A 406,916-nucleotide genomic window follows, 5' to 3' on the forward strand; every position below is an offset into this window, starting at 1 on the left:
AGTTGCCCAGAGGACAGCCGCACCCTGATGATCTCAGATCCAGGGCTCTGGCCCCCCACGATGTCCTTTACCAGGGCTCCACGCATCACCTTCCAGACCACGAAGTTGTGGGTCAGCAGCTCTGCCCTGGCAGGTCCAACACCCTTGGCGCCCTAGGAGCCTCTGGCAGAGCCACAGAGATGCTTCTCGGGGGCCGGTCTCAGTCTCCCCAGATGAACACAGGACACCCCTCTCCCCCAGCTTCCGCTTGAAGACCTTTCTCAGCCACTTCCCGAGGCCCTGCCACTTGCTCTGGACCCATCGATAAACCCCTGGTGCTGAGGCCCTGGTGATCGGCCCTCCGTGGATATACATCTCTGATGCTTGCTCATGTGGTCTGTTTTGAGATGTTATTTTTAGTTTTCCCATAACGACATCCTGCACACCTCCCACACCTAGAAAACTCCTGATGAGAATAATAGACCTTCCCAGCCTCCCAGCCTCCCAGCTCCCTTTTGTCAAATCCCAACGCAGAAAGAGATGCACTTCGTTGCGAAAATCTAGAAAATCCAAATGTGCATATTAAACCTCTCAGGAAGCTAAAAATGGGAATATTCAGTTGCCAGAGATGTCTTCAGACTCAAGCTTCGAAACCATCCTCAGTTGCAGATGCTTCCGTGGAAAAGTGATTTTGTTTTAAATAGCAGCGGGATGAGATACCGGCCTAAATTCGAATCGCATTAGAGCGTTAAATCCTGTCTTCTCACCTCCGAGTGTAATTAATTGTTATGACTCAGTAATACAGCTTTTTAGTTCGGCGTATGGTGCTATTTAAAGAGAAAAGACTTCGGTTCTGTAGAGATTGTTTTCAGTTACCAGTTCACTCTGCAAACAGATCTGGTAAAGAATGTGTTTAACTGACACTCCTGTTTCAGTTACCTTTATGCCACTCACCATGAGACGAAGGGGGCGGGGGTGGGGGGTGCTGTGTAGGGTGGAGGCTGGTGGAAGGTGGCACCAGGGATGGGACAGGCTCCCAGCCATCAGCTTTGCTCCCAAGCCTTCCCATTCAGGAGGAACCAGCGACAGCGGGTGAATGAAATAGAGACATCTACTGGCTGGATCCGGGGCTGCACCCTGATCTCTCCGGTCCTGTTCTGGGACGTGGTGACCGAAAGGAGCTGCTTTACAAAGTAAACAGATCTGTTCTGAGCAAGGAATCATTTCTTCAAATAAGCGAGACGTGTTGGGGTGCAATGAGTGCAAACACTAGGTGCACAAATAGGTGCCTTACTTCACGCATAATTGTCTATAACAATCTTAATAAATACAACTTTCAAGAAAAATGACCGGGGGGGGGGGATTGAAAAAGATGGACAAGGCCCCGATGAGTTATAAACATACCTTTTTGTCCAGAAAAACAATTACAACCATCCCTAGAAGTTTTTGCAAGCCATGTTTAATCTGGTTCATGATCCTGAGCCCTAAGGTAAGCCGCCTAAATATCCACATCAGGAGAGAATAGTGAACTAAAATATGAGCCAGAATATTAAAAAATATATATATTAAAGCATTATGTTGCTATTAGGATAATCATGAAGCTTGGCTGCAATTAAAAAAAATGCTTATGGTAAAATTATAGATTTTTTGAAGTAGGCTAAAATGTGCATGATTTGAATACATGTGTAAAAAAAAATGTGTCAATCTCAATAAATACCGGAAAGAAGCTAGAACAATGAGACTCAGAGTGAATCCCAGCCTTCAAACTATCTAGCTGATGGCTTTCAGAAGGTCATTTGCCTTGCTGAACTTCAGGTTTTTCTGCAAAAAGAGTGATAATATTACTCAGGGTTATTAGGAGGCGTGAATAAGTGAAATGTGTGCACCATGCTTGGCACACAACTGGTGTACAGACAACCGTCGTTTTTCATCTCGTTACTTTTCTACCCCTTTTCATTATGGAAATGATCAAACTCTCACAAAGGGGTGCATGTTGCCTGTGGTTAAGTCATTTCCGTTTGGAATATCCATAGATTTTTTTGCTTATCTGATTTCATTTCTCAAAGATAATAAACCGTAGTGAAGGTCATTTACATTCCTAATTCAATCAGATGGCCAGCAAAATTCATTACGGCTGTACGTTTAACAGAGCAAGCGCTGGAAAGTCCTTCTTAGGCTATCATTAACTCTATTTCAAAATCACCAAAACAGCTGTAGAAGAGCAACAACAGAAAAGTCTGAAAATTCATTAAACCTTTGAACCTCCCTACCGTGATGGAGCCTCTGGCTCTTCTCCCTCTATAGTGACAGGCATTTATTGGGGTGTTAAGATACCCCTATTCCTCCCTTAAAAGGAAATCTTCATAGCTTATCTTTGCAAACACGGTTAAAAGGCAAATGGCTCAGGGACAGTTGATACCCGGGCTGTGTGTTGTCATTCTTTACTTCCTCATACCATCACCCCCCGCCTTAGAAAGGTGGCAGATTATTTTCAAAAATGATCACAATCATCCCTCCCCCTGCACCCTCCTCGCAAAAGCCCTTTGCGCTGCGGCCTGCCTGTTTGTCTCATTATGAGATGGAATTTATCTACACCCTTGCATCTGTGCTGGATGTCGTTGGTTCAGGAACTGGGCCCGATTCTCGGAGGACAAAGAGGGACTGAAGATTCAGGCCACTCCAGACTGGGAGGTGGCAGTTTTCATTAGCAAGGCAATTTATGAGGCTTGTCTCGGGTGGCCACAAGACAAACAGAGCTCCGCACCAGCTGGCCAGAATAACGGGGCTCAGTCACATATACCATCCAGATGGTCTCAACAACACCTTACTCTCTCAAGGCTGCATCCTTGAAAACAGCTCCCAAAGTGGGGGGACGGTGAGCAGAGTACATTCATAGGACAGGCGAGGGAGCGTCTAGCTCAAGGGTCAGCCTGTTCTCATGTGTCTCACGGTGACGTCCCCCAGCAGACGTGTGACTTGCTTTGATCAGTATAATTGCAGATGTGACACTGTGGATTTTCCAAGCCTGAGCCCCCAAACACCTTGCAGCTTCAACTGCCACCTTCTTGGAACCTGAGATCATGGCAGGGAGAAGCCTAACCTAGCGCCCTTCACATGGACACCGTGTCAAAGGGAGCCAAGCGGACATCATGAGTGAGCTCAGCTTAGAACAAACACCCAGCTCAGTCACAGCACTCGTGGACAGCAGCCACATGGGTGGCCCAGGTGAGCCCAGCAGAGACCAGCCCAGATTGCTGACTCACAGAATCATAAGCAAGTAACATGGGGTGTTTTTTTAAGACCTGTGTTTTGGGGTGACTTGTTAGGTATCGGTAGATAACTAATACAGAAAATGAGCATGTTTTAAACTTTCCCACTAAACCTTAAACCCTTCTTAATATTTACTTACAGATGTATCAGAGTTGGTGCTCACATGGAACCCCGTTGTCCAACATGAAGCCTTATTTCCTTTTTGTGTTCTACTCTTGCTCCCCCTATTCCCTCATGCACACCTCTGTCCAGCCTTGGGTTGCAGGAGCCATGCTGCTGAGTCATGCCTGCACACTTTTCTAGTAGGTTCTTCTGACAGGAAGATGGGACGTGGGCTCTGCTCCAGGCATATGGTGATCCAGGTAGGCTTCTTCTAGTGCCATTTGCCATAAACATGAGCGTATCTACTTTTCTGCAGACCTTGTCATCCTCTCCAAGAGAGCGTCCATGTCAACAATATGCTGTCTGTCCTTTGGGACAGGTCAATACAGCTCCTGTTCCAGCTGAAACCTAGGGGGTTTCAGGGAATGGAGGGCGTGGGCTCAGGTGCACTTTTCCCACATTGAGCGCAGACAGGGCCTGGGTGTGCTACCATGTTCTTTGCAGACTGGTTTCTCAGGGTCCTCTTAGCCCACTACCATCGTCCTGACTCACTGATAAAGCACGTGATCCCAGACGCATTCCCAGTGGGGCTTGTGTGAAGCCACACCTTCTGCTCTCTTCCCACCTCACCACTTCTCCATCTGAGCTGATTTCACACAAAACCAGGCTCTTGTTTTTTTTCTTGATTTCTATTTTTTTCGCTATTTCTTCCCACTTCCATCATCAAAGCCAAGAATTGCTTATCCTAAAACCTATGGAAAAATGTGTTGGACATAACTTGTAGAAATTGGGTAGTCCTGGAAAGAGCATCCATGGTAAGAAAGCGTCTCGATCTCCACAGGCCCTGCTTGACTCAAAGCCTCCATGTACAATCTGTGACCCGCTCTGTTGGACAGGTCAAGCCCTTCCTTCAGAGATCTCTGGGACTATTCCAATAAAACCATGAGGAAGAAGCCTTATGGATAGAGAATTGGAGAGAGGAGGAGAAAACTGAATCTTCATCTTTGACAAACTACCTAGAGTTGTAAGTGGATTAGTGCAGACACTGTGCCTTGGTACACCATGCTCCATTTTTATTATTTATATTGCAGTGATGGAGAAAAGGAGCAGGAAATCATGAATGACCTCTCTGAAGTGCAGACAGCATTCAGGAATTACTGATTAGTAACAACATAGTGGATGTTGTAATGTGCTGTCTAGATACACCCCATCAGGATCACTGCGCTCACTGCCTCAGCTGCCAGGAGTGTCGGCCAGTGTTGGGAGTATGAGCCATTGGCCCACAGGCAAGTCCCTCCCTGGGCCTTGCCTTCAGCCAAAGGAAGCTGACTTACCTTGCCCACAGTGATGCTTCATACCTGGGGGCAGCCCACTTCCAATGACTGGTCCATATGGGGGTGCAAACAGGGATGATTGTATGGGGATGCTTGGATGGGGATGGGGATGATAGTATGATTGTGGAGGGCCATTCCAGCTCTAGAGTCTCCTCCGGGATCAACCAAAGCCTTGGTGGCAGCTGCCTCCTAGTTCACCCTCCCTTCTTGTCCAAAACTGCTTCCTTCACTTGCTTACAGACTCTAAATGCGGGTATGGGAGACGGACCACCCACCGGATGGCAATGGTAGGGCACTGATCACCACTAGAGCACTGTGGCAGGGCGATTGCTGAAACTTTCACTGGTGGTGAACCGATATGGGAAACAAACGGAAAGGAATGTGCTGATGGGTGCAGTGTCTCGGGCATTAGAGAGGTGTAGGGGAAACAGTAATTATAAGGATTATGGAATCAGATGGTTGGTGCTGAGTGCTGCAGATCCATTAAAGCAAGACAAAGATATGCAGCAATCACATAATCACACCTGATTACAGCAAGGTGTGAAAGCCAGGGTGCCTCCTTCCCGGCGTGAAAAGACCCACGTCTCCTGCATTGACATGGAGGAGAAAGCTGAGTATCTGGCCAGGAATCAGTTATGCAGAAAGGGGAGCTCCAGAGAAGATTGAATTCTCCACTCCAGAAAGCTCCATGCCAAGGTCAGCAGCCTGTTTGGGAAGGAGCAAGACCCTGAGGCTTGGGCTGGAGACACAGATCGATGCCCTTGGAAATCTTGAATTCCCAGGTTCCGTGACCCCTCTGAACCAAGGAAAGTGCTGCTCTCCTTGCTCAAGATGTATTGAGCTCTGCTTTGCAAAGTAACTGTTTTAATGCAATTGATTTTTATAGAACACTGCATGCAATAAAAGCACAATACACATCCTTTTTAAGTGCACAAGAGTATTAACCCGTATAGACTATATATACGGCTCCGTAACCCAAGCCTCGGTAACTTTAAAGGAATCGAAATCATAGACAGTGTGTTCTCTGACCCCACCAGAAATAAATCAGAAAAAAATAACAGAGAAAAGCTTGGAAAAATGCACAAATATTTGGAAAGTCAACAACAACACACCATTCAAATAACCTATGAATCAAAGAAGAAATCACAAAGGAAATTTTAAAGTTTTTTGATTAAATAATAGTAAACATCCGTTTGTAGAAATTGTTACATGCCACTAAAGCAGTCCTTAGGGAGGAATTTATAGTTTTAAATGCTTCTATTTAGCAGCACCTGGGTGGCTCAGCTGGTTAGGCGTCTGACTCTTGGTTTTGGCTCAGGTCATGATCTCATGGGTTTTGGGATCGAGCCTCGAACTGGACTCTGTGCTCAACCGGGGCTCGTGCTCTCTCTCTCTCTGTCTCTCTAGAATAAATAAATAACTCTTTAAAAAAATAAAAACAAATGCCTATATTCAGAAAATCATCTAAATTTCTACCGCAAGAATCTAGGGAAAAATACTGGGGCAACCAGGACTCGTTAGCATTGCTGCTTGTTATATAAAATGGCACAACCATGTCAGAAAAGTTTGGCAGTTTCTTATAAAGTCAAACACATACTCATCAGACAACCCAGCAATTGCACTCGTCGATATATACTGAGGAAAACTGAAGGCATATGTGCACACAAAGTTGTGCACACAAGGGTTTATAGCAGATTTCTTGATCATCTGCCAAACTGAAAACAATCCAAATATCAACCAACAGGTAATTAGCTAAACATACTGATCTAACCTTTCAGCAGAAAACTTCTCAGAAGCTACAGGGAGCAAACTACTAGAACAAGCAACTGCGTGGATGGATCTTAACGACATTCAGAAGCCAGGCACCAAGGACATATATTATATAATTCCATTTGTATCCAATTCTATAAAAGGTGGAGCTTATCTGTAGACATAGAGCGACAGGAAGAAAACCAGTGGTTTCTTAGCGTTGGGGCATCAGTAGTTAGAACCAAATGGATGAGAGAACCTTCCAGCCTGATGGAAATATTTTATTTCTTCTTATGGTGGTTGATGAGTTGAAACTTATCAAATGGTTTGGCTTCTTCCTTTGCCCCATTCCTTCCTTCTGCCCTTTCTGGGCCTGGTTCCCTACAGAACAACCCCAATGAGCCTCTAACTCAGTGCACGCCTGGATTAGCCCTTCCTGCTGGGGTACAACCACCAAGTCCTTTCCTGAACAGAACAATGATTTCTGCCTCCATCCCCTTCTCCACATGCCAAACAGCACCCAGAGCCCTCATTTCACAGAAGATATTTCTAGAAGTTTTCAGAAATTTACACATTAAAATGACGCGCTCCTGACGTTGTGCTTTTTGTTTTCAGAAACACTTCAACCATTTTTTCCCCCCACAACAGGAAACATGGATTTTTTTAATCACAGCAAAATGCATTGATGGCCACCGTCTTTAAAGGAAGCAATGAAAGGAACAGACAGCAAGGGGTTCGGATGGCTACTTGGTGCTTCCCAGGGACAGTCCTATGTCATGGAGACGTGCCTGCATGTGCATGCAATTGTGTAGTTCTGAGATTTAAAAGAGAATCTTTCTGGTGCTTGCTTCCAAGATAAGTGGAGAAATAGTGAGAATTGTGTCCAATCACACTGAGAAATTACCAAAACCCAACTGTTTCTCGAGCTAACTCATTGGCCCTGTGGATGCCCCATGGCAGCAACGTCCTCAGGGCATGAGACCCTTTTGTGAATGCAGAGGGCTGGGCTGTAGCTGCCACCCCTCAACCTGTCACCAATAGAGTATGCTTTCAGAAAAACTAAGGGACAATTTTAAGATTAACTGAGAATATCCTCTTTGTAGAAACCACAAGGGCACTGAAGCATGAACATCTAAAAAAGTCATTAGAAAACAAAACCAAACCCTCACTTTTTGCTTTTGATTATACAAAGTAATACTTGTGGAATTTTTAAAAGTTGGGAAGTACAAACAGAAAAATGATTCATATAAATATTTATATCTTAGATTCTAGTACATATGTAACCTTGAACCCTGCTCTTTTCCCCTTACTGCCACACGAATGCAGGTGTACTCTTCAGTGAAGTGCCACAGAGGGTGAGTGTGCGCAGGTAAATTGAACAGCCAGTCTTTGCTTACAGAACCCATCCTGGTGGCGTGAATTACAATCCTATCCCGGGCCCCTACAGGTTACTTCTGGCCATGTTGACCCATGGACAAACACAGCGCCAGAATTTTAACTTATAATAATATTTTCTTTTCTATTTTTTTAAGAGATTTTATTTATTTATTCATGAGAGACACAGATTGAGAGAGAGAGAGAGAGAGGCAGAGACACAGGCAGAGGGAGAAGCAGGGTCCCTGCAGGGAGCCCGATGTGGGACTTGATCCCGGGTCTCCAGGATCACACCCTGGGCCTAAGGTGGTGCTAAACTGCTGAGCCACCTGGACTGCCCCCTATAATAATATTTTCTTAATATTATTATTTCTCCTGTCTTTTCTAAAATATTTCTGTGTTTATTTCTCCTAAAACTGAATTCACACTCAACATGATAAAAAAGTCAAAACCAGAATCGAGCACTGGAGCTTCACTAAGGTCAGAAATGCAGCCTGGTTCTGGTTGCTGGGGGGATCATTTTGCCCTCTGCTCCTGCATTCAGAAAAGACACTCATGAAATGAAGGAGTGGACCTCAACCACCCCTTTTCCATCTGACCACTCAGGTTCCCCTACTCCCAGCTCAGGGCTTCCAACCCATCTTTCATAGGTTGCGAAATCAAATTAGTGAGTCATGATCAGCATCATAAAAAGATAAATAAACAAAATAAGAAAGAGAAGAACAAAAAATATGAGAGTGCGCCACACATAACAAAGGCAAGTGTTGCTTCCTGAAATGTCTGTCTCGGCCCTGTGTGTGTGCGTGCATGTGCGCACTCATGCCCATGTGTGCACACATAACATCACGATGCAAAATATATTCCTACTATGTGTCACCAAGAATTCCCTAACATCCTCCCCCCATAGTCTGCACAACTGTGGAAAACATCAGTTGCAGGGGCGCCTGGGTAACTCAAGTAGGTTAAGCATCTGCCTTTGACTCAGGTCATGATCTCAGGGTCCTGGGATGGAGCCCCACATTGGCTCCTTGCTCAGCAGGGAGTCTGCTTCTCCCTCTCCCTCTGCCACTCTCCCCACTCATGTTCATGCTCTCTCATTCTCTCAAATAAATAAATAAAATCTTGGGGGAAAAAAGGAAAAGTGTCACTTCTAAAAAAGTGTTCGGGCGGTCAAAGATTCTCATCCTTCTCAGGTCTTGGGCTTCCTACACCCCCACCCCACAAACCACACACGCACACACACACACACATATACAGAGTCCACCTATCTCTCTCCCCCAGCTTTATCCTATCTTGGGCCTGAAAAAATTAGACAGGAATGAGGATAAGGATGGGGATAGATTTAGATGCTCAAAAAGAAAAAAAATAATAAGGCAAAGGGAAAATAACCAAAGGAGCAAAGCTACCCCATTATTGGTAACGGCTCTTTCTAGATGGTGGTTCTAGAAACTGATTTTTAATTTTGTCTTTCACTTGTGCTGCAATGTTCTCAACCTTCGCTAGCAGGCGAGAACTCAGACACCAGAGCCATACAGTTCTTGGCCCAGTCGCGATTCTAGAAACTCATCAGCCACTAAAATCATAAAAACACCCCCACTACCCCTGTACATAAACACAAGTCAACGTGAATAAACACCAACAGTCCATACTTTTGATAATTTTGAATATGTTTATTTAAGGTCACACATCTCCAACTGACCATACATAAGCTTTGAGCACTCCATGCTCCCACGGAGATTGTCACAGTCAGCTGATGGTCACTCGCTTGCCGCGGGCTACCTGCTGTGAGTCAACTTTTTCATCTTTCCTTCCCTGGTATCTACTTTTCCCATGCAGCTACAAATCGGATGTGAGAACATTGTGTGGGCAATGTCTACACGGCATGTCTGGTGAGTTACTGAGCTTGTCACTGTCAAGCTTCAGGGCTGATATCCATCATTCAGCAGTTTTGAGATATTTTTCTCCCAAAAGACTCATTAATAATGGTAAGAAAGAATAACAATAGAGCCCCGGCTTTTTTCCTATGACATATTTTACATGAGCTCATAAGTTTTTTAAGCATCTCTTGCTCCTTCAATAGCCCAGACACTGGAATATCATCATAAAATGTAGGAATGCTTACAGTTTTCAGAAATCCCACAGGACTCCCATGTGTGCTGAGTCCAGGACTGGGGACTAATCCCAGTGCTGCCGCTAGGTGACTTTGAGAAAGTCACTTCACTCCTCCTCATTTCTCTCATCTGTAAAATAAATTATTTGGATTAGTTTACCCCAAAGCTTTGTTCCAGCTTTAAAATTTTATTATTCTCTTCTTCGGCTAATGATCCCATTAAAAGTATATAATGTGGCACATCAATAACACTAATGGAATCCTTTAATCCCTATGCCCGTTCCAAAGTTTTTCACCGTCATTCAAATCTATTTTTAGTGCAGGAATAGCTGTGTGAGTTGCCATTTGGGGATCCCTAACACCAAATGGTGGGTAAGGGTGGGACAGGGTGAGGAGGATTGGGGGAATGGGGTTAGAAGCTATTCTATAGTCTAATGTCAGTGTAGGTCTTGATGAGGTCTTGAAATAGGAAATGTCGTCCCATAGAATGATGATTCTTTGGTTGCTAGAACATGGTGCTGCACCACTAGTGGTGGTGGTATCAGTTCCAACTCGCTCCACAGAGCTGGCTAATTCCAAGCATGTGATCCTACTGTAATGGGTTCCACCCGATAATTTTAATTAGTGAGCCCATTTCCATTTATTCTCTAGTAGTTCCCAAAGGCTATCATTACGCTTGATCTTCGCTGATACCCAACATCCTTAACCCCTCTCCCAGTGGAGTGAATGATCTCTGAGAACACTAACTTCATTTTCTGAGCCAAAAATCAAACTATACCAGCATTATTCAGAATTCTGAACCTACCTGGCAGCTAGATATTTAACTGTAGAATATTTTAATTCTCTCCAGAAATTATAGTTTAATGTGGGCAATGGGTAGAATATTTGAAATCAGAAGGCTTAGTGTATCTCTAATGTCTCTGCCAATGCCAAAAATCAAAACTGTGACAATCAAAACATCCTAGAAGGCTGGGGTCATGATAATAGCTATTCTCTATTGAACACTTACCTTTGCCAGCCACTCTGCTGTGTATCAACTCTTGGACTCCTTACAACAATCTTATAAGGTAGGAACGCTTGCTAGCTCCATTTTACAAATGGTGAAACTGAGTCACTGGGTTAAATATTATGCCCCAAATCACATGGCTAAAAATAGACACAGCTGGGATTTATACCTCATTGTATCTAGCTCTAATTGTTTACGCCCTTTGACACGAGGCTGCACAGTACTGTCTCATAAAGGGATCGCTAAGGCTGGGGGGACCTGAGAGTTCTAGCAAAACTCTCTGAGAGATTAATTAATGTTTCCAAACTCATCCAGCCAGCTAGTGATACACTGGGACCAAATCTTCAGAGTCTCCAGCAGATATATCACACCAAGTAAAAGCCAAGATTTAGTTCATGATCAGAACATGTCAGGCACTGGGCACGCCTGATGTGCGTTAGCTCCTTAGTGCTGTCAACTACTTCAGACACTATTTTTTATCTCTACTTTATAAAAGAGGAAATTGAGCACAATAAGATTACACAGAGTACACAGCTAATTGTCCAGGATTCAAACTTTTCTAATCTGTCTCCAAAGTCCATACTCATGACTACCACCTAGAAAGTCCCTAGGAAGGAAATGGGTCTATTGTGGTGGTTCCAAAGGCTCCTCTACTCCTGGGACCCTGAATACCATGTCCCGGGGCTGGATCTTGGCACTACCTTCCTTTCATCATTGCCTGATCTCACCCTCTTTCTGTGGTTTGGCACTGACCACAGACTATCCTCTGAGCCAGTTCCTGAGTGGCTGTCCAGAATCCTTTTCCACTTAAGAAATTCCCCCAAACAACCTTGACGTAAATGCAGCAAAGAGTGTAAGAATAATCATCCCCTAGTTTCCCAACATGTTTTAACCTTAGAAAATAGTCTCTGATTGAGAAAGATTCAGAAGATAGGAGTGCTTTTATGAGTCTTAGTGCATGTTGCCAAATTGTCTCCAAAAAGGATTGTGAAAGTATACACAGCAGCAAAGTATGAGAATATCCCAACATTAGCATTGGGTATTTTCATAGATTCTTTTTCTTAACAACTTAAAAAAAAGTTTTATCATTTTAGTTTGCATTTCTTTAATTATAAGTAAAGTTGATCATTCTGCTTTTAAAGCAGTTGTATTTCTGCATTTGTAAGTTATCTGTTCATATCCTTTTTTCATGTAATCATCTGTTTCATATACATTTTGAAGTATTTCAGTGTATGCATATATATTAAATTTTTAACCTTTATGTGCTGTTCCCTTTCCAAATTCTTTTATGCATTCCGTACATTCTTATTAGGAATGGTCTTCATGATTCTACAAAAATGTAAATTTGTTTTTTTTCGGTTTCCAAGTCGTCAAGAAATGTAAAGTTCACTTTATATGTTTCTTTTTTATTTTATTACAATCAGACAATATTATCATGCTGTGTATTATTTATTATTCTATTTATGTGTGAATATTTGGCCTATTTTGAAAATGTTCTATATATATTCCAAAAGAAATCTATCCTTGCTTTTGAGGGTACATTTAATCTTGCACTGCCATTATTCAACTTCTGTGTGTCCTTATTGTATCTTCCAGAATAACTTTTATAATTAAAATATCTCATTTCAGCCATGCTTATATTATAAATGACTTACAAGTCATTAAGTTTTTGCTATATTATTTGGAGCATAGAATTTTGGTGGCACAGTTCTTTACTGTTTATTCTATCAATTTAAAATAATTCTCAAACAGTCAAATTAGAGAGCTGGTAATCACATTAGGAAAGAGTGCCTTTGAATAGTCCTCCAGGTTGCATTGCATGAAAAAAAAAAAATGGAGTCTATCCCCAGCTTTCAAATTCGCACATAAATGGGATGGAAAAAGCATAAAGCATTTGTGCATAAAGGAAAAAGCAGCAAGCTTTGATTTGGTAGATGCCAAAGATGATCTGGGGCACTACCATACAGGATGAGAGCAGACCAGTACTCCGCCTGGAGTACTATTCTTGCCTTCTACCTTCCAGATGGCGTGTACCTTCCAGTCGACTGAGGTAGCTTTGCAGTGCCTCTGGGGAGACCTCTCCCCCGCCCCCATTTATTTTCCAATGAGCAGATGAATCTGGCTGAACTCAATTTTCCTAAATTGCACCTAACAATTATTTCTAAAAGTGAACTTCCGAAAGGGAGGTGGGCGGGAGGTGGGGGTGACTGGGTGACGGGCACCGAGGGGGGCACTTGATGGGATAAGCACTGGGTGTTATGCTATATGTTGGCAAATTGAACTCCAACTAAAAAAAAATATGTAAAAAATAAAATAAAATAAATAGAAGTGAACTTCCTATCCCAAGTGAAAAAAAAAAAAAAAAGTAAGGAAAGAAGACATAAGTCCCTTCCTTGGCCAAATCCTCCACGATGTCATAGACTTGGGCGGCTATGTGACCGTGAATATGAATGATGAACTACCTGGGGAGGAGGACTCTCTGTACTTCAAACACTGGGTTGGGAAGGTGACATTGTTATGCCTGTTCTCTCTTTTGAAAAAGGATGTTACATTTACCTGTCACATTTCCCTCATATTTCACTTCCTATAGCTTTTCCTAAATCTCTGTTTCACCCTGCAGCCCTTGAGTTTATTTCAATCAAACCAGAGGCAAATAACTTGAAGAACAAACTCTCAATATTTTTCACACCTTCTGTTTCATCATCCAAAAGGTCAGTATTTTACACGTGTCCTTCTTCTGCTTCAGACACCAGTCATGTGTCTACTCTATTCCATTTTCTAGAATTAGCTGCAATTTACATGTGATCTGTCTTGCTGAAACACAGGCTGGCTGTGTCCTTTCCTTTGATTCAAATAACAGCAATTTGTTTCCCTTAAGAAGCATATTTTTCTTTTCCAATATTTTCTTTCATTACACTGGAGAAAATACTGGTTAAAAGAATGTTTGAAAGTGGTTTGAGGTCACTCTGTCCAGGCTAATGTACTGACAAAGAGGCTCTGCTTTCTCTGCTGAGGGCTCCTCTGTGTTTCAGGTCCCCAGTACTCAGTAGAAAGCAGTGGGACTCACAGAGAGCCACAGCAGCAAGGAGATGATAGACACGTAGGAAAATGAGATGGGAACAAGTGCAGGAGGTGTTCAAACAAAGTCTTGAGGATGATGATTCTTTAAAGGATGTCTTGCCTGGTGTCTGGCAAATGCTTGTGGGCTTCCTTCTGTTCTCACCTCAACTATTTCATCATGGTCCACGCCATCAGGTAGCCTCTAATCACCTGTCCTATACTACCCGCAATGAGAGCTGGAATTGCCTTAGATTCACTGGAAAACTGGAAGTGGCAAGGGCCAGGGATAGAATTTGGAGAATATATATTCCTCACACTGAACAAACCTATTTGGGGAGATGCACTTTCCACCAGTTCAACAAAGGACCTGAGGCACCGTGGAGGATCAAACATGTGTTGGGGCGAGAAAGATGCTGGCCTCCTGACTTTGGGGCCAGCTTCACCCTCAGATCTCAATACCACCATCAATAAAAGTGAGGGGAGTGGGAAAAGTTGCTTTTCAACAATCCTTTCCACAGGCCATTTTTATTTGCAAGCTCTTCAAGGAATATTTGTATGAAAATATTTTTACCGACAAAGAACTGCTTATAAAATAATAACTGTTTTCTTCTCATTTCTTCACTCTAAGATGTATACAACTGTTAATCAGAGCTTCCAACCAGTAAGAGAAGAACAAGGTGAGCACATCAGGCAGATAAAATACTTGCCAAAAGTAAATAAGCAAATTTGAGTGAACCTGCATGATCTTATCATAGGAAAATATATGGTTTCTATTAAGTTCTTAGAAAAACCAAAATAAGCTTATTACTGTCTAGGCAGACTCTAAAGTTAGGAGACATGGGGACAGCCAATTATCATGTTTCTGCTCCAGCAGTGATTTCTGTAGTTCTATGATTCTTCTACTCATGCCAAGTTAAGCAAGATAAACAAATGGAGACTTGAGGAAGACACCACAGTGGAAAAAGATGTAAAGAACTATGTTAAACCATTCCCTTCTTCTAATGGCCAGAATAAAAATCTTTATTATCTAATGCCAACCAAGCATTTATTTTTTTTGTAGAAAGATCACCATTAAAAAGAAGCTTTGTTCTAATAGGCTTTGTTGTACCTATTTTCTTTTATAAACCAAAGGACAACTCAGAGGGAAATTTTATCTTCTGGATACCATTTGGGCTCAAGCTTGACATTATAGCCAATCACCAAAAATAATATGTCAAAATAGTGTGTTGATGCAAGATAGAGTGCTGCATCAACTAAAGCTTTTAGAATTATATCTTAAAGCCCAATGCAGATCCTGACTGGGGGCTCGATCTCAGAACCCTGAGACCATGACCTGAACTGAAATCAAGAGTCATAAACTTAAGAAACTGGACCAACCAGATGCCCCTGGAATGAACTTTTTCAAAAAAACAAAACAAAACAAAACAAACCAAAAAACCAACAAACTTCCATGCTGGGGTACCTGGGTGGCTTAGTGATTGAGCATCTGCTTTTGGCTCAGGTCATGATCCCAGGGTCCTGGGATCCAGTCCTGCATCATCAGGCCTCTGGCAGGGAGCCTGCTTCTCCCTCTGCTTATGTCTCTGCCTCTCTCTGTGTTTCTCATGAATAAATAAATAAAATCTAAAAAAAAAAAAAAAACAACTTCTGTCCTATTGGCTCACGCTGTCACATCCCTAACTACCTCAATAATTAAGACGAAATCCAAACCTGATATGTCAGTCAAGGCTCTATAATCTAGCTTCAATCGACATCTTCAATCCTATCTCCTTTGCTGCTCAGTTCAAATGAGCAAATATTCATGAGTACCTTCATACCCCATAATGGACAATAGGGGTACAAAGATCAATAAAATGCAGTCCTGCCAGTGAGATGCTCACGGCCTCTTATCTGAGGAGGGAGGCTGTTGACACAGATTTAACAGGAAACACACTAGTGCTGTCTTGCTGGATTGTTGTGAAAATTAAATGAGATAATGTATAAAAAAGGCTTAGCGTGGAGCCAGGCACAGCGACAGCTGGCTAAAATGGTGTAATCAGATGTGGCAGTTCTCTCATGGGTGATCTTGGCTTTTCTACCCACCCCCCAACCCCCACCCCCACACATATACATCACCACAGCACCATGAGATCAACACCCCACTGTCCCATCTTCCAAACACATCCAGCCACATGGGTTTTGTTTTTGTTATTGTTTTGACAAAGTCATTTAAATTCTCCTGAAAATTTCACAGAGAGTTGGGAAGGAGTATTAGAAATAAAATGTAATAAAATCTCCATGAGACACCTCATGCTACCTCTGAACATTTCCTCTCTGAGTAAGCCCACTTCATTTCTTTACCCACCCCCTTCACCATCACTTCGTACAAAATCCCCTTTGTTGCTCTGGGCTCCAGCCCTTCTCACTCAGGGATGAAAAACTATAAGGGAGGCTGAACCCTTTAGAGATCCCTCAGATCCCTTTTTATTACAGAAGCATGCCCCTTTGCTATTGTTTTTGTGGGGAGTGGTTGTGGAAGGGCTTCTTTCCCTTACCGAATTTTTCACCCAACAAAAAGCAAATCAATTGTAAGCAAGGAGATATGATATCTTCCTTCCAAGAAAATAAGATTTCCTCCACAATTTCAGACTCAAAACTAATAAGCACCAAATTTGCTTGGAACTGAAAAATCTCACCAAACAATCTTTGTCATTAAATGCCAACCAAGCTCTGAGGGCAGAGAAAGTGCTGGGCAACAGAGACTTTCCTTTCGTGGACTTCCATCCTTGAATTTTGCTTTGGATAAAGCTTCTAAGAGCAGGACCTAGTCTTTCCAGCTTGCCCAGAACTTTGCTCTCTGACCTGTCCTAACCATCCAGATCCTCCCTGAATACACTCCTCCCATCCATGGGCTTCACTCCATTCCCATGGTTTGCTGGCATGGCCAAGCAGAGCCATGTTGCTTACAGCAGGAAAGCTCATGGTGTCCGTACAGGCATCCTGTGATTTTCTCCTGTTTCTAGCTGCTCTATATTCTCTCCCCTTCTATCCCACGGAAGCAGGAAGTTACACGGGCGCTACAAGAAATTCCCAGCAACATCTCCCTCTGTCACGTACATTCATCATCTTGAGTCCAGCCATGAAACTCTCGGTTCCATTCACAACTTCCTCTGTAGACAGAAGGCTTAACCACCATGAATACCACAATGAGTATCATGGCTTTGCTTCGTGCTATTGTACCCCATATAATTGCATTTCTTCTTGAGTGTTGGATGCTTTAAACATTATGCAACAGTACAATAACTAATGAGATGTCATTTTGCAATGTTTGACTAGATTTTGTGATCGATTTATTTGTGATTTAAAAAAAGGTCACTTTTTGTGACTTTGAATGATTCTCACTCCTAGGTGGACCTCCCTCCATTTGTACTCTCTCTGAACTTTGGGGGTACCAGAAGGAAGAGACACAAATGGGCTCCTGTCCCTCGACCCAAGGAGCTCTGAAATATTTTGCCTCGTGAACACACATACCCACTTGGAAACCTCAGAAGGACAGAATGTAGCCCTTGGGAGTTTTTATGAACAGTCAGCCTAAGGAAAAAGCTTACCTTTGCCCTAAAGCACATAGATTCACATTCTAACACCTAGAACCTCCCAGGCCTCTGCCACCTTCCGGGAAATTCTACCAAAATGTGAAAGTGAGGAGCAGTTCTCCAACGTGTCTGGCAGCTCAGAGCTCCATGTCTGCTCCACACAGCTGCTTCACTTGGCACCCAACCAGCACTGGTTCCTCTTTTTCTCATGCCATCAAGATGTTCCTTGTTTCTGATAATGACTATTAAATAATAATATTTACACGAACAAGCTTTTCATTGGGCCAAAAGATCTCAAAGTGCCTTAGAACAAATATGCCACAAATTCAGGGCCAGATGTACTGAGATGGAGCATCCAGAGTGGTCCCTGAGAGCAGCCAATGGATCCCCCATAAGGAAAATACATCTGAAGGGACACTTTCTGTCCATTAAGACAGGATGAGGGGACCAGCTGCCAGCTGGAAAGCAGCATCTAAGAGCACTGCCGGATGTGCACTAAGTATGCCCTAGCCACAAAAGTGATACTCAAATGCAACTCACTCTGGTAAAGAAGCTCCTGTTGCCACTTGGCTGCCACTCTTCCTCTCCCCTTCCTTTGACATTACAGTGATTTGGGGAGGGGAGTGAGGGGAGTTGTCTCTACCTCATTGCACAAATGGGATGGAAGTGTTACTCAAAGTACTTTGCCTTCTCCAGCCAAAGAGAGGGGAGGTGGCCTGCACAGGTCAGAGGCCCTGTCCTTTCCTAGACTAGAACCATATGAGAGTCATGGAGATGCTGAGGCCAGCTGAAGCTAATTCATTCCAGTGGCAATGCCTGGCAAAATTCCAGCCCCTTTTGCTACCAAAGCTTTTCAGAGTTGCCTGTATTCTCTTTATTTTTTTTGTCTGTTTCTTTAATCTTAAGTTGTCAGTGTTGCATTGTTCTTGGTTTTGGTATTTTGTCTATTTGTTTAATATTGTAACCTGCCCTAGATATAGATCTATTTTTTTTAATAATAAATTTATTTTTATTGGTGTTCAATTTGCCAACATACACAATAACACCCAGTGCTCATCCCGTCAAGTGCCCCCCTCAGTGCCTGTCACCCAGTCACCCCCACCCCCTGCCCACCTCCCCTTCCACCACCCCTAGTTCATTTCCCAGAGTTAGGAGTCTCTCATGTTCTGTCTCCCTTTCTGATATTTCCCACTCATTTTTTCTCCTTTCCCCTTTATTCCCTTTCACTATTTTTTATATTCCCCAAATCAATGAGACCATATAATGTTTGTCCTTCTCCGATTGACTTACTTCACTCAGCATAATACCCTCCAGTTCCATCCACATCGAAGCAAATGGTGGGTATTTGTCATTTCTAATGGCTGAGGAATATTCCATTGTATACATAAACCACATTAGAGATAATTTTTTTTTGCTGAGTTTAGCCTGAAAATGTTTTTGTTGCTTACATCAAAAAGCTCTGATAAAGGGGAGTTACGTGCTTTCGGAAACACATGGGAGACATCCTAATCTTACATATTCTGGGCTGTATTGATATGACACAATGGGCAGTAAAAATTTAAGATGAGTGTGAGGTGAGTAGAGGAGCAGTTTGAGAAGCATAGGTCCCTTGCATTAGATGACTACATGCTGGAGATAGTGCCTGGTTTCACCAAACCCACAAATGTTGACAGCTGCAGAGAAACCTCCTTGGGCTTCATTCTCCTTTAGACACATGCTAAATTGAGATAAAAATTAGATATTAAAAAAAAATCTTCAGTTTCTTTGAGTATAAGTGAACTCCAACCTAGCACTTGAGCCACCATGGGTTAAGGCCATGGAGACAAAAGGACTAAAGCAGGGGCACCTGGGTGGCTCATTCGGTTCAGCATCTGCCTTCAGCTGAGGTCATGATCTCAGGGTCCTGGGATGGAGCCTCACATCAGGCTCCCTGCTCAGCGGGCAATCTGCTTCTCCCTCTTCCTCTGTCCAACTCCCCTCCCAGGCTCATGCCCTATCTCTCTTTCTCAAAAATAAAATAAATAAAATCCCTTTTAAAAAAAAAAGAGGACTAAAGCAGCAATTTGATACACTGATATCTGGATGCTGGATGCTCCCACTGTCCTGTTCATGCCCACAGGCCAAACTGATGGCTTGCGATGGAACTTCTCAGCCATTCTGCACCAGGACATTTCACACAGTGGGCCCTCTGAGTAATGAAAGTGCTAAGTAGAAGGCTGACTGGTTTCAGGCGTGCAGACAGCAAACTCTGTAAAACAAGGAAAGCTGTTGCTACAAACTTCTAATGTTACTAACAGCAAACTTTCACTGCTCCAACAATTTTGATTCTTTATGAAAGGGTAAGTGTAGAGGTCAATTTGGACGTTTATTTCATTGAAAAATAAGCATCTTAATCACTGCCATATGACTACATAATCTTTCATATGAATTCCTTAGAGGAAATAAAATTTTAGTCCATCCTGGGTACGGAAATTTAGCTTGGTCTAATTTGTTGCATACTAATCATAACCCAACATATCCTAATTTGTAGATAAGATCCATCAACAGCTGATATGTGTAGTGTATTAGTTTGCTGATACGCATGGTGTGCTAGTTTGCTAGGACAGCCAGAACAAACTACCACAAACTAGGTGGCTTGAACAATAGGAATTTATCTTCTCACATTTAGAAATCCAAGATCAAAGTGTTGGCAGGTTTGATTCCTTCTGAGACCTGTTTCCTCAGCTTTGCAAAAACATTTCTCACTGTGTCCTCCCATGGTCTTTCCTCTGTACTCACACATCCCTGGGTATCTCTCTGTGTCCTAATCCCCTCTGCTTATAAGGACACCAGTGAGATTGGACTAGGGCCACCCTAACTCGTTTTAACTTCATTACCGCTTTCAAGGCCCACTCTCCAAATACAGTACTGGAGGTTACTTCAAACATGTGTGTTTGAGAGGATCACACAATTAAACTTAAAACATTATAAGATGTTCAAAGAACTCAGTATTGCGAACTAAAATCTAGGATGCTGAAATTCAAACAGACTTTTGTGCCAAAAAAAAAAAAAAGTTTGATTAATCATTCATGGATCAACCACATTAACATATTGTTTGGTTGTAATAAACAATCGAGTGGGCCACATGAGAAATTGTGTGGATCTTGGCATTTATGATTGACTCACTTGTTGGGTTCTGGCAGTGTCCAGAGGATCTTGAGATCATTATGAAAATCAAATGCAGTAAGAGTCCCTTTTTTAAGTGAGCCTAGAATTCTGCATATATAAACTCCTCTCTGCCTCGGACCGAACATTAAACTATGTCCTTTACAGACATTGATAAGCTGTTTAGGCCTTGCAATCTTCATTTTGAAGAGTCTGAAAAAAGTTTTGAACAGGCATTTTCAATTATCTCCCATTTGGATGGATTTTCCTCTGTTTAGCTTAAGTAAATAACCCTGTGATTTTCCACCACCATTCATGGTTCTTCATTGAAGAATTTATGTAACATGACTTTGTAATTATTTTCAGTTACTGACCAACCTCCCCGGACCCCCACTCCAATTTTGCCTTCCAGAATCATGCCTAATTCAGTGCCTGGAGAAAGATCTGAACTAAACAAAACAAAACAAAACAAAACAAAAACAGAAACAGATAAATAAAAAGCTTAACTTTCCTAATGAAAGGATGAAGAAGTAGAAAATATATGTTCTCTGATTAAGCAAATGAACTGGACAATCAGAGATCCTGCTTTCCAGAATATCCTGCTTCCAGAAAATATATGTTCTCTGATTGAGCAAATGAACTGGACAATCAGACATCCTGCTTCCAGAAGATGGAAGCCAGAAATGTGGACAAAAACAGATATGGAGAAGGAAATTTTCAAGCTCATCTGGTTCGGTAAGATTGTAATTTATCCAGTCCTAAAGGTCATGGTGGCATTGAAGGCAATATTGGTCATCAGGAGAAAAAAAAAAAAAAAAGCAAACCCCAAGTTATCTATTTACTTTTTTGTCAGGGATATAATACTTTGGAAGTTCCATTCTATATATTTAACTTTTAATGGTTAACAAAGATAAATGTGTAAAAAAAAAAAAAAAAACAAAAAACAAAGATAAATGTGTATATTCATTATATTAGTAAATACCCCAAAACAGGAAAACTGGAATTCTGATGGAGGTTTACACCTTGAACAGTGCCTCAAATTACAATGATAGAGAAATCACTGAAATCAAATAATGCATGTGGGAGAGTTTTGTAACAAACCTCCAAATTTCTACAAGGAAAACCCCAAAAGAATTACAGATTGACAAATAAGAATAATCGTGGTGGCATATGCATCATTTAGGCTTTGTTACTTCTTCTGGTAAGAAGTCAGAAACAGCCTTCTAGAAAGTGGACCATGAGCAGAGGTGGGTGGTATTAATAATACCACCTTCAATATCCATCAGCTTAAACCAAATGCAGCTAATTCCCTCTACTGTTTGCCTCTGTGTGCTATGTCCATGACCCACATGGTCCATAAGTGCAGTGGTTCAAAGGACTAGATCAAATGTGCCCAAGACATCCTTGGTTAGTTTTTAACTCCTTAGCTGGAAGGATCAGATATGCAGTAATTTTCTTTTATACATTTTTTATTTGATTTGGCTGCTGTGAGACGTACAAGTGTCTTTTCCCATAAAGTTTTTTGCATCATGTTTTAATGCTGAAATTGCTGTTGCCCTAACAAATCCACCTGAAGTTTTGAAGAATGGTGGTGAAGTAAGAGGAGTATCATTTCTTTTTCTCATGTCATCGTAAACTTTTGAAAGAGCAAAGTCAGAGTTACTGCTATCGGTGCAGTTTCCTCATCTTCATTACAGTACCGGAGCCTTTCCTGGATTCTTCTCCTAAATGTGCTTTTAGGAAAACAAATTGCAATAAATTGATACTTTGAGAACTTCTGACTGATTATTGACTGTTGCAGTATATAACAGTGGAATCAGAAAATTAAACAAGATGATCCTTGTCATTTTGGTGAGGGGAAGGGGAAACGTAGCAAATCAGCAAACCAGTATGTGCCTGGAAAAGACACTAGGTGAGTCATCTATATCCGTAGTAATTACACCTAATTCCAATGCTTTTTCTCCCATAGATTCTTGTTTGTGGCATCCAGCCCAGCAGAGATGGGTTTTGCCAGAGTTTTTGTTGCTGGGGGAGAAAAAATAGAAAGCAACTTCTTTAAGCACAAAAATTTGCAGAACTTGAAAATATTTTTTTGCAACCTTTACCCCCAGGGATCATGACAGCAGCAGAGTTGTAAATGTCAATGTGGAAGTGGACTGGAGAACTGGCTTTCTTCCCCCACCAAAAAGAGAAATGACCAGATTACTCATGTGTGCAGCCAGATTCCCTGGTTTACCTCCGAATGTTTTGGCAGTTCCTGGGGTTCACTGCATACGGTCAGAAGAGTACTGGGTAAATTTGGCATTAGAATTCTAAACGAAAAGCGGGAATGGAAATAAGCAAGGCCAAGTGCTTCTAGAGACCAAGCCTATAGACCCATAGCTATCAATTCACAATGTCTTGGCCAACTGCCCTTTTAGATTAACAGCGGAAAATCAGCAAAGATTCAGAAGGTAATGACCATAGAGCTTCTTGGGTCTGAAGCATGCATTGATGGTGTAACCTGCTCTCCACTCCCCATGGTGGTCATTGACGACAACAGATTTATAGAGCCAAAACTCAATAACTATGCACAGATTGTACAGAGCAGAAATGCAGTAGAATATTGGGCATTGGGATAGAGGAGAATGAAACCTCAAAGACAGGAATAATTTTAATAAAAAAGCAAAAGAGACTTTTTATATACATTGATTGTTAAAAATGGCATAATTTTCATAAAGTCATACTAAAAATATCTTATTTCTTTATAATCAGATCTTTTGGGCCCAAGGATGGAGGGGCATAGAGGGGAAAAGTGGGGGAATGGATAAAACTAGGACACCTTCTCTCTACCCCTTGGCTATGCTTGTTCTGTTCTCTCCCCATATCCTAAACATGGTTTTGGGTACTGAGAGACAGAAGAGAGAAAATAAGAGAGGAACTCCAAAGAGAAGCATAAGATGAAAAAGAGGGGGAGGAGGAGAAAGGAATGTGGAAGGGCGATTTTACTAGCCAATGTTGAGGTGAGACAAATGTAAACGATTGCTTGATATTTTCTCCTTCCGAGCCTTCAGTGTGAGTACCCCTTCGTAATTAGGACAATGTCCCAGAGAATACTGTTCCAATGTGCATATTTTCCGTTGGCTTTCCAATCTTGATTTCTCCCTTCCTACTTCCCCAGAGCTGCCTGACTTAAGGCTCCACATGGTTTAGATAAAGACAAAGCAAGGGATGGGACAGGTGAACCAAGATCTAGATAATTTGTTCTCTTTCCTTGGCCACTTTGAGGATGGACAAGTGACCTAGGTTATCCAGCAAGAATATTATCAGGGCTTTTGCTGGGAATTTTTAGGAAAGAACTTAAAAGCTACGTTGGAACTACAAGGAGCTATCTCCTCCTTGAGGTCATGTCACTTGACTCAAGTGTTTAGAAATAAGGAAGAGAACAATTCAAGGGACTCGCATGGCTCATTCTTCCAAACATCAAACTATAGTAGCCTCCCCCCCAAGCTATATCCCTTATCCAGCTTCACTTTTTGTTGTTGTGGCCAACAACAGCCTAGAGGCAGAATGATCCTCCTTGTGACATATTGTCAGATAGTCATAGTACCTTGCAATGCCTCACATCATTCACCTCACCTCATCTCATGACATAGAGATTTTTATCAGCTTGCATCATCACAAGAAGGGTGAATACAGTACAATCAAGCATTTTGAGAGACCACATTCACATAACTTCTGTTAGAGGATATTGTTGCAATTTTTCTGTTTAATTTACTACTTATTGTTGTTAATTTATTGTGCCTCGTTCATGGATAAAATTTTATCATAAGTAAATCTGTTGAGGAAAAAGCATAATATATGCAGGACTCTGTACTATTCTTGGTATCAGGCATCCACTGAGGGTCTTGAAAGGTTTCCTCACAGATAAAGGCGGACTGGTGTCACTTCAATTTCATGTAATTTATTTGCCTCTGTCCTAAAGTTTTCCCCCGAGAAACATGGAACAAGTCTGTTCTACCTTCCTCCCACAGGCTAGTACTCTCTGAACTATCCCCAGATCCCCCAAATTTTCCACATATGACATGATTTCCAGAACCCTCATCCATCTGGACATTATCTTTGATTCAAGGTACACCCTTGTTAATATGCGTACCCCTTAAAATATTTTTGTTGGTGCCTGATACTGACAGAGTACGGTGGCTAGGGTGCTATAATTCCATTATTAGCATGCGTTTTGAGCGGTCCCTGTTCATGGTAGTTCATGCCTCTGTTCAGGCATGATGTCACTGAGCCCAAACAGGGCTGTGAAGATGGTGATGTGGATTCAGAAAAATACAAAACTTGGTCTTTGACCTCCAAAGGAAAAAGGATAGAGAGGGGCTCAGAAGGATTGAGACAGGAAGGGGCACATCCTCATGTTGGGATGAGAGAAGGAAAGGAAGGTGGGAGGAGGAATGGAAAGATCTATAGCTGGATCTGTAGGCATTTTCCCCCATCAAAAACACATTTTCTTCACGAATCTTCCATTTATCCTTCTAATGACATCTTATCTGCCCTGAACATAAACACTAGAACAATGCTCTATTATTCTCTTTCCCTTATTCAAGGGACCAGGTGATTCTCCCCATCTCCATTTCTCCAAACCACTTCCCTTTCAACTTTTGGCAGTTCCCTCCATATCTCCCCCCAGAAGCTTCTTCTACCGGTGCCATTGGTGATCAAGACTTTGCTAAATCCAATAGAAATATTTTAGGTCTATTATCCCTTTGCACATCTTGGCAGTACTTAGCACTATTGATCAATCCCTTCACCTGAAAAGTGTCCACGTCTTTGCCTTCTGTGACACTCTCTCTTGGTTTGCCTCCCACCATTCTAGCCGTGCTGGCCTCCATTTCTTCTGCAGTCTTCCTTACTGTAACCACAACTCTGGTTTTCCTCCAGCTTCAGTTTCTGGATCTCTTCATTTACTCTGCATCTGCTTCTTTGGAGGTCATAGTCACATCTTTGGCTTCAACTTCAACCTAGCTGATTGCTTTCATGCTTTGGATCTAACTCTATATCCAGCCAGTCTACGGGAGGAAAGAGCTTGAAGTGCATTCAAATCATGTATCAAACTTAGAAGTTATGGACTACAAACAAAAGCCCAGGATAAAAGACAATTATTAAAGCAGGGCCAATGCAGGGGTGTTTGCTGAGTTCCATAGCGTCAATTATCATGAAGATCCAAATGGGCAGGTGTTGAGCAGCTGATTCACGGGCATAGCCAAAGAGAGATTGGCGATCAGGGCCATGGAATCTGGGATTCAATTACTGTGAACATTGTGTATAAGTAAAGATTGCAACAATACCCTCAGAGCTAGTTCAACAGCATGGCTGGAAATACTAATTAAAAAATTCTTATAGTCCCACCTCAGGCCAGGGAAATTAAGGGGCATGCCAATGGGCAAAATAGCAGAGACACATGGATTCTGTAGTCAGTGTTAAAGCCTGGGGGGTCAGAAATTTGGGCAGGTCATTAACATTCCATATCCATGAAGCTCTAAGTATAGAATTTTTACATTTGTCCTTGTTAAATTTTATCTCATTGGTTTCCGCCTAGAGTTCTAGATGTCAAAATAGTTTAGAATCTCAATTCATGCATCTGTCATATTAGCTCTTTCTGTCACTCAGCTTTGTATCATCTGCAAATTTTATGTGGCCTTCTATGTCCTGAGCCAAGCAATTGATGAAATGTTGAAGTCAGCCAAGAGCTGAGCCATGTGACCCTTCTCTTCAACATTTCATCCAGTTGACATCAACCTATTAATCAACACTTTTTTGGAGGTTATTGTTTAAACAGCCACAATTTCACCTGATGATCCTGACATTCAGCTAATAGCTCGTTATCCTATTTACCAAACTATAATGAGATTCTTTGGCAAATGCTCTTTTGAAACCAAGGAAGGCTCTTCTAAAGGTGTCCCCCAATTTTTCCTGTTCCACCAACCTGGGAGTGTGATAAAAAAGAGCATGATTATGAGTTTGGCATGACTTTCCCTAGTGAGTCACTGCTTCCTCTTCTCTGTGTTCACACGCCATCTGTTTAATATTCTATTTTAGAAGCCTTCCCTGGAATAAAATCAGATTTGCCAGTGTGTAGTTTGCAGAATTCCTTTTTTCAAAACTGGAAGAGCATTTGTTCATCGCTAATCCCCCGGCCCCCTTTCCATTCTCCAGGGTCAGATGGTTCCCAGATTCCTGACAGTGACTCAGCTCACACACAGGTTTGTTCACTTTGGTCCTTATAAAATGAAGTCATCTGAAATTGCTAAAAGTTCTTAATACTTCCTTACGTACCTTCCCCTTTTCTTCCCATATTATGGTGAGAGTATAAAACAAGCAGTTTTATTACATTTCTTGTTGGAGAAGATAAAAACAAAAGTTTCTCTCCTTTTGTTATCAGTTGGAATCTCATCACCTGTCCCAAGTAACTGGGTTCTAAACATAACATATATACCCTCTATCCTTATTCCTTTACTCAGCCCTCAACTGATTCTGAGTTTCAATCTCTTTATCATGTCCTGATTGCTCCATCTACTTCTCAGACAAGTTCTTTTAAGTATGATTTAATTCCAGGATTTCCTGTGTAGTCACACCAATCTATGCTCCTCAACTATTCTCAATGCCACAAATCCCTCTTTAGAGATCTCTTTGTCCCTAAAATAACATGACAGCCCTGATCTAATACCCATGATCTTCTTTAATCCTCTTGGGTCCTCTTCCATCCAAAGAGAATACCAGACAAGCCAGGAACCCACTGGGCTTATTTGCACTGATGAGTAGCAAGATAAATAGTAGTCACGTACCATGCCCAAGATTCTCTAGAGTGGAAAGGAGTCTTTTATTCCCAGCCCAAACTGTTCGCCGTATTGGTTTCTTTTTTTTCTCAAACCCCCAAATTCACCCCAAATCCTGTCTTCAAAGTGGAAACTTGAAAAATGGCTACTTTGTTCCTAACTACTTTGTAATTTATTTTCAGGTGGCTCTACTCATTATTAACCATTAGCCTGAGGAGAGACTGCAATGCCCAGCAAGGATGAATGATTCTGACATTGTCCGTTTCTTCATGGAGATCTCTGACCACTTGTTCTGACTCAGACTAAGTTCCTGGTTCACTTGTATGCTGTGATCTCAAGAACGTAGAATCTTGACAATCTCTCTCTTTATCTTGCCTGAGTCTCCACATATCTCACTGACCCACAGAGGTTCTTCTAAATCTGTATAATCAGTACATTCTGTTTCTTCTGACTCAATCTACAGAATATTCCCAAGTTTTACATAGAGATATCATTTTAGCTTTAAAATTCCCTCCCTCCAACCAAATTTTATATAAGTATTTTCATACATTTCCCTCATTCTGTTTAGTAGATTTTTCTTCTGTCAAAGCAATCCTTCATATCAAGTTTGAGCCAGATTGAAAGGTCTGAGACAATATATTTTCTAGAATGTTCTTTTTAAACTAAGAACCATTCTTTCCTGAAAATTATTTTGATAATCTGATTGTAAATAGTTGCCTTTGTATTTATTTCCTATAAGCCACTGTATTGAATGTGGGAAAAATGAAGGCTTATTAGCTGAGTTTCAGGCATAGCTCCCCTGGACTGCCCTATGGATTTTGGACTTGCCAGCGCCCACTATGTATTTATAAACACACACAGACACACATGCAGACACAATCCCCTATTGGTTCTGTTTCTCTGGAGAACACTGGCTAATACAGATTTTTACATAGCCATAGCTCTAGATCCTTGGTGGAAAGATTTTTCTCCGTCAATGAAAATGATGGATTCCTGAAGAATCAAACTTATTTTCTATTAGAAGATGGCCCAACGCTACACACAAGCACTGATGTTAGACTTGCTGGGAACTCCAGATACTGAATGAGGGAAACAAGAGTGGCCACCAGGAGAGAAAAGCCAGCAGTCTGTGAAGAACCCACTTTGAGGAGGGGTGGTATCCATCTGGCATGGTAAGAATGGAAGTGGTAGGATTCACCCTAGGGGGATCCCTGGGTGGCGCAGTGGTTTAGCGCCTGCCTTTGGCCCAGGGCGCGATCCTGGAGACCCAGGATCGAATCCCACGTCGGGCTCCCGGTGCATGGAGCCTGCTTCTCCCTCTGCCTGTGTCTCTGCCTCTCTCTCTCACTGTCTGCCTATCATAAATAAAAAAAAAAAAAAAAAAAAGGATTCACCCTAGGAAAGTGGGATTCACCCTAGTAAAGTAAAATGCACCCTAGTAAAGTAAAATGCATCCTAGTAAAGATTGGGATATCTACACAAGGCAGGTTAAGAGCGTTGGAAGCTAAGTCTGCCCATGAGAAATGACTCATAGGGATGATTTGAGGAGGGTAATCAGGGTTGAAATAGAATAGAATCAAAACTGCAGAGGCATGACATGACCTCAGGACAGACTGTCTTCCATAGTAGGGATAGGTAGGGAACTGGAAATCTAGAACTAGTGTAGGCATCAAAACACAGGAGACGAGACTACTTTTGAATTTACAGACACTGTCCCTAACCCCTACCCTACTGCCTCAAGGAGACGCTAACACCATACAAAGCAGATTCTCAGTGGATCAGATTGGGCAAAACCAAGCCAGCTGCTAGCAGGTTTTTATAGCTGGAGCTGGGTAGAGCTGGGGCAAGAGTCAAAGAAGTTGGAGGGATGCTTCAGATACTGCACCTTTAGTCCAAATTTCCAATTTGCACAGGAACAGAATTATTTGAGGGAGCATGTTTTTAGAAATAGCTTCAAAATTAAAATTACAATAAAATTAAATTAATAGAAAATTGGCTTTTGGGCCCTGACTAGACTCTATTGAATTATTGTGTTTTTAATTCTGTTTGCTCAAGCTTTCCCATTTTCATTGGAAAAACTATACAAAGTTACTCAAAATCTTCCACCCTAGTTTCTCCTGCAGATTTTTTTTTAAATTTTTTAAATTTTTATTTATTTATGATAGCCACAGAGAGAGAGAGAGAGGCGCAGAGACACAGGCAGAGGGAGAAGCAGGCTCCATGCACCGGGAGCCCGATGTGGGATTCGATCCCGGGTCTCCAGGATCGCGCCCTGGGCCAAAGGCAGGCGCCAAACCGCTGCGCCACCCAGGGATCCCTCTCCTGCAGATTTTTAAAACAAAGTTGACACATATTCCAATTTTCTTGGGTCTTCCTGCATTAACAGCTGAGATCTTTCTCATTCAGACATTTATTTATTTGCAGGACATTTGTGAACTACCTACACGATGGTGACACGGCATCAGGTGCTAAAAGTGACTTACACAAAATTGCAAACGTTGCCCCCCCGTAGCAGATTAAACGTCCTCTGCATATCATTCCCCAATCCCCTTATTAAATATATTTTTAAAGGCATTATTCTTTAATCCTTGGACATGTGGATGTCAGCTGCCTTTCAAACAGATTATCCCTACAGTTATAAAAACAAATTTTTAAAAATCTCCAGCAAAGATGCACGTAAACCAGTTGGCATCCTGTGCGTACAGCTCTATTAAAATGGCTTTGACTACATACCCTCTATTCTAGAGTTACTCTTGGCAAATTTTCAGAAACTCTCCATTCTCTTCATCATGCTTCCATCTCTTTTATCATTTGAATTTTGTATTAGCATTAAAGGGTCCTTCTTACACCCTGATGTCTTTAACAGTCTTTACCACTTTCCTCCTCCAAATTACTCTACGTTGAATTGTATTAAATGCGTCTCCCCATCACTCATGAATGCAAAGCTATATTTCACTTTTGTTAGCATTGTGCGTGACCACCCGCATTGCTCTTTAATATACCTATTGCCTCCTGCTGGGTGATTATACTAGACTGTACTGGAAATCCAGCTTTTCACTAATAGGATCCCAAATTCCTTTCTCAACCCTCCAAGTCTAAAGCCAGACTCACAAATGTAGATGTCTCACCCACCTTCACTGTGACTGCCAAGTTGCCTGCTCCTGGTAAGAACTTTCTCTTCCTCCAGCTGATAAGACCTGGGGACAACCCCAAACCTCTGTGGCACCTCCCCTAGCCCTCTAAATGTCTCCAACAGCCTGCCTCTCTCCATTCATTCATTGCCTCAGTGGGCCTTGTGCTTCATTCTGCCAGCTGGCTTTCCTGGCTTGAGGGTAATAAATACTTGCAAATATTTTTATAGTCAAATCCACTGTTTTAAAGAGCCTATACTTTTTTTCCAAAATAAAGTAGGCAATACTTATTTTACTACAAATTCTGTCATTGTTGTCTCTTCCCAAATTTCATTAAAATCCATTAACAAGGCCGGTTTAGCCCTCCCAGGAGCCTTCCTCACACCTGGCAGTAAGCCCATCTGGTCCAGAATCAAGGTGTCTTCGGTAGCTCTCCACTAGCTAGGTGCTGATTCCTGGTAAACCCTTCCTTTCTTCTGATGTCAGAAACAGTTTAAGAGACCCCAGAGACTTCCCCATGCCTTTCCGGGTCCCTTTTCTGAGAAACTTGGCAGGCCTTATTTCTCATTTTTATTTTGAGATGACTTGATGTCCATTTTTAATTCTCAATTGCTTTAACCATATTTTATGCTCTATTTCTTGCCATGTTCTTGCATTTCTACAGGTAGGACTTCAGTGAATGATTACAGAGGATCATGGACGCCAGAGGGCCTTCAGAAGAACATAGTTGGGCTCACAATTTGGTTATTGGTATCATCAGATGGTGGAATTCTAGGAAGGAGTCATAAAGACGTGTTACTTGGAAGCCTTTTCATCTTTAATATAAGATATGTGTTGTTCTGTGTATTTTTTTAAGCTCGGCTACTTATGCAAATTCCTGTAGGCCAAAAATATTTTTATTTAAAGCATCTTTTCAGTCTTCAGCTTCATTCTTTTCTCAGTGATCCTACCTTGTTTCTTTTTTTTTTTTTTTTAAAGTAGGTTTAACCCCCAGCATATAGCCCAGTTCGGGGCTTGAACTCACAACTCTGAGATCAAGAACTGAGCTAAGATTAAGAGTCAGTTGCTTAACCGACTAAGCTACCCAAGCACCCCTACCTTGTTTCTATTTTTTATTATTTTCTTCATCATTATGATGTGCAAGTTTTTACAGCCACATTCCTGGACTTGAATCTTAATTCTGATCCTTTCTTACCAGCTTGTGGCCCGTGGTGACTTCTGGCCTTGGCTTTTTCATCGATCAAATGGGATCATGATAGTACATACCTGCCTCAAGTAGAGCCTTTAAGGACATGAAAGGAATTAGTATACATAAAATGCTTAAAACGGGGCATTGACTATGTTCAATAATGCTAATAATTGTAATCTTTTCAATATCTCTTATAACTTCTATATGCACTGAAAACTAACCATCCCCATATTCTTATTTAACCGTCTTTGAATTATTATTTTATGTACTAAACATGGTTTCCATTTTTCTCAAACACCCAAAAATATTCCAAGGAGAAATTAATTGATATTAAACAATGTGGAAACTACAGCTTCTTTCTTTTCATTTCGTAAATAAGGTCAACACATCTATGCAGTAATATGCTACCATTCAGTGTAGCATCTTTCTCTGCCTTTCTTTACATAAGTAGTTATGCAAGCACTTACATATATCTTTATATAAATAAATAGTTACAATAAATATTGGAGACAACCATAATTTAAGAAGGTGAAACTCTAACCTTGTGGATTGACCTGAAGAAGAACCTCATGGAGTCCAAGAATATATCCTCTGTCCCACTGTGAGAGACAGGATGCTGACATGACAGTGGGCTTAATCTAGGTAGGTGGTCCTTGTATTCTTATGCCATATGATTATATATGTTAGGAAAGATGGTTTCATTGCTGCTTTCTTTCAAAAATCATCTTAATATTTAAAATCATAATCAGTTTTGTAACCTCCTCTTATCATATCATATATAATTACCCACTGCCTTCAAAGTGCCTTTTTCTTGAACTTGAAGATCTAAACCCACTTCCACTACAAGCCCTTTCTCCATTTCATTTGGAGATCTGTTTACTAACTTCATATGCTGTACCCTCCACTTGACACCCAATACCAGGTATCTTTAGCTTCGGTTCTCAAGAGTTCACACACCTTTTGAATGTGAGAGGAAACACAGAAGAGAGAAGACTTACATATACAATTTCTTCTTACTTTTTCAATCATTTTTTTTATCTTAAGAATCAACTGTGGGTGTTGTTCATGTAGGTTCTTGATCCTACTGGCAGCCCAGGAACCTGCCAACTTTATTTCACACTGCAGATGAATCTGAAACAGGTGATTCATTACCACACACCTTGACAAATTCTGTCTTAGGTAAATAGTGTGATTTGACAAATACTTATGGATATTATTTTGTCTTTTAAAGGCCCAACTCTGACCTTTCCTCAGAGCTACACAACATCCCTCTCCAGTTAGAGTACTCACAATAGCACAAACACAGTGCATTCACTGCTGAACTCACCACCTCTCTCTCCAACTAGCTTTTCTGTGCTATCTTAGCTGGTGCCATGACCATGTTTGGTCACCTGGTAAAAATCCAGAAGTCATTTGTACTTCTCCGAGTCCCTCTCCCCCAAACATCAAGTCAACCACCTAGTGCTATGAATTTTAGCTCCTGAAATTCTCTTGAATCAGTCCTCTCTTCTGCATCTCTGTGGAGGTTGTATATCACTCCAGGTCTGAATCATTCTTTCTGATTTATTGCAATAGACAGCTGAGTGCTCTCAAGCTAATCAAATAAATTTTTCCACTGATGTCAAAGTGATCTTCGTAAATCCAAATTTGATCATATAACCTGCATTCCTTTCAAGTAGTTTAAAATCTGTAAGATGGCACTAAAGTTCTTCTAGGAGCTGGTTACTTCAAACCTCCTTCACTTAATTTCCCACCAATTCTTGCCAAAGACTCTGTTAAAACCATTGCCGTTGGCTTTTTTTGTGTGTTTTTTGTTCTTTTGTTTCTTGGGTCATTTTAATTTAAATTTTAACGTAGTTAACATATAGTGCAATATTGGTTTCTGGAGTAGAATTCAGTGATTCATCACTTACACAAAAGACCCAGTGCCCTCCTTTATACCTATCACCGATCTAGCCCATCCCCTACCCATCTCCCTCCATCAATACTCAGTTTGTTCTCTATTGTTAAGAGTCTCTTATGGTTTCTTTCCCTTTCTCCTTTTTTTCTTTTTCCCCTTCTCATATGTTCATTTGTTTTCTTTCTTAAATTCCACATATCAGTGAGATCATATGGTATTTGTCTTTCTCTGACTGACTTATTTCACTTAGCTTAATACACTCTAGCTCCATCCACATATTGAAAACCATCGCCTTTGAAGCCAAAAAGAAATTTGGAACTACAGTAAGGAATGAAGAGTGCCAGAAAAAGGAAATATATGAATAAATATAAATACATTTTTTTCATTTTTAAGCTCTTTAAAAAATAATTCACTGTTTAAACAAAAAATTCTAAGTTTAAACATATGTAGAAGGAAAATTTATGACAACAGCAGCACAAAGCATGGGAGAGTAAACCAGAAATACACTGCAGCAAATCCCCTTCATGAAATGAAGTGATAGAACATCTTGGAAGGTAGACTATGATTTTTAAAAAGATATACAGTGAACTTTTAAGTAAAACAAAAATGTATGAGCCAATAGAGGACATTAAATGGAATTTTTTAAAAAAGAAGTCAGGAAAAAGAAAAAAAAGACAGATTAAGTATAAAACAAATAGCAAGATGATAAATATTAACACAAACTTATTGATTACATTGAATATTAATGATTGGAACACTCCAATTAAGTAATAGATTGTCATAATAGATTAAAAAGCAAGATCTAAATAGCAAGACCCAAATATATGCTGTCTAGAAATTTACTTAAACCATAACTACAAAAAAAAACCATAATTACACAGATAAGTAAAAATAAAATGGTGAAAAATATGTATAATGAAAACACTAATAAAAAGAAAGCTAGGGTGATGATACCAATAGGAACAAAGTAGGCAATAGAATGAAAAAAACAGAAGTAAAAACATTTTCATAATGACAAACAAAACTAACTTGTCAAACAGACATATAACCCTAACAGTGTCTACACCTAATATAAATGAAGCAAAGACTAACATAAAAGGAGAAACAAATTCACAATTACAGTTGGAGATTACAGTACTGTTCTCTCAGGAATTGAAAGAAAATCAGTAAGTACAATCTTATCAAGCAACTTGACCTAACTGACACTTATAGAACACCCTATCCAACAATAACAGAATGCACATTCTTTCCAACTGCCTGAGGAAAATTAATCAATATAGGCCATATGCTGAACCATTAGAAAATTCTGAATAAATTTAAAAGAAATGAAATCACAAAGATTATGTTATATGACCACAAAGGCCTTAAATTAGAAACCAATAACAGAAAGATTTCTGGAAAACTAATTTCAAAATATATGAAAATTAAACCTACCAGGGCCAAAGAAGAAATAACATATAAGCTTAGAATATATTTTGGATTAAATAAAAATGCAAATAAATCATATCAAATATTATGGAATGCAGTTAAGTGATGCTTAGAAAGAAATTTATGGTCTTAAGTGCTTACACTGGAAAGAAACAGAGGTCCAAAATCAATTAAAGTAGCTTACACCTTAAGAAGATAGAAAAAGAACAAACTAAACACAAGTAGAAGGAAAGAAAGAAAAGATTAGAGCAGAAATCAGTGAAATAGAAAGTGGATACATGACAGGGAAATTCAATTAAGCCAAAAATATTTTTTAAATCAATGAAATTAATAAGCTTCTTTCTAAAGCAGCTGCTTCTAAACCTAATGTGCATTAGAATCACCAGGAATTCTTATTAAAATGGATTGCTGGACTTTGGCTCCAGAGTTTCTAATTCAAGAATTCTGGAGTAGGGCCCAAGAATGTTCATTTCTAATAAGTTTCCAAGTGATTCTAATGTTTCTGGGGATTACACTTAGGAAGCAGAAAACTAGACAGGTCAAGGAAAAAAAGAAAGAGAAAATACAAGGTGCTAATATCAGGAATAAAAAAAGGAACATTACTATGAATTCTATAAATATTAAAAGGATAATTAGGGCTGATAATAAAAATAATATTATGAACAAATCTATATCAGAAATTTGACAATTTAGATGGTATTGTGACATGATTATATGCATAGAAAGTTTGAACAAATCTTTAGAAAGCTCCTAGAACCAATTAGTAAGTTTTGCAAAAATGCAGCATGAAAGTTTATATAGAAATCAATTATCTGGGATCCCTGGGTGGCGCAGCGGTTTGGCGCCTGCCTTTGGCCCAGGGTGCGATCCTGGAGACCCGGGATCGAATCCCACATGGGGCTCCTGGTGCATGGAGCCTGCTTCTCCCTCTGCCTGTGTCTCTGCCTCTCTCTCTCTCTCTCTGTGACTATCATAAATAAATAAAAATTTTAAAAAAAATTTAAAAAACAGAAATCAATTATCTTTCTGTATGAGTACAACAAATAGTAGGAAAATAAAACTCAAAACATACAGAAAGCATCAAAATGTGAAACAATTATACACATGTTTAAACATATTAAAGTTCTGTACTCTGAAAACTACATTTGTTGAGAGAAGTTAAAGACCTTTAAAAAATGGAGAGAGATATATACCACGTTCATGGATTTGAAGATTCACTGTTGTTAAGATTCCATTTCTCCTCAAATTGATCTATATATTTAATGCAATCTCAATCAAATCCCAAGTTTTGTTTTTAGAAATTTCTAAGCTGACTCTAAAACGTATACTAAAACAAAGTGACCCAACGGCCTAGAATTGCGTTCATAACATAATATTCATAACAAAATTGAAAGGGGTAGAGTTATAGCCTATACTATGTGCTTTCAAAACAACATTAAACTACAGTGATATAGACAATGTGGTATTGGGATAAGGATGGACATATAGGATCAATGGAACAGAATAAAGTCCAGAAAGAAACTCACTCATATATAGTTAACTGATTTTTTTTTACCGAAATATATAAATTAGGAAAACAACAGCATTTACAAATGCATCAAAAAGAATAAGATATCTAAAAATAAATTTAACCAGAGTTGAAAGACCTACCAAAAAGTATAAGACATTGATGGTCAGCTGATTTTTTTGGCAAAGAGATCAAGGCTATTCAAAAGCATTTTCTTTCCAAAAACTGGTACTGAATATCCATTTAAAAAAATAATTATAACGCTTGGCTCTTACTCCACACTGTTTGCAAAAGTTAAATCCATCATGAAAATGTAAAGACTAATCTATAAACACATCTAGAAAGAAACACAGGAGAAAATCTTCATGATTTGGAGGTAGTCAGTGATTCCTTACATAGAACACAGAACATAAAAATCATAAAAGAAAAAATTTATAATTGAGCTACATCAAAAATAAAAATCTATTCTCTTCACAAGATAGCATAAAGAAAATGGAAAGTTGAGCCACAGACTAGAAAAGAAAACTCAGCAAAACAGGTAAATGGCAAAGGACTTGTGCCCAGAATATATAAACAAATTCTACACATAATTGGGGCATCTGGGTGGCTCAGTGGTTGAGCATCTGCCTTTGGCTCAGGTCATGATCCCGGGGTCCTGGGATCCAGTCCTGCATCAGGCTCCCTACAGGGAGCCTGCCTCTCCCTCTGCCTGTGTCTCTGCCACTCTCTCTGTGTCTCTCATGAATAAATAAAATATTTTTTAAAATTCTACACATAATAATAAAAAGATAAGCAACCCAATTTTTTAAATGGGCAAAGGATTCAATCAGATATTTCACAAAACAATAAATACAAATGACCAAGAAACAGGAAAAGATGTTTAGCACCATTTGCCAAATTAAAATAATAATGAGCTACCACAGTTGCATACCCAATAGAATGAGTACAATTAAAAGGACTAGCAATATCAAATTCTGATGAGGTTGTTGAGCAACTCAAATTCCTGTGTATCTTTTGTGGGAATGTAAAATTGTATAACCTATTCGGAAAACAGTTTGGCAGTTTCTCGTGAAAATAAATATACACTTACCATACAATTCAGCAATTCTACTTCCAGATATTTCCTCAAGAGAAATAAAAATGTATTTCTACACAAAATCTTGTACACATATATTCATAGCATCTTTTGTAATAGTCAAAAAAGAGAAAAACTCAAATGTCCATTTGCAGGCAAATGTTGTACATAAACTGAAATACATCTTTTCAGTGAAATTAAATCTCACAAATAGATATATCGACACACAAGAATACACCCAAATGATCCCACTTATACAGTATAGAAAAGCTAAATCCAAACCAGAATGACCTAAAGCAGGTCAACAATTGCCTGGAGACAGAGGTGGGGTCATATCTGTTGCAGAACTGCAGGAGGGAACTTTTTGGGTGATTCTATATCTTGACTGGTTGGTAAACGGGGTTCATACTTTTATGAAAATTCACTAATTTTTTAAGACGAATCCATCTTATTGTATGTACATTGTATCTCATACAAATTGACAAAAAAGATGAGCATAAATTGGCAAAGAAGGTCTTAAGGAAAGGTGATCAAGTAATATGGAGGAGGGTCAGGAACTTCTGAGAAAGTCAATCAGTCAATTCCCATGAAATGACAGAAAGCCCTTTAAAGAGAAGGCCCCATAATATTATATTATGCATCCTTTAAGTGGAAAATTCAGGTCCACATACTCTCACTAAAATCAGTTGTCCCTATATTAGCTAAATGTGGAGAACTGATCATCAGCTTGTAAGTTCCAGTGGCCATGTGAGTTTTTTTTTTTTTTTTTTACAGCCAGTGTCTATTCTGACTGGCGGTAATACACTCCTATTCTTCGGTGTCCACCTACATACCATTGTTCTTTAATATGACCCCAACTGGTGTGAAATACTTTTCTAGGAAAAGAATGAGTTCCACATCTGGAGCAGAGGAAGGCAAAGCTGCAGAAAGTGAGACTTTTGTTATCTTGTAAGTTTGACATCTGTCAGACTCTAGGAGTCCCAAAGAACTGTGAATCCATGAGACCCTGAAAATTGACAAAAAAAAAACTTAGAGAAGGCCCTGGCTGTCCCTTGTTCCTGAACTTAGGGACTGGCATCAATTGTATTTAAATTCCAAGGACCATTGATATGTGAGCAACATCCTCACTGATCCCACAGGCTGTGAAGTCACACTTTGTTTCTAGAGCTTCCGTCTCTGGTACAGACACCTTGGGTTAAACCTATTGCACTGAATGAACCAGGCATATCAGAGACAGTCCCTAGACTAGGCAATGACCTTAATGTCTAATTAATCTTTTTATCCCCAGTGCCTTGGAGAGGACTTGGCATAGAAAAGTCAAATAACGCCACTGTAAGGATCCTGCTCAGTAAGTGACCATCCTGATGTCTGACAATGTGCTCTAAGAAGAAGACAGTTTTTAGGCTGAAACCTTTTCTCTATTAAGTGAGCCTGGAGTCATCTCCCAGCTCTCACTTTTGCTATTTCCATGTAGAAGTTCATCCCAATTGCCCAGAAACAAGATAACTTTGGTGCAATTTGAACAAATGTCAGGCCAGCTTGGAGTCCAGTTCTACAGCAATCCAACCCACCTGCTATAGTATTGGCCAGTTCCAGAATGGCATCAGCCCCTGCTTCCTGCGTATGGTACCCACTAATTGAAATGGAATCAAATTTTGGCATGTGCTTTGCTGTATATTGGAAGATGTCAGCTCTAATTTTCATGGATGGTTCTGGAGGAAAAATATAAGTATCTCTGACCATACATTCCTTTAGTATATCCTTTTGGATTGTACCAATAATTTTCTCTTTAGGTACACCTTGCTCTTCTCCAGTTACCATAAAAGTTGCAAGACCTGGAATCATCTTTTGGTTCTTAATAAAACAAGGACTCCCATCATTGATCATGTCATGGCCCCTATTTAACTATCACCGGTACCAGATGAGGGTTCATTTCAATGCTTCCTTCTCCTGGCTTCCTCATTTCTTTTCTTAATTCTTCACTTACAGATGGTTCCGTGGTTTCACTTCCTATTTGGTTTCTGAACTCTGGGCACGAGACTTGGACGTAGGGAGCTCTCTCACTCAGCTTTCGTAACTTTCCCTCAGGCTGATGAGAACAACGCTGGCACTGCAGAATTGTTGTGTGTGCACATGCGGCTCCTCCACTGCAACCTGGCTGAGAGCTGCTATCCTGTGGAATGTTCTGGCCAGTGAGGGAGGAGACAGGACAAATGACCTGGGTTGGAAGCGTCATGTGCAAACCACGACCCTGTCTCTTAGTCGTTGTGAGAACTTGGGCCAATCAACTCGCTTCACCTCTCTTCCCCCATCCTGCATCTTCATCTTCTTCATCTTCTTCTTCTTCGTCTTCTTCTTCTTCAAAAAAGAATGTATATGTGTGAGCAGAGGTGGGGGAGTGGCAGAGGGAGAGAGAGAATCTCCAGTAGGCTCCATGCCCAGCACGGAGCCCAACGCAGGGCTCAATCCCATGACCCTGACACCATAACCTGAGTCAAAATCAAGAGTCAAGGCTTAACTGACCACGGCGCCCCATCCTGCATATTCTGATGGACTCTTGCTCTGTCTCTTCAGTAGTTCAGAGGCCACCAGTGACCCTGGGCTCTTCCTCAGGCTTTCAGGATTGTGTAAGCCTCAGCTTTTTGCACATTACTGCAGGAGAAGACTGAAATATAAGCCACACTAAATATGATTCAGAAAAACAAATATGGTGTTTTTATACCTGAGTAGGGGAGAAAGTCATACTTTTCACATGGAAGTCCATGAGGACTGTGGCCTCCCTCTCCTCTAGAGAGCTTGTTTTGCTCTCTCTCCACAAAATTCCACAACCACATTGTCCATCTGCAGGTGAGGACCGCCTCCTCCCCTCTCTGTGGGCCTGATCACGGTCTACCTTATTGAGAGTCCCGTCCCAGCACCTGAAGCACTCTGTCGTCCTGAACCTTGACACAGAAAGACCAGGCAATGCTCACCAGTCATCACCACCCTCTTTTCGGCACCACCAGTGTGCCTGCCCCCCAGTGTGGGTAGGGTAGGGTGGCAGGCCTCAAATGTCCGCCACTGTGGCTCTGTGCTCAGTTGTCCCAGCTGTGTTGTAATTAGAAGCTTTGCTCTCATATCACCTGAGCCTCCAAAGAGCCCTCTTTTTTCATTCCCCCTCAAGCTCCAGTCGTCGTTGTCTTCTTCTTCTTCTTCTTCTTCTTCTTTTTAAGATTTTATCTATTCATGAGATACAGAGAGAGAGAGAAGCAGAGACACAGACAGAGGGAGAAGCAGGCTCCCTGCAGGGAGCCCGATGCAGGACCTGATCCCAGGCCCCCGGATCATGACCCGAGCCGAAGGCAGATGCTCAACCACTGAGCCACCCAGGCGCCCCAAACTTTCATCTTCTTAAAAGGTAAATTCCATCAGAGAGGAAAAGTGTTTGTCTCTGTACAGGATGAGAAAGCTTTGTACCCAGAATCTCAGAGGGGCAGCAGAGGAAACCAAATGCTTATCCAACTTATGGTTTTGTTGGTGCTGACTGGTTTGTTGTTATTTTTAAGTGAGTCAGATTCATTTTAAGAAATAAATGGAAAATGGCTCCCATGTTGTCATAGGCACTGTGCCAAGTATTTCAGACACTTATGAATGTCATTAGATAATTATCGTATTTACTGTCAATAGCACTCATTAATCTCATGTGCAGGAAGAGGAGTCCTTCTGAGCATAATTGCTGCAAGCTGGAGCGTCTCTTTCCCAGTGTGAAGCAGTTTTCTGTACTCTGCCCCTCTGGAGCGGGGGCAAGACAACCTGTATCCTTCTTGGACACCATCCTCTGTAGCCCCTCCCACCCCAAGTTCATAACAGCACTGCTTTCCCCATAAGCAACACAAGGTCTCGTTCAATTGTGTTTAACCAACTTGACAGAGCTCCTTCTGTGTCCCAAATGCTGTGGTTGTGATAGAAAGACAGAGAAGACATGCATGTTCCTTCCCCCTCCTCAAAGGAGTTCACTGTTAATGGTGCAGTTAGAAAGACAAGCAGATAATGTTGACTTGGGTGGTGTGCACAATGGTAGAAAGATGTCCAGATGTGGTTCAGGAAAGGGAAGGAGGAGCTCTCTCTGGAGGATTAAAAGAGGTTACAGAGACAGCAATGCCTGGGTCTGGAAGGATAAATAGAAGTTTAGCACGCTGATGTATTGGAGAAAAAGCATTGCTACAAGATAATCCATTGCGTCTCTTCCTCCTCATACCTGTCCCTTCTTTGGTAGGAAGACCTAGGGTATCAGGCAGATGGAAAATAGCAAGATTGGGATGCCTGGGTGGCTCAGCAGTTGAGCGTCTGCCTTCAGCTCAGAGGGTGATCCCGGGGTTCTGGGATCGAGTCCTGCATCAGGCTCCCCACAGGAAGCTTGCTTCTCCCTCTGCCTCTGTCCCTTCCCTGTCTCTCTCTCTCTCTCTCTCTCTCTCTCTCTGTGTCTCTCATTAATAAATAAAATCTTTTTTAAAAAAATTAAAAAATAGAAAATAGCAAGATAGAGTGGCTGACAGACTGTGCTTCAGAAAGAGAGGGTCCTACTAGCTGTTGGAAAGAATAGACTGGAAGGAGGTGAAATGAATAATAAGAACGGTGAACACATACCTACCACTCAGTATGTGCTGGGCATCATTCTGAGTACTTTACCTGTATGAAGTGATATAAAGTTTGTCCCTGTTTTACAGCTGTGGGAAAAGACTAAGTAACTTAGCAGGAACACACAGCTATGAATGGGAAGGCGGAGGTCAGAACACAGATGGGCTGGCTCCCCAGGCCGCAAACCGTAAAACCACAAAGTCCAGGGATTATTAGGCTGAGTTTCAGGAATGTTTTCACTGGGAGCTGAGACTGAAAAGATAGAGATGAATCCAAGTGAAAGATACTAAGAGCCACAAGAGTACCAAAATGGGATTTTAAAGAAATATGGCTATTTCTTTGTCCCCACCCTCACTCCCCCATCATACTCAGCTGTGGGTTTTTTCTTAAATACGAAGATGAAAAGTGGCCTGTTGTGATTTTGTTTTCTGCTAGGCTACTTTCTCTTTAAACATGACATTACTTGCTGGGGGGTCCAAGTGTTACGAGGAGAACAGAAACCTTTCAAACAGAGGTGGCCAAACTGGGGGGAAAACAAGAAAGAGAAAAGAGCAGGGTGTTCCAGGCACGGGGGGATATGGGAACAGCCTGGTGTCTGGGGAACTCATCTGGAAGAGATGAGGACTGAATTGATTTCATTTCAGTCCCTCCTAGATCTAGGTCAGCAACTCTATGTCCCAAGGAAAACCTACTCTCATGGGCCAAGAGCTAGTAGATGTCCCCAGTGACACTTTCTCCATTTGGTGCCTCTTTTCTCTGCACAAACACTTGAGTTACACAACAGCAAGTTTATGCCCATTGGTTTTCATGCTTTAGAAAGAAAGTATGGCTCATTCCCAGGCAATTAACCAGAAGACAACAGACATTTAGTTTGTTGGGGGAGTGGGGAGGAAGAGGAAATACAACTTTTTGATACTTAAGGAGCCTTTGGATTTAAATGAAGAGCATTCAGATCATAAACCGTGGGGTAAAAATAAATGCTGCAGAATCAGAGAGAACAGTGGCCCTCAATGTGGGGGTCCGTGTGGTTTTCTAAGTGTCAACAGCCTGGTCATTCCTAGGATCTGTGTTTCTTCTGCGGTTGTGTTTACACATTGGTTTCTGGCAAGGGTGAAGTGTTTGCATATGACCTTTAGTAAAATGCAGACATCACTTCATGGGGCCTCATCAAAAGCAGAACTTGTCCTCCCATTCATCTTTGTCAGACCGGCAGGAGCAGCCAGGCTAGGTCATCCAGGGCCACCATTTTTCTCCCAATGGAGACAAAGCTTTCATCCTTCATGCTGCTAATTAGACCCAGGCACACTTAAACTCTGTGAGCTGTAACACTCCATTAATCCGCAATGACCCCTTTGGATAGTCTCTCTCTGGGCTCAGGGAATCATATGGACCATTGGGGTAAGTCTAGAGTTGGCTTTCAGGGGGTTCAAAAGATCCAGCCTGGGGGTCCTTTCGTAATAGTTCATTATTCTGCTTAGATACCCCTCTTCTCCTTTAAAAGTGAAATTCTTGCCAGAGATTCAGGCTCACAGATTTTCTGATCCCACGCTGTGGCCCTATCTCCGACATGCTCAGCTTTCCCATAGGATGGTTTAGAGGATATTGAAATGTGGAGGGAGAGAGTCCAGTGGGGCTGCTGCCAGTCTGCAAGTCCGAGGAGAACTGTTTATCCTATTAACAAAACCAACAGAGCCTTGCTTCGTTCTCCACTGAAAATTCCCCTCCAGGCACTGAGCAGGCTATGACAGACTGCTTTGGAAGCTGCTAGAAGAAGGGATCTGTTCAACGTTATTTACAATTCAATAAACCATAGCATTTCCCTGGTCTAGCCAGTTTCCTCACTGACCAGACCAAACTCTGCAAAGCTTCTCTACCACTCAGCAAATACGGTCAGTTCACGGAAGAGCTGACTTCTCCGTGCCAGCATCTGCGCCCTAGAACAAACACGGCCACCGCAGCCCCGAGTGACATGCAGACAAATGCAGTCATGCTCAGCCCTGGTCCTGTGGGGACGTGCAGACACGGGGTGTTGTGAGAACTTGAACCAATGTAAGTCAGAGAAACCGCCGGACACAGAGTGTGTACAGGGGGCTCAGGCCCATCCTGCCTTCTGTCCTTTACAGAGAAACAGCACAGGTGGTAGGAACTTGCTTGGATGAAAATAACAGTTACGACACACATTATATATATACTGAACCCTACAAACACATTCTCAAAAAAAAATTAATTTCGTTCATGTGCTGTGAGGATAATACATAGTGGTTATGACACTTTTATCAACGCAGAGTTGTCCAAAGCAGTGCTTCACAAAACTGCACGTGTGTTCTAAGGACGACCTAAGAGTCTTGTTAAACAATAGATCTCAACTGGGAGGTCTGGGGTAAGGCCTGAGCTTCTGCATTTCAACCAACTCCCAGGTGATGCTCTGCAAAGAGTCTAGCAAATGGAATAATCTCCCCTTAGCCCCAACCCACCCAACCTGTCTCTCTGATTATTGTCCAAGCTAGATTGTTCTAGTGTCTGCTTTCTTCACTGACTATAAAGAATGAACAACCTTTCAGGTCAACATCGAAAAAGAAAAAAAAAAAAAAGGTAACTTGTGCTTTTTACTACTTACACAGAATTCCATATGTGAAATGCCGGGATTTACTCACCTTGCCTCGCACAGATGGTGTCTCAGGATGTTTCTAAGTTTGGGGCCATTTTTAAGCCTGTTTCTGTTCCTCTTCTCTGTTACGGAGCCAGAAGGAGACCTGAGTCAGTAGCAAGTTCAGCTGTGCCTCATACGGAGTTCTGTATTTCTCCAAGTGAAGAGAGGTAGTAACTGTATCTCAGTGAAATCAGTGAACCAACTCCACACCACAGAGGAGCATAATTTCGGGGAGGGGGGGCAGGGGGAGGTGCTTAATGTAAGAGATATCGCTGGTCAACCAGGAGGCCTGCGACCTTGCAGGATAAACAGAGTTCACCTTCCTTTGCCGTCAATCTTATGTGAACATTGTAGAGGAAAAACAGCTCCTCACTTCTATATTAAGACACACAAATGTATAACAAAGAGGAAAGCAAAATTCACAGGAATTTTTAAGATTAAGTCATGAGAGCTCAAAAATGTTTTCTTGCTTGTGGCCAGTGGCTTTAGGCCCTTCGGGACACATGTAGGTCCTGCTTCTCTGCACGTGGGGGCAATTTGATGGCTAATGCTGAGGATCAGGCATTAACCCACTTCTGTGCTCCCATTCACAGCTGAGAACACTGAGGTTCAGGGTGGTTGACTAGCCTACAATATTAGATTAAGTAAAGCAGACTATTAAGGGAATCTAGAGGATTAAGATGAAAAAATATGTAAAGCTTTGCAAAGCTGAGAGCAGTTTATTTTTTTAAAGATTTATTTATTTATTTGAGAGAAAGAGGGAGAGCATGCCAGAGGGAAAGCATGAGTGAGGGGAAGGCGCACAGGGAGAGAAATCCTTAAGCAGACTCCTTGCTGAATGCAGAGCCCAACATGGGATGCTCTCCCAGAACCCTGATGATATCAGAGCCTGAGCCGAAATTAAGGCACTTAATCAAATGAGCCACCCAGGTGAACCTGCAAAGCTGAGAACACTCTAGAAGTCACTGTCTTAGCACAGCGATGGTCAACCCTTTCTGCGTTATCAAAATTGGTAGGGGGTGCACCTGGGGGGCTCAGTGGTTGAGCCTTTGGCTCAGGGTGTAATCCCAGGTCCTGGGATCGAGGCCCGTATCAGCCTCCCCACAGGGAGTTTGCTTCTCCCCCTGCCTTTCTCTGTGTGTCTCTTATGAATAAATAAATAAAATCTTTAAAAAAATAAATAGAATAAAATAAAATCGGCAGAGAACTGTTAAAATCTCCTATGTTCAGGCCCAATCAAAAACCAATTAAATTAGGATTGTGTGTGGGGGGGGTGAGTCCCAGACATCAGTATTTTCCAAAACTTCCAGATGATTCCAGAGTTAGGCTTACAATTTCTGAGTCTAGCAAATAAAGTACAGGAGTCCCAGTGAAATTTGAATATCAGAGACCAAATACATTTTTTAGTATAAGTATGTCCCAAATACGGCTTAAGACATACTTCCTCTAGAAAGTTATTTGTTATTTATTTGAATTCAAATTTGACTGGGCATCCTTAATTTCATCCATTCCCCCCACCCCCACCCCCACCCCGCAGTGCAGCCAAGTTTAGGAGAAAATCTCTGTAAGGATTCCACTCGAGGTCAAGGTGTCAAAACAGATCTGTGCACGGATTGGAAACCTTCAATCCCAGATATGCCTGGTCTCAGGATTCAGGAGCCACATAGGTGACATCTTTTGAATCCTCAAGTCCCCGTGCCTAACAATTATGACTTTTGCTGTCCATTTGAAGAGAGAAATAAGATGTTATTTATTGAGAGGCAAGTGAAGCAGGTGGTAGATATTAGTGGTTTGTGATGCTCTGCTGTGCGTGGCTTACGGAGTAGCCTTTCATCGGGACCCACACACATACACAGAGTAAAATAGGCCTCTGACCAGACCCTGACAAAGGTTTAAATGCTCCCAGCAGGAGCAAATTCCTTCCCATAATCGTGGATTTCCTTCACTTGGGGCCAGGAGCAGTTAGCTGAGCATCTTCTGAAAGTGACCTGTAGGTTCTTGCTGTAACCCTGCTTCTTCCCACCGGCTTCTGGTCTCCCACGCCTGGTGAACAGGGAGCTGAGAAACCCTGTCTACCTCCTCAAAGCTCCTCGGGATTTAAAATGCATCCAAGCCGGCAAGAATCAAGATAACCTATATCCTAGTCAGAGCAGCAAACAGCAAAATGATGAGAAGAGAAAGGCCAGTCTTGAGGCCCAGGAGCTTTCTTCCTGGAACAGGAAGGGAGACCTGTTTGTCAAGTAAAATGCTGCCAAGTGGCCATGGGAAACCAGTAGCTACCAGCTGGTGGCTTAATTTGAGCCGTGGCCATGCAGGCAGGGTCTAAGGAAGGTATCTGAGAAGCTTCACCTCCCAGAGCCCAAGAACTTCTAGACTCACTTGTGATTTGCATGAATCTTTTACATGGAATGATTCCTGTAAGCCGCCCTCTTTGTAAAAAGTGCTAATGTCCTGTAACCCAACCTCACAGTTCCACAAACAGACGGGGCCTTCCCAGCGCACATTTTCCTATTTTGCTACTCATGGTGATGGTAAACGGTTCCCATGGAAAATAGGGGACTCTACTCTGGGCGTTCAAACCAAGACCAACTCCCATTCAAACAGACCCCAAATCCAAGACAAGCAATGTGTGGGCGATGGGGGAAAAAAGCAATGACTGGGACTCTCGGCAGAGCACATGCGAAGGAAGTGGGAAGGAAGGCTGGCTTTCTCCTGCTCGGTGTCCCAGGCTCCCAGGCTGGGATGGAGCGGCTGCTTTGCCAGCCCGGGTTTCCAGCCAGTGTTCAGGGATTTCAGCCTCCCACCAGATACACACATTACCAATTAGGCCCTGTCTCCCTCCCTCCTGGTGCTCCAGATGGCCTCCGCCAGGACGCTACTGTGGTCTTGCTCCAAACATGATCAATTACAGCCCAGAAGACTCTTGAAGACATTTGTCGCCTCTGAGGTTGAGACTATGAAATTCCCATTTCTTCACTAAGGTCCCCTCTGATCCTTGGAATCCACAAGCTGCTTCCTGGGGCAAAGAGCCCATTTCATCAGGCTGCCTGAGCTCCCTGGTTGTTCTCCGTAGCCACAATGACTCATGTGGCAGCCGTCCACCCACAGGCCTCTGTGGGCGAGACCACCTGGCCACCAGGCACAGCGGACACAGCACCAGGCCACCATGGCCCTGGTCCCTGGAGGGCTTATGAGACAGGCACCGAGTCCCAAGGGGCACAGAAGGTCCTCTGACTCTGCTGGCTACTTAGTTGGTTCATTCCCCAAACATTTCTTGAGCTTCTGATATATTCTGGACCCGATTCTACACAGAGGGAGCACCAAATGCCCAAGACGGAGTCTCTGCCTTCAGAGATAAGGCCCTTGCAAGAGCCTTCAAACTCTTACCACAGGTCACCTCCAGTGAAGGAAAAGCTCAGTAAAACTGATGAAAACTCATGTACAGAGACAGTCATTGGAGTGTCACCAACAAAAGTGAAGAGTTGGAAATTTCTTAAATGGCCTATAACAAACATACAATTCGTATTTTAGAGTGTAACCATTTGGTAGGCCTTACATGGCATGCATTTGTTCATGTATTCACTCAACAAAGATTCATGGAGTATTCACTCTATGTGGGTCTCAAGTCTTGGCTCTGAGGAGACAGGTGTGAGCAAAAGAGAGGAGGGTCTTACCTTCCCACATTTATAGTGTAGCGGGAGGTTCATGTGTGTTTATCTATTTGGGAGCGATTAGGACTAGGAGAAAATTAAGTGGAAAGGGCGTCTAGGGAGTGGCAGGGCTTCCAAGGTTTCACCTGAGAAAGAAATATTTCAATAGAGACACTAAAAACTACCCTTTGGGGGGATCCCTGAGTGGCTCAGTGGTTTAGCACCTGCCTTCGGCCCAGGGCATGATCCTGGGGTCCTGGGATCGTCCCACATCAGGCTCCTGCATGGAGCCTGCCTCTCCCTCTGCCTGTGTCTCTGCCTCTCTCTGTGTGTCTCTCATGAATAAATAAATAAAATCTTGAAAAAAAAACAAAAACAAAAACTACCCTTTGTGATGAGCACCGAGTAGTGTACGGAAGTGCCGAATCACTATGTGGTACACTTGACGCTAATATTACACTGTATGTCAACTCACTGGAATTTAAATAAAAATTCATTAAAAAAAACAAACTATGCCTAAGGAAGGGAAAAGGCTCCTGAACTAATGTTAAATTGAAAAAAAAATTATAAAACGGTAATCAATACAATTATGGTTTTGTTTTTAAAGTACGTACACCTACTGAGGGTCCCTGAAGGGGAGGGGGGGTGGAATGGGGTAACTGGGTGAGGAGCATTAAGGAGGGCATGGGGTGTGATGAGCACCGGCTGTTACATGCAATCGGTGATTAGAAACTACATCTGAAACTAATGACGTACTATATGTTGGCTAATTGAATTTAAATAAAGGATAATAATGAAGTACATACGCCCTACACACACATACGCAGATGTACACAGGTACACACGCAGCATCCACCGAACCAAAGCCTGGGCGAGTGATGGATTACCTTCGGCACACCCATCCATCTGGCTCCCCAGTCGCCAAAGCCATCCCTTGGTTCCCCCACAGAAATAACACCCTCCAGGAGCCCTTCCCTACCCCTACATCTGGCTCTAAGGTTGTCTCTTACCCCCTCAGCCAGGCAGAGACCCCACCTTACTCTCTGGGTACAGACACCACAAGGTACAACCCAATGCCTCCTCACAAAGTGTGCCATAGGATGGATTTCTTCCTCTGGGGGGTGAGGAGTAACCTGGGGCCTCCTCTCATCATTGTTCTTTAATTCAGCTGACCAAAGGCTGCTGCTCAGTCTTTGGACATATACCAACTCTAACTTCACAGGTAGTTTCCCAAAGACCCATCCTCCCCACCCTCCCCCTCCATCAACCTTGGTCCTTTCTACCTAGAGATTTGGAGGCAGCTGCTGCCCCTGTGCCTGAGAGAGGATGGACTTTACAGCTCCTGAGATGTCACTCTGGCATCTTGTGCTTTGCTATTTTTATAAAAAACTGGCATCTCGTTATTTTACTTAGTATTTCATTACTGGTGAATTCAAATTTTTTTCTTTTCTTTCATTTTTTTTTAAGCATACGTACTTCTGTAAATCATCTTCTTTCTCTACTGAATTTTAGGGCTTTACATACTGACTTTTCTAAGCTCCATATATAATAAGAATATTATCAGTGCTCCAAGAACATTCTGAGAGGAAGGGCAACAGAAGAAGCCACCAAGGGAGAGATGAAGTATTCATGTAAAGCATAAAGTCTTCTGCACCTGACAGAAAAATTGCCTAACAGTTAAAATGCAAAAGCATTTGGAAAATACATTTGTTGTGAGTAATACTTGCAAAGTACTTGTGCATCAACGGGCAATGGCAGGAAATTTTTGGACATTCTGGACAATTGTTTATTGTTTAGAAAAGTAAGTAAATTCCAGAACCCAAGGTCTAGGAGGGCTCTAAGAGCCACCTCCTTCCCCAGAGGAGGAATCTAAGAATCAGAGAGATGGTGTGCCCTGTGCTCCACCACCTGCCAAGGAGTGACAGTGTTGGTACAATCAACCATGACCTCTCCTTGATGAACAAAATGACTTATTACAAAGAGGAAGTCAGGATGCCTGGGTGGCTTAGTGGCTGAGCATCTGCCTTTGGCTCAGGTCATGTTCCTGGGGTCCTGGGATCAAGTCCTGCACTGAGCTCCCCACAGGGAGCCTGCTTCTCCCTCCACCTGTCTCCGCCTCTCTGTGTGTCTGTTATGAATAAATAAATAAAATATAAAATAAAAAATATAAATACATAAATACATTAATTAATTAATTTTTTTAATTAATTAATTAATTATTTTAAAAAATGGGAAGTGTCCCAATAATGGCTTCTACATTCGACATGGTCTATAAAACCTCAGAACAGGATGCTCACCGAAACACATAACTGTCCTCAGTGGCTTAAAATGCCTGTATTGTTGCCAGAGTGGAAATACAAAAGACGGGAAAGCCTTGCAGCCTCAGATAAGCCAGCAGAGTGGATCTTTCCAGATCAATAGCCATCATTGACCACTCTGGGAAACAGAGGGACTGTCCAGCTGAAGGGTGTTGGGTGGAGGATTAAGTGTGGAACAGAAGCCCTCTTCAAGGCCCCTGCGACAAATTTCAAGCTCTGCACATGGTGAAGGGTCTGTACGTCCTGACTTTGGAGGAGGAGGCCTCTTGTAAATACACTAACAGCTGAATAACACGAGACATAAGGTCAGTTCTCTAAAGAATATGGCTATTTGGACAAATTAGAGCTTGCTGGCTAAACAAGAGGGAAATGGCCCTTTGGAAGTCACCCCTGCGTGGAGGTGTTCTCTGGGGACACCGCTGAACGCTGGGGGGATCCATCTGAATGCAACCAGCATGTCCATTTCTCATCGCTGTTCGGGAACGAGGAGACTTTCTCTTGAACGTTAAGAGCAAAAAACAAAGGCAAGAAGGGAGAGCAGTGGCCTCTAGTGCTTCTTACTTAATGAGTAGGTTAAAACTGACCCGTTTGAAAAACAACAAGGACAACAACAACAACAAAAACAAAAAGAACTAACCCGCTGTGGGTGCAAGACTGAGAGAAACTGAGTGGAGCAGAGTTCGAAGCACACCTGATTGCCAGGACTTGCCAGGACTTGTCCCCCCTCTAACCCTGGATGGAGCAGCCAGTTGCAGTCACCTGAGAGGTACCCCCAAAGCCTGGCAGAAGCAGACCTAGCCAAGCAGCCTCTCGTCTGCCAGCTTCCCCGGGTCCCTTTCCTTTGCCACACAGGGATCTGAAATTAGGGAGTTCAGTCTGAGAGTGTACTGAGCAGAAAGATCTATTTTTAATACAAGTAAATTAAATGGAAAACTTTTGGATTAAGATTCTGAGGTCCTTGGAAACTGAGCGATCAGGGCTATTTTTTGTCACAAGAGTCAAATGTTCAACTGTGCTGAAACAATTCTCCATTTGGTTGAGCCTGGTCCTTGGCATTTGCAAGTTCCCTGCAAGGGAGAAAGGGCCTCAAAAACATCCCAAGGGCCCCAGCCCCTGAGGGTAAATTGCTCTGCCCGAATTTTTGTGCCAGTCATTTGGAAGTAGCCAAATTAATGCAGAGGATTTAAAAAGGACAGTCGGGGCTGGAGCAGAAATAACCAGCAATCACTTAGCACTCTCACACACAAGACAGAAGCCCCTCTACCCTGAGCTGACCCACAGGCGCTGCCCATGCAGCCCAGCCTTGAGCACACCAAGAGCCTCTCCGGCTCTGGCTCTTCCACATTCCACACCTTCTGCTCACCTCCTGCCCAAAGCGTTCAATACACCCTCCTCCCCAACTGCCCTTCCTTGAAGACAATCCACCTGGGTCCATGTCATTCACCCTAAGTTATGAGAACATGGCCCCAAGGAGGCCCAGAACAGATGTTTGTTGAATCACTCTACTGAAGAAGTTCGTGGAGTCCACTCCTCTCACAAGCTGATTCCCACCATTGGGCAAGTTTGCGAAGCTCTGATTTGATTCATTTGGAATGATGGAAATAAAGGAATCAGGGAAGAGAGCATTAGGGTCTGGGAAGGTTCACTGGTGTTCTTCAACCACCCCAGATGAGATGGGGTGGGAGAGGCACAGGAGGGAATGTGCAAAGATATCCACTCCACAAATAAGGGTTACCTTTGATGAGCGGGACAAGGAGAAAAGTTGGAGTTGCCCCCAGAGGGACCATAGAATCTAGTGGAGCAAATGCCTAAACGAACAGAAGGGGGCTAAAGGAAAAGTTGCTTGGTGCCTTGGAAGCAATGAATCTGGGAATGAGTCTCTCTTGGAAGAAGGTAGCCGGAAATCGACCCTGTCCATGTGAGGGGGCGGTTAGCCTTCAGAAGTACCTTGAGGAGCGCATGGAGATCACCCACCCCTTCTGGAGAGAATCTAGTGGTAGTAGCCTTTCGAGAAAGGTCGAGCCTGCTGAACCCTGAAAATAAGAACTTGAAAAGCAACCGGCCCAATTGTACAGAAACCATCAGCTTAACCATATGCCTCAGGTTTACCCACCACCTCCAAACTGGACGGTTCCACAGTTAAAACTGTTTAAACTGTAGTTCTTATTCAGTTCCATAAGTAGGTCTACTAGTGTCTGGGAAGATTTGGGAATTAAGGGTAATAATCCACTTGTAACACACCTTAGAATTCTCACGAAGAACAAAGCACAGGAGTCACATCCCTAGCTGCCTGATTTGAGGGAAGGAAGCCTTGCGCATGACTATTATCTGTACTGAAAGCTTTCTATGCTTCGTCCCCTGAGTTCACAGCTGAGGCACTGGTGAGTTTTCTGGAAATTGAGTTGTACTAAAGTGTTCATATGATAAATGAGCACAGCTACGTGAAGTAATTTCTCCTGAAATCAATTCTTGATTTCCCTACATCCCACCCTCCCCCCCACCAACCCCGGTCTTCTGGGCACCCGGCAGGCCTCGTGATGGCCAATGCAGACAAGAGCCCATTCGGAATAGTGTTATGATTTATCGTGTGCAATGTGCCAGGAACTGTGCTGCTCGTCCTTTCAGCTCCACGAATCCATCTTCTGTTTCTTAATAGCACCGGTGTCCCACTGACCTTGGGAAAGTCATCTTCTGGTCTTCCTGGGTCTCCATCAGCTCCTCTGTAGAGTGAGGGTTGAACAGAGTAATTTCCTTTGTAGAATGTCTGTGTGTGTACGTGTGTGTTTGCACGCGTGTCTGTTGGAGTAGGTCTGCCTAAAACTCACCTTGATCTAAGGACCACTTTGTATGTTTATTACCCCCGTATGTCCCTAAGGGAGTTACGTGCATCTTGCTGCAATTTGCATGCGTCTCCATGAAAGTCCCTGCGGAAGTCATATTTCTGAAAGACTACAAGAGTTGCTTGACTCCAGTATAAGGAAACCACAACATAAGAATTTCAAATTGTGAAGGGGTGTTCTGCTCAGGAAAATAGGAAATTGCCTTATTAAAAAATAATTTATCCATGGAATATTTTCCACATGGACTAGTCTAATAAGATTTCAATTTCGTGAACATCCTCTTGGACAATTCGGATATTTTCTACTAGCCCAACAGAAATAGGACAATTGGTCGTCTATCATTTTCTACTGCCACACAGCAGTCTGGGAATGTGTAGATGGGTTAGATTTTAATCTATGAATGGGGTAACCGGGTGATGGGTATTAAGGAAGGCAGGTGATCTGATGAGCGCTGGGTGTTACATGCAGCCGATAATTATTAAAAACTACATCTGAAACTAATGATGTACTATCTGTTGGCTAATTGAATTTAAATTTTATTTTTTTAATTTAAATTTTTAAAAAAGTACTTTTTATCTTATTTTAAAGATTTTATTTATTTATTTATTTATTTATTTATTTATTTATTTATTTGAGAGAGAGGTGGGGGACAGGCAGAGGGAGAAGCAGACATCCTGCGGAGTAGCGAGCCTGTTGCAGGGCTCAATCCCATGACCCTGGGATCAGGATTATAAAATTTTAATAACTAGCATAAAAATCCATCAGAGCAAAACCTACATTAACAAAATCACGGAGCTGCTGATTGAATCCAGAAGCTGAGGTTTATAATGCACTAACTGAATTTCATTTTTTCTTGCACCCCTACAGCATGGCCATCCTCTGCCACCGACACCTGACTTCCACTTTCTCCCTGTCCTAGCACACCGGAAGTCTGCCCCCCACCCCAGAAGTCTTCTGGTTCCTACCCACCTCTCCATCTTCAATCTACCCACTCTACCTCTTGCACATTTTTTAAATGACCTTATTGTTTTTAACACTTTATTGACTTTTAAAACTTACATACACTAAAACACACAGATCTTCAGAGTACAGTCTGAGGACTTTTGACAAATGTAGACTCTCTTGTTGCCTTCACGCAAATCAAGATACAGACTATTTTCATATTCGAGAAAAGTCCTTCTGGGCCCTTTCTGGCTATTCCCTTGCCCTCTGCACCCAGAGGCAACCAATGTCTGGATTGCTAGCACCATAAATCGGTTGTGCTGAATCTGGAATCTCACATAAACATAAATCATGCATGATGTCCCCTGCTGTGTCTGACTGGGCTCAACACCTACACCGGCAAGATTCAGACATGTTGTTGCATAATTTGGTACTTCTTTCCGTTTTTTTTTTTTTTTTTTTTTTAATGGTCTTCTAGTATATTGGGGACTTCTTTGGAAAAGTTGCTTATTAGCATTCTTGTAGAAGACTTTTTTTTAACACATATTTTTGTTGCCCTTGGACATTTACCTAGGAGTGAACTTGCTGGGTCATAGAGCGGGGCATGCTCATCTTGACCTTGCATGCATGATGCTCCAACGTGACTCTGTTTTTTGGGTTCCTCAGAAGTGCCCACTCTCATTCTCTAACGCTCCACCCTATCTTCCCCTCCTGCCACCTGGGTAATTCCTACCTAGCCTTCAGGTCCTAGCTTAGATGTTACATGTCAAAGAGCCTTCCCAGCAAAGGCCTCATACATGCTGAGTGCTCCATTAACACCTGTTGGACAGATGGGTGAATGGACTGATTGAGAATGAAGATACCGAGGGATAGATTAGCTGGTGGTTTTCAAACTGCCCTCTGTAGAACTCTTACCATTCCTCTACCCGCTCAGGGACCACTGGAGCGAGGCAGGTGGGGCAACATGGGCTGGAGCCCGGTTGAATCAGATCACCTTAGCACATTTCCACTGGTGCCACTGTGGGAAACAGTATGGCGTTTCCTCAAGAAATCACAAGGTCCCTATTCTAATGAGTTGGGTCAGAATTGGCGATCCAGGGTCAGCAGGTGCCAGCCTGTGTTGAGCAGAGATGTACCGTTTGGTCCATATGGCCACGAAAACGACCCTCAACTGTTAAAATCACTTGGAAACAATTTATCTGCAGGTGCCATTTCCTTGCAAGAATTAAGGGCTGTGCAAAAACTATAAAAACGAGCTGGACCACTTCTGATGGCGGGGCTCCTTGTTGTGACATACGGTTGTCCCGTCTTGTGAAAACCCCCATGTCAGAAGGGGCTAATTCCAACTCCACTGCATCATGAGACTATCCCAGTTCAACAAATCAAATACCTGGGCGGCATTTACTCTTGCTTACCAAATGCTTTTTTCACTGATTGTGCGAAATAGCAACTTCACAAGACAGGAGAGCATGGCACACACTCGGAGAAAGGGCGGCCTCCTTTAGGAGGGCTGCTAACTCACCCGCCGTCCACAACGCACTGACTACAGATCGCAGGCAGAGCCATCAAAGCCAGAAGACTGACTACCTTGGGTCCATACGGCCTGTACCTAAAATAAGCACAGCAGCAACAGCAAATAGCTAATGTGCTGAATGTTGAATGTGAGCTGGAGGTGAGATGAGTGATTTACACACATCCTGGCACTTAATCCTCATGATGATCCAGGAAGGGGCACCATCAATGTTCACATTTCCTAGATTATAAATCCCAGAGCTTTTGCCCGAGCTGTTAGTAGGGAAACAACTGAAGCAAGAGTCCAATCCACTCTACTCAAATCAGCTGCCAAAGAGCAGTTTACCTTTCCCTCCCCGGGCTCTCAGAGGTGTGGGTCTACATTTATCTGTTTGGTTATTCGATGAAGTGCAGGTGCCAAAGAAGCTGTGACTTGCATGCCAGGGTCTTTTTGGCACCATCTGCCTGACATGGAACAAATGTTCAGTGGAACATCTTATTACTGAACGCGTGTGGTGTCGGCCCCAGACCCTGGGAAGGCAGATGAACCAGCACAATCTGAGTTCATAAACTCCCTTAAGTTGCTTTAAAAAGAAATTACGATTGACAAAAGATTTCCAACCAAGTCCTTTAAGGGGTATGATAGAGAATTTAAGAATTTGGAGGGTTGAGAGATTGGGATGGAGCAGCTTCCAAAGGAAGACAGCACAGACATTGCTCTAGGGCATGCAGGGGAGTCAAGGGGAAATTGAACCTGGACTCCCACCTATGTCCCTAGGCCTCATCCTGCGGCTGGGGGTCCGAGGGCCAAGCCACCAACAGTCTCCCACCAGGAGATGGAAATAAGCAAGGCCTGTGATGTTTCCACGGATGCTCAACCGATCATGTTCATGTTTTGTGCTAGGTTAGTTTCTAAGCACTGATACACACTAAACCTATTAATATATTGCACGCCATCATTTAATAATCAAGAGCGTGGGAGGGTTGCTATGTCATCTGGAGGCCCGGGGACAGATGTTTGAGGGAAGAGAGGGAAAGGAACGCATCTTAAATACCTCTTTTTGCCTCCCCCGTGCCTGGTTCCAGGGCCATTTTCTTGGCCTGACCAAACATGCCCATGTATAGATAAAGTGAATTAAAAATAAAAAAGACTGGGACTTTGGCACAGCATTTGGTTGCAAAATAGAACTGAACGTAGGGTGACTGTGAGCTGCTTTCACGTTCCTAAGGACCCCAGTGTTGTTTGCTGAGGCAATTTCACTTGACCTCCACCGGACAGCAGCACACAGAGGACATTTCCTGAGGCTGCAGGTGCCCCTGCACGTCGTGCCTAGGAGCCTTTCCGCATTTCAGTGTCCCCAACAGTCCTGTGTGCTGTACTTTGCGGGCAGGTTCTGATGTAAATGCTAAAAGGAGAATTCTTGTTATTTTTCCCCCCATCCTTCATGTTTAAAGGAAGTGGGGGAGGCTTCGCTGGCAATTAGATCAGGACGGTTCCCAGAAGGTACAGGAATGGATCTGACAGCTGCAGAATGGTCTTCCTCGGAACAGTCAAGATGTGAAAAACAGCGAGATCGACAAGCAATATCAAACCCAAAACGTTTTCTCTTCTTTTAAAAGAATGAGAGACAAGTGCATCTTGGACTTGGTAACATTTATTCAATAGTCTGTGAAATTAGCAAGAATCAGAAGAAGCACATATCAATCCAATACGGCCACAAACATGTCCTGGATATAAATAAAGATGTCCTAGGAGAAGCACTCACTACAGAAGGAACTAGTACTCTCTTATATTGACTACCTCTTAGCAACAAACAACTCCAACGTAAATTCAATTTACTCACAATAGAAAAACCTTGACTTCTAAAAGGAAATATAGATTTGCTGCGGTCGTAATTTGCCTCACGAGGCCCGTTTGCTGCGTGACTTCCAGGCCTGGCTTGACGACTGTTGCGAAAATGACAAAAAACGAACTCAAAAGAACGCTTCCGCAAGGTTCAACGGAACAGTGCAGAAATAAGTTACTTACCCATGCACAGAAGAAGGCAAAGGCTAATTTCATTCGGGTTAGGAATAATAAATGCAACTAGTTTCTTTTTTCACAAAACAAACATTTCAGACTTCGTTTTAGGTTAACGGGTATACTGTTATATGGGTCATACTCTACATGTGTTTCCTAACTACTCAGAAAGCCGGCACTCACACGTCACATGGAAACTTCTCGTCGATTAGACTTATTCTCTGTAACAGCCACAGAAAGCCAGCCGCGTTTCATGACGGCATCTACCATGGGAAGAGCACACACTAGTCGAAGCATACAGTTTAAAGAGCTGAAAGTACATTAAAACGTAGTCTATGGATTTCACAAATTTTGTTTTTTAAAATATTTTTTCCAAACTAAAAGCTGCAGAAAATTAGTTCTTCGATATTCTACCGAAAACTCTTGAGCAGCTACCATTTCAAATTTCTTAAGCTTTTTATTTTCTTAAAAATATTTAAATGAGGGTAGTATCCCATCTTTTTGAAAAATAATCCCCCCCAAAAAGATTACAAATCTTTTGTTTTAATCAGTGTGACCAGGGGTTTGTCATCGGGGCTGTAGTCCTCATAGGCGATGGGGGTCACGTCGTACATCGCAGGCCGGGATTTCTTGCCAAACCTGAAACCGCAGGGAGAGAGGACCCTGGTTAGATGAACAGTGGGTCTCAAATTCTATGAAAGGCAAGTAGTGAGAATAACAGATTCAAGAATCAGATGGAACAATAAAAATACCCTAAGAAATATATTCTCTTGCAGCACAGAAATTGAAGAGATCCGGATATCAATGCTGAATGAGTATGCACATTACTCATTCAGTGCGGGAGGTAAAAAAAGGATTTCATGAAACACGGGGCCCAAATGAATGTTGACGCTTCTAGGTTAAATCCTGGCAAAGCAACAGGCGTTTCAGCCCTACAATAGGTCTTAAGAAAATGTATTTATTTCTCTTTATCTTCTGAGACTCTTAACTATCTGCAGAGGCGAGCTTATTTTACATCCATTCCAGGAACACAGAATGGCAGGGCAAGTCTTCCTGGGGACTTACTGGAGGGCTATGAAGGCTCAGAGGTCATCTGAGGTCCCAACATGAGGAGATGAGCAGATAAGGAGATGTCTGCCCACAACACCAGGTGCCCGCCATCCAACCCCACCCACCTGTTCCTCCCCACACCCCCCACACACAGGCCATTGTTTTTTGTTGTTTTCCTCTGAGCATGAGCCATTGTCCCAAAAGATCTGTGCATATCAAAATCCCTTCAACAGCAGGACTGACGCCCAGAAGCCAAGGGTGTCAAAATCCAATTTCAGGACTTCCTGCCAAACCAGTCTTAAGATGGAGATTATTAAAATAAAGCCAATTCAACTTCTGGGTGGTCTCTTCCCATTGAAGGCCTCACCTTCCCTAAAGTCCCTGGAGTATAATATGATTTAAGTAATCTTCCACATTCACCCACCGTGCCTCCTCCCTCATACAGACAGTATTTTTTTAACTGTTTCAAGTCCAATAGGGTTTTTAAAAGAAACACGTAAAGAAGCTTAAATTTTAAAAAAGGATGGTGGGATGAGCCCCTAAGACTTTAAGGGGCTCACTTATCACGGTTTTCACCCTACCTCTGTTTCCCCTGTTACTACTTTTCCCTTTGCTATCTTGGAAAGCCAATCTTCTCACATAAAGTGAGAAGTGGAAAGGAATGGGAAAGGAGAAAATGTCCATTCTTCATATTATCTTTTGTTTTTAAAACAATTGTCAATCATTTGTTCTGGTTGACTCAAGATCTACTGGTTTTCAGGGGCACAAAGTCAGGAACCACGCCAGATGGGCAACACGCATAGAGTTAACACATCCCGCCACCAAGAAATCCAAGGATATTACCATAAGATTAAAAAGCTTTCAATAAAATCATGTCTAAAATGTGAAGCCTCACTGGTCTGTGCATAAATGCGGGTTGGATTCCAGCCTGTGGTCTGTTTATCTAGATTGAGTGAGGCCTGCATAATCTGACACTAGGGAAAGGGGTAACATTGTAAAAGCCAACTGGATCTGAACACTTTCTCCCAAGGCTGAAACTTCTGGAAGCCGCTTTACGGCGCAAATATTTTGACAATCTATTTCTCATAAAACAGCTAGCCACGTTGGTAACAATATACCACTAATAATATTGATTCATGTTAAAAGTCGGGCAATCCCAGTGCAAAGCCCTCTGTATCCTAACATTGTAAGCCAGTGAGACCCTTTCCTGGGGGAACTTTGATGGGAAGGTCAGCGAAGTCCAGATAGCCGATCAAGCAATTGGTTGGCCAAGGGAAAAAAAAATCCAAGCAACTTAATAGTTTGAATATGTGTTTAAAGAATCCGTTTTATTTTTTTTATATGATTTCATAGTTTGAAGGAGAATCTGTTTCTTCAACATCTAGAAAGTTAAATGCCTCCACATTATGCAATCCACCAACAAGCTAAAGCAAAGGGCTGTAATCTTAAATTGCGATCATGGGGCTGAATATTGACAAGGCAGGTTTGAGGATGGGTGTTTCAGATCCACGGAGCGTAATAAGGCAAGGGCTGAAACCAGTCAGGATCAGCCACAGCTGAAGAACAAGGAACCCTGGTTCCTATCTAGACAAGCAACTGGCTGTGTGCACGGTGCTAATGAGATCTACTCTCAACCAGTATGGGTCATAAAGTGTAAGGCTGGTTACAAAGGTAACCTGGTTTAAAGAGGGGTAATACCCCCAGTGCTATCCTGAGTTGGAATCCCTGTGCTATGACCTAATTAGCTCCACATTCCTTAGGTGAAATACAGAGGTCTCCACCCTAAAGCATCCACCACATAGAAGCTAAAATGGCTTTTAAAAAAAAACAATAAAATGAGGGGCACCTGGATGGTTCTGTTGGTTAAGCATCCGACTCTTGGTTTTGGCTCAGGTCATGATCTCAGGGTCTTGAGATTGAGCCCCATGTTGGGCTCCACACCCAGCGTGGAGTCTGCATGTCCCTCTCCCTCTGCCTCTCCCCCTGCGCACTCTCTTTCTCTCTTTCTCTCTCTCTCATGAATAAAATCTTTAAAACACACTAAAATGAAACAAGACTTCCCTTGAATCTCCTACACCTATCACAATGGCAAGCTCCCATCTAGTAAAAAAATGATTGTGCATTCCTACTTAAATTTATAATCCCCACAGCTTTTTTATATTTCCTTTGTTTCTCAGAATTGGGTGGATGTTAAGAAATAAGCTAACAGCCATAGAATTCCATTTAAACTCTCAGGCACTAAGCCAATGGTAAGAGCTTGCCTGTGTTATGGCAGGAATATTTATGTGACTGTTCCTTTAAATAACACACTGGGTTTTTTTTTTTTTCTCCTTATCACAAAGACACATTTTAAATGTAAAAAAAAAAATTGGAAAATAGAAAAAATTATAATGTAGACCAGGGGTTCACAATGTATAGCATGAAAACCAATTACGGCCTGTTGCCTGCTTTTTTTTTTTTTTTAAGATTTTATTTATTTATTTGAGAGAGAGCAGAGTGAGAGAGACTATGAGCAGGGGGAGGGACAGAGGGAGAGGAAGCAGACTCCCCACAGAGCAGCACCCCCCAATGATGCAACGATTGCAACAATGTGGGGGCTCAATCCCAGGACCTAGGATCATGACCTGAGTCAAAGGCAGATGCTTCACTGAGAGCCACCCAGGCACCCCACTGTCGCCTGTTTTAAATAAAGTTTTATTGGAACACAGTTACATCCATTCATGAGTGTCTGTGACTTTCATGCTACAAAGGCAGAGCTAATACAAAGACCTGAGGAAGGTATGCTCCATAAAGTCTAAAGTATTTTGCAGGCCTTTGATGAAGACTGTAAAAATCACCCACGAGTCCCTCTCTCCAAAGGATTTAGCATAGTGTCTGGTCATGTCAACAAAACCCAGAAGCAATCATGGGAAGCTGTGGCAACAGCAGCGTTAAGGTCACTGACATCGCAAACATATCTGGTGACCAGCCTCATACACCTTATCTCACTATAAGATACTGCAACCAATTGTAAGGCAGATCTAAGAGAGTGCGTTCTTCTAGTTCATATTCCGCTGAAAGTCAAAACCTAAAACACCACCTCAGGGAACGGAGGGTGCATTCTTCTAGTTCATATTCCACCGAAAGTCAAAACCTAAAACACCACCTCAGGGAATGTAGGTGGATCTGACCTTGAAAACAGCCAAAGTCCTGAGATACTATTTAAGAAAACATGACTGGATCCTTCCACGGCTGTCCTGTTTCTGTTTTCTGTGATTAGGTGCTTAGAGCTCGTGGGGCCGTGAACAATCTGCAGCCGAGATGTGACCTCACTCCAGAGCCTGGGATGCTCATTTGCTCCTGCTGGCCAGTCACAAACTCTCTCCAGCCTGAGCATCAGCAAAGCAGCCACAGAACACAGGACCCTTAACAAGAGAGAGAAGGGGGAGGCTCCCTCACACCCCGGCACTAGCCTCAACTAACTGCGTGCTGACGTCAGAATCACCAGACACTTCCTCGGTCACTCGTGAATGTCACAGGTGACCCACTCAGTATTTATCCTGTGTGGCTGCTGAGCTGCAGTCATTCGATGCAATGTCATCTCCAGGCCGACAGCAGGGAGACAGGCTGTGAAATGGGCGTTAGCTACAGGTCACTGCTGGAAACTAGGGAGGAGGTAATAGCAGAAGGGTTAATTTTTTTTCAGTGCCTTTCTAGGGTTTCCAGGAAAGGGGAGTGAAAAGGGGCCAACCAGCCAGAGACCCAGCCAGGACCTCTAGAGAGCCATGTTGTAGAAACCACAGGTCGCGGCTGAATAAACGTTTATAAGGGAATGTTCCAGATATCTGGGAAGGTATTGTATTAACTTCAATGGTTTTATCTGCAGTCACTGGTGCATGGAGGAGCTTATTGGTTGGGAATTCTGCAGTAAATATTTTTGATAAAAATCAGCACCAAATAAGAACCAGGTTTGTAAATGCTTTCAAGTTTATTCTTTCCTTCCAAGACTATCCAGTTAAATATCTTCCGAGTGGGCTATATAAGCAGGAAGCTCAGAAGAATCTATCTTAAACTATTCTGGGGCTGAAATAAGATACTCCTCTTGAACACACAAGGATCTGAGCCAGAGGTCCCTGTGGGTGTGAAGGGAACCTGACTCCTCAGGTCTCCCAGTACATCCCAGTATAATGCCACCGATTCTGCTCCTTCCTGGTGAACTTAGCACTCCTGGGAATGGAGGGAGAAGACTCTTGAGCGACATAGAAGCTTGTTTCCCTTTCTTTTTACACCTTCCATCTCTCATCCCGTGACTTCTGGGTACTGCAAACACTCATGCGGGCCACTTATTAGGCTGGTGCCCTGGAATGAAGCCACCTCAGGCAGGTCAAGACATCCTATAGCAACCCCTAATAGAGATTGTCCTTTCATTAAGACTTCAAATTTTACTAAGTAAGGTCTGCTATGGGCCAGGACCCACTGAAGACAGAAATAAAACAGCCCTACATGTACTGGCTGGTGGAGGAGTCAAATAAACAAGATGTGCAGGGATTGGTCTCAGGGCTTCCTGGAGACTGTGATGTCAAGCTTGCCCTTAAAGGAAGGAGAGTCACTGATGTGCAGCTGTGTAGGGCCTGACTTTAAAGGGGATCTACCTTCCCCTCTCCTTCATAGTTCTAGAAGTAAGGTGGGTGCAGCTCTCAGAAAGAAGACACGCGGGATCCCTGGGTGGCGCAGCGGTTTAGCGCCTGCCTTTGGCCCAGGGCAGGATCCTGGAGTCCCGGGATCGAATCCCACGTCAGGCTCCCAGTGCATGGAGCCTGCTTCTCCCTCTGCCTGTGTCTCTGCCTCTCTCTCTCTCTCTCTCTCTCTGTGTGTGTGTGACTATCATAAATAAGTAAAAATTAAAAAAAAAAAAAAAAAGAAAGAAGACACGCTTGTCACATCGGGGCATCAGGGCACCTGCTCTGTGCCTCCCAATTTCTCTCCTTCCACTGGTTCCTATCCCTGGAACCCAGGGTCAGGCTGTTACTTCCCTTAGAGTGGCAAGATCATGGTGAGATCGGGGTCTTGGGTTTGGGGACTTCCTTGTGGAGAAAGCAAACATCCTGAACCTCTTAGCTTCTTTGCCATAAAGACAGAATTTGGATCCGTGTGTGTTTGGATCAAGACCAGTAGCCACGTCTCAACAGAGGTTATGCAGCTACTAGTTCTCGTGAGCCCCAGTCTTAAGACACCAAGCTCGGTCCACCCTTCACTACAGCACAGACTTTCTGAATCGTATGATTTAGATTGTTCAAGCAATTAAAAGGAAAGGTAGCTTTCTTTTAACAAACACTGTCATTATTGTTCTTGTAGCAAATGTCCTTTGGAGAAGTCAACAAAATGTTAGATTAGCTGATTCTTTTATTGTTATAAAAGATTTGTAGAAATAGTGGTGTTATCTGTTTATACAATCCTATAATATTTGTAATTTAATTTGATTGCCTTAATTCTCTAAGCGGGGACACTTCAGTGGAGGGAACAGTAGTTGTGGAGGCTTGAATGGTCTGTGTAAAATAGAGTCAGGTAATGGGGTAGTTGGGACTCAGGCTCTCTCTGCGGTACCACATTAACTCCTTGTCTCTCCAGGAGTCTTTCCTCCAGAGAAGGACCCCGTTTTATATCATATGAACACTAACAGCAGAATGACAGCTGTTTATCCCTCCTTAAGTAAGCCCCTAAATCAAATGCTATTTGAAGAACATATTCATGCTATTTGAAGAACATAGCTTAAGACATTCCAAAAAGCAATCATCAAAAAATGTTTCCTACACCATAATTAAGATTCGGCTATTTATAGCATAGATAAACACAAATTAAATGAATGAGTGTATTCAATGAAAACAGAAGGCTTGCAGCAAATTAAAAGGGGTTGCTTATAAAGCAACCTAACTGTCTGGCCCCAGTACTCCTTCAACCAATGCTTTCGTCTACGAAATCCTCTTTGCAGGTGTGAAGTCCCGCTCACAACATCACCCAGGTCCCAGGAATGCACAGGTGGAAGCGAGAGCTGCCCTCCCCGCCCTCCCCCCTGCAGCCCACCTGGCATGCCGGATGGAGGCGATGGCATTGCTGAACTCGCTGTCGATGCTGCGACAGTTATAGAACTCCTCGTAGGCCGGCCTGGAAGAGCCCTGGTACTCGATGCGGCTGATGCGGCAAATGCCCACAATGAGGATGATCAGCATCAGGATGAAGGCGACGCAGAGGGCTCCGATGATGATGTACAGGGAGTGCCGGGGCATGTTGGTGAGACTCTCTGCCATGTGGCCCGACTTCCACTGGAGATCTGGGGCGAAAGTTAGCAAACAACTGGATGTGAGCTATGACCTTTAGAATAGGTCCTTGCAAAAAAAAAAAAAAAAATAGGTCCTTGCTTCAGCAACCTAAAATATAAGGGCTGTCCAAACTGAAAGGAATTATTTTCTATGGATAACCCAGATCAAGGGCTAATTCGTACTGTATAAGAGCCTCTTACAAATCGTTAAGAAAGGCCAAGAACACACCATAGAAAAATGGGCAAAGGATATGAAAAGGAATCCACCAAAGAAATACAAGTAGAAGAGTGTTTAGTTTCATAATTCTTTAAGAATGGAATTCCTCTAGCAGTTCCCAAATATTTAAAATGTTTCATAACCACAGCTGACATGGGTGCAGACATGAGGACATGTGAATTGATATTCAACCCTTGTGTAAACTTAATGGAGTATCGTTTGGCCCAGAAATTCCAATTTTTAGAATGTATGCTGGGAAATGATTTCTATGAATGCACAAAGCCCCATATACAAGGATGTTCATCTCAGCATCACAATTTTTGAATGTTAAGTGATCAGTTATTATACATTTAGGAAAAGGCTCATTAAAGAAACACGACCCCCAGGTACTCACCACTCAAAGTTAATACTGTTCAAAGTTAATAAAGTTCACATTAGACCAGTTTTTGCTTTATGTTTTTTCAGGTATTTTTTTTTAAAGAAAGAAAATGTTACAGCTAATAGCTAGAGGTCCCACCCCCCGTACCCTCTCTTCACCCCACAAATAGAACGACAATTCATAAAAGCAAAAAATGGGAAACAACCTAAATATTCAGCTCTTAGTGAGATGGAGACATGTTTCATTCTAACAAAAGAACAAAAGCAGTTGACCATACAGGAGCTAGCTGTATAGGAGAGTCACAAGTGTCTGTCTACACTCTGAAAAGCTCAGGATGGAGCGATGATAATGATGAACATTTGTTGACTTCCTACTATGGTAAGCTCTTTGAAAACATCTCATGTAATCATTACGACCAATCAAAAATGAGGTATTTTCTCTGTCTACTTTGTGGAAAATTGGTATCACTAGCTGGGTGAGTTCAAGTCTAGATCCAAGTCCTTAGCGTCTGTCTCACACAGCAACACACTAACAACAGAGATCACTGGAAGGCAAGATTAGGAGTGATTTTTCTTTCCTTCATTACACTTCTCAGTCTTCTCCAGCTTTTTTCAAAAGAATAATGTATTGCTTTTATAAAAATATTTTAAAACAAGCAATAAGTTATTTGAAAAAAATAGCCATGGAATTATCTTCCAACACAACAATGGAAGAAGTGTGGGCCTTAGGATCACACCAATCTTGCTTTCAATCCCCCATTTACTCAACCTTCCTGAGACTTGGTTTCTTCCTTTACAAGGTGAAAATAGCAACAGGTACCCCATGGCTTGCTGGGAGCATAAGTTAGAACACATGTAAAGAATAGGAAGAAAGTCTGCTGCCAGGCACATGGTGGATGGTCCTAAAAAGGAGCAGGTGTGGTGGTAGAAGAGGGATAAAGGATAAAGACACTGTCCTCGGTAGCACATGCTGTGAGCTCAGGATTACTGAGCGTTGCCCGGTATGAGCAGGAAAATAAATGGAAGAAGGGGACATAAACTCCTGCATGGAACAGGTCAAGAGTGCCGAATTATGTCCTATTTGTAGACCTGCACCAAGCAGAATGTTCTGGATAATGTGAACAGGAACTGAAAGGAAGTTTTGAAAATCAAAAGGGCTAGATAAGACCAAAGAGAAGTGAAATTCCAGTGGAAAGAGGATGACTTCTCTACCTGACTCACAGCACCACCAACTCCAGACCATCATTTGCAGATGAGGACTCCAGAGGGGGCCTATAATGGGACTCAGGGGTGGGTGTGGAGACAGCATTTCCTGTCTTCCCAGGAAATGCTCAGACCCTTCCCACTGCGCCATACGCTGTGAGAGTGTTTGCGATCTCCAGGTACGCATACCCTCCTCTTAGCTACATCTTCCGTGAGTGACCACAGAATCCGAGAACGAGCTATGCTTTACCTTGAAAAGTCACAATCTGAAGAAGAGCACAGGTAAATCCTCAAACGGGGCCAAGTGTGCAGATCCCTTTCCTAGAGGCCTAATGGAAAAAGGACCCATGCCCCAAGCCTGGTGGCTCCTGAGAGTTTGAGAAGAATGAGACGAATGAAGCATGGTCTTTGCATCCAGATCTCCCGACTCTGGGTTGTTTTTTGTTTTTTTTTTGTTTTTTGTTTTTTTTTTATCAAGACCCCTGAAGTCTGGCTTGGCCATCTGAGGCCGCCTGCAGCGGTGGGGCTGACGACGAGTGCACTCCCGGCCCCATCCTAACCAGCTCACGTACAGGCAGACGGGCCGACATAAATCCCTGCAAGTGAACGGTCGCCACGGACGGGAGAAGGTGTTTTTGTGAAGCTAGAACCAAGCCTCGATCACAGATCACAGCCACTTCATTTGGCAATACCTGGTGCACACTGAGAGAGACGCTCATTTTTCTGGCTGAAAGAGGAGCATGACTCACTTGATTTCCAAGTATTTCAACATTCTCTGAAAAATTCAGTTGTGGGCTGGAGTCCAATGCTCAGAGTATGCTCTAACACCCATCTAGCGTCAACACAAGGAAAGCCAGCGCTGCTTCTACGCCAGCTTGCTAGAGGGCTCCGATCGCAATGGCAGGGCCACACAAGTTCCTGATGAGCCCTCGTAGTGGATGCGTAAACCTCGTATAAACAGCTTACACCCCATATCAATTGTGTGTCTGCAGCAGGTGCCCAACCCCACGGCCACTGCCAAGGAAAGAGAAGGGCACTGGGCTCCACGCTGAGCACGGTGTCCCAGACCTGAGCTGCCTACACTGCTTACATTTCTGACCATCTGTTCTACTTCCCCAAAATGCATTCCAGGCTGCTGGAACTTTGGGGAAAACTTTCTCGAAATTCCTCCCAACAGCTCTGCTTCCCTCCTCCCCTACTCCTGGCTCTTTCATTTTTTTTTTTTCGACCTCACTGTCAGCCAACATTTTTCTGATAGAAGTGAGTGTGGCTGCTTGACACACTCATCAGGTGGGAAACGAGCTGGATCTGAATAGATCCAAGCCATGGCCTGGAAGCCGCAAGTGCAGCTATCCGCACCAGGTGGCTGCCGCCGCCACCTCCACTGTACGTAAGTCCTAAGACCCCTCGTGAGCTACATCGCTTTGCTGCACCCCAGGAGCTCCACTGCATGAATCATTTACTATGCCAGCTCCAGCACAGCTCAGGGAGGAACTGTGCAACTGTGCACCGGAATGTGCTGGATGGAATGATCCCATTGGCTCCAGCAGGTGCGTGACCGGGAATGCATGCACACAAGCTGTTCTGGGGAAAATGTCTCGCTTATGGGTCTGCCAGACGAGTTGTATTTAGGTCTCACGAAATTTGTTTCGGGTTTTGTATTTTCCAAATTGCTTTCGCATTTACATTCCAAATGGTCCCAAACAAAGCAGGGTGATAGAGGCCATCCGTGGCCAGCCTGAGAATAAAACCAGACCCGCCAACAACCTCCACCCCACCGAAAAGAGATGTCACTAGATGTACGAATTTCATTCTAAAGCACACTGCCCACATCTGGTTTTTAATTCACCCGCATGAATGTCGCCAGACTACTTAAATGTGTTCACCTACGCTATTTAAAAAGAGAGTGTGCGGTGTAGACATCAGACAGCCAGATAATTTTTTAGCCCATCTGTTGCTAGACGGATTGAGAGGAGGGGTTTCAGATTACCTTATGTTTTCTAGAGCTAAAAGTTATCTGGACAAGTGAGGCAGACAATGAGATTGGAAAATAGTAACAACTCTCATCAACCTTCAGAAGAGAAAGGCATAGGAAAGGAATGGAAAGAAGAGCTCACCTCCTTTGTAGGATCCATTCGCTGAGCAGCCATTAATTTGGCACCACTGTGTACCAGGCTCAGGTTACTGAGTGCTGGGATAAAGTGCGAGGGAAAGGAGACAGTTGGCTCCCGGAGCCCTCTGTCTTCCGAGGGATAGAGGGACCCCAAAAATGGTCACAAAGTAGCTGCAGACAGTGCGCCAAACCAACGAGGGACCATCTTTGCGGTGCTACAGGAAGGGATTGGGGAAGCTCCATCTAATGGGGAATCAGGAGAGCTCCGGAGGTGAGGGTCTGCAGAAAGCCGGGCTCTACAGGTAAGTGGGCATGAACCAGAGACAGGGCAGAACAGAGGGAACACAACCCCAGACCATGGCAATGACCTGGGAGGAGGTGGGGAACAGGACAAGAGGCTGGAGGGGGATCAGAGGGACTGCTGGTGGAGCAAAACCAGAGGCTGGCTGGGTGAGGAGGGGCAATATCTCACAGGCCCCACAGGGCCAAGTGCAGTCTTCAGTCTTTGGTCTTTAATACACGCTCGGCACCGATACAGATGGACACGGTGGTGGAAAGGAGGAGGAATCTGAGCATTCGGATTTGCACTTTGAAAAGATGCCTCTGCCAGTTGCAACCCCTGGGAGAGGGACCCGAGGACGTTATGCTAAGTGAAACAGGTCCAATAGGGAAGGACAAATATTGCCCGAGCTCACTTGTGTGTGGAATCTAAAGAAAAAAAAGAGTAGAGCGGTGGTTGCCAGAGGCTGGGGCATGAGGCACAAGGGGAGATTAAAAAACAGAAAGAAAGAAACAAAGAAAGCTTATGGTGATTGCCAGCAGCTGAGGGAAGGGGTCACGGGGAGTTATCATTTAATGGGGCCAGAGCTCCGGTTTTTCAAGATGAAAAGGGTTACGGAGATGGATGTGGTGAGGGTTGCCCACAATATGAAGGCACTTAGTACCACTGAACTGTGCACTTAAAATGATTAAGATAGTTAATTTCATGTTATGTGTATTTGCCACAATAAAAAGAATTAGAAAAAAATTCTTAAAAGGACTTTTAGAAAGCTAAAAGAAAAGGAAAGATGTTCTGGCTGCATATAAAGAAAGGGTTTGAGGGGCTAGACTGGAAGCCATGTGGTGTTACAACAGCGAGGTCCTGCATAAGCCAACATGGATAAACATTCCATATATTATTAAGCAGAAAAGCAAAATGCTCAACAGTATGTATAGAATAGTCCCATTTGGTTTTTTGTTTTGTTTTGTTGTTCTTGTGAATATTTTTATTTTTTATTCTTTAATTTAAATTCAATTTGCCAACATATGGTATAGCACCCAGTGCTCATCTATCTCATCAAGTGCCCTCCTTAGTGCCTATCACCCAGTTACCCTATCCCCTCACCCTCCTCCCCTTCTGCAACCCTTTGTTTGTTCCCAGAGTTAGGAGTCTCTCACGGTTTGGAAGAGTCTCATTTGTGTGGGAGAAAATGAGGACTTACAGTATTGACCGAATAGGTCTGAAAATATATACAATAAATGCTAATAATTTATTTACCTTTGGGGACTGAAGCAGAAGGAGGAAGATTAATTAAATTTATTTTTAAAGTATCCTAGTTTATACAAAAATGAGAACCAAAGAACCCAACCAATCTGTACGATAAGGATTGTCCATATAACATAAGCATTTGATGGGTTTCTTCAACCATTACGAAATTCCATGCATTTTGGGGAGAGGAATCCTGAGATGTCCATGTAAAAACTCCCTCGGGGCCCCTTCCCTGGGTTCCTAGAGCAGCTTGCACAAAACCTACAGCAGCCCCACCGCATATCATGACCCACCCTTGGATTATGAGCTCTTAAAGGCAGGGGCTGCTTCATTAAACTTTATATCCTGAGCATAGTGATCATTGTCTGATAGTAAGAGGCCCTTGATTATTGGTTGAATTATAAATCCAGGATGGCCTCTTCACCTATTTGTCAACTGCAAAATATCATTAATTTCATAGTTTAACCATAGATCCAACTGTTCAAATGTCCTTAACTGTCCAACTGTTCTTGGTCAGCAAGATTGACTGTAACTCTAACTGTAGAAACCTCACAACTCTCATGCAGATGATACAAAACAACACTACATAAACATTTATAGGAATTGTAAATTTACAGTCATTAGACCTTGACTCTAGGAAGGCAAAAATTTTATTAAGATACAAAAAAAAAAAAACTCAAACCTCCAAAAAACACCTGTTATCAGTTCTGAGTTGGTCAGAATAGATGGCAGATAATTAAAATTTCACCAGGTTGTTTTGTTAATTTCCAAGACATAGGGTTTGCATTTGTTTCAGAGTAATTATAAAACACTTTGGCTATTGAAATGATCCTTTTAGATAGTTCCAGATCCATTTTCTTGGTGGCTTTGGTAAATCTTTATGGTCTGCTAAATGTTTGCTCCTTATTACTGATTGGGGGACAGATAATAACTCTAAAGGGGCAAATTTCTAAAAAACATTCACTCCTGGGTTAATCAATGCACAGAAAAAGAGACCGCTGTACTAGTGAGCGCTCCAGATGTAAGGCAGGGTACGGGCAAAGGCCCTGAAGGAATCAGGAATCAACTTGACCTGTCCAAGGAAGAGAAAACAGGACAATGTTTGGGCTGAAGCAGAGTAATCGAGAGAGGGAGGCAGGCAATGTGGCCTTTGGAGGCAGAGGTCGGGCTGATGGGAGGTTCCTTTACCACTTTTGACAACTCAGGGGCCTCTGTGCTGTGTAGCTATGTGGGCTACAGTTCCCCCTCCCTCTTCTCTGTGTACATCTGAGCCTTCTGTTGGGATCTACCCACCCGACCTTGTATCACCCAGGCACTCTCCTCTCCTGGTCCTTAGATCCATCCCATTTGATTCAGCATCTAGAGAACACTGGCCACCAGTTCCAGCGACGAGTCATAGCAAACCTCAAATACACATTCTCCACTCTTACACTCAGGTCAAGGGTGGGAGCATCTAACACTGGAACCTAGCAGAGCCTGACCTGTGATGACATTGATTTCAGTGCCTTTGGCCTAACAGAGAAGGACAAATGAGATCATCAGAGGCAAAGTGCTATTTTGGGCAAACAGAGAACGTGAGTGTGGACCAAGATAGGCCCCCTCACACCCGGACACTCTGTGTGGCCCGTGCCCTGGGTATGCATCATCTAAAAAGACAGCTGCCAAAGGCTGGGCCCCCCAAGGAGTATCTCATGGTATATGAGCCACAGTAAATTAGCATTTATTTAGTGCCTACTGCATAGTAGAAGTCTGCACATATTTGCCTCCTTTAATCCTCACAGTATGTTCCCATCACCATCTTATAAGTGAGAATGACAAGGCCCCGGGAGGTACATTTATTTGTCTGGGTCACAGAGCTAGAGTATTATGGAGCTGGAATTCGAAGTCAACTTTCACCCTATTATTCCATCCTTGTACATCTTTTGCCTATATCATCATCATTGGAAGGAAGTAAAATCTCCATTTTTTATAATTATGGCGCTTTACCTAAAAACTTCTTTGAAGGACTCGTCTGTGTTCCTGACTTCTTATCCATACTCTCCTATACATTTATCTTCATAATTAAGGTTTAAAAGTTATAAATAGGGATCCCTGGGTGGCGCAGCGGCTTGGCGCCTGCCTTTGGCCCAGGGCACGATCCTGGAGACCCGGGATCGAATCCCACATCGGGCTCCCGGTGCATGGAGCCTGCTTCTCCCTCTGCCTGTGTCTCTGCCTCTCTCTCTCTCTGTAACTATCATAAATAAATAAAAATTAAAAAAATAAAATAAAATAAAAGTTATAAATAGATACTACTCTACTCCGAGGCACAAAATTTGTCATTTCCAACAGAACTGCCAAATTTTAGAATGAAACCTGGTCCCATTTTATGGGTAAGTAAACTAAGCCTTGGCATAATTCAGTGCAGCCACACAATGAGCATCTTGCCAGGGGAAGAGCCAAGGTCCTGCTGACCCAAGTCACAGTTGCTTTCCACCAATGGACCCCACCAGACTGGACTTAACATCCTAAACATACTCTAGTCTTCATATCCTACACTAGCTTTAGCCATCAACATTTTAGCATTTTTACCATGGAATCCTTTTTGTAACTTTCTTCAACAGAAGAGTACTTCTTGCCCATCTTCACAAGGCCAGTTGGTCCTACGACCACTCCATCTAGGAGTGTTTAGGAAAGTTGATGATGGGGAGACCTGAAAATAACTTCCTTCTTCCCCTCTCAAGCACCAAGCCAAGAACAAAGACAAAGAGTAAGCAAGGAGGAGCCCAATGAGCATTCCTGGTCAAATCGATGTTGGAGAATGTAGTCCCCTACCTCCGGCTTGCACCAAGAATGAGACAGGCCCAAACTGCCACAGGCACTGCTGGGCCACCTGATGGGAGGTCATTCTGGAAACACTTGGAGAACAGAGGAGTAGAGACAGCAGCAAGCCAGCTCCAGAAGGAGACAGTCAGACAGACAGACAGGACTATGTGTATGCATTTGCCTCCTTCCACACTCACAGCAGATGAGCAGTCTCTACCTGAAGAAAAATAGGAGAGGGCTGCGAGAGCCCGGGAGGGAGCCCTTATGGAAGATCCACAGCCCTGATAAGTGTCAGTGAGAAGAAAACACCTCTCACGGTTAAATTTTTAGCAGTTTCCAAAACAACGGAAAACCTAATTCCATGTCGGTTCTCATTTTCACCTCCATCTTAGCAGATCCATTCTTTTAATACATGAAATCTTGATTATGACATTTTCAAACTTCTGTGGGCTCATTTTTAGAGAACACTTCACTCTCAGCAGCTCGAAATGTTTTTCAGATTTTCTCTTACCCTCATCCTCTCTGGATTGTTCTCCAGGCAACCGATGGAACCTAATACGTTTGAAGACACTTGAAGACATAAATGCAAAGTGAATTTATATTCTGTGTGTTTTTTCATGTTTTTAACACAAAGACTCTATTTTTTGATAGGATTCTAATGCTTCTCTGTTAGGCACATTTTTGGCTGTCTTTAGGAGCAGTGAACTCTGGATGACATTTGCACATTCTCATCCCAGGAGAAAGGCTGGATTCAGACTCAGGAAGGAGTGGGGGCTGCCCAAAGCAAGGTAGTCCTCTGGGACTCGGGTAACTCAGGTTAGCCCTCTGGCCTCACTGCCCATCTGTCGTGACAGGGGCCACCTGGGCAGGTATCCTCTCTTTGTTGAATGAAAATGTGATGTTAATTAACAGCCAAAATACTTACGGATCTCACAGTTTGCACCCACCCAGCCATGTGGGCAGTGGCAGGTATAACCATTGGGCTGGTCCAAGCAGGTGCCTGCATGATGGCAGGGGTTACTGTCACATTCATTTATGTCGATGTCACACTCTTCGCCTATGGAGACAAAGAAAAGCAGTGATGACACAGCTCTTTGTACCAGTGGCTCAGTCACCCATCACTTCTCTGGCCAAGCGATGATCTGAGGCTGGGGTCACGGTCTCCAGCAATAAAGCCCAATTGGCTTGTGCACATAAAGTGAGGAACTCTCCCAAAATTCCAGACAAGGGATCTTTTGCTTAAGTAAAATGAAAAAAAGAAAAAAAAATGGCAATGGTAAAAAGAATCTCCTTTAGTCTAGTCAAATAGTTAACTAAAGCTGATTCTCATGTCTGAATAAACCTTTTGAGGTTTATTGAAAAAGCGAACCAGGGTTCCTGATTTTATTTAAAAAGTCTATTTTATTTTGAATTGCATCAGCTGAATCTTCTTATTTGTTTTTCTGAAACTCCAGAAAGCCAAAACCCCACAGTTTATTTTTATTTTATTTTATTTTATTTTTTGTGGCCAAGTGTTTGAGTGTGTGAGTCTGGATATTCGACTATTTTCTGGATAGTTCTAGGGCACAGCTGTTGCCTAGCCAGAGTCGATTATGAAAATGTACTTCATTTTCCAAATCCCTAGATGTGTTTCTGGGAAAGATGGAAATGCATAAGAAGAGCATCAGCGACCCCCCCAGCCCTAAGAAAAGATGGTTTTTAAGAGTAGGGTTAGCTTAGCTCTGACCCAGTCTCCCCTGAAAATGGTGGCCCCAGGGGAGTTCACATTCACTCCAGCCTGTCCTTCCCCCCCATGATGAAAAACGTAACCTGGAGCTCTTGACCTTGCCTGGACCCAACATTTTGGGGCATTCCTGTCCCCATGACAAAGAGCCAGGATTAAACTAACAAACATGGGCTGATGTCACTGTGGTCCAAACACCAACTTACAGGAAACAGCTTGTTACACAAACAAAGCCACCTTCACCAATTTTAAGCCATATTGCAAGTCAATACAAGATGAGTGCGCATCACAGACTGAAAGGCATCTCATCAAATGAATGGAATGAGATATTTCAACTTGAGGCAATCTCTCTTAAAAGTTAGAAAATGAGAAAAGGAAAATGTTAAAGTATATCACTATTTGCTTAAATACATATAAAAAGTCATACTCAAAAAAAAAAAAAAAAAAAACCCAGAACCCAAAACACCCTAGCACTGCTACAGTGTCGACTGAAGCAAAGGAGCAAAATCAAATATTTTGTCCATTTTCAAAGGCAATATTTCAGTGTACACTCAGGTAATTACTTCCAGGCTTTACTTAATTAGTATTGAAGTACTTTCCTATCGGCTACTGGTTTACCTCGCATTTATAAAACCACCATATGTCACTCCTGGTCCATTTTAGAGCAGAAATCTCACACTGAAATATTTCGTGCCTGTCGCACTTCACACTTGTTTCTTACCTGGCATCGGTCTATTTTATTTTTAACTAAGTAAAATCTGTCAAATAAAACATTTACTACTTTGAGGCCCTACTAGGTTGATTTTAATTCAGTAGCGTCGAAGTGAATATGTTTCCCACCATAAATATAGTCATTTGCATCAATGGGACAGACATGAAATTGATGGGCTCCCATGAACCTATTTCAAAGGTTGTCCTGCTATTAATGGGGCAATCGCTCTGAGTGTAGAAGGGCACAGACTGAACTATTACCACCAGCATCACATAAGAGACTAGTTGAGGACACATATAAACAAGAGCGTGCTGGGAAACGTTAAAAGGATTAAATCAAAGGCCTTGACAAATATATATACATCAGCACTACTTACAACCATTTAGGAAGACAAGCTTAATTGAGGTATTTATTGGACAATGGCTGTCTTTAGCTGGCAATCTGAAAACTGCAAATTCTGCAAGCAGATGCTCTGCTACCTTTGCAGCCATAGCTGCAGAAACAGCCTGACTTCTCCCTGCTTCCATTGCCTGGCAAAACTCAAAAGCTCCACTCTGCTCTGCGAGTTCAACAGCAGCATCAAACGATTCTAGTTCCCTAAATTTTGGGCAGTCCTAGAGCTAGTCCAGTCCATCCATTCCTGTTATGGTCCAGGGCTTTTGGGACCAGTGAGGTAAATCCCAAATCTAGGGTCCAGTCTAGCCCTAAAGCATGTATTGGATCTTGGATCTTCGAGGGGCGCTAATGTAGTTGGAAATCTGAGGTCCCTAGGTTTGTCTCCTCCTGGCCCCCACCCCCAGATTGGAAGGATTTGGTAGGAATAGAGAATTATGGGGAATAGAATGAACTAGTAGGTATGGATGAAATATCTAAGACCCAGGATCCAAAGGACTGGAGACCAGAGAGAGTCCCAAACCCATCCTCTTCTGGATTGCTTTACCACTGTGTTCTTGGAGCCATACTGGGGATGAATTAAATGACACTAGCTAGTGATATAAACCATGCCAGCCAACAGCCTCTTCCACAGCACATGTCTCTGGCCAACCCCTGGAGTGATGCCCAGTGCATAAGGACATTTGGATTACTTTAGTGGCCTATCTTACAGACTAGGCTTCCTGCACCTCTAGTTTTACCAGTTACCCCCACCTGGTTCTCCGTCTGATGCCTTCACCACTCTATAAACTGGAGGTAGGAATATGGATAGGAGGTGATACTGATGATGGAGCCCCTCAAGGAAAATTTTCAACCAGAAGATTCCCAATCATGGCCACTTTTCTCTGCCTTACAGTATCATGCTTTCTGACATCAGTCTTACGCCAAGTATTTGAAAATTTATTATGAATTATGGAGAGCGACTTTGTTGTATGTATATTCATTTATATGTAAATTCATTCTTAGTCCCCCACAGTAAGAGTATTACGTTTTTGTATGCGCCTCAGCACCCCACCATTCCATTCAAGCAATATGCATCCTGGCTTATTTTAGAAGAGTTCTTACTATATTATATCACCTTTCCTTACTCAGAGTTGACTTAATAAATCTTTATGCTTTTTCTGGCTTGAGCCATATGACTTTTGTGTTGACTCGTCTACTTTTTTTTATTTGAGTTGGGGAAAAATCAATTACTTTTAAATCACTGTTGTGCTTGAATAACATTTGTAAAGAGAATACATAATGAAATGGACTAAGGCTGGAAACCAGAGCCTGAACTTTAAATCTTTTACAATTGCTTTTCAATCTACTACTTTCTGAGAGACAGTATGTATAGTAGGCATCAAATTTGATAGTATTTATGCAAATTTATAAGTGTGCTGCTTAATTCTGTATGCTTTACTCAAATATATTAAAATGAAAACAAATTAAAATACTAAAAAGATTAAAAGTCACTGCTGTGAGTAAACCCTTCGATTAATACAGCCCACACAGAATGATATCAATGGAAATCATTCTAATCAGAATACCTAGTATTAAATATAGAGCTACTGTGTGCCAGGCAGTGGACTAGGTACCTTAACTGAACTCCTTCATGCTTCCCACGCATTTTATTCCAGATGAAATAAATGTTAAAAATCATCTGGGGCACCTGGGTGGCTCAGTGGTTGAGCTTCTGCCTTTGGCTCAGGGCATAATCCCAGGGTCCTGGGATCAAGTCCCACATTAGACTCCCTGCATGGAGCCTGCTTTTCCCTCTGCCTGTGAATCTACCTCTCTCTGTGTGTCTCTCAAGAATAAATAAATAAAAATCTTAACAAAAATTATCTAGAACTTCTTCCACTGTGATGGAGTAACTGAACACTTTCTCGGCCTCCCATTGTAAAGCAGATGAAATACATATTTAAGGAAAAACACTTTGAAGACATGAGACAATAGCAGATCATTCAAGAGAAGGGAAACAGAAGAGCTGAGTGCCACGACCGTCCTGGCTGCCCGCCTGCAGCCAACCGAGAACATCGTGTTTCCCTGAACCAAGGACAACCGAAATCTGTGGGGGACAAGGCAGCCATACCATGTGGGACAGGCTCACAAAGAAGAGACAGCCAGTCAGAAAATGAGCATCAGAAATGCACTGTATCCCTTTGAGTTTGTGGCTGAATGCTGCATGTGAGTATCCACACGATAAGTGGAACCCACCAGCCTGGCAAACACAATGAATGATGAGCAGTTCCCAGAGCTCCTAGAGGACTGTGTTCAAAGTCTCAGAAGTTCCATGGGTCACCCAGTGCTTCAGTGAAAAAAAGGTTGCATCTCAGTACTTAGGCATATCTATCCCTACAGAAAAGGTGACCACAGACCTACTCCTCAAAATAGAAAAACAAACCTGGGAAGGATCAGTCAGGCCAGCAAGCAACTTATCTACCTACCAGGAAAAAAAAATTAAAAAGCCAGCACTTAAAAAAGAAACATAAAAAACCCAATCACTCAATAACTCCCAGTGACCACCCATCCGCACAAGGACCATTAGCTGTGCACAGAAATAGGAATATGTGACCCACAACCAGAAGAAATATCAGTCCAAAGACATAACTGCAGAAATTATGGATGATGGTGAGCAAACAAGGAATTTGCTCAAAATGTGAAAGAAAACATGAACAAAATGAGGATAGAAATGAAAGATATAAAAGAGAACCAAATGGAACTTCTAGATATGAAAAATATAATATCTGAAATTAAAAACCATCCTGGAGGATTTTCACAGCATGCTAGATTCTGCAGAATGAATCAGTAAACTTGACAAGAGCAATAGAAGCTAAACACACTGAGGCTCAGGGAAAAATAATTTAGTTTAACGTGAATAGAGACTCGGCGACCTGTTGTGCAGTTTTAAGTAGTCTAACAGATATAATTAGAGTCCCCGGAAAGGGGAGGGAGACATAAAATAATATTTGGTGGAATAATGGCTAAAAATTTTCCAAATTTGATGAAACTATAAAACCACAGATCCAAGAATTACAACAAATCCCAAGCAGGATAAACACCAACAAAACTCACACTAAGGAACATCGTGATCAATTTGTTCAAAGCCAGTAATCAAGGAAAAATCCTAAAAGCAGCCAGAATGAGATTTTTGCTTCCAAAACGGTGAAGCAAAAATATTTTTCCTACTCCTCCAACTAAAGTACAAGCAAAAACTCTCGACATTAAACAGAAAGCAAGCATGAAAAGACTCTGAGAGGTCAGGAGGAAACAGAATGGCAGGGAAAGTCAGGACCCATGGAAAAACATGGTAGTGAGATCTTGAGTTTTCTCCTGGCTTATGTTCCAGACCAGATGCTAGAGAAACCAGAAACCTAGAAGTATCCAAAAGTGCCCAAAAGTGCCCAAAATTCATGGGGGGAGGGGAAAGCCCCCACTACATAACACACTTCCGAAGTCTCCATGGGTCAAAGAAAAAATCTATAGGAACCTAAACAAAATGGAATGAAAATGAAAATATGACATAAAATTTGTGGGACACAGATGAAGAATTGTTTTTTGAGGATTTTATACATTTATATATATAAAGAGAATCTCAAGCAGGCTCCACGCTGAGTGCAGAGCCCAACGTGGTGCTCAATCCCAGGACACTGCGATCATGACCTAATTTGAAATCAAGAGTCACCCAGGCACCCCCCATAGCCACAGAATTGTTGAAGGGTGAATCTATGGCACCAAATTATATACACGAGAAGTAAAGAAGAGCCTCAAATCAATAATTGAAAGTCTCACCTAAATAACCTAGCAAGAGAAGAGCAAAATGAACCTGAACTGAAAAAGCCAATCTCATAAGGTAAATGTGCCATTGGATTGAGTGTCTAATTATATAACAATGATTGGACTAATTCACTCCACTTAGTCAATTAGGGAGCTCTTGAGTACTTAATAGTTGGCCAAGAGTAAGTTTTGTGAAATCTCAGGTAAAATAAAAGAGTACTTGGTGCCAAGGTAGCAATTAAAAAGAGTACAGGCAGCATCATTCCTTACGTGGTGGAAGTTAATATTTTATCAGACTCTCATGGCATGCTTATTCTCAGAATACTATAGGTTCTTTTTAAGGGGGAAGAAAGGCTCTATGATCAAAAATATTTGGAAAATAAACACAGGCGAATAAAAGTTTTTCCTGTAAGACCTCTCAGAGCCTGTAGTTCCCAGACAACCTTTATGAATCTCCACATAGCATGTACCATGTCCCAAATTTATTTGGCCACAGATGCTTTTTCCAAGAAGCATCTCATGGGACCAGTGTTCTGTAAAACATATTAACAGCACAGCTCTCCAAACAGCTTTGGGAACTGTTCTGTGGTCCTGTGCAGCCACAACAGCTACCAGGGCTGAACCGAAGTAGACGTTTGTTGTTTTCAAAGACCAATTAGAGTGATGTTGGAACCTGCTTCATGGAGGAGTCCTATTGCTCCCTGTGATAGGGTGAGTACCATGAGGAGATGCCAGGGGTGGGGTGGGGGAGCAGAGGGGATCAGGAGGCAGGAGATGGAGAGAGGAACATTACCGAGAAGATCCTGACTCGGGGTGTTCAGGAACCAGCCAGGGCAAGGCTAGAAGTGCTGGGTCGGGCCAGACCACTGGGGTCTTGACATGACACTAAAGGCTTTAATCTTTTTCTTAAAAACAATGAAATTCCAATAAGCAACGATTAAGTAGGAAGCAATGGGATTAGAGATTCATTTCATAAGGCCTCCAAAGTGTGGAGAATATGTCAGGGGTGAAGGTGAAGGTGACTTGGGAGACCAGTCAGAGGGGCTGCTCTAGTGCTGGCAAGAGGCGAAGGCAGTTCGGTTTTGACTCCGGAAAGTGAGAGGATCTAACAGGTTCTAGGATTCTTTGGAGGTTGGATGCAACGAAGGGAGACAAGGATGAGAGGACCCCGATTTCTGGTCAGAACAACTTGAGGTGCTTGTAATACCATTTATTGAACTAGCAAACATTTCAAGAAGGAAGAGAGGGGGTATCTGGGTTGCTCAGTTGGTTGAGCATCAGACTTTTGGTTTCAGCTGAGGTCCTGATCTCAGGGTCCTGGGATAGAGCCCTGAGTGGGCTCTGTACTCAGTGAGGAGTCTGCTTGAGATTCTCTCTTTTTCTCCCCCTCCCTCCACTCACTCACTGTCTCTCTTCTCTCTCTCTAAAATAAATATTTTTTTTTTAAATAAGGGAAAGGAGAAGAAAATCTGTAAGCTCAAGGTATCTTTGAGAGATACCCAAGAGCAAATGCTGAGTAGACAGTTGGAAATTTGGTAAATATTCTGGAGAAAAGATTGCATTTTATCTCCCATAAGATCCTAAGATAAATTTCAAATGGGTTAAAGAGGTGCATGCACAAAATTAACTCCTATGTCATTAGGATAACATAGGAGGATGTTTCTAAAATCTTGATGTGTAGGGTCTTTCTAGCATGAAACTACAAGAAAAGAAAATATCAATATTTCCTTATACAGGGATCCCTGGGTGGCGCAGCGGTTTAGCGCCTGCCTTTGGCCCAGGGCGCGATCCTGGAGACCCGGGATCGAATCCCACGTCAGGCTCCCGGTGCATGGAGCCTGCTTCTCCCTCTGCCTGTGTCTCTGCCTCTCTCTCTCTCTGTGACTATCATAAATAAATAAAAATTTATAAAAAAAAAATATTTCCTTATACAAAAATAAAATGTGATAAAGGAAAACAAAACACTTTTTATATATTTAAATGGCAGGAGAAAGATACTTGCAACCTCTGGGATATAAAATGTCAGATACTTCTTATATAGGGCTATTTCTTTTTTTTTTATAGGGCTATTTCAAATCAAGAATAAAGATTAACATAAGTGTCAACTAACTGGAATTAAAATAAAAATTTATTTTTTTAAAGATTTACTTATTTATTCATGAGAGACACACACACACACAGAGAGAGAGAGGCAGAGACATAGGCAGAGGGGCAAGCAGGCCCTTGGCAGGTGCCTGATGTGAGACTTGATCCCAGATCCCGGGATCACAACCGGAGCAACCGAGCTGAAGGCAGATGCTCAACCACTGAGCCACCCAGATGGCCCTAAAATAAAAATTAAAAGTGAAAGGAAGGAAGGAAGTTCAGTTAACATAAATGGTGGAAAAGCAAAGAAAGGATATGGATCAGGAATTTACATAAGAAGAGACACAAATGACCATGCATACATTTTGAAAGTATTTAATCTCACTCCAAATCAAGGACCTACAAATAAGACAACACTTAAAGGGTATTTTTGGCCACCAGAATGACAATTCTCAGTATCTGTGTAAAGTCAAGAAAAGAGCTGTCCTTGTACACTCTTGGTAGAAGTGAATTTGGTAGTTTTTTCTCAAGAGCAATAAGGAATCATATACACATTTTCCTGGACCCTGGGATTCTGGGAATTAGCTCAATCAGACAAGAACACAAAGATGTCCATAGAAGAATACTCATGTATTCTTCAGTGGTGCAGTGTCTGCCTTCGGCTCAGGTCATGATCCCGGGGTCTTGGGATCGAGTCCCACTCCCTCTGTCTCTGCCTCTCTGTGTCTCTCATGAATAAATAAATAAAATCTTTTAAAAAATAGGGGAAAGTTCTCAACTCTCAACTCCCCAAAAGTTGAATTGGCAATGTGTTAGAAAAAAAAACAATATTTTATATAAGGGGCTATAGGTAAGCCAGTAAAAATGATAAAACAGAAGGATATCTCTTCAGGTAGAAACACATTTATGATACACGTGTATTTTTAAGTGACAAGTAGGTTATGATACAATAGGGGCAATAGGATTCCTTTTTGTACTCAAATATATACACGTATATTCTATACACTATATGTTATACACACAAACCTTTGGGAAAACCTCTGAATATACGTATCAAGACATTAACAACAGTTGCCTCCAAGTAGTGCAATGCGAAGCGGTAGGGTTTTTTCCCCCTATAGTCCCATATCTTCTGATTTTTTTCCTCCATGCTTTTTATGATTTGCGAGATATAAATGTCTGGGAAAAAAACCCTAGAATGCTTCCCCAATATTATTTTTGCATCCATTGATGAGTATAAATGTCTGTGTGTGTTTATAAACCAGTCAGCAAAACAAAACCATCTGCGAATCATTTTCTGGAATGAGCCCACTTCTCAGTCCCAGGAAAACCCAAAAGGAAAACACAGGATGTGACACAGATAAATAGAAGGAAGATCAGAAGTTGCTTCTCCCACATCTTGACTGTTGGCATCTTCCCCAGAAGCACAAAGGAGGCTCCGCAGGGATGGACTGGGAGCCCGCGCTCTGGGAAATTCTCCAGGGTTGGGGAGGTGGCCACAGCGGCTCGGTGGGGGAGCGGGGTGCCCGGCCAGGTGCTCTCCAGCCAGTGATAACACATGCTTTCCTGCTGCTTAACCACCCACCTTCTTCTATGGGCATTTTACGTGTCAACCTTGCCCAACCTGAAGACCAGAGTAACCCAGATGTTTCTGTTGGTTGAGCAAGCTCTGAAAACCTAGACTTGTCCTACACTCTACATTTCAGGACTCTTGGGTTCTGGCCCAGTGGTTCATTGTTCCTTCTGAGAATATGATGAAAATTTGAGCCTCCTCTCAACATATACTCATACATACAATGTTTCACATCCAACTCCAGGAATTCAAAAACTCCCTGAAGCCCATGGGGTAGGGGTTTATTTAGAAAGATCCCTAATGAAGAAATGACTCCTCCTACTCAGAGCTCAGTGGCCACCAGGGCTTCCCTTGCACCCAGCCCTGCCCCCGGCCCTCCCAATCTACTCTGCTCTTGCCTGTTTTCTCTTAAATTCCCCACACCTAGAGCAACTGTACCTTCACTAACAACCCCAAAGCTGTAATATTTACCCTCACTTCCCACCTCCACTTCCTTTCATTTGGCAAAATCCCATCACTGTTGTATCTTTCAGTAAAAATAAATGTGGTAGCTGGATGCAATTTCTAGAAAAGACACATTTGATCCTTCCTTTCCTCTCCTTCCGTAAATGCTTAAACTTTCTCAGGTATTGGTGTAATGGCTCATTTCTCATGTTTCAAAGCTACAGCTCCGAAAATGTATAGCAATGGCAATCTTAGCAAGTCTCTGCACCAAATGCTGAATTCGGAAGAACCTCATTTAATGACAACACAGCCAATTGTTTTAAAATAGATTTTCGTCCAAGCAATGCCTCGTTGCATTTTGCAATTGTATTCATATTTTGCAATAATGTATGCATAGAGATTTTGGAGGTTTTTTTTTTTTTTTTTTTTAACAGCTGCAATCTTCGGGATTTGGGGATATAAATGTGAAAACTCAGCTCCTGGATCACTTGCCTGTAAACCCTGGTGCGCAGACACATGTGCCATTTAGGCCCTCACTGTCACAGGTGCCTCCGTTCAGACAGCTGACGTTAGCGCAGGGGTCCTTGTATGACTCACAGTGTATTCCTGCGGAGAAACAAACACAAAAGGGGTAACTCATTAAGGGATCTCCAGGCCTGTAAAGCAAAGTGTCTGAACTTTGTGAAAGCAGCTTCCCAGAGGCACACGTGTGTGCATGCGTGCGTGTGCCACTCTGGACTAGATGGTCATGAGGACGTGCCTTATGAGAACATGACAAATTCATTCTCTGCTTTTAGGTCCTACCATAGTCATGTATCTATACTTTCTCTGCCTCCATGTCCCAAAGTCTGGGGAACAGGAAGCTAAAACTCTAAAAGATAACATTTATCGGTGACAAATGTTTTAAAAGCCTCCCAAAGAAACAGAAAATAGCCAGACATTCCTTTATAAGATATCGATAGAATTCATAAGCAGCATCCCGAAGGGAAAGATGTGGAGTCAAATATTGAAATGAGCTCTGGGTCCACTTCGGGGGGCTGCAGGGTAGAAAGGGAGCCACGTGGTACTTAGACTTTGTTCTAAAGACCAAATCCGATCATTGTGTACCAAAGTTAAAGTGTTGTGCCCAAGCTGTGTCCCAGACCCTCACACTGGGCTTTGTTTCTAATTTGATCCTGACAACAACACTAGGAGACAAATAGCCGTACACACACACACACACACACACACACACATACACTGCAGATGAGGAGACCGAGGAAATCATCCAAGGTCATGAGGCTGTTGGGGGAGGCAGCTGGGATTTGAAATGTCCAGTGATCTGAATCGAAGCCTCTGCTTGCTAAGTAGTTTGCTGAGGGTGAGCTCACACTGGCCTTGGAAATGGACGGAATTCCACAGAGCTCAGCACCCATTTCACAAAAAGTAGGCACTTTAAAAATCTTTACAGTGAAAGCAGTTTCCCATAGGTGTAAAAGAGAAAAAAGTCTTTTCTCTGAGCATGTGTAGATGCAAAAAGTAGGCCTGGGGGCCTGAATTATTGTGGCTTTTACAACAGGGATTTCTATATTGGTGGATTTTTTTCCCAATGAATATTTATTGCTTTATAATTTTATAAAATACTTAAAAAATCTAATGCTAACTGAAAGGTAAGATTTCTGCTGTTATTTGACTGGAATGCCAAGATAGATGAAGGGATTATTAATTTCTCTCTCTCTCTCATCCCTGGCCCTTTGAAAGGGAAGATAGATTACATTATATTCTGTATAAGAATATACAAAAATTCTGTTCACCCTTCCTGACAGTCTAATGAAAAATAAGCATAAAGCAAATAGTAACAGAATGGTATTTACTCAATTTACTCTCCACTTCATGACTGAGCTCATATTGTGCAAAGGACCGCCACACCCAGTGACTCATCATTTAGTCACTGAAATTATTCTCATTGGGATTTTTGTCTATCATTTCTTTTTCAATGTCTTAAGTCAGGCTCAAGAAGGAGGAAAAAATGTGAGAGAAAACAGAAACAGAACTGCCTGTCCATATTCATATTAACAACTTCTCTGAGCCTGGCAAAGCATTTAGAATGGATGGTTTTTCATTTCATTTTATCCTTTGCCCCTCATATCCAACCCATGAATAATAAACTGCCAGAGAGTTCCTAAGTGCCTTTCAGATCTTTGCCTGGCTTTTCTCCCCACAACCACCACCCAGATCCCACTGCCTCGGGCCTGGTGGGACGTGGCCCCCCACACCCCCATCCTAGCCTCCTCCCTGTCTCCAGTAACTGGAACAACCCTCCCTGACTTTCACTGTCCCTAACCAACCAGGCCAACCCAGGTGAAGCACGAGATCACACTACTGTAAAGATGTGCATAAAACTGCTAATTCTTTCTCACTTGGGTGGAAATATTACATAAACATTTAATATTGAACTAGTAAGACTTTCTAGCAATATCTAAATCAAACATACTATAAAAGGAAGGTAGGGGCAGAATAATATAAAAATTGTAGGTATACTCCATTGCAACTGTGAAAACATGGATATTTAAAAACATGGATACATATATATATGCCTCTTCACCCAGAAGTTTCTACTTTCCCACTTATTTCTAAGTAGCACAGGCTCAACCAAAAGAATAAAATGCAAAACAGTCTTTTTGGCTTCAAAGTGTTTATCAAAAAACAAAGATTTGTTTTTTGCCCCCAAGTTCCCATGGGGCTCACCAATGAAAACCAGGTGACAAAAAAGGCTTTCAAATGTAATGGAAAATACAGTTATAACCAAGGTTCAGAGATGCCTGGAATCTAAAAAGATGTCCATTAGATCTAAAGAAGGAGTGACCAAGAATGATTTTTTCTGGGTTTCTGAAATACGTTAGCTCATCAAGCCTGTGTGATATTAATACGATGAATACATTAACACACAAAGTACCACATTTTTCAAATGAGGCTGAAAAGCAAACTTGAGGCTAAATATTTAAACACCTTAACCTTAAAAGACTTTAATAGGATAGATTTGATTTAAAAAAAAAAAAAACCCAAGATGATAGCAATTTCAAACTTTTGGGTATTTTTTTATTTGTTTTGGGCAATAATTTTATCTCTTGTTATTTCTTTTTCAAAAGATATTGGGTCACTTGAGATCCACTGAGAATTTTCTGGCAGCAAGATCGGACAAAAGCTCATCTTCACAGAAACACGATGGTTACGAAGCAAGACGGTCTTAAAAAGTCCCCAATGAGCCCTTGGTTTCTATACTCTAAGTCCTGCTAATCCCTATATAAAAAATATTTGTCATGTTGCTTAGCTTCTCTTAAGAGCTGAACAACCTCGAATGTAGGAAACCTTGAATGTAGAGAATAGACAGCCATGGACCCCACTGATGGGTCAAGGTGCTGTTACTCAAACCCTCCTCCTCAGAGTGTTGGCCATCTGTATCCTCTGACAAGAATGCCTTCCTTTACCTCTGCTCAGTCTGGTCTTCACCTGGCACATTCCATCTGTCAAAGCCCACCTCAAATGCTCTTTCTCTGGAAAGCTGAACCTGACTCTCCTGAGACAGAGCTCCACTTCTCCACTGTTGTGCATTGAGAGAGAACATGCTGAGATTCTCACTGTTACAGAGTTTCCTGTGTTAAAGCATGACTTATCCATTCTCCTGTCTGATTCTTACCCCCCAACACACACACACAACAAATCTCTGAGGTCCTTTAGAGCAGAGGCCATAATTTAACGCGTGGAAGAAAGTCTGGACATATCACCAGAATCCTGTCCTTCCAGGAGGGGCGACGGTCAGTGTACTTTGGCTGACACACAGGTAGGATTGCCAGAGGAGTGAGAAGCCATTCCAAATCTGCCTCAAAAACACCCTATTTTGTCAGGGAAAACCAGGTCCACACTTCAAATTAAGTCTGTGGAATGACACATGCATCACCCATTGGCAAAGGACGTAGCACGCACTATTACGAAACTAATGTTTAGTCTCAAGCAAAAATAAACTGTAATTCAGTCAAAACTAATAAAAATTCATACCTTTCATATTAAGGGACAGAGAGGCAACGTTTCTGAAAAGATCTCTATTCCAACAGGGTTCTGTATAGAAGTTAATTTTAGAATTAAAACGAGCAAAAAATTCAAAGACGAGTGCGCTAATTATAAATCTTTGTTGCCATCACAATTTAGTCATGATTAATATTTTGAAAACTGAAAAGTCACTAATTTAGCTCCAGAAAAAATTAAGCCAGGTAAAGAAAATTAACTCTAAGTGTTCTTTGAATTTAATACTCCTTTTAAGACATCATCTTATTTTATTCAAACTTATTTCCTCTACAAAAAATTTCCCAGTATTTCAACTATCACAGAGGCCAACCTCTTCTAGACTATTTCAGAAATTACAATTGACATCTTGACCTTGGCCTCATTATTCCTCTTGTGTGCGCCAGTCTCAGTCTGCTCTTGTAGCTAAACAGTAGCCTAAAAAAGGAAGAAACCCTGACTTACACATTTTTATATCTATTCCACCATCTGAAAAGGGCTGCATACACAAAATATCCAGAAATCCTTGCTCATTGGTTATACAGAAAAAATTCAGGCAAACAAATAAAGAATTCTCATATTTTCAATTACAAATTTCTGTAGACTTTAAAATAAACAATTAGGTACAATGTGAGCAAACCCATAACCCAGTGATCTCAGTTCGGAAACCCAATCCCACCCTCTCAAATTCAGAAAGTATAGAAATTCTATGAATAAAAATGTTCATTTCAGAATTATTTGTAACAGTCTTACATCAGATGCAACAAGGGAATGGATAAATATTCCCCCATGGAAAAATTACATAAGTATTTAATATTGAACTAGTAAGATTTTCTAGCAATATCTAAATCAAACATACTATAAAAGGAAGGTATGGGCAGAATAATATAAAAATTGTAAGTATACTCCATTGTAACTGTGAAAACATGGATATTTAAAAAGGATAGAAATAATAAAGATGCTTACTGCTCTTGTATTCTTTTTTTAAAAGATTTTCTTTATTTATTCATGAAAGATACACAGAAAGAGGCAGAGACACAGGTAGAGGGAGAAGCAGGCTTCCTGCGGGGAACCTGATGAGGGACTTGAACCCAGGACCCTGAGATTAGACCTGAGCCCAAGGCAGATGCTCAACCACTGAGCCACGCAGGTGCCCCACTGCTCTTGTATTCTGTTGTAAAGCTATGAGCTATTTCAAATTTTCTTTTTTTGAAAGTTTTATTATTGTTGTGTCATTCTCATAATTAAAAGTCAAAATATGTTCTTTCTAACTTTGGTCACCAAAAAATTCCAAATGCGTATATTGTTGATCATTTAGCTTGTTCTACTAAAATAAAAGTCAACAGCATACGGGGCAACTTGACTTTCTGACAACATGAAGTCATCAACTAACCAAAGTTTTAAAAGTCTTGTCATAAAGTAACTCGGGGCTAATTCTGGAGGAGGGATGAGCATTTTGGGGTGTCTGAAGGGAAGTTACTCTTAGTCCCTCCATGCGTTTTGCTTTTAACGATTTCAAGATCCACAGCAGAAACTTTCTGGGAGAATGTTCACATCGGTTTCCTTTATTTAATTCACACGTTAAGCGGCAATTTCAATTCAACTCAAGATGGTCTTTGAGCACTTGCCTGTGTGCAAGCCACTGCCTCAGCAGCTGCTGAGAACTGATAGGGGGAAAAAGAACCTATGTAGTCACTGACTCTCAGGAGATGATGATTTAGCATAGGAAAGAGGGAATTTCTACAAGGTTGACCACAGTTGCCACAGCAAATAAGAGACAAGGTTGGGAGCGGTCAAAGAAGGAGGTATCACATGTTCATGGATGCAGGGCTAGAGGAGGGCAGAGAGAGAAAGGGGACAAGAAGGAAACCCTGGGGACCAGGGACATTCATGGAGTCCAGAGGACAAGGCTTCAGTGATGGCAGGGAGACAAGAGTCAGGAGACAAGAATGGAGCTACAGAAGGAAGCTAGAGGGGCCAGCTTTGGGATCTCACTGAAAAGTCCTCGGTTATGGGGCATCTGACTGGCTCAGTGATTGAGCATATGCCTCTGGCTCAGGGTGTGATCCTGTGGTCCTGGGATCGAGTCCCCCATCGGGCTCTCCGCAGAGAGCCTGCTTCTCCCTCTGCCTGTGTCTCTGCCTCTCTGTGTGTCTCTAATGAATGAATGAATGAATGAACGAATGAACGAATAAATAAATAAATAAATAAATAAATAAATAAATAAATAAATCTTTTTTTTTTTTTTAAATCCTCAGTTAGGTCACCATGAGATCCATTTTAGCAGAACAGTGTGGACGAGATCCAAAAAGAAGAGGATTAAGAAAAGAATAAAAATCTTACAAGTGGAGGTGTTCTCTATAGCAAATCTAGAGAAACGTGGTTGGAAAATAAAGAGGAAGAAAGGGGAGAGTAAGTAGAGGAGGACACAAAGTCAATGAAAAGTGTTTTCTTTCCAATTCACATGGAACTTATTTAGAAGTTTAAAAACCGGGATCCCTGGGTGGCGCAGTGGTTTAGCTCCTGCCTTTGGCCCAGGGTGTGATCCTGGAGACCCGGGATCAAATCCCACGTCGGGCTCCCGGTGCATGGAGCCTGCTTCTCCCTCTGCCTATGTCTCAGCCTCTCTCTCTCTCTGTGTGACTATCATAAATAAATAAAAATTTTAAAAAATTAAAAAAAAAAGAAGTTTAAAAACCTTTCTTTTGTTCTGCATAGCAGCCAGATTCTCCAGCACTGTTTATGAAACAAAGCAAAACAACACAAAAACAATTCCTTCCCATTGACAGCAATTCCTCTTTAAGAGTCATACCTTATTATAGACAATGGTTTCTGGGCCATTACTCAGTTTGACTAGCTGTCCATTCTTGCACCCGTAACATGGGAATGTAGTAATAATGAACAAATAATAATAAAACACCTGGCAGACGTTCCCTGTCACTGCCTCTCCTCTTTCAAAGTGTTCTTAGCCACACTTGCCTGAGCTCCTATGAACTCATTGCTTTTATGAAGTGACACTCATTTATTTAAGCTCTATTTTAACATGAAACAGTAAAGGCCACCACTTAAAAAATATTTATGTAAAGTAAGAGGCTGAAGTCCCAAACTCCCTCTCCAGCACACTACCCACCTAAATTCTAACTCCGGAGGTAAGTACCGATTAGGACTTGCTGCCCACTCATCTGGTAGGTTCCTGGGTTTACACACACATACTATAGGTAAATATATGTTTGGAGAAATGCTTCCGAAGGGGGACAAAAGTTCACTCCCCCCCCTCCAGGAGAGAAAGAAAGGATCTTGTGACTTACCTTTTGCCTGGGTTGGGGGGCATGACATAGCCCCTTCCACCTCTCTCTTAGTTCCTTCTAGCACCTACCGCCCCTCCTCACCACTCTTACTTTAGAAGCTCTACTGTTTATGCCACTAGGCTTTGCCTTCGGGAGTCTTATTTTCAATCTAGACCTAAAGGTCTCTACACAAATTAAAGGATCACTTTGCGTGCACAATGGGATGAGATTTTTAACACACGTGTATGTCTTCCAACCCTTCCCGTTCTCATCCCCTTCAACTCTTGGATTTAGTTAAAGTGATATGAAACATGAATGCAATCATTTGCATTTTTCCTTAAGAACGGGTATAATGGACACCCAGGGAGTCACACTCTTCCCTTGTGTGCAAGCTTTGAACCAAGAGCATCTGGCAAAAGTTAAGCAATTTTGAAGATACAGTTAAGGTCCCTAATCAGTTAACTTTGTGTTGATCTTAGGTGGGCCTGACCTAATCAAGTGAGATTTTTTAAAGAGGGTGCAGGCTCCTCTCCTGAAGTGAGAGGCATGGAACAGCACAAACTCTTTCTCGTCTCCCTTTCATTGCTAGCTTTCAAGGAGCAAGCTGCCATGAGGATACAGCCACGAGGTTATGAAATCTGCCAACAGCCCAAGGGAACGCAGAGGTTGAGCGACCCTTTCCTATTCACGTTTTAGATGAGAACTCAGTCCAGCCAACATCTAGATTCCAGCCTTGTGGGACCCCAACCAGGGAGTCCACAAAGACATGCCTAGACCAACAGAACCACTGGCAACTAAAAGGGTGTTGTTTCGAGCCACTACTTTGGAGTGATTCATTATATAGCAAAACTAATTGGTAAAGCGGGTATCCCTATTTTTTTCCAAAGACTTTTCTTCACCATTACAGTCACTTTAATGTCATTTATTTAGGTTTATTCCTGCATTTTAAGGAGTCTGTTCAACCTTCTTCTTCCCGTTCTCTATCTTCCCCCTAACTGGTTATACTCTGATTTAGTTCCAGCTCAGTGAGGAAATTTTTTAAAATAATTTTCTTAGGGCACATGGTGTTATGTTTTCTTAAATGTGCAAAATGTCTTTCTTTTGTCCTCAAGTGTAAAGAATCCCGGAACTACCCGTCCTTTGTCCTGAGCAGCCTGAAACACTGCTCCACTATTGCTTAGTTTCATTACAGACAGGAGCAGGCCAGTGCGGATCTGATTCTCTTTCGTTTGTGACCTGTACTCCCTGTGAAGACTCATAAAAAAGATTTCTCTTCATCCTTAGATTTGGGAACTTTACCAGGAAATCTCAAATTGTGTATCATCTCCTTCATCAACCCCGCTGGCACTCTGCAAGCCCATTCGTTCTACTTGAAAACTTCAGTCTCCTCCAGCTCACAGATTTCTCCTTCTACTAATTAGTTGATTCTGGTTTTATTTCCATGTGCTCCTTCTTCTTCTGGAGCATCCACCATCCGGACGGAAACAGATCTCCTGGATCCTCTCTCCACGCTTCCTATCTTGTCAGTCAGGATTTCCCTTTTCTCATATTTTCACTTCTACTATGAAATAGTTCCTCCTTTGGCTTTTCCAGATCCAGATTTGAGCTTGAATAGTAAAAATTACTTGTTTTCACTTCCTCTCTTGAGTGCATAGAGCTGCTGGTTGTTGTTGCCATTTCATTTTTATTTCCCGGATTATTTTCACTTTTTGAGTTGCTGGGACAGGCTGCTCTGTCCTGGCCAGGATGAAGGTTGGCAACATCAGGCAAAGATAGATGCCACTGAAGACTCCCCTCCAGTGCTGGACAGGCCTGGAAGCCAGGCTCTGTCTACTAAGGTGCAGGATGGAGGGCTCTCCGTTTGGGGTTCTCAGGGCTCTCTGGTGATGAACAGAGACTGTTTTCTCTCAGCTATAGAGAAAATACAGGATCAGGTCAGCCCCACTGTGCAGTTGTCCGAGAGGGCAGCCTGTCCCCATGAGATCCGGAGAGCCCTCTGGCTCACAAGGTCGCATAGAGCACGTTCCCAGCACGTACTTCCTCTTCGTAAACTCATGGTCCCTGGAGCTCTGCTAGCCATGGAGTCAGTTCTCCCCTAACCCTGTTGTGTGCATAGGCTCCCAACACCTGCATCGTTCCTCGAGAAGCCAAATCCTCTGATATGTTATGCTGTCCTCCAGGAGGATTTTCCTTCTTGGGTCATCCTTCACAGAGGGCCAGTAATTGCTGGAGGCAAGTCCCAGAAGGACAGAAGTATAGTGGAATTGAGTGTATATATGGAAGGATTAACATAGGTGTGTGTGCGTGGCTCATCACGTGTAATTGTATTTTTTACTGCTTAGTCACAACAGCACAAGCAATGCCTCAAAGATAGGAAAAACCAGATCATAAACCGAACAATGTAGAATTTTTAATTTTCGAAGCACATCCACTAGTCATTCTGTCACTGAAGAATTTCAAAACGTGAGGGAGCATCACCGTCCTTACTTTATACGGAGCAAATAAAGGCCAGTCAGTTGAACAGACTCTTCCTGGCTCAGCAGGAAGCCGTTGGCACGAGGAGGATGAGCTACTTAGGTCTCCTGACTCATTGCTCCTTTATTCTTCTTTCCAGAATCAGGCAGACGTCCTTATTTCTCAACACTCTGAAAAACCTGGAACTGAAATCCATTGTGAATGAAGCCAGCACATTGTGTTAGTGGTGGGGTTTGGTTCTAAATGGGCATCGCACTCAGAGAGGAACGTCAGATCTGCTGAACAGAAAGCAAAGCCTTGGCCCAGCCTCACCCCTTCCAGCCAGAGACGAGATCGAGCTCATCCATGGGGCCTACAAACCCTAGAGGCCCACCAAAAAGATCCCCAGATAAAGGTGGGTCCATCCAATGAGAAGGAACAGCAGTTGCAAGGCAAGGTCACCAGGCAGGTGGATGGGATCGAGTAAGCAGTGCTGGGAGCAAGAGGTTAGATGATGTGGCTATAAATAGTGCCCACAAAGGCATCACAAAAATCTAAGCCCAGCCCTGACGTTGTGGCTTAGAGGAATGTGTGCAGCAGCTGATAAACACAATTTCCTGGCACGGTGCCGACCAAGGGCGTCTGGGCTTGAATGATGCCACATCACTGAGCCCACTGGGGAGGCCGAAGAAATGGCTTTGGGGACACGCTGGCTGGGCTTCTGAGGGACACCGCGGCCACCTCTCACAGGGTTGTCGTGAGGACTGTGTGAGTTCATGCACATAAGGGCTCAGAACGAGGTCTGTACATTATAAACACACTGTCGACGTCGGCTGTTTTTCCAGAGTGATTTTGACACGCGTCCACTCAAATGAGCTAACGTTTCCCTTGCAACTGACTCACTGAATGAGAATTAGCTCTTTTGCCAACATGTGAGATTCCACCTGGGTCCTCCGCCGAAAAGTCCAGCATCCTGTCTCTGCCCAGCGAGCACCGCCTGGCAGCCCGCTTCCCTCCCCCAGGGTGTCCACAGCCCTGTCCTCCCATCTCTGTCGGATGGGCACTTAAATCTCACTTTTTACCATCAGCTTTTTACACACTCAACAGAGAACAGAGTGAGGGCACAGGACAAAGGAAAGGAGAGGAGAGAGCTTTTTCAGTTTATCAGGAGGAAACCCCACCCTTGCAAATTGGTCTCTTTGGCCCCATACATCTACCCTGTCCAGCATTTTTTGTTGTTGTTGTTGTTCTTCTGAAAAATTTAATGTTCCAATTAGAGGTTCATGCATTTAGGTTGAAACATCCATGATGTCATTTGGGCCGCCCTGGTACGAGAAGGCCAAGGGGCGCTCACCTTTGTATTCTGCAAGGCACACGCACTCATAGCCATTAACGAGGTCCCTGCAGGTGGCAGCGTTCAGGCAAGGAGCCGACAGGCACTCGTTGTATTCCTCCTCACAGTAGAGGCCGTGGTAACCTGAAGGGCAAAGAAAAAGACCTGCAGTCACTTGGGTTCCATCAAAACTCACTCTGGACGGGCCCACATGAAAGGTGGCAGGCTAAGTCATTGGAAACATGGCAGAGACAGACGGGGATTTCAAGGAGTTGAGTCCCCTGGGGTACAACTGAAATGTGGGTTTCTGGGAAGCCTATGAAGAGTCTATTCTCATTACCCTTTCTCATGATCCCAAGTATTAAAGAAGTGATCCCACTTATCCACCAGATGGTTTCACCACCTCATAGTGTCCAATGGCACCAGTGACCCAGAGACCAGGGGCATTGAGCGCATCTGCTGTGGCCACAGGAGATGGGGGCAAGTGCAGCAGGGCCTGCAGCACAGGAGTGACAACTCCTTTCAAGGATGTGGACCACTCCTCCTCCAATCAGAGAGCCCTATCTAGCAACCACAGAGAATTTTCTTAAAAGGGATCCATGAATTTCCTTTGCTCTTCAAGAAGAAAGTCAGCTAAAAAGGCTTCACTGAAATCACTGATAAAATGTGGGGTAGTTTTTTTTTTTTTAGTTAAAATTATGATTATCTTGGGGCACCTGGGTGGCTCAGTTGGTTAAGCATCTGACTTCTGCTCAGGTCATGATCTCGGGGTCCTGGGATCGAGCCCCGAGTCAGGCTCCCTGTTCAGTGGGGAGTCTGCTTGTCCTTCTCCCTCTGCTCCTCCCCTGCTCCCTGCTCATGCTCTCTCTCTCTCTCTCTCAAATAAATAAAATCTTTAAAAAAAATAATTATCTCAATTATAATATTTTAAGTTGCACTTTAAAATTCTAGTTGTTAAAAATATTATAATATTTTAAGTTGCACTTTAAAATTCTAGTTGTTAAAAATAGAGTAAGAGCAGTGAAGAAAAAGAAACCAACGGTTTCTCAAGAAAGATGGCTTTTGCCGCATTTGCAACACAGGTGTTTATTCTAAAGGACAAGAAGACAACATTCTTTGAGATGCACTCATGAATGTTATACTGTTTTTAACTTTCAAAACCATGTGTCAGTGCCAATTTGCAGTGAAACCGAGCCATTTTTTTTCTGGCCCTGTCCAAACAATGAGAAACACGTGAGTGCTTTCAAAAATCACCCTGCCTGTGTTGGTTCTGAATTCAGATAAGCAGAAAAAATAAAAAATAAACCCTTGCTCAAATGTGAACTAGAACTAGTAGTGGTCCCCCCCCCCCCCCAGCTTTCCGACTCATAGCCAACCCTCAGACTCAGAAAGTTCCATTAGGACATGCTAATGTGTTGAACTGTTTTGTTTCTTGTGCCTATCGCAAAAGTAGGTTAAGCTCCTATCTGCAGTATTAACAGAGCACTTTTCAAGTTTGTTGCCATTTCAGTTGTTTTTGAACTGCTTTCCAAAATTAGGCAGTGATAAAAGCCCCTTTGAGGAGACCTTGACCTACCTGAGACAAACAGGCCACGGTTTTCAATTCTTCCCTCTTACCCTACTTTTTGTAATTTTAGAGAAATATTTCCTATTACTCTTCATTGGTAATTTGATCATCTAGATCAGAGTTTCTCAACTGACAAGCAATTTTGCCCCTAGAATTTGGCAATGCTTGGAGACACCTTTGGTTGTCACAGTGAGGGTGGAGGGGAAGGGGACTGCCACTGGTATCTAGTGTAAGGATGCTACTAAACATCCTAGGAGGCGTAGGACAGCCCTCCATGACCAAAAAAAAAGAAAAAAGAAAAAAGAAAAAAAAGAAAAGAAAAGAAAAAAAGTATTCAGCTAAAGTGCTAACAGGCTAACAGAGCCAGATATCGAGAATTCTACTCTCGATTAAGGATCAGCAAACTAGCTCACAGGCCAAATCCACCCCAGTCTGGTTTTGTAATTAAAGTTTTATTGAGACAGAGCCACAGTCATCCATCTATGTATTGTGTGTGGCCGCGTTCCCACTGCAATGGCAGCCTGAGTAGTTGCAACAGGGACCATATGGCTTGCAAAGCCCAAAATCCTTACAAGCTGGCCTCCTAGAGAACAAGTTTGCTGACTCCTGATCGCGCTTCAACAGAAAATCTTCCTTTTTTATAAGAGTTTTGGATATTAACTCCTTATTAAATAGTTTGCAAACATTTTCTCCCATTCTGTACTTGGCTTTTATTCAGTTGATTGCTTCCTTTGCTGTGTTGTTCTTTAGATAGAGCCTCACTTGTCTATTTTTGCTTTTGTTGCCTGTGCTTTTGGGGTCATATCCAAGAAATCATTGCCAAGACCAATATTATGAAGGTTTTCCTCTATGTGTTCTTCTAGGAGTGTTATAGTTTCAGGTCTTACATTTAAGTCTTTAATCCATTTTGAGTTGGGTTTGTGTGTGTGTGTGTGTGTGAGTGTGTGTGTAAGGTATAAAAGAATACAAATAGCCAACAGGTACACAAAAAAGATGCTCAACATCACTAATCAGCCAGGAAATGTAAATCAAAACCACAATGAGATATCACATGACACTTGTTATAACGCCCATTATAACCACCCCTCCCAACACACACACACAGAGAAAATAGAAAGTGCTGGCAAGGATATAGAGAAATTGGAACCCATATACACTGCTGGTGGAAATGTGAAACGGTGCAGCCACGATGGAAAACAATATAGAGAATCTCCCCAAAATTAAAAATAGGCCCGCCTGTGTGGCTCAGTCGGTTAAGTGTCTGCCTTCGGCTCAGGTCATGATCCCAGGGTCCTAGGATAGAGCCCCATTTGGGCTCCTTGCTCAGTGGGGGAGCCTGCTTCTCCCTCTGCCCTCTGCTCCTACCCCCTGCTCGTGCTCTCTCTCTGTATCAAATAAACAAATAAAATCTTTGGAAAAAAATTGTGTTAAAAACTTGAAAATAGAACGATCATATGAATAATAATCCCATTCCTGGATTTATCCAAAGTAATGGAAAACAGGATCTTGGAAGAGAAATTTGCAGTCCTATATCCATTGCAGCATTATTCACGATAGCCAAGAGGAAGAATCCACCAAAATGCCAATCTACAGATGAAGATGAATGGATAAAGAAAATGCAGTTTATACATACAATTGAATTATTATTCAGGCCTTAATAAAGGGAAGAAATCTTGTCGTATGCTATAACATGGATGAACCTTGAGACTGTAAGCTTAGTGAAATAAGCCAGTCACAGGAGGACAAATATTTCATGATCCCACATATATGAGGTATTCCAAGTAGTGAAACTCATAGAAGCAGAGTAGAATGATGGTTGCCAGGGGCTGGGAGGAGGGGAAATGAGGAGTTTCTGGCCAACGTATACAGAGTTTCAGTTCTGCAAACTGAAAATGTTCTAAATATCTGCTGTTTGACAATGTGCATATGTACTATACCCTTAAAAAATTGTAAATAGGGTAGATTTCAGGTTATGTGATTTTTCTCACAATTAAACTAGATGTATAATATATAACTTACATAGTGAGTTCATTGTCTTCTGGCTTCTCAGTGTGGAGAAACAGTTGCAAGGAGCATCTTTTCAATTGTATTTGCTCTCCTAGCAGATCTTTTAAAAATCACTTGGAGGAACAACAGATAACCCTACAAGCATCGTTGACCTCGCAAGTGAGGTGGTGTTTACACAGACAAAAATCAAAAGCAAATTTCATGAAATCATCCATCATTGTTTTCATTCTTTGCAAACTGTATCATTCTCTTCTTTCACTAGTAACATGACAAGGAAATGAGGACATCATTTTACAGAGATAATTAAGCTGGTGATGTTTTTCTTCCTTGGGGGAAAAGAAAAAGATAAAGGTTTCACTTTCTGAAACTGTTTTTTCAGAGATGGTAACATTTCGACATCTTCGTGGAAATGTCAAGGTACCCCTTACACTGGGTGCCAGAGAACCTAAATTGGACTGTTTGGATAAAAAGGCATTCCTTCCAAAATAGAGGGCTTCTGTGAAAATGAGGCTGCTACCCCCTGCTAGTAATTAATTCGGGCAAACAAATTAGCTCAGGGCAGTATGCCCAGGGTCTAGGAAAATTAGGCTAGTCCAAAGAACTTTTTAAAATAAAACAAAAGATCAGAAGGGTGAGATCAGAGTAGCCCTTTCCAGGGCACCGATCTTCACCATCACCGCTCCCCTACTTGCTCCTGAATATTCGACTCCAATATTCCTTACATTGACAGAACACAGTGATCAACTGGAGGTGAGGAGTGAGAGTGGTCAAGACGGCTGCCACGTTTAGGCTGAGTAAGTGCAGGATGTTGCCATTAACACGACCAAAGGAACAACAGGTTTTTGAGAGAGTTGACCAATTGGATTTTGGACATGTTTTAACTTAGGGTTCACTTGGGGAGGTCCAGGTGGCAGCTGGAAAAATAGGCTTCAAGTGCGTTGAAACAGCACCTTGGGAATTAGCGGCCTTGAAGTGGTGTTGAAGTTTCATCAAAGAAAAACTTTGGAGAAGAAACAAGAAAGGACCAAGGTCAGATCTACATGGATGGGCAGGTGGAGAAAGAGAAACCAGATCAGGACACTCGGCAAGGATAAGGCAAAGCAGAGGGGGAAAGCCCAAGGGCAGCAATGTCATGGGAACCAGGAGAGGGAAGGAGATCAAGGAGGGTTATTCAAAGGCTCTCAGGAGTGAAAAATAACAGCCAGATTAGAAGATGAGAAAGTCACCAGAGGGGTGCCTGGGTAATTCAGTCAGTTAGGCACCTGACTTCAGCTCAGGTGACGATCTCAAGGTCTTGGGGTCAACCTGCATTGGGCTCCACACTCAGTGAAGAGTCCCCCTGTCCCTTTGCTCCTCCTACTACTCATGCGCGTGCTCTCTCTCTCTCTCTCTCTCTCTAACAAATAAATAAAATCTTTAAAAAGAAAGTCCCTGGAAAGTCACTTCAAAGTCATATCTCTCCATGGGAGCTAGACTGCCCTGGAGAGGTTGTTTTGAAAGTTGGGGGAGAGGAGGGATTGCTTGTCACACTGATTGGGGGGTTCGACTGGAATTCAGTGGGTGGAGGCCCGAGAGATTAACCATTTTGTAACGTCCAGGATACCCCTGAACAACAAACGATGCCCTGGCATCCCTCACCACTTTGGACAGTCCCATCAGAAATTCACGGAGGTGAAAACCCTGTTTTGTAACCTTCCAGGCCTAGAACTTAATAGCTTTACATGTACATTTACATTTACAGTTTTTATGATACGCTGAGTTTTCCTGGAATGTAACTACTGGGTAAATCAAGAGAAGATTGTACCAAGAGTGGTTCGCCACTTTGGAAAATCACTTTACAAGAGCAACAGCTCTTGAGGAACAAATCACCAACAAAGCACACGCGCATCAGTAAACAAAGCAAGACGAAAATCCCTTCTTCAGATAATTTTCTGACAACACTGTCAAAAGCTTCTCTCACCAGTTACTTATCACAACACTTCACTGATTTCACCACAACCCTTATAACTGTCTGAAATCATATTTCAACTTCTATTCTTGATTATTATTTCTCTTCCTCCACTAGAATATAAGCTCGAAGGCAGAGGCTATGATTGCTGTGTTCACAGCTGTACCCACGGTGTCTGGTACAGAAAACATGCTCAAAATAGTTGTTGAATCAGCACCCAAAGCGCCATTGGTTAAACCAACACACATTTAAGATGTGCCTACAAAGTGTCAGGAGCTCCCAGGTACTTGGATACAAAGATAAGTGGCAGGGCTCTACTTGCTAGAAGCTTATAATCTAATAGCATGTTAGTGCTGTCTGCTTTGTATCAGCTCCTTTACATGTGCCAACTTGTTTAATCCTCATGACAACCCAGAATGATGGGCAGGACTAGTCCCAATGTGTAGATGAGGACTTAAGAGTCAAAGAGATAAAGAAACTTGCCCAAGGACACACAGTCAACCCTGTGTTCTTCCTACTTTTGCCAAGAACGTCCCCAGAGTGCATTACCTAGTATATCAGCCTGCAAGGGCTGCCATAACAAACACGACAGCCTGGGGGAATTAAATTTATTTTCTCACAGTTCTGGGAGCTGGCATTCTAGGTCAAGAGGCCAGCAGGTTTGGTTTCTCCCGAGGCCTCTCTGCTCGGCTTACAGATAGCCACCCTTCCCCCTGTGTCTTGTCTCCATGTGGCCCTGTCTCTGTAGGCACACCTCCCCAGTGTCTCGGACAGTTATGGGAAACTAGCCATATTGGTTCCTACCCCATCCTTAGGCCCTCACTGAACCTTAATTAACCTCTTAACCTCTTTGATGGCACTGTCTCTAAATACAGGCACCCTGGCCCGGGGTTAGGACTTCAACATATGAATTTGGGAGAGACAAAATTCAGTCTCTAACACCCCAAAATCAGGGTTTGTCAACCACAACGATATTGACATTTTGGATCAGATCATTCCTGGTGGTTGGGAGCTGTCCAGTGCATTGTAGGATGTTGATCCCTGGCCTCTCCCCACTAGATTCCAGAAGCCCCCACCTCTCCCCAGTTGCGACAACCAGAAAGGTCTCCAGGCATTGCCATATGTCCCTTGGAGAACATAAACCCCCATGGAGAACAAATGTCCTAGACCCTTTTTATAACATGAGAACAACTTGAAGAGATTGCAGAATGTGTAGGTTTGAAATTTTCATCATGAAGAGAGTAAATTCATTGAGAAAAAGGATTCTGGGAGCAGAACTGAGGGGCTCATCTGTGACTATGGGTTTAATACAATACCAGCCCCTGGGTGACTTCCTCCAGCAGTGAAAGAATATGGATACTCGAGTCATCTGGGGCTACCCAGATCTGAGTACCAAACAGATGGAATAAAGAGAGGAGAGAAGAGTGAGAGGTGTACGCTTCCAGTTATGGACTAAAGAAGTCACAGGGATGAGAGGCACAGCAGAGGGAATAGAGTCAATGATACGGTAATAGTGTTGTGTGGTGACCGATGGCAGCTACACCTGCAGTGAGCACAGCACAGAGACTTAGCAAATCACTATGTTGTGCACCTGAAATTAATGTAACACGTATATCAACTACGTCTCAATAAAAATAAATAAGTAATCAGATAGCTAGATAGAGACCTACAAACATAGAAAGGGAAGAGAGGTCAGAAACCCCACCTGGTGATTTCCAAGCAACTGAGAACCCCCATGTGTGTCCTCCCATGAATACCAAGGTCCTACACTGTTGACTGACATCAAAGGCACAGCGAGCCAGGATCCTACTCCCCAGGGTCTGAGCTGTTCTAGAACACAAATGCCACCTCCAGGTCTGACTCTGTCCACTGAAAGGCAGGGCTTTCTGCTGCCTTTTCTTCTGCCGCTCTCTCAATGCCGCCCCAAGACAGCACCACTTAAATATTAATCTTAACATTAGAGAGGCTCTGGCCCCCCACTGTGTCTATCCGACAGCTCTTTTCTCCCCTTGCCCATCATGGCTCACTCTGAAAATTCCCCAACTGGGGGCCTCTGGTTGCAACCAGATGGCTCTCACACTTTGTGCAACTAAGTGCTGCAACTTGTCCCTAGGTAGCCCCCTCTGCAGGGCTCCCTGTGCTCGCAGCTGCCTCAGAAAAAGCAAAGGGCCCCTTCAAAAGACCAGTGATGTGTTCAGAACAACAGGGAGGCCTCATGGCTCACTCCCCCAGCGCAGGCCAAACTCAAGGGGAGAGTAAATCTGAAGTGCTTGGGGTTTTGTTGGTTTTTTGTTTTATTTTAAGGTCAGACTGAAGTGACTGGGGGACAAGGGGGGTGGTTCCTTTAAGGGCATGTTGCAACTAAAAGGATGCTTCCCCTCATTCCACATTGCATGATGAAATGTGGAAGCCCCAACTCCCTGATTCAAGTCTAGACCACTTCCTGAGAGATCCAATCTTCCAAACATTCTCTCACAGTAGTTAAAAATGTGGGCAAGAAAGGAAACAATCCTATTACATTAATAATGTGATTGTGAACTCTCAAATTCTGGCTAAACTCACTGATCGCCACAGAGACCCTTTGGCACCATGGAGCGATGGGCAATGCAATCATTTTATTGTGCAGAGAGCTTGGTTTCTGGAAAAGCGTGTGCATGCGTGCTTGTGTGCACACACACAAGTGTGCACTCTATCACTCTCTCTGCTGATACAATCACGATAGGAATCTTTTTAAGAACAGGGGGAAACAATGTAGGTATGAATCCCTGCTCACATTAATCCAATCGAGGGCTCCAATGGTCTGTTCTAAGCAGACCTGCCAATGTTAGTATCCGTACAGACTCCCATGGAGCAATTATATTCCTGTCACATGCACATACATGCACACACACACACACACACAAGAAAAAGGAAAATGTCTGCAAACAGGAGGAAGTTGTATAAGGAGCAGAGCATAACCGGCCGCTGACGCTGCTTCTTTCTTTATTCCCTAATTTCTCATCCTTTCATTGCTGGAGGCACCTGAGCCAGAGAGAAAATAGATGTGAGAAGACCCAAATCAATCAATGTTTCCACGGCTGTGGTTCTTATAAACATTCCATCGGAATGGCCATACATAGAGGCTGAATTAAAGTTTTAGACTCTCAAGCCTCCCTATTATTTATATGCTGCTGAGCCATCTATGCATCTGCACGTCCCTCCCTGGGCTTCTGAAAAAGATGGATAATGGAGAGCCGGGCTGTAAGTCAGATCCTAACAGTTCATGCAAGGAGTTTGTCTCCCCATCCCTGCAGGCTGCCGCTGTCTGCACAGTCATTTGGTGAAGGCTGGCCATGCTCCGGGTCTCCTGTTTGCCTCTCCGATTGATTCATTCTTTAATGCAACATATGGTTATTAAGTGCCTCCCATGTGCCAGGCACCGTGTGAAAATAGATGTAATACCTCTGGTAGGAGCATTTAAAGGAGACAGACACCAAGCAATCATCCAAATAAATGTGCAACCATAACTGGGTGAGCATGAGCAATGTGGGGATCTGGGGTGCCAGGAGGAAGGAGAAGTGGGGGGGGCTGGCCTTGGCCGAGCTCCAGGAAGGCTGCCCTGAGGAAGGGACAAGAAGCTGACAGGTGGGTTGTGGGTAGGTGCCAACAAGGTGGGGAGGCACCCTGGGAAATTCAAGGCAGGAGAGGCAGTGGGTGCAGGAGTCCCACGGTCAGGGGGAGCCAGCCTCCTGCGGCTTGTTCTAGAAATGGGCTGTGGTGTACCTGGGAGCAGAGGGCAGAGAACAAACAAGAGGCAGGCAGCTGCCGGACCAGGTGATACCTTCAATGGAGGGAGGACAGGGGGTGAAAAATCAGGTGAGTCTTTCAGAAAGATCACTCTTTCAGTGAATGGGGGAAAGACCATGGGGAGAATAAGAATCAGTTCTGAGGTATGGTGATCGCCCCAGTGCAAAGAGGGTTGGGATGAGGGTGGTGGCAGGACCAGCTAGAGGGTCACTGTCAAGAGCCACATAAAAAGTAAAACAGCAACATTCATAAGAAATAGGACGTGGAAGGTGAGAAAGGGCAAGGACGAAGGTGGGTCCCAGCAGCCTGGCTTGTCCTATGCTGAGATGCTGTGATGCCTTTCAGAAGGAATGAAGGAACTGATATTTATCAGGCCCCCTGCCAGGGCCCAGTTTCTGTCTTAGGCACCTTCCAATACGAGTGAATCTCATTCACACAGTGGGGCTGGAGTAGGGAAGGGATTGGGATGGAAAGCCAGCAAAACCACCTTCTAGAAGTAGATCTTCATCGAACAACAGGCATGAACAGTTTCTCCCAGGGCAACGGAAGCAATATGAAGAAAGAACATCACCTGATTTTAATGATAATCTGCCCAATTCTGACCAGACTGACCAGGACTGAGCTAGGTACTAAGGGGATCTACTACACGGTAGCTGAAAAAAAGAAAGGTTTGGGGTTAAAAGACACAAGAAGTCGGGGGAGGGAGGAAGCAGAGAGGAGCAGAGCAGAAAGAGGAGGAGGAGTGGGGCACTGAGGGAGAGCTCAAGGGGAAGATAGGGACCCAGAGTATCAAGGGGAGGGAGAAGGTGCACAGAGATAGAACACCTAAGAAGATGGAGAGGAAGAGAAACTGGTGCAGATGTGATGGAATTACTAAGGAAATTGTGGGTCCCCTGTGGAGCCACATCGCCACCTGGTGTAGTGACCAAATGACCAACTGACCTACAGGACCCCAGGCACTAGACCACAGTGTCTTCAAGAGCCACCAAGATAGTGCAGCGTTGGAGGGGGCAGTGACTTGAACATTTGTGTGAAGAGCTGCTGTAGGAGTCTCACCTTTCAAGTTACCTTTTATTCAAATAAAATGGACTTGACACCACTTTCCTTCCACTAGCCTCTTTTTGTGACCCAGTTGGTGAGCCCTGGGCCATCCAGTTACCACTGGCTCGATGCCAGCATGTGACATCTTCCATCAAGGTAACTCATGGGCGTTTGTGGCATCATCATAAAAGGAGGGCCCCCGCCGCACCCCCAGGAGGACACGCACTTGACATTTCACCTGAAGTGGCAACACCTGGAAAGCATCCAGCACGAGGCCTGGCATGTAACACATACCTAATGTATAACAAATGTGGCACGCGTCCCCCTGGCCTGCTGACTACAGCGCAAACCTGATTTTAAAAGACAGCGAAGGTACTAGAAATCTGAAATAGGTGCCCACCTCGAATGTGCCACAAAGGCCCTACAGCAGCATCATCCTGAGCCTCTGCTTCCCGTGGGCAGCAAAGGCCACCTCCCGGAAAAGCTCAAATGGCTCTGCACTCCCACAACTCATGAGCCCAGATTTCATGCTCAGATGCTCAAATACCTAGGGTTTTCTAATATGAAACAGAGTCTGTTTACATTTGGCTTTTTAAAAACCTATCTCTTAGCCTTCCCCCAGCCTCATCCCCTGAGGCTCCCCTCTGTGCTGGATCTGGTTTCCTGCCGGGCAGTAAAACCTTGACTCACAGCTCAAACTTTGATCCCAAATTCCGTATTTTCTCTTTAGCAAGTGTCCGTTCTCTCCCTTTCTGAGCACACAGGCTGGGGAACATAGAAGATGCTCAATCCCAGGGAATGAACTGAATTTGCTAGGAAGGTGGAATCGTAGTGTAAAATAACCTGTGCGTAAATAATTACAGCAGTTGTTCTTTTCTTTGCAAATGTCTAATTTGGACAAATAATAAAAATGCCTGGGAATAGGTATCCAGAAATCGACAGTGTTTGTCAGGCAGTGAAATTAAAGGATGCTTTTTTTATATTTTAAGTGTGCATGTTCTAATTTTCTAATTTTCCACACTGAAAATACATTACCTATGTAACACGAGGAGAAAATATCACAGGTGCTTTTATAGGCATTTTACTTGTATCATCACAATTCCAATCATGTTGCTGATTACCGAGGGAAACAATACCCATGCTGTGTGTACAGCTGTTGGGGCAGAAGGGTAACTGGTAACATTAAGAAAAGGCTGACTTTATTAAGGGTAATTTTTAAGTGAAGGAGCATATGGAGGGAAAAGATCCAGTCTTATTAGAAGAGAAGACTTTTTTAAAAAGTTTATTTAAGAGAGACCCAGAGACACAGACAGAGGGAGAAGCAGGCTCTCTGCAGGGAGCCTGATGTGGGATTTGATCCCAGGATCCCAGGATTATGACCTGAGCCAAAGGCAGATGCTCAACCACTGAGCCACCAGGTCCCCGGAAGAGAAGACTTTTAAGACACAAGAAATAACCATCATAAGAAGGTGCACTGCTAATAAAACTTTTTAAAAGGATAATTGCATCTTTTGACATACAAAAAAAAAAAGAAAACCTTTTGGGATGGTAAAAATTTTATAACATCTCTAGGTTTATTAATAGAGTGTAAATCATCATTAATCCATGTGTGAAGGGATAAAAAGTCTTAAATATACAGTAAAAAAGCAAACCACCAGTATTCTGAGCTCCAGCCTTATAAATAGTTAGCATTTCCTCCAAAAACATTTAGGAACAAATGAAAGAATTTATTGTAGCTGGATTGTGACAATGCTCAAGAACTCAACAGTGAGCCTACCTAGACAGAAGCACTTCCAAACCAAGGCTTGAACCTGTCCATCATCTTGGGGATTTTTCTCTGTTGTCTAAGTGTTTCTAGAAGTCTTCTCTCGGATTTGCCTTCTGAACTAGGTCACAAACCAGTCACATGAAAAAAAAAATCCACCTCTTTGTCATTTTTTTAGCTTTGTCTTTATAAATGTCTTTTTTTCATGATGCTTTTGGCCACTAGAGGGTGGATTTTACCTACGATCTAAGCCAGCTGAACTAAGGAAAAAAAATGTTACTCAGGAGTTTAACAAAGGAGAGGCAAAATGAAGCGATGTTTTACAAAAGGGAAATGTGGGCACAAGGGGATGTACATATGTAAAGAAAAGATATTTCCTTTACTAATAATGTTAAGCTTTATTTCCTTACAGCTTACAAAAACTCACCAGGATATCTTCTAAATGTAGCTACCGTTAAAATTATTCCTATAACACTATGATTAAAGCACTAAGATCCAAGATTGAGTACAATGACAAGCTCATATTTTCAATTTTCATTTTAAAGATCATCATGGTTTGTGTCTCCTCATAAACAAAATGTTTTAATGAAATAATCCTATGACCTCATCTGACTAGCATGTTTACAAATACCCATAAAAATGGTGTGGTAGATGCTTGTGATAAAGAGAATGATGAAGAGATTTGGGGGGGAAAAAAGTAGGCTCAAAGCCCTCACTTTCTAGAAGTTGCTCAGTATGGAATGCACCCAGACCCAAAGGGCCCCGCTCAGGCCAACAGGGAAGCATTGGGAAGAAATCACAGATTAAATTTCTATGACTTTACTTTGGAGAGAAAATAAATCTTAGATGATTATTTTCTTGCAAGTATGTATATGAACAAAAAAGAATTTCTAAAGGTAAAAGTACAGGAAAGTTTTTTTTAATGCTTCATTCCTTTTAACTTCTTTCACAAGGTGTCGCTTAAATTTGATTTTAATTTACTTACTCGATTATCACCAACTATTCTTTGGAGGTGTTTGCCCTTGAAAGGGCTTGTGTCTGCTCATCACGCTATACCAGTGGTTCTTGTCGTGTGATCCCAAGACCAGCAGTATCAGTATCACCTGGAAACTTGCCTGGAGATGCAAGTTCTCAGGTTCCAACCAAGACCTACTGACTCAGAAACTGTGAGTGGAGACCAGAACCCTGGTTTAATAAGCCCTCAATGTGATTCTAAGGCACAGTGAAGCCGGAGAGCCATTGAGCTTATACAAAGCATACAACATCTCCCACAACCCCTGGTTCTCAAAAGGGCAGGAAGTATAGGAGTTATCTATAGCAGGTGCCAGATGTGGCACGGTAATATTTTTTATATCTCTGGCTTCCCTTCAGCATATCAAAAAAAAAAAAAAAACCCACAAAACACACAGTCAGAACATGTACCAGTCACAGGCATATAAATAAACCAACATTAAAATCGGTCAGATGACCTACCAACCAGAGATGCATAGACTAAATGAAACTATACTCCTCTCCAATTCGCTTAAGGGAAGAAAGCAATGCAGAGGAATCCCAAACTCACATAAAATGCCAAATTCGGGGGGGGGGGGGCGATGAGGGAAGGTAATTAGGTTATAGAAGTGGCAAAAATTGGGGATCCCTGGGTGGCTCAATGGTTAAGCGTCTGCCTTCAGCCCAGGGCCTGATCCTGGAGTCCCGGGATCGAGTCCCACATCAGGCTTCCTGCATGGAGTGCATGGAGCCTGCTTCTCCCTCTGCCTGTGTCTCTGCCTCTCTCTCTCTCTTTCTCTCTTTCTCGATCTCTCTCTCTCTCTCTGTCTCATGAATAAATAAATCCTTTAAAAAAAAGTGGCAAAAATTTACTTCTCCCTATAGGACTGGGAATCATATATGTCTAATCAGAATGTGGAATTTAAGAAACAAAGGAGTAAAGGAAAATAAGAGAGAGGCAAACCAAGAAACAGATTCTTAACTATAGAGAACAAATTGATGGTTACCAATGGGGAGGTGGGTGGAGGGATGGGTTGAATAGGTGATGTGAATTAAGGAATGCATTTGTGATGAGCACCAGGTGTCGTATGGAAGTGTTGAATCACTATATTGTATACCTGAAACTAATATTACACTATATGTTAGCTAACTGGAATTTAAATAAAAACTTTTGAAAAATATGTAATGGCTACACATTTTGTATGTTAGCCCTTATACTTTATCACAGAAATTCAAAATATGAAGTAGACACACATAAAATAATTATTAATTAAGGGAGGAAAAAAAGAAACTTATTGAGAAAAGTAACCACCAGAACTGTACCTTGAGGCAATTGGATTACAAAGAAAATTTCTAAATGCAATTGAACTGGAATCAGAACTCAATTAATTTGAGCAAATCATGAGTTGTGTTCCTATTGCTTCTACTGAGTGATCATTAAGGATGCCTAAAAATAGGGCACTTATTCATTTAAGACGTTATAAAAGCAGTGAAAAATCAAAAGTGTAGATCCTAGTAGAATATGAATATAAATAATCGAAAGTAGAAAATAAAACATCCTTGAAATAAAGCAGAGAAAGGCTCAATCTATACACTTGTGAAAAAACTGTGAAGTAAGAAACGAATTGTCTCCTAGACATTCCTTAACTCTCGAGTAGACAAGTTCAGTGGGACCTCATGTTTCACTCAAGCCATCGGAACTGCACACCATTTTTATTTTTCAACTATCCTCCTTAAACCCATTTAAGGAATGAGTTTAATAAATATATTTATATATTTATTAAACTCATTCACATTTCTCACATATGATTATGGTTATTATTTAAAAAAATGGCCATAAATTCTCTGTAGCTCCTCCCATTGAGAAAAGGAATCTATAGCCCTATGACATGCCTGTGCCAATGAGACATTAGCAAACATAACAGAGGAAGAGACTTTAAAGAAGGTTTGTGCATTGGGCTTGTCCTCCCTTGCTCCCTTTGGAACCCAGCTGCCATGCGAAGAAGCCCGGACTGGTCTGCTGGATGATGTCATCCAAGACTGTCATCCAAGACTGGCCAACCCCCAGATGACTTGCTAGATGACCACAAAAGCACAAGTGAGCACACCTAACACCATATGAAGCAGAGAAGAGACACTCCAACTAAGCCCTGCCCAAATCATCAACCACAGAATCCTAAGCAATAAAAGATTGTATTAAGCCACCAAATTTTGGAATGGTTTGTTATACAGCAGTAACTAATGAGACAGAGGTTTAATTACCAGAGACAGTGCCTAACTGAAAGGGATAAAACCACAGACAACTTTTAGGCATCAACAAACTATTAGGAAAGCTATTTTTAGGGGATAATCGATGAAGGGGAGTTGTCCCACAATCAGGCCACCATACACATATACCTTAGTCCACACTTTTAGTTGGGCTTATCCCGTCTAAAAAACATATTTTTGAATTAAACCTCAGACATTCACTCTGATACGTATCATCAGAAACCATCTGGTACTGAAAAAAAAATGAAACATGATTCTGATCATCATCAACAAATCAAGACTTCAGTCCAAACAGCTAACGATCTCTCTAGGCAACTCCTATAAAGCTAAATGGGGTTTTAAATGGAGCCCTTGTGGCATTGCATAAGGAAGCACCTGATGACACAGGAGAGGACAAGCTGCTCCACAAAATCAGCAAGTGCTTTGCGTTGACAATGTGCTGGGATGAAAAAAGAGGTCATGTATCGCTCTGCTGCGGGCAAACCTATGAGTTCTGAATCTTCATTAAAACTGAAGCAATTTTATAAAAAGCACTCAGCATATGCAGCAACTTTCACCATGTGCCCTTAAATTGAAAATTAATGACTGTGACAGAAAACCAACACAACAAATGCAGGGCATTGTCCGCAGGTATTTTTTAGACAAATCCAAATCAATAAAGAATTTAAAAGCACAGTGAAGACTAAAAGGCCAGGAGAAAAAAGTAGAACATGCAGACAAGTCTCCTTCTGGGTTGCCTATTTGGGACTGGGCATGCAGGCTGCCATGGGTCACCATATATCTCAGACATGACCTACAACAGCATTTGTCACAGGGGCTCCCCCCCTGGGGTTCTGAAGCCCAGCTGACAACAGAGCACTGCCACTGAACCACTGCTGTGGGGAGGAGTGACACCAGAAGCCAGGACATCTGAGCTGTCACCAGGCAAAGAAGAAAAAAACAAAAACAAAAGCCAACTGTGAAGAGGAAAGAATATTTCAGGGACATTGCCAGAGCCAGGTGGAAAGAAACAGTATACGACATACCCTTTATGGCATATGACAATCAATGCAGGAGACTTTCAGGTTCTGGTGGTAAGAAGAAAGGTCAAATTGCTTCTAGGCATCAGGGCCCCAGGGATTGAGAAGCACCAATCAAGAGAGACTACCTAAGCGGAAGAGTGACACATCTGTCATGTGGCCATGTCTGTATTTCTCATTTGAGCCCCGGGGGAGCAGTTTCTGTAAAGAGGCACAAGCCACAGACATGGGGGCAGATTCAGTCCTGAGTCTCAGTCCCAGGAAGCCCTCGGCAGCAATTTCGATGGAGCTGAATCTCCAGTGCCACCCAAGGGGAAGGGGCCCACCTACCCACGAGCAACTCAATCTCTCTGCAAGTCAGAACTGTGCTTCTCTGTGCTGGGAAGCATGGAACCATTGGTCAGGAGCCACTCGCTAGACCACAACCAAGCCTCATGTCAGCAGCTGTGCAGAGACAAGAGGAGTCTGGAAGCTGCTGCCTCTGATTGGCTCAGACACAAGTGAGTGCCCGGGTTCACACGTAGGTTCACAGGTAGGCTTCTGCTGAGAGTCTACCTATCGGTCAAGAGCTTCAGTGCTAGACAAACCCAGTTAAACTTCTCCATCCTTGAATTTACAAATAGGAATTCTAGGGGACCTGGGTGGCTCAGTCAGTGAAGAATATGCTTTCACCTTAGGTCATGATCTCAGGGTCCTGGGATTGAGCCCCACATCTGGCTCCCTGCTCAGCGGAGAGATGCTTCTCCCTCTCCCTCTGGCTGCTGCTCCCCTTGCTTGTTCTCTCTCTCTCTCTCTCTCTCTCTCTCTCCCCCTCTGTCAAATAAATAAAAAAAAATATTTTTTTAATAAATAAAATAAAAATGGGAATTTTATAACCTGGGGTTAAGTAAGAGAGAATATCTGTCAGGTGACTGACCGGCATAGAGTCCCTGATGCCAGCAGTTCTCTTCTCACAGATGCGATCTACTTAGGCAAAGCTGCCTGGATGGAGAGCCTTACCTGGATCAATACAGCTGAATCAATGTCCTGATGAATCCCAATTTACTGTGTTCATTTGGCGTAGCTATAAAAGACTACTGCTTAGAAAATCTGCTAAAAATATTTCATTTTTCAGTCCTTTACTTATCACTAGTGAGTCAAAACCATAGTTTGATCCCATGTCCTGGTTTACCCTGAGATAACAGAGATAACATGAGATATACCTCATGGTCTTGGGCCCAAAAATGGTCCTACCCCTCCTACTTAAGACCTGTGTGGGATCCAAGCACCATCCCACTTACAGAGCTCTGCCCAGCACCGGGCACTTTAATAGTCATCACTGAAGCCACCGAGAGCTCAGGCTGCAAGCAACCACTTAATCCTGTAAGAAGGTGGACCTGTACCCACTATGGCCATGGAGACGGAGCCCACCTCTACTCCCACTCTAGACTTGAACCTCATATGAAAAGAATCTGGGCACAGATTTACTAATTCCTCACCTATCTTCCCCAGGGAAAGGCAGAGCTGACCTCTGCACGACTTCTTCATTGTTTTATAGATTTTTTTTAAGATTTTATTTATTCATGAGAGACACAGAGAGAGGCAGAGACATAGGCAGAAGAAGAAGCAGGATCCTAGTGGGGAGCCCGATGTGGGAATAGATCCCAAGACCCCGGGATCACACCCTGAGTCAAAGGCACTCAACCACTGAGCCACCCAGGTGCCCTCGTTTTATAGATTTCAAAGTGTAATACTATCTGCATCTTCTCATTTGAGCTTTATGGTTTTATCCCCATTTTGTAGAAAAGGAAACTAAGGCTGCCAGAGGCCAACAGCACAGCTGTTCAGTGACAAAGCTGAGACCTGATGTCTAGAATTCTCGGCAAGCCGGAAAACATCAGCGATGGGATCATCATTAACTCCCAACCACAAAACAAGAGTCAATGGCTTCGTTACAAAAGAGTTTCAAATACATCCCCACCTGACCCCCATGGCCATGAACTTCACGAGGAGCTCCTGCAATTCTGTGCTGGCAGGGCTTCATGTAGAGCCAACCTCAGAACGCCCTGCTTAGTGACGCAAGTTATCATCAGTTGCCATTCCCAGCCTGCATTCCAGGTAAGATGATGTTAAATGCTTTCTGCTGTCCTCACACATTTGTTCTAAAATCTACAGCCAGCACGTAACTCTCTTCCTTTTCAACAATGGTTCAGCCACAAATGAGCTCTCTACTACCTGAATTTTAAGCAGAGCGGTGGGAGCTGAAGGAAGAGAAAGCCTCTATAATTAAAGGCCGGTTCATCAACACTTTCATACATACGGATTAGCTATTTAAAGTGAGGTTAAAAAAGCAGCCTTGTGGATAGATTTTTAGCATCAAGAATCTCATAAAAATTCCGTATGCTGCACCAGCAAGTGCCCTTCACTCATTACTGGTGTCCTTTCCCCCTTCTAGTACTCCCTCAGGTCACTAGCCTAGAGAAGGCAAATATCACTAATTCTCCCTGAATGCCCCCAAAATGAGAATCAAAACAAAATGGAGATGAAGTATGGCCATGTTAGGAGCTGTAGACCCCACTGGGGCAGACTCCTCAGCGTCCTGAGGTGTGGGAGGCTAAAGGCTCCTTCTGCACATTTTCCTGTTTCTCTGAGTTCCCCAGGTTGAAGCTGGTGGGGTACCTCTGTCTGCATTCTGAGCTTTCTCCACTGCATTCGGCTGACAACCAAACTTTGATGATTCCCCCTGTTGAATAGATCTTAAGGGTCCAACCTTTCATTCCCACTGCCACAGTTTCAAACCCTCACTTCCACTCGCCTGAGCTTCCTAACTCATCTGCTCTTATCATCTCTTCTTGACTGTAATTCTAGCTATCCGTAATATGTGATAATCTGTCATCCTACCAGAATCATCTTTCTTCCCCCCTTCTTCCTAGAATCACTCATTCTCCCTAGAAATCCCCCAGTTCTATTGGGATAATCTGCCTAAAACACAGATCAGTTCCCATATGATGCAAAATATCCCCCAAGCCTTCATTTTGTAAACTCAGCATCTAGATTCTCTCCAGCGTGCCCCAGTGAGCATTAAAGTTTTGCTGCTCATTACTGGGCCCCGTGCATCTCGTCCTGCAGCCAACTACACCTACTGTTCTTCACACGTCCCACCTTCTCCTCCTCCCACCTTCACCTTTTGTTCCAAAGTATCCTTCCCCCACATATAAATCCGCAATACTTCCCTGTCCAATGAGCTGGAAATTCTGAGCTCTTGTTAATTAAAAATTTCAACCGACTGAGCTTTCCATATTTTGAGCATTTCAGTTAAATCCAGGCAATGCTCTCCAACTGAGGGCTACCGGGGATCCACCTGTCAGGTTTATCCCTCATTGCAGCAAGGAGAACACATGTCATGGGAACCATGGGTGTCTCAGTAAAAGGGGGTTTGGTACTACTTACAGGATATGAACTCCAACTGGATTATCTGGGGAGGGTCCACTGTAGAGTGGGTGTCAGAAAGCAGGAGCCATTCTATACATGAGTATCTCAATAAATCGTGTCTACACCAAGGACAAGCTAGCTACAAGGCTGTAACTGGTAAAGAAGCAGCTGCCCTCAATTTATTTGTGAGAGAAGGGGAATTTTGTGGGTTGCAGGGTGGTATTTTGTGGGTTGCAGGGTGATCTTGTTTTTGTCTGTACTTAGAATTCTTAAATGGTCTTGTCTGTCTTGCTTTATTATGGCCTATGAGTGACCATGTCTGATGTCACTTCCTGTGGGATTGTTCATATCCCCATGTCCAGCAAGAGATAGAGTGGCCCAGCTGTGAGCATCGGACCAGTTCCTAACGCCTCCAACGAGCTCCCACATATCAGTATTTGCTCTTGTCTTTCTCAGCTCTTACTGCCATCATGATGTCAATGTAGAGATCGAAATTTTTTCCTTAGGTACAGCACAGATTATGAAGAGTTACTATAGCTGTTAGCTAGGTAGACAGGATGTTACTTGGGATCCCAATGGTGAGGGCAGATATTAGGATTTGAAATAGAACAAAAGTTGGGCATGGTTAACAGGTTTGAATGTGGGGAAAGGAGATATAATATATTTTATGCAATCTATAATTCTTAGGAATACTGTGATATGTAGACCCGGAACCCCTTAGAGCTTATCAAACACAAGAATTGTCTCCATCTTAGTGAACCTAATAAAGTTTTCTGGTTCATGAAAGATGAAAGTTGTCCACTGCGCTTATCCAAGAATCTAAATGCAATTAAGCATTTATTAGCAAGCCAAAATGTCTTCATACCTTGTAAGTGTGCTTTTTTTCTTTATGGCTGTTGAATTGCTACTAAAATACTAAGCAGTAAGTCTTATCTTAGATTATGTTTCCAGAAGACACTATCAGAGTGTTGGCATTGCCAAGTCTGAGTCTGAAGGAAACAATGCCAGTGGCCTTTCAGGCCACAGAGACCAGAGATGCAGCCCACACATAAGGCCTTATATGTAAAAAGCAGAAAAAGCAATATCTGAAGTTCCTATAGTTTCCTTTTTTTAAAAAAAAAAAGATTTTATTTATTTATTCATGATAGACATAGAGAGAGAGGCAGAGACACAGGCAGAGGGAGAAGCAGGCTCCATGCCAGGAGCCCAACGTGGGACTTGATCCCGGGACTCCAAGACTGCGCCCTGGGCCAAAGGCAGGCGCCAAACCACTGAGCCACCCAGGGATCCCCTTTCATAGTTTCCTTAAAAAAAAAAAAAAAAAAAAAATTTATTTGGAAAAAGTAAACTTTCTCTCTTTCATAGTCTGGATGATCTAAATGAGTTACCGATCCAACGTTGAGAAGAATCAGCAGAGATGTATGACTGACAACTTGCCCCATGTCTATCTAGTCAGTGACAATCAATGAGCATCTAAGGTGACTCCCAAAGACAAAAAACTGATCTGTGCATATCCATGTAAAAATCCTCTAATGCCTTATATTTTAAATTCTTTTTTTTAAAGATTTTATTTATTTAGTCATGAGAGACAGACAGAGAGAGAAAGAGAGAGAGAGAGAGGCAGAGACACAGGCAGAGGGAGAAGCAGGCTCTACTCAGGGAGCCTGACACAGGACTCGATCCCGGGTCTCCAGGATCAGGCCCTGGGCTGAAGGCAGCACTAAACCGCTGAGCCACCCGGGCTGCCCTTTTTTTTTTTTTTCTTTTTAAGATTTAAATTCTTTAAATAGGAACTTAAGGCACATTCTACAATGGCACGGTTAATTCAATTCAACAAGCAAAGTCAGAGTAATGACTCAATTGCATTAAGCAGGGGCCAAGACCGGTGAACTCAGGCAAACTGTCTCCAATCAGGGATTCCTTCCAGTATTGGTTATCGTCCAAATGGCATCTACAGATGCCACCATTGTACTGAGAGTCCCTGAAACACCATGGCTCCCACCTGCGAGGACAATGGCACGCTCCCGGCCAGCTCCCCGCACTGTGGCACTTCCTTCCTCCAAGGCTTGCAGGGCTCCAAGTTCTCCCTTTCTTGAGTCTTGGGGAGATTTCAATTTGCAATTTTTTTTTTGGAGTATTTGTGGCCTATCACTTAACACTGTCACCAAAAGATAATATTTCAGTGATTACTCAGTGCTGACATTTTATTATTTAATATTAAAATCCCATCAGAAATCCCTAGCCTGATAAGCTAAAAATGAGGTTTGAAAATAAAGCACCTGGCAAATCTGATTTGCAGTCATCCAAATGGCATTTTGTCAGATGGGAACTAATTATCAACCTGACATGATTTCAATCTGCTGTCATTTTACAAAACGGGATCAGTTTGCTCTCTATAAAGATGATCAGGCTTGCCGCTTTTCAGCAAGACACCCAATTTCACCTATTCTCATGAGATTCTTCTATTATGCAAACTAGTGGTAAAGCAATTACATGCTCCAAAAGATTAAGACCAAAAATTTCACATTCAGAGAATTGTCATTTTCACCTCTTAAAATGTAAATTCTTGCCAGATGTTAAGATGCCTTTTTTACTTCACACAATGTCACCTAATGATCTGGGGAAGGTTGAACCCCTCTGCAAGCAATTTTATCTCCCAAGTTCGAGGAGAGAACTCTGACAATACTCCAAGGCTCTACCCCGGGGAGGCCACCTAATAAATGAAGGAATCATGGAAGGGAGAACATGTTTCTTCAGGTTTTTCAAGGCCACATAGTGACTGGACATTGGCTATTACCAAGCTAAATGCTCCAACTGGCCAGGAATGAAGGTGGAGTAGAGACCAGCAGGAGGAGAGAATAATATTTAAACAGAGATAGTCAACCCTTCTGCAGCTTAAGAAGAAATGCTGGAATGTCCACGGATGGAAAGAAAGGGGAATAGCTCTTATTACTCCATGCCAGGAAACGTGCCACGTGCTTGTCACACACAGCAGACCACGGTCAGCAACTTGTCCCCATCTAGGCCGTGACATCAACTGCTGTTGAACTGATGAACACCTAAGATGTTATTCATAAAAATAAAAACTGAGGTCCAGAGAAGTCCTCCTGTAACTTTCGTATGGAGACAGTCAATGGGAGGGGATCTCACAGATAGGATCTCACCTCCCAGTGTGGAAAGATGAAGAGTAGGAAATATATTTTCTATTTAGGACTCATATAAGCCTGCTCTAACATATTGATGAACTCTACTTCATAGTATTAAACATTTTAATAACAGTAAGCACACAAAGTAACATTTACCTTCAATAACTACGTTCCATTTAAAGTTTTAAAAATAAGCTAACTAATGGGATGCCTGGGTGGCTCAGCAGTTGAACGTCTGCCTTCAGCTCAGGGCATGATCCGGGGGTCCTGGGATCCAGTCCCCCATTAGGCTCTCTGCAGGGAGCCTGCTTCTCCCTCTCCCTTTCCCTCTGTCTCTGCCTCTCTCTCTCTCTCTCTCTCATGAATAAATAAAGAAACTCTTTCAAAAATAAATAAAGATAAAATAAGCCAACTAAATAGAAAGAAAAAGTTAATATGATTAAGAAAGGAAATCTGAGAAGAGGAAGAGAAAACGAAGCTCCCTTCTGGTCTTTGTGATATTGGATTTTTCTTTCAGTGGGGCTTCACTGGAGGAAGCACAACTCTCAGGAGTCTAGTAACAGAGTATGGTGGAAGTTCCTGACAGCACGATTTTGCTTCCAATGGCTGCCGAGGGGAATCATGCCATGCGTTACTATGATGTGCAGAGCGTGGGGAGCAGTGTACTTGTGAGTCATGATATGAGTGAGACTGCGTTCTCCCCAGCACAACTGTAGAGCTTGTTGCATTTGCAAACACAGTGGTCTCAGTGCTCTGCATTCCCAACAGGCAAGGGTACCATGTCCTTAGCACATCCAGCTCCATGACACACACACTGCCATGTGCATGGAAGAAAACTGGCCCTCCAGTGGGGAAGCCATTCCCATTTCCACCATGGCTCTGACAGGGGAGTATGGATGTAAGCACAGGAAAGTATCTCGTGGCATAGAGAGGTGTAGAAACTTCTTCACCTCAAGGTTTAATGGGAAACCCAAAAATGTTACTGTGATAGTTAATTTCATGTGTCAACTTGGCTAAGCCATGGCACCCAAATATTTTGTCAAATTCTAGTCTACATGTTGCTGTGAAGGTACTTTTTAGATGAGATTAATTGTTAAAGCAGTAGACTTTGAGTAAAGTGATGTGGGTTGGGCCACACTGCAGGCTCCCTGCAGAGAGCCTAATGGGGGACTGGATCCCAGGACCCCAGGATCATGCCCTGAGCTGAAGGCAGATGCTCAACTGCTGAGCCACCCAGGCATCCCATTAGTTAGCCTCCAAAATGTGGGTGGGCCTCATCCAATCAAAGGCAAATGTTGAGATTTCTTAAGAAAGAATTCAGGCTCAAAACTGTAACTCAGAAACCCTCCCTGAGTTTCCAGGCTGCCATCTTGCACCATAGATTGAGAACTGGCCAGTTCTCACAATTACATGAGCCAATTCCTTAAAATCAATCTCTTCCAAAATTTCTCTCTTTCTCCCTTCATATATATTTCTTTTATTTTTTGGATTTTATTTATTTAATTCAGAAAGAGAGCAAGTGAGAACATGAGCAGGGGGAGGGGCAAAGGGAGAGAGACAAGCAGACTCTGTGCTGAGCTCAGGGCCTGACATGGGGGCTCAATCTCATGACCCTGAGATCATGACCTGAGCTGAAATCAAGAGTCAGAAGCTAAACTAACTGAGCCACCCAGCACCCCTCCATATATATATTTCTTTGTCTGTTATATATATGTCATCATTATATATATCATACATATATATATAATGTCATCATATAAATGTCAATCCCATGATTGCTTAGAAAACCAGAGAATTAAGAGTCTACATGAAAAGATTCTTCAATACCCCTCAATGCTTAGTTGCATTTCCTAACTCCTTCATTGATTCATGAGTATGAGATATGTCCCTTGAAAGTTCTGGGCAGTGGAACCACAGCACCCAGGCTGGCATCTGCATTCAGTCCCCTGCTGGGCATGTGGCCACAGGGACACGACTGAAGCAAGTATGATGTAATTCATAAATGTGGCTCAACACTATCTACCTTGCACAAGGGGGCACTGAAAGAACCAGAGATGTGAAGCTCAAAATCTAGAAAGATCCATGCTCACTGAATGCTGGTTTTGGGCCATCATGGTTACACAAAGGTCACTGATAAAATATACTTCCTCCTACCCCCCAGTGAGGAGAAAGACAATTAATATAATGTTTTAAAGCCCAGGCAAGTGATCTCAACAGTGACTGTTGGAATTCAGAGAGAGGAAATCATATTTGGCCCAGAAGGAGAAGTTTGCAGGTGACACTGGGTGACAGGGGAAGGCACTGAGCGAGCAGAATTGGGATTCAAGCAAAACCAGGGAACAGGCCTCCACACTGATGGGTCAGGCACATGTGGAGGAGGATTCGCATTTCAAAGTATTCTGAAGACCTAGCTTGCCTGAGTATGGAGACACCTATGGAGACACCGGCAGAACAGAAGACACCAGAAAGAGCCACCTGTGTGCTTCTTTTTTAGGACCACAGAGGTAGGTTGTGCAGACACAGATTTTGACTAGGAATCCCTCTTGTCTCTGAGTCCCACAATTTACACAATTAAAAAAGAAATCAGTAAAATGCAGATGATCTTTGGAAAGTGAATGCCGGAACTTCTGAACATTTGCGGAGGGAGTCACAGGTCCTATAACACACTGTGCACAGAGCAAGAATTTCAATAGATGAGAAAATTCAAAATGGATTGCGTCTTGCTTTTTATGCCCAATAAATGGAAAAACATACTCCATTAACCTACCAACACGGTATTAAAAGATACGCAATCCAGTAAGAGCTCTGAAATGACCTCCAGTAAATCGTTAAAAAACAATTAAGCTGTTAGGAGATGAAGCCTGTTTTTCATTTTCTTATTTTGCTTACTTGCATTTTTCTTATTTTTTCACAATGACGGTCAACTGCTCATGAAGGGGGGCATAAGGGTGTTTTCAAACCCCAGCCACGAGTCAGTCTAAAGACAAAGTGGGTCATGCATGAGTGGTGTGCACTTACATGGACAAGTGAATGCATTCCAGGAGCAAACATCTGCTTGGATGCAAAAGAGAAGTTATAAGATGGGGGTGGGGGTGGGGGTGGAGCAAGGATTTGCATTCCACGATGGTACCAACCTGGATCACAGAGGCATTTGTAGCTGGTGCCCACGCTGCGGCAGGTGCCATGGGCGCAGGGGCTGAGCGCGCAGAAGTCCACCAGCTGGGCACACGCCGGCCCCGTGAAACCTGCGCTGCAGCGGCAGCTGAAGTGCACACCGTCCGCGTGGCAGGTGCCGTTGTTCTGGCACGGGGATGAGGCGCACGGGTCCACCTTTTCTTCGCAGGCCGAGCCGAAGTATCCTGCCCAAAAACACAGACAGGGGGATGGGTGAAAAAGCAATTAAACCGTGTTCACATGTCTTGCTAATAAACCGGGTCCATAGTTCTTAAATGTTCCCCATGGTGAAGCGATCAATTCACCGAACAGTTTCCAGGTAGTGACAACCCAACGATATGGGTAAGGCAGGTCTTCTTAGCTTTGGGACCCGGGGGTTAAAATATGAAGCTCTGTGCTTCCAATCTGCTGCAATGTAAGATATAGATCTACTTAGATGGACAGACATCCAAGGACCAGAATATATTTATAGGTATACAGGTGCATGTGCATGTGTGTATGTAGTCTAGAAAGATGCCAAAAATAATGGTGATTACCAGGAAGGTGGGATTGGGGTCAGTGGAGGGCTCTGTCCTCTTATTTTATACACATTGCTGGGGGGGGGGAAGGTATTCCTTACCTTTGCTTTGAAAGATATATAATCCTGAATTTAAAAAATAAATCCCATATAAATAGGAAACAATGACAAAATCTCCCACCCGTATCCCTTACACCCCATTCTTCTCTCTAGAAGCAGCCACTCTTAGCAGTTGCTTGAATATATATTTTTTAAGGTGGTTACTATAATGAATGAACTATGGTGTGTTCATATAATGGAATACTATTCAGCAATAAAAGGGAAGCTAAGTTCTGACTCGTGCTACAATGTAGATACATCTTGAAAAATAATGTTAGCTGAAAGAAAGCAGTTGAAAACCAACACATATTATGTGAGTCCACTTATAAGAAATGTCCAGGGGCACCTGGGTGGCTCAGTCAGTTAAGTGTCTGCGTTCGGCTCAGGTCATGATCCCACAGTCCTGGGGTCAAGCCCCGCATCAGGCTCCCTGCTCAGTGGGGAGGCTGCTTCTTCTCTCTCTCTGCCTGTGCATGCGTGCACACACTGTCTCTCTCTCTCTCTCTGTCAAATAAATAAATAAATAAATAAATAAATAAATAAATAAATAATCAAGAAAGAAAGAAAGAAGAAAGAAAGAAAGAAGAAAGAAAGAAAGAAAGAAAGGAAGGAAGGAAGGAAGGAAGGAAGGAAGGAAGGAAGGAAGGAAGGAAGGAAGAAAGAAAGAAAGAAAGAAAGAAAGAAAGAAAGAAAGAAAGAAAGAAAGAAAGAAAGAAAGAAAAAGAAAGGAAAGAAATGTCCAGAAAAAGCAAATCTATAGATATAGAAAATAGATTGGTGCTTGCCTGAGGCTGAGTAGGAAGAGGGACTGACCTTGAATGGCCTATAGGTTTGTGTATCCATGTAGGGACTTCAAATGCTTTAGTAAAACCTATTCTTTTCACAGTGTAAGAGCAGCTTGAAAATTAATTGAAGATGGTTAGAAACAAAGTTAAATAATTTTACTAATAGACAGTTTTTATTCCAATATTCTCTTCCACTTTTCTTGTCTACATTTTTTTTAAAGATTCTATTTATTTATTTGAGAGAGAGACAGAGAGAGAGCATAACAACTCGAACTGGGTAGGGTGAGGGGAGCATAAGCAGAGAGAGAAGCAGACTCCCTGCTGAGCAGGGAGCCTGATGGGGGATTCGATCCCAGGACCCTGGGATCATGACCTGAGCTGAAGGTAGATGATTAAGTGACTGAGCCACTCAGGCGCCCCTTTTTGCCTACATTTAAGTTTGTATTTACCCATCTTCACATAGAACTCCTGGCAATATTGGCAATCTCTGTTGTTACTGTTAAGGACACAGTGAATATATAAAACAAACAAAAATAGCTCCCAGACTTCATTATCTGAAGCATCCCTCATAAATTGGCATAATCAACTTGGTATTTTTCCATACAGAAATAGAAAACTTTTTCAAAATCCAATCCTATTCAACATTTTATAAAGTTCCTGGTAGTGTTTAAATGTTAGAAATCGTACTAAAAATGTCTCACATCAGTTTTAATAACACTTGAATTCTCCAAAGAGTCCCTTCACAGCCTAGAGTGAAATATAATTCCATCTTTCACGAGATGTGTCCCATTTTACTTCAACTGAAAAGGAGATACTTCAATACTTATCACCATAGGACAAACACCGACCAAAGCAAGCCCCCACCTCTCTAATCTGCTGCCTCATCCAGAAAACAGCTGAAATTATTTTCTTCAGAAAGTCATTGTGATTTCTAAAAAGATACGTAGCAAAATGCCTGAAAGAGCTCCTGTTCCAATGCTGAATAAATGAATTAAATAAAAATGGTAAGAATAACAACAATAGTGGACATCTCCGGGGGGCTGATGTGCACCAGGTGATTCTAAGCCTTATTATTTCCCTGTAATTTGCATTATTTCCCTGTAATTGTATGGTGAAAGAACACTTAGTAGTTCTACTTAACAGAGGAGACAGTGGTGACACAGAAACATCAAGTAGCCTGTTGAAGTGTACGTAGCTAGTAGACGGCAGAGCTCAATGCAAAGCCCAAGCTCTTAATACTCTACAATGCTGCACAGAAGAGAAGTCAGTGTTGGGCCACTAGAGGTGTTAAGATGTATAAACACAAGCAGAACTCATGTTTCTATCTGGTTTGTATCTGGGTAGAAAAAGAAAGAGGAGATTCATCAATCAAGTCAAATTTGTAAACAAATACAAATTTTAGAATGGCAATCACTCTAGATCCATGTTGATAGACTCCATGACAAATATTCACATAAAACACATAGAATATTCCAAGTGGAGAGAAAGATGAGTAAATAGGCAAGGAGATGTGAAGGGTCATGCCTGGGGAGAGCCACTATTTCAAGAAGGTCAAGGGTAGGGTGAAAAGTGAACATAAGTGAGGGCCCTGGTCAGAGGCCAGATGGAGAACAGTCTTGTACGCCTCAGTAACGAGTCTGCATCTCATTCTGAAGCCACGGGACATCATCTATTCGTGTGTTTTTGATATTCCTAATTGCAAGCAGTGTGGAGAGTGAATTAGTGGCAATCAAGACCGGAAACTGGAAACCAGGTGTTGACTAGCATAATTGGGGTGAGAGGTGATGAGGAACAATTTGTGGCACTCGGGATGAAGAATGTGAGACGGACGGTAAATGATTTCACAAATGACACTATCCGTTCAGGGACCAATGAGACGGCGGAAGAATGAAAGGGAGGGGGGACCCTAGGGACACAAGGTAACAGAAGCCTTAAACTCAAATGCCAGCAGGAGTCAGGCAGGCAGTGTTGACGACAGAAGTGGGCCGGTCGTAAGACAGCAGGGTGTGGCAGGGACTGTGCCAACTGGAGAATGCATGCCCTCGGAGTGCCTTCCAAAGGGGGTGCTGCTACTCACCTGCAGCCAACTGCTGCCACCTAGAAGGCAGAGCCTGTTGCCAGCTCTTCTGAATTTTCAAGAAATATCTGAAACCTAGATTCTTGTTTGAACCCCTCCTCTTTTAAAATGTTGACGAGTCATTTCTCTGGGAAATAAAACATGTCTGTGGGCCCTGGACATACCTTCTCTGTGTGACTTAGTGTGAGGCACAGGCTTGGGAGCCAAAGGGAACTGGGCTTGAACACCATGTCTGCCCATGAGTAACTGTGAGTCCTTGGGCAAGTCCTTAATCATCTTGACCTTACGTCTCTGCATTCATAGAATGGGCATGATGATGCTGACAACATATGGTTTTTACAAAACTTAAATGAAAACCTCTGCAAACTATTTGGCACAGTGACTGGCAAATAACAAGTGTTCGGTAAGAAGCAGCTATTATTGTGGTTTTCCAGACTGGGGTACAGTGTGGATGGTTTTGTTACCAACTGCAATGGTAAACAGAGAAGGAGATTCCCAGCGAAGAATGATGAGCTCGGCTTTGTGCATGTTGACTTGAGGTACTTTTATTTATTTATTTATTTATTTATTTATTTATTTATTTATTTATTTATTTATTTTTATTTTTTATTTTTTTTATTTTTTATAAAGATTTTATTTGTTTGAGAGAGAGAAGGAGAGAGAGCACAGGTAGTGGGGAAGAGCAGAAGAGGGAGAAGACAACTCCTCACTGAGCAGGGAGCCCGACATGGGGCTCGATCCCATGACCCTGAGATCATGACTAGAGCCAAAGGCATATGCTTAGCTGACTAAGCCACCCAGGTGCCCTGAGTTGAGGTGTTTTTGTGGTTGTTTAGGAGTCAGTTAACTCTGCATATCTAGTGTTCAGGAAAGAGGTATGAAGTAGAGGACACAGACTGGGGGTCAAACACATATGGATGGGAATCAAATTCATAGGTGTGGATGCTAACCCTTGAGGCAAGTACCCGATGGTGATGGCACCCTGATCTCAGATTTCTCAGCCTCCATTCCTGTGGGAAATAAATTAAGCCAACCATCTATGGCATTCTGTCATAGAAGCCCAAGCTAAGACTTGTTTTGACCAGCAAATTCTATTTCCATTACCCAAGCAATTGTTATCTTATTAATGTGACATCCTTCTAAAGGACTCACACCACCTGTAGCCACCTTTTAAATGACCTTCCAAAGAGAGAAAGGGACAAAGTTTTATAACACAAAGAAGGCAGAGCCAGAAAAACCAAAGTTTGGATCTTCTTACTAGCTGTGTGACCTTCGGCAAAGTACTTAATCCTTTTGTGCTTTAATTTTCTTGCATGCAAAATTAGGACAATGTCTGCCATGTAGGATCAAACAAGAAGGCAGCTGGTGCTCAATAAATGTTGGATTCTCCTTCCTTTAAGCAGTGGTTCTGGGGAAATTCCAGGTTTCCTGTACACCCAGAGTTAGGGGTTATGGCAACGGGAGAAAGGTTGGCTTATCAGCCAATCTCTGGAACATAATCAAATTTCACGTGTGCGTGGATCCTTCATGGCAGAGTCCCTGGATATATCTAAGAGGGAGTGTTTCAGAATCAGGTGGTGCCCACACACTCTTCTCCAAACCCATGCCCTTTTATTGGGCCATCCAGTGAGGCTGACAAATGGAGTTGGGGTCCTAGAGCAAACAGTGGTGGGAAGAGGTGATAGGCAGGCATCTCTGGCAGCATTTCTACACAGCTGAAAAAAACAGCAGTGTCTGTTAATGGCAAACACTTGTCCATGCCAAGCATTGTTCCAAGTGTTCTGGTTATATTAACTCATTTAACCCTAGTGTCAGTTCTATGAGCTAAGTACTAGTATTTCCTTTTCAGATGGGTAAACAGAGGCTCAGAAAGATCAAGTCACTTGCCCAAGATTACAGAGCTAGTACATGGCAGGGGTGGAGTTTGAACACAGGCAGTCTGACTCCCAATTTCAGGCTTCTAACCAGTACTTTTTGCCACAACACTTGACGTTTGGGGCATAGTAGAAGCGCCAAGAATGTGAAAACAGGTAATCCAGGATCTGTCAGAGTTCTGTCCCTTGCTGGCCATGTGTAGCAGAAAGGGTTTGTCATCTCTGATCTCTCTCTCCTCTGTTTTCACTGCAGTAGGACATCTGGTCACCTAGCTACACAGAATAATGGCTACATGTGCAAGTCTCCTTTATAGCTAGATGTAAACCTACAACTACATTCTGGATCATGGGATATAAATGGAAATCTCTTGAGGTTGCTTCTGAGAAGCTTCCTTAAAAAAGAGTTGGCATGCACCCTTTGCCCTGTTTTATTTTATCCCTTCATTCATTCTACTGTCTGAACCATAGTGATGAGGGCTGAGTTTTTTCCCAATTTGGCAGAAAATAATCCAAACACAATAATGCTCAGTGTAATCCAGGAAGGATAAATTCAAAGAAAATGAACAAGTACATCATAGTCAAAATTCTGAATACCAAAAATTAGAAAAAATATTAAAAGTATCCAGAAGAAAAAAGTCAAAATACATACATTGAACAATGAAAAGAATTACAGGCAACTTTTCATTAGGATCTATGAAGGCAAAAGACAAAATTACCTCCTTAAGGCACTGAAAGAATAAACCTATCTTCAAGAACTTCTATTTCCAGGGAAAATAACTTTAAATAATGAAGGTAAATTAAGACATTTTCTAATGGAGAACAGCTCAGAGAATTTGTTGCCAACATATCCACCTTACTACAAAAGCATTAAGGAATGTTATTAGAGAGAATGGAAATGAGGATATAGATGAAAACTCAAGTTTATAGGAAGAAATGAAGAGCACTGAAAGTGATACATTTGGGGATAAGTTGTTTTTTCCTTTTCTTTATTTAAAAACAATGATCTATTTAAAGATTTTATTTATTTATTTAGAGTTAGAGTGTGCAGGTGCATGCATACACACAAGCGGGGGAGGGAGAAGGAGCAGAGAGAGAATCCCAAAGAGACTCCCCACTGAGCTCAGAACTCAAAGCAGGGCTTGATCTCAGGACCCCAGGCTCATGACCTGAGCCGAAATCAAGATTCAGATGCCCAACCAACTGAGCTAACCAGACACCCCTTAAACAACTCGCTACTTAAAGAAAAATTAACAACATTGAATAATGATGTTATAACACACTTAGAATGAAAATATGTGACAACAACAGAATAAATAATGGGGGGGTTGATAGAATTATACTATCATTAGATACTATAGTACTCAGAGCAACCATTAAATAAAAACAAAAAAATTAAGAACCAAAACAATGAGAGAAAACAAAGATATCGCTAAAAAGCCAACTGAAGAGAAAAAAATTTTTCTGAATTTTTGATTTTCCCAAAAGAAGGAAGGAAAGGAAGAATAAAACAAAGAACATAGAGGATGAACAGAAAACGAACAGCATCCAGTGCTCTCAATAACTGCATTGAATATAAATAACTAACAATGCAGAGATTGTCAGACTGAACAAAAAAGCAGGACCGAATTACACGTGCTCTAAGAGAAACCCATTTTAAATAAAAATAAAAAATAAAATTAAATAAATAAATAAATAAAGATTGATGTGAAAAGATGAGAGAAGATATGGAAAAAATAGTGTTAAGAAAGCTAGTGTAGGGCTCCTGGGTAGCTCAGTTGGTTAAGTGTCTACCTCCAGCTCAGGTCATGATCCCAAGGGCCTGGGATCGAGTCCCACATTGGGCTCCCTGCCCCATAGGGAGCCTGCTTCTCCCTCTCCCTCTGCCTCTGCCTGCTGCTCCCCCTGCTTGTGCTCTCTTTCTCTGTCAAATAAATAAATAAAATCTTTTAAAAAGCAAGCAAGCAAGCTAGCGTGATGATACTATATCAGAAAAGGTGGACTTTAAGACCAGGAGCATTATCAGAGGTAAGGAGGATCATTTAACACGAAAATGTGGGCAATCCATCAGGAAGATATAACAACCCTAAATGTACAGACACCTAATAAAAGAACTTCGAAATACACACACACACACACACACACACACACACACACACACACACAAACTGCCAGAGGGAAAAACCAACCCCATCAGAGAAGGACCTCTTTCTTATTACCTGATAGACTCAAGTGACAGAATGAGCTCATGTCCACAATATTTCCAAACACTATTGAACCATCTTGACCTAATTAATATTACTACAAAACAATACCCAAAGACTCATAACACAAATTCCTTACAACATGCACATGAAAGAAGTCAGCCATTTCGATACAGGTGAGAAAATCATTTGACAAAAATCAATGTCTATTAATTACTAAAACAGAGGCCATTATGCCCTCCATCAGACAGGGCATAAACAAAAAACTTGCAGGGAACTTCACATTTAATGGTGAAATAACAGGTAGTTTCCTCTAAGATAGAGAATAAACCAAAGGAAACCATTTTCTTTGTACAAATTGACAAAGTGACTCTAATTCGTATCAACATGCCAGGAACCCAGAAAACCGAAAACAATATTGAAAAAGGGAAAAAAAGACAAACTTGGAGGACTTACCCTAGCTGACTTTTTAATTTTATTTTATTTATTTGAGAGAGAGAGAGAGAGAGAGAGTGCATGAGTGGGGGAGGGTGGGGCAGGGGGGAAAGGCGGGGACAGAAGGAGACGTGGGGAACCTGACACAGGCCTCATCCCAGGGTCCTGGGATCATGACCTGAGCCAAAGGCAGACTCTTAACCCACCGAGCTAGCCAGGCACCCCTACCTTAGCTGACTTCTAAACTTGGTAGAAAGCTACAGTTATTCGGGGTGCCTACTGTTTGCGAATAAACCAAATTCTAAACCAATACCAGTGCAATCAAATAACTAGCTCTTTTTTGATATCTTAGCTTCCTCATTTGTTAAAAATAGAGACAATAAGACAGCTGTATAAATCAAATAATTATAGTGAGAGGGAAAAAAAGAGGAATCAGTGTTAATGGTAATAGCAAATACTGAGTTCTCATTGCATACCAGTCACTATTCTAAGCAATTGGCATCTATTGCTTTGATTTATCACAACCATTGGCTCAATCTGAGTCTACTATTATCCACTTTTACAGAAGAAGGCTTAGAGACTAGATATCAGAGAACCAGGCCAGGGACATCAATTGGTAAGTGAGAAAAGCAAGAGTCAAACTGAGGTCTATGTGACTCCACATCTCGGCTCTTTAGCCCCATGCTAGGCTGCCTCCTGTAAAAAAAGTCTGCCTCAAAGCACTTGCAGACTTGAAGGTGTCATGCTAGCAAAAGAAAGTACGGCCTGATTAAACCATCAGTATCCTAACTTCCTTAATTTAAGAACTTTAGAACATGGAAACCCCTTATCAATTATGAACTTTGAACTCTGTGCATTTGAAATGCCCTGGGCCTCACGAGTTCTCAGTATTTCCAATATCACATGGAGGATATTTTAAAAAGATGATTATGAAACTTGAGTTCTACGGAATAAACATATCACATGTGCTTCCAAATCCTTATAAAACCAGAAGTCATCATTAAAATGAGCCAAACGTCAGATTTGGAACCAAGATGCCAACTAATGCAGGCATGGCCTCCCCATCTGCTGATCGAGGCCAGATGTTGGCTAGTTTAAGGTTCTTGCCATAATAACATGTTACACGGGTGTTAATGTATAATTTAAATCAAAGCTGGCTTCTAACATGATTACTGATCACAGAAAGCTTGAATGTTACCTGAACGTAGTATCAAAATCTAAGCTATAGCCCAGGTAAAAACAAAAACAATGTACATTCAAGTTCTAGATCTATAAATGAGTACCTACATAAGTGATCCCCAAACAGATGTCGAGTTATAGGATCTGATTTCCCTGTGGAAAAATACAGAAGTCTGTGACTCAGAGCTAAGGCCAAGGTTACTATAAAGTGCACTTCTGTGTCAATTTACAGAGCGCAGTGCGGTTCTGTGAGTGCTGGGAGAAAGGTACCTCCCACCACAAGGTAGAGAAGGCCTTGGGGTCATCCGTAGCTGAGATCCAGCCAGCACAGATTTCATCTTTCCAAGAAATGTTCTAAAAATGAACCACGGTTTTCACTGTCCTGTTTTCTCCTCTGCCTGCCCCCTCCCTCCCTCCATCCCTCCTCCTCTTTCTCTCAACACAGACCCACATTGCATATAAAGAATTTCAAACTTCACATTCAATCTTAGGAACTTCCAGGCGTTTGACTGTTCCTGCATCATGTTAGAACTCTAAAAGCAATTAGTTTAGATAGCCTTCGGTAAAGTTTCGCTTTCTATTAACATAACTCTTTCAGAGCTTTGACAAGTCAATCTATCAATAATGATCTCTTAAAGTAAATGTTTTGGAAAATTCTTCTTGCAGAAGATGCAAACCAAATTAGTTATGGTGGCAAAGGCAAGAGGACTGAAGAATAAAATTTAACGTTCTTGGATTCATGGACACAATCAGACTCCAAAACATGGAGAACAAACAGAATATTGCTTTGAGGAATATCGTACTGTGAGTAATAAAAATAATAATAGTAGTGTTTCCAAACTGACCAAGAGATTAATAGATTAACTACACTGGAGAAATAACATGTGGTCCCAACTGGAACCTCATGAGCAAATGTATTGGGATTTATGATCCTACTCGAAGGATAGAAAATTTAAAAAATTATTTAATAATGTTAATCAAAAAGGTGCAGAGAAAATGATGCAGATAGTGATGTTTCTTGTTTGCAATGGTTTCTTCCAAGTCATACAAACATCATATGATAGATATTAGAAAATGTTGGAAGGAAAACACAACAGCGCCAGAGAAACACTCAAAACACATGGAAACGATGCCAGCAGTCAAGACACTTAAAACAACTCACTGCAACAATGGGAAAGTTTAGAGAAGGATGAAAGATTAAAGGATTAAAACGGAAAATAAACAAGACAGAACCATGCAAGAAATCTAAGGAAATAGGGGTTAATGCAAAACTATAATTTAGATAGTTGACTGCTGCTTCGAATTCTGTATTTGAACCAATATTTATATGAATATGCCTCTGGAGCATGTTACGTAAGTAAAGAAATCAGCACCCTTGAGATATACACGTGGTGGAAGTCAGACATTTGAAACCAAAGAAAACATTCCTGGATCATTTTAAGTTGCAAGACCATGAAGTCATTCTATGTAGAAAGCTCTGGAGATATCAGAAGTCTCTGCAGCACTGGCAAGGGGAAGTACAGAATACAGAGATACTGAAATCTTAACTCGTGATTTTGCTGGCTTGGCCAACAGTTCACGTACCAGATTGCTTCCTCTCCCCCAACCCCGTGTCTGACAAATCAGTGGATATTAATAGATTCTATCTTCGAAACACCTCCTGACCCCAAACACTGTTTGATCTCTGCCGCCACCACTCCAGTCAAAGCCACAATGATGTCTCTCCCTGTCTTAATAACAGTTTCCCCTGATGAGCGTCCCAATTCTATTTTACCCCTACAACCAATTTTCCGAACAGTAATAAGAATATTTTCTTCATATGCCAACGTTAGCATCGTTTCTAATTGCTCTTAGAATCAAATATGTGCTTATCATCTGTGGGCGACACACCCTGATGGCTGTGACACCAAGACTCTGACATGATGACTCCTCTTTTTCTAGGAGCTGGCCCCATGGGCCTCCATTCAGTTCCCAGAAATGACAAGCCATTCCCCACCTAGACCCTCGCTGCATACCATTTGCACTGCATGAAGTTGCTGGTCCTATCTGCTTATACATGATGTTTTAGTTCTTGGCTTTTTTTTTTTTTTAAGATTGTATTTATTTATTTGAGAGAGAGAGAAAGCAAGCACAAGCAGGGGTAGGAGCAGAGGGACAGAAAGAGAATCTCAAGCGGACTCCATGCTGAGTGTGGAGCCCAACACTGGGCTCGATCCCAGGACCCTGAGATCATGACCTGAGCCTAAGTCAAATGCTTAACTGACTGAGCCACCCAGGTGCCCAGTTCCCGGGTTTAATGTTTGACAGGCAGGACTTCCCTGATCACCCCATTCTGGGTACATATCCCTTATTCTGTATCGTAGTACCCTGTTTACTCTCTTCATGGCACACTCCCAAATTCGTAATGACACGGTTGTGTTGGTCTACTTGTCTGTCATCTGTCTCTCACTCCCAGCAAGACTATATGCTTCCTGGGGGAGGAGCCACGTTAGTTGCTCAGCCTTGAGCCTCGGTACCCAGCACAGAGACCACTCAGCAAATATTTATGGAATAAATGAACAGACGAATGAAGAGATGAGTGACAGAGGACATATTCTAACAGATTTGTTACACAAGCCAAACAGATTTGTTACACGGCACTATGAAAAGGATAAATGTTAGTCATTAGCTGTTTTGATTACAGATATCTAAATGAGTAATCACTAAATCAAGATGAAGGCATGAGGGGCACCTGGGTGGCTCAGTCAATTAAGCATCTGACTCTTGGTTTCTGCTCAGGTCATGATCTCAGGGGCGTGGGATGGAGCCCAAGGTTGGGCTCCACGCGCAGCGTAGAGTCTGCTTCTCCAACTCCCCCTACTCCCCCTCCCCTACCCGATGTGTGTAGGTGCTTTCTCTCTCTTTCTCTCTCCCCTTCTCAAAATAAATAAATAAAATTTAAAAAAAAGAAAAGATGAAGACATGAAATTTGGTTCATCTAAGTATCTTCATGAGCAGCAAAAGGAAGTGAGGAGAAGGAAGCATCTTGACTCTCAAAGAGCTTATTCTTCCAGAAGAGACCAAAAGGACACCTCTAGAATGATGAGAAAATGACCAGAGGGAGTCATTTCTTTGCACGAGCACTGATGGAATGCTTCCAGCCTGGTGTGAGTTTGGAGGGACCGGCCCAGGCTGTCTCCACAGGATGAGTGTGCGGCAATGGGCTCTAGGAGCTGCGGTGGTTCAAAAGAAGGAGGGATGGTCACAGGGGTGGGCAGGCCAGCAACACCTCACGGCAGAGCCGGGTTTTGCCTGGGGTCTCAAAGAAATCCCAAGATTTGGCTGGAAGGAGGAGGAGTGCTTTTAGAATCAGAGAGGAGGTATCGGCCACTGTTTATGGAAAATATAACTGGGACCACATTCGTTCTGGTTCTAAGAAAGGGGACAGTTATGCAAGATACAAAGGAAAAGGAAGAAGGAAAAGCAATTATGAAACCCTAAAATGTAGCAGACCCAAGATGATTGCATTTTTACAATGTGATTTTAATCTGTAAGAAAATCCATTCGAGAGAATAAAAATCTCTGTAAGGACTTTTTCTTCAGCAGAACAAGAAGACACATTTAGATCTCAGAGAGGAAAATGAAAACTAGGAAATAGTCCGAGGAATGCTCAGTCAACTTTTCCTTAGTTTCGACTCAATAGATAAAAGACAGAAGAGACAACACTCACAGGTAGATGGGTTACGAGAGCAAAAATAATTGGCTCTTAACAATGGAAATTCTAGGGTTTAGTCAAAGAGTTCCGTGTTGTCCTTTGGACACTCATTTTACCTAGACAGATGGAGACCACCCAGGTACCAGGCACTGCTTCCGACCTTAGATTGTAGGAGGAAAACAGACAATAGAAAGATAAGTAAATCGATATCATTAACTAGTGCTCCATGCGATGGAGACAGGTAAGAGGAGAGAATCCTGGGAGCTGTCAGAGGGAAGGAATGGCCCGAGGGAAAGATCCATAGTCCAGCCTGGAGCAAGGCTTCCAGCAAAGGCAGCATCAGGTGCAAATGCCCCAGGGAGCATTGTGCTCTGAGGTGAATGGCGCCCCCTGGAGACCAATTCCAAGCCCCTGCTGTGTTTGAAGTACCTCAGGAGGCCAATGGCTAGAAAGAGAAAAGCAGAAAGTAGTAAGAAATGAGGTCCAAGAGGAGCACCTGGGTGGCTGAGCGGTTGAGCATCTGCCCTTGGCTCAGGGTGTGATCCTGGGGGTCCTAGGATCAAGTCCTGCACCAGGCTCCCCGCAGGGAACCTGCTTCTCCCTCTGCCTATGTCTCTGTCTCTCATAAATAAATAAAATCTTAAAAAAAAAAAAAAAAGTAAAAGAAATGAGGTCCAAGAGTTAGCCAGGTACATGTTGGCCATATACCACACTTTGGGTGGGAAATCACCTGAGGTTTAAGAGGCAGGACTGAGGGTGGCCCGGGTGGCTCAGCAGTTTAGTGCCACCTTCAGCCCAGGGTGTGATCCTGGAGACCCCGGATCGAGTCCCACGTCAGGCTCCCTGCACGGAGTCTGCTACTCCCTCTGCCTCTCTCCCTCCCTCTCACTCTCTCTCTCTCTCTCTCTCTCTTTCTCTCATGAATAAATAAATAAAATCTTTAAAAAAAAAAAAGAAGAGGCAGAAGTGAAAACATGGGATCCACATTTTTAGACAGGCCTCTTTGCCTATTGTGTGGAGTACAGACTGCAGAGGACAAGAGAGGATCAGAAAGAGAAGTCCGGAAGCTATTGCCGGAGTCCAGAGAGGAATCTGGAAGTCTGCAGGAGGCTGGGAGTCCTGGGCAAGCCACATAACCGTTCTCTCTGACATGAACAACAACAAGAAATTTGCCCTGTGAGATAGACAGAGGATCGCCTTATGCACATGAGCAAAATAACATTTCAATTCTCTGTAGAGGGGACACCTGGGTGGCTCAGCGGTTTGGCGCCTGCCTTCGGCCCAGGGCGTGATCCTGGAGTCCCAGGATGGAGTCCCACGTCGGGCTCCCTGCATGGAGCCTGCTTCTCCCTCTGCCTGTGTCTCTGCCTCTCTCTCCTCTCTCTCTCTCTCTCTCTCTGTCTCTCATGAATAAATAAATAAAATTAAAAAAAAATTCTCTGTAGAAATTCTGAGTCTGGAGAAAAAAAACAAAAGAAAAATAAAGGTAAGAAGTAAGCAACGGAACATGGAAGGGAGACAGAGGTACTGAGTACCCACCTATCCTGTACAACCCCACAGCTCCATGAGATGTGCATTATTACCTTTTACATATTTTGAAGCTGAAGTCCAGAGGGTTAAGTAATGTGACCAAAGCCATCTGCTAATCTAAAGAAGTGAAATTCAATGCAGATCTGTCCTCTAAATGACATGAATTTTGAGCCTTCGTTTCTCCATCTGCTTCAACAGAAATGACCCTTATTTTCATGAATTTTATATATGCTGACGTGTGGCGACACCTGGCATCATGCAGGGTCCCCCTGCATACAAAGAACACCACCAGGGTTAATCCCTGAAAGAACTCACTCTGTGATCTTCAGTCACAGAGGTCCTCAGCCCTGGCTGCACACTGGAACCCTAGAGAGCTTTGGAAAATTCGATGCTTGGTTTCCCACCCCCTGGAATACTAACTTAATTGGCCCGGGGTGGGGGCCTGCTGCCATCAGGATTGTTTTTAAGGAGAATGCACCTTTCCTTTACACAGTTCTTTTTCTCTGCTTGGTGGCCACAAACTTTCTATTTAGTCCCGAAGAATAAAATGTATAAACTACCATTACGTTTCATAATTGTCTTTTTTCTCCCAACCAACACAGATTTACTTCCATTTTCCTTGATTGTGACAACTATACACTAAATTTCCTCTAAGAAGCTGGTTCTATTCTCAGCCCTTAGAGTTTGCAGGGAATTGACTCCAAATGTCAGCTCCAAGAGTGGCTTTGTGTCTGAGACTTGATCCTCCCAAAGCAGTATATACCATGGCCACAATGAGTAGTTCAGTGGTGGGCAATGTCTCGATTCGGAACGATCTAAGTCAGCCCCATGGATTCTTCTAGGAGAAGACAAATCTTCCCTACCCAATCTTGAGAATGAAGCCAACAGTGGAAAGCAGAGGGAAGACTGCTGGAGAGATTAAAAGTTCAGGCTTGATGACATTATGTGAGCTTCTGGATCAAGCCATGCTTGAATTCATCCTGCATATTTACTACAGAGCCAGTACACTCCTCTTTTTTTTTTTTTTCTTTTTCGTTTTCTGATCTGTTTGAGTTATCTATTATTTTTTAATTGAGATTTTTAATGGATACAGAGATGCTGTAAAAGTTACTTTGTAGGAAAAACAAAAAGCTACTGCATTAGCCTAGTCCATCCTCTGATAAAACATAACTGATTAGAAATAATGAATGGATGATAAGAGTAAAGGGAAAGACAGATACTCAAGAGCAGCTGTGGTCTGAGGAGATGAGGAAAGACAAAGAGATTTTCACAAGTGTGTCTCTGCGCTAGATGTAATATAAACCCTCTCAGAACTCTCAAAGACTTCAATTAGAAGATGAGGGATGCTGGGTTTTTTTCTAATTGCTTGGGATTTCTTCAACTGGGTCTCACCTCTGCAACTGGACCACAAGATCTCCAGGTTTACAAAAGTTATATACAACTTTGTGAGCCTTTGTTTGTCCTAAGGAAGCAGATGACCTAATGCATTAAAAAAATATATGTACAAAATGTTCTCTGCAACGTGATTTAAAAAAAAAAAAAAAACAGCAAAAAAAGAACCTAAATATACCTTTTGCAGACTCCATTTCCTCAGCGATGCCAAAGGGTGGCATTCCTCGTTTTGTCCTGGACACTCCCCTTCCCCACTGTGTGCTTGCTCTGGGTGGCCTCCCACAAGCCCACAGCTGAGATTTGGCCCTGGATGTAGAAATTTCTCCACTTGACCTCTCCTGCCCACCGCTCACTCCCACACTTCGGGTTCATGCATTCAGCTGACTGCTCAATGTTTCTTCTGGATGTTCCTTGGGTTCATTAAATTCATGTCCCAAATGGAACTCCTCTCCTCTCCTCTCAAAGCTGCTCACCACCCCACACAGCACCCCCATACATGCAGTTGCCTAACACTTTCTGAAAGCTGGGTTGTCCATGGTCCCTCTCCTCCACCTCCTCCTCTTACAGCCAGTCTGTCCCTTTCTATCTCCATCATCCCTAATTCAATCCACCACTATTGCTCACCTAAATTACTGTAACAGGTTCCAACCAGGGTTCTCTGATACTTGTCCTCCTCCAATCCATTACTCCTCCTTGAGCCATGGTAGTTTCTCCCAAATGCCAAAGTTCTGCTCCTCCTCTGCTAAAACTAATCATGGTGTCCTCCCCTGCTATCTGGGGTGGAGTCCAATCCCCTTGTCACGGGTGGGAAGGCCTGCCGAGCTGGCTTCTACTTCAGCCACTAGTCCATACCATCTCTCCATCACATTCTGCATTACAGCTCTCTCTGCTGAGCAACATTTTGCTCCTCAAAATGGCACCCTCTCTCTCCCCTACCTTCACACATGGTGTCAATGTTCTCTTCCTGGGAGACTCAGTCCTTTGCCCACACCCCTAACTTCCTCATCTTGGTGATACCTTGGGTGTCCGCTGAAACATCATTTCCCTTAGAACATTTCCTGGGAACCCTGGGTGGCGCAGCGGTTTGGCGCCTGCCTTTGGCCCAGGGCGCGATCCTGGAGACCCGGGATCGAATCCCACGTGGGGCTCCCGGTGCATGGAGCCTGCTTCTCCCTCTGCCTGTGTCTCTGCCTCTCTCTCTCTCTCTGTCTCTCTGTTACTATCATAAATAAATAAAAATTAAAAAAAAAAGAAGACTACCATTTTAAAAAAAAAAAAAGAACATTTCCTGATTTCCTTCCAGCCCCCAGTCTGGGTTTGTGGGGGAGGGGTCCCTCTTCAACCACTGGACCACCCCAGTAGAGCCCAGTCATATCTCTGGTCATAGCGTCTGCACTATCTATCCCACTATCCCACAAGATCCATGAGCCAGAGCCTCATCTGTCTTGTTCACGCCTAGATCCCTCGTCATTAGCACAGTAACTGCCACAAAGTAGGTAATCGATAAATAGTGTGTGGATGATTAAGTCTTTCATTAAATACATTATGCCACATTCATATGATGGAATAAAATGCAGCCATTAATAACAATTCTTTAGGAAAATAACGAACGATACAAGGGAACATTTGGAACACATTGTTCAGTTGAAGCAGCTCATTACAAAAGAGAATGCACAGTAAGATCCAACTTTAGCTTTCTAAAATGCACATTAAAAAAAGAGACTTCAAAGATATTTGCCTAAAATTCAAAGTGATCTCTCTTGGGGGATGGAATTATAGGTGTGTTTCTTTTTTTTTTTTTTTTCCTTTGAGCTCATTTGAGAGCATAAGTTTCTCTGAGAGTGAAGACAAAAATGATAAAATGATTTAAAATGTTATATAAAGTCCCAGACTGTCACAGAGCAGGCGGTGATGGTCAAATGCATTGAGAGGGGACAGTGGTGAGACTAGCCCATGTGCCTGCCCTGCTGTGCAGTGACCAGATGCATTACTAAGTGTCTACTATTTGCGAGCTGAAAGTGAGGAAGGGACAAGCTCTTCATATAAATTATAATTAAATATGACTGGGGAAAGAAGAGTAGTGGGCAATCCTTCGAGAAGGGGCTATGTGCAGGGAGGGGAAGCCTAAGCCTCTACCTCTGGTGGCCTTTTATCAGTATGACATCAGGTCACAGGAGATAAGAAATCAGGTTGGAAAAAAACAAGTCAGAGAAGAGCTTAATCAAAAATAGAATATGATAAAGTAATTAATCAACATTCTTCTACTTTCATAGCTGTGTGCATGTTCAGCTCTCTGAGGCCAGGTCTCTCTGTCATTCCCACCTTAACAGGCTCACAGGACTCGGAGCCCAGATCTAAACTGTTCATAATAAGACCCAGGACCACATCACATGGTACTTTGGTTCAAGTCAGACAAAAATTTCACTCTAGCCTCCTCCGACTCTCTAAAATAGGGAATATATATATATATACACATATGGAGATAAATTCTGCTTCAGGGAGAAATAAAAAATTACACTTACTTTTAGGATATTTGTATTTCTATTGTAAAGGATCCTTGGGGATGCCTGGGTGGCTCAGCAGTTTGTGCCTTCCTTTGGCCTAGGGTGTGATCCTGGGGTCCCAGGATCGAGTCCCACATCAGGCTCCCCGCATGGAGCCTGCTTTTCCCTCTGCCTGTGTCTCTGCCTCTCTCTGTGTGTCTCTCATGAATAAATAAGTAAAATCTTAAAAAAAAAAAAAAAAAAAGGATCGTCGTTGCTGTTAAAGGCAATTACATGAACATTCTGCTTCTGATACAGAGACGTAAGCTTTTTTTTTTTTTTTTTTTTTTTAGCAGATTGTCCGCAAAGAGCAACCCTAAACTCCAGACCAAATAACCCCAGGACTACGTGGCTGTAGAACGTGAACAAAAGCAGACAGGTTTTGGAGGAAAGTCAGAATGTAGAGGCAGCAGTCAACAAGGGGTGAGTTTCACGTCTGGGGAGTACCACCCCACAGGCAGCCTCAGCTGTGACTATGGCCCAGGGACACAAAGATGCTAGTGTTAAACCTGCTCTCTCTGCCCAAAGGGACCCCAGGAAGGAGCTTGACACAGGCATACTCCAAGGAGTCAGAAAGGGTCCTAGGAAAGAAGAGAGCCACAGAAGGGATCCCCAAATTCTGTATATGAAATCTGTCCAAGTCTCCTTTGACCCCGAATTCATGCTGAATGGGAAACTGGATGAGATCTGCCCCTCCCCCTCACTGCTGGAGTCTAACCAATGAGAGTCACCCAGTTACACGAGTGAACACTGGTTGTTAATTCATCTTGGCTCCAGTTTCCTGCCATATGAAACGACCTTGTTGCAACAGTTTTGAGATATTTCCCCACTCAGACATGCAACAAAAGACCCACAGGTACTTAAGTGCCAGGTGTACTAAGGAATACGAAAGAAAGTTTAGCCTCGCTGTCCTCAACGAGCCTTGAGCCCCATGAGGGAGAGCGGACCTGCACCCAACTAGCTAGAGGTCATGCAAGGTTGACTTGACCAGAGAAGGAGCTCAGTGCAGCAGAGAGAACATGAACTCCAGAATCAGACACACCTGGCTTATATCTCAGGTCCACCAGGATCCTCCGTGTTCAGCTATTATGAGCATCAAGCAACAACACTTACGTTAATCACTCACCCCACTGTTCTGAGCACAGTATACCCCTTTAATCCTTATAACAACCTCATTAGGTTTGCACTAATATTACTTCACTCTACAGATGCAGAAAATGATGCATAGAAAATTTAGGTTTATTTGCCCAAGGTCACCGAAGTAATATGTGATCAAACACAGATTCCAACGCAACCCACAAGGTCAACCCGCCCCTCAGCTGTTAACTGCTAACTTATCCCAAATAATAACTTCAAGCACCAAACACAGAGCCAGCACTCCGCGAATGGCAGCTATCCTCATTGTTATGGTTACTGCTGAAGCGGTTGTGATTCCTGAAGCCACAAGAGAAAATAATAGTTGAAATTCAGGGCATTTACCTGAATTTTTAAAGCCAGAATGTTTTAGGAACGTGAAATAATTTTCATGTGCTGTTCTGGACACATGCTTTAAGAAACTTTAATTTGTATTTATGTATAAGGTATCCCCTGCCTCTTCTCGAAAAGAAAAGCACTAAGATACCATTATTTACTTCTGCATTTGTCACACTGTAACTTCTAACTGTCACCTGTCACCACTGACCTGGACATCAGAATGGTTCTCAAAGGGGAAGTAGCGCTAAAAATGATAGGACCGGGATCCCTGGGTGGCGCAGCAGTTTGGCGCCTGCCTTTGGCCCAGGGCGCGATCCTGGAGACTCTCGATCAAATCCCACATCGGGCTCCCGGTGCATGGAGCCTGCTTCTCCCTCTGCCTATGTCTCTGCCTCTCTCTCTCTCTCTCTCTGTGACTATCATAAATAAATAAAAATTAAAAAAAAATAAAAATGATAGGACCCTGGTCACGCACTAAAGTGAATGCATCGTCCCATTGTCAATGAAAGAAGCAGGCCAACAAAATCCCTTGCAGTACTTTCATTTAAACAATCTCAGAGAAACTGTGCTATGGGGGGAAGCAGGGGGGAGAAAGAAAGAGAAAAGATAAGAAACATGAACTTAGCTGTAAATCAAATTAATCAGTATGCACCAAACATAGAAATTAAGTTTGACTCATACTTGACAAATCTGAAAGCCTGCTTTGTTTGAAAAGGTGAAACCATTGGATTGTTGGAACTCCAAGGGTCTCAGCTGCTACAATTCCTAAATGAAGTGGTGATTTAGGGATAATGCCAATTTTTAAAAGAATAAGAACAGTATTTTACTCCGGCCTGGTAATTTTATGAGGACATGTTGCACATTTATTATGTAAATACATGCGGTTTAATAAGGTCCTAAGAGGGTGCTTTTACCAAAACCCTGCATACGAGGATACTGGTAAAAAACAACCAAATCCCAGGACTGTGTAGCTCCCAAATCCTTACTGGGTAACATGCCCAGTTTCTGAACAATACACATTATCTCGGAGATGATTTTTATGACATATGTGGCTATTGCCTGTAAATCCCTTTAAGATGAAAAGCATTACCATTGACATTTGAGTTGGACAAAAGGATTTATACGGCTTGATTACTCAAGGCTATAAAATGTAGAAAAACAAAAATAGTTTGGATAAACCCTTGGAGCTTGTTGCAGTGAGATTTAACCTACGGGGCCTGGGGGCCCACACTAAGTTTTAGAGAGTCATTCAGAGGTTATGAAACGTTTCTCTGTAAACATTACTTGAAACAATGAGCTGGATTCAAGGGCTCTTGAACTAACAGATTTGAATCAAAGACTTTTAGGAACAGGATCCCTTAAAGGTAATAGTCAATCTTCATCCTTTTACAACAGGAAAACAATGGATGGAAGAGATAAAAAATTATATGACTCACCCAAGGTGATATGACTAACTTCCTGAACAGTGTCCTCATTATCATCATTGCTAATATTATGCAGTATTTACTATTTGGCATGATCAGAGCTGAGGGCTTTATTTGTTCTTCACATCAACTCATATAGGATGTCCTAACATCATCCCTGTTTTCTAAATGAGGAAAATGAGCCTCTGAGAAACAAAGAGCTGTAAAGGGAGTAGGTCCAGAATTCAAACACAAGCAATGTGACCCTAAAAATCCACATCTATAACCAACCCACTCCTCCGCCTCCTCATCAGCCCCAGACTCGGGTCTCCAGACCTCCCACCAGAGGAGGACTCCATCCACCCGTGGAGGTTATGAGATCTGCATGTCTGACAGTGGGCTCCAGGGTGGTGTTCTCATAGTTACAGGACTGAAGGAACTAAGTCCCCTCCCTGGATGCAATGCTTGCCCTCAGAATCCTAGTGCAAAGAGCGGTTAATACAAATTCTGTTTATCTGTAATCCCATCAGAAGGCGTAACACCAGAAAGTATCTATAGACTGGTCTGTAAAATATACCAGATAAGACAATATCTTTTCAAAGTAGTGCCTGAAAAAAAAAAAAAAAAAAGATGCCTGAAGCCCCATATTCTCATTTCAGCCTCTGGATGCACAACACCTAGGTAGATGCCAGAAAAGTGGTTAGATTCTCCACAACACGACTCTAAGCCCTGCACCACGCACATCGTCACACCTATGGAACCAACAAATGTGCCTCATCTCTGAATGTTTTCATCTCTATTAAGTTCTTTTTTTATTCCCTATTAGTCTGTGTGGTATTCTGTGTCAAATTCGGAAGCAGAAAAACAAAAATTGAGATGCTGAAGCAAAGACGATGGCCACACAGGCATATTCAGATTTTATTTATATATGTATTTAAATATACTCATATACTTAAATCTACATATTTAAATACCAATAGGCAATGATGGTAAGTATATATAATTAGACGTCTTCAGAATTATAATGCATTTAGTCTAAAATTTAAAGATCTCAAAATTCTAAACCCAACAAAGACAGTATCAGCAGACAGAGTGAATAGCACAGGCAATAAAATCAGCTTCTAATTACTTCTCTGTGCTGTCGTCATTCCACAAGGTACAGACAAGAAAACACTCGTGTGACATTTTGACTTTTGTTTCTTATCACCTCCACGGTAACCGTGGTCTGAAACAGCACTTTTACAGATGTGGACTCAGTAAAAGTCGAGGAGAAATTCTGAGAGAAGACACAATCTGTTGATGAAGGATAAAAATCTAAGTGTAGGAGGAAAGCAGACACTTAAAGGATAATCAAGAAAGCAGACCCTTAAATGATAATCACTGCAAAAGCTGTGCCGCAGGACTGACTGCCTTTGAACTTTTGGAAAGAGGTTAAAAAGAAGGCGAGAGTCAAAGAGACAGATACCCAGGAAGGACTCCAAGCTCGCAGGACATGGTCCAGATTGGATGGAGAAGGATCCTTAAAGGGAAGGGAATGAAGATGAAAAGGATGGAAACAAGCCAGGATGTGACTGCGCAGGGTTGAAAGTACTATCCAGAGGGAAAAACCTAGTTTTATCAGCTTTCTGGACCGGGAAGGAATTGCTGTAAAAAAAAAAAAGAAAAAGTTACTGTACTTATAAAATAGAAATTTATAAATATAAATTTATTTAAATATATATGTGAAAAGAATTTTTTTCTAGCTTTTCCCAGACTTAAGAATTTTTAGCAGGGACATTTACAAGTTTCAGAACCCAACAAACTTTGCGTTTATTTTACTCATGACTATGGTTACAAAGATCATCTTTAAAAACAGGCAGGATGTTGGCGGGGGGCACCTGGGTGGCTCAGTCGGTTAAGCATCTGCCTTCAACTCAGGTCATGAGCTTGGGGTCCTAGGATCAAGCCTCGAGTCGGGCTCCTGCTCAGCGGGGAGTCTGCCTGACCCTCACCCTCTGCCCCTCCTGCCCATGCTCTCACATACTCTCTCTCTTAAATAAACAAAATCTTTAAAAATAAATAAACAGAATGGAAGTTATTTTAAACGATGTATTTAGAGACAGTATAGGATGATGGTTAAAAAGGCCAGTGCCAAGTTGCCCGGGTTTAAATTTCTTGCTATATGATCCGTAGGTGGGGTATTTAATCTCTTATGCCTCAGTTTTCCAATCTGTTAAGATTGGAAGAGCATCTGCTTCATAGGATTGCTGTCAGGGTCAGATGAGCTGGGAGACATAGAGAGTGGTACCTAAGTGTGGGCTTACATAGTTTATTTGACACATTTTTATGAACCTCTTACTAACATAAAATACGGAGCTAAATGCTCCACAGGTAGCGTATTTCCCACCCTTACAAGATAACACAGGGAAGCAGGGCAGATAGAATTAATACATATAAAGGAGTAAATGAAAAAAGGGGCACATAGCAAGCAATATTAGGAAATCATTACTAACTTTGTTAGGTGTGATCATTTTCTAGATTCACTCTAAGATACAAAGGAGAATGTCTTGATTCTCAGGAAACACAAACTGATTTATCTGGGGATGAGGGGGCAGATTGTCCTTTACTTTCAAATGACTTTGCAAAGAAACCAACCCTATATGTAGAAAAAAAAGGAGAGAAAGAAAAGAAGAAAGAAGAAAGAAAGAAAGAAAGAAAAGAAAGAAAGAAAGAAAGAAAGAAAGAAAGAAAGAAAGAAAGAAAGAAAGAGAAAGAAAGAAAGAAAGAGAAAGAAAGAAAGAAAGAAAGAAAGAAAGAAAGAAAGAAAGAAAGAAAGAGAAAGAAGAAAGAGAAAGAAAGGAAGGAGGGAGGGAGGGAGGGAAGGAAGGAAGGAAGGAAGGAAGGAAGGAAGGAAGGAAGGAAGGACGGAAGGAAGGAAGGAAGGAAGGAAAGAAAAGAAGGCAGCAAGGGTCCAGTGCTGGCTCAGAATCCAGAACATTCTGTGCACTTGAGACACTTTCCAAACTTGTCTTCACAGTGTGGCTGAAATGCGAAGGATCCTGGAGACACAGGCTTTTTAAAGTAAAGTGCTCTATAAACATTATTTTCTACAACCAGCACCCAAAGAGCAAGCCAGTGGGAGGGGCTGCTTTAAAAATGCCAGCCCGGGCGCCGCTCCCCAGTTATATGCTCCCGCTAAGAGGCTCCAACACATGGCAACGAATCCTTCAGAACTATAATTAAAGCCCCTTTTTCCTGGTCTGTCTTCAGTGAAGGTAAACCTCAGGACAAAAGTCTTCTTGCAAAGACTGCTGGCAAATTGGTCTTTATCCTTTTAATTCCGGACCATCACTTCTCCTCTAGGCTTTATCTAGAGACCATGGAGGAACTGACAAGCCACCGGATAAAAAAGAAGGTTCCCTAGACAATCCCCCAGACGTTTAGACAAACCCACATTTAAACTGCCACCTATGGGCTAATGCATCTGTGCATGGACTTGGCCCAGACTTCTCCCCCAACCGCCGGACTCACAGAGCAACTGCCCAGCTGACATCTCCACCTGGAGGTCACCAAGGCCCCTCAAACTCAACATGTCCAAAATAAACCTTTCCTCTGCATTTCTTTTTCTCCATGAATAGCACAACCAACCGTACAGTGACAGAGGGCACAAACATGCCCTCCTGCCCCCCCCCCAACTCCAGAACCCACCCATCTCAGGCCTCCTCATCCGACGTCTCAAGTTCACCCCTTTCTAAAATCCACACTTCCCTCTGACCAGTCCACGTGCATTCTCTGGACTTCTGCAACAAACCCCAAACATTTTTCCTTATTCCCACTCTTGTCTCTCTCCAATCTATATCCATCAATGATTTAACAGTAATCGCTAATTGGAAAACACTCATGATGAAGCAGCTAATATGGAATAAGGACTTAGCCTGGTGCCGTGCGAAGGACCCCACCTGCATCATCTCATGTAATCCTCATTGTCCCTACTAAGTGGGCAGTATCATTTCCCCATTTTACAGACCAGGAAACTGTGAGAGATGGAAGCCTGAGCTCGCTCCCCCATGAGACAGGGCTGGTGAGTAAGCAGTAGAGCCAGGCTCCAGACCTAAGGCCCTGGCTTCCCCTCAGGATGAAAATCAAATGCCCCATCCTGGCCGCCCACAAAGCCCCATGAAGCCCCATGCACTTCAGCCTCCCATCACCCACTTTCCTCCTCTCTGTCTTCCCTCCTCGGTGATCCCATCAACTCTACTATCCTCCTCCCTGTCCTCATTTAGGGTCTCCACGTCTGGGCAGCAGTCCCAGCTCCCCCAGACCTACCAGCTCCCCGCTGTACAGCCTCAAGACCCGTCCTGCTGTAATTACCTACTCATCTGTGTGTGCAGCATGGGAGGGTCAACCCAGCTCTGCTGACCCTTCGGCCCCAGCACCCAGCAGAGTGCCTGGCGTACAGGAAGTGCTCGGCCACCTTTATCGGCTGGAAACACGAGGCAAAAGTAAAACTCTTGGGATCTACTTCAAGGGCCATCCTTTATTACTAGTGTGATTGTTTTTTTTAAATACTCAGATAGCTTTTTAAATTTATTATTATTATTATTATTATTATTATTATTATTATTATTTTAGAGAGGCAGAGGGAGAGGGAGAGAATCTCCAGCAGGCTCTATGCTGAGCATGGAGCCCAACACGGGTCTTGATCCCACCATCCTGAGACCATGACCTAAGCCGGAAACAGGAATTGGATACTTAGCTGACTGAGCCACCCAGGCGCCCCTCTGGTTTGTGATTTTTGTATGTCACTACCACTACAAGCCTTTGGGGCCTCATTTTAACTTCCTGGTAGCAGTCAAAGCTGTAAAAATAAGCAATTTGGAGTTTGCGAAGCTCTTTCACAAAAATCCCATTTGTACCTGGCATGACCCTGTGAAGTCTGTAGTATTATCGTAGCCCACATTTAGGAGGATCGGGGGATGGAAGGGGTGCTGATTAGTGATTTGCCGTGGTCAATCAGCGGGTGACCCTGAAGCCCACCTGTGACCATACACGCAGCCTACAGGCACTTAGGTAGCAACCGATTAACCCCGGGCGCAGCGACGCTGTGAAAACCTGCAAAGTGCTCCATCTGCAAGTGCAGTGCCTGTTGCTTGCTTAGCCCTAGACCCTTCCACTGTTTCCAAATTTTCTCATTTGCTTCAGAGACACAAGGGGAGGGTCAAAGGCAGGGCTCATCAAGCTCATGGAACTCCATTGTAGTGGTAACCACACACATCGTGAATGGATCACATGCCAACTTGGGGAAGGGGATGCAGGGACAAGTAGCCTGGCCACAGCCCCCAGCTCCTACCCCAGCGCAGGTGAGCAGAAGCTGGGCGACAGGATTCACTTTTTTAGTTCAGGTCTTTGAAACATTAAAGAGTAGGAGGTGCTGCAGATCTCAGGTGCTGCTCCTGGCAACCCCGGAGCCCTCAGGTCACCTAGGGGGTCAGTGGCCTTTCTGCAACACCACGCTGTCCAACTGGCCCCCTGCAGGCTCTACGCCAATGGCAGCTAAGAGTAATGTGGAGCGCAGGGGTGTTTCCTTACGTACTCAGACTCTACATTTAATCTCTGCAGAGGATGTCACTGTACTTCATGTAGTTGTCAGTGTCACTTCTGTGGATCAGTAGCTTACATGCTGATTTTAAGGCAAAAAAAAAATGCTTCTAATATCAGGTTATTCTTACAACATTAAAAAGTTTAAAGTAATCACTACAATTACATCCCTCCATGCAGAAATGAGAACTTCCTCTGAGTCCAAAATCATTCCTTGAACACCAGCTTGATAGCTATGATTACCCGCCTGCTCCATCAGAGCAAACTACTCTAACAGTAAAACTTGTTTAAAATAAAAGCGGCTGCAAAGACGTGGCTCTCCCAGATAACCTGAAGTTTCTAAGATGTTATAAAGTTGATTTAAAAATAAAAGCAGGTGAACTTCATGCTGAAATTTTTTTTTATGTGAACTGGTATCAGAAACAAAATTTTGAAAATTTTAACATGAAATTTAGGGAAAAATTTACTATCATTATCCATTGTATTATATTTATTCATTTTTAATGTATGAATAAAAATCACAGCAATTCCTAGGTATGTCTAATATTCACATATAATTTCTAAGCTATTGTAGCATAGAATTTAAGAAAAGATCATCTTGTATTTTGTTTAATAAATGGAACAAGTTCTCTTGTACGGATTTTTTCAGAAATGTAAAGCTGATCAAAGTAGTTTACGATTTAAAATGGAAAACAAAAGGCATTCCTACACAATAATTTACCTTCTGGACACTGGCAGGTGAATCCACTGAGATTAGACACGCATGTTGCTCCATTTCTGCATGGCTCCAGGATACAATAATCAATCTTGGATTGGCAAAGCTCTCCAGTATAACCTGAGTAAAACAAGATAGGGATTTTATAAAATGTGTTACTTCAAAACCACAATGAATTGCCCCAGGAATTGATGGAGTCAAAATTGGTATCCACCCACCAAAAGCGGCAGCTTTGAGCTGAAGAGCCCCACAGCCACTCCTTGATCTTCTTGGGTTTTGCAATGAGAAATAATCTTCCCAGTTTAGAATCGCAGGTCAAAAATCATCTCCTTTGCAAACATCGTTATTGCAAGGAGAGACTTTTCTCCACCATTAGCTCTGCGTTTTATTTCAAAATACTCATCAGGACCCTTGAAACTGAGGGATCCCAGCTTCCTTCTGACATATGGCAAAACACAATCTACAACGTTCTATTTGACCTAACCAAGATGGCCATTTCCCCCAGGTCATCCTAATACCTATAAAAAGAAAGTATTAGGAAAAATTCTAGGTATTAAAATCTTGTTAGGATCCCTGGGTGGCGCAGCGGTTTAGCGCCTGCCTTTGGCCCGGGGCACGATCCTGGAGACCCGGGATCCAATCCCACGTCAGGCTCCCTGTGCATGGAGCCTGCTTCTCCCTCTGCCTGTGTCTCTGCCTCTCTCTCTCTCTCTGTGTGTGACTATCATAAATAAATAAAATAATAAAATAAAATAAAATCTTGTTAATTTATGTTTTACAGTTGGAAGACCCCTTCTGTATGAATGCCATGCCCTGTCCCCTCATTTTAAAGATAAAGAGATTGAGACACACGTAATGTTAAGCACCTTAATATATTATTTTTAATTTTATTTGAATCACATTCAACTCAGTAAATTCTCCGTGAAGCAAGACTCCAGTGGGGATTTCATTGGACAGTAACATAACCACACATGTGCGGTGGGGTAATAAGGTCTTCCATCTATCGGAATGCAACCAAAAAGCTTTAAATAAATTCCAAATTCTTCATTAACTTTGAAAACAAAGCCTTTCCAGAAAGGCGAGTTTGAAAGAGGAACACGCCGATATGTTCATTTTAAAGTGGGAAATGGTTATGAAGGAAAATCTGGAAAATACAAGACGTCCAAAAGAAAGAGGCGGTGCCCTTCATTCTGCTATTTGCGTGACGACTTTTAATAATTTGGAGATAATTCTTATCAGAAATTTTTATGCACACAGATGTATTCTATACAATTATAATCATGCTGTAACATTTTATAGCTTCCCTAGGATGTACATTAAGTATCCAAAACCTTGTCTTTCTGAATTATTAGTTTTGAAAGATTGTCATTAGCACTTGAGTCTGAGACTTGCAAAAATATATCAATGATATTAGAAGAGAGATGATTTGCCTGAGCTTCAACTACCTGCCAAACTAGTATAAATTACAGATTGTGAATGTGGAAGCATTTATTTGCAACTCTGCTCTTCTCCCCCATGCTTTAAAACAGTCCAGGAGATTCTAGCTTATTAGTGAGTATGGTAAGATTAGTAAAATAATTGCATAAAGTAAAAATCCAAACACCAGAACAAAAAAGCTATTTCAAAACTGCAGAACAGAATATCTTAATATGATAATATTATGTTAATGTACCTTTAAACGACAGCTCTAAATTCAGAACGAGGGAGAGCAAACTGTTTCTAAGAAGAGTGCTACAAATAACTTTTGGCTAAAAATAATAGCTAATATTTATAATAGAACACTCTGTTTTTCTTTTATACATTAACTCACCCTCACTGCAAACCCTGAGGTCAGTATCGCGATCGTGTCCATTTTACAAATGAGGAAACTGAGGACTAGGAAGTTTATGTAATTTGCACAAAGCCACACAGGGAGTCAAACTCCTGAGACCAAACCCTTCAACATATCATCATTCTTAAGGCAACCCGTATCCCCTCCTCAACAAGTATGCATTTAACATGAAAGAAAAATAAGAGAAAATATAGACAGACACAGAGACGTGTTATAAAGTAAACACCATAGTTATTCTTGGGCTTACCAAGCATTGTGTGTGTGTGTATGTGTGTTTTTTAATCTCTGCTTTCAAAGTTTCTACAGTAGGCTACAAAAGTACCTTCATGAAAAAGATGACCAATTACAAATGGTGGCTTCCTAGAGACAGGTGTGCTCACAGGATACAGTCATGAATCCTGCCCTCCCCAAAACTGGGACCACAGAATCACACAAAAGCATGAAAAATCACCAGAGGCCAATTAGGTATCATCTAGAAGGGGTGGATAGGTCTCTACCAGACAGGAAGAACATGAGCAGAATTCAGGATTCCGTGAGCTTCAAAGTTCTTTAGAGAAAATGTTAACAATCACTTTCTTTGAATTTTTTACTTGGCAATTTTAAACATAGAGAGACTAGTATATAACCCTCACATATCGACCACCTAACTTCAACAATTATTAACATTCTGTCCACTTAACTTCATCTAACACCCTCATATTTTTATGTTTTCCCCGTTGGAGCATCTTAAAGCAAATTTCATCTCACCGGTCAAGACTCCAATATGTATTCTTAACTCAAGGAGCCAATATACATGGAGATGTCTAATGGAGCTTGAGAATCACTATGATTTATGTTTATTTAATTCTTGCAAAGGAAAAAACACAAAAGATAGTTTCAGATAATCTTCCCGTGCACGAAAGTCACTCTAGGCCATCAAAAACTTCAGCCCTGGAGTCCCACCACCACCTTGCACAAAGTGTTCCCTCTGATGCTACATCCTTCCATGGCCGCCCCCACCCCCCACCCCCATTAGTCAAGTCTCTGCCCAGAAACCACCTGCTCAGAACTCAGGCCTCAAGCCTTTCCTTATTCTTCACCTAGCGCTTACTTCTCCTCAAGAGTACACACATAGACTTGTTACCTCCCCATCTAGAAGGTGAGCCATGGGAGCAGGACTTTGTCCTGGAGATTCCTGTTTTCCCTACAGGGTTCTTTCAAGTTCCATTGCATTGTATTTATTACTTGAAATGCTTTCCTTTGTTGGTTTCCTTTTGAGAACAAATTCCCTACAAATCAGGACTTGGTCTGTCTTGTTAATCTCTGAATCCCTAACACGTAAATATTTCCTAGCACAAATGAATCAACTTGCTTAAAGCTTTTGTTCTAAAATCAACTATACCTTTCAAGTGAGTTTTAGCCTCTCCTCATGCAGTAATACCAAAACAGCATGGGCAAAATGTGCTAGTTCCCTAATGCACATCAAAATAAATACATAGTGAGTTTGAATACAAGCTCCTTAAGATGGCAGTGGCTGGGGCCGAGGAGCAACGAGGATATGGAATATTATCTTATAAAATGGAAAGGATGGCCAAATTCCACAAATACCTGGGAACCTTTGCAAAATCTCAAGTGCCCATTATTACTTCAGCAGTTCTCTAATGACAAGCATAATTATTTATCTCAGGTAAAGAAAGGCAAAGCAATATCTCTAAAAGACAATAACAAAGCTCTGAAACATGCCATTGCTGAATACATTGTAAAGAAGGCTAAACAGAGGACAGCTCTGCAGAGGTGGCAAGATGAACTCAACAGAAGAAAGAATCATAAAGGAATGATTTTTGTTGAAAATACTGTTGACTCAGAGGGCCCACCTTCAGACTTTTACTATATTAATGAATACAAACAAGCTCCTGGAATCAGCTTACTCAATGAAGCTACCTTTGGTTGTTCAGGTACAGATTGCTTCTTTGAGAAATGCTGTCCTGCTGAAGCTGGAGTTCTTTTGGCTTATAATAAAAACCAGCAAATTAAAATCCCACCTGGTACCCCCATTTATGAATGCAACTCGAGGTATCAATGTGGACCCGATTGTCCCAATAGGATTGTACAAAAAAGTATTCACGTTGCATCTTTTGAACTAGCAATGGCTATGGCTGGGCTGGGCTGTAAAAACCCTTGTGAAGATTAAAAGAATGAGTTTTGTCATGGAATATGTTGGAGAGGTAATCAGAAGCAAAGAAGCTGAAAGACGGGAGCAGTTATATGACAACAAGGGAATCACATATCTCTTCGATCTGGATTATGAATCTGATGAATTCACAGGGGATGCAGCCGATATGGAAATGTCTCTCATTTTGTTAACCACAGTTGTGACCCAAATCTTCAGGTGTTCAATGTTTTCACTGACAACCTTGATACCCATCTTCCCCAAATAGCATTATTTTCCACAAGAACTATAAATGCTGGAGAAGAGCTCATTTTTGATTATCAAATGAAAGGTTCTGGAGATATATCTTCAGATTCTGTTGGTCAGAACTGTGTGCAAGTGTGGAGCTGTGACTTGCAGAGGTTACCTCAACTGAATATTCAGGAAATAGAGCTGACAATTGTAGTTTTGTTTTTTTCTAATGTTAACATTTCAAAAAAGTATCTGGCACTCTTTTCAGATTGTCAAGATTATATACTATGTTAATTTACAGTTCATGTTTCAAACTATTGGCCAAATGTATTTCTGATGCTTCTGAAGAGAAGAACATGGGTCACATAGATTAATTTGAAATATACATATTTACTGATTAGATACTAAATGTGAAGGGAAAACTATTTATAGATGAGCATATACGTACATAAAAATACTGTGTGAATAGAGAAAAATGCGTCCTTCAGTGTTTAAGCATTGAACTAGTACCATAAGACACTGAGATCAAATAGTCAACCTGCCATACACCTTGAATTTAGAGTTAATTCAATTTGGGCAAATATATACAAGTGCTATTTCTGTTATGTTGTCATTCCCATTATTACTCACTGTACTTGTATTTGAGACAAACAGATGATACTGAATTATTCTATTTTTCTACTTTTATCAAAATATTGGATTTTAATCATAAATTTAAGGTCTAAAATTAAATATAAAAGTTGAAATACAGCTTGATATCATATTTTTTTATGATAGTCACACACACAGAGAGAGAGAGAGAGAGAGAGAGAGGCAGAGACATAGGCAGAGGGAGAAGCAGGCTCCATGCACCAGGAGCCCGAGGTGGGATTCGATCCCGGGTCTCCAGGATTGCGCCCTGGGTCAAAGGCAGGCGCTAAACCGCTGCGCCACCCAGGGATCCCCCTATCATCTTTTTAAAAAAAGATTTTAAAAAATTTATTTATTCATGAGAGACGCAGAGAAAGGTAGAGACACAGGCAGAGGGAGAAGCAGGCTCCATACACCGGGAGCCCGACGTGGGATTCGATCCCGGGTCTCCAGGATCGCGCCCTGGGCCAAAGGCAGGCGCCAAACCGCTGCGCCACCCAGGGATCCCTGAACCAGTAATTCTTAAAGAATTTTAATCCCTTAAAGGAATAATTTCCCAAAAAAAGCTCTAAAATTCTTGAATGGTTGCCCATTATATTGCTTTGAAGGATGGGGGCACTGGGACCAGGAGAGTTTTGGGGAGTGCCAGGCAGAGGAAATGGAGCACTTTAAGGGCCCCTCCTAATAATGTAAATTAAGAGATCCATGTTGAGTACTTCTGGTCTAAACATAAATAGTAAAACAAGATAGCCCTGAGTGCAGTTGTACCTAACAATAATGTTTCATATAATACATCTTCTGAATTTCAGGCAGTTTTAACATTTCCACCAAATTTAATTATTTTTATATTTCCTGCAGGCTCTTAAAATAATCTATATTTTGAGCTGATACTTATTTTTTATACATGAATTTTTAAAATATGATAAAGCTAAACTTGGGTTGGCCAAAGTGTGTACCTGAATTATGAGAACTTTTTTTACTTGGATCATGAAGACTGAAATGGAATACATTCCTTGTTTGGTTTTTGTTTTATTTTCCTGCAGAGTAAAACATCAATTGGGAAATAAATAAATAAATAAATAAGCATGTATTCTCACAAAAATATGCTATGTAAAACCACCGTGTGGGGAACCTGGGTGGTTTAGTCTGTTGGGCATCTGCCTTCAGCTCGGGTCATGATCCCAGGGTCCTGGAATCGAGCCCCACATTGGGCTCCCTACTCAGTCGGGTTTCTCCTTCTCTCTCTGCCCCTCCCCCTCCACTCATGTTTTTCCCCAATCTCTCTCATAAATAAGTAAATAAAATCTTAAATAAAATAAAATAAATAAAATAAAAATCACCTTGTGTTCTGCAATGATCTGTACTTCCAATATGGGGACACCACAATGGGGCAATTGCCCTGCTAAAGGGTCTCCCCACCCCCAGCCAGACTGGATGAATGGAAAGTTATGGTGATCCTCTTCTGAACTTCAGTCTTGCTTCTCCAAAAAGTGTTAGCATCTTTAACAGGTGCCTGTGATGTGGCAAATCAATAGACCTAAAGCAGGATTTTCTCCTGTAACAGCTCCCCACCCCCGGATTTAATTCCTTACCTTGGTGGTTTTTCAGTAGGGGAATTCTTTCCCCGGGGGAACACTTGGTGATGTCTAGAGATGTTGTCTATTGTCATTCCCCTGGTGGAGCTACTGGCATCTAGTGGGTAGGAGTCAGGGATGCTGCTGAACATCCTACAATGCACAGGACAGTCGCCTACAACAAGGAACGACCCAGCCCAAAGTGTCCCTCATGCCAGAGTTGAGAAACCCTGGCATAAGTCGATGAGACTTTGGTCTTTCAGACTGACATCCCAACACCTCTTATCTTCCCTTAAACAGAAATCAATCCTTTCAAAGCAGGCAAACAGATCCTTCAGGATATTTTTAAAACTCAGAATCTATAGGAATATTTATAGCCTCTAACAAGTTAAAGACCATTTTGAAATAAATGACTTGAGTCTAAAAACTTTAAGTTACTGAGGAATTAATAATTGTGACAGTCAATGAATAAACAAAAATAATAATTGGTCCATAAACAGACCGCTATGGAAAATACTGATCTCTCCTCTTAGAGAATCACAAAGGTTTTACTGCTTCTTTGGAGAACATTCTATGTCAACAAAGAAGATATAAGAAAGTTATGCCTTGGGATATATAATAAGGATGCCTCTCAAGGACATATGGGACAATTGGCAAAGCTCTAAACTCTAAATGGAGGCTCAGTGCTTTTAAAGCACCTGACCGTGAGAAATGATGTTGGATGAAATAAAACGCATGTCCTAAGTGAAGGCTGGCAGATGGTAAAGGCAACCAGGCACCTTTAGGGAAACGCACTGAACCAAATAATCCATTCAGTGGATGCATTCCCAGATTACATTTAGTCTAATGTAGACTTGGAGTGTTTAATTTTATACTATTTTGTATTCAAGTAGAAAATATAATTTAAAATTTATCAGTTATAGAGGGGGAAATGGCTAAGTATCCCTGTGAATATCCAAATGGTTTGGTGAAACTACATTCTGGTAGTGCCCTTTTTTTTTTTTTTTTTGGTGGTGTGTTTTGATTGCCAGCAACATAACCGAAAATCTGCACCCCTCGGCACCCCCAAATCACAATCTATGCTGGCCGTACTCCTGAAATGAAGGAAAGCCTTCTAGAATTCAGTGATAAATCACAAGGAAGCAAAGTTGGCTAAATGAATCAGGCTATTAAAAAATAAGGCAATGGATCAGTTGTTTTTCTAAACATCCTCCTTCCCTGCACAACTGTTTTTGTGCATGATGTTCACCAAAATAAAAATATTCTTCTGTGTTGCTCTGACTCGGTGAGATAGAATCTAATGGTTTCTTTGGAGAGCTGTCCTGAAAGCTTCCAAGGTGGGAGCGGGGATAGGAGCTATTTTTAACATTCCTGGTCTTTTAATAGCCCAGCTGTGCAGTGAGGCGAAACTGCTGGATTTGTACTGAAAGCCTGATGCCAGGAGAGAACCCACCAGCCTCAGCTCCTGCCCTCTGGGGATCAGAGCAGCTGGGCTGGGGCCTAAGCCCCTGCTGCAGAGATGGAGTGCCTAATATTAGCACACTGAAGCAAGAAATAAATAGCAGGAATCTGTGGGCCATCTAGATATTGAATCTCAGAGGCATCCAATTTCAAAGTCAGAAGGCAAGAGTTATTTAACAGAAAAAAAAAAAGGTAGTAAGATCTGCTGGCAGGGGAAAAACAAACACCTCAGAACAAATGCAAACATGATTTAAAAACCAAAGGCAAAGAAAGGAAGACATAGGAGGCCCATCCGTGAAAGGCAATCGATAAAATATAATTAAAATCGGAATATGCGATAGAAAAGCACGGAAGAAAGCTGACATCCAGCAAAATTAGGAAAATCAATCTCAAGGTGAGAAAGAAAGTAACCACATCTAATATAGCATGTAAGCAAGAGACACAGGGGACAGGACAGTGGCTTGCAGAGTCAAAGGTTTGGGATGGCCACTCAAGGATCAGCTGGGTAGCCCATCGAAGGACTGACTTGGCTCTTCATGTGCCCCCTGGGTGAATCATGGAGAATGACAATACCCGGCTTTCCAGGCTGGTCGTCATGATCGAATGAGACTCCTCCAAGCAGCAGGAACCATTTCTATCAATCGCAGAGCTTGCACCACACCCAGTACATTGCAGACAGCTCAATATTTTTGAATGAACGGATGGGTAATTGACAGATTTTAACATCGCCCAACAAAATCCCAATATTATTTGATTTCCCAGTTTTTAACAGGCAGTTTAGACCAGCAAGGCTCCAGGTGTGGCCCCCCAGCAGCAGCAGCATCACCTGGGAACTTGCTACAAATACAAATACACCAGCATCATCCCAGACCTACAGAATCAGAGATTCTCAGGAGGAGATGGGGAGGGCAGGGGTGGGTACAGGCTGCAATCGGAGTTTCCAGAAGCCCTCCAGGTGATTCTGATACAAGGTACTTGCTAAAGTCTGAGAACTACTGATCTAGAAAACGAACAGCGGTTTTTCTCAGTCTCAGATGTTAATATTATTCATTTAAGAGTTGCACACATATGACACAGATTACAAAAGAAACAGATCAGAAAAGGAAGAAAGTCAAATATTACATTAAAGAGTCTTTCCTGACTGCACTGTTGGCACATGATTTTTTTTTTCTTTTTTGTGATCGGGAGCCCCCAGGCTCAATGGCTGTGCCTGTCACTGCTTTGTTTCCAGATCTGTTTTCCTATTATTTAAGAGCAGTGTTGGTGATTTTTATCCTCCGCGCCTAGCACAGAGCCAGGGACCCTGCAGGCACTCGTTATAAAGTAATTAATGACTACGTAAGCACCATGTGTTGCTATTTTTAAAATAATCTCTTTCATTCCATTTTCCTAGAACCCAAATCAGAAACCGTGGCCAAACTCTGTATGAGACCTGTAGCTCCTAATCTGGTGATTACGAAGTGGGAGACAGTTCAAAAAAGGTTTCTTTCATTATGTCCTGATGGCTCCCCAAGAGAAACTGAAGCCAAAAGGGAGAAAGCATTAAATTAATTAAGAACTGATGCCATGAGACACACAAGGGATTGACTTAAAGATATGTATCGGTTGAATTCTAGGCTTGTATAATAGACCAAACTGTAGAGACGGTATTCCTTCTTCGAGGAGGAACGTTTTTTTGTGAGTGAAAACTCACAGTTGGTGAGTCGAAAAGGCGCTTAGAAGCAGCCCCTGCCTGCAGGCAGCTTCCACTCCAGAGGAGGAGCAAAGACCTGTTTCCGTGGAACAATCGAACACGTAGCACGGGCCACAGCAGGGATGTAGCACCAAGTCAGGCGTGTTCAGATGCACTGACCGAGCTGTAGGGGAAGAGGATGGGGCCAAGGCCTCAAATCATCTGCCCAGGAGCGGGGGTTGCCAATGCAGCATCTTTGAAGGTTTGGGAATGGAGTGCAGACATGGGGAAGGTGTGTGTAGACTGGTTACTTCCTGTTCTCATTTGCTTCAGTTTGGGGGGTGGAGCTTAACTCTCCTCCCTTCTTCCTCAGCATAAAGGAGGACCCCAGAGGGCCATGGGGGGCATGAGCACAGCCCCTGGGGACAGACTGAGAATGGTAGTGCCCATCCCTCTCACCTTTAGAATTTAGAAGCTACAATATATGCACTCTGTGGATTTCCCATTCTGTGCCCATGTGTGTGCACGCCTGTGTGTGTGTATGTGCGTGTGTGCATGTGGGTGTGCTCTCTTTACTCCTACAAGGTTGAGACTTGTTATTCATTTCACTGGTGAAAAAATTGGGGCTCAGGGGAGCAAAGCAGAGTCGGTGAGAAGCTCAGCCTGGAATCAAACCCAGGCCCACAGACTCCAAACCCCACATTTCTTTACTCCTCGTGTGTGTTTTATTTCCTCGTCATGAAGCTTGGCTAAGAAGGCTGGGAGAGCCAAGCAAGGCCAGCCCTGAGGCAGGAAGAGTGGGCAGGGAGTAGGTCTCAGCAGAAGAGAAAAGGATGCTCTGAGGGGCCCACTTGGGCCACCCTGGCTCACCAGACAGGGAGAACCAGAGGCGCCAAGTCCAAATCACTTGCCAAGGGGAAGCAGTGGTTGGGCACCCTGGAGGGCCTCAAACTACTGGCTCGACAGGAACGCCAGCAGTTACAGCAGCTGACGTTTGTTGTGTGCTTACTCCTGTGCTGGCACCTTTCCAAAAATATATATATATATATATATTTTTGTAAATTCATGAGAGACACAGAGAGAGGCAGAGACACAGGCAGAGGGAGAAGTAGGCTCCCTGCGGGGAGCCAAACACAGGACTTGATCCCAGGACGCCGGGGTCACGATCTGAGCCAACGGCAGATGCCACCCAGGCATCCCACCAGGCACCTTTCCAAACACAGCACACGTTTCATTCCCCCCCCCCCTCCCCACCTCTTAGCATCACTGGAGCGTGGCGCTGTGGGTTCCATCTGCCATCCCAGGTCACAGGCAGGAGCATGAGACCCAGCGAGATTAAGTCCTTTCCCTGAAGCCCCAGGGAGAAGGAGGAGTCGGAGCAGGCCAGGCCTCGGGCAGTGTGACATCTCCAGCCAGCTCGGTGTCACCAGCCCTGGGCTCCTGGAGGGCGGTGCTGAGGCTAGAAGCCAGGTGGCCCGTGTGGAAGGTGGACAGCCTTATCACAATTGTTCAGGCAGCAGGTGACAACAGCCTGAATCAGGGCATGGGCGGGGGGGATGTGGAGCTGGAGCAGATGCCAAATCCTTGTCACTAGAGCGAACCTGGTGCCCATCCAGAGATATGGAAGACAAAGGAGCCAGTCGCAAGGCCTGAGCTTCTGACCTGGGTGACAAGCGTGGTGATGGCACCACTGATAGAAACCAGAGCCTTCGAAAATAGTCAGGCTTGAAAGCATGTGTGTGGGGAGGTGGAGGGAGGAGGATCTCCCCCACCCCCAGGGCTCTGGGGTAGAGTCTAAGGAGGGGCTGAGCCATTAGCTGTGCATCAGGGCCAAGTCCAGAGGAAGTGCTGGAGCTGAGGTGACAGGCGGGAAGGAAGGATGGGAAACCTAAACACTCGGAGGTGACAGCTCAGCATGAGTGACTGCTGTCAAAGGCAGAGGGAGGCAGCAGGAGAGGGGAGAGAGAGGAGCTCCTGGGAGCAGGGCAGGGAAGGAGGGAGGAGGGCTGGCCTGGTCTCAGGAGAGCAGACATCATGCAGGGCTCTGTAAGCCAGGTGAGAAATGCCCTACAGAGACAAGGACAAAGAAAGAGCTCTGGAAGTTAGTGGGAAGGATACCACCAATGACCTCAGAGAAGAAGTTTCATGGTATAAAGAGAAAGGAAGAAATTGGGTGAGAAATCACAATATGGACATAGACCGATGTGTGGCAGGGATGAAGAAGATGAAGCATGGGGAAAGGGGGAGGAGGAAGGAGGGAGGGGGAGGGAGGGGGGGAGACAAGCATAAGGAAGCAGCAGCAAGGACTTATTAATTTTTTATTATTAAGGACTGGATTTAAGATGAGACCTTGGAATCCCAGTTGATGAGAAGCCAAGGATGAAGGTGGAAGATGGAGGATGGTAGAGAAAGAGGAAGACAGAAAAGTCTGGAAGCAGAAGACCCTGGAGGAGGAGAGAAGGGAGAGGGCGTAAGTGGAGTGGGGTTCATGGCACCACTGTTCACAACAGCCAAGAGGGGAAACAACCCAAGTGTGCCTCGGTGGATGAACAGATGAACAAGGTGGGTGTCTCCATACATTGGGGTATTATTTGGATACAAAGGCACAAAGCCCTAGTACGCGCCACAACAGGGACGAACCTCGAAAATGTGACGCTAAGTGAGCAAAGCCAGACACAAAAAGCCAATATCAAATAACTCAACTTACATGAAAAGTCCAGAAGAGGCAAATCTATAGAGACCGGAAGTAGATCAGTGGTTGCCGTGGGCTGGGGGGAGGAGGTGGCAGGGTCAGGGGCGACAGGGAGAGGGCCACTTCCGGGGAGATGACAATGGACCATGGTGATGGTTGCACAACTCTGAAAATATTCTGAAAATCGCTGAATTGTACATTTCAGTGGTATCTCAATGAAGCTCTTATTAATTTAAAAAAATTAAAATCTCTGGAGTCACCCATATCTCCACTCACACCCTGCACTCCTCCCCCCAGCCAGGGTTACCAGCCACAGCTTCAGTACGTCCCAGATCCAAACTTCAATCACTACCAGCCCCACAGGGCTCAAGCTGTGGTTCTCTCTTGCCTGGAGACTAGTTTCCCCATTTTCCCTCCCTCTGTTTCTTCTTCACCAGGGTCCAGAGTGATCCTTTCAAGAGAGAAGTCAGATGGCCTGTGCCAGTTCACACCCTCGAAAGGCTTCCTGTCACCTTCAGGATAAAATCCCTGTTCTTCCTTCATGGCCCGCTCCAGTTTTCTTCCCAGAGCCAAGTCTCATCACTGATGAGACTCCTGCCTCAGGACCTTTGCATGTGCTCTTCCCGCTGCCTGGATGCTATTCTGCCCCCCCCACAGTCACATTGTTCACAAGCTCATTTTATTCAGGTCTCTACACGAGTACTCTCCCTTCAGAGAAGCTCCATCTGATCATTCTACCTGTAATCATGGTCCCATTTCTCTTGATCTCTTCATCTGTTTTACTTTTCTTCATTGCACTATCACTGCCTGACCTTTTCCCTTTACACACACACACACACACACACACACACACACACACACAACATACACCTTGAGGAACACACATTGTTGACTCATCTCATTCACTAACATGTGGCCTCTGTGAGCACAGAGACTTAGCTGTTTCATAGATGCATCCTGGTACCTGGAAAATGCCTGGCACATAGTAGATACTCGATAAGCAATTATTGGATGAATGTGTGATCCTCACTACAAACCTTTATTTTAAAAATGAGGACACCCAAGAGCTGAAAGGTTGGCCCCCTGAGTGGTAAGCTGAAGGGGCTGGATTGAAACCCTAAGTAGCAGGTTGCTGTTTGGTGTGTCCCCTGGTCCCAGCTGGCACCATCTCTGGTCCCACGTATGAGTGAACAGCAACATGGGCCACATATTCTCTGTTCATAACTCATGTAAGATTCACAAACCATGAATGTGTTGCAGTGAATGTGTACTCTGGCCCAAAGATGTGGACTCTGGACACGGAGTGATGAGGCCTGAAATCCTATGTCCCCCACGAGCTTGTAGACCATGGTCAAGTCCTTTAGCCTCCCAGGGTCACCCCTGCTTCCCATGCCCCATGTCCAGAGATGAGCCCTGAGGTGCCTTCCACTCTGAACCCCTGAACTAAGCCACTTGCAAAAAAAATATTGCCTTCACCTGCTCACCCATTGACTTCCTGAGGTGAGTGGGGCTGGGTATGAGCACCTACAGACAATCCCATTCAGGACTTGTCCCCAGGAGGAAGTGACTCCAGGAGGAGGAGGTGACCTGCCTCTAACTCACTGCTGAAACGCATCTGGACACCTACTCGAGCAACACTCAGTGTTTTTTTTTTAAAGATTTATTTATTTATTTATTTATTTATTTATTTATTTATTTATTTATGATAGACAGAGAGAGAGAGAGAGAGAGAGACAGCAGAGGGAGAAGCAGGCTCCATGCCAGGAGCCTGACATGGGACTCAATCCCGGGACTCCAGGATCGCACCCTGGGTGAAAGGCAGGTGCTAAACCACTGACCACCCAGGGATCCCCAATACCCAGTGTTTAAGGGCAGATCTGGGACAGAACACATGCCACGTTCTCTGCCTCAGAAATGACAGTTGTTGTTTTTTTTTTTTTAAGAGGCTGAAAATCACCCATCAGCTGGCACAATGAAGCACCGTGAAGTTGAAAAATGCTTTGTGCGATGCTAATAATATTTTGGCAGTGACAGTGTTGAAGATCTATCACAGCTATTCTTTTCAGAAAAAGTAATAGCTCCTCTGAGGAAAAATTATATTCTCAAAATTAGAAGGCTCTTATAAAATAAATCATGATTAAAGAAGCTACCTTTCAATTAGACCACGTATTCCGTGTCTATGAATGTGCAAGGCGTGGGGTTTGGCACCGACGGGGGACGGAGAAATGAAGAGTAATGGAATGGAAGAGTCGCGGCCCTCGGGCCAGCCACAGTCCAATGTGGGAGGTAAATACACAACGTATGCTACAGGGAGAAGCCCAGGGAGGAGAGACAAGGGAACAGAGGCCCTACTACGCATCTGTGGGCCTTGTATAAAATCTCATCTCGCTTCATTCATTCATTCATTCATTCAGCATGAATGTATGAATGCTGTATGAATGTAGGTGCTCTTTATTGAGCACCTACTATGTGCCAGGCATGAGCTAGATATTGCAGATATGTGTCCACAGAACAGACCAGAAGCTTGGTTCTCATGTGATATTCCTAAGTCATGATGAGGGTCACTGTAATATGCAGAGTCAAAGAAGCAGGTTGAGAGAGGTTGTGCACCATGCCCCAGGAGCCCTACTAGAAAACGGTAAGGACAGGGCAGGGTGTAGACTGCTGGCCTTGGAGGCTGTGGTCAAGGGGGATGGGTAGTGTCTACACCACAGGGCTGACTCTGGCCCCTGGGGCTCATATGACCTCAAGCAACGAGCAGGGTCTCCAGACAGTGTGACATTGGAGGGAGATGGGAAACAAACTGGGAAAATGGCCCACATTTGAGGTCTAACTGGTTGGGATTTATGATTGCAATAGGGGCATTCTGCCTCCAGGGCCCATGCTCTTAAATAGTACGCTATAATTTTAAAAGTAAGAGACCCTTTGGGGTTCTGTCCCTCACATTCGTCTGCCACTAAGCTGGTCTTTATGAATTCTCACATCTGGCCCAAACCCTGTTCATCTCATCATGGCCAACCAGTGTCACTGGGGGAGTTCACAGCTTCCTTGTCACCTGAAAACCAAGTGGCTACAACTATTTCCAAATCCGGAGCTATCCTTCAGAGTGTCTGGCAACTTCTAACACCTTCCTTGCTTCTGTCCCTGTATGTGGAGAAGTTTCAGAGCTTCCACTGGAATCCGTATCACATCAACATAAACAGGAGGCCACCGACGATGGCTTGGACAAACCCTCTAGCCAAAGTCAATAACCTCCTCTTCGATGCTCCTGTGGTATTCGAGGCTGTTGACAATCCTCTTCTTTTTTAATGTATTCCCAAAAAGTTTGAGGAAAAATATCAATCACATTTGACAAAAATCCCCTTCCAAAAATAGAAATGTTATTGGCCATAACTTATAACTCCTCTTATGTTGTACACACATGTATATGACATTTATTGATGTTTCACTACATAAAAAAACCATCTCCTGCTTCCAATAAATTGTAATAAAAAATTAAAGTGAAAGCTAAGGAAGAGAGTTTATTAATCAACTCAACACCCAGCATGCCATATTCATACATCTCTAGATTACGCACGGCCTAAAAAAATTGTATTTATATGGACATTTGACATAGAACGGAAAGCAAAATATTGAAATACTAGCAAATCTGGGGCTGATGCTTCTTTGCTGATAATACTTCACTTACCGAGAAATGTTCTTCTCTCAAGAGAAATGAGCATCGCATCAAGACAACAATGTCTCCAAGAAGAGACTTTGTTGGGAGATTTTGTTCTCTGGGGACAAGAAGTTGGTTTGAATTCATGCATTCATCAAACAAGGCAATTTCTCATGATCAGACTTGGAACAATCAGAGCACAGTGGGATACAATTTTTGAAGGCAAGCACACTTCATACACTTTGAGAGTTCTTACGCATGTTATCTGGAGCTTCAGAGGTCAATTAATTGATGTGAATTAACCTGTAAACAGTTCTTCCACAAAGGAAATGTAGTTTTCCAATGGAAAAAAAATGTTTTTGAGGGTGTTGAGAGCTAAATTAAAGAAAACTCATTTCAAGAAACAAGCCCTTTTCTTTTTTTGGACAAAATTGTGTGATATTTCTTCTCTTAAGAAGAGACTAATATGAGTAAACTATAAGAATGCCATGGTCATGGGTCACACATGAAGTACTCAGCAAGATGTACTCAGCAAGATGTACTCAGCAAGATGATCAAGAACAGGGGTGCCTGGGTGGCTCAGTCGGTTAAGCATCTCCCTTTGGCTCAGTCCTCAGGTCATAATCCCAGGGTCCTGAGACAAGCTCCACCCACTGACCCTGATTGAGACTGTTAATAGAAGGTTCTTTATTCGTTGTAACATTACTTATAAAAGATAAATAGAAAACATCTTAAAGATCCATCACCAGAGGAATGGTTTAAAACATGAGGTCATGTTCATACGCTTTCATTAATTCATCTTATCAGCACCTTGAGTGAGCGTCCATGATCTGTCAGACACTGTGGGATGCAATGACCGATTCAGGCCCTGCTCTCATGAGGTCAACGCTGGTGGGGAAAACAGGCAGTAATCAAAAGATCACACGTGTAAATGCACATTGACCACAGATGAAGGCTGTCCAAGAAAGGAGCATAAAGTCATGAAAGGGCCAAGGTGGCTAGACCCAGAGCAAGGTGAGCAGTGAGGTGAGATGGGGCTGGAAAGGTGGGCGAGCGACAGATCACGGACCAAAGAGCAAGGGGAAGAAGGGATTTAGGTAGGAAGGCAACTACATCAGATGGGCATAGGAAAATGATCACCTGCCACCAGGTGAAGAATGGAAGGTGTAGGGACAAATGCTGAGGCTCCCTTTGGTGCAGTCACTCTGGTTCAGCATGCAGCACAGTCAGGAGAATATGGACAAGCAGTGGGAGGTTACTTTAGCATCACAGACGGGGGGGGGGGCGGAGGCAGCTAGCCTAGGGGTGGTGGCAGTGGGGCTGCAGAAAGGGTGGTGCATTTGAGAGGCCACTAGGTGGTAAAATGGAGAACACTTGGAAGAAGAAGGGGTGCCAGCAGAGAGGAAGAGGGAGGAACCTAGCATGACTTGCAGATGTCTGTCTTATAGAAACAGATGGAACGCTGGAAGCTGAGCCGAGTGGGATGGGAGCATGATGAGCTCGGCTTTGCAACGGCTGAGCTTAAGGTGGCCTGGGACATCCAAATGCCGATGCCAGGTAAGCAGCAGATAAGTGAGTTTGGAGGGAGTCTAACCCGGAGATACAAGTTTAGGAGACACGCTGTGAAATTGTTCAATGATTGAGGCAAATCCATACATTTTGACCTGAAAAGTGGTCTACGATCTACTGGTCATTCTAAAATAAAGCGAGTTATAGAACAGTATGTATACTATAATCACTTTTTTTAGAAAGCATACAGAAGGGATCCCTGGGTGGCTCAGTGGTTGAGCATCTGCCTTTGGCTCAGGTCGTGATCCTGGAGTCCAGGGATCAAGCCCCACATCGGGCTCCCTGAATGGAGCCTGCTTCTCCCTCTGCCTATCTCTCTGCCTCTCTCTGTGTGTCTCATGAATAAATAAAATCTTTAAAAATAAATAAATATAAAAAGCATACAGAAAAATCCTTATTCATGTGATGTGCAAGAGAAATACACACACTTACACACACACACACACACACACACACACATACAGATCTAGAAAGAATATAACAGATTATTAACCCACCCCTGCAACTGATGCTTTGGGTTGGAAGAGATGAGTGAAGAACTCTCACTTTTTAGTCTATCATCTTTCACACCCCTGGGCCCTGTTTCTTATAGAGAGCACTTCATCACTCCAGCTGCCCCTTCCCTCCATCTCTCTGGCCTTCCCCAACTCCTACCTCATCCTGAATTCCCACCCAGAGGCAGATGTTGGCAACAGGATGAGACAGAAAGTGAAAAGCGATGACAGTTCTGCGTGCTATTCAATAGTAAAAAAAAAAAAAAAAAAAAAAAAGAAAGAAAGAAAGAAAGAAAACGAAAAAAAAAAAAGGGAGGAATTTGGTGTTTGCTTTTAAGCTGCATCGAAACAGCTGCATCAGAATGTTCACTGGTAAATACCATCCATTCCTGCTCCTTGAGGATTAACAATCGAGTTGGCTGAGCAGTAAGTCAATTAAAATGACAGCAGAGCCACAGAAGTCTGAGAGTACTGCCTACCGCCGCCAGTCATCCATTGGGCTCCAAGGAGTCAAAAGTCTCATGCAATACCCACCCATCCCCCATAGTGATCAAGGAACGTGGATGACCTTCCCCGTTGTAGAGAATGGTGTACCAAGAACTTGGCCTAATGAACATACAGGAACAAAAGGAAATCAGCAAAAACGGGAAAGATGATGTGGCTTGACGTCGCAACCTGCATAGACTATCCTGGATTTCTCTTGTTGCTGAGCATTATCACCCAGCACAGTCCCATTCTACACTCGGTACATATTCGCAGAACTGTTTCTGACATGCCCAGACCTCTATTTGACCCAACACATCATTATCCCAGAACAAAAATGGACCGCTAAGACAGAGCATCCTAACGTCAGAAAGCCGGCCAAGGAACATGATGTCTATCCTCATCTGAATTTCCCTCTTCCATTCCCATATGAAGCACCGACTGGGGGAATCAATCAAATGAGATCTTAAAGTCGTCTTGCCTAGCAGCTGGACAATATATCCCGTAGTCACCCTTAGTTACTAAGTGAATATTCTACAGAGAAACATATAATAACTATCATCTATGGAGCTCATACCAGCAAGGCAGACGCAGGTGAAATTGGTCCCATCCTGCTTTTCATTTGCATCCACACAGCTGGCATTGTTCTGGCAGGGATTCCTCTGGCAGGCATCAAATTCTTCACAGAAAGTACCCACGTACTGATGGTCACAGCTACAGGAAAAAGTTGCCTAAAACACAAACATACCATACGTGTTAAACGAGTCCTCGAAAAATGCACGCGTTGGCTGTCGATCTCAAAGTTCAAGAGCACCGCTGCTTTTTCTAATTATACCAATACTGCATGTTTTAACCACATCACTTATATTTTGATCCGATTAAAATCAGAGCTTTGAGACAAATTGTATGTCCTTACACTTTAATTTCAAACATTTATTTTTCTCATTCTTTCTTTATTGATATTTACCCTAACCATTTTCAGTCTTAAGGCAAATAGAAAGCGAAAAAAGACAACTGTGTTGTAAGCAAAAATGAAGTTTTGCTGACCCGACACAGAAATGACAGTTTGGCTAGAGCTGATATACTGTGCTACAGCCATTAAATAAGATGTCATGCCAACGAGCTAAAATCCTGCAGCATAGATAGCACTTGTCACAAAAACATCGTCAAACGTCCTGCTCTGATCACCTTCCAGAGCATCGAGAGAATTTATTGAATCACCCTGTAAATTAGCCTCAACGTCAACGTACAGCTCTGCAGACAAAACTGAGTGCAAAGAAAAATAAAAAGAATATAATTCACGTGAACTTGTTTGGTTCATGGTATTACTGTTATCTTACTAAAAGACCATAACTCAGACCCAGGGCACTGCATTTGCTTGGAAGCTTCATTCCTGAGATAGTTGTAAAAATTCAAATAAAACGGAGCCTTCCTGCTCTCTTTGGTGCCTAAGGATGGTGACCATCTAAACAATAACAACAACTAATCTGATCCCAAATCCTGTGTGGAGCAATGTAGGGTGTTACTTTGGATCTTCAGGAAGAGGGGCTTGGAGGAAGCAAAGGAGAATGGCATAGACAAGAGTTAACACTTAAAAAAAATCAAAATAGAAAAATGCACCTCCCAGCACTCCCTGAGGCCCCACATCAGGCAGGTGTTCAAATCCCTACTGGTCCAAAGCCCCACGCACAACCTCTCCCCAACCCACCCTTCTTCCCACCTCCCTCTCTCTACCCCAGCCCCCTGCCTCTATTCTCAGACACCCTCCCCTCTTCTCTGGGTGGTATTAACTCAAAATCCCCACCCAGGACCCTGGTCCCCAAGCATACATGGTACCTTCCTTCTGGAAGAGGAAAGTGTCCTCCATTCTCTTTAACATTTTTTTTATCACAATCAAATTTAATAGTTCTTGTCCATTTCTTGATAAATTTACTACTGCATATTTAGATTTCTTCATAGCTATTGTTAATGAGCTACAAAATATTTTCTTCATCCTTTTCTTGTAATACCCATCATAACTTGCTAGCAATTATGACTGGCATAGAAAATGCTAGAGTTTTACTACTGGTCATCGCACTGAGCTCTCACTACAGGTCAGCGTTTTTCCTTGATTCCCTTGGGTTTTCTAGATAAAACAAGCTCCCCCCACCCTCACCCCCCCCTCCCCACAAATTGCATGTCAATTGCAAATAATGATAACATTCCCCTCCCTGCTCCAGCCCTCATGGTTGCATTGCTGGCTCTTCTAGAGTAAGCTTGGTTTCAAAGGGAGATCTGCAGAATTTATCACTAAGCAGAAAACTGAAATGACTGAATTTTAACAAATGCCATCTTAGCTTCTTGAAAAACAATCTATTTCTTTTCTGTCTTCGACCTAGCAATATGTTGAATGTTTAGGTGCCCTAGTCCTCACTCCACCTTGCATTCCTGGAAGGAACCCCCCACAGAGACATTCTGCTTGTAGCTATAGTCTAGTGCTTTCCATCTAAATTGCCCCATCCCCGATGGACACCTTTCCTAAGAAAAACTCTCCCTTGCACAGTGAGATCAGAATTCATACTCTTAACAGGATGCCCCTGCCAAAAGTGATTAAGCCAGGAGTAGATGGACTCTTGACCTCAGCAACCAAGCAAGAGACCAGTCCAATGACCCATTTAGCTCTTAGCAAACTGCCAGATTTTGTGTAGGTGTTTCTTTTGTTAATTGAATATGTTTTTGTTACGGGAACAGGAGAAATCCTTGTAATCTGCATAATCAATTCTTAAGTGTAAGAACACATTCTTTAATTGTATCTTAAAAAACCAGAACAAGGGGAATAAAAGCAATGGCTTTCCTCTTAAGTGAGGGTTAAATTTTCTGCCTTCTATTTCCATTATCCTCTCTCAGCACCTCTTTTTGGCAAACGGAAATTCCGTCCACCTGCTAGCAATGGTTGACTCCTTATCTGCTTTTTCATGATACTGGGAGGGTTTTTTTCCCCCTCTGTGTGTGTTTGCACTGACTTCGTAGTTCAAAGTTGGGAGAAGCTGCATCAGGGACTGTTAGAAAGGCAGCTTTTTCAATAGGAAGCTCTTTCTCTAGAACTATCTTTTAAGGAAAATCTCATCCTTGCCCAAATGTGCAACAGAGTACACCTTTGATATTTGCAGGGATGTGTCTGGAGCCCTTTGTGCATCTGCAGATTTGTGGCTGCCTTTGAAATGTAAACACTGTGAGGGCCTGGCCCATAGAATTTCAAAATGAGCCTCAGCATCATAATAAATTACTACGTGTCATTATTTTTGGCAGCTGTCCTCCCCGATTTACTTGGTTTGTATCCAGCAGTTCCATATTGCAGATCAATTTCTTTGGCTCTTTGGGGGCTACATTTTGCATAGAATTCATCTGTTTTGTCCCATGGAAAACATGTTGCTTGTGGAAATAAATTATTAAAAACCCCAAATCAAGTATCTTCAAGTTAGCTTTGATCGAATGGAAAGCTAAAACAGAAGCCACACATTTTGTTCTGCTACATTTTAAGCCAGAAGGTTGAAAAGAAACTTTAAGAAACTGTTGAAACAATTGTTTTTGACCAAGCAAAACACTGGAATTGATTCTTAAACTTTAATTGATGGATAAAGAAGATTAACAATGTTTACATACCCATGATCATAAAATTCTAGTTTTTATGTATTCTGTATCATATGGTCCATAAAGTTGGATGTCTTCCTAAGTCTATTTTCTAAGAACAACAAGCTTTCCTATGATATCAAGAGGTTTGTTTCAATAGTTTCGAGACTTGATTTGTAAGAAGCCATGAATATTTACTAGGAAGCTATGTTGTTAGTATATTCGTTGTGGAAAACTATGATCACTGAAAGCTGTAAACTGTTAAGAAGTTTAACCTACTATGATAGCGCTATCTTGGGCCCAATTGACTTAACCAGCATAAAAGACAAAAAGGAATTACTTAAAATTAGTAGCTTAGTGAGGTGGGGCACCTGGGTGGCTTAGCTGATTAAGTGTCTTGCTGGACCTCAGGGTCTAGGGATCGAGCCCCCCCATCAGGCTCCAGGATCAGGGCATAGTTGGCTTAAGACTTCCTCTGGTCCAACCCCCTCCCCCCATGCTCTCTCCCTCTCTTTCACTCCCTCTCTAAAATAAATAATTAAATCTGAAAAATAAAATTCGTAGTTCGGCTAAGTTACAGAAAGATATTTCCTTGCAAAATTATTGCATATTTACATGTAAAAGTATTTTTCAAGCAAAACGAAAAAGTAACCCTCAAGAGATTTTATCTTTTTTTTTTTTAAACTTTTATTTACTTATGATAGTCACACAGAGAGAGAGAGAGGCAGAGACACAGGCAGAGGGAGAAGCAGGCTCCATGCACCGGGAGCCCGACGTGGGATTTGATCCCGGGTCTCCAGGATCGCGCCCTGGGCCAAAGGCAGGCACCAAACCGCTGCGCCACCCAGGGATCCCGAGATTTTATCTTAAAACCCAATGCAGAATCTCAATTTTCCCCAACAGCTTGACATCGCATATTCCATTTGTACATTAAAGAAACTTTCTGAGTGGCGGGAAGCTCAGTTTGAAAAGTTGCAGGTTTAAAAAGTTGCAGTCACACCTGCTTTCTTTTGTTCACGCATACGACAAATATTGATGGAGCACCTCCTATGTGCCAGGCACTGTCCTAGGACCTGGAAACACATAAAAATGAACAAGACTGCCTCTTTAGAAATTATCATCTAGCGTCGGTGGCTGGCGATAAATAAAATGAATAGGCAAATAATGTAGTAAATGAGGTGATAAATGCCATGGGGAAAAATAAAGGCAGGAAGGGGAAGAGAGGAGCCCTATAAGAAACAACCCCATTAGACCTCCTATTGCGTTTCCCATAAGGATGCTGGTGAGAAAATCCTAGGCCATATATCATTATGTGCATCCTTTATAAAGTCCTGCCCAAGAAAATTCACTCATTTAAGTGCCAGTAAAAGTATGCTAGTCATGAGAGCTGATGTTTTGTCCTCATGAACAGTGCAGATCATGTGACCGCCTTTTTTTTTTTTTTTCTTCTTTTTGATTTGGCTGCAGTATGCTCAGAGTCTACTGGAAATTCAACTTTAAGAGCTACCTCAGGCTCCGTGACCTCAATGGCTGCATCTTCTTCCTAACTTGGATGTCGGCATTCCAATTCATATCTTCTCTGACTCTGACTTCTGTTTTTGTATTTCTTAATATTTCAATACTTTATGAAATATAGAGTCAAATGTGTGATAAGGAAGTCCAAATTCCATGGCATGGCACACAAAGCCCTTGACAATCTGGCCCACTCCACCTTTTCTGTTTCATCCTCTGCACCTGTCACTTCTCAATCGAGCCTGATCGACACAAACAAATCATCCCACAGAGACACATCTTCTGAGGAGCTTTCTTTCTCTCTTTCAGGGTCAGAATTCATCCATTCTATCTGACTCCCTTCCTCAAACAAAGTACACAGAAAATACATTTATTCTTGTTGGTGTCCCTGTGACACCAGCATGAACACAAAAGTGCCAGCTGACTAGACACTAAATCTCGTTGTTTATAGAGCTTATGTACGTTGAATTATCTCATTAATCTTCACCACATCTGTCAGGTGGTTATTATCAGATCCATTTTAGGAAGTAAGAACAGACCCACCAGGGACGTCAGATGAATTTTGGCAGGTGTCCCAGCTAGCACGTGCAGGGTCAGGGCTTAAGCCTGTATCATGGGTTGCAAACCTTTCCCACACATAGCTGAATATTGGCCTACCAACACCTTGATGGTCTCTATACCACTGACACCCTTCACCCTGACTCTAAAATAACCCCAACAACTGTGGTATTTTGGTTCTTGCTCCAGACTGTGTAGTTGGTCTACTTCCTACTTGCTGTCTGGCTGCCTTCCTTATTGGCGTCATTGACTATCCTTTTGGTTGACTGACTCTAATTTCTTTTACTCTAAAGAATAATACCAAATGTATTCAAGTAAGTCTCAAAATAGAGTAAAAATATCTTTCCTGAGGGTTGAAAGTATCTCTTGCACATAAAGTACCTAATCACTCATGAACAGACTTGAAAACTTTGGACGACTTTTTGCCAGAACTGGAGATACTTGTCTGGTGGGACTTTAGTTACTCATACATAACAGATGCTCAAGTGTTCCTTGAATTAAGCTGACTTCATAACAGGCTGCTGGAAGGTAGCTTTGAAGGAGAGTCCTATGCAGGTAAGGGGTCCTCTTCCCCTACTTGTCTATCTCTGAGGATCTTGTGTTTTGCTAAGACAGCACCATAGCTACTGACGCAGTCTTCATCCACACATCCTTACTACAGGGGATACTGGGACAGAATCTGGAAGGCAATTCTCAAGCCACAAGGTGAGTAAGGGGCCCCTAAACCTCTGAAAACAGAAAGGAGATTATTTGAGCCACTTCTGGCTAAAGGACTCTCTGGCCCGATTCCCACTTCCACCAGGGGCCAGCCTGGTTCCAAACAACATCTGGGCTCTTTATAGTTAAATGTTGAACATCTGTGAGGTCAAAACCTGAGCTAATGAACTGATCATTGTTGGAGATGGTGACAAAGCCGTGGTGGTTTGCCAAATTACCCTCACTTTAACATACATTTGAAAATTCCCCCAATAGGAAATTGTGTTGTTTTTGTTGTAAGCATCGGGCAAAGTCCCAAGAAAGGAAAAGATAACACTTTGAAAAATTAGAACCACACTCAGTATCCTGTGTCCAGCTCCTCCCCGTGGAACCTGCCATCACTTTTACAGTAGGGATGTCATAGAGAACGTGTGCACATTGCGGAGTCTCCCCATTATGTGAAGTCCCATTCCAGAAATGTATTTCATATCCAAATGCCAGGAAAAGCTCTGCTTGCTCTAGAGGGCCAACTGCTTGCCTTCCCTCTGGTGGACATGAACCATGTAAATAAGCATAGTTCCCTCTCAAAAGCGGAGACTTCTTGAAGCTCAGTCATTTCTGTGCCCGGGGAAGGTAGGCCTGGCTGCCTCTCAACTTCCACAGCAGGCTAGGGTCGCAAGCAGGGCACACTCGGCCCCTGGCCTCTGTGAGGAAGGCAATTCCTGCTTACAGAGCCTGTGGGTAAGAATTCAGGAGACCTCTCTAACCTAGTTCTCTAGACACCAGCAGGGGCCAGAAGTAGACTGTTTCCTAGCAATAGAGCGCTGTAACCTTCCTGCCCTTAGTTAATGGGCTCCAAGTACAGTTGTTCAGGAAGATGATTTCCCACGTAGGAGCTTTCTGCATGTCCTTTTGCTGACAGCTTACGTTGTCTTAAGTGGATTTTAGGAAAAGAAGGCAGTGAGTCCCCACTGTCACATGCAACAATGCAGGATCACTCAGATTCCAGCCTGAACTGTCACATCACCCCAAAACACACTGACCCTGACTCTCTGGAGATGAAGGTCCCAGAGGCCTTGTCCTGGCTGGTTGTTTGGGTCTGGAATCGCATAGCTGATGCTAGGAGTTAGTTGGACATGTAGGTGGTAGTCAGGGCCAGGGTTCCCAGCAAGAAAACAGGGACTCAAGACAGCTAAGATAAAAGAGCCCTGACATCCTGTTCTGCAGCTTAGACAGGACCATGCTTGCATTCTGTTTTGCAGCCCTTGCAGAAATGACTTCTGTAAAACATCCTAAAATAAGATAATTAACCACAAAGCATCTGTCACCATCTCGGGCAAGGGGCAGTGAAGACATAAGCCCCCAGATGTCAGCCCAAAAAAACCCATCCGCACAGAGGCATTAACCTAATAGGCAGACAGATACGTGATCAAAGCCCTGACTGGCGTGACTCAGCACACCCTGATTGCTTAAGAGAGTTCTGTAAAAGAGCTCATAAAACCTTCTAAACTTAGACACTCTGGGGGCAACCCACTTGGGCCCCCTTCCCCTCTCCGGGAGGTTTCTACTCTTGCTCAATAGCCTTTGCCTTGCTGCCCACCACTCTTCATCTGATCTACCTCTTCATTCTTTGAAGCAGTGTGACCAAGAGCCACAGGCAACAGGGAACACAAATCCTGTAACACTGACAGACACTAAAACCTAGATCAAAAGCAGTAATCCTAGCACACATTTTTATCTGATTCAGCAGAGGTGAGCTATAACTAAGGGGTCCAAACACCAACCTAGCATGGCCTGTGGACAGGTGGAATTTAGCCTTTTACTAAAAACCCGTATTTGGCATTCCAAGAGACAGAAATGATTATTTGGGTATAAAATTTAAGAGACTATCTGAGAGTTCTTATTATGATGTAAAAATCCTTATACATGCCTCTTCCTGAGCCCAGGCCACAACGGGACGACCCCCAGAGCCCAATCACAGAGACAAAGTTTTGCCCCCTGCTGGGAACACAGTAAACTACCTCAAAGGAAACTCCATGAATTGCATTTTTTAAAATTATGGTCTTTTGGCTGGGTCTTACTGTTCATTCACTACGGTGTAATTTAAACAACATGCCTGCATTGCTTATGGCTCCTACTCTTATTTCCCATTAACCTTAAACACACTATCACTCTTCTGTTTGAATTCATTAATTGCAAACATAGCAGCTTATTTTAAAAAAAAAGTAAGCTTAGAAAACATGCAGATCGTCTAAACATGAAATTCAAAATTTGACATTCATGAATTCCTAGAATTCATTTCTTTGGCTTCAATGTTAAATTTTGAAAAATAGGAACAATAATAAATGAGAGCCCTGCTCTTTCCTTCCAAAGGACACTGAAGTTTACCTTATTACCCAAAGGAGAAGAAAGTAAATGTCTTTCAGGAAATTTTGTAAACTGCTTTCTCTCTAAAAGTGCATATATGGTTTGGCAGAATGGAGATGGTCAAAAGCAGTTTCTCACCATATCCTGACAACTTCTCTGTTCTCAGCACTCTGAGCACGGCCATAATTAGGCATAAGATTTCTATGCAATCAGCTGGATCTTCAGTTCACCAGTATCTATGTATTTATTTGATGAAAAGTGCTAATCCATTAGCAAAAGTAAAGTTTGACTCAAAAAAAAAAGTCACTGAAAATTCATCTTTTATTGAATTAACCCAATTAAAAAAAAAAAAAACCAGCCTGATCCCACAAGTAAATGACATTCCATTCTAATTTCTTATTTTAAAATTCCATTTAGTCTTCTAGTTATTTCCTTTGCTACATGAAAAGAAAATGGTAAAGAAAAAGCTTTAATAAAATGAACACTTTCATGTATAAATTATTGATGAGAAGGACTCATTGAAGAATAAAGATCTTTCCTACCAGTTTGCTCAAGCCACCTCAGATGGAAAACCCACTTTGGGTTACATTTTTAAGTGTAAAGCAAAGATGATGAACCAGTGGTAACTTCTTCTAAAGATTAGAAGCCAATGGGGGACAGGTCAGGTCAGGTCAGGGTACCCAACCACTATTTATTGAAGAAAGACCACACCATAGCCAAGTAGCATGCTGAACATCTACTTAATCCTCTCAACAGTTATGCAAGATCAGAATGATTTTTCTATCTTACTAATGAAGAAACAGTTCAGATTTTAAGTAGCTTGCCCAAGGTCACATATCAGAAGCAGTGGGAGGCGGATTTAGTCTCCTTGCAAAGATATTTCTTACAATTTAAGATAATCGGAAATGCAAGGAATTGAGTTACAAAGTATGGGGGGTGGGGCTCAAATACCATTCAGGGAATTTGGAGGAGGTGGCCTCCAAAGGCCTCTTGAAATCTCAGATCTGACATGCCTCAGTTTCAGTCCCAGGGAGGCCACAAATCCCCACTATCACTCTACTCCTACAAGTGATGGCACACCTCCCTAACCACCTCATGGGTTCCTTTCCTACCCTGTTCATGTCCGAGGGCTGCCATAACACAGGACCACAGACTGGGTGGCTCAAACAACAGAAATCTACGATCTCTCACTTCTAAAGATGGGGAAAATCAAGACTCAGGTTTGGTTTCTTTGGAGGCCTCTCTCCCTGGCGTATGGATGGCTACCTTCTCCCTGTGTCTCCACAAACCTTTTCCTTTGGGAACGTCTGTGTCCTAAACTCTTCTTTTTTTTCTAAACTCTTCTTCTTGTAAGGACCCCAATAGCATTGGATGAGAGCCCCACCCATACGACCCATATGACCTTGTCTCACCTTGATTGTCTCTTTTCTTTAAAGATTTTATTTATTTATTTACTTACTTACTTATTTACTTATTTAGAGAGTGAGTATGAGCAGGGGAGGGGCAAAAGGAGAGAGAGAGAATCTCAAGAAGACTCTGCACTGAGCAGAGCCCAATGTGGGGCTCAATTTCATGACCCTGAGATCATGACCTGGGCCCAAAGCAAGAGTCAGATGCTCAACCAGCTAAGCCAATCAGGTGCCCCTGATTGTCTCTAAAGGCCCAATCTCCCAATACCGTCATATTCATAGGTACGAGGGGTAAGGACGTCAACATGTGAGTTTTCCAGGGATCCAGGTCAGCCCAGAATAGAACACATCTCCTCTCTGGTTTATTCCTCCAACTGTTTTCAGAGCAATCTTTGTCAAAGGCTGCTTTCAGTTTTTCACAAATATTTGCTGCTGACTGTATTGAAGTCATTATCCTACAGGACACACATTATTCATCAAACAATCGCTGTCTGGAGAGGTTGGTAATGCACACACAGAGACATTTAAGACATAATTCATGTGCTCCAGGAATTGACAAGCTAGAGAAATAAATCTATGTCCCTGTCATCATCATTACCACCTCCATCGTGCACATATACTGAGCACTTGATACACACCAGGCACTATTATGAGGGCTTTGCAAAATGCAGTTATCCTCATTGTTACTGTTATCCCCTGTTATATTTGAGGAAACTGAGGCACAGAGAGGCTGAGTAAATTGACCAAAGTCTGCTGGCTAATAAATTGAAGAGTTGAAATTTGAGCCCAGGTCATCTGATTCTAGGATCTGCCCTCTATTTAAAGAAACTACATTAAAAGTAAAGGTTAGAAAAAAAAAAGAAAAAAGTAAAGCTTAGATGAGGCACCTGGGTGGCTCAGTGGGTTAATCATGAAAGTCCTGGTTTTGGCTCAGGTCATGATCTCAGGGTCCTGAGATTGAGCCTTGAATCAGGATCCACACTCAGCGAGGAGACTGAGATTCTCTCTCTCTCCCTCTGCCCCTCTCACTGCTCACACTATTAAATACATACCTACATACATATGTACATACATAAAATCTTAAAAAAAAAAAAAAAAAAAGGAAACCACAGACAACCAGGTAGTATGGAAAGAGAAAACACTACATTGCTTGCTGAGAGCCTACTCCTGGTTCTTCTACCTCTTTAACCCTGGGCAAGTAAGTTAATTAATTAATTTACTTATTTACATTATTTTTCCCCTGTTAGGCCTCACTTCAATATAGGAGAAAACAAAAGGAGATATGCTATAATCCAAAGATGCTACTATTTACATTATGATTTTAAAACTTAACTGTTGAAAGATCTTTACATTTTCACTGTAGAAATGATACAACAAACAAGAACACCAACCCAAGAGCAAAGGGGTTTGGCACAGCCACTTACAAATAAAACGACTGTTACCAGTGACACAGGAAGAAGAAGTAGCTTCTTCCTCTTCCCGGTTCTTGTCTGAGTCAGGCAATGAAAATCAACAAATCAAATCACTAGATTTATCAATCAGGATATGGGCAGAGATTAAAAATCAGGCTTTGGTAAGACCATCAAAAGGCCCAGTCTCTCTTTTCCCATTAGGATCACACTGACCCTTCACCAGTTTTGGGAAGGTCAAGTGCTCAAATGCATGTGGAAACCACACAGGAGCTGCCTATACCTGGCCCATGTAAAAGGTACTATACTTGATCCCTTATAGAGAACCTCTGTTCCCTACCCTGACTGTTTCAAACACTCTGATTGCTCCCAGTCTATGCTGAGGTCAGTCCTGAGTGGCAGCTTTTGTCCTTTCAGGGATGAGCCATGGAAGACTCAAGACCCTTGTCACCATCTGACACTCAAAATCTAGACATGGGGAGACAGTCCACCTGTGTGATGCCCACCTTAACAGACACACTCTGGTGCATGGTTCTTCTTTCTTCTCTCCTTCCCCTTCCCGGTTCCCTGTTTCTCCTCATCCCCACTGGACTTCTCACATATGTGGTCAGTTTCATTCATGGGCCATGGCTAACCAGTATGTGTGTGCCCCAATTCCAATCTTTAGCAGGATGAGGGTCTTCCTCTGTACATTTACAACTAACCTAGCTTTATTCTCCCCCTGGACTTATAGTTCTTCTTTGCCTCTGTCTTCACACCTGGGTTCCTCCTCAATAGGCTGTTTTGTAGTTTATGTACTTTTGTGGATAGGCTCAAATCCAATCCAAGACGGATATGGTGAAGAAATAAGCAAAACAGCTTTTCCTGTAGGAGCCGCCGGGTTGAGAGGAGCGTGGCCCTCTCCTCTCCCCGCGATGGCGTGTGCTCGTCCGTTGATATCTGTGTACTACGAAAAGGGGGAATCATCCGGCAAAAATGTTACCTTGCCTGCTGTGTTTAAGGCTCCCATTCGACCCGATATTGTGAACTTTGTTCACACCAACTTGCGCAAAAGCAACAGACAGCCATATGCTGTCAGTGAATTAGCAGGTCATCAAACCAGTGCTGAATCTTGGGGTACTGGCAGAGCCGTGGCTCGAATTCCCCGAGTTCGAGGCGGTGGGACTCACCGTTCTGGCCAGGGTGCTTTTGGAAATATGTGTCGTGGAGGCCGCATGTTTGCACCAACCAAAACCTGGTGCCGTTGGCACCGCAGAGTGAACACAACACAAAAGCGATACGCCATCTGCTCTGCCCTGGCTGCCTCAGCCTTACCAGCACTGGTCATGTCTAAAGGTCATCGTATTGAGGAAGTTCCTGAACTTCCTTTGGTGGTTGAAGATAAAGTTGAAGGCTACAAGAAGACCAAAGAGGCGGTTTTGCTTCTTAAGAAACTTAAAGCCTGGAATGATATCAAGAAGGTCTATGCCTCTCAGCGAATGAGAGCTGGCAAAGGCAAAATGAGAAACCGTCGTCGTATCCAGCGCAGGGGACCCTGCATCATCTACAATGAAGACAACGGTATCATCAAGGCCTTCAGAAACATCCCTGGAATTACTTTACTTAATGTAAGCAAGCTGAACATTCTGAAACTTGCTCCTGGTGGGCATGTGGGACGTTTCTGCATTTGGACTGAAAGTGCTTTCCGCAAGTTAGATGATCTGTATGGCACTTGGCGTAAGGCTGCCTCCCTCAAGAGTAACTACAACCTTCCCATGCATAAGATGCTTAATACAGACCTCAGCAGAATCTTGAAAAGCCCAGAGATCCAAAGAGCCCTCCGAGCACCACGCAAGAAGATTCATCGTAGAGTCCTGAAGAAGAATCCACTGAAGAACCTAAGAATCATGTTGAAGCTAAACCCGTATGCAAAGACCATGCGCCGGAACACCATTCTTCGCCAGGCCAAGAATCACAAACTCCAGATGGATAAGGCGGCAGCAGCCTTAGAAGCCAAATCGGAGGAGAAGGGGGTTCCAGGCAAGAAGCCCACGGTAGGGAAGAAAGGAAAGAAAACTGTTGGTGTGAAAAAGCCGAAGAAACCTGTGGTAGGAAAAAAGGCTGCAGCTACCAAGAAACCAGCAGCTGACAAGAAACCTGCAGAAAAGAAACCTACCACGGAAGAGAAGAAGCCTGCTGCCTAAAAACTTATATTTGTTTATTCCATAAAACTCAAATCATTTTGGACAGCTAATTTTAAATAAAGACCTGATCAAAGACAAAAAAAAAAAAAAGAAAGAAGCAAAACACAGCAGAGTTGATACAAGGAAATCAGTTCAGCCTTTCTTATGGAAGTTGAAAGCAATTTTTCAGCCCTTAGCTCTCCTATTGAAGTAAGAATGTACGCGTGAATCTGGAATATAGGTATCATTGTCCAAATTCCAAAAGTTTTATCTTGATTATATAATCCCTGAGACCATAGAACTTGACTAAAAACATTTCCTCAGCATCCAGAGAGGAAAAAAAAAAAAAAAAAACACTATCTTTTCATTTTATTGTCAAAGATTTTATGCAGAGTCCCTGATCTAACGACTGCATTTCCTACTTTATTGAATTTACATACACACAGACTGAAGTAAAAACCAGCAAAGGTGGGGAGGTCCTATCCTTCATTTTAATTAAATCTTATCTCATCAAACATTTGCTGCTTTCATCATTTTAATACTGAACCAAAGGCAGTTTATATCTAATAAATGTGTTTCTCCAAGATAATTAGAAAAGAATCATTCTAATAATTTCCAGAAGAAGCTCATCAAAATATCTAACTCACGGTGGCAAAAGAATTACTTAAGTTCACAGGCAAGATGAATCTTGATTGCTTTCAAACAATTTTCATTAATCTATAATATTCACATGGAATGATCTCTTCCATGTAATAGTTGAATCCTCCAAAGCTGAGTAAGAAAGAAAAATCTACATACAGATTTCAAATATGGGAATATGAACACTGCTCATATCTTCCTTTCAAAGTTTCTTGGTTAATGTATCATATTTTGACCATTCTGAGGCTGGTAGTTTCTTTTTCTAACGTATGTATGAGTCTTAGAGTAGAATGTTGGATTTAGCTTCTTTTTGCAGAACAAAAGAAAATTCATACTTAATTCCCCAGAGTCTCAGTATCTCCATCATCAGATGGGGATGATGAAAGGTCCATGTCACAGGGCTGGGGGAAGTGCAAGTCTTTGGGCTTAGCATAGATCCATGTAAGTGCTGGGAAAAAAAAAACCATCAAGGTCTCTCCCTCTCTCATGGGTACAGGCTCTGATACCGGTCAATACCCTTTATCATGTGGCTGCCCTACAAGACTCTTCTCAATGTAGGAACAAGTCACAAATAATGTTACCTGATTATAATTTTTAGATGCTCATGTTGAAAAGAAAAAAAAAAAAAAAAAGACCAAATTCCTATCTTCTCTGAGAGATGCATAAACGATCTTTTGCTGTGGAACAGGGCTCCAAGTCATGTATGTCATCAGATGAGTGCTTCTAGAGCTTCTCAGGCTTCTCCAAAATAAAGATAGTTGTGTATTTAGCATAACATCGGTCTCAGACAATTGGCTCAAATGACGCCAGCCTCCCCTGTTTCTAAACTGGGGAGAAACAAAAACCAAACATGGGGCTCAGATTTGCTAACAAATCTCACCTCCTCAAACCCAGCTCCCCGTTCTCATATTCAACACCTAGAATTATCTACTATTCTCTCTCCTGCTAAAACCAACCCCTCACTAAACTAACTTGCTCCAGTTTTAATGATAGATAAAACCTTAGTGTGATTCCATGTTAGGGATATTTGCATTTAAATAGGAAATCAGGTCTTTATTACACAGGAATTAAGCTCAAATAACAGATTTCCAGGCATCCCTCCAGGCTGTGTCAAGAAAATCGGGGATGAAAGGACCTCCCTAGACATCCTTGAATCTTATACCAGTGCAGCACCCACCCCGCCTCCTGCCCAGCCCACTGCCTTCCATCCAACAGCATGGGCAACTAGACTAAACTAAGGTCAAGTTACTTTTATCTTTCAAAAGCATTCTAAAAAAATCAAGATTTTTCAGTTCAGAAGTAAATATCTTCATAATAAAATTTTTTTTATTTTTTTATTATTATTATTTTTTATTTATGATAGTCACAGAGAGAGAGAGAGAGAGAGAGAGAGAGGCAGAGACACAGGCAGAGGGAGAAGCAAGCTCCATGCACCCGGAGCCCGATGTGGGATTCGATCCCGGGTCTCCAGGATGGCGCCCTGGGCCAAAGGCAGGCGCCAAACCGCTGCGCCACCCAGGGATCCCCATAATAAAAAATTTTAAAATACATTTATCTCTTCTCACTACTGCTGGCTGATAACTACGGTTTTCCTTATTTTTTAGAAGACCCTTTTAACAAGGTCTTCTTTGGGGAACAATTGCATATTCATGAATATTTCTGGCTAAAAGCGATATTTGTCAACAATTTTATTATTTTAACTGTGAATTAAAAATACATGTGGCTAAGCCATACTTCAAAAGGATGGGTAAGAAGTAAGGCAAACAGCCAATCTCCCTTTTATCTGTGGCCAAAGGTGCCAACTCCTGTCATAGCATAGGTCTTAAAAATAACACGAAACAAAAAAATGTTAGTGCACAGGGTACATGCTAGTCACTTGGATCCAGAAATTCTAGCAACAACTTTCTCCCAACAATTACCCTTTAAAATTGGAATTCTGAGAAGGAAATTATACATGAGTCTAGCCCCCAATGATTTCCACTATAGTCAATTAAAATCAGTTTTGTGGGCCAGAAGCATTCCTGGGTAGTTCAAAGGAGGATGAGTGGAAGCAGATATTTCCAAGGACAACAGAGTTGGAGTGCCAAGTGCTACAAGGGCCACAGGAAGGTGGCTGTTGATGGAGGCAACAAATGCCATTTTTATTGGTTTAGGTATCATATGTGCCACCTTTTATTTGTAAAGGACTCTACAAAATGCTTCTGCATAAATGATCTCACGTCAAATTCCAGTAAGATGTTTTCCAGCATCTGTATGGAATCTGTGCTAATCCCAGATCTTGCACGTGCCTCAGTCCTGTGACATGGACATTGTCATCATTCCCATCATCAGGATAAGGCCCATCTCCTGAATGGGCCTCCCGGCTCCGTTGAAAAACCCCTGGCTTTCACAGGTGCTAGTTGCACATCGTTGTGATTTTAAGGCTCCAGGGAATTAAGCAACTCAGAATCAGTAAATACCAGAGTCAGACCTTGATCCTCAATCTGCCTCCATGTCCACTGGCTGCCACAGAGCCATGAAACCTCATACTTTATCAGAATGGTCTATACAAACATGGAAGTCCACACTGACATTGGACCAAGGACAGGAAACCGCTCTCTTTAAACACATGGGTATTTGCTGTAGCCTTGAATTCTCTCTCCAGCTAGATGACAAAAATGATGGCTTCTTGTGCTCTCCACTGATCTACATGAAGCTAAATTTTAGTTAGTGCCTTTGCAAGTACTCTAAAATTTTGAAATTGCAGCCCTTACTGAAATCTTTAAGTTAATTCCTGAGAGTCTCTATACCCTCATCCAATAATTTGGGTGAAGAAAATGCCCGTGTTACAGGGCCGTGGTGAGTTGCAGGATCCTTTCTCCCAGGATATGGCAATGCAACTGATGTCTCCATCCTGTGATTTTCCACCAAGCTGAATTTAATGGAGTATATTTAATTAAATTGTAAAATGAATTGTTCTTTCAGTAGAAAATGGAAGTATGATATTGTTCTAATCTAGGGGCATCTGGGTGGCTCAGTCAGTTAACCGTCTGCCTTTAGTTCAGGTCATGATCCCAGGGTCCTGGGATGGAGCCCTGCTTTGGGCTCCCTGCTCAGTGGGGAGTCTGCTTCTCCCTCTCCCTCTGCTGTTCCCCCTGCTGGTGCTCTCTCTCTTTCTCTCTTTGTCAAATAGGTAAATAAAATCTTTAAAAATACATATTATACTAATCTAAATATGGAAGCCCATACTTCTTACATTTGTATTTATTTTAGCAATCTGAGAAAGCCCTGCAGGCAAAAGTCAAATCTGGCAGCTGCTTCTGATTTTACATATCACAACATAGTACCTTTTTTTAATCCCCCAAATCTTCCATGTGTAAAGAAACCCCCAAAATAGAGCAGCAAGCTTTGGTTGAAAAAAATCAACGAAAATAATTCAAGCTTGGGGAGAAGTAGGTCTGATTCCAGTAGGAGTGCCCACTGTCTGTGACCTTGGCCAATGGGGTAGCCTCAGCCTTCACCTCATCCAAGTTCAAACCAACCATGACCTTTGCTGCTCATTTGCAAAGGTTCTTTCCATTCCAGACCCCTACAAACTTCTTCAGCAGGTGGCTGCATCATCACTTCACCTGGTGTTTTCATGACCCATAACTCATTCTTTCCATATTTCAGTTTCTACTGAACTTTAATGTCCCTGGTGTTAATTTGCTTGATTTATGTGACTTTGTTCGATTCTCTGTCCCTGAACACCATTGGATAGTGATCACCTGTGGTACTTTGCTCACCAGCTCTTAAGTAGGTACAAATTTAAACTGAGACTGGATAATGACAAGGAAAAAGGACACAGATAGGGCAGCCCGGGTGGCTCAGTGGTTTAGCACCACCTTCAGCCTACGGCGTGATCCTGGAGACCCAAGATCAAGTCCCACATCAGGCTCCCTGCATGGAGCCTGCTTCTCCTTCTGCCTGCCTGTGTCTCTGACTCTCTCTCTCTCTCTCTCTTTCTGTCTCACATGAATAAATATAAATAAAATCTTAAAAAAAAAAAAAGGACACAGATAAAATGTGGTGAAGAAAGCATGTAAAGAAATGAAAAAAAAAGCCAGCAGGAAAGAAAAGCCAGAATCACTATAGTGAAGTTAGGAAAGCAGTTATTGAACTACAATGAAAAAATAATAACTATAAATATAAGTATAAATAAAAAAATAATAATTAAGTTTTTCTATAGATGTAGGGCTAAACACACATGTATAACTATTTATGGAATGTATACATGGTACCATGTAAGCTGCTACCAGCATTTCCTGTGTTCACCTGCTTCATTTTCCCACCATTTCCTGCCAAAATGTTGTGAGTACAAAAACAAGATGTAAAAATGACAGTTATGGTGTCCTACATAACAAATGACCTTTATATTCTGGAAAACTAACATTCCACGTTCTCCAGCACCTCCATGCACTCCTAGAAGTCTGTCACCCCAGCATCCTCTGCGCCCTTCCCTCCACACCCAAGCCCAACATGAGATTCCCCTGCATATATCATATAGTCACCCCTATTTAGGGTTAAGACATGGCTTGAATTTTCTGCCCAGAATCATGCATAAGCTAAGCACAGTCATCTAGAGGAGGGTCCTTGCCTTCATGGTGATGCTTCTGGGGGCCTGTGATAACTCCCTTCCATGTGTCCATTACTGAGCAGCTGCTGGATTCCAGGGAGAGCTTTCTCCATCCCTTCTGAAGCCAGCTCCTCTGCCCCTTATCGACTTGGAAATATCCTGTTTGACCAGAATTAGTAAACTAGAAATTCTCCTCCAGCATGAACGTGGGAAAGACTAATGCCTGTGGCTCAATTAAATGTTGGCCTTAGCCTCCAATGCCCATGACGTGAAAGGAAGGTGAGTACCGAGTGAGTTCACTGTTGCTGATGAGTAACAGACCTGCAGGTCTGGGCCAGTGTTCTCGGGGTCATTCTTGGAGGACAAAGAAAAGGCCATCTGCAGGAAGAAGCCCACATGATGGCCCATGACAGGTGCTGGGGTGATGCCCATCCTGCTCCTTCATCATGCAGGAGGTAGCTTCCTGGCCAGTTGTCAATCAAGGCAGTGTCAGGGGACCATCGCCTCTAAACTTCTTCACCTTAGGTTCCCTAGGAATAAACCAGGCTGACAAAGGATGACCTGGGATTGAGCAGGAAGCCCAGGCCTGCTTCTGCCTTGACCACAGTTACCATATGACCCAGAGACTCCGTTCCTCAGGTATTCACTCCAAAGAACCGAAAACGGCGACTCAAACAAATACTTGTGCACACGTGTTCTTAGCCACACTCTCACAATAGCCGAAATCTGAAAACAAACCCAACATCTATCAAGAGCCAACAGGTAAACAAATGGTGGCATGGCCATCCAATGGAATATTAGTCAACCAGGAAAGGAAGTATTGGCACCGAGAAAGACACGGATGAACTGGACTCATCGCTGAGTGGAAGAAGCCCGTCCTCAAAGGTCACAGGTTGTATGATTGTGTTTATAAGAAATATCAAGGGTAGGTAAATCCCTACAGGTAGAATGCAGGCCTGTTGTCACCAGGGGCTGGAGGCAGGGACGGGAAGTGATGGCTGCATGGGCACACATTCCCTTTTGGAGAGACAAACTGTCCTGAAACTAGATAAAGGTCTATCAGCTGAGAAAGAGTCAGAGCTACACTCAAACAAGCATGTAATTGGGTTCTCAGAATTGCAATTTGGGGAGCGCAGATCCTGGTCACAATCCAAATTGTGTGTGCGTGCACACACACATGCACGCACACACAGAGGCAACAAAAGTCAAGGGTTTTTAAAGACAAAAGGGAATGCCCATATATGTTGTTTACAAAGAATTTCCATTGGCGGTGCCAGAAAACTCATCTAAACGAAGTGTAAGTGGCCTCTAAGGTGATCGCTAAGCAAAATCTCTTACTGTAGCAGGGTGCAGGTGCTAAGGCTGAGTCCCGGGAATATGTGCGGTATAGACCAGTTCAAAAGTTCCTGTTTCCACCGGTGAGGACGTGCAGCAGACCCACCTCCTTAATGGTCTCCCAGTTCCATTTCAAAACCCCTGGATATTCGTTGCCCCCATTTCAGTCCACCTTTCACAGGTGCTGCTGTACCTCATTGTAAGTGAACTAAATGCTCGAGTCATTCACCTGACAATGGTTAATTCTGTATCATATGAATTTCATCTCAATAAAAAAAAAAAAAAAGAATTGTTTGACAAATGCTATCACCCCCTGTGCCTGACATCAGAGAAGGAAGCTTTCCGCCCTTTTTCTGAAGCCCTCTTGCACCTGCCCTGATTCTAACCCCCCTTGGATCTTCATCCGTTAATTAGCTCCCCCACCTACCCCCTGCCTCATCTGCCAGCCTCCTTGTCCTGCCTCCATGCAATCCATCCTTAGTTCTAGATGCAAAAACTCTTCCTTTGATTCAATGTCCCACTTGGAGCGCAGTCCTCCTCTGTCCCTCCCTTCTGTGCCAAGTTTACCAAAAAGGCAAGGCACATGGCTTAGCCACGCTCTTCCCTGCTTCCCCTGCCTCCCCACACCAGTGCTGTCCCCGTCCAGCAAGATCCTAGAGTGAATTTTTGCCATTCTCCCAGGAAAGCAGGCTGATTTCCTGAAAAGCAATCTGCTCTATTTTCTTGTTATTGTTTACTACCCAAGGAGCTTGCAACAATGGTGAACAGCAAGGCTGATTTGAACCATTTTGGATTTCTGTGATTATAACTGGCCTGCTTTCATTTTACCTTTTGAGCAGGATTTTAGGAAATGCTCGGTTTTTGATTTGGCTCTTTTGTGGAGGCTGGTAGGGAAGGAGAACTGGACAAAGAGGCAAGGGAAGGGCCTCTGCTTGGGGACCCCAGCGGGCAGTGGGCTACTGATCTCAGGGTGGGCGTGGGTGTGGGTGGAAAGGGTCTGAGACCCTGGGGGTGAGGGTCAAGGGACAGATAAAAATGAGGGTTGGTCAAACTGGCCTTCAGCAAAGTGACCCTGAAGCTGTTACAAAGAAGCCATTCAGAGAATCACCCCAGGGGAAAGAGAAAAGTCAGAAAGTGGTTTTCAAGGTCCCAGACAGAAAAACTTGACCTTTCACAGCTAACCTGAAGGTGGTCAGAAAAATAGGTTAAAGGGGCAGAAAGTAAAGAGAGTCCAGAGAAAAAGGTTCAAGGCCAGGCCTGGACCAGGACAGGGCTTCCCGGACCTCTGAGGGGAAGGGCCTGAGACCCTTTCAGGGGATCTCCGAGGCCAAAGCTATCTTATAATAATATTAAAATGTGATGTGTCTTTTTCACTCTGCTAAAAATGGTGCTAAAGATGCAAAACAAAGGTGAGAAAAACTGTTCGTGCCTTCACACAAATCAAAGCAGAGACTTTGTGGTAGCAATCAAACCTCTTCGCTGTCATCAAGCATTTGCAGGGGGGAGAAATGCCAGTTTCACTTAGAATGTCCTTGATGAAGATGTAAAAAAATTAACATTTTATGAAATCTCAACCCTCGAGTGCACATCTTTTTGACGTTCTCCGTAACAAAACAGGAGGTACATATAAAGCGCTCCCGCTGGACACCCAAGGTCAGGGGCTGGCTTCAAGGAAACACACCACCACCTTGTGTGAGTCGTGAACTAGCCCACTTTTCACAGAACATCTTTTCTTCCTCGAAACAATGAATGACAAACTAGAGTTATTCAGACTTGGCTCTTCAGCAGATATTCTCTCTTAAAATGAATGAAGTGACCCTGTCATGTCAAGGAAAACAAGTAATAGTTTTTGTTATCCTGGATAAATTTGAACTTTTCAGGGAAAAATCAGAATTTTGGAAAACTTCTATCTTCCGTTATGAACTTGACCGATTCCCAATACTTCAAGACTTTCCTGATGAGATTGGTGGTAAAATTAACCATGAAGGCAGTTTTGTTTTTGTTTTTTTTTGTTGTTGTTGTTATTGTATAATGAAACGTGTCAACATTTGGGAGCTCTGTATAACTCCAGGATTTTCCAAATGACCAATGTGTGAAGTTATAAAAACCATTCCCGGGTAGAAGACCCAAAATGTAAGACACATCAATGAATGACGAACAGCACAAGAGTTCATTGATGTGGTTTTAGATTCCCGCATTCAATTAACCTTTAAGAATTTGCCACTTGTCAAATTTTGAAGTATTTACAAGAAAAAATATCCAAAATTATCTGAAGTGGCTATTAAAACACTTCTCTCTTTTTTCCAACTAAGTCTCTGTTGAGGCTAAATTTACTTAATACACTTCAATCAAAACAACGCACTGCAATAGATCGCATGGAAAAGTAAATGTAAAACTCCAGCCATCCTCTTTTAAGCTAGATATTAAAGAGACTTGTTAAAATGAAAACAGTGCTTCTCCTTGTCACCACTAAATTCTTTTTGCTTTGAAAAATATAGTCAAAAAGAAAAAAAAGAAAAAAAGAAAAATATAGACATTTTTGGGGGCACCTGGATGGCTCAGTTGGTTAAGAGTCTGCCTTTGGCTCAGGCCATGATCCCAGGGTCCTGGATCTGGGATCGAGCCCCCCCCTCCGTTGGGTTCCCTGCTTAGCAAGGAGCCTGCTTTTCTCCCTCTCCTTCGGCCCCTCCCTCCCTTCATGCTCTCTCTGTCTCTCTCTCACAAATAAATAAATAATTTCTTTAAAAAAAAAAAGAAAAATATAGTTACTTTTTATTTAAAAGGTGTTAATTTATGTTACCATGCAATGATGGGTTTGTTAATTAAATGAAATAATATTTTTAAATTCCTCAGTTTTGACTTAATGTGATAAATACCAATAGGTATAACGCAATAAGCAAAAGCTCTCTGGGGTCCTCAGTATTTTCGAAGACTCTAACGGAATCTTAAGACCGAAAAGTCAAAAACCACTGGGTTAGGTGAAGCCGCACTGTTTTGTAAATAAAAACACAAACTGCATCTGGTGGACAAATCCACCAACGAGTCTGCAACTCAGCTGGCAGAAAATGGAGCCAAGCTCTGAAGAAGGCCAGCAAGGAGCTATTTTTTGGACAAAAGGACCAGGAAATCTCCACTAACACCATGAAGAACCCCCCCTGAACTCTGTCTGCCATGAAGACATTAGTCCCAGGCCCAGAGCCTGCTGGCATGTCCTTTCAGTCTGGGGAAGTTGTACCCTACTATCCCCTAACACAGGACTTTCCTTCTGAATCCACCTAATACTCCACAACTCAGAAGGATTAGCTGCAAAGCCAGAATTGATTCTGAAAACCTTTAGAGGATGTCACAGAGGAATGGGGCAAATTTCATAATCAAACTAACCCTCTAATCTCAGACTTCAGGAGAGGATGAGTCCAATTATACTAAAGCTCTACTTGGAGCAGGTGCCCAGAACAGAAAATCATGGAGAGGAAACAAAGAGGGTGGCTTCCTCCCACCCACCCCCCAAATCTAAAAGGAGTAGCGACCTGCCTCAAATGCGCACTGGCTAGATATTTAATTAGAGGCTCAGGAGGTTGAGGTGGTTGGTGTTTCAGGGAAGATTTGAGCATCATGGAAGGGTCAAGTCAGTGATTTCCAAAGACAATTTTCTGACTTTCGACACCAGGGAAAGCAGGGACCCTCGCACTGCCCTTCAACCTTGTTTTGTTAGTCAAGCCCTGTGCCTGACATATAGAGGTGCTCATGACGAGGGAGGAAACAAAGAATGTGAAAAAATAAATGAATATCCAAGATAATATTGGGATACATTCCTTTTGCTGTGAGCAAGCACAGCGGACGGTTTCAGATCGCTGAAGAGGGGTGGCAATGTGCCGCCCCAGAGGATGCCCTAAGCAGGCACAGCCAGGGAGCAGCCTCATTCCTGGAGGTTCAGGCTCAGCTCGCTGACTTATGGTCTGTAAAGTAGGACAAGAAGATAAGTGTCTTAGGGAGAGAAACACATGCACACCAAGCTCCAGAGTGATGATTTTCTTCTCTTGGGCATAAAAACCGAGTCAGGCTTATTTTTGCGTTTTAAAAGTGGTCAATTAAAAATCTAAGAGTGCTAGTTCTCTGTCTCTGATATAGAGTTATGAAATGAGTATCTCTCCTCTTGGTAAAGACCATGAGTTAGAGCCAATGGAGTGCACAACTTGGGGCCTGAAAAAAAAAAAAAAAAAAGCCTATTCCTGGAACATCATACAATCGGAAACTTATGATTCTTGTGGATCTAATGTACAGCATGATGACTATAGTTAATACAGTATCGAATATTTAAAAGTTGCTAAGAAAGTAGATATTAGGGGCACCTGGGTGGCTCAGTGGTTGAGTGTCTGCCTTCAGCTCAGGTCATGATCCCAAGGTCCTGGGATGGAGCCCTATGTCAGGCTCCCTGCTCAGTGGGGAGTCTGCTTCTCTCTCTGCCCCTCCTGTGTGTGTGTGTATGTGTGTGTGTTGGTGTGCATGTGCACTCTCTCCCTCTCTCTCTCAAATAAATAAATATAATTTTTTTATTTTTTATAATATTTTTAAAAATCACCTTCCATTCTCTATCCTTTGACCCTGAAAATGTCACCAGTGATATAATCCTCACCCTGATATATTTGGGATGCCAACAACAAGGCATCTACAAGTATCTGCTAGCAGGAGGAGATACATTTCAACCTTCTGGAAAATGCTGATGCCAAACAGAAACATGATGAAACATCTATCCTTTAGGATGTAAATTTACAATTATTTCTTTAAATAATTTAACATGAAACTCAAATACCTTGTCCTGTTTTTCGCGTAGGCAATGACAGGATCATCCTCTGTTTTATTTTTTATTTTTATTTTTTTCATCCTCTGTTTTGTAACATGAAAGGCAGCACTGGCTTTTTAATTACATTAGTACCAAGAATTATAATTCAGACCCAAGTCAATGAAATTCTAGACAGGCTTATCCTTTACTACTGAAAACTCGCCAACTGGGATGCACTCACATTTATGATCTCTGTGCTTAATATGTTTCTAATAATTATTATTCTATTTTTTATTATCCATAAAAGTTCTTTCCTTTCTCTCTCAGAGGTCCACAAAGCAGTTTCTGCAAGGAAAGTCTGCAAGAGAGATCACCCATCCCTTATTAGCAAAAAAACACATCTCAGGCACCTTCATTTTGGCATTAAGCCCAAAGCATCTATTCTCTGGCTCAGAAATTATTAATGAGCTCTGTCAATAAGCTATTTATCCAGTCAAGAAAAAGCACCCCCTCCTTCGGAGGACAATTTCTTAGGATCAATTTTTCTTTTCTCTGTAATGCCACTGCTTCATTAAGTAGTTTCCCAAGCCCTGTTCCACTCTGACCCTCTCTTTCTGTTTTGTTCCCTACATATAGAAGAAACCCCCTCACAGCTCTGGCTGACTATGGGGACGTAACCCTGCTGCACACTGAACAGAACTAGTCGAAAGCAGCTCCATATCTTGCTTGCCAGCTGCTATTTTGATGCTGAGACGGATACAGCGAATGCCCTTCCTCTGATTCTTGGATGGGCCTCCTTACGTACCCTCCCCCCTTCCCATGACTTTCTCAAAATCCTCCCAGGTCACAGTCCTTTTGCAAAGCCTCATTAGGGCCTTTATGCTTACACTAATGACGGTGGAAAAATTAGCTGTGGGAGAAGTGATTAATAAAAGACTATGACATCTACTCCTGCCCTCTGGCATGGTGCTACTTCCTAACCTAAAGAGGAATGCACTGACACTTTCCAACCAACAGGATGGGATCAAAGCTTCCATTGGTTCAAGTTATTCTGACCTATTTCTTTTTTGAAAGGAGAGGGGGGAAAAAAAGCAACATTGCTTAAAATTGTTCTTAAGGGGTTACTACAACATTCTGGGTCACGCCGTGGGTGAGATGGCTTTAGATCAGAGAATATTTTCTGACTCATTAGTTTATAAAACCAAATTCACCATGTCCTTCCCATGCTCCCGTACACCAAACCTACAATTCAAATGACAATATCTAACTCAAAACTCAATTTGATTTTCCATGATATTTTTGTTCTTTTATTTAATTTGTTCTTTTGGTTCGTCAGCAGTTTTTGAGCACTTCCCATGCAGAAAGCATCCCGCTAGGTTGTTACAATAGACATAGAAAGAACCAAACAGGTTCTAACGTCAAGGAACTCAACCATCTGAGACTCTACTGGGAAGCTCCCTATGATCCCACCTGTGAGTTGGGTGTTTCTCAGAGCCTCCAAACGGCACCTGCAGGTCCCTCCCGTGGCACACATCGCCCTGTGCTCTAATCCACGATTCATCCAGCACCCCCACCCGGAAACATTCCACCTCCTCCTCAGAGGCCACCTCTTAACTGACCGAATATGTACTCCCCAGCACCGAGCAAGGGACCAGACACATGACACATAATAATTGTGCAATGAAGTGCCTGCAAATAATAATAATATAATGATGAAATATAAGCAAAAACCCAAAGCCAAGTGTCTCATTAGAAAAATAAAATAGGGGGGATCCCTGGGTGGCTCAGCGGTTTAGCGCCTGCCTTTGGCCCAGGGCACCATCCTGGAGTAACCGGGATTGAGTCCCACGTTGGGCTCCTTGCATGGAGCCTGCTTCTCCCTCCTCCTGTGTCTCTGCCTCTCTCTCTATGTCTATCATAAATAAATAAATAAATAAATAAATAAATAAATAAATAAATAAATCTTTAAAAAAAAAAAAGAAAAAGAAAATAGGGGCAGCTGGGTGGCTCAGTAGTTGAGCATCTGCCTTAGGTTCAGGGCGTGATCCTGGGGTCCTGGGATCGAGTCCCTCATTGGGCTCCCCATAGGGAGGCTTCTTCTCCCTCTGCCTGTGTCTGTGCCTCTCTCTCCGTGTCTCCCATTGATAAATTTAAAAAAAAAAGAAAAGAAAAGAAAAATAAAATATTACTGGGCTTGAGAGCGGGAGCTTGCATGGAGGGATGGGGCAGAGATGGCTTTCAGAAGGAAGAAGGTTTGTGGCTGCGCCTGAAATATAGTTAGGACGGTGGGAAGGCAGAGGGCTGGAGTAGGGTAGGGCAGCAGGAAGGCATTCCAGATGGAGGGAACAGCAGGAACAAAACCACAGGGATCTGAAGGAGGAAGCAAGGGGACGCATGGATGGTGAGGGGAGCCAAGGTTCAAGCTGGAAAGGATGTTCAGGCACCCAGCTCAGGGCAGGCTTATCACTTTGTCCTGGAAATGAGATCTGAAACAAGCAAACCTCAGAAATGGGAGCTTCCTGTGCACCCTAATAAAGAGGGACGTCCTTGGAAACAGGAAAAAAAATAAGGAGGCTGTTGATATAAGGCAGGCAAGACTCCTGAAAGCACAGGGTCTCCTACCCAGGGCACTAGAACAAGGCCAGCAGGTGTTATCAAGCCCAGGGACAAAGCAACCAGTTAAAGTCAGTAATTTACTTCCAATAAACTAACCCTAAATGGAAGAACTCGGCTGTGAAAAGACCAGAACTTCCTGGAGCTTGAGTCTTCCACTTCCAAGAGTAGGGAGGGAGTTAACAGAAAGTCGGGAACTTTCAGGAGCCCAACATGCTAGGGTTTTTCTCATGTGCAGGCCCACATCTGGAGAGAATTAAGATCAGACTTCAGGAGGGATTAGGAATTGCTCCCAGACATAATGCCAGCTCACTCCTCTCTCAAAACAAAGCCGAGCAGTTAGCTCCCAGGATCCAATCCACACAGGATGATAGATTCCCAGGGCAAGAGCTAGAGAATGCTAAGGAACTTTCTAAGCCTGGCAGCCTTACCCCCACTTACTTATCAATATAGACCAGGTCAACACATGGGAAAGCTCTGAGCTAACTACTGAACCATTATATCACCTATCAGCATTTCTCCTTTTTATGAACTCCACATGACCTTACAATTCTTGACAATGAAATCCTTGAATAAGAAGATGCAGTACATTTGCTTTAGGGAATAAGAAAAAGTAGGGAGATGGTAAGCTCTGCTCCTGAGACACCCCCTCCCTACTTTCCAGAATGATGTTGCACAATCTACTCTTGCCGAATCACCTGGCTGCCCAATAAAAGGCACCGTAATCTGAGTGAGGGGCCTGGAATATGACTTTTTGTCAGGGCCTCAGGCAAATCTTAGCCAAACTAAAATTTTACAACTGTTCCTTTAGCTTCGTGAGCAAGGAACACAACTGGGCAGAAAGGGGACAACAGCGAATCTGAGAAAAAAAAAATAGAATCTTGTGATGACTAATTTTATGTGTCAACTTGGCTGAGCCATGGTGCCTAGATATTTGGCCAAACAATATTCTGGATGTTTCTGTGAGGGTGTTTTTTGGGGTGAGATTTTTTACTTAAATCAGTGGACTTTGAGGAAAGCAGTTTACTCCCATAATGAGGGTGGGCCTCGTCCAATCAGTTGAATGACTGAATAGACAAGAGGCTGACCTCTCCTGAGCAAGAGAGAACCCTGCAGCAGACAGCCTGCAGACTTCATCCCCGACATCAGCTCTTCCTGGTTCACTAGCAGACCCCTTTGTACTACAGCTGCAGCTCTTTCCTGAATCTCTAGCTCATTGGCCTCCTGATCAGATTTTGGATTCACCAAGACTCCATAATGAGTGGAGCTACAATGAGCCAATTCCTTAAAATAAATCTCCTTAATTCATTTATGCAGGATAGGATAGGAAGGATATACTATCTATTACCTATCTATCTATCTATCTATCTATCTATCTATCTATCTATCCTCTGTTGGTTCTGTTTCTCTGGAGAATCCTAACACACAACTCTTGCTTTTGCCAGACAGGGTCCATAGAACCTAAGTGGATCTGAGAAGGCTTAAGGCCTACACCAGCAAAGAGCCCTGAGGCTTACCTTTAAGAAAATTAGGGATTGATCAAATGGGCAGCAGCCAAACTTGGTGACTAAGTTCAGAGAGAAGTGGTAACCACAGTCAATCTTTTGTTGTCATTGTTTTTGGTAAGGAGAAGAAAAGATCAGAATCAACTCTTGTCACAAAAGCACTTTTCAAAAACAGAGAGCTCCTTACCGTGTTATAGGAAACATATAAAAAGACTTTCCCGGGGGTGCCTGGACGGTGTAGTCAGTTAAGTGTCCAACTCTTGATTTTGGCTCAGGTCAAGGTCTCAGGGTTGTGGGATTAAGCCCCGCATCAGACTCCATGCTCAGTGGGGAGTCTGCTTCTCACCCTCTCCCTCTGCCCCTCCCTCCACTTGCACATGCCCTCTCTTATTCTCTCTCTAAAATAAAGAAATCATTAAAAAAAAAGAAAATAGATTTTCTGAGGATGGTGTAGGAGCTTTATTGTGGACCACCCATCAGCCTGGAATTGTGAAAGAGCCTCTAGCCAACGCACATCTGATAGAAGAGCTCCATTACCAAATGGAGTAGTATGGGAATAAAAGAATTGCTCTTATTCTGATGGATGATGTAATAAAAAGATATAGAAGTGACTAGAAACAATCACATTAAACCAACAAGTAGAGCTCTTTTTGTTCTGTACTATGGAGTGGATTCTTGCATTGGGTGGAGGGCTGGACTATATAATCTCTAATTTTTTAAAAAAGATTTTATTTATTTATTCATGAGAGACACAGAGAGGCAGAGACACAGGCAGAGGGAGAAGCAGACTCCCAGTGGGGAGCCCAATTTGGGACTCAATCCCGGAACCCAGGATCAGGACCTGAGCCAAAGGCAGACGCTCTACCACTGAGCCACCCAGGTGTCCCTATAACTCCTAATTTTAAGAAACAGCACAAAGAAGGAAACCTGAAAGCAACGGTCTTTCAGGGCAGTAAACTACATTCAAGTCACCATGACAGCCATGACAACAAAATGCCCCAGGAAGCCAAACAGACTTTAAAAAAGATGAGCCAACCTTCCATTCCTATTCCTGCCACAGGTAGTGCAACTCCTGCCATGTTTTTGTGAATGGGAAGACTGGCTTCCAGATGGTTGTGTCCAAGATAACAATGTGTCAGGTCTACAAATGGACATGTTGGTAATTCCAGACTAGTCATTAGCTTAGCATCACCGGGGGTAATTATAGAGGCTCAGGTTAGATGCCTGGCCACAATTTCCTTCAATTCACTGAAGGTAAATGCAGGCTTTGACAGAAGCAACACCAGAGGCTTTGCACACCTGGTGTGGACTGGAGGGGGTTGCAGCGAGGGGAGGCGGGGCACTTGGAGCTCTTCAAAAGAGCTCGTACCCATAATGAAGCTGTACCTCTGCTGAAATGACCTGCTAAAATTAGAATGGATTTTCAAGAATGCTTTTGGGTCATTTTTGCAGGAAAAACAAAGCACTTTGGCAAGGTTTGCCAAGTTACCTGCCAGGTGCTAAATGCTTCAACTGCGTGTCCAATGAGTCAATTCTACACCACCAGGCACAGCCTCTTAGCAAGAGTTGCCATGCAGAGGACACCCATGCAGAGGAGGGTTGCAAGCCAGCAACCTGCATGTTTTAAGAAGATATGGGAGGGTGCCTGGGCAGCTCAGCAGGGTAAGCATCTGACTCTTGATTTCAGCTCGGGTCATGATCTCAGGGCTGTGGGATCGAGCCCCATGTTGGGCTTTGCGCTGAACGTGGAGCCTGCTTATGATTCCCTCCCTCCCTCTCCCTCTGCTCCTCACCAGCATGCATGCATGCATTCTCTCTCCCTCTTTCTCTCTGTCTCAAAAAAACAAACAAACCTAAAACAAAAACAAAAACAAAAACCCAAAAACCAAACCATGGTGACTGCTTTATGGTTAAAATGTTTCCCGGATAGGCCATCCATGGTAAGAGAAAGCTCACAAGGAACCCTAACCACTGTGTCAGTCCCAAATTCCAAGAACAGCCCTCCCTTCCCCATTTAAGGCATTTCTCTTCCACCACTCTTGTCTTTTTTCAGGGCTAATCAGGCCCCAGATCTGTTCACAGGGAATAGTAAGAATGAATTTGAGGAACACCAGTGTGTCTCCTCTTTGCACTTGGAAGGTGTGATACTCTTCCAGTGGGGACAGCTGGCTTTCCTCAGTCTCTCACACTTCATCTCTTCTGGAACATCCTTATCAAATGAGCTCCCCACTGCTTCCTCATCTTTTCTCAGCTTCTCTACCCCTCCTCCTTGACTGTCACAGAAGAACACTCAATATCCTTTCCTTTTTTCTCTCATAAAATAAATTGCTAAATGAAGCTTCCCCTCAGGAAAGATAGAAAACGGTCCAAGTTGGCCAAGATGGAAGAAAATGGGATTCACAGGGCAGGCTTGGCTTCGTGAAAGAAATCCCAGGCTTTGCCTCCTGACTTCAGGCCAGGCACCATCCCCTGCCCCAGGGATTTCATCTTGGCTTTGGTTTACACTTGTGTTCCTTTTCAAAGACTTAGCAAAATGATTGTTTCCCGACTTTCTTAGGGCATTCTTCCCTCTTCAGAGGACATTTCACAGGAAAATGGAATACTTAGGCCACCGCAAACAGTACACCTAACACATCAAAATACTGGGTTTTCCAAGATGATGCAAGCAACACTTGTAAGTGTCTTCCAACACTTCTCCATCTGTCACCCCCACTCCCTTCATTCACCAAGTTCACACCACTGGTACCGAATGTGCCACCATTACCGCAAGGAAGCATCACCAAGGAGAGTTCATCTGTGCCACCCTTAAAACTGGTCTAAAACAAACCATGCCCTTTTGGGACTTTGGGGACCCATTTCATCTGGACAAACTCTAGTGGACAAATGTGCAGAACAGGAGAGAGGGACATGGAGGCAAGTGGCAAGAGAAACAGATGTACCCTCATGGAACAGGCTCCATGAGGGGTGGAGTCTCCCTCTCCTGGGACGCTGGGTGGAGCCCACAGTCCACCTGCAAAAGCTGTTTTAATGGAGCCCTTGATGGTGGGAGTGGGTCTCAGTGGTCATAGTCTGGTACTGGTCTGCCTCTCAGGCTCCACTCACCCAGCAGAGCAGGAGGAGGAACTCACCCTGCCCCTGCCCAGGCCCATGTGACCTGAGCCCCTGAAGAAGAAGGGGCACAAGGAGTTGGACCTGCTATAGCACTGATGTCGCCGGCCCGCAGAGGTCAAAAATAATGTCAGCTTTCTCGACCCTGTCTCTGCTCTGCTCCTTCTCATACTTTTCTCTTGATTCTGGAACTCTGTTCTCAATGTTAGAGAAATGCAAAGTCTAAGGATGGGATTACCCAACAACTGGGAAATAAAATGACTCTGCTTACCCATTCTGGCTGACATGGTTCTCGATTCTGCTACCAAATATGATGACTCTTCCTTCTCAAGAAATCTTACTTCCCACCAAAACAGAATCCAGCACCGCACACATTTAATGTCATTTCTTTAAAAATTATACAGAGTTTGGCTATCCACACGTTGCACATGAATGCATAATTGAAACCAGCAATTTGAAGGGAACAAGTGCATTCAGCCAATACACTTGTTCTCTTTTTTTGTTCTTGACAGACAGACATAGATAGATGTAGATAGGTATTGATACAGACATATAGATGCAAACTTAGGTAAATATAGCTTTTAAAAGCTACCAGGTGTCCCCTTACCTCTGATGGCTTCGTGGTACATTTTCCTTTTCCTGAACACTCCAAGTCATTTGCATGGCTGTCTCCTGACACACAGGTGCTCACCTTCACCACCAGAGTTAAGCGCAAAGCCACAATAGATTTAGTAACAGAATCATTCACAAAACCTAAAAAAAAGGGAGGGGAGAACAGGAAACGTAAAGTCAAACTTTACCAGCGTTCTTTCTACAAACCTGTGAGTTTATTTTACGCAGCATTCAAGTCTGATGAACAAAACAAAATGCAATGTTAGGCAAAGAAATAAAGCACGTGACTAGTGGCCATTCAGATCCATGGCCTTTTAAGAGGCATGAGAAATATCTAAGGCCCAAGGACGAGGAGACCAGGCTCTCAGTCATTGCTTTAGAGGCTGTTGTTCTGTTCCTGGCCATGTCCTCTGTGGGCCACTTGGTCTCTCAATTCCAACTCCGCATTTTGCATCTTCGAATTTACTGGTTTTGAACCCACTTCTCCTGGGGGGGGGGGCCATCTGCCCTCACCTCCCGATTCTTCCTCCTCCAGGCTACGTTGGACAGTTACAAGCACTAAATATCCCCCGAGGCCACCCCTTGTATCAATCTGCCCAGGGGCTCTCAGTGTCCTGACAGATGGGTAAACAGGAAAGAAACATATTCAATGATGAGCTTATTGATAAAGAGCATACTTCATCACCAATCTGACTGCATGGTATCAATTAAGTTATGTGATTTAACCATCTAATAAAACAGAGCCAATCACAGTTGAGTATCGATTGAATTACCACCAATGTGTCATATTTATCACCAGATGATCTTGTAACTAGTACAACTACTTGTTCATAGGAGGTAACAATAAATGTAGAAAAAAATACAGCCTCCAACTGGAATGAAGAAATTAATACCGTATCTTGCATCCATAATATAATTATTTCATTAAGAGAGTATCTCCTTTTTCTAACAAGAATATTAGTTTATTTATGTATAATTCCTCATTTCTAAATAAACAACCTATAATTGACATTCCCGTCATCCAGGAGAGAGACTCATGCATTCCTCATAAAAAGTGCTTAAGACAAGGTGATGAAAGTGATTCTAGAAGCCATGCTTCTCTGAGCCCCGTCTCTTATGTAAGGTAAGTAAAATAACTATAAAATAGGGTAACCAGAGAATTTATCCTCAAAACTAGGACTCTTTTCGAATCAAAATGGGATGCTTTTATGATTACAAGTGGACACAGGCATAAAGTGAGACTGCCTCAAATAATGGGCCAAAATGCTCACCCTACTCCTTGTGGGCTGAGGAACACCCAGAGATCAGGAATCTGCAAAGTGGCAAGTACTACGTGAATACCTGGGATATTTTTAGTAGGCAGATGATGGATCCAAAACAGCAATATAAGATTTAATTCAATCCGCAAGTTTTAAGGTTATGATAGAAGTTAAAGCAAGTCAGAACAGAAGGGAGACAGACACCCTTCAACTTCAGTTGGTAATCAGGAGACAAGACAGGTACAGCAGTTCTCACAAACAAGGGTATTTCATCCCCACAGAGACCGAGTTGCTTTCCTCCTAAAATTTCCTGCTGAAAACTTAACCAATATTCCTTGGCTTTGGGACAGAAGGAAAGTGTGGTTCATACTTCCTCTGTTATGGCTCCGCAGTCTGCAGACGCCTCCCGCCATCTCCCAGCTGCCTTCACTCACGCCTGGCTCACCCCAACTCTGTAAACAGTTGCCTGGAATACCTCTCCTCTCCCAACACTGGAGCTCTGATCTCACTTATTTCTCAACATTCTACCCCCGTTCGAGCTCTGTTGTGTCTACTCGTGCCCAAGTACATACTCTCACGTACAGGTCCCAGGTTATTCTCTATCCTAGGTACTTTCTCATCTTCTCACCATTACTGAGTCCTCCTTAATGGCAAGGGACAAGCCTTAGAGAAGTGGTTGGGAAAAGGTCAAGAGGTGGGTACGTATACGGCCAGAGTAAGCAAAGATAATTCCCCAGGAGGACTTTCCAAAATGTCTTGTCATCTAACATGTCCACTTTTTAAGAAAAGCAATCAGGGGCAACCCCGGTGGCTCTGTGGTTTGGCGCCTGCCTTCGGTCCGGGGTGTAATCCTGAAGACCCGGGATCGAGTCCCACATCTGGCTCCCTGCATGGAGCCTGCTTCTCCCTCTGCCTGTGTCTCTGCCTCTCTCTGTGTCTTTCATAAATAAATAAATAAAATCTAATAAAATAAAATAAAATAAAATAAAATAAATTTAAAAAAGCAATCACTCAAATGCATAAATTTCAGTTTATTACAAAAAAAAAAAAGTTGCTTGTCAACTTATAATTAGCCATGATAGAGAAACTGAGCCTGGTGCAATGGTGGGATCCTACCAGAGTTCTTATGCTAAAGGCATTTTTACATGTAAAATAATGGAGGTAAAGTCAGATATCAGAAGTTATACAGTTGTCTTCTGTGTCTTTGCTGTGTTCTCCGGTTTCATATTAAATTATTGTAAAAACTGTATCACCTGCCTACTTAGCACTTAGATCACAAAATGCTATGTAATTATGTAGAAGAAGCCTCCCTCCAAAGGTTATTTTAAAAACTCGTATTGAACTATTAAATTAACTTAGCTAGGAGTAATTCAAATGAATGAGCAGTTTAAAATATACATGGTATAGTTTTCTAAATAATTGGCTTCCGTTCCCTCAATGAACACTTACCGACCTCAAGTCTACAAACCAGGCACTGGTTCCCAGGTCACAAAGACGGCGCACTCTTGGTTTCCACCACACCAAACTTGCAATCAAGAGCAGTGATCCTTAACTGGCTTTGAAATCAGAAGCTTCCTAATTTTGCAGGAGCTTTTTCTAAGTATACACTGTCAGGCTCCAAAACAAGTGTTTCAAAATTAATAGTCTGGGATGGGTCTCTGGCAAGCGCATTTTTGAAAAAGACTCCCCAAATAATTCGAACATTGCTTCCAGTTAAGAACCACTAGTCTGGGGCAGCCTGGGTGGCTCGGTGGTTTAGCGCCTGCCTTCACGCCCAGGTCGTGACCCCGGAGTCATGGGATCAAGTCCCGCGTTGGGCTCCCTGCACAGAGCCTGCTTCTCCCTCTGCCTGTATCTCTGCCTCTCTCTCTCCCTCTCTGCGTCTCGAATGAATAAATAAATAAAATCTTAAAAAAAAAAAAAAAAAAAAGAACCACTAGTCTGGTAGAAAAAGAAAAACTAATCTAAGAAACATAAAGAATATTATCTGGAATTAGAGGCACGCATTTGAGCTACCGAAAGCACATTTTACACACCTATTTTTGAAAGTCTAGGTGACTCTGTGTTATTTAGACAATCTTTATCCTCTCTAGCTTATCATAAGTCTCAGCAGTTTTTGGAGACAACTCTGATAAACGTTTCTATATTAGCTTTATTTGCTCCATAAGACTGTGAGCATTTTGGCCCTAAAATGCTTTAGTAAACTATTAAAGAAATCAATCTTTGCAAAGTGTGTCACATATTACTATGTAATTCCTAATTATGTCCCTTAAGCCCCCAAAGTAAGTCAAAAGGATGTGCATGCTGTTTTCAGCAATATACTGCTCACACGATGAGAACGGTGCCTGGCGGCTCCTTCCAGGTAAGAGTGTAATTTCAGTAAGTTGTTGGCACCTCCCTTTGATCATGTCTCAGGGAAAATGCTTGGAGCTGCTCATAATGAAAAGTAATACTGTCCAATTTAACTTTCATCAAACTGCAGCTGGGTTAGAGCAAAGCAGCCCTCAGGAAATCCCACATGCCAAGAGCAGGAACTGCACCCTTTACAAAGAGGCAGCAGGAAGAATCGGAAATGAAACAGAACTCTTTAAAAAAAAAAAAAAAAAAAAAAGTTCTTTGGGGCTTTATAAGTGATCATTTTAAAAGTTGTTGAAAAGCCAGTGTGGTTTCTTTGACACAGCACTCAAACTGATGGACACTTTTAACACACTGATAAGAAACACGGAGCAAATGGTCCCTACTCTTTTGCTTCCTTAACAACATGAAACCAATATACATAACATAATTCTTGATACAGACCTACATCGAAAAGCTTGTCCTTATATTCAGGATTCTAAGATCCATGGGTCAAGTGATCAACTGGAGACAAAAACCAAAAAAGTAGGAATAAGAAGGACACTCTGGTTCTGTTTCTAGAGCTGCCTCAAGAGGGGGTTTTGTCAACACCTGCATCTCCTAGGGTCCTTCCAAAAACTACAGAACTGAACCCACACAGCAGGCCATGGTGCCGCTCCAGCTAATGCCTGGTTTAAATTAACAACAAGCAAGGCAACCGGGTGGCTCAGTGGTTGAGTGTCTGCGTTTGGCTTGGGTTGTGATCCCGGGTTCCTGGGATCGAGTCCCGCATTGGGCTCCCCACAAGGAGCCTGCTTCTCCTTCTGCCTGTGTCTCTGCCTCCCTCTATGTGTCCTCATGAATAAATAAATAAAATCTTTAAAAAATAAAAAATAAATTAACAACAAGCAAGGGAAAGAGCAAGATGAGATATAGAAAGGAAGGGGAAGGAGGGAGGAGATTTAGAAAGAAAGTAGGAAGAAGGGAAGGAGGGAGGAAGACCAAAGAGTAACAACAAAGCATGAGGCAGAAATTGCATGAGATCCCAGGAAAGGAGATACTAACACAGGAACGCAAAAAAAAAAAACAAAAAAAAAACAAAGGCTGTCCAGGGGCTCTCTCACATCTGATCACGTTTTCTCACCCTCTCACTCTCATGAGAAAATATATTCTTCATTCCAACCCCAACAAATGTAATGCTGGAGTTCTTTGAAAATGTTCATGAATAAACATATATTTAAATTATCATTGTGTATAGTTCAAGTCTACAATTCTGACTATGAGGCAAAAATATTGAGTCACTTTACGTGGACAAATCGTGCGCTCCAGTGAGTAAACTGGTGTGAAGGGGTGGGTGGGATGGACGGCGGCCTAGCGACAGAGGGAAGCCGAGCTCATTCGTTCAATATTCAGCAGATGCTTATCCAGCTCTATGTAGGAGGCTGCTTTTAGGGTGAGTTCCAAAGGCTGAGAAAGAGCCAGCAAAGAGAGCTGAGGTCATATGTCACATGAAGGAGGAGGTCATGTGTCAGTCACATGGATGAGGAGGTCACGTATCACATAAGAGGGTCAATGTGACACAGATGAGGACACCATGTGTCGATGGCCAAGACCTTGATGAAGGCAGAGAGGCAGGAAGGGCCAGATTAGAGGATATCTCGTGAACCTCAGTAAAATGGGAATCCATTGAAGAGCTTTAAGCAGGGGGAAAAGCATGACTTATGCTTTCTCAAAGATCACATTTTGGAGGGAGAACCAATAAGACTTCATATACATTGGATGTGGGACAGGAGGAAAGTAAAAAAAAATCATACATAGTGTAAGCAACTTTGTGGGGGTGATGCTGGGCCAGTGAATCAAGATTTCTGTTGTGAATCGAGTCAGTTTGAGATTCTGATGAGACCCCCTTTCCAAACAGAGCAGTCAAAAGCTGGTGGTTGGACATAGGACATGCATAGTTAAGGCTGAATATTTCAATGTGGGCCTCATCTCAATACGGATGGTGCTGCACTATTGGGACAGAGAAGGGCACCTAATGATCAGAGACAGAACAGGGCCCAGAACCAAGCATTACAGGCCAATATTCATGATAGAAACCTACTTGTGTATTGACATCAGACCACAACAGAATCATACTAAAATAATTAACTAAAACAAATAGCTACAAGATTTTTCATCATGAGGTTGATAAGAAATGACAGGATTTCTGCAGCATGAAGGACATCCAGAACTCCATGATGGCAGACCCTTGACAACTTCAGCATTGAAAGGGGCACCTGGGGACACCTGGGTGACTCAGTGGTTGAGCGTCTGCCTTTGGCTCAGGTCATGATCCCAGGGTCCTGGGATCGAGTCCCACATCAGGCTCCCTGCAGGGAGCCTGCTTCTCCCTCTGCCTATGTCTCTGCCTCTCTCTGTGTCTCTCAGGAATAAATAAATAAAGTATTTTTTAAAAGGGGGGTGGGGGGAACTGAGGTCTCTGACATAAAAAAATTTCAAGGATGCTACATAGTTCAGCTCAATATCCAGATGCTGGGAAAGAAAGAGAAGAGGGAGGGAGGGCAAAGATAATTGCTACACTTGGAGAGCCCCCTCTACTTGCTACATAACCGAGTGATTTCCCTAATGAGTTTTAAAACCAGAATGAAGAAAAACTTACTCCAGAGATTATCCAGAGATCTGTTAGCATCCTCAAGTAACTAGTTTCAGTGACAAAAAAAAGTTGGGTTTCCTTCCCCCTCTCTCCATCCCTCCTCCCCTCACTCTTCACAAAAACACACAAACACTCTGCCCTGCCCACAACCCCACACTGTGCTCATTAACACAGTCATAAAATGTCCTGCCATCATTACAGTCCTTTTAAAACAGGGACTCTGCCAAAGTCACCTCCCCTGGTGCCAATGAGAAGTTGAGAGCAACCGAAAGGGGGTTCCGGTCATTATCTCTGGGATGGAGTGGTCAAGCGGCAGGTGGAACATGCGGGATGGCTGGCTCCAGGCCATTAACTGTTTATTTTACCACTTGTCTTCTTAATATTAACACTAAAGAGTCTTAAACGGACTTCGTGGTTAATACCTCATTGGGATTAATGGCAAATGGGATTTGCATTTCTCACTTCAGTGGTTTGACTAAAGACCATTTTCTTTTCCGAGAAAGGAAAGCATACATGCAAAATAAAAACTCAGGGCCGTAAATACTTGAGCAGTAGGTGTTGGAAACAGACTGCCGACTTTTCCTATTAAGACTTGGCGAGTCATTTGGCACATACCTATAACCTATAAAAACTGTTCACAGTCCAGGAGGTCCCAGGGCTGGCAGCAGATAGGCATGAAAAGCTTGCAAGATTGCGGATTCCAGCTCCAGCTGGAGAAGCGGGGCTTCTGCATTCCCATAGTCAGTGGGAAGGCCAACACCCCCAATTCCCACATCTCGTTCCCCAAAAGCAGGGGGTGAAACGGTGTATCTGCACCAGCTTTTTTAAGAACGTAGGATGCAGGCGAGCACAAAGCTGGTCGGGATCCCCATAGATTTGTGACTTAGTACTTGTGAGCTAAGAAGCAAAACCTGAGAAACAAGTCATCTTTAGACAACGTCTGTCCAGACACAAAAAGAGAGCCTGATGCAGGGAGAAAATACGAACCTAGACCAAGTCCAGGCCGCATGACACTCAAGCTGACACTCAAGCAAGGCTTACTAACGTGCTTCGCTATAGGAGCAAAGCCATCCTCCTGTTTGTGTGTGTGCAGAATGCGTGTTTCCCCCCTTCGCCAGGAGTGAAGGAGGGAAACTTGAATAATATAGACTAAAAAAGCTCTCACCACCCCCATGTAGTGCCTGGCCACACTGACCATCCCAGGACCTCATTCAAGGTCTATCTTGTTTTTCTAAACAAAGCTTTCTTTAGATTTCCACGTAAAGCCTGGGTTCTGTTGCTGTCTGCTTGCCTGCTTACTTTGAAGTTGATACTTAAAACAGTACATTGCTTTTTTGGAAAATTCATTCTGACAGATCATCTTATTTTCCGCCGGTTCCTGAATAAGGTAAGGCCAAAAACACTTTCTGAATTAGGCGACACAATGGCACGTAACAGCGACAGACCAAGTACTTCTGCTGTTGCCACTCATCTAAATCATTGGGTAGATCACACCAGGCTGAATGACTGTGAAAAGTATACACTAAGCAATATCATTGGCTCCAAAGAAAATGAAACTGCAAAGATAATGGGACGCTGTTGTTGAAAAAAAAAAAAAATCGGCTTTGCTATCACCTGAAGACAGAATGACTGGTTCTCAGCAAATCTTACTGTCCGACCGAGCGGCCCTTCACTGCGGCCTCCCGGCTTTATCAGCATCTCAACAGCACCTTCTGTCTCTTTACCTGCAGACAAGGCTCAGAAAATTCAATATGGAAACGCAGGCTCACAAAATGAACAAAAATTTTAGACTGAGACTCTGTAGGTTGACGTTCTACACTTTTCCAAAAGAAAGATCTATTCCCACAGTAAAGAGTTATTAGTCCAGAGTGCCGTATTTCTGTTCAATTTTATTTTTTCAAGATGTTCACCCTACCACACTCCTTTCTCTACCAATATTAGACTAAACTATTTGCCCAAAGTGAAGACTTGAGTATTTGAGCCACGGGAGTAACTGCTAGTTGCCCAGTGGTGTCTATTCTCCCCACATGCTTTTTAATAATAGCATTAGGGGTTTGTGCTGGGAACCCGGCCAGCCAGTTAAAGAATATGCCTCTCCTCAGTGACTCAGGGACAGGAGGTGTGGCACTTCTCTGTACATCCACGAAGACTGAGCAAGTGCTGTCCTGCCCATCCCCTCCACCTCCCACTGCCCCATGACACTGCCCCCATGGCCCATTTCCTCTGCCCCATGACAGTGGGGGCAGCCGGTCTGAATCCAGAGATGGAATCTGTGTGGTGAGGGTGTAGGATTGTCTTCTCAGGCCTGGACCACCTACGTCTACACTGTAATATGAGAGAGAGAGATGAACTTAGAGTTTAAGCCAATGGGAATCCCTAGGTGGCTCAGCGGTTTAGTGCCTTTGCCCAGGGCGCGATCCTGGAGTCCCGGGATTGAGTCCCACGTCATGCTCCCGGCATGGAGCCTGCTTCTCCCTCCTCTTGTGTCTCTGCCCTTCCCTCTCTCTCTCTCTCTCTCTCATAAATAAATAAATAAATAAATAAATAAATAAATAAATAAATCTTTAAAAAAAAAAGAATTTAAGTCAATGTATTGGAGGTCTCTCCATGATGACAGATTAGACCATTGTAACCAATACAGGTGTACAAAAGAATCATGCAAACTCCTGCTGCTGTGCCACTTCTGTCCCTTGACTCAGAAGGAATCACCACTGAGCTACTACTTAGCATCGCAATCTCACAAAATACTAATTCATCACATTCCCGTCTCCTTCATCTTCCTTAGTATTCACAAAACAGGGTTGACCATGAGAGTGGCTCACCTCTCAGACAGGGGAGGAGTGGGAGAGAACTGAGAACAAGGTCAGGAAAAACACCTGATGTCAGTCCTTTTATTATACAGGAGTATTAAATGTGCACAGTAACAGGTAGCTATAATCTATAGTTAAATGTTCTTTTTTAAGATTTTATTTATGCATTCATGAGAGACACAAGAGAGAGAGAAGCAGAAACACAGGCGGAGGGAGAAGCAGGCTCCACACAGGAAGCCCAATGTGGAACTCGATCCCGGGACTCTGGGATCATGCCCTGAGCCAAAGGCAGATGCTCAATTGCTGAGGCATTGAGGCATTCCAATCTATAGTTTAATTGTAATATTTTATTTATCCTGTAGATAGTGTTTCACATTACAGAAGTGAGCAACTTCCCACAATATCTATTTATTAATTGCAAATGACTGCCTCCTAATTAGTGGCTTTGCTATTTATACTACCATGAGTAACCAGGCCCAAGTGACTGCATGAAGTAACGGGAGGCTATGCAAGGCTCTACCACCAGATTGTTCAAGTTCTCATCAGCTCTGAATTTGGGAGAGTTACTTACATCACTCATGCCTTGGATTCTTTCTCTCTGAAACAGAGATAATAATACTACCTATTTCCAGGTTGGTGGTTATGATCAAAGGCCTTACTGTGGGCAAAGCTCTTCGTGCAGTGCAAGCATGTGGAAGGACTCCGTAAGTCATTGTCATCAACATCATCATCACCATCATGACCATCACCACCATCATCATCACCACCATCATCATCACCATCACCACCACCATCATCACCATCATCATCACCATCATCATCACCACCATCACCATCATCATCACCATCACCACCATCACCATCATCACCACTATCATCATCATTGCCATCACTACCATCACCATCATCATCACCACCACTGTTGCAATCAGGTCAGTTCAGGTAGCTATAACAGAATACCATAAATTGGCTAGCTTAAACAGCAAATATTTATTTCTTACAATCCTGGAAGCTACAAGTCTGAGATCAGGGTACTAGCATGGTCAGGATCTTGGTGAGGATTCTCTTCCTGGTTTAGAGACAGCTGCCTTTTCGCTGTACCCTCACATGGCAAAGCGAAAACTCTGGTCCCTATATCTCCTTATAAGGCACTAATTTCATTATGGGGTTCCATCCTCATGACCTAATCTAACCCTAAATATCTGCCAAAGGCTCCATTTCCAAAAACTATTACAACTGGAGAATAGGATTTCAATATATATAAATTTGAAGGGGACACAAACATTCAGTCCATAGCCAACCATCCCATCATCATCACCCCCATCATTACTACCATCATCATCACCACCACCACAACCCCATCATCATCAGCACCACCCCAATCATCAACACCATCACCCCATCATTACCACCATCACCTCATCCTCACCTTCATCACCCCCCAACACCACCACTACCACTACCACCACCATCATCACTGTCATCCACAGCAACATCAACAACCAATATCTACTTAAAGTAGGATCCTCAATGGAACCTACACTTGTGTGGGTATGAGGAAATAGCTCTGGGAAGGTATGCCCCCCTGAGAAAACAGCAGTATTGGGACATAAGCATGTAAGTCATTTAGAGAGTCCCCTAATTCAGTTTCTGTGATGTCAAACCTTTTAAATGGAATTTTTAAAAATTATTTCCACTTTTTTTTTCCACTTTTAAAAATTATTGCTAGAATTTAAAAAATAGTTTCCAAACAAAAGCACAGCACACATTCATAATAATGTGACTTTTATTATCTACCCTTTTAAATAATTCATGCCTAGGTTCTACTTTTAAAAACTAGGCTCTAGGCTACATTTAAAGTTGTAAAAGCAAAATATGTGAATAAATGATGTATGGCTACACTTCATAGGATTAAAATACATTTTTTTAAAAAAGTAAAACCAGCAATTAATACAAGAAACACTTAATGGTATAAAACGGTATAAAAAATACTCAAATTATAAAATCTTTTTTTGAAGCAAAATTTACAACTAGGTCTGTCAAACCTTTCCATGTGCCTATTTCTGGCATTAAGTAATCTCCACTTAGAAAAAAAAAAACTTAGAAAAAAAAACCTCATTGCATATGGAAACCACATCCTAATTGGACACATTTTTTAATGCCAGTTCCCAAATACCCATTGGTAGAACATGAAAATTAATTTGCACTTTCCTTTGAAATTTTGTTGGCTCACACAGAATATACAATTGAAATTCTTCATTTATTTAATCATTTTCAATGTATATTTGATCGCCTTTTCATAATCAGTTAGAATTGTATCACTTAATCTTCCACTAGTACAGTTTCAACTCATCAAATACTAGTAAATCAATTGCTAAATTACTGTAGAACTCATATACAATTACCCACCACATCCAGTCATTAATACCCAATGAATGCATTCTGATTAATGGCATTACTATGAATGCCAAAATAATTAATCACTTCTCTGTGTTGATGTGAGGGTAATGGGAGATTATAAATGCACAGCTAATTGGGCTGCAGATGACTTCATAAACGTTAGGGAGTCAGAGAACCAGGCCTTCAGATGAGCTAACATAAAAAGTTCTTGATTGACATGTTTACCTTCTGAGCTGTTGCAAGCATTGTGCATGCGATCTTTCGACTGCCTTTGTTCTATCGCTTTCCTTTGCTCTGCTTTGATTCAAAACCTCACATTTAAGTGGCCACCAATAAGACGGTCTGGTAACATCAAGGTCATATGAAAGCAGGTACCTGAATTTACAAGTGTTTGGTGCGAGTTCCAATTTGAGATGCACTTGCTTCTTGAATTATGCATAACAACTTTATCTTCCAGTGCATGTATTATTGTACTAAAAATAAAACTAGCCAATGTATTGCAGTGAAGCCCCAACGGTATGCCATGATTTGAAAGAAAAACAACTGGGAAGGATGGAGAGGTTGACTCAGATTCAGCCTGTCTAGTTGAGCTATTTCTGGCTCCTATTAGCATTGTCACCACAAGAACAGTCACACCCTCGACCTCAGTCCTCAGGATGCTCAGAGGCAGTCTTACCTACCTGCTCCACTTTCTGGAGCTCCAGAAAGTTCTCTATCACTCAGCCCCTTTCCTCTCTGGCTTACAATCAGAATCGCCTACAGGGTTTATTAAACAAATGGTTATGCTGCTGCAGCCTGACCCAGTAAATCAGAATCTCTGGGGATGTGGCCAAAGGCACCTATGGATCCAACTACCAGGTATGTCATCTTAAGGATGACTTCTTTTCTGCAAAGTGACAGTGCATATATTTCAGCGGGGACCATATGCAGGATGAACGTGTTTACCAGTTCCTTTCCGTCAGCAGTTAGTTCTTGAGTGGATCTTAACGTGTCCTCCATGAGCCCAGCGTGTCTCCTCTAGCCTGCCTCTCCACCACATCTGCACCTCTTTCACTCTGAGTTCTCTGAGCTCCAGCCTGGTGGCCACGCTGCAGTTCCTCGGAGATTATGCACTATCTCCAGACACAGGGCCTTTGCACATGCAGTTCCAGCCTTTTGCCAGCAAAGGTTCCCCTGTTGCCTAGTTAGTATTTTAGCCTAGTATCTTTCTTTAAGGTAGTGATCCTTGCTGGCCCAAGGTTATGTCAGACTTTTATTATCAACCACAGTCACAGCACAATGTGCTTATCACACTTATAATTTGCTATTTATTTGTGGAATCATTTATTACCTATTGTCTCGCTAAAACATCCAATTCACAAGGGCAAGAATTTTTAGGTGTTTTGTTCATCGCTCTATTGCCAGGGCCAAGCAGGTGCCAACTCAGTAGGCGCTCAATAAATATCTGGAAAAGGGAAGAAGAGAGGAAGGCAGCAAGAGCAGGGGGAGGGAGGATGAGTGTGGGGCCTGAGTGGGCAAATATGAGGATACAAGAGGGACAAGGAAGCAAAGAGAAGCAAGGAACCCAGAAAAGAAAGCTGATAGTGACAGGAAGAAATTCCTCTGACCCCCTGGTTTAGCTAACAGCTTTGGTGGAAAAAATATAATCACGAACAGCTCTGACTGCGAAGCAAAGTGGTTTCAATCTCAGCCAGGAGCTGCCCTGAACACAGAGCCCCAGACCAATTTAGGTGGCAATCCTAATTATAAACCAGGCCCTGCTCCAGACCACAAACAATACCACCAGTCCCACTTTGGGGCTTACCGAAAAAGAAGGAATTACAGACTGTCCCTATTCCCAATCAGCTCTCTCTCAAAATTAAATTATTTAATTCTATGTGACTGGCAGCTCCGAGGGCTGCAAAGGGTTGCCTTCACCTGTCCAGATCAGACTGTGTTTACGCTTCGGTCTTTACAAAAGTCCTGGGAACACTATCTGATCTCTGGGATACTCAACATAGCAAATTATAAATCCTCTCCGTCTTCCTTACAACCTTTGCTGCCCCAAATCCCAATATGACTTTGTTTGAACAGATGGCCTGCAGCACTGGAAAATCGAACTGGAATCACAATATGTAAGGCGCAGGCCCCGAACCAAAGAAACAAAGAAAAAAATGATCTGACCCACATCCAGTGGGTCTTAGCCTTTTCTAGCTTCTATTTATTTTTTTAATTAATTTTATTGTGGTATAACTTACATACAATAAAATACAATGAGTTTTCACAAATGTAAAAACTCTAGTAACTACCACCAAGGTCCAGATATAGAATATATTTTAAGATTTATTTATTTAGGGGCGCTTGGGGGGCTCCGTCAGTTAAGCATCTGACTCCTGGTTTGGGCTCAAGTCATGGTCTCAGGGTGCTGAGATCGAGCCCCACACGTTGGGCTCTCTGCTCAATGTGGAGAGTCCAAGATTCTCTCTCCTTCTGCTTCTCCCCCCTGCCTATGCTCTCTCTAATAAAGATTTTATTTATTTGAGAGAGAGAGACAAAGAACATGCAAGAGAGTGTGGGGAGGGCAGAAGAAGAGATTCTTCAAGCAGACTCCCCACTGAGCCAGGAGCCAATGCGGGGCTCGATCTCATGACTCTGAGATCACGATCTGAGCCAAAACCAAGAGTCGGTTGCTTAACTGACAGAGCCATCCAGGTGCCCCTATCATATATTTTTCTTAATTGAAGTATCGTTGACATACAATATGTTAGCTTCAGGTGTGCGACATAATGATTCAACAGTTTTACACATTACTCAGTGCTTCCAGTAAGCGTGGTCACCATCTGTCACCATGCAATGTTATTACAATATCATTGACTATATTCCCTGTTCTGTACTTTACATCCCCGTGACTTGTTTCTTTTATAACTGGAAGTCTGTACCTCTTCATCTCTTTTGCTTCTTTTGCTCGTTCCGTCTAGCTTCCATATCTAATGCTAATGGTAGGCCCCCCGCCTTGGTAACAGGGCTGCCTGCCACCACAGGAGGCCTGGCTTCCTAGCGTAAAAGATGAGCTTTGGGATCAGGCTTCTTAGTAGAAGCCAACCACACTTTAATATTCTAAAGGAAATGCTCCTTAAAATACAACCATCGCAGTTGTAAAATGAGTAAGTCACAAAGATGAAAAGTACGGCATAGGGAGTCGAATCGATAATATTGAAATAACGTCATATGGTGACAGGTAATAACTACACTCGTCGTGGTGAGGACTCCATAAAATATAGAATTGTTGAATCACCGGGCTGTGCACCTGAAACGAAGAACACATTGTCTGTCGACTAAAATAATAAAGAAAATTTTAAGAAAAATACAATGAGCACACTAATAGAAAATCAACTCATGATTTTGCTGATTGTTTTTATTCATGAGTATTAGCTGTGTACTATATCCTCCACACAAATACTAGCATTATTTCCAACTCTAAAGATTCTATTTCGGGATCCCTGGGTGGCGCAGCGGTTTGGCGCCTGCCTTTGGCCCAGGGCGCGATCCTGGAGACCCAGGATCGAATCCCACATCAGGCTCCCGGTGCATGGAGCCTGCTTCTCCCTCTGCCTGTGTCTCTGCCTCTCTCTCTCTCTCTCTGTGACTATCATAAATAAATAAATTAAAAATTAAAAAAATAAATAAATAAATAAAGATTCTATTTCTTTCCCAAATAATTGTCCAGTTTCATGCCTCTTTATATGCTCACACTCCTCTGCTCCAAGCTATCTACCCGTTTATGTTCACCCACCTGTCAAGTCCTTTGGATCATATACGTGCATATCCATGTCCGTGTGTCTCGTATGTGCAAATCTACATAGGGATATGCGTCTATGTATGTGTACGTACACGAATGGGTGTCCATGTGTGTGCACATGCAACTGTGTGTCCATGCATACAAACACAGCTGTACCTGTGTGTACCTACATGTGATGGATGCACACATGCAGGCATGTGCATCTACGTGTCTCCACAACACATTCTATAAAATAGAATCAGATGCAGGAAACCTGAACCAAACCAAATCCATATCTGGACATCCAGTTGCAGGAGACTCTCACCACCTTTGCTGGCTGCTTTCTTGGTTGTTCTGCATAAGCAAGTTTGAGTTGGGTTCCCACACTTAGAAAATAACCCCCACTCTGGTTATTTACCAGGAACTCACAGTTCATTTAATTTATTCATTCGATCGATGTTTATTGAAGGCCTACTTCCCCCACACTGCATCAGGGGCTTGCAATACAGTAGGAAACAGGTCATAGTCTCCTGCCCTCATCGTGTTTACACTCTAGCAGGTATAGACAGGTTAGAAAGGGGATGTGTTTTATGGGGGAAGAGGAGAGCAGAGCCAGGAGGGTGTGGGGAGCATGGAGGGCTGGGGCCCAGATAGGAGAGGAGGCTGCAGCTGTAACAAGAGCAGGGCCAGAAGAAGCCTGACTGAGCAGGTGACAAGTAAGCAAGGTCACGAAGCAGGTAATGGAGTGAGCCAGCAGGCGTGGGTAGCTGGTACAGAGGACCAGCCCAAGGAGGATGCCTGGGGAGACAGAAAATGGTGGAAGTGGTGGGAGCAAGAGAAAGGAGCATAGGAGACCAAGGGGTCAGAGAATCAAGGGACAGACACATGAGGCCTCGTGGGACTTCCAGGGTTGGCTTCCAAGGGTTGGCTGGGTGAAACAGGAGACACCAAGGACTATGAGCAGACCCGGGATGTCATTATTCTGGCCCAGTTGGGGGGCAGGGGTAGAAGTAGGGAGGCGGGTCAGGGGGGTCTGGCAATAACCCAGGAGAGGCTGGGCCCGGGCAGTAGAGCAGGGCAGCGGTAAGACGCGGTCAGATCCCGGACACGCTGAACTTGGAGCCAAAGAACTTCATGGTACGTGGCTGTGGGACAGGAAAGGGAAAAGCTCAAGGGTGACACCAAGGTTTGGGGCGAGACTGACTGGCGGGAGGAAATGTCCACCAGCACCGGGAAGGCCACACTCAGAACGACTCTGCCCCGAAGATCGCCAACTTCGAAATTCCCCTCTCTGATTCACCTTCCCTCCCACGGCCTGGTCTCCCCACCCTGCCCTTTGGCCCCCCTCGCTTTCTCTCCCACATGCTAACCCAGCCTAAACAGTGGCATTCCCCCAAATCCCCTCCCCGCCCACCCTTCTCGCTCGGGAAATTCCTCCCTTCCCAGAAGCTCCCCTCCAAAGCTCCAAGCAGAGGGCCCCCAGCTCTCCATCTGCAGCCACAGCCTCCCTCCTGGTCTGGGGGTCTCCGCTTCCACGGGCCTGCTCAATGCCACAGACACGTCAAAACTGACTGCAACTGCTCTTCTCAAAGAAAGGCCTTCCTTTCCAACAGAAATACGCCCCAGCTTGAAACTCTGCTACCTGTCACTTTTGACTCTGCCTCTCTTGTCTCCTCGCTTCCCTGACATAGAATCGCACCCCACCTGGGTGGCTCAGCGGTGGTTGAGCGTCTGCCTTCAGCTCAGGGCGTGATCCCCGGGTCCTGAGATCAAGTCCCACATTGGGCTCCCTGCATGGAGCCTGCTTCTCCCTCTGCCTGTGTCTCTGTTCTCTCTGTGTCTCTCATGAATAAATGAATAAATAAATAAAATCCTAAGGAAAAAAAAAAAAAAGAATCACATCTAGAGAACCTACTTCACAACATTCCTAGTACTCAGTGTCCTGCTTTCTGCTGCCTCCTCCACCTGACTTTGGCTCTTCCCCCTCATCACCAAAATCAACCCCACAGTGCTCATCACATTAGACCAGCACCACTGCCCCTACATACCAGTGCTCCCTCTCCTTGACAGCCTGGCTCCCACCTCCTGTCCTCTTCAGAATCCTCTGTGGCTCCCTTCTTGAAATCCACTGCTCTGGCCAAACTGACCTCCCTCCCACATCATCGTTCGCACCAGTCCTCTTACCCTGAATGTCTTTCCCCTTATATCTATTCCTCAGTTCAAGGCCAAGCTCAAAATAAACAAGTCTAAAGCCTGAACTTTATTCTTCTCTCCCGAGTTCATGTAGCCCTTAAATTATACAATTCATCTGCTATTTAATAAGCATTCTTTTATCTTCTCATTTATCTTCTCATTTACCTCCTTATATACTCTCTATCATCTTCAAATCACTCATATCTAACAAAAGTAGCAACTTGTTATTATATGGATATTTACACTCTTCTTTTTACTTCTGCTTCTGAGGGCAGAAGAACTCTCACTTGCTGGGTCAGTTCCCAGGCCAGTTCTCTGTAGAGGAGAACCCCAGGAATGGACAAAACAAAAATAAAAGCAAACAAACAAACCCAAGAGACTTCACTGCTATAGTGTAGTCAGAGAGTTAGAGGAGCAAGAATAAAAAAATTGGAAATGTCTCAAAGGCTGAGTGTTGAGCTGAGATTTGGGCGAGCAGACACTGAGAGTGGCGGAGGGGATTTCACAGAGCAAGTGGCAGACACATGGAGACTATGAAGATTGCAGTGAGGAGGAGAGAAGATCAGTGAGATTTTTGCTGCATGATAGGAATGCATTCTTCCCACTGCCATTTGGGTTCTCTCAAAAAGATGAAGATTCCAAGTGTTTTAATCCATTACCGGCTACTTGACTGGGTTTCTTTGATGTGACTTTATGAATAAGACAGAACCATGGGACAGTGACAGTTAAGTGGGTTACATAATGAGTATATCCTGCATCCCTGGAGGCTAAAATCTCTCCAGTTCAGGAACTGGGATCTCAAATTTCTGCGTAGCCCCGTAGTGAGCATGGTGTCCTACAAGTGGTAATTAATCAATAAATGTTTGCGGATGGTAAACAGGGATATGAGCAGAGGATACAGAGCCTGTTTTTTAACATGATCGTGTTCCAGAGGCTGGCACCTGTTATTACTGATGTAGCCAAACAGTATTTGCCAGTGTATTTATTTAAAGAGATTTTCCATTTGTCTACCAAGCAAATATAACTTTTGTAGGTCAAACTCACAATTACGGCATTAAAACAGGACAACCATGAGTTCATTGCTTGCTAGGGATGTATGTGGATACCAAAAATATCATGGCATTCAAAACCCAAATGTCAGACAGAGCATTAGAGAGAAGAAAGCAAGAGAATCTTTTTGAAATGCAATGCTAATTATTTCTACTCCTCTCTAAAAACTAGACAATTTTCTCCTGCTGACGTGCCCCAGTTTGGTCCATTTACTTGCTGCTCTCAGTTTCCGACTCAAGAGCTTTGTGAAAAACAATTACAACTACCACGATCTCGTGTCAAAGTCAAATGGTTATCTCTAAAGCATCTCTGATGCGTTTTCAAAATATTTGTCTTTTCTGGAAAATCCTTTGCTCCATTCTCACAGAATAATTCTAAGCTCATAAAAAGTCTATGATAGATGGAACTTAAATATCTACCTTCAGCATATGGAAATGGGAAAGCAAAAGAATCTAAGAGAAGGAGATGGTACTGGAATCAGGGCTTGCAGCCTTCTGGAATATGAACGTTGTTTGCATGACATTAAGACGGAGAAATGTCACCCTGACCATGTGGTAGGAACCATGACAGCAGCAACCACTCTTCTTTCTCCATCACCCCATCCCACCATTTTACATCGACTCAGATGTACAAATGCAATAATCCAATGAAACATTCCATTTACTACGACTCTGATGTGTGAGCACTTTAAGTATCTTCTGCTTAAAGAGATCTGTACTCTCCTTTCTCTGGAAACTATGAGTGACCACTTTTCTCCCTGCAGAGATCCCTAAGCATCTCGGATTGCTAAGGAAGTTGCTAAGAGGTTTATGTCAACACAAAGTTGGATCGAGTTAACAACAACTAGTCACAAGTTGATGCCAGGGCGACAATGCACACTATTCCAAACATAAATGGGCTATCCTGAGCGAAAACTAGAAGAAAGTTAGAGACAGTTTGATAAGGTGTATCAAAGTTGTTATTAAAATACACAAACCCTTTGATCCAGCAAATTCTCTATCTGGAAACTAAACCCAAATAAATCATTAGAAAGGATACAAAGATGAGGTTGTAATTGTGTTTGAAATTCTGTCTTCAAAGGCAAAAGAAATGAAGGAGCTAATTATTTAACAATAGCATATTGACTAAATAAATTATAGCACACCGATTCAATGGAACACTATACAGCCATTAAGAAGAATATGACAGATTTACACCTATTAACACAAAAGAATGTCAGTGATGCCTTAAGTGAAAAAGGCAGGGGATCCCTGAGCGGCTCAGCAGTTTAGCATCTGCCTGCCTTCGGCCCAGGGCATGATCCTGGGGCCCCAGGATCAAGTCCCACGTCGGGCTCCCTGCATGGAGCCTGCTCCTCCCTCTGCCTGTGTCTCTGCCTCTCTCTCTCTCCCTCTCTGTCTCTCATGAATGAATGAATTTTAAAAATCTTATTAAAAAAAAAAGGCAAATAACCAAACAGCACAGGAATGTGTCCCTCTTTCCAAAAATGTGTGAATATTATTTATATTTATATTATCTATTGTCATGGAGCCTTTTTAATTTTCAGAAAAGGGTAAATTGGAAAATTACCCTTTGGTGAGAGAAAACCGTAATCTTGGGTGGAGTCCTAAGACTCAATCTCTTTCTTTCTCTCTCCCTCCCCTCCCCTTTCTCTCCCTGTTAGAAAGAAGTAAAGGAGGTACACCATGGAGGGGCAGAAAATGGCTATAAACACAGCAATTCATGAAATTACTTTCTTAATTGAAATTTGCACTGACAGAAGCCAAGAAAAGCTTTGACAGGAAACTGGTAAAGCCCTGAGAAGGTGTATCTCTAAGTTAAAAGAAAACAGAATGGTTCCATCAAATTCTACAGATTAGATTTGGATTAAAACTAGTCTCAGTTAAGGCATTTATTTTCTTTTCAGAGTTAATAAGAAATTCTTTAAAAGATAAAAAGTTTCCTTTATTGCTTCATTTTTCCAAAATAATCTATAAGTAACATGAGCGACTTCTATGTTTTAAATAAAAGGTTGAGGGACAAGAGACAATGTGACTGAATGGGGAGGGAGACTGGGAGAATTTATGGTGCTGAAGACACATCTTGAGTTTGCTTCTCCAAACCAAGCCAGCCCCTCCACCTGATGCATCAGGCCCACATAATAGAATCCCTCAGTCTCTTTGTTCTCCTAAATTCTGAAGCTGGGGCTCTGCAGAAGCAGCTTTGTAACTTAGAGTCATGTTCCAGGCATGGACCCTGACTGGTTTTGCTCTATCCTACGGTTGACTTTTACTTACAGATCCTAGAATTTGCACAAATTATGGTAAAGTGAAAGAATGACCTGAGGAGCTTGTGTGATGTGGAACAGCCAGCTCTTCGGGTAGACCAGCAATCTGCCTTCCACAAAACCTGATCCCAGACTGTCCCGAAGGGTAGGGGAAACATCTCCTTCACCTTTGCTCACCTGCCCCAGGGCCACCCAGCCAAGGCAACGGATGCTCAATGTTGGCCCAGGGAACCTTAGATGGTCAACTCTAGGGACCACAACCACCCACAGTGGAATGCGGTTTTGTTAACAATGTTTAATTTATCACCACAATCAACAGCTATCAATAAACAAATGATGCTGATAATGACAATGTCTAGGAAAATAACAGCAAGGCACTGAAGCGCAAGGCCAACTAATAAAAAAATTCTAATATTCATTACCAGTAATAAAAAGATCAAAAAGAATAACTGTGATTGCTAATAACATAGAAATGTGGTTTCAATTTAAGTAAAATTTAACTTAATAGAAATCTCCCAACCAGGCAAATGGGAGCTATAAGAATTTTATCTGAATTATACTGTTCAGGACAGCCCTGTACTTAAACTCTACTTTTGTTCCAACTATTGCTCTTTTCTTAAACATTTCCAAGTTTCTTCTCTCTATTGCAGGGATTTCAAAAGACCATAGTCAACTGTGGTTTTAAGGTGACCGTGAAAAGGTGAGACATTTGCATTCCCTTTGTTAAATCTTAAGGTTTTAGCAAAAGAAGATGTTAATGATTCTATAGCTGGTGTCCTTTCTAAATTTTCTTTGACTGTTTTACCCCAGGCTGCCAGAGCAAGACATCTTAAAGGACAAAATATAAAATGTAGCATTCCCAAAAGAATGACGGAAAGTTTCTACCTTTCCTTCTTTCTTTGTGTGTGTGTGTGTTTGATCCTCAAATACTTTTAAGGTAATAAAGAGGGGAAAGTTTAAATGTCATAGAGGTGGCTTGCAAAAATCTACAAAGAATTCTTAAGACTGACATTTACAACTAGAAATTTCTTCACATGGCATTTACTGAGCAGAATAACTGTTACATATGAGCAAAATGTAATCACTCAGGTGGCCACCATATGGCCATCATGGTACAAGAAGCTATGATACGGTCCCTTCCTTCTAGAAATTTATGGTCTAATTAAAGATATAAAATCAACATACAAAAAAAAAGATAAAGAACATTCAGATGTTACATTATGTGCTGCTGGCTGACAAAATGATTATCAGAAGGAAAAGTGAGATTTAGTTGGTAAAGCAAAAATGTCATGAGTTAAAAGAAGCAGGAGGAGGGGCGCTTGGCTGGCCCAGGTAATTGGGCATCTGCTCTTGGCTCAGGTTATGATCTTAGGGTCCTGAGATTGAGCCCCACATAGGTCTCCCTGGTGAGTGGGGAGCCTGCTTCTCTGTCTCTGCCTGCCACTCCCCTTGCTTGTGCTCTCAATCTCTCTCTGTGTCAAAAAAATAAATGGAATCTTAAAAAAAAAAAAAAAAAAGCAGGAGACAGAGCTAAGGGAAAATGATACCAGAGACATGATCAAACAGGAATGTGCAGGGTCGGGTCAGAGGAACATCTGAAAAAGGTGACCAGTGATTCAAGCCACAGGATTCAGAGGCAGGGACTAAACAGCCCCACTATGGGCAGGCATCAGCATAGAAGAGCTGAGAAAAACATCTAGGAGTATCAAGAAGACACAAACGGTCCAGATCACAGAGACGAGACCTACCATAGAACAGTAGTCAGACAAGGTGACAGTCGTGAAGGGGTCCCTGGGACAGTGGGACCTTATGCTGGCAAGAAATCAGATTTCACTCAGGGAGCCAGAGGAGGCTCAGTGCCTATGAGCTTAGAGAGGAAGGTTCCAGCTCACCATACTGCCAGGAGGCCAGAGACCTCAGAAACCCAGATTGAGATGGTAAAGTTGTATACTCCATTCTCCTTCACAAATAGGAGCTGGCTAGAAAGATTCTGCTTGTATGGGAATGACTTGCAGAGGGTCAAAAGAAAGGAAGCCTGAAGGCTTCATGCAAGTAAGCAAGGTCTGATACCGCAAGAATACAGGGGTAATTTATTTTTTTATTTTTTTTAATTAATTTATTTTTTTTTGTAGTTGCCAGTATATCTTTTTTTATAAATTTATTTTTTATTGGTGTTCAATTTGCCAACATATAGAATAACACCCAGTGCTCATCCCATCATGTGCCCCCCTCAGTGCCCGTCACCCAGTCACCCCCACCCTCCGCCTACCTCCCCTTCCACCCCCCCTAGTTTGTTTCCCAGAGTTAGGAGTCTCTCATGTTCTGTCTCTACAGGGGTAATCTAGAAACAAGTCCAATAGCAACCTACTTATGGGAACGATGAGTTATAGGACTTCTGAGAACCAACCCTACTTTACTGGGTCAGAGCTAAGATGCAAATACACATCCTTACTCCAAGGGCCCTATAACACATCATAATCAGGAAGGTGTTATCAAGGTATAGTAAAGGAATATACTGAAATTTTAAGTGTCCCAACCAATATCGTCTTTCTTTATAGCCTAACTTATTCCAAAAGATCTGAGGAGCTCACAGAAAATGTATACCATTAAAGAGTGAAATACAAATTAAAATGGACATCAGAGGCAGGAAAAATATAACTTAAAGAGTGTGCGGGAGAGAGATAAGCAGGCCATAAAATCTTTGCAGTTGCAAGAGCTGAATTACCAATTTCGTTCTGCATCCCCCTGTGGCTTTTCCGACAAGGAAGAGGAAAACATATATGAAGCATCTTTTACTCCTCATGGGAACCCTTGCTTCTGGCAAGCCCTGGCCTAGACCTAGCCCTTTCCTCCTCACAGCCCTTCCCTGCCACTCCGTGTCTTCCACGCGGAGCCAGATGCTGGAGCCACATGGTCCTCACTGCCACAGGGTGGTCACACACAGCTGGAAGCTAGCCACGAACAAGATGGAGAAGTATGGCAGATGGGGAGGGCCAGTGTCTGGCCAATTTATCCCCTGGTTATTTTTCACTCCTGACAAACAAAAGAATTCATCAAGAAATGGCCTAGAGGTCTGAGGTCTAAATTGCTAAAATAGGCACGTGCAAAAAAATTAATATTGGCCACTATGCATGACTTTGGGAAGCTCTCCCGCCAAACTGCGATGTTAAGAAATCTCCTGTCCCTATTTTTCTACTGGAACTTTTCCTGTTTGAATACTGCCCACCACCCTTGCCCTGATTGGTGTGGTCCTCCTTTGCCCAGTGAAGAGAACCCAGGAAATAAGATTCACACCTGAAGCGCTTAACTTTATATAACTTTGTTCATATCCAAGATGAGAGGCAGTTGGAGGAATGGATAGGATTTTCTGTCACAGGCAAGCTGAAATGAAATCCTATTGTGATGGCCGTTAATCAATTTCTAGCACTATTATTAAATTATCTTAACAACACAGACTCCCGTGCCATCAAAGTGCCATACACTGCACTTTGTATATCCAAGGAGAGCACTTGGCCCGCCCTACCTCCCTCTGGCAGCTAGCCGCTCCTTCCTCTGAATCCTGTGCCCCTTTTGCACGTGTCTTATCTATGACACTTGTTTCTGTCTGTGTTGCCCCATTCACTCAGAAGACCACACCTAAATCACCTTTGCATTTCCAGGCTAGCACAGTGCTTGAGAAATGAGAGGCATGCAATGCACATTTTCTAAACTAACGCAGAACTGAGTATTTCTCACAGCCCTGCTGCCTGCAAGTGTAACTTAATAAAAGGAGGTTCCGTTTCTTGGTATGAGGACATTGGAAGCAGATATTATTTTCAAAAGAAACAACACTAAATGAGCAGAAAATGTTGAAAAGGCCTATGTACTCTCACATGACCACACGCAGTGCTTAAAGCGGTGGTTCTCAATATTTTGGACTCCTATCTTTGACAATCTAATGAACTTTTTGGCTCTGTCCTAAGAAAGATGCATAAATACATAAAAAATCTCTAGTGCAGCAGATTCATGGGATTCTCAAAAAGTGACCTTTGAACACCTGGGCTGCCATAAAACCATGGTCCAACTGAGCTCAGATTAGAAATTTTTGCCTAAGAATAAAGCATCAGTTGGTCCTTTGTTAAAAACTCTGGGATGCCTGGGTGGCTCAGTTGGTTAAACATCTGCCTTTGGCTTAGGTCATGATCCCGGAGTCCTGGGATCAAGCCTCCATTGGGCTCCCTGCTCAGCAGGAAGTCTGCTTTTTTCTCCTTCTCCCTCTACCACTCCCCTTGCTTGTGCTCTGTTTTTCAAATAAATAAAACCTTTTTAAAAAAAATTTTGCTATTAAAAAAAAAAAGTCCGGGGATCCCTGGGTGGCGCAGCGGTTTGGCGCCTGCCTTTGGCCCAGGGCGCGATCCTGGAGACCCGGGATCGAATCCCACGTCGGGCTCCCGGTGCATGGAGCCTGCTTCTCCCTCTGCCTGTGTCTCTGCCTCTCTCTCTCTCTGTGACTATCATAAATAAATAAAAATTAAAAAAAAAAAAGTCCGTATAAACTGTTAGACTACAAAAGACTATATCTCCAATCATGATGCCAGTGAGGATAAATCCATGAAGATCTAAAGCCTGAGGCTATGAAGGACCATTGCATCAGTGCCGTCTTACCAAAGGAAAAATCTCAACCTTCATTGTACCTACTAAAGTACTGCATTATTCCTTCTTATTTGTCAAGAGAAGAAAATAAAGAGAACATGCTGCTTTAGAAACCATTTTGCAAGACAAGAATCTTTTTAAGCTGAAAATATAGAATCAAGGAAACGCAAAGTGCTCTGCAGCTCCCGGGAGGCACAAAAGGGTCATAGGCAGAATGGGAAAACTTCTAATCTAGTTAAGACATCCGTTACAAAGACCTAGAAGTCATTATTTCTAGGGTTCTGTGGCTAATTTAGTAGCTGTAATCCTGAGGAAGCAAGCCCAGCTCCTACAAGGGCATTGCTATGAGCTACAGGTTGCATCATTCATTTCTTTGTGAACTTAAAGCAGATCTCAAACCCTAGGAGCAGCTTTTTAGTAGGTTGCAAATGAAATGCCACTGGTGTGGATTAAACATAAAAATGCACTTATTCTCTGCCTCTCTCTCTCTCCCTCTCTGTGTCTCTCATGAATAAATAAATAAAATCTTTTTAAAAATGCACTTATTTTTACGAGATAAATTAGACGTTAAAAATGTACTAGAAATTATACAAAAAAGAATGATCATGTAAGAGAATGCACTAGATCAAAATGAAAATAATTTCAAAGATGCGGAAAGAAAGAAAATTTCAGATGGTGGTGACAACAGTTTTGGATTAGAAAAGAGAAAGATGTGAAGGGAAAAGCGGGGTTTCTCTGAACCAGCAGGTAAACAGAAGTATAGGTAAAGGGGACATGCCCAGCCTGAGCTTTCTGATCAAAAGAAGAACCATGAGAATATTCCAGGGTTGTCTATGTGTCTTTAAGAATTTATGAGAGTTTAAGAGGATTGGAGAATCTACGTAGACTAGAATTTTTGGCTGGCCATTTTTCTCCTAAACCACTCTAAATAAGGAGAGTTTAAATGAAGCCTTGGAGAGAAAGAGATGCAGGGGACAGGAGGGCTGAGGTATGGAGAAGGCAGGGGAGCGGGGAGGTCCAGATGGGGACAGGACAGGCAGGGGGGTGAATAGAGTTTCCCAAGGAGAAGCACCGGGAGATGTGCCTAAGGGCAGGTGACCAGAGAAAGAAAAGCCTAGAAAAGGAGTCCAACAACGGCGCTTTCACCCTGAGTAAATGTTTTCACACAGAGGCTGTGGCCCTCACCCCTGAGAGTGTCTAATCACAGCAATGCGTCCAAGCAATTCCAAGTGAAAAATGAAAAAAAAAAAAAAAACAGCAACAGAAACCCTTACATAAGACAGACAACTGCTTGTTACAGAAATGCGACTGGAACCATGCATCCTTCCTATCTGGGGACACGAGCCATCAGATAGATAAACCACTCAGTGAGCTCACACACACACCTTGGCTGCTGGCCACCGAGCAGCCAAGGCTACTCAAAGGTCAATTTAGTTACTGACCTCAAAACATTGCGTAAAGCAAATAACTCAGTTGAGAGAAGCATATTTAGGGAAAGCAGAGGAAATGATTAAGGAGAAGGCAGCAGTGTTGATACCGGATGACAACACAGAGGAAAAGGGGTTGACGCACTGAGGCACAGAAGGGAGAGCCACACGCTTCGTGAGATCTTCTATCGTTTCTTTCCATGAAAGAGTATAAATATTCATAATGCAATGGTAACAAAGGGGAACTGTTTTTAAAAATCTAATGGAGTGTTACTGAAATTGGTCAAATATAAGTACATTATCAGACATGCAGAACATTAACAGGCTCTTGGCAAGAGACTTTTAGAAAGACTATTGGGTAGGGGCACCTGGGTGGCTCAGCGGGTGAGCGTCTGCCTTTGGCTCAGGTCGTGACCCTGGGGTTCTGGGATCGAGTTCTGCATCGGACTCCCTGTGGGGAGCCTGCTTCTCCCTCTGCCAATGTCTCAGCCTCTCTCTGTCTCTCATAGATAAATAAGATCTTCAAAAAAGAAAAAGAAAGAATATTTGGGTAAAGCAGGCAACAGTGACCAAGTTTCTCTCCCAAAGCCACAGAAGGGACTCCTCCACTCTGCTGCGCAGAAATATTAAAATCCCTTTGGTCATTGATTCTGTATGTGGAATGCACTGAGAGTGAGGGGCAGAGAGGAGACAGTCCATTCCTGCAAGTGCCTTTCTTTCTAGAAAGGAGCGGCAGTGACTAGGACACAGCACCACGACTCCAGAACTTTACCATCCCTTTGGCGTGGAAGAAGCTTTCTCTCACCCGCGCTGGCCTCCACTTGTTCATCTGTCAAATGAATGCTGTTGTGCTCTTCAGAAGAGTCTCTCGGTCCCTAGCTAAAATGTATTCATTTCTAGAGAGCCCAGTGTTGTAAAAATGAATCATTTTTAAGAAGCCGCCTTTAAAAAGAATTAAACAAAAAGAGCATCAAACACATGTCACTGTAGTAAAGCATAAGACTTGCAAGAGGATTACAAAAGGTAAATCTTGTTTCCTTAAGATAAAAAGATCTCGTAAAGGAAGTGGCTGGCAGTGTGTAGGTGTAGGCAGTCTTGCACTGTGAGGAGGCCAGTCATTCTTCCTCAGAAGGAGCTGGTGACGAGACTGTCCCCTACCTTAAAAAAGAAGAACACTGAAAGACTGTGAGCTCCAATACAAAGATGCATGAAACATTTAAAATGTTCTACTTGGGAAATTTAAAAAGATAGCACAAATTTTCCACATGGAAAATAACAGTTTAGAGAAATAAAGGCTGTTACTCAAAATCCCTGTCTCCGTATCATAACCTGCATCTAAGTCTTGAGAAAAAAAAAATCCTTAATTTAGTTATTAATATACCCAATGAAATTTTTAAAAATTATTCCTCTAAGGAGCAATACACTTCAACCCAAGATAAAAAATTTTTCTGTGGGGATCCCTGGGTGGCGCAGCGGTTTGGCGCCTGCCTTTGGCCCAGGGTGCGATCCTGGAGACCCGGGATCGAATCCCACATTGGGCTTCCGGTGCATGGAGCCTGCTTCTCCCTCTGCCTATGTCTCTGCCTCTCTCTTTCTCTCTCTGTGACTATCATAAATAAATAAATAAATAAATAAATAAATAAATTTTTTTCTGTGAAATTTTTTTATTAGCAAAATGAGCCCAAATTCTGTTGGAGTTCATAAAATTCCTTGAATCTCAAGAGTATTAAATTATATCAGTGCTAGAAAACCCATCTCCATCCTTACCCCCAACATCAGTCTGAAGTTATAATTATGTTACAACCAAAGGTGATACCAAGCGTAAGCTAACATTTCAAATGGATATCTTCTGGTAACACTAATGACATTTTAAATAAAGAGTGGTGGTAGCACATACATTTTTGTGAAACGTTAGCTCCATGTCCTAAGACAGCTTAATCCACTAAAAAAGGAAAATTTAAAAAATCAATACAAAAGAAAAATTGGAACTCTTTACCAAAATATACAAACTATAAACTTGTAGATAAATTATTACAACAGACAGAGAAAGGAAATAACAGTTACTCGCAACGTTTGGGGGAGTAAAATTTAGATTTGACTTGGGCAATATTATATCGTGCTGGTAATCCAATATCCATCTGAACAGACAAATAGGAGGCTGAAGTTAAAGACCCCACCCTCTTTTCCCCACCCTGATTTCTCCACCCAGTGAAATCCCTGCTCCCCACAACCCACACCTCAGTTGGATTTCCAACGACTGGGAAATGGCCTTCTTATCAGAGGAAGGTCCATCAAATAAAAATACAATACGAATTACAAAGAGCCGAGCATTTCATTTTACCAGTTTATCTTCATTATATCTCCATTAAACATATATCTTAGAGAGTATGTCCTGCTGTATACTTTCCACTTAATTTAGTAAAATATGTAGTATATCTCAGGAAAAAAAAAATAGAGTACTCTAAGTAACCTAGAATCATCCCTAACGTTTGTGATGTGCACCTTCGCATCCATTATCACACTGAACCCTCACAATGTCCCTGAGAGGCAAACACTGTCTCTGCCCCTCTCCAGGGGAAGGCTGTTGGAATATATGACCAGACAGGAGGGGGTATTAACAGCAGGATGCAGGGGGCTGCTGGGGTGCACAGGACTGGGATGGCTAGAATCTGAACTTGAGCTTGTGTCAAGTTGAGGCTGCATGAGCAACAAGCTTTGATAAAGCAGCTGATGATACGCGGTCTGCTAAGGGGCAGGAGTTACACGTTCCAACCCCAAAGATGCTCAGTGCTGGGTGAGGGATGAAGACAACGTGGGATATGGTCAGAATGCCAACCAGGGGAAGGGTCTTCTGGAAATTGCCCATGTGTAGCCTTTGGGAGGAGCAGAGGACAGTGGGGCAGGGGGATGCATCTCGCTTTATGAGGACCATTTCTACTCTAGGGCAGAGGAATTGGGGAATGTAATAGTTTAGGGAAGGATAAACTGCAGATTTAAGTATATTCAGGAAAGTGAAGAGTCAAAAGTGACCCAGGAGATGAGTGTGGGGAAGAGGAACCCCAAAGGGAGTTCTCCATGCTGCTTCTGAGTCAGAGGTTCAGATGTAGCAAATGGCTTCTGAAGGGCTGTGCCCAGCATCCTAGGTCAGGCCTGAATCAGGTGACAACAGGGTTTTTCTGAGAGACCAACATTCAGTGTGTCAGGTTGCCCACTAGTCCTAGAGGAAGCAGACTAGAGTCCAAAAGGAAGCAGGTTTGAGCTCTAAAGTGCCAAAGGTCACACATCCATGTTGCCCTGTCTGGAGCTGGGACACAGTCTCAGGGGTTCAGAGCACATGCTTTTTCCATGCTGAGTCACAGGGGACATGCTAGCTTAGAAATCCATGTTGATCATAAGCAAAACCTCACCTAAAATGGAAGAAATAGAGCTGATGTCTAGGACTCAGATTATCTGAGCATAATGCCCCACCCACCATCTGGAAACACCGAACCCAGGTCGGGCCAAAGCAGGTGTGTCTCAGGTAGCTCATTAACTCACCGATGAAGTGGTTGTGCCCTAAGGCCAGCATCTCCTCCAGGAGGACCAGGCCCCCGGGGGCCTGCAGGAGAGTCACACTCCGCCCATCGATGAGGGAGCACTGTTGGAAGCCCGTGGCCGTGACCTTCCACAGCAAGATCAGCGACGCAGTGGCATCTTGCCGAATTCTGAAAATAGGAAGGAGGTAGAAAAATTCATCTTAGAACCAGTCCGACAAAGTGACAAATAAAAATAAGATGACACGTACACCCGCAAAGGTCTCAGGAAATCATTACAAAGGCCCCCATGGGCTTCAAAATAGACCACAAGAAGGACACCCGGGTGGCTCAGTGGTTGAGCAACTGCCTCCAGCTCAGGCATGATTATGGAGTCCCAGGATCGAGTCCCACATCAGGCTCCCCATGGGGAGCCTGCTTCTCCCTCTGCCTATGCCTCTGCCTCTCTCTCTGTGTCTCTCATGAATAAAATAAATAAAATCTTTAGAACAAAAACAAAATAGACCACAAGACAATCCCCCTTTGAATAACAACTGTGACCAATAATAAAGGGCATATGGAGTTCTTCTGGGGACAAATCCTTCCACATTCACACAATCTGGAGCCCTGCTTGAATTTACTATAAACGTGCCGCGCGTCCCCAAACGGCCACCTGAGCTGTGCTGCCAACATAAGCAAAAGTGTGTCACCTCCCATGCTTCAGGCTTCTCTTGCCTTTTGCTTGTTTTCCAGCGTAAAATCAAAGAATGAGATGCTAGAAAGCAAATCAGCCCTGGCCTCGGTTCCCCTTTCAATCCAAAACCCCACAACTCCCACCTTACAGGCCAACGCTCCCCCAACATGCAGCTACTGTCCCTTCCCAAGCAGGTGCTGTCCCAGCTCCCAGCCATTGCACCCCGTGTGCCTGGCTAACGTGCCTTTCTGCAAGGCTCAGCCTGAGTCACCTCTTCTGTCTGAGACCCTCCCTGTCTTCCCACCACCCCACAGCTGCCTCTTCCCTCCTCGTGCTCCTGGAGAACCAGCTCTTACGAGAAGATCTGTGTACTCCGAGGGCAGAGCTCCTGGCTTGCAGCAGGATGTTCAATCAGGGTTTGATCAAAGGTTGAATTCATGAATAAATGAAAGTCCCAGGGGCGGCGAGCAAGCCTTACAAGTGAATTCAGGGCATCCAGAGGTTATTCAGCACTCCCATCTTACTCAGCCTGGGTCAGCCTGCTATTTTTGCCCAGGCCTGCAGCCTAGGAGGATCTTGGAGAACTTTAAGTTTGTTGAGAGGAGAAAAAACAAAAAGCATCTAAAGGGATAGAAGATTAGAACTATCTGGGGCGCTGAGTGGTTCAGACGGTTATGCGTCTGCCTTCGGCTCAAGTCATGATCCTGGGGTCCTGGGATCAAGCCCTGCATTGAGCCCCACATGGGGCTCCCAGCTCAGGGGGGAGCCTTCTTCTCCCTCTCCCTCTGCCGCTCCGCCCTGTTTGTGCTCTCTCTCAAATAAATAAAATCCTATAAAAAAAAAACTATTTGGAAAGACTTGTGAAAGTAAGATCATATGAGCCAGACAGGAGAGTGCTAGGAGATGGTTTCATAAACTTAAAGGAAACTACAGATCCTGATTTCCCTAAAGCTGGCTCTGGACAAGCAGCGAAACACTAGGACCGGGGTCCCCCTGCTGGTGGAACTGGAAGCTGCCTCAGAGGCCACACCTTTCTCCCCAACCCCAGGGGGACTTCTTCCTTGGGCTGGGTTCACTGCCCATCCTGGCTCTAACCCCCAGCAGAGTGAGTTCAAGTCTCCAGGGGAGGGGATGCAGGAGCAATGTAACAAAGTCCCTCCTTCCAAACATTTTGGGGCAAGGAGGGCACAAATGCTTCTGTATAAATGTTAGAGGTCTATAGTGCCCACTGCCCTCTTCAAAGGGAGCTGATGCCGAGCACTAGCTCGCCCAGGGTCAGGTGTCCCTCGGTCTTCTAAAATCTCTGAAGACTGGACAGCAAATTCCCATTCGGTCGCATGGGGTTGGGTAGCGGTGGGGAGGGTAATTGCAACAAAGAAGGATGAGCAGAGGGAGTGTCAGCAGCCCTGGGTCACAGCTCCATCCTGGCTCCAGCCCCACCTGTAGGTCACCTGCCACACAGCAGGTGCTCAGCCCCTGCTCTTCCCGGTGACAGTGGGCAGTATGTAATTCAAAAGAGTTTAAGTCTAAACCAAAACCAAACCAACCCTCTCTCTCTCCAGATGCATGTTTTTAAAAATGAAATTGTAATGTTTGGATTTTAAATTATGCACATGGGGGGGGGCACTTGGGTGGCTCAGTCGGTTAAGCATCTGCCTTCTGTTTAGGTCATGATCCCAGGGTCCTGGGATAGAGCCCTGCACTGTGCTCCCTGCACCGTGGGGAGCCTGCTTCTCTGTCTCCCTCTGCCTGCCACTCCCCCTCCTTATTCTCTCTCTGTGTCAAATAAATAAATATTTTTTAAAAATAAATAAATAAATTATACACATGAATTCAACCAATGGTCCATTAAAATCATAAGGGGCCAAAGCATTCCAGAAGCAAAAGTCATTTGGGAAGTGAAGGCTCTGGCTCTGGATCTTATGCAAGGCCTCAGGGTTTCTGATCGCCCACCTTACTCATCCCACACAATTCCACAATTCTGGATCCCCACTGCAATATTTTCCCCTGAAATAGGTCCTTCTGGGTTTTGAGTGATATAGGCCACATCTCCACATGGAACCTCATCCATGATTCTCACTGGACTGACCAGTTACACAGATGGGCACAACCCAGCTTACAGTCCCCAGTACCGAGCTTCACGGTTTCCAACTGTGGGTGTTCTTACTTGACTGAGGTGTTCTGTGGCACTTCAAAGGACACCAGGCGGCCACCGGCAGAGCTGTTAGAACTGGCATTCCCACAGGCAATATCTGGGACCACCTGGAGGGGAAGAAAAGGGATAAATAAGTCATCGGGGTGTAATGCAAGATAATATTACAAAGCAAAAATCCCATGAGCTGCCTTTAGATGACACGGAGGTGGAGACAGACAGGGGACAAGTGAAACCTTACAAACTCAAAAGAAAAGCTTTGCCATCTGATTTTCTGAAATGCAAAAGCTTTCCTGAGAGCCATCTACCAATCCCTGGGGTGCTCTAACTGGTAGGATACTGTCTTCCAGTTCCTAAGCAGTCACTGGCCTCTGCTCTATGCTCAGTCTGGGGTAATGAGGGGCTAAATGCTTACAGAACAAGAAAGCAGCCCTTAAGGACTGGCCTGCATGCAGCAGCATAAACCAGGAGAACAAGCCTCAGAACGAGCAACAAGCAAGAAGCACCTGGTCTGAGTGACCCTGCTCTGTCCAGAGGTGGGTCTCAGGAAGCACCTGCTAAAGCCAGCGAACTGGGAAGCTGCCTATTTCTTCCCCCGTGGACTACACCTTCATTTTTTAGGTAGCAACATGCCAATGTGTACAAAAAAAGGAGCTCAATGAGGGGAACAATCGTGTTCTTCAGAAAACACAACTGTGAACACCGGAGCCGTGTCCACTGAGGTGGTTCGGACCAATTTATTCATTTATTCCTCATGCTGTGAGCACTGTCTTCACCCAGGAGAGTCAAAACAAAGGGGTATTAAATGTATCCATCATCAGTGAATTAACTGAGAACAATACAGAAATTCTCGGCACTTCCACCCACACCCGACACTTAGAATTTATGATCCAGAAGGGCTGGTAGTCAAATGCCGGGGAGAAAGCCCACCGCCCACCATGGATATTCAAAGATGCAAGTCCGACTTGCTAAATTTGTGTTAATTGGCAACTGTGACATTCCATTTGAGTTCCTTAGAGGCTCCAAATAGCTTCACGTTTCTGAAGCATCGTTAGCTTCGTAAAAAGGGGAAACCCAACTGTATCCCCATCTTCCTCTGGCAACTTTTAACCTGCTTTTTGAATAGCCTAAGAAGTTACAGCATGATAGGAATATGAGGCCTATCTTTCTACATTTACCAACTGTAGGATATCATGTCTTTAAATAAATAGATTACAATGGCCGGCCGGCTGGGGAGAAATTTTCTTTAAGGGACACTTCCTTGATAAATGTAGAATCAAATCTAGTTCACATTCAAGAAGTGAGTCATTCCGCAAGGAGGAATTAAAACCAAAACTTCAAAGCATTTATTAAAAGTCTGAAATCAGAACATGTTCAGTTTTTTTCAGGCAGGCTGAAAACACTGCCCTGCAGTCGGAATATGGCCTTCATAAATTGGGTGGCCATGAAAAAAGAAATGGGTCAACGGGTTAGAACAATCCAAGAAAATAAAAGAAGAAATGAAGCCTTGTCTCTTTCGCAACAATAAAGGAAATTTCTAGACATATCCCTTGACTCTAAAAGTGCTACACAAGATCTATGTGTTTTGTCATTTAAGCTACAAAACCAGTAATGACATACAATCACAGGATGTCACATAAAATACAAGATACAGAAGGGAATTACACTCTTTCCATGTCACCTCAAAGTCATGATCTGGATTTGTTTCCCAACTCTCCTAGCTAGCAAACTTATCTTATATGTTAATCGTCAAGGGTCTGCTGGAAATTCCTCAAAATGAGACCTTCAATGAGCTTGAAAATACAAGCCAAACCCAGCCTGGACAAGAATCAATAAACAGAATCCGTCCCTGCCAAAATAGATAAAATTCAGAAATTGCATTCCCAAAGGCATTCTCAAAATATTCTAAAAATCACTAATAGTGTCTCAGGTTAAGATCATATGGGCTGCAAGACACCAAATAATAAACAAACAAGAAGTTAAGCATAACATTAAGGAGAATTAGGTCAAGGGTGGAGGGTCTGCCCCCAATCCGAGATTCTCTCACAGAAATGTATATGGATATCATTCTAGAAAATAATTTCATTCATTTTCTTTCCTTGCTGACTCTTTGTATGCCCCCCAAACAGTCATAATTTTCAAGCCTCCTTCGTGTAACCGAATGAGAGCTCCCACACATAGGTGCAGATGGCAAAGTCAGACACGGTACCTTGTCAAGGGGGTAACTTCAAGGTCTTCCTTTTTTTTTTTTAAGGTTTTATTTATTTATTCATGAGAGACACAGAGAGAGAGGCAGAGATGTAGGCAGAGGGAGAAGCAGATGCAGGACTCGATCCCAGGACCCCAGGATCACAACGTGAGCCGAAGGCAGATGCTCAACCACTGAGCCACCCAGGTGCCCCAAAGGTCTTCCATCTCCTTGCCCATGTCAGGACCCCTGGAATCCTTTAAACCGCTCCGGTTCCTTACATAACAACATATGCAACAAAATGTTCTCACCTCCACTTGATCCCATTTCATTTCTACAACTTTCTGCCCTGTTTTGGGCTGCCAGGTGGGCAGGGTCACGGTGGCCTGAGAGCGGGGCAGGATGATGTCGGGCTCCTGGGTGGCGGGGACAGGCTGCAGCTGCCTGGGGGCCATGGACTCGGTCCAGCCGTTGGCGGGGAGGCTGGGCAGGGCCTGTTCACAGTTGGGACCTTCATAGCCTTCGTTGCAAACGCAGAGGTAGCCCTGGGAGCCGCTGCTGCTGCAGTTGCCATGGTGACAAGGGGTGCTGGCACAAGGATCTGCCACGAGCTGAAATGAGACCAATAAATGGGTCAATTATGCCTTCGTAAGAAAGCGCTGCCTTCGCTGGGCAATTAGCTCCGTGTCTCGGAGCTGCTGCTCTAGGAAACTGTGTTCCTGCAGAACCGGCGGTTTACGTGTCTCTAACTACTGGTGCTGTCATAGGGGTGCCCCCCAAGGTCATCCCAACCCTTCCACGCAGAACAGGCGACCAGCAAGAATGTACCTAGGGGAAGAGCTTCCCCAAACCCAAGTCCCTAAATAACGTTGGTTTTGGGAAAACGTTACTGAGAAGAATTTTCTAGGGCAAGAACATTTCAAACCGAGGCTCATTAGGAAGATGCCAATGTTGAGACTCTGGCCGGCCAGTCACACGACAAATGACACTAAGGATCTAAACTGGAACCTCCTTTTGCACCTTCTGGACCCTTGCAAGGTTGCCTTAGGAGACATGACCCCCCAAACTAACTTCTCTCCCCTAAAGAGGATGCTTACCTACGTCTCCCGATCTCTACCTGCTGAACAACCCTTTTTTAAGGTGACGTTATTGAATCAAATCTTCCAAAAAATGATCGGCCTGCATGACAGCTGTCAGCCAGAGCAGAGCATTGGGGGACACTCACGGGAGGCAGGATTTTTCGAGAGTTTCTACCTCGTTATCGTGGAGGGGGATCATAGAGAAATGTGATCGTGGCTGGGTACGGAGGATAAAAATTCACCAGCAGGTCTTTAAACTGTGACGATGCTTCTGAGTAAAGTGTTTATCTCTGAGGCCTTTGCTGACCCGTGAATCACCATGTGTCACGACTCTAGACGTGCTACAACATAAGGGACCGGTCACCCGCTCCTCCTGAAGACAGCTCGAGGGTTCGCACATGTTCTCCATGCTTTATTCAACTATCATTTGCTTCTGTGAACAGAAAATTAGACCTCTATCTGATGTGTCCCTGGCTTCTCAGGGCTGATCCAAAAAAAAAAAAAAAAAAAAATCAAATTCAGTGACGAAGAGACTGCAGAGAAGTGAGACCCTCAATTTCTCCTGTTGAAATGAATTCACACATAAACACACATGGAGAGAATTCCACTCGGTAAAACAGCTTCCCGTCCTGCTAATTATCCTTGTCCGACAATTTCCAACAAACTCCTTAAGGAATATTGAGGGATTCTGGACCGAATAAAATGAAACTCCAAAAATGTCACAACATTCTCCGCGCTCCCTTGGCAATTCCTTTACAGAATCTCAGTTAAAAGGGGATGGGTTGGTATCTGGAGAATTTAAACTTATTTAAACTGCAAATTATTTTAAATATTTACGATCATTATCAACTTAAAGTAAAACCCAGACGCCTTCCAGAGTCAGACAAATCTCTCCCTGATCTGACCCCTTCCTGTCTCCCCTCCTCCCTTACACTCTTCCCTCCTCACCTTCTTTCTGTCCCTAGACTATGCGCCGAGATCATTCCCACCTCAGGGCCTTTGCATCTGCTGGGCCCTCTGCCTGAATGGGCTTTGCATGGCTCTCTACTTCATTTCACAAAGTTCTCTACTCAAATGTCACCTCCTCAGAGAAGTCTTCCCTCACTACAAAATCTAAAGTAATGTTTTCTTTTTCTCCCACAACCCTGTGGGCTCTGCGGGTGCAGGGGCTTTATCTACCATGTTCATGGCACTACTCCCAGCATGTCAAGGAACACCGAAAACATGGCAGGGCTTTTTTTTTTTTTTTTTTTTTTTTTTTAAGTGTTGACAAAATAAAGAGATCAGCTGATATTTGGAAGGCAATGCATGACAAGACACAGATGTGAAGGGTTTTTTTTTTTTTTTTTAAGCCACAATATTGTTTTCTCCTTTCTGATTTATTTTTAGGAAGTCTTCATGGAATGGGTATCACTTCAAGAATTATTTGACAGGAAGGAGAACTTCATTAGCCAGGAGAAAGGGGACAGATAGCCATGTTTCTGAAATCAACCTTTTAAAACAACATCTGAGGTTGACCTAGATGTCACAAATTAAGACACTGAACACAGGCCTGAACACAGAACAAGACATTTAAGTGATTTAAGTAAATTGAAGAGATAATTACAAAAAAATTAATTCTGGAAGTCCAAACCTCCATTATGAAGCTTGGAGGAAGACATTCCTAAGGCCAGGACCACCTATCTGATGGCCAGAGAGGTCCTGAGGCTTTTGCTCCATGGCCACTGCCCACTGCTGGCAACAGCCCCAGAGAGGCACCAAGAATGCAAAGCACAGCTCTCCATGTGCACAGAAAAGGCTACCAGGCATGATACCTACTGCTCCGTCTAAGGAGGCCACAGAGAGTTTTCAAGGGACATTGCCAAATAGTATCTCATTTGTGCTCACAGCAACCTTGAAATAGAGAAGGACTTTCCTGAACCGTATCACTGTTCAGAAACAGGACAGAGTGGAGTGACTTATCGCAGCCCCTACCAAAGAACTATGCCAGAGCTGTGCCTCTGACTTCCAGCCAAGAGTTCTGTCCACAACACAGCACTACAACTTTGATAATAAGTTATCATCACACCAAAAACAAACAAACAAAAAAAACCCAATCTCTGTGAAGAAGGCCAATGGTCAGGGTTATATCTATAAGCAACAGAAAATATTTCTGTAAGTAAGGATTAAGTGTAGACAAACCAAGGCACTTCTTTGGAATAAAAGTATAATGATGATACTCAACAAATATTGATTGAGGTCTTATTATCTGATACGAACTATATCAGATCTGGGAATAAAATTGCTAAAAAAAAAAAAAAAAAAACAAAAAACCTAAACAGATGCAGTATGTGTCCCTATAGAGTTTATACCTAGTAACCTAGTATGAACACCAAGAACAACAACTGCAAAACTAGTACTACCTGCCATTCACTGGGTACTTCCTGTGTGCTGACACCACAGTCAGCATTTTACATTTCCAGGCACTCTTCTACCTCAGGGCCTTTGTACTGGCTGTTCCCTCTGCCTGGAACTCTCATTTCTTATGGCTGCCCCCAAACCTCCTTTGAGCCTTTGCTCAAATGTCATTTTCTTTAAATAAAAAAAAAAAAGATTTTTATTTATTTGGCAGAGGGAGAGAGAAAGCACAAGCCGAAGAAGGAACGGCAGAGGGAGAGGGAGAAGGAGGCTCCCCACCAAGCAGGGAGCCCAATGCGGGGCTCTATCCCAGGACCCCAGGATCATGACCTGAGCTGAAGGCAGATGGCTTAACCGACTGAGCCACCCAGGTGCCCCTAAATCTCATCTGGAGGACTTCCCTGGGCACACAATTTAAGCATGCCACGTCTGCACCCCTTTGCACTGTTAATTCCTCCTTCCCTGCTTTATTTTTCTCCAAAACATCTATTATGTTCTAATACGTGGTGGGGGAAAAAATGTCACCTACTTATTATACTGATTTTGTATCTTTCCCCACTAGACTGCAAACCCTGTGTGGTCAGATTTCTCTCCCCTGTTTCGCTCACTGGAGTGCCCCCACCTCACCCTAAGAACACTACACGGCACATGGGAGCTGCTGAATGAATACCGACGATGTCCTATGCAAGTAGCTGTAGAGCCTGTGAGGTGTCCTGCTACATGAAATAGAATTAGGACTCTCCAGGGCCCCCTCCCAGGTCTTGAAAAAGAAAATCAAGGAATGCCTCACATATCTGTCCTAGAGGGCTTTAGAGCAATTTAATAACTTTATTTTTTTAAGATTCTTTAAATATGTATTTATTTATTCATAGAGACACACAGAGAGAGGCAGAGACACAGGCAGAGGGAGAAGCAGGCTCCCCACGGGGAAGCCTGATGCAGGACTCAAACCCAGGACCCCAGGATCATGACCTGAACCAAAGGCAGATGCTGAACCACCGAGGTGCCCCGCGATTTAATAACTTTAAAATGGCTTTAGAAAGGGAAAGGAGAGTCTCCTTTCCTTACATCCCAAGAGGTAGGGCAGAGAGAGCCAGCACAACCTCCCGCCTTTCCTTGACGAAGGAGGGCAGAAAGAGTAAGGGGTCAGTGGGGGGCACAGGTGGGCCCCAACACCACGGCAGTGGTCCCCAGAGACCATCCACCAGGTGAGCCGCTGCTGAAGCCCGTCACCCCGGGTGCTAGCAGACAGAACTGGGTGCAAAGGGCAGGTCCCCACAGCCATGCCCAACGTCGTGCTCAGGAGTCGGTTCCGCCAGGTAAGGAATAAGGAGCTGGAAGGAAAGTATGATCAGAATTAATGATCTTGTGCAAGAGCTCGTGGGCTTCACCCCAGAGCAGGATGCGTGAGCAGCACGGGGATGAAATGACGCCTGATTCGCGGGCTGCCAGGAGGGATGCTCCTAGTGAAGACGACAAAGGCTAAAAATGAAGCTGTCAGTCGCACGGATTTCTGCAGGGATTCAAAATAATGACGATGAGATGGAGCACGCGCTGGCATAACACAGGGGAGCTGAATGCACTACCCGGTCATCGATCCCTTCTTTAAAGTAATCATTCCAGGGGCGCCCGGGTGCCTCCGTCAGTTAAGCATCTGCCTTTGGCTCAGGTCATGATCCCAGGGTCCGGGGATCGAGCCCCCGAGTTGGGCTCCCTGCTCAGCAGGGGGTCTGCTTCTCCCTCTCCCTTTCCCCTGCTTATGCTCTCTTGTTCTCTGGTGCTCTCTCTCTCTCTCTCTCTCTCTCTGCTCCCCTCAAACAAATAAGAATAAGTGAACCCTTTAAAAAAGTAATCCTCCAAAAAAAATAAAATAAAAAGGTAATCACTCCATATGAATGCTACTTGCTGGGGGTGTGTATTAGCTGCTTCACTATGACAACTACCTGCCACTGTGCGCTCTAACACTTCAGGCCAGTTTCATAAAAAAAAAAAAAAAAAAAAAAAAAAAAAGGAAAGAAAGAAAGAAAGAAAGAAAGAAAGAAAGAAAGAAAGAAAGAAAGAAAGAAAGAAAGAAAGAAAAAGAAAGAAAACCCCAATCTGTTTCAACTGTGTAACAACAAATAGAAGATAAAATGCAATCATCAACCTGTTGGGGAGGTCACCCCATTGAGTCTGAACCACAAGCAGGAGACAACCAAACTGCCAAAATGCATCATGAAGCAAAATATCCTAATGAATAGACTCGACTTTGGGGATTCTCAAAATTTCACAGGTGATGTTTTCTTGGCAATAATTTCTAGTTGCCAGTGACAGGGGTTGCGGAATGATCAAGTCTTTGTAATACGGGCTACAAGAAAGAATAAAGAGAAAGCCTGCGGATTAATGGTGTTCTGCTTACAACTTACCAGCAAGCTCACTGATCAAATGCTGCTTGTTGTTCCATCATTAATCACCCATTTAAGCCACATTTTTTTCACATCGCTGAACTAATCTGAAACTATTCTTCTCATAATTGCTTTTAGGCTTTTCACCTGTTTCAAATAATTCCTACTACAGGCAGGGCGTTCATGGGGTTGCGCAGGGTGCGACCGGAGGCCAGGCCGGCGAGGAGGTGTGCGTCAACCCCAGGACTCGTGACTGGAAGGCCCTGTCATGTGACACATTAGTGTGACCTGTTTTCCTTCCTTAAGCTGTCGCCTGACCCCATTTTCGGCAATTCTGATGTCCCCTGCGGCACACAAACAGAAGGATAGAAGGTCAAATTTAAAACAGGGATTTAAAAAAATAATAAAAGGCCCATTTTTAGGGTCATTAGATAAGTAAGTCAGAGCTAGAAGGATTGGCTCAATGTGGAGCATGTGAACACCTGCATCTGCATCACCTGGATGACGGGCCCGAGGAGGTGCCCACAGATCCACCTGCCCAAGTGATCCTCTCACACTCGTTTAGAGACTATGAGCCTCATTCCTACTTAATAAGGCTGATCACTGATTTGTGGGACATTTAGGGAGCACCAGGTGGGATAACTGGAATGTATGGGCCAGAAAAGGTACCAGGAAATGGGGTCAGGAAGACAAATAAAGCCCAGTCCTGGACCTCAGAGAGCTTGCAGTCCTGCAGAAGGTTCAGACACATTCACTAGGACTCCCCTGAGCCATCTATTTGGAATCAATTCCCTGCTTGCATGCACGTCAACTATTACAATCCTGGGCTGGGTGAGTTGAAGTCCCTGATGCTGACAGAGAACGTGGGTTTGATAACTGCAGGTCTAAAAGGAGGTCAAGATGACGGTGGTGGCTTTCAGCAAAATGAAGGAGTTAGCAAGGAGTTTTGTTTTGGGTTTTTTTTTTTAAGATTGTATTTATTTATTCATGAGTGACACACACACACACAGAGGCAGAGACACAGGCAGAGGGAGAAGCAGCTCCCCAAGGGGAGCCCGATGTGGGACTTGATCCCAGGACCCCGGGATCACACCTTTGGCCAAGTCATTCGCCTGTTCTGGATGCACATTCCTCACGTGTTAAGTGAGGGCCTAGGGTAGCATATCTCAAGGCCTCCCCAGCTCTGGGATTTTAGATTCTATGGATGGCCACTCCATTGACTGTGTTTTCAGAGGATCCAGGCAAGCACGGAGCAAACCTGATGCCACCTCCCTCCCTCATTTATACCCATTACTCAGTGGGCAAAGTCATCCAGAGAATGAGAAGAATGTCTGAGGGACTCAAACCCAGTAAAGCCCAGAAGGAGAATCTGCATGCACTGATGGAGCACATGACGTGACCCGGGCCCCACAGGTCACTGAGGGGACATGGTGGACTCATGGCACTTATAGAGGAAGAGAGGAGTTAGATATAGACACAGAAGAGAAATAGCTCAGGGGCATTTGTATGTGGTATTAAGAAATAAGTAGAATAGGGGCATGTGGGTGGCTCAGTCGATTAAGCATCTGACTCTTGATTTTGGCTGAGGTCATGATCCCAGGGTCATGAGATCGAGCCCCACATTGGGCTCCATGCTGTAAGTGGAAACTAATCAAGATTCTCTCTCTCCCTTGGCCTCTGTCCCATTCCCTGGTCATGCTCTCTCAATCTCTAAAATTAATTTTTTTTTAAAAAATTAGAAGTAAGTAGAAGGGCCATTGCTTTAGTAATTTTTCTAAGCAGAAAAAAATCAATGAAGGGACATTTTAATATACATTCTGATGCAGATATTAGTATCATAGGATGAAGGGGTGCCTTATTAAGCAAGGAACAAAAACAGAAGCCTTACAGCAGTATGTCTTGACCTCAGCACTATTGACTCTTCAGGCTGGATCCCTCTTTGTTGAGTGGGCTGCCCTGATCATTGTAGGATGCTTAGCAGCATAGCCCGTCTCTACTTAACAGACACCAGAACCCCTCCTGCCCACAGTGACAGTTATGACAACCAAAAATGTCTCCAGACATTGCCGACATCTCCTGGAATAAAATCACTCCCTGTTCAGAAACATGGCCCTCAAGGAACAGACGGGCGTACTTCACTCCATCAAAATGTTTTAAAAATCCACATGACTCTGTAAATCAAGTCATGATGGAGGGAAATATGTATAACGTATTACAAAGGACTAAATCCCTTACTATATCAATTCCTACATATCAACAGAAGACACCTCAATAAAAAGGACAAAGAAATAAGCGACACAAAGATGTGCAGGAAATCATGCCATTTTTTATAATATCTTTGTGTTTTATAAGATTTTATTTATTTGAGAGAGAGAGACAGACAGAAAGAGAGAGAGCATGAATAGGGGGGAGGAGAAGAGGGAGAAGGAGAAGCAGACTCCCCACTGAGCAGGGAGCCCAATGTGGGGCTCAATCCCAGGACCTTGAGATCATGACCTGAGCTGAAGGCAGATGCTTCACCGACTGAGGCACCCAGGTGTCCCCTTATAATATTTTTAAACACAAAGCACAATATCGTGTGCTTATTTGTATGTGTAAAGTACACACACAAATTTTTAAAAGCAGAACGGACCATCATCTTAGTAATAATTTGTGCAGCAGAATCAGTTAAGAAGCTCTTTTTTTTTTTAAGATTTTATTTATTTTTTCATGAGAGACACAGAGTGAGGCAGAGACATAGGCAGAGGGAGAAGGAGGCCCCCAGCAAGGAGCCCAATATGGGACTCAATCCTCAGACCTGAGACTCCAGGAGCATGACCTGAGCCAAAGGCTGATGCTCAACCACTAAGCCACCCAGGTGCCCCAGTTAAGGAGCTCTTTAAACCATAGATTCCCCCCACCCCAGGCTGCTAATCAAACACGCCAAGCGTGAGGCCTAGAAACCTTTATCTTTCAGCATTCCCTAGATGATTCTGACATACCTGGTCCAAAACCCAAGATGTACAATTTGTTGGTATAAACCAGGGGTTGCCACGCTACCACTGCAGGCCAAACCCAGTCTGCTTTTGGAAATAAAGTTTTGTTGGAACACAACCACAGCCATCTATTTATGTGTGGTCACTTCTGCGCTACATCAGCAGCAGAGTGATTGCCAAAGAGACTCTCTGGCCCATAAAACCTATACAATATTTATTATGTGGCCCTTTAGTTTGCCGATCAATCCCTCATCTAGATGATACTGCCTCTGGGGTTCACAAAAAGGAAAAACAGGTACATGGGCTCATCTAGAAAGACTACGAAGGAGAAAAGCTTGAACAGAGCACTATAAAGCCAATAGCAATTACATGTATTTTTCCCCCACCCAACTCTCTTACCGGGTTGGCGTGCCCCAAGTGATTGAATTATAGAAGGACCTCTTGCAATACAGCTTAAGGCAGAGCAGGCGCCAAACACTTGTTTTTAATCATAACTCTATGCAAGAATTGGGAAAAATGAATCCTGGCACTATGAAGGGAATTCTTATCTAGATAATCCAGCACCAAGCAAGACCACAGTCCAGGGCCACAGACCCATCTCTCCTTCACTGGAAGGAATGTGGGAATTCTCACCCTCCCTTCCATTCACTCATTGAACTACATGAAGATCAATGATGGGCAGCCCACTGGAAAAGGTAGACATAGAAACAAGCAGAGCAACAGAGGAAGGTGGGTGGGGAAGAGCCAAACAGAACAGACCCTTGAAATTGAAGAGTGTCTACATCAGCCCACTGGGAGATGGGAACCAGAAGAAAGACAATTCCAGAATTTGGAGTTTAGGGTTTCTGGCAAAATGCTGATGAGCAGTCACACTGTGACACAGTAGAGAAAGCCTGTGGTTTTATACTCTCATGTGGGTGATTGTGGACAAGGCAAGGAAGTTTCCTGGGACTCCGTTTCCTCAACCATAAGAGGAAGGGATGGGACTAGAGAGCCCCGATGTCCTCTCAAGTCTTAATATGAGTGTACTCTGTCCAAAATAGCAATCACACTGGTTAGAAATGTCGTCTCCATCCTGAAAGACAAATGAACACTGTTGCAATCCAACTGTCACAGTATTTTTGCCTTAAAAAGGAATTTTTCCCACTTGGTTCAATAAAGATCTCAATTATAGTCCAACACCAACTGCTTACCCACTAGGAGTAAAGATGTGGAAAAAAATCCACTACGGTGCTTGTGCCAGTAGTAGACTCTGCCAAGAAATGCATCCCATGATATCTTTTTTCCAAATCCAAATAATAAAAATGCTCATTCACTTGACTGAATCAAGAGCTACACGTCTTAGTAAAATACACATTCTCATATTTCGGTATTTCTTCACCTCTGTGTTAGAGACTCTGGATCTACTTGAAAACTTATTCCAATATAAGTATGGGCAGTCCACTTCCCCCCACCAATTCTGAGTTGATTTGCTTAAAATCAGCCTGTCCTGATTTTCACATGTATGTGGAGTTTCATTTGTAAGTAGGCTAAAAGGAAATCATAAGCAGAACCCATATTTCTGACTGTGAAATACGTCCATTAAAAATAAAGTACTACATGTCTAAGTAGTCTCACACTTTTTCATGGGATTTCTTTAAAGCACACTCTGGGGGCACCTGGGTGGCCCAGTGGTTGAGTGTCTGTCTTTGGCTCGCTCAGGTCATGATCCCGGGGTCCTAGGACTAAGTCCCTCACCGGGCTCCCTGCAGGGAGCATGTATCTCCCTCTGCCCATGTCTCTGCCTCTCTTTGTGTGTCTCTCATTAATAAATAAATAAAATAAATAAATAAATAAATAAATAAATAAATAAATAAATAAGTAAGTAAGTGAGTAAATAAGTAAAGCAAGCACACTCTGTTTGGAAATGATCTTGAGATGGCCTTACCTTCTCTTTAGTCTGGCTAACGCACTTGGTCCACAGTCATACTAATGAATCCTGAAGCCATGCTCAGCCACAGACACAGCAAGATTTAAATAACTGTCCTTCAAAAACCTAGCAAACCCCTTGTGCCTCGGTTTCCATATTCAACTGAATCCTAAGGGATCCTACTCAACCGCATTTACTGGCACAGGCACACCTGCCTTTCCTTTGCTTTTCTTTGCAGTCATTCAAAGACCATTTTCTTGAATCAGAAACTTACAGCACAACTCCAGGACATACATTTCTTGTTTCATCTCTCATCAGAGACACTCATATACCCTGGCAAACTCTTTTCTCAAAACAACATTGCCATTAATATGGGAAATATGTCAGCCTTTATCTCCCTGCTTACTCAGGAAAAGAAGCCTGTGGTGGACTCGGAATTAAACTTCCCGTGGAGGTCATATGATCACTGCAACTGATGCAGGGAAAGCATCTTATTAAATTCAACATCCACTTAAGAGTGAGGACTTTTTAGAAAACTAGGAATAGAGAGTACATCTTTAATCTACACACACACACACACACACAAAAAAAAAAAAAAAAAAAAACCTTCAGCGAATGTAATACCTATCGGTATTGAAAAGTTTCTCATTGAAATTGAGAACAAAGCAGGGATGTTTGCTATCACCACTTCCATTGAAAATTGCATGAAAGGTCCTAACTAGTACAGGAAAGCAAGAATAAAAAGAAAGCATAAGGACTGAATTGGAACCAAAACTGCTGTGATTCGTGCATGCAGATAAATGATCAGAATATGGAACTTCAGCAAGTTTGCTAGATACAAGGTCAAAAAAATTTTTAATTGCATCTCTATGTAGCAGAAGTAAACAAAAACTAATTTTTTAAAGGTGTTGTTTAAAGTACACCAAAAAATCCCCCTAAACCTAGGGATAGCCCAAATGAAAAAAAGTGTATGGCCTCAGCAAAGAGAACTATAATATAGCAAAATAGCATTGAGAAAATTAAAGAAGACATTTGTAAATGGAGGGGTATTCTAGTCATAGATTAAAAATAGTATTACAAAGACTCGGATTTTCCCCCAAAGTGATCTACAGAGTCATTGGAATTGCAAGAAAAATCACACCAGTTTTTTTCTTCTGTTCTTTGTGCAAAATGACCCCAGATAGTCCAAACACTCTTAAATAAGAACAATATTAGAGAGCTTGCTCTATAGGGGATCAGGAATTTTAAAGCTATGGCCATCGGAACACTAGAAGATTCAAGAACTAGAAAGATCATATATGGACACTTTGTTTATGGAACAGAGTAGTGCAATAAATAGTCTTCTCAATAAATGGATATTATCCATTGATAATTAAGCTTGACTCCTCCCTCACATCACCCATAAAATTAAACTGCAAGTGAATTGTAGATCTGAGATGAAAAGCAAAAAAAAAAATTAAGCTTCAAAATGCTAACAGAAGAGAATACCTTCATAACTTTAGAACAAATAAATATCTAATAAACAGGACAAAGAACACTAAGTATGATGGAAAACTTATCAGTGAATTGGATGATACCAGGATTACAAACTTTCTTTATCAAAACACCAACAAGGGCACCTGGGTGGCAGTCAGTTGGGCGTCTGACTCTTAGTTTCAGCTCAGATAATGATCTCAGGGTCATGAGATCAAGCCCTGCAGTGGGCTCCATTCTCAGCGCAGAATCTGCTTGGGACTTGTTCTTCCTCTGCCCCTCCCCCTACTTGTTTGTGCTCTCTCTCTCTCTCAAATAAATAAATCTTTAAAAACACACACAAAAAAACATGCCAATAAAAGAGCAAAAATGCAAGCCCCAGAATGGATGAAGGTATTTATAATACATGTAACCCACAAAGGGCTCATCTCCAGAATAAAGAATTGTTTACATTAATGACGGTGGCGTCATGGAGACAATGCCATAGAAAAATGGGAAAGAGACCTGAACAGGCTCATCACAAAAAATGATATCCAGATGGCAAAAAAAAATAAGAAAACTTCCTCAACATCATTAGTAATCAGAGGAATGCAAATTAAAATCACAATAAGAGATTGCTGCGCATTTACAAGAACAACAAGTATCAAAAGATGGACACGGTCAAGTGTTGATGAGGACATGATACAACAGGAAGAATAAATTAGTGGCAGACTGCATGTTGGTACAACTGCTTTGGAAACCACTGGACATTGTGTCCTAAGATTAAATGAACATTCATCTTCTGATCTAGAAATCCACACCTAGATACATGCCTAATAGATAAACAAGCAAATGTGCACTGAGAGACATACACAAAATGCTCATATGTCCATTCATAATTGCCAAAAAGTGGAAACTACTCAAATATCCATTGAGTCAGATATATAAGCCAATTGTAATATACCCATACCAAAGAATACTCTCCAACCATGAAAAAAAATTATATTCTTACAGAACAATATGAATAAATTCCCTGTGGGGCACCATAGTGGTTCAGTGGTTGAGCGTCTGCCTTTGGCTCAGGTCATGATCCCAGAGTCCTGGGATCAAGTTCCGCATTGGGCTCCCCAAGGGAGCCTGCTTCTCCCTCTGCTTATGTCTCTGACTCTCCCTGTGTCTCTAATGGATAAATAATTAAATCTTTCGAAAAAAAAATCCCCAATGTAACATTGTTTCCATTTGTGTGAAGATGACAAACAGCAAAACCAAAGGATGAAAGTCAGGACAGTAGTAGTTACCTTTGGGGAGAAGGAAGAGGTGGGGTTCAGAAACAGGCTGGAGGGTACCATTCTCACTCTTGACTTGGTCAGTAGTTACAAAGGTGATCATTTTATAATACATTGAGCTGTGCGTACTTGATTTGTGCACTCTTCTGTGTATGTGCTAATGCTTCACAATTTAAAACAAAAATTAATACCTACCATATATGCATATCAGGTTTATTTTGACCCATGAGGCAGTTAAAGGCAAGTCCCATCCTTAGTGGTCTCCTTCACTTAATTTATGATGGCTTTTCCCATTCAATCAATTGTGTCGTCATACAACACTCCCTAAAAACAGGGCCCAGCACAGTCAGGATTCTGACTTTTTAGCATACCAATGCTAGGAATTCTGTTAAAAAGTTTAGAATTTGGGGCACCTGTGTGGCTCAGTGGTTGAGTGTCTGTCTTTGGCTCAGGTCATGATCCTAGGACTGAGTCCTTCCCTGGGCTCCCTGTGGGGAGCTTGCTTCCCCATCTGCCTATGTCTGTGCCTCTCTCTCTGTGTATCTCTCATGAATAAGTAAATAAAATCTTTAAAAAAAAAAAGTTTAGAATTCTATTTCTCAAAATAAAGGTGAATGTTTTAAATTAGGAATAATTTCTAAATCTAGTCATGATATGATGAAAGAAGCAATCTCACTGGCTCAGGAGAGCCATCATGGAAAAGCTTTGGCCACGTATCTAGAAATCTACAGATGAGTGGCCTTAAGGTCGGTGATCAGCGGGGTCTAACAGATGAATAAACCATGGCTTCATCACAGTGAAGTCAGAGCCGTGAGATGCACATACAGGGTGCTATGAAACACAGTGCGTGGGGCAGTGGACTCGCCAAGGCAATTGAGGACATCTTTGGGTATAAAGTATGTCTCAAGGGTCAAGAAAGAGCTAATCAAGGAAAGAAGAGCAAGAAAGTGGGCTTCTGCCAGAGACAACAGTAAGTGCAAAGCCCTGAGGGGCAAAAGAGGTGGCATATTGAGACCTCTCCAAGTGCTGCTACTCAACTGGAGAACAGGCTACACACCAGCAAGTCTCCCAGGTCATGTCTTCATCATCTTCCAACTCTGTGGCCCATGCAATGACCTGAGTGAAGGAGGCAAATAACTATCCTTGGCAGGAGGCCCTGTCTTATGGAGTGTGGTGTCAACTGCACCCCCTACCTTGAGAGCTCCCCTTTCTGAAAGAGCCCTGGAACTGCTGGCAGAGGTGATGTAACTAACTTGCCTTTGCCTGAAAGTAAGCGTAAGGCTCCTTCCTGACTCTCCTCCCAGGTGGTGGACACCGCAGAGGGGCTCCCAGACCCCACAGAGACTCTCCCCCAGCACAGTGGCCACATGAGGCCACAGGAGCCAGGGAAGTCGACAGGAATCAAAATATGGCGGCTTCTCTGTTTCCCCCCCTGGTTTGACTTCTGTCCTAGAAGATTTAGGAAGCCAGGGAGACGAGGCAAGCCAGAGTGGGGACTCCAGTCAATCTAACTTTCAAAAGAGCCTTTCATTCTTGTTAGGGACCCCAAAGGTAGTCTCCAAATATTAAAATGTGCTCATTTCTCCATCTTTTAAAATAGGCACACATGACAAATGACACCTGGGTGGGGTAGGGTAGCAAGGAGCTGCTAACCCAGCCATGTCACAGGCCCTCAATAAATATTTATTGTCTGAATCAAAGAAAGGGCATTGCTTTCTTTTAGAGTGTTCTTCACTCAGAGCATTTCCCACCAGGTGCAGTGTTCCATACCTGCTAGGCTTGGTAGCCCACGGCCCTGAAGAAAAGTGGGCAGAGAATCCTGCGGTTGTCCATGATACCAGGGGAAAGAGTGCAAACCAGGGTCACCTTATTTGGGAAAGGCTTTTGCTTGAAGCTGTAAAGTGCTTCCTATGCTCGTGTACCTGCTGGCCTCTTAACTACTTTGATGTGTGTCTTTCTCTCTGCAGGCACAAAAATTTCCTTTGCTCCCTTTTCAGATTTTCTGACCGCAAGTGGAAACAGCTGCTCTAATTTTAATACCCATCTGCTCCCAGAGATGAGGACACGAATCAGTGGCTCTGCAGAAAAATCTAAAGTCTTCATGTTGTCCAACCTCATTAACCTGGGGATAAGCCTTCTAGAATCAGCAGGCTTCATATAAGCAGCTTCCCTAAGATAAAAGATAAGAAGGAAAAAAGTAAAATGCTAGCTGGCCCTGGATATCCAGGTGCAATTGTTTTTAAATCCACAAAAGCCAAAGACCTCCAAAGTGCATGTGTGCTCAGATTAGTCATTTCATTGCATGGTTGGAGAGAAGCTGTCTGGATGGCCAGCACCATCTACTAAAAAGCCAGGGTATTTTCCATGAGGAAGCTGAGAGGAATTTTGAAGTCATGAAAGGCAGAAGAAATAAAAGCCAAAATTATAAAGGAAAAGAAAAGCAGCACTGAGAGTGAAGGAGGCATTCTATAAAAGCCCCCACCAACTAGAAACAGCCATGGGTTGTAAAGCACAGAAACAAGGATGGTCAGCAGCAGAGACCAGAGTCTCTGCCATCAGGCAGTTAGGCTGGGGAGGAGGGATGAGGAACAGAAAACCAGCTCACATTAATTTTGCAGCCCTGTGGATACAGGACAACTCTACAGGGAAGCAGAAGAGAACCTTCTAGCTATACTTCAGTGCATTGTCTTTTAAGTCACAGAGGGGTTTCCTCCACCATGACAAGCTATATCTTAAAAGAAGAGAGCTGGTGCCTATGTAATTATAAGTACAGAAGCAATACAAGGGGGTACGAAAGCCTAGAGGTACTCTACCATACTGCTCATCCAAATTATCTCCTTAAAAACACAAATATTTAGCACCTCCAATGAAGGCATGAAATTAGAAGGGCAGCAAAACCCAGTGGAAAACTGTGAGTAAAGCATAACCATGTAGAATCAAGGGTTTTTCACCAAACTGATTTTTGAGCACAGGGCCTCCTCTGAACTGTTTTAGAATGTTAAGGAAACCAACCTCATTTAATAATGTTTGCCAACATGGACTATGTGAATCAAATTCATGTGTTAAAGATTACAGGCACCACGACTTTTCTTACATATGTAAATGCTGTAGGCACCCAGGAAATAAAAGGCTTTATTGATGGAAAATGTCATTATTCGGGGCTTTTATTACAAAGATTGAACTGATGGGCAGGTCTTTATCCAGCTAAAATCATATAACAATATTAGATAAAATAGAAAATGCTTTCATTCAAAGGTGAGCTTTAAAAGGAGGTGGGAGAGAAAGCACATCATTACATTTCAGGAATGATAAGAGAACTCACAACCAGAGCCATTAGCAGAGGATAGTGCATTGACCACAGGGGTTATAAACCTGGAAATAAGACCTAAGGATTGGGGTTTGGGTAACAGATATTACAGGGAGAAGGGAAGTATGGTTTTGAGCCTAGGAAAAGAGGGGAATCTACAATTATGTCCATACATAAAGCCTCTGAGGACCACCCTCACTGTTTTGTTTTGTTTTTTAAGGGAGGAGGGTTGTCAAGGACACCTGGCTGGCTCAGTCGGTGAATCGTGCAACTCTTGATCTCAGGTTTGTCGGTTTGAGTCCCACCTTGGGGGTAGAGATTACTTAAAAAGAAAATCTTTTTTGTTTTTTTAAAGATCTTATTTATTTATTCATGAGAGACAGAGAGAGAGAGAGAGAGAGGGAGAGAGGCAGAGACGCAGGCAGAGGGAGAAGCAGGCTCCATGCAGGGAGCCTGACATGGGACTCGATCCCAGATCTCCAGGATCACACTCTGAGCTGAAGGCAACGCTAAACCGCTGAGCCACCGGGGCTGCCCATAAAATAAAATCTTAAAAGGGGAAAAACTCCTAACTCTGGGAAATGAACTAGGGGTGGTGGAAGGGGAGGTGGGCGGGGGGTGGGGGTGACTGGGTGACGGGCACTGAGGTGGGCACTTGACAGGATGAGCACTGGGTGTTATTCTATATGTTGGCAAATTGAACACCCATAAACACCAATAAACACCAATAAAAAATAAATTTATGAAGATGGAAAAAAAAAAAAAAGAAAAGGGGAGTAAGTGTCCTGGAGATAAATCTACCAACAAGCTTAAAGAAACAGCAGAAAAGCTGGCATCTCTTCAGGACCTTTGGATTAAAAAAGACTTCCCATGAGTAATACGAATGTCCCATGTGATTAACATCCCCTTGATAAGGAAATCTTAAACCCAAGACCACCAAAGTGATGGGGTACCTCTTTTACAATGCAGAGCTCTCGAGGCTCATACATGTGCATGTGCACACACAGACACTTAATCAAAATGAGCTCTCTGGGGATCCCTGGGTGGCTCAGCAGTTTGGCATCTGCCTTGGGTCCAGGGTGTGATCCTGGAGTCCCAGGATCGAGTCCTGCATTGGGCTCCCTGCATGGAGCCTGCTTCTCCCTCTGCCTGTGTCTCTGCTTCTCTGTGTGTGTGTGTGTGTGACTATCATAAATAAAAAGAAAAAATTAAAAAAAAATTTTTTAAATGAGCTCACAATAACAAATTACAGGGCACACAGAAAAACATCAGCATGTAGAACTGTAGGTAAAAAGTCAACAAAACCCTTCCCCTGCTACATAAACATACATTTACACATTTTAAGATGAAACAGAATACTTAAACTATATTTGAAATTTTTTTATGATTTCCCACTTAAATCTACTTCTTTAACTGATGTGATTAATTACTGATACTCTTGACAAGAGGGCTTCTACCAAAGAACACTAATAACTGATAAAAGCTACGATTTCTGATTATTTACACCATGCATGGCACAATTCCCAGTGTTTTCCATGCATCAGCCCATTTCATCTTTGCTATAACCCTATGCAGTGTGGACTATTATCCGCATATCATCTCTGAAGCTCAGAGAATTAGGGTAACTTGTCCAGAGACATTGGCTAGTCCATACTGAGAACAGTAATCCAGGCAGAAAGATACAACGCTAACCAAAATCCCATATTCTTTTTTTTTCCCTCCTAATTTGTCAAATTTATCCAAAAATTCAAAGGGAAGAGGAAAGGAGCAAGATAATTTGACAAAAAAATTTCTCTCCCAGATATAAAAATTTATTATGAGGCTATAATCATTGTAACGGTGGTGTACAGGCACAAGGAGAGAGGAATAGAATAATGAATCAGACACGAGAACAGAGATATACCTTAGAAACCAAAGAAACAGTATGTAACAAAGAAGGCATTAAAAATTAGTGCAGAAAGGATCAACTATTTAGTAAGTGGCACCTGAATAATTACTGATCCCTGTGGCTACAATAAATATGCAACTCATGCCATACCCATGCAAAGTGAATCTCAGATGAATTTTGCATCAAAATATCAAAAATATAACTATTAAAACTTACATCAGTGGTCTGTAAATTAGTGTTTATGAACCAAAGCTGGCCCCACTGCTTGATTTCAGAAATAAAGTTTTATTGGAACACGGTCACACCCATTAGTATATGTATTGTCCCTAGCTGCTTTCACAGAGTTGAGCAGTTGCAACAAACAGTAGCCAGTAAAGCCTAAAACATTTATTCTCTGGTCCCCTGCAGAAAAAGTTTGCAGATTTGCTACTCTAGATGGAAATATAGAAGAATATCCTTATGACATCAAGGTTGGAAACAATCTCTCGAGTAAGACTCATAAAAGATGAATGTATTAAACTACATGAAAATTTAAATGAACGAACTAGAGATACATCTGACAGCCACAGACAAAACACAGTGGTGAGTGGAGGGAGAAGAAAATTAATTGCAGGATAGATTCAATACGACTCTTCTATGTACATTTTATATCTATGTTGTAAAAATATAAACATGCGCAAGGGCACCTGAGTGGCTCAGTCGGTTGAGCACCTGACTCCTGGTTTCGGCTCAGGTCATGATGTCAGGGTTGTGGGATCGAGCCCCACGCTGGGCTCTGTGTTCAGTGGGGAGTCTGCTTGAGATTCCCTCTCTCCCTTTCCTTTTCCCTCTGTCCATACTGCCCTCAAATAAATAAATAAAATCTTTTAAAAATATAAACACACACAGAGATGGTTTATATACCAACTCACAGTAACAATTATTTCTGGATAGAGAGGAGGCAAGTATTTGGGGAGGAATAGGAGAAGGGGGGTGGGAGCAGTAGGCTTTAATATATCTGCCTGTTTTATTTTTTTAAAAACTGAAGCAAATATGATAGAACAATGTTTCTGAGTCTCAGTGGTGAAATCTAATTATATTATCTCTGTCTTTTTCTACATTTGAAATATTTTGTAATAAAAATCTAATTTAAAATGTGATCTTGGGGTGCCTGGGTGGCTCAGTCAGTTAAGGATCTGCCTTCAGCTCAGATCATGATCTCAGGGTCCTGGGATCGAGCCCTACGTCAGGCTCCCTGCTTAGCAGGAGCTTCTCCCTCTGCCTCTCACCCCTGCTCATGTGTGTTCTCTCTCTCTCTCTCTCTCTCTCTCTCTCATAAGTAAAATCCTTTTAAAAAAAAATATGGTCTTCATCACTGAACAAATATTTATCGAGCACCCACTGCATGCCCGAAATTGCTCTAGCACAGAGCTTGGCAAAATATGGCCCACTGACCAAAATGGCCACTTGTGTCTGTACAGCCTGAGGGAAGAATGATTTTTGACTTTTAAAAGGCTAAAAAAAACTCCAAGGAAGATTAGTCTTCCATATTATGTGAAAATTAAGATTCACATTTCAGTGTCTATCAATAAAGTTTTATTGGAACACAACTACAATTATTCATTTACTTATTATTTGACTGCTTTCACCTTACATCAGCAGCATCGAGGCATCTAAAACAGAGAGCATGTGGCCCACAAAGCCAAAAGTATTTGCTATCTTGCCCTTCGCAGAAAAAGCTTGCTGCCTGCTGCAATGGGCTCTGGGACTGCCCAGGGCCTCTGTTTGCACAGTGTTCATGAAGGAACGCAGATACAAACACCCTACACAGCACCTGTCACCCATTATTGCTTATATGTATCACCTAAAGCAGGAAAAGACAAAGACAATTTGCTTGCATGTATTATACAATCCACCTTTTATAGCTTTCATTAAAGAAAGCCATATAAAGCCCCCACGATGAGGTAAGAGTCATTTCTGGAAATATTTTTACTATCTTCCCCTTCCGCAGAATTATATCAGATTCAACTCATCAAGTAGAAATATTCAGAACATGAAATGATTTCATCACACAAGAAATTTCATGAGAAAAAAAAATCAATCCATCTCGCAAGGAATAGTAGGAATTAAAATAACTGTGTAATTGTATAAATGGTTCTTTGAGTGTTGTTTACACCTCCAGTTCCGTTCAGAGTAAAAATACTAAAACTGTGACCTAGCATCATTTGCTTTGATGATGAAAAGTCCTCAGACTTTGGAAGGCGCCACACCCAATACACCCAAGTACAGTTCTGAAAATATACACGAAGGATAGGTGCCCTGTATATCAACGAAGAGTGTGAATCATACAGAAAAGGCAGTAGCTGTGTTCCACTGGGTCGTGCTGTAGAAATCCTAGGAAACACTCAAAATAGCTTCAAAGTCGGTGAACATTGAAGAAGACGGTGGGCTCCTGGAGGCAATAAGTTCACTTAGAAGAATATTATTCAGAAAGATGCTCATTCTCTGTTCGTAACTGGGACCTGCATTCAGGACAGTGCTATCTTTCACACCAACCAGAGAGAAAGCTCATCAAGATGGCCCGGGTTCCGGGAGAGCACCATAAATGGATTGCCATGTGCTCCACTTGGCCATGCACAAAGAATATCATGCCCTTGACCACCACTCACCAGGACTGGGGTCCAGGCTTGGGCCCCTTCATGATACCAGTGCCCCCCCTTTGGCAACCCTGTGCTCAGTTTCTGTGCCTGTCAACTGGCATTAGCAATGCATACACTGCCCACACCCACAGTCCCCAAACTGTGTGCCACAATGTCAAGGGTGCTACAGTGAAAGCCCGGGACCACTGAGGAGGATAGATATTTTTTTTTAATTTTTCAAGGGAAACGCAGGCTATGCACTCTGCCAAACATCACTAACTACTAGCTAGAGGTAGTTCATGGCTCCAACATTAGACCTCACTATATTCATTTTGATGATAGTATGTCTCGCCAAAGCTGCATTTTCAGCAATTATTGTGATAAAAAGCAAGTACTCCATGGGAATCAACATGGACAGGAGAGGAGGGTGGCAGTGATCCATTCAAGCAGCTGTGCGGTACTCAATAGGCACGTGCCCTCCCCCGCCAACGTAGTATACACTGTGGATATTTAAGAATGAAACCAAAGTATTGGGTTTTTTTTCTTTTCTTTTTTTAATTTTTATTTATTTATGATAGTCACACAGAGAGAGAGAGAGAGAGAGGCAGAGACATAGGCAGAGGGAGAAGCAGGCTCCATGCACCGGGAGCCCGACATGGGATTCGATCCCAGGTCTCCAGGATCGCGCCCTGGGCCAAAGGAAGGCGCTAAACCGCTGCGCCACCCAGGGATCCCTGGGTTTTTTTTCTTTCAATTGATGTGCATGATGGGTTTTTTTTTTTTCCAACAGCTACAAAATCATTGGCATGAATGTTGGTGGGATCTAGCTGCTGACAAAGATTCTCTCCTCAATCAGACTCTACTCAAGCTCCCCTAGATTTTTTCCACTAGGCCTCCACCTCTGAACTTCTGTGTTCATCTCCACACGGTCCAACGTTAGCAAGAATCCTAAGTCAGTTTAGCCAGAACCTACCCCCAACCTCCATATATAATCACCCTGGTATCTATTTGGGTTCCTCAGCTTCCACTGACCCACAGTTGATATCTAATCACCCTGGCCTGCGTTCAGTAGGAATCCCACAGAGCCCATCTAGCCAGAAGCTCTCTGGCCACTGATGTTTCCTCCTGGTAACTTTCATTCCATCGATCCTCACCTGCCCCTTGGCTGCAAAACCCATTTGTTCCTGCTGTAGTCATAACTGGGTCCAGTTCTACCCTGAGATCTCCTCTCCCATTTAGAGCTCGTCCTAAATAAATTCTCTTTTTACTGCTTTACCGCCTACCTCTACTTTTTCTTTAACAGTACTTCATAAATGAAACCATTAGTTATTTCCTTTGGCCTAGGGTGCTATAAAAAAATTTTGCTGTGATGCTAAGACCACGATGAACCAAGAAAGCCTGGGAACCTCTGGGTTATATCAAAAGGGTTGTCGTGGGGCAATAAAAAGTTTTTCATCCCATGTGTCACTTTATACGACTTCCCTAAAAAGTAAATTTCCAAAGTGCTACCACTTAAAGTTCTAGAAAGCTGAACAGTCCATCAGTCTTCATCTAAAGCCAAACAGCCAAAACTTCAAGGGAACAGTATACAGACTACAGAGAGAACATGCTTAATGACCAAGGATTGAAATCAAAGAGGTTAATGACATGTGCACCTGACACAGCTCAGAGAGATCCCACAAGCACCTAAGAGGCAGGCAGGCTAGAAGTTTCCACTCCCATTTTAAGGAAAAAGAAACCAAGGTCCCACATGGTTACATGATGTGTAGGGTCCCTAAGTGACAGAGCACAACTCACACCCAGTCCCTGAGCCTGTCTCCACCAACCCTTCTCCAAGATGTGTTGGCAGGAAACATAAATAACATGGTGGCAAGTCCCACTGTCCACACCCCGGCAGGTCCCTTCAAAGCTCTTTCCATCAACATGCAGGGAAAGAGTAGGAAACCTCTACATCATTAGTCTGTCATCTTCTGTTATCCCATCATCCTCCCGCCTCAGCAGCTGAGCAATGACAATGCGGATCAGTCACACGTCAGTTGCAAAATGAAGTTAATTGCACTACAAAGTCCCCACAACTAGGTTCAAATCCCAGCCCAGAAGTCCCTGGAGGACTCAGTTGGTTAATGATCAGACTCTTGGTTTTGGCTCAGGTCATGATCTCGGGGGCCCAGGATCATATCCTTGCATTGAGCTCCCTGCTCTATGGGGAATCTGCTTGGGATTCTCTGCCTCTCCCTCTACCCCTTCCACTCATGCACTCCCTCCCTCTCTTTCTCTCTAACACATAAATAAATAAATCTTTTTTAAAAATATGTCCCAGCACAGCCATATTACACATCATAGTCTTTGGGGAGTTAAAGTAACTTTGCAAATCCTCACTTTTTCCATATTTGGGTGTATTTATTTATTTATTCAGGAGAGACACACAGAGAGAGGCAGAGACACAGGCAGAGGGAGAAGCAGGCTCCCTGCGGGAAGCCTGATGCAGGACTCAATTCCAGGACCCTGGGATCATGACCTGAGCCAAAGGCAAACACTCAACCAGTGAGTCACCCAAGTCGCCCACTTTTCCCATGTTTGAAATGGGGATAGAAATTTCTTTGAGGGACTGGCTGCTAAGGATTCTCAGGGAGAATCTAATCTTAGATGTAGAACTCCAGACCGAGCTGCTGGGAGTCCTGGTTGCCTGTAAATACAGATACAGATTTGGATACAGGTACAGATGTAGGTACAGATACAAGCAGGTTAGGAAGATTTGAACCATGTCCACTGCTGAGGTTCAGACATTACTGGCCTTTTAGATGCACCAGGGGACCTTGATGGAAGCCCGACTGCTGAAAGGTAAAAGAATGTCCCAGAGAGAGGTTTACACTACAGGAAAAGGTGTCTGGCAGGGCTGGCCACCTCCAGCAAGCGCATCTCAGTTCAAGGACAGCAGGGTTCTAGGCACAAAACTTCAGCAGATTCTGGATTTAGGATGACCCAGGGGTCTACGAGAGGAATCCAGTGGGAAAGCTGTGCCCCCGAGGGTTGCATCACCACAGCTCCAGCAACTTCCCTGGGAGCCCAGAGCTGACTAGAAGATTCTGGGCTTGCTAGCTCTCCTTTGTACTTTGCAAGAATGGCCTAGAATTGTGTGTTGCCAGCATCTAAGCACTCAGCCCAGGTTCTGTTTTGACCAATATTAGGAACAATGAGCTCCAAACCAGTTACCTCTGCTCTTCTCTGCTAATCTCTAGATCCTGTGAATAATTCTATGAAGGACTCTGATAATTTACCCCCATCATCACAGAAGGAAGGAAAATTAGGTGAATGAATAAGAAAGCTTAACGTGGCCCCAGCTCTATTATTATATGTTATAAAGCAAGAATCTAGCCCAACATATAAAATTATTTTATACCAAAATATGAGTTTGCATATTTAAGGCAGAAGCACAAAATGAATTGCTAAAATAAAACAATGCCTTAGCTCTGTTTAAAATTCAATCACATTTATGTCCTCATTACAACATCTGCATTGCAAAATGTCTCATGCGAGGTCCAGTTATCCGTATCTCTATTGCATCCAAATCCGCAGGGAAGATTTTTGGCAGACAAAGCCATCAGAAAATCTAATTTTGCTGAATACAATACAGATTAATAGCCAGCTTATTCCATAAACATTGCCTCCAAAAACAGAAGTTTTGCTGGTGGAGGGAAGAAATAAAATCCAAATAGCACTACCAATTACTACAGTAGCATTTATAGTAGTTGGGTGATCCATGCATGCCAGTGCAAAAAGCAAAATCAGACATTCAAGTATCTGACTTCAAAAGAGGCAGATAACCTGAATTATAGTCACATCACATTCAATTTATGAGCCATGATACCCTTGGTGTATTGGGTAGAAAATGAAATCAATGATTTAAGTTCTCGTCTACTGAGTGTTCTGTAGCAGTACTATAAGCATTAAAAACATTATTTCTAAACCCAAACATAATCCTGTTAGGCAAGTATTATCAATTCCATTTTATAGGTGAGAAATCTGAGTCTCAGAGAAGTTAACACATACAATAAACATAATATATGTGCAGTGATGGATCAAATCCAGGTGGTGTATGCTCTATTTTGCCTTAAAAAAAAAACACTACATTTATTTTTCTGGGTGTTTTGTTCCTTTAACCATTCACCTTTGAGAAAGGATGGTTTCAGGGAGGTGAATCTGAGCACACAGCCAGAAATGAATGACTCTACATACTACGAAGCCCAAAAATCATGAGTCTTGGATTGGGCCACTCTTCCCAACTACAAGCCTCCAATTCTTAATTATTCATGCTAATTGAAGGACTTGATGGCACAGAGGAAGCAAGTGAGGAGTAAAGCAAAAATAACATTGTTTGGCACAAAAAGGAATTTGAAATTTGTTTGTGAAGACAACTATCTGGCAATTCAAGATACAGCTTCAAACAACGCGAAACACAACTAGACAACATGTTAGTGGTTTCCCAACCCCACCCCACACCACCCCCGTACGATGGCACCTCCACACCTTGACTTCCAGCCTTAACTCAATCTTTCCTTCCCAACTCTTCTAGACTCTTCCTATGAATAGATTTCATTGGCCGACTCACAGCTTCCTGGGCCAGGGAGGTAGCAAGACTTTCTTGCAATTTTTCTGGGGCCAGACCAAGGTTATCTTTAAGCTAGGGAATAAGGCAAAAATCAGAGAGCTAAGTTCCTGGTCTCAGAGGCCTGGCTTCCGGCCCCACCTCCTCTGCTTCCTAGACAGACTCCCAGTTGCAGTTTCCTCCTACATAAAATCAAAAGAACATTCCCCACTTCCCTTATGGCTGGTTGGGGAAACCTGATGCACAGTGCAATGTGACTGTAAGTGATTATTAGGAAGCTGTACTTAAAATACCCAAGATACAGTTGAAGTCAAACATTCAGGACCAGCAGTAACAATGGTCACAAACTCTCCTCTTGGAGCTGCAGATGTAGGAATCACACAGAAACACCACCAAAATCCTGTCCCAGCCATCTCGACAGGCACTAGATTTCAGACCCTGTCTCCTAATCCTTCCTTCTTGAAACTTTATGTCCTCCTTTCTGCAACCTCTCCTAATTTTTAATTCCCCATGAACATCAGCAGAACTGATGCTTTTTGGGAGCAGAACAGATGCCAACCTGTTCTGAGAAGGACACTTTTCCAAAGGGCCCCTGGAGGCTGATTTCTGATGTCACAGTAGGTGCAGCTGAGAACCCAGATGGCTTCTGCACCCCTTTCCCCAGAAGTGGTTCTGCTTCCACAGCCGCTAACATCACCGCATCCACCGCTCAGTTCTGAATCAGGAAAAGGGTTTCAAATAGGCAGGAAAGGAGGGGCACAGGGTTGACAGCTCTAATTTTCAGTGAGGCAGGACAGTTAGTGGCACATCACCCTGCTGTGGTGTTTTCCAAATGGTCTAACATAAGACTTTAGTTAGATTCATCCTCGGGAAGACAAAATGTAGGGATTCTTTACTGGTCTTTCCTTCACTGTATTGGGCCAAAAAGAAATTTTTCTCTAAAGTCACTACAATCCAAGCATCTACACAAAAGCAGGTAGATGGAGACTCGATGAAGAGTCTGGATTCCAGCGGGCTGAATTCTGCAAGTGAACCTGGGCCTGTGTAGGCGTCTACATGATAAAATCTGCCTGGAGTGAGTACTTCGCCAGAGCTGAAAGATGAAGTGACCAGGATGCCTGGGTGGCTCAACAGTTGAGCATCTACCTTAGACTCAGGTCGTGATCCTGGGGTCCCAGGATCGAGTCCCACAGCGGGCTCCCGGCATGGACCTGCTTCTCCCTCTACCTGTGTCTCTGCCTCTCTCTATGTCTCTCATGAGTAAATAAATAAAATATTGAAAGAGAAAGAAAGAAAGAAAGAAAGAAAGAAAGAAAGAAAGAAAGAAAGAAAGAAAGAGAGAGAGAAAGAGAGAGAGAGAGAGAAAGAAAGAAAGAAAGAAAGAAAGAAAGAAAGAAAGAAAGAAAGAAAGAGATAGTGACCCCTCTTACTGGCAAACAAGTTGCACACTCAACCTTGACCTTCAAATTGATACCAAAAATACAAAATTTTAAAAATTATTAAAAACGACAAAACTAATAAAATTTAAATTAATGTGGCAGAGAACATTGTTTTGCTGTAACCAGCTGGCTCTTCATGAGGTGATCATGCTCAATGATGGCTCCCTTGAGCTTGTTCACTGATGCCACGACCATGGGCCACCAACAGCTATTTGGGCCACTGTGGACATGTGATGCTGAATCTTCCTACATCTTCTCATTCAACTTGTCTTAAAACCTTTGCCATATGGTGCCATGGTGACTTTTGACCCTTACTTGAAGCAGATACACCATTTATTTACTGCTGATACCCTAACTCTAACCCTAATAAACATTACACATCAGATCAGTCAATTCATAGACTTTCTTGAAAATAGACTCATAGATAGTGTATGTGGGTCCCTCTTTCCCTGCTTTGTGCCCAGATACACTGCTGTAAAAGAAAGAACACTGGCCTGGGAATCAAGATTACAATGGTGATCTCCATCCACTTATGGGAGTCATACTCCTCTCTGGGGGTCATGCATAAAACAAGAAAGTTGTCTAGAATCTAGATAATGTCCAGGGCCATAGAAGGTCTGCCATCTATAATGCTATCGATCTCCAATACCCTGGGGTGACCCCAGAACCAGGTGGACATTCCTGGGGGATCCCTGGGTGGCGCAGCGGTTTAGCACCTGCCTTTGGCCCAGGGCACGATCCTGGAGACCCGGGATGGAGTCCCACATCGGGCTCCCTGCATGGAGCCTGCTTCTCCCTCTGCCTGTGTCTCTGCCTCTCTCTCTCTGTGTGTGTGACTATCATAAATAAATAAAAATTAAAAAAAAAAGAAAAGTAAATAGACTCAAAACTTTTTAAAAATATCTTAGCGGGGGGAAGACCTTTAAATATCCCTTAACCTTAATTTAAGGAACTGTCTCTGCATCCTGAAATGACAGACATAATAACACAGGATGTCTCTAACTGTAATAAGGGAAAGAAATGCACCTTTAATTGGCTTCATAATATATCACACAACTGTGACTTTCCCAATTAAGGCATTTCTGATAATGACATAATCCATAGTCACGATTCTCTAATATTAAAACCGAATCAAACTCAAAGGATTTCTACCTAATTGGTATTTCATATAAATACCCAAATACATTTAAATCCTTTCCCCAAAAGTTTTAATCAAAATAAATATCAAAGTGACTCTGAGATTAGCTAAAATTTTAATTAGGTAAAAAAAAGATAAGCTTCCTATACCTTGATTTGTAATAATGTTGCTCAGAAATGAGCAATTTGATCATTTCTGGATCTGTCCATGCAGCCTTTCGAGATTCCTATGGCTTTTAATGACCTGGCTTTCAGCGTGAAGTCACTCACAAGGGACGAGCTTAATTTGTACTCACTGAAAGGGCAGCTCCACTGGAACAGCCTCAGGGATGGCGGGTGGGAGCAAAACCACCCCAGGTCTTCGAAGGCATGAAGGTCACAGCTGGCGGGATGCGGCAGTGGACGCCGCTAAGGGCTATGACTGTGTTTACAGAACATCTGCATTTATTCCATAGAATGAATAAGGTGAGTGAATAGAGACTCAACTCTGTTCATGGTTTCAAATGCGATGTGCTGTGAAATCTTACCCTCTCCTTCAGTGTCTTCAAGGAAAGTAGGATAAAGAATTGGAATTCTTTTTTTTCTTTTTTTTTAAGTACTCTCTGTCCAATGTGGGGCTCTTACTCAGGAACCCAAGATCAAGAGTTGCATGCTTTACTGCCTGAGCCAAACAGGGGGCCTCTAAAATGGAACTATTGATAATAATTTTATATTAATTATTAGCAATTAACCAAGTTACTTCTCAGCAGTCTAATCACTAGATTCCCTTCCTTATGGGCATCTTAGAAACAACAGCAATACGGGGCAGGGGGTGGGCGGGATGTTACTTTGCTTGCTTGTTCTGTATTTGACGGGATGATGTGTTCCAAAGGCAGAGAATGAGATTTTAAACAAAGAAAAAAAGTTTAAAACAAGCCCAGGTTTTGAAAATTGTCAGTCTTAAGTTCAGTCTTAAGTCTTAAGCCCTGTCCCTGTTCCTTTCTAGCTGTAGAAGGCAAGGCAAGTATCCCATCTCTCTAAGCCCTAAAATGTAGCTAACCCCAGAAGGGAACTCATAAAGTCACTTGGATTGCATAAGAGGATGCACACGAGACACTGAGCAGAGTGTCAAGTACACGGTAAACACTTAAATATGCCAGCCAGCGCTAACAGTATTGTGAATAGTAAGAAAGCCTGAGTCAATGGCAATGAGGTTATGGAGAAGTAAATTAGCTTTCTTTTCTATTCTCTTGTCTCATAGGTCATTCCCAGCCTGGACTGCTATTCCGGCCTCACCATTGTTTTTGAATAAAGAAAAGCCTTGTGAGATCAAGTAATTAAAGGTTCTTTTATTATTTTGAAACTGAGAGGCAGAGAAAAAATCACCAGGGTGAAGTCTCTTCACACTTGAGAAAGCAGACTGATGGAGCTAATATGGAACTCATCGGAACTTCTTTTCTGAACGGAGGTGCCTAGGCCAGGCACACGCTCAACCTGTGGTTGTTGCTTGAAGAACGGGATCACCAACATGTCCTTGGCATGGATAGGGGATGAGAAGGGCTTTGCTTCCAAGAGACATAATGAATAGAAATATAATGGAAGAAGGATAAATCCAGAAAGCAATTAAGGGAGTACCAACAGGGTAGGTTGAACAAAAGCAGATATTACCATTATCATTTAATCTTTTTTTTTTTCATGTATCTTTTGGTTCAAAGTACTTCCATATCAGAATTACACTTATGGATATCACTACAACCCACACACTGGCCTCATGGTTGACACTCCTCCTACACAATCAATTATCTGTCATCCGTTGAGCTTGAACCATGAGCATCCCTTACGTCAAACACTTTGTTGTGAGTGAGGAAATGTGGCACGGATTCCAGGCAGAAGCATCACTATTTAGAGCTAAATGCTTAGTGCCCTCTGTAGACATAGACCATTCTCTTCAGTTCTTCTGGCAGAGATCCCTGACTAATCGTGGGGAAAACACCAGCCTCGTGCTATAACGGGGTGTTGGTTCCTTGAGAAGCACAATGCGATGAATTGTGTCCCCCAAAATTCATATGTTGAAGTCCTAACCCCCAATCCCTCAGAATGTAATCATATTTAGAGATAAGGTCTTGAAGTTGGTGAGGTGATGAAGTTTAAATAAAAATGTTAGGTGGGTCCTGATCCAATAGGCCTGGTGTCCTTACAAGAAGAGGAAGAGACGCCAGGGACGTGGTGCACACAGAAGAAAAGCCACAGAAGGTAGCTGTCTGCAAAAAAAGAGGTTTCAGCAGAAAACAAACCCGCCAACACCTTAATCTCAGACTTCTGGCCTCCAGAGATAAGAAACAAATTTCTGATTTGTCAGCTCTCCAGTCTGTAGTGTTTTGTCATGGCAGCCCTAGCAATTAATACTAGAGGTTCTAAAGTTTCTAAGGGGACACAAAATCCTTCAATGACCACAGAACTAAGTGTTGTGTTGGTTTGTTTTATTTTTACTAGGTGCTTTATTTAATATTACAGATATCAAGACAGAAGTGATAAATAATAACTACATGAATGTGTGACATCAGAATTTCTTGTAATAATCTTCTAACACGTCTCCCCAGAGTGGATCTTTCCCCCATTTCAATAAATCCCATATACCACTGTCAAAATAAAATCTTGAACATTGTATTCACCGGCTCAGAAATTTCCATAGGCTCCTCCTTGCCAACCAACTGAAATTCTCAGGCAGGCCCTGGAGATTTGAGCTCCAACACTATTTCTGCAGCCACACCTACTGCCACACTCCTGCCCTTCCCACAGACTCTGCCAGGACCGCCTGCCACCACTCAAACGCTCCTAGACTTTTCCTTACTCCTTGCCTTTCTATCTTTGTTTTTTATCCTTAACCTGGAATCCATGGACCTCTAGAGCTTAAAAGCTTTCCAACGGGTCTAAGAATCCACTGAAATAGGAGGTAAATATTTATGTCTCTCTATGCATGAGTTTTTTCCAGAAAGAGTACTTGTAATTCTCACCAGATTTTCAAAGGGTTTGACAATGTTGAATCTTACCCAAGCCCTGTGGTCTTGAAAAACAGTGATGACTGAGAAACACCCCCACACACACACCCAACTCTTTCGTGTTCTGGAAATAGCTTCCCACAAAGAACCATCTTCCACATGCAACTTAAAGCTAACCCTTGTCAATGACACCTTATTTACCTCTGGCCAGGCCAGCCACAAGACCCTCCAAATTCCAATTCTTTGTCTCATAAATGATTAGCTGAACTGAACTGTCTCCACTGACCAATGTGCTAACTTGGCTCGCCCAAACTTTAGGTAGGCTCTTCTCCCCTGCAGGCCTTTGAACTTGATCCATCCCTAGGCTGGGCTAGCATCAGGATACAGGATGGCCTCTTTAAGGGCCCCCGACTGCCAGGGTGATGGGTTGAACTATGTTCTCTTAAAAAGATATGGTGACCTCCAAATCCCCAGCAGCTTTGAATGTGATCTTAATTGGAATCAGGGTCTTTGTGGATGTAATTAGATAAAACGAGGTCACGCTAATTAGTGTGGGCCCTGATCCAATATGACTGGTATCCTTGTAAGAAGAGGAGAGAGGAAGCAGACACACAGGGAGGACAGCTTGGGAAGGCAGAGGCGGAGATGGAGGGGGATACATTTACATGCCAAGGAACATCGAGGATTGTTGGCCATCATCAAAAGCCAGGAGAAAAGCCTGGAACGGATCCTCCCTAAAAGCCCCCAGGAGGAACCAACCCTGACAACACCTTGATTTTGGACTTCTGGCCTCCTGAACCATGAACAAATACACTTCTGTTGTTTTAAGACACTGGAGGTGTGGCACTTTGTTGCAGCAGCCCTAGCAGCCTAATGCAGCAAGGAAGACTGTGTTCAACCACCAGATTTTGCCACCTGCACATCCTACCCCTTTACTCGGCCTTCCTAGCCTTAACTTACTCCTCCCATAAAGAAAATCCCTCTCTGCCTGACCTCTGAGAGGCTTGCCAAGCTTTCTCGAGCTTTCTCACTAGCACAGCAGCCCCTCCTCTGACTGCAACTTCCCTCCCCTAGGGCACTCAAGTCTCTCTGGGTTTGCTTCTTACTTGAGGAACTCTACAGGCCGTAAAACAGTAAAGAACCAGTGTTCCTTCTAGACTAATCTCTCCTTTCTCCCTGCAACTTGCCTAAGCTCCAGCCATCCCGAAGGTCATTCTGCACAAACCCAACCTGGCTGCCTCGTCTCCCCACCCCAGGAAGGCAAGTCTTCCAAATTGACCTTTTGAGTGAAATAATGGTAAAGCATTCACCAGGGGGTTCTCCACCACTAAACCTCCCTGATTTCCAAGACCCCTGCCCCAGGGCAGGCAGCTGGGCCTGAGCAATGGCCCTTTGGGGTGGCCAGCTCCTGGGAGCCAGAGAAGGGAGGTGCTGAATCATGAAGCCCAACAAGGAAGCAGCAGGAAACGCTGGGTAAGTCTTAATCACTGTCTCTGCTGCAAGAAGATGCCATGGGCCGGACAAGTACATGGGCCAGAGCTGTTGTCACTTGAGTGAGCACTGTTGGTCCCCAGGGTCAGAGGTCCACTCAGGACGTGGGCACATCCAGCCCCATTGCAGCAAGTGCAGCCGTAGTGTGCTCTTCCTTCACCTGCATGGGGCCCAGGACCTCCTGCAGGCAGCAGCCAGCTCCGTGGTCCAGCAGAAATGAAGATCCCCAACTCGCTCTTCCCATGGAGTCAACCCTCTCACTTTCAGTGCCCCAGACCCCTCCTAACACCCACCCCCAATCCCAGAGATGAAAGGGGGAACCTCTCCCCTCCAATACTAGGGTGGGAATGGAGGCATGAGGAAGAAAGCTGAGGGGAGGCCTGGGCGAGGCAGGCTGAAAAACCAGCGTAAAATCTAATGTATGTGTGCAACACACACGCACGTACCAACTTGGAACTCCTAAACTCTCTCTCCATCTGACTCAGGTTCTAGCACATTTACCTCATGGAAATTCATTTTAACCTAACCTGGACTGTGGTTCATTTTGATGACTACAATATTTTATTATCAGGGAGATGACATCAAACCTTGCTGTCCACCCCCTTACTTGCACCAGGTCTCTGAGTGAAGCCAGGACATTCACGCCCTAGTTGCTAAAACTGCCAGAACTGGGGAATGCTTCTAAATGTCCAACCCATGGCGATGCTTGCAAACCCTCCATCCTTCAATGCACACCTGCAATTCTGTGTCCACCAAAGGAATAGATGCCAGGCAGTGTGGATGATCACTTTATTTATTTTTAAAGATTTATTTTTTAATAAAATAATTTTTATTGGTGTTCAATTTACCAACATACAGAATAACACCCAGTGCTCATCCTGTCAAGTGTCCCCCTCAGTGCCCGTCACCCACTCACCCCCACCCCCCGCCCTCCTCCCCTTCCACCACCCCCAGTTAGTTTCCCAGAGTTAGGAGTCTTTATGTTCTGTCTCCCTTTCTGATATTTCCCACACATTTCTTCTCCCTTCCCCTATATTCCCTTTCAGTATTATTTATATTCCCCAAATGAATGAGAACAATAGCCAAACTGTGGAAGGAGCCTCGGTGTCCATCGAAAGATGAATGGATAAAGAAGATGTGGTTTATGTATACAATGGAATATTACTCAGCCATTAGAAACGACAAATACCCACCATTTGCTTCAAAGTGGATGGAACTGGAGGGTATTATGCTGAGTGAAGTAAGTCAATCGAAGATTTATTTATTTTAGAGAGAGAGTATGCAAGCAGGGGGGAGAGGTGGAGGGAGAGAGAGAGGGAGAGAGAAGCAGACTCCCCCTGAATGTGGAACCTGACTCGGGGCTTGCTCTCACAACCCTAAGATCATGACCTGAGCCAAAATCAAGAATCTGACGCTCAACCAACTGAGCCACCCAGGTGTCCCTGGATAATAACTTTAACACAAGGATCTGACTATCCAATTGATTCTACCAATAAAAGAAAATTATTGAGGAAAAAATAGAAAAATTGAGGATACAGAGGTGTATTACATATTGGTTGCTCAGCTTTTTGTTATTTATAAATACCTTACAGTTAAAATTCATTAAGAAAAAGCTAGTTAATAAAAGGAAACTGACGTCCTCTCTCTAGTAGTTTAACAACAAACCCAAGTTCAAATTCTTCTTGGCAATATCATAATATCCTACAATGTGGAAAGCATATCATGAAGGAATAGCAAAAACTAACTATTTCCCTAAATTGTAGAGAAAATAATTGACTTTGGAGGACTTGAGGAATATAGTTTTCTTTTTTTTTAAGATTTTATTTATTTATTCATGAGAGACACAGAGAGAGAAGCAGAGACACGGGCAGAGGGAGAAGCAGGCTCCATGCAAGGAGCCCAATGCGGGACTCGATCCCAGACCCCAGGATCACGCCCTGAGCCAAAGGCAGATGCTCAACCTCTGAGCCACCCAGGTGTCCTGGAATATAGTTTTCTTAATTTGCAATTATATAAAAGTAACATGAATGCATAGCTAACAATGTGAGATTGCAAAGAAATGCTGACATTCTTCAATAAATTAAAAATACTGAGCGTAAGTACCATGCTAAAAATCAGCTTTATATACATGAATTCCATGTGAGTGATGAAGTCCTTCAAAAATGCTCATACCTATTTTTGTAAATGGCCTACATTATCCCCTTATTATATCAGAGACAGCTATTAATCTTAGCAAACCATTTTCCCATAGATCGTGCAAATATAAGCATTAGCTTGGTCTGTATTTGAATCAGTGAAATGAAGTCCAAATGGGGCCAGCGTTCTGTTAGCCTCTAGTTCTCCTCCACCTCTGCTGCAGGTCAGATCTCCAGGGAACTGACCCACACCCCAGACTCAGCATTTGCCGAGCTTCCCAAGTGACTCCATGGCTGGGCCCAAAGTGCAAACACTGACATAGAGACACGCTAACTCTGTGCTTGTCCAAGCCAGGCAGGGAAACTCTCCTGAATCAAAATCACCTGGAATGTGTATTGAAAATCCTGGGGCCCATCTGAAGCTACTAAATCAGAATTTTGGCGGGTGGTTCCCAAATACCCACATTTAACAAGTCTGCACGGCTTCCCCACGCCCTCCAAGCTGACACCAGAGCTGCTGAGTTGTCTGTTGTCCTCTAAGAGAGACCCAGTTCTGGACAGCAAAACTGAGGTGTGCCCCTCAGTTATTAAGAGCTTCCTGGGGTGCCTGGGTAGCTCAGTGGATTAAGTGTTCAACTCTTGATTTCAGTTCAAGTTGTGATCTCAGGGTCATGGGTTCAAGTCCCATGTTAGGCTCCGAGCTCAGCAGGGAGTCTGCTCAAGGTTCTCTCTCTCTCTCTCAAATAAATGTTTTTTTTAAAAAAAGAGCTTCCTATGTTTTGCCCTAACCTTCACCTTTTCTAGCCTAGTTCCAATTTCTTTTTTTTAATGTAGAATTTTTTTAATTTACTGTCAAAAAGATTTGTTTTCTTCCCAAGCAATTCCATCATGACCCATTAAGTAAGACAAGATCAGGACTTGAAAACAGACTTGACAATCCAAAGGGAAGAAAGGAAATCTTCAGGCCTCCTTCCCACCCGCAATCCCCATCTGCTTCAGGCAGGCATTCAGCATCAGGAACCAGACCTTCCAGTGTTAAAAGGAAAACCCCACACAGATGTCTGATCCTGGGTGTTACCATCCATCATCCTGGGTGATCAGGCTTTGCCCACATAACTAACAGCTATGGTGGGGCTTCATGGAATCACAGAGGTTCTGGGAGGGAACAGATTTTGGAAGTCTTTAAAATCCAACCTCCATACATCCCCATTACTTCACACACATTCTTCAGACAATGTTTTGAAACTTTTGAGGGGCTGAAAGTTTGTGGCAGAAGGCTGGTAGAAAGTCGTTCTTTCTGAGCACCAGGTAAAGAGCTGAATCAGGAGACAGGAAGAACAGAGAAGGGAGGAAGAGTATAATGAAAACAAAAACCCAAGCATAAGTTAGAAGTGGAGTTAAGAAAGAGGAAAAAAGCAGAACAAAAATGGACTAAACCATGAGAGGCCTTAAAGGCTCCTAAATCATATGATAGTGACTTCAATCTTTCATTGATGAAAGCCAAAAATTTTTTAGCAAGGGAAATTTGTCTAGGACATCCCATCTTAGAAAAATATTACAGCAATTTAAGTCATTTCTTGATTCAACAACATTTAACAAGTTTTTCTTCTTTGTACTAAAAAATAAAAAGACAGGAGCCCCTGGGTGGCTCAGTTGGTTGAGCGTCTGACTCTTGGTTTTGGCTCAGGTTATGATCTCAGGGTCCTAGGATAGAGCCCCACATGGGGCTCCACACTCAGCAGGGAGTCTGCTTGAGTTTCTTTCTCTCTCTCCCCCTCTGCCCCTCTCCTTGCTTGCTCACTCTCTCCCTATCTCCTTTCTCTCTCTCTCTCTATCTATCTATATATATATATATATATATGATATATTATATATATAATAAATAAAATCTCTAAACAAAATAAAATAAAAAAACAAGACTCTCTGGAACAATACAATAAACTTTAAAAAATACAATAAAATAGTTAAACAATCGCTTTAAGAGACTCCAAACTTTTCTTCATAACAAAAAAATACGACATGTCTTCCCATACCTCTAGCAAATTAACAGAGCATAAGACAGTCCTTGTCTTAAATATAGTCGAGTGTCCTGATTTCAACAAGATCAGGTATGTTTGCCTGCATGCAATCAGCAGTTTCCATCCATACTAAAATAACCCAAAATAGTTTTTCTCTCTGCATTTTTTAGGCCATGACATTCAGACCTCGCTTCCAGGCAGCCTTGCCAGAGCCAGAGTTGAGCTACATAACACCTTTGTATTTGTGTACATTTCTGGAGGCTGCACAAAATTATCATTTCAAATCATGCTCCTTAATTTTATTCCTGCTGAGTTTAGCTCAGTGTACTCTGAGACTCCAGTTTCGATTACTTCTTTTTTTGTCGATTGCCTGATATTTCCAATATGTAAGCAAATCTCTCAAAGTCTTCTATATGAGGGTGAGAAATCCACTATTATTTTATTTTATTATATTGAGGATAAACAAGACTATACAAGAAGTTGTCTAGGATGATGGCATTTCTTTAAAACAGACCCCTAAGCCCAAGGCTAAATAGAAATTGCAACCAAACCGAAGAAAATCATATAAAGCAAATTCAGAAAAATCCGCTTCCCCAGTGTAGTTCTGTTTTATTTTATTTTCATGGAAAATCAATGAGAGCCCGGAAGGGGGCAGGGTAGTGAGTATGAATAATTGAATGCAGGCTGAGATCAGGTCTTATTCCTCCCAAGGGTCCCTCTGTCCTCCTTTTAAACCTGCACTGTCCCTTCTAGCCACCCTGCTGCCCTACCCCACTTCTTTTCCTACTGCCACCTTCCTCCATCCTCACTAGCTTCACACCTCATCAACTCAGCCTCCTCCACAGCACAGACAAAACAGACCAGTCACAGCCAGAATGAAGTAGGAAGGCCACAATCACTGGGTTGCACCAAAAGGACATGGGGCACCTGGGGGTCTCAGTGGTTGAGGATCTGCCTTTGGTTTGGGTTGTGATCCCAGAGTCCTGGGATCCAGCCCCACATTAGGCTCCTTGCTGGGAGCCTGCTTCTCCCTCTACCTATATCTCTGCCTCTCTCTCTCTCTCTCTCTCTCTCTGTGTCTCATCAATAAATGAATAAAATCGAAAGAAGAAAAGAAAGAGAAAAGAAAAGAAAAGAAAAGAAAGAAAAGAAAAGAAAAGAAAAGAAAAGAAAAGAAAAGAAAAGAAAAGAAAAGAAAAGAAAAGAAAAGAAAAGAAAAAAAGCAAAGAACGTGATGGAGAGAGAGGAGCTCAAGAACCAGAGAAAATGTCCATTTTCTGCCCATGTAAGATTCAAACTCTAGAACCAACACAGGGCCTCAAAAAGCCTCCAGGTTGTAAGTCATTGTGTTCTTAGTAGGAAAACAAATTATTAAAGAAATGACTCTGAGTTTGAATCAAGAGGAGAGCCTATGAGGTATGGCAGGGAGTTGTCCCAAGTAGGTAAAACAAGTGAAGTGAGGTTTGGAAACAGGAACGCATAAAGTAGCACTGAAAAACAGCCAGAGTTCCAGCTTGGTTACACTGGACAGAGAAAGCTGAAAGATTATTGGAGATAAATGCTCCGGGGCATGCAAGGGCTGGAAGTGCTATCTATGTAACTTTGATGACACAGATTGGTCTGACCAGAAGTTTCTGTTTAATCCAAGGGCAGAGGGGAATATTGAGTCATAGAGGAACTCATCAGCTACCCAAACCATTACTCCATAAAATTGAGGAGAAGTGAACGTGTATTTTGAGAACTAAGCAAAATATGCATGGACTGGTTTTTAAAATCACATGGGCAGGAGAGCGAGACGAAGCACAAACTTCATAGTTTTTCCTATTTGCTTGGACGGCCATTATTTAAGGCCTTTTCTTTTAAAGACCTTTTAAAAAATTCAAATACATTACCAGAAGCGGGTACAGAGAATCAAGCAATTACAGAGAATCAATGTTACTTTTATTGTAAAAGCCTAATGATAGGGAAGGATCTTGTTGAAACCACCAAAAAAAAAAAAAAAAAAAAAAAAAAAAAAGCAGCCTGTTTGGGAAACAATACCAGCTTTCCATGAGAGAAGGGAAATCAGCAAAAACATTCAACAAAAAGGCATGTGTTGTTACTAGATATTTTAATTGATTAATCATAACGATGTTTGAACTTGGTCCAACTTGTCTTTTCATTTTAGGTAAATACTGAGAAATCCAAGCACTGAAACTGTCTTTGAAAATGTACATATATTTTCTCCACATTAGGAAAGAAGAGACCGCATAGAATGTCCGTTTGAGGATAAGAAAGCCTGCCCAGCTCAAGTTGTGTTTTGACAACATGAGAGCATCTTAGAGCATCTTAGAGCTGATGGGAACCGCAGAGACCTTTGGGAAGAACCCCATGACCAGTCAGGCTGCAAACTGAGGTCACAAGAGGGTAAATAATTTGCCCAACATCCCAGAGCAGGCGATGCATTGTTTTTTTTTGTTTTTTTTTTCACTAAAGCACACTGTCCCACTGGATTTATCAGAATGTCTCTTTGAATGTAGAGTAAGTCCTCTAGGTTGCTCAGCCTGGACTTGTTTTCCCCTTCAGAGTAACCTTCAGAAAGGCCTGGTCCCAGCCTCAGACAGGGAGCCGCCAGTGTCCCCACATGAATGCTTACACACTTTCAACTCTTTTCTGCACAACGAGTACCCAGAGATGACTTACTGCAAATATCTATGATTTAATAAACACACTTTACCCTGCACTTCATAAGTGTTGATGGACCAGTTACCAAATTTAAAAATAAAACAAAATATCACAACAGGCCTCCTAAAATCGAATGCCTCCATTTATTTCACAACTTTTAGACGTGATGGGGTTTTTTCTTCCCAAAGGAGAGCAGCCTACAAATTTACTTAATGTAAGTTTTATGTATCGTGGCAGCCTTCGTAAGGAAACAGCTCTCTGCCTCAGTATTTTTATGCTCGGTTGGATGAAGAGGGGACAGTCCTGGAGAAATATAGGTTAAAGAGATGAGGTAAGCATAGTTAAGTGGAGGAAACAGCCAGCTCTGTTTGTCAGGATTCTTCTTGACCTCCCTTTGCCTTTGGAGATAAGGATGCTCCTTTCCTCTGGGTGCAGGGAGGAAACCTCTCACTGGATCTTATAGCCTGTGTCTACCATTTTCTCAAACTCCTTCAGCTGAAGTATCCCATATGCCAAAGTGCTATATTTAAGGGCAGTGTGTCCTGAACCCCAGCAGAGGGAGATCCTTCATCCTGTGTCTACTATGTGAAAAATAGCTCAGGTTAACAATAGTCTTCGTAGACAAGGGAAAGGTCTACACAGAAAAATCCCTGCTCTTAATAACAGGACCCATGATAGAATGAGAGAAATCACCAGTTTGTCAACTCAGTGAAAAAATTCATTCAATGCAGTCATCACACAAATAGGAAAGAAGACTGGTGAGAGTTGATGAGAACTTTTCAAATTGAGAGATGTAACACTTGGCCAGTACACTTTCCTTACCATGTCACTGATGTGCTTTTCTTAGAGAGTTTGAATAAGCCTCAGACTGTCTTCAATGTGTTCCCATTTCTACTGTACCTTGTGTGATGTGAGCAGAGTTTGTCCCTGGTTCCCTAAGACCATGAAGGGTTTCCTATTTTCATATTCTTTTTCTTTTTTTTTTTTAGTGTTATTTATTCAGCAGAGAGGAGGCAGAGGAAGAGGGACAAGCCGACTCCATGCTCAGTGCAGAGCCTGACATGGGACTTGATCCCACAACCCTGAGATCATGACCTGAGCTAAAACCAAGAGTTGGACGCTAAACTGACTGAGCCTCCCAGGCACCCTCTGTTTTCATATTCTTTTTATCATTTTAGTAGGTCAGAACCTGGATGAAAATAGGAGTTTCATTGCAAGTTTAAGTCAAAATCCTATGTGGAAGTAAATTTAATCTTTTAAAATGTTTTCCCACTTTTTAAAAACTGTTAGCAATGCTAATTTGTAAGCTAGAAGTAATCTTAAATATACTTTTTTTACTTTTTTTATTTTTTTAAATTGAGGCATAATTAACATAATATTAGCTTTGATATTTTGAGATATCAGTTTTGACATCATTATTTGCTATTTACACATACTGTGAAATGATCATGGTAGCTCTAGTTAATATCTATCACCATACATAACAGATCTTAGTTATAAAGCCTTTCCTAATTTTTAAAAAATTTTTATTTTATTTTATTTTATTTTATTTTATTTTATTTTATTTATTAGAAACAGAGAGAGAGAGAGAGGCAGAGACACAGGCAGAGGGAGAAGCAGGCTCCATGCAGGGAGCCCGACATTGGACTCGATCCCTGGGCCTCCAGGACCATGCCCTGGACCAAGGGCAGCACTAACTGCTAAGCCATCGGGGCTGCCCGCCTTTCCTAATTTTAATGAAAGCTGGACCATTTGGTACCCAACCTTTTAGACTTACTGTTATAACATCAACTCTGGGGGAAATCAATTGTTAAATATTTGAAGCAAAAAAACAACATTTACCACCTATTAACAATGAACCACACCAAGGGAGGAAATAAAGACCAAAGATTGCATGAACAAAGCTATGACTGATTAGAATATCACATGGAAGAAAGAGAGGTCTAATTAATAGGAGATGCTTTGTAAATGGTGCTTGTTCACTGAAAAGTGAAAATAAGCCGCAACCAGACAGAAGACAAGTGATGAGAAGGAGGACCATTCTAGAAGTCATTAATGTGTCCAAGCAAGCAACAAGTTGTAAGCAGCATGACCAGGGAAGGAGAAGGAGACTCTCACATGCAGGGACATGAGAAGGACAAGGAAATTGAGGCCAGTGTAGCCAACACCAGTGTCTGGGACCAGTGAGGTTGAAACTGAAATTTCACCTCAATAGTGGTGAGATGAAGCAGGTTATATTTTCCAAGATCCAAGGTTTTCCAACAGTTCCCATTCCACATCCTCCGGTGACCTCATCTCTCTCCCACCAGGACGTGGAGACTTTTCTCCACACCTGTGAATGTGGGTGGACTCACAGCTGCTTGGACCAATAGAGCCAGGCGGAAGCTTCCAGCATCTTGGAAGGCAACTGCTGTCTTGGAAAGGAGACTATCCAGGAACTGTCATACTGGGAGGAACTAAACCACATGGAGATGCCCTGGAGCATGAGACATCAAAGATGGGGAAGAGGAAGGAAAATAGGAAGAGGAGCATGAAGAGACCAGACTTTTGGGGGCAAAAGCTGTCTTAGCAGCAGATCCTCAGCCCCAGATGCTCCAGCGGACACCTCAGGGATTGAAGACAAATTCCTCAGTAGAGCCCTTCCCAAGTTCCCAACCCACAAAATCCCGAGCAAAAGAAAATGGCAGTTTTAAGCAACTACATTCTGGAGTAATTCACCATGCAGACATTGATACCCAAGACACAGACAGAAGCAGAGTCACAAATTGAATCACACACATAAGCGATTTTCAATGGATTTGGAACTGCTGGATCTTGTGCCCAAAAAGAGATCTTATTCAGAACCCCGGACTAAGAAGTGGAAAAAAACAGAACTGCTCTGATTTAGGGAGACCCCGGAGTTCTGCACTGGAATGCAGCAGGATGCGGTGTTCTGAACATGTTAACTGCACAGACGGGGCCTGCAACACTCACACGGATGTCCTGAGTGTGACCTAATGTGCAAAGGCAGCATCTCGACACGGGCGGGCAGGCCTTGACCTTAGCCTCTGCAGCTAGAGGCAACCTGCTTCTAACGTTAGGGAGAAATTGGAACTCTGGGCATAAAGGTATTACCTCTAAACTGGCTTCTTCCCCCGCCTCAGCGTCTGACCACTGACACCTCCACCTGCTTTGCCTTCCTCCCCCAACATGTTTTCAGATAATCCTAACCTCTGCCTCAAAGATCCCAGCAATCCTTCACCCTGCTCCTTCCCCCTTCCCTTTCCTTCCCCTTCCTCCTCTGTTTTTGTTTTTGTTTTTGTTTTAGCCGTCAGTGAAAGAAGGGAAGAGAAGAAATGGAAAATTGTTTTTGCATGGTTTTGCACAGCAGTTGGGTGATTAGACTCTGAATCCAAACTCTCTAGGTTTCTGTCCTGATTTTCTCGATCACTAGCTGGGCAACTGTGCCTCTATTTTCTAAGCTGTGAAATGAATGTAATAATAATAGAAACCTGGCCATACAGTTGATGTAATACTTAAATGATTAATAGGTGATAGTCAAGGCTCAATAAATACCAGGTCATCGTTTTTTTTGTTGTTGTTGTTGTTGTTTTGAGAGAGAGAGAGAGAGAGAGAGAGAGAGGAGGAGGAGCAGCAAAAGAATCTTAAGCAGGTTCCATGCCCAGCTTGGAGCCCAACTCAGGGCTCGATCTCACGACCCTGAGATCATCACCTAAACTGAAGTCGAAAGTTGGACGCTTAGCCGACTGAGCCACCCAGGCACCCTAAATAAAGCTTACAGCTTTCCAATATTCTGGAAAGAAGAAACTTAGACACAATACCTACGATGAGCCACAGATAATTAGGCTTAAGCTCATTTAAAGTACAGTACTTTTTACATACTATTTACATACTATTTACTATTTACTTTTTACATACTATTAGCCTTATAAAGGCTCGTTTTCGATTTTACTAAGGAGGACTTAATAAACTGGTTCAATAACACTGTGGTCACTATTCTGAAGCCTCACTGGGCAAAAATGCTAAGGAGAGCTTTATGAACTGCTGCCCCCAGTGAGGTCATCCAAGTTTGCAACTCCAGGGTGCCCATAAAGGGCCCTCAAGCAATACATGGAGTCTAGTGTGTCAGAGAGGCAGAGAGCCATGGGGCTTCCAATCCTCCCAAACTGAAACTCTTCTTAGATATGAACACTTGGCAGATGGCAAACAAAGAGAACTCTGTGCAGAATGACACAGTGTTGATTCATTTGCATTGTATCACAGCAAAGCTGAGAAAAAGCAGCTCATACGTGAAAAGTCTGAGTCGGTCACCGGAGGACAGCACCCAGCCATGCAGCAAGACGGCATTCGAATGCCTACCTCTCCGTGACCACACCTATGGGTGCCCCTAACTCTGATATCGATGTAAAGCAGCACTTATTGTTATTGCTTTGGGATCACATGTAGTAGATGGGGATTTTTAGGAAGGATGACCAAAAAGTATAAAACGTGGCATCATCAGGCTATTATAGCTGTAGAAAATAGGTCACAGGTTAAGAGAGAACAGAATTTGTACCTCTCTTAGCAATCTTACTTATGAGCATAATCTATTACCCTTATTCATTTTCCATGTTTATTTTGTCAAGGTTTGTCCATCTCCTGTCTTAACAGATGACCCCAGGGAACCCTAGGAGTCTTGTAGACTCGCAGAAAATAAAATCTTCTGGCCAGATGTTTAGAGTAGTCTCATTTATTTGTTGCACAAAGATCACAAGGTAATATATAATTGGACAAAGACTTTTTATTGATGGCATCTTATTGTCATATCTGCAGGAAAAAATCATCTAAAGCCATTGGCTTGTCTGGAAAAGACCAGGTAATTTATGATCAGGGCTTACCCCAATGACAGTAGCTGGTGGCTGCAGGAGCATCCCAACCACCTCCTTGCCCACCCCACCCCCCAGTGCTTCCCCGGAACCAGGAGCATTCTTGGGAGCCAACATGGGAACCTGAAGGGATACTTACCTCAAGTCATAGCCTTTGCCTTCTCCTCAATGTTGTGCTCCAATTCCCTCTGAAATTTAGAAACGCTATTTAAATATGGAAAGGGAATGCCTGGAGGAAGCTGCCTCAAACCGCTGATGGGTCTTTTCTGGGGAGTAGAATAGATGGGAAGCGAGGAAACTGGGGGGATTTCTTACTTGAGGCACTTCTGCATAGTAAGCCTTATTGTTTTGATAATTAAAACAAATTTTAAAGCATTCCTGAAACTTTCTGGGCTCTAATTTTCCTCACCCCAAAAATGACAAGACCAGGCTATACACGAAATGCTACAGAGACATCACTTCCAGCTTTTAAATTGTGTGACACCAGGAACGCTTCCCGCACAGCCACTGACCAGCACTCCCATTTCCACATCTTGCTGAAAGGGCAGTTCGCTTCTGTTTCTTCCCCTTCGCCTAGGTAACAGTTGGTGTCTTACAGTTGCCAGTTATTTTGGTCGGCTAATTTAATTCTTTTTTTTTATATAAATTTATTTTTTGGCTAATTTAATTCTTAAGACAACTCTATGACGTGGAAGCTGTTAGTATTCCCATTTTGCAGATGAGGAAACTGAGTCACTGAGCTACTATAAAGTGTTCTGCCAAATATATAATGATGATTAAGCCCATCTCTTGGATGAAAATGTTAGCACCAAAGGCCATGTCATTGAACACAAGATAGTACTTTCAGTTGACAAGGGTGAAAAGTCAAACATTATCATTCCAATACCAATATAACATTAAAGAAAGCTTTCCAACATCCCAGGGGTTCTAGAAAGAGCGCTCCTAAAGGAGGCTGTGCAATTCAAAGCTATTCCTGTTTGCTATTAACATATTACAAAACATTGAATAGGAGATTCTCACATGCGATCTAAGACTAAATAAACACTGACTATAATATAGCACTTGTACACTAAAAGCTCCAGCAGCTCACAAAACAAATCTGGAATTGAGACTGAGTGAGTGAAGCATTTAAAGAACTCACTTCCACAAACATTCACTCGTCTCCTTAATAAAGGACTGATTGATGTCTGTGGTTCCAAAATAATCTGCAGATTTCACTCACGTACAAATCAAGACTCAAGCAGGATTCTTCAGGGTGTGGGAGTAGGAGCAACTCACGGAGCAATTATAGTCTTCATGTCAGAAGTGGGGAAGACAAGACCATAAAGAAAGTTCTGGGAGAATTACAAAGCTGCACCATTTACATTATGGTATCAATGCAGGAAGTCCAGATCACTGAAACTGGAATATAAATCCAAATATAAGTCCAGTCCAAAAATTAAGAATGCAAATTGAAACAAGATATCCTCTTTTCCTACTTAATTAGCAAAAGTGAATAAACTGATAACTCTAATTATATCAGAAGTCAGTAAGAGTTCAATGAAATAGGTGTTCTCAATACTGCCCAGCTATGCTGTCGGGAATTGGTAAAATCTTTCAGGAAACCCATCAGGCAAGAAGTAAACAAGTGACATAAAACAACTGCAGTTTAATACAAGAAAAGCTCTAAGTTCAACATTGAACACACACAACAAAATGTTTCATAGTAAATTTGGAGAAAAGAATGAGAGCGATATAGAAGAATGGTTAGGCCAATTAATGGTACAATCACCACAGAGACTACTGCAGCCATTAAGTCATAAACTTTCTAAAATAATATGGAAAAACCTGTGAATAATGGCAGGTTAAGTGAAGAAGCAGGACACAAAATCCTCCATCGACCATGTTTATGACTTTGTTAAATACACTATCAACAAAGAATAAACAAAAACTCCAAAAGTTGTGTTTGGGTTATGGATAATTTTCTCTTTTCTGCGTAATGGTGTTATCCCACTTTTGTAATGCAAAAACAAGGAAATAAAAGACTTGTTAAGGGCTAAACAACTCAAAGAATACAATTTCTTTGGAAAAGCTAAAATGAAGCTAAAGCGATAAAAGCAATGATTTAAGATTTGGGGACATTAAAAATGAATCTCAAGTATTAGAGTTGAAACAAAGACAACGTCAAACCCAAAGGGGTGTAGACTGGTGCCAAACTCAGCATGGGTGCTTCCAAGCCTGGGTCAGCCTGTTCGACAGCGTGCCACCCCAAGCTTTTCCCCCATGGTAAGGGCAAAGCAGACAGCAGGTGCCCCAGCCACCCTAGTTTCTGGCCCTACTGAGTGAAAACATTCCCATCCAAGGGCCTATATTCCACCCAAGGGACCTAGCCCTCTCTGGGCAAGACCAGTCCTCCCCCTAGACTCCTACTCTCAGGGAACTCAATGCAGGTCACAGGAGGCCCAGGACAATATCTAGGGGAGCCTCAAGCAAATAGAGCCTGCAACCAAGCACATTAGCAATTGCCTTTAAAAATGGGACACCAGAAACATCTGTCCAAGTAAAAACACCATGAATACAGGGCGCCTGGGTGGCTCAGTCAGATGGGTGGGTACTCAGTCTGATTCTTGATTTTGGCTCAGGTCATGGTCTCAGGGTTGTGAGATGGAGCCCTGGGTCAGGCTCTACACTGGATGTGGAGCCTGCTTGGGGTTCTCTCTCTCTCCCTGCCCCCCCCCCACCATACTGTCTCGCACAGACTCCCTACCCTCTCTCTCTCTCTCTCTGTCTCTCTCTCTCTCTTTCTCTCTCTCTCAAATAAAAACCACCATGAAGGGGATCCCTGGGTAGCTCAGCAGTTTAGCGCCTGCCTTTGGCCCAGGGTGCAATCCTGGAGTCCCGGGATCAAGTCCCATGTCAGGCTCCTGGCAGGAAGCCTGCTTCTCCCTCTGCCTGTGTCTCTGCCTCTCTCTCTCTCTCTCTCTCTCTCTGTCTATCATAAATAAATAAATAAATCTTTTTTAAAAAAACCCACCATGAAGACTGAGTTTAAGGCATAAAGAATAAATGCCAACCCTCAGCAAGCAATGACCTTGCCTGCTAACACGGGGTACTGCCGCACAGATGCAGCCTCTGAAAAATGTGAATGATGGCAGGTCCAGCGTGGAAGCAAGACATCAAATCAAATGGAGACCAAGATAACCACTTTGTTTTTTAAGAATTAAGCAAATATGAAAAGAGAATAGGCCAAAAAAATTAGAATAGCTGCATATGAGTTATAGATTTTTTTCTCTTTTTTTATTGTGCCACACTTCCACTGAAATGATGCCACTGCCTCACTTCGTGAGAAGGAAACGGAGAGAGAGAGAGAGAGGAGGTAAAGTGTCCCCAGTTACACCCTAGAAAGAGGTAGAACCGAAATCAGCTCCTTCCCAGTCTCACACCCATGCAACTCACCACACCGTGCAGTGTTACCTCCTTAATAAATTTGGAGGAATTCTGTTTCTCAAGCCCGCCAGGTCGTGTTCAGGCTAATCTGGGGACTAGTATGATTTTCCTTTTCAACACCAGAAACACATACCCACAAAAGAGAAAGAAAAGCAATACATTTTATGATGACATCATTACATTTGTTTTCGGGCAATTGTTCTCTCTTTAGAAGTTAGGGTGTAAAGCCCAAAGAGAAGCCACGTTTTCTAGAAGAAAACAGATTGGCATTTACTGCCATTTCACAGTCTGGGCAGGAATGGGAACCGGGGAATTGCCCGACTTGTCTGCTCTGATGGCTTCACATCCCTCTGCTTGCCCAAAGGAGTCTGCCATCACCATGGCAACCTGGCACCGCATCCTTGGGAGGCAGGGAGGAGGGGCCTGCCTCCCCGGCCAGGCGCACACTGGCCCATCTGTTCCCCCTGTTTCCTCGCCTGAAACGCCCTTTCCCTTCTGCCAATGAAAACCCTCAGGGCCCACCTCAAATCCTTCTTCCACAAGGTCTTCTCCATAACTTTCGAGAACAGCAGAGACCCTGGAAGCCACATCTTAGAGCATCTCAAGCTCCGATGTGGCCCACGCAATGGTGATGCTGAAAACAATTCTGTGCAAGGTTGGCAAGGTTGACACTCCATTTATACAAGGTCAGCTACACCAATTATTAACATAGTAAAATACTTCCTTTCTTCCATACTGCCCTGAACAACCTCCCAAACCCTCCACCTCTCACCCCCTTCCCTACCCCCGACCATCCTGCAAGTCCTGGCTCTTCCCCTGTGAGCCCCTGGATCTCTCCACCAACACAGCAACTATGGAGTTAACGCTGGGAGCAGCAGCAGACCTCCAGCTCCCCCTGGCCAGGGTTGGCTCCGATTGGTCAAACAAAACCAGATGTTAAGTCTTTTGACTATAATCCCTTTCTCTGGAGGCACTGAGGGTCAACAAGAAAAAACTCCCATGCTGGTTACCAATGTCTGGAAGGGGGCAGACATGCTGAAAGATGCTCGTCTGATTAAGACCTCTGCAGCTCGCAGCTTGGCACATTAGTACCACCGGAAGCCTCACCATCGACTTTCAGGAAAAGGGGTTGGAAAAAGGAGGGAGGAAGAGAGACAAGGCAGTAGGGAAAAGAAGAGGGACGTGGCCCCCTGCCCAGTGGGACAGCTTTGTTTCAGTGAACAGACTGCACTGCACAATCGATTTTACCCACTGCCAATTTTATTTTATTTTTTTCAAGATTTATTTGAGATAGGGAAAGAGCGTGTGCATGCGTGAGCATGGGGGATAGAGGGTCAGAGGGAGAGAGGATCCCAAGCACACTCAGTGCTGAGTGCAGAAGCCCCAGTGTGGGCTCCACTGCATGACCCCAAGATCATGACCGGACCTGAAAGCACTATTCTGTGCACTTTACGTGTATTAGATTACTTTATCCTCCAAAGAACACTCTGAGGATTATTTTATATAAAAATATTTCTAGGGCAGCCCCAGTGGCCCAGCGGTTTAGCCCTGCCTTTGGCCCAGGGTGTGATCTTGGAGATCCAGGATCAAGTCCCATGTCAGGCTCCCTGCATGGAGCCTGCTTCTCTCTCTTTCTCTCTCTCTCTCTCTCTCTCTCTCTCGTGTCTCTCATGAACAAATAAATAAAATCTTTAAAATATATATATTATATATATATTTCTAAATATAATATATATTTTTATATATATAAATTATTTAATATAGAATTATATATTATATATAATATAAATAATATAATATTTATTATTTATCATATAATTATTTATAGAATTATATATTATATAATATATTATATTATATAATTATATATAATATAATATATATTTCTAATAATAATATATATACTTAGAAATATATATATAATATATATATATTTCTAAATTGGGCACCTGGGTGGCTCTGTGGTTGAATATCCACCTTTGGCTCAGGTCATGATCCTGGGGTCCCCACAGGGAGCCTGCTTCTCCCTCTGCCTGTGTCTCTGCCTCTCTCTGTGTCTCTCATGAATAAATGCATAAAATCTTTAAAGAAATATCTTTAAATCATATTTATTTTAAACAACACTTTAAAAAGAAAGAAGCTGAGGCACAGAGAGATTAAGTCATTTGGTCTCAGTGACACAACTCGGACAGGCAGGGCCGGGGTTTGAACCCTGGCCGACTGACTGCAGAGGCACACTGTAATTCTTCAGAAATACAGTTTGCTGGAGCAAAATGTTGGCAGCTGCATATTGAACTTGGCATTTCCCTGAGTGAAGCAAAACGAGAAGAGCTTCCTGACAAAGCCCTGAACCGCACCAGGCACAGCCCCCCCAAGACAGAATGGTGGTACTGGGTCCCTTGGAACCCGAGTGAGAAATGGCCTGTGCTCTGCGGCCCTGCTGCCCCGCAGGCAGGAGGCCAGACCTGCCAAATCACCGAAAAGACCAGTTTCCACTGGGGTTCCTATCTGGACCCACGATGAACAAAAGCCAGCTCCCCACCCCCAACACACAGCCCCCCAGGAGAGCAGGGAAGAAAAGACGCAGGAGCAGGGACTGTGGAGTGGGGAAGATGGAGTGAATACGCAGAGAGGCCTTGAACTGGGGAGGACCTGGTGCAAGCCCAGAATCTTTACAGGAGAGGGGCCTGAGACCAGAGGGGACTGGACATGTCCAAGAGCACAGTTAATTAATTATAAAACTCATCTAAATTCAAGCCTCCAGATCCCCAGGTCCAAAGGTCCCCAAGTGGTGCTGCATCAGAACAGCTAAGGAAGAACGAGGGGCAGAGTGAGGGAAGGACTCCTGTTCCCCCAAATCCGTTTCGCTCCTCTGTGCACGTGCAGTTTTCCAGCCTCCCTTGCAGCTGTGGTCATGTGACTGGGTGCAGCCAATGGGATAGGAGAGGGGGGCAGAGGTGCCCCTTCTAGGCCAGGAGGTGCAAACCTCTGCTGCTGCTCCTCAGTGCCTGGCTCCTCTCTGCTGACCAGACTACAGCTCTGTGCCCTCCTGGGTGAACCTGCAAGAGCTGTCTTGACTGGTGGCTGCACACACTTCTGCCCTCCCCCAGAATAGAACACTGCCTAGCATCATCCCCTGGAACCCGCCCCGACGATGATTGCTGTGCGTTGAGAAACTTCTGTGAGGAGCTATTGCATGTGTGGGCCAGTGTGGTGTGACCACCCATCCTCCTCTAATTGAGGAAAAGTTCCAGTTGATCTTCCCTGGCCCATCCCTTTAACACACACACACACACACACACACACACACACACACACAGAGTTGCACCAAACATTTAATTTATAAAATAGCAATACAAAAATAAATAAATAAATAAATAAATAAATAAATAAAATAAAATAGCAATACAGTGTCTAGCCAACCCCACCAGTTTAGAATTGTTGAATCAAGGATTTAAAGTTAAAAACTACAATTACTTTTATTTTGTTTTGACAATCGACTCAGTAACTATTAGATCAGTTTGATATTCCAAATGTATCACTCTTTTAAAAAAAATTTAATAAAGCAATAAATTTAACAAAATGTTTTACTCCTTACTCTTGGCCCACAGAGGTGCACGAGGGCCAGCTCGTACCAACTTGCCAATTGCGACACTTTCAGGAATTTTGTGAGCCAGGTGTTAAATGTGGCCATTACTAAAAATTAAACAGACTTACTATTAAATAAATTATATTAAAAGCAAAGGTAACAAATGCTCGAACCCCATCCCTTCCTAATTATTTTGCTACATTTTATTATCATTTATGCTCTTGGAACTATTCACATCTGTTGTGTCTGTCTGATGGAAAATCTGAAGAGCGGGGGTGCTAATGTGATCTCTCCCCGACTTTGCATCACCTCAGGAGCTTCAAAATAGCTGTAATGGGAGTGTTTACATGACAGAAACTGGCACATGCTACAAATCTGGGCCTCTTTCTTTTTTTGTCTGGAGAGTCAGTTGTTAAAATATTTATCACGGCTCTTAAGAGGAAAATCAGGCAGGAACACGGTCCTTTTAATTATCTTGAAGGGACATGGAGGCATTCGGCCTTTTGGTTAAGATGGAAATACCATGATATTTTTTTTAAGATTTTATTTATTTATTCATGAGAGACACAAAGAGAGAGGCAGAGACATAGGCAGAGGGAGAAGCAGACTCCCTGCAGGGAGCCCGATGCAGGACTGGATCCCAGGACCCTGGGATCACACCCTGAGCCAAAGGCCAACATTCAACCACTGAGCCACCCAGGTGTCCCAGAAATACCATCATTTTTAATGTGTACATTTTACTTAATTTAATTTCTTTCAAAAATTACTAACATGCCCTACAAAAATTATTTAATGTTCTCATCACCATGGAAATAACTAGGATAGATGCCACATAAAGCATATTAGTGGAAATTTGCACTCATTATCTATCTTCTATTCAGAATATACATTTGCTAACGAGGATTTCTCTTCCTTAAATTAAGACCAATCCTTTAAAACCAAAAGCTAACGTGATGGGGGAAGAATTGCTATGGTTTATATGTCAACTCTTTCCCAATTGATCTACAGATTCCAAGCGATCCTAGTTACAGTCCTAGCAGAATTATTTTATACCTATTGGGGGGAAAAACAGATTCTAAAATCTGTATGGAAATATATAAAGGACTACAAGAAGCATTTGATTTTGCAAAAGAACAAAGAGGACTTCTAACTGACTTTAAAACCACAGGATACTATGGATTACCTAGAATAATCAAGGCAATACAGTATTGGCCTAAAAACAGACAAGTAGATCAATGGAATAGAGTCCAGAAATAGGTACATACACATGGTCAACTGATTTTTGGCAAAGGTGTCAGATAATTTAATAAGAAAGAATTCTCTTTTCAACAAATGGTGCAGGACAACTGGATATCCACATGGAAAACATTTCCTGGGTGTTCTACTCTCCTTTTCAGCCTGCACATCGTGTTATGACACATGCATGAGTGGAAGCGTAGAAAGAGAAGCTCAAAACTCTTCCAAGTATATGGAGATATTTTCTGTTCTAATTATTTAAATAAATTGATCAAATGCAGGACTTATTTATCTATTGATACCTGCTAAACCTGTGGCCAAAAGCCTAAAATAAAAATTTAAAGGTTATGTAATAAAATTCTATCCTTTCACTACTCAGTCATACAGGAATTTCTTTGGAACAAACTGTCAGAAACTATTTAGAAAATTGCATTTGTAAAATAATCTAATTCAACCCACCACTTCATAGTTTAAAAAATAAAATAAAATCCAAAGCAATTAAGCCACTAATTCAAAAAACTTAAAGCTTCAGGGCCAAATCTCCAGACCTCCATCTCCATTCCCAGGGTAGATTCCAGTGGGTTTCTCAGAGTGGTCTGTGATCACCTTGATCTACCTGCAACAGAGCCACCTGGGCAATCCCTGTGAATTGTGGATACCCGGGCCCAATCCCAGTCTTCTGAATGTCAAGCACTGGAGATGGACCTAATTTTATACACTGAACGTGCTCTCCAAGTGGTATTAATGCACGCTGAATTTAGGAACCTCTATGACCACACCATTGAAGCCTCCAAGGAAAGCATGTAGAAATGAGACAAGGCAATGGGAGCAGACTTTGGAAAGGACAAAATGGGATATGTTTGGGTTTTTTTAAGATTTATTTGAAAGAGAGAGTACGTGCACACATGCAAGCAGAGGGAGGGGCAAAGAGAGAGGGAGGGAAAATCCCAAGCAGACTCCAAGCTGAGCACAGCTCGATCCCACAAGTAAGTAAAGTTTTGAGGGTTTATATTTACATCTAGAAAGCGGCTAAAGTAAGTTTTGAGGGTTTATATTTACATCTAAAAGTAAATTTTGAGTAAAACTAAAAGTAAGTTTTGAGGGTTTATATTTACATCTAGAAAGCGGCTCAACGCAAAGCTCTAATAAGACTGGGGCTTCAGCTCAATCCACACAAAGAGCAAGCAGTTGGCCGCAAAAGAATGGAGCAAGCAAGTCAAGAGGAGTGCTCACACCTCCCAGGACTCAGGGCAGGACCTCTGATGATGGCCCCATCCTGGACTTCAGAGTTCACAGAACTTGCATATTAGATTGCAAGCTCTGGCTTCCTCTTCCAAGGGACAGCCCCCATTTGAAATTGGATCTTAATTACCAACATACATTTATAAAAGAGGCTTCGAAGAAAAATTAGATGAAAAGAAACCTCAGCAAAAGCCTTTTCCCACAGCCCCAGCTACCAATTTCTTCTCCCAGCTTTCATGGGCACTCCTCCAATGTACCTCTTAAATTATAGCACTGTGTGGATGCTCTTTTAAAAGGTTATAAGACTTAAAAATAAATTTTCTTAAGGCTAATACCAGTCCAGGTGTGCTTTTATGAAGTAAGGCCAATACAACTTTGATCCAACTGTGGCAGATCTTTGCCTCCAAGGTTTCAAGCTCTGATTTTCATGTTTTGAGATTGCACTACAGCATGAGACCTCCCACTCACAAAAATCATAGCTTTGTAGAAACAATTAATATAGAATTGTGCCAAATTATTTAAAGATACACGAATAGTGAGAAAGGCATTATCATCAGCCAATACACAAAGAGAAGTTAACTCAGCACGTCCTGTATGAAAGCCATCACATGAACACCATTGTCCGTAATGTTGGACAAGCAGTGTGCATATTTGAGGCAATTTCCAATATCTGTGATGATTTCTAGAATCAAGAAATATTTCAAGTCAGCTTATGTTTACTAGACTTCTCAATCATGGCAAACTCGAAAAAAAAATGAGAAAAGACATTAAAACGTACCCAAAGTGTCTGAAGTGGCAATTATTTTGGAACACCGTGTACAGAATGGAATCGAGGCAATAGTAGGAACTGGCTGACACAGATGGTTCACTGGAGCCTGAAAGACTCACACTGGGCAGTGCTGAGGACCCAGAACAAGTTGGAATCTCCAGGGTGAGTGATTATCCTTGGCACAGCTCGACAGCCTTCTTGTGGACGAAGAAGGTCAATACCTGGACAGATCTGGGTTGTGGTTGTGCTGAGCTGATACAGCAAAATATCCAAAGGGGAAAAGGAGCTGAGTGTATAGGCAAGAGAATGGGTCAAGGGGTGGATCATGTGAATTGAATCAGCAAGCAGGAAAGAGAGAAGAGTTGTCTTGGGTCTGAGAGTAACTGAGTGGGGAAAAAAATAAAGCCTGTGGGACGCTGGAGGCCCTGGCACAAGTGGAAGGACAGATGTGGTGGGAACGAGTCAGTGAGGAGCCCAGGGTACACAGCAATGGCAGGAATGGGGAGCGTCAGACGTGCAGATTCTGGAAGTCAGTGGTGCTGGGGGCTGACTCTGTCTGGGCCACTGTCCCAGGTGAGAATGGCTTCAACAGGGTAGGTGTGAAGGGAGAGGCCATGGAAGGGCAGAGACATGTCGAGGCTGGAGGGTTCTATGGGCTTTCCACAAGGACACAACATCAAATCCAATGATACCATGACTTCAGTGGAGATGAAAACCGAACAGACATGAACGATTTTGAGGAATATGGATATGTGACTGGATATGTGACAGAGCAGGGTTACGGCACAAGTCCCCACGAAATGCAATTCTGTTTGTGAAAGAGCAGTATCTTCAAGTCACGCTGGGAATGCAAGAGAATGTTTTCCCTCCTTCAGTGTCTGTCTCCTTCACACACACACACACACACACACACACACACACGCTCTTACTCACTTACCAAGTTAACATCAGGCCCCAGACCTGGGACCCTCAGGGAATTTTTCCCCCAGCTTTACTGAAGTATAACTGACAAATAAAATTGTATATATTGAAGGTGTCAACTCTGATGATCTGATACACATATACACTGTGAAATAACAGCGTATATAGTTAAGACACACAATGGGTTAGGGTTAGGGTTAGGAGAAAATCTGATAGGTGTACACATTGTGAAATGATCACCATAATCAAATTCACTGATATATTTACCACTCCACATCGCTACCACTTTTTCTGGTGAGAACACTGAAGATCTCTCTTAGCAAATTTCAAGTATACAACGCAGTTTTATTAACCACAGCCATCGTGCTGTAAATTAGATCTCCAGAATCTGTTCATCTTAGAACTGGAACTTTGTATTCTTTGACTATCATCTCTCCAGGTCTCTAACTCCCCAGCCCCTGGCAAGCACCACTATACTCTGTTTCTAGGAATTCACCTGTTTTAGAGTCCATCTCATTGAGAGATGACACAATATTTGTCTTTCTCTTTCTGGCTTATATCACTTAGCATAATGCCCTCCTGCCCATGTTGTCACAAATAACAAAATGTCCTTTTATGTGGTTAAATAGTATTCCATTTTATATACCACATCTTCCTTATCTGTTTATCCATCTACAGATACTTAGGTTGTTTCCATGCTCCTGTGAACATGGAAGTGCAGATAGCTCTTTGAGGTACTTATTTCAATTCCTTCAGATATACTTCAGAGGGTTTTTTTAAGATGTTATTTATTCATAAGAGACACAGAGAGAGAGAGAGAGAGAGAGGCAGAGACATAGGCAGAGGGAGAATCAGGCTTCCCACAGTGAGCGTGATGCAGGACTCGATCCCAGGACCTCAGGATCATGACCTGGGCCGAAGGCAGACTCTCAACCACTGAGCCATCTAGGCACCCCTACTTCAGAGTTTTTAGATCAAACAACTCCACTATCCAGGGAAGCAGGGAGCTCCATTGCTGGTCTCCTGGTCCATTAGCAATCCCGTACCCCTTATGATGAGAAAAATAAAGCAGATAGCCAATGCTATATAAATGGCCCTCCAAGAAAAGAAACAAAACCAAAAAGGGAAAACATGAAGATGTTCTCCTGAGACATCTAAATTTTTCTTGTAATGGAAATTGAGAAATAATTTTAAAAATTCTGCATCTCTGTGGAGAAAAAGGTTTGGTCTCCTCTTTGCTACTCAGCTCCCTCTGGTGGAACACCAATTCTTAAGGCATGTCCCACAAAAACCATGGATTCCAGAGGCCTGGTCTACCTTTGACACACAGAGATGTGATGTTGGTGCAGCCGGACACGGAAGTAATCAGAGAAGTAAGGGGGGAGGGGGGAGAACACAGCTGAGAAAATAAAAAGAGGCAGCAAAAACCATGAAGAAATATGATCACAAAAATTTACTTTTATCACTTCTTAGGATTTTTTATTACTTTTTTAGGTTCTTTAAATAACTTTTCTATTATATTAAACATAATTTATTCCCCCTTTAAAAAAAAAAGATGTTATTTATTTGACAGAGAGAGCGAGAGAGCACAAGCAGAGAGAGGGGCAGAGGGAGAGGGAGAAGCTGGCGCCCTGCTAAGCAGAGAGCCCAACGTGGGACTTGATCCCAAGACCCCGAGTTCATGACCTGAGCCAAAGGCAGACGCTTCACCAACTGAGCCACCCAGGTGCCCCAAACATAGTTTATTATCTTATATTAAAATACTATTAAATTATAAACTCATCCTTAAATGAACTTTCCTACTACTAGGGATAATTTTTTATTCAAAGGCCACAAGTACCTGAAAAGTTTTGCTGTAGCTTTGATGGAAATCGCTAACATGTCCTTAAATTCTATTTTCTTCAATCCCCAAAATCATTTGCACATTTACGTCAGGAACAATGCACCGAACGAAGGGTATATATCCTCCTCTAACAAAGGGAAAACCCTTTTACAGAGTTATTACAAAGTTTTACAAAGCACATCGATCCCTCTGGACAGTAACAGACTCCAGTTGAAAATATCATGAGTGAAAAGCAGTGGAAAAAGGTTTAGATTGGTCCATTGGGTGTACACATCAAGATTCAGTGAGGTCAGGGACTTCAGAAAACACAACACGTGACAGACTCTCTGGCAGAGAAACACTACCATGGCAACGTGGCTGGCCTTATCTCCTGGCCAGAGAAGAACAGGGAAGCCCTGCCCTCCAGCGGGTAGAGACACGGGAGCAGTGGGCCCTCACACAAGCCACCGCCCTTTCTGTGAGCAGATTGGATGAAAACTGCCCAAGTCATATGGCTCCTCCAGGGACAGAACGTGTAGTCTTTCCTCAGTAGATTTTTTTGCAATAAAATCAAAAGTCTCTCCCTACATCACACCAAACCCTCTAAAGGGTATAAACGTACCCCATCAATGTAGAGAAATGAACTGGATGGAATATTCCAATACTGGTCTGAGTAGCATCAAGTATAGTGAGAGCATTACTTACATATCACCTGAGGCCAGAGAGGGCCATGGAAGCCCAGAGAATACGGAAGCTTTAAAAAAATAATAAGGAAATCAGAGAGTGGCCTCCAGACTTATGAGCTGTGTGGTCTTGGGCAAGTTATATCTTCCTTAGGCCTGTTTCCCAGTGAGGAAGGTAATGATACCTGTCCTGAGGCTGGGCTGTCTCAATCAGAGGGGTGGGTGCGAGCAGTCTTTGTGGTCTGGAAAGCCACTGGCACTTGGGAACAACCCCAGGGGTGGGGGCAGCACAGCCATCAGCAGCACAGGTCTCACGGCCAGTTGGGTAGTCGGCCAGTGCTGGAACTGGTCCTGTAGCTTTCTAGCTGGCTAACCTTGTAGAGGTTACTGCAGCAACCCATGCCTCAGTTTCCTCCCTGGTAAAATGGGGATCATGATCATGAGGGTAACAATGCCCACTTTGTAGGATTAAGTTAAATCCACATAAAGTGACTATGAGCCCAGAAAACAGTCAGGAATCCGGAGTGTTGGCTGTCTATCATCATTGTACGGGTGGTGTCATCTTTGCCATTGATACTTGGCCATTTGGGGGCGCCTGGATGGCTCAGTCAGTTAAATGTTTGCCTTCAACTCGGATCATGATCTCAAGGTCCTGGGATCAAGGCCCGAATCAGGCTCCCGACTCAGACAGGAGTCTGTTTCTCCATCACCCTCTACCCCTCCCCCACTACTCATGTACTCTCTCTCTCTCCTAAATAAATAAAATCTTAAAAAAAAAAAACTTTGCCATTTTCCTGCATTTGTCTCTAAATCTCTCTCTCTCACACATAAACCTTTAAAAAACTAAAAAAAAAAAATATTTTTTTTTAAATAATAAACTACAGTTAAAGAACAGGATAGAAGCTGTGCCCAATGACATTGTAGGTCTCTTCCAATCTGTCCGTCTCAGATCACTGAAGTGCTAGAAAGAGGCCATACATCTTATACAAATTGAGTTGCACCTTTTTTTTAGCTACTTCAAATATATTCAACACATCTCTCATTATTTAAATGTAGCTGCAGTGTAGATAGCCATGTCATTGACCATCTAAAGGATACTTTAAAAAAAAAAAAAACATAAAACAGGATTCTTTTAGGGTGAAAGGGGTCCTATAAATCACACCAGGAGACAAATGAGGAAGCATGGTTCCCCCCTCCCCCCGCCGCCCCGCATAAACGTTGGTGGAGAGTTAACCTGACTCTGCTCCCTTGGAACACTTTTATTTTGAGCCTCTCTCATTCATTCAAATATTTCCTTAAGGGCTGACCTTATGCCAGGCCTGGGCAAGGCACAGAACAGGGATGAATGAGCCGTCACTCCTCATTCAGTGGAGCTCCCATCAGCATGCAGAGACAGCCACCATGAAGCATCCATGGCACAAGGTGCCAAGTGCAATCAGAGCCAGCACAAACGACTATAAGGACACAGTCCTGACGGAAGTGGTTGGGGAGAGAGGGCTAGTCCTCCCCAAGGCCATCAACCAGAATCAGTCCCTTAGCCACTTTATAGGGAGGCCAAGGGGTGACCAAAGCCCTTGAGGATCCCCAGAGCGAGGTGGATTCGTGAAAGCTGCAGCGGGTAAGTACCAACCAGGGGCTGTGTGCCCAAAAATCTCACCCTGTGTCAGGATTATTCTCACCTGCTAATTTCAAGACATTGGTACCAGAAGTCGGATGACTAAACAAATCCCTACAAGTACAGACTAGTGTATTGCTTGAATTGCCAAGAAAAGACTATTATAAATAACAAAATAGCCAAAAAAAATACGATTTGGAAAAGCACTGTAAACACAGATGACTTACAATGTGAAATAAATAGTGCTATCCCCGTTCAGCTCAGAATCCCAAATAACCAAAACTGATAAGTAAAATCAGCATAGATCTGTATTCGTATTTTGCTGATGCCGACCAAGTATGTTATGCTGATCTGTGCAATTGTGCAGATGACATAATTTATGGGGGGAAAGGCTGGAGCCAACCATCTTGGAGTTACTAACAGGATGGACTAAACATCTGACAGTTGCTTGTTATGTAACATTACACTCGGGTTTTCTGGAGGAATGACAGTACAGCATAAAAGCAACCAAACTCTGCAGGTATTTTGGCACAACCATTTGACACCTGCTTGCTGAGCGCACATCCTGGGCCGAGCATGGTCCACCATGAACCAGACAAGCTCCCTGCCCTCAGGGTGCTTAGGGCAACAGAAACAACAGAAATGTCCGTCATAAACACATAACATCGAGTAACTTTCGGTATTAGGAGAAAAATGAAACAGGGTAAGATGTGGTCAGAGGGTTCCAGAACGACCCCTGGAAGGAGGTGGTATGTGGAGAGAGCTGAAGATGATGAGGGAGGAGGTCTCGTAGTGATCTGGGGAGCAAGTCGGGCAGCAAGGACTTTATTTCAGCTCTGTGCAAACCAAGCATTACAAATTAATTTTTCAGAGCTCAATTTCCCCACTTGCATCCACTTAGGTGAATATTGACGTACATTTTGAGGGTATTCATATCACTGCCATGGGATTATAAAGGAGGAAGCACTTGGCGAATGCAATCTGGAAACATGTATCAGAAGCTATCACAATTATCACAATTGTTTGGCTCTGTAATCCTATTCCTAAAAATGTACAGTGAGGATGTATTCAGAAATGCACACACACACACAAAAAGAAAGAAGAGAGAAATAAATGTTCACAAAGCTTTTTATATGGGGACATCTACGGATCTCTACATCGGAGACATCAACAACTTACAACAGCAAGAAATTGCAAACAACCTCAAAGCCTAACAACAGAACAGAATATGTCTGCGTGATGGAACATCAGCCCGCAATTAAGAAGCAAGCTCTGTACCATATTTAATGACATGCAGAGAGGCTCATGAGAATTTTAAGGCGAAAGACAGAGTATAAAATTGTATCTTACAAATGATTCCAACTTGAAGCCTATGATATGTTTGCATATCCATGTAATATTCTGGGGAAAATGTGCTAAAAGGCGATTATCTCAGAGTTGGGAGATTACAAGTGATTTATTCTCTCTTACTTCTTCTAAAGCTTGTCATTTGTTCCACAAAGAGCAAGACTTACAAGAAAAAATTAACAGTTAAAGAATTAAAAGTATACAACTTCATACCCTTTGACCTTCTTGTATAAAAAGGAGGTACCCAGAAGCAGAAATGTATGGTCTTTGGGAAAATTGAGGGTGTAATTTTAGCAGAGCAGGGAGGCACCGAGTTCCTCACCTTTGTTCCTGCGTCTGTATTTTTCTCTTCCCATGTATTAGCGTGGTTGCTTTCCCATCATCCTGGATACGAGTCTGTATCACATCACGCGTGCTTCCTGCGGGCCTAGTGCGGTACGTGGTACACAGCTGGTGCTCAATAAATGCCAACTGACACTTCTTTTTAGTTAAAGCAAAGCGTACGCTATTCTTTTTTTTTATCTTTAAAGAAAACTTTATTTTTTTTAATTTTTATTTATTTATGATAGTCACACAGAGAGAGAGAGAGGCAGAGACACAGGCAGAGGGAGAAGCAGGCTCCATGCGCCGGGAGCCCGACGTGGGATTCGATCCCGGGTCTCCAGGATCGCGCCCTGGGCCAAAGGCAGGCGCCAAACCGCTGCACCACCCAGGGATCCCTAAAGAAAATTTTTTTGAAGTATAATTAACATTCAATAAGACACAATGCATTTTCACAATGCAAAAATTCTAGTAACTACCACCGAGGACAAATTACAGAATATTTTAAAATCCCAGAAAAGTTCTCTTATGCTCCTCTGAAGTCAATATATCACTCCTGGTCCCAGGCAAGGACTGATGTGCTTTTTGTCCCCAGAAAGCATTTTTTTTTCCTGTTCTAAGATTTCATATAAATAGAATCATACAATACATAACTCTCTTGTGTAAGAATTCTTTTGCTTATGGCTGATGTTTCGATATTTAGCTATGCTTTGTAGGTTACCAGTTGTTTGCTCCTCTTTTTTGATGAATAATGCTCCACTGCATGGACATATCACAACTTGTTTACCTATTCACCTACTGAGGGACATTTGGGTTATTTCTGATTTTGGTCTATTATAAATAAGCTGCTATGAGCATTCAGGTACAAGTTTTTCTGCGGATACATGTTTTCTTTTTCCTTGGGTACATATGTAGGCCTAGAATTGATGGATTATGGGTAGGTTTAACTATAAAAAACTGTTTTCCACAGTGGTTGTACCATGTTACACACCCAACAACAGTGTATGAGAGTACTAGTTGCTCTATACCATTGTCAACATTTGATACTGTGAGGCTTTAAAACTCTAACCATTTTACACACATGATCACATCATCTAATTTTACTTCTTTCCCATCTTTATGCCTTTCTTTCTTTTTTTTTTTTTTTTTCCTTTCTTTTTCTGGCCTTCTTGAAGGTTAGAATCTGGCTAGGATCCCAAATAACGCTATTCTTAAAGTAACACTTAAGTTGTTCTGAATTCTGATTCGGTATTTAGGGCTTTCTCTTTGCAAAATCTCTGAGTGCTTGCAATAATTGTAAGCTCTGTTTGGGCTAACTGGAGTGCTGTGTTGAACCCGTGAGAAGTCGCTTGCGGTTGTTTCATTTTGTCCCCCTTTCTTTCATTACTTTGCTCAAAATATGTTAAATAAGCTTAATGTTTTAGACTATCTAGTTTTCTAGGGGTGCCTGGGTGGTGCAGTTGGTTAAGTGTCTGACTCTTGGTTTCATTTTAGGTCATAATCTCGGGATCATGAGGTCAAGCCCCACATCGGGCTCCATGCTCAGCACAGAGTCTGCTTAAGACTCTCTCACTCTCCTTATGCCCTTCCTGCACGTGTTTTATCACTCTCTCTCTTTCAAATACTTTTTTTAAAGAATATCTAGTTTTCTAGAGAATTTCTTTTTTTTTTTTTTCACAGTCTTTGGTCTTGCACTGGAAACTGTAAGCATATGCATAACAGTCATTATGATAATAAAAGCAAGTTTTCACAGATACTAAATGGTAAACATCTCTACATATGTGCTCTGATTATCTACGGCCTGATATATTGTTTGTCTTGGACTGGAATACAAAAGCAAACAGACATTTCTTTGAATAGTGCACTTGGCCCCAGAATAACTCATCTCCTATATACCCACTGTTCCAAACACCTTTTTTTTTTTTTTTTAATTTGCAAAAGCTGCCTCTGCTGAAAGTGTGCTTGCAATTACAGTAGGCTTCCTCCCACCCAGGGATAATGTGTTTCTGCTAACCTGTGTCACGAGGCCAAAATCCACGAACGGAGCATATGCTGTCCTGAACTCATTAGATTTAACAGGTCGCTGACACTTGTAATTCTTTCCACTAACAGAGACCGGGAGAGAGGAGGAGGTGAGAAAAGGCTGGAAGGTAATGGCAGCTTAAAAGGGTCTTGGCTAACAGTCTCAATTTTTCTAATCCACAGTCATTTCAGGATGTGTTTCTACTACAATCAGAAAACAGCATTTTCTTTCTTTTTTTCAAGATAAAAAAGCTAAGATCCAAGGCTGACTACACAGATGTTTTGGGAAGTTTAACTACATATTTATATGCTTATCAGTATTACTTATTAGAGTAGGTTATCTCCGTAGGAAAGAGAGCGTTAGGTATGTAAAAGCACTACTTCAAAATGAACTATATCCAGTTATAAGCGGATAAAGGCTAAACAGCTAACTCTCTGAAAAAAAAAAAAATCCCTGCTTCACAGCATTTCCTATTTCTGTGATGTAAATATTCGCAACACGTCCAACCTTCAGCCACCAATGTGATGTCATCGAATGCCGAGTTGGGGGAAGACGCGTAGGGTCAACTCCCGCGAGCCAGTATGAGCCGCCCCAGCACACCATTGATTTCAGCTAAGGGCATCATGGAATTATACCAGAACTACTGCAACTGAGATCATCACAAGGTGGGTTATATTTATAAGCTGCAATATGATGACAGGACATTTCTAATGCCTGGGGTCATTATACCTCATATATAATGACAGAAAATCATCCTTAACCCTTCCCTTCTGCTCCCTCATCTCACCTCTTCTCTTAAGGAACAGCTTCAAAACCATGAGCTTAACTCCCAGGTGAACCCTGGTCCACACAGAACAAATTCAGATGTTGTCCCGCTCTCCCACACATCCTGACGGAGGAGATTCCTTCAGCTGGAGACTCAACTCTTTTCTTGGGCTTCTTCTACTCCTCGTGAAAAATGCAAATATTCCTCGCCCCCCACACACTAAGCTCTTCTCATTTACTCACACCATAGTATGAATGAAGCATCTGGGCCCAGATTTCCAAGGCAGCTTAGAAAAGATGGAGCGAAGGAGTATCCTCCATACATACCACTCTGTACTTGAGTGGGATCCACCACCACCAAGGAAAAAGAAAGGGTTTTTCAAATGAAATTGCATTTCCCCTTTTTGGTGATCTTGCCTGGGGCTAACCACGAAAGGCAGCCTTTGGCCCACAGACTCTGTCAGGACAAAACATCTTGGGGAGAATACCAGACTGGCCATACTGGATCCTCCTCCCTGAAGAGGGACATCTTCGTGGGAAATCCCAGCCAACCTGCCATGAACCAGCCCCTAAATGTCACCTGTTCTTCACTCATGCTATTTGCACTGCCTGGTACCCATCCCCTGCCCCAATGTGCTCTGCCTTCCCCCTCCCCTCCAGTATTACCCAATGACCATGACCTTTACTTCCAAGCTGGTATTTGCCTCACCTGCAGGTGCCTCCCTCTGCAGGGGCCCTGGTACCACGGTCCTCAAGAACTCTAGCCCTGTGGCTGCAGACAGTTGTAAAATCTAAAGACTTCAGATCCTGGGATCTAGAGCAGGGGACACAAGCTGGTTTTGCTTTCCTCTCTTCCATATGCCCTTCATCTGGAATGAGCACAGAGAGTTCCCTCGGGAAGGCTTGGGGGAACCATCGACCTGGCCCCAACGTCTCTCTAATTCACATCATGAGTCAAGTGACTGGAGGTCTGAGGCTGACCTGTCCCATGGGTGGCTCCGGAAAGGACGGTTCCCGGGCCTCCCAGACTCACCCTGACCCCCTTCTTCCCAAGGTTGGTTGCCCAGCTTCATCTTCAGTTCTGTGAGCTGACCTGCAGCTTCCCATCAATTCATTTTTGGCTGAAGTTGAACAAGAGTCCATTGCAAGTTGTCGCTTGCAACTGAAGGACTCTTGTTGTCATAAACACATTTACAGATGACTCGCGAGCAGTTGGGTTAAATCAGAACCAAGTCTTAATCTTGTGATTTCCCTAGAGTTCTCCAAGAACACCTGGCCATCTTCTCCCAAGAGCAAGCCCTGGAATCACTCCCCACCCCACCACCCCACCCCAGGGTCTCAGGATATTATCTGGATTGCAGAGAATGCAGACTTGCAAGAGGAAAGGTACCCTCTGAGTACTTTGGGGGTGGAGAAGGACCTGCCCAGGTCTTCTTCTGCTCTTAGGCTGAGAGTCTGTCCCTCGGCTGCTCTCTGGGGTCTGGTTTAGGTAACTCAGCAGAAGGCAAATGAGGATAAAAGACAGCACGTCTTAACAGGATATAGAGGATTCTTTTAATCCCAAACAATGAATTAGCACAATATTAGCCAAGGGGACCTCAAGGACCTTCCTGTAGGTGACATCTCAGAGTAAGCTCCTGAGTTTCAAAAGGGATCATGAGGAAGCCACGTGCAATCAAAGGGAGGCTGGACAAAGAGCATGCAGGTTAGCACCAAACCGTCGGTGCACAATCCGAGCATCCAAGTGCCAGCGAGACACCATGCTTTTCAGATTCAGCTTTACAGCCATAAAGCAGCTGGTGGGGGCAATTAAATCAGGTGCCCTGCCGATAGAGAGAAAATCAGTGGGGTGCATAGTGTTTGTCTCAATTCAAAAAGGAAAGTGACAGACATTTGACATCCCAGCTATTATTGGTCATTACTGTAGCATTAAAAAAAAAGGGGGGGGGGGGAAGAAAGAAAGAAAACCGTACTCAAAAGAGATTTACTTAATGATAGAATCAAAAAGCTAGAAGAAACATCAAAGGAAAAATGGGCTCCTGCCCCCTGCAGTCAAGACCAGTTTGAAATTAAATCAGTGAGAAAGGCAGCAGGGAAAGTGAGTGGGGCATGAGGTCCGGAGGCAGAAAAACCTGGGTTTTAGACTCAAATTCTGCACGATCAGTGAGGTCGGCGAGGCAGGCCTCGGGGACCCCCTTCTCTCAGCCTCACCTGTGAAAGGAGGAGACCACCACCCTGCAGATCTATCCTGTGGGATAAATGCGATCGCGTGTAAAAACGACTCCCACATTAGTCCCCGTGTGAAGCAGCCGGTGCACGCGACCCAGACACTAGGACATCACGGGTGGCAACGGATGCATATCAATGTTCCCCGAACAAATCTCTTTGATACGGTGTTAGAGAGACAGGTGGGGGGAGGCGGAGGGCAGTAATTGTTCCCAAATGTGAGTAGGTGACCGGCCCCCTGTCCCTCCAGCATCTCCAGGGACAGAAGGAAGCGTCGGGCAGGAGGCAGCGAGCGAAAGCGGGTACCAGGAGCTCAGAGGAGAGTGAAAAATCGATTCTCTTCCAGCCTCGCCTCTCGTGTGTTTTAGGTGTGAAAACACAGTAATCGATGTTGAGCTTTCAGCGGGTCTAAAAATAGGTCTTCACCTGCTGCCGCTTTTTTTCCATTGGTTACAAAGGCTATTGTTTGTTTCAGCAGATGGAAAAGAAGCTGCGAGAAGCCGGTCACATGGTGCAAAGGGAGACAAAGAGGCAGCGGGGAGGGTAGTATGTTAATGAGCGGGGTCGGGGCTCATTAGCTCCATTGGTAACACAGGATCTTTCTTCTCCCTGGCATTTGCTAGCACTCTGATCCATCCACTCGCTGCCAGCATGCTAATTTGGACTTGGGTTCACTGGCCGTCCAGTGAGCGTTTCCATTAGGCCGAGTTTCCATTAGCTTCCCTGGTCTTTCCCACTACACCCCGAAAAGGCTAGCTTTCTTTTCACCTGTAACACAGTCCCCAGGCGCACTTACATCCTGAGTCAGAGGTCTGCAGAGAAACTCATCTGCCCTCTGGGCTTTGGGAGGCAGGGCCCTGCTGCTGACCCTGCTGCTGGGCCCTCCCAATCGTGCCAGAGATGCAGAGCCCCGGCTGAAGCATCTTCTAAGAAGAGCAGTGGGAAAGGCATTAGTAGCTCTCGGGGCCTCCCAGGCTCAGCCCCGGAAGCTCATCCAGGTTTCTGTTTTGGGGGGAGTTGAGAACCACTGGCCCCAGGCCAGCTGAAAGCATACTGCTTGTCCTAAACCACCGGCCACAAAAATTTTAAAAGTGACTAGGTTCTCCACTCGATGGTCGTTTTTCTCTGTGGATGGCCAGTACCCTCCTCACTGTGTGTTCTTTTTGCAAATATATGATCCGAACCACAGCAACATCTGGACAATTGTGATCATTGCCCCACCTTCAACAGATCCCTGCTCAACTCCTGTATTTTTGCTACTTTCCCTAAATCTTTTTTTAAAGATTTTATTTATGTATTTACTTGAGAGAGAGAGAGAGAGCAGGAGCAGAAGTGGGGAGGGGTGGGGCAGAGGTAGAGAGAGCAGCAGACTCCCCACTGAGCAGGGAGCTTGACTCAGGCCTTGATCCCAGGACCCTGGGATCATGACCTGAGCCAAAGGCAGATGCTTAATCAACTGAGTCACCCAGGTGTCCTGACATGAAAAATATTAACTGAGGCTCACTTTACATCAAATTAGCCAGTAAACCACCACCACCACCACCACCCCCAATCTAAGCTGAACAGGAGACAAGAGAATAAGACCAACTCCTGTTAAGCTTCCACAAATCCATCTAAGACTGTGATTTTTTTTCCCTTTCTGTGCCATGTCTTAACATTCATAGTCACCCATATGCTTCATAACCATCTGGTTAACCTAAGAGGAAGTACACAACACAGGAAAAGTATAGAGGGTTAGGACAGGCTAACAGTCAAAACTCTTAGTGTACAATTAGCCATCCTGCAAAATGTCAAAGAAAAACACAAAAGTCACGAGGCAGCTTGGGTGTCTTCAATCCATATTTGGAAGGAGGTTTAGGCAAAGAGTATGGGAGAGGTTGGGTCTTATTTCAATATGTATTTATTACAAAAGTAATAATGCCTGAAAGCAGTAATTTTAGAAATCCCAAGCCTAGGGCTTATTTTTTTTTGGGGGGGGGGTTATTTATGTATTCATGAGAGACACAGAGAGAGAGGCAGAGACATAGGCAGAGGGAGAAGCAGGCTCCATGCAGGGAGCCCGATGTGGGACTCGATCCCAGGACCCTGGGATCACAATCTGAGCCAAAGGCAGATGCTCAACCACTGAGCCACCCAGGTGTCCCTCTAGGGCATATTCTATCTGGTTTTGTACCAGTGGTTGTGGTAGTCGAACACTTACCTGAGACAGTCCTAAATACCAACACCTATCTGGCCCTTAAATACTCCTAAGCTTACTCATCAGAAAAGTCTCGGACTTGGGATTGGAGTAGGAGGTTCCAATCCCTATAACAAGACCAAGTAGTTATTAGCCATAGAACCTACCATCAACTTCACATATTTAACATTTTTTAGGTCAACTCTGAGTGTCCTCGGAAGCCACTTGAAACAGCCTGAACACATTACTGAGGTCACATTAACCAAAATACCACATGTCACTATTCACAAGTGAAAAGTTTAATTCTAACCCAGCTAGGGAGCATTGACTTTATGGTCTCAAACTCTACAAGGGGAAAAAAATATCTACATAAAAAAATAGCAGAAGCATCATTAAAATAGCATCTGGCAATTAACATCTTTCATATATTGGTACTGAAATAAATCTAGGAGAATGAACAATTTACTGACCTAGTTTTTAAAACATTGCCCAGGGCATCCGGGTGGTAGTTAAGAATCCAACTCAGGTCATGATCTCAGGGTCATGGGATCCAACCCTGCATTGGGCTCCAAACTCAGGGGGGCAGTCTGCTTAAGAGTCTCTCTCCCTCCCCTTCTGCCCCCCCCACTCATGCATATTCTCTCTTTCTCTCTCTCTCTCTCTCTCTCTCTCACACACACACACACACACACACATTAATTAAAAATGAAATTAAATAAAATAGGGATACCTGGGTGGCTCAGTAGTTTGAGCATCTCCCCACAAGGAGCCTGCTTCTCTCACTGCCTAGGTCTCTGCCTCTCTCTGTGTGTCTCTCATGAGTAAATTTTTAAAATCTTTAAAAAAAAAGGAAATAAAATAAAATAAAACATTACCCAAATCCCAGAAAAGTTCCTCATCTTGCTATGGCACTCATAAAATGTATGGTGGACCCATTATCACCACCAAAACCCTGAAAGTTGCAAAATATCTTCATTCTAACATACGAAGGCCCTGCTCAATTAAGAATAATCAAAAAGAATAGAATCAAATATACAAAGAAATAACAAAAAATTTAACTTAAAAATTAAAAGGAAGCAAAAGAAATGAAATCAAAGAAGGGACTAGTAGAAATTGGAAATAAAATGTTCATAACTAGAACCAGAAAAGCATCTTAAAAGAATTCATGGGGGGATGACAGGCATAGCCATCTAAACACCATCAGATCCAAGGAAAGAAAAGAAATATCACAAGCTCTTCACATGCCTATCATCCAGAGGTACAGATGCAAGAAGGAGACAGAAGTTTTAAATAAAACATAGAATATACCATGAATATAGAATAGAATAAAGCAGAGAATATACCGTGTACAGCAAATAGCACACTTGGTGAGCATTTTTGTTTGTTTGTTTTATAGAATAAAACAAAGAATATACCATGTACAGCAAATAGCACACTTGGTAAGCATTTTTGTTCCTTCCAAAAAAACCCAAAAAAACAAAACCACAACCTTGGTTTAATTTGGGGTACAAAGAAAGAACTAAGAGGTGTGCTATAGTGAATTGAATTATGCCCCCCGCAAAATGATGTCCATGTCTACCCCTCAGAACCTATAAAGTGAGACCTTATTTGGAAAAAAAAGGGGGGGGGTTCAATGTAATTAAATTAAGGATCTGGAGAGGAGATAATCTGGATTAAGGTGGCTCCTAAATCACATGACAAGTCCTGAGAAGGGAAAGGGGAGACACAGAGACATGGGACAGGCCACATGAAGACCCATGTGGAGATGAACGCAGGGATGAAGTTATGCTGCCAAAAACCAAGGAACACAGAACCACCAGAAACTGGAAAAGGCAAAGGACTGTCCCCTCGAGGATTTGGAGGAAGAGAGACCCTATCTATGCTTTGATTTCCAACTTCTGGCATTCAGAACCATAAGAGAATAAATTTCTATTGTTTCAAGGCACCAGGTTTGGGGTGATTTTTTACTGCCATCCTAGAAAACTAATACAGGCTCCTTGGCCATTTAATGAAGTAATTGTACAAGGCCATTGTGTCTGGGTTACCGTGTATGGCCTGTGGTCTGGTGGGAGGCATAGTGGCTAGAAGCAGAAGCTTTTGGATTAAAGAGACCTAGGCTGACTCCAGAGTCTGTCAGTTACTCGCCGTTGACCTTGGACATGTTTCTTAATCTTTCTGTGCCTCAGTGTCATCTCTAGAAAGGTGGGTGGTAAAAACAGTCCCTACCTCACAGTGTCGCTGGGAATAAATGGGATTGTCTCTGTAAAAGGGCATGGTGCAGGGGGGCAAATGGTGAGATGCATCCCCTACAACCAAGCATGGCCTGAGCCCCGACTCAGTGCCAGCCTCGGTGTGAGTGTTGGAGTTTCAAGAATGAATACGAGAAAAGCTCACTGCTGACACCTAAATCTTTGATCCTGTTCATCTCAGTAAACTTCTTGTCAATAATTAAAATAACTCCAGTGTCTTGATATCCACACTTCTATTTATAACACTTAAAATTATCGACTTCATCCTCACTATCACACCTAAGCACTTACTCATTAATTCTCACAGGAGGACTATAATGTCAGCAAATGTGTTGGAGATATTTTGATGTCCTGCTGCTCTGAAACTATAAGGCAATTCATTTGCTTTCTGGAAAACATGAAGGCAACAGTTTTTCAATTTCAACCTTACATTACATAAGTAGAAAAATAAAAGTCTTAGGATCCTAAGGCTATTTACCCCATCATGTTTTATCATGCTTCACTAAATAATAGCTACTGTTCATTCAAATGTTGGCTTAGTACCTGCTCTGTGACACAGTAACAGTATTCAAGACCTAGAGAGGGGGTGCCAGGGTGTCTTAGTCGGTTAAGCATCTGCCTTGGGCTCAGGTCATGATCCCAGGGTCCTGGCATTGAGCCCCATATCAGGCTCTCTGCTCAATGGGGAGTCTGCTTTCTCTCTCTCTCTCTCTCTCTGTCAAATTAATAAATAAAATCTTTAAAAATAAAAAAAGACCTAGAGAACTCACTATTTTTGGAAATATGACCTCTTTCAATCTAGCTCTTTGTCCAGACCCTCAAAGCAGCTTCTTCATCCCTGAGAGCTCAAATACCTGCCTGGCGTAGAAAAGCAGTCATACACAGGCCACCTAGCCCCTCTCCTAAATTTGGACAGGGAAGAGACGAATTCAAGAGTACACTGATGGGCTGAGGCTTGCTAATTCTGAAGCATGCCCACTCTATGAGAGTTCTCCAAAGAAAAAGAACCAACAGGATAGATAGATGTGTAAGAGGAGACTGATGATAGGAATTGGCCTATGCAGTTATGAAGGCTGAGAGGTTCCATGATCTGTCATTTGCAAGCTGGAGAATCTGGAAAGCCAGTGGTGTGATTCAGCCTGAGTCTGAAGGCCAGAGAACCAAGGGACCCAATAGTGTAAGTCTGAGTTCAATGGCCCAAGAATGGGGCAGAAGTAGGAAAGGCGGTGTGTAACCTGGAGCACAGATGTCCTAGGGCAGGAGAGGTGGGATATCCCAACTCAACAAAGAGAGCGGATTCCCCTTTTCCTGTCTTTCTGTTCTCTTCAGGCCCTCAACAGATTATATAACGCATGCTCACACTGATGAAGGCCATCTTCTAGACTCAGTCTATTGATTCAAGTGCTAATCTCCTTGAAAAGCCTTCTAGGACACCCCCAGAAATGCTGTTTTACCAGCCATCTGGGCATCCCTTACCTGGGTCAAGTTGACACATAAAATTAACCACCACACCTGCATTTCAAGAGAACTTTACAGACATTGATACAGGTTCTTCCTTATAGGCCCTAGAAACATTTCAAATTTCCCTAAGCCAATGATCTAGAAACAAAGATAGAAAAAGGGAAGCAGGGGATTAAGTTGGAATGAAACAGAACACCACTGAAGTCAAACACAAGCAGCTAATCAGTTGAAGTTCTAGAAAAACCTCTATCCTTAAGGTTGGGGGAGGCACGTTCAGGTGATCTTAACTGTCTGATATACCTAGCCTTCACAAGCACACCTGCTAGAGATATGAAGGTATCTGAGTTTCTTCAAAAGATTTCCCTACTCTCATTCTCTCACCTAACAGCCATGAGGCCTTAACATTTCATCCAGGTGTCCTCTGATAAAGTTTTTGTTTTGCCTGAAGCCAAAAGTACATCCAAATGACACTACTGGTCCCATTTACTCTGGTTTGAGGATGTGAGTTGCCCAAGTGCCTTGGATTTGGGTGTTAATGAACGTGGCTTTCCTTCAGGAACACCATGACAAAGGCAGCATCTCTATCTCTGCAAGACCCAAGCAGGACCTCTCCTGAACCTTGCAATGGTGCTTCCAGTGATCCGTACAAATTAAAAATGGGGACTTCCCATTCTTTCACCATGAATCCATTAAGACTTTATTATAAAGTATTAACAATGCACCTGTTCTCTGGGGGCATGGGGAGGCAATTCTATTTTCCAACTTCCCATCAGAAAGACCATGGATAAATGTATTTTACTCCTTAATTTGAATCACAACCAATTCAAAGAAGCAGTGCCCAGACACCAAAAACCCAATCAGAAAGGATTTTGCCTTGATCCCCTATCTTTCTAGAGTCAGGAACCATTAGAAACATTCTAATGGCCAATTGCTAAGGTTGAAAAAAAAAATGGACATAACTTTTGTAGTTCAAATTATACAACACATCATTAAAAATAAAATTATAATGGAAGGTTTAAAGAGTCAACCTTAAAAGGGGGGGGTGGTTACAAAATCAGCCGACTGTCTTTTGAGAAAAGAATGTGATACTTTTTTTTTTTTTAACTTCTCACTTTTACAGGAATTTTGTCCTGAAGGATGTGGTGACCTATCTAGAACTGACACTCTCATTATCAGAATTCTGCAGCACCCAGAACTAGCAGTCATTGATGGAGAAGAAAAGCCACCAGCTGCAGAGGCGCCCTGCAGTTTCAAAGTGAAACAAGAGTGTGCTTCTTCGTCCGAAGACAAGGATGGGGTGTTCTTCCAAGGTCTCTGAAACCAGATTTTAGTAAACATCTGAAACAGGGGACTACACAGAAGAACTAGATTTTTAAAGCCATTAACTTTTTTTAAAAAACAGTAAGTTTCTACCTTTCGACATTCACTACAGTCACACCTACAAATTACTAAAAATTTCAAAAAGATTCTGAAAATCTCTGCCCACAGTTTACACTTGCAAAAAAGGAGAGCTTCCCATTCAGTCACAAATCACATTCACACGCTTTTGATATTTATACAGGACAGAAACATCCGACCTAATCTCACCTCACCGTGATATAAATATTTCTCATTTGTAGTTTGGTCACAAGATCTGAACTGGGCCTGGGCTGCCAAAACCCACGTGACCTCGAGCAACTCAGCACTTCTCAGAGTCTCCAGTTTTCTCCCACCAAGATCTGGCCTCAGTGAGCATTTTTTTAGTCTGATGCAAGTTACAGATCGTCTCCACATAAACGCTGCTGTTTGTGATCAATTTGATGATGTTCAAAAACAGCCACAGATCTTAGATTAAAAACAACTGATGGAGGGGTACCTGGGTGGCTCAGTTGGTTAAGAGTCTGACTTTGGTTTAGGTCATGATCTCAGGGTCCTGGGATCCAGCTCTGCATGGAGCTACCTGCTGAGCAGGGAGCCTGCTTCTCCCTCTACTCCTCCCCCCATTCAGGCATGTGCACACTGTCTCTCAAATAAATAAATAAAATTAAGAAAAAAGAAAGAAAAGAAAGAAGAAAAGAAAAGAAAAGAAGAAAAGAAAAAAGAAAAGAAAAGAAAAGAAAAGAAAAGAAAAGAAAAGAAAAGAAAAGAAAAGAAAAGAAAAAGAAAAGAACTCATGTAAAGAATCTCAATAATCCTTCCAGAGCTGGAATTTTGTTGTTATTCAGTAGGGCAACCTGTATTATATGTTACTGACTCTGCTATATATTATATATTGTATATTATATATAAAATAATATAACAGTATAGAGCATGTTATTTTAATATAATTGCTATACATGTTTGCATCTTTCTGTACTTATTATAACTGTGCTTGCGCCTTAGCAATAGACACAGATAGAACTCAAAGGGCTATGTTCTTGGGACGTCTGGGTGGCTCAGTGGCTGAGCATCTGCCTTGGCTCAGGTCATGATCCTGGGTCCGGGGATCAAGACCCATATGGGGCTCCCTGTGGAGCCTGCTTCTCCCTCTGCCTGTGTCTCTGCCTGCCTCTCTCTCTCTCTGTGTCTCTCATGAATAAATAAATAAAATCTTTAAAAAAAAAAAAGGGCTATGCTCTAACCCATCTTTTGGTACAACTGACATTTTTAAGTGATTATTTTAATGGACTATAAATGTGCTTCTTAAGCGACTAAGAAATTGATCTCTCTCATTTATCCGAGCTTTTCTAAGCTACCATTCCCTGAGCCTGGTGGAGAACTGGTCCCATTACAGACATGAGTGGGCAGAAAAGGAAGTTAATGAAAACAATACCAGCAAGTCACCCTAATCTGTGGTACATCTGTTGCATGTGATTATCACACTAAGGAATTCACACATGTAGCTGAAGCTATGCCCTAAGATGATTAGCAAAATTTAGAGTGATGACTGGTTCTATCCTCTATTCAATTGGGAATGGGGATTGAGGGTTGTAAATCAAATAGATTTTTATCTATTATGTTATTATCTAATAAATTTATTATTTTATTAGCCTTGACCTAGGAACACCCTATACCTATATTCAGCAATTTCCAGAACTCAATCCCAAAGAGGAAGGTATGTTAAAACTACCTTCGAAGAGTTGGTTGAATATAGCAGCCCATCAGGAGAAAGATTACTCATTAGGGAAAGATCATTTAAATTAAGAGAGAATGAATAACATGCTAGCCTGGAGATACTGCTGGCAACTCTAGTTATTTCGTTTATTACTTTTCTCCAACCCACAAGCCCTTCGCCACCCTCAACCCCCACCCCACGCTCAAATAGATGTTTAACTAAGGAAGGACCTTTTACCTCTTGCATTTGTTGATGAATCCTAAGCATGCAGAATATGACCTTGCATCATAAGTATTTCTTGAAAGAATGAAACAAAGTCCTTTATTCATGCTAAAGATGTCATGGTGGCTATAAGGGTAGTTACAAGTGGTAGCTCATAAATATCCATACTATGGATAGTTGTCTAGATTTTACAACCAGATACAAATGGAAAACTGCCTCCCCAAATCTCCTGTACATCGGCCTAGAAAAAAACTGATCACTCTGTACCAAGGCATTGTGACAGGACATTATGTACTGAGGCTTTCTGTAGAGCCCAAGAGTCATCACATATTGAACCTTAAAGTTCTAAGATCATGAAATAAAAAAGCAGAAAAATGAGACCTGATTTTAACTGGCTATGCAAAAATAAGTTCTTTAAGGACTTCCTCAAGAAAGATGACCTGGACCATGATCCTTAGTCCAGCATAAAATATCAGAGAGACTAAAGCAAAGACTTCCTAAGAAAGACAATCATGAAAGGAAAGCAAATGTTATGAAAATAAATATTTGATTTATAATTTAGCAGAAAGTCAAACCTACCCAAAGTAACCTTAAAATCAGAGCAACATAAGTTAGCAGGAGTACAAACCTGATTTTTTTTTTTAAGATTTTTTAAAATTTGAGATAAAGTGAGAAAGAGCACAGGCAGGACAGAGGGGCAGAGGCAGAGGGAGAAGCAGACTCTCTGCTGAGCAGGGAGCCCAATGGGGGCTCAATCCAGGACCCCCAGATCATGACCTGAGCCAAAGGCAGGCGCTTAACTGACTGAGCCACCCAGGGGCTCCACAAACCTGTTTTTTAATTAAATGTTTACATGGAACATTCAAATGCTATCATGCCATCATGACCCCTTTGAGAAAATGGAAAAAAAATGCCAACCCAATTGCACGATTTATTGATGTTAGGATTCATGATTCACAATCAAGACAGAAACAGAACTCCATGGCTACATCCTCAAAATGTCAATATAAGAGCTAGAAGTACGAAAACTTTTAATTCAGTTAATGTTTGGTTTAGCATCGTGTGGTTATAGCCAAAGACTGGCGATCATCTATGGCACTAAGTTGAGTCATATTTGTTTGAGTCAATTTTGCAGAAGTATTCTATCCCCCAAAGTGCTAAGTTGACAAAGAAAGTCAATAATGTCACTGGTTAGAGAAGGACATGCTGTTGTCAGAGGAACCAGGGCAGAACTTCCAGAGTCAGCAAAAACATCCAAGGCCACTTCACCCAGCGGAGATGCAGGCTATGCTTAGTTCACTGACTCTACCATCCTGAGCAGCATTACGAAGATGGGACACTTTTGCCAGACAAAGGTGGACCCAAAGAGAATAATAAGTAACCCTAAGGGGGTACTCATTATCTTTCAGACACTGTTCCAAGGGTTTTATACATAACAAATTACTAATGGTGTTGCTCCCATTTTACAGATGGCCAAACTGAACCAAAACAACCTGCTCAAGGTCACCCAGCTAGCAAGTGGCAGAGCCAAACACGGAAGGAGGGGGTCTGGGTCCACTACATATAGGGACTCTGGAGAATAAAGCAAATACCCACGTTCTCTTCTCTCCCACCTGAACGCCTCCAGACTAAGATAAACCCATAATCTAGAACTGGCCCAGCCTCCTGCAAAGCCAAAGATAAGAACGTATTTCTGACCTTGGAATCGACACACCAGACTCGTCGGGTTCACAGAGTTAAACCAAACTCATCTTCAAGTAGTCAAGCTCTAAAACCTGCTAAGGAGGATGCGAAATGAATAAGCCTGTGAAATCAAGTAGACCCGTCAGAGAGAGGGAACAATAAAGAAAAACAATGTCCTGATATCAAACGGAACTAATATAAGAAAACGAGGCTCTCTCTGTGGCTGAGCCCCGTGACCTTGAACAGATCAGATCTGCATATTCTCAACCTTGGTTTATTAGCTTGTAGCTTGAGGGAGTTGGGACTGGAAAGCTGGTAAGATCCCCTCCAATTCTAGAACTCTGTGCTCCTAACGCCTTTCTGAGAAAGGGGACTCTGAGCCTCCCCAGTGCTTTGCCCCCAAGTAGATGCTTGATCGATGGAATCGGACTAAAAGCAACCTTCAGCTGCTCTTTTTCCTACCAGAATGTTTAGCTTTCAGCAAGGAGAAACACAAAAAGAAAAACCCACCACAGTTTAATTCTTAGCTCTTTATCTGACCCACTAAAAAAGAAAGTGCAGTGGAGAATGTAATAGATTTGGGATTTTGTAAGTGCGAGCTCCTTCCCAATTAAAGCACCATTCTATGCTGCAAGTCAATCAAAAGGGTTTTCACATAATGCTAAAAGCAAAAATCATTCAAAAGCCAATTGTTTCCCATTACCCATTAGATCCCATGACCTGTCTTGGCATTCACTTCCTAAGCACATGACCAAACCAAAGTCATCATTTATCTGAACAAAATGGTTTGCATGCGGCATTCTTGGGGAAAACTATAATTTGACACACCTGGACCTTGTACAGACAACCTGAGTACAAAGTCAAGCATCCATTTCTCAAATGTATCAAAATGTTCAGTCTCATGGTTAAATAAAATTTAAAAAATAATACCTGTAAGATGAAACCTTGTTTGTATTATACAAAGCAGAAATGCCATCTGTTTACATCTTTCATTGTCATCTAGTATCTTCACTAATGCTTCCAGGGGATTATGTGCAAAAGTGTCATAAGTCATTCACTGTAGAGAAAATTAAGATTTAAGGTGGGAGGGTGCCTGGGTGGCTTAGGTGTTTAAGTGTCCAAGTCTTAGTTTCAGCTCGGGTCATGATCTCACGGGTCATGAGTTCAAGTCCTATGTCAGGCTCCAGGCTCTGGGGAGTCTGCTTGAAGATTGTCTCCCTCTGCTCCTCCCCCTACTCTCTCTCTCTCTCTCAAAATTAATAAATAAATCTTTAAAAAAGATTTAAGGACAGTGTTACGCACGGGGGATATAGTTGAACTTTTTACTTCTTCTATGGGTTACAGGAAGTAGAAAGGTAAGTGTGCAGCCTTTCTTTAGTGATACATGGCAGCCAGATTCCATTTATTCCTCCCGGAACTCCACAGAGGATCCATCTTGTAGTCCATGTGTAGCACAGGTGGCAATGGGGGTTGATAATTGGGGCCTATTTGAAACACAACGGTAGTCTCAAAGAACAAATTTGCAAGAGATTCTACAAGAGTTCTGGGACTAGATGAAGAGATCTTTCTATTTTTGACCTTCCATACTCAAGATGAATCTGACATTCAAAAAACTCCTTGAAGTTAACTGGCATTGTACAAGTAACTGCTTCATTATCCTTGCTTCCATTTCTGTTCTTGGTTTGCTTTGATTTTGAGAAGATTTGTAAAATCTTGGGCATTTGTCTCTTTTTTCAACTGCAAAGATTTCTATTCAATACTGATTTGCTCCAAACAGAACAGGCATTTCCTCCTAGCCTATACCTGAAGTATACTTTGAGCAAGCAACTTGCTCAACTTCAGCAGTCAAGGGCAAATTGCTAAAATAAGCAGAGTTTTCACTGAGGGTCATTTTGCATACACTGATAGGATGCAAGCATGATCCAAGGCATCAAGAATGGTAAGGCCAAGAACTGGAGCCAGTAGATGAGTCCTCTGGGAGAAGGCTCCAATCTAGAAGCAACAGAAAAAAACTGACCAAAGAGACCAGTTAGCTATGCTCATCCCCAATGCCGCAATGAGCAAACTTGGGCTCAAAGTCAAATAATCAACTTTAAGCTGATAAATCCCAAAGTCCATGTTACATCTATTTCACACTGCCTTTCTTCAAAACAAATTGGCACACAAAGTGAAAGCAAGGTGTTCTGCAAAGAATATTGCACTCCTTTACCTGGCAGAAGGAAGGCACTCTCAGAGCCTAATGGCCTGGGGCCACAGTACAATGCAACGAAGACGCACTGGTCCTGGGGCAGAAGACCTGGTTTCTTACTCTGCTTTACTGGGTTCTTGACATTAATTAATTCTTTCTCAACATAATAATGTGTTGAGTTATTTGGCTTTAATTCCCCTTTAAGCACTAGCAATATCTAACTCTAAATTTTTAGATAAATGAAAAAGCAAACTGGAGCCTGTGCAAAAAAAAAAAAAAATACACACACGTATACACAAATATGTTTGTATGTATATATACATATGTATATGTATATATATATATATATATATATATATATATATATATATTCCACTGAGCACACCTTAGAATTTTTTACCAAGAGAAGTAGTTCAATAACTTCCCTTTATTCAGATCCCTCATGCTGATGCTGATTCGGGTCAGGCCTTTTAACTTAAGTGTGGCCTTTTAACCTAAGTGCCAGTTTACAGAGTCACATGTTAGTGAACACTATGAATGCCATGCAGTTCTCTGGCACGAAACACAGTGGTTAAGGCTAAAGCCCAGCCGGATCTGATTCTGAAAGCCCATGAAAACTAAGGAAGAAGCCATCACCAGATGACCCAAGCTGAGATCCTAAGAAAAGTCATCAAGGTAAGAAAATGAATTCCAGACAGCAAATCTTGCCAGATTTAAAACACTAATTAAAGAAAGATCCCAAAAACAAAACAAAACAAAAAAGGGTTGTGCCAGGTGATTCCAAGAAAGCCAGTCAATGTTCCAAGGGTTGGTTACCAAGTCCACTAATGTTCGAGCCAGATAACAGACCGAGCTGGCCAACCACAGGGCTCCACAGTCACTGAGGAAATGGCCAAGCAACCAAAAATAGAGATTTAAAACTGCTAACATTTTCTTTTAGTGATTCTCTAAAACATCTATTAAAAATGAAATATAATATTGGGGGGATATATAATCAGCAGTGTGATTATTTTAATATTGAAATATGTAATGATGCATTGACCTCAAAAAGCTATAATGCAATAGCAGAGCAATAGCAAAGATTGCCAAAATGCCAGTGTTTCATATTTTCACCGTAACTCAGTGTTAGACGTAAACACTCTACACCAAAGCAACGCCTAGATGGATTCAAAGTCAGACCACAGTAGGGCCTGATACAAATTTCCCACAGTCAGCTGGGGGATCATCTTTGACATTTGGTTGAATGAGAGTCCGAAATGCTCTGGGTCTATTTTAACATCGTAGCTCAGAGGTCTTTCCTTCTCTATCTCTGCAAATCTAGGTCTTTATCAACTGTGCCTAAATTTCTACAACCTCCTATTAGCAGATCTTTCCATTCTCATCTCAACCCCAGTCATCACATATGTCATGATTCTACATCACACTTTCATCTTATCCGACTTCTATTCAAAAACCTAAATTTCTGAGAAATCACCTAACCTAGTCCTAAATGGACTTGGTCTTCAAAACCAGGCTCCCAGGCCCCACCCTATCTCATCTTAGCAGGGGGTTCCTAGCTCATTTCCCATTACTCTCCATGGTGGCCCAACTGCTCACCTCATGACCACCTAATGTCCCTCCCTGTGTGGGACCACCTCCTTGTGTGGTTCATAATTTCCTTTAATTATGTTGTATCCTCTTCCCTTGCCCCCTCAAGCCTCCTCCATAACTAGTGGTGGGCACAAATCATGAGCAACTGGAGAAACTCTAGAACAAATCATTGGTCTCTCTCCCATTCCCATTTCCAAAAACAATTTGATAGGGCTCATCGTAAGAAGCATGACTGCAGTAGAGGAAGCCTCTCAAAATACTTTGTCACCAACTCAAAGAACAAGACACGAACAATAAAAGCTAAAGAAGGGTGGGAACCATATTTTTAAACCTAAAGTTTCTTCAATTGAGCACAAAAATTATCTCTGAGCTTCATAGCAATCAAAGCACAAGGTGAAACATGATCTATTAGGTAGTTTCTGACTTTAATCCTACAAATTCATCAGTAGAGACACAATTTCCCCAGCTCTGAACAAAAAGGAAATTTCCATGCATATCATTATATTAGACATTTAACATGATGGATAATATCCTCGACAAATGTTTTACACAAAGTACAAACCCATGTGGCCACTTTTTTTTACCGTGACCCTCAAAAAAAAAAAAAAAAAAAAAGGAAGGACATGATATTTGCCTCATTCTATTAATACAGTTCTGTTGGGAACTAGAAAAATACAGTCCAGGTGTGGATGCTTCTAGGACTTTGTAGCTCCCTCTAACATCAGCTGTCCTGCCCGGAGCTATATGTCCGATGAGTCAAAACAGAAGTCACCACCAGGCACCTAGAAAGAATTAATCTAATGCTGCTCCTCTGAGGACAAAGCCAACAAACGTCTGGTCTAGGCAGGACAGTACCAGAGTCGTCCGGATGGAGGCCCACCTGATACCTCCGGGGAGATGTGCCTCAAGGTGACCCTGAAGGTTAAGTGAAGACCGTTTCTAAAATAGCTCTGTATCCTGTCGGAGGCTCAAACAAGTGCTCAGCGGCCCGTGACTGCTCTTCTACATCAAAGACGTGGAAAATTTCAGCAGGCAGGGCCATTCAAACATCCACCGTGTCACAAATGGCCTAGATTGTGGCTCCTGTCCACAGTTTCTTTTCAGCAGGACTGTGGCATCTGGAGGGTCCACCAGCATCCACTGGCAACACAACACCTTTTAGGGTTAACTAAGGAGTTGAAAGGATAGCACTGTCCCCATAGATGCAGAAAAGTGGACGCCCAAAATAGCATTCTGGTTTGACCACTCTGCAAAGGAACCCACAGAAAAGCTGGGAGGTGGGGGTGGCAACGAGCAACATACAAGGTTGTGGAGATTTTTCTGACAAACCAATGCCTTTGGGAATTCTGAGCACAGTTTTTTATTTTTTAGGATTTTATTTATTATTTGACAGAGAGAGGGAGAGAGTACAAGAATGGGGGAGTGGCAGAGGCAGAGGCAGAAGCAGACTCCCCTCTGAGCAGGGAGCTGGATACAGAGCTCGATCCCAGGACCCTGGGATCATGACCTGAGCCGAAGGCAGACGTTTAACCAACTGAACCACCCAGGTGCCCCCTGAGCATAGAATTTTAATCAAAAAGTCATTGGGAGCAAACCGACATCTTTAATGACTATTGTATAAATTGCCTAGGGTCACGTGTAACGGCCATGCTGATGTTCACTATGAGTGTTTTTATTCCTTAAGTTTCTTTGGTTTTCTGTTCCCAGCATGGGAAGCACAGTCGTACCATAGCATGTGCCCCAGTAACTGAGAGTCATTTAAGAGCTGTGTGTCCCCTATGCTTGTCACTACCCCCAATACATTTTCTGACAAGGCAGTTGTCTGTCAGAGTGAAAGCTGAGAAAGTTCCATGTGATTCAACTCAACAACAAGACTATAGTAAGTTTATGATGAAAAGAGAAAATAAGGGGCACCTGGGTGGCTCAGTGGTTGAGTCATGATACTGGGATCAGGTCATGATCCTGGGGGCCTGGGATCGAGTTCCGCATCTCTGCCTATGTCTCTGCCTCTCTCTCTCTCTCTGTGTCTCTCATGAGTGAATAAATAAAATCTTTTAAAAAATAAAATGGTAATAAAAGGTAAAATAAAAATGTAATGTAATAAGGAAGGATGGGGAGAAAGAGGGGAGAAAAGAAAGAAGGAGGGAAGTAGGTAGGTCTGGACACCAGCAGAAAGGGATCATTTTCTCTCCAACAGTCATGGTAACAACAAGCCCCAGCCTCCACTTGGGATGGTGAACAGCCCCCCTCGTTCATCTGGCCATGAAGGAGCCCGCTGGAGATTACAAGTCAGCAGCCGTGCTTCCTGGGACTCACGCACTCAGGGAAGTCACGCCACATGACAGCTAACAAAAGACATGTGTTGTTGCATTGAGAGTTTTTAAGGCCCAAACGCATGCCAAACAGTGTCTCTCACTTCCTCCATACGTGGCCCATTTTACAGAACTGAGCAGAATGTGAAGCCACGCCCTCATGACTATGTCCACCACCATACAACCTAGCGGAGGTGCTGCTGGTCCGGCCTCCTAATCAGAGACCTTGCTGTGAGCTACCCTGTGGGGTGATGTACGCTCATGACCCTCTCATATGACCCTCATCTCATCTGCCTTTATACTTGCCCAAGGAAAGACTGTGGCCAGGGAGACCGTGTACGTCACTTCATGTCTCCAAAAGTCAAGGAGCAGCTCCTAACATCCGCATCTGGAAAGGGCGCACATTCCCAACACAAAACAAGAACACACTTGAAAAGTAACTAAGACATGAAAGGAAGAAATGGGGGAAAGGATCCCTAAATTTTGCTAAAATAAATTATCCAGAAAACATAGGTGTAGAGTTCTTACTAAGTGGGTTTGAGGGATCCCTGGGTGGCGCAGTGGTTTGGCGCCTGCCTTTGGCCCAGGGCGCGATCCTGGAGACCTGGGATCGAATCCCAAGTCGGGCTCCCGGTGTATGGAGCTTGCTTTTCCCTCTGCCTGTGTCTCTGCCTCTCTCTCTCTCTGTGTGTGTGTGACTATCATAAATAAAAAAAAAAAAAAGTGGGTCTGAGATACAGGCTGTGCCCATTCTGGAACAGTTATGATCACCTCAGGCACACCAACCTTTGTTTGGGCTGCAGAGGACAAGCCTCTACATCTTCCCCTCAAGTTAAAGCTTCTAAGCCAAGTACTGGTGAAGGAAGAGCCCCTGGAGACCCTACCTCATTCAGAAATGATTAAAGCTCCAAAATTGGTGTTGTAGCAATCCTCACCAGGCATCAGGAAATCATGGTTATTTATGGCCAGCAAAGACCGAGCTCACTTAAAGAATCCAGGTTGGATGCATGGGTATGAGGCAGGTTTTAGCAGGCACGGTGAATGGCCATGCATTTGGAGCACAAGCGGACTCCAGCTTGGTTCTACCAGGGAGGGCCCCTCGCTAAGTCCCCTTCGAGGCCCAAAGCTAGTGAGGCCTCCTTGCCTCCATGAGAACACCCATGTGCTGGGGATTCGAGGCAATGCAGTGAGAGGAATCCTGGCCAAGCCCATCCATCATCACTTGGAGCCAGTGACAATGACGCCAGGGAAGGAGCTGGTTTGCTCCCCTGGGGAAATACGTCTGGAGCATTCCAAACACCAGATGAACCTGACTGGAGCTGCAAAACAGATCTTCCATGGGCTTCTCTTATAAAGAGAAGCTGCTGTTATCATACAAGCCGCTGCTATCCAAACAAACATCAATTTTGGCATCAAGTAGGCAACATGAATTCTGCGGTAAGATTTGGTAGGAATGCAAATGCACTAAAGAACACACACACACACACACACACACACACACTTAAAGATACAGAAGTGGGGTTGCACCTGGCACCTCGCTCTCCAAGAGGACTTGTTGCGATGATAGCAATATTCTGTTCTGTGCTATCCATATGGTGGCCACCAGTCAACGTGCCGGCCACCAGCCAATGTGGCCACTAAGCACTTGAGGTGGCTACTGTGACTGAGAGACAGAAATTTTTATATTTTTTTTGCAACTAGTTCCATATTAATTTAAATAGCCATACGTGGCTGCTGGCTACCACATAAGACAGCATGTATCTGATCTCAACTATGAGCACAAGGTGTGATAAAAAGACTGGCAAGGTGTGTGGTGCCTGTAAGGGGACTTTTTTCTTCTGTTTTATACTTTTTCTCTCTTTCCAAATTTTTTAATAATAAACATATATTACTTTTATAATAGAAGAAAAAATAATAGATATTACTTTTATAATTAGAAGAAAAAATAATAGATGTCTACTAAAAATGTTAACGGAAGGACGAGTCGCACAACTTCCGCTGTTCCCGTATCCAGCAACTGCCATTCTAGCTGAGAGGGCCCTTGTGAGGTTGGGGCTTGCTCAGGCTGACCAATAACCAGGACATGACGAGGCCTCTGCTGCTGTCCAAACGCCCATCACTCATCGAGAGGCTGCAGGTGCAAAGCTGCTCTGGCCACCCTGGCTTTCCTTTGAGTACTTGAATACACGCCACATGTGTTCTCACGTAAGGCCAGCCAAGCTAGTCCCTCCCTCTGTGAGCAATCACTCTGAAGCTCCTCTGTCTGGCTCCTTAGAATTCATTTCTGTCCAGTGTGGCCAACCAGACACCTTCTATGCCATCACTCCGTGTAGCTAGCGATCCGCATGACACTTGCCACTGTCTGCTATGGTCTTGTTTATTCATGCATCACGAGTCTTCCCTGAACTAGAAGACAAGCTCTGAGAGAGCAGGAATCTTGTCTGTTTTGTTCACTGCCCTATGCCCACCACCAAGCATAGCGTCTGAAGTTCTCTGATGCTCCATGAAGACTCACTGAATGAATGACAGCAGTCTCCAGGCTTCATGGAGAACTCGGTTTTCTTTTAATGAAAATTTGAAGATTTTTATTCATTTATTTGAGAGAGAAAACATCAGCAGGAGGAAGGGCAGAGGGAGAAGCAGGCCCCTGCTGAGCAGGGAGCATAATGGGGGTGGGGGTGGAGGATAGGGGGTAGATCCCAGGACCCAGGATCATGACCTGAGCTGAAGTCGGGTGCTTTAACCAACGAGCCACCAGGCACCCCCGAAGAGCTCTGCTTTTTAAAGTTCCATAAGCAAGAAATGGATGTGCTCTGGGGTCAAGCTGACAGGTTCGCCCTGGATGGATACGATAACCACCCTCTTCACTACATCAGCTCCCTTGTTTGCTATTCGAGGGGGAGCAGTAATGGGAGGCCTCATGGAGCTGTGAGAATGCACATGAAGGACCCGAGGAAAAGCCCTGAGTACAGGGCCTGGCACACAGAAATGCTACAGAAATACTGGTGGTTATCAGACGTTGACGTTCTCTGGTTTGTGGAAGGAGAGTACAGCAAACCTGCAGAGATGTCTCACTGAGGTGAGAGAAAAGGGAATCAAAAAAAAGCTAATGTCTTCTTAGGCTACTCCTATTGTCCATTGCTGCAGAGAAACCACACCAAACTCGGAGACTTAAAGTAATGACAAGGTTGGTTTGGCCACAGATGTATCATTTGGGTAGCGCTCAGCAGGAAGAGCCAGCCTCTGCTCCACTCGGCCTCGGGTGGGTGGGGGGGTTAGCTAGGGTGGAATCATACACAGGCTTTTGGGGTCTCCTATCTGGGGCTGCTGGGGCAGGAACATTCCAGTATTGGGGGCCAGGACAGCTGGCCCTCAGGCATGTCTAATTGGATGTGGGCTCCCTAGCATGGCAGCTGAGGACTCCAGGGGACATAAGGAGAGAGATGGAGAAAGAAAGACAGAGACAGAGTGAGACTGATAGGGGAAAGCTATACCACCTCTTCCAACATCACCTCAGAAGTCACACCAGGACACTCCCGGTGCGCTCTTCACGGAAACAATCACAAGGTTGCACATGTTTAAGGGGAAGGGGCAAAACTGAACCAGTGGCAAGTTTCTAGAAGAGTCTATGAGACAGGAAACACTGTGGCAGCCACTTTTGGAAAAGACCTTTTCTCATGGTGGTTTGGTTTGCATTTCCCTGATGATGAGTGATGTTGAGCATCTTTTCATGTGTCTGTTGGCCATCTGGATGTCTTCCATGGAAAAACATCTACTCGTGTCTTCTGCCCACTTTTTAATTGGATTATTCATCTTGAGGGTGTTGAGTTTTTGCAAGTTCTTTATATATTTTGGTGGGGAGATGGGCGAACTAGGTGACAGGGATTAAGGAGGGCACTCGTGATGAGCACCAGGTGCTGTAGGGAATTGCTGAATCACTCCAGTGTCCACCTGAAACTAATATTACACTGTATGTTAACTCATTGGAATTTAGATAAAAACTTAAAAAAAAAAAAGACCAATTGAAGAAAGGGAAAGGGAAGAAAGACCTTTCACAGGACTATCCCCAATTTGCTAATTCTTCCTTCACCCAATGGCCACATGCTTTGGGAGCCGTGCCATGCTGCCCTCGGGAGCAGAAAGGCCTTCTGGGGACACCTGTCACATACCACTCCTTGGCTCAGAATGCCAGGGACCATGCCTAGCCACACGATGCCAGAGGAGACTGAGGCATCAAATGGCAGCTGCTCAAATCTGTCATCAACAGAAGAGTGTTCTGCACACACTGACAGAGTTTTGCAGGCACGAGCTCCATCCGCCCCCACCCGCCCTAAGCTGGGGGCTGGCACATGCAGGCTCATCCACCGGCCCCCTGGCCTCTGGTCATGAGGTGGGTTTGGCCAATCAGGTGCACCAGTCAGAGACCACAGCGGGGAGCAGAGTGAGGAAAGTCATCTGTCACCCTGGTGCCCCACTGCAGGTCACCTCAGGCTAGACGCCTCCCTCCACTGAAGGTCTCTCTGCTCCTGTCCCCTGATATAATTTGCTTGGTCTCTGGCTTCCAAGAGTAGCTCCAGCTCCTCTGTGCCCACACCCTTCAAGGCTGGGGCAGTAAAGGAGCTGTTCCGGGGCAGAGTGGCCTCCCTTGGTGGCCTTTCTATGCCTATCAGTTTCCCTGGGAACCAACTTAAGTTGTTCCTTTATTGACCTCTTCTCAAATCACAAAAACTCAACCATATCATCGGTTTCTGGATGCAACCTGGACTGGCCCAAAGCCTTGCTCTTATGAACTGATGAGTGGCCCAAATCCATCTGCCACCCCCATGCTTTGCTCTCCCTCAGGACTGTTCACTAAGGCTATGCCATTCATTCATTTATCCACAAATAACCGGGAGCTCTAATACTGACTAAACTAGCTGGATTCAGTGGTGACAATAATCCCCAGGGGTCCCCGCTTTCACGAAGCTTACTGTCCACCTGCTCAATTGGATTTTACTTGGCCAATATTTGTCAAGAAACCAGAGGGCGTGTCTATCCCCAAAACGCTGAGACCAAAAGTCAAGCAGATTGCAAACGGTGGCTTCTGTCTTCACTCACCACCTTGAGGGTAGCAGGCCCCTGAAGGAAAGCTATCTGAGGAACAAAGGACATTCATAAGCCATCAGCATTAGTCATCTGCCCATAAACATAAGATCACATAGTTCTAGAAGGTGTCGATCCTGTTACATTGTTCAAAACACCGGCAGCACGTCTGGGAACTGCAGACACAGAGGTTGGCACGTGTGTTCCTGTTCGTGGTGTTGGGGGAGGAGGAGCCAGGGACAGCTGCTAATAACCCTAACTTTGAAAGCACACCGTAGGGTAAGGCTCAGGCTCCACAATCCAACATAAGCCCCCAAAGACACCTTCCTCCCATGAGGACAAGTCAAAGAGCCTATGGAAGGAGCCATTTGGTCTCACAGGGTCAATCCGAGGAGGGACTTCTGGGTTGCCGTAGCTGAGGTCAGCATGAGCAGAAGCAGACCTGTTGGGCAACCGGGGTGGCTCAGTGGTTTAGTGCCTGCCTCCAGCCCAGGGTGTGATCCTGGAGACCCAGGATCGAGTCCTGTATTGGGCTCCCTGCATGGAGCCTGCTTCTCCCTCTGCCTGTGTCTCTGCCTCTCTCTCTCTCTCTCTCTCTCTCTCTCTCTCTGTCTCCGTCTCTCAAGAATACATAAAATCTTAAAAAAAAACTTAAAAAAAAAAAAAGAGGCAGACCTGTTTCTTGCCTCCTTGTCATCGGTGCCCACTCTGTCACCCTCAACACCCATGAAACACCAGCACTCCCAGCTCTGTTCCTGGACCTGCATTCACTTTGGCTCCATTCAATAAAATCTGTGGACAGGAAGCCCATCTGAGCTGTCATATTTACACCTCAATACTGCCCGGAGGAGAGCCAGGCTTACAGGTGGCACGAGGCACAAAGGACGGGCAACGGTGGCTCCCCACAGACACACGCTCTCCTGATTTCTCACTGCCCAGCGTGTCCCTGGAGGCTAATCAAGGGCAAGCAATCTTGTTACCTTGCTAAAGGGTTGGCACTAGCGCCCTCCCTCAGCCACCTCGGCCCCCACTTCAAAGAGGAGGTGACCAGGAGGCCCCCAGCCTGGCCCCCATTCCATCTGCCTCTCCTCTCTACCCTCTTATGGCACTGGTGGAGTAGGGGTAGCTCGGCTGGACACAGGAACCATAACCCCACTCCTCCAGGCCCCAGTGGTTCCTGGGGCCTGCACCCATCCACAAGTGGGTGGGTGAAGTGGAGGCATGTGGGTGAGCTGAGAACTCCACCTTCCCAGGGGAGCCAGTGCAGCAGACCTCCACGGAGCAGGACCTCCAGGGCTGCCCCGCTGGGGCTTCGGGGACATCTCAGGAGAGTCACAAAGTGAAGGACACCACAGGCTCTGTTGGCAGTGTTGCTGCTGCTGTGAATTCCCACTTCCCACCCTCACTGGTACCATCAGAGACGGCCTCAGAACCAGTGGCCTGGACCCTTAGAAGAGCTGGCTAAGCTCTGAGGGAGGGCAAGCTCTGGACCTGCACTCCGAAGGACCTAAGCCTCAGCCCCCTCCTGAAAATGCACCCCCCATGAAGTCCCAGCCCAGTCACTCACCCTTTTGAGCTGCAGGTAATAAGCCTACCCACTTCCAACAGCTGGCGTGAGAAGGAAATGCTTCTGAAAACATGCCTGCCACTTATGGGGGAAATGAGAGTTTAATCAGATTTATGAGCATGAAAAAAGTCCCATAGTTAGACATGCAGAATGGTTTGATGCTAATGCTTTTGATCCTACATCCATGTGGCTCAGCTGTTCCCACAAAGGATTGTTCTTTTACAGGACACCATCCTTTCTCCATTTCCAGCCATTTCGACTAAGTCCTCCTCCCCAAACAATAAAATTGGATGCGAGATGGTTTTGCACAGACCTACAGACGTTTATCTCCCCAGGAGAACCTCTGGGATGGTCCCCAAAGGATTCCTGAGTCATTTGTGTGTGTGATTAATGAGAAGCCAGGGGAAGTCTGCGGGTGAGGCCATCTGGGACTGGGGCAGGAGGCCACACGGGGGTCCTTTTTTTTTTTTTTTTCCCCAGAAGTCACTGCCAGGATGGACTTGAAATTCTCCTGCAGAAGCTTTGCCCCCTCCATTTCATGAATGGTGGTAGAGCTGTAGAAAATGGAAAGGCAGATTTCACATTCCCTTCGCCCCAGATTGTAGCGCAGGGTGCCACAGTCACAATAATTTACAGCCTGCTGTGTACTTGCTCTTCGATTTAGGTGGGTATACAGGTGTGCATCTCACTTCCCCTTTTCTTGAGCATGATTCCCACTGAAACCTCGGTGCAGCCCACTGAGCACGCAGTGCCCGACCTCAAGAGTCCTTGTTCTTCCCTATTCCCTTCCCGGGAGCCTCAGGGCACTGGGGCTTCTTCTTTCTCATCTTCCTCTTGAAAGCCACTGTCACCACCTTCTCTCCAGGCTCACCAGCTCATCTGTCTCATCTAGTCTTTTGAAGTGTCAGGCTCCATTACTGGTTGGTCTTCGGCCCTCTGGAAGGACTTGTTAATTGGCGTCACTTCCCTTCCCAGGTCTCCTTCACATCTGAGGCATTTTGGCCTGGCTCACCTGGCTAGGAACGTGGGTCCGGCTCACCCAAGCAGGAGCTTGCCCCTCCACCCAACACAGCACATTTCCCTCCTGTCTTCCTGAAACAATATGAACCAAATCTTTCTGGTATGAGAAATTCTGAGCTGGTGGTGGTGGGTGTCCATTCCAGTTTTGCCATCATAACAGATTTCAAGGGCTTTTTTTTTTTTTTTTTTAAGGTTCCACGTCTCTCCCTTGACTCTCATTTTGCACACAACGTGGAAGATCAGAACTGAACAGCTGAGGGAATAGAAGCCGTGTATCACACCACACAGCTTGGGGAAGCGATACTTTGAAGAACATAGCCACTCTCTTCATAAATACAGGAGATACATGATTACAATGATTTTTTAAAGTCTGCATTGGCTGTAATATTCAAACAAAAGGTTCTCTGGAGTCTGATCTTTCAAAGTGTTATTGTCTTCACTACACGGGGGAAAGACAAAGATACACTCTTTTGCTTCTAGAAGCAACACTATCATCATATTCATGCTATCATTATCCTAAAATTTGGGGCAGGACTAAAGTGATAACTAGGTATCCATGATCTCATCATGATTGTTCCCTGACAGGTGAAAAAACTTTTAGTAACTGTGACTTTCATATTATGAGGCTTGGGGGAGACTTACCCACATTTTCTATCTGAAGGCTACTTTAATGATGGCCATCATTTCCCCCCTTCCAGCTTGTAGTACATAGGAAAGGAGCTCACGGATCCTGACAAGGCCTCATCTGCACCTACATTTATTCTTGCCCACAGGTCAGCTTGAGAACTGAGTTTCAAACGGCCTCACAATGAGTCTTATGCACAAAATGGCATATGTCAAAACTCATGCATGCGGGGAGTCCCCATCCAAAACCACTCCTGACAATGACCAGGTTGGAGGCACGCGTCATCTAATGCAGTGACAGCCATTCACTCCACTCCAATTATTTCCCTAACACCCTCGTTAAATGGCACCTCCATTCTTCCCAACAGCTTTCCCGGTGACTCCTGGGTTCCTTCTACCACATATTGGAAATACCCCCCAACAGTTCCTTGAGCCTTGGTGTCATCACTATAACTGGGGAAAATATTAGGGGTTGAATCCTATTTCCCAAAAATAGTATGTCAAATGCTATCCTCTCCCCACCCCCGGGACTTAAGAATGTGATCTTATTTGGAAACAGAGTCATGACAGAGGTAAGAGAGTTAATATGAAGTCACCAGAGTAGGCTGCAATAAATACAACCGGTGTCCTTATAGAAGAGGGAAAGACATGGGACACAGAAACAAACATGCGCACAGGGAAGGCAATGTGAAAAGTCACGGGGATAATGTGACACGAAGGCAGAGGATTGTAGTCATGTATCTACAAGCCAAGCAATGCCAAAGGTTGCCCTGCAAACTACCAGAAGCTAGAGGAAAGGCCTGGAATTCGCCCAGATTGCCCTCATAAAGGAACCAATCCTGCCAACACCTTGATTTCTGACTTCTGGCTTCCAGAACTGTGAGACAATCATTTCTGTTATTTTAAGCTACATGATTTGTGGTATTTTGCTACAGCAGCCCTGGGGAAACCAATGCAGAAGGTTTCTCATTTTGGTTTTTATTTGGTTCCAATACCTAAGAAGCAAAATATCGTTCACAACCTTGCCTCAATCCCTCCTTCGGCGCCAGGGCAGAGTGGTGGCTGCATATTAGAATGTCCAGGACCTACCCCAAAGATTCAGATCGAACTTGTCTGAGATTTGAGAGGCTCCATGGGATCTTGACATGATTCTAACGTGCCAGAAAACTCACACATCATGATTCTTTGGGAAAGCAACATTGAACCTAGGCACTCCCAAGTCACTGTAGGTTATAACTTTCCTCATAAAAAACAGTGTTTAATATAGAAACTAACTGCATATAGAGTGTGTGAACTTAAAAAAAAAAAAAACCTGCCAAATTTCCTTGCAGACACAGGACACTTTTTAAGATTTTAGTTATTTATTCATGAGAGACACCGAGAGAGAAACAGAGACAGAGACACAGGCAGAGGGAGAAGCAGACTCCAATGCAAGGAAATTTGGAGAAGTCCGGTAGATACAATCAAAAAGATGTGGCAGCTGAGGTTGAAGAAGCCAGGAAGCACTAACGAGCAACGAGTGTGTTGCAAAAACTAGACCAGCATTGTTCAGCCATGAGATGTCAGATTCTCTCAACAGCCCCTACACAATCACATGCAGAGCGGACACCTCTGAGCCACTAAACCAGAGCCCCCCTTTCCTCTCCAATTCTGATCCTAAGAAAAGTGTATCAACATACATGCGCACCTGCAAATAGTATATCATATTATAAGTGCTCTGGTTGACACTGGGTGGGAAAGTTATAATAAAGGGGGAAATGGGGAACACCTGGGTGGCTCAGCAGTTGAGCGTCTGCCTTCACGCTCAGGTCGTGATCCTGGGGTCCTGGGATCGAGTCCCGCATTGGGCTCCCTGTGTGGAGCCTGCCTCTCCCTCTGTCTGTGTCTCTGCCCCTCTCTGTGTGTCTCTCGTGAATAAGTAAATGAAAATGAAATCTTTAAAAATAACAAAATGAAAGGGGGAAATGATTGATAGAAAGATACCAACAGACACAGGAGAACATTGAACGTGCTTGATGGGAAATGTATGAAAATGCATCTATGCCTCTTCTGAGATGAACCCACACAGCAGGAGACCACACTGCTTACTCCCAAGTGGAGGTGAGGGCTTTTCAGGCTCCAGAGGGTTCCCAACAGAGCTTCTCGGAATTTCAGTCTGACACCACACACATGACATGAGCAACATTATGCCATATGTGAGAACCCCCACTTGGTTTATACTCGCAAGTCCACACTCCCCACCACAGCCCCACAAGCACTGCTTATGTCACTGTCTGCACACAGGTGACCCCCTGCCTCAAGTTTATTCCTGAACAGGAACATCAGAGAAGAAAGGAGAGGGAAAAGTTCCTAAAATATTTAGAGATCCAAATAACTTTTAATCATTTTTCTCCACCCAACATTCAACTTTCACCTTTTGCCTAAACAGTAAGTTATGTAAGGGAGGGAGGGATGAGTAGTTGTAAAATGCACCAAATGGCATTTTAAAACCATATTTAGGGGCCCCCAGGTGCCTCAGTTACTTAAGCATCTGCCTTGGCTCAGGTCATGATCTCAGGGTCCTGGGATTGAGCCCGTCTGGCTCCCTGCTCAGCGGGGAGCCTGCTTCTCCCTCTCCCTCTGCCTCTGCCTGCTGCTCCCCCTGCTTGTGCTCTCTGTAAATAAGTAAATAAAGTCTTTTTAAAAATTAAATGAAACACATATTTAATATGAAAATATTATTACAAAAGGCTGCATAGATTTCCAACTTCACGTGTACAAACTCTATCTTTGGAACATCTCTCTCCACTCTCCTCTACCACCCCTTTTTTTGTTCAGATTGAAAACAAAATTACAATCATTTGCTATCAGCATAGTCTGACAGGTAAAAACAGCAACTTAGCAGACGTAATAGACACTTCATCAACAGTACCTCATTGTCCAGTTGCTCCTCTCTGCAGAAACGTCAAGATCTCCAAAAACCACTAATTCTTTATTCCATATGTCTAATGGCCCATTAGTATTTGATAACAGTTTGCAACTCGGTCTCCATGTTTACTTTTTGACTTTCTGCATTAGCTTGCCCACTCTCACCTGAGCTTCATTAAATGCCAAATAAATATGTTGCCTCCACCTGTCTCAACATCTTCACTTGAGTCCCATTCGATCGTTCTTCAAGAGCACAGCTGGCCCTCTCCCATAAAAAGCGCGGTGATTCACTTCCATCCCAGAGAGTCACGGTGTGCAGTTGTATGTAACTATAGGCAGTGAAAGCAATTCTGACTCATTTGAGAAAAGGCTGCAAAAGTTAGGTGTCTCCCCACTGCGAAGAATCAGGAGACATGTGACTCAAACCTACACAATCATGAAGTAATGATTCTGATTCATTCACCAAACCCTAAAATAGTAGAAGAAAGGAGCACCCTCTACAACCCAAACTGTAAGACAAATGAAAGGAAGCACAATGTTCACAAAGAATAACGGTATAAAACTCATTCATCTCAAGGTATGGTCCCAAGTATACGAGACAAAGAGGTGCGGGGGCAGCTGGGTGGCTCAGTGGTTGAGCGTCTGCCTTTGGCTCAGGTCATGACCCTGGGGTGCTGGGATCGAGTGCCACATCAGGCTCCCTATGGGGGGGCCTGCTTCTCTCTCTGCCTATGCCTCTGCCTCTCTCTGTGTGTCTCTCATGAATAAATAAATAAATCTTTTTAAAAAGAGAGAGAGAGAGGTGCAAGAAGAGTGTGGGCACTTTAATATGTCACTGAGTCATGGATAGCTTCTCAGAAAGACCTAACCCATAAAAGTGGATTGGGGAAGAAAGCTTCCCTTCCATGGTGCATCCCTTGGGGCCGTCACTGGCCAATTCTTGTGTTGAAAGGACCAAGGATCTCATGTATTGGTGATTGCTGTGTTCCTGCAGAGCAGACTAGATGCACCTGGTAATCAGGAATAACCAGAGAAGCCAATGCCCCCCCAGGTGCTCATGGAGTTGCCAATATCATCCTTCTTCAAAAGTGCAAGTATCACACAAGTGCAGAATCTGATGAGCTGGCAAGTTGGTCCCAACGGTGGAATGCCAGTGTCAGGCTGGAACCCACAACATCTCAACCAAAAACAACCAAGCAGGCTCACATGCCCTTTTAAGCAATACCATGTGTTGGTAGCTGCAAAATTAGAGTCAGAAAACCCACTTGCTTTTTGAACTGTTTGACAAAATTTACAATTAACTTTTCATAGAGCTTATCTTTCAGCAACAGCATTTCTGTTGAAAGTAATGGTCACATAATTTATCTTTCCAACAAGCGTCCAGCTTGGAAAGCATGTAGAGAACAGAGAACAGTTCCAAAGGACATGTGTATATTCAGCCAATGAATATCCACTTAGCACCTACTATGTGCTAGGGCATGTGTTAGTAACTAAGAGTAAAGTGACAAAGACCACCTACACCAAGAGGCTGGCTTTGGCACGGGCAGGAGTGGAGAAGACCAAGTGATTAAAGAAAATATTGGGCAGCCCAGGTGTCTCAGCGGTTTAGCACTGCCTTCAGCCCAGGGTGTGATCCTGGAGACCCGGAATCGAGTCCCACATCGGGCTCCCTGCATGGAGCCTGCTTCTCCCTCTGCCTGTGTCTCTGCCTGTGTGTGTGTGTGTGTGTGTGTGTGTGTGTGTGTGTGTGTGTGTGTGTGTCTTTCATGAATAAATAAATAAAATCTTTAAAAAAAATATTAAGCCACGATCTAATGGGGTCCCCAAAGAGGAGGTACATGTAGTGGTGTGCTGATAAAAGTTTGACAACCAGCTCTCTGGGAGGAAGGATCTCTGATTTGAAGCCTCTGTTAATTTCTGTGATGTAAACATTCCCACATCAGCTCATTTCAAGGATCCAACAAAACAACAAGTGGCTTGCAAAATTCCTGAAAATTTAACAAGCAACTCTCACAGACTGAGAGAGTTTTCTGGTTTTCAGCTCCAGAAAACCACTGATAATACTATAAAAGGAAACTGACACAGACAAGGATACAGAATGCTTGAGAAACAACAGACCACCCTCAGGTTCTAACACAAAGTCACGGACCCCAAGCATCCCAACCTTGACACCATAACAGCAAAACACTAGACTGGATGCACCTGGTGATTAGTAATGAACAGAGAACTATTGACTCCCAGGTACACAGCTAGTGACTCTAAGGGATAAAATAATAGGTCAAGGCCACTTTTTATCAGCCATGGCATTATTCCTTAAGTCAGGTTCTAGAAAAAGGAGTGTGGTCCGTCCTAAAGGAAAGAATCCACACTCACAAAATCAGATATTCTATAGAACACATGATTTATAGTTTCCCTCAAAGATTAAATTCCTTCCCAGTGATCTATAACACTAAAAACCATCAACATTTTCGGCCATTTTTTTAAGATTTGTATTTATTTTTAAAAAAAGATTTTATTTATTTATTCATGGGAGACACACAGAGAGAGGCAGAGACACAGGCAGAGGGAGAAGCAGGCTCCATGTAGGGAGCCCGACGTGGGACTCGATCCCAGGTCTCCAGGATGACGCCCTGGGCTGAAGACAGCACTAAACTGCTGCGCCACCCGGGCTGCCCATTTTTGGCCATTTTTAAAGTAAATCCTACATCCTTTACCATAGTTATCCAACTCAGTTTGTAAGTCCTAGAGAAGCCAGGCAACACCAACCAAGGGGAATGAGAAAGATTTAACCAAGTTTCTCTAGGAAGGATTTTTCTCTCGAAATTTGTGAATCCTTACCCCAAATCCTCATTCAAATTCAGTGGAGTTCATTAAGCAGGTTACAGAATATTACACCTCCACTCAAAATCACGCATCAAGTAATACGTTTATAATTATGAAAACATAATTATGTATTTTTTAAGTTTAGTAAATGTCATCTCAAGAAATTAGAAGCGGGCACGACAGATTGCCAGATGCTGTGCACATATTCCAGAGAAAACCATATTAAAGGGGAACAGAAATCATTCAAAATGTAAGTAAGATGAGGGTTGAGAGATGGCACACTAGAAGACAGGAGAACATTCCAAGAATTGCAAGTCTAAAGGCCACAGCTGAAGGCTCTGCTGCATTTAGAATCAAAATGACATTTCAACAGGTGAGAACATATTTCAAGTCTAGTTTATAAATTTATCCCACACTCTTTCCCCCAATCCCAGTATAAAACTCAGCAGACTAGAGTGAAATTTCCTAAGAAACCTTATATGTAGAATTTTTTTTATTAAAATGTGCTTAGTATTTATGCAACTCTCAAGAACTTCAGCATAAAACTCAGTAGTTCCTCATTATTATAACTAAGGGCAACTTCCATCTGCCTGATAAGTTGGCTTCTCTAGTCAAATATTTCCCCGAGGTGATTTATATGCTCATGAAGATGCCATTAATCGTATTTCTTCATACTTCTTACTGATACAATCAGCTGAGCAAGTGGCATTCTGAAAAGTGACACCTGTTGATCTTGTGTCCCATGTGTGCATCTGACCTCACAGCTGGTCCTCCAGAGACCCCCCCTGAGCGCCAACCCTCATCCCCCACAAGGTCCCATTTCCTCTCCAATGAAATAAAAGAAACTGTCAGGAACCAGGAGAAACTGGCCAAACTGCAAGCACAGGTGCACATTGGTGGGAGAGGCTGCTCGTGGAAAGAAGGAGGTGGTTCACGGCTACAGCACATGATTAAAAAAAAAAAAACAACCCTTCAGTTCTCCTTGAAGAAGCGAGGAGTAAATAATGTCTCTGCTACCGAAGAAGTGAATCATGTTCACAAACCAAGGAACAGGGACCCACTTTCACAACCGTAATGCGCGGGCCTCCCTGGCAGCGAACACTTGCACCACTGTAGGTCGTGCTGAGCCAAGGCGGCTGCCAGCCAGGCTACCCGGTGACTCGAACCAGCTTGGGACAGAAGGTGTGACTCGCTGAAGGAGACTGGCTGAAGCTCTGCCCACACACCCTGTGGCTGGAAAAGCACCACTTACAGAACAGGAGAAACTCCTAACTCTGGGAAACGAACGAGGGGTCGTGGAAAGGGAGGTGGGTGGGGGGTGGGGGTAACTGGGTGACAGGCACTGAGGGGGGCACTTGATGGGATGAGCACTGGGTGTTATGCTATATGTTGGCAAATTCAACTCCAATAAAAAACAAACAAACAAACAAACAAACAAATGCAATGAAGAGGAAAAAAATAAAGAAAGAAAAGCACCTGCTGCCAGGGAAGGAGGAGGATGATGAAATTCCAGGTCTGGAGAATTTTGCTGAAGCTTCAAAGAACAGGGCAAACTGAATTAAATCACCTTGTGAAGAAGGCAGAACTTGAAGAAGTTCCTGGGAGCTGCTATTTTATATTATGGCCGCTTTTTGTAAGGTTGTTTATGGGGCACCTGGGAAGCTCAGTGGTTGAGCACCTGCCTTTGGCTCGGGGTGTGATCCCGGGGTCCTGGGATCGAGTCCTGCATCAGGCTCCCCGTGAGAAGCCTGCTTCTCCCTCTGACTGTGTCTCTGCCTCTCCCTGTGTGTGTCTCTCATGAATAAATAAATTTTTTAAATCTTTAAAAAAATAAATAAATAAAAGGTTGTTCATGGAGCTGATAAAATGCAGATCTCCAACATTGTTAAGCCCCGGTTTTGGCTTAGATACTTTCCTTCTTTGCAGCCAATTAAGCTGAAGAAGCCTAGTAATAAAGTCTGAAACAAGGTTAATAAGGAAGGAAGGAAGGAAGGAAGGAAGGAAGGAAGGAAGGAAGGAAGGAAGGAAGGAAGGAAGGAAGGAAGGAAAGAAAAAGAAAAGAAAAGAAAAAGAAAAGAAAAGAAAAGAAAAGAAAAGAAAAGAAAAGAAAAGAAAGAAAAGAAAAGAAAGAAAAGAAAAGAAAAAAGAAGAGGCTCCCTGGGTGGCTCAGCGGTTTAGCTCCTGCCTTCAGCCCAGGGCATGATCCTGGGGTGCCAGGATCGAGTCCCACATCAGGCTCCCTGCATGGAGCCTGCTTCTCCCTCTGAGTATGTCTCTGCTTCTCTCTCATGAATAAATAAATAAAATCAGAAAAGGAAGGAAGGAAGGAAGGAAGGAAGGAAGGAAGGAAGGAAGGAAGGAAGGAAGGAAGGAAGGAAGGAAGAGAAGAAGAAGAAGAAGAAGAAGAAGAAGAAAGAAAGAAAGAAAGAAAGAGTTACACCTGTCAGTTCATCTCAAAGCCATGAAGCAGGACACAGAAGATCGTGAAGGAAGGAGAGGGTGGATGAAGTCAACCACCAAACAAGGTCAAGACTGTCATCGTCCACAAGGATGGGACAGAGACTATAAATGTTATTGCTTTCCATAACATTAAACCACAAAACTGAAAAGATGGGCAACAATTTCCAGATAGACTAGGGAAATAAGTCTATTTTGTGAGGTGGCTTAAAATTTAACATCTAAAGTGTAAGAGGTAATAGCAAGAAGTTTAATTCTTACCATAGGTAAAGAGATATAAAAAAAAAAACAAGAGATCCAGACCAATGGCAAGAGCTCCATCACCTGAATACCTACTAGGTGCTAGGGGGCCAGTTGGTAGCTTGTATACATAATTTATGCAATCCTCTCTCTCTCTCTCTCTCTCTCTCTCTCTCTCACACACACACACACACCCCAGATATACAGTTACCACCATTTTATGTCTGAGGAAACAGAGGCCCAGCAGCAATCTGCCTAAGACCGTGCCCCTCCAAGGAATTCTGAAGTCTGAATTCCAAAGCGGGTGTTCTTCACCTCGACACCTTGCGGCCTCCTCATCTCGGGACCTTCGCCTTAACAGTTATCCAGCATTCGCCAAGTACACAATCCACAAATCGTTAATGTCCAAGAGGGTGCAAGGTCAAGAAGTCTGCATTTTCCTCCATTTGCAAATGGGCTGTGTTTAAAATTTTGTTACTCTAGTTGTTCAGGAATCAAAGCGCATTTTCCTGAAGCAAAAAGGACAGGACAGGGCAGCCCGGGTGGCTCAGCAGTTTAGTGCCTGCCTTCGGCCCAGGGTGTGATCCTGGAGACCCGGGATCGCGTCCCACGTCGGGCTCCCTGCATAGGGCCTGCTCCTCCCTCTGCCTGTGTCTCTGCCTCTGTGTGTGTGTGTGTGTGTCTCATGAGTAAATAAATAAAATCTTTAAAAAAAAAAAAAAGGACAGGACAGGAAAATAATCAGGCCATCAGATCAGTCCAGAGAAGCCAATTTCTGGATGTGGACGACGACGACCCAGGCTGATGGGCACTCTGCTAAGCCCCCTTTACAGCCACACAGCCCATCCTCAGGCCTCCCCATGCAGATGCGAGCAGCGCTTCTCAACCAGAGGCATTCTGTGATGCGTAAGCCTGATGTCTAGCTGTCACAGTGCGCATGTGCTGAGAGGGGGACGAGGGTATTTAGTGCCCAGAGACTGGGAAGCTGAATCTCATAATGCATGGGGTGGTTTGGGGGAACCTTTACTTTGGTCCCACCTCCACATTCAAGCCCTCCCTTGAATCACCCTGGAAGGCTGACCTTCAGCCTTGACCTCCAGCAAGTGGTGGAAGTGACACTGTGCCTGATCTGGGTTTTACCCCCTTTCTTTTTTTTTTTTTTTTTTTAAGATTTTATTTATTTATTAGAGACAGAGAGAGAGAGAAGCAGAGGGGGAAGCAGGCTCCATGCAGGGAGCCCGATGCGGGACTTGATCCCAGGTCTCCAGGATCACGCCCTGGGCCGAAGGCAGGCGCTCAACTGCTGGGCCAGCCAGGGATCCCCTGGGTTTTACCCTTGAAGAAGCTCTGGAGGCTTCTGCTTCTTGGCCTGGGGGAAGCCGGCTGCCGTGGGAAAAGCCCGAGAGCACACAGGCCGGCCTGCAGCCCCGCTGAGCGTCCAGCTGAAGGCCCCCTCGCCTGCCCCGCCAGCCGCACTGCTGGGTCACGGCCACCCCCCAGCTGACGCCGGGGCGCCTCCCTGAGCCCTGCCTGGATTACAGATGCTTGAGCAAATAAATAAGGTGATTGTTGACTTCCGCGACATCGTGGGGTCACTTGTTTTCCCACCAATGGATGACCACAAGCACAGTCAATGAGCCTCGGGACCCACATGAGGCTCCATTCATTGGTGGGGGTGGGGACGGGCGTAGGCAAAGAAAGGGGGTCTCTGTAAAGGCTCCCAAAGCTCCCCGGGGCCTTTAGGAAGAAATGAAAAGGAACTGATCACAATACAGAAAGTGCACGCCATCTGGCCACATCCTTTCTCTCTCTCTCTCTCTCTCTCTCTCTGTCTCTGTTGCAGAAACTTCTCCTACCGGGGAGATGCAATGGTTGCTCTATTTTGTGGACGAGAGCACGGAGGCTCAGAGGCCTAAGAAACCTGCCCAAAGTTGCCCGGATAGTGACAAAGCGACACTGGGACCTGCCTGACACAGACGTGCTGCCCCCGACCCAGTTTTCCTGGGCCGCAACCCGTGGTTTCAAAACACACACGTACACCCACACGCAAGCCCTATCAAATCTGGTCTTCACGATTATGACCTACTTACTTCGCCACAAATCAAAGCAGCATGGGCTATTTTCCAACTGAAACTAATTTAAAATAATTTAGTTTTTGAAAAAATTATAATGAGAACCCACAGTTAAAGATAATTTAGATGAAAGTTGTTCTCGTGACCTAGTAAAAATAAAGAGACTGAGCATATGGTTCGGCATAGACGTGATGCTCTAGGATGCAATCAGGATAATCACTGAATTATTATAATCATTCTGGGGCACGTTTTTATCTTTGTTGACTTTTTCCGATCCACGGGGACCGTGATTGCATAATAATAACACAACAGGTTTAAAGGACTGTGGTCTTCGGTTGCTTAGCAACACCTGGCTTTGAAGAGAATGAAGGATAAAGGGTCCACTGGTGAAATAATGCTGTTTGCCATTCAACAGTTATTTAAAAGTTTTAGAATTATTTTTTATAATAAATTTATTTTTTATTGGTGTTCAATTTGCCAACATACAGAATAACACCCAGTGCTCATCCCATCAAGTGCCCCCCTCAGTGCCCATCACCCATTCACCCCCACCCCCCGCCCTCCTCCCCTTCCACCACCCCTAGTTCGTTTCCCAGAGTTAGGAGTCTTCATGTTCTGTCTCCCTTTCTGATATTTCCCACACATTTCTTCTCCCTGTGAAAATGCAAGCATGCCAGTGAAAGATCCACAGGGTCAGCACCATCTTTGTTGCCATCACACCCTGAATTTGAAGTTGGAGCCGATCGCTGAATGGATTGATAGCAATTTACCAACTTGAACAACCCTGATGAGGACAGTATTTAACAGGCTATTTCAAAAGCAGAGTATCATTGTCCCTTCGCTGTCACAGCTCTTGATGTTGTTAAGAAGATGAAATGAAATCCCTGTGTATGAATTACAGAGTCATGCTTGCCCAGCCTCGGCTGTCATCTTCCCCGTCACCATCATCGTCACCAACGAGGAAAGGGTGAACTGGCTTGTGCAGAGTGGCTTAGCAAATAACCTAGGTCACTTTGCCCTGCATTTCAGTGATCGTGCATGTAAACGTCAGGTTGCACGTTCTCCTTTCATTCACTTGTGACTTATTTATTCGACCAAAAGCTCATTGAGCAACTCCAGATGTCATGCACTCTCACGGGGACAGAGCGAACAACTGGGAACCTAGTAGACATGGTGACCGTCCTCGTGGGCTCGCCAGCATGTGGAGAGGCAGGAAACAAGCAGACAACCATGTAATTATAAATCATGACAAGAACTGGGAAGGAAGCAAGCAGGAGGCTAAGATCAGTGAGGGGGTCAGAGGAGGGCTTCTTCCGGAGGTGATAATCAATGGGTGTCTAAGGAGGCGAGGGAGCCCGCCATGGGCAGAGCCAAGGGAAGGGGAGCTTTCGGGGGGGGGTACTTCACATACAAAGGGGCTGAAGCAGGAAAGAGCCTTCCTTTTTGTGTTGTGAGCCCCTCCTGGAATGGGACACACATGGTAGGCAGGGGTAAGAGGGACATGGGAGAGAGGGTGATGGATCTATGTCCTTAGGGAATAACTAACAATTCCAAAAGTGTTAGGACCTCCAAAAGTCTCATTTTATCAGAAAAAATGCCCCCACATTTTTCTTTCTCCACAAAATGGAGGGCCTATGGATGGGGGTGCCACGGCCGATTATTCATCTGGCACAGTTACTGTCTTCCACCCCACCTCATGGTCACCAAGTCGACCCAGGGCCCTCCACCAGGTCCTGGGCCTGCCTTTACCACTATTACTGCAGCCCCAGGATGCTGCAGCACAGTGTCCTCTAGAATGGTTGGTCCATGGAAGGCTTAAGTCTGGGCCAGCTTGACCTGGCCTGAGAGCCAGGAACAAGTAGAAATTCTAGAAATTCAAATAAACCAACAGAGGCAAACCCCAGAGACATTCTGCACCAGCACTTCATCCTCACCCTCGCCTGGCCACTCTCAGTGTTTGTTCAGGGGCCACCAGACCTTCCTCGAACCCACCTACCAAGAAACCTTGGCTCTGGCCTGCGCCCCTACCCCCAGCCTCCCCGACAAGTGGCAGGTGCCCGCTCTGCTTGCTTCCCAGCACCCACTCCACTAGATAACAAATCCCTGGTAAGGGAGTGATGACTGTTGCTGGCCATATCCTCACCGCGACAGTCTACACACGGACTTCTGGACGTCCTTACTACCCTAATCCAAACAAGTGACTTTAATCATGGAAGTCCCAATCATGCCAACATGCTAGAGAGGAACATCTTTCATGGATTTTTACCACCAACTCCCTTTGAAACCCAATGAAGTGTAGAGACACATTGCAAATAAAGCCAAAAATCTTAAATACTTTCAAGGCACAGGGTCCAGTTGTTTTTAACACTACTCTGTCAAAAGAGTCTATTTCCTCTCAACTTTATTTTATGCACCTTAACCTAATTGCGACTCTAGCCCTGGTTCAATTTGTCTTTTTGGAGAGTGCAATAGGCCTGTTTCTTTTTCTTTTCCTTTAACATCATAAGCACAAAGTTGTCTTTAAAGATATCTTTTAGAGTAGCCATATAAAATACTGTCACAGAGCTCCATCATTATTTAAACATTTTCCTATACTTGATATTTAGGGGCTTTCCAATTTTGGACTATCATAAATAATGTTATGATGATTATTTCTGTTGATAAAATTTTGTCCAAATTTCAACAACTTTTTTTTTAAGATTTTATTTATTTATTCATGAGAGAGGCAGAGACATAGACAGAGGGAGAAGCAGGCTTCATGCAGGGGTCCCGATGTGGGACTTGATCCCAGGACCCCGGGATAATGCCCTGAGCTGAAGGCAGATGCTCTCAACCGCTGAGCCACCCAGGTGTTCCACAATTTTAACAACTTTTTAAGGACAAACTCCTAAAGGGGGCATTACAGAGTCAAAAAATTTTAAGGGTCTTGATCCATATAGTCTGATTGCTTTCCAAAAAAGAAAACCAACATCCAACATTTCATATCCCAACATTGATGTAAGTGCCCATTTCATGTGAAGGGGGTATATTTTTAATGAAACGTGAAATTATTTTAATCTGTCGCAGTATTTTAATATCAGCAGCTGCCAGGTTTAGTCATAAAGCTAATAGAATAATTGCACATAATGTTTGTATATTTGGCCCTGCTTTGGGCCACCACAATCTCCAGATGGATTCTTGGTCAACTTTATCTCAATTGTCAGCATTTCTTTCCTTTCTTTCTGTCCTCTTAGTCTGGCAGATAATGAAAATTGGCCAGCAAGAGCTTGGCAAGTTTTAGTCGTGATGTAGAATCTGTGCCAATCTTTTGCCACGGTAAACTCACATCAGCAAACACGTTGGCCGAAAGCCTTTCCTCTCTCATCAAACTTTCTTATATAAGTTTTCCTTAACATATTTCACCAGAATAGTACAATCTGAGGATTGCAAGCCCCGCCCATATACCAAATGGACCTTACTGGAAAAGTCTGATTCTGTCCACATAGGCATGGTCACGTCACCATGAAACCCAAACTTCTCAAATAATTATTGATGTCTACACTGGCACTTAATCTCACTTTACCCTGGTCTTCTCTGAAGGAATCATCAAACGGGCTCATGGCATTCATTCAACTTTGAATTTCTGTAGCCTCGGCAACACTGAACAAGGCTGCCTCCTCCCACCTAGTTATGGAAATTTATGAAGAGGAAGAGAAGTTTCCCAGACTCGAAGACGGAGATGCAATAAAACGTGGGTTGTGTATCAGCCAGACATCTCCTGGAGGAACCATCTTTGGGTTCCTGGGATTCTATGTCTGTAGTTTGTGAGAGATGCCACTAGATGGTAGACTTGATTCTCTTTAGGACCTGGACCCTCTAGGCAGCAGGATGAATCCTTAATGAAATATCCTATTTCTGAGACCATGACCTTTGAAGCACAGGAGAGCATTTAATCTACAAGACGGGTTCCTGGGAGATATCAGAAAGCTTGTGTCACCTGAGCACATGTTTAAAATAGATTCTAGAATCAAAGTTTAATATATACACTTTTAACCTGTGTCACCTGTAGTCCTGCCCTTCCTCCCCGCTGCACCCTTCCCCTCCTTGGCCCTGGTGAAAGGTATCTTTTCCCACCACATAAAGAGTTAGCTGATCCCTTCCTTGCTTCTACCAAAGCCACTGGGCAGGCAGCTTTGGCAGAGCCATGACTTCGAAGGATGCAAAAGTTTAGACATATTTCTCCTTTGAAAACCCATTTAAACATATGCAAAGTTTAAAACCATTTAAAAATGTGTTTCTTCACACAATTTATCTTGGCCTTAAAGTGTACTGAAGGAAAAGAAGCAAAATGACAGCATTCACACTGGCATACGAGAAAATCCTGGAGATGTAACCTGGCAGGAAAGCAAGCCAAGAGAAAATACGATGGACCCACTGAACTCAAATTGGATGAAGAGGAAATGCCACCACCTACCAGTGTGAAAATTCCTTGGTGCTTCCTTCATTCTAAAGGCATATGCACACACACGCATACACCCTCTAACTGGGGGTGCTGGGAGAGTGAGGAGGGGAAGATATCACCAACAGCCTTCTCTCCCTCCACAGAACAAATTTAAGAGATCCTATCATGGAAATGATCACAGCCTTCAAAGGGACTTTGCAGGATCTGAAAGCCAATCTTCCATCATTGAGATGATGTAACTAAACCCCAAAAAGGTTAGGCGATTTGCCCAAGGTTTTGCTACAAGCCAAAGACAGGATGTGGCCTCCAAACTCTTCATCTAGAATTCTTTCTAGCATACCATCCAAGACTTAAAATTTTGTTCTTCCATTCAGATGCAGGATTCCTAAACGCAATAACTATAACTTGAGTAATTATATTTGAAGGCTGCAATTATTGAGGCTACAGTGGGTCATTGTGGTCTCAGGATATTTACGGGTAAATCTTCCAAATGATTCAACCCCATGTTAAAATTTCTCTTCCACGCTAGATTATCAACTAAGTAGTCAACCATGCAGCCTACCAACTCCAGCAATTTCCCCAAAGAAACATATGTAAGACAAGAATGTGTCATATTTATGAATCATTTGTCAGATTCTATAGAAAATAATGCAAAGAGGGAATTACCAGGCAAAACCCAACTGATCTGATTCAGGCAACATAAAAAAAATATCTTGCTTTCTTTCTAGCAACAAAACCTGAAATTTGGGACTCAGTAAAGCAATGGATCCAATGATGAACATGAGGGAGATCATTACAAGTCATGTCGGTCCTCATAAAGTACTTCGTGTGTACCATACTATCGGCCCTTATGACATATCTTAATTCACCAAGTCGATGCAAGAACTCTTCTCATCAATGGGAATAGTGAACTACAAAGCACACATTCAGGATTTAGTCTGAGGACGACTGACTTTCCACTATAATGATTCTCATTTAAAGTCAACACGAGGGTGGCAGACACAAACAAAAGCCATCCTCACTAATCTGTCCCAGTGACCCCTGCAAAGCAGAATGAGGAAAAATAGACTCCTTTTTTGTTGTTGTTGCTCTTAAAAGGGGCCCAGACTAAAGAACAAGGCAAAGGATATCCTTAGATGCCTTGTAGAAGATGTATCAGCTGATGCTGCAAACATCTGAGTCCACTTCACATGGGCTTTAGCACAAAATGCACAGGGAAATTTATATTAGAAAAACAACAACAACAAAAGCTTTGGGAAATTCTTCTCTGCAGAGACAGGAAAGTCCCGATGGGTAGAAAGGAGAAGGCAAAGGACTGTCAGAGCATCCCTTGCATTGTCGTCACTGTCTTGGCAACCAGAAGAGATGAACTACATTAGAGAGGAGAGTAATGAGGCCCAGAGATGTTAAGGAACTGGCTTAAGGCCACAGAACGAAGGGGACTGGATGGGTAACATAGAACCCCATAGGCTGGATGAGTATGAGGGCAGGAAAATAATACAGAATCACCAATTTCAATGTGATAGTTTGCCCACCATAACCATCCCACACTCTTCGGGTTAGGCTTACCTTTTCCTAGAGCTGACCAATGTTAGTGAAAGAAAACAAAGCACACTTTTAACCAAGAAAACAGAGAAGAGGTAATATTCCAAATAACATAAAAATGTGTCATGTGACCTAGAGGAATAAAGTGGGCCAGAGGTCCTAGGCCAGAGCTGCCCATTAGAATCACCTGGGTGGGGAGAGGTTCTTTGTTAATATGTTGCTCAAATGCCACCCTTGGAGATTCAGATGTAAGTGGTCGGGGGTAGGGCCCAGGCCACGGCTCACGTGGTCCTTACCTAATATGTAGTCAGGGTTGAGAACCACCAAGGGAGGGAGGCAGGATATTTTTTCCCTTTTGCCTGTACAGAAGTATGCCATGCAGATTTCTATTTCAGAGTCTCACAGGATGATAGGACTTTTGCTCTTCTACAATCTGAGTAGCACCAGACAAGTGATTTAATCTCCCTTGAGCCTGTTTTTCCATCTACCTAATAACCACAATGCACAGAGAACACGCCTAATGCATCCTGTTTCCCCAGTGCTGGGGCTCAGATGAGACCAGCATTTGATAAAATGTTTATCAGGGTTTTTTTTTAAGATATTATTTATTTATCTGACCGAGAGAGCACACAGGGCGGGGGGGCGGTGCAGAGGGAGAGGGAGAAGCAGACTCCCAGCTGAGCAGGAAGCCCAGTGCAGGGCTCAGTCCCAGGATCCTGGGATCATGACCTGAGCTAAAGGCAGATGCTTAACCGACTGCGCCACCCAGGTGCCCTAAAACATTTATTGTTGAAATGAGTGAACTGCGTAAATCCAATCTCCCTTCCAGCTAGGTCATTCCAGGACCACTCATTCATTCACTCAACAACCATTAATAGTAAGATATTTATTACCCTTATGCAGGTGCTGTTCCAAGGGCCTGGATTATATCTTTGAGAAAATTAAAACCCCTGCCCTCACAGAGGTTAAGCTCCAGCAAGAGGGAGCCAGACTATAAACAGTAGGCCCAACGAAAGAGTAAATCATCAAGTGAGTAAGAGATGACAACTATCATGGAAGAATAAGTAAAATAATGGAGTTATACTTTTCCCATGTACGCATGTTTGCACATGCACCTGTTTGTAAATCTTGGAATGACTGTTTCATTTCTGACTGCAGTTCTGCTTCTCTTATATGTTAAATAGGTCAAGTTTACTCTTATTATTAATTACTCTTATTATTAATGCCCATTTATTAAGAATGAAGGGATTACATTAGATTCTATGTCAATAAAGTTTCATAAACTTTTTTTTAAAAATCAGTTTTAGATCTGTTTCTTATAAAGCTAGATCTGGTTATGCAGACCAACAATCTGCTGAGAACAACTGAAAACACTGGAGAAGCACCATTTCAAGCCCTCTGAAGACACTGGGGAGGTGAAAGTAAGGGATTGCTAGCAAGGCTATGAAACCTTCCAGGGAATGATCTAAAAGAAGAAAGGGACTCAGCACTTGGGAAGGCTTTTCCATCCAGAAGTATCTGAATTTTCCAGATATCATCCAGAGATGGTTAAAATACTGAGAAATGGAGAAGAATGATGATAGCTTCATTGAATTAAGGGGACAAAAAATGGAATTCAGGGCCTACCACAGATGGTAAGCCTGAGAAATCCCTCTCATTTGGGATTAGGACCTCAAAGGGTAACACCTTACCATTAAACATGAACCAGAGCTACAATGCAGTAGAAATAAACCCAATTATATCACTAAATAATATAGAGGAACCAAATTTTCTCACATAAAGACAAAGTTCAGGGGCACCTCTCGGAGGTCATGATCTAAGAGTTGTGAGATCAAGCCCCACGTCAGGTTTGGCACTCAGCAGGAAGTCTGCTTGGGATTCTCTCTTCCTCTCCTTCTGCCCCTCCCTCGCTCATACATGCATATGTGTGTGCAACTCTCTCCTTCTCTTTTTCTGTCTCTAAAATAAATAAATCTTTTTTAAAAAGACAAAGATCATCAAACTACATTTAAAAAAAAGCCCAACTACATGTTACTTACAGGATACCCACATTAAATGTAAGAATACAGAAAGACAGAAAGTATTTTAATATATTATGTATTATTTAATACATATTAATAATATATTAATAATATATTACATATATTTAATATATTATGCAAACACTAACCAAAAGAAAGCTGTATGTGTGTGTTAACACAGACATGGTAAACTTTAAGAAAAAAAATACCAGAGCAGAAAAGAAACATATCAAATGATAAAACTGAATGAAATATTTAATTCACTAGAAAAATATAACAATAAATTTGTATACACCAAATACAGAGCAAAATTTTATAGAATAAAATAACTAAACAAATGCATCATCAAAATATTAAAATCAAATAGAATAAGTTCTCAAATCATTATATTAGAAATCAATTTTATGAGAAAAATATCAACATTCTTTAAAATTAACCAAATGATCAAATCTAAATAATGTATGGCAGAAGAATAACAAAATTACAAGTTAAATTAGAAAAAATCTCAAGTAATGATAATGAAAATAATATATGCCAAAACTTGTGTGATATAGCTATAGTCAAGATTAGGCATAAAGGCATAACCTTAGCTGTATATATTATAAAAGAAGAAGGGCTTTAAAAATCAAGAAGCTAAACATTCATTCCCAGAAATTTTTTAAAAATGTACACCAATTAAATCCAAGAATAGCTGAAAAAAATAAAAATAAAGATAACATAAATTAATAAAATAGGCAAAAAAGAGACAGAATTAGTAAAAAAAAAAAAACTTTGGCAAGACTTTGACTAATCAATAAACTAAAAAACTTTGACTAATCAATAAACTCTTGGCAAGGCTTTGAGAAAAGAGAGAGAAAGAATAAACAACAGAAATGGAGCCATCGCTACAGGTCCTACAGACCCTTTAAAAATCACAAGAGGGGCACCTGGGTGGTTCAGTCAGTTAGGTGTCTCCTTCAGCTGAGGTCATGATCCTGAAGTCCGGGGATCAAGCCCTGCATCACACTCCCTGTTCAGTGGGGAGTCTGCTTGTCTCTCTCCCTCTCCATCTGCCCCAACCCACCCCACCCCACTCCAGGATTCTCTCTCTCTCAAATAAATATTTTTAATAAATAAATAGAAATCACAGGAGGAGATTATGAGTAACTTATGTTAATAAGTTTGAAAATTTAGATGACTCGATAAATTACTGGAAAAATCCATTAATTTGATATTTATGTGGCTTTATCTTAATTGGCTCCAGGAATCAATAAGCACTTCAGTTTTCTCTAACTTTTGGCTATTATGAATAATGCCACTATGAACATGGGTGTGCATCTATTCCAGTTCCTTGCTTTCACTTCTTTGGGGTATACACTCAGAAGAAGAACTGCTGGATTATATAGTAATTTTATGTGTAATTTTATTTTTAGGAATTGTCATGTCATTTTCCACAACAAACATAGCATTTTACATTCCTGCCAGGAATGCACAAGAGCTCTAATTTCTCCAACACCATCATTTTGAATTTTGTATAACTGAAATATGAAGTGGTATCTCACTGTGGTTTTGATACGTATTTTCCTAATGATCAGTGATGTTGAGCATCTTTTCATATGCTTATCAGCCATTTGGATATCTTCTTTGGAGAAATGTCTATTCAAATCCTTTGCCCATTTTTTCATTTGGTTGTTCACTTTTTTGTCACTGAGTTTTAGGAGTCCTTTATATATTCTGAATATCAGTCTCTTATCAGATATATGATCTACAAATATTTCTCTTATTCCACAGTTTGTCTTTTCCCTTTGTTAACAGCATTCTTTGATGCACAAAAGTGTTTAATTTTGATGAAGTCCAACTTACCTATTTTTTCTTTTGTTGTCTATGCTTTTGGTGTCATTTAAGAAATCACTGCCAAATCCAATGTCAGGAAATTTTTCTTCTATGTTTTCTTCTAAGAATTGTATAGTTTTAGCTCTTACATTTATGTCTTTGATTCAGTTTGAGTTCATTTTTCTACATGACACAAGGTAAGTGTCCAACTTTTTTTTTTGGTATGTGGATGAATGTTCAGTTTTTCCAACACCATTTATTAAGTCAGTGTACTTTGGAACTAATTCCTAGTGCAATTTGTTCTGGACTCAAAACATGAAACATATTAAAGATTAATACAATAGTAGGAGTTCCAATAAACTAGATCTATAAAGAAGATAAGCATGCCTAGTCAGTCTGAAGGGCTTTCCCCCCCCCCCCCCATGCCAAATCTCACAAAATGACTAAAAGCTGGGTAGTGGTAATCCTGGTAATAATAAATTATTATTTGAACACAAAAGGGTCACAAATCTAAGCTGGTTAAGAGAGACTGTGGCTAGCGCCAAAGCAAAACAGTAAAACTATAGCACGCTGCTGAAGAGCAGAGATGGGTTTGTAGCCCAGCTCCTCCACTCACTGTGTGACTTTGGGCAAGTTACTTAACCTTTCTGTTCTTCATTTTCATCTTCTGTAAAACTGGAGGGAAATATAGAGATGATGTCAATAATAACAGTACTTACTTTCTTGTGTGGTTATAAAAACAATGCAAATTAGTATACATAAAGTGTTTAGAAGAGTGCCTGACAAACAATAAATGTTAGCTATTATTACTATAATAATTTTATGATTACTATGCTTATCTAGCAGATTGATTTTCTTTAAAAAGTCAATTCTGTTTATTTATTCATGAGAGACACAGAGAGAGAGGCAGAGACATAGGCAGAGGGAGAAGCAGGCTTGCTGCAAGGAGCCTGATATAGGACTTGATCCCAGGACCCCGGGATCATGCCCTGAGCCAAAGGATCATGCCCTGAACTCAACTACTGAGCCACGCAGGCACACCTCAGAAGTCAATTCTGGATCATCCATAGCAACTCAAGACAATCAAAGCATGGGTCAAATTCCTCATTTTCTTTTAATGAACTTTTTTATTTTAAATAGTTTCAAATTTACAGAAAAGTTGTAAAAATAGTACAGAGGGTTCCCATATACCCTGTATCTTGTTTCCCTTATTATTAACATCTTATATTAGTATTGTACATTTGTCACAACTAATGAACCAATTTAACATGTTGTTACTGACCAAAGTCTATTCTTTATTCAAATTTCCTTAGTTTTTCCCTGTCCCTTTTCTGTTACAGGATCCCATATTATATGCAGCTTCTCAGGTTCTTCTTGGCTATGATAGTTTGTTTCTCAGGGTTTCCCATGATACTGACAGTTTTGAGGAGTCCAACTGGTCAGGTATATTACAGAATGTCCCTCCATTAGAATTTGTCTGCAGTTTTTCTCTTATTTAAAGGGTTATGAGTTTAAGGAAGGAAAACCACAGGAGCAAAGTGTCATTTTCATTAGATCATATCAAGGGTACATATTATTAGTATGACTTATCCTTGTTGATGTTGACTTTGATCCTATTGTTGTGATAGTATTTGTCTGGTTCCTCTACTGTAAGATTGCCTTTTATTACCCCTTTGTACACCATATTCTTTAAAAGGATATCACCATGTATGCTCCACAGTTAAGGAGTGGGAGTTAGGCTCCCCTTCCTGAAGGAACAGTACATCCATAAATCACTTGGGATTTTTCTACACAGGAGAATTGCCTATTCTCCTCCATCGTAATTAATCTATTGATTTAAAGTCCTCATTTCTAGTAAGCTGCATGACTTTCTCCTTGACAAAACAAACTCTTTCTCCATTCTAGGAAGTGGTTGAGCCAGAACCTGGGCCATCTGATTCCAAATCTCATGTCTCCTACTATATCAACCACTGAACAGATGCCAATCCCTGGATAATCACTTTCACTTTTAGAAAATGTTAACTGATGATGGAACTTTAGCTGACTATCACCTGTGATCCTTTTATCAATTTATATTTCTGTAAAACCAAGATGAAATGCATAACAGATAAACAATTCTGAACAATAGCTGAATGCCAGGTATCAAAACACATACTTATTTTCTAAAACTGACAATGTGTGTATGTGTGTGTAAGACAGAGAGGCAGGGAGAGAAAGAGAAAAAGAACAGATTATTTACAATCTTCCTAAAATACATACTGGAATATTCTGAAACTACCTTATCCTGATATGCTCTCCAATAAAAGATACCATCACTTAAAATGAGAACAATAGAGATAAATATGGGTGATGAAACTTATAGTCAGTCACCATAAGAAGTGCCCCACCAAGAAGTCCCAGTGAGACAGATCAATGGCTGCAAAGAAGCAGACAAAGGAATTCATTTTTGGTGAAACTCCATTCAAATATGAATAGCCACAAAGAGAAAGATAGCCTACCATCTTTATATATCGGGAAACTGTTAGCTTCATTCACAACAGCTATTTCCCCTCATTCTAAGAATAGTATTCCAGTTTCCTTAAGAAAAGACCTCCTTCCAATCTTGGTTCCTGTGATTTCACTGGGGCACATGTCCCAGACTTTAGCCAATCAGCAGAATCCAAGCCCCTAGCCACAATCATTGGTCTAGAAATGCACACATGACCCAAGTCAGTCCAGCTAGAGCTAATCTCAAGATTCTTCAGAGCAACTAAAAAATAGAGGCTTTCTGATCCCTTAACATTGCTGATAGTAAGGATGGTGTGCACCTGGAGCTGCCAGAGATCACTATCTGGAACCTGAGAATAAAGCCATTGGTTTTAATAAATAAATAAATAAATAAATAAATAAATAAATAAATAAATAAATAAATAAAGCTAATGGTTTTATTCTGGACTCATGGCCCAGGTGACACTGGTTGAGTCCCCTGATACGGCAGTGCCTCTACTTTTCAGTCATATGAATATACAAACTTCCTTCTTGCATAAAATATTTGAATTGAGTTTTCTGTTGCTGGTAACCCAAAGAATTCTAATACAGACAGTATGGAAAAATTTTGATCTGACCTGGTCTTCACATCTCTGGTATTCACTTTTCCCATCCATAATCACCCAAGTAATCACTCACGCCCTTATAGGAGTGCTTACTGTATTTACATTTAGGTAATTCCATATCTACTTAAAAACTCAAGTACTTCATTGTATGTCTGGTCTGTCTGTACTTATGCGAACGCAGAAATCACAATCATCTTAAAACCAGTACTTCTATTGGCTTTTAGCTGTGGCTAACCAAATTACTGAACTTTCTATTATAAGTGATCATGTAAGTTATTATTTTAATAAAACTAATTTTATCTTTAGAGTTTTTCTGTAAGTTCAAATATAAAATCATACTTTTGATAGTTATTTCTGTAGGTATTGGGCAAAAGTATTAAGCCATGCAGAAAAATTTTTTCTGATCCAGATGAAAATGGGTTTACAGTATGAGTCCATCTTAAAACAATGGCCTGCCATGTTCTACCATGTCTCTTAATTGCCACAAAATAAAATGATACAATGATTACAGTTAATATTATACTCCAATTCATTCCATGTGGTATTCAACTGGGTAGTATGTATTTGACAACTGTGTTTAGCATCTGGTATAAAGAATCTTTTATAGGGGTACCTGGGTGACTCAGTCAGTTAAGCAACTACCTTTGACCCAGGTCATGATTTCAGGGTCCTGGGATCGAGCCCCACATCTCACTCCCTGCTCGGTGGGGAGTCTGCTTAAGATCCCCTGTCTCCCTCTACCCCTCCTTGTGCTTGCTCTCTCTCTCTCTCTCTCTCTCAAATAAATAAATAAAATCATTTTTTAAAGAATTTTTTTATATATTCTGGACATAGAAGGGATGAGCAAACAGCTGTGATCATGTGAGGAAAGCACAGCATTTGAGGACAGATGACTCCAATCTCAACCCACCTGCCATATAGAACTTTGGGCACATCCTCAAGAACCTCTGTCTACTTCAGTTTTCTCATCTATCAAATAGAGGAATTGCCTCCTCCAAAACAATGTGAGAATTAAAAAGTATAATAATATGTGGGAAGGAATCGCACACATGGATAGACATGTAAGTAACTGGATATTTCATTTGAATCTGAATGCCCATGAGAACATTTAGATTGTAAACCCACACCCACACCCAACCCTACAAGATGTCTTTGGTGTTTTTGGAATTCTGAGCTTAAATCATGCCTTGAAGACAGCCCTGGACAGGGAGTTAGCAGCATTCCACTCCTAACTGACATTTATCCACTGACTTTCACTTTCTTCTGGAAAATCAGAGAACAGGCCATGATGAATTCTAGAATCCCTCTAAGTTCTAAAAGTCTATGAAATGTGTTGCCATTTGTTGGTTCACAAACTTGGAAGCTTCCCAGAAGAAAATTGAAACTAACCTCCAAACACAAAGGGCAAGGAAAGACCAAAGAAAGAGGCCACTCCAGATGTAGGGTGGCAAGGGCAATAAGCAAGGGAACTTATGCACAAGGTTTGTCTTAGGTGAGGCCACCAGACAAACAGATCACTGCACCCACCCACTAAATCTTACAAGTTTATACAGAGGCCTTAACTGAGTCCAGTCACTATCTAGATGGTCCCAACAGCACCTTACTCTCTCAAGGCTGCATCCTTGAAATGGCTCCCACTGTGGGATCAGTGGGATGATGCAGATTCCAAGGATGGAGAGGGAATGAAGAGCCTCTGATAGCCCACAGTCAGCCCATGGAGTCAACTTGTAGTCACATCATCTTGATTACCTCCTCTAATACCATTTTAATCATTACTGAGAAATTGCCAGTAGAATAGTGAGGTCCCTTGATTGTTAGCCTTGCATTGAAAAGCAAAGAGGGCCACCTCCCCACTCCCAGTTTTCTACAAAGAAGCACTTTGGTGTCAGGCACTCAATTGGACAGGCCTAGAAGACCCCAGGTCATGGGAATGGAGGGACTGGTGGTAAGCAGAGGTTCATACTGAACTCTAGATCTAAGGATTCAATTATTTTATGAGCTTCTCTGGGCCACAAACTCTCCAAAGCTGGCTTGGTTTTATTTGTTTTTCATTGGGGGGGGGGGTGTTCCTGTGCCTCAAGAGCCATAGTGAGCCTACAGAACATCCCATTCTCAACTGCACTACCCAAATCCCAATCTCTGAGGACATAAACCAGGTTCAGGTGGTAGAAATCAAGTTGCCTGGTGATGGTTGCTAAGTAACAAAGGATCTCCAGGCCGGCTGCCCTGCTCTAGCTCATCGCTGAATGCAGAGGATCCCTCCCCATGGCCCACTTGAACTCATTTACACTGAACTCATTTAAACTAGCAGTATAAGTGCCCATGAGCTAGTTCCTTAACAAGCAAGTTAGCTCAGATGGTATTATAATCCACAATGACTACAGGAGAGGCTCTGCTTCTCCTTGTGACATACTGAATGTGCCAATGGGTGCCAGGGTCTAGGAGAAGGGACCGCAGAGGGTATCTGAAGATCACGCAACCAGATGTGAAAGCCCTTTCTCAAGCTCAGTGCATCCACTAATGATCCGATGGCCTTGCACAATATTTTCCAACTTTCTGGGCTGTTTCCTCTTCAGTGAAAGAAGGCAATTGGACCAACAACCTCTAGGGCCAATTATTCATGGTGGCTCAAGTGCCCTGGCAAGCTCTCTATTTCTCCCAGAGGAGCTCAGCACACAACAGGAATCAGAATGAGGTATGAATCACTGGGCTGAGCGGCAGCATTCAGGCTGAGTCAGAGGACAAAGCCCTCCACTGACAGGTCCTCCTGGAAGGGAGCTACAGGAGGCTGGGCTCTTCCATGGAATCACTACAGAGCTGGGCAAGCAGAGTGTCACAGGGAATTAGGCCCACAAACCAGGCCAGGAATGAGCATCTGGACTGCTGTGTGCCCAGGCAAGGACAATAATAATAAGACATGAGTCTGGCCTATGAGTAGACGCTGCAAGCAACCATCCCAAGGAGGATGCTAGGGCTCAGGTTGTATAAGAAGATAACACAGATGGAGATTCATTTGGAAGTGCCTCAAAAAGTTAAATACAGAATTGTCACATGACCCAGCAATTCTATCCCTAGTTATATACCCCGAAGGATTGAAAAGAGGTACTCAAACAAGTACTCACGTAGGCATGTTCATAGCAGCATTAGTCACAACAGCCAGAAGTCTAACTCAGATGTCTATCCACTGACGAAAGGATAAATAAAATGTCATTTGTATACACAATGGAATATTATTCAACCATAAAAAGGAATAAACTACTGATACATGCTACAATGTGGATGAATCTCGAGAATATTGGGTTAAGGGACATGCACAAAAGGTCACAAATTATACTATTCCATTTACATGAAATATCAAGAACGGTGGGGGGGTGGGGCCTGGGTGGCTCAGTCGGTTCAGTGTCTGCCTTCAGCTCAGGTCACCATCTCAGAGTCATGGAATCCAGTCAAGTCGGGCTCCCCATTCATCACAGAGTCTGCTTCTCCCTCCGCCTCTCCCCCACCCACCTGCCCACCTTGTGCTTTCTTGCATGCACACTTGCTAATAAATGAATAAAATCTTTTTTAAAAGAAAAAAAAAGAAAGAAATATCAAGAATAGGTAAATTCCTAGAGACAGAATGTAGATTTGTGGTTGCCAGCAACTGGGGGATGTTAGAATGGGGAACAACCATTTAATAAGTATAGCATTTCCTCTTGGGGTGATAAAAATATTTTGCAACTAGACAGAGATGTTGATTGCACAACGCTGTGGAGGTACTAAATGCCTCGAAGGGAGATGCGTGGATGGCTCAGTGGTTAAGCGTCTACCTTTGGCTCAGGTCGTGATCCTGGAGTCCTGGGATCGAGTCCCACATTGAGCTTCCTGCATGGAGCCTGTTTCCGTCTCTGCCTCTCTCTCTGGGTCTCTCATGAATGAATGAATGAATGAATGAATGAATGAATGAATGAATTTTTTAAATGCCACTGAATTGTTCACCTTTAAATGATTACTTTTATATTATGTGAATTTATCTCAATAAAAAAATTTTTTAATGTAACACTGATCCCACAGACACACCTGAGATGGTATATAATTCAGGCCATCTGGGATTATGAGAAACCATGGCATATCTCAAGACTTTATTGTTTCTTTACTGCAATACACACAATACCCATTGGTGTTCCTGTCTATGCATTAAGTTTCTTCCCAATGCACTGTGGTCAGAGCCCTAAGAATAGAATGCTAGAACCCTTCAGTAAGATGTGCTTCTTTCCAGGTCTTTGGTTTTGAGTTTATGTCAAGAGACAAGCACTCTTCATCTGAAGGACCCATGAAGGAAGCAGGTCTGTCGGTGAGCTCCGACAAGAATAAAGACTCTCTGTTCTGGGCAGAACACCTCCTTCTTTACTGAGGAGGCTGTTTTTAAGGGAATCACAAACATACACTAGTAGGAAAGTGGGCTCTCAACTTCCCCTAAATTTCCACAGGCTCTGCTTGAAAAAACACCACTTCTAAGCATAAAAAACATCTTTAAGGACTTTTGCAGGTGAGGGAAGCAAGGGAAACGTCACATAAAATCCAATCATGATGTCTAAAAAGAGTCAGCATCATTTTTGGCACCATTTTTAGCACTATCAAGGTCAAACATAATAACAACAATTGTTTTCCTTAGGAAACAGCAAAAAAAGAGTGCTTCCCAGTCCTTAAGGCCCCTAAATCCCCATCCCACCCCCCTGGCCTGCCTTCCCTTTGTAAAAGACAAAAATAATCACATTAAATGTATTTCTCTCCAGCTGAGAGTTTATTTTAGGCCTCATAGAAATGCTAATATTAGTTCTCATTTCTCTGTCTCTCTTATTATTTTCTCATTATGAGGTTTTTCTATAGAAATAAAAGAATTCCCTTTGCACAACCAAGAACACCAATGGCCAATTTCAAAGAGTGAAAATGAGGGTAAAGGACCACAAAAATCCCTGGTCAGGAGAAATGAAGTTTTTCTCAGGGGGGGGGAAATGTGAAAAACATGATATGGAGATTAAAGCAGAAGCGAAATTTGCATTTTGCTGAATATTAAGATTAGCCTTTTTCTGCCCAAGCCTGGATGAACAACACTTTTTGAAATCAAACCATTACACCATCAAGAACTTTTAAAAAATACTCTATTATCCAATAATATCATCAAAATTAACTTGGCAATTTTAACAAAATACTAAGGAACCCATGCCAATTTTTAAAGGAAAACTGCTGAGTAGTTCTTTAAAAAGAAGGAGGAGGAGACGGAGGAGGAGGAGGAGAAAGATCTTAGTAAAATGGTTGCAGTATTTCCGGCTCAAAAAAAAGTAAATTACAAGTATTTAAATATGATTTAGAAAATCCATGCCAACCCTTCTTAAAATAGGCATAAACTGGGGATATATTTAATTGTAGATTCTAAAAAGACAATTGGATCAGCCCTATCAATATAAATCTAGGCCAAAATGGAATTCTTCAAAAGCAAACTCCTGGTTCAAATCAGGTAACTCTCAAAATATTGTATAGCACAGTACTGGTATCAAGCATTAGAGCTCTAAAATTAATCAACCACCCCGTTGATAAGTTTGGCTAAATAAGAACAAAAATAATAAGCTCCTAAAGATCAAAACACTGAGTGAGCATCAGCAGAGCCAAGAGAAAAATGATAAACAGAGAAAAAATATTTAAACATAAAGAACAAAAAGTTAATTTCCTTCAATAACAAAGAGCTACTACAAATCAGTTTGGGGGTGGGGGGAGGGGCAACCCAAAAGAAAATTAGGCAAAAATAAGAACAGGCAATTCATGAGAAATGTTCTCCTCATTTGTAATTTTTAAGATGCAAAGGGAACCAATGAGATACCATGTTTTATCGTTAACACACAAAAATAAAAGAAAAACAGGAAAACCAGTAATGACAAAAATGTGGGTAAATAGGCATTTTCATATGCTGCTAGTAAATATGCAAAACTGTCCAACTTTTTTGGATGGCAATTTAGCAACATTAGAATATTTTATCTACATAACTTGTAACGTCTATACACACACACACACACACACACACACACATATATATACATCATTGTGTGTATAGTCATTGCAACATTATTTATAATTGAAAAAAATGTAAACAATGTACTTCAGTAAATATTAAAATATAGTCACACAATCACAGGAAGAAATACTATTCCGTCATCAAAAAGGATGGGTTTGTTTCTGTTTTAGGACATGGTAAGATGTTCAAAACAGATGAAGAAAAAGTTATAGAACAGTATGCATAGGATGCTTTTATTTTTATATAGAATAGCTGCATATATGAGTATTTAGCTTCATATATGCTTATAGGTACAGAGAGGAAAATATAAAATTCTACAGCAGAAGGTAAATAATGATCAGTACGGAAGCATGAGATCAGTAGAAGGGGTGGAAAGAGGATAAGAAAAGTTTACGAGTGGGCTCTTTCCACTATAGGTTCACAGATTTTGTAATGCCCTAACATACTTTGACAGTTGTTCTTAAAAGGATCCATGAAGATGTAAAACTATGAGCTAAATTAATATTTTAAATGCAAGTTAACACAATTTGCCTTATATAATTGTTTTGCAAGAATTTAAAGTGCTATGGATGTACGCTTCAGAAAAAAAATGGGGAATTGGAGTAGGGATTAGTCAAGCCTTTGAGGTAAGGTTGCCAGATTTAGCAAATTAAAAATATAAACTCCCAGTTAAATTTGAGTATCAGAAAAACAGTATGTAATATCCATGGGGCAGAGAGAACAAATTTAAAAGACTCCCACAACCTGATTCCAAGACTTACTATAAAACTACAGTAATCAAGACAGTGTGGAATTGGCAAAAGGATAGATATATAAAGTCAACCGAATACAACAGAATAGAGGCTAGAAAGAGACCCACATTTATGGTCAAATGATTTTCAACAAAGTTGCGAAGATAATGCAGTGGAGAGAGTCTCGTCAACAAATGTTTCTGGAACAACTGGATATCCATTTGCCAAAAGTGAATAAAAATTGCCTATATATTGCACCACATATAAGTATTACCTCAAAATGCGTCAGAGACTGAAATGTAAACTTCAAACAGTCCAGCTCTAGGAGTAAATAGGAGGAAATTTTTGTGACCTTAGGTCAAGCAAAGATTTCTTAGGCCACAAAAAAAAAGTACAAGCCACAAAAGAAAAAAATATTAATAAATAAGACTTCATCAATATTTAAAAACTGCCCTTTGAAAGACACTGTTGAGAAAATGAAAGAAGAAGGGGTGGGTGCCTGGGTGGCTCAGTCGGTTAAGCATCCAGCTCTTGGTTTCAGCTCAGGTCATGATCTTATGGGTCATGATCTCATGGGTTGTGAGACTGAATGATGGCTCTGGCTCCATGCTTAATGGAAAGTCAGCTTGGGGATACTCTCCCTCTGCACTTCTCCCTCTCCCTCTCTCTCTCTCTCTCTCTCTCTCTCTCTAATCAATAAATAAATCTTTAAAAAAATGAAAACAAAAATACAAGCCACAGATTAGGAGAAAATATCTGCCAGCCATATATCAAATCAAGGATTTGTACCCAAAGTACAGAAAGAACTCTCACAACTCATTTGAACAGACACTTCATCAAAGACAATGTATGGATGGCAACTAGTATATTTTTTTTAAATGTTCAGTATCATTAGTCGTTGGGAAAGTTTTGGTTTTGTTTTTTTTTTTAGTTTTTTTTTAGTTTTTTTTGTTTTGTTTTGTTTTGTTTTGTTTTGTTTTGTTTGAAAAGGGTTTGCATTTATTTCTAGACTCCCCTCCCAACAAGGAAAAACAAAATCTAAGATTTTGCTTTCAGTGCTCTTAGAGTCTTGGAATAGACCATGGGCACTGATTTGGTTTTACAGTGATTGAGGTTAGGATGACAACATGTAACTTAACATGCACACCTACTAGAACAGCTAAAATCTAAATCACCTGCAAAACCAAGAACGGCTAAGGATGCAAGCAACTGAAACTCATTTGTTGCTAACAGGAATGCACCATGGTACAGCCATCCTGGAAAACAGTCCGGCAGCTTCTTATAAAGTGGAACTTGCACTTGCCACATGACCCAGCAATCCCACTCCTGGGTATTTGCGTAAGGAAACGAAAATCTTATGTCCACTTAAAAACCTCCACATGAACATTTATGGCAGCTTTATGCACAATCACCAAAATCGGGACATGATCCCAATGTCACCAGTTGGTGAAAGAATAAACCGTAGTGTATCCGTACAATCAAATACTAGTCAGCAATAAAAAGAAACACACTCTGGACACACACAGCCACACGGGTCAACCTCAAAAGCATTATGTTAAGTGGAAGGTGCACACACGTTACGTGATTTTATTTATATGATATTATGGAAAAGACCAAACTATCAAGACATAAGTCAGACCCATGGTGGCCAAGGGCATAAGCCCGGGACAGAGTCTACTACAAAGTAGCTCAAGGAAGTGTATGGGGTGCGAGGAGCAATTCCATATCCTGATTACGGTGGTAGTTACACAACTGTACATCAAAAGGCCTCAAACTGAACACTTTAAAGTATGAATTTCACTGTATGTAAGTCATGACTCAACGAAAAAAAAAATGTCTGGAAATCCTCTGTACAAGGAACAATAGGGGAGGTCAATTAAGAGGTTCTGGTTTTCTCTTCATGGTTCCTATATAAGTATCTTCCCTTTCCAAGGTAATATATTGAGGATGTATTTAACACTTTGCCTGTTCTGATACTTTCCATGTTGCTTGATAATTAAGCATGCGATTTTGCCTGAACGTGGGAGACGGGCCATCCCCCTCATGGGGTTGGCCTTCCAGTGGCCAGAAATCAGCCCATTTACTACAGACTCTGGTTCTTATTTCCCGTGCAAACAGAGAACTAGATCTTATTCATCTCCTGTGATTACTTCCACCACCACTGAATGCCTTCCATAAAGGAGTTTCAATTTGCCTCTGCAACCCAAAAGCAATCACAACTGTTTCCTTAAATTAACTACAAGCAGCAGGTAAGTGCCAGCACTGAAACCCTAAAGGATGCGCTGGCTTTCGGGAACTGCTAGCAAAGAGAGCAGACACGTTGCTCTTTTTAAGAGCCTTTTCTTTCAAACACACTTATTTCATTTCTCAAATCCTCGCTCTTTTTCAAAAGCCTCATGCCTTTTCTCTCTCTTTAAGAAAGAAGAACCTTGACATTGTCCCAACCCAAAGCAACCTTACAGAAACCCAAACTGCCAGAGCTGGAAGCACTATCCCTCCTCCTTCCTCTCCCGGTCCCCTTGGGCACTCCCGGTCCAAGTCATAAACACAGGGCAGTCTGGGACAAGCACAACGCCAGGGCTCAGATCCCCCACTGTCACCGAGCCATAGGGACCCCCTCCTCCAGGTAAGTTGGCTTAGCCATGGACTGGAGAATCATCCACTTTTGTAGAAAGAGTTTGTGTGGTCAGAGGGCCTATTCTGCGCAGGAGGGGCTGTGCAAGCTACTGCCCTTAACCCCCCCAACCATCCGATTTACAAGTGAGGAATCAGGGTTAAGAAACCTAATAAGAGGGGGGATCCCTGGGTGACTCAGCGGTTTGGTGCCTGCCTTCGGCCTAGGATGTGATCCTGGGGTCCCGAGATCGAGTCCCACACTGGGTTCCCTGCGTGGAGCCTGCTTCTCCCTCGGCCTGTGTCTCTGCCTCTGTGTGTCTCTCATGAATAAATAAATAAATAATTAAAAAAAAAAAAAAGAAACCGGGACCCCCCTGTGTGGCTCAGGGGTTGAGCATCTGCCTTTGGCTCAGGGCATGATCCTGCGGTCCAGGATCAAGTCCTACATGGGGCTCCTTGCATGGAGCCTGCTTCTCCCTCTGCCTATGTCTCTGCATCTCTCTCTTATCTGTGTCTCTCATGAATAAATAAATAAAATCTTTAAAAAATAAAATTAAATTAAAATTAAAAAGAAAAGAAACCTAACAAGCTTGTCACTGAGCAAGGATTCAAAACCTCTACATCTAACATCCAAAGCCCTGACAGCTGGCATTTCCTCTCCCTGCTGCCTCTCTGGAAAGTCTGTGACTCGGGGGGTCCAAACGCATTCCACCAAGGCCCGATGGACGATGAGAAGTTAGACTGTGGCTAGGACGCCTCCTGACATTCAGACAATTCAGAGACAAGGGCTTGGTTTATCTGTCCGTGTATCCCCCACAGCTCTCAGCCCTGGAGCTGGCGGTGGACACCCCGCAAGGAGAAGGGACCAGGAGGACAGGAGAAAGCGGGGCTGGGGGACCAGCCCTCAGCCAAGTCAAACACATGAAAAAGAAAAGTAAGCTCCACCAGCGTTTATGGAAACATTCGGCGAGCTTCTTCCTTTGTCCAGGGCCACACAGAGATCTTCAGCCTCGTGGGCCACACTGTCCGTCGCCACCCAACTTTGTCCCTGGAGCAGCCTACGCAGTCACAGCCAACTCTTGCACAAATGCACAGGTGTGGCCGGGTTCAATAAAATCTTGATGCTGGACACTGAAATTTCCATTTCATAGAACATCACACATCACAAAATATTATTCTCATTTTGATCCCCACCCCACCCCACCCCCAAGCATTTAAAAATGTTAAAACCGGGCACCTAGGTGGCTCTGTTGGTTGAGCTTGACCCTTGATTTCCTCCGAGGTCATGATCTCAGGGTCGTGGGATCGAGCCCTGCATAGGGGCCCGCGCTGGCTGTGGAGCCTGCTTGAGGTTCTCTCCCTCCCTCTGCCTCCCATCCACTCTCTCTAAATAAATAATAAAAATGAAAATGGTTAAAAACCATTCTTAGCTCTTGACGTGGAGGGGAGGGAGAGACGATGCGGGCTGTCCTTTGCCCACCCCTGATCTAGTTCATCGGAAAAGTGTTTTGAAAAGAAAGCTTTATTAGGATTAAAAGCCAAGGCTACTGCAAAGGGATCTACTGAAAACCTCAGTGCGTTGCCCAGAACAGACCTGGCACTAGGGGAGTTACTAGACGGGCTAAATCTGTCTCCTTGTCTGTCCTGCTCCTAAACAGCGTCCCTCCCCATGCGCCTAGATCCACCCCATAGCACCCAGTGCCCTCATGGTGCCCACAGCTGCATCCCCCTGAAGCCAGTTGTGTATTCAACAATATTTGAGGGGCACCTACCATGTGCAGCCCCCGCACTGGGTGCCTGGCTGCTGTCTGGACGCCCTTCCCAGTCCTGGGTCCTGCTCTGCCCTTGCTCACCCTGGAGAGCAGCGAGGAGCCATTCAGAGAAGCCCCTCCGCTTGAGGACAACTGTCTAAGACTCACATCACGAATGTTGACTGAAGACAGGTTAGTGTTCAAATAAAGCAATAAATGATTCCATAAAAGGCTGGGCTGGGAGCGCATGCTCAGTTCACATTGTTCTTTGTTCTTGCCCCCCCCCACCCCCCGCGCCGCCCCATGGTAAGTGGAGTACAGAGGAAGAACCAATGGAAGTGAATGCTGTGGGGAGTCAGCACCGGAATCCAAGTCTTCTAGCATCTGATATATCACAGCCAAAGAAATGAATCTCTACTGATGGAATTTTGGTCTCTTTGGAAATGAAGTAGAGAAGGATTTCTTTTTCTTTTTTTTTTTTTCTTTTTGTCCAAGGGAAAGGACCTTCTAGGCCTTCCACTTTTATAAAGAAAGGCATGAAATAAATAAGATTCTTACTATAGGTGTGCACAACAGCTACCTTTTCGTTGAATGTCTCCCGGGCTAGTCACTGAGCTCGATATATTTCCAAGCCACAAACAGCTTGCAAGGTTGGCATCAGGATCCCATTTTCACAGATGAGAAAACCAAGCCACAGGACAATGAATTACTTATCCAACGCACTCAGAGCTGGGTTCCAATACATGCCGGACTCTTTCCGCTCCAGCACACACCACCCATCAAGGCTCCTTCAGGGAGACTTCAAAGTCCACTATGCAAACCTCTGCCATTTGAGGAGGATGTGGGCCAGGAATGCCAGGCCTTTCAAAACTGGATGCTTTTCTGGTGAGAATGACCAAGAGCAGGTGTTACTATATTCGTTTTCTCCGCCACGTGCTAGCGACATGCTGGACAGGCAGTGGGGGCTGCGTGGACATGACGAGGGTCTAGGGGGAACTTCTTAATCCTGGTCATACAGTCGAATTATACCTTGACAACATTTAAATGTCACCAGTGTCCAGGCCCCAGACCAGTTCAGTCACAAGCTGGGGGACAAGGGGACAGTAGGACACAGGCACTCACCTCTGTAAAAGCTCCCAAGTGGTTCTCATAAGCAGGCAGGTGAGGGGAGTGTCAGGAACGGAGGAAGGGGCAAATATAAAGAAATTCTGTACACAAAACTTCTGTTATTGAATTTTCTATTTGGGGGCCAAGATCCTATAGTCCCTGCCACTGGGTTAAGCAGCTCTGACCACAGCTGCCTACTGAATTGGTGAGACCTAAAAATACAACTCGGGCATTCTGTTTTCTGACTCAAATACCCTTCAGCTGCAGATAGGTTTTCTTTCCTGTTTGATGCTTGTGAAATACGGGCATAAACAAAACCATTTTGGATGGTACCCTGTCACATGAGAAGCTTAAGCAAAGAAGCTAAAGACAGAATGCGTTTTTGTCAGGTGGCCAAGCTGAGAAAAGTGATGTTTCCTAAGAATGCACTAGATAAACAAAATAGGAAAAGCACTTCAATTTAACAACACCAAGAAAAGCAACTGTTTCTTTCTTTCACTAAAATTGTTATAGGGTTTTGACAAGCTTTTCTCATTCATTTCAAAGGAAAATGAAGTCACTGGGAATTTTCTGAGAAATTATCCATTTATTTCAGAATCAAAAGAACTACACGTTTATCAAAATTTTAATACAAGGAATTGTTCCTTTTGGATGCTTTTGTTGTAGCGTAACTCTTCCTGGTAGGTGGAAAAAAAAGCTAAAAGCTGTTTGTTGAAGAAAGACAATCTCAGGGAATAAACTGGCATAATCATATTCTATATGGAAATCTTATAATCCTTTTTTCTTGGTATACTTCGTATTTGTGCGACATTTTACTTTAAAAAAAATGTTTTAAAACTCCATAGTTCTTTCTACTTACTGATAAAACTTTACTGTATTCCCATTTGCGAATTTCATCTTGTCTACAAAGAAAATAAGGCAAATGTATTAGTCCATTTATTTATTTATTTATTTATTTATTTATTTATTTAGTATTAGTCCATTTTAGAGAAATGAACATGGAGGTTCAGGGATATTCCATCACTCACCCAAGGTCCCAAAAAGTTGACAGAGGAGCCAGAAAAAGAGGCAGTGTCTCTTGGGGTGCCTGGGTGGCTCAGCTGGTTAAGTGTCTGCCTTGGGCTCAGGTCATGATCCCAGAGCCCCGGGATCGAGCCCCTCATTGGGCTCCCTGCTCAGCAGAGTCTGCTTCTCCTTCTCCTTCTGCCACTCCCCCTGCTTGTGTTCTCTTGCTCACTTTCTCTCTCTCTCTCAAATAAATTTGTAAAAAAGAAGCAATGTCTCTTGACACTTCAGCTAATATTGGACATTCTGCACACATCGCCATGTGACTGTGAGTCAGTATATGTGCATGTGAGTTTCTGTGTGTGTGTGTGCATGTGAGCTTGTGTGTGTCCGTGTGCAAAAAGTCCACTAGACTAATGCTGTGCAAAGAGCCAGAATTCTTTTTGTTGCTTGTTAGCTACCTTCCATTAAAATTGGATTGATCCGGGCACCTGAGTGGCTCAATCCATTAAGCATCCAACCCTTGGTTTTGGCCCAGGTTGTGGTCTCAGGGTCCTGAAATCAAACTCCACGTCTGAGCCATACTCAGTACAAAATCTGCTTGAAATTCTCTCTCTCTCTCTCTCTCTCTCTCGCTCTCGCTCTCACTCTCTCTTTCCTTCTTCCCCTTTCCCCCCACTTGTGCACACTCTCACTACATAAATAAAATCCTTTTTTAAAATGGGTTCATCAGAAGCAGAACCATTGTTTCAAGTTAGCATGTTTAATCAGAAGAGAGGATTATAGAATCAGCTTAGTGAGTAAAATTAACTTGCATGAAAAACAGCTCCGCAAGCAGCCCCTTTCTTCTCCAAGTGCAGAAATTGACACATTTTCATTTTAATCCCAAAAGATAAGATTCCTAGGGAACGTGAGATGAAAAAACAAACAGGTGCCTGACGGCTTGAATATTTGGCAAAGGATTATTTCATTACAACAAAAAAGTTTTACAAATAACATAATGCAGATTAAAATTATTTAAATCATCACTACTTTGGCCCATTTAGAAGGGAGCAAAAGAAAAAGGACTGAGCAGCTGCCGCCCCTGACACCTGCCTGCTTTCCCCAATGAACCCAAAAGGCAAGAAGAGCAGTCTCGATCTTTTTGAAGTTGGAGGTTTTTTTTCCAAACCCACCAGAAATATTTGCATTTCTTTTATTTAGTGCCCATTTGCTTGTCATCATGGGAAAAATAACCTCAGCTAGGACCCAGAATTCTAACTCCGAGGTGAAAGCCCTGCTTGCTGTGTGCGGCATAAGGAGAATTTGCTGTGTCTTTGTCATTACCTCAGCTGAGCAGAACTGTTCAAGCTCATTGTTTTCGAGCAAAACCAGCCTCAGGTCATTTCATCTCCTTTTTACTGATAACACTCAAAGAGGTTACAGCCCTCGCATAAGGTCACACAGCTAATAAAGCAGGGTCAGGACTGGACTTTAAACTCTACAGCTCTGCATCAAACCAGCTACTTGGTTCAAACGCCAGCTCTACCACTCACTAGCGGTGTGACCTTGGGCCAGTCATTTAACTTTTCTGCACTTTATATTACAAGGATGGTTGCTGCACCCAGTTCATCAAGACTGGTGAGTTTTATCTATAACGCCCCCAAAACCGTGCTGGTGCATGACAAGTACTCGAGTACTTAGCAACCATCATAATCACCACCACCATCATCATCATTATCATCACCATCATCACCACCGTCACCACCACCATCATCACCATCATCATTACCATCATCACTACCACCATCATCATCATTACCATCACCATCATCACCACCATCATCACCACTATCACCATCACCATCATCACCACCATCACCATCATCATCACCATTGTCATCACCACCATTATTATCATCATCATGTCTCTGCAGGGTAGTTTCCGTATATATTTTTAGAATCCACTGAACCTTCATGATTTACTATGTTTAAGTGTGATAGAGGCCTTAGAAAAATATGTACTTTAAGTGTTGTATGATTTTCATGGCAATCAAAATGTTAGATTAGTCATTCGGTCAAAATGAGCTTTAATCTCTGCCTTTGACAAAAGATGACAACACTCGTTCCGTCCACCTCACACAGTTAGGTAATGAGCATAGGACATGTGTACAAAAGTTAGAAAAGAAAGGAAAGGGGTGGTATTTATGGAAGAACCACGGGTGCTCAGTGATTTACGACACTTAATGTAATCCTCCCCAAAAACCCTGTTGTGGATATCCCACAGACAGGATGGTCACCCACTCAAAATTTGGTTTGAATGTCAAGCCTGAAAATGCCACACACACCGCAGCAGGCTATGAACAGGTTTCTTGCTCACATAATGGGCCTTTCTAGAGATATCAGCTCCCAAATGGATCCGGGGGGCGGGGGGGGGGGGGGGGGGGGGGGGGGGGGGGGGGGGGGGGGGGGGGGGGGGGGGGGGGGAGGGGGGTGCTCAAGAGAGAAGAAAGGAACGGGCCTAGGGTGGGGGGCGTGACTGGGGAGCTCAGAGGGCGGGGCCGGGAGCTCAGGGGGCGTGGCCGAGGAGCTCGGAGGGCGTGGCCGGGGAGCTCAGGAGGCGTGGCCGGGGAGCTCAGGAGGCGTGGCCGGGGAGCTCAGGGGGCAGGGCCGAGGAGCTCAGGGGGCGTGGCCGGGAGCTCAGGGGGCGTGGCTGGGAAGCTCAGGGGGCGTGGCCGGGGAGCTCGGGGGGGCGGGGCGGGGCGCCTGGGCGGGGCTTCCGCGGCTGGAACCCGCCCCAGCACCCAGGCTTTCGGGTCCGCTGGCCCGGATGAGCGGAGGCTGGAAAGCTGTCAACAGCCACACAGCAAAAACCCAAACCGGACCCTTCATTACAGACCCCGGGAGGTCGACCTCGGTCTCAGAGATGAGGAAACCGAGGCGCGGTCAGGTTAGCTCACGGCAGGCAGGGTTTCCTGCGGCGGCAGCGCAACTTCTGGCCGCACACCCCGCTGCCCACCGCCCAGCCCGCAGGGCCGCCGGCGCCCGCCACCAGCTGCCGCCAGCGCCACCGCCTGCACCCCCGGCGGGCCAGAGGCATCCGCCGGCCGCCCAAACGCTGAACACAGCCTGAATCCATTTTAATCCTAACCAGGGGCTTCTGGCTTTCTGCATTTTCATAAAAAGAAAAGAAAGAAAAGAAAGAAAAAAGAAAAGAAAGAAAGAAGAAAGAAAGAAAGAAAGAAAGAAAGAAAGAAAGAAAGAAAGAAAGAAAGAAAGAAAGAAAGAAGAAAGAAAGAAAGAAACGAGAAAATAAAAGAGAAAAGAAAAGAAAAGAAAGAAAAGAAAAGAAAGGAAAAGAAAAGAAAAGAAAAGAAAAGAAAAGAAAAGAAAAGAAAAAGGAAAAGAAAGAAAAGGAAAGAAAAGGAAAAAAAGGAAAGGAAAGAGAAAAAAGAAAGAAAAAACTTCCAAGTTTGGTTCCATTGTTTCCATTGCTCACATTATTGTCTTTGCGATGGGGGAGGGGTGACGCTCTGTGTAAAGGCTTCTCTTCACCAACCGGCAATTCCATCCCCAGTGTATCCAGCGAGCATGGAGCATGCGGTTCTAGCTCAGTACGCCGCGTCTGTAAGGGCTAACCTCCCTTGCCCTGATCTGTGATTGAGAACGCGTAAGGGGTTTTTCCCTCCCCTCTGTTTATCTTCTCTCTTGAGATTGCCTTCTTTCTCCCCTCTCACTCCTAGAAAATGAGAGAGGGGAGATTGCCTTCTTCCCCCCCCCCCCTGGAAAATGAGAGTGGGGAGACTGCCTTCTTTCTCACCCCCCACCCCTAGAAAATGAGAGCCGAGTACTTCTGCAACATCATGAAAGATTTCATTGAAATTACTGGGATTCGATTTTCCAGGGGTTATAAAGCTCTGAATCATCTGAGTTAAGTTCTTCTGGGTAACCCAGCCAGATCGGGCTCCAATATGCTAAGCTTTCCTGTTAGAATCATACTTCCTTCAGCTCTCTCCCCAAGGAGGAACTCAGAACACTGGATACTGCTTCTCCTCAGGTGGGCAGCACTCCACAGCTCACACCGCCTGGAATGGGAGCTACACTAGAACCCCGAATCTGTTCTGAACCAGTTGGTTCTGCAATATTTAGGAATTAGTTTGTGAGTCTTTCCTAGATGAATTACATTCCATATCAAGCCACTACTTAGGACCAAAAAAAAATATTTATATTTCTCTGTTAGTCATCTAGGAAAAGTGCAGAGGTTTTTCCCTTACTTGAAGATTGCTTATAATTTTCGAGTCACACACACACACACACACACACACACACACATCTCAGAGTTGGGTTAAATTCCCAATGCCCAGCCTTTCTTTCCCTTTATTTAAGCTGAAGAACACACTAACCTACCTCTTTCTGTCCATCGCTACTATACTCTGAGTCTGAATCGACTATGTCTTTCAAGGATGGAACTCAGGCATGCAGATATAACAGCAGTTTGATAAAAAGCATTCCTGCAACTCACTTCTTCAGGAAAAATCATACAAATCATCAATCAACAGGGGAAATTAGTAAGCAAGATTTTGTCCTAATGGTTAGAAAGGCTTCAACAGCAAATTCCCCAAAGAGTCATCATGCCCCAAATCCACTCCGGATGTTGGTATCACACACACACTCATCATCATCATCATCATCATCATCATCATCATCATCATCATCCCCTTTGAGGAAATTCAAGCTTATTGGAACCAGTTAACAAAGAAGGGCACAACACTGAAAAGGCAGATTCAGGTGGGCAATTTGCTACTAAAGAAAAATAGGAAACAGAGCAAAAAATCCTGGCTGTCAAGGTCAAGCTTCTCAAACCCATTTAGCTCCATTAAAAAAAAAAAAAATTAAAGCTTATCTCATCTCATCTCATCTCTTCTGTGGCCCTTCTTCTCCCGCAGAAAGAAGAGTCCATTTGGGCATTCTCAAAGTAACTCTTGGGGCATTTTATAAAATTCTTATGAAACAAACTCCTCCACTCCCAATGTAGGAAAGAAAGCATTTGATCCCAGTTATGTTCCCATTCACCCGGTTTTATTTAATAATTCCAGAGAAATCCCTTATTTGCCCCCCCCCCCCCGCCCTGGAATAGAGACTTGAGGATTTTCGCCCCCGAACACACAACAATACTGAATCGCCTGTTGGAAAATGTTCACGTTAGTAGGTTAAGAGGCTGCACGGGGCGTCAGCGGGCTTGTAATCCAGCCTCATTCGGTACGTTCTGCCGAATTCTCTTGTAAACCCCAAATCCCCGGACGGGGACGGCCGCGGGCCACCCGCACCCCTCGCGCCCGCCCCCCGCCCCGGCGCAGCTTCCCGGGCCCCGCTCCCGCCCGGGATGGGGCCGAGCGCGCGCCGAGGGGCGTCCAGCCCGGGGCGCCCCGGGTGCCCTCGAACGCCCCCGACTGTGGCATCGCCGCGTCCGGAGCCCGCAAAGGGCTGGTCGCAGGCCGCGCAGGGGCAGCTGCCCTCTCGGCCTCCGGCTGCCGCGCCGGGACGCCCAGGGCCGGAGGGGGGGGGCCCCAGAGCGTCCGGCCGCCCGGCACGGAGCCCATCACCCTCCGCGCCCGCGGGGTCCAGCCGGCCCCTCCGAGCCGCCCGGGCCAGCAGGGACCCCCGGCTCTGGCGGAGCGCGGCTCGGCCCGGGCCGGGAGGGGCGCGCCGCTTGGTGGCCAGTGGCCGTGGGTGGCGGCCAGGCCCGGGAGCCGCGCGCCCGAGAGCCCCAGGCTGGCACGGCCGGAGACCCGGGCTGGGCAGGGCAGGGGCACGTGCAAGGTCGGCCCGGCCAGACGCCCCCGGTCCCCGGCGGAGGAGAGGCCGGTGTCAAGCTCGCGGGAGCCCCGCGCGGGGCAGCGCGCAGCGGCGGGCGGACCGGGGCTGCGGGTCCCCGCCGGCGCCCCGCCCCGCCCCGCGCCGCCGGGTCCGCTCACTCACCTGGCAGTTGGCGCCGGAGACGCCGGCCGGGCAGGTGCAGCGGTAGCCGGGCTCGCCGGCAGCGGCGGGGGACTGCGGGCCGGGCGCGGGGCGCGGGGTGCACACGCCCCCGTTCCGGCAGGGCTGCGCGGCGCACGGCCCGGGCGCGGGCAGGGGCGCGGCGGGCACCGGGCTGGCCAGGCAGCCTCCGCGGGGCGCCGCGCCGAGCAGCAGCAGCAGCAGGGCCGACGCGGGCAGCAGCTGCGCGCCGGGCGCCGGGGCGCGGCGGGGCGGCATGGCCGACCGAGTGGGCGCGGGCGCGGGCGCGGGAGCCGGAGCCGGAGCCGGAGCAGGAGCTGGAGCTGGGGCGGCGGCGGCGCGAGCGGCGGTGGCGGCGGCGGCGAGGGCTGCTCCGCGGGGCCGGGCGCCTCCTGCAGCTGCGGGGCTCCGCGGTTCCCGGGGCAACGGCGGGCGGGGCCTGGGGGCGGGGCCTGGGGGCGGGGCCTGGGGGCGGGGCCTGGGGGCGGGGCTCGGGCGGGCGCGGAGAGGGGCGGGCGGGGGCGGAGAGGGGCGGGCGGACCCTTCCCCCGCGGGAGTTGGGGCGCGCAGGCCGGGGGGTGCGGCCGGACCCCGAGGGCGCGGCGGCGGGGCTGGGCGGTGCTCGGGAAGCAGAGGGGTGGCGGGGTCCGCGGCGGCGCGGGGAGGACCTGGCGGGGCCCCCGGGGCCGAGCGGCCGAGCGGAGGGCGGGGCGGCCCCTTGGCGCAGAATCGGTGGACCCGCCGCGGGGCCCGGCCTCACCTCGCTGCCCCCGCCGCGCCCCGCGCCCCCGCCGCGCCCCCGCCGCCCGCGAGCCCCGGAGCCCCCGAGCCCCGGAGCCCCCGAGCCCCCGAGCCCCCGAGCCCCTCCAGCCGCTCCGCGGGGCCTGCCGGGAGATGCCGGGGCGGGGGCTCGGCCGGCCCCGGCCCCTGTCCTTGGTGCTGACCGCGGAGCCTCCCGGCCCGAGGGCGGAGCCCGCCTGCCGCTCAGGAACGTCTGAGGCTGGCGTGCGGCAGCTGGAAGAGAGCTCGCGAGCAGGGTCCAACCCGGTGGTGGAGCCGACGAGGAAACTGAGGCCCAGACAGGCTGGACTGGAACCCAGTGGGTCCCTTGACTCCCGGCCCAGAACGCCGTCAGCCTCCTGGAAGCTCGAGCAGCTCGGAAGCGCGGGTTCACCGAGGCCCCGCCAGGATCCACCAGGAGCATCCGCCGAGCCCTCCTGGGAGAAGGGGGGGCTCTTCCAAACGTCCCGCTTGGGCCGGCTCACGCGGGCACAGCCACCGAGGTCAATGTCCTCTGCGTAAACGCAACCGGCTTTGTCTCCACCACCTGACCTTTCACAACCTCTAGATAGACTCCCGGCTACTTGCTACCTTGTTTTTTTCAAGGCAGCCTCATGAGAAAAGAAAATGCGACTCTCGTGCATTGGCAGTTGGAAAAAAAAGGGGGGGGGTTTAAAATTTTTTTAGGACACACAAAAATAGTTTTATAAAAGCTGGGCGAATCAAGTAGAGACTCCACATGAACCCGTGCTCAGCGGTGCCACAGATGAGCAGCCAGGAGCTGCTAAAAGTATCCAGTGAACACAGGAGGCAAACTGCAGAACCTCTCCCAGTCCTGCACAGACAGACACGGGGGCAAATGTCAGGGAGTTTGTGCTTAGAAAGGTGCCAAGAAATAAAGAAATAAAGAAATAAAAGGAAAGAAAAGGAAGAAAGAAAGAAAGAAAAGAAAGAAAGAAAGAAAGAAAGAAAAGAAAAAAAGAAAAGAAAAGAAAGAAAAAAAGAAAAGAAAGAAAGAAAGAAAGAGAAAGAAAGAAAGAAAGAAAGAAAGAAAGAAAGAAAGAAAGAAAGAAAGAAAGAAAGAAAAAGAAAGAAAGGTGCCTACAATTCATGTGGTCATTGCAGGAAATCGCTAACACCCAGATGGAGCTGCATGCAGCAGGGGGAATTCATACCTCCAAGTGGATCAAACAGTTACTACATTTTCCCTCACACCCGCAGTCTTTTATCTGAGACTTCGTTTTTAGAAAAAAAATAAAAAAATAAAAATAGAATCTTAATTTTTATGCCACGCCAGCACCCTCTGCTGGTAACTAGTCTCACCGTTCAGGTGTTTCTTCCACTTTTCTGTGCCCCTGGAATGTGTATTCATTCCTGAAACTAACTTCTTTTACTTTAAATCCTGAAAAAATGGCACTGGTGCTACTCACTCCCTTCCACCAACACACACACTCAAAAGAAGTGTAGGGAAGCTTGTAAGCTAATTAAAAATCACACTTTGGTTTCCTGTATTTTTACCTAATCAACCTCTTTCTGTGTGAATTTTGTATCATTTTGAAATATGGAAGAACTAATACTGGCTTTTTTTTTTTCCCCCAGATGCTAATTTCTGAATTTTCCAGATAATGTTTAGCCTTTGTAAAAATATTCTGGCTTTAACTTTTAGGGACGCCTGGGTGGCTCAGTAGTTAAGCATCTGCCTTTGCCTTAGGGCACGATCCCAGGATCTGGGATCCAGTCCCGCTTTGGGCTCCCTATGTGGAGCCTGTCTCTCCCTCTGCCCATGTCTCTACGTCTCTCTCTCTATGTCTCTCATAAATAAATAAATAAATCTTTTTAAAAATCTTAAAAAAGCTCATTATGGCAGAGACAATACAAAACCATTTCACTTTTCTCCGATCTAAAAAGAAAGACTAAATCTCCCAACCCCCTTGCTGATAGGTGGAGCCATGTGATTAGTTCTGGACAATAGAACATAGTGCTTTGGGCCCTGGCCCCAAAACATCCACACACTAAATGTCATGCAAGTATTTACTATTATTATTGCTATAGTCATTCTTGAAAAAGTGACTCTTTTATTTTGAATGCTGACTTGGTACTTGGTTGATAGCTTCCAACCATCTGCAAGACCCCCAAATATCAAACTAAAGAGTCCCATTAATATGTTACCTTGCTTTATTAAAAGAACAGTATATAAATACTGTTGGTCCTATATTTAAATAAAAGCTAAAAAACCAATTATCATTGGGTTCATATTATTCCAAACTTACAGGACATCAAATCTTCACCCTAATGCATCTCATTTCCTTTCTTGATAGAGACCCAACATTAACAAATTGAGGCTAAAATATAAAGATAATGTGTCTTGATTTCTTTAAAGAATGTGATAGAATTTCTCATAACCACCTTATGAAGAAAGTAGACTTGAAACCGTTAAACAAGTATAATCTGAACATACTAGTCAGTAGCTCTCTATGAGGCTAGAGGAAGCTTTTAGGTAAATGCCATAGAATATCAAAATTTGGTAGTTAATACAATTCATTCCAGAATCAGGATGTCAAATTATCTCAACCAGGAAAAATGCTGAGCTAAAATAAGTGAAATGGAGTGTTGGGTAAATGATGGTACATTTAGCCTTACTGCTATTTGCCAATATTTCTGTCTCTCCTTCTTCTAAGAACTTCTCTGTAGGACTGTATTTTCCTGCCCTCTTGAAGTTAGGTGTGATCATACAACTTGCCTTGATCAATGAAATATGAAGGGAAGTAGCATGTACCACTTACAGGTGGAAGCCTTTAAAATCCAGGGCATGACTCATGAGCATGGTGACCAGCAAGACTCAAGAGATGGAGGCTCCTCCAGCCTGTGTCCCTGAGGAATGGGAACCTGCAATAGGCATATGGTATAAGACATAAATCATTGTAGTTTTTAACCACTGAGAATCAGCGACGTTAAACCACTCCAGGTCACGTGCTAGTAAGTGGCAAGGCAAGACTAATTATCTCCAATGAGCCATGCAAAAGGACCAGCTATCTCAAATGGGCTATTCCTGAGAAACAGAAGACTGGCTCTAACTGGGATTCCAAGGTCTCTGGATGTGAAGGAACAGAAAAATTTCAAGAAACAATTTGGTCGATTTTTTTCATGGATCTACTCCAGAGCCATAACTCAACTGCATTATACTCTAGGACGTTATAAAAAATGTTACAGGGGATCCCTGGGTGGCGCAGCGGTTTGGCGCCTGCCTTTGGCCCAGGGCGCGATCCCGGAGACCCGGGATCGAATCCCACGTCAGGCTCCCGGTGCATGGAGCCTGCTTCTCCCTCTGCCTGTGTCTCTGCCTCTCTCTCTCTCACTGTGTGCCTATCATAAATAAATAAAAAATTAAAAAAAAAATTAAAAAATGTTACAAACCAATGCAAATGTAATTGTCTTGGTTTTTTGCATTTTGTCACAGGTGAAAAACATGCTCCCACACAAAGCCCAGGTTCATAGGCCTTTGGGAACTGCTGGCCTCAATGAGAGGAACACTTCTCTTTATGATGAGGTTCTCATACCCTATGACCTCCAGAGTACCCTGTGGGAATGCTGGTCTGGATGCATCATAGTGTGATGATCCATACACTTAGAATCTGATAGAACAAATTGCAGAGTTTACCTGGCATGATGTCCCAGGATCAGAACTAAGACCCAAACTGGACCATTTACATGGTATGATAAATCACCTTCAGCTTACCTGGAGTTCCACAGGTACTAACATATGCATCTATCAATGATTTCACACACTCACCTTCTCCCCTAAAGCATTTAAGTTTTCTGCAGTCATTGGCAGATCCCTACACCTCTCTCTGCAATGCTGTTATTGCTGCCTCTTCTCACTTTCAGTTACTCTTTAAAGATATAAAGGAACATTCCTGCCCCTCTGCCGGGGGTGTGCCTGGATGCTAGATTGAAGCCAGAGTGAGCTTGGAAAAAAAGTCAGCCACGCAAACTAAAGAGAAGGAACATTGCTACATCACCTGACAATTTTCTGCCATGAGATCAGCACAAACAGCCTACCATGACCAGAACAGTTATATCAGGAGCCATGATGACTCAATCTTTATCACCTTCAGATGCCACATAATATGGAGATAGAAATCTCTAAGTTGGAGAAGGTCATCAAAAGAATCTAATGGCTGGTTGACCTGCAAGTCGGTTACCTGGACAATTAGAGTTGCCTGTCTTGGGAATGTACATTTCGCCCACTGTTCCCATAGCCAGAGCTATTCAAGGACATAGCCTTGAGAGAATAAGGTGCTGCTGAGACCATCTGGACTACATATGTAATTGAACCCAGCTGAGGTCTCCATATAAACCTTTAAGATTCTGGTGGCCAGGTGTGATCTACTCATCTTGCGGTCACCCGAGACCGACTTTGTATGTACGTTCTCTTGCTTTTAAAATTGCCTCCTACCAATCTGGAGTGGCCTGCCTCTTCCTTCAGTTTCTCCTTGTCCTCTGTGTATGGGATCCAGTTTCAGATTTCACCTGGGAAGCTCCCAAGGTTGCAAACCAAAATCCTAATTGATAGAGATCCTGAGAAAATTAAATGGGATGATAGTGGTAATGTGTGAAGTATGTGCAAAGTCCCAGGCACTAATATATGTATTTTTTTTACATATTATCTCATTTAATCCTAACCCCAGACCATGAGGCAAAAACTTCGAACTGGTACCCAATTAAAAGAAGACAAAATTGAGGTGCAATGAGATTAACTAAATGGTATGCAAGTAGAGTGGCAGGACTTGAGCATAGAGAGGAGCCCGGTTGCAGAGTCTGTACTTTGAACCTCTTCTCTTCATCTGCTATATGAGTCTCCAACGGTGCAGAGTCTGATGCTTAGTAGAGAATACACATTATATACATGTAATACATACACGATATATGCATCATATCTTTTTAAATTTTTTTATAAATTTATTTTTTATTGGTGTTCAATTTGCCAACATATAGAATAACACCCAGTGCTCATCCCATCAAGTGCCCCCCTCAGTTATCATATCTAATGTATAGATGATGTCTGTTTCATATATGTGATGTGTATCACCTATATGTGTGATGTCTCCTGTGTCTGCTGTATGTGTATAATGTATGTATCGTGTACATGCATGAATGAATATATGGTACGATGCATAATGCCTAGTGGATTTTGGCTTATTATCAGGGGAGGCACTTGAAGGATTGATTGATTGCTTGCTTGCTTACTTTGTAAGGTGCACTCCTATGACTTGCAGAATTACAGGATGTGAAAATTGGGATGGGACTCAGCATCTTTTCTGAGGAGGAAGATGAGGCACTGAGGAAGTGAATCACTACTCTCTGCTGGGCAGCAGTAGAACCAGAAGGAGACCTCCATCCTCTGAATTCCACAGCTTATGCTCTTTCCACCTCCCCACACTGCCTATTCTCTACTCCCAATATCTCCCACATAAAGGGCAATCAAATCAAAATGCAGCATAAAAATACAAATTCTAAGTCATGGGAGTTTTACTGGTCTTTGAAGAGTCTTCACAAAGAATAAATATGATTTGCATACATTCCTGCCACAAGCACCAGAACTATTATTTCTTTAATTAGCAGTATCCTTTTAAAATTAGTTACTTAAGGGTTTTAACATTTATGAAATCTGGATTATCATTGAACAGGTCCTAAATGCTGTCTTTAAGATAGATTCACATTTACTTTCCTCCCCCTAGACTTGCTCTCATTTGAATTAAACTACTGTTCTAGCAGCTGTTTAAAACAGTTCTGAATTCTTTTACATCATCACTTAATATTGATTTTATCTAGGACAAGTTTAAATGAGAAGCCTTGAATAAAAAGACAGAAAGGAAGGATATCTTCCCTACATAAATATTTCATAAAGCATAATATGGAGATAGAAATCTCTAAGTTGGAGAAGGTCATCAAAGAATCTAATGGCTGGTTGACCTGCAAGTCGGGTTACCTGGACAATTAGAGTTGCCTGTCTTAAAACTACCACCAAATGGAAATCAGATATTTTCACACAGCCTCCTGAGAACAGGAGAATTATGTTAAACTTAATAATTGTTTTTTATTTCCAACATTTGGGTATTATGAAGAATGCATCATACTGGAATATAGGAGTGTTTTCAAGAAGGAATCCACATCAACTAGCTTAAAAATAAGGAGGTTCAATTCCATGCCTCTCTTTTGCTCTTGAATTCACACAGGGACACAGGGACCTTGAAACATACCATGAAAAGACTCTAGTCCTTGGGTTTTCCAGTGGCAATGGAAATACTTGCATTGGTTTTTGCCAACATGAAAAATATATCTAGTTTTTATTTCCATATGGAAGATGCTTCCATTAATGGCTTAAACAAATTAGGATTTTAGTCTCTCACATAAAAGAAATCTGGAAGTTTTTGGTCCAGAGCTGATAAAAGTTTGCCTGATGACTCACACAATTACCAACAGAAAAACTTCCTGTCTGCAGTTTGGAATATCCAAGCTGAATTATCATCAATTCTGCCTATGATGGGACATCTGTTGTTTTCTCCACTAGTATCTGTCTTTCTTTAGGCAACTGAGACCAACTTTTGCTTTGGAGGAACCAACTCTTAGCTCATGTACTCCCAGGGAGACTGACCCTGAGAAAACATAGGCAAAAAGCTTTTTGATATTGACCTTGGCCATCACTTCTTGATGTGACACCAAAGGCACAGGAAACAAAAACATAAATAAACAAGTAGAATTACATCAAACAAAAGAGCAAAGAAAACAGTCAACAATGAAAGAGGAACTTATGGAATGGGAGAAAATATCTGCAGGCCCTATTATATCTGAGAAAGGGTTATTATCCAAAATACAGCTCAATAACCAAAAAATAAAATAACTCAATTTAAAAATGGGCAAAGGAACTGGACAGTTCTCCAAAGAAGACATACATATAGCCAACTGATATATATAAAAAGGTGATCAACATCACTAATCATCAAGAAAATGGAATTCAACTACAATGAAATTAAGAAAAAAAAAAAAAAAAGAATGAACATGAGGTGGGGGAGGGAGGGAAGGCAAACCATAAAACAGACTCCAAACTAGAGAGAATAAACTTAAGGTTGCTGGAGGGGAGGTGGGCAGGGAGGAGGGTTTAATGGGTGATGGGGATTAAGGAGGGTACTTGTGATGAGCACAGGGTGTTGTATGTAAGTGATGAAGTGCTAAATTCTACCCCTGAAACTAATATTACACTGTATGCTAATTAACTGGAATTTAAATAAAAAATTGAACCTAAAAAAAAAGAGATACCGTACCACACCAATTAGGATGTTTTCTAATTTAAGAAACACCCAAGAGAGGCACCTGGGTGGCTCAGTGGTTGAGTGGCTGCCTTCTGCTCAGGTCATGAACTCAGGGTCCTGGGATGAGTCCCACATCGGGCTCCCCGCAGGGAGCCTGCTTCTCCCTCTGCCTATGTCTCTGCTTCTCTCTCTGTGTGTGTCTCTCATGAATAAGTAAATAAATAAATCTTTAAAAAATAATTTAAAAACACCCAAGACATAAAACAAAAAAAAAAAAAAACAAACAAAAGATAACAAGAGTTAGCAAGGATGCAGAGGAAAGGATATCCTTGTATACTATTGGTGGGAATGCAAACTGGTGCAATTTGGAAAGCAGTATGGAGGTTCTTCAAAAAATTAAAGTAGAATTACCACATGACACAGCAATCCTTTTTCTGGGTTTATATGCAAAGTAATTGAAATCAAAATATGGAAGAGGTATTAGTACTCTACTGCTCATTACAGCACTATTCAAATAGCCAAGATGGGGGAAACAACCTAAATGTCCATCAGTGAAAGCTGGATAAAGAAACTGTGGTGTAGGGGGACACCTGGGTGACTCAGTGGTTGAGTATCTGTCTGCCTTCAGGGCGTGATCCCAGTCCATGGATGGAGACCCACATTGGGCTCCCTGCGAGGAGCCTGCTTCTCCCTCTGTCTATGTCTCTGCCTCTCTCTGTGTTGCTCATGAATAAATAAATAAAATCTTGAAAGAAAGAAAAGAAAGAAGAAAGAAAGAAAAGAAAGAAAGAAAGAAAAATAAAGAAAGAAAGAAAGAAAGAAAGAAAGAAAGAAAGAAAGAAAGAAAGAAAGAAAAAGAAAGAAAGAAACTGGTATATACATACAATGGAGTATTATTCGTTCCTTAAATGGAAGGAAATTTTGCCATTTGAGACAGTGTGGATGGACCTGAAGGACATTACGCTTAGTGAAATAAGCCAGACATGGCAGGATAAATACCAGATGATACCATTTATATGAAGAATCTAAAATAGTCTAACTCAGAGAAGCAGACAGTGGAATGGTGATTGCCAGAGGCTGGGGGAGGGAGTATTAGTCAAAGACTGTGAAGTATCCATTACAAAGGATGGATAAGTCTTAGAGATCTACTGTACAGCACAGGGCCTATAGCTAAAGCTTGCTAAGAGCGTAGATCTTATGTGAAGCATTCTTATTATACACACATAATAATATTAATAATAATAATAATAATAATAAAAAGAGAATGGAGAAAGCTTTTGAAGGTGATGGGTATGTTTATGGCATAGATTGTGGTGATGGTTTCAGAGATGTGTACTTCTCCCCAAACTCATCAAGTGCTATACATTAAATATGTATGACTTTTGGGATGTCAATCATACCTCAATAATATGGTTTAATAAGTAAATACTTTCAGATCCAAGAGGTGTGACCTAAGCCTGAGCATTCCACTGGTGACAGTGATCAGTTCAAAGGTGGGCATATGACCCTAATCATACTCTTGTTGTTTTTATAAAATGTATAAACCCCTGACACCAAAATTCAACAAAGCTAACAGACACATACAAAAAAAAATTGATATAAAGATCCTTTAAAAATTAACAAAATAATCCAGAAAATAATTTAAAAATTAATGTGTAATGATACGTAGGATTTATTCCCAGAATAAAAACATGCTTAAGTTTCATAAAATCTATTCATCTCTATTAACAAATTTAAGGAGGAAACATCCTATGATCTTCCTCATAAATGCTGAAAAAACATTTGATAAAATCTGGCATACATTCTCGGTAAAACTCTTAATAAAATGAGAAAAGATGGGTACTTTCTTACCACAATACACCATATCCATTTCACCCGAAAATTTAGCATCATGCTTAATAAAGAAATTCTAGAAACAATCTTGTTAAAGTTGAAAATGAGACAATGATACTCCCATCATCATTATCATTTAATATTGTGCTTGAGGTATTAGCCCAACCAAGCAAGTATTCAAAAGAAAATTTATATATAAAATTGGAAAAGAGGTGAAGTTATCATTGTATGCAGACAATATGACTGCATACCTAGAGAACTCAACTAAAATTATATTACAAATAGTAAGAGAATTCTAAACGATGTCTGGTACAAAATAAATACACAGACTCAAAATGCTTCATAGCTACAAACAACAAGCAGTTAATAGATACAGACAGGAGGGATTCCCATTTACATTAGAAACAAAAAAGAAGAAACCTAGTGATAGATGTAATAAGAATGTGAAATAGCTATCGAAGAAAACATTTAAATATTATTGAAGGACACGAGACACAACTGGACAAATATAAAGGCACACCATGAACTTGGGTAGGAAGACTTAACATCATAAAATATGCATGCCCCTAAGCTCATCCATAAATGTGAGATGGTGAATATAAATTCACCGATTTTCGGTAATGGAATTAAGCAAGCTGGTTCTAAAGTTCACATGGGTTGGGGTTCCTGGGTGGCTCAGTTGGCATTAGTCTCTTGGCTTCAGCTCAGGTCATGATCTCAGGGTTGTGGGATCCAGTCCTGCATTGGGCTCCATGCTCAGTGGGGAGTCTGCTTGAGATTCTTTCTCTCTCTCTCTCTCTCTCTCTCTCCTTCTGCCCTTCCGCCACCTTGCACATGTGAACTCTCTCTCTAAAACAAGATAAAATACGGGATGCCTGAGTGGCTCAGTGGTTGAGCGTCTACCTTCGGCTCAGGGCATGATCATGGGGTCCTGAGATTGAGTCCCACATCAGGCTCCCTGCATGGGGCTTGCTTCTCCCTCTGCATGTGTCTATGCCTCTGTGTGCGTGTGTCTCTCATGAACAAATAAAATCTTTAAATAAATAAGATAAAGTTCACATGGAAAATAAACAATCTAGGAGAGTCAGGAAACTTCTGAACGAGAAGGTAACGAGCTAGAACCAACTCTACAAGAGGCACCTGGGTGGCTCAGTCAGTTAACCATCTGCCTTCAGCTCAGGTCCTGATCTCAGGGTCCTGGGATCAAGCCCCATATTGGGCTCCCTGCTCAGTGAGGAGCCTGCTTCTCCCGCTGACCCTCCTCCCCATTTGTGCTGTCTCTCTGTCTCAAAGAAATTTTTTTAAAATCTTAAAAAAAAAAAGAACTAACCCTACTAGTATTCAAACCTAATATGACACTTCAATAATTAAAAGAATGTGGTATATTAGATGGGCAGGCAACTTTATGGAACAGGCTAGAGAGTGCAGAACTAAATATTTGTGGGAACTTAGTCTAGATAAAATCTGGACTCAACAAATTGTACTGGAACAACTGAGTCACCACAGGGAAAAATTAATAGCATTGAGTTATTATATGGATTGTTGAATCCATACTCACAACTTACACCTAAGTAAACTGGGCCAGAAACTTAAATGTAACCCCCAAAATGAAGCCAAAACATTACAAAAAAGAAGCCAGGACAGACTATTTTTATAATCTTGGAGTATGACACATATCCAGACGCCATTAAAAAAAGATCAAAACATTTGTCAACATAAAATGACAAAATTTCACATGGCAAAAATCACCATATGCAAAGTAAAAACGCTGAGGAAAACATTTGCAATTTTACCAAAATCAAAGGGCTGATCTCTATCCCTTAAAGCAGCACCTCCCAAAATGTGTCCTAGGACACACACACACACACACACACACACACACACAAAAGGATATTGACTCCTTTAGATATTAGCAGACAAGTTGGATAAACACAAATGATCATTTTTTAAATTCTGCACAGCAGGTATGTGCATTTATAATTTTAATAGATATTGTCAGATTGCCCTCCTTACAGATTCTAATTCACATTTCCACCAGGAATGTGTAAGATTCCCTGATTTCCTCTTTTTTTAAGAAAAATATATTATTTGTTTGTTTGTTTATTGATGAGAGAGAGAGCATGAGCAGGGGGCAGAGGCAGAGGGAGAAGCTGACTCCTCACTGAGCAGAGAGACCCATGCGGGGCTCTATCCCAGGACCCCACGATCATGACCTGAGCAGCATGCAGACAGGTGGCTAACCTACTGAGCCACCTCCTCCCCCCCCGATTTCCTCCTTATCACAAAGTTTTATCAAATGTTTTGTTTTTTAATAAAGGCAAAATGCCACATGCTGCCCCTCATTTGGAAGTGTCTGGAGTCTTGGAAGCTTGGCTACCCTACCTTCTCCTACAAAGGGACCTTGAGAGCTTGCTTAGAGGCTCCAGCAGGGGTGCACAGCTACTCGGATACTGTGCACCCCAGGATGGTCAGGCTCTGTCAGGGAAGGTTGTCCTCTCCTACACGTGGGCAGCTTCCAGAAGAAGCGCTTGGAGTGGAGAGGGAGGATGAGATTCCCGGCTAGCCAGCCACACACATCCCCACCCCGAGTCTTACTTACCCTGGTGATCAATGGGGTAGCAGATGTCACAGCCTCAACTTCTTTGATCTCTGAAAATCTACTAGGTGAAAAAATCTATCTCAGGATAATTTTCAAGTGTATTTCTCATCATGAGTCAAATGAAGCATGTTTTCAAATACTTCAGAGATGTTTGCTTTTTCTTTTCTGTGGACTGATTGTTCTGAGAACCCAAACCATCCACCTTCATAGGACAGCGTGGACCTGAGACAGAAACTATCCCCCCACACACACCGGCCTACCATCTACAATGTAGACCCTACATTAGCTTGACGTCACTATTCCATTGTCTTCACCACCATCTTTACTATTCAAGCACACTCTTGCTCAGGCACATAACTTGATTATTCTTTAGAGAAACTTTTTGAAACGCCCATCAACTCTGTAATACAAACTACCAACAGTTTAAGCCCTAAGCCCCTTTGCCTCAAAATACTCCTCTGTTTCCACCGGTTCTAATCCTTGTGCTCAATCCTCATCAAGCCTCTGCGTGGAAAGACCCGCCTGAAACCAAACTTTGCATTCCCATGGGGATCCAGCTCTGCCTTTCTGCCTCTGAGACATCGCCAGTGCTCTGGGGAGCAATCAACTCAGGCTCCTTGGAGCTATTGCTGAGAAAATATAGCTATTTTTCTATTGTGTTATTAGTTTCTTATGGATTTGTAGGAGCTGGTTCACAAAACTGAACTAAAACTAACCCAGCTGCAGGAACATGCACAAGAGGGAACTTTCTAGAAAGGAGCAAGGTTGTGGGCCACTATGTGGAGCTTGAGGGTTTTTTCCTCCAGTGAGGAAGCTAGGGAATGATAGGACCGAATGAACATTATAACATCACTATGGCTCACTGGAAGGGATGGACTGCTAAGGGGTTGCAGGGGAGGGAACTGAGGATGGGCAGTTTAAACTGGAGTAGGGGCAGGGCGGGGGGGTGTTAGGGCACCTGGACAGTTCAGTCAGTTAGGTGACTGACTCTTGGTTTCAGCTTAGGTCATGATCTCAGGGGCCTGGGATTGAGCCCCCCATCAAGCTCAGCACTCAGCGTGAAGTCTGCTTGTCCCTCTCCCTCTGTTCCTCCACTTGCTCATTCGCTCTCTCTCTCCCTCTCTCATAAATAAATTTAAAAATCTAAAAAAAAAAAAAAAAAAAAACTAGGGTGGTGGTGCTGGAGGTGAAGAGAAGCAGTCACACTTGGGGTATATTGGGAGATAGAAGCCACAATGGGTACACTGGCCATAGGCTATGAGGGAGAGAGTGGAGTCCAAGTTGACCCCTAGATTTGGGTCCTGAACAACCACATAGATGGAATTGCAATTTCCTGAGAAGGTGAGGAATGGGGGAGCAGTGAGTGGGGGGAAGGTGTGTTTGGGGTGGAGGTAGATGGGTTGCCCTGGTAGGCAGTAGGCGGATGGATGGTGGGACCATCTTCACAGGCAAAGGAGAGAGACAGGTGAGAGGGGTGAGCAAAACAGCGGGGGGAGAGTGACTTGAGAGAGACGGAAGTGATGCTAAAGACCAATTTATATTTCCAATTCTAGACACGAAGTTGGTTGCTAGCTACTTTGAATGATTTTATCAGTAAAGATAAGTTTGACTCCCAAATTGTTATTTTAAACCCACAAAACCATTTGATTTGGTACACGTAGTACATTCCTATGAAACATTTCCAAAAACAGTGTCAGTGTTTGGGCTTGTGTCCTTGCACAGCCAGCCTTGTGCTCCTGCCGAAAGGACAGTGTGTCCTTCCACATACTTGTCATAAATCTTTCCAGAGACACTAATGAAATAAGAGGATGCTGATTCAAAAGAGAAATTTAGACAATGTTGGGCTGAACTTCTCCCCGAATGAAATCAGCGACCAGAAGCCAGTCTGTGCACATTCTATTTTTGCTGACAACGCACAAAAGCAGCAGCTTTATTTTATGGAAAATGACTAAAGCGAGGGGAAGCTAAGGAGGGGGTAACAGGAAAGAGTTTTCCCTGGCCTACCATGTCCCCCTGCCTCGTGATCAGCTGAAGCATTAGGTCCACGTCACCATCAAATGTCATCACTGCCTCATGTGACCTTTTGTGCGTCAGGGGGTAAATGTGTAGTCTGAGCGTCCCTCACACAATGGGCTGTGAATGGGAAAGGGCATCCATGTGTCTGTGAGCCATTCCGACTGCAATCATTTATGTCAACATTAAGCCAATTTATTTAGATGCAGATGTCACAGGCTGATTAAAAACTACTCAGTGGCAGATCCTGCATCTGCTGCTGAGATGAGAATGAATAGACACAAGCCAGACAACATTTATATACGCATGACAGCTCATCAGGGGAGCACAGCACGTGCTCAGGCACTCTTCCGAATGTACAAATTAGCCCAAGGTGAGCCTGCCCCTCCTCTGCTGAAAAATGCTCAACTGAATGCTCAGATGCTGCCCCTTTTACCCCACCGCATGACAAAGCAGCCAGGGCTTTGTATCATTGTCCTGGCTATAAACTGTGATGCATTTTAGAAATAAAATATTTAGGAATGTTCACCACACAATCCAGGGAGCGAGCTTAGGATATTTTTTTTTTAAGTCCAGAAAGAATAATAGATTTTTTTTGGACGCTGACTCATGCTTACATTCTGGGAAGGAATCTCAAAGGACCATACATGGAACCAAATGCTTTGGAACTTTGGGGTCTGAGCAGGACTCGGAGGTAGAGGAGGGGATACAGAGACAGAAGCTAAAGGTGAACCAACAGGAGGCATCCAAGAACAAATGGTCCAACCAAGGGGTCAACTCAAAGGGAATGGGCAGGAGGCAGAGTCTGGGTGCAGGGAATGGATGGGAACCAGGGATGCCAGATGAGATAAGACAAAGCACTTCTAAGTAGACTGTCCCCCAGTTCTATTGCACTTCTGAATGTTCAAAAATCTGTACAGCGTTTTGATTCTGTGTAGCAGAGTAATGCATAGAAAAGACAAATGGTAGCCCTGGTCCAGACTTGGGCCTTTGCTGGGCAGTAAAATGTTATTTTTTATTTTCAGTATATTTTTTAATTGTTCAATATTTCATATCTGATGGCATTCCAAAAGTACAAGACCTCCTTGAGAATAGAGAATGCATAAACAATACACTTCTAAAGATTGATCTTTCTCAATAAAGAGGTTAACAACAAGTTTCCATAGGCATCCTGAATATTTGGAAATAAGAATTTGATAATTTCTAGCAAGTACAATCAATAACATGTATTTGCTAAAAAATAAAAATCCCAAGAGTAAGGCAAAGTCTTGAAAAATAAGAGGAGGATTCAATAAAGAGAATATTCAAATATATAAGTTTCAATATATGAAAAGATACTCTTTTCCCTGATTAGTCATCAGAGAAATGCAAATTAAAAGCAAAATAAATAGGGATGCCCGGGTGGCTCAGTGGTTGAGCATCTACCTTTGGCCCAGGGTGTGATCCTGGAGACCCTGGGCCGAGTCCCACATCAGGCTCCCTGCATGGAGCCTGCTTCTCCCTCTGCCTGTGTCTCTGCCTCTCTCTCTCTCTCTCTCTCTCTCTCTCTCTCTCTCTCTCACTGTGTCTCTCATGAATAAATGAATAAAAATTGAAAAAAAAACAAAATAAATAATATTATACGTCTGCTAGAATGATTAAAGTTAAAAAAGACTCACGATGACAAGGGTTGATAAGGATACAGACTAATAGGGACTTGCAGACAGGTTGGTGGGAATATTAGTTGGCACACCACTTTGGACAACTCTCTGGTGGTATCTACTAATGTCAAAAACAAAGGTACTCTATAACTTGGTAATTTCACTCCAAGGTTTTATTCACATCCAACAGAAAAGTGAGTCGAAAGCACCAAAAGGCACATACTAAAATGTTCATGACAATTTTATTGGTAATAGTAAAAAAACTGAAAAGAACGTGATGTCCATCAACAAGAGAATAGATGAACAAATTATGATGTATTCATACACTCCATTCATACACTGGAACTCATACATATCATATGTATATGATACATAATAAAAACAAACAAAATATAACTCCATGTGATGACATTATGGAATCGCACAAAATATTGAAAAAAATTAATGTATAATGTTAGAGGTCAGGACAAAGGGTATCCCTGGGAGGAGGAAGTATCTGACAACAGGACAAGCCAATATCAGCACTGCAGCGTGCTACTGTGGTCCCAACTCTCATGTGGATGGATCCTGGTTATGCAGGTGTATAAGAACTCATGGAGTTATATCTCCTTATGATTTGTGCACTTCTCTGTGTGTTTACTTTTTTTTAAAAAAAGTTTTTTTATTTAATGTAGAGAGAGAGAGAATCCTCTTAAATAAATAGATAGATAGATAGATAAATAAATAAATAAATAAATAAATAAATAAATAGCACAAGGAAGAGGGGCAGAGGGAGAGAGAGTCTTAAGCAGACTCCGTGCTGAGCATGGAGCCCAATGTGGGACACGACCCTGAGATCACTACTGGGATCAAAACCAAGAGTTGGACGCTCAACCAGCTGTGCCACCCAGTAGCCCCATTTGTTTTACTTTAATAATAGCTTTTCAGTTTAAAAAAGTAGGAGGAAATCCCTAACAGGTGATTTCAGGATCCTGTAGGAAAGCCCCAGTGAACCCCAGCCCACCCCACCCTACCCAATGTGCCTTGTGGAACTGAGTCCTCAAATCCAACCATACCAGGCATTGTGCTAGAACAGAAAGATGAATAAGACAGGTTAGTGAATTCGCAGGGAATTCACAGCCTAGGGAAGCGGACCAGCTTTGTAATCCCACACTCTACTGAACACTCCACACACATCTTATTTAGTTCACATATTCTCATTTAATTCTCCTAGTAACTCAGTCCATGAGTCAGTAGCAGGGCTCATAACTAAACTCGGTTTAGGTGAACTCAGAGCAATGTCTTCCCCATACACCAGGTTTGGCCATGTGTCGGGTCTACCATGGTAACACCTGCTGACCCACAGCAGACATCACTAATCAATCAGAAAACCCTTCTCTCCCTGACTCTGATGCAGCCTTACAGTCCTCCCCTCACAGAGCTTTTGACAATCATGATAAGGATTTAGGATCAACCATAAGGATCAACCCCTGGGTACCATATCCCTGGTCCTGTTGAAAAACAGCAGCTGCCTTTTGAAACCTTTGCCCATTTGAAAACAACCTTGGAAAGAGTTGTAAGCTGTGACCAGTCATTTGCCTCTGGCTGCGAATGAGAATTTAAGAGTAAATTTGGAGGCAGGGACAGACCAGGAAGTGCACAATCAATGCAGGTCTAGAGCTTTAAGGAAAAGCCATTAAGGCACTGCAGGAAACTTGCTTATACCACGGTCTTGCCTCTAGTAAAACCAGCCTTGGTGATAAAAGGTGACCTGATAGGGGCTCCTGGGTGGCTCAGTTGGTTAAGTGTCCAACTCTTGGTTTCAGCTCAGTCCATGACTTCAGGACCATGGGATCAAGCCCCATGTTGGGCTTGGCGCTCAGCAGGTAGCCTGCTTAAAGACTCTCTCCCTCATCCATTGCCCCCACTCTCTTTCTCTCTCAAAATAAGTAAATATTTTTAATATTAAATTTTTAAATAAATTAATCCTCCTGGAAATTATAGGCAACTGAAAGAGATCCTGAGATCATCAGTGCAAATATTTTGTGGGGTTAAAAGTTCAACTCCTGGTCTCAACGGAACTCCTGATCAGTTCTCAAGCAACAGAACGTATCAACACGCATTATTTGCACCTTACCCGTCATGATGAAAGCTATGGATAGAGAAAAAGCAGTGCTTAGAGGAAAACGTGCAGCTGTAACACCAATTTAAATAAAGAAGAAAGACCTCATATAAATAATCTAACCTTCCATGTTAGGAACCTAGAAAAAGAAAAAAAGAGCAGACTAAATGCAAAGCAAGCAGAAGGAAGGAAATAGTAAAGCTTGGAATGGAAATAATAGTCTTTGGGTGTTATCTCTGAGAAAGCGAGCCCCTGAGCGGAGACAACCATCATCACAGGCAATGTGTCAGGGCATCGATAGCTTATTTCTGAGCCAAGAGTGTGGGGTGTTAAGTTTCCACGGAGTATCATTGTTGTGAAGGCACTTGGACAAGTGATGGGACGGACAGGTAACCTGAGATAAAGACCCACACTGTTCATTCTGTGTTCCCAGAGGCAAGGTCCAGAGCCCATGCTTTGATAGCCCCACGAGGGTCACAGGTCAGATTGTCCTGCCCATCTGCTTCCCCACTCCCATCCTCGGCCACTTTCCCTCTGGCCATTGTAATTGACGCTTCCCATCCTCTGCAAAACCATGGAACAAATGGCTGAGTCAACAGAGACAAGGGGACAGGAGACCCATGACAGGGAAAAAACTCTGGCTCTGCAGGGGGAATGGTAAAAGTTGGCAAGGAACCCAAGGAGCACATGTCATGGATAAGAGGGAGGACTCGGGTTGAGAAGAAGGGAGAGGCAGGTGGCTAGAAGTGTCTCTAACTCTGCACACCGAGGAAATCCAGGCTCAAATAGTCCATTCTCCACACTTCGCCTTTGGGAGCATGACCCCAAATCTCTCTAAACCAAGGATATACAAGTATTTGTCTGACTCACTGCAATGCTGAGGACCACCTCACCCACTGGTCACCTCAGCACACTCTAGAACATTCTTTCTGCAGCAGTAGTGACCAGCTCTGTTATTCACCCATCAAGACTAACATTACTTATGTCATTATCCTTCCTCGTAGTCCCCCAGATCCTGTCTCTTATTAGGGTTTGTTCATTGAGGTCCCATCACTATGGTAATCATATGTCCTCGATGTGCTTTTAGTAAACGTGATTTATATTATTCTATCACATTTGATCATCACAACAAAACTACGAGATGGATATCCTTACTCTCATTTTCTGACTGAGGAAGCTGAGGCTCAGAAAATACAGTTAACAGGAAGAGGCAGGTGGGGATGAAAACACAGGGTCGACTCACTTCAAAACCTGTGATTTTCTTACCCCATCAGTCCCCTGAGTGCCTGAGACTTAACTTTGTCCATAGAGCCTTAGTTATAAGAGCACATTCTCCAACGAGGGAAAAAAAGAAACCTCTCATAATCAAGAATGAAGAAGGAAGTTGGCCAGAATCTTCCAATTAGATTGGCATCAAACAAGAATTAAAATGTAGACCAGTGGGCATCTGGGTGGCTCAGTCAGTTAATGTCTGACTCTTGATTTCAGCTCAAGTCATGATCTGGGGATGGTGGGATCGAGTCCCACACTGGGCTCTGCACCCATCGTGGAGTCTGCTTGTCCATCTCCCTCTGCTCTTCCTTCACCACCACCCCACCCCACCTCTCTCTCTATCTCTCTTTCTAGAATAAATAAAATCTTTAAAAACAACTATGAAGGGTACTTTTATTTCTTCCTTTTCTAATCTGTGTGCCTTTTATGATTTTTTCCTCATATGATTTTTTTTCTTATCTTATTGCCCTGGCCCAAACTTCCAGTATTATGTTGAATAGGAGCAACTAAGAGAGGATCTTAGGGGAAAAAGTAGGCAGTCTCTCATCATTAAGCATGTTAGCTGTATTTTTTTATAGATGTTCTTTATTAAGTTGTGGAAATTCCACCCCTTAATTTGTTGAAAGTGTGTACCATGAAAGGGTGTAGGATTTTATCAAATGCTTTTTCTGCATTTACTGGTGTTATATGGTACTTCTTTGGATTATTGAGGTGATGGGTTCTTATTATGTATAATATATCATGCTATATATCATATATTAAGTATTAATACAATGTGATACATTAATTGATTTTTGAATGTTGAACCAACCTTGCATATCTGGAAAAATTCCCACTTCTTTGTGGTGTGTAATTTTTTTATACATTATTGGATTCATATCCATATAGAATGAATTCATATCAATATATAAAATGGTAAGTAATGCTGGGACCCAAACTCGGCTATACCTGCATGAAAAGACTTGGAGAAAGTATAGATATAGATGAAAACACAGCAGAATGGATAAAGAAGATGTGGTCTATGTATACAATGGAATATTCCTCAGCCATTAGAAACGACAAATACCCACCATTTGCTTCGACGTGGATGGAACTGGAGGGTATTATGCTGAGTGAAATAAGTCAATCGGAGAAGGACAAACATTATATGGCCTCATTCATTTGGGGAATATAAAAAATAGTGAAAGGGAATAAAGAGGAAAGGAGAAAAAATGCATGGGAAATATCAGAAAGGGAGACAGAACATGAAAGACTCCTAACTCTGGGAAACGAACTAGAGGTGGTGGAAGGGGAGGAGGGCGGGGGGTGGGGGTGACTGGGTGACGGGCACTGAGGGGGGCACTTGGCGGGATGAGCACTGGGTGTTATTAATATGTTGGCATATTGAACACCAATAAAAAATAAATTTATAAAAATAAATAAATAAATAACAAACACACCATAAAAAAAAAACACACACAACAGACTTCTAACAATTGTATTCTAGGGATTTATGGGGAAGGTGGGGTCATGGTAAAGAGGGCATAGACGGAAGGAGAGGGAAGAGGATGTAAAGGGGAAAATACAGCAACAAATTGGGGAAGTCCATAATATAATGTGAACTAAAAATAATAAGTGCTAACATTTGCTGAACACTTACCACAAGCCAGACACTGTTCTAAGTCCCTTTTGGTATATTTAGATAGATTCGTAACTGGCAAAATATCCCAGTCACAAGAGATAGAGTTGATAGAAACCAGATTTCTCCATTTTATCTACAAGGATGTCATGAGAAGCCTTATCAGAAGTTTTACAGAATGCATCTTTGGTCTCCTGCTAGCTCCTTCCTAAATTACCTTATCTGAATGATCTCGTTTAATTGGGAAGTGTGCATTATTAGCGGAGGTGAGCAAAGACGAGGTCAAGTAACTAGCCCATGTTTACACAGCTACTAGTCAGTGTAGCGAGGTTCTGAGCCCACACATTTGCCTCTGGTACTCCCAGTTCTTGAACTCCATGACAATATACCACCTGCCACAGAGAATATAAACTTCTATCTGTAAAATGATTCTAAATACGTATAAACTCTGAATATGTCCAGGGACTGGGCCTAGAAAAGGACACGGACAGACGGACACATCCAGCTGGAAAGAAATACACCGAGAATCAACATTGACATCATGTTCAATATTAATTTGTAATATGACCCGGTGGCCAAGAAAGTGAAAGGAAGCTCAGGCTCTGTGGATATAGGCAAAGTGCCCAAGGACAGAGCTGCTCACGCTGGGCCGTGTCAGCCAGGCCCCAGAGGACTATTCTTTCAGTGCAAGGGCTACCATCTGGAGCGTCTCCATGAGCAAATGACAAGATGTCAGGTATTTGAAGAGAATGAGGGACATTGGCATTGTGTTCCGGAGACAGGGTGGAAAGCCACTGGGAATATAAGGAAATGTGTGAGGTGTATCTTTGAGAAGAAAATATTGAGGGATCCCTGGGTGGCTCAGTGGTTTGGCGCCTGCCTTTGGCCCGGGGCATGATCCTGGAGACCCAGGATCCAGTCCTGAGTTGGGCTCCTGGCATGGAGCCTGCTTCTCCCTCTGCCTGTGTCTCTGCCTTTTTCTTTCTCTCTATGTCTATCATGAATAAATAAATAAATAAATCTTTAAAAAAAAAAAAAAAGAAAAGAAAATATCAGGGGTACCTGGGTGGCTCAGTTGGCCAAGCGTCCGGCTCTTGGTTTCAGCTCAGGTCATGATCTCAGGCCCCATATCAGGCTCTGCGCTCAGCACGGAGTCTGCTTGAGATTGTCTCTCCCTCTCCCTCTTCCTTTCTGTCTGCCCCTCCTCTCTCTCTCTCTCTCTCTCTCTCTCTCTCTCATGAAAGAGAGAAACAAAAAAGAAAAGATAGATAACAGAAAGAAAGATAACAGGATGGGGAAGTTAGAAGAAATGAGAGCATACTCCAAATATTTTAAGGGCTATCTCATGCAAAGGGGATGAGGTGTTATCTGGAATGATCTCAAAAGACTCCATTGGGATCAAAATCACTAAGGAAAAAAGATAGATTTCAGTTCCATATCAAGATGAGCCTTTCTGGGATCCCTGGGTGGCGCAGCGGTTTAGCGCCTGCCTTTGGCCCAGGGCGCGATCCTGGAGACCCGGGATCGAATCCCACATCGGGCTCCCGGTGCATGGAGCCTGCTTCTGTCTCTGCCTCTCTCTCTCTCTCTCTCTCTCTCTCTCTGTGACTATCATAAATAAACTTTTTTAAAAATTTTAAAAAAAGAAAAGATGAGCTTTTCTACCTAAAACACCCTCCCCCTCTTGTTAGAATTTAGTTTTAACATTAATTAAAGGCCATTTAGATAAGAAAGCAGTACTTCCTATTCCCTTGGGTAGTGGCTTAAGAGATTTCTGTGAAATTACCAATAATAAACTCAGGGAAAAAATGAGAGGCAGAGCAGAAAGGCTCAATTTGTATAAACCATCCATTTCCCCCCATGATTAAAAAAAAAAGCACTAAAAGAGCAAAGACTTCTATTAACTGTTTTTGTCACTGGGTTCAAACATCAGCTATGGAAAATATACATCAAATGCGTCTCCAGCAAGAATTAGGATGAGAATTGGAAACATCTTTTAATACTTTGAGTTTTTGGGACCCCTGGGTGGCTAAGCAGTTGAGCCTCTGCCTTCGGCCCAGGGCGTGATCCTGGGGTCCTGGGATTGAGTCCCGCATCCGGCTCCCTTCATGGGGCCTGCTTCTCCCTCTGCCTGTGTCTCTGCCTCTCTCTCTGTGTCTCTCATGAATAAATAAATAAAATATTTAAAAAATATATTTGAGCTTTTAAAGATGGGACTAAGGAGCAGGAGGGGTCACTGGGCAGAGAGCAGGGTGGGGAAGGTGGGGGATAGCTCTACAGCCCCCTAAGCCTGAGCTTTCCAGGCGCTCAGGTGTAGGAAAGTCCGACTCAGAGTCTTGGCTTGTCTTCAGTTGCCACTGACCATCTACTTGAGCAAACCCCTGGACCTTCTTGACCTCTGTCTTCACCTGAAACACAGGAAAGCTGGACCAGGTGATTGCTCAGAACTTCGCTCGCTCCAACTGGTAGGAATCAGAGATCCATAGGCATCTGCTTCCATTTAACCATTCAAGTGGGCCAACGCTGAGACACTTGCCATCCTGTCGGTCACAGAAATATTTCAAAAAGAGCAGATAAACCAGGATAACCTGAAAGTCTACGTGGAAATGCTTATGCATGTATTGAAAACTGACATCAACCAAAAAGAGAATGAGACCCAGTCAGCCAGCCAGTAACACCAACCGGGACCTGGAAAGGTCACCAAACCCTTGGACCAGATGACTACCTTTATTATTTTTTTTTTCAAAGCTGTGAGTGATTCACAGCACAGTTTTTCACCTGCACATGGAGAAAAGAAATGCCTCTGAATATTTAAGTATGCTTCTAAAATATTAAGCACCCCCCCCACAGGCAGTGGAATTGATGTCTCTATTTATCCGGTGTCATTTTCCCTCCAGGCACCACTGGCATCAGTTCAGCCCCCGAGAACACGGGTTCAGTGTCCTTCCCACAGAAGGGGGAATCGCAGGCCACAGGCTCCTCTCCCCTGCCGGGGCTGCTGCCTGGACCCTGCCCACAGCGGCCAGTGGCTGGTGGGCCTCAGGGGTGACAGGGCCTGGGGCCCACGGCTTCCTCCTCCGCACCCATGGGGCCCTGGCCTCTGCTGTTTCTCCTGCAGCTCTGAGCATTCATCTCCTTTTCTCAATTTTTGACAAATCCCTAACCCATCCATCCCCCCACCCCACTTGTGGTTGGTAGGAACAAGGTTTCATTTTCAAACCCAGATCCAGATGACGCCAAGTGATTTGAGTTTTGTATTTTTTAGGTCAAATAACAGAAGAGCCTCAAAGGGTCTGACGGTGAACTTGGCTTAGAGTAGGGCCTGCTGCTCGGTCTCCTGGGGCTGCGAATTGATTTATTTTCCCTCCTCGTTCTCTTACACAGAAAGCAGCAGCTCAGGGGCGCCTGGGTGGCTCAGTTAGTCAAGCGTTGGCCTCTGGGTTTCGGCTCAGGTTGTGACCCCAGAGTCCTGAGATGGAGCCCCACATCGGGCTATATGCTCAGTAGGGCATCTGCTGGAGATTCTCTCCCTCTCTCCTCCCTCTCCCTCCCTCTCCCTCCCTCTCTCTCTCTCAAACAGATAAATAGACTTTAAGACAAAAAGAAAAGAAAACAGGGAAGCATGCAGGATGTAGAGCTGCTTTTTTCACCTGAAGCTGTCCAGTGGCACTTTCTGGTTTGGGGCCACAGACAAATTAAGTCTTCATACCTCAGTCTTCTTATTTATGAAATGGGAATAAAAAAGCCAACCTGGCAGGTGTGTGTATAACCAAATGCCATCAGACAAGTTAAGTGCTATGCAAAGTGTGACTCGGGGCCACCCGGCCTCCCGGGCCCATCGCGGGCTGGCACCAGCGATGGCTTAGCAGGTCAAGCTCTCCTCCCTGGAGTCAGGCCTGGGTTTAAATCCCAGGCGGCCACTGAGTGTCACACAGAACCAGGTATGAGGAAGGCGCCCCGGGGAACCATCCCCCCCAACTACATCCCTGTCGACTACAAGGTGCGGCGACACGATCCCTTTTTGTAGGTGATTTAACGCTTATAAAATAAAAGGAAATTGAGATGTAGGCAGACAGCCCACCTGCATCAGCTCTTTTTAGTTGTAAGGAAAAGTTACCCCAGTAAATGAATAGCATCCTCTCTTTACCAGCGAACCCCCCTCTTCATTGAGAGATACTGTCAACTGCATTGAAACCAGGGGCTTAGTCAGAATCGCCTCGCATGGTTAAAATGCAAGAGGATGTAATTATATTTGGCATATTATTCCTCACACTCCTGGGGGTGGGCGTACACATCACTAGGTAGCCATGACCTTGGATGAAAGCAGATATTAAAATGAAAGCCCGCGGAGCAGAGACGATTTATGCAAAGAATACTGGAAAAGGAGAACAGCAGTATTTGCTGAGTACCTGCAACAGGCCACATGCTGCGGGTGTTCCCTCGTTTAATCCTCGCCACCTTGGGACACGGCCACTGTTGCTGCCCCGTCTTACAGAGGAGGGAGCTGAGGCTCTGCGAGGTTAATTAATGTGCCATAAGCCCATATTCAGGAAGAAGTGGGATCCACTCTCCACCCAAACACTTCTGGCCCTGAGGTCTGCTGTCCCCTGTTCTCGAGTCCCTGCTGTGAAAGTATGATGCACGAGTCCGAAGCCGAGCGCTCATCCATCTTCACTTAGAGACTGTAAGCCTTGGTAAGCTGGGGAGACTTGAATCTTCTTTTTCCAGGTAATCGGTAGGGCCATACTTTGCTGCATCTAATTATATAACTTCTCTCTCTTGTTTTCCTGCCAATTTCATGTATAGCAAATTTCATACATTTTTGAGTCTCTTGCCTCCTTTTTTAAATAGAAATCATTTTGCTCCCTTTTCCCAATAGGAGACAGTCATGAAACTAAATGGATCTAGGCCTTTTAATTTGGCTCCTTGAATTTTATCTAAAGATTACAATGGGGGGCACCTGGGGGGCTCAGGGGGTGAGCGTCTGCCTTTGGCTCGGGGCATGATCGTTGGGTCCTGGGATCGAGTCCCACGTCGGGCTCCCTGTAGGGAGCCTGCTTCTCCCACTGCCTGTGTCTCTGCCTCTCTCTGTGTCTCTCATGAATAAATAAAAATCTTAAAAAAAAAAAAAAGATTACAATGGGAACTTCACATGATGTCTTGGAGCCTCTGCAAGAGAGACAGACAGAAATTTTCAGTTAGAATTTACTTTCCTGCTGAGTAGAAAAGTGAAAGAAAGCAAAATAAAAATATAAACAGCCCAGAAACATTCGAAAACAATTCTCTGCCTTCTGCAATGCTAACTAAAGACCCAAATGAGAAAGTTTGGGTTTTCATTTTTGTTTTGTTGTTGTCGATGTCAGCCAGTCTTGGAGAAAGTGCCTGTGAAAGGCGCTCACACAGCCTGCTAGGTTGTCCATCATGCAATCTTTTGGGGTTTTTGTGTTTTAGGGAGTTTATGTATTTATCTGAGAGAGAGAGACAGACAGAGAGAGAGAGAGACAGAGAGCAAGAGTGAGGAAGAGGGGAAGGGGCAAAGGGGGAGGGAGAAGTAGACTCCCTGCTGAGCTCAGATCCTAACACAAGACTCGAACCTAGGACCCTGGGATCACAACCTGAGCCAAAGGCAGACACTTAACCGACTGGGCCACCCAGGCACCCCCATCACACAATCTCATGTGGAGGCAATGTGACAAACCTCAGCAATAACCTGACAACGTCACACCCTCTTCTCAATCAGAACTCTTCAGGCTGCAAGTAACAGAAATCCAAGTCCAAACAGCTTAGTAGAAACAAGAAACAGAAATCACAGGTCTTCTGAATGGAAAACCCTCCGGACTTTGGGCACAGTAGGATCAAGGCAAAGAATTTCACCAGGATCTGGTCTCTCTCCAGTCACAGTCCTGCTTTCTTGTGTCTGGTTTGATTCCCAGTACTTCTCACATGGTGGCAGGATGGCCCTGGCATCTCAAGTGTCATATCTGACTGGCCACAGGTCCAGAGGGAAGAGAACTTCTCTTTCCTAGCAGCTGGGTATTGAGTAAGGTATTGAGTTCCTTGGCTCTGATTGGTCTGTCCTCAGGCACGCTCCAGAGCTAACCCTGGTGTCCCAGGAAAGGCAATATTCTGAATCGCTTGGCTAGGATCAGATGCTCACACTTGGCGCTGGGCTGGAAAACCACTTGGACTGAGAGGGGAGGCAGATTGTTCTTGAAAGAAAACTGGGACAATAATCATAAAAACAAAATTATCCAAAAGCAAGGAAAACCAAGGCCCACCATATCCATTCACCCAATTCCTTTTGAAAGGAAATAAGGAAATGTGCAGCGTTAATTACAGAGTAATAAGCCTGTGGGTTTACATTACAGTACTGAAAAATTGAATAAACTAAATGACCGACAATAGTGTATTAAATAAATCAGGATACAGTACTAAAATGTAACGTTGAAAGAGTTTACAGGAGGCCTATTTAATGCCATGGATTGGTGGTGTTAACCCATAAGTACCATATATTATAGACAGGAGCTTGTTTGTCAAGAAAAAAGTCTTGTGAGGTGAGTAATTTGCCCATTTGCAGAAGAGGAAATTATTAATGAGGTACTTCTGGTACTTCTAGCAACCAGCCTCCCATGGATGGGCTGGAGTCCCTACTGTGCATTAAATTGTGCCAGCCTAGACCTCAGATCGACATCAAATCTCCATCTTTCCACTTCCATTTTGCCACTGGGTGATTGGGAAACATAATGTTCAAGACGTAAGCTGCTTGGCCAGTAGGGGTAGCATCTGGATTCTGGTCCATGTGTGTCTACGTGCCACTGCCTGCCTGCCCTCCTACATGTTACTACAGTTGATATTTTTTAGAAATCCGCAAAACAGCACATCTATATGTCTACATTTTTATTTTTAAAAAGTAGCTATAGAAAATAGAACTGGGGGGCACCTGAGCAGTGCAGTGAAGTGGCCGACTCTTGATTTCAACTCAGGTCATGATCTCACGGTTGTGGGATCGAGCCCTGCATCAGGCTCCACACTCAGTGCAGGGTGTGCTTGAGACTCTCTCTCCCTCTCCCTCTGCCCCTCCTACTCGTACAATTAATCAATCTTTTTTAAAAAAAGAAAACAGAATTGAAAAATTACACATATATTTGTAACTGAAATAGAAGTTTCACAAAACAATACTTATCCATACTACCTGTGATATATTCTTCACTTCATTTCAATTAGTGTTTTTACAAAAAGGCTATCTCTAGCTGTTGTATTTTTGGAATGTAAATGCTTTTCTTTTTGCTTTTTTAATATTTTCTACAGCAAACACTGTTTGTATTAAGACAAAGCAAAAAAAAAAAAAAAACCCACCCAAAATTTAAAATCATTTCCCTTCCTTTCAAGGAGCACTAGGAAGGGCTCAAACAAGTTTGATCAACTGGGAGAAAAACCAGGGTAGGCCCTCAACCACTTTTCTAACGTCTTGCTGTACGGTTTGAGGTATACTGGAATCTAAAATAAATGCTTTCATCTCCTGCTCATATTTCTGGGGTTATAACATTCGGCTATAAAGGTGGATGGGGGCATGGGGTAACTGGGTGATGGGCACTGACAAAGGCACTTGATAGGATGAGCACTGGGTGTTATATTATATGTTGGCAAATTGAATTTAAATTTAAAAATAAAAAAAGACTGTGGCTTCTGTCCTGGGTGAAAGACCCCTACAGCAAGGAACTGAGGTATGCAGCCAACAATCAATGGGGAGCTGAGGCCTCCCGCCAATAATCAAGTGAATAATGCAAGAGCCCAGTGAATAATTGCAACAACTACAGACCCAGCAGACTCATGAGAGACTCGGATCCACAACCCCCCAGTTAAACTCCTAGATTTATAACCACTGGATGTGTAAGGTAACACATACTTGTGGTTTTAAGTTGGTAAATTCTGAGATAATTCGTTACACAGCAACATCTGACTGATACATCCTTGCAATGAATGGTTGTGAGGATTCACCCTGCTAGTTAGCAACCCCCACTTAGGAGAGAGAAGAGAAGGAACTGGGATTGTTTTATTGTTGTTGAGAAATAGGGAGAAAGCTGATTGGAAGCTCATGGAGCAGGAAGGAGTAGGAAAATACAGAATGAAAGCTTTATGGCAAACTAAGTCTACAACAGTACAAGCAGCTGTGTTCAAGGCGAGGAGTGTGATACCCGGAATCGAAAGCTCTCCTCTGCAGCAGCCATCCTACTCATCCCATCGTTGCTGTGCGTAAATGAGGAAAGCAACTCATCCACCAAGTGGGATACCAAATTAAGTTGAATTCATTAAGTTGCTTCTTTGTCCTGGCAAAGTGAACAAAACACACAGAGGACTTTGCTGTGGTTTCCATGGAAAGCTGACAACCAGGCCCTAGAGGAAGGTGATCCTGTTACCAAATCCAGCAAAACTGACCGACCATCGTCACCTCCACTGATGGGAACTTAGTCTGGGCTGAGTCCTGGTGGCTTCTTGGAGACCCATCAGCATTTAATCCTCATCATTTCCTGCTCTTTCTCCCCAGTTTGCCAGCTGGTCAAGTTTTTATTTCCTTTTGCTGTGGCAGCAAAACTGTTCTTATGAACATATAAGAACTTATATTTAGAGGCACTTGGGTGGCTCAGTGGTTGAGCATCTGCCTTTGGCTCAGGTCCTGATCCCAGAGTCCTGGGATCCAGCCCTGCATCAGGCTCCCTGTTCAGTGGGGAGCCTGTGTCTACAGCTCCCCCTGCTTGTGTGCATGTTCGCTCGCTCTCTCAAATAAATAAAATCTTTATTTAAAAAAAATATTTATATAAAGTGTTTGTTCTAAATCATTGAGGCTTGGGCCACTAATATACAAAAGCCAAGCTCTTGATGTTAAAAAAACAACAAAATAAAAAATAGACGTAAGCATGGACACACGCATACACACACATTGCCAGAAACCCTGGTGTTTTATTTTTGTTTTGTTTAGTTTTGTTTGAGGAGTGAGAGGTGGTAATGAGAAGCTACAATTAGAAGACTGCTACCCGTGATAGATGCTCTTTTTTAGAAACCCAAAAGCCAGCAACTCTCTTTACTTTCTGCACAGCCTTTGTCCTCAAGACTCAGTGCACACAGAAAGCTCTTACTAGTGCCGAATAGCCAGGCAAGGAATGGGAGCCAGAAAACTTGGGTGGAGCGACTGGAAGGCTAACACCTTACTTTGATATTTCTGCATTATATCCTGTCCCTTTGGGCATTGGGAGAGTCCTTGCACCCCTTCCTTTGGGACGGGGGTTCTTAATCACCAGTGGTTTACTCGTCTCCCTTCTCCCAATCTTTGTGAGCTTTAATCTCCTCAACTGGGAATGGAAAGGGTTGAGAAAGGACACCTGGAGTATCCATTGTGTAGATGATAAATCTCACTCTATTTCTGGCATAAGTATGTGATCTTGAATGAGGTGTATCAACGCAATCCTTTTTTTTTTTTTTTTAAATAGTAGGTTGCTTTGCTGTTCCAGTGACCCTCCCAGCTCCAAGAATCTGCACCAATGGCAATAAGTATTAACATCCCAGTCCTCATCTCACTCCCTAACTGGACTAATAATGGTAACTGAACAAGCCAACAGAAAACCCACTAGTACTAAATACCAAGGATGGATGGAGAAGACCAAGGCACAGAATCAAAATAATATTTATTCCCTGAGTCATTTTAATACCTGGCACAGGGACGCCTGGGTGGCTCAGTGGTTGAGCACTTGCCTTCGGCCCAGGGTGTGATCCTGGAGTCCTAGGATCGAGTCCCACATCGGGCTCCCTGCATGGAGCCTGCTCCTCTCTCTGCCTGTGTCTCTGCCTCTGTGTGTGTGTGTCTCTCATGAATAAATAAGTAAAATCTTTAAAAAATAATAATAATACCTGGTTACATGACCAAAAGCAGGTCAGAGTATTTCCAAAATAGACCTTCACTTTTCTTCTGGCAAATTACAATTACATAGGAAATAGTTTTATAATTTTGTTCAACTCAATTAGAAGAGGACCCAGGTACACTCTTAAATCAACTGAGTTGATCTGGAAAAGACAGCAAACTAGATACTAGTAGCTTAGAATTTTGGAGCAGGAAGGGGATTTAATTTCATCTGCTCCCATCATTGATAAGAAAATACTCAGTGAGAGTTACAGGACTTATCCAAAGTCAAATTTAAAAAAGAACCTAGCTCACAAAATTCAGAGCCCAGCCATCATTCTAGTGGGAAAGGATTTAACGTTGAAATTCTGCAGTATTTTACAAATATGTACAAAATTCAGAATTGAAGCAAACAGCAACTCTAAGCTTAAAAAATCTTTGTTGGGACACCTGGGTGGCTCAGTGGTTGAGTGTCTGCCTTAGGCTCAGGGTGTGATTCTGGGGTCCAGGGATCGAGTCCCACATCGGGCTCCCCGTAAGGGAGCCTGCTTCTCCCTCTGCCTGTGTCTCTGCATCTGTGTATCTCTTATAAATAAATAAAATCTCAAAAAAAAAAAGTTTAAAAAACTTTGCCATCAAGAACACAATATTACAGAAGTTAGAACCAACCCCTAGAAATCTATTGGCAGTCATAAAAAGTCACTGCATATTGACTCTCCCTCTCTCCTGGGCTGTCTGTACTAAGAAATATATCACAATTCTCTACTTGTCATCTACAGATTGATTAAAAAAAAAAGTTTTGATTTCAAAATGGACTTTTGTCTTCCCCTGTAGCATACTTATTCCGGTGAGAGGAACAGCAAGATCTCTTTTCATTCATTAGTTTTGTTACAATAATACTTTTTAAATTGACTAACACTGGTATTCCTAATCATTCCTGGTTCATTCTACTTGGTCATGAATCTAAATTCCCATCCTCAACAACCTCTGGTTTTGCCTAAGTCTATACTGGTCCAAGTCAACTGTTTATCATAAAAATACAACTGGACTGTGCCAACAGCACGCTTTGGCAGAGAAGAAAGCATTGCCTTGGTGATAGGCCTGGTGGTTACTGCTCTTGGTGGTGGCGGTGATGATGTGAAGAGGTAGGTTTTTGTGAGTGGGTGTAATTCTGACTGTTGACCCTAACTCTTCTTTGGATTTTTACAAATGCACATAGTTTAGCACTTAACTGTATATATAATTGTTTTGGTTCCATTTTGCTTTCTACTTGGGCCTTCAAGTTCTTGAAGTCAAAGATGATGCATCTACCTAGCTGGCAAAGAGGAAAGAAACAAATGTAGAACTCCTCATTCCTTCAGTGACTATTTGCATGCCAGGCACCAGAGGTGGGAAGCCTGGAGGGATGGCATCTCCTGCAGATGGTAAGATGTGATCCCCGAACACATCACACCACAGTGTTTGTAGTATGCTTCATTGACCATGAGAGCCTAGCGAAAATCTCCCTGTAAAGAGAAAACAATAGTTAAAAAAAAAAAAAAAGTTAAAAAAAAAAGCATGTACACCCCACCACCACCTCCTCTCTCTTTAAATTCATTCACTTTGTGATGAATGTCAAACTGACCAGTGATTGAAGAGTTTCCCCATCCCACTCCCACCCATTCCCATGGTTATTGTGAGATGGGTAAGAAAAATGGTAGGCTGGAGAGAAAGACCACAGAAGTCCCAAGTTTTTACTTCTATTTGTCAAAACACCATTTAATGTTTTGGGAGGAAATGGATTTCATCTTCTCTCCATCCATCTGGGATGTTATACATGAGGACAAAGGGAGCAAACGAATCTCCTACAGCACAAAATTGTCCATGGAGAAAAGCAAGCTAATGTTTTGCCCACCCCATCAGCCATAATGCTAAGAGACCAACATTTTTTGAGTTAGTAGTTCTTGGATGTTTACTTATCATCCTCCAATACCAGTTGGAACTACTGAACTTTTCTCAACGAATTTAGTTGAGGCCGTTTTTAATTTGGAAAAGGGACAATTGTAATGACATTTCCGGAATTTTAAGTTCTCTTAAGGTTAGCTTGTATTTTAAAGAAAAAAGAAGAAATCCTCTTTCCAATAGTGTGGAAGCTCTCATTCAAGCCTGATGCCAGAACACTAAGGAAGGTGATGTCCTCACAGTAATGCAAGGAGGGAAAGAGATCCGTAGTGTGTGTGGGGAAAGGGGAGGGACACAATTGTGGCTTTTTCCGACCCAGTAATTTTTTTCCTCTTTGGATCCCTATCTTGTGCCTGCTTGTAAGCTCCACGAAAGTTTTGATTTGTTACAATTTTCTGCTGAATATAAAATCTGAATGCTTCCCCAAAGTTGCGACACATAGTCACTGTTTCTCAGCCGGGAGAACCACACCCCAGTATTTGGGATCTCTGGACGAGTTAGAGGGCATTCTGACCTGTCACGATGTCTAGACAGCTACTGACATTTGGAGCCAGGAGCCAGGAGCCAGGCCGAGTGCTTTGCAACACCTCCTCCCCTAGAGAAAGTCTTGCCAACCCAAATGCCTATGATGCCTTTGTCGAGAGACTCTGGAAGACGATTCAAGGAATCACACCCACGCTTGTGAGAATATAGACATTAAAACATGACCTTAGATGACTGAGCTGATTGGACAACTGCTGAGACCAGGCTGTGCGTTCAGGGTCATGACTCTCCCTTGGAGGAGGGTTGGGGCTCTTGGTTCCACAGCCTCCTTCTCACCAAGCCCTTTACACAGCTCTGTGCGAATTCTTGTGATGCCAGGGGCTGAGCGTGGATTCTAAGAGCTTTACATTCTGTCCCACAAAGTGGTGTCAGGACTCGTTTTGGGAGAGGAGAGCTGGCTGGAAGAACTAGTCTTTTTTTTTTTTTTTTTTTTAAAAAGAACTGGTCTTAACAAAGGCCCAAATTCCTTCATATTGGGAAGCGAACACCCAACGGAGTGCATTAGGCCTTCCCTTCATCACTGTTAACTCTAGACAATGATTTCAAACCACCGCTTCCTTGCTATGGAACATTAAGCACTGTCAACACTGACCTGTCCCTTTAGCATCCTGTTTCCAGCCCACATAATGTTTAGTATGAATTTTTTTAATAAAATAAAAATTCGTAACGTGGTGTCCTAGGGAACGTGTCCATGTATGACAGTAACCTAGAGGATATTAGAACCTGTTCTGGAATTCCCGGGGAGAGAGCAACCACGTAAGTGAGCCTGGGTCTTGAAGCCACAACAGGGTATTTGAGGTTCAAACGTCTTACGTGTCTGTCAAGGTTGCCTTATGTACCAAGGTGGATTCTTGGGGACCAAACATGCGTTTGGGGGTTTCTGGGGCCTGCTCCCCCCACGGTGCCTGGCACAGAGCAGCCCTTCAGGCCCCAGCACCACCTTCGGCCCTCTGCACAGAGGTGGGAGAAAGGGAACGTGGGCCGGGTGGTGGGGAGGTTACGAGGCTGAGGATGAGAAGGGATGTGGGGGCTTCGGGAAGCAGGCAAGTTGTGAGAATTGCACCCCCACCCTCACACGAGAGCACTGTGGGTCTGAAGGGACACCGTGGGCTTTCCACTGAACACTGACCCAACAACTACTGTTAAGACTTAAAACTTCTATTTAACCCATTAACCTACCAACATCAACTCATGGAGTTACAGCAACCAAAGATGTGATGCTACCAGACGACATTCCTCGCCCCCGCCAGAATCTGCAAGACAGACAGCTCGGCGTTGGTCACACGCTTTCCCTACGTGCCAGGCTCCTACTCAGTAGCACCTTTACAGGTGAAAATGTGGTTTTATCCTGGGGCAGGTAGACCAAGACGATATAGAATGTATATGCGCGTGTGCGCATATACAGGCGTGTTGTGTAGGGGCATATTATGTATCTACTTCACTCAACTGTTTGTTCTCTTGAGAATAACAACCCCCACCACCACTACCACCAATTTGGCCATTGGTCTTAAAAACAAAGGAAAAAAAAAGATCCATCTCCTTTGCTATCCTAAATCGATTCTATTCTGCTTTGGTGAAATAAGACTGATCCGGACATTTATCAAGGGCGAGGCAGCCAGTCATGAAAGCCAAAAACAGTGACTTCAGTGGTGTTCCAACCAGGAGGTTCTGTTGTGTTTGCACACTGTCAGGAATCTCCCGCTCCCAAAGGCACCGCTTCCCTCTGTGTAGGAGGATCTGACAAGTGCTAACTCTCAGCACCAACAAGCAAGTATTAGGGTCATCGCTCTGGAACAGATTTGTCTTTCTCCTCTCTCTGCCTCCAGAGCAGGCTAAATTACTGCGAGACTTACCACCACAGGAAGCTTTCCAAGAGCCACCCATACAAGCATGCCGCTTCTCAGAAGAACCCTCTAGTTGTGCATGATTTAATAAAACTGACCATGTAGGATAATGCTGTTTATTAAAAATATATTCAGGGAGAAGGAAGTCAGTGCATTTATGCAATTTTACATACACATCTGTAGTTTGAGGTTCCATTATTCCAACAGTTCATATAAATCACTGTTTCAGATAAGAGAAAAAAATGCTTTACACAGGAGATCAGCAATTGGTTATAGGTTTGGTAATATGAGTAGGCTTGTTGTAAAAATAAAACCACCTCTTCCATTAGTAAAGAATGTCTCCTTTATGCGGAACAAGTCTTCAGAGTTAAGAACTTTTCTTGCATTAACTTGAAGTTCTTGGAAAACAGCCAATCCTCCGTTTTCTATAAATATAAATGCTATATTTTGTCTGGATTTTTCTTTTGAGGTCACAGAGGAAGCCATTTTCAGTGATTTGTCACTAGGTTATCCTTTACTGGGTATGCCAACTACTGCAATGTCACACCTAAGACTCATACAAAAGCATTTCCGAGAATTAGAAATACAGAGCATGACATTTCCAAACAATGAACGTTCTCGTTACAGTAGGGAAAATAAAATGGGTCGAAAAACCAAAGCCTAAGATAAAGGAAGTAAATCTTTGCCAATGGAGAAGGAACGATGGCATCCAGAATCCCACACGAGGATTGGGTTTTTGAATGCATGGTTACGCCTCTCCCCTGCAAGTCTCCCTTCTCAGTTACCTTTCCTGGAATATCAGGGACATTCCCATATCCTGAGTTCATAAGCACTGACAGGAATCGGGAGCGTAGCCTCAACAGCTGATGAACCCACCAGAGGGAAGACACACTCACAGTTCGCTGGCCATAATCCTTACGGTGTTAAATCAAGAGTTGGATCTAATTTCTGGGAAGCAGACGGGGGTGGGGGGTTGGGGGGTGGAGAGCCTCTCCCTCAGCCTC

General features: G+C 43.1%; 2 protein-coding genes, 2 long non-coding RNA genes and 1 pseudogene across 9 annotated transcripts; 4 read left to right on the forward strand and 1 right to left on the reverse strand.

Annotated features, from left to right (window-relative positions):
- Positions 1 to 57,916: 57,916 nt before the first annotated feature.
- DNER (delta/notch like EGF repeat containing) lies at positions 57,917 to 370,784 on the reverse strand. Its single transcript, XM_025463331.3, has 13 exons — positions 370,509 to 370,784; positions 236,333 to 236,632; positions 233,849 to 233,943; positions 231,013 to 231,179; positions 200,690 to 200,835; positions 168,364 to 168,517; positions 149,349 to 149,462; positions 121,809 to 122,033; positions 95,748 to 95,870; positions 85,107 to 85,220; positions 74,812 to 74,943; positions 65,408 to 65,654; positions 57,917 to 58,936 (listed from the first exon to the last, which is right to left on the reverse strand). Exons 1-13 carry the CDS (start codon positions 370,782 to 370,784, stop codon positions 58,825 to 58,827), a joined length of 2,205 nt encoding a protein of 734 aa, XP_025319116.1. The 3' UTR covers positions 57,917 to 58,824.
- On the forward strand, positions 81,016 to 99,311 carry LOC125753621 (uncharacterized). Its single transcript, XR_007405861.1, has 2 exons — positions 81,016 to 81,223; positions 94,554 to 99,311. It is a non-coding gene; the product is annotated as an uncharacterized LOC125753621 (long non-coding RNA).
- On the forward strand, positions 104,363 to 163,847 carry LOC112669858 (uncharacterized). Of its 6 annotated transcripts, none has more exons than XR_007405858.1 (5): positions 104,363 to 104,488; positions 113,900 to 114,214; positions 140,468 to 140,597; positions 161,220 to 161,452; positions 163,526 to 163,847. It is a non-coding gene; the product is annotated as an uncharacterized LOC112669858 (long non-coding RNA). The 6 variants fall into 6 exon arrangements; XR_007405860.1 differs by lacking the exon at positions 104,363 to 104,488 and adding an exon at positions 108,822 to 109,006; XR_003142610.3 differs by lacking the exons at positions 104,363 to 104,488; positions 113,900 to 114,214 and adding exons at positions 119,174 to 119,342; positions 158,612 to 158,699.
- Positions 152,707 to 153,806, forward strand: LOC118355560 (histone-lysine N-methyltransferase SUV39H2-like; annotated as a pseudogene).
- On the forward strand, positions 180,207 to 181,617 carry LOC112665535 (60S ribosomal protein L4-like). The gene has a single exon (XM_035707459.2). The coding sequence runs from the start codon at positions 180,261 to 180,263 to the stop codon at positions 181,527 to 181,529; it is 1,269 nt and encodes a 422-aa protein (XP_035563352.2). The 5' UTR covers positions 180,207 to 180,260; the 3' UTR covers positions 181,530 to 181,617.
- Positions 370,785 to 406,916: the final 36,132 nt, after the last annotated feature.

This window comes from Canis lupus, chromosome 25 (genome assembly GCF_003254725.2).
Source record: "Canis lupus dingo isolate Sandy chromosome 25, ASM325472v2, whole genome shotgun sequence".
NCBI lineage: Eukaryota > Metazoa > Chordata > Mammalia > Carnivora > Canidae > Canis > Canis lupus.

Bases quoted from the DNA above. Each gene is read 5' to 3' on its own strand.
- LOC112665535 (XM_035707459.2), top strand. From the start codon at position 180,261: ATGGCGTGTGCTCGTCCGTTGATATCTGTGTACTACGAAAAGGGGGAA.
- DNER (XM_025463331.3), bottom strand. From the start codon at position 370,784: ATGCCGCCCCGCCGCGCCCCGGCGCCCGGCGCGCAGCTGCTGCCCGCG. The intron at 233,944-236,332 runs GTGAGAACATTT...CTTCCCCTCCAG, and splicing joins TGAAATGGGATCAAGTGGAG to GTGGTCCCAGATATTGCCTG. The intron at 85,221-95,747 runs GTGAGCGCCCCT...GTTTCTCCGCAG, and splicing joins GTGCCTTGCAGAATACAAAG to GAATACACTGTGAGTCATAC.